The sequence below is a fragment of the Exophiala aquamarina genome (genome assembly GCF_000709125.1).
Source record: "Exophiala aquamarina CBS 119918 chromosome Unknown aczIA-supercont1.2, whole genome shotgun sequence".
Classification (NCBI taxonomy): Eukaryota; Fungi; Ascomycota; class Eurotiomycetes; order Chaetothyriales; family Herpotrichiellaceae; genus Exophiala; species Exophiala aquamarina.
The window spans coordinates 3,954,865-4,362,180 of NW_013550586.1; the positions used below are offsets into that span (position 1 = coordinate 3,954,865).

The following is a 407,316-nucleotide window of genomic DNA, read 5'->3' on the forward strand; positions in this document are numbered from 1 at the left end:
TAGTAGAATCCATGTGCTCTTCACGAGCAGGCACATCGGAGCGTATTCGGCGGTGGCCACTGAGTCTGGTAGGATCATTTTTCGCAACGTGGCCGATTCAAAGGGGCTGACTCTTACCACGAGCCACAAACCGACGGGTATATATGTACGTAGATGCTACTCAGAAGTGTTCGAGTCAGGAGTTTGGCAGTTGAGACATAACTCGAGAGAACTGCCGCGCATCGAGGGCTCCTCCAGCTTCTCGTTTTGCATGTGCCCAGGAGTTGGCAGTCTTGTTCAGTCTTGGTGTTATCACGAGAGCCAATGAAAACTACAGCCTTTGCGTTGCCGCCGAACAAGTCTCTATCGCTGAGGATTCCCCACGGCAGGCGACAGCCTTGGCTTGTCTTGACACTGCCATCCTGGAGTTTTATATCCACATTCAGACCTGCAACTGCCCCGTAAATGTGGAGGATCGATAGATGTGGATTTACCTGGGGCCGATTATGTTGAACCGAAGGAAAGGAGGAGAAGATGGGCCTTTTGTGGTCTGATACCGAGGTCTTCTCGGAAAGTCCTACGTATAAAAATGTGCCAATGAACCTCCGTCTCGAGTCGATCATCTCGATCTCGTAAACTACCTGGGTCTGGGGGACTTTGGGTTTCTGATACTCGCATACTCTAGAGTGTCTTGAGATGTCAGCAATTGACAAGAAGTCGGACATGGCCGAGAAGCCTTATGACTCGGCCCACGTTGAGAAGACTGACCCAGCCTTGTCAGTATCGTCTTCGAACAGAGATGAGGAAAGTACTCCAAGGGAAACAGGTCAGGATTGGACAGAAGAGGAGGAGGAGAACCTTGTGTAGGTTGCTATGTCTTGACCCAGAAAGGATTATTGACCAACACTCTGTGGTAGCAAAAAGCTAGACTGGAGAGTGTTTCCCATGCTCTGCGTGGTGTTTGGATTGAGTCTCCTTGACCGAACCAACATCAGCGCTGCCTATATTGCTGGCATGTCTACCGATCTGGAACTCACGGTGGGAGCCCGGTATTCTATTTCGCTTCTAGTCTTCTTCATTGGTTATGCACTGTTTGAGATCCCTAGCAACCTGGTCATCAGAAGGCTGGGAGCACGATGGTGGCTGAGCTTCCTAATTATATCGTGGGGTTGCTGCGTTCTAGGCATGGGATTTGTCCACAACTGGGTAGGCCTCACGGTTTGCAGAGTGTTGTTGGGAATTTTCGAAGCCGGCCTCTTTCCTGGTGCTATCTTCATTATTGGTTCCTGGTACAGACAGTTCGAGACGGCTCGCCGCGTGTCACTTTTTTACATGGCCTCCTTGCTGGCATCCGGGTTTGGACCCATTTTCGCCTACGTCTTGTCGCTAATCCGTGTCGGAAATGGCGTCTACGCTCAGGGATGGAGGTGGATCTTCATCATTGAGGGGATCGTGACAGTGGTGGCAGGAATGGTGTCGCCATGGTTTCTGGTCGAATTCCCCGAGAAGGCTAAATGGCTGAACGACCGCCAAAAGCATATCGCGAGTGCACGACTTGTGGTCGACAAGAAAGCGCGAGAATACGTGCACCCAACACTCAAGGAGAGCATGAAGATGTTGCTCGACTGGAAATTGATCATCTATAGCCTTCAGTACTTTGTGTCGGCATCCTCTGTGTACTCGCTGGCGTATTTCAAGCCCATCATTCTACGACAGGGGCTGGGTTTCTCGTACGCGCTCTCGCAAATCCTTGCGTCTCCGCCATACGTCTTTGCGATCATCATGTCCCTCTTGATGGCGTGGGTGAGTGACAAGTACCGTATTCGTTGGCCTATTCTCTGCGCTCAATCGATCACCGGCATTGTTGGTCTTCTCATCATTTTATACACCAAACCTCCTGGGGTCCGATACTTCGGCCTATACCTTGCCATTTTCGGCACGCAGGCAAATGTTCCTGGCACATTGGCTTACGGACAGAGCCAGACTGCCGATGTGAGAAAGAAAGGTGTTGTTGCTGCAGCGATGATCAGTGTAGGTGCAGCGGGTGGAATTACGGGCAGTACCATCTTCAGGAGTCAAGATGCCCCGGTACGTACTTCACCCTCTGGACGAATTCCTCAGATCATCGTTACCTCGAATCTTCTTAAGACCATGTGGTAAGCGGATACTGACCTCATCTGTAGCAATATCTTCCCGGGATGTGGGCAACGATTGGCATGCAAATGTTATACTCGATAACAACATGTTCATTCAGCATGTACTTGAAACGACAGAATCGTTTGGCGGACGAGGGTAAGCGACCTGCACTGGAGGGTGTTGAGGGATTTAGGTACGCACCATGAGAGGCGTCCGCGGTAAAGAGGGCACGATCGCGATGTTATGGAGGTGCACGTTCAGATCAGAGAAGGGACCCTCGTCAATGTTGGCCACTTGATAGTACGAGCAGACAGCGCTGCTGGCTGTCATCAAATCCAACGGCCATGAAGTCAGCGATTGATCAAATTCTGGATAGGTCTATTCACTAGACGAAATGAAGCACCCACAAGCTTGAGCTGTTCATGTTCGGCGCCCTAAATTTCGTAATATTCGGCGTGCGAGATAGTTGATTGCCCATCAGAAATGGAAACTTGATCATGGACATCGAAAACGCGTAAGAGAAAGGCTCACAGCTTCCACAGTCATGAGTTGTTCCTGTCTGCTCCATGGTCTTTGAAACGCGGGGACTGACTGCTGAATTGCAATGTCGTTCTTGGACTACAGAGAGCTAAAGCAGAAGTCCTGCGGCTCTCAAGAGTTGGGAAATTCGAGTTGAATGGCTCAGAGCACGCAATCGCTCGTAAGAGCGAGAAACCCAAAGCCATCAACAAATGCGGACATAGCAAAATCCCTTGTGGGCTGTAAGGGCAAAACAAACCAGAGCTTAAGCAAACGAATAACTGAGTGGCGACATTGATCGATAGAGCCTTTTTGCCGTTGAGTCACACGCGAGAGGTATCTGGCAGGCAGCGCCGTACCATGACTGTCACCCAGCACCTCTCACCAAGTCGGTCAAGATCGCCAAGTGATAATGAAATAATACACGGGAAGGAGTGACTGTCATTGCACTGCAGACCAGGGGGAAACAGCGACAGAGACAGGACTGACCTGTGGACCTCCTTCCTCGGGAGTTTTATCATCAGAGCCCATCGTGCGATGAGATCTCAATGATTGTGCACGAAGCCCCATATGGCTGAAAACAGTGGCTTGATTTCTGCGTGTCACGAGAAAGGAAATGGCAAGGCACATGAAACTGCCACTGGTTGATGTGTACTGAGTCATATGAGGCTTGAGAACTCGTCTTAAAGAACAGGGTCGATGGCGCAAGTGCTAGTTCCCCCAGATGCTCTTGCCCTAACAACCATTGCGACATGACCTCGGTGGCAATGGGTTTCCTGAAACTGCTGCAAAACAACGGTGAACTGGAGGTGGAGAGTTCTTGGGGGTGTTTGACAGAACAATTCGCTGGAACAACAAAGAGAAGTTGACAAAAGTGTACATCTCTGAAATTCGCAAGCTGTCAGGGATGGGATTTGGTTACACATGATTTTACCGAGGGCTACCCCGTATGCACTCGTACGAGGTATGGAGTACTGCACGTGCCTTGGGAGTTCGAGTGGCCCCAGGCACCCAAGGGTGGAAGGCCAAAGATGGCGTCAGCAAACTCGCGTGTACCGAGGGAGTCCAGTCACTCAGTGAGTGAATTGCGCCAAAGGATCTTTTCCCGTCATCTGTGTTATTCAACGTGCATAAAGATTAAGGAGTGATTTTCGGAGCTGGTCTTGTGCCAGACCACGCGGCATTCTCAAGCGCGTACGCCTAACAATTTGTTGCACGTCTGAATGGCAAGCTGGCTGGGATGAGACCCAGGACAACTCGGTCCTCTTGGAGCAGAGTGGATGTCGACACGCTAAACGACGTGGAGCCCATGTCCGGGCGTTTCAAGACGCCACTCGATTTGACCATGTGTACACCACACCTGGGCTGCCTCGTGGGCATCTGGATGACGATTGGTGCCCTTTAGCTGAAACTAGCGAGATGTGAGACCGATCATTCCAAGGAGCCTGTCTCAATTCGGGTGCTAGATCTACAAGTACGAGTCCGCATCCGGATTGAATTCCAGTCTTCCAGAGGCGAGAAGATTGTTTGTCGGCTGATACAGGATCTACCGGGTACGGGCCCTTGCTCGTGCAGACGTACGAAGGCCTCCGTAGAGGGTGCGGTAGCTACGGAGCCCAGGTTTTTTTTTTTAATAACGGATTCTGGTTGTGTTTCAGATGACGATCAATGTGTCAATCCGCGTTTATCGTGCGTTCTTCAGTTGGATGAGGATCCTGCCTTCTCACAGAATCCAACTGTGGACTGTAAGTCAACACGCTCGGTGACTAGCATGTTTCAGCAAAAACCATCAATGCATGATCAGCATCGTGCTGCAATTGAACGAGAGACTAGGACTTGCTCCTGCAGGACATTACTCAGTACTCGGCAGCGTCCTTTGTACGTTGATTGCTCCCACGAGTCAAGGGGTGATCGTAGGTGGGTGGTGTTTTAGCGACAACAGGATTCGGAGCGAAGGAAAGGAAGCAGAAAAGAGTGCAGGCAAGCACAGGGGCAACAGGGACTCAGGGATTTAGACCTCAGGGAGGCAGCGGGCGCATCGCCTATCAAGGCAAGTCCAAGATGCAGCCTTGAGGTACCTCGCTTCCACCGTCCATGGAATCTGGGACATTCACTCCCTGCCGTCCAATGACAGCTCCTTTGTTGTCTGACTGTGCGTATCCAGACATTTTTGCTGAGTCTGCCACCTGCACGTCTTCACGCTAGCTGCCATTGATGGGCCGAGGGGCACCAAGATGCCCCCAAAGCGCTGCAAAGGGAATGACAGGCCGTTGGTAAGAGGCTGAATATTCCCGCGTCAATCCGAAAATGCTTCACTGCTAGGCGCTCTCAGCCATGTACGAGTATTGCTGCACTTTCCTCTGCTCTCTGAGAAGGGTTGTCATTGACCCCTAGTCCTAGCCCTGGTCCGGGTCCTGGTCCGGGTCCGGGTCTGGGTACTATAATAGAATAAGATTATCATTTCGTATCTCCCTGGGCAGGTAGGAGGTACTCCGTCCTCGTAGAGAAGGGTGCGCGCCAAGAACCAAACAAGAGCAGAAATAGGCCAACCAATTTGGCTTCTGGCTAGGACGGGTGCTCAATGCTCATAGATCAAACGAAGGCAGAGGCAGCCTTCTGGAGATGAAACGCCTACTGCCGCACAGGTATTCGTAGGAACGGGTCAGCAGCCCAAGAGAATGCAGGAGGCAGAGTCAGCATCATGATGCATGGGCTGAAGCGTTTTGGGTTTCCCCAAGGGCCGCATTGCCATTCGCTACCACGACTACTCCGTATGTCGTTGCTTGGCCGCAACAATCAAGAGATGGATGATCGATAAATGGCTCCAGTGTGCAGGCATTCGTAGTTGCAGCTACTGCTACCTAGGGAGGTGGTTCGCTATCTTCCGACTCGTGCACTGTGGCAGGTGAGTTGAACTTGCCGCACGCACGCGTGGTTCCCGGCCTGACTAACCAACTATTGAACTCACTAACGATGTTCGAAACGTGGGCAATTCGGGAATGGAATGCCAGGAAAAGCCCGTGCTGGTTGGCTACGCATACTACCTGTACACAGTACTCGTCCATTGCGACTACTAGTTTGGACTTGGGGGTTGACGGTGGGTGACTGGGGACTGCAGCGGCGACTGGGACCGGGGGTGACTTTGACTCTCTTAGGCAGATCGAACCACTTGTTCGCTAGCAGGGAAAAACAATCATCCTTACTCGTAGGCTGCACCTCCCACTCCGTCCTGCCTGCTCCTGGCTCCTGAGTCCCGTGCCCACTACTCCTAAGAAGTTAGTGCTACTCATAGGCTGCTAGCATGTTCCGTTCCACGCGCCTCAGGCTGAAGACTTAAGCTGGGAACGCGAAACTTTAGCTTGCCCAGGCATGACGGGGGCTAAACCACAAACCGGTTAATGGGCACTGACACACCCCTACCTGCTACCCATTGCCGAAGCTTGGGGCCTGCCTTGGAGTGCCTAGGAGTCGCTGTGTCGCCCGCCGCCCACTCGGCTGGGGCTCCCACGACCCGATCTCCTGCCTGACAGTTTGGTGCTTCCGGGAGGGGCGACGTGAACGCTCTAAAGAGGGTTTGTCTGAGTCTGAATCGGATTCTGTCTTGACTCTTGACTCTGGAGTCTTGACCTTGCTCGCCTTCGTTTCTGCCCGTCGCAGGCTCGCAGCCACTCACTCCCTCTACCTCTACTCGTACTTCTCCCACTCCCACTCCCACTCTCACTCCTGCGCCCACGCCCACCCACCAGCGACCCTCCACCCGAGCTGACACACACCACCAGCCTGGCATCTCCTCGAACATTTCTCCTGCCTCCTCAGATCTCTTTTCTTGTCTTGTCTTGTCTCCATCACCCACCTCCTTCCCCCATTCCCACCAATCTACAGGGCCGGTTTATTCAACACGACCTAGCCGCTCGTTGCTTGCTCGTCCCATTCTGCTCTTTGCAGATATTCTTTCCCGCTTGCCTCGAATCGTCTTTTTACCATCCTTGCTACCACTGTCACTCGCTACCTGAGCCGGCACTGGAACCTACATCAAATCGCTGTCCTCTTCCTCGCGCTTCGCCTTCCGCGAGCCCATTCGTTTAGCTGTCTGCGTCTGATTTCAATCTCGTCCTCGTCCTTAACATCTACCTCGACCTTTCAAGAGTCAAGACTCGTAACGCTCGAGGGAAGAAGCTGGACTGTGAGTTCGGCTTGCCTCCCGCTGCGCCAGTTGCCAACCTTTTTCATAACCCCGCGACCTGGAAATCCGCCATGTCTACTGCTGTAGCACCTCCAGTCCTCGCCTCATTGCCAGCGCTTGACCGGAACCCGAGTCCTAGGAGCTATCCTCCTCTGGCACCCTCAACCTCCACATTAGCCAGAGAGCGATCCAACGAGAGACAGATGCCTTCAGAGCCTACCAATGGGTTTAATCCCAACGAGCGAACTCCCTCGGATGGCAAACGATCTCCAAAATCGTAAGTCACGCCTTCGATACACTCCAATGCTTTTGGACCTGAACTAACATCCTCAAAAGTCGTGGTAGTGCGGGACATCCTAAAATCGTCGTCAAGAAAGAGCCTCCTGCTTCCCCCTCTCTTCAACCCAGCACACGTCACCGACCAAAGAAGTTGGACTTGAACACGAACACCAGCTCAATCGCAAATGGCATCAACTCCCGCCCCTCGGCAACTCCCATGACGGCAGGTGGTGGTTTGGTACTTCACGACGTTGGTTTGGCTTGCCTCTCACCTGGCTTTCAGACCCAAGACCCGGCGATGCGGGAACAATTAGAGCGGAGCATTTCGGTCCGAGACCAGCAACGATCTATCATCCAGGCAAGGCTCCTGAAGTCTGCTCGCGGCGATCCTTCAGATCCAGGAAAGTCCACAGAAGAATCATCCAATGGACCAAAGACCACCGGCAATAACTCCAAGAAGCGGCCCCCACCTGGTTTGTCAATTGTTCCTCCGGCCGCAGAGCGATTTGCCAACGAGCGGGTTGTTCAATCTGCACCTCTGAATCAGACTTTCACCGGCAGAGATGCCGCCCCTCCGTCGAGGCAGATCAACAACCAACCATCCAACCTCTCCCAACATTCCCAAATTCAACATGTGCCTGCTATCCAGACCAGCAACCGCCTTCCTCCAATCTCTGACGTTTTCGCTGCGAACGAGCTGAACCCGGGACCCAACCGACCTCCATTCTTACATGCCAACTCAACTCCTTCGCAGTCACATGGGCCTCCTCTTCCATCTCCTGGCTTTCCGCCACAGACTGCTCATCCCATGTCTCAACATCAGGCCGCACAGTATGATCGATCTAGAGAATATAGGTCGGCGGAAGACGCTGTACATGAAATGACCGGAGGGCGAGAGGACCTCCTGCCCAAGATTGTCCATTATGGTGGACATCAACCCCCCACACCACCCTCGCCACACCCAGGGCGGAAAGACAACTTGACACCGAATAAATATCATCCTGGGAGCATTCCCACCAGCCGACGACGAAGTCGGAACGAGTACGAAGGGTCCAGCCCTCCTTTGGGTTCTGGACGAGAGCGAATTCGATACAGTGGCCCCTTTGGCGAGGGGCGTGATAGTCCTGCCACTCAACGGGCTAAGAAGGAGGAATTTCTTTCCCTTTGTTCGAGAGCCTGGGACCTGTTCCATTCTTGATATGCAGAAGGCGGCTTCGTGCCTTTATATCTCTCCCTTCCAAGCAACGATAGGGGCGGCCCTGCGTGGCGTAATGACTTATTCGAACAAGCTTTTTACTTTGAACAGTGAATCACCGACGATTGGGGTGCTTCCGACTCGACGCTTCTGGGCCAATGGTTCGGTGAAATGTCTGAAGCCTTCTATCCGCAATTTGCTTTTGATTTCCTGATGAAGGTTTTTTCATGGGGACAACATTAATGACAAGACGAATGAAAGGACTGGCTGGACTGGGACTAGTAATAATATACCACAGGGAGAAGTGACTTGATGACCGTTGGGATTTAGGCGGGACGAGGCCAAAAATGAAAGGGGATGGGTATCTGGGGTTTGTGGGCAATGGACCCTTGTTTGATTTGATGTGCTTGGATTTATTGATGCAGGCGACCGGTGGCGTGTGGGGGCCCCGGTGTGTCTTCGAGCACTGCGATATCTGTCTATGGAATACGAGGTACCGAGCACTGCCTAGGAGTAAGTAGGAATCAAGAAGGGAAAACTCTATACAAAGCCATCCTCGCGCTCGACATCGTGACTTCATCCGGAAGTGTCGACCCTTGGCAGCTCAAACCACGAAGGCCATTTATATTCTTATCGTTATCGAGAGAAGCCCCATCTGCTTGGTCTTTTTTATTTAGCACGGAGTACGGAGTACATCCCGAGTACTTCATGCATGACCCAAGAAGTCGTTCCACATATTCCCCGAAGGAGTCACATGTGCTGCACCGCTTGGCTCTCTCCAACTCACTCTTCGAGGTTCGAAGAATGTTGGAGCAAGAGAATGGGCAACCTCCATATACTATAAGAGAATTGGGGTAACATTGCGACACCCGTGCAAAAAAGTCAAAAGCGGCTCCTCCGCAAGTCATTGACGAACTCCTACCTAGCACTGCCGTCCCGCTTCCTAGGAACGAGGAAGTGCTCGGATTCTCTACCAGTCTACTTCTCCCAGCCTACTTTGTAGGGACACGCTCAAGCAGGACGAGAAACGAGGAAGGAAAAGCTGGCCTTGCACTACTATTGTTTGGTCTGGCGATCGAGATTGAGTAGTGGACAGCGGGTACGGTTCCCGGTTCGGTTCCGCTTCCCCACTGCTACACCTGCTTCTTCGATTTCGACAGTGGGACTCCCTTCTGTGAATCTTGCATATCTGCGTCGTGCGCCCCGGCCAGGAAGAGGAGAAGGGCGACGGCGGCTTGGTACCACTGCTGGCAATAACGCAGATACTCTCACCACACGCCCTTCGCCTCCAACACCACCCCCAATGCCGCCCGGCACGATGCGGGCCCAAATCCTCGAAGCTTTCAACCAGCCATACACCTTCTCGTCGACGCATCCCGTGCCAGAAACCCCACAGGGCCACGATGTGCTCATCCGGGTGAAGGCCGCATCGTACTGCCACACAGACGCGGTGTTCGCGTCCGGTCAGATGCAGCAGGGCCTTCCGCGGATCGGGTCGCATGAATTCGCGGGCGTGGTGGAAGCCCTGGGGCCCGATGCCGAGAAAGTCGCGGCTCGCACCGGTGTCAAGATCGGTGATCTCGTCGGCGTCCCTGGCCGTGCGTATCGCCCGTGTGGGGAGTGTGCTGAGTGTACGGAAAATGGGGGCGATTTGGACGGCTATGGTGTCTGGTGCCCCCGCGCAGGGAATCTCGGCTTGACCAAGGACGGTGGCTTTCAGGAGCTGTGTCTCGCTGATGTGAGGCAGGTCGCTAGGGTGCCAGATCAGGGCGATTTGAGGCCGGTCGATGTCGCGCCGCTGATGTGTGCCGGTGTGACGATATGGAATGCGCTTGAGACTGCCGCTGCGGAAGTGAAGAGCTCTTCTGGCGGTGCGGGTGTAGAGGGCAAGTATGTTGCTATCGTCGGGGCGGGTGGTGGTTTGGGCCACCTGGGAGTGCAGTTTGCGGCCAAGTTGGGTTGGAACGTCGTTGCGGTCGACACGACGTCAGCGATGGGGATGTTGCAAGAGGTTATCTCAGACCTTGGCGAGGAGGGAAGAAGAGTCACGGTCGTCAATGCCATAACCGAGTCGGTGGATGCTGTCAAGCGTAAGATCTTTGGTGAAGCCGCCGCATGTCGTGAGGGTGAGCAGGGCGTGGACTCTGTTCTCATTCTACCGGAGTCGCAAGCAGCATTTGATTTCGGAATGGGAGTGCTGAAGAATCACGGGACTTGTGTCGCCGTTAGTTTCCCCAAGGATGGCTGGCGCTTTAAGCCGGGTGACTTGGTCTTTCGACATATTCGGCTGCTAGGCGTCTTGACGGGCAGGAATCGGCAGTTGCAGGCCATGGTCGATTTCGCGGCCAGGAACGATGTCCGAGCCAAAATCAGGACATATCCACTGGAGCAGTTGAACAGGCTGGTGGAGGACTACCACAAGGGAGTTGGTGGGAAGCTGGTGGTTGATATGGATTTGCAAGGATGAATTGTACCAAGAAGGATTCAAACTAGGTAGCCTCGTCCTTTATCTGTCTCGTCTTGCCCTGGGCATGTCCCTCGCTTCTTTGCCCTTTTCTCTTTTAACTTTTCGTTTGTCAGACTTGTCGCGAGCCTGCTTGCCCATATTCTGTCGCCTCTCCTCTTTGACAAGTTTCCTGACCTCTGCATCCTTCAAGTAGTACGGCTTAGATTTCTGGCCAGCACTAAGGGCAACCTTTTCTTGCTGCTTGTGTTTGCTCCTGATCTCATTTTCTTTCTGTCTGTTTTCGGCGTTTCTGGCATTGGCTTCCATGGACATGACTTGTCGTTTCAACTGAGCGATGGCTCGAGGGTCCTTGGATTTCTTGATCTGAGATTTCATCTCGAGGATCTCAGAAGCCTGGTACGCGGATAGAAAAGAATAGTTCTTATTGGCACGGTCAACGGCATTTCTGTCCCTATTCGCAGACATTACTGTAGGATCAAAGCGAGGATCACGAAATTTCAAGGCTGTGGAGGTGTCAAAGACCGCCCGCGTCCTCGACACTGGCTTTCTGGCTGATTCGACAGCTGGAGCATGCTTAGATGAGCGTTTTGGTGCTTGAACACGGGCTTCTTTGGACCTCTTGCGGGTGTCAAAGAAGTCATCTTGTTGTCTCCCGTGAGTCTCTGAAGCTGTGTCGGCCAGCTTTCGTTTTCGAGGATTGGGATTAAAAGATTCTTGTGCTTTCGCCAGTGCACCAAAACTTATTTCGTTCAAAGGCTGTCCCTCGTCGGCTTCTTCTGAACCTGAAGAGGGCCCGGAGTGTGTATCTGAGTCGGAATGACGAGACTCCGATGACTCCCCTTCTGTACGGTCATCTTCAGATGCAGTACCTTCGAAGCCCTCTAGGTCATCTTCTTCATCCGTGAAATCATTGCGCAATTGAACAGGACGATCAAATGAGGGTATTGTCGCCATTGCGATGGTATTCATGGAACATTAACTGAAGAGGGATCTCATCCTCACCTGGACTTTTTTTTCGTCCAGAAGTGACGTCGGCGAAAATAGAATCGGCCTTACTGGATTAGGCTAGATCGATCCCCGAAGATTTATTTGGGCAGTATTTCTCGCCCGCAATGGTCAGGCGGATATCAACACGTTTACTGACACGATAACTTCACTTTCACTGCCTCTTTCATTTGGTTGTGTCTTCCAACCTACCGACCATAGTTTTTCCTTTCCCCGCATATAGCGCCCTCCCTTTCACCCTCGCGCTAGCAGCAGAAGGCACCTGCCTTTCACCTGCCCATCACGCGCGCCCGAAGCATCTCTTTGGAGCCAGGATTGTCACAAAAAGTCTGCCTCACTTTACTGTCACCTTCGTTCCTCTTGGTCCTTGTTGGTCGAGCTAACAGCATATCTCAGTGGCAACTCTTTTGCATAGCACCAAGTTCTTGCCCTCGATCCTCTTGCCTGCCTCTCATCATGTCTAGCGAAGCCCGGGGCCCGGGCCGGCGTAATCGATCGCAAAAAAATGCTATTGTCCCTGGTCGCCCCCCTGTGCAGCGACAGCGACATTCCGGGAACGTTCCAGGAGCCATGCACCCCAGCCGAGCAGAGCAAATTTGCCAAGGTGAACTCTATGTCTACCATGAACATGAGTATGAGAACAGGGTTAACACCTATGAAACAGTGGACTCTTGGAGGGCATACAAGGACGATGACCTCAATCTCCAGTCTTCGCTCACATCAAACCCCTACCAACCTCTGGGCTCGTCTAATGGAAACATCCCGACCTCCGCTCAGCTCGGCTTGAACGCCCGTGCCCCTGCCTTCACTCCTTATCAACCTCGGAGGTTAGTCCACAATTGCGCTCGATATCCTAATTATCGAGTTGACAAACCCTACAGAGTTTCGAATGGTGTTCGCGAAAGACAAATTCTACAGCAGGCCCTCCAAGAGCCTCAGAGCCCGAATTACAGATACCCTTTACACAGTCGACAAGGGGGACAGAGCACTCCACGCCAGCTCTCTGCAAATACTCCAATTTCGTCCATCGAATCAGGTTTCGTTCCACTCCGCACGTCAACAAATCTTATTCCCTCGTCGCTTCCCCCGAGGTTTGCAGACCGCCGCAGCTACAGCCGAACCCCTCCCAATGTCAAACCTCCGACACGTCCATTGGCAACAGCCAAATATTTGAAAGATGCTGGAAGATTGCCAGAGGCAATTAGTTCACCCAAGAACCTTCTAGTCATCCTTGATCTTAACGGCACTCTCCTAGTCAGACCCAAAAACGGGAAGAACCCAATGTCGTTTAAGTTACGACCAGGAGTCACCAGTTTACTTGAATATCTCTTCGCTAATCATGTTGTCATGGTATATTCGTCTGCCCGACCTGCAAATGTACAAGGGATTGTCAAAAAGTTATTCCATCCCAGACAACAGACTCAGCTGGCGGGTATCTGGGCAAGAGATAAATTGGAGCTAGATGAGGACCAATATAATGCCAAAGTTCAGGTTTACAAGAAATTGGACAAGATCTGGAATGATCCAATCATTCGAGCATCAGCAGGACCAGGACAGAGGTGGGATCAGACAAACACCGTACTCGTCGATGACAGTCGTCTCAAAGCAGCCGCACAGCCTCACAATCTCGTTCAGGTGCCCGAATTCGAGAACAATGCTCCAAAAGAGGGCGGTGCTGCCCTTCGCTCTTGGCAACTGCAAGAGATCGCCATATTGAAGTCTTTGGAACAGAGGCTTGAAGAACTTAAATGGCAGGTTGATGTTTCAAGATTGATCCGTGAATGGCAGACCGGTAAGCGATCGGCTCCTGGTGTTGTGGACGAAACCATCGATCAAAAGACACAGCGGAATGTTCAAGAGCAGCTACCGGGTGAAAGTAGTTGTACCGCTAGTCTCCAAAGCGTCGATCATATGGCCACCGAACTGGCTCAAAATATCTCCTACAGCCCTCAAATCCCCCTAATATCCACCCCCACGGACCATGGATCAGATGTCACCAAGGAATCCTCTCTTTTAGATGTGCTTGAGGAAGAAATGAATCGAACCATGAAGAACACTCACCTCAAGGAGAATAATAGTCAACGCAGCGAGTCGCCTATCAACGAAAGCGTCTTTGCCGAACTATTCAGCCGGGCAGGTAACAAGTCTCCCAAGTGAAAAGATTCGGTGTGAAGGGGTCTGTGTTGATGCCCCGCCCACTCTGAGATGCTTGGGCGGCCAATAATTGAGCATGTATGAGTAAAGAGACTCGAGAGACGCGTGTATGCACACGACAAAACCGATCTCAGAAAGAAGAGAAAGACGATGACAATGATTCTGATGAACTGTCTGCTCGCAAGCTAACTAATCAAGGAGCCTAGAAAGACGCCATGAGACACGAATCCAGATCCCGCAGTTCCTGGAACTTAATTGCCACATCGTATGTCAGTCCCGGTTCTTTTCAGTCTGTCTCCATGTTTCGGCTCCGTCCTCTATTTTTCCCACCGCGATAATGGTCCCGTAGAAAAGTTCCGTTGGGCACCACCTGGCGGGTTGAATCTTTCAATAATTGGGTACTAACATGGCATTGATGAATCAATTACAGAGTAAGAATAACCTGTTCAGTTGGAATCAGACACCCTCACGTCTGGCGGGCCATAAGTGGATCTATTCTCTCCGATAACGGACCAGAAGTCCTGTATGAATTTTCGCTGCCCGGTCGTCGCAGGTCTTCCGGCGAGATAGCGGCGATTGTCAATGGGCGCCGTCCACTGCCCAGGGTGACCGTCAATCATGATTCCTCCAGATTCGACCAAGATACACCAAGCGCCGGCAACGTCCCAAGCCCAACAACCACATTCCCAAAAAGCATCCTGCTGGCCCGTAGCGACTCTGCATATTGTGATTGCCGCGGAGCCAGTGCATCTCAATGAGTTGATAAAGCGGCTACCTGTTGCAGCGGTGCGAGCCAAGGTTGTAAATACTACTAAGTTGAGTTTGAAATTTGGGCCTTCTTTATCACTTCCCCATTCTATCCCAACGCTGGCAGCATCTAGGCCTTGCAAAGGCGCCGAAACAAACGGGAGCTTTTGCCTCTCGCCATGGAATATTTGAGTGAAAGCCCCGTGGCCGCGTGCTGCGTACCACAACTCTTGCCGAAAGGGATTGTATACGACACCGACGGCAGGTCTCCTGACAATTAGTAGACCAATCGAGATACACACGTCCGGAAATGAGTGGACGAAATTCGACGTCCCATCGATAGGATCGACGATAAACGTGGGGCGATCTGAAATCTGCATTCCTGTCTTGTACGTCTCTTCACCAATGAATTCGAGGTCGGGATAACGCTTCGCAAGTGACTGTCGAACAAATTCTTCCACTTCCTGATCTGTTGGTGTCACGATGTCGGCGGCTAGAGCAGGTAGGCGGTTAGCTGAGGACAAGGAGGATGCGGATGCAACACAGCTCTTGCTGTTCTTTTTCTGCGTGATCACAGGTCTTGATCTCTGGGCCTTGAGAATGATTTCACCAGCCTCCTCAGCAAATTCTGTGAGACAGGCACAGATATCCAGTAGATCATGAGACATCCTCTGGTCTGGCTTTTACCTTGAGAGAATGGCCGAGGAGGGAGCTCACGTTGAAGAGCATCTCTCGCAAAGGCCCTTTTATCACCCTGGACTCTTGACCGTCCATGTTGCTCTGCTGTGTTTAAGCACAATCTGAAGGTATGGCAAAGACTCAAGTATCATATTATCCGACATCGAAAGTCTAGTCTATTGAAAAGTCCACTGTCTACTTACAGTACCTGTCTTGATATCGGCACGAGCTACGCGAATGTGAGTTCAGGGGAGTGACCAAGTCGGAGAGTCCCAGCCATGCACGTGCTTTAGCTTTACCATTGAGCACGTTCAGTGGCCAATTGGCCGCCCTAAGAAGCAGAGCAAAGCTTAATGTATCGGCTAGTCTTTGCCGAGCCAACAAGCCTTTCCAGGAAAGGGCGTCCTCTAGCCGATAACCGAGCTCCACCCACTCCTCAGAGGCGAGGAGGCGAGGAATGCCACGCACCGGATAATTTGAGCTCCACGTCAAGCCTCGGGCATGTATTTTCGCCTATCGGCGTGTGTTAGGGATGTCTTCGCTCGCATCGAGCTATCAATCCTCGAACCAGTACCTTCCGTTGACATCTAGTTTATCCTCTTTAACATCGCTTTGACTAGACATAGCTTCATCGGGCAACAACGTCCTCTCGATCCGCGGCCGATAAGCAGGATCAACATGCCCACAACAGCAACAGTACAAGGACCAGACACCCACGGCTGGGTGAGCCCACAGCAAACTATTTACCGTTCCCGGGTCCGGAGCGGCTGCCTCACATGCCGGTCCAGGAAGGTGAAATGCGACGAATTGCGGCCCCAGTGTGCCAATTGCACGAGGCTGAAGCGGCAATGTGTCTACAATGCCAAAACCCGGCACTCCGATCACCCAACAATTCAGAACCAAATAGGCTCCCGCTCGATAGATGCTTCACAAACCACAGCGTCTACATCCGCTCTAGCCCCTAGCTTATCGATCGAACATCCAAGACATGTTTTCGCTAAAGCACAACCCTATCCGGAGGATGGTACCCAAGTATTTCCGATCACCATCGAGGATCGTTTTCGTTCTCCAGACGAATCTATCGTCCAAGTCACAAATCGGCTAATTGATGTACTGCGCGGTCAGAGTCAGACCTCTGCCTTAACCAGTGATGATGTGGAGGGGGAGGCAGATTTACCTTCCGTCCTCATATCACGGGATATCAAGTTGACGACGACTATGGACATATTGACCGCTCGTGAAGTTCCACTGCAGCCGCTATTTTCCATCTTTCTTGATTCTGTCGAGTGCCATGTACTCACACCATTCGACAACGTCAATTGGCAACGAATGAAGCACCATGTAGTGGAAATGGGGTTGGCGAATCGCACTGTCGCTTTGGCCATTATCTCTGTCTCTGCACTCTACAAGGCCCAGCTGTACAACCTGCCTTTGTCAAAGGCCATCTCCCTTTATCACGACGCTAGGTCTGCTTTTGACCACCAAGTAGAGCACGGAGACCCTCAAGATTTTCCTGCAACTTTGGTTGTTGCTTTTCTCTTGTCGCTTTTCTCGTTCTTTCACTACGAGGAGGTCTGCCTTCTCAAAGAGCCCAGTGAAGCGTTTCTCGAACAATTAAGGACATGGCCTCAGCACCACCACTGCCTTGGGGAGCTTCCTATGAGGTTAATGCTATGGTTGAGGATCCTTCAGGTCACCACACTGCGTGGAGGTGGCATGGGGATGATCTCCGAACAAGTTCTCGGTCTCTTCCCCACCTTCAAACCCGGGCAGCCTAATCTCAAGCCCGACCCAAAGCACCAGTCTAACACCGCGACTCATCTCTATGAAATGCTGAGCGGGCCAATTTTTGAGTTCTACTTGCAACTGCAAGAGATATCCGGCGAGATAGCTCAACTGACCCACTATCATCGCTCACGAACCACAGGAGCCGATCAAGATGAAGTCTCACAGCAAATCACTCTGCTCACATCGAAACTCCAAAACCTCTGGGACACACGATCTGTGACCCAGTGCCAAACACCCAAAGACCTCCTGGCAAACCTCTCGCCCACTATCGCCGAGCCCTTGGTCGCCCTCATTGGACTCTGCACTGCCGCCTATCATGCTGAGTTCATCGAAATGACCCGTCTCATCGGTGATCCTGTTGCCGAACCCACAGGCTCTAAGGAAGGCATGCGCGAGATCCGCAACCTGATCGACGGCGAAAACAGCAATGCGGCACATGACAAGCATGGCCAGTTGCGTGCTGGATACCTGCGCCCCTTGTTTCTATATGCCATCGAGTGCATGGACGCCGACAAGAGTGATTGGGCGGTGCAAAAGTTGAGAGATATCCACAACCCCATATGCCGGAGTGACTTTTTTGCCGCGTTTGCAAAAGCCCTCTCCGATGCGCAGCTACGCAAAGAGAGGCGGGTCACTTCCAAATATTTCTGTATCTGGTTCTTTGGCGTGCCTCCACCATTCTTGTAGCGCTGGTGTTGGTATTGGCGTCAATCCGGGCCAAAATCCACGCCCGTAGTCTCCTGCTTGGAAGGCACTTTAAATTCGATCTTTGTTCATAGGGAACCTTTTCAGATTTTTGCAATTTGATCAATGGTTATTTCCATGTCTTGGAATTGTATGGAAAGAAATCCTCGGACAATTGCAGCAGTACCCAGCAGTAGTGTTAGATGAGACTCCGAAGCCCCATATCGAGAAAATGAATCACTACAGGCGACAGCATCACCGAGTACTTGCGAGATCTCGGGACCGGACTTTTCGAGGATACAGAATATGATTTTGTTGGAAGAAAGTTCAATTCGAATTGGCCCACTTGATGGGGTTTTACCAATGCTTCAACGAAGGAAATATGTCCGGCAACACCCGCACCAACAGCACTCAAAGATAGACCCAGCGCCCTCTCACCAATGCTATCCAATCGATGTGAGAAAATCATCGTCTTTATGGACGCTGTTTTCTCCAGGAAATCCATGGTCAGGTACTTAAACCAGCCTACATGCCTTGTGACTGTGTGTGCAGGGGTAGTTGAAACTCACTCATCGAACCCTCGCCCTGCCATCAAAGCAAAATTGCGTGTGAAGGCCTACCGCACGTGTCCTTCCTAAGCCTTAACGGATTTTCTCCATCTGAAGTGTCCGACCCACTTCCTCAACGTTAGTATTAGCAGTAGCGGTGAGGTTTACGTGCTGCTTAAAGAAAGCGCGTGGGGTGATATTCATCTCGAACAATAGATCCATCTCGGTGGTAGTTCGGTTCTTAGTCTCGGGGACGAAAGAGAAAGTGAAAATTGCGGACAGGAAACAAGGTCCGGGCCAGAAGAAGCCGGTCTTTGCTGACCAGTTCCATGCGGTCGGATTGAGCATGTAAGGGGTGAGGGGCCCAGCAACAATGCCAGTCAGCACATAAGTCCAGCGGGAGATGGCGAGGGCCTTGCTGCGAAGCAACGCCGATGGGATTTCCGAACACAGGGTATTGGTCAACGGACCGATGGAGCAGTTATATAGGAACGATGAGCTGATCAACACGCACCCGATTGCCCACGAGTATGCCGATTCGTGCGTTTGTGCCTGTGGCACCCCGAGTGATCCGATGAGAAGCATGAGCACGAACATCAAGCACACGCCCCAGAAGTAGATGGTTCGTCTCCCAAAGAGCGGTAAGAGATCCCACCGAGAGAATTGAGTTAGCGTAACAACGTCCCAACACCAAACAAAACCCAACTTGGTTCAAGGGAAGGCTCTCACCGAGAAGAAGCCACCGATTATGGCGACGGCGAATCCAACAATGGTCATGTTGAAAGCATTAGTTGTTGCCATGCCAGCTTGTTGGAGGAAGTATGTCGAGTATCCGCGAATCAGGTTTCCGTTAAACGTTTGAATGCAGTATATTCCAATGACAATGAGTGTCCTACGAAGATTCGGGCCACTCAAGCAAGCCCAGTAAGTGGTTCTGCTATCGAGTGCGCATTCGTCCTCGGTGGTTGCTACCATCAATTTGAGATTCTTCTCTAGGTCGTAGTTGATGTTCCTGGCGGAGGTGAGTCGTTTCATGATCGTCCTCGCTTCATCCAATCGGCCTCTTCGAATAAGCCACCATGGCGACTCGGGTGCCAGATACACAATTGAAATCAGAATCACAGGCCAGACCTACCTGCGTGGTGATTTTTTTGGTTAGTCAACACACCTTCGGGGACTGTCGAGTCAATAGGAGAGAAGCAAATTGGAGCCTTACTGCAATGCAAAAGGGATCTTGTATGCCCATTTAGTAGCCATTAGCAACGTGCCTCGAAGCACTCCTGTCGCAATGATCTGCTCAAATGCCTGTGGTTGTCAGTCGGAGAATCAACAAAGCGCGGGTTGAAGATCAAGGGAGTTGGTCCACACCCAGCAAAAGTTGACATAGTTCGTCAAATATGGCCTCAGGCACAATGGGGTGACCTCGAATACATAGATGACGGTGGTGGTCTGGAATAGCCCTAGAGGCACGCCTTTATGATGAAAATCAACAATAGTTCCGGCCACGCTTGAGAAAGATAATATAGAAGATAGGCTCACCAACCAGGATCTGTCCGGCCAGGAGGACCGTGAGGTTCGGTGCGAAAACTTGGATGAAGATCAAGAAGACGGCGGTGAAGAGCCCGCTCATCAGAGTCTTACGGAAACCGTACCGTTCACTGAGGTAGCCAGCGCACAGGAGGCCGAGCAGTTGACCACAAACCGAGCCGTTGCCCAGGCCGACCTACCAGGGTGCCGAGATCTGGTAGAGTTCTGCTTGACGCGATGTCCGAATGCTTTTTGAAAGGCCGGCTGCGCGAACAGGGTGCCCAACAGCTTGGTGTTGTAGCCTTCCATGATCACCGCGGTCGACATGCCGATGCTCCACATGACGCCTCATGGGTACAGCTTGAGAGCCTGGAAGAAGGTCAAATCGTGCTCTTGAGCATTGCCATCTTGAGCGTCCGCCAACGCGATACCAGTTGGTTACTGGCAAGGCTTCAAGACCCTCCTCTCCTGTCTTGCCAACGGCGGTGGTGCCCTGTTGCTAACCCATTTGCTCGACTGTTCTTTAGGGGTCTTTCTAGTTTCCCGATGAACTCTTGTGGTAAAACTGATTGAGGGGTGAAAGTTGTGCGTAGTCCTTTCTCTTGAAGAGCTGCTTGACAACAGCTATGTTCTTCTAGACAGCAGACAAGACAATGCCAGTTTTATATATTAGCCTTTTGAGCAGAAGGAACCTTGAGCTCTAGATCGCGCGAACGCTATCGCGAACCAAGTGTTCCAGCATAATATTGGCAATATTAAAATTTTGTATTCTACCGGCTCGGCCATGGCATGACCTTGCGGACGCAATAGCTACTTGGGCAAGGAAAGTGGTGTCGAAGTCTGGGTAAGTACTACTGTACCAGCGACAAGCAAGATCTTGGCCACGTGCCCTCGTTGCGGAAACTACCTCTTTTAATTTCTAGGTATGAAACCTTGCTTTGGCGACGGGGGAGAAAAGGTTTTTTCCTACCCAAGCACCCAAATTCCGGTAGTCAAATTTCGAGAGTCAGACACCTTCAACGGGGTGTTGAAAAAGCTCCACTTTTGCCGATAGCCGATCGGGCTTCGCTCGCTTATAGGTGGGTTACGAGGTGCCACTCTTTGATATTCAATGGGCGTACATACGAGTAGAGTCTCGACGGACAAGGATCAATGTGTGTGAGAGAAAGAGAGAGTCAACTCTGCGACTGCAGTTGTTCACAGTTCCCACACCCTTTTAGCTTGATCCATGATTTTCAAGCCTTTTCTATCAGATTCTCTGTCTGGAAGTTTGATGTAACATGTCCCGAAGGAGGTTGACAGTAATATTGCCTCGCCAGAGTTGGCGGGCAGGTACATACTAGCTACCCAGGCGATCAAGAAGGCGAATGCAAATTGAACTCATGGACTCCTCGAGTCATGCGATACAACGGATTAAGAGGGAGTAATGCTTTTTAACAGGTGGAAATGCAATTATATCGTTCTCAGTTGCTACTGTATAAGCACCACATGCACACTGAGTCACAGCTGCCAGTCCAACCTGGCAGGCAAGCGGTTGTTACTGTTATTCTGCCTTGCTCTGAGACAGGTAGCGATGGCCTCAGCGACGGCTTTGGAGGTGAATCTGTACACCAGCGTGGCACGAGTACTTTTTTTTAAGAGCGCAGTAGAAGTTGATATTATCTATTCGAATCCAAACCTATCTATCTTCAACGAGATGATCTTTAACCTTTGGCCTTTCCATCTAGATTCTAGATTCTAGGCTTGAGCAACTCTTCCATTCTCATCCTCATCCTCGCCGAGATAGAAGAGTCTGGGAAAAGCCAGCATGGTCTCAAACGTGCAAAACTCCACCGCGCCCAGCTCGAACTCGAACTGCTGGAGAGGAGGAAGCAGCCGTGCAAAGTCTCTCTGCAACTGCTCGTAGTCGTCGCCATCAATATACCGGAGCAGGTAGGCGACCGTCACGTGGAATAGATACTGATCGTGGTTGGGCGCCTTGAAGCCTACAGTGTCGGCGAGGAGATCCCTCAACCTCCTCATCCGCTTTTCCTCGTCGGCAGTCGCGCCTTCGACAACCAACGCAATGCCGCCGGTGGCAGGGTCGAAGCTTCGGACCCTCATCCGATACGGCGGTGCCAGGCCGTCCTGTCTTAGGCGTGGGCCGAGCTGCCTCAGGCGACACGCGAGGTCCTTCGTGGAGTCGTCGAGGTCGGGTTTAGGCATCCCATCCGGCCACATGCCCGGCTCGCACTCGGTCTCACGGACGCCGTCGAGAACCGTCATGTGCCATGAGCTCGGCGGTAAGAGGAGAATGCGGTCGGAGAGAGTTGGATGGGACTCGAACTTGTTGTATAACGTCTTGAGCCCGTCGATGAGAGGCGAATTCACTGGTATATGGCACACCGTGGTGTTTCCAGGGTAGCGTTGCGCCACACCATCCGGATCGAATTTCGTGGGGATGCCGATGGGATAGTGTGGCCGTTGCACAGTAGCTGTGTTTGGGAATGTGGTGGTGGTGGGGATAGAAGCCATGTTGGCTCCCACGTTGTGCTTTGTTGTGCTGAGTCCGTGATACTAGTTTCCCTCCTTGATATAATGCCGAAAGCCCGAAGAAATCGATGGTCGTGTGTGTCAATGAAGTTCTCTGAAGAAAGTTATATACTTGGTTTGTGTTTTGACGTTAGCTTTCAATTGCCGATATAGGACCCACGTAAATCGCTTAGTAGGGAATCTACTGAGTGCTTGGGTCGTTAGCTCGCCTGGTCGATTCGAGCAACCTAGCGATGCGGAGGAGGACTGCTGAAGAGTTCGTGTACTCGGTACTCGGTACTCAGAGCAGACACTTGGGAGGCGATGTCTGTTGCAATGCACCGACCGAATAATAGGGTACATATCCAATAATTACATGATTAAACCTGATTGAGGAAGTAAATGCGCAAACTTTCACCACAATATCATTGCTTGAAGCATTGAACCACTCCGATGAGTTATTTAGCCCCTCTCCCCGAGTACATTGAATAAAGACCATCAAAGTCATTCACATAGCCATCTGACATTTACAATGCAACCCAGGAACACTGAATCATTCCCCTCATCGGCTGGCTGGTTGGAACATTCTCGGGGTTCATAAATCTTTCAAGATTCATAGAAGCCTCATCTAGGTAGACTAGACATTCTTGACAAGTTCAGGCAAACCATCCCAGAGTGACTCTGCCTCGATTTTCTTTTTCATTGCTTCTTCCGTCAAGCCATTAATCTCGAGGCTTTCAGCCTCTAATCCAGCAGCCACATGTGTCCACATGGGATCACCCCATCGCCGGGCTTGATGAGTTGCCGCTCGTGCACATTTAAGTGCCTGCTCGTCCACGGTTCCTTTGAACATTTTCTGTTGCATATAAATCAGGGCAAGTGCCGTCGTCATCGCACTTCCAGTCGCCCTTCCTGCATCCATGGCACTTTTTAGATATTGCTTGACGGTAAGTGTAGTGGTTGACAAAATAGAAACCATCAGTGAATAGTGAGCCTTGATGTGTTTATTTGCAGAGCCCTCTGCAATGGGTCTGATGCTGCTAAGGAGGGATGAGAGTCGATGGTGCTGCGGGTGTCGTGGGTTTTGAATGATGAATGCAGCATTCATGGCTGCAAGGACTCTGAAGTTCCGGGTAGCGTCAGAGGCCGGATAATAGGCGCGAGAAATTCTATGGTGGATTTTGACTTCATGAGGAGCCGAATCCTGCTGGGGAACAAGCGCGAGAGGGCCTGATTGATAGACTGCCAATGCCGCCGTTGTGTTGCCAAGTCCTTGCAAAATGATACCCCTCAGATAAAGCATGCCAGACATCATGCTAGTAGGGAAACTGCCCTTGAGGCTTTCCGCTATCTGAGAAATCTCGGTAACAGCTTTGTCAGCCTTTTCCCATCGGCCTCTCGCAGACAACATGAAAGCGATCAGGCAAAGAAATTGGGCTTCTAGTAGCTTGTGTCCTATGAATGAACGATCGGATTGCTCATAGATCTCAGACAGGAGAGGCTGTTGCCAGCCTCGTACAAGAGCAAGTCCGCTTTTAGCATACTTTTCAGCTTTGCCATCATGGCCGTTTTTATGGGCGGCACTGTCGGCACTAAAAAGGAATCCCAAAGCCTCGGCCTCCTCTTTGAGCAGCCATAAGAAACCCATGAAGTACCTACCATTCTTCTCAAAAATGTGCCCACTGGTTGAAACGTGGACTCCTGCCAACGAGCGTTTGGAGATGGGAAGGTGGATGAGACCATCTGCACGCCAGTTGGTATTCCCGATTGCATCATAGAGGACATCATGTAAAATCTTGCGCTTTTGCTCCGTCTGCACAATGTTGCACTCCTGCACACTGCTTGCTAGATCAATAAACTCCATGACGATTGTCATTTGAGGAATCGCTTCGACATCTGGATTGAGTTGCAGCGCTCGGGCTTTTGCCAACGCGCTTTGCGTGGCAGTGATTGCGTCTTGACTGGAACTTGAGAGATGCAATAATGCTTCAATGACAGCTGCGAATGCGAGAATAACGGAATCCGAATTTTGTCGCGCCAGATTGGAGATCTTCTCTAATTGTGTCGTTGCATTATGAGCGTCTCCGAAGGACGATGAGGCCAATGAGAACATGACGTGTTGAAACCGAAAGAGATATTGCCAAGCAGTATGGCGATATGCCTGGATGTCATCTATCATTCTTTGTATATCCCTGAGTGCAGCTTTTGGTTTAGATTGGTATAGTACTTTGGACAATAGCAACTGCATCTCATACTTGAGATCGACAAACTTGTGGCGCTCACAGAGCTCAATAGCCTTGGTAAGTTGTGTCTCAGCCTCGTCGTAATTTTCAGTTTCCTCGTAGAGTACCTGTGCATATCGTAGGGAGGCCTGCGCTTCTCTGAGGGGCTGAAGTTTTAGATTGGCGAGGGCTGATTCGAGGCAGCCGAGAGCCAACGCAACTAATTCCTGATATTCATCTGTCACTTCAGGCAGCTTTCGCGCTATAGAGAGGTAGTCATCCGCGAGCGCGCATAGGAGTGTGGGGTATTCAGGCTCGAGGAGGTCGGTCTTGACTGGTATATCTTGGAGCTCCGGGGTTTTTGCGGTTGGTTGTTTTGGTTTCGTTGTGATCTCGACAGCTTGTAGAATTCGAGACTTGCTTTGGGGTGGTGAAGCTTGCACTTGATGAGAAATCACAGGCGGAGGGGGTTTGGGCGGTTGTATCTGTATCTGCTCGAGCGAGACAGTGGTGGGAAGTCGCTGATTGCTCATTATATGCGGCTGAGAAGGAAACTCCTGCTTTACCTGCGGAGGATACTGTGGCCCTGGACGATGTGGTGGCTTTGATGATGGAGATTTCTTTTGGCTTTGGCCTTGAGGCTCGTGACGTACTGTGGACTGAAGATGAGTTTGATGCTGATGTGATTGGTGTGTTTGATGTGATGTTAGTGAAGGAGATCGACCTTTCTGTGAGGGGTTGACAATTTCAAACTTGGGTTGCTGATGTGATTGTATTGAAGGGGATCGATGCTTCTGGGAGGGAATGACAGTCTCAAAATTCGATTGGATAGGTGATTGTGATGGTGGTCGCTGTTTGGGTGCTGGGGGCGGAGGAAGAAGCGGTTGAAGTTGAAACTGCCGTTGAACAGGTTGGGCCAACGGCTGAGGAACAGGCTGAGGAACAGGCTGAGGGCGTTGAATCACGGGTTGGTGGGTGTATTGGGCGTGTTGCTGCAGATGGCGCTGATCAAGAGGAGAGTTTGCCGGTGGCTGTTGATAGAATGGCTGCTGGAACTGAGCATAATCAGTTTGGAAATCGGGTTGAGAGGACTGGTTTTGATTTTGATTTTGATTTTGATGGTATTGAGGATAATTCTGTGGACGTGGCTGGGTGTATGATTGAGGTTGAGGCTGTGGTTGAGGTTGCGGTTGAGGATGTGATTGTAGTTGTGGATGTTGATAAGGCTGAGAAGGCCGAGAGTGGTTCTGGTATTGGAACTGATGTCGGAATTCAGGGACAGGCTGGTGTTGTGGCTCTTGACGTTGCTGAAGAAAAGGCTGGGCGGGCACCTGAGGCTGATGTTGAAATTGAGGCTGGCCGGAGGCCTGAGGATAGTTCAGGTTGAGACTGTCGTCGTAGAGGTAGTCCATGCTGGAATACATGTTGATAGGAAAATTGGGATCCATGGTGGCGACAAAACAGGAAGGCACGCGCTTCACTGTCGACCTGTCGCTCCTGCCTCGTTCCCCTGGCGCAACCACGCGAATTGCGCGGACGTATAAGTACTGACAGGGTACTGGCACTATCAGGCGTATCGCGAAGTGTGGATTGGGAGAATTTTATCCAAACAAAGCCTTTGATCAATTCACATCCGTTGAAATACTCTTTCGCGATTTGCACAATCCAAAGTCGCGTTTTTTTCGCTGGCTAAGCGGCGGGAAATTTCACGCACGAAGACGATTTGCGCCGCGACGCGTTTGCGCCAAGCATGCTCTCTGGTATTTCCGTACGGACGTATTGCCTGCGGATTGGTCTTCGATTGTGCCGTAGGATGTAAGCACGAATTGAGATACAAAGGGTGAATGCCCTGATGGAAAGAGGAGGTCATGAGGCATAAGACGCTAGGAGGTTGCAGCGTTAACAAGTTGGCTATCACGGGCCGGCCCGACAATGGTGGCTGCTAGGGTTGTTTTATGTCATCAAAGACTCTGCTCTTACTGTGAGTCCCGGGTACGGAGTACTACCATGGAGTCAGGTAGCTTACACCTCGCAGTGACATCGACATTTCAGTTTGCCGTATTTAATGTCGCAGGCCATGAATTCTTAGTCCTCTTGCATATCTCGAGCCAATGGGCCCCTAGTCGTCAAGCACCACGCATCACAGGAGATGGCCATAGACACCCTGCAAGTTCTTTTCCAATACGCTGAACAACACCCGTTCGTCGCCGCTCTGGTCTCAGCTACAATCATAACCACTCTTGCAATGTCACCCGGCCGCATCTTGGGAATCTCGAAAAGAAAATACTATCATTCTCCGAAAACTCTGGACGTCAGGTTCAAAGATGGCCGAACCACATCATTCGCCGACTTATGTAAGTCGGTGGTTCCAACATGTCGACTCAACCCGGCCTTGTTCAACGGTCATCTCCAAACCATCTGGACCGTTTTCAAAAAGGAACATATCCCCATCTACTACAAGAGGCACATATTAGAGAACGATGATGCTACCTACATGGGCCAGTTCTCCGTCGATTTCGTCACCACTCCATACGAGGGATCGGACCCAAGACTGCCTCCTAGAACCACATACTACACGGAAGAGGAGTTTTCAAAGATCGGATCCCTCGATACTCGTCCCATGCTAGTGATGCTCCATGGTCTAAAGGGTGGTTCTCATGAAATCTACATCCGACATGTCCTCGCCCCGTTGATCGGGGATGGAGGCTGGGAAGCATGTGTGGTGAATTCACGGGGCTGCTCAAACAGTAAAATCACGACCAGTGTGCTCTACAATGCCCGGGCAACTTGGGATATCAGGCATACTGTCAAATGGCTGAGGAAGACATATCCTAACCGTCCGCTATTTGGCATAGGCTTCTCACTTGGGGCCAACATTATCACAAATGTGAGTCGGGCTTCTCGCCCCTTGATGTTTTGGTATTTGTTGACTTGGCTGTGCTAGTACATCGCTGAGGAAGGCATCAATTGCGTCTTCAAAGCTGCATTCATCATGTCCAACCCTTGGGACCTTCAGGCAAGCAGCCTTGCCTTGCAGAGAACGTGGTTTAACCGGAATGTGTACTCCAAAGCGCTGGGGTCAAGTATGAAGGCTCTCTTTGAAGAGTAAGAGCCTACAAGATCATCTCTGATATCAATCTCCAGCAAACTGACCCATTTTCTTTCGTAGCCACGCTGAGCAGGTCCTTAAGAATCCCAACATCAATGCCGAACTTGTGCGCGGCAGTAAGCATCTATATGAGTTTGACCGGTATGCAGTCTGCGCCCGCGCCACAGCATAGGTCTCCCCATACTGACTCATCCAGGCATGTTCAAGGCCCAACATGGGGCTATCCAACCGAAGGTGCGTACTACCGAGATGCATCTTCGGTGGACTCCTTGCTGGCCATACGAATCCCGTTCCTTGCTCTCCATGCAGAAGACGACCCGGTGACCGCGGCAGAAGCGCTGCCACGGCAAGAGGTCCAAACAACGCCATATGGTGTGCTCTGCACCACCGAAAGCGGTGGGCACTTGGCCTGGTATGAGTTCGGAGGATCAAGATGGTTCTCCAAAGTGGTGTGTTACCCTGCCACCCGGAAAGGGGATGTCCTGTGTCGTTCGTGCCATGGTCTTGTTTGCCTTAGATAATGTGCATGCTGACCATATTGTCTCCTATAGACCACTGCGTTCTTTCAGAAACTGGCCAGGGAGGTCGATCTTGAATCCTTTCCTCCGCTCCAAGGCTTTGAGAATGCCGACCTCGAGGGCCGAATCTCGCGACCTCAACGGGAACCGTTGCGGCCGGTCTTCCAACCCATGAGGAGGAAAATGCACATTCCCACAGCATAGAGTAGATGTGGTTTCATGCACAAATGCATGATAGACCCCGACCCGTAGATAGAGAGGATGTATAGAAAGCAGCAAGGGCAAGAGCAAGGCCACCCAAGATATGGCAATCTCAAGCACCAGTTCACGCGAACGAAACCCGCTTCTTCGACTTCTGCTTCTTTTTCTCGTCCGGTGCCGGTGTACTGACATCCGGCAAGCGCCCACCTTTCTTGTCATCACTTCTGCTTCCGCTTCCGCTTCCGCGCTCATTCGCACTCGCACTCGCACTCCCAGTCTTTCTCTTCCTCTTGACCTCCGCCATCTTCCCTTCGAGCATCTCCCTCTTGCCATCCTTCCTCTTCTCGGCCTCCTTGCGCCTCGCTTCCCTGACCTCCTCCAACTGGCGTTCCCGCATGATCTTGCTTTCGATCTGGCCTTCCTTCTGCGCATTCACCAGCGCGAGGATCGTCATCATTGACTCCTGGTCGTCGATGAACACCTTGCCCTTTTTCTTGCCCCGCGCGGGCTTCACCACCCCGGCTGGCGTGATCATGTTGAGGGCTGGGAGCTGGAGTTCCTTGTCGGTGTACACGCGCTGTTTCTTCTTCGAAGGGCGCTTGGACGCGGAGAGGGAGGTCGCGGCGGGTTTGGTTTTGATTTGCTTCGTCGGTCGGTGCACTTTGGTTTTGGATTGAGTCGATGAGCCTGCGGTTGCTGATTTTCGGGCCATGGGGTTCTTGCTGCGCACCTTGCTGGTGGTCTTGGAGGTTGGAGGCTTTGGCGCCATTGTTGCTTGCTTGCCCTTTCTGTCTACGACGGGGTCTTCCCAAGCAGGATGAGTAAGTGTGACTGTAGCAGCACCGTCTTGATCAGGGCACCAGGACGGTGTGGAGAGTCTGCCCTGGGCACTTTTTCACGGCACGAAAAATATCAAGCCGGGGATCTGCCGCGCACTGGAGTGCCCAACGGATTTTCATTGCACCGAGAATTGGGACTGGACTAAGTGGGTGGCGAGGGTGGATGCCGACTCCAACTTCGCCGAACATCCATCCAGTCAAGTGGTAATGAGCATCGACTTCATGCATAATGCATTAGTATTCGGCGAGTGGAGATTTCGAGGCACGCGAGGCATTTCGGACACTACTACTTGTTTCAAATCAGCGGGGAGCTTCTCCTCAAAGCTATCTTACATCGGTCTGCTATGAATGGTGCACTCGATCAAAAAGAGCCGTCAATTCCATCTCCAACCAGCACCTGCTCAGGTAGCCTTTTGCCCATTTGCACCGCTTTGCCTCTCTCGCGTCTCGCACTTCGTCCATCGTTCCCTCCGTTGATCCAAAGACCAGCAACGAACCAACAAACAACCCAGCTGCCTAACTCACGCCGAGGACAAAAATGCCCCCACCATCCACCATCCGCGACATCGCACCCCCGGAAGCCCTCTCCAGCATCGCCAGCCAAGGATTCGCCAGCGGTGTTTTACGCTTCGGGACGATCTCCTTCCTTGCACACCTACTCCTCAACGCCCGACATCCCGTCTACCGTAACCTGACGATACAGTTCAAGGTGTTCATCCAGATCTCGTCAATGACGCTGGGCGGCTGCATCTTCGCGGAGAAACGGGTAAGCGAGTTCAACGACAGTGTAAGGAGGAGGAACCGGGCGCTCGAGAGGTCCCGTCAGGCCTGGGGCGAGGAGCAGGAGATCAGGGCGATGGCGCAGAGGAGGAGGGACAGTGAGTTGACGGTCGCTGCTCCTGCATCTGCTTCGCCATCTGGCGGCACAGAGAGTGCCAATGAGAATTGAAGTGTATGGCCTTGCAGAAGAAAGCAAAAGAGAAAAACAAGGATGTCGTATTCTCCAGGAATCAGACTGTTGGTGCTGCACGTCGGTCACGAATCACTGACGCAGTAGACACCCTATTGCGAACTATCTCGAGCGAGAGGATCCGTTGGCCTGGCCAACCTGACAAGCACCGAACATACCCTGGTGAAACATCCCGGACTGGGATTCTGCACTGACTCCCTCCCCTCTCAAAGTTGCGTCCTGCGAAAGCTCTACGCCAATACTACAGCGGTGGCATAAACCGGTGGTCGAGAAGGCCGTGTGGTTCAGAATTCCGCCTCGCATCGCCTCACCTGAAGTACTTGCGGGCGCCGAGAGCTCAGGCTGCGTTCTCGCTGTCTGGTCTGATGGGAGTGGTGACGAACCTGTTTTCCACCAGAAGACAGGCGGCGAGTACCCGAGCCGCTGGATGTTTCGGATCTCCTCCTGTCAGGTCTACAAGGCAAGATATTCTGTTCTTTTCGCACATTCCTACCGTTGCGCGGATAGTAGCATGTCGGGCTTCAGACCGTCCCAGCTCTTCTGGAGGGGGCAACAAATGTTAGTTCAGCCAGCGGACCACTTTGGATCGAACGGGTGCTACCGCCATTGTATTAAGGGGAAGAAACATGTCTTATTACAAGTATGTGTATATATGCAGGTGGATATGAATGTAAATATTCGAAAAGCGCGTTTGTATCATCGTGCCAGGCCCATATCAACCTTCAGCTGCACATAAATGGTCATACAAGGGCTTGCCGAAAGCTCAGTTGTCGTTTTTTGGCTCTCTTTTGTCCAGGGGCTAGCTGCTACGCAGTCGCCTTGCGCTCTATTCGTGGATCGGTCGGCCGACCATGATAACCATGCGCCATAACGCCATCGCTCAAAGAGTAAAAGGGAGGGCGGTTCGTAGATAACGGAACGCCCTGGGTGTTCAGATGGGTGTCGGTTTTCCTTCTTCAGAAACCATCATTTGTATGGATCAAGATCCCCATCTCAAAGGAATGGGTGTCGCCGTTTCCTGATGTAAGCGGAGAATCACACAAGCTTTAAGCGTCATGCTGCTCGACCAGTTCGTAGCTCTGTTTCTTCTTGAGTCCACCAGGCCACCGCATCCACAGGGGCACTCTAGAGGAAGCTGGGACTCGGTAGGCACTGACACGGGGACTACTGCCGGCGGAGCCATGTTTGCGGGAGGAGAGATTCAACACACGCGAGTACACAGTCCACACCAGGAAGATCAGTGTCAAGCCGATGATAGTACCAACCACAACCAGCAGGAGCCAATTCTTGCCCATCCAGAAGATCAACTTGGCGTCGTCGCCGTGCCAGCTGTCTCCCTTGTAAGTCTCGAAGAAACTCCAGGAGTGTTTGTTGTACTCGTCCGGCATGAGGACGCGGACCCGTCCGATCCAGTCCTCCTGTTCCAGGTTTGAGTGTTCGCTAATCCACTTCTTCCAGATTACGGACAAGAACAGCGGTCCCGTCGACGCCATGATGGTGATGTACGGCAAAACCCATGAGCGGTTGGCGCCTTGCAAAGACTTGGTGACCCGGAGGAAGAATGGATGCTGTGGAATGGCGGCCATGGCGTCGTTGCTGATACCGGTGGGCACGGTGCGGCGCACCCAGGCGTTGTAGGAAAGTAAAGGATCTAGGCGACGCTTGCACCCGTCGTCAAGGTCGAGGTAGATTCCTCCATAGTGCGAGAGGACAAAATACCGTATGGCGTCGGCGCGCTGAATGGGGTGTTTGTACCCGACAAAAGTTGGGAGGAACCAGGGATATTCCTTCTCAATAAAGTCCGCCGATTTCGCATCGGTCCACATCATGTATTCATAGTCTGGGTGGAGGTCCAGACACGACTGCTGGGCTGCCTGCCAACGCTCGGGGATGGACTCATTCTTGTATGTTTGGTGTAGAATCTTGGGGATTAATTGCGGGCGGCCCTCGAGAAGGGTGGTATTCGGAGCGGGAAGTTCTGAGCGGTGGATGGCATCGGCGGACGCGTCCTCGAAGAGGAGAGAGATTAAAGTGGAAACGGAATGGAGGAGGAAGGTGAGGATGATGATGGCGATGAGGAGAAAGATCAGTAGGCTACGACGCATGGTGGTCGGTGCGTGCAAGGTGACTGCAGAGACATGCGAGAACTGAGGTACAGAGATTATTTGTGGTAGTGAAGGGGGAAAGATGAAGGAGATTAAGGAGCGCGAAATTAGGGTCCGGGGTGGTGGAGCATTTTCTCAGTCGAAGTTATGGTGGAGGAGGCGACTGGTATAGAGTGAAAGTGAGAGTTGGAATGAAAGAGTGATGAAGGAAAGGGAGGGGCAGATTTCAAAGAATCAAAAGAAGGCGGCATCAAGCATCTCTATACGGAGTACATGGTAGGAATTCGAAGTATGAGTGTTTCGGTTGATGGCACTTCGTATAGCATGCGACGATCAAAGGGAGTGAAGTGAGTGGAGCGGAGGAACGGCCGTAGTTCACACGGGCAACTAACTATAATTACGCGCCAGTTTGCCAGCTGGTGGCCAAACATGGTTAAAGCCTACCGGTCACTGTGCATGACTGTGGCAGTGCATGCATAAACCTTAATATACAGGTACTCGTATGGTACGTACGCGATAAAACATCGGGTATGGTGTCAGACGAGTATGAGGAACCTGATCAAAACTCGCGATTCAACCCTGTTTGGGTCCCGACAATAAATGAACGGCGTACTCGTATGTACCATATGCACCATACTAAACACCAAACCTTCGGTACGGTGAACCGAGTACGCATATGCCATCACTAGCATCTTGTGCTTGAGTGTGTTTACGCGTATGTACTATAATCCAACATAAGATCACACCATGACGACGTAAGCCAACCATTATGATTCCTGATGCCTGATCTATCTTGGTTCACTATGCAATGCATTATGTAGCCCGTGGCCTCGTCTCGCAAGAAAGACCTCTATTGAACAACTTCTTTCCAACCTCTACCAGCCAGGTAGCCAGTAGTACTCCGTACTCCGTGTTCCGTCGGGATTATCCTCGAGCCGAACCAGTCGCAAACAACCACCCAGAATCTTGTTGTTCCTGGGACTGGTGATAATGAAACTCGGTAGCCTATTCAACGTGTACCCAAATTTCATTCCATCTCATCTTCAGGCATAGGAAAAACGAAATGTTTTTTCTGCGCCAGTTTTTCATCAATGTAATCCAGTACTTCTGGATGCTCATTAGTTGGGGTGCGGTCAAGATTGACTCTTTGCAGCAGTTGAGCGACAGATTCTGAGCCCATGTTCTGACGCCCGCTACCCTCACCTGGGTTGTCGTCTTCCCATACCTCGCCTTGAGCCCGGCAATAATTTCGAAACAAATATTTCTGCAACCTTGTCACTTGCAGATTCCACTTATCCTCCAAAGTCGAAATCACTGCCGTCACGTCTTGTTCTGTGAATGACCCGGCGGACGAGATGGAACTGCTTGGTCGATGCCCGTGACTGTGCCGGTGATGTTTGCCCGTCAATGCCCCGCCCAACGTCCTTTTAAGCGCATTTCCACTTTTGGCTCGTCGCGCATCCTCAGCCCGGTCCACCGAAGATTCAATCTCACGCCGCACCCTTTCCATCGCCTTGGCACGGTCCTGTTCGAGCGTTGGCAAATAAAGCAGTGTATAATTATCCTCAAGAGCGTCCACCAGGACGGTGAAGCTCTGCAAATTGATATCGTTGTGCTCACAGTGGATCTCTAACAGAGTATCATTGGTCTTGAGCACTTCCGCCAATGTGGTTGCCCCTTGCAGCCCGAGAGACTGGTACTCGATTCGCAACAATCTCAATGTCTTGTTGTGCCCCAACCCTCTCAGTGCAACATTAAGCCCAATGCCAAAGCGTGTAGCGTCGAGGTGTGCATGCTCTCCACTAATATCCAACTCCTCGAGCGTCTTGTTTGTCGCGAACATATCTTTGAGTGCTTCGCACGTCTCCATCGATGCATCGTAAGGCAATGAAGCACGCGAAATGTCCAAACTCCGAATCGTTGTATTGCATTTCAACGCGTTGATCAACTCGCGGAAGTGGCTCTCCTTTTCAAAATCCATCATCCGCATGCTGACCGACGATGGCCCATAGCTCTGTGCTATGGTTTTGAACAGTGTCGATCCGCCCACTTTCAGTCGATTCTCATTGGCGCTGACATGCATGTTCCTTGATTGTCCATCATCCCTTGCCATCGACCGAAAAAAAGTAGCAAGGTCACGACCATTTAGCCCGCATTGATTGACGTGCAATTCTCGGAGAATGTCGGATTTGGGAGTTGCCAGATATGTGGATATCGAGTCGACTGTTTGTTCGTTGAGTGTCGTCTGAGATAAATGGAGTTCTTCTAGCCTCCATGCAAAAAGGGCGTCCGGTGCAACTAGAGGCTCTGGTCCAGCAGTTTTCTGCACACGCGTAAGGTTCAAACGACGGATCCGGCTGAACGCGCCTAGTTCTCTCTGGAACAGCTCAGGGCTGAACCGCCCTTGAGCGCCCGAAATATTGATCACTTCCACAGTACTCTCCTGTATGGCAAGGGCAGACAGTAGCACGTCAATATCATGCACGGACAGCCCGCATTCGCCGAGTTCCAAAGCTCTGAAGTGACACTTTCTCTCCGATGCAGCGTCCACTAGATGGTTCAGATCAGAGTCTGCAAGTTTTAGGCCTGTTAAGATTATCCAGTCGACATTGGTCAACGACTTCTTGCAGAGAGGAGCAAGGGCTTCCGGAATTCCACAATTAAAAGGTTGCTCGTCTGCTACGGCGATTTGAATGGGAATGCTATATGAAAAGTCCAGCCGTCTCAGCCGTCGACTTTTCAGTGCTAAGCCTCGAATTTCCTGGCACAAGACTGGCAATTCCTGGTGTCCAGTGATATTGGTAGGATGCCCAGAACGCGTGGCCAGGCTGTCCAAGTCTGAGCCAAAATCGTCGTACATTTTACGCAAAGGAGTCAGATTGATCCGCGCAAATGAGATTGAACTGAAGGACTCGTTATACCGTAGGGACCTGAAAACGGCAAGCAGTTCCAAAGCAGAGTAAGGGGCACTTGTTGATGGTGCAAGCAACTGGAAGCAAGGTGCATCCTCGCATTGATAGTCCACGGAATAGCAGATGCGAGATGTATCTATATCGTATCCGGCACAGTATGCGATAAGTGTGCGATCAAAGCAATGGTGATCTTCCTGTGGGTAGTTGGGAGGATTCATCCTGTCGTCAAGCTCTTCAGGAACATCGAAGTTAAACGGTTGACAGATCCATTCAGGCCGCAGATATTCTGAGGCAAATCTCAACCATAACGCGATGTCTTCTGCTGCAGATGAGGCCAACTGTAGCGTGTAAGGCTGGCCTACTGGAGCCTTTAACAGCAGCTGAAAGTTATCTTCCTCGAAACGAACCTTGACGGCGGTGATCGTCACAATACCATAGGAGCTTGTAGAGTCCATCTCACTCAAAGAGGTGCTCGAGGACCTCGAAGATGACTTATTGATTGGGATCAAATGCACTTTATACAGTCCGATGGCCAGATAACAAATCATTGAGTTGAGCTTCGTCAAATCCTCTGCCGAAGTTTTACTCGCTGACCTGTGTGTGGATCTCTTTACCGCCCTGAACACATGAAAATGATCAGGGTCATAATCCCGGTCTCGATCAAGTACACGAGCGATAGATTCGAGAGTTTGAGCCTGAATCTTTCGTGGCGAGCCACCTTGACTCGCCTTGGAAGCCTTACGGATTGCAGTAATCCACAGTTCGGATTCGCGTGGATCGTTGACTTGGAACTGTAGGACCGAGGCCTTTTTGGCTCGCTCGTCAAGATGCGCGACTTCGATGGAAAATACAGGTCGACCATCATCAAATTTGCTCACGGCAATCGTCTGGTCGAGAGAGATGGCGGAAGTGATGTCAGAGTATGTGGCGAATTGGAGCTCCTGGTATGAACCAATTGAAGAGGAGCGTGGGACATGGCCTCTGACGGCAGTATTCGGAATGCCGGGGAACATCTCGATCGCTTTGGCCTGACTTCGAAATCGAATGAGGTGCGACTCGGTCAGAACCAAGAACTGAGTTCTCTTTCGAAACATATTCCCACCTCCAGCGAGAACTTCGCCATATTGAAGGATCCTGTCACCCAAAAGACCTTTCAAGTTCATATCCCCGTCTTCTTGCAAGGACGAAGCCTTGGAGTCGGATCTCGTCAGGGCCACCTTCTCATCTTGGTCGAGCGACTGAAGTGAGCGGAGAGAACCGAAAACCGAGGTCCGATTGGCCTTCTGCAAGGTTCGAGGACGCACCTTGGGACTAGATTGATCTGAGTCAATGGGACTGGGAATATGGTAGTCATCGGAACGTTTCTCTGACGAGTTTGTGGGAATTTGAATAGAAGGGGAAACGTCTAATTTTTGGCGAAAAATGCTCAGACTCTTCCTCCTTCGTTTGTCCGCCATGGTGTCAATGGGTAGCGGGTGTTTTGTCCCGATTTCTCCGCAAGGAAGTACGAATATCAATTATCGGCAGGTAGATAACGTCGAGGGTGCATGTTCACTATATTAGACATGGCTATGCGTTGTAGCCACCCATCAGCACGCCCACTGTTTCTTCAACTGCAATGTCCTGCCGAGGGCGGCGACATTGCAGGCCTCAGGCTGTCGAGCGGCGCAGGTGGAAGTTTTGGTCGCGGTGCACGAGAACCAGGATATAGTGGTAGTCGGTGAGGAAATGGGGCGAGGAGATCGTGAACAAGTAGGACAGGGACAGGTCGTTTCAGTGTTGGAGGGGCTGGCCAAGGTTTGGTAGGTCGCAGGTGACAAGAAGAGTCGTAGGATGATAGAGAAGAGGAGGAGGAGGATTTGTGCAAGGAATGAGAGACTTGCTCAATCGGCATCCGGATATTAAGTTGATTCTGCTAGAGCGGAGGAGGTATCCATGATGGAGCAGTCGATGGCACCAGCAGACAGGGTTTAGCTGGCATGTGTGCTGCGTAATGATGAAGGCGCACGAGTAGGCCTGTATGGAGTAGGTCGGGCTCTTGCAGGGAATTGACTGGGCATTGACTGGGCAGGATGATTGATGGGAGAAAGCTGGCGCAATGACAAGATACTGCTAGTAGCATCCCGTTCGATGACAGCGGGTAAGCCTACCGATTGGCGAGTAGCGGAGCGAAGTGGGATGAAATAGGCGTCATCGTACGAGGGCTGCATGAAGGAGGAGGGGAGCGAGAAGACCGAGCCGGTGGAGCACCGAGGGGGCCCCTCGGCCGCAGAACGTGGGTTACGGCGTTACCACTTACGAGTTGGGTGACCGAGTACGGAGACATAGTGATGGAAATGTTTGGCAATGGCCGCTGGAGATGGAGATGGAGACGGAGATGGAGATGAATGCCATAAACGTAATAAGCCACGGCGGGCATTCGACCAAGTCCCCGGGTCACGTAATGTGCTAATGTTAATGACCAGCCCTAATAAGGACCCAACGTAAATGCACTTGACACTACATTGTCAGTAGAATCGTATGCTGTCTACTTTACAAGATCATTAACACTGAAATGATGTATTTACGGGGCGGGTATATCCTCTGCCTATGCAGTCTGTATAGCATTCCTTAGGCAAGCGAGATGTCGACCTCGCCGTCGCCTACAAGGCCTCTATACCTCACCTCGCTAACTTTACCGTCTTGATTCCTGAGCAAAACTCTGCTGAAACTCATTGCTCCTTCTCCTTCATACATCTTTGGGAAGTTGCACATGTTGGCTTTCGGTTTGTATGACTTATGATAATTAATGTCAAGGAAATCGGAGATATAAACAGACCTCGCCCATTGATCGCATCCTCCCTCACGATCTGTCATTTCTGCGGTCTCCTCATGCGACAATCATTGGTGGGATGAAGATCCTCAAGTAAATTGGTTTTAGCTAGAGGATTTCTCATCTTTTCCTGTTCATAAATGTCGAAATGATGAAGAGGGATTGCCTTGCTTTCAAAGGCCGTTTAAAGCCATTCTTGACAACAGGGAAAGAATCATCCGCCTTTGATCTGCGCGTTAGGGCATTTGTGATTCCGTGGATGTGCTGAGGAGGGATCCACATCCTGAAATCAAACAATCGGGCTGCTGGCTTCTGAAGTTTGCGTCCATGGCAGCGAAATCGGCCCTGGAACAGAGTTATGATGGGAGGGGCTAATGATTGACAAGAGAGGCATTCGCAATTCCTTCCCGCTAGGGAGCTGCCCGTCACGGAGCCAAGTGGCAGAATCTGCAAACATGGCTTTGAATGTTGCAGCGAAGGGACCACTCAGACAACAGTTCGTGGTAAATCAATTCGAAGCTTGCGGCATCCATCCTTTAGCGCAGTTTGAGGAGGAAAGGCAACCTGCTCCTTCATCAAAGCATCTTTGTCTACACTCCTATTGAACCAAAAACCCCAGAGATGGTATGGAAAACACCCAGTATCAGCGTTGCGAAGAACCACTGTTGGCGCCCTGCATGACACTCTCTGGCCACTCTAGCCAGCGATCCCACCGTTTGCCTAGATATTGGCGGATTTGGTCCAAGGTTCGACGACCTGCCTGGCCAATAGCCCACGATTGCCGTCGTCGATGAAGTATCACGGCGTAGTGTGCGAGAATGACAAGTGCCTCGGGCTTGCGCTGATCGACCAGTTCGGTAAAAGGCTCGGACAAGGTCACCAGCCAACTGAAGGCCTGGTGTGTGGATGCTGAGGGCTCATCTAGCATGTTCTCACTGTCAAAGGTTGACTGTAATACTTCCAGGGACGCAAGGCAGGTTTGTATGGATGAGGCGCTCAGGTCAGCGCTGTCCAACATTGCGCGCAACAATCCACACTCATCTCGCGATTCTTTGGGGCTTTGTTGGTGCTCTTCCGACGCGACTAATATTGGTCCGATCTCACTCTTGACCAGTGTTTCGAACCAGGAGTGGATAACGACGTTAATCCCCCGCAACAGGCGGATGCAGCCGACCAGCTTTTCGAGAAAGCTGCCAAAGTCAGTCTGAGGTTGCTGTGTGAAGATGTCCCAAAAGACATGAAGGGCAATTAAGTGGGAGAATAACAAGATATCCAGGCAGTTTGAACCGTCAATTCTGCACAAAATATCTCGATACCCGGCAAGCGCTGCGGCCTGTTGATTTGCCGCGATGTTCAGATAGTGTGCGGTTGCATGAGGTCTCTGGAGGGTCATGTGGCATGCCGATAAGGCGAGCAGCTGGTCCATCAAGAAATGCTGTTTGAAGGACCGCTCAATGATGATGCGGCGATACAGCTGGATCTGCAGAGGATCAATAGCGATAGTCATGCATGTGGTCGTGATGAATAGGTAGAACAGCTCAATGTGGTCGACGTTGGATCCTAGCCCAGATGAGCCGGGGGGCAGCGGCGACAAGCTGCCGGCGAGATTGCTGGGACTGCCAGGACTACGTGGTAGAGATTGTTTATGAAGGCATGATGCCTGGTCTGTTCGTGGAGACGGGGCTACTGGAGCCCGCTGTGAGGAGATTGTAGTGTATATGCATTCCCTTTTGGAAAAGGCGCATTTTCCACACACAGGTCTCGCCTCATCACACTTCAAATGCCGGCGCTTGCAGGTCTCGCAGCCAGCGCGGGATTTTGGAGTGGATCTCCTGGGCATGTCGGTTTAACTCCCAACGGCTGCTGGTATCCCAGGCTGGTTGCCCGCCCAAGAGCCCAAAAAGATAAATAGTGGCCGAGCCTTGATTCCTCTGGCTGGGAAAGTAACCCGACCGCCAGAGCTGAGCTGAATCCGATTCGGGGAGAACGCAAGTTTTGGTAAAGGTGCAAGACAAGGTGAGAGGGGGCCTTCTGTGACTATGCAGATCGAGCACAGATCCTGTCCAAACATCGCCTGAACTTAGATTAATTGCTGCCTGATAGCTGCCAGTGGGCAGCACAACAAGTTCCGGATGCCGGGAAATGGCCACATCCGTTAGGGCTCACTCCCTAAAGGTCAAATGAATTTGTGTCCTATGAATCTATGGTAGGCAAGCCGCGTCAAATCCCCAGATGGCATTTGCCTCAGCTGCCTCAGCAAGCAAACACTTCTAAGCTTCTTTCCCAATATTTACCCGACACCGTAGCTCAACCATTAGCGGAGGCTTTTCCCACAGCGCAAAAGTTCGCTGCTTCTCCGCCCACCCTTGGCTTGGTGGCGCAAGTTTCAGATCAAAATTCCAAAGAACTCTCGCCAGGATGAGGCGCATCTCATGATAAGCCAGGTTGCGGCCAATGCAGTCTCTTGGGCCGGTGCTGAAAGGCTTGAAGACGTCGCGTCGGTCGTGGAAAAACGGAGAATTTGGGTCTTCCTGCTCTGCTGGGAGCCAGCGCTCCGGACAGAAATCTCTGGCACGGTAGAAGTTATTGTCGGAGTGATAAGCAGACATGTGGTGAACTCCAACGCATGTCTGTAGAAGGATTAGCACATTGTCCTGGCTGTATATGGTCCATCCGATGGTTATCTCACTCTCTCGGGGATATCGTGACCGTCCACTCTAGCGACTTGGCCCGGTAGGGTATGGCGAAACAGCACTGTTGGGACAGGTGGAAACAAGCGCAGAGCTTCTTCGAGACATGCAAGCATGTATGGAAGCCTGCTGCTCGCTGTGTTGAAGGATATTTCTTGGTTGCTTCGGAACGCATTGCGTACTTCCATGGCACACTTCTCGAGGGCCTCTGGCGTGCTAAGAAGATAGTACGTTACGCCACAGAGAAGAGTCGCCGTCGTCTCGGAGCCTGCCACGATTAGAGTATCCGAATTGGCCACAAGCTCATCATTACTCAGTCCATGTTCCTGTCCCTGCGAACGCAGCATAAAGTCCATGAAATCACCCCGATGACAGTGATCCTGGTTCTCCAGCCGTTTTATCGCCAAATCTTTGACTAGGTCCAGGTGGGCTTTGCGGGCTTGCTTGATTTTCTCTCCGGCTACCAGAAGAAGGAGTTGGGACAGCAAGGGTGAGGCATTTGCAAGCACGAGGATTGGGAAGAGTCGCATCATTCGCTCAATGTTGCTCACCCATGCATTTTGTTTCCCTGCTTTCAGACCATCGAAAGGTTCCCCGAATGCGAGATCGCCAATAAGGTCAAATGTCGTAAACGTATACCACTGCACCATGTTGGTTTGGTGTCCTTCTGACGCCACATGACGAAGCTTCTCAATGAGCAGGTCGACATATACTTGGATGACGGGCTCTTGTTGTTCGAGGGCTTTGTTCGAGAATGCGGGCAGCATTGCCCTTCGGAATCGAAAATGGGTTCTGGCATCTGAAGAGATTATATCACTCGGGCGACTGTTGTCGCCATGTCCCGTACCCTTGGGGAAAATTTTGGGAAGCTCCGCGTGCCCGTGACCGTAGATGTCCTTCCAGGCTTGACCAGATATGAAGGTCAGCTCATTTGGCCCCAGTCGAACGATGTTGCCGTACTTTCGATGATGCTGACGGATCTGGAAGTCGAGTTGCCCGCGAAGCTGCGCGATGCTTTTGAAAATAGGAAATGCGATCCATAATTTCGGGCCGTTGAACCTGTGGAGAGGATGGAAGTACAAATTTTGGATGGCCACCAAGATGCTCCAGCCAATGTTTGCGGCTACCAGTGACAGCAGGATGCACAAGATTCCTTGCCAGGATCCAATACGAACATGCTCACCAGTCTCAGGCTCTAACATGTTGGTGATAGAATCCAGCTGGCTGGCTGCTCATGGAAACTTTTCACAGTTTCATCTCTGTACATTAACTTATACTTGGACCCGAAGAACAAGGAAACCAGTGATCACTGCTTGCTTCCGCCTCATTCAGCAAGGAGATGTTGCGAACAAAGGGGGTTATTTCTGTGCAATGAGAAGTGGCATAGTGTACCAGAGTAGACTTCAGAGCAACCCAACTGACCCCTCGTATTTGCGTATCCGTCTCCGGATTCAGGTCTTCTTGGACCTACTGACTTAAACAAGGGTGGCCGCGATACTAAACTGAATACAACCATGTCAAGGGCTTTGTTTTTGTCCCAGCCCTGTCTCAAGCCATTGGTTGACCACAGTATCTGGCTCCAGGCAACTGTCAATTGTGCGACAAGGCTGGGATAGTCACCAGGGCTGTGTTCCTTACCATTCGAGAGTCCTACGCTCAGGTCTTGCTTGCGAGGAAAGCTCACGCGTTTGGGGACCAGTAAAGAATTAAGAAGCTCAGAAGCTGCAGTGGACTAGATCCTTGCCTAGCCCACGAAAGCACTCTTGCTATTAGTCGCGATGTCACCTTCAAGAATGTGTTCATGGTGATGTGTAATCTATCGTCTACTCCTTTCAATCCATACATCTTTGTCTGCTAATATCAGAACGGATGTTCCGCCCATCGGATGTATCCTCCCCCTTGGGCGCTGGCATCAGGATGCTTGTCAGGGGTTCGTTTATGGAGCCATTAGCAACCCCGTCGGCGAGAAGGTAGCCTAGATCGGAGTTTCAGCCATACATTAAGCTTCCTTGGAATGTGTCGTCACTGCTTCGGCCGGGTTTGTCCTTTCTACAAAGACCTCCCATTGATGGCCGGGGTGGGTATTAGCATGTGCACTGAGGTTCCTCTCATGATGGACAACAGTATCGTTCAGTTCGGCATGAGGTGAAAGCCAGGCGCATTCAGATGTACTTTGCTAGTATACTTAAGGTGGCACAGTCTAACATTATATTCCGAGACCCTCTGGGCTCCTCCAGCTACCTTGTGGTGTCAGGGTCTATCTTGCTAATGTTAGTTTTTCCAGAACATGCGCTAGTCTAGGTGAACTGCCGGCGCCGAAAAGGAGGCAAGGCTCCCACGCGTGCCGAACACGAGAAGCTCACTAGTAATTAGATCGTAGCCATTCAAAACAACGCGCCAAGCCTCGTGTTCGTGTTGGTTCCGAGCAGAGGGCGCGTTTCCACAACTTAAAGCCCGCCAACCCTCCTTCACCCGGACGGGTGGTATTATGTCATCTACCTGAAAGAGTCATTTCGCATGTTGGTAAGCTTGATGCCGCTCGGGTTCGCCTGCTCCGTATTCGTGAGTTTGGACAAAGTCTTGGCAGAGGAATGAATACAGCCCTCCTATCCCACAACATAAGATTGCAGAAGCTTTTGAGGTTGCGCCCGCCGACAACCAATATGCATCAGCCTCGTGGAATTGTTGTTGCCTGAACAGAATGACTTGCAATTGGTACCTACGTCGTACCTGGGGCTCGCAGATGTCGACGCAGAAATGGTCGGAACCTCATTTTGTGAAGATCCCGCAACCAGGGTATCTTCAGCAGGTGCACACTATGTTCATAAAGTTTGCAGAGGCAGTCTTCAAATACGCGCATTGTAGAAAGATAAAAAGAACCACCGGCCCGACCGAGTCACGATAAATTCAATCTTTCAAGGACCGCACAGCTCCCGTCTGCCACGAGTCTCTTTGACAACTAAGACGATTCCCCGAACTTCCCTGTTCTTCCGAAAATTCTTGTCCAATCGACCGAGAATACAAAATGGGCTTCTTCAATCCTCAGTATAAACTGCGAGTACACATCCTGCAAATAATTCTCGTCCACATTATCATTGGCGTCACTACGCCACGGCTCTTTATGAAAAACCAGCCTCGAACTCGGGCGACCACCATAGCCTTGGGTATGGTAAGTAAAAACCTCTCATCCCGGCTCTTGCTCTACCTACGAGTTTGCACACCTTTTCAGAGCCGAACGCTGACCATGACGTCGTGGCTCTTCCTGCTAAACAGGGAGGCAAATCTATGATTATCATCTGGTATCAAATTCTCACAGAGCACTTCAGCCGTTGTCGCCGATGGAAAAGCCTCAAGGCCTACTCGATCCTGAATGGTCTAGAAGTCGTCTTTTGGGCAGCAGTGGTGTTCCTAGTCATCCAGGCAAATATTCAACGTTGCGTGGGCCTTGGATGTACGCTTAGTTGGGTCGCCTTGGGCTTCGCCGTCATTACAACGTAGGGTCCAATTCTCTCGAGTTCTCAACTGGGGAACAGGCGCTAACATCTACAAATTACAGCATTGTCGCCGTGTACATGGCTATTCTTTCCTGGCTCGAGTATCAAACCTTCCGTCAGCAAAAACATTCCAAACATGGCAGGGTCCGAAGCAATCCAGAGGATGGTCTGCCGTTAGCCAGGGCCCGTAAGTAAGATCTTCCTGCCGCAAAGAGGCGTTAAGAGACAAGGATATTGTGGCCTGAGAGATGGATTATTTTGTGGAAATGCGATTCCTGCAGCGCGTGCCTGCCCTTGTGAATACATGAAATAGAGAGAAACAAGAATCCAAGTGGTTGGATTTCGAGATAGACTCACGGGTGTGCTCCTAAGGCCTATCGTTTACCAGAGTATCTAAGGTCATTTGACTTTCACCTAGTAAATTCTGTGGATCTTTAAGGCAGGGCTTGCGGACGAGGCACTGGTACAGTTCTAGAAATTCCTGGCGACTAGATTCTCCACCTTGGCTCGGACGACTACCAATCCTCGACTTGAAAGTAAGCATTCTAGCCTGACGCGGAAGCAGTGGGCAATACCTGTCAAGGGAAAAAGTTTAAAGCGGGCTTCGCTCACCGTCTAAGATGGAACTGGGTTTGGCAACCGGGTTTTTTGTTCGCGGGTAATCCATTCTGTCCTAAACAAGGCACTTGGTGTTGGTATCTCCGTAGGAAAATGCCCTCGTCGCTTTTATGAGGCCGCATATCACCGGGCTCAGCTGCGGCTCAGCATCAGCGTACGCTGCTTGTCACGTTGATCCCGGCTGATTGGGCCTCTCGCCTGGGCTCCGCGAAGTCTGGACGTTATGGTCATAGATGTTTCTATACGAGCAAATGGTGACTACAAACGAGTCCTCTAGCCCCAACGGAACAGTTTTCGTCAGGTCTTCAAATGCGTGAGTCCAGGGAGATGTGGAAAACCAGACTGGCGATCAAGAGCGAACTGGAGCAATTGTCAGGCGATCGAAAGGGCACAAGAAGAACACCACATACCCTGATATCATCGCTCACATCCATTATTAGCGCTTCTACCCCAAACAAAGCAACACCCGTCTGTGAATCAATGTGTGCTTGCGCAGTAGCTTCGAAGATATGTTGACTCCTCCTGAAGACAGGTACCGAGGGCACGACATTTGAGAAAAATCTTGTATACAAGGCAATAGCGCGGCATATTTCCGCCTCCAAAGTATGAGGCAAGATCAAATCTCTTAGATTCAGTGCCAATAATAGCTATCAGTCGCCATACGTCATCGTCGCAATGCCGCTCGAGAGCATCTAAACGAAGAGGATTAAGCGTGGCCTCAAGGTGCTGCCCTTCTGTCTCACGCCTGGCACTGGAGATGAAGGACATGAAGTACAGAGCAACAGTTGCGCCTCCCTCAAGCCTTTCTACGATTCTACCGCTACGACGAGCAAGGGAAAAATTGATACGAAGAGGAAGCCGACTGCCGACACTAAATGTACTGTCTGCGAATGGTTCTTCGCTGGCCATACTCGTGTCACGAGGGCCGAGACTACGGGAGAGGACAGTAGCGAGATGTACTATGTGGGATGAGGTCCCTTTTAGTAGGTGCGACGAACCTTAGTCCGTGAAGGTATCGTCGTCAACAAGCACCGACCCGAGCACAATTCTAGGTTGAAAGACCTGAATCGGGTGAACTTGGCTGAATGGACCTGCGACGACTTGATTTATATTCATCCGCGGAACCCGGTACAATCTACGCAGCTCCGACATGTTTACTGGTGGACAGGGGCCCGGATTGATAAATTCTTCAAAGGTGGGATACGATATAAGGTACAGCCACGGTGAATCTGCTCCGAACGTCGTGATCTAACTAGACTAGGACGTCGATCTCGTTTTACAACGCGTGAAAGATGGTAAAGACGGCCGCGACTGGAGGATCATATACAAGCTTGGCTAGCGGTTCGCGAAAAGAAAAACAAAAGACGCGTCGGGACGCGTGGGTCATTACCAGGGCTGGTCTTTACCGGGGTGTCCGACTCAACATCTCTGAGGACCGGTATACGCCCCTGCGTCAGATAGCTGGAAACCAGTTTGACTTCACCCTCTTGCGCTATCTCGCCTGTGTTAGAACAAGACCCCCCGTCTCGCCCTATCTAAGACAATCCGATCTACTCACACTCTACCTAAACATAACTCTCGAGGAGTGAAGACGACACGGTAGCTAGAAGGTTGGCCCGTTCTGGAAGCCCTGTCCTATGAATATTCGTCCCTCAAAGGGCCCATCCTAGAGGCTTTCGATATCCATGCAATCGTGTACTAAGGAGCTCCTGCTTACTACTGGTTTCCGTCTAACCTAGTTTTCACCATTTTGATACTGTTATATTAAAATGAAACTCTACGAGGCTGCAGATTGACTGTCTCTACCTGCGCATAATTTTGCTGACTCGAACGGCTGGATCTGGAACTTGAGCCCATCTTTTGGCGTCTCCACGAATGGTGAACGATGACGAAATCGAAAGAAGGATGAATTCTGCCCGAGGACACTTTGGGAAGCCCAGTGTTTCATAACCAGGGTACGAAGCACTAAGGATAATGGGAAGAAAGAGAAGCGGTATGATAGAGAATAGGATGGAATGATTGTAGTTTGCGAAGGCATGTTTAGAGTATTTTGCTCGCCTTCTATCGCATTATATGCTCCTTCAGGTGTTAGCAAAAGGTCCTCCCGAGGGCAGTCCATCCCTCGTCATGGTTCTGATGGATTAAAAGACTATATTTGGTAGATATTGAATCCCCCGTAGCACCCTGCCTACTCGATGCTCCAATGCAGAAAGCGCTGGTGTTGGTGCGAATGGAATGGTCGAGAACGTTCCCCCTTATTCGCAAGGTCCTGGCATACGGAAATATTTCGCACCTTTAGTGCTTCAGGCCCAGTCCGAGTTAGCGCTTTCTATTGTTAATCCCACCGAACTTAGAGTCATCGACGGGGTCGATACCGGTGGTTGGGTCGAGTCCGAGTTGGCGCTTTCTATTGTTGATCCCACCGAACTTGGAGTCATCGACGGGGTCGATACCGGTGGTTGGGTCGAGTCCGAGTTGGCGCTTTCTGTTGTTGATCCCACCGAAGTCATCGACGGGAGGGACCTCGACGCCATCAACTTCCAGCTCTAAGTCAACACCCAACTGGCGCTTGGCAGGCTCAGCTACAAAATTGTCAATGTCAGCAGTGGCTTTCCCAAGTGAAAGACCCTATAGATCCACATACTGGCAAGAGGAACAGCCAGCGCAGTGGCGGCGAGGAAGAGGGTAGAGATGACTGTTGAGGTACGCATTTTTGCTTTAGCGGCTTGGAAAGTAAGTGTCTTGTCTTTGAAAAAAAAGTTGGAAGAGAAGGTAAATGGTTAAGCGAGTAGACTGCTGCGTCGAGGTAGCGACTGTTTATTGAAGATAGAGAGAAGGCTTACTGAGGACGGAAGAGCAGGATCTTATATAGAAGGATATAGATGGGCATTATTGTACGGGTGCTGTCGAGATTGAGAACCATGTACAATACACGGCTCTAATGGCCAATGATGTTTCGTACCAACTTCATTAGAACAGCGATTAAGCAATCTATTACAGAAGTTGTGTCGAGATGGCATTATTTCTGGACCAGAATGTCAAAACCATGGTGCTGTCGAGGGATTTGGTGTTGAAGATTACTGCCATCCTCCGAGGGATTTGGTGTGGAAGATCACTGCCATCCTCCGAGGGATTTGGTGTGGAAGATCACTGCCATCCTCCGAGGGATTTGGTGTGGAAGATCACTGCCATCCTTCGAGGGATTTGGTGTTGAAGATCACTGTCATCCCTGGTACCAAGTCCTGGTTGGATAATTTAGAAGGTTCCTAAAGCGGGGGGGTTAGACAGGTCTTTAACCGCAGTAGGCAAAAGGTGATGGATATGGATCAAACGGGTAGATCCCCTGATAACGCTCGTAGATCCCGAATTAGTGCGATAAAGGTAACAACTAGTAACCCCTGGGATTCTCAGAGCACGTAACTGCACTATTACTCGTACAGCCAGCGCCTCGTAAGGTTCGTTACAGCAATAGCAACCCTGGGTCAATTACGATTGATGGGAGACAGTAGTCCTGGGCGGAATAGGAGGCCCCGAACCGGTAAAGGAGATCCCGGTTTCAACATTGATGAGGCGCCGTCGCAGGGTAGAGATATGTAGCCAGAGGCCCTCAAAGGAGAGGACTCAGGCTTTGGTACATTGCCATCCCAGACCCTACTTTGTGTGCTCGCAATGTTTGTGATCCCTCTCAATACTCATCCCGTGACAAGCTATACTCAGGACCCGAATAGTAGGAAACACGCGATGCGTACAGTGTACAGGTCGTCATCAGGAGAATCAGGAGAAAGGGCCATCCCGGTGAAGGCAACGTAGGAAACACGATCCATCAAACGCGAAGGGCACAGGGTACGAGAGATAGCATCCACCCTCTTCACAAGGAGTCCCAGTTTCGAACCTTAGGTTCCTAAAACTGTACCCTCGTGGACCATCGAGTAAAGTTGCCACATTCTCGAAGAGAGACACCGACAAAGCATTGCGTGAGGATCCAATGGCAGCAGGGGTCCAGAAACGGGACTGAGTACCCCGTACGGCTGATGAGAAGCACAGTGAGGTTGAGCACCGGCCTGGCCTGGCTGAGCGAGTCACTGTTAATGCAGTCCTTCCCGGGCTCACTGAGACGGCTGGTGTAATGTTACATGAAGGATCTTCCGAGTAATTTGATTCTGGTATTACTGGACAGACTATTAGGAGAAGGGGCCATCCGTGGGATGTTGCACATACGTTCTCGTTTGTTGCTAGTCCTGAGGCTGCTTTCTTCACGGGCCAGACTTTCGACTGCAGTGGTGGCCAAAACTTCCACTGGCGAATATTGAGGGCAATGTCTCTTGATCCAGAGGACCACTATACTATTGTTGTCACTGTGATCTACTCAGGGTCGCTCCCATGCCGGCTCAGGTATTTACCCATCGTACAAGGTAGGGAGACCTACCTAACTACGTAGCAGTTAACTTGCTACCAGTCAGCCATCCTTGGTTTCAAACCTACAGTATAGAATATCTAATTTTACAATGTGCTTTATGATGGTACACCTGGCATCGTCCCGACCCCCAAGGTTTTCATCCCTTCCCTTGATATAGGACAACCTGCTCTCGTTGCGCATCAAATTCGTCCAGCTTACGCCGCCACATTTTGCCCGCTCGACTCATCTCAACCAGCTGCTGAATATAGAACCCAGCCGCCTTGTCCTCAGCTTGTGGAAATTCCAATACAGCCTTGCGTCGGTTCTTGCACAGCAAGTAATTTCGATGTCCCATTGCCTTGCTTTGAGGTTCAAGACTGTATTCCACCTCCCATGAATGCGACCCTCTCAAATTTTCAGGCCGTTGCACCACCTTTCCATTCACAGAATTTCGTATATGCAATTTCCAAGCAAGAATCTCTTTTTCTCTTACTGGTTCCGAGCTTCCCTTTCGATCTTCCTTTTCGACACCCATCATATTTTCAAGAAATGCAACGTCTTCGGTAATGGGATGTTGACCTGGTCCATTTGACGGGTCTTCACCATGGGACATTGCCGTCTGGCCATCGTCTGTTGATGCCTGAGAAGCCGTGGTCGGGTTGAACAGACGCCGCTCATATGCTTCAATCTCATCTCTTTTGGCCGTTTGGATGTTGCGAACTTCGTCTTCACTGACCGGCTCGGCAAAGACATACATACATGATGGACTGACCTTGGTAGCCTCTCTAGATTCGAAGTGGAATCGAATAGAAGTCTCTGGGTATGCTTCGGTTGCCCTGTCAAAAATATCGCTCAGAATCTTGAGGCTCAGCCGATATTCTCGGTCACCCAGTGACGGGTCCGTCTGACCGTGAAGCGCAAGGTCCATTTCAGGGAGTGAGACATATTGAAAGCCAAATATTCGCTCCACATTGTGGTATGCCACAAAGATTCCATCCATACGGCCCATCCGCACCTGAAGAGAGTATTTCAGAAACGCAGATCTCATCATGTCGTAGTATTCTCGTTCATACGATTCCCAAGTACCAAATCTCTCCTTAATTTGATAGCCCTGTCCTTCTTCTGGTGTCAAGAGCATCATGCGAACTCCCGCGACGGCCCGGGTCTTGAGGTCAAAAATGCCTGTTCCCGGCAACCGAGGATCAAAGCAATCGAGTTGAGACCGGAGCAAGAACTGACCCAGTTGAGTATAGTGATAGGCCTCGCGTTCTTGCATGTCTGCTTGAGGGTTTTTATCGGTTTCGGCCGTCTTGCGGAACATTTCGAAATCTTTCTTCTCTGATGTGAACAATTTCTCCATGGAGCGCCCTAGACTCATCAGGATGTTGGCCGAGTCAAACTCTTTGTCTGCATCAACAGCATATATGCCATCTCGCCACCGCAGAAATATTGCACTTGGTCCCCTTTGGAGTTTGGTAAATGAATCATAGTTCTCACGAAATCCACGAGACATGTTTTCCATCGTCAGTGGGCGGAAATCAGAGAGCAAATAGTGGAAGTGAGCTAAAATTCCAGACATGCTCGAAGTAGACCCGGTATACCTAGTTTCAAGCTTCAACGCCATTTCACGTAAAGTATCATCTTGCGATGAGGTGATATATTTGTTGAGCGCGTTAAAGTTGAATTCCGACACAGGGATGATTTTGCCCAGATAAGGGTCGAAATTCCAAACCCGTGATCTTGGATCTTGTAGTTGATAAACCCCAGGGTTGAATAAAACTCGCGACAAGTCATAGCTCAACCTCGGGACTTCTGGCGTAACAGCAGGTATCGGTTGGAGATGATAATCACTAACGTCAGCGATCCTGCTAATATCTGCATTGATGCGTGGTTCCGGTTGCGGCTGAATCGGTTCATTCCTTAGCTTCTTCAACTTCCGGTCGACTGCCAGAAGCTTGTGGATCTGGAGAGGCGCCACTCTTCGGACAAGAGGTTTCATAACTCTCTTCCGGCTCGTAGGACCTCCTTCAATCATTTCATTCACGCGAGGGGCCTGGTCGCCCCTGATGATGCCCAAGCGACGCAGGAGGTTGTGCATAGCGGAATTGTGCCGGATACGTGGATCCTTTTTCTTCGGGTTGGGAAGTATACTGAGCTGGGAGTTCACATACCAGTGCTTCTTTCCCGCATAGGCATGTTCTATCCTTTCTACGATGTGCTGGAGGCCTTGTTCATTCTGGGAGGATTTGATTCCACTCGCTTTCAGGACTTCTTGAAATGGTATGGCTTTATCGCCTTTCGGGTCAACATCTAGCCAAGCCTTTCTCAGCTGTTTTCCAACATCTTTGAAAAGAGCAACCTCCTCTCGTTGGCTCGTCTCTAACACCACCTGATCGACTGCGGCTTGCGAAGCATAGCCATGTTGCTGCGGTGTGCCGCCAATTGCTAAAATCCGGGCTCGATGTTCACATGGAGGAACTTGAGGTCGTTGTCGGGAAGTGCCATGGTGCACATACAGGCGAGAAAAGGGACGTCGATCAGGTGTTTGGAGGGAGCGAGATATAGACAGAGTTACATTGTTGTAACCATGATGGCGCAGGTTGGCTTCCCGGCCGGCGGTTGCCAGCATTTGTGAGACAGCGGGAAGTCAAGGCGTATCTGTGCGACAAAGAGGCCGGTGATGGTGGAAGGTTTATAGGGACATGAAGAGCGCAGAACTTAGGAACCAGATGTCATGTACGGCAGTGGGCATGAAAGACTGTAGAGAACTTCAATGATTCCGCGACCCCAAATCTTTTTTTAGCGGTATATACGCAAATGTCGCGTTTGTCGTACCTCCGGAATGGAATATATATTAATCCGCACCTGACTCCAATTCCAAAGCGGGATCCGCCACCCCAATCTTTCTACCCAGCGGCGGGAAGAGTGCGTAAAAACATCGAAGGCGATTAAACATCCAAGGCGATTGAACATCAAATACTGATAATGGTGACGTTACAGCTCTCATCACCACTAGCACATAAGCGCTGACGTGTTCTGTATGAGCCAGTTGATGATTGCCAGAAGCTGATGAGCCTCTGGCCTGCCCTGTCCCCCAAACGATCACCGTAGAAAATATCTTGAAGCACATCCTTCGCCAATGACAGCGGGGCCAGCCCATGAGAAAAGTCATTAGGTCGGTACTTATATATTGGATGCAGGTGCGCTGAGAGCAACTGTGTAACAGACCAAATATGGAGCGAAGACTGGCGATCTGATAAGATATCCTAATCTCCAAAGCGCACCAAGGCTGTGACTTCAGGGGCGGCAACACCAGGTTGGTGAAGTTCCGCCTGGTTTTTACAAGGTATTTTTTACCCGCAGACATCACACAAGTGCTCATGCTGTCTCCCCCGACCTTTCCTGTGGTTCATACACCTTTAGACTTGAGAGTCAATCTACGATGCACCACGGCATTCTCGATCGCCTATTCAAGGATGGACACCCCTCAATTTGGGGCTACACGGATGGAGAAGCCTTGGTAACTCTTGGCCGCCAACAAGATATCACCAAGCAGCCAAGACGTCTTTTCAGCGTGTCTCATCTCCAGCCAAATATTTCAACTAGGGCGGGAACGGCACATCCACCAAAACTTCAAGGGGAGAAGAACTTCAAATCTCGATTTGAGGCTGTGAGGCTTGCTGGCCTTTTCCATTCGTCACCACAGCATGAATCATCTTGTGCTTAAGGCTTTAACTCGATCGACGTCGTCCAGACAATGCAGCCTTCTAGGGAGAGTTCGTATTCAGCAGAGTCCCCCCATGTTGGAAGTTAGACGTCTCACACGGCCACCATAGTGACCATGATCAAAACTCCTGAGATCCTTCGTCCCATCCGATAATGTTATCAATCATCTTTTATTTGTACCGAATGCGACACTGCAGCACGAGATCAAAATCCATTCCAAGTGCAGAATGACATCAACCATAGGTTCAAGTAGGTGAACGCAACACCTTACTCTTTAGTGACGACGGTAACTCTGATTAGTTGAGGGACGATACAGACGGACAAAGCCTCCAAAATACTATGCACCACTTTCCACAACGTGGCCTGTGTTGACCTCAATTTTGGTCGCTCTGATTGCCTGTGTGACTGTGCTTGAAGTTGGGTTACGGACTGGGTTCTCGGTGGAAGAGCAGCATGAAAACCATGACCGCATGTTAAGACGACAGCTAGACAATTTTTCTTCCTCTAGCGCCATCCAGGCTACTATTGCCTCTTCAACAACCAAATCACCAGGTGTACCACCTGAGAGTCAGGTGCTCCCTTCAACGACATCCAGTACTACATCCCACAGTCTTCTATGGCAGAGTGACTAGGTGAGAAGCTGGCCAGTCCCTCAAACCACCTCCTCGAGGGAGACATTAACCATAACCACAACGACGACGACAGCCTCAATAACTCCATATATCCCTCCCTCAACCAGAACATCAGGTACCCCATCATCGACGTTGGCAGAGGACAGTTTGACACGCTCCGCGCTGTTTGCTCCTGAACCTGATAACAACGCCAATCCTAACACTGCTGCAAGGCCATCGCCCTCTGATCCCAGCGAGGTGAGCTCCGGCCTAATCGCTTCCCCCACTAGGTCGATAATTCAGGACACCTCAACCTCAGGTTCGTCGGCCGGCCCTCAATCTGTTGTACCGACGACTCAATCTGTAGTCGGTTCAAACGGTGAAATCGTTTCCTTCGTGGCTACCTTTACCCCAACTTTTCCAGTCTCAATAATTCTTACAGAACCCGGTTCAATCGATCCAACACCTACGATCACCCCCGATGCGCAGCAAACAGATGAAGTGGACCTGGGCTTGACAATCACGGGACTCCAATATTTCCGAGCCATGTATCTACCCACCGTTGTAGCAGTCTTATTGAAGCTTGCATGGAGCATAGTCTTCGCGTCTACGAAGATGATGGAACCATTCTATCTGCTCTCGAGGGACGGAGGCGCTTCAGCCAAACATTCTCTTATCGCGGACTATCTCACTTCAACGCTTTCTCTTGATGGAATACGCAACCTGTTTGCTGGTCACCCCGTTGTCATTTTGGCTAGCTCAGCTTACATCTGCATCAGCATTCTTCCTGCATTGGCTACGCAGTCTACAACAATCAGGGCAGTTGGAGTTTGCTACTATGCAACAGGCCAGTCCCCTTGCCAGCCAAGGTGGGAGTTGAACATTACCTATGCGAGAGTGCTGCAATGGATATTGTCCTTCACAGTACTAATAATTCTTGGGATGATGATCCTATCCGCACGCCGACAGAGTGGAGTTTTCTCGAACCCATCATCTATTGCATCCATGGCCGCTCTACTCGGCAACGACGAGTTTATCGCCGAGATTCGGAAAATACCTCAAAATGCTAGTCAGTCATCCAGCCAAAGCTACCTTGATCCTTTTACATTCAAGCTAGCAGGATATGCAACGGTGGCTGGTCATCGCCGCTACGGGATTATTAAGATCCAGGACCCATCGCATCGTCCGAAACTTGATACGTCTGACCAACACCAATGCCCTGCGCGCTCAAACACGTCTCCACATGAAGATTTTGCATCTAAGACGCATGGTTCGATCTTCAGTCACTTTCTCATTGATGTGATCTTCCTGCTAGCAATACTCGGGCTCCTCTCTACTACTGTGGCTTACTATCTGGTTCACGAAGACAATGGGTTTAACAACTTCTTCAATTATCACCCATTGCGTACGTTCGTGCTTACGCTGACGGCCAGCATAATCGACGGCCGCTGGAAGCAACTGGAGCGCGAGGTTCGACTCATGACGCCCTACCGTCACTTATTCCGCGGTTACGCCGAACCTGACACTACGATCCTAGTGACACAGAATGCTACAGCTATCACCAGCTTCTTCTCAGCGCTGTGGCACGGGAATTTCTTCCACGCTTTAGTGGCCGGCGTTGCAGCGTTGTCCGACGTCCTCATCATAGTGATCGGCAGCGTACCACATTCATCCGCTCAGTTTGAAATGGACTACGTGGTCTGCATCTACGCAAGCTGGGTTATCTTGGCCGTAATGGCGGTAGTGATGCTGGTGCTTTTCAGGTGGCGAGCGCTGAACGAAAAAATGACAATCCCGACCGATCCGAACACCCTGCTCGCGCTCTGCCAATTGTTGTGCAATAGGGACAACGGGTTGCGTGAAGAGATGGCGGGGCTTGAGACCATGGAGAGCAGTGTGAGAGATGAGATAACCCGGTCGAACCACACGCGCTACTGGGCTGGTTGGATGACGGAGCCGGATTCGTCACGAAGATGGATTGTTGAGAAAGAGAAGTCGTCCAAGATGTTGACGGGTGGACTATGACCACCGAGTTTTCTGTAGTCGTAGCAACATCAGTCTCGATCCAGTCAACGCAAGCTTAATTTCCGAGGGCGGCTTGCTGTGATGGACATAACCTTGTACCCTAACTTCCTAGGGAATCATACATGATCTCCTCCATAGCCTCGTAGGCAAGGGTGGATGCAGATCACGTGATGCCACGCACAGGGCGGCATCACTCTCATTTCGAAATGGGGTATTCCACGAGGCAATTTTGAACGCCTTGGCATCAAAAAGTTCAACTTTTTTTCCGAAACGAAAACACTATGCGACATCTTGACCTTCTCGTGAGGTCGATTTGATGTATTAATGATTCTCGGACTAGTAATCGATCTGACAAAATATCGGTGTCTTTCCTACAGGTAAGTCCTGCAAGGTGTATTGATTGGCTTCACTGGCAATTTTCCCCGTACTTTCTCTTGGACTTGACTTCTGGAGCAGCTGAGCATGTGCGCAGCAGAAGAACATCGGTTGAGTGATAAGAAGCCTGTGCACACGATTCTACCCTCCAATGCTGCTTTTTTTAACACACCTGACAAACGCGGTCATTTTGCGAAGTGCCAATTCCAGCTTTTCTACCCTCATGCAGGGTTTGGTCAGAGGCTGACTGTCAGTCTTCCGCAGCTCCCTGGACATTCTCCGCTGTAAAAGATGGGCGAACGACTTCGCATCCTCGTAATCGGCTCCGGAGGTCGAGAGCACGCACTAGCATGGAAACTAGCTCGATCGCCTTCAGTCGATGTTGTCCATATCGCACCAGGCAATGGCGGGACCGAATCCGAAAATATTATCAATGTTAAGATCCCGGTTGATGATTTCACCGAATTGGTTGCCCATGCGAAGAAGCACGGCTTAAACTTGGTAGTCGTCGGGCCCGAGGCACCATTAGTAGCTGGTGTTGAGGGCTTCTTTCGTGCGGCTGGTATCCGCTGCTTTGGTCCGAGCAAAGCTGCCGCTCAGATGGAAGGCTCAAAAGCTTTCTCAAAGGACTTCATGCAACGTCACGGAATCCCTACAGCTGCCTTCCGCAACTTCGACAACTACGAATCTGCACGCCAGTATCTTGATTCCGTGGATCACGATGTTGTGATCAAAGCCGACGGATTGGCGGCCGGTAAGGGAGTCATAATCCCCACCACTAAAGAAGAAGCACATGATGCTCTGAAACAGATCATGGTCGCAAAGGAATTCGGCTCTGCGGGTTCTCAGGTGGTAATCGAGGAATTTCTCGAGGGTGAGGAGTTGAGTGTCCTCACTTTTAGCGACGGTTATACCATCAGATCATTACCTCCTGCTCAGGATCATAAGCGCGCTTTGGACGGAGACCAAGGCCCAAACACCGGGGGCATGGGGTGTTATGCTCCTACTAGAGTTGCGTCCAAGGAGCTGATCGCCCAGGTTGATCGGGACATCGTCCAACCAACAATCGACTGCATGCGAAGGGAAGGCATGCCATTTGTTGGCATGTTGTTTACTGGGTTGATGATTACTAAGAATGGGCCAAAAGTACTGGAGTATAATGTTCGAGGAGGAGATCCGGAGACCCAAACGCTACTGCCTCTGTTGAGCGATGATACTGATCTTGCAAAAGTAATGCTTGCCTGTACTGAACATTGGCTTGATGGTGTCGACCTGAAAATCGAATCCAAGTTTGCCGCAACCGTGGTAGCTTCTGCGCAAGGGTACCCTGGCTCCTATGCCAAAAATCGACCAATTGCGCTACAGAAGACACCCGCAGACACATTTGTCTTCCACGCTGGCACGGGGAAAGATGGAAAGGCGATACTCTCAACTGGTGGGAGAGTTATTGCTTCAACCTCCACGGCAGAGACCTTGGAAGATGCAGTGGCGAAAGCCTACAAAGGCATGGACACGATCAAGTTTGAAGGTATGCATTTCAGGAAGGATATTGGCCATCGGGCGTTCAAGAGAAAGGAGGAAGAGAAAGGCCCAGAAGAAGCCGCCATGACCTATGCATCAGCTGGTGTCTCAATCGACGCGGGTAACAACCTTGTGTCCAGGATCAAAAAGTTTGTCAAATCAACTTCACGCCCCGGAGCCGACGCCATAATTGGAGGTTTCGGTGGAGGCTTCGATCTGGTCCAGGCAGGTTACCATGAGAAGTCTCCGATGTTGGTTGGAGCCATTGACGGTGTTGGTACAAAGCTGAAGATAGCACATGCCATGAATGTCCATGACACGGTAGGCATTGATTTGGTGGCCATGAACGTCAATGATCTCGTTGTGCAAGGTGCAGAGCCACTCATGTTCCTGGACTGCTACACCTGCAGTATCCTGGACGTTGACATCGCCAGCGACTTCATCCGTGGCGTTTGCGAGGGTTGCAAGATTGCAAACTGCACTCTTGTTGGAGGTGAAACTGCTGAGATGCCCGGACTTTTGGCAGGTACCGAGTACGATGCGGTAGGTGCGGCCATTGGTGCTCTTGACCTACCTGCGGGGAAGCGGCTGCTGCCGGATCTCAGGAGCATGGTTGAGGGCGATGTGCTCTTGGGTCTTGCTTCCAGCGGTATTCATTCTAACGGTTTCTCTTTGGTCCGGAGGATCGTGGAGAAAGCGCGTCTCAGTTTCTCGAGTTCTGCACCATGGACCTCAGGGACCACGGTAGGCCGGTCTTTATTGACTCCTACTCGGATCTATGTTGTTTCACTACTTGAAGTGGTAAAAAAAGATCTTGTCAAGGGCATGGCACATATCACCGGTGGTGGTCTCACAGAAAATGTCCCTCGCATGCTTCCCGATCATCTCACCGCTGAGATCGATGTCGCTACATGGACCCGACCCGACGTCTTCAGATGGTTGCAAAAGACGGGCAATGTCAATAATCAAGAGATGAGCCGGACATTCAATAACGGAATTGGCATGGTCCTCGTCGTATCAGAACCATCATCTGGTCTGGTCAAAGATGCTCTAGAGGCGCAAGGCGAGTCGGTCTTTAAGCTCGGAAAGCTCGTCCCTAGAGACCAGGATGAAGGTGTCATCTTGAGAAACCTAGAATCGTGGAGTTCAACATAGCATCATTTCGGAGTTGTGGGTTGGCCCATAACAAATACACCACCTAAAAGCGTTTATCATTTTCTCGAAAACCAACAACCTATTTTGAGCGATATATACTGGGAATCACGAGTTCAAACGCCAGCTTGATGGGCGTTGCCTGTCCATGAGAGTCAATTATGCAGCACATTGTCATTGAGATTGATGCCACACAGTTTAAATGACGGAGATCCGTGGCGAGGTCGTCATTGTCAAAGGAACTCCAGATTTTGAACAGCTTAGAGTTGGTGTTCAGTAATTAACAACTCTCTAGTGCAGGCGGTTTGCGTTTGAGCACCCGCTTGGGAGTCGCCATATTGTATGAATGCCAGGTGCGAAGCAGCGAAAAGTCGCATTCGGCATAACGACGTAGTGCCAGCAACCTGTGGTGGACCGGACATTTATCACTTGGAGAAAGCTGGAAAATTTTGATCCAAGCTGCTGAACAAACCCGCAGTTGCTGTGGCTGAATCTGGACGGTGCGGTTAGTAGCCTGACTCGTTCGCCAGAGCCAAAGATTGCCCGCGCTCTGCAAGGGTCTTCAGCCTCGTCGAGAACTGACAAACTCTAGAGAGTGGGCGACATTACAGTGCTGCACTCATTCTTACATTGATCAAGTAACAAAATCCTGGCATTCAGTGTTTTGTAACATGGGTTTTCTCATACGATTCGCGGCCTCACATCAATCTCCTCTGACCGAATTTCAGAGTATCTGACTACCAACGTTGTCAGACCTCACCGTATTATAAATCCATTGCTCCCTGCACTACGAGCCCGCAAAACTCGCACAAACATTTATATCTCGTCCGTCGTGGCGTCCGTCACCAAAGAGGTCGGCTCGCATTGGGGATTGCAGGGCACTTCGGCTATCAGCAAGGCCGCAGGTAACATGATAGCCGTCCAGTTCCACAATGAGCTTCATCAAGAAGGATTCACCATAGTCGCCATGCACCCCGGATGAGTCGCCACCGATATGGGAAATCTAGCCAGCCCTGACGCAAGGCCTCCGAGAGACTCTGTTGAGAAGATCATGTGCATTGTCGATGACTTGAGATTGGAGGATAGTGCCAAGTTCTATGACATCGATGGTAATACGTTCCCGTACTGAAGTCGTGACACTGAGTTCGATTGAGCCTCCCGAAGCTTCCTCGTAGTGCTCGAGAGTCCGTATGGGGGGAAGGTCGAGATTCGAAAATACAAGTCCCGCTGCCGTAGTCCCTCCTTTAGCTATACTGCCTTACCTGTCGATATGACCAGAATCTCTCTTATTGGCTAGAAATCGTCTAAATTGTTCACCTTTTCTGCCGAAAGCCTCACTGATCCGTAAGCAACACCGCTTGTTAACTTGTAGTGTTGTGGATGCAAAGGTCTGTCGTTAGGTTGGTTGAGGTGAGTCCGCGTTGCTTGCATTAACACCTCATCCATTCATACGAACCCCCAAGAATAAATAATCTTAGGCTACTAACTGTGACAGCTATTCCAGGCTGCAGATCATGCTCGGGTAGCGCTGGGTCCTCATCAATGTCGCCCCAAAGTCCCATCCCTCTTTACCGGCAGACTCAAGATTGCAGTTCACAAGCCCTTCATGTTGTCTGATGGCATTTTCTAGGACTGGAGAGGTACCCGATGCCACCGCAATCTGGCCGTCACGACCTCAGGCAATTGTCCAACGGCAGAACCTCTACTTGCTTCTAAAGTCGTGGGTGTATAACGCGCTGTAGAGACCACGATCATCATGAACAAGACCCTTCTAAGCGAAGGCAAAAGCTGTCCCGATTGGGGCATCGAGCCTCTTACATAAGGCCGGATTAGTGCTAGCGAGCCCAGTTGTGAACGGATAGATTTGATATCGTACCTCGAAAGAAATGCCTCTTTCTGCGTGCGGACGTCGCTTACATCATCTATGCGCTCATGGACCATGAGACTCAGTCGATTAATGTCTTGTTGACATCGAATTTGCATATAAGAAGTAGGAATTGCTAGTTTATATACATGAGGAAGTCGTGAGAAAAATATCAGAACAAGTATAGGGACGTTCAACTCTATTAGGGAGACTTTAAGGTTGAACAGCCAGCTGAGAAATTCTGCAGATATATATTTCATGCATTCAATTTTGCTCACAATTAGTACAACCAAGTCACAGGGCCTTCACCCTGTGAAATCATCTTCCTTGGTCTAGTGGTCATGATTTCCGCTTGTCAAGCCTAGCTAACAAGCGCGGGAGACCGGGGTTCGATTCCCCGAGGGAGAGTTCCCCAACTCATCAACTTTTTGGGTTTTTCAACTTTGCTTATGATGATTCCGCGTAGTTGGTCGTCCTCAACAATCGTTGTTCTTTGTTTTATTTTTCTCCCTTTGGTTTGGGCGTTTGTGAGACCATCGACATACGAACCAGGCGAACGTCATAATCGGTTTTTCAGAGGTAAATCCATGATCGTTGAATCCCCAGATGGCGCCTACGACCGTGCTTCCAACGGCCTGGCACATTGATAAGAGACTCGCTTACTGCTCATCCTCCCGGTACTCCCTCTTTGGTAAAACTCTCCTTGCCTCTAAGGATCAGATGAGCTCGCCGGTTGATGCTGACGAATATGTCTCTGAAAATAATTGAAAATATGCCAATCTCCCTATGCCTTCGTCGCCTCCATTGCAGTACCGTACTTCCCGCCGCAGACCAACGGATCAGCACCGTGCTCGAGCAGAAGCCTCACAGCTTCGAGCTCACCATGGTTTGCTGCACTTTGGAGTGCTGTTTCATACTTGCCTCCCTCGCATATACGTCTGAGCCTCGTTCAATTAGTAATCGGACGCAGGGCAGACGATGGACATCTCCCCGTGGGTTGCAAGCAGCCTGGAGTACATGCCCATGTTTTCCCTTAAGATTGACATGGAAACATTCATCCAGAAAGAGCTTGATAAGTTCCAGCTCCCAGCCTCGACAAGCAGCATGTGCTGCACTGCCGTACGGGCCGATGAGATTTGGATTCGCTCCAAAATCGAGCAGTTTGTAAGTCCATTTCTTGTTGGCAGCCCGTGCTGTTGATATTAGTGCAGTCCTGAGCTTTGGGTCATGAGTGTTGACGTCTGCTCCGGCTTCAACCAGAGTATCAATGGGTCTGACAGGGCCGTTGAAGGCGGCTGCTTGTAAGGTCGTGACATAAACTTCACAGGAGGCTGCGTTTACATCGGCGCTGATGCTTAGGAATTACTTCACACCTGGTGTTGCTAGATGCGATCTGCAGATGTGTGAGTTTCCCAAAGCCGCTCGGATTGCATTCTTCCAACGACGGTTAGCAGACTGTTCACAAAGGAAATCGTAACTCCTGATACCTACCCGTGTTTATCTCCTTGTGCATTGACGTCAACTCCACGAGAGACGAGCAGTTTACAAACTTCTAAATGCCCCCATATTGCTGCCTTCTGCAGAGCGAGCCCCGGAACGCCTTGCTCGACCTGAATTTCTGCTCCAACATCAATGAGGAGGTTGATTAACTTCATATCGCCTTCCTGGCAAGCCATACGGAACGGGTAACTACTATCGATGTTGACATCTGCACTACAATCTAGTAACTTACAAATCCTTGGCTCATTCTTCTGGTCTACCGTGGCAGCAAGCAGGAATCGAAAATCGTTTGTGCGGACGTTTAGGTCGTCATCCGATTCAACAGCAACGTCGCTCTTACGTCCAATCCGTTAAAGACGGCGTGCCGAAGGACAGATCCGAAAATTCCCACTTGATTATTAGGCTCGGCGCCTAGGTCGAGTAGCAATATTCTTTGGTATGGAATCGTACGAGCACAGCCAGGAAGCAACAAGTTGCACAGAGAAGCTCGAGTAGAAAGGAAGGTCTGATATCTTGTTGTACAAAGTCCATGTTGTCCAATTTAATGTTCAATTTCGAATAAGTCGACAAGGTGGAGATATCACAACATTTTCTTCAGGGATGCGAACAGCCACTCTGTTTACAAGAAACAGTGTCAGGTAGCATCAGACCAGACATGAAAGTCCAGACCTACCATAGTGGTATAGATTCAACCCATGTTTGAAAAGAGTCGTATTCGCGAGAACGGAAGTTCGCCAGGAGTCTGTTGATGAGGCACCAGGAAACGGACACAGGGCCCCGACTTACAACATTTGAAAGCGGCATGGGTTACTTTCCACGAGATCAAGGATCAATATTATTCCGTTCCTTGAACCTGCCAAGAATTCCGGTGCGCAAGGAAAATGTTTTTGGTTGGCAGGTGTTCTGCGTCTCTAATTGGCTCATCAGCCACTTTCTCACCGTTGAGTCAAACTTGAGAGATTTCTGTGACGATGAAAGTTCCATCGGACTACTACTAACTAGGCGACAGGGCGAAACACATTGGAATAGATTTGATTTTTGGAAAATAGACTATTTCCAAGACCTTTTTCTTGAGTATAATTAAAGTCACTAGAAAGGGTAGCTGGGTGGGTTTGGATATTTCCTCTTTCTCATCGTTCGACCAGATACCTAACTTAACTGCGTTGGCGTCTCCCCTGTCGTGCCACTTCTAAGCCCTTCTGGGGCAGAATACCACCTAATGCATATCATAAGTCAGTCCCTGTGTGGTTTCAAGCATTCTCTACTCTGTGCACTGACATCCATCAGAGGTACCATGCTCGTCCGCCAACATCGGTAAGTCATGACATCCCGAGCTCTTACAGCACATCTGTGCTTACGCCATATCTCCTCATTTCAGGGCCTGGCTTCGATGTGATCGGACTAGCATTGTCGATGTACCTCGAGCTACGAGTCAGCATTGACCGGACCGCGCAAATAACCCCCGACAAGCCCCTCAACTGCACGGTAAGCTATTCGGGCGTTGGGGCTGAGGACATCGACCTGAACCCAGAAAACAACCTGTTGACCCGAACGGCACTGTATGTCCTACGCTGCCACAACCAGCATGATTTCCCGACACAGACCTCCGTGCACATTCACAACCCCATCCCACTTGGCCGAGGGCTGGGCTCTTCTGGAGCCGCCGTCGTGGCAGGCGTACTCTTGGGAAACATCGTCGGCGACCTCAAGCTCTCTAAGCCCAGACTCCTCGACTTCTGCCTGATGGTCGAGCGACATCCGGATAACGTCGCCGCAGCACTGTATGGGGGATTTGTAGGTACCTACCTCAACGAGCTCGACCCCGAGGACATGGCGCGCAAGGAGGTTCCACTATCAGAAGTCCTTCCACAGCCTGCCGGCGGCGTTGACACGGGGTTGACACCACCCATCCCGCCCGAGAATATAGGCCATTATCGTCGATTTAACTGGGCAAAGGAGATTAAGGCGGTAGCCATCATCCCGAATTTCGAAGTCAGTACAGCCAAAGCGAGAGAAGTACTGCCCAAGTCCTACTCAAGGCAAGACATGGTAAGTGGACAACCTGAGCTCCCTCTGATTCTTGTTCCCCCATTCAACCGAAGAAAAGATTGCTGAACGATCGCGGTTTGATACTAGATCTTCAATCTCCAGCGCCTCGCACTTCTGACGACAGTCCTGTCCGACAGCCCTCCCGACCCAGATCTGATATACTCAGCAATGCAAGATAAAATCCACCAGCCTTATCGAAAGACACTGATCCCCGCGCTGCCCGCCATACTGTCCTCGATGTCGCCCAAGACGCACAAAGGCCTGTTAGGAATCTGTCTTTCTGGCGCGGGGCCGACAATCCTCGCGCTGGCGACTGAGAACTTCGAGGCCATCGCCAATGTCATCATGGCGAGGTTCAAGGAAGAAGGAATCACGTGTGAATGGTTGACTCTGGAACCCGCTGAGGATGGCGCTACAGTCCAAGAGGTATCCGGCGACGTTGCTAGCTACCTGAAGAGCAAAGAGTAAAGCGGTTGGTGTTAGCTAACGCAGCAATTTGTTCCCTGAGGCTGGGGGACCAGGGGTAAGGGCGATATTAAGAGTTGTCAAGAGATACGCAGCTGCGTAACGTTCAAGATTACTCTATTAGAGGCACATTCTGGACATAGAAGGGCATTCGAAAAGTGAGCTGCTAGCGTTGCATTCTAGATAATATGGGAATGTTGCTACTTCATTGAAACTGCTAATCTCGAATACATGCTCCAATGATTCTGAGCCCGCCTGAGTGTATCAGTTGCGGATCTCAGTTGTGCTAGTTCACCACGGCTTTTGAAACCTTGCACTGCGTTGCACACGCTTCTAATCTCACCTGATCATTTGTCTCATCATGATCTTGACTTCGTTCATTGCTGGTTCTAGAAAATTGCTGCGTCGGAGGGTGGATTTCAAGCATTCCAGAATGCTCGAGAGATGTTTAGAAGCACTTGCGGTGCACAATGGAAGGACCACTCTCGTCGTATTCCTGCTTGGAGATCCACATTTGCTGGAAGGTCGAGAGGGACGCCAAGATGGAGCCGCCAATCCAGACGGAGTACTTTCGCTCGGGAGGAGCAATGATCTTGACCTTCATGGAAGAGGGAGCAAGAGCAGTGATTTCCTTCTGCATACGGTCGGAAATACCTGGGTACATAGTGGTACCACCAGACTGATAAAGGATTAGTATCCATGCGCGACCAGTGGATAGGGTCAAACATACCATGACAATGTTGCCGTACAAGTCCTTTCGAACATCGACATCGCATTTCATGATGGAGTTGAAGGTAGTAACATGGATGCCACCGGATTCAAGACCAAGCACGCTGGGCTGGAAGAGGGCTTCTGGGGCGCGGAATCGCTCGTTACCGATGGCGATAACCTGACCGTCGGGAAGCTCGTAAGACTTCTCCAAGCTGGAGCTCTGGGCAGCAGTCTGGATCTCCTGTTCGAAGTCAAGAGCGACGTAGCAGAGCTTCTCCTTGATATCTCGGACGATTTCCCGTTCAGCGGTGGTGGAGAAGGGATAACCGCGCTCAGCCAAGATCTTCATCAAGTAGTCGGTCAAATCACGACCAGCCATGTCGACACGAGAAATGGCGTGAGGAAGCGAGAAACCTTCGTAGATAGGGACGACGTGGGTAACACCGTCGCCGGAGTCAAGAACGATACCAGTGGTACGACCAGAGGCATAGAGAGACAGAACGGCCTGGATGGAGACGTAGAATGCAGGTGCGTTGAAGGTCTCGAAGACGATCTGTGTCATCTTCTCTCTGTTTGACTTGGGATTGATAGGGGCCTCGGTCAGGAGGACTGGATGTTCTTCTGGTGCGACACGAAGTTCGTTGTAAAAAGTGTGATGCCAGATCTTTTCCATATCATCCCAGTTGGTGACCACACCGTGCTCGATGGGGTATCTGAGGGTCAAGATACCGCGCTTGGACTGGGCCTCATCACCGACGTATGAATCTTTTTGACCCATTCCAATCATGATACCATGGTGGCGAGGCCGACCGACAATGGATGCTTATCCCATGGTCAGTTTATGCCTGGGTGAGATCATATCATTCAATGCGGGGCAGGGTACTTACGGAAAACTGCTCGTGGCGCATCATCACCAGCAAAGCCAGCTTTGCACATACCAGAGCTGTCAGAAATATTGTCAGCATCACATCACTGAGATATGTGTATTTCCCGCGCTTCCGATAGACCCGCAGGCATCATCTGAGAATCCAAGGAGGATATTGAGGGGCGCAGGAACATTGGGGTTGAGGCTGTAGGAGGCGCTTACCCATTGTCAATGACGAGAGCGGCAACTTCTTCTATAGACGGCCAAACATGTTAGCGATACTCCGGGAGGCGGGATAAGGATGATAACAAGCAATTGAGCTTGCATTGAGGCCAGCTTACCTTCCATTGTGAGGTATTGAGTCGAGGGTTAAGAAGAGGGGTAGGACAGAGGTCTTAAGCAGTCGGGGTTGCAAGAGTGCACAAAGCAGGTCAGGTAGAAGACAACCTCCGAGACGACAAGCAAGGAGATTGGATAAAGGTGTGTGTAAATGAAGATGGAGACAAGAATCTGGGAGTGTTGCGGGAGAGTGAGATGGATTTGAACACAAGCAGGCGGTGGGAAAGGGCCAGTGGGAGACGGAAGCCCGCCAAGAGCTAGCTGATCGAGCTTAAGTAGGCGTCCGTTACTAGCAAGACTAGCAGGCCAAATTCATACACCGTCACAGGCCGCAGCTGGCAATGCAATGACTAACTTGCTAGTGACTAGAGTAGTCGAATGGAGATCCCCCCCGAAGTGACGTGTAGTACTAAGTAGAGATGTTGAGAGGTCCTGCCACAACAGAAGATGCACCAGCCCTTATTTCTATGTTCGAGGAGAGGGTCGCCTCCGAGGCTCCATCAGGCTCAAGTGGCGGTGGTATGTCTGCTAGGGCCACGCAATGCACTTTCCTCTGCTCAAGTTTCAAGACCGGCCTCGTCACTCACACTGTGGAACACCAGGCAACTACGATTCTATCATCTGGGGCCTGATCATCATCTGCCCAACCCTGAATCTTTCGGGCGAGCAAAGGCTACTGTTATGGGTCTTGAAGCCGGGGGTTGCTGACAATAATCATACGCGGAGCTTGCGGCCCATCCCTGTTATTTTTGGAACCCCGCGATGGCTATCTTTCAGCCGCCCTCAACCTTCAATGGACATGCATTTCTACTTGTACATTTGGACGGTGGCATTTGATCTCGGGGCCCGTTGTTTTGCGTGCCATGACGGTGGCATGGAATGTTGGGTCAACCAGCCCACTATATGGCCACAAATCTTAGTTTAGTGGGCTCAAGGCAGAGACCATTTTGATTGTGTATCAAAAAATCAGATACTAATTGATGTCCAGCCACAATAGCGGGGAACCTATCTCGGATTAACTTAATTCCGCAAAACCATTCAGCGCTGCCAATGTCCGCAATTCACCTCTTCGCCACGACATGCTACGGGGCAGAACTGAACTCGTGGGTTGAATCTCAAAGGCCTTGTGATTCAAAATATTAATTTGTGACTTATCCAAAGACCACCAACTGGCCGTACAAGTCAGCTTGTCTCAGAGCACTCAAGGTTGGATTATTCTCAGTAACTTGACAAAAGAGTCCTTTCTCGAAGAGTGTAGAATGTCGCAGTAGGTCCTAGAAGGTACACCTGAAGTCTCAAAGCCAAGACCCTCATCTCCAACATTAGCTCAATATCAAACTACTGCAAGAGCCGTCGTTCTCAAATACCAATGTAGCTGACAGGAACCGGTGATACCAGCAAACTCAACATTCTTACTTCAGCCTCAGAAGTAGACTTTGCCACACCTTTGCATCAGTACAAGCCTTTACCAAAATGACGGATCCAGGCCTAAACTCGCTGCTATCCTGGAGCATCGAGAATTCAGATGCAGGCCGGAACAACCCCGACCAGCCCATGCGAGAGCCCAAAGGACTTTCTGCCGATGCTCTTCGCGCATTGATGGGAGGACCGAGTGACGCCGACCTGATGCGACAAGCCATGACCGTGATTGTCTCAGGTGATCCAGAAGCAACGCACGATGCTAAAATGACCGCCTTCGACAATTTTGAGCAGCTGATTGAAAATCTCGACAACGCCAATAACATGGAACCACTGGGACTGTGGACGCCACTGATTGCTCAACTCGACAGTCCGGAGGCAGACTTTCGCCGCATGGCTGCCTGGTGCATAGGCACCGCAGTCCAGAACAACGAGAAATCTCAAGAGCGGTTCCTGGCCATCAACGGCGTCCAGAAGATAGCCAAGGTTGCTGTCGATGACCCAGACAATGCCGTACGAAGAAAGGCAGTCTATGCTCTCAGTTCGAGCATACGGAACTATCAGCCGGCGATGAATGAGGCGGTAAAACAACTACCCAAAAATATTGTTGGACCAGACCAAGTCTCGGCTGCCGACATGGATGTCATTGACGCGATTATGGCCAAGCTCAGGGAGGCGGAATGAGCGAGAACACCTCCTGTTTCAAGATAGGAAGTTGCCTATTTATTCTACCATTGGACTGCCAGGCTCCAAGAGACGAGCTCATGGAACGTGCAACCCACTGAGCAAGTGGCACATGACCCACTATCATGAGGTTGGTGGATGCCAGCCGTCCGCTAGTATCAGTAGCAGTACGCGAGCATGGGGGAATGCCGCGTCTCCCAGCTAGAATCAGACGGGCACAGGGAGGAGAGGTCGGCGTCGTGTGCACAGCTGCCTATTTACAAATCAAGAGGCAACAGCTACTTACACCAACTGTAGCGGACCAACTCGAGGATTCGAGGACTCGAGGACGTAAATCCGAGATAGTAGCCACGGGAAGAAGAACCGTGAGCAGTGTAAGCATCCAACCACGACAATTGCTATCATTTCCTGTCTTGCTTAATGCCGACAGTGTATAGTACCTTTGGTGCCATTTGCTTCCCCAAGTTCGCTTGCAACGCCTTGACAATGGTCGGCCAGTCCACATGCATCTTCTCTGTTCTTGTCCTTCCATTTTGCCACCAGCAGCCTCACTCTTACTCTCCCATTCATCTCCAGCTCCAGCCAGCCAGCTAGGCCAGGGGACTAAAAACCGCCAACCCAGATCACAGCTGCAAATTATAGGTATAATCATCCTCCATATTCTGGCTGACCCATAGCACAACACTGCTGAGCATAACCAATCCATTGCCCAGCACATTCGCAACGCCCATGTAAACCGTCTGCGCCGCGTAGTCCTTGAAGAGATACTTTAGGGCCATGACAGTAGCACTGCCCGCGAGGCCACCGGCCATGAGGGCGAAGCCGAGAAACAGAACGGTGCGGGCCTTCCAAGCGACTCCGTTCCCACTATAGGAGAAGCTATCGGCTGAAAGCCGCGATTTCTCGATGCTGTTGATCACCAGCATCCCCAGCGCCGAGCAGATGAACGGAATCCAGTCCACGAAGGTGATGTGCACGTCGGAGCCGTTGTATCGGGATTTCGAGAAGACGCTCGCGTCGATGAAGAAGAAGAAGCCTAGTGAGAACTATATGAGGGGTAGACGATCAGCACGATTGCAAATAGATTGACGGTTGGGGTTGGTGCAGTGGGTGGTACTCGTCGACATACCAATGCGCCTGCGAGGTAGACGCCTGCTGTCCTGGTGTTAGCGCTGTTAAGCCATGCTGGCTTTGGGAACCGGAAAAGGCGCTGAGAGGACATTGCGGAAGTTAAGCAATCTTGTATCGAATCAGGCTTGGTAAACTATTAATACTGGTCACAGGTAGGTCGAGAATGGTTGTTGAAATGAAATGCTGTTTGTGAGAGAGGGATAGGATGCCATGTGCCTTGGGAGTTGGAGCTGCGCAGTTTGGCAATTGAGTGTGGCTGGTGTCGCTCCCTTTGGCGGTTTCGGATTAATTCTTCCGGGGCACATTTGATGGCGGCCTAATCAGCCTGATGTCCTCGGTGCTACACGCTACAGCCTTGCTCTGGGTGCTATTATTGGGGCTATGCCTGGACTTCCAACGTACTCAATGAGCTCCTCACAAATAGTACGCCATGGACGAGCACAAGCATTGGATATAGAAAATAACTTCATCCTAATATCAAGCCATTCACTCGTCGATAGATCCGACCCAGGGGCCTCCCACGAGGCCTTTGCCTTTGTGTGGCAGGACTTTAGCGATGCCGGTCAGACTTGAGGGCGCTGTATCCTGATGGAAATCCAAATTGTGCTCCTATTATAAAACAAAATATGCCATGATCCACCCGGTTGTCATCCGCTCCATACCACGCCGGAAGAGCCAGCTCACGGTGCATACAATTAATATACAGCTCCCGCGCGAAAGATCAAAAGTCCTGTTCTTCCTTAAAGAATCGACTGAAGCTGATGATGGTACCATATATCAGCAGGCCTCCGACGATAGACATAGCCATGGCTTCGACTTGAATGAGTCCAGTATGGGCAAGAAGTACGGGCAGAGCTAAGAGAAATATGTTCAGTCTCCCATCTTCGTCGGCGTAATCAGGATCTTACCAATGCCCATAACAACCAAAAATCCGGTAACAAACCGGCCTAGATCGATCCATGCACTTGAGTTGCTCTCGATGAAGTCATCGGGATTTGCGCATCTGGATGCTATCCAGTTCGGTGCTGGTGCTAAGACATAGGTTGCGACCACAAGGAGGGTAAGGAAGTTGTGGAATAGCGCAGCGGAGAGGATGACAAGGAGGAAGCCAATGGCTAGGACCTAGCAAGGAGGTTAACACTGTGGCACTGTGTGCTCAAATTTCTTCGGCACTCCTTACAAAAGAGAGAGCAATGATGGTTTTCAATCCTGCGGCCATGCCTGCCTTATATTGAGGACGCAGGTACGAGCTTGAGGGACAGACTTGGAAGGGATATGAAGGTGGTGAAAGGATAATCTTAGAGGGCTAGAGCGCTTCTTGAATAGAAACAAAACAAGTAGCCTGAACAGTCGACTTGGTCAGAAGGAAAAGAATGAATTGGCTGTACAAGAGTCGCCGAATTGCGATGTGACGACGGATGAGGTGGTGTGGCTGGGGGAGACCACCATAGTTGGAGGCTTTTGGAGTCAAGCGCCACCCTCTCGGCCTATGTAAGCATGAGCTGTTAGCTGTAGCCTTCACTACTATAGGGAGCCTAACGCCCAAGCAGAACGTGACCTGAGAGTACCTAAGCAGGGCTGCTACGTCGGGACCTGCAGGTTCAGCAAGTCAGAGTAACTGCACTTGGACTGCGCGTCAACCTCATTGCCTGAATTCACCCAGATTGAACAAATACAAACCAGCTTGCAGCCCTTCAACATCACCACCACAACCCTTTGTCCTACCTCTTTTCTTCCCCTTCGGACCTCGCTCACATCTCTCTCACAAGATGTTTAGGAACAATTACGACAACGACTCAGTTACCTTGTAAGGCTTGTCCAAAGTACAATGCTCCATAACTTCCCGAACTGACAAACTTCAGTTCACCTCAGGGTCGAATATTTCAGGTGGAATATGCTCAAGAGGCCGTCAAGCAGGGCTCGGTAGTAGTTGGCGTCGTGAGCAAAAAGCACGTCGTCCTCACTGCTGTCAAGGTAAGCAAATCCCCGTCCTTGCAATTCACCAGATGGCTCATTTTCGCGATCAGAGAAATGCCGAAGAACTGTCATCCTACCAGAAGAAGATCGTCGGCGTGGACGACCATCTTGGAGTCGCACTAGCTGGTCTTGCCTCTGATGCCCGTGTATTGTCCAACTTCATGAAGCAACAGTCGCTCTCATCCAAAATGACCTACGGACGCCCCATCCCCGTCGAACGAATTGTCAATCAGATTGGCGACCGAGCGCAGACCAACACACAACATTACGGCAAGAGACCTTACGGGGTGGGACTACTGGTCGCCGGTGTCGATGAACTTGGCCCTCACCTGTTTGAGTTCTCACCTTCTGGCCTGACACAGGAAATGCTAGCCTGCGCCATTGGTGCTCGAAGTCAGATGGCCCGGACATACCTTGAGCGACACCTGGACAAGTTTGCAGATTGCGATCGGGAAGAGCTGATCAGACACGCTTTGCAAGCACTCAAGGAAAGCTTGGCGCAAGACAAGGAGTTGACGATCGACAACACAAGTTTAGCTATCATAGGACTCTCAGAGAAGAACGGCAAGAAGAAGCTGGAGAACTTCAAGCTGTATGATGGTCCGGATATTGGCCCGCTGCTGGATGCCAATGTTGAGACCTCGGCTGAACAATCTGGAGGGGATGCCATGGAGACAGACTCTTAGACAACTTGAGGTGACTGCATCCTGGGGCATGGCGTTTGGAGCGAAAGGGCTGGTACAGTGGAAAGTAAAGGAAGAAAGCAGGAAAAAAGGAGCATTTGCACCACCACCTGCGTCGATAGCTGTGGCCATTCACTATTTTTCTACGCCATTTATGGTTCTATCCGGTTCCAGTCCAGCTGATATCTCCCCTCGGCCACCTGATACTTGTGCAATGCCTCGATCACTTGATCTGTGCGCTTTACCTCTACCAAGATGTTGGCCTGGCCTGGACTGATGAATCCCTCTCTGACGCTGTTCTTGACCAAATCTAGCAGGCCGTCCCAATAACCATTGATGTTGACCACAATGATAGGGATCTTATGAATACCCAGCTGGTTCCACGTGACCATTTCCAAGACTTCTTCCATTGTGCCGTAACCTCCTGCCAACGCAACAAAGCCGGATCCTGGACCTCCAGCCTCGACGGAGTGGGCCATCAATCGTTTGCGAGTGTGCATATCTGGGACAATGGTCGTACCGCCGAATTCGGATTTGGGGACAATCCAGGCGTCGGGGTCTTCACTGCTATCGATCCTCTTCAATTCATCGTCGGACATGGTGCGCTCAGCTTCCTTTGCCGAGAATTGACTGGTTGCGCTCCGGCTCGTGACATCCTTTTCCGAGCGTATCAAAGCGCGTGGGATGATGCCTTGGACGGACTCAGGACCAGATAAAGAGACAATTGTCTTGGCGAGTTCTCCCATGACCCCCATGGTCCCTCCTCCATATACAAGCTTGTAATCCGCTTCGTGGAGAGCTCTGGCTAGGCTGCGTGCTGATTCCAGGTGTGCCGGGTTGCTCCCGGGCGACGAACCACAGCTAGCAAGGAGCATTTGTCAGTACGTTCTCGCTGCTAGATTGCTTAAATTTGATTTGGGCAGACCTACAATACACACACCACCGGTTGTTGCGTCCCCGCCATGGAGTTTTCCTGTGCGGCCGGCATCATCAATTGTCAAGCTGTATTGATCGTTCTTTCCAAGCTGGCAAAGAAATTAGGAACGAAAAGGGGGAGGAGAGGAGGGGAGAATCAAAAAGGGCAAAGAATTGAAAGTGGTCCTTCGAGACTTTGAGATCAAAGGCTACACTGTACAAGCTCAGGTAGGTTTCACGGTTGGGATTCAAATTTTGAGATGATGTTGAATCATGAATGGCATCCACCCAAAATTTGCGTGCCGAGATATGGATCTCGAGCAACGTGTCGACCAAACAATCGATGCATTGGTCTGTGACTCAACATGACGTTGCGCGGCCTCATAGGCGGGGAGAAGGGGAGAAGGGGAGAGAAGTCAAGGCGCTGGCCACGTGAGGAGGGATTGCTAGGTAGTAGTGGACTTGTGAGTGTGCAACGGGGATTGCCGGTGGGTTCAGTGAGAGGAAGAATGGGTCGTTGCAGGTCTGTACTCCGGACTCCGCGCCTTGTAGTGAGCAAGAGAAGCTCATAAGTGCAAGCTTGACACCATGGGATATACTAGAGTAAGTTGCTGTGCTCTTGAGCCTGATGGCCATGGTGCTCGGCAAGTTAGGAATGAAAATACAGGGCCGGACTCCGCACGTGTCCCGTTGCCAAAGTCATTGCTGGGAATAAATGATAGTTACCGAATACGTGGCAGAACGGCGAGTAATTATGAAGAGGTGAGCCTGAGCAGTGAGCACATGATAGGCGTGGCCAATCAATTATCACCACCCCAAGGCAGTAAAGGCAGGAAAGGTCGTAGCTGTCTCAGTAGGCACACCGGTCTGTCGAACAGACCCGTCCTTCTCCTCAGCGTGCTCGTACTGGGCCTGCCCTACGGAGTGCCTCGTATACCTCGTATCGTCCTTGTTAATTGCGCGCACTTGAACAGACTGCACTTGCCTGTTTCTGCCATACTTCTGGCCCCCAGTACGAGGCATGGAGGGCCAAAAGAACCAACCTTGGGGACCCGACATGGCTTTGCTTGGGTTACCGTCGCTTATTGACATGTATCGTAGTATTCTTTTTACAGGGAGGATCATTCCATCCCTGGTGGAAGACGCCAGGCGGGCTCTGACCCTCTGCCACAGGACTTCCCGCCATCGCATCATCAGGGCAGGTCCCTCGTCGGCATCTACTGTAATACTCGTTATTGGTATCTGTGCCGCTCTATCTCTCTCGCGCCGGGAAGATGACTCCTCTTCCTCCCACTATTATCTTCCGCAGCCTCTCCTACTCGTTTGTCACAGCCCGCGGGACTACTTTTCATTAAGCCTTGGAATCTGCCTACCCAACCGAGGACTGAGTGTAGCCTCAGAGTCACATGTGCTGGCACTCAACACGAGTCTTGGTCCAGGTAGACTCGTATTGAACCTTCTTTTGCGCCTCCAAGCTTGGGCCGTCTGAGGTTGACGAGATGAGGTGCTAGTCGGGCGCAGTCCCGCTGTTACCACTGGCCATTTGAGTTGCTTTCTATGTTCTCTCTTGTCCCGCTGCCGTCCCATTGGGTTTCCAGCGACTCCCACCTTTGGGTGATCCGTAGCCTACGAAAGTCGCAATATGCGCCGGCAACTAGTCGCCTGTCGGGCAAACGCCGTCCAGGAATGGCTTGGGACTTGGGGACCACCAACCCAAATATACCGTGTCATCTGTGCTCCAATAGCGTCCCATCGGCCCTCCAAGAAGCTGGAAAAAAAAGGCCAGAAAGGTACCCCGCTTCTTCCTGGATTCCCGTAGGGCTGTGGGAAGTCCGCAGTGTCAGCGTGGGCCAGGGCTGTCTGAATGCAGATACACCTCACCGACACTGGCTGCTTGACCACGGATGCTTCATCGCTAGCCCAGCTTGGGAGGTTGCAGCAGCTGCCAGCTGCCAGCTGCCATGCCTTTCCTCGGGTTCAGACAATGCTCAAGAACCGTCCATCCCGCCCACTCGTTCAGCCTCAGCCTCTTCTTTTCTTCTCCTGCCTTGCCCTGCTGCTGATGTAGTAGACTCCGTTGGCCGTCAGCTTGAGAAGACGCACATAGTCTCTGCTCTGCGCGCTCTGCGCTGCATCAGCCAGCTTCTTAGACCATGTCGGATTCCGAGACCAGCTCGCTGCCAGATGCAGTCACCACCGAAACCACAGTCCCCACCGAAACCACCGAAACCACCGAAACGACCACCCCTTCGACAACGACGACGACCACCACCTCAACGTCAACGACATCCACTCCTGCCAGCACAACCCCAAGTACAACCACAACCACTCCACCGACTACCACCTCTCCTACCGTCACCACAGAGTCAACTTCTACCACCACTCCTCGTAAGTTCTTGCCACTGGGCCCTCCCTGTCACTGTCCATTTCAGCCTTACAAGCAAACGCACTCCCCTCCCCTCAAATGCTGTGAATGATTGTCATAACTCGTGAGCTGTGGCAGCAACCACAAGTTCCACAAGCACTTCCACATCTACATCCACCTCTACTTCCACTAGCACTACTACTTCCTCCACCACCTCAAGTACAACGTCAGAAAGTACCTCATCAAGTAATCCACCCTTCTCTTTCCTACTCTCTGTGAACCCTCCTCACAGCCCATGCTTATACCTCCCACTGCACCACAGCCACTACCACTACCACCACTCCCCCCCCTCCCTCTACAAGTTCAACAACTACAACGCCCCCTCCACCGCCGTCTACCACTACGACCAGTGAGTATCCATCGATATCCATCCCTTCTTTACCCTTGATGCTAGAAATAGCTCCCATTCTCCTCGTCGCCGGCCCATGCATTCCTGATTGTGAATGCTTCCCCAGCAGCCCCCAATACTACCTCTACTATTTCTACAACCACAACCACTACCACAACCACTACCACAACTCCTCCCCCCCCTCCCCCTCCACCTTCGTCATCCAGCACTACCACATCTTCATCCCTCCCTCCACAATCAAGCGATTCCAGTTCAATCCCAATAACAAGTTCAGCGCCGCCAGTCACTACGCCATCAACCACGCCCCCGCCTCCCCCAACTACATCGTCAGAACCACCACCGCCTCCGGAAACGAAAACCACCACCACAACCGAAACACCAGTCGTTATTGTCACTAGCAGCTCTTCTATCTCATACTCAACGCATACCTCTTTTGTTACGGAGGTTCTTCAAAGTACCGAAAATGGAGTGCCAGTCTATTCAACGGTGACCTCAGTGGTCCTTGCTTCGACGCCTGTTACCACCATAGTCGCTCCCATCACATTGACGAGCACCCCGGGTACCACACCAACTGTTGCCGCACAACAAAATGCCGGTGGCGGTGGCGGTGGCCTCTCAACTGGGGCCAAAGCAGGAATTGGAGCCGGTGTTGGCATCCTTGTCCTTGCTGCCGCTATCTTTGGTGGTTGGTATAGCTGGTATATGAGACGTAGGAGAAGACGAGATTCCATCGACACCAGTGATCGCTACACGGCCACACCTAGTATGGCCGAATACGGCGGTCCCATTGGTGGCGCTGCGGCTGCTGGTCTAGGTGGAATGGGTGCAGCCGCGGCCTACTCAGATCGCTCAGACAGGAGATCAGAGCTGCCTTCACCTCCCCCAGCCTCTCCTCCACCTCGCTCCCCTGACAGACTTCTCCCGGGAGCCGCAGCAATCAGATCCTGGAATTCTGGATCCCCTCCACCTCAGCATTGCTCGTCACATATGTCGGTTTCTGATCAGAGTGAGTATGATCAGGGTGGCAATAATCATCTACAGAATGTTGCCCCCGGATATTTCGCCAATCTGAACGAACTACCTGAAAGTCAGCGAAACATCCACCAGCTCCCAGATGATCAGAGGAATATACATCAGCTACCAGATGACCAGATCGGCGCTGCTGCAGCACGCCAACGCCATCTCTCGGGAGGATCAGCCGGATTCCAACAATACCAGCAAGATGGATATCAATCGGGCCCAGTCTCGAACCAAGACTCCTACGAGCTCCCCAGTGGCAGTCCACCGTCGAGCTATCGTGGTGCGGAACGTGAAGTCCCAATGCACCAGAGACAGTCTGACAGGGTGCCAATTCGTCCAGGCCACTTTTCGCCGTCACATAATTTTTAATTGCTACGTAAAAACCGAGTATCCACTCATTATGCATTTTGATAGGCAATTGAGTGTTGAAAACCAATACCACTAAGGAACCTGTGTCTGTCACGCTTTCTCACTAGTAGTACTTAGTCTGGACTCGGAGCTCATTGCGAGGTTACAATTGCTCTAGAACGCACGCTTTGATCTCACAAACTAACATATACGAGTATATGTACCGTGGTCCATGCTTCTTGTAGCTTGTGGCTAGTAGCCATATTTAGAATCCCTGGGACCAAATAATGATGTCCGAGCTCGGGGGCTTCCTCGCACAGCAGTCCTCACAAAATCCACTCCCAGGACGATCATCAAGGCCTCATCTAAACCCCTCCCAGATACAAGAAATCGCAGAGGATGAAGTACGATGTCACGACAGCACCATCACGCGGCTCTGTGTACTCTAGTCGTTCTTGTTCGTCAATCCGCTCTGACCTTAGCACGACCCACTGCTGTGGAACGAAGGAATGGCCAGTCTGTGTTCTCGCACCCCATCCATTGTCGCGCATCTCTGTGGCGGACGCGCGGTTTTCTCTTTTCCTTCCAATGGCCCGCCATCGGCAGCAGATCAATCTCAATTCTGAAGCCCTCCCTCAACGTCAAAAAGGCAGGTCTGATCTGGGTGCCTCTGCGGAGCCGGACGAAAGTCCCAAGGGTCGGCTCGAACGCAAGAATGGCTTCGCCGATTCGTTTGGAAGAAAGAGGTCACTGTCGGGGTTCACCGCCGTACTCTGGACGGGCAGGATCGTGGAGGATCAGGGCGTCACGTTCTTCTGAAGAAAAATCCAGTGACGGTTGATTAGTCTGCACGCAAAGCTCCTACGACGTCCCGTCTTTTCTTCCCAGGGCCTCGAGAGGCCCCGGAAAACCGGAAAAGTGAAAGCGGACCGCACGCGAATTGAGGCAGAGGCAATTCAAACAACCGGGATGACCTGATGGGGAGTTGCAAGCAGCACGACACGCCCTCTCAGGCTCATTGTTGCCTGCTGCAACACGACACGATTAGATGTTGTCTTCCTCCAGCTGTTCTCACCGATCTCATGGTGCTCACGGCTACCTTCTGATCTTCTTCCTCTGATATTATGGGCTAGGTACCAGGCCAGGCACATGATTTCTATGTGGTACATACTATCTACCCAGCAAGGATTCACCGACTGCAGACGAAACTACAACCAACAACGGCCATGGAACTTCAGGCTATTGACATGCTGCCGCAAGCAACACAGATCAATCTGCCACTGCTTGAGACTCAGTGTGAGGGAGCGACATCCCGTAGCAATAGAGATCAGAGATCGGCCGCAAGCATCGCATCTAGAACACTATTCTCCAGGATGAGGCTTTCTTTGCCTACCAAATACAGCTCTTCTCAAGCTGGAGCAGTTCAAGCGGGAATTCAAAGTCCCAGCCAGGACTGATCACTCAGACCCGCACGTGAGCCCTGAATGATCCGCCGAGCCCCTAAAAATCGGCAGCCTCGTCCGTTTGTCACGTGTTTCAGAACGGTCGCCTGCGGCCACATGCCTGGACAATCATAGAATAACTGAGTCTTGCTTCTTTCACCCAATCTTGCTTCCTTTCACAGTATGTTTGCATCTTCGGCTCATCTGTTCGCTTCTTGGTCTGAGTGCTTCCGGTGTTGCTGGAAGGTACGAGGCAGGTTTGAGTTCTGGTGGTGCTCCACTCTGTCTGACATACAGATTGTAGTAGACTGTAGACTAAAGAGGTCAATCCGTTATCCATGTCAGGACACGCTTAGTATCCAAACAATTTGCCCTTTGTATCTTCGGTCTCTCAGTCTCCTATGTTGAAATTCCAACCACACAAACCCAGTCTGGACCCTGGAAAGCAGTGACGATTCGTGTCCCTCCTTGACATTCCCTCAGCCTCCTGAACGCCATGCCTGTGAATAGGGAGGGGTTGTGTTCGGTGACTGTGTTCTTCTTGGATCGCGTCACTCCCCAGTGATTAAGAAGTCAAGACAAACGACAGCAACGCAGCGTGTCATATCTTCATCGTGAATAGAAGTGATACTTGTACTTAGCAGCGACGTGGCTGGAGGCATGGGATGAGTCCCGATCACCTGCCTCTTACCTTTATAACCTCGAAAGAAATCCATGGGTACTCTTCCTTGAACAACCTCTGAAATATCCGAGGATAGCACAGCCTTTTTTTCCAGGTCTTGAAATCTTTTCTTCAGACTTTCATGAGAGTAGAGCCTGATATCTTGCTTCTTCAGGCCGCGGATCCCACTATCTTTTCTTGCCCACTCCTTCTGTTATTACACCACCGCCTTATCGCCTTCGACACAATACCAAGAAGTCAATTTCTTGAATGAGCCTTCGAGACTTCGTCCAGATTTCCTTTGAATTTAAAATCCAAAACGGTTTCTCAATTTGGTGAGGGCCCAAAGCAGTTCCTTGTCGTGGAAGGCTTGAGTAGGCCAACAGATATCGTTTATTACCGGTCAAAGAGCGAAAAACCGGAGACCCCATCTGTCTTCGCGCTACAGGAAATTCTCAATCACTCACGGAAGATACAATAAAATCAGCACCCATAGAGTTGGGAAAGGACACATTCTCGACACGAAGACTAACCAACGAGACACACACGCGCTCTGCCATCTCTTCGCCAGCGCCTTCTGTGAAATTCAACCTCGTGGAACACAGCAGTATCAGTGGACTCGGCCCAGTAAGCTGGAGCATCAAATCAGTCCACCAGCAGGAGTACACTGCAGTAGCTCAATCACATATTGTACCAACGATTTCAAGAGTTGGCAGAATAGCCTGCTCGATATCGCAACGCGTATCTTTCTCAGCCCACCGCAAAAAGAACCATAGCATCATAGGCATTAAAGCAGGCTTCCAGAGCGAGAAGAACCGGAAAGACATCAGTAAACGATGGCAGCACCTACCAATCGCCGCGCAGTATCGAGCAACCCGCACGGTTATTCCAAGCAATTCTTGCAGAACCAAACGATGCATGTCAATCATCCAGAGGAGCTTTTTGGTTTCCCAAGCATTCGCATAGCTATTGCGCAGTATCCTGAGTCGTATGAGCGAACCAAATTAATCGAGCCAGGCGAGTACAGCGTAACTCGCCGTCTCAATCCCTGATCTTGCTGACATTTGTGATAGGAGTGGTCATGCCTGGAAATGTAGAAGGCTCAATGGACGTTGACGACACACAGAATTCTTCCGGAAGTAAGCAGGAGCCGACTTTTGAATCCGTAAGGCTAGCCCACGAGCCTGCAGAGCCTGCCGAGCCAGCCAGCGAAACACCTACCACGGGACCAAATGCCAATCACTGCACAAGGGAAACTCGTAAGTTTCCTGTGTCTTCAAACGGCATGTGCCCCTTTTTTTACTAAAATCATCTTAGCACCGAGCATTGGATACAACTCCGACGAGACTTTGTCAGACGACGAAGCAAATACCATTCTTCCTTCTGCGAAACGCTCTGAAATTCCGTCGAAACGACCACCTACCGCTTGCAGACCGAGTCGAAGAGCTACTCGACACCATCAGAACCCAGATCGTGCCGAATATCTGTTGACCAGAGCCAGAAATCCACGCCGCGCTGCGATTCCTGGAGATGATGAGGCTGAAAATGTCATGGGAGAAGCCGTGGCACAGCAACCCCGGACTGTGATGCCAATACTTCCAGGATTTCTTCGCATCGTGGGAGCAGACCCACGTATGAAACTGCGACATGATACAGTCGTCGTCCACATTAACGGCGAGAAGTATGTGAGATTGGACGACGCTAATTTGGTTCCTGCTCGCAACGTGCCCCAGCTTGTCCTAGGGCCAAACGCGACCATTAGGCATCCAGAGAACGTAGCATGGACCGGTGAGAGAAGAAATGGCCGTCCCAGTGTTCTCTATCTCCTATTTCCGAAAGGTCCTTGGGAATTCAAGGCAGAAAATGGTCGACCAAAGAAGCCACCAGCTTCTTTCCGACCTGAGATTTCTCACGAGTATGTCATGCTCAATGGCCATGACAAGGCTTTGAAATATTCTCGAACCATGCCTATGAAGTGCAGCACAGATATCGAGGGGTGGGAAATGGAGGCACTCTGCCGTTATGACCCGACTCTGTGCCATCAAGATTTCATCGATCGGATGCTGGCAAATCCTCCCGCTGGCAAGTCCATTCCCAGTGCAGGCACTCTCAACCATCGACGCCGTCGAGACCGACTCAAGATGAGAGTCATTCCATGGCCTCCTCCACAGAAATTGAGCTACTCTGACCAGCAAGTTCTGAAAGAGGTTGGAAATGCCGGTTTGGCCAACAACTCCACTTGGTTCCTAGAGGATTTGACCAAGGAGGAGATCGAGATGCATATTGCCATCACGTATGGCAGTCATCTTGAGCGGTCTGGGGCTAAGGCACAAGATTACCACCGCAGGCAAGACAGATTCCGCAAGAATCTAAAGCTGGTGAGGAGCAAATATGCTGAGGGCTCGGGGGAAGTTGGTCTGGTTTTGGGAAATATTGCAGTGGGTTTGGAGAAGATGGGTGTGGAGTTCAAGGCAGATGAATGGGATGGTCTTTGATTGATTGAGAGGCCAGGGGAGCTGCAAGCAAAACAAGCTGATGACTTTTGGAATAGTGAGACGAGGTGAAATACGGTCCGGTGAGATGAGTTGAGGCCCTTTGATGCTGGAGGTCGCGGCGGGCAAGTCGACTCGTGGGAGAATCAACTTTTGATAACCTGTCTTGTCCCCAGTATGGCTGCCAAAAAGGCTCATACTTGTACTTTAGGTATGCACATAGAAAACTCCTAGTGGATATAGGTGTGCACCCTGTGAAGATTACCTATGAATTAAGATGGACGACCTCCGGCAAACACGGTTAGTATTGCGCTTGCCAGGTGTCTATCTCGGTGTACAACAACCCTGTTTCACAGGTTAGCTATTACCTTATTCTAGCTTCCTTTATAGCATATTAGTATGACCCAGGCGGACGCTAAAGTACTCGTAGAACACGGTAATGCTCCAGGCGTGAACTTGAATTGCAACACCACGAAGTGGACTGTCACAATCACAGCCTGTCTTTGTGCCGTTGGAGTGGGAAAGCAACGCGGCTAAACATCGGTAGTACGTCATCGATGTAATGACATGGTCCTGCGCTCGAGGGGGATTTGACCATGAAGTACTGGCATGCTCAACCTCATAATCACCATGCGATGCTAGGAGCCAGATCATCTCGTCGCGTTCTACAGCTTTTCCACTCTGCTCGAGCCTCCAGGGCACTTGGTCCACGAATTCAAGCGCCCATAATAATAATGGCTGACAAAATGTCGACGTACTCGCCGCGGGATGCCAAAAACACGTCTATCGAACCCATGGTGAGCCTTTTCTCCGAAGACATCCGCTGTCACTCAAGCACATGACTGATTACTGAAAGACACTCAGAGCGTTGATCAAGCTAGATGGATCACACTGAAGAAAATTTGCTACAAGGATCCCTCTGGTAAAGAAAGATCGTGGGAGTCGGCTGAGAGACAGGTCAAGACAGCAAGGCCAATGAATCCGTAGAACCAGTACTGACCCCCGTCCAGACGAGACCCAAGAACAGCACGATTGATGCCGTGGGTGTGGTGGCCATTCTACACGACCCCAACTCCTCCAAGGGACCATCAATACTCCTTCAGAAGCAGTTCCGCCCTCCTGTCGACAAAGTCACCATCGAAGTCCCCTCCGGGCTGATAGACGAGGGGGAAGACCCAGCTACAGCAGCGATACGAGAACTGAAGGAGGAAACGGGCTACATTGCGACGATACCAAAAGATGCGAAGGCGGCCGAAGGATTCGTGATGTTCAATGATCCCGGATTCTGCAATACCAATACCAAGATGATCTTTGTCGAGGTGGACATGACAGATCCCCGCAATCAAGAAGGGAACCTCAGGCCCGAGATGGAAGAGGGCGAGTACATTGAGAGCTTCACCATCCCCCTGGACAACTTCTGGAATGAGCTGGAGAAGTTGGAGAACGATGGCTACGCAATTGATGCTCGTGTTGGAACTCTGGCTCAGGGAATGGAGATCGCGAAGAAGTGGAAGGACGTAGTCAACCAAGGAGCATCGTGACACTATCCCGAAAGAACAGGGAACAGTAGAGAGAAGGCAAGACGACAACCACTCGACTGCGAGGATTGTTGTTCACATCTGGTGGATGGTACGGACTACTCGGCACTCAACATATTCCCTATCTGGGACATTATCCAGATCCAACTAAAACCCAGTCAGGACAATTTTGTTCGGAGAATTAAGCCCACCTTGCAAGTCAATTCGCTCGTCAAACAAATAAATCCAAATCCATAAATCCAAACAGATGACATCTGTCCCCTTTTCTCACAACCCTGGTCAGATGTCGCATGGGCGACTATCCATTTTAACCCCCCACCCGCTTACGACTTACCTACCTACCTATGTCTAAATAATTTTGACACAAATATATGGCTTGACCCGTCTCACAACCTTTGAGCCTTTTTTCCTCACGTCTTGCTGTTCTGGACATCATCGGTTTATCCTCGCGCCTACCTCTTCGCCTCGCGGCCGTCGACCGGCCTGTGAGGACGGCACCATGTCGCTCTCTGACCCGATCCGCATGGGGGGCCACTGGACCTCAATTTTCGCGGAGGGCGAGGACCTGACATGGCGGCTAATTCCCTACATGCTCGTCTGGGGCGCCTTCGGGCTGGTCTTCATCGTATGCAATACCTCGCTTCAATCGCAAGTTTTCCCCTCTGGCACTACGGACTGACGTACAATGCGCAGGTCTGGCTGTTCATCACACTCTTCGTCCCAGACCCACGAAAACCACTTCCGACTGAGAAAATGTTCACGACGGTCGATGCAACGGGCAACGTGACCGAGACAGAGCCTCTGCCCTGCTGGTACGACGACCTGGTACGACGGTACAGTGCGGCCAGGAAGCAGGCGGGACAAGACGACAGGGAGACGGACTTCGACCTCGAGAACGAGATCGAGCCTGCGGAGCTCTTCATGTCCCTCGTCGTGCCCGCCTACAACGAGGAACACCGGCTGACGGGCATGCTGGAGGAGGCGGTCAATTATCTGGAAAACGCATACGGAACCACCAACGCGGCGGCGGGCGCTATAGTTGAAATCGCAGAGGAGAAGGAGTCCCCATCGCCATCTGATTCAAAGAAGACGACCAGACGGCGGAAAGCGAACGGCGCGACGACGTCGACCAGATCCTCCAACGCGACGTCAAAACCCCCCTCCTCGTCCACACTATCCCGCGCAGCCAAAGGGTGGGAAATCCTGCTGATCGACGACGGCTCGACAGACGACACACTTCTGACAGCGCAGACGTTCTCACGCGTGCACATCCTCCCAAAACACCCCCGGCGCGCCTCGGGGCCGTGGACACACCGCTCCGAAACGGCAGTCAAGATCCCACCGGGCTCGATACGAATGGTCTCGCTGTCCCCGAACCGCGGTAAAGGCGGGGCGGTGACGCATGGGATGCGGCACGCGCGCGGCCAATACGTGGTGTTCGCCGACGCAGACGGCGCCAGCGACATCGCGGACCTGGGCAAGCTGGTGTCGGCGTGCCAGGAGGCAGAGGACGAGCGGGGCCGCGCCGTTGCGGTCGGGTCGCGCGCGCACCTGGTGGGCAGCGCCGCGGTGGTGCAGCGCAGCAAGCTGCGCAACTTCCTCATGCACTCGTTCCACCTGTTGCTCAAGCTGATGACGCCGCCGGCGACGGCCCGCATCCGCGACACCCAGTGCGGCTTCAAACTGTTCTCGCGCGCCACCCTTCCGCACATCGTGCCGCACATGCACATGGACGGCTGGATCTTCGATGTCGAGATGCTCATGCTCGCCGAGTTTGCCGGCATTCCCGTCGTCGAGGTCCCCGTCGGCTGGAGGGAGGTCGTCGGTTCGAAGTTAAACGTCGTCAAGGATAGTATCGCCATGGCCTGGGGTCTTGCGCTGTTGAGGCTTTGTTGGGGGGTCGGCATTTATAGACGATGATGTTCATCTTCATCTCCAGAAACATAGCAGGCCGGCAGGCCGGCAGGCAAGCAGCTCCTGCTCGATCATACAAACAAGTCTGATCTCTATCGTCGATGCGCATACCGGAAGTGAATGAACAATTGCATTGAGTAGCGTGAAACCACTTATGCTGCCTGGCTCCGAGAAGAGGAAGGCCAAGGCACATGTAGAACGAAGTAGAGCGGTTAAAGTGAAGAGGTTAAAAAGGGATCTCAATGGTAATGTTCAACAATGTATTTTTCTTCATTAAAGGACATCTTTGGCTCCCACCCAACCTTTCTCGTTCTACGCTTCTGTATATCGTGAAGCAACACTTACGGAGATCTACTACACATCAAATGAGATCAACTGAGGCTCTAGATGACGGGCCGCATGTTCATATCAATATTCATCCAAGCGCTTGCCCAAAAGTATCCTAAGACGATCAGAGTGTGGATTCGTTTCTCCACCAGTAGAGCCTAGCTCAGGTCGTGCAGGATATCATCTCGAGGATATTGTTGAGGCTGATACCTTCGTCCATGCACTCTCCAACTTGCTCTCGATCATTTCGTCGACCGATTCGGTGCCTACATCACTAACACCGACGCCGCTCGATGTCTTGAGGGAGCTTTCGCCCGAATGTAATTGATGATCCTCGATGTTCTGGTCAAGGTTACTGGCGTATATCACAGCCGCAAATGCTTCCAGCTCCCGTACTTCGGCCTCGGCTGTGGAGACGTACTCATTGGGGAGGTTATTTCCATTGCCGATGGCATGGGCTTGACGGGTGATGATGGCCAGAAGGTTTGCCAGTTTCACTCTTGGTTCTCCCGGAACGACCGTCACCGCTGAATCAAGTTCTTGAATACGAGGATGTTGTCCGCTAGAGAGTGTAGACGGAGGTGATTGCGGTTGCTGAGCCGGATAGGCTTTAGCGATCACACGGCTGTCAATAAGATGCGAAAACATGGACCCCAGAAGTAGTGAATGGATCCTGGTGAAGGTTGGAGAATCGATCAGATCAGCAGTCTCGTCGAGTAACTGGCGCAGCGGCCCAGTTGAGGTATCCACATAAGAACCCTCACCTTGGGGTGGTAAACCGCCGATAGAGTGACCTGGAGACGAGGGTGGTGGAGTGATGACACCGGAATCGACCAGCACAGCTTCTTCCTCTTCTCGAGGTGGTAAGACGTATGGCAGCCACCTCATAGCATATCTCTGCTCCTCAGTGTTGCCTTCCACATGCTTCCGCACAGAGAGGACCAAGTCACTCAGCCTTGCAGCGGTAATGCCCTCGCTGGGCGAGATAGTGGCAAAGACATCTTCCACTGCCGTGCGCACTTTAACCATGATCTGTGCGTACCCTCTGTGCAAAAGATACCATGAGAAGGTCAAATATCTCCGATTGGTTTCGAAATCATTTCCAAAACCAGCGCCGGCACCTCCATTATCATGATCTTCGAGAGAAATCGAGTTGACTCGTCCGGGAGGAGGCTGGGCCAGAGATATGACAGAAGATAAATAGTTGAGACGGCCAAGTAGGTTCAATTGAATGCGAGTAAGGATGATCAGAAGAGACAAGCTGTAAATCAGGGTAAACGCTCTCGTGATCGAGGTAATCTTGACTTCAGTCCAGAGTTGTGCTTTTGTCCTCCTGGGTGTAGGCTGGTCATGTTGTCCGGTGAGTTGGCTGGCATGGGCGAAACTGGTTGTCTGAAAGCTGGACAGGCTTGCAGTGTCGCCATCATGCATACTTGAGGCTTCTGACCTCCCTTCGCCTGAAGCACGTGCCAACCTTTCCGTCTTCTTCTGCTGTAATTCTTGGGTCAATTGCTCGACAGGCAATTCTTCAATAACATTCTCGGTTAGGGTGGGCAATAGTGCGAGGACGGTAATTGTACAATCGGTTTGATTCTGTTCAAAGCGTCGCCGGATACTAAAAGACGGATCTGGTCAGACTCATCGACCGAGGTCCTAGTTGAATGGGTCACATACTTCTCTTTTGCTATTCTGTCCATCTGCATGCGCTCTCGGGCTTCTTTGATCTTTCCAAGAACATACTGGCCAGCCAGATAGGTGACACCAACGACACCGGCACCGATGGCGATTCCATTGCGATTCCGCCGAAGCCAGCGTCGTGTGGCTGTTATCATGATGATACTAGTACTAGTAGGTTGGAGAGAGCTGGCTGGGGCTCTATGATGAAATGTCTGCAGTAAGGGACATGACCGCAGAGAGTAGATTAGGTTGTGACTACCTCAAATGGAGGGTCTCGACGAGCCGGAGAGCAGGTTGGTGAAGGGCGAAAGAGAGATAGAGAGACGAGAGACGAGAGACGAGAGACACGCGATGGGGAGCGTTGTCTTTGAGCATTACCTGATGACATTAAACAAAATGTTCGGGAATGGGATGGTGCCTCGGCTGTGGGAGCAAGTTCGAGGTCAAGGTCAAGTTCAGGGTCAAGTTACAAGAGTATGTAGTACTCCGTATCTGTGTGTTGGTTCGTTGGAGCATGGAGTCATGCCGGGGATCACAGACAAGCATGCGGTGCTATGTATGGCCTTGCCCATCCCCAGCCATCAGTGATCGCTTCCCTAAAAGTCAAGCCCCCCTCGGCCCCTTTCCTTCCCCAAGCCCAAAGTATGGCTGGGGCCTCTAGAAAGTGCGTTTCTTGGCGATTCACAGATGTAGTCGTAAAGGACTGAGGGGATCTTCCGAGGGGCTCTTCAGGCGTAGGGGTTACCTAATCTACCGGCAATAGGCGCGATAGGCACCACAAGCGGCACTCCTAACAGCGGGACTGGCAGTGGAGGGTTATAGGATTGGGTTGCGTTCCACGATGTACTTCGTACGTACCCGCCCGCATTCGTCTTCATCAACCCGACCCCACCATCAGGTATACCTCCTTGACCACCACGACTCAATCTGACTGTCCTGCGCTTCACTGGATTCTATATACAATTCGTCGCTGCCACCGTCTGCCTCAGCGCAGTCAATCCCTCACGAGTCATGATCTGAACAACTTCTCAACCAAGGGCGCCACCTGCTGGCTGCTCATCGCCGACCATCCATTCCATCCTCGAATACTCAATTTTCTCTCCTTTTCCTCTTATCCGCCCTAACTCCCTCGTCTGCCGCAGGGCCTTTCTCACTCCTCCCATATCCTCCTCACACCTCAGACCATGGATCCAGGTCATCATGAATACATCTTGGAAGTGTTCGCCGACCAGACCTTCGTGAAAGACATTGTGAAAGGTAAGGAGCTCAGAACCGGAACAATACTCCAAGCCCCTCTCTTCGCGCCCCCTCTGCGATGACGACTCAAATTTCAAGGGGTTAACATCCACCTTTCCTGCTGCCAGGAGTACTACACACGATATTCTTTCACCGATACTTCCCACCCATCCGCCCAACCCTCTACTCCCCAACCGCCTCGTCTTCACACGCATCATCTGTCTCAGCGCAATCCTTACCAATTCCCCTGCCCTCGATTCTGGATCCGCCAGAAATCTCCACCGCCATTGATTCACACACAGCGCTTCTCGTCTCTCAGTTGACATCGCCTGCTTCCTCCAACTCTGGTCCTGGCGGTTCTCGCGGCGAGATCGTGGTTCGCTTCTTCGACCGCAAGAGACGGCGGACGGGCATCACAGGTGGCTGGCTCGGCCGCTTGGGAGGCGGTCAAACGGACGAGGAGGTCTGTTGGGAAGAATGGTGTGTGCAGGTGGTCGTGGCCAGACCACGTAGTGAAGCAGGTAAGTGGTGCAAAAACGAACAACGGATATCTCATTCTCGTTTCCTACTCTCACGAACCATACATCCATCGTGTCACTGACCCTTGAGACCTTCCCGCTAAAATTAGACCGCATCAAAGTACGGCGAGCCATGGAGTCGTCCTTACAAAAGACGGCTATGAAGATTGTCGCCATTGTGAATAGAGACAGGGACCATATTCCCCCCATTACCACCAGTGATCAAAACCCTTTCCCATACAGGATTGCAGTCAACCCCAAACAAACAGAGAACGTGGAACGAGGATTTGGAAGCTGGAACTAAAGTAGAAAAGTACTATAGCAGATTCATGCTGCTGATACACAATATCATTGCTTGTCAGAGTATAAGCCGCCATTAGAGACCTGTACTCTCCGGCTGTAACGCCCACCAAAGTCTCTACTTGCAAAAGAAAATATACTTCAAAACCATTCTTCAATCCTTCCATCGTGTCGTTAAGCTTGGTCATTCCACAAATCGATTGGTCTATGGTGCAAATCCACAACTTCTCATCACCACACCTGCTTTCGTCATTACCCCAGTCCCCCTTGTACCGTATGGAACCGCACTTGGTTCCACACCTTATTGTCAGGGCATTAATGATGTCGTGACATCCTCGTAATGGCTAAACCCATTATTGACGTTGGACCCGCGAGTTCGTTTACCTCAACAGTTGGCAATGTTTTTCAATTCCCGCATGAAGTCCTTGTACTCTTGTGTCAAGCGCTTACTGGCTTTTCAAAGCAGCATCCGCTTTGCCTCGTACATCGGCAGAAGCGTTACCGGTGCTGCTGAAGAAGCGGGAGAAGATTGGCTGCAGGAAGGATCGGAAGACAATTTGGGCTCCATTGGTTACAGGAAGAGCCATCCACAAGATCAAGACAAACTTGAAGATGTAGTAGAAGGCTAGTGGAGAGGTCAGTAACCGGTTCCATCAGCATACAGCAGGAGAAGCACATACGGAACCAGTAGACGGCGTTGACCAGGCTTTCAAATACATTCAGGAAGGCGTAAACAACCCAGTACTATGTGTAGGTCAGTATCCGTATGATACATTTGTTCTTCATGTGGGGCCATTAGACGCACTGTCAACCATTGTGTATCATCGACCTTGTTGGTGCTGAACAAAGCCTCCATTGAGTAATAGCCGGGGATGACGAACCCAGCGAAATTCACGAGAAATTCGCCCCCGATGTTGAAGAAGATCAGGAAGAAGTAGAGGCCGACCAGGCCGAGGAAGACGTAGACCTTGGGGACATTTGTCTGCTTCTCGAAATTGTTAAGCGCAGGATACTTGGATAGCTGCAGCGCAAAAGATTAGCTTCAATTTTGATCGAGTACCGAGTATCGGATGAAAGCTGCAATCAGAGTCGATGGAATGGTTCTGAGCTCGTTCTCGCAGCCTGAAATGACATGTGCACACTTACTTCCTTATCGATCTGGGAGATCTGGTGTTGAGCTCGGTCTTGGAAAGACATTTTGAAATCGATGGGAAGTTGATAGTACGTTGGGGGTTAATTTATGGTATGGTTAACGTGATGATTACGATTGTGGATGAAAAGTGTCTGGTGCAGAGGAAGTTGGCAATGACAGTGTGGGATGAAATGTGGACAGATTGGAAGGTGGAAGTGGTTAGGGTCGAGACGGAAGGAGGTGACGTTTGGTTTCAACGTCAGTGCCAGTTGTGCGATTGTTGGGCCACTCCTTTGACTCTTGATTGCTCACCCAGTTGGTACTAGTTAATCAGGATTGGGAATGGTCCTCGTAACTCGGCCACCAGCTTGGAGCTGCATGCTCCCTCCCCTCCTGAAACACGATGGGCCTGGCAGGCTGCTGTGAAGGCAATCGAGGGTGGTTGGCGATGACGTCGACAATATTCACGTGATGTTGTTGCCGGAAAGAATGAATTGTCGAGTCAGACACCACATACCGCTGATGCAGCACACTGTTCATAGGGGATACCCTGTCAGACTGGTCATCATTTCGAAAGATTATTTCACGCAAGGACTCGTCTGCCAAGATAATCTTCTACCCTTGTTAGGACTGGCGTCCTGCTAGCGCATCCTTCTCATCGTGTATAAAAGACACGCTAGTCTGTACTTGGAAAGACGCAAGTCTTGGTATGCGAATATGTTATGTGAAATATACTCTCCCCGTCATTATCTCATTCGCCAGGAACACGAAGCTTGGCATCTGAGTTGTTGTCTGGGTGATCGAACAACACTCGGGTAATAATCGTCTGTAAACTCGATCGACCCAAAAGCCACCGGACGTCGCGTGAAGTACTCGTACTGAGGTTCAGACACATTTCCAAAACCACCACCGAGACTCGATATTTGCGTCCTCGAAATTCCGCTACCTCGTCGACACTATACCCTCCCACAACACATCAATTTGGCAACACGTCGGCGCCACCCCAACAGCGCCCACCCTTTCCGATTCATTCCTTCAATGGCAAGGCGTGGATAACAATATCCCCCAGGCAGGCCAGAGGTCATCACTCTATACCGGAACTCAGAGAGTGCTCATTTCCGCGATTCACTGAGCTTGGACTGCTACCAACTTGTTGGAGTTGTTTGTTGTGGTACTTGACAGCAGACTAACTCACGCACAGTTCATCAATGGCGCAAACACCTTCTGACAAGATGGAGGTAGCTCCGGAACCTTCAAATGAACCCCATACAAACAATTCAATGCCACATAAAGAAAATAATCGTCCAAAGTCTCGTGCTTCAACGACAAGTTCAACTACCGTCGCTTCTGCGAGCGCATTTCAGCCAAAGGTGCGCCAACAACCCCAACCCCAACAGCCATCTGACGACTCTACGATGCCGCTCGATCAACACGGCTTCTATCTACAACATGGTCACCATCCTCCTCCTGCAATGTATGGGCCGAATCCAGAGGAGATGCTACTTCATTATCAACATAACATTGCTGCACAAATGCAACAACAACAAACAATGAATCAAGCAGCTGGTATGCCACAACCGCATGATATGCGACCCGTCTCCCAACAAGGCTTTCATGATATACAACACTTTCCCGTACAATACCCTCACGGCATGCCGCAATATGCTGTACCTCCACCTCATATACATCACATGCGTCATCACTCGGAACAGTTCGAGGGTTCTCCTGCTCCAGAAGATTCAAATACGGAAAATGGAGGAGCGAAAAGACGAAAAGGCACTGCTTCAAGTGTTGCCAACGATCAAGAACTCCGAAGACTTCTAGCTCAACATCAAGGGAAATCCTTGAAAGAAGTAGCGGCTGACGTCCAGAAAAACGAAGGTTCCGGCGGCAAGTCTGAAAAGGCCAAACAAGTCTTTGCAATGCTATGGTGTGTACTTCACATATAATTTTATGGCCGAGCTAACAGTCCACAAGGCTCCAAGAGAACTGCGAGAGATCCACAAATTCCGTCCGCCGTGATCGTGTCTTCACTCGCTACACAGAGCGTTGTGGTAATGAACGGGTCCCGACTCTCAACCCTGCCTCCTTTGGAAAGCTTGTTCGAATCATCTTTCCGAATGTTCAGACCAGAAGGCTTGGTGTTCGAGGCGAATCCAAGTACCACTACGTCGATTTATCTCTCATCCAAGATGATGAGGATCGCCAATATGTTCCTGCTCCGTACGAGAGACCTGGAACCGCCAACGGAAGTCAACACGACAGAACCGAATCTACCACTGAGGCACCCAAAGTCTTCCGTGCCCACGTGTCGCCACCAATTGAGCGACCAATGTCGCGAGCCACAATGGAGACAGCCGATTTCCCAGCTCCTAGTTCTGCATTCTTACCCAAGGAGATTGAGACCGATCAGCCTCTGGAACCAGAGGCGATAAATATTACAACAGAGAAACTCGATTGCAAGCATGTCAATACTCCCACAATCAGATTCCCGGTCAAGACAATGCATGCAAACATTGTCGCTGCACTCCCATCCCTCCGACCCAATCTCCCCGCCTCTTTGGCAACTTATCTAGCAATGCCTACTACCAATTCCCTTTCGCAGCTATCAACTTCATCTCAGGATAGCCTAATCGAACTGCCAGATATTCATATCTATCTCAGTCAAACAAGCTATGACCATACTATAGCGGAGGCATTATTTCATCTGTATCGTTCCTACTGTATCGATGTGATCGATGCATTCAGGAAATGTAAGGAAAAACCATTCTTCAACCATCACTCGGCATTCAACGGCAAAATGACGGTGCCTGTCTCCAAATTGTTCTCCATGGAGTGCCTTGCACCGTGGATTCAAGAATGTGACATGCGAATGTACAAACAAATTGTGCGATTTATTGCCCCGTTGGCTGTTCAGAATGTCCCAGAAGTGGTTTGGAATGTATTTGAACGGATCGGCACGAAGCTGGTCACCCATCTGATATCAGCCTTTGAAGAAAAGTGCCCTGTTCATGTGGTCGTTGCCAAGGCGGTTCCTGCGGCCAGATTTGCACACTTGTTGAAAAAGCTCAAGGGTGCCAATGCTGCTACGTTACAGCTGAGCCGCATGTTAGAAGATGCACAGCAGAGAACTCAAATGTGGCTAGATTTGATGGCCATGGTCGATCCGGATCGATTGGTGGAAGAAAGTATGCCTCCACCTGAGAGTCTAAAGAGAATGCAAGCCATGTTGAAGGACGATATGCGACCCTTGATCGCACCCCTTGATGGCGAACTGGTACGTGCCGCTGAGGAGGACCCAACGAGTGCATATGCCAACTTTATCAATGAGCAATCTGATTATGGAGCGGGGATTCTACCACCCGAAAATGATGAAGATCCCATTCCAATGCTGGAGGGATGGATCAAATGGTTAGAGCAGCTACCGCAGATCTTCACAGCCCATCATCCTCAGTGCATGGTCGATTGGCACACACGATTATGGAGGAGTGTCATGATGCAGATGGGACAAGCTGGTGCACACAGCTATCAATCTTGGTGGTTTGTGGAGTCATTTACCACGCAGATGCTGAACTGGATGGCTGAGATGGAAGGATTGCTTATGGATGAAAGATGTCAGAACGCTGCGGATGACAAAGAACGAGGTAAAGCCAAGGAAGTGACCACCCGAGCTGAACCACCTCATGGCACGAAACGAAAGAGACCCCAGAAGGATGATGCAGAACAGGTGATTGAGACTGCAGAGCTCGATTTTCCACCCGCGAAGAGATTTCGCACAATTGCGAAAAGCTCACCTGTCCTGCCGAACAATCGACCCGAACAACCATTGACGAATGAGGTAGACGGCGATGAGACTGATGCAGAACTAGATGAATTAAGTCGCGGTGGCCCTTTAGACTTGCCGAGCTTTCATACTGGCCTGAGCAGTCCCGTCAAACGACAGCCTGGTGGAAATCCCAATGATGATAGTGGAATCGATCTCGGGCTCGATATAGACATTGAGGCTGAGAAAGAGGCCAAGAAATTCAACAAGAGAGACTGGCTTCTCAGCAGCGATCCAGTTGATGCGCCAATCGGACTGGGGGTCACTGTATGATCTCCAGTCAACCACTGAATCACTTAATGTCAAACGTTGAGTGGAATGAGGACTTAACACCGTGACCTATATTTATGTGGGATTTCTTGGGGCTGGAGCATTGGGACATGAGTGAACGACCTAAACGACGAGATGATGACAGTCAACGTCGATAAAATCTCGGGAATGGTGACGGTGGTGGTGTCTGGATGGTTACAATGCTCCGTTGGCCGTGGTGATTCTCACTGCTGCTTATTATTACTCTGGTTTTGCGATTCTTGTGGGAGGGGTCTCTGCCTGTGTGTGTGATATCCATCAAGTGGATAAATCCTAGCTGGGATTAAATTATGTACCTTGCATGATATTTGGAAAGTTAGCGATTGGAACACGCAGCTGGCGAGGGTAGTGAGTATTAATATGTTGAGTTCATTTTGTTTACAGAACGCCTTTTGAGTCGCGACTCGCGAGGTGTAATGGTAGGCGTACTTTTAAAACGTTGTGGCTGTTGCTAGGCTGTTTCAAAATTCCCAGAAAGACATTCAAACTTAGGCCGAATCTGATCTTGAAAGTCGAGAAGAGTCAAGACAAATGTCAACAACGTATTCTTACCACGTGCATCGCTACGGCATCTGGAATTACCTTGGCTTTTGGGCCTTCTGGATGGGGTTTTCGATTCCAATACATACATTGCTCGTTCAACGTTGGTGAATCTCCACACATCAAGTTGGAGCTGGGAGACCATCGTGTTGTGTTGCACCTTGTCAAGCTATTGTGGTAGCCCCTTTGCTAGCACGAACATCCCGCCATTCATTCGCACAGAAGTGGCCACCTATTCCAATGGCGAAAAAATCAAATAAATCTACTGCTGCTGCAAAGCAAGCCAGGTCATCTACGGAGCCGTCTCGACAGGCTGGAGCTTCATCCGACGAGATAGGCGTCACTGCCAGCTCCAAGCCACCGTTGTCCATCCCTTCGAAGCTGCTAGACTTTCGGGTCCAGCGAGGACTTCAACTGATTCTCCTTGCAGCATTATCAGCCTCGCTCTCTCAACTCAACCTGTCACCAGTTTATGGGGCCATACCTGCAGGGGTCTACCATCGATATGGGCTCACCGTATCGTTTCTGATTGCCGTTGTAATTCGAGGGTATCTTCCAAAAGGATTAAGTCGATGGATCGCGACATTCTCGTTTTGGATCCCCAGCATTCAATTTGTGCTGTTCCAACTAAGCTCGTCACTTGGAAATCCCTATGGTCCCCTGGTAACCGAGCTTCTGACATGCTATCCGCTCGTCATCACTTCGATTTGCACTGCGATTGGATTCTTCGATAACCCCCTCTACGTTGGCACTGAGAACTTGCTGAATGATACTGTTCCTGCCATGGGCTTATTTGTACTCTTTGCATTGCTTCAGAGAGCTGCCAAGAGCACCATCAATTCGTTCAGTGGGCCAGGCTTTCTCAGATCTCGGATTGGGTTGCAACTGATTGTCGGCATATTTTATGCCATGGTCATTCCCAAAAGCCTCGTTTGGCCAGCTTTTCCCTCCGTCATCATCACCATGGTTGCAAACCCGCATTGCACCCTTACAAAGACCACAGACGTACTGAACAACACCCTAGCGCTTTATGACTACACATTATTGGATCGCAAAGAGTCAATTACAGGCTACATTTCTGTCCTGGAAGATAATCAGAAGGGTTTTCGGGCTATGAGGTGCGACCATAGCTTGCTGGGTGGAGAATGGAAAGTACCGGTAGTTGAGGGAGCCGCAAAGAAGGTTGGTGATCCGATCTACAGTATCTTCACTATGCTGGAAGCTGTGCGTCTCGTTCAACCTGCATCGTCCACTCTGGAGAAAACAGCATTGAACATTGGCCTAGGTATTGGCACCGCCCCGTCAGCCATGATTGCTCACGGTATAAATACTACTATATTGGAGATCGATCCTGTGGTGCACGAGTTTGCTGTCAAGTACTTCGACCTGCCACACAATCATAGCTATTACATTGGGGACGCCGTTGCCGCGGTTGATAGCTCTGTTGCCAACGCCCAGACCAGCCCAAGCACTTCTGAGGCCGAATCATACGATTATATAATTCACGATGTTTTCACAGGTGGTGCCGAGCCCGCCGAACTCTTTACTAATGAGTTCCTCTCGGGCCTTCACCTGCTTCTTAAAGCTGATGGAGTCATCGCAATAAATTATGCTGGCGACCTTGCAATGCCTTCCGCATCTATTATCTATCGAACAATCACATCGGTGTTTCCTTCGTGCCGAGTCTTCCGAGAAGAAGAGGCGGCCGAGCCGAATACCCAACCGGACGACTTCACGAACATGGTATTTTTCTGCCGGAAGACGGATATTCCTGTTACGTTTCGAAAACCGGTCGAAGCGGATTTCCTTGGTAGTCGATTCCGGCGTGAGTACCTGCTGCCAAAACACGAAATACCATCTTCGGCATTTGAGACGAAAGTCGATATCCTCAGGAGAGGAAAGACAAAGGAATTGGAAAAATGGCAAGCGAAGAGTGCGATTGGGCATTGGCGAGTCATGAGAAGTGTGCTCCCAGATGCCGTCTGGATCAATTGGTGAAACGGAAAAGGTGTGGAAGCTCTCTAGTGCTGGTATAACTGGGTTCTTGGATTACAGAGCAGGAAGCCAGCTATGAACCTGTCATATCTAATGCTCTAGTGATTGTGCTTCGGCGCTGGCCACCGTTGTGCAACTCTCTGAAACTTGACAGCATTTTGCAGAACCATTCCCTCGTTCAGTTGACCAACTTCTCTCCTAAAGATATCCTGCCATGGCGTCTGGCTCTCAGGGACAGCATAGCCGCCTTGGGCTTGGAGCTCCTCGCGCCTTTGCTTCAACTCTTCATCGGCAACGAGTATGTTCACTGTTCTCTTGTTGAGGTCAACCCTTAGCAGATCACCATCCCTGAGAATGGCTAAATTTCCGCCAGCAGCCGCTTCTGGACTTGCGTTCAGAATAGAGGGTGACCCAGATGTTCCGGATTGTCGACCATCTCCTATGCAAGGTAAAGAGGTTACTCCTTGTTTGATGATGTAGCCCGGAGCGTGCATGTTGACGACTTCGGCGGCACCCGGATATCTAAGAATATGGAAATGATCAGTATACCTGCCCCAAATGATGATGGGCGATTAGATTGTGGGTGGGATTAGAAGCCCTGTCCTAGAATCTAGTTCTTTGAATGGCTCTCACTCACCCAAGAGGTCCAACTCCACGGATAACGAGGATAGTCCTGCGGTCAATGCCAGTCTTGGGATCATCGATGCGGTTGATGAAATCCTCACGCCCGTCAAAGACAACCGCCTTGCACTCAAAGGCGTTAGGGTCCTTCGGATCCTCTAAGAAGTCCTTCCGGAAGTCATCTGATACGACCGAAGTTTTCATGATGGCCGAATCGAAGAGGTTACCCGTCATATGAAGAAATCCAGCAGAAGTCTTCATGGGATCCTGATACTCCTTGATCGTTCGTCTATCCCACGACTCCTTTCCAGCCACATTCTCTCGAACCGTCTTACCGTTCGCAGTGACTATATCCGCGTGCAATTTGTTCTGGGCCAGGAGCTCGGCCATAATGGCGGGTAGACCGCCGGCTTTGTAATACTCTTCACACAGCATTTCGCCTGCAGGCTGGACGTTCAGCAGGAGGGGAACATCGAAACCAATGTTATCCCAATCGTTCAGGTCAAGGGGGACCCCGATATGCTTAGCTACAGCGTTTAGGTGAATAGGGGCGTTAGTGCTTCCGCCAATAGCACTATTGACAATGATGGCGTTCTCAAATGCCTCCCGAGTCATGATATCGCTCGGCTTGCGGTCTGAGTGCACCATTTCGACGATCTGTCGACCTGTCTTGTATGCACACTGCAAGCGTTCACGATAAGGGGCGGGAATGGCGGCCGAACCTGGAAGAGCCATACCAAGAGCCTCCGCGAGAGCATTCATAGTTGACGCTGTGCCCATTGTATTACAATGGCCGGCTGAAGGAGTACTGGGAAAATAAGGGTTTGTCAGGTTATTTCTTCTAGATCGGATCAGGAAGAGAGCACACTATACCCTGCAGAGATCATGGCCATGAGAGTCTCATCGTCTATTTCTCCAGCGGCATGCAAATCCCTAGCTTTCCACAGGACCGTGCCTGAACCGATCTTGTCGTCAGAGCCAAGGCGTCCATTCAGCATCGGCCCAACGTTGAGACAGATTGCAGGGATATTCTAGAGAGGTTCACCTTAGCGGAAAAGTAGATATAAATCCGGGTTAGGGCGCTCATGATCCCTTACCACAGTGGCGGCCGCCATCAAGAAAGCCGGCGTGGTCTTGTCACACCCCGTCAACAGAACCACGCCATCAAGTGGGTAAGCGTGCAGCAGCTCAACGAGGCCCAGATACGCCAGATTCCGGTCCAGCGTGGCCGTCGGCCTCCTTGAGCTTTCCTGGATCGGATGAGTAGGGAATTCAAATGCGATGGCACCAGAAGACCGGATTCCCTCGCGCACACGCTTCGCAAGTGTCAGGTGATAGCGATTGCACGGCGCCAGGTCTGAGCCGGACTGTGCAATGCCGATGATGGGCTTGCCCGAATTCAGCTCCTCGTGCGTGAGCCCATAGTTGAGGTAGCGATCCGTGTACAGTGCGCACATCTCCTTGTTGTCGTCTGCGTTGAACCAGTGCTCCGACCGCAGTTTGGCTTTCGTCTTCGTGGTGCCGTTAGACGACGAATGTCCCAGTCCTACGGCGGATAGTTTCTGCTCAAGCTCCAGTGTTCGTTTGCGTAATGACTCCAGCTCGAGTTTGTAGTCCTCGATGTCGCCAACTCCGTTCTGATGTCCGTCGCTGGGGCACGACCCACATGCCGCGGGCTCCTTTTGACAAGCCATGATGACGACCCTTTTAATTTGTCCTAGCTTATGGAAAGGCACACCACCAAAGAGTTCCCTTTATAGGATTTTATTCTTCTAAGAGTCCCGAGAGGATGGAAATGAAGAACACGGTCAAGTTGCATGAACAAATGTCTCACTTGGGGACGGTTCGATTTCTTGAAAGCTCAGCAAAAGCGCCTTTTGACATACGCACAAACACTAACGTAGACTTATTTTGGTGTGACCTCTTGATTGGAATTATTCAATGCCTGGGCAATAGACTGGTACATGCACACGTCCGTCTTCGTGTACATGGGACGTTGAATCCGAAGGGAAAAGTTGGAGTTCCATATCCGCCCCATGGCACGCGGGCAATACGGCACAAATCCCGAGCAAACTACAACATTTTGTCGAATCACATCAACGATGATTCTAGTGGTCCTAAGAAACTTTGGAATGTCGTGGGGTTGTTCCCGTCTACGTCGGTATCTCTACCATCAGCTCTCCGGCGAAAACACCACCGAGAGGGGAGAAGAAGGTTCGTGGGGAAGCCAGGAGCCAGAGTGAGCGAGTATTTGGGCACTCTTCACCTGCGAGGATTTAGACAGCCACCAAAGAGACGACCAAGATGAATTGAGACATGTCGCCCAGAAAATGGGGTTTTCGTGGGGTTTTCGACTCTTGTTTCTGGGTCTGGCTATGGCTGTGCGTCAATTACCGATGGTCTTCTCTGATTGGCCACGACAGCCGCCGGTGAGCCCCTTCCCTTTCCTTATGTATGTACGTGATCGTTCTCAGGTCAAACATCGCCCGACGCGGTGCGTAGCTAGGTCCAGCCGTCCGCGTCGACAACATGCACGGGATACCGGCCACGGAGACATGTCATTGGTCAAAGAGTATCGCGTACACTCGGCAAATGCTTCCGTGCAGAAAGAATTAGACTTGGACCGAGATTGCGTTGGTGCCTCGATGCCCATGGGCCTTTCAAGTCGAAATCCATCCTATAATTTTGGGCACTTGGGCCAATTTATACTCAAAAGAAGAGATATATTAGACGAGGTAGGTGAGCCATCACTTTGCCTCGCCTCTTGGCGTGCTTGAGAGATGCACAAGTCTTCGAATACGACAGGCCAGTGCGAGAAGAGGAACACTGTGTCTGGCTGATGCCGAACGTTCGGGGAACAAATTTCGGACAACCATTGCTCCATCTTAAGAGTTCGTGAATAAGTCTGCCCATTCAAATTGGTGGAAGGCGGCTACCAGGTATATGTACTGCCCACGGTGAAGGCGGAGGTGGATCTTCACTGGAACTGTTCTCGCTATGCCCTGGAAGGTGCTGTGGTGAGGCAAACTGTCGGATTCATCCAAGGCAATAAAGATTGAAAGAGAGTCCGAAGATGTGTTGCAGAATGACATCGTTCAACAACATCTAGCACATCCCATCTCGTTCCTGCTTCCGTTGAATTGCGGCAATGTCTCTCCCTCGCGTTCGATGGAACCACAAGAACAGGCGGCAATTGCGGACACGGAGGGTGCGGCTCAAACCCTCTGGATTGAGGTGGTTTACCAGCATCTAATGGTGTCCATGACCTGACTAAGTCAGACAGACACGCACGCATAGACATATGGGCGGGGTCAACAGACCATCCATAGACGGTATGCGGCTTGGTACATGCGACGGAGAACCGGTTCTGCATTTAGCAACGGGTTCCGAAGATTGTTAGCATATTTCTGGTGGGATTCGCTGATTTTGTCCAAGTTGTCCTGCATCTGTCCGGGCCGTCAACGATATTGGAAGTGCTCTGATTATGCCGAGGTATTATGAGCAGGAAGCCTAAGTCAACAGAGTCCTGATCTTCCCGAAACTGGAGGGAGAAGGGACGTGGCGACTCTCGTGGTGGACGCCTATGTGGCATATCCATCCTTCTTGGCTGCTGCTATGCATGATCCCAATGGTGGATCCAATGCTCACATCTCTTTACTCACATGGATTATCAGTCATCCCAAAATACTCTGTAGCGACTATTGGTCAGGCCTCAGAGATATGGCGATATGTGGAGTTTTCGACAGGAGTCGTCTGATGGTGGCTGAGCATCTACGCCATCAGTAAGCAGCATAAGAATTCTGCTCGACATGTTTCCTGCGGCATTGATACCGCATGCTGGTCATGGTGGCCTATTTTCATGGAGCTAGAGTCGAGTCCATCTCAGAGACGCGATGACGAGGACAGACCATGACCTCAGCTAGAGCAGCGACAGAATTTGGATGCTGCACGATCCCAATCCTACCAAGCACTGCGGCCTCCGCAAACAGGACCTGAATGGGCAGCCGTTGCTGTAATAATAGCGAGCGGACATTCCTATTGATTCTTGGCAGGACGCTTCTGACAACGACGCCACAGCTGACAGAAGTGAACTTTGCTTTCAAGCTTAGAATATGAGAGAATGAGCATTTGAAGGACTACAGTACCTAGTACGGAGTACAGAATACCTAAGCCGATACCAAGAATCAGTAGTCTAGGCGTAATCGCACACCGCAGCTCTAGGGTCAGCTTCTGGGAAATTCCGAGTTGGCTCATCTCTACGGGCGCGCTAGGCCACGAATTAAGCCTACAATTCGAGACTGTCAATTGATCGACAATACTCTCCGTACGGAGGTGACTTGTGAAATTGTGAAATTTGTGACGAAGCCCTTGATACGAGATACTCGATTCATTGGCATTGAGCTTGTTGCCCCCTAAGCGAGAAACATGGAAGATCCGTTATTAAGATTTGAAGCTCCAGAATTCCATTTGATACTTCAAAGTGTTACCCGCCCACCCTTTCCTGCCCAGGCAATTGCCCTATAACTGCTGGAGGCAGAGTGAGACTCGGTGGAGAGTTGGGAAGGGCCAGGACTCCAGGAGCCTAGAACACCACCGCCATGGATCCAGAGCGCCCTGGGACTTCTTACCGCCAAGCTATTTAGGTGAGCCTTGGCGGATCACTGGGAGTTCTCGGAGACCCTCAGTTCCCTCCTGCAGTGAAGATGTTCTGCTAACGGGCGCTAGCGTCCCTCCCCAACCCTCCCCCTGCATGTCCGGAATTGGACTCGGACTAAACCGCTTGGGGTCCAGCGGGGCGCTCCGTCGGTCTTGGCTGTCAGATATATCTTGGCGCCGAGCAGGCTTGAGGTGCTTTTTTGGAGCGTTGGCATGCTTATACCTCTTGTCAAGGCTATGCCAACAAGTGTCCTGCAGGGAGCGCCGTTGAGACTATGCTCCGATGAAGTAGATCCTCTGGTGCTTTTACTTGGTATTCGCAAGATGTCATCCCTAAAAATGTTTGGCCGGCAGTGCATCCAGAAATAAAAACGCACAGTAATTGTCAGGCGCTGCCGGCCTTGCTAACGCCTCATTCTATTGTTGTCAAAGCCTGGTCGCTACTACTGTTGAATTGTTTAGCGACTCCGTTCGAGGTGTATCTCGGTGTTTTGTTTCATGGCTGAGGCACAACAACAGCGCTCGAACAAGCGACTAATGACCTAGCGCCTCCGTACCTCTCCTCCGCGCCATGGACGGTGGGGCGTCGATACCTCCGGGCTCCTCTCTTCTTACAGGCGAGTCGCTGAGCCCTCGCTGGAAACATAAAGACAATGATGCCAGCCTCGAATCGAGAAAATGATCAGACCACTCCTTTTCCTTACATCTTAGCAGTATTTCTCTTTTCCTATACTCCGTACTATTGTCAATTTGCCGTTTTGGGACATTCGTTCACTTCTTATAGCCAACCATATATACTATCACTTATCTACACAGCATTTCAATTCTGGTTATCCACAATGCACTCCTGTATATTACTCATCTCAGCGTTCCTTTCGACAGCCTGGTGCTGCCCAAAGCATGACAACTATCAATCACATCCTCACCTTGGCCGACGACAAGTCAGAGTAGACAACGGCAGAGAACCTAAGGATTGGAATTACGATCACTCCGCCGACTGGGCCACAATCCGACCTGGTAAGCCACGAGCCTAGCCATCGCCCTCTCCTGGAGATGTTGTAAGCATAACTAACAGATACTACTAGAATATGCCCTCTGCCAGTCAGGCACACATCAATCACCCATAAATCTTCCTGGAGCGGCGCCTTCTACTCTGCACATTCCCGATTTCAGCGGGTACAAGAACGAAGCCATTCCGGGGAATTTCTTCAACTGGCAATTCGCACCTGCATGGACGCCTCATCACCCCGAGGGCCAAGTCGAGGGACTCCCGCACTTCAAATTTGACGACCAGGAGGTGTTTAACATCGGGTGGCACATTCATGCTCCGTCAGAGCATCTTGTTGATGGCCACCGGAGCCGGGCTGAGTTCCACTTCGTCCATGTCAACGCGCACGACGAAGAAGCCGCAGTCATTGGTATCCGGATCGGCGTCGCACCTCCTGGATCTGGCCATGAGTCTGCATTCGTGAAACAACTTGGACCCATGATCCATTTCAACGACACCTCGCAACTTGAAGGCCTGAACGTCAACATGCGCATGGCCATCGATGAGGTGGGTGGCCTTAGCGAATTCTGGACCTACAAGGGCTCTCTCACCACCCCTCCCTGCTCAGAGGGTCTGCGGTGGTTCATCCCCAAGCAGGAGCTCCTCGTCAGCGAACACCAGATGGTCATGATCCTCGCCGCCTCGCGTTTCTCTCACCGGGTGCCCCAGGAGGTCTGGCTGCACGATATCAACCTATAAGGCACTCGCACCAAGGACAAATTTTTCTTATAGATTACACGTGTGTACGGAATGAACGGAGGGTATGGACAGAAGCGGGCCCATTTTGGGTGGGAAAGTATCACTACTACGAGGCCAGCGTCCCCCGCGCTTTGTACGAAGCCATGTTGAGAGGCAAAAATGTCGAGCCAGTTCCAAAGCGTTGGAGTTCTAACCCATCAATACAGATATCAGGGAGCATTCGGGTTTTGGATTTATTTTGAGTGATTGAGTTGATCATTCTTTTTCAGCCTCATAACAAATTTTTGTGGTTCATGGTTTTTGGACAGTTTAAGCCCTTTTTCGTATCGTGCTTTGAGCGATTCGCCTCCCCTGTGTAGAGCTGCACTGTTCTTGAACTGCTTGTCTCCATGGCGTTGAGCCCATCATGCAATTTGCGATATAAATTACGATGTACGATTACCTATGAGGAAGAGGAAACTGGCCATATGAGATAGAGAAAGGCAGGAAATATCAATACTATAGTATTGCTGACCAGATGATACATCTCCCAAGTTTGACGTGCGAGTGCCGTCGAGTGAGTGCATGCGCATGTGCATCGCCAGCCCCACTGACCTGGCTGATAAGCCTCGGAGAGAAACAAGGAGATAGCGGCAAGGCCATACAGATACTCCGAAATGTATCATGCGCAAGCATAGTATGCATATCCACTGGCTCTCACTGTCTCGCTCTGTCTCGCGTCCTACCAGAGACGTCACCACAGTAGATTGGGTGTCGGCTCTGCTAAAGGGACTCCGTACGGGGTAAATGCCTCATTCTTGGCGGACACCTAGCGCTCCACTCGCCGTCCTGTGTATTTACAAGCCAACATTGCATCCCGATTCGCATTATAGCAAGCGTTGTTCCCACACTCATCAGGAACCAGCTGGAACCTAATCTGATACGCTGAGGACCAAGTGACTTTCAAAACGGAGCACAGAGTATCTGAATTTGTGTTGGGTTGGCGCGACCTGGAATTACACGCGGCATTTCTAGTGTCGGCCGAGTACCGAGCATAGCTTCATGAAGATGCCGCTCAAGGTCGAGGTGGCTCTGCTCTCCATCGGACTCATTGCTGGCACTGAGCAGAGGTCAAGTTCGTTCCGTACATCGCAAACAGTTGGACTGTGGATGGTGCTGAGCTTTTCTCAAGCATTCATGATCCTTTGGAATTGTAACCCAGGAGATTGCCACCGCACCGAAACATACCTAGGTGCTGAAAAGGCAGTATTGAGGCCCGGCAAGGTTGACTTCGCAAAGGGGTCCATAACCGGTGATCTGCTGCTAAGTAGCAAGTTGAATCAGTTGGTGGAAAGAAACCACTGCACCGTCGGCTCGTAGAATAGCCGGTTCTCACTTGCGGACAGAGATGTGAAGGATTTGGCGATTGCTTATACCAAATACAGACCATGCAAGATTGTTTCAAGCACTTGGATAGCTGCTGCCAAGCCGACAAAAGTTTTCAGTCAATTTCCAAACTCCTGCTTGGAGATGAACCTGTCACCTTGGAAGTGGTACTCGTAATCCGCTACCGATGAAGGAGTTGCTTCCTCCATGTCCTGAGTAACGAGACTGACCTGGAGGAGACTGGCCATTATTGCTCGTAGTTCTGATCAATTGGATGCCTGAAGTCCGCACGACAGCCATTCGTGCGACAGAATATCCGACGTCTCCATTCTTAGGCTACTAGACTCCTTGATCATTGAATCCTTAATTGAGTCTCTGGTAGGTTGCTGTAATCATAAAGTCACATTTGCCTTGGTAAGAGATAGTGTGCCAAGTGAGTGAGGGCTGAAACTGTGCTCAAAGGGTTCATTTGCCAACGAAGGGTTCATCCTTGAAACTGGCTCGGAGTGAGGCCCTTTAACTGGCACCCGGTAGCTACAGCTTTAACCGGAACTTCAAAAGGAGAAACAATTATCCAGGCCTGCTTACCGTCCAAATGGTCAAGGTAGGTATGCCGACGACACTTGCATGTTAGAGCCTTGGCAATGTGCTCTCCTGGCACAAGGACGACGCGCCCGTCTGCTCACACGCGCCGCAGTCTTGTCGTCCAAAACTCTCCCGGGTTAATTACTTGCGCAGCTCGCAGTCTATTCAAGAGAAACGTGCAGTTAGGATTCTTAAGCCAGCATCCGGGTTGAAGCTCTATACATGACACGGCTGGCTATTTGCCTCCTGTACTATACACGGCGGTCACTGCAACAGCAACCGCGTCTCTTGCGTGACCATATCAAGCCCACCTGCTCTCCCAATATAAGTCCTCGTCGGCACGTTACCCATTCGACACGAGACCCCGTTCTAGACAGGCACCAAGAGAGCGTTCAGAATATTTCGACCACAGTCAGATCGTTCTTCGACCGTAAAGAGAAATTTCGCATCTTTCATGGCTCCACAAATAGCACTCGTCCACGGTCGCAGCATCAGAAGAATGTGGTCGATACCAGCAGGCTCGACCGTGTGCTTAGTGTTGACGTGGCTAATTGCACAGCGTTGGTAGAACCCAATGTGCCCATGGACCGGCTGGTGGAAGCGACGTTGAAATATGGCTTGATACCACCTGTCGTCATGGAATTTCCGGGCATCACAGCTGGCGGAGGCTACGCAGGAACCGCTGGTGAAAGCAGTTCCTTCAAGCACGGATTTTTCGACCGCACCATAAATTTCGTCGAAATGGTGCTGGCCGATGGCAGCGTGGTCAAATGCTCAGAGAAGGACATGCCAGATTTATTCAATGGAGCAGCTGGAGCATTGGGCACTCTTGGAATCACAACATTACTTGAGCTTAATCTGAGGCGAGCAACTAAGTACGTTGAGGTGACCTACCATCCCGTTTTCAGTGTTGCCCAGGCGGTCGAACAAATCCAAGAAATGACCCTTGATTCCTCCCTCGATTACGTTGACGGGATTCTTTATTCTAAGACAGAAGGTGCCCTGATCACTGGACGTATGACGGATAACCCACGGCCAGATACTGCTGTCCAGACCTTTAGTGATGCTAGAGACCCTTGGTTCTACCTGCATGTTCAAGAAAAGATTTCTAAACAAGCAGGCCCAGTTGTCGAGACAATCCCGCTGCCAGAGTACCTATTCCGTTATGACCGTGGTGGTTTCTGGGTTGGAACTTCAGCATTTAAATATTTCAAGATGCCATTCAACAAGTTCACCAGATGGTGGCTTGACGACTTTCTCCATACGCGAATGATGTATACTGCGCTTCATGCGAGCGGTCAATCTCGAAACTATGTGGTGCAAGATCTTGCACTTCCATATGATTCAGTAGAGGAGTTCATCGACTACACTGATCAAGCTTTCGGCATCTATCCCCTTTGGCTCTGTCCCTTGAAGCAGAGCCGCGGCCCTACGATGCATCCTCATGTGTCACGGCTTGGAGGAGACGGCAAGACACCAATCCCAATGCTCAACATTGGCTTGTGGGGATCGGGTCCTTCCAACTACGACTACTTCGTTCGTTTGAATCGAGATCTCGAGCGAAAACTACGAGAATTAAAAGGAATGAAGTGGTTGTATGCGCATACCTACTACTCGGAAGATGAATTTTGGCAGCAGTTTGATCGCGACTGGTACAGGTCCCTTCGAACCAAATATCAGGCCACTTCGCTGCCGGACGCTTACGAAAAGGTAAGGAGTGATATAAAGGCAGAGAAACAATTGGCGAAATCATCTTTTGGGCAGAAGTTCTTGCAAACATGGCCTTTTGGTGGGCTGTATGGTATCAGGAAGGCTATCGAAAGTGGTTCATATATCCAATCCAGGAAATCAACGTGGAAGCAGTGGCCTATTCAGGACAAAATCAAGGATGGCAAGGTTGAATAGGTGAAGACTCGCACGCCACATCTAGACCATACGGCAGCCGGGCCCGCCATGCTTTGCACTTTCGATTGTGTTTTCGAACCCATCTACAGGCTTAGTGCTACCTCCATTATCGAATCCTTCCTCGCCCGGCCAAGCAAGTCTACTGCTAGCTCGAGTTGTCAAGGGTTTCCCTATGACCGCTTGGACGTTTTTAGCTGGAATCCTTGACAGTAGTCTCTCTCTTGCTTTGAAACGATTGGCAGGTTTGTACACTCCTCCTTTAAATATTCTACCTCTTCCATACTTGATGAGTTGCTTATATAGCCGACTAAATGGACTCCATGCCCCTACCCTCACTCCCGCCGTCGCCTACAACAAATTCTGGTGGGAATGCTAGAGAGAATTTTCGCAATGGGACCGAGAATATTGGGTACGTTGTGGAGGCATCGGCACTAGTCAGCCAGCACTGACATTACCGCTCGTGCTTCTGTATTTCCCAGTGAGACTCGTACTATGCGCCTGGCTAGAAGGTAAGGCTTATCGTCCAATCTCAACATATAGTAATCTATCTTTGCTTCTCCTTCCCTGGGCCTAGGTATCACACATGTAAAACGTTCCCCGCCTTCGTCTTCACCAGAAAGAGAACAAAGGAGTCAACGACGACGGCCTAGATCTGGGAAAAGCTTCACCACCCACGTGGTCCACCAAATGCCTTCCAGTCTACGTGATCAATTGGAGGGCCCATAGGATCCCGTCCCGGTATATCAGAGACGAAGCTCATTTCTGGCGGCGTCCATGTGTTATCACCTTGCAAGCCCAAGTCAAAGGCGAGTGTATGGTCGAGCAGGGCAGTGGGCATCTGCATCGCGCTCAAGGATCCATCCGCGTCCAAGCCCCCGTCTAAGGCCGCTACTTCCATTTCCAGATTAGGTGCATTTCGCGACGACCCTCCCAGCGCGAGCGCATCTCTAATGGATGATACAATTCTCGGTACTGTGAAAACCTGTGCTGCTGGCTTCGCAGCTGATTCATAAGCTTCCCACGCATGCAGGATAAGGTTATTGAAGAGCTGGAAGATGGGACTAGCCGTGCCGAAATGAACGTTGAACCATGCCTCCCAGTTGCGGCTCATGACGTCCCAAGTGTGCAGGGCTTGCTCGCTGGTCGGTCGCCGTCGCAGATCTTGAGTGATCTGATAGTATGCTGGGAAGGGGAAGTTGATCTGGTGCAACCAGGCGAATCCTTTCGTGAGGTGCGAAGTCATTATTTTCGTGTCACATTCAAGCATTCTGAGTGCGTGGAACGTAGCCGCGTTGTACTGTGCCTCTACTCGTTGCGTGGATGAGCTGGCGAGCCTTACGTTATGTTCCATTAGGTGGTACTTCGCAAGCGACCCTCGTGCCGTCCAGGTCGCCATGAAGTGTGTCGGGTTTTCCTCATCGCAGAGCTTGAGGTACCGATCCTCAATCTTGTCGCCTAGTTTGACGAGAGCGTCACTTTTTAGAGTAAGATTTTCGTCAAACCGCTTCGCAAGAGATTTCAAAGCAGAGTTGTCAATGTGAAGGTGGAACGCAGCATGCCGAAGATAGTCTCCCAGTTCGCTCCTTACGACTGCGAAGACAGCGTCCGTCGGCTGTTTGCGCGTGACTAGGGGCGTCTTCATGTCTAGCCGGAGGTCGCCATCGTTGACATTGAGAGGGATTCCGCAGTCCCAAGTTGGATCAAGTGTAGCAATATTGGAGCTCGTGAGTTCAGAAATCCGCGTATCGAACAATATTAGTGACCACCATAGTCTGCGGCGCATCTCTGCCTCGAATGGAGTGCATTTGGCTAGAGTCGCCTCACTGTGGATGCCCATACGTTGCGCCATCCGAATGGCGACGCCCAAAAGTGACGAGAGGGCTTGAGGGGTCGTATCAGGTCTGATAGATACCTAGGAATTCTTGCGTTAGATAAATCGTTTCCGGCAAGTGTCACGATCACTTACTAAATATAAAAAACAGTGCAGTTAAACAATCACGATTATTAGATGTTAGAAAGCCGCACCTCCAAAGCGCTTGCTGACATCCCGATTGATACTTTGACAGCAGATACTGTTTCGAAGACCCGAACATAGTTTGGCAGTCTTCGACTGTCAAGCTCAGGACTGCGGTACAGTAGATACCGAACATGAGAGCCTCGAAATTAGCATCAACGTCAATTATATTCGAAGCAGCTTCAATGAGCCGCGCTTGTAGACTGGGGACATGCAAGACTTTAAGTAAGGGACTGACGTTATCTATGTAGATTTGCCAGAGTCTGAAGATCTGTACTGCTTCAGGGTGCAATGGAAAGAGATGAATTGTTTTCTTAAAGGAACCGAATAGAAGATGTGGAATATTCGCGGTTTCTTGATCTCGTACTCTGCTGACAGCGGTCTCCCGTAGATCATCGTATGAGGAATCGCTATCATAGTCTGGATCTCGGAACTAGATTCACTCGTAAGTAGCTCTCTCTTCATCATACATCGCCTGTACTCTTACAGCTTGGCTCATTGCGTGAAAGATGTTCCTGTACGGGTTCAGCAACGCTTTCACTTCTTTCCCAGCCGTTCACACACACCTGGCTTCATAGATACTCTCGGACTTTTCGTGAATTTTACAATCGGACCCTTTAGGAAGTATGGCCTCTGTCCGCCGATCATCCGAGTCATCGCTAGCTCCCAAATTGGGCAAGTATTCTCCCCGCGTTGGATGAAGTGGTTCAAATTGGATGTCATTTTGACGAAGCAAGTCCTCATGCTTGCGAATGCGATCGAGCAGTGTCCTCTCGTTAAATCTGCGCCGGCGTTGGGTGAGTGTCGCCGGCACACAGTGCACACGGACCTTGATGCAGTTCCCGCACGGAAATCTGCGGTCACACCTTGTCTTCCGCTGTTGACAAGAAATGCATGCAAGAACACGCTGGCGTCTTGGAGGCCATGGAGAAGGGTGATGTGGGGTCGGAGTCATCTCCACAGGGTGATTATCGTCAATGGAAAGTGGCATGTGTAGTATGATCGCAAAGTACAAATTTGCTTATGATAGCAATATGTAGCGTACTTTCATGCTCGACCATTAGTCTAAAAAGGACCAAGTTTTGTTAGAATCGACAAAGTCTAGGAAGAGAAAATATGGAAACCGCCCGTGCACTTGATGGCTGGAGGGGAAAGCATGATGATGGCCTTAACGTCTCATTGGTCAATGAGCTACATCAGCTACTTGAAGAATGATTGCCCAGCCCAAGTGGAAATTAACCGCAAGTGCCACAGGCAGAATTTCTGCTCGATGGGAAGAAAGAAGGTGCTTTGTGAGGTGAGAGCTGGTCTATGATCACTAGGCGGACGAGCCTTACACGGGGATTAGTATATCCCGGCTGGTCAGGATAAGCTTTTAACCTACACCACTAGTGCAGACTACAGACGTCGTAGGGGATCTCAGACCAATAGCCTCCTGGGAAGGCTAAATAACTAGGGCACCTGTCTCCCACTAGATGCACCCGTGCGGGACTTAGAAACCCCGGGATTTGGGAACTGAATCACTCTGTCTACATATTTATTATTATCGAGTTTTAGTTTGCTTGTATAGTAAAGCAGTTAGATAAGTCCGGTATGAAGGCCGAACTCCGGTGATGACGAACCATGCAATTCAATTTAAAGCATATAAGTAACGGCGCCGCTGGCCCCTTAACCGGAGTATGCACATCCTACGTGTCTCCTTATCCCGATCTACTTAACATTGAAATCCGACATAAAGGGCCTGTGATGCGCATTCTCGTTAGTGGAGCGGGTATTGCGGGGCCCACGCTTGCTTGGTTCCTGGCAAAAACGGGCGCACACATTGACATTGTTGAAAAAAGTAACTCCCTCCTTTCCAATGGCCATGCTGTAGATTTCAAAGGCAGTGCGACCACAGTGGTCAAGAAGATGGGGCTGCTAGATGAAATCAATCAATCCAGCACAAGCGAAATGGGTACTCGGTTCATCGGTTCAAACGGGCGGCCGTTCGCAACCTTCTCGGCCCAGGCGGGCAAATGGGAGGGACAGTCCGCCAGCCTTACATCAAATATTGAGATCCTTCGCGGAGACTTGGTGGCGATCCTTTATAAGGCTACGAAGGACCATCCCAATATCAAGTATCATTTCGGTACCACAGTCAAGGAAGTCATTTCGAACAACCAAGACAGTGTCAAGGTCGAATTGAGCAATGGGGACGTCAAAGAATTCGACCTTTTGGTCGCAGCAGATGGCCAGTGGTCAAGAATACGAAGACAATACTTTCCCCCAGAATGCGTGAAAGTGTTGGATATGGGCATGTACAGTGCATACTGGACTATTCCACGCTTGAAGAGCGATGATGACTGGTGGAACATCTACGTGGCTCTTGGTTCCAGGGCTGATAAGCCTAAGACCTGACCGGCATGGTACCATCAGGGCGCTAGTCACTTGCATGCCAGGTGGTGACCGTCAAAAACAAGATTTGCTAAGGGCGTCCAGAAGTGACCGACAAGCGCGGGAAGAGCTCTTGAAAAGGGATTTTGCAGAGGCAGGATGGCAAACCCAAAGGATCTTGGACGCAATGGGTCAAGCACCCGACTTCTACTTTCAACCCATTCAACAGATCAAGATGTCCAAATGGTCTCACAATTGCATTGTATGCTTGGGCGACACTGCATATGCACCGACGCCACTGACCGGGATGGGCACTTCGTTTGCCTTGATTGGAGCGCACATCCTCGCAGGTGAAATCAGCAAGCTAGGCGATGGTGTATCTCTGTCGAAAGCGCTTGAGGCTTACGAAAAGGTCTTCCGTCCTTTTGTCGAGAAAGAACAGAAAATTCCTCCATTTGTTCCAGGTATTGCGCACCCCAAGACGGCATGGTCAAGGTGGCTGCTGCAGACGTTCTTATGGGTCCTCTCCAAGGTTGTGGCAATTCCGTGGCTCGCGAAGAAAGTCGATGAAGGCAACAAAGATGAATTTGCGTGGCCACAATACCCAGTTCTCGGTGGGGGGGGGGGGGGCGTTCAAATCTAGATAAGGCAAAAGAAAAAGTGTTCCTAGTCATAGGGCCCGAAGTTGTGGCGAAGCTTGAGCGGAGGGCTCATGATTTAAGATCACTTGCTTGCATTCTTCAACAACTTTTAAAATGCTGTATGTATTTTTTTTCGATAGTTCTGTGTAATCCGTCGGATACGCCGGTAATATTAAACGGTCTAACGCAAATTGAATCGTGCGTCACGGTGCGAAGACGTTCACCTAGCTTCAGGACATTCATCTATGATACCTCTTCTCTCAATTATAGCTCATCGTAATACATGCTGTTCTCAAGGCTCAGATAGGACTTCTGTTGAAGTACTCTGCACTGGGATTCGTGGATTACAGTTGAGATCATTCGGTTGTTTCACTTTCTCGACCCCTCGGCGGCCAACCTCTCCACCAATGCGTTGGCGTGGTTTCTAATTTTGTTAAATTGCCAGGGCCAGTCGATGATGTAGAGGAATGGTCTGAGATCATGACGGTTGTCATCTGGATTCTAGAGCAACATGAGCAATTGAAAGAAAAGGAGTAATATGCTGGCTCATTGGGAATTAAGAACTCACATATGCACTCATATGAACACTAGGCGTCAGCACTGTGCTTTTATGCCGATTCAGAGCACTGCATTTAGATTTTTCAGTCAGCGTGAGCTCATTTGAGCGGGTCAAGGGTTGTGAAAAGAGATTCAACAGAGTGACTGACTAGTAACGGAAGAAACGTTGGACCTTAGTTGCAACTTCCTGTGGGCCGAATCCCGGACGATCTCGCCACTCGACCAGGAGTCTCAAGTAGCAGGACCACGGGCCAAGCTTTTCGACCTGTCGCCAAGTTAGATCTTGAATCCCGGTGCAGTTGGATCGAAAGCAAAATTACCTTGCGGAGAACTCCAAAGGTGCTCAACTCATCGTACGTCATCCCCATCTCCGACTCCGACTCGTCGTCTTGCTCTCCGGCGGAAAGAGGCGTAAGCTCGGCCGATGGACGGGCGTCGATGAACTCCTTTCGGAAATGAGCTTTTGGAGCAGTAGAGGTATGGGGCAAATACCGTTATGATCGGCAAATCCCACTTCTCGCGTGCCCACGCCAGAAACGCCTTTGCATCGGATTTCGATATACTCCCCTGGAGAAGTGTTAGGTGGCCAATAGCTTACCACAGATCAGATTGGCTCACCAATGGTGCAATGTCACCAGAAGAACAATCATATTTGGTCAAGTAGCTAATTGAAAGGCTTGTTAGGACCACACTTTCAATAGCGCTTATTACAGGAAGGCTTACCCTCGAAGAGCTTCATCCACATTGCCCGATGACACCTACGCGCATTTTTGTTAATAATCAATGCAGCAAGGAATGGGATTGTGGCATGGAGCATATTTGGGTCTTCCATCTTTGTCCATAGCTCCAGGGTTGGCAAATATCGAGTAACTTGTACTTACAACTAGTAGACTTGCACCCGCCCGTGGAAGTTTACGAGCAGTCGTGCTAAGTTGTGCCATCTGTTTCATTTACACGGATTAGTCTCATCCACAAATGCAATTCAAATTAGCATGACAAAGTGTCTTCATCAAAGGGACTTGAATGTTTCACTCGCCTCATATGCAATGACCATTCTGTTTCGTGCTTGGATGTTCTGTTTCGCAAGGTTTTCCTGTAGATTGGCTTTGTCAAAAATGGTGCTATCAAAAGAGGCTGAAGAAAAGCATACTGCAGCACTTCCTCCTTCGACCCTGAACCTTGGCTTGAAGTTCAAGGCTTGTTCTACGATTTTCTCGTGTGCTTCAACAGTAGCATCAATGTTGATATCAGAATGATATGCACCGATCTTCTCAGAGAGGCGTTTGGAGCGAGATCTCGTATGATTTGCACTATGTTGGGTCGCCATGTAGGATGTGTGGAGTAGTCTCTTCACAATCTCCTGTGGTGTTTTAACAGTAAGGTTTGGCTCTCCCGTGACTCGGCGTAGATCCGCTAAGACGGTACTGTCTCCTGCGTTGATATGCTGCAAGACAACCTTTGCCATTCCAAAAATAAACAGTGCCACTGTCGCACTGTCGAGACCCCCAGAGAGAGCGAGAAAATATCCCGCAGCGTTCGCCCGCGTAAGGTATTGCCAGAGAAATGCAGCTTCCGCCCGATAGATTTCTTCCATCGGGTCGAGGATTTTGAGCGAGATTTCTCGCGATAGTTTCAAAGTGTCTGAGAGCAGAATATCGTCGGAAGAATAGGACAGAGAAAGGTCACACTCTATACGAGGGTACTCCGGCTGCGCCGCACCCTGTACGTTTCGTGAAATGCTACTTCTATAGCTTCGGACCTCTTCTAGATCAATTGTTGCAGTGATGACCTCAACGGGTTTCTGTGTTGTTGTGAGCCCCGCGGTGTATCACCTCGCTTTGATTAAAGTTTTATACATACTAGAGAGAACTGTGTGGATTGGCTTGGTAATTTAGCAGGGTAGTTGGCAAGACTCTGAGAACGGGACGACTCACTTCATGACGCGTCCATTACTCAGGATCATCGACGAGCCATCATACATCATTCTGGCCTCACCATCTGATTTGGATCAAGGTTAGATGCTGCAACGAAGGCCTCTTCATTGTATTAAACTCAGAAGTGTATCGAAGAAACTCACCAATCCCAGTAGCATTTGCATAGATATATACTCCTCCAAGCTTTCGAGTACAATTCTGAATCAGAGCGAGTCTGGTGCTGAGTTTTCTTAGCTCGGCGTGAGATGCACTCGAGTTTACGATGACTTCCACACCGTTGAGGCCCATGTTGGTAGATGGATTCAATGGCTTCAAGGAATAGTCAATCATGTGTAGAAAGAAAACCATGTTGACGGTTTAGCAACAAGAGGGGTGCCTACAGTAAAAAGCTCCTCGCATGTCTCACAACTATGTCATCCGTTATAAGTGTCAAAGTGAAAAGCGCCTTCTGACCATATGACTTACCCAACCGATGTATCTATCGTCGAAAGCACCGCATCTCCAATAGGTACAGTTTTCTGTCCAGTGATATTGCGTATAACCTGCTCGAGGTAATATGTCTCGACCGTTCTTGGTTTGACCCAAGCTGTGAAATGGCGAGCCTCACGGTACAGACCATCATTAGCAAGGCTCATTTTCGGTCGGATGAAGAAGATTTTTTGGTATGTGAGCAGAATACGACAGTTATATCGCACATTCTCAATACGAGTATCAGCAAAGAACAGACCAGATTATTTTGAGAGTTTACCCACCCGGTGTCTCACACCCATGCCCACATCGATGAGCATATCTTTGGTCGCAGGATCATTGAGGATCTGCGCGACGACCTCCCAACTGTGAAAAAAGGTATCACCCTCGACTTTTGGCCTGAAAATCAGCAAACCTTGAGCAAATTCGGAAGGTATATGCCTGACGTACGATGATGGTCAAGACATCCATATCCAGGAATTTCCAGCTAGACTGATCAGCTTCGTCCCCTGGTGGTTTTGTAAAGGTACCCTACCTCCGGCCCTGTGCGAAGCCTAGCTCCTTTGCTTTTCGCGAGGCGGATGCTTTCCAGGATTCTCTGAAGGTTTCCTTGAAAGTCGAGCGGTACGCTGGGAAGTGTGGCACTGGCCACAGTAATGAAGGTCATGCTGGATTCTTGCTTTTGCCACTGGGGTGATTTTAAAGCAATGCACAAACAGTCTTGGTGGTTTTTGTGCTTCAGCGTTCTGGGCGCGGAGGCTGACTTCGAAACAACCCCTAGGATGGCGCTGATGGATAGCCTGTCTATTGTGCCTTGAAGAAGATTATGACTGAACATCGGACGGAGGAACGACCAATTATGACGTTATTTTCCGGCCTTGGCGAGTGGATCTTTATATTGCACTTTCTCAGTTCGTATACCACCGTATCATCTCCCACAATATGCGCTATTAAGCGTACACTCCGCACTGGCATGTCCCTAGGGACAACAAAGGGGCCTTTACAGCAGTGATTTGTCTTGAAACAGGATCTCACTCTTCCTCGCCTCGGTGACCATAATCATTTCAGCCTGTCCTTCGCGTTGTTAAGTTCATCAATCAGAAGGGCTTGCGATGTTAGTCACACCGTTTGAAATTGATAGACTCCACTTCTCAACGCGGTTATTTCATTACTTCACATCTCGAGGGTGGGAGTCTGGTATCATGTCAAAAGGCTAATCATGACTTCGCCAGAAGCGCTGTCCAGAAGGGGAAGACTTGGTGCGAGAAAGTCCAATACTGGGTGCATCACATGTAAAATTAGAAAGGTGAAATGCGATGAGCGGCACCCTGCCTGCCAAAGGTGCCTGGCAACAGGGAGAAAATGTGATGGCTATATCCACAATGGAAACATCGGGAGAACTCCGTTGAGCACAAACAGTACAATGGTGCACCCAGCACGTCCTACGACATATGCGAACTTGGACCGTGTCGAACTACAGTCCTTTGAATTCTTCATGCGCCGATTTGTTCCTAGTTCGACCAGAATTGTGGATGGACAATTCTGGCATCAGCTTGTCCCTCAGATCAGTCACTCAGATCCCGTTATCTGGGATGCTGTCATTGCTCTATCATGCCTGACACAGCATCCTCAATATTCTCGCGCATTTACATTGCCTGATCGCAAGAAACCACCGATAGTAAACGAAGAACATCGCAGGGCGTTGACGTGGTATGGCAGGTCTATGGCAGGTCTGAGGAAGCGTATAGAGCAAACAACAGCTCAGTCGGCAAGTGCTGTTATATCCTGCATTCTATACATTTGCATAGAGTGTCTGCAAGACAACGTGGCTGAGGCTACCGCGCTTTGGCAACGAGCAATTGAGATGATGCGATCAACTGCTGGTGGACAGGTTGCAAAATGGCCTGCAACGCAGCTTGAGAGGTCTCTCGCAAGGGGGGTACGAGATTTGTTGCAGAACATGGCGGCATCGCAGAGAATTCGTACCCAATGGGAAAGAAAGTCTGACAAATCCAACACACCCTTTCAGACGCTTCCTGATGCTAGAGATGAGCTTTTTGTTCTGCTCTTCGAATCCCACGATTTCATTGTGGACGTTATGAAAATCATCATCTCCCAAGGGAAAGACTGGACACCTCCATCAGAATTGAGTTTTCGCCAGCAATCTCTTCAGTCAAAATTTTTACGGTGGCATGAAGCACTTGAAACCATGATGATGAAGCCTGAATTGGAGTGTGCCCAGGATGACAGCCACGAAGATGAGCATTACTCGGTGCTTTTAGTGACGTACGGCCAATACTTCATTACTGTGTGCACCATCTTAAACATGTATGAAACGGCATTCGACAATTTCCTTCCAATGTTCCAATCTATGGTCGACCACGCTGGTCATGTTGTAGCTGCGGGAAGCAAAGAAACGCGTCCAGTGTTTATCTTCGAGACTCGAGTCATCCCTCAACTATTCTTTGTGGCGACAAAATGCCGGCACCCAGTTGTTCGTCGACAAGCCATATCTTTACTGCGTACCGGAGCCGAGGTTGAGAATACATGGAAAGCTGATACGTTGGCTGATATCGCCGAACGTGTGGTAGGCACTGAGGAGTCAGGCAGCATTGACGGTGTCTTTTGCCCAGAACCCTCTACGATGGAGCTCCCACCCGAAGACCATCGAATGTGTCGAGATAGAATCATCGAGCTCCCGGGTCCTGATGGGCAGCCAACTAATTTTCACCATTTTGAAACATGGAAGCAAGGCGAGAATCAGATGTGGTGCTTAGTGAAGCACCTAGTAAAAGTGTAGATCAATGGCCATGTACAACATACCAATGACTGTCCATTCCCATCCTATGAAAGAGAACATGATATCTTGAATTATGATAGAATTTGCAACGAATCTGGGTTACCAATAAATGGACCAACGATATCCGGGTATTCATCTCGATTTTATGCATAGCGGAGCTCATTCAGGGCTACTTTCAATTGCCCTATCGACAAGACCCCACGTGTGGTCTGCGATTTTCTTCATCTGTTCCTCTGTCCAAATGGTCTTCTTTGCGACCAGCCGCCCTTTATTATCGATGTTGCTCCAAAACCTCTCCTCAACTTGACCTGCTGCTGTGCACTTTGAAACACCGCCTAGCAATTGTTCTGCACAGGTATCTACTGAGATACCAATGAGGCCGCCTGCAACTCGCAGCACGGGCTGTAGATACCAAGGCAATTCTCTGAAAAGACTCGAGTTGACAGCGCCTGGCCAAGCATGCACAAAATGCCGGGCGCCGGTCCCTTTCCGCTGCTGTTCAGCAGCATAAAATTGGACCATGGCATCATTCATGACCATACAATGGTTTGCTGACTTGCCGAGACTGAAGTTCTTTTTCAGGTCTAGATCCTCCCAGTCAAGTTTGGCCGGGTTACCATAGATACCATCAAATACTATGATGACTTTTGCATCTTCCTTCAACGCCGGAATGAGTTCACGGATCAGGAGTTGTTTGCCGTAGTAGTGCAGCGCCATCTTGCGATCGATCCCGTCTGGTGTCTCTGTCCTTCCAGCAACTGTCATAACGCCCTGGGTCATGATCAGGAAGTCAAGGTTTCCATCCGGCTCGGATTTGAAATTGTCCGTATACTGTTTTATCGAGCGCATTGACGTCGCATCTAGTCGGCGGAATTCTATATTAGCATGCGGGATATTCTGAGGCTTTGTACGTCCACTAATGATAACAGTTGCGGGTTTGATTTCGGCGGCGACACGACAGGCCATCCCATAGCCGATGCCATTCGTCCCGCCCACCACTATTGCTCTTACTGCCATATTAATTTGGTGATATGATAATACTAGGTTCAATGATAGTGTCTCAGATTGAGTGCCAGGGGATGCTCGACTTTAAGGCAGCCAGATGCCGCCTAATCACGGTTCGCGGAGATTCAAGATCCCGGCTCAGGGTGTAGTGCCACCTAATCGCTACAAGTAACGCGACAAGTAGGTCATTCAGCTACTGTGTCCAAACAATTTGGATCAAGAATAAAGCAACTCCTTCCACATGGTAGCGATGATATGCAATGGCACTTATGTAAAGCGAACCGAGCATTCAGTACGCGATACTGACTGTTCCATTCAGACTATACATCCAGGTATGAAGGATTTCTAGTTGTGCATGTTATGGCTCACGGCCAGGGGGTTGAAATGGGGTGCCAAGGCGCCAATAAAAGCCTTAGTCATCACACAGTCAAGTATCATATATATTCAATCCCTTGAAAATTGCCCAAATTCTTGCGTCTAGGTTGTATAGTGTAGTGGTTATCACTCCGGATTTTGATGTTATTGAAATATTCCGGCGACCCCGGTTCGAACCCGGGTACGACCTCTCTTCGCAAAATTTTGTCTTTTTGTCTCATGAGTGAAAAACTCAACTCTATTTTTTCGGGGTTACTACGGTATTGATACCGATAGAGTCAAAAGGAAAGGGAAAGAGCGGTTGCTGGCATTTATGAACATTTCAAATACCGACTTCAGATTGACGAGTTCGGCGGGCTTCAAAAGACACCCGTCGGCCTTGAGTACATTAGAATATTTGAAGACAACGGTGACAACCCTCTCCATCTTCACCTGCTGCCCAAAGCTCGTCGCCTTACGGAAATTTCCTTTGGGATAGATAGTTCATGACAGCTGTCTATGTCATAGAGAAAGAAGTGCAGCAGTTTCCCTGACAGAAGAGTAATCCCAGCCTTGCCAGAAGTGGGGAAGGAATCGTGGTCTGACTAAACCTGAAAGTCTCAATATGCACTTCCTCGTAAATTAAGTCTACACACATTACTGTACATGAAAGGTAATGCCTAGATCACCATGATACCACCAAGCTGACTTTTACACAAAATCAATGCCAATAAACACAGCCGCCTTTCTCCTCGCTCGTTCAGAATTGGTTCATCTTAAAAATACTCCAGCCTCCCACTGGAACTCCGGCACGCTAGGTAGTACGAGCTGCGAGCTGCGAACAACAACGTCAGTAGTCGTGACGTTGGTGGCCCCTTGACAAGTCGCCTTGTTCCACCGATTTGAGTAAACGCAACAGTAAAAGGTTGGGCGGTCAAGAAGGGTAGTCCACGTTGTACACCTAGCCGGAGGAGCACCTGAAAGCAGATTTACTGCAATGCTGGGAATACCGCAGGCTTTGTCAAGAGTACGCTCACCCCGTCTCTTTCGTCCATTGCTCACACACCTAAATAACCCTCGCAACAAGGTCCTGCAATTGCAGTCAGCTTTCTCTTTGCCCGAGGTCCTATCTCCCCTGGTCCGGTTTTCAAGTAATACCACTTCTACGAGCCAAAGCCTTGCCTCGGCCTCAACACCACCACCCTCAGTTGGAAAAATGCGGTCAGAAACCAACCCAGACGTCAACCGAATCCTCTCCTTCTGGTTCGACTCCCCGGAAGCCAGCAAGAAATGGTTCGGGGGCGGCGAAGCTTTCGACGAGGAGATCCGGACGCGATTCGGCGAGCTCGTGGTCCAGGCACGTGCCGACAACTTAGACCACTGGACGAAATCGCCGCGGGGCAGCCTCGCGCTGATCATTCTGCTGGACCAGTTCCCACGCAATATCTACCGCAGCTCGGAGCAGGCGCACGCGTCGGATACGAAGGCATGTCGCGTGGCGGTGTCGTCGATTGCGCGAGAGTTCGACCGCCACGATTCCATCGCCAACCTGGAGGCCCTGTTCTTCTACTTGCCGCTGATGCACGATGAGACGGTCGTCTCGCAGATCGCGAGCATAGCCTTGTCCGAAGCCTTGGTTGCGCGCTGCCAGTTCAGCAAGGATCATTTCGCCCGTGACTACGTCGCGAGGAGCATCTTGCATGGAAAGGGACATCGCGATACGATCATGAAGTTTGGTCGGTTTCCTAAGAGGAACACTATCCTCGGGAGAGAGAGTACGGATGAGGAGAAGCGGTTCCTCGAGGAACACCCGAGTGGCTTCTACCCTGGTGGTCCTCAGGAGGACGGGAAATGATGACTTGCAATGGACTGCCCGGTTGCTCCAAGGAGGAGTGCAGACGCAACGACTCTGGGAGTTTTGAGAGGGCCTGAAAAGAGACGTAATGTACAACACATTCTTGTGAACTTTAGATCTGATACTTGAAACCGAGTTTTAATTTCAGCTTTCAACTAGCAAATTCTCCTCCCCACTGCTCAGGCCTTCCTTCGATAGATGCGATAAGAACGCTCGCGAGATATGCCGCCCTTTACAATACCAATTTCTCTAGATTGCCTTATTTTGAGATTCCAAACTTGTCTTTTGGGACGATAGCAAAAACAGTTCCAGTGATCCCAAAGGCGGCCGACACCAAAAGTAGGGCCCAACATCCGACACGCTCCATTGAACTGATTTCCTTCCCTTCGGAACTGAATATTTTGAGATAAAAGCTTACTGGGAGAATGATGCAGACAGTAAAACAGAACAGCGATCCTAGTAATGCCATGAGACTGTCAAAATCCGGGAAAAAGACTGCGAAAGCCAATTGAACCAAGTTGGCCACAATTCCAACACTTGAACGTGCAATGCGATGCTTCCAGCTCTTTTCACTTCGTACACGTGCTTTGTGATCCATCTGGCGCAGATCAATGTAGAATTTCTTATTGATCGTGTCCTGCATTGGTCGATTGCTGAGGGGAATTTTGGTAATAGGTATGACAGCTATAAGCATCACAATGATGACGGATAGAGCATGAGGATAGGCGGTCGAACGGAGAATATTAGCAGTCACTTCGTCCATCACTTTTTCGCCAAACATGAGGTACCCGAGGATGGCCATGGAGGCATCCAAGCCGTAAGTGAATATGTAGGTGTACCTGACAGCTCGAACATACTTCTGCGGATGACGCATATCTTTGTAGACCGCAGGAAAAACACTGTGGCCACCCCAAGGAGCCATGATAAGACCCAGGCTGAGCGGAACTGTAGCCCAATTCTCAGGAAAAGCATAAGTCTTGGAGATTTCACGAAGAGACCCTGGGGCGTGAGGCTTGATGAGACCATCGGCGAAGATGATGACAACAATGGCCAGACAGCAGAAGATGCCAATGACACTGGTGAAGCTCAGGTACTTGAATGGCACGAAATTTAGAGGAATCAAGGCAACGGCAATGATGATTTTCCATGTAACGTTGTCGAAACCAGTGATCAACGAGCTCATACTATCCGCGAACAATATGACCAAGGCAACGTTGGCGCCTGTCAGCTCAAGGATGAACAAACTCTCGACCAGGTTTCTACCAGTCGTACCGAAAGCAAGGAAAGCAATATCCCCGTACGTGGAGGAACCGGTGTTGGTGTCTAGGCATCTGGCCAGCAACTTTGCGGTGTAAGAAGTGGCCAGGGCAGAAAGAGTCAGAAATGTTAGACCAAGAACCCAACCCGCATATTTGATACCCAGTGGCAGAGCAAGGATGCCCACTCCGATCAAAACGTTGGTCGAATTAAAGACAGTCATAGGTACGGTGGATTCGCCGACAACACGGTGAATGACTTCTCCATCAGGAAGAACCTCTTGCTCAATGTGCCGAGGTGGTTCCTCTTCAAATTTGTCATCCAGATCTTCTCTGGCGCGCCGACTGGCTTCCTCCTGCTCCATAATAAGAATTGAGGCACGTTGCCGAGCGGTCACTGTGAGTTTGGAGGAAATGCTTGAATAGCTAGCCGCGTACTGGCCGGGTAGAAGACTGCCAGGAACCAAAGACCCACTTTGAGACTTTAATGTATGTCTGCTCCTGCGAGGGAGCAATCTAGTTGTTTCTGTTGGACCGTCAACCTCGCTCTGCTCATCTTGCACAGCAGAGCCTGAACCGTGGTCCATGTCATAGCGCAGCAGTTGCTGCCTCAATAGAGACCTGTCCGGGGCGGCTGACTGCTCGGCAACATCTGGCTCAGCTTCTTGATCATCGTCGGGTATCGAGACCGAGTTCCTCCGGACGGGTGTGATCTCTCGAAAACCGGCAGCTCTTTGTAAGGATTTCGCAAAGTTGTCGATGCTGTTAGGACCACCCATCTGTCGAATAGAGTCAAATCTTTTCCCCAATGAGGACTTCCGCCTCAGCCGAGCGCCATCGCGAGATCCATCTCTTTGTGGGATGTCTCGAGGAGTTGAGGTAGAGATGAATCTTTGCGATTGATCATCCTCGGGGACAGATTCAAGGGATCCGAAAGAACTTGCACGGCCATGCTCATACATGTTCCAGTCAGTTGGGGACTGCTTGTTTCTCTGCGACATCGTGAATCAAACTGGAGCTAGACGAGGTAGAAACAATGGACTTTTGGAAAGGATGATAGGCTCAAAGCATGATGTGAGCAAGCAAGCGAAAAGGGTCACTGATGTATGTACAAATAAGCAGATGGGCCACCAAATAAGAAAAATTTTGGTTCCAAGAGAATTTTTATGAAGGTCAGTACCTTGTACCTCGCAGCATGGATGGTAGTAACATGAGCAGAGGACTTCTAGATGCAGTTTATCAACCGATGATAGCCAGAGTGGTGTCGGTAGCGCAGCCCATGACTTGCAGGCCAAAGACTCTGATGTTTGTTTGGCTAGATAAGATGTCGCGCAGGGGGGATTTTTCTAGGCTCTGACTTAACCGAGGGCGTGGGGCGAGACGGGCATGCCCCGTTGCCCATTCAAGCTTGAGCAATGGGCACCAGTGGGTGCGAGTGGGCGGCCAAAGCCTAAGAGAGGTGCTTGGAGTTGGAAAAAAACTCAGGGTTTTCCTGATTGAGTGGCAAAACGCCATGGCATCGCAAGGCAAAGGCGGGGTTGACAATTTTGATAAGAAACACCCAACTAGTCACGTGAGCTGCTTGTCCGCTTATGCATGGGAAGATTCGGTGTCTCAGTTTTTCCGGCCGGAAGCCACAATGAGTGCCCGATGACTCTTCAGGATTCATCGCTACTCGTTTTTTCCGCCTGGTCAGCCACGCAGAGTGGCATGCCGTGGCCCGCCCGCACAGACCACAGCCAACCGCCCAACACGACTGAACAGTGAACACCAATACTACCGTGCTACAGTACATTCCCACCACTGCTGGTGGCCATACCCACTTCCACTGGCCGACATCTACGTCGACTGAACGCACCAGGACTCATCTCGACTAACATTCACTAACCACCAGTCTCGCTTTCTGAATTTCAACGTCATCCCTTCCACTCCCTCCACCGATAAAACCATCAGCAGGCCCCTCCCTGCGCTCCCGCATCTTGTCCTCGACAATTTTTTCCCTCATTTGCAATTTTGTGGACATTTTTATTGCGAGCAGGCCACCACTGGTCGCCTCACCTCCGCAATCATGTCGGCTCCACAACCAAATGAAGCAGAAAAAAATATTGAGATATGGAAGGTCAAAAAACTCATCAAACGCCTTGAGGCTGCCCGCGGCAATGGAACATCAATGATCTCCCTCATCATCCGTAAGAACAGTCTTGCTACATTTGGACTGCACGTGCCTCGAGACTGACACAGCCGTTACAGCCCCCAAAGATCAAGTCTCTCGAGCTGCCAAAATGTTGGCTGAAGAATTCGGTACCGCCTCCAACATCAAGTCGAGGGTCAATCGCCTATCTGTTCTGTCCGCCATCACCTCCACCCAACAGCGTCTCAAGTTGTACAACAAAGTTCCTCCCAATGGCCTGGTTGTCTATTGTGGTGAAATCATCACCTCCGAGGGAAAAGAGAGAAAGATCAATATTGATTTCGAACCATTCAAGCCTATCAATACGTCTCTCTATCTCTGCGACAACAAGTTTCACACCGAGGCTCTCAGCGAACTTCTCGAGTCCGATCAAAAGTTTGGGTTTATCATCATGGATGGCAACGGTGCTCTTTTCGGAACTTTGAGCGGTAATACACGAGAGGTCGTTCACAAATTCTCCGTTGATCTTCCAAAGAAACACGGTCGAGGTGGTCAATCAGCCCTGCGTTTTGCCCGTTTGAGAGAAGAGAAGCGACACAACTATGTTCGAAAGGTTGCCGAGTTGGCGGTTCAGAACTTCATCACCAACGACAAGGTCAACGTCGCTGGTATTATTCTTGCCGGTTCTGCAGACTTCAAGAACGATTTGAACCAATCCGACATGTTCGACAATCGTTTACAATCAAAGGTGATCAAGGTCGTTGATGTGTCTTATGGCGGTGAAAACGGTTTCAATCAAGCCATTGATCTCTCTGCCGAGACTTTGAGCAACGTCAAGTTTATTCAAGAGAAGAAATTGATCGGTAAATACTTCGAGGAAATTAGCCAAGATAGTGGTCGAGTTTGCTACGGAGTTGACGATACCCTCAAGGCTCTTGAACTTGGCGCTGCTGAAACCTTGATCGTCTATGAAAATCTTGACATTACCCGCTGGGTTATAAAGGGTTCAGACGGAGTAGAAAAGATCTTGCATACCACCAAAGCTCAAGAAGCCGATCGTGAACAATTCATGGATAAAGAGACTGGACAAGAGATGGAAGTGGTCGATCAAAGCTCCTTCCTCGAATGGCTCGCTGAGAAATATAAAGATTTCGGTGCAACATTGGAATTTGTTTCGGATCGATCGAGCGAGGGTAACCAATTCGTCAAGGGGTTTGGTGGCATCGGTGCCATCCTGCGCTACAAGGTCAATTTTGAGCAATTGGCTGACGTTGACTCCGAAGATGAATTCTATGATGATTGACAATTCAATGGCCTCGCAGCAGAGCGCGAGGAGGTGAAATTCAAGCTTCCAACCCATTATGTGCCCAACGCAACCAACGACAAGGACAAGGACATGGGCAACAGGCCAACCACCTCGCTCTCTGAGCGTCATAGCAACGCTGAATTATCCCACCGGAAGCATGGGGACAGCAAGCATGCGAGCACTAGCGTGTCGCATCTCAAACAGGTCAATTACCTGGACACCGAATCTGGTACTTACCGTCGCGCCGAGCGCGTATTGACACCTCCGGCAATGCAAGACATCGGCCTGGTCCACGGTATGTTTCCAATTAAATAATGATTGCCATAGCTGACCTAATGTTTCTCCAACAGGACGTAGCAACCTTCGAAACATGGTCATGGTCTGAGATGACGACGGCTTTCAGTTTCAACCTCGGTCCAGTCTCCCAGAACAGTCTGGACCAAGTCGCCTGTCATGGATCGACTGAAGTTGAATCTGATATAAGTCCAAGTCTACCACAGCTCCGCAATGAGTGGGACAAACTTTTTTTTCAAGAACTGATCCATACCACACTCGAAAAGATGTCCTAATCTCGAAATCTATGATCTTTCCGAGACCACGCTTTGTCATCTCTTGTCTATTCGTTCCACACAGCTTGTTTCTCACATCTTGCCGTTCAAGCTCCTTTTTCACCTTGTTTACCGTGCAGCGTGGGTAATCATCCGCTGGCATAACTGTACGGGCATTTCATTCCGGACTGCACAATCCCCATCAATCGTGAATGATCCTCTCGACTTGAGGCACATTTGCAGAATAAAAAGTCCAACGTTCACTAAGACAGGCCGTTCGCTGCCAAGTTCATTCCAGATAGGTAGTCACTCATTAACCCAGAATTTTTCGCCTACGTCTCCGTTCTCCAACTTGGCGATTTGCCATTCGTAGTTTTTATTACCATTCTTCGCTCTGCAATTGATCAACAAACCGTCCCAAATACCGTAGACTCTCCGTATACTTGGCCAGCCCATCCAAAACACTGCTCAAATTCTGGCCTAAAGCGTCGTCGTCGTCACCGCCATCATGCAATCCCCCCACACCACCAGTATCGATACCGAAACCGTCGGGGGCGGTGCCCGACAAAGCCTCCTCGCACTCGACGAAAAACACATAGTGCCAATTACGGCGTCGGCTGGGCCGTGTGTCAATGCTGGTGAGATTGAAGCCGTGCGTCTTGAAAACTGCCAGCGCGTCGGCCAGCGCGCCGGGCTTGGTGTGCGGGATCGTGAATGTGATGAGTGACTTATGCCTGATGTGTGCCTGTGCCTGGGCCCTTTGGTCGGCGAGTACTGGCTCTCTGACCGTAGTCATAGCTACGGCGTCCGCAGAAGACGGAGGAGCGGGGGCAGGACTCCAGAGCAAACGCGAGACCAGCGCGCGGTGATACGCGGGATACCGTGGCCCGCGGCGACTATTGCGCAGGACGAGAAATCGTGTGGTGTTCTCGCCCGGAGAATCCTCGATGTTCTCCGCTAGGCAGACCAGCTTGTGTTTCCGGCCTGCAAGCCGTGAGCTGATGGCCGCCATGGTCGGAGATATAGGCGGGGGCGTAGGGACAGTGCTCGATGAGGTGGTTATTTCCGTCGTCGTTGGTGTTGCTGCTGGTGGCGCAATTCCACCTTCACGCGCGACGAGAGCTGCTGCCGCTGATGTACTCCCCAGGTCGATGCGCTCGACGACGCCCGCTGGGAAGTGCTTCGAGAGGAAGCGTCCGCATTGACCCCAGACTTGCGGGTGTGTGTAGAGGGTGGATATGGGCGGGAATGGCAGGTCTGGTAGTGGTGGGCTCTGCGACTCGGTGTGGCTCCCAGTCACTGCAGAAGGAGATGATGAGGGTGCATGGGTGGACTGAGAAGGGTGTATGAATAGACAGTGGTGCACAGGCAGGTAGTACTCGGCGCAGACCTGTAGGTCTGGATAGAGGGCGGCGTTGTCGTTGTCGTGGAGGCCGCACTGCGCGAGTAGGTCGAAAACTTGCACCACGGAGCCGTTGGTGCTGTTTTCTATCGGGATCACGGCGTAGTCATACGTGGGGAAGGGGATGGGTTGAGCTGGAGGACATGATGCAGATGAAGACAGAGCGACAATGGCGGAGGTACCGGAGGAGGAAGCTTGCTGGATCGCCGAGAATATGGATGAGAAGGATGGTAGTGGGTCGAGCGTCACTCGTGGATTGTATGTCCCTGCGCCATCGCTGGAATCTGTATATGTATCTGCATATGTATCTGTACATGTACCTCCAGTAGGGAACAGCTCGAGAGCGGCTTGGTGGGAGAAGGATGCCTCTGGTCCCAAATAGGCAACGTGCAGTGTGTCTTGCTGAGCCATGAGCAGCGCTGTGTCAAGTACTCCTGTGCCTGCTTGGTGCTTGTGAGGAGGCTTTTCTACAATTGACCTTTCAAGAGACATCCCTTTTTTTCATATCTACTGTCCCTCATACCCCAACTTTCCATGACATGTTCCCCGCACCGAAAGTTGCCCGCAGCTCACGGTGCGGATCATTCCACAAGGCTGACAAGCCTGCCCACAGTTCAGGGGACAGCGACCCGGTGGATCTAGACTCTACCCTAAGCGGTGTCTACTCTGTGTAACAATTGCTGACAAAGGCGTTTCCCGCGAGTATATACTCATGTGTATTATTATGAATGCGTTCCCACACACCATGACCAAGATGGTCTTTGCTATAATGGACTATAATGGACTATAAAGATGTGCATGGGTCGAATTTCAGAATTACAAATGAGTAGCCAGGTAATAAGGTCGTGGCGTTCAAAGTTGTTCCTTCAGGTGATCGGGCCGGGTCAAGTGATGATAGTCAGAGTCCATGAGTCCTGAAAGGGGGGGGGGGGGACGCAGTGCGATATCATGCGTTGTACTGTGTCCCAAAATATCGCTATGTTTTGAGGTTCTGATTCTTCCATCCAGCCCAGAGAGAAGTTCAAGGTGAGGCATAGAACTCAAAACACTCTCTCGCGCTCCACTTTGTTCATTCCATCATTTGGCTGGATCGCCAGTTTTCTTTCTCAAAAAGACTCGCTTGATTCCCCCAATATCTGCCAGACTCATGCGGTTTTTGGGCCGAGATACAGGCATCAAACTCGTTGGACGACTCTTTAGGCCAGTGTCCGCTGACCCCGTGCTCGTACTCGGCGAGATGGTTCCAACACTAGTAGGACTTGACCTAGGGCTGGAACTAAAGAGAGAAGCGCGACGACTCTTCGGCGTCGAGGAGATCGTGGTTGTGGTCGTCGTAGTCGTGGTAGGGCCATTTGTGATGGCTTGAGATCCGCCACTGACAGCCCTAGCTTTCCCGACTATTCCTTCAACCCAAGCATCACGGCTAGCTGTAGGCAATCCCCCATAAGTAGTTGCTCTCTTGCTGTTAATCTTGGGTCCAGCAGCGCCAAGGGGGGTGTAATTGGTATTGCTTGTTGTTGGAGGAGTTACCACAGTGGTTGTCGTCGTGCTGTCATCGCTGAGAATAGTTGACGATCTCATCCCGGAGGGTGTGTCGGGATCCGCAAAAGACAATGCGATTGGTAGGATATTCGGGTCAGAATCGATAATGTCAGTATTTGCTGCCCCATCAGAGCTTGTCGTGGTTCTCATGGTAGGAGAAATCGTGGTGAATGATGCTGGAATTGCAGGCACGGGCGGAGGCGTCCAGGTAACATCATCTTTCGCGGAAGTATCACCACGGTCAGCAGGTCGTGGCTTGATCAGTACGGAGCGAGGCTTCATGACTTGCAACTTGGATGGACTATTATTCTCGAAGCCAGTCTGAGCAATCACAGGTGATCTTGACTTTCGTCGTTCCTTAGTGCCCGAGGCTCCATTCGCATTCGTTGAACCCACAGATTCTCTCTTTCCATTGACTGGAAAGCTAGCGACTTCAAGTTGGCCATCACCGGTAGTTCGACTTCCATGGTGGAGACTGTATTCTTTGAGATATTCTCCCAAATCAGCCCACCCTCCTCCAACACGAACCATCACTCGATTGCCATCTCCAATAGTGCGGACAAAAAGTTTCACCGGAGGAGCATCGCGAGCTTGTCCTGCGCGAGTAAGGTGGTACAAACGGATCTCCGAGTCACCAACGCTACTCTTGCGGCTTGTTGGCTCATTTCTAACCGCCGATAGAGTCAACGCCGGCGTGGGAGTTGAAGCACGGGTCGATGAATTGGATGATGGTTGTGTGATGTTGAAGGAGTCACTGTCTTTTGCTAATCGGATCTTGGTCGGTAAGCTGGTGAGCAGATCTTGGATCTTCTCATCAAGCGATGCTCTCTTATTATGCTTCGGCGTTGTTGGCTCCGTGGGAGTTCTAGATGTCTTGCGAGAAAGTGACTCGTGCTCTTGATTTGTTTTTGGCGTTATGGGGCTCGCACTGGAGATCGGCGGCAGTGGCGATGATGCTCCCTCAGTCGCAATTGTGTTGCGCTTACTCGACCTCCTGGGAAGGCTGGGCATCAGAACTGGGTCCAAATCTTCAGGTTTAGTCCGAATACGTAGCGGTTCAACAAATAGTGACGGAGAGGGAAATGGTAGAGAAGTGGGATCTAGAGACGGAATCGAAGGGTGCGAGGATGTCGAAGGATCTCCCAGTCCGGCTGAGGGGGCTTTGGCCTTTGGAGACTCGCGTCCGCTGAGCTGCTTGAGAGCCTTTGAAGGAGTACTTGGCGCAGGAGACTCGGGCATGTTCTGGGAGAGCATGTCCCAACTTGCAGATCTTGTCAACAAGACTCTTCTCAGCTGATGATTAGGGACCACTTCAATTGAAGTGGTTGAAGCCCGCTGAAGCATTGGCGGTTTAGGACCATCCTGACTTTTGGCAACAGGTTGGTTGCCGAACCAAACCGAGTCTTCGCCATTTGGCTTCAAAGGATTCTCAACAACATTGATTTTTGGGCTTGGTAAGACACTAGTCCTTGTGACATCAATGATCTCAGCATTAGATATATCCGAAAATGCTGAGAAAGTCGAGTCGGCGACCGATACTTTTGAGGCTTCTCTCTTATGTCCCCTAACTTCTGGTAGGGCGATTGTCAATGAAGGTTTTCGTTTTGCCTTCGGTTCCGGCTCGAGCCCTGTTGCAGTCGATGTGCCGGATTCTGGTGGCACGTGCCCTACGGGTTCGAGAGTTGCAGGTACGTGTGGAGCACCAGGCTCAGGCACAGTGGAGTTCGCACTTTCGAATGGTGCAACGACTTTACCTTGAGAGATGGCGTCCTTCACAGGCGTGGAGGTATGGGATGGCGATAAGTTGTTCTTCAAGACGGCGCGATGAGCATCGACCACCCACGTTGCGTAGTCAAGCTCAATTTTCTCCAATCTATCGATCCAGATCTGTGGAAGCGAGTCTTCATGGCCTTCTAGGATGTCCAAAAGTCGATCTGCTCTCCGTCCAAGTTCTGCCACCTGCTCACCTAAGACAGCTTTCTTGTTGTCGTATGCGACATCTGTTATATCTCGTGACAAATCGGGCTCATGAAGTTCTTGCATAGCAGACTGAATGCCCGATTGGACAGTAGCCAAGACTAGGCGAAATTTGGGAAGGTTTCGTAGTACCTTCAAGCGAATATCCCATTCGTCGAGGAGAATATTCAATTTAGCAAGATCAGGAAGGGCTTGGATGACAGTTGCGGTAATGAGAGCAGTGAAATCTCGCATCCTTCCATAGCTAGTGCGGACACCAATGGGTCTTTTGGTGGTGGAATCCGACTTTGTTGCAGGAACATGGGCTTCGAGGACATGATCCTTGATCTCCTCAATACCTAGACTATCAAGGTCATCTCTAATTTCATCCAGTCTCCCTTCGTATTGGTCAACGAGATCAATGGGTAGAGAACCCAAGTATTCGAGACGCGAACTCTCCGTGTTCTGTGGAGTTGTGAAACCCAAACCGAGTGCTCTTTCTCTCTTGTTTGGCCACTTCCATTGAGTCACCTCAGTCCTCCATTCCCGCAACTTCTGTGCGGCGAAAGCGGCTCTTATACCAATTTCTCGTTCGGAGGAGGAAGCATCAGCTATGCTCGTTGTGAGAGCATCCTGCGCGGCGCCGCCGGGTATTGTCTCAGTCGTCCTCAGGGCTTTCAGAGTGGAGTCTGGGGAAAGATTTGCAAGCAATGGATCCAATTCCTTGATTGCAAAGGCTTTGCGGCGGGGGGATCGTGATGGAGATTGTGAGTCGAAATCTATGGGGGGGTCGAAGCGGGGGAAATGCGCATTGGTGGGAGTCGTGAGTGCCATTGTGGGCAGCAAGATTAATTAGAGCAGACAAAAGCCTAGCAGTCTTGCTTCTTTCTCAAGGGACTCCAATGGCCAGGTATTAGGCAGATGTACAGCATGCTGGAGCGACGTGGCAAGGCAAGCCAGGAAGACAGTGCACTGCTCAAAATAGTTGCATGAAAGCGCAGGCAGTTGGCAGAGTCATGTCTCGGTCGATGCGAGGACATGCACTGCGATCGGCTCAAGGTATAACGAGGGGAGTACTCCGTTTGTGTGCGATAGGAGAGAGGCAGAAGAGATCATATGAAATTGGTACCAGATCATGTGGGAGCTGAATGGAACCAGCCTGAGCGTCAAAGAATCCCGAACCTGGGATTTGAAGCAAAGACACAAGAGAAATCCCACGAGTAGTATCTCATGACGACCCAGGCCTGTTGAAGTTGGCCCCCTGTCCAGGGTTGCGGGTAGAACTCCAGTCAAAGAGGATGCTCTAGCAGGGATCAGAAGTCAGATAACCGAGAAGCTCCATAGACGCGTCCTTCTACTGTACGTTTGTGCCTGCGCACTTGCCTTGCCCGCCCGAGGAATGACGCGACGCGCCTAAGCCCCGGTTCTGCCGTTTTCTTGTTCCCCGCGTTGACACATTACACTTTGTTTGGAACTCCGTATCTGTACGGAACCCTTCTGCGTGGTCCAAAGCAACAGGGTTGCTCCTAGTAATGCGCTTCAAGAGCCAGATCAAGAATGTGAACCTCTTTGCCAGTACGTACCCCTTGCAACTAGTATCATCCTCACTCCATCCTCACTTATCCTTACTGACGGTCTTGCAGAATTTTGCGCATCGCTGGCCTCTCTGGGTCAAATTGCTTGGTGTAGATTGAACGATGACGATGTCCAATTCACCATCGTGCCCGACAAGGGTAGTCAGGTCTGGTCTGTTCTGAAAATTGAGACCGTCTTCGACAGCTACATTCTGCAATCTGCCTCCGAAAGAAATACCATCAACCTCGAAGTCCCCATTCAAGCCCTCTCCCGTGCGCTGAAGTCAGCATATGGAGCCACGTCTACCCAGCTACGACTGACTAAAAAAGACAATGTGCCCATGCTGTCTTTGACCATCGTAACCAATACCTTCAGCAGTGGAAACAATGTCGTCGCTATCCGTAGCACTACTGTGGGTGGAGCGATTCCTGACGGCTTCGATTTCGATGACGATGTTGCGGCCCCATCGCAGGCAGCTACCCACCGTGGAAGTCCTCGAGAAAGAGAAACCATCATTACTCAAGACATCCCTGTGAAAGTGCTATCCATGGAGGTAGTCGAGCGAATCCATCAGCCTCGCACTCAAGAGCCAGACGTCAACATTTACCTCCCACCGTTGGCTCAGGTAAAAACCATTTCTGAGCGTTTTACCCGCCTCGCCATGGCCACCTCAAAGTCTTCATCTGCCACTAGTCCTCGCCTTGAGCTCAGTGCCAATATGCATGGCTCTCTCAAGATCTCCTTAAAGACCGATGCGCTAAATATTACAAGCCGCTGGACTGGTCTCACTAATCCGGAGCTCGACCCAGCACAATTCCAAGATGGCCAAGAAGGTGTTAGAAATCACCCAAGCACAAAGATGAAGGAGCTTGGTGGGCCAAATGGTGAAAATGAAGCCGGTTGGTCCAAAGTTAGAATTGACGCAAAAGATTGGTCCAGGGTACTCAGTGTGGGGAGGGTAAGTGCACGAGTAATTGCATGTTTCATAAATGATGGTGGTCTGGTTATGTACGTGTATTTGCCCAATGATGAGCATGGCAGCGAGGATGAGTCGTGTCTAACGGTAAGTCCAGAATAATTTCCTTTTTGAGGCAACGATGCGGCACTGATAAAGTTCTCATAGTACTACATCAGCTCCTTCGCTACTTAGAGGCCAAGTACATATTGGTATCTTGATGTTTGCGCGAAACTCGAGAACGAAAAGTCATAATGCGAATTCTGGATAGGTTGGTTCAAGTGCTAAGCCATCCCACGCCAGAATCATCCTGTCCCTGGCGAGATGTCAATGTTCTCGACGAGCACAGGTTTCTGGCCCCCAGTCATATTACCTAATCCTTTTCATATCGAGTGCTATCGCTTAAGGCCATTGTTAGTCCACATCTAGCTGGGTGACGGAGTACAGCCAATCAAGCCTTGGTGGCAGTTCCCTTGACGTATCTGAAGACCTGCAGGCTCGAGTGTCAGCATGTGCAGAGTTTGATAGCAGTACCACATACCTCATGTCCCTGGAAGTCGCCAACTGTGCTGATTCTCCTCTCATCCCAACCACCCATTCCTAGGATAACCTGATCGATTTTGCCATTCAAGCGGCAGCCGCCCATGAGAGCGGGCCAGATCCAGTCCAGAAGCCGTACATAGCATCCGGTGATACTATCCGTGTTGTTCTTTACGTGTTCGAAGAACAAGAACTGGCCTCCAGGCTTCAAAAGCGCCTGGACGACGGCGATCGTGGCCGTGAGCTGATTCTGTGGAACGGAACAAAGAGATTTGACGGTGATTACTGTGTCGAAAACTCCCTGCTCAGGAAGAGCTGACACTGTGCTGGAGAGAAGACCTGCTTTTTGGAGTGCTGGAAGAAGACTACCCGGCTGGCCTCCCGCTTCGAGTGGGACAAGCTTCCCAGTTAGCGCGTGCTTCGCTGCCATTTGGAGCAGTTTAGGATGGAGGAAAGCATTCGGCTCTGCTGCGTACAACTTCTCAATGTGTCCCGGGTTGTAATGATACAACTGATCGCCACTTCCAGGGCCAAGCTCGAGGACTTTGCCATGTGCTCGAGACAGAAGATCCCCAATATGATTGACTTGGGTAGGAGTGGCGGCCATTTTTGGGCCTATGACCGCCCAAAAGTTGTCGAACCATTTAGAACGGAAAGTGGATGGCGAAGTGAGCAAGAGGAAAGGATTAGAGAGAAACGTTAAGACGAGGTAAACGAAAGAGAAACAGATCAAGATCCATGGCTCGGAATATGACTGCAGACGGACAAGTAGTGGGACGCTCATGGTGAGAGGAACGGAACCTTGATGAACAGAGATCAGCCAAATACCTTGGGCAAAACAGTGGACGACGAGATTTTGAGGTCACGAAACCAAATCCAGGGAATGAAATAAGGGCGCGTCTTGTCAAAGTCGGTCGTGTACAAGCTCGGATCCCCTCGTATTCAAATGCAAAGGACGTTGCTCGATGGTAATGTCTGGTTCGTGAGGATCTGGTGACCTATTTGTGCAATGATGTAATTATCACATGACTCCACGTGCCCCAATACCATGAGGGGCACGTGAGGGGTCAGCCCTGGATTTCTCAACAGGACAAGTCCGCTCCGCATTCTCTCGTTGGTTTATCCATGAATGGTGGGGAAAATTTAACTGGCAACGGCTGGCATTGAAGAAATAGTCGGTGATTGTGAATTGAGTTCGCCCTTCCAAGTTGTTGGCTCATTCCCTTCTTTCACGTTCAAATTGCAAGCCCTCACAAGCATCCTCCACCAGAGCTAAGCAGTCATAATGGCTTCTCTTATAACCACTATCCAGTCAAAGCTGGGGTATTCATCCCAGAAGGCCCTTCTCCTCGGTGCTGGCTTCGTCACAAAACCTACAGTTCAAATCCTCGCAGACGCTGGTGTTGAGGTCACCATTGGTAAGACTGCTCCGCATAAGTCGCTCAAGATCTCAACTCATCTGTTATAGCTTGTCGGACGCTCGAAAGTGCCAAACACCTCGGCGAAGGCATCAAGAACACCCGCCCCATCTCTCTCGATGTCACCAACGACGAAGCACTCGACACCGAAGTCGCCAAGGTCGACCTGGTCATCTCGCTGATTCCTTATACCTTCCATGCCACTGTCATCAAATCCGCCATTCGCAAGAAGAAGAATGTCGTCACAACCAGCTACGTTTCCCCGGCCATGCTAGAACTCCAAGACCAAGCCAAGGAGGCTGGAATCACGGTTCTGAACGAGATCGGGTTGGATCCAGGCATCGATCATTTGTGGGCTGTGAAGACTATTGAAGAAGTTCACAAAGCTGGAGGCAAGGTCACCTCATTTTTGAGCTATTGCGGGGGCTTGCCGGCACCCGAAGCCAGCGGCAATCCATTAGGCTACAAATTCTCCTGGTCCAGTCGAGGCGTGCTACTCGCGCTCCGCAACGCGGCCAAATTCTACAAAGATGGCAAGGTTGTTGATATTCCCGGCCCCGAACTAATGGCAACTGCAAAGCCATACTATATCTACCCCGGTTTCGCGTTCGTTGCTTACCCTAACCGCGACTCGACCCCATACCGAGAACGATACAGCATCCCCGAGGCACAGACGGTCATCCGTGGCACCCTACGGTACCAGGGATTCCCTGAGTTCGTCAAGGTGTTGGTGGACATTGGCTTCCTCTCAGACGAAGAACAGTCCTTCCTGAAACCCTCAGACAAGCCCATCACCTGGGCCGAGGCCACACAGAAGATCATCGGCGCCACATCCAGCAAAGAATCGGACCTCGCATGGGGCATCTCGTCGAAGACGACGTTCGCAGACACCCCCGAGAAGGAACGGATCATCAGTGGCTTGAAGTGGATCGGCGTGTTCTCCGACAAGGCCATCACACCGCGAGGAAACCCGCTCGACACGCTGTGTGCCACTCTGGAAGAGAAGATGCAGTACGAGAAGGACGAGCGCGACATGGTTATGCTGCAGCACAGGTTCGAGATCGAGCACAAGGACGGCAGCAAGGAGACCCGCACTAGCACGCTCGTCGACTACGGCGATCCAAAGGGCTACAGCGCGATGGCCAAACTGGTCGGCGTCCCCTGTGGTGTTGCTTGCTTGATGGTCCTCGACGGACGGATCAAGCAGAAGGGCATCCTCGCTCCAGTCACCTGGGACCTGGCCGAGCCTCTGCTCACCGAGTTGAAGGACAATTATGGCATTTACTTGACGGAGAAGACTGTTGCATAGAGAAAATAGAGCCCCAAGAAAGCAGCAGAATCGGAGGGACATTCCATTCTGTAGGAATTTTTGGGTCGGGCGAACACATAAAATCTCATGGGAAGGTGGGCTTGTCTTGTACACACACCAAGTTTGCGTCAAAATGATTCTATTCGAACCCTGCACTGGTGAGGGGGGAAAGTGAGACTGTGTAGTTCCTCTTGCAAATCGAGATGAACCACGGAATATGCAACATTTCATGGTTCCTCATCATTCTTATGTGGCGAGGCTCCAAAGCTCGAAACGTTTCCTGCCCCTTTTGCTTCTTCGCCCCGTTTTCATTCATTCGGCCAGTAGTCTCCATTGTGCCAAGCCAACCTGGCTGCAAAGGCAAGAATCCATGGTATCTATCTTTTTTCCTTGGGAAGAATTCTGAGAGAGGGAGTGGATGCTCGGTGGTCTGGATGTATTTCAACACCTTAGTCAGCCTATGTGTTGGAGTTCTGTTGCCCGCGCTCATATGGAGAGATATATCATGGAGCAGTAGCTCCAGAAAACGCTCGTACGAGCATGGACTGGTGATTCTCGGCCCAGCCTGGGTGCAGAGGGGAAAGAGTAAGCCCCCCTGGCACGCGAGATACGTGCCAGTGGGGCCTGGTACGTGGCTCCGTCTCTGCCTTTGTCCCGGTGCTGATATAGCTAACACAAAAAGTGGCTGTGCGTTGCGTTGCGTTGCGTTTCCGGGGGGAAGCCCACCGACAGACACTGAAACCGTTTATCGAACGGGCCAGATAGGTTGTAAAGCGTTGTCTGTTGCTCGTAGCTGGCTTCAAGCTGGCTTTAGCGGTGCGTGAATGCTCAGAGGATTTCCTGCATTGTCCTCGATCGCCGGTGCTTTGGCGTGTTCTGCACTATTTCCGTCGCCGGTCTGAACGGTCTTCTCATCCAGGGCTTGCTGCTTCTCCCTCTCCGGCCCAATTGCACCATCTCCCACATCGTCCTCCTCTCCCTCCTGCCCATCCCCTTTCTCCAACGCGCGATATTTCCTCCTCTTCTTCTTCGTGCTACTCGCCTTCTTCCTCCTGTCCCTCTCCTGCCTCTTCATGACGCGACTCTCATCTCCCTTCTCCAGCACCTCGACCTTCTCGGCGAGAATCCGTCGGGCGATCGTGTAGTTCTGGCTGCGCGAGCGCGTCGCCTGGGATTTCACCACGATCCCGGTAGGCAGGTGCGTCAGCTGCGCCGCGCTGTTCGTCTTGTTGATTTTCTGGCCGCCGGGGCCGGAGCCTTTCAGGTACACATGTGTGATGTCTGAGTCTGGGAGGGTAGGCCGTGGGGGGAGTGCGGAAGGGTTGCGTTTTTTGCGGTGGTGGGTGCTTGTGCTGAAGCAAGAGCGGGAGTGGAGCGCAGTTGGTGTGAGATCGCGCTGAAGCTGGGTGGGTGTGTATGTCATGCCATTAAAAGTAGGACGATGGCTCAGGCTCAGGCTCATTGCGCAGAATGATCCTGCAGCACTCGTCTTCCCGCGAAGGATACACCATGATGCTGGCCGGAAGTGAGGCATGCCCGATTTACGTCACAGATATAGCCCCGTGATGGATCTAGTCACATCGTAAAGCTGTCATGACAGCGACGCATTTCTGGTCTCGAGTAAGACGTCCAAATACCATACCTAACACATAGTGAAGTGTTGTGGCACCGAAGGCATCGATTCAGAAGCCTAGAACGGTTCGGATTGCAGGGTGACGCAACGCAGCGCAAGGCAGGTAAGCCGAATGAATCCCTTTTTGCCCATAGCCTTGCATGAGCCCAGACAGCAAGGCTGTCTGACAGCCAATCAACAGGACCAGACGTCTGAGACTACATCGCTTGTCATATACAGCGTCCGAAAGAGGTTCTCGTGACTCAAAGAGAAACAAGATATGCGTCTTTGCCTGAGAAATGCTACTGGCTCCAATTAAGGGCCCTTATCATGGCCATATGACTCTGAATCCGTCAATTTGACACTCATGTGCGCTCGAACATGTTCCGGCAATCGTCTGAACTCCATGCCCCGCAGCAATCTTCCAGAAACTCGCATTCATCCGGTATCCCATACTTGAACACGAAATTTTCTCTACGACTAGTTGCGCTCATTCCATCATTCCCACTCTAATGACGACACTGATCTCCAGGGCCTTCGCCTCTCTGATTGCGCAGGAAAGGCACGTGCGACCCACGCGGGCAATGAGTGCGTTGCGGCCTTTCTCTGCGCACCAGCTCCGCACCAGAATATCTCTTGTCCATAGCTGTGAGTGCATTGTTGAATCCAGGGTCGCTTCGCCACCGGCCTCTACGAGACTGGGTGAGGCTGGGGTGCTTGCGGATCCGTTCGAGTAGAAGTTTGAGAGATAGTGGGCTTCAGAATGGCTACCGCTCTGGTGGCTGCTGTGCACAGGTAGAGACCGCGCATCAATCACCCAGACTTCTGAGTCATGGCTCAGGCAAGGGTTCGGGGGCTCGACTCCGCTCACGGCGTCTGCGCCCGCACCACCGCTACCATCGCCTACCAGATCTGAAAGCGTCTTCGTTGCGAATTTGTATGTCTTGTGGAGTGGATGAGCAGGGATATGCTCATGAGACTTGTGCTTCGGTGGCTGTCGATACTGTTCATAGTCTGCATCGGCTGATCCAGGTGCAAAAGTGGCATGTCCGTGAGGCAACCGGCACGGGAACGCAGTAATGAAATATACAGCTCGGCTAAGACCATAGCGTACGCGCTTTGTAATGACCTCTGGCCGCGGAGAGTCTTGCACATTGGTCGGCGGAGTCAACGTCAATTCAAACTGTATCCATGCTGCCAGCGGATGGCTTGGACTTGAATCGGGAGCATCACTGGATGAGAGGTGTATGGTGATGTCCTTCACGTCCAATTTGGGCTTTGTCTCGTCGTCGAGAATGTGATCCGTCACCATACTGAACTCGGCGCCATGAATGCCCCCTTTGCCCATTCCAAGCGGTGTGCTTTCAATCGCAATCTTCTCGCCGTCAAATATCCGTGGTCTTTGTCTTGTAGTTGGAACTGGGTATGTTTTGATCTTGACCCAACGATCGGAAAGCGGTTTCTTGGTTGAATCGTACAGTGGCACGACATTTGGGGCAGATATCCAACCCATGGATTCCTTCGCGCCATGCATCGGGGCCAGGACCCGGCCAACAATGCAAGATTTCGACCACCAACTGCTACCATCGAGAACAAATCCAGAGCCGCGAAGTGGATGCGTTCCGTGACAATCGAGTTTTGTGATAGTATTTGGATCTGTGTCATTCTCCAGGAGCGTAGCCATCAACATGTCACAGATGGAACTTCCAGGCAGGATGAGACCTGACAGCCAGCTATGAGAAAGCCAACCACCCACAGTTGTTGGGGTGGACGCCTGCAGATCCACATAAAAGTTGCCCAGTGGTCGTGTTACATTTCCCAGTGGTTGGTTGTTGGCCCTTTCCGAGATGTCCACGCAAGAGACCGCGTCCATCAAAAATTTGTCTCTTTCATCCACCTCCGTTTGACACAGCTTTCGGCGTAATTGTTCCTGTATTTCAAGAGTGCGAGGCCAACCGATATTGCTAGCAAACCGTATCAAACCACCGACCATCACTTGCGCTTGTCGTGGGAGGATCGTCACATCGCAAAGATCATGTACGACCTTTGCATCCGATCGTTTGTTGTCCTCATTATGCGAGAAGAACTTTCCTATAAAGCTTGTATGAGGCTCTGGGGACTTTTGTTGCAGCGTAGGTCTTGTAGCCCCTTGATCTGCGTTGCCTTTCTTTTCAATTTTCTTGATAGTACTCAAAGTGATAAACCTTCTCGCTAGTACAAGGTCCCAGTCGACTTTGAGATTGCGAAGTTTGTTAAAATGATGTATCTCATCACTATTCAATTCGAAAGACTCGGAGTGCTGTGCGACACCAAGCCTTAATGCGGCATCTAATCGAATTACTAGCTCGACAGCTAGCAAGAGCTGGACCAAAGCCCATTTTCGCTCAGGTTCAACGCAGAAAGTCCCGGTTTCGTGGCTATAGTGCGTGGTGTTACCATGCAAGATCTTCCCAAGTCGAAGCCTGGCTTCTGGGATACTCAAGTCAAGCCAAGCGCCTGGCGTAGTGAGCACTTTCACCAGTGCCTCGATTTGAATCTTGAGACCAGCATGCTCATGTTTGGTGTCATGGCTAACCTTTCTCGGTGGATAGAGTACCTCAGAAAATAAGTGCTCATGTAGTTCGGCCGAGGTGATGTGATCGAGGACTGTTGTTCGCCAACCAGCATTGAGAACGTGGTCTCGCCAGTGCTGGATCACTTCAAATCGATCTGCTATCGTCCCCATGTTTAGATCTCTGACTCCTGCAGCTTTCCAAGCGTGTGATCCACCTTTTATAAGCTTGGCCCGGTCCAGAGCTGGTGCGTGCTTCCCAATTTTAGCATCCATTTCTTCATTCCCCCTACCCACAGCAAGCATCTTGAAAGCCTCCATTGCTGGGACATGGGACAAAGCGAGGTCCAGTTCAACATCCTTGCCATGTTCCTTGATGTTCTCATCTTGCAGCCCATCCGCGACCGGGCGCTCAAGAAAGTATCTCATGCCGACCGTACCAGGTTCTTTACCTTCAAGACCAAGCATGTTGGGTCGTTCAAAGATGCCGAGTTCAAACATAGGTCGCTTATTCGTCTCAAGTCTTTCACTTGTCTGCACGGGGGGCATCATACCAGGTTTCCATTCGACTTCATTCGGAATAGGAAGGTGGGCATGAAGCGTTGAAAGTGCAAAGCTTTCGTGGCGAAGGTATCTCCGATCTTGGAGATCAGAAATGTCAAGGTCATTATTCCATGGAAAGAAGGCCTGAGGGAAGTAACGGCCTCTTCGGCCCTTTTCAAGCGTATACTGCGGAGCTCCAGAGAACAGACCTTGAACGTCGACTTTCGTCAAACCATTCTTGCCATTGCTCTTGTGAGCACGGGCATCCTGAAGGTCTGCCGCCTCGATTTTCCCGGGCACCGGAGCATCGGCCTTAGTATCTCCAGATGTTGTGATTGCTTGTCCTATTGAAGATGTGCCCTCCTGCTGGCGGTGTTCAGCCGACGATTTGGTGACAACGGGAGCCTTCGGTGTGATTCGAGAGTCATGGCCACTGTCAAGTTGCACTTCTGCAACTTCCGGCTGCACTGTCTTATCACCTGCGTTAGGCTGCTTTAAAGAAAACTAATTTTCGACTTCAGCTCAGTCCGCACACACACAGGGCCATCTTTCTCCAGGCGAGACGTGATGCCGAAACTTTAATAAAAAGGCTGAGTGGTAAACCTACATGTGTTGCCTCGGTAGAAGAATGCTCCTGGTGGCTTTGCACCTTGCTCGCACTATTTCTCCGACTCAGTCGATGAAAGAGGGATGGCTTGTCGTCCGTCCGGTTGGGTTCAACCGAACTGCTTCTTTTCGTGCTTTTCGAGTTCGTTTCGTGTGCGAGGCTTTTTTTGCTCGATGTCTTTCGAGAGAGGAGGTTCATGGCTGATAACTAATCTTGGTTTCGACAAGGTGGCTCACCACCAGAGAAGGAGGTTTAGTTAGAAGATTGAGATCACTCGCAGATAAGACGACGGAACCGGAGATCCGACGGCGTAAATCCTAGACTGGCACTCTTTGAACTGACGCGGATTGCATGGCGTGGGGACTGTCAACGAAAGATCAAGAAATGGGATGCCAGAAAATGTTGACATATTGTCCGTTTGCCATGAGCTCATCTTGTTCCTGGGCAAAGCCGGCGCCTGTATGTGGCATATGCTCATGTAACAGAAGCGAGACTGGTTATGTCAGCTTGGTGCATGCGTGGCATGGTGTGTCACTGTCTGTGCCACAAGTTGCACTTTAGTTGGAAGTTAGTAGTACGAGGTTACTGAGCAGTGCCACTGCCGCCCACCAATCCTCAGCTTGAGGAGCTTTCGCTTCACGTGATGAGATCATCGAGACTTGTTCGTGATGTCACAGCATCAGCGGTCGCGGTCGTCCGCAATCAAGATAGATGCCAGTACTATTTATGTACGGAATAAGATGAAGAACGGAAGACGCTCTGGGATGAGAAAAGAAACGAGGCTTGTTGGTTTCTTGAACTTTGTCACTCACAAGCTAACCACTAACTAGATTCGCTACAAATTACTGCTAAGTAGGCTGCCAACATATTGATGAGGGATAGGCTGCTACCCGTCATTTTCGTCAGAGTCGTCCGAGCCAACAGTCAGCAGTCAATATGGCACTTTGTGCCACCATGCACCGAGGCGAGTAATCAGAAGTTGCAACTTGACTGCCATTGAACATGCTCCCAAACATAGCACAACTCTCGGTATCCCACACCTGTCCAGAATGGCATCATTAGTCCACCACATTCGTCTTCTCATATCATGTAAGACTTCACTGGCAGTACCCGCCTGCTGTAGAAGACCATCGAGTTCCATAGAGCGTATTCATGGCTGAATCCACTCTCTGTTGTGTAGCCCATCCCTGCTGTACCATATCAGGGTCACCCAGCCAGGCTTCGACTTCAGCAGCCTGAGGAGGAGGGCTTGCAGTTGCGGCACTGTCAACAGCCATCAGCAAAGTCGCCTGGATCAAGGGGGAAATTCCGAATCGGGTTGGTGCCTCGACTGATGTTTCTTCCGACATTTGCTCTTTCGACTCACTAGCTGACACTCTCCGGCCAGCCCGCTGATTCTGGTGCCGGCTAGCCGTCCTTGTCGAGGCCAAGCCGGTCCCTGGCAGTATGAAGGCTCGACTAACGGGCGGATTGTAAATTGATATGGCAGAAGTCAGCTCCTCGAAGCCCTCAAAGAACTCTTTTCGCATCGTCCAACTGCGTAGATCTCTCTGTCTTTTCACAAACTCTAGCCCTGTCGAGTACAGTCGATTCGCAGGATTCTTGACATAGGCATCTGCAATATCAAAAGGCCAGATGAATTTGAAGTTTTGTCGGAAGGCTTCTGAGAATTTGTTGTTTTGATACTTCCTCGGGCTGTTTAAGATCCTGGCTCGCAGGCCCGGCCATACAAGATATTCAAGGATGGGCATGGTCTTCAGCTGCTCTAAATCTTCCATGGACGTCCGCCAAAAGAACTCTGGTAAGGGTGGTAAGTTCTGAGGTCTCATGTGCAGCTGGTGCAACATCTTTTGCCGCATCATGCAAAGGATCGCCATTCTTTCCAGGAGACCACAGCTGTGAAAGACCTTCTGGTCGATATTCTTTAGCGCTTGCCATCCCTCATCAAGAACGTAGTGGTCCTCTACGTCTCGCCAACCATGCAGAACTCCTCGTACCGCGATATCCTCATCGGAGGATTGATTTGCGAAAGGATGACTCGCGGTAGTCAATACTTTCATAATTTCTCGTTCAGAAAAATGGTATAGCTCCTCGCCCTGTTTCTCTGCCACGCCACCAAACAGATCCCATTTTACAGGTTCATCATCACCTTCATCCGCGAACATGCTATCATGTATGTGATACGGCAGATATGACTGGTTTCTATTGGAGCGGGGCAGGTTACCTTGCGCTACTTCAGGAGACCTTGAAGTTCCTGAAGTAGTGTGTATCATGGGATTAGGGAGACCTACCAGTGGCTCCAGTGGATGAGGGTAATTTGATACACCAGATTGAGAGCTTGCACCCATTAGTCCTTCTGTGTAAGCACTGGGTGGTATTATGGGTTCCGAGTTTGAGCTGATTACAGATGAGAGGAGTGGCAACTCCGAGTCCAACGCCGTATCACATACCCTGGCTATCAGCTTCTGGACGCCACGTAAAACCTCCTTTAGTTTAAGAACCTCTGCCTGGCTCTGTCTTAGCTGTGACAGTAGCTCACGGACCCTGGTCTCATTCCGTTGAAGGCTTGCTTGTTGACCCGTCTTTTCGGTTTCATTCGTGGCTGCATCTGGGCCGTCTCTGCCCATGAGATTGACTAGATTTTCAAGATGGGCAACTGCTCAGAGCCAAGTTGATATGGTCAGTCTCATTGTTAGAATCTATCGGGAAGGAGAGAGACACGCGGACTTAGGTACTCAACCCCTAAGGCTCAAAGAAAACCGAAAATGAGGCACACCTACTGTAATTTTTGGTCTTCATCCGAATGCTTCTCTGGGCATCTCGATCAATCGCTCGTTTTCTTTCTCGCTGCGATTGCGTCAACCTGGATTTCCTTTTGAGCGGCTTGTTTTGTTGCTGCTCCGGGGTCAAATCTTGGTTTACTGCACTCCAGCCATGGGAGGTGTGAGATCGCTCAGTTGCTGATGCAACCATCGTTGACGTTGTCGGTGCCAGAATATCCTGAGAGAAATTGTTGTGAAAAGGGGTAGCAAATGCTGAAGTCGTGCCGAAGCCGGGAAGCTGTTCATGGAACTGACTCATTGTATCCCGACAGCAGCTTCCTTAAGGAAGCGGGAGGAAGGCTAAATATGTTGCCAACTTGCGGGTTGCAGTTGAAATCGATATCAATATACTTCTCAAGCAATAACTTGTTCCACCTCTGATGACTGCTTGGCCTTTTTCAGGGAACAGCAGTCCAAGGCAAGGCCTGAGATTGATCGACTGGTACACACTGTCTCCCCAAACTTGCCAGGATCATTGAAATGAAGTTCACGTCGAAGCTGCGGGGGACGAGGTTTGATCCGCCTTGACCCGTGTCCCCGGATGGGGTTCCACGAGGAGAGAAAAGCTGCTAGGCGATGCCCATTAGGCTCCCGAATATTTGCCGTAAGTTATGGGGCGACAATCATACAATGTTTACATTGCCAACAAATAATGTGCCAGTCTCCTTGTCGGTGGGCTTTCTGCAATATATTTTTGATGAAACCAATGGCATTCGTGTACTTGATATAACAAGTCTGAACAGCAGACGTAGTATTCGAGAGTAAAACACACAGAGGGTCAGGTTCTAGACCCTAGCCGCCTAAATACAGGGTTCATGACGATGTCGCGCCCCTCAGCCAGGGTTACGCGACCTTTGCTCATGTCTCAGCAAGGAACAGTATCATGCCATGAACATGGCAGATCTCTGACTACGCGGGGCTCTATTATACGTGAATCATACGAATACGCAGTTCTTATGAGGCGCTATCGAGCTGATTTGGGCCAAAGACCTCGCAATCGAGGACTGAAATAGATTCCAGCAAAGTTGAGCTACTGCGCTCGCATCTTTCGAGCAAACGGTCATATAGATCCGGTGGAAGGGATAATGACATTCACATCATCGATAAAAAGGAAAGTCAGGACCTTCCTCACGTCGATACTTTCGGTGCTTAGAATTGGAAATGCTGGAATCTTTCATGCGTATAATACTGCAGACATAACCTTGCCACAAAGCCCTATTATGAAAACCTGCCGATACCATAAGATAGGGTGGTTTGCCGTCTACTAAGAGTCCTGGCGCCATATAATGCTGATTGTTCGATGCTTGCTCAAAATAAGGACATCGTATAGCTCATGAGACTGGAATTCGGCCTGCAGGTCTTGTCTGCGGGTTCTCACATAGCTCAAATTAGAATATGTTTATCAAAGTCGTTCAACATCATGATGTTATGGCATCGGGTTCATTTTCCTTCTCCTCGTTCACAATTGAGCTGGTGCGTTTAGGTGCATAGGTTGAAGACACTGCTCTGCGGTGTCCTCTATAATGTCTTTCACCTGAAGAGACGTTTGCTACTCCTGTATCGGGGTGATTCCTCGAGGGATTCCTCAGACTGGCTGCACGATGTCTGATAGCAACATCCTGCAAGCTATCAATACTCATTCGAGAGTTCGAAGCATTTACTCCCATTTGTAAATCGAGTTGCTGAAAGTCTCGGGTGCTCCAGCTCGTTCTATGAACTCTTGCTCCATATGGCAGGCTCGATGAACTCGGTCTAGACCGCACTGAGGTGCTCCGAGGCAGATTACTCGTGCTGTTTGTACTCGCTTCCGGTTCCACTGGTTGCTGCACTGACAGAGTTCCTTCCTTGTCATCTGGGCTATCATCCTCGATCTTCGGCTGTCTGCGAACGGACGATACTGCAAAATATGGTTCTTTGGGAAGTTCCGGCTCAGGTGGCGGAGGTGGCGGCGGAGGCTTGGGCCGATCCGTGGCCTTCTGATCCACATGTGCGAAATACCGAGCACGATGCCCTAACCATGATGCTGGCTTCATCGTCTCGTGGTATCTTGTGACTGACATGTAGCTTGATATGGACCCAAGGACAATGGCGATCATCATACAAATAGTGAGCAGTCCCTGGATGACAATAATAACAACCCCTATTACCGTGGTCAAAATCCGAGCGAGTCCGAATCTTGGGTCGAATGCCGATGAAAGCGCGACCGTAGACACCTTGCTGAACCCTAGAAGGTACACCATGAGTAAATTGAGGCGGTTGCTCTCGAACGGCTTGATCAGAACAATGGCAACGAGGGCGATAATTTCCCAGACCAGAAGTCCGAAAACCTGGACCAAGGCGTGTCCTGCAGCGCCTCCATACAAGGCAGCCCTTACCAACTCATAGAACAGCCAGGTCGAAAAAAACCACCAAGTACTTCGTCGAAACCTGGAAGCCAGCCAGCCAAACTTTATTGTGTAATTTTCATCATCGTGCACGTGGACCAGCCCAGAATCGAGATCAAGTAAATGGCGCTGCACCCAGGTGGGGGCGTTCTCCGTTTGAGAATCATCGTGGCTCGGGTTTGATGTTCGACGTGTGGCCTTGTACCACGCAGAATGTGCCGTTGGAACAGGGGCCAGATTGGGATCCTCGGATTGCTGTACTTCAAAGAGTCTCTCAGATTTTGTCCTGTACCACAATGCATACATGACAGCGCCGAGCATTCCAACCAGAAAAATGACAAAGATGACCGCTGCAATAGCTTTCACGCCTGTGGCACCTCCCAAGGTGAATTGAAACATTGTCAGAAACATCATCATAAAGAACGCAATATAACAGGTTCGCAAGACCAAAGCACCGGTGAACAAGAGCCAGTGTTTTCGGAAGAATGCAAGGCGGTCGGCCTTAATCCATCGCAATGCAGACAGGCCCTCGATGGTCCATTTTAACGCAAACGTGATCGCAATGAGGCAGCCGACGAGGATTAGAAACCACAACAGCCCAGTCAGAAATGCATTCGATGCTGGAACTTCCACCTGGCCCAGAGTGCCTGCGAAACCGGAGTAATTTCCAGGGAGGGGTAGCCCAGGGTGAACAGGGACACCATACCATGAGGATCCAGATAATCCGGTGGCATTTGCTGCTTGCCGCTTGTAGATCTGTGAGATTTGGTAACCTCCACCGAGACCAACAGCATTCTCGCCGCTTTGAGCAGCTCCCACCATGCTAATGTTTCCGCGATTATCACCGATGAATTGGTTGATCGAGTTCTGCATCTTCTGGCTGTAGATTATACCCGCCGACCATGCATAATTGCTCCAGAATGACACCAGAACGCTCGGCCAGTTCATGGAGAGTCCTCCAGTAAAGAAAATATGCTGATAGACGGAGAAGACGACAAACACAGACAGAGAATGTGCATAATGCTTTCTGGTCTCGGAAATGCTCTGTCCGTAGACGGTGACTGCAAATGAGGATATCAAGGCAACGACTGTGAAGACTCCCAGAACCGAAGCTACCGCTGCGGGATGCCCAAAAGTAGCACCATTGGTGACGACAGCCGAGAAGCATGCGATTTGAGACTCAGTTGAATTTGAGAAGATACGCAGAATGGCTTGGCCCTCGAAATCCGGGATGTTCAAGGCAATGGGCGGAATGCCAGCGACGTCAGATGGTGCGACAGGAATGATTCCGTTGGCAGATATTGGAATTGAAGAATTAAGGGGACACAAGCTGTTGATATTGGCACTGCAAGGATTGAAGGTGAGATTGAATCGGGGTTCGCCATATGCATATACTCCGATGTACACTAGTTAATGGGACTGAGTTAGGTGACGTCAGCACTTAATCTGAGAAGCATAACTTACACATCAAGTCTTCGTCTGCAAGGGAAGAATCGCCTTCTAAATGGAAGAGCACGGTCATGTTGTCTTTGTAATAGGCGGCATCGAATCGAGTGACATTAATGAGCGAATCACCTTGGCAGTCGCCGAAGTTTTGAGTATACAAGGAAGGTCTGCGATTATCATCGAGCCAGACAACGCCGCTGTTTCCAGTGTATTTGATCCACCTTATCTCATCTGCAGCGGCGGTTGTTCCCACGTCGAATGAGAGGAGTGAGAGGAGAACCAGGCAAAAGGTCATGCGTGATACTCGTAACACTGACGCTGAGTGCATCGACGCCATGGTGCCAGCAACGTGGCGCCAGGCGTCCGGTCAGTAGCTGCTGTGGAAAGTTCGAAAGGCCGTGTTGGACAAACACGAGGTACTGGGTATTGATTACTGGATTCTGGTATTTGAGAGGTTGGGCGAAGTGCATATATCCATGAAAAGGTGGTGGCGAAGGCGTGGGTAGAAGACCAGCCTCCTGCATTGACGGTGGAACAGCGGCAGGGTTTCGTTGAATGGATCCCACGGGTAGAACAGTGGACTGACTGGTGGAAGGCGGTTTGTCTCAGGTTTGTCGTTCTCCAAAGCTAGACCCTGCGACGAGTAGTTTTGTAGTGAGAGTGGAACGGAGGCGATGAAGCAAGGCGGTTCTTGTGAAAGCAAAGGTGAAAGGAGGGACAATAGTAGGAATGATTGCTCTCTTGAAGCTCGTTTGAGTTGCGATGGGATGGGTTGGTACCGATTCTCCAGAGGTGTAACTGTACAGACGAGGGCTTGTGGGTGGACATGGAGGTGGAGGTGGAGGCGGAGGAGCAGATGCTGCGGATGATGCAGTTGGTGCAGCCCATTGCGACTGTCCACAAGACGGTGTTTGGAAGGAACCGAGCTCTGACTCTCACTAGCAGTTCTGGCAGGCGCCCTCGTGGCAACAGCGACAAATGGCAGGCACTGACTGCCGCTGGCTGCCACTGGCTGCCCACTGGCTGCCACCCGCCGGCAGCGGCTGCTGTCTTGCAATGGGCCTGGCGGTGACTAACGTTGCAAGTGCGAAGGCTAGCTAAGATATATTCCACAAGGAAGGTGCGACGTTCACGGCTCCTATCCATGGACCAAATCAGGATTTCTGCTCAGTCAAGAATCAGGATGGGTCCCTGAAGCTACTGTAGAGTAGCGAGTACCAACTCTGATCATTCTACTTAGTGCTCGGTACGGAGTACAGAAGTCAGCATGCTGGTCCATGCGAAGCATTTCGAGATATGTATGAGCTTATTTGGAGAACGAGGTGCACACGCAATCACATCTCAACTGTCCAGCAACCGCCTAGCTCGTATGCTTTCCCATTTGTGATCTCCCAAGACGGTATCGAATACGACAACTCATAGGCAATGGGGCATACCCTGGGGGCACTCGGCTCGCTAAGATTGGAATCCTTGCACAGGCCAAAAACATTTCGTTCTCCGTCACAACAACCTGCTTGACAACCCACTCGTCTACAGCCGTATGATGCATAGTCTCACACATTACCAAAGTCCATCCTCGAATTTCCTCAATGAAGGCAGATCTGGAATAGTTTCGAAATCCAACTTAAGAGTCTCATCGTTGTATCACCTACAAAAAGGCTGCGCCATGGTAGGGCTATTTCTCGCACATATATGTATAATACCGCTTGAGGCCACGGCAGGGCTACCGAGCTGAAACCACGTGCCTGCCTTGTTTACTTGCACTATCACGTGTACTATCACTTGCAGATCTTTTGGCATCGTTGCCAAAACCGGAGATGTGTGGCTTGGGCCAGGTGGCTGCATGAAACGACTCTATGTCCACTGCATTGATCAAAAGTTCATGAATCTTTTACCACGCGCTGTCGCCAGTTGAAGTTGGTGACTGTCGTCTTGTGTCTCCGTGACCCGCTTCTCTTGAGCATGGCGAAAGGCCGTCTGGTGCAAACGCTACACCAGGGCAATATTTCAAGTTTTTTTATCATTAACATCGGCAGCTCTTTTTAGAAGCAGGTGAAACGACCATACACTAAGCAAGAGTTGGCTTCTGGGTTTAATCCATGGCTCGCCAGTCATCGCCACTGGTCTACAAAGTCGTTTCTACCTCTTCTAATGGTTTCATTACCTCGACAATCTTCTTCTTCACTGCGGCTGCCGGCTCTTCATACGGCTGCCGAGGCCTCAGGAGAGCCTCTAGATCGCCTGGAATGCCGGCCGCTTTCGCACTGAACTGGCTCACAGCATATTTGGTCGTCGCTATCCCGGCTTTGGTCGGGCTTTCTGCATGAGCTGCAAGTCTATGCAGCGCCAATGCCTGGTCCTGCTTGCCCGCCTTCCAGAGTTCAAATATCTTGACCAGGGTCTTAGGGAAGATATTACCGAAGGCAGCTATACAGCCAGCACTTCCAGCCGCCAGTCCACCTATCAAGAAATCCGACTGGCCACCAAATATCGCAAATCGCTCGGGTTGGAACGTAGCTGACAGCCGTGTAATCTTACCAACAGAAGCACAGGTGAGCTTCACACCCACAATGTTTGGGTTTGCTTGTGCCAGTGCTGCGATGGTATCGGAGTCGAGATCGATTCCATTGCAGACTGCTGGGAAATTGTAAATGAGGATCGGAAGAGGAGAGGCCTTCGCAACAGCGGTGTAAAACTTATTGATCACAGCAGGAGTGGTTTGTTTCCCAAAATATGCGGCCGGAAGAACAAGCGCATAGTCTGCACCCGCCGCATGAGCGTCGCCAATAAACTCGAGTACTTGAGCAGTAGAGTGGCCACCAACGCCAGCGATGATAGGATAATTCTCAGGCACAGACTGGCGTGCCAGCTTCAACAGAGTGGCCCTTTCCTCCCGGGTCAGCAGAAAGGTCTCTGCATTGGTGCCCAAAATGACAAGGCCAGTGAGGCCAGATCGCGCCAGGTACGAGTAGTATTGTGCCTGTTCCGTTGGTCGGAGGGTGTCACTTTCAGGGTCGAAGAAGGTGACCGCCGGAACATAAATGCCAGGCCTGGGGACTGGAAAGTTATGTGGTACCGCAGGCGTAGATGATGTTGGCACGGAACCCATGGTCAATTGATATTCTGTCGATGGATGGATCCCCGTGGCGATGAAATGAAAGAAGCACGGTATTTAGGCCTGTTTACCTTTTCATGTACCTCGTTGCATCATGTCAAAGACAGGTTCAACATCGGCCTCGTCAGCCGATGACTGGCAACATCCGACGCATTTCTCCGCACCCAGGTTGGAAAACCATAGCTACGGTTTGAGGACGGCCATCGGTGGATTGCAGACGGACATCTTGCCGGTGTAGAATTCCAACAAATAGCAGAATGAGATGCATGATCGACTGGAGAGTACTACGGAAGCACAGAGGCTTCTCCGCTCGATCACACGGCATTGTTACACACTTAAGCTGATGCTGTTGTCTTGGATAGAAGTCTCTTCGGCCTGGAGACAGCACCACAATACCCTTGGGATGACTAAGTCAGTTCATGCTGTCGCACATCATTTATGGCCCTGAGACCTGGTCATTGCTTCAAAATGAGATCGACGGTCTCATACATTTTCAGGAACGGAAGTCAATGATGTTGTACAAATTATGAAGCCACCACCAGCGCCAGAGTCGCCCAGTAGTTCGAAGCCCAAAGATTGTTCCCGAACTCCAATTTGTTTCAGGATTCACCGTCTTTATGTTTGTCCATCTCCCAGTTTGATCTGCCTCACCACTTTCCTTCACTTGATTTGCAAGGCTAGTCATGTAAAGCTCCAAGTGCTGCCATTCTCTTGCTCTTTCTTTCTGCTTGCGAAAGATGCATCCTGACTATAAACGGACTTTGTCCCCGCTGCATCCTGCAATGGCTCCTCCAAAGCGAATACTCCGCCGCCTATCCTGGGTTGTCCTTATTTCCCTTTCTGCATATTTACTGTTTCAAACTTCATGCGCTGTAAGAGACAGACTATGTTCAACATCTGCGGCTGTCCTAGCGTTATTGAAATGTGACGTGCAGTCCTTGGTCCACTGGGATTTGTTCTATCACCTTGGCGGTAACGGCCCCTGGATACCGAAAAGAAACGCCGTCAGCTACTCGGAGGCATTATTGCCAAATACATGTCTGATAGATCAAGTCCACATGCTGTCGAGGCATGGAGAGCGATATCCAACACGCAATGCCGGGGCTCGCCATCTGGATCTGTTAGATCGTCTACACAGTCCGGAGATCACATTGAGTGGTTCCCTGTCTTTCCTGGATTCCTGGGCATATTTTACCAATCCCAGTGATCCTGCCTTCGAAAATCTCACTGCGAGTGGACCATATGCTGGAACTGTACAGGCCTACAACACCGGGAAACTGCTTCGGAAGCGATACGACCACTTGGTCCCAGCGGATCGGCGCACCAAATTCTGGTCATGTGGCTCGGAAAGAGACGTCGAAACGGCGCTACACTTCGCCGATGGGTTCTTCGGTCCCAAATGGACTTCAGAACATTCTGCAGAGCTTGAAGTCATCCCCGAAACCGAGGATCGGGCAGGAGACACCCTGACACCTGGAGATACCTGTTACAGATACGTGCGAGATGTTACCAACGGTCACGATGCTGGATACACAAAGCTGGGAGAGTGGCAGTCTAGATTCACCAAACCAATAGCGGAAAGACTTGAGAAAGAAGCAAGTGGCATGGAATTCTCGATGTTCGACGTCTACAGCATGATGGAGATGTGTGGGTTCGAATTTCTGGCAAGAGGGGCAAGTCCATGGTGCGAGGTGTTTTCGCAACAAGAATGGCTGGACTTTGAATATGCTCGGGACGTTTTGCATTTCTACAGAGCCGGTCCGGGGAACGACTATGCTGGCGCGATGGGGTGGCTGTGGTTGAATGCAACGAGAGGCCTTCTGTTGAATGAATCCTCTGAGCATGCGTATTTCAGTTTCGTCCACGACGGGGATATCGTGCCTGTCCTGGCTACATTGCAGATTCTGGACGAACCGCTCATACAGCAAGAACTGCCAACGGACCATGTCAAGACTGATAGGCACTGGAGGACAAGCGACGTGGTCCCAATGGGCGGACGGTTGGTTCTGGAACGGATCATCTGCGAAGCAACCAAAACCATCAAAACCACCAAGGCGACCAAAGATCATTTTGTGCGACTTTTTATCAATGACGGGTTGGTGAAACTCCCTGGACTACGGGCGGTCCAAGATATACAACATGCGGTTCGGCTACATGACTTTCAGGATTTTATTGGATCGCGACGAGATGTATTTGGGGACTTTAGGTCAGTCTGCTCACTGAGCGAGGATGCACCGGATAGGATTACATTTTTACATCAATAGACCTGGTATAGATGATGGCTGCGTCAAGCGAACTAGAAAAGGTGTACAAGGCGTCGAGATATAGAATTGAACGTCAGTGCTTACAGTACGAGTAGATTGAGGATAGTGCCCTCGTTTATTAATAGCTGCACCCCTGAAGATCGGGGGAGTGGGAGGCTGATTGACTAACCCGACCTAAGCGAGGCTGTGTCAAACAATTGTTCCAACAGCCTCAAGGCTCAGATGCACTGCGCATATGTGATTCCGTCAGGGACTCAGGGCCCTGGGCTGACCCAATCTTGAAGATCTGACATTTCCAACAGCAGCAACAGCAACAGCAACAGCAACTTCTCCTTTCAACCTCCTTACATTCACACTCATTCTTTCCACGACTATCGTACACTCCCTTTCCTCATCGTTTAACGAACAAATTCAATCACCTTTTTCTCCCGTTGGACGACCAAGTCGACCCGACGAAATCGAAACTTAATATTGACCGACCAACTCTCGATCCCTTCGTTTGCCGACCGTACCTGAATCTCTGAACGCTCGGCTCGGCTCAGCTTCAGCTCCTGCGCATCGACTATTCTCCTAACCCCCAACCTTGGGCTTTCCTCCTGTTGACACCAAATAACTTCAACAATGGCAGACCTACAGACCCGCACCGAAGCAACACTCGTGTCAACGTCGGTGGCCGAGCCAGACCTCACACGCACCATACCCACTTCACAGTCACAACCACAACCACAATCACCTTCTCCCAGCATTCCACAGACCAACGGCTTCCTCAGCAATGGCATTACCCCTACGCCCACACCAACATCCACACCCGCCGAGGCCAACAACACTGCAACCCCGCCGTCCACAACCTCTACCTCCTCTGAACCGAAACTCCCTGCATACGCCGCTGCGATCTCTGACGCAGCAGATCTAGATGAGACACCCCTTTTTTCGCCTCTGTTGATCAGCGACGATATAAAGGCTACGTTGCCTACGGGCTACAGCATCCGGCCGTTGAGGAGGAGCGATTACTTTGGAGGTGAGTAGTGAATCTACAATAGTGCCCCTCTCAACAAGAACACTCTATATGAAACAGAACGCACCCTCCCCTCCAACCCGGAATCACACTGAACCTGACCAAATCACCCTGACAGGCTACCTCCCAACCCTCCGCGTGCTCACGACGGTCGGCGAACCGACCCAAGCGGAGTTCAACGCGCGCTACGATTTCATCTCGTCACGGAACGACACATACTACATCCTGGTGATCTGCGACGAGTCAGACACGGTGGTTGGGACCGGGGCCGTCATCGTCGAGCGCAAGTTCATCCACAACATGGGCCTGGTCGGCCACATCGAGGACATCGCGGTGGCCAAGAACCAGCAGGGCAAGAAGCTCGGGCTGCGAGTCATCCAGGCCCTTGATTCGGTCGCCGAGAAGGTCGGCTGCTATAAGAGTATTCTCGACTGCAGTGAGGCCAACGAGGGGTTCTATGTCAAGTGTGGGTTCAAGCGCGCCGGCCTTGAGATGGCGCATTATTATGAGGCCGTTGCGAGGATATGAATGCTTGGAATATGGCCGACGACTCTGCTTGCTCCCGGGCAGGCAGGTTGAAGCAGGAAAAAACGGAAGTTTGGAGCCCACTTGGAACTTACAACAGACACATACACGTGAACGAGTGATTCGCGGGCTATTCGCTCAATCCGGCCCGACACTTTTGGGGAACCCGATGCAGGCGTACAAGGCCTGGCCGGCCCTTCGAAGGTGTATTTAGGATTATACTTGCCAAAACTTGATGGATGCCCCGGGGTAGAAATCACTTTCATGATCGGTTACTATGGAATCGTGACGGGGCCGGGGGCATCGGTTGTTTTTATTCTTCTTGTATCGTCACTTGCCTCCCAGAGCGGGTTAAGCGTGATGGTGATTGGGATGTGGACGTGGAAGTTGCGCAAATGGAGAATCGAAAATGACAAAACAAATCCTTTTTTTCTTTGGAAAGAGGAGAATTGCTCGCTTGTTTTTCAGTCATTGCGCACAAGTGTGGGATGCGATGCAACATGAGAGGTGTTGTTCTGGCTGGGTGTGCCAAATAGCTGGCTGGAAGTCTTGGGATACTCGGATGCCTACGGTCTGTAGCTACTTCTAATCATGAAATACCAGTACTGCCGCCTACTCAATGGCGTTGCCTGTGCTCTCCTGGGTAGACAACACATGAGTTCTCTCAGCCATCACGACCCCACGTTGCCACTGCTGCTCACGCGTGGGTTCTATGATCTCTGGTTAGGCAGTAGAGGAATGCTACAGTAATGATGTGTCGCCACCATCGTACGTTGCTGCTGGTGGCACACGTCCACCGCAATCCGACCGACGGGTGCCACTCACCTTCGGCCGCCCGCTACCTGGGCCCAGTTCATGATCCTCGCATGGCCTCGACGACGGCCTACCTACTTGAGGTACACACAGTCATCAACTGACTCTGTCCCGTCACGAGGCGCCCACGTATCGCATGCATTCGCATGTATTCGGTCACTCGGTTCCACTTCATCGGTCACCAGCCTTCTGCTAAGCCATCTCGACGGCCAGGCAGACAGATTAGTAATTCTCAACGTTGCTCCGACGATATCTGTGTCAATCAACAACAAGAAAATACGCCGACTAGATCGGTCGGCGTTACTACCGCATTCAGACCAAGATCTGGTGTGGATGGTGGTGCGACCTGACTGGCTGAGCTCGATCACGTGACTAGTCGCAGTTAGGCAGCCGCCAAATCTTCCAGCATGAGCCCTTCAACACCGAATCACAACCCGTGGAGAAGATGCGAGTACGCTATCATCATTCCCACCAGATGACCGGGTCTACATGGAGAGTGTGAGTGTGAGAGAGATCGAACTCGTCTCAACCATGGACAGGGTGGGAGATAAGCCAGCCTGTTGGCCTTGATGACCAACCTTGGAAGCATGGTTGGAATTTGGCGTGTATGTATATTTGAGAGGCGGGTTCTGTTGGACTTGCGAGACGTTACAGCCATGACTCGTAGGCTCGTTCGGAAGTACTGTGTGTCCGTACCGTGAGGAGAGGGTGATGGGTTGACTTGACTCGTAGTAGTTGTGAGATCTTGCCTGATGCTGACGGGTGGACCGCTGTAGCGAAATGAATTCCCCTAATAAACGTGGTTAGTTTCTGGAACGCTGGCTTTGAATTCTAGAAAGACAGAGGGAAGGATCCATTGGTCGTCTCATTGGATGCCCGGGTCGCGTGGATGCAACCCTGAAGCAAGACGATCGGTCTTGCTGAGATGACAGTGAGCACTGCTCGCGTAGGAGCAGCATTACAGAGACTAAGGAGATGCACAACCCCCGTTCTGTAGTCTCCCTTGCCTTGATACGCGCGATGGTGGGCTGGTCGCACATCGGTGTCCTGTCCTCGTTGGTGATCGATGAGATGGGACACATGGAGAAAGAGGGATTTCGTCCTGTTCGTCCGGACAAGGCGGCAGGCAATCAAGCACCTGAATGTGGTGTGTTTCGTCCGCCTCGAATCTTTGATGAACAAGATTGGGCAGCATGTTCACCAAAACGCACTTTCATCGGTGAACACGGGATATGATGAGGCCGCTGATTGTCGTGAGATGCTAACAGCATAATAGCCGATGACAAACCCTTCAGTCCGTCGATTTTATGCTGAGAACAAACAGTCTCTGGGTGAGGCTTGTGTAAGAGTTGTGCACAACCACGTGATGTTAACGCATTTGACTGATTGGAAGTTCTTCGGATGGCTACCCTAATTCTTTCAGTTTTGTGGAACTACAGTAGTACTCCGTACTTCCGTACTCATGGCCAGAGTTTGTTTAATCCTATGTAGTTGTCCAGGACAAGTACAAGACAAGCAACGCCTTCTGAGTTCGTCTGCTAGGGTGGGTTAAGGTGACCTGGCAGTGTTTCTTGCTGAACGGTAGAAGTGGTAAAGGGTTCAGACTCACTCCTACAGACTCCTCGCCCATGACAAGATCCGACCAGCTGAAACTCAGGCAGCAGGGCAATGATCTCGGAATAGGTAGGAAAGTTTGAATCGGACCAAGACCTCCAGGGCCCACAGCTGTGCGGCCGAGATGCCAATGCTTAAGGCGGGAGTAACAATCGAAGCTGGACCCGGCACCCGGGCGCGAGTCCACGACTGGAATGAAGGAGCCACTGGACTTGAATATTAGCCATAGGAATTCCGTAATCAAGGCGCCTGACTAGGGTACATAGTCTCGCGGGCGAATTCCTACAGTACCAGTAAATTGCAAACTGCCCCCAACTAACTTAGGTCCGCTGCGCAGTGCTGTAGAAAGTGCACGGACTTGAGGATAGTTCGCGAGCTGAAGCTGTGCAGCCCAGCAGCCCAGCAGGTTCACGTGAAGGGTCCAGCCTACAAGCGCTGTGCTTGGCTCGGATGACTCGCAAGAAAAAAACTGGTTCTAGTGATTGAGGAGTGGCGTTTGCCGCAGCCTGGATTTGCCGCCCATGTGAACCAGGTTTGACGGATCGTTTTGAGTCACAATCCTGACTTTGTCTGGGGGAGAAGTCTGAATTTTCCTTAGAAGTGGGTTTTGGGCTCTGCCACACCTCCTCTCAGCGTCTTGCACTCGGCCGGAGCGCAAGAGGCCACCCTCTCTTCGCTCACGGCTTACCACGTACTCCGTACGGAGTACAGAGCCATATTGTTGGCCCCGGGGCCGTGAGTTTCTTGGGGGGCGAATCAGGCTGGTGATGATTCATAATTAGGCAGGGTGCTGACTGGCCCGGTTGGGATCCTACCCTGCACAACGACCTGCTGTGATTAGTTGTCGTGCCTCAGCGACGGCTTTGCTTCTTCGTGTTGGATCTCTTGTGTCTGTCCCATTTGTGATCTTGTTACACATGCTTTCCCACAGGAGATTCGGGTTCTACGGAAAGGAGAACGGAAGTGTAACAGACAATTTCGTAGTAGACAAGAGACATGGACAACACTGGAGAAGGTGCCCCGACATGATGCATGAGACAGCAGTGCGAGCGGCGCAAGGTTGCAGGCTTAAGTTAGGCACAGTGCAAGGCAATTACTATCAGTGCATATTTCACTGCTGGGGACGTGACTCTGACTGCGCCTAATTGTCTCAAGTAGGAGGAGTATTATTGCTCCTGTGTACTCATGGCAAATCTGGTCAACTAGAGTTCAAAGGCATATCTAATATTGAATAATGACTCCGTATCGTCTCCGTGGCTGGCAGATGTGGATGTGGATGCGAATGGGAGATGGTGGGTGTCGCGGCCTGCCTGGCCTTGAAGGCGTTGGCAATGGCAATGGCAATGGCCATACACAATTTGAGGGAAGGAGGGGCGCTCGGAGCCTGGCTGAGCAGGAGCAGTTGAGGACTTGAGACTGAGGAAGGAACCCTTGAGGTCTGGGTTGGGCGGCGAGGCCTGGGCGGGTTTGCACTTGCACTTGCCTTGGATTTGACTCATCCGGTAATGGGCGATGATCAGAGCGGCGCAGTGGCAATTCGCAGGGTGGGTGTGACTGGCAACTGCCTTCGCCCAGCCCTTGCCCTTTCGCCATATAGCACCCAGCGCCGCCGACCGTGGCTTCCCCATTCCCTTCTCTACCAACGAGCCACGATGAACCAAACCACGACATGCAGCACATGCTGCACTGTGTACGATCCGCCTGTGCTATAGATCAGCAGAGCACCGCATCTACACACAAGGAGCACTTTTGTCCCCTCGATTGCCCATCTGTAAGCATCTCAACACTCAAGAATCCTCGAGCCGCACCGTTCGCCACGATCACCACGATCGCACTCCATGGATGATTCAAACAGCATCATACTGACTCAAGTGATAATGTCTGCCTACAGACTCTGTTTTCATAGATCCTTCGCATTTGGCCAAATTCATCAATCAACAAGACGGTCTCGACCTTACTCCGAATCCGCCACCCTAATCAAGTCTCACATTCACACCATTGCACCCTGTATTCACCTCCAAAACTCCAGCCAGCATCATACAGTCCTTTCACTACCATTCACCGCGAACTCCTCTCACTCCGTAATTTCTAACGAGCCGCCGATAAGTGTTTGGGTGTCGTCCAGTACTCCCGGCACCTCACCTACCACACATCTCCACTCACTCACAGTCAGAATTCGATACCACAAGCCATTATGAGTTGTTGGTCAGTTCTCTACAAACTACAAGATCTGTCTGCCCGTCGAAGCCCACCGCCAGAGTCGCATGCTGTTTTGATCCATTCTATCTCGGACCACCTGAATCCGGACAAAGGACGTGTTTGTTGAGTCGTTGAAGGTTGACCAAGTCTTCTTCGATAATCAATACTCTAGCCTTGTTCCGTCAAGTTGCCTTGAATCAAGAAACAGCTATTTTTGCCCTCTGACTCGCGGTGGGTTTGACAAGACGTCTTGCCTATCTCAAGTCCCAGACCCCCTGGTACTTCTACTTTGTCCCTATCCTTTGAAAGGCAGCCATCTGCTACCTTAAATTACTACTTATTCCTCGGTTTCGAGGTTAGAAAGATCCTTGCTGCACAATGATGGGCAGCGAAACCGCCATTGATCCCCCCAACACAGGTCATAGACAAAAAATACCTGCTCATGTCTGTGACTGGCTTCAATCAAGCACTCGCTCGTACTATGGATCGGTGAAGCAACAGCCATGGCCTCAACCACAATACAAAGCCAAAATCGACCGAACTGACGTGGACCAACACAGTGTTGTATCCCCTGACGATTCCGTTAGCGTGACCGATTCCAATCATGAATCTTGCTCCTCAGATTCATCGACTCATACATATTCCACAAATGCTACCGACCTTAATGACCTTTTGGACGACGATGATCGAGATTTGGTACGGTCAAAAGACTGGGACAAGGGGCTCGCTCAAGGTCGCTTTCGGAGTGAAAGCTCGAAGGAAGAATACAACCGCAAGCTGCACGAACATCTGCCAAGACAACCAAAGGCCGGACACGTACAAGGTTCAACAGCAAAGAGCACTGTCTCTGTCAGCCGTTGCCCCCCACCTGTACCCCAGTCTCATCGTTCTGCATCCGTCGAGCGACCAGAGCGATGCTCGGACAGTCGAAGCCAATCTATTCCAAGGACTCAAATTTCCGAACCTCAGGTACACAAGTCGAACCGACGTAGGAGTTCTTGCTCGACCAAGGGCCAATCACCACCATGCAAGCTCACCCGCGATACTGAATGCACAGACCACTTCGTCACACTTCTGATTGTTTTTGCAACAAGACTCATCACAGCCTTCTGGCCATTATCAGCCTGCCCGCCTATGATGACGACTTGTTTCAACGGAGCAGGAGTTCTACCTTTGAAAGTGTTCATCCAAGAGACGCTGAAACGCTCGAGAGCGAGCTATTCGACCTTGCAGGTCGCGCTCTTTTACCTAGTGCTCCTCAAAGCCCGTCTGCCCGCTGGAGTTCTTGAACAAAACCGCAACTCTCATGGCGAGTCTCGGGAGAGAGAATGCCGTGCGCTGCAATGTGGCCGCCGAATGTTTCTCTCAGCTCTAATGCTTGCCTCCAAATATTTGCAAGATCGCAACTACTCAGCGCGTGCTTGGAGTAAGATATCAGGCCTTCGCAGCAATGAGATCAACGAGAACGAAAGAGATTATCTTTATCTCATCGACTACAGTCTTCACATTCCCAAAGAATCATTCGACAACTGGAGCAAAATTGTTATTGCTCTCAGTAAGCTATCGAGCAAAGTTCCACAATGCCGAGCGGACTTCCTGAGTCTAGATGCTGGTAGTTCAGGAAGTGGTCCGGGCAGTTCCTTGGCTGATATGGTTCCATCGCTTCATCTGGACGAGGCTCAAGATCAAACCCTGTTCTCGGACGACTGGTGGACCGATATCATCCAAAAACTTGATCCTCGAATGGTCAAGGACGAAACACACACACAAAGCTTTTTGAAGAACTTTGTGCCGGGTTATCGAGAGTTGTCTACTGACTCTGAGAAGTCATCAGACAATGCGGACGAGTCAGCCACCGAGTTGGATTCCTTGTCTTCGGTCCTGGATATCAATCTTTGTGAGTCTCTGAGATCGCGGACTACGGAAACATCAAAGCTCGAGACCCTCCAGACTCCTGTGCAGATGAGCCCTTTCCGCGCATCAGCGATGCCTAGGCAGCCTCAATTGAGAAACCTTCCTACTCCGCAGAGCACGCCACCAATTGCGGATGGCTACCACTCATCTACGCCTAGCAACAGGCCTTCTTTAAGATGTTCTGCTTCGGTGGATGCTCTCCGAAGTATGCGTCGGCAATGTATGATGAACGCAAACCTAGATCGATGCCCTCCACCCCGTTCACAGCCGTTCGTTTTACCTATGAGGTCTTGGACGCGTCCTGCAGAGACGACCCAAGACTATCCTAGTAGGTCGACGACACCCTCTGTGTCCTCCCCGGCATCAGTTGCATCTGATATGAGTTCCTGCACATCAAGATCACGGTCTTCATCCATATCCTCAACTTCTTCGTGGTCAACAGCCTCAACGCTTCCTCGAATTCGAGAAGCTGGTGCAGGCCAATTCAACTCACCGCTTGCACACATGTCAACGCTGTCCAGTAGGCCTGGCACTTTTCTCTCGAGGAACAAGTGTGATAGGTCTGCCACAAGTCTTCATGACGAAGGCTACGGCAGCAGTGAAGAGCCTCTGACAAAACTTTCGGACAGCAACTCGCCATCTGGCCTCGAAGCCAATGCTGTACGCGTTTTGTTGTCTCTGTCCTCGCAATTGGATACATCGAGTCAGAGTGTTACCCCTACACCTCAGAACTACGACGCTCCCAGCAAGGAGGCTCTTGGTCAATTACCAAGAGGCCATAAGCGAACTCTGTCCAGCTCGGAATGTGTTCAGAATTACGTACGCTATCTTCTCCGAGGGGATTCTGGCACTCGCCGTACACCCGAAGTGGTCGATGATTCAATGCGACCTTGTCCTGATGCCACACCAAGGCAGAGGCAAGAGGGCACCAAGTTCTGGGCCGCTCCTAGAATGGCGATGCCGAACATGAATGATAGTAAGCGGATGGCACTTCACTGTGCTTCTGCTCCAGATCTTGCATCACAATATGTCCGACAGCATGTCTCGATGACAGCGTCCTAGCATAGCCAGAAGGGTCCCGGGCTCATCTACATCATAACTTTCTGGCCATTAAGACGAACTCCTAATACACAGTGTCACTCACGATCTGAACCTCAGGGTAAATTTGATAATTATACTCAAATCCCCTGGCCACTCGGTGCAATCAACATCCGTTGTACCGGTGGTAGAAGTTCTCCCCATCTGTCTACAACACTAGCATATCATCTGTATAGTCTCACGAATTTAATTGTGTTTGTTATTTTTACGTCGACTTCCGTCACCAAGTGTAGTTGACTAATCCCTTCTGCACTTTCCAAAGAGTTCCGAAACGCACCGTAGTACAATGATGCTAATGTCTAGATTGGTCATGATACCAGCTTGATTTGATACATCCAGAGCAACGCCGATCCAACTAAGGCAGAAATGCTCCCTTCCCTGCTAACTAAGGTCACTGGGTAGGATGTATCAGACAGGCGACAGGCAGAAATGCCCACGCCCGAAAGGAGTCTCGATGCATGACTCATTGCAGTCTTTCACGGCTTGAGCAAAGCGGTAGCGCCAGAGGTGGGATGTGGACGACCCTACCGGAAGGCACTCCTGCTCTGCGATTGCCCAATCCATTCCGCACAGCGCGGTTAGTGTTTCGCAAAAATGAGCAGGGCGACTCTCTAATTACTCGTAGGTGTATACCGAGACCGTACTCGTAGTGTGGATGATTCCATCACCCCACTAGTCGGGACCGAGGTGCTGGAGTCCCCCTGCCCAACTAAGAACAGTAATTCCGTCACATATTCCGTCACTTCTCGGGCATGTCTGGCTTGGCAGAAGTTGGGGCGAGAGGCGCCAAGCTTGCGACCGATGTCGCTGATGATCAGATAAGATGACGGGCAACCCGCTCACCCAATCAGCTTGGTGTGCGTTGTCGAGGTGAGTTGGTCTGTGTCTGCGCCATTGGCATCGGCTCCATTTTGTGCTTTAGAGCTATTGTACTCCGTACGCGTCCGAGGAAGAAGAGGCGGGTGAGGAGGGGGCAGGAAGAATGGGCTTGCCTGATCCCCTCAGTACCGTGGCACCCACATGGTAATTATGTAACAGGTGCGTTAATGGGTCGTCAGGCCAGTCGCACGCTGTATTCGTAAGATGTAGGACTAGGACTTACAGTAATTAGGTGTCTCGAAAGCCCAGGGCGAGTGTATCATGGGGTATGGGAGACGAACAGGATCATGCGCCGCCGCCGCCGCCGCCCAGGGGAATAGCGTCCATGTCATGTGTGCACATCGGAAGTACTTCAACCTCGAGTTACTAGCCACCCCCGTCCCTGTGTACTTGCCATTCCAATTCTCTGTGCATTCACCTTCTATGACTTACCTACTTACCTACTTATCTAGTTAACAAGCTATCCTAACATTATAGTATTCCCAGTTGTGTGTCTTCACTTAGCCTCCGGCCGGACTGACCTCGGCATACTGAAGACGGTCTTCATCGATAGACAGACTCCTCTGCTCTAGCCTGCGTTTTGCATCGTGGAGCCTCCGCTGCTCTCTGGCCGAAGTACACCCCTCGCATCATCCTCGATCGATTGACCGGCTGAGCCGACGCGGACGCACGAAGACGAGGCTCCTGTGTCCTCAGCGTTCTTTATGTTGGCGTGGGCACCTTGGGCACCGAGATAGATGGGAATATTTGGCAAGAGACGAGACAACACAACGGGACAGTGGATCTAAAGAGGCTTGAGAAAGAATAAGATGTATCTGTCCAATACGTTCCTATCGGCTTTATCGCTGCCACTTCTCCTTCTGTCTCCGGCTGGTTGGGCAGCTCCGCTTGAGAACGATTTGGACCAGACAGCCTTGGGACAACCACCGCAGCTCCACGTCCAGACGGAGGCAGTGCTCGACCGCCCGTCAACTGTGGAGAAGCCTTCTCCCTTCTCCCACCTCATTCTTCCCACCCACCTGCGCCCTACCCGCTACGAGTCGACAGTCCTGGGAAGACGCCTCCTCGCTCTGTCGAAAACAGGAGTCTTGACCACCGTGTTCCCCGAGAACGTCACCTCGGAACGAATCCCTTCAGATGTGGCACAAACCCCCATCGGTCTACCAGAGTACATCGCCTCATGTGAGGAGCCGAGCGGCAATCCAACAGTGCTGTCTTTGACGATTTCCACCTCGACGCTGAACGCTAAAGCCGGTTCCAACGTCTCGCTGTCACTATCATGGTGGGATGAGTATGTTCATTTGACGCACCACCAGCCCTGGTCTGCGGCCAATCTGCCACGCCTAAGTCTTGTCGGCTACCTGGAAGAGATCTCGCAACAGGAGGCCAAGAAGAAGGACATCCCGAGCTGCTTCACCCGGCTCCATGGCGACAGTGTCATGTGGCTGCCGGGAAAGAAATGGGCTGCGCATGAAGGCCTGTGGACCAGAATCGTCGTCAAAGAGGTATATTGGATTGGTGGCTTCGGTGATAGAAACTATATCGGATGGTTCGATCCCGATGAATGGCATGCTGTCACCACTGAGGAGTGGCAGAGTGTGAAGCTGCCTGGTGAGAAATGATCAAGGCGAACAAATATCGGGCTTTGGTGTCCATCATGATGAGATTGACTATTCCTTCTATTTGGTTGTCAATGTGAGGCATTATTTTATGGCTCATTGGTTGGATACGAATGATTGGGTCGCGGTGACTTGATACCCAGGGATGTGATACATACCTGAAGATTGAGTAGATCACGAGGATGGTCGTAGAAAGAAGATTTGGTTGTTCGTGAAATAGCAATCTCGAAAATATAGTCTTAGGTCGCACGCTGCACAGTCTATTTCGCCATGTTTCTTCAACATTTCCGTAAGCCTGCTCGCTCTTTCAGCCTCTCAGTTGTTAATTCGCTTTGGTTTGGTGCACATTAGAGTTTGTAACACAGTATGGTCATTGAGTGTTGAATCAACTCGTCAATGTTCCGCCCTGAGATGTAGTCGCAGTACAAGGTCAGCGAAATTTATTGTCGAAAGTTGAAGAAGCCACCGATTTGGCTGGATCAAGGTTGAAAGACACTCCAGGTCCGGCGAGAAAGGCGAATAAGCTTGCTAGAGAGTCATGCCCACGAACGAACAAACCTTAGCCAATGTGTGAAAGGCTGAGTGCCTTGACAAGTAAGCCTGATGCACGACCAAGTTCTCCGCCCTCCTTTTTGGCGGCGTCTATGCCGGCTGTAATGACTGCTTCAAAATGCTTGGAGAAGACCTCCATCCTGTCTTCTCGGTCTTCAAGCATTTGATTGTCAGCCTCAGTTTGAGGCCCGAACAGATTGAGATAGGCATATGCACTTGATTTAGTAGGAATTGCGATTGCCCTCACCTGCCACAAGGGAAAGTCAATTGCAAGGACGTTGGAATTTGAGCTGATATCTTTATCAGAGACAAGTCCCGTCCGGAGAAATTCAGCAAGGACAACCATAATTCGTGTGGTTGACTTGATATCACCTCCAAAGGATGCTTTGTTTGCTGACCATTTGCTTGAGTCTGTAGATCTCCAACCAAGGACTGTAGTAAAGCACTCCAATGTTTGATACCAGCCACCTGGGCTGGACACCAACTCGTCTCCTGCGATTCCGATCAAGTAGGATAAGAACTCTACTGCTGAAAGTCGAATATCCTTAGATAGATGGGTCATACCAGCCCGCATATAAGGCAAGATCTTGACAACATGATCCTTCACATCCTCTTCTGGCAGGACTCGGAAGAGTTTCAGTAGCTGGTTTCGAACGCCATTAGAACCATCGAGGATGAGTGGACACACGGCAGTGAGTAATGAGCTTGCAGTCGTCGGAAGGGAGGCTCCTTCTGGAGTTGAGGTCACGTAAGTCGTCAAATATGCTAGCGCATCTCGTCGCTGAGGATCCGATCGAGAAGTTAACAGCGAGACCTGGTGGAGAAACTTGGCTGACTCAGACGGAGCGTGGATATCAAGCTGTTGGTTCAAGACAATTGCTGTGGCAGGTGTCAGAATCGCAAAAGAACAATGATCACAACACCAGCAGCTAACCTTTGGAACGAAAACTTGTGTCTGTCGTATTGGCTGCCTTTGGCCTGGCCTTTCCAACTTTCAATTTTGGTTTCTAAAAGGAAAGATAGGTCAGTCAAGGTTGTAGTCAGTTTAGTCTTGCTGCGCAACACCGCTATGACTAACCTGAAAGTCTTTCTTCTTCTCCCTCTTTTTCTTTGCACTGGATCCCATCCTGAAATCTGTATGGTTGAAGTTTTTCTAACGAGATGGGTGGCGGTATAAGATGTGAATCGGTGGTGGAACTTGAAACGCAGCCACCCGCGGATATGTATATGTGGAAGGCGCGCGTAAGAAGCTTGGTCTGCACAAGCCTGAATGTCGCGTTCAGCGGAACGATGCGCGTGGTGGGCTATAAGAAACCATCTCTAAATCCCAGCTTCGAGGCTGTTACACATAGTAAATTTCTTTTGGACTCCACGGAGAAGCCCTTCAAACGACAAGCCACGGAACGGGCCGCACGGTATATGACCCTGCTAATATTTTGAGTCTTGTGTCACCGAAATCCGAAAATTGCGTAAAGAGAGATTTCATGCTCGTAATAGAAACTCCTGGGTCGCAAAGCCTTGTCCCCTCCTATGCTCGACATTCCGAAAGTCAGATTGCCCTGTCGATCTCCGTTAGCTAGGACCCCTTTGAGGCTATCTTAACGTCTTGGAGGGCTCCTCCACAAGCGCCCCAACCGCCTGCGGCTCGACGCGTCCTGCGCGAATTTTGCGCGGCTTCTAGAAGCTCTCCCTACGAGTGCTCTCATCCCACTCACAGGGACTCCCGAGGTAGTATGATGCACGTGGAGAAGATTTGACTTGAAAATCCTCAGACACTTCTTCCGTGGGGATGGCGCAGGCCGAGCGGGTTTGTGTGCCCGCCATCATGCAACTGAGCCATGTTTACTAATAAGCAATTTGATTTGGCGCAGGAAAGCCTCAATGGCCCTTCTATCGATGCGATGCTACGAGGCCTGACAGATCGCCCAAATGTCCAAGCTACGTTGATCTTATCGAAGACAGACGGATCCATTATTCGAGCTGCAGGTGTCATTGTCAGTGACCAACAACTGTCTTCGGGCGCAGGCTCACAGTACCAATGGTCGAGGTCACGACAAGACGAGCAAGAGACGAGCAAAGTCAAGGAGCAAGAGCAAAGTGACGGTGATCAACAGGAAGATGATCCAGCACGAGGAAAACAACAGCCCGTCGAATTATTGGCAGCGTCTGTTTTCCAGTTTGTGAACAATGCAGCCTCGCTGGGATTGACTCTCGGAAGCATATCTCGGGACTCCGGAATCTCTGGTACACTCTCCTACAAGGATTCATCTACTTCAAATCAGGAAGCCTCCGCTGAGGAAGACCACGCGAGAACGAAAGACGACGAAGTACAACTGCTCAGACTTCGGACCAGGTACCAAGAGATCATCGTGTTCCCCGACCCCAACTATATATGTTGTGTGGTACAGAAAGTAGGCAAGGCCGGAAGCAATCCAGATAGGAGATGACAGAATTACGCCTCATGTTGAGGTCTGTCGGCCTTAATAGGCAGGCAGGAAGATTGGCGATGAGCTCAAGGCTTCAACGATTTGGATTGTGTAATTTGGGCACGCAATGCGATTGCCGGGCTACAACGAGGGAATTTTGAGATGACTGTTCAGCACAATCAAGATAAGAGGCCGAATTGTGCCGCCCTGATAGGCGATGCACAGATATCTGAGAGCACAAGACCAATTTGAAACTCCCTGACCACGTTGAGTGGACGATGGGTGCCAGCGCAATCTAGAGTCCTGGAGACGTTGAACTAATTGATTTGCATGCCCCGGATTCTTTATCAGCCTACGCCATTAGAAACGACCCTGTTATCGCGGGGTCAAGGCACTTATCAAATCCCAGGGGACTCGGTATGCAACAGACAGAAATGCTATCTCTCAAGTGACCAACTAAAACAGGCTTGCTTGTGGTTGAAATCTTCAATGCCCGGTGATCTCCACCGCCTTATCAGAGCTGCTCGCTCTGAGGCTTGTATAAGAGTGTACTGGAGCAGCTGCACCCTATTCTCCTCTACTGCTCTTTTGAACCGTTTGTTAGGCTGAATCTCCAAACCCTGCGACAAAAAAAAACACTGAAATTACAAGAGAAACGAATGTTGACACGGCATTACAGGTCCTTAATCTGGATCGCTCAAGCCGATACCAGTCTTTCGAACCACACAACTGTGGTTTCGAACAAGGCGTCTTGCACAACTCCAATCGGGTCGATAACAAGTCTCGCCTTGAAATAGGAAAACGCCATGATCAGGATTATCGCTATCAACACTACACGCTACATGTTGTACAACATCACCCACAATCCATGGCAAACACGGTGACATGGCGAAAGACCGCCCATCCGAGAGACCTACTGTACGTACGAGGTACACCACACATCAATTACGAAGCTGCCCATCCCACCCCTCGGCATCGCCCTTCGAACATGCTCCATTGCACCATCCTCCGTGAATCCAGAAACCAGCGCCTGCCACGAAGATGACAGGAGGCAGTCCCTTACATGGTCTCAATCTTGCGTTCGGGCAATAACGGGCTGCATATTCAGTTTATCTTGACGAAACTCCATTACTCACCAGGTTTGGGGGTGGTGCCAAACGAACAAAGGTTTCTTGTGGGGCTTGCTAAGTCTGAACTTGCCACTGCCGGTAAAGGATAAGCAGCAAGTTTGGTCCTTTGCAGGCATCGCCCTTAGCGTGGGGAACTTCTCCTGCACTACCATGCTCCGTGCACCTGAGGCTGCATTGCAACCTGTGATCCCCTTCGGCCGTCTCCTGATGCATTCACGGTCTCGCGTCTCGATGGTGTTGAATGCAATTTCGCCGTTTACCTTTGTTTTCAGAAAAAGCTTTTGCAAATGCACATTCAACAAACCGCCCAAATATCGCTGGGCCGTCAAACGGCAGTCGAAAAGCCTCTGTGGAGCACCAGGCTGACATCAAGAGATACCCACTGAGGAAAGACAGGAAAAACAGGAACAGTCCAGAACTTGCACCTGGACGAGTAGCTTTGCTGAGCCAGACCCAGGATCAGGACCAGCCGGGAAGAGCGACATGTGCTTAACTTGAATTCGAGGCGGGCGACGAGGCGTCACTAACATATGCAGCTAGCAACCCGACAGATGCGCCTAAACTATCTGACTTTGACTAGTCAGGGTGCATCCTTGTTCGGCTTCTGTCAATCTCTCCAGTGAGCGCCGCACATACGGCTTGGAAGGCCGAGCCACTGGTGAGTGGTAACCAAGATCAAGCAACACACGACATGCCCGCTGTCGAGCCTTCTTTGGTCAAAGGGCGACCTACTGGCCTTCTTTGCTTGAGGCTGGGACTTGCGTACGAGTGCCCTATTCTGGAAGGCCTCAGCGTTCCATTGGAATTTCCTTATGTGGCCATTGATGCATAATGAGACGAAAGACTCATTCCCCATTCCAACATCAGCCCGCAGACCTCCCCGCCAGTTACTTCATTCTGTTGACCAAAATTGGTCGCGTGCGTGGGAACGGGCAGGTGGATCTCTGCGGGCGGGAGGCACTTTACTAATCGGCCAGTGGCTAGCGATACGATGCAGCATCTCAACCTTTCCAAGCATTCGAATCGACACCACTGCTGATCCGCCTTGGATTCGTGCTGCAGATCCTGACTGTGCCCTTCGCACCCGTACCATCCGTGGTCCCAAGTCTTGGTTTGCCTTGGGCAGTAAAGGTTGCGCAGAGAATGGCCAAGTTGGAGGTTTGGCTACAACTAAGTCGAATTACGTCAGACACAAAGTTGAGATGGAAATTCAGCTGAAGCCTCTAGGTAGGACGACCAGATGTATTTGTGTTATTGAAGTTCATCTCGTATTGAAGTGGTAGGACTCTGATGTCGGAATAGCCATGCCGAACCCATGAAAGGATGACGATCGTGCCGACAACGAACACCTCCCATGTGGTAGTGATACTATTTCTCCGAATCAATCCCACCTCAATTTCATTGGTTTCGGGTGAATCGCGCGTCAATACGCAGGATGGGACATACGCAGCACTCCATGACTCGCCAAAACCAATAGAGCGACGGGTGATTTGGGAGCTTTGGCGGCCACATGCAACAACAAATAGGACGACTCCATCGATCCCCGCCGTGGTGCAGGCCATTCACTCTCCTGTAACCCCCTTCCATACGGATGGATATCGAAACCCTTAGAATTTGAGCCATGTCCGTCAGCCACTGTTCGTCACTCCCTAGACCGTTGATTTTGAAAGATCCCTCTTGCCGTGGATCGCAGGACCTAATCATGTTAACGCCAAGATGAACAAGAACATGTTCTTGCAACCATCGGAGCACAGTCAGGTCATGTCGGGCGTTGTGGATGCGATATAACGTGGGCATTTTACTCGCCACCACGGGGCCGTCGCAATCGGCGGGACAATGGAATGCGAGCCTCATTTCAAGCGGAGAATAACTACAGATCTTTGCTTGGCCTCCTATACATTCAATATACATTCAATGGGATGTTAAGTAGTATGAAGCCATTTTGGCGACCAAGTATGCTGTAGCGACTTGGACAATGTACAACTACTGAAGCTATGTTCAAATATTTAAATATGGGTATTGCGCCCTACGATACCAACTTGCGACTAACTTGTTAGAGTTCACACCCGGTGTGATCCACGCAGTGCTACGGGGACGGAGTAGTTTGCTGTAGTTAGTCCTGTACTCATAACTGACGGGAAAGCCCGGACCCGAAGGGCAGGAACAAATAAGGCAAAAAGAGAACAAATCCAGAGCATCGGTATTGAGTACCTGTACGAACGGATGTGCATCTCCAGTCCCATCCTACTGGCATTCTAACTAGAGTTTGCGCCGGGAATTTGGGATCATTGTTGCACGGATCTTGACCGAGGTTTACCACTGCTGTCGTAGGAGGGAGAATGTTCTGATCGACAAGAAGTGGTGGTTTGGTAGAAGAATGGCTCAGTCCAATTGACAAAAATTGGGATTGACAGGAGCGAGTTCGATCGACGATGTTGATTTGATTGACTGCCCGACCGATGAACATAGACTGGAAGATGAACAAGCTACGCATCACACCCCGCGCTAAGACATAGACCTTGATCGCTGACAGGTCGTCGCGGTGAGATTAATAGTAGCTAGTGGCTTACCTTCAGAAGGGATTGGATGGTCTCGAACGGCAGATCGTTGCGCTGTGGCTACCGGCATTAATTGCAGAAAAGATGGATGGATGGAGCTCAGGATTGACCTGACTGGGAAGGGGTTCCGATGTTTGGTGGGACCTTATTGCCATGTCTGATGTTGGATCGTCCGTCGATAGTTAATTGAAGAGGATGGTACCGAGACCCGAGCGGCAGGGAGGGCAAAGTTAGTAGGTACAATGAAATAACGTGCGAGAACCCATGTGAACCGTGAAGAACAGCACATGCTTCTGACTGCAAGGACGTACGAGTACATTCAGAGCCACGCCTAAGGAAAAAATAGGTGGAGAGGGCCGAGGGCCCGCCAGTGCCACAGTGGTGCCCGCTAGGTAGGTAGAGGTGATGGAGAGTTGGGCATGAGAGAGACCGAAATCGACATAGACAGGTCGACACCATCTCAAATTGGCACGTCTGTGGCTCTGGAGTCTGGAGTCTGGACTCTGCAATGTGAACAGAGAGAAGGCCGATCCAAGGCACCAAGGCTAGCGTTTCAACAGCTCCAGTCGCGTGCCGTCAGCAACATGTGGTAGTGTGGGAGTGCTCGAAATGCTTGAGCAAATAGGTACGAAGTACTCGTAGTGTGATGCTCTCCTGTCAGTGGCTAACAGTGGCCATCTGCATCTGCATCTGCATATTCAAATCCCAGGCTGGGGCATGTCAGCCCAGCCTGCTCATTCGTTGACCTTCCGCAGGGAGGCTTGCATGCTTAGTGCCAGTTCGGAAAACAGGGTCCCTGACTCCCACACGAGTAGTCCGGAGCCGGCGCATCCATTCCCTTTAGGAACCATTTATTATTGCAGCCATGGACGGAGTACATGGAGCGGGAGCGGCGGTCCTTTGTTCTCCCAGATGGTTAGAATTGTAGCTAATTAGAGGCACACGCAAGGTTAGCAGGAGTATCTTATGCTGGATACGGAGTGCTTCCAGGCTGGGTGGAGATCTGGTCGGAAGCTATGATGTGTTTCTGGAGGCCTTTTCGAGTGCGTGCCCGAAGCCCCAGCATGTTGGATGCCGAAGTCAAGTCATCTTAGCGGCCGTCCGGCTCGGATGCGACTCATTCTTCAGGCGTCAAAGCCTCAAGTATAGCCCGAAACTGCCCGAGGGGAGATTCACCGTACTCGTAAGCCTGAGAGCGGTACTTGAATGCGTGTATTCCCTACGTTCGGAGCAATATTAATGCGGTGATGGTTTGACTTTGGAGGCAAGTGAGCAGCGGGCACTGGCGCCCAGATCTCGGAAGGTGCGACACACCTTCAGTGCTGCTTCTCGCACTCGCAGAGTCGCAGCTGATAAAAAGATAGGATCAACGTTGCAGTACGTGGGATCATTGTTGTGCACTGCATGTGGCGACTGTCAGTGTGGAAAGTCCCACAGCAACAAACAATCACAGTAGCCTCATATGCAAAGGAGGTATTTCGGAATGAAGTTGGAATGAGGTGTGTACTCATACGAGTTGGTACCCACCATCCCAAATTCCAAGTCCCAAATGCCGGGTTGTCCGGTTTGGGTGAAGGCGAGAGGCGAGCGACCGAATACCCTCATCACGGGGTAACTAGAGCGTAGCACCTCCCTAAGTACCCGTAAGCAGCCTAATAGGGACATTGAACCGGTACTAGTTCAGGTGGTTCACCTACGAGGATTATTATTGAATCTGTTTTGACAGTGGAGTCCAACGATGGCAAGGACACGCGCAAAGTGGATTGACCGCTCATGCAAAGAATGAATTTAGGGATCCAGAAACTAGGATTGGGATCCCAGCAGCCATGGAATTGTACCGAGCACACTTACAAGGCCTCAGTCCTCCATCCTCGGTAGAAGTATGTACATACGGGTACTGTGACTTTAAGGAGAGGGAAGCCATGCACTCATCCGCCTCATCTTGAAGAGCGGGAAGGCTGTGAGAACATGCCACTCGCTGTGTATGTTTCATCGATACACCTGGACTCTTCTTGTTCAGGTTTACAGCGACTACCGATATACTCCGTACCTGGTCAGGAAGCGGGTTCCAACACTCAAGCCCTTTTGCTGGGCAACGTCGAGGCAACCGTTGGCAAGTTACAGTCATGTCGAGCACCGGAAATACCCAACCCCGGACACGTTCTGGAATAGTCATTGCGGTACGGAGTACGGGCGGTCTCCATTTATATTTCCGAGAGCAGTAACGACTACACGTGTGTAATGGTGACAAGTAATGGGTCGGAGATGTGTTGGGCGTGCTTCCTCCCGGGCCAGCATCAACTCGTTCGCATTCGGTTAACGGACTCAGTCACAACTGAATAAGAGTGAGTGTCCATGGACATGAGGACGAGCAGGCACTCCATCGGCGAAAATCAATGTGTCTCCCACGCTTTGACCTGGTCGGCTATGATGAACACTCCCACGCTAACTGCTGTTTGACTCTGACACCCCAGTCGTAGAGTCGCGGACCAAGTGCATGGCACTGCAGTCTGCCGCTTAGGCCTGCCCTGGTCCCGGTACGGAGAGGACCAGTGCCCTTGGACTGAAAGTATCTCTAGATAGTTAGCCTTGTACCGAGGACTCGTTCCTCAGACGCCACCAATCAGCTCACCAGTGATTCTGTGAGTCGGAGGACGAGTATTCTCGACCAGCCTTCGAGTTCTGGAGAGACAACGCAAGTCAAACTTACGAGTACGAGTACAGATCGGCCAGTGCGCCAGTGCGTTGTCCCAACTGGAACCATGCAGTCCGGAGTACCTTGATTCCATTTCCCGCCGACGTCAATTACCGCATTAGACCGTGGTTTAAAAGGCTCAGCCGACGAAAATGGCCGAGTATCAAACCTTGGTCGTGCCCTTGTTCATCCCAATGACATCCATTTCGGTGAGCTGCAAGTTTAATCAAGCTGGCCTCGAAGCGAGTCATCGTTCAAATGGCACTGGCACTGGCAATGGCCATGGCCTTCAAGTCCCGAACCTGTCTAGGTACCTCGCTCGTCCTGCGTGCTCGTAGTCAGCTCAACGACTCATCCCTACTGCTCTGCCCATCCTCCCGGAGCAATGCCGATCAGAAAGTGGTTTAAGATTTCCGAGTACCTACCTACTGCATACATTCTCATCATTGTTTTACCATTATTTCTTTGCAGCGTTGCAGTGAGGTCACGGCACTGTGAGCGATATAGAGAGCACCGAAGGAACATCTACCGATTTTCGCGACCACCCTTTTGCGATATTTTGAATTGCTTACCCGTGACGGCGACTACCACCCAAAAAAGATCTGCCTCATGTTACCTGCATCACGCAACCGAGAGGTCCTGCCAGCAAATGTCGGGGGGCGACCCTCAAAATGGGTTCCAACGGCGAGGTGGGCAGTAGCGATCAGCCGATAAATCACCCCCCAAAGAACCACGTTCAAGTTGACACAGTACGCAGTGCTCTGCGCTAAGAACTGTAATCGGCAACCGATGCACACTGACTTGACTCGATCTCAGACTCAGGGTGCTAGGTAGCCTTCTGCTTCGAGCGACTTTCTGACTACGAGCTAGTTACAACTCTGCTGCTTCTCGGGATCCCTCGTTTCGCTAGACTGTCGAGGTCAAAGAGTTGTCCCCATTGGCAATTGGCCGTTAGTGGTTGAACCCCGTTCGTGCCTGCAACTCTAAACATGTCCCGCACGCCGCCCAGACTGCCAGGCTTGCCCGTAGCCCCTCCAAGTGCCTCTAAGAGCCTCTCACTGCCTCCATGGCCTAACAGTGCCTCCTCCTCCCCCCTCGGCATCCACCACCATCACCAAGACCACCTCAACCCACCCTGCGTCAATCGTTTCTCACCCATGTCCATGCTTGACCCTGACCCACGATCGCTTGGTTTAGACCCTCCACTAACCCGGCGCTCCATTATGCAGCAAATTCGCCCTAATTAGACTCCGGCCCACCCATTCAGCCATTAGCCCACCCCTACCTGCGCCATGACCGAGGGGCCCCCCGGTGCCCCCCCCAATGCTCACCAAATTGTCCCATCATAGGCTGCGTCCCTCTTCCTGCTGTCGTCAACCCTCCCACCTTTTCGCTGCGCCAAAATCCATTCTCGCCGTGCAGAGCGTGCGAGTGTGCCCTTTTCCCCTTCGAATTCGACTCGGCTCGAACTCGTCTCATGCATCTGGCGCATGCAACGGGTGATGACATTTTGTATTTTCTATTCAATCCCAATCCAAGTACACGCCTAAGCCTCTATTTGCATCTCGCTCATCGACCACCTCCCACTTCCTTCTGGTGGCTTTTTGTGCTCTGCTGATGAAACCAATCTGTGACTGCATCTCAGCCTGCTGCACGCGACTCTGCACGACCACGACCCCCCGGTGATGTTGGGTGCAGATTACAGTGAACGTGGGGGACTTGCAGCTTCACGCGCAACTTCCACTGTCCACTCCCCGGCCGACCATTTCCCATCCCATTCCCCTGCAACACACGGCCAACCCTCGACCAGTCTCGATGACACTGATTCTTCTACCTGGTCCAGCTTGGGGCAGTTGACTGCAAATACTTCCACCACCAATCTCTCTCCCACCAACCTCTGTCACATTGCCACCTCCAACACCAAGTTCAAGAACAACGACCTCCAAAGTTCCAACCTGGATCTCTCCACCCCCGACTCACTGGCTCGAGATGAGTTGTTGCGGAACTCTGCCTTTGCCGATTGGGACGACAACGATACTGCTTCCACAGCCCTCGACAATCCAGATGAGCTGCAAAAACAAGACCCTCTGGGTACCCAGATATGGAAGCTCTACAGCCGCACAAAGTCTCGGTTACCCAACCAGGAGCGTATGGAGAATCTGACTTGGAGGATGATGGCTATGAACCTTCGTCGTCGAGAGCAGCAAATGCAAGCACAGGCAGCGTATGAGCAGAAATCCCAACCCGGCAGCGACGTACCTCAAGCCGGTGCTGACTACCTTCCTAGTGCGAAGCAGACCAAAATAAAGAGCCCTCCTCCGGTTTCCGCTCCCAGTGGAATCGCCCAGCAGCTGCGCAGATCTGTTGACCAGCCAGTTGAACTCGAGCTGACTTCTGAATCAATGAACCTCGACGACTTCATTGTCCCGAGCTCTATTGCTTCACCTGCTGGCTTAACCTCTCCTGCTCCAACCGAGGGCCTGCTCCAGAGCAAACCCTCTCAATCCCCCGCCAATATTCGAATCACTCCCCGTAACAAGCCCCCAGTCCAGATTCCTATGAACCTACCACCCTCCTCGATGCCCCAACCATCCATCGCCTTGAATAGATCGTCAGAGTTCGATTACGTGCGGAGAAGGGTGAGAAAGACCAGCATTGACGAGAGACGAGGCGTGAGTTTTGGCTGTCGTCCTGTTTCCATATACATGCTAATGCTTTGTGATAGAACCGCAAGCGACCTGCTGAATTCTCCCCTCAAGTGCCTCCCATTGTTGTACCACACGGTGCCACAGGTGCCGAAGTCGACACTGGACTGCCAGATTATACCCTTGACCAACCCACACCTTCAACATTCTCCAATCCACACAATTTCCAAGGTCAAATGTCTCTCCATCTGGACTCCTTCCATCTAAACGACGATCCGATTCTAACGTCCGCCGGCCCATACCAACAGAACTTTTCCTTCTCTCCTGTTGCCTCACCTATGGTCACAAATGGCCCTTTCTCGAACATATATACACAATCCTCGATTCCCTCGTCCTTGACCTCGGCAGATTTCTACTCTCCACCTCAATCTGGATTTCAATCTACCGTCTCAACTCCTCAACCCGGTCATGAAGGCGATACGCCGCAATTTTACTTCGACCACAATACCGGACACACACGACCAATGCCGTTTTATCCAGCGCATAGAACGCAGCAAGTCATGACCCCTGTGGCCTCCCAATTTGCGTTTGGCTCAAACAACGAATCAATCTATACGGCCATGAATGGCGTAGGCTCAGCACCGACTATGAATGGCTTTCCAATGCAACAGCACGTCGATCCATCTCGGGTTCTGATTCCTGATTACTCGCGTCGTGCTTCTCCGGGAGTATCAATGGGTGGTAACGATAATTTGTTTCACTTTGGAGCAGACTCGGACAATGAAGATGACGAGCCAACCTTCGGTGATCGTAGCATGGTACTACAATCCGATTATGGCCAAATCGGCGACCCTACTTTAGACCTGAATTCTGGCCTTCAATGGGATCCCAACGTAACAGAGTTCGGCAGTTTGCAACGATACAGCGGTTCAGGTAAGCAAGTGCGCATCGGAGGCACAGAGATGGTCAATTCTCCTCCAGACTGGGGATCCTCAATGCTGAGTCGTACGCACGGCTCTGCAGCTTCAATCAGCGACATTCGAAATCGGGACCAAGACTTGCGGCGGCAAAAGATTCCTCGAACGACATCGACTCCTGTTCTATCTGCCCATCACATGCAGTCCACTGAAAGCTCACCAGGAGAGTCGGGATTCAGCAGCCGACAGCCTTCCAGGCCAAACAGCCCAGGTCCGAAGAATACTGATTCGAATGGTGTCCCAACAACGTGTACCAATTGCTTCACTCAAACTACACCATTGTGGAGGCGCAATCCAGAAGGACATCCTCTTTGCAATGCTTGTGGGTTGTTCTTGAAGCTGCACGGTGTCGTTCGGCCCTTGTCACTGAAAACCGACGTGATCAAAAAGCGAAACCGTGGTAGTGGTGCGACAATGCCAATTGGCTCAGCTGCAACAAGAGCATCCAAGAAAGTAACCCGAAAGAATTCAGTCCAGCAGACCCCAGCAACCACTCCTACCTCGGGTCATGCTGCCAGTGAGCATAATTCAGCTTCTCCCGCTTCTGCTCAAGGATCTGCCAACTCGGGCTCCGTTGTCACCACTCCCACTAGTTATCCTCCTGGCACAATTGGCGGTAAACCCGGAGTTGTTCCGATTGCGGCCGCACCACCTAAACCGGTGGTACAACCCGGCCCAAGTTTGACTCGGCCAGTGCAAGTTACACCAAAACGCCAGAGGCGACAATCTCGTGCTTCCACAAGCACACTACCTGTGACCAATGGTGCTCAAGTCGCCAACAACGAAGCTGAGATGCACGATGTTGCGGCGACGAAGCCAGTGCAAGCCCCTGTAACCAGAGCCAAAGCAGCTAGCTCTGCTGGTGTTACTGCGGGTGCAACCACAATGGCATCTGTGATGCAAGGAGGGTTACTGACTCCAGGCATGCAGGCTATGCCTGGTAATCCTCATGGAAATAGTCAGGAATGGGAATGGTTGACCATGAGCTTGTGAACCCAGACGAGCCATGGGAAAAGCTTGACACGAGAAAGATTTTGATTCGGACCTGTATCAGCCGAAGGTCGCGCCGCACCACTACCACTCGCTCTTGCGCTGCACATAGACATTTTTCAATATTTCAGCTGGTTCAGCCCTCTCTCGGCTTCAGATGCTATGATTTGATGAGAAAGAACATACGACTTTCTAATTCTACCGCGTTTGCCATTCCTTATCATGAAGGATTTAGAGCGCAAAGACGGATGTGTGGATGACATGGTGTGTGGAACAGTGGAAGATATCTCTTTCATATTCTGGATGAGGAGGATTATTATGTTGGAAAGATGTTCAGTCACCAGAGTTTTGTGATTTGATGAAATATGATACAATCGCGTCTGTCTCGTTGTGGCCTGAAGAGATCATGCCAATCGAGCAGAAGTGCGCACCTTGCTTTTTGTTTTTTGTTTGTTGATGCTTACTGCTTTTTGGACAGGCAATGGGACAGCTCGGCCAGAAGTGTCCAGAATTTAATGAATAGATGGGATATTGGATATCAATGCCGTGGGCCCCGTTGAATGATGTAATTAGACTTGTCGGTGTCTTGGGCAACACGGAAGTAGATTATGTTTGGCATTCTTGGGCGAGAGCTGTCTTCGATGGGCTTCCCTTGTCACCGACATGCCATCCATATGATTGATCCGTGAAGAGTTTCAGTACAAAGGGAGCAATGCGGATGAGTACCTAACAGATAATATGACAATTTCATTCCTTGCTCGTCATAGAGAATCTCATGTTTCCTTGTAACATCAGGCATTCTGGTTTTCAATTCCGCTGGATCCGCAGACTGACACATTCAGAACGCACCGATTTCACCCCCCGGGATCTACTCGTAAGGTTCTACGTGAAGCAGAACAAACATTGTATCAAATGCGACAACACCAATACCGAAGACACGTGCACCGAATCGATGGAGCCAGCACCACACATAGCAATGAGTCCACTACTTGTATGTACATATCTAGGGAGGTTTGCGGGGTCCCCACAACATCACCGTTTGCAGGTACAGATAGATGTACTCGCAACTAAGTACTCTTGGCTGTCTGCACGAGGATAGATGATAGTTGTTGGAGCGACTATCCACGGCTTGGCGCCAGTGAGGAGCCCTCTCTTTCGGGTATAGTTCGGGTCTGGGCGGTTCATCAGATAAGATGGCGGCCTGACAGGCAACCGTAGTCTCCATCTACAGTAGTATGTATGTAGGTCCTTTCCAACATCACTAGAAAGGCCGTCGTCGTCGTCTATTCTTGATAACTCCGTCGTGCGTGATCTATTCAGCTTAGAAAGTTGCGCTTCCCATCCAGAATAGAACCCTTCGGCCAGGACTGGCGGTGGTGTTCAGTGGAAAGGCTTTGCGATCTCCCTGTTGCCGCGTCCCAACTATTGGAATCTGGGCGCTTGGTGACTAATTAGGTACCTAACTAAAGTCACGGGAGACTCGCCAGAATCACCCCCTTTTGTTGACATTCACTCCCAATTCGATCAGCCATCAGCCATCGCAAAGGCTCACGTATCGAGCACCGCTGGGTTCACCTTGCCTTATAGTCATTTGCTCTCCCGCAGAGGTTACGTTTTACAGCATTGTTTTCACTGCCACTGGTTTTCCCTACGGCTTCACATCTCTGACCCATCCTTCCACATTCCGATTTTGTTCCTGTTAGTTGAGAGTCGCCGCCATCTTAAAACGAGTTCTCCAAGTTTCATCCATCACATCGAGCAACCATGGCCACAAACGAGACGCCCACTGCTGCTCCCACCAGCGCAACAACGGTACCCGAGACCACCACTGCTGCTCCAACTAGTACAACGCTCCCTGCCGAGGTCTCAAGTGTAGTTCCCGACGCCTCTACGGCTGAGAAATCTGCTGTCGACACAACCGCCACTCCGGTAAGTTGTAGTCATTACGATCTCTCCACACCTTGGTCTAACTGACCACATATGGAACAGTTAGATAGCGCTGCTGCTCCTGCGTCTGAGCCAGCGAAAGCCGTTGAAACAACTGACAAAACTGACGGCGCGGAGAAGGCTGATGAATCGGCGGCCAAGGAAGCAGCCCCAACCGAGGAGAAGGGAGCCACTCCAATTGAAGAACTCTGGTCTCTAGCTCAATCCAAGGGCCACCCGGAAATCTGGGGTGTCACTCTCGCCGATCCTGCAAACCACATCCCAACTCAGGTCATCTTGCAAAAGTATCTTAACGCCAATGATGGGGATCTCGTCAAGGCCAAGGATCAACTTGTAAAGACTCTCGAATGGCGCGCGAAGATGAAGCCTCTGGATTTGATGAGCAAGAAATTCAATCGAGCCAAGTTCGCAGGTTTGGGCTATGTGACAACTTTCGGAGCACCCGATGCTGCTGATCCAGAGCTCAAAGAAGTCTTCACCTGGAACATCTACGGGACTGTGCAGAACGTAGATGAGACTTTTGGGAATCTGGCAGAGTTAGTTGATTTATGACCTGACTTCGATTCATGGCATGTTATTGACCATCTAACAGGTTCATCGAATGGCGAGTTGTTCTCATGGAGGAAGCGTTGCATGCCCTTGCTATCGACAAAGCCGTCAAACCGATCACCGCAGAATGGGATCCCTACAAGATTTTCCAGGTCCATGACTACAAGTCAATCAGCTTCCTTCGCCAACAATCAGTTGTCAAAGCTGCCAGCACCGAGACCATCAAGATCTTTGCCCAGAACTACCCCGAACTACTCAAGGAAAAGTTCTTTGTCAACGTACCTGCGATCATGGGCTTCATCTATGCATTCATCAAGTTGTTCGTCGCCGCAAAGACTGCTAAGAAGTTCCATCCCATGAGCAACGCTGCTGGTCTAGCTGCAGAACTGAGTAACAGCAAGCTGAAGGGACTAGGAGCATTCTTGCCGAAGGAATATGGTGGTACGGGGTCAGACCTTAACAGTGCGGGAAAGCAGCCAGCTCTGGAGGCAGAGCCTGAAGCGACTGACGTGAATTCGAAGTAGAGCACGACAGCAGCTAGGACATGCCAGCCAACACAAAGGAAACCAACAGGATGTGGAAGAGCTACTTGAGGAGGATGTGGGGGACAAGCATAGACCATCTTTTTGGGGGCGGCGTTCGATATTACAGTTGAGTGGCATCAAGCGAGCGAAAATACCCCCATTCAGTCATTTTCTGGATCCAAAGTTGTCAGCAATGATCAATCGGTTGGATTCCGATCATTATGCAGTCTTGTCTTATCACTGGAGCCTTCTAGACCTTTAGGACTAGAGATTAAAAGAAACAACGACGACTAGACTACGTTTCCGCACGTCTCTGGCGGCCTCGTTAAGTTTGCCCCTTCATTCTCACATGTTACAGCAAAACAACCAGCCAGTGGCGCCTGCCGCCTCGGGTCGATGTCACAGTGGACAATGACGTCAAGGCGACTTCCCCCTCGCACCTTCTTCCCCTCCTGCCTGAAGACGTGAAGAGTTCGAGGCAGGCAGTTGCGAGACAACCAAGCCTTAGGACCCGAAATACCATCCGTCCCTCGACTTCTTTCTCTCTCTGTTGTGCTCCAAACTTTGCTGAACTTAACCACCTCTTTGCACACTCAATCACCTACAGTATCCCATCAAAACAAACAACATCTAACGCAAGATGTCTGACACCGGCCGCAAACCACTCACATCCCGTAAGTTGGCCTGTCGGGCCTTCGACGCCTTCGGCGCCTTTTCGCCATACATTCACTGACGATATCAAACAGAAATCGGAGAGACCATCACACCAGAGTCTCAGAAGTCGAGTCTTGACAAGGCTAAGGAGGGTGTCACTGACACTGCCGACAGCATTGCTGGTGCGGTTCAGCCTGGTTAGTCCCATGAACAAAAGCCAACCCTGCTTGTTTCCTCCCGAGTGTCTAGTCTTGCTAACTATTTCCCTTCTTCCAGGTGACAGCAAATCCACTAGCCAAAAGCTTTCCGATGAGACCAGTTCAGGTGCCAACACTGTTACTGACAAGTTGTCAGCCGCCGGCCAGAATATTCAAGAGTCTGCTTCCAACTTGACTCAACAAGCTCAATCGAACGCCGGCGCAGCTGGTGAAGGAGGTCAATCATATTTGCAACAAGCCCAAAATCTTGCGGCAAGTGCGTTGAACACTGCTAGTGACGCTGCTGCCAGTGAGATCACTTTCCTCCCAGCCTGTTGCCACCCGCCACTGACATGTTCTTTCAGACCTTGCCAACACTATTGGTGGTGAGAAAAAATAGGCACTGATGCATGGACGACACCTTTGACCAACAGCGTCACGACCGCTGCCGGAGGGCCATCAGGGTCATGGAGCTCGACGTGTAGAATGGTTAGACAGGAGCAGATATTCCTTACCTACGTCATTGTTCCAACATGAACATTCTTGTCAGCAGATTATTCGAACTGAATCCTATTCGAAGATAGCCGAGGGCATCCGATTGCATTAGTGTACAATGCATTACTGTTGTTGATTCTTTCCCTGTCCAGACGTCTCATTAGAATTCTCGCCAACCTTCACCACCTGTAATCATTTTCTCAGCAATGCTAGCGTTCTTCTCAGCCATAGACACCCATATATCTGAGGCTTCCAACACTGGCTCAGTCCCGAATTTCGTCTCACAGAAATCCCAAAGCCGCGAGAACTCACCTAGCGACGCTTGAACAAGATATTGTGGCGCCGCCTGGCCTGAACGTACACTTGCTTTCGCTTCGACCAAACTGTCAAGGAATAGCAGAGTGTGGTCGGCAGCTGTCCTCGACGGATTCTTTGACCCTGACTTCGATGCCACTGACTCTCGTGGACCCGGATACCCCTGAGCACCACCATCATCCTCAGCTCCGTCTCCGTCACCACCATTCTCACCAGAAACCCCCCAAACAACCCTGAAAACCTCTGTGTCCTGAACATCCACATACCAAGCCGCCGCGTTCTCGAGATCCCCTTCCACACGATGCAGCACGCCATGTAAGAACATCGCCTCATACGCCGGCGGCGCCTGCATATGACGCAGCAGGAAATGCGCGCTCGGCAGGTCGTAATTTAGGATGTGGAGGATGGATTCTAGTACCGGATGCAGCGAGAGGCGGCTTATTGTTGATGCTGGTAAGACTGGTTTTTGCGGTGAGGTTGGTAAAGAGAATAATAGTAAGTGTGTCGATGGGGAGAGGAGTTGGGATATGGTTTCTCCGTAAGGGTGTGACGCCATGCTGTAGAAAGAAAGGGGAATCTATCGAAGATGGCGATGGGAGTATCTTTTGAAGTGGTGGTTCTTGAACACGCTCGCCTGTTGTTGCTTGTATTATGTATCCGTAGTTGAGGAAACGAAAATAAAGGGGGGGTGGAGATGTCTTCAACGTCATCACTTCATATGGTTGGTCTTTCTTTCCATGCAACAAGTTGATACACTTAGGTATCAACTAGTTCTATTGATACGTCTCACCATTTCGGGACACTATCTATGAGTCTGTGCAAGTCATTATGTATCATTTGTATCGCCTTTTGCAAGAGAACGAGCTACAGAATACATAACCCATTTTTTGAGCCTGACTATAAATTCATACCTCAGAGAGATATTGTGCTAGAAAGCCCTCATCGCCAGGGGTCATGGACCCAAGACACAAGACCCAAAAGGAGAATTCACCTCAAAGCTTAGGACTCACGCGTGTCAGCTCAGCAATGACCTCCGCCGCGCCCCTGGACCCGGAGCGCACGGCACCTTCCATGTAGCCCCTCCATACGGACGAGAGCTCCGTGCCGACGAAATGCAGGTTTCCGGCCGGCGCACAGAGAGCGTTCCAGGCGTCGCCTGCCAACACACCGGGAGGCGTGACGGGACACGGGCAGCCCCAGCCGGAGTACTCCTCCTCCATCCAGGGCGACTCGGAGGCCTCGACGAAGAGATCAGTGACGACATCGATGCAGTCAGCGGAGAAGATCTCGCCGATTTGCTTCAAGACCGAGCGCTTCTTGCCCTCGGCGCCCTGCGCGGCCCATCTGCGGCCGAACTGCCCGCCCATGAAGCACGTCAGGGCATAGGTCTTGCCGTCGTCTAGGCTCGTGTCGCGGATCACCGAGATCGGGCCCGTGAATGACTGTGCGAGACCGCAGTGGTTCTTCTCCAGCCAGAAGGCGCGGCGGAAGGTGACGATGTATTTCGTGTAGAACCCGTAGCGCGTGCGGTTCGCCACGGCCGTCTTGCAGGGTGCGAGCGGAGGGCTGAACGCTATTGTTTTGTAGACCGGCGTGGGGATCGAGACGACGACTTTGCGCGCCCGGAACGTTTGGGGGTTCTGGCCTTTCGTCATGACCAAGACGCTTCCCTCGCGCTGCGCCTGCGTGATCGAGGCCACTGGGCTCTGCAATTTCAGGGCCCCTGGCGCCAGCTTGTCAGCCATTCCCTCCGCGAACGCAGACGTGCCCTCGCGGATCCGGAGGTACTGTCCGCCGCCCTTGCCGTCGCTGCGCATCGTCATCAGTCCTCCACCAGCGGCGCAGTACTCCAGGAAACATAGGGCGGAGAGCTCGCTGGGATCGCATCCGACCATGGCGTGTGTCCAGACTTGGGCTGTTGCGAACGCCTTCGGCGTGACCTTGGCCTCGTGTAGATACGTCTCGAAGGAGATCGAGTCGAGCTGCACGCGATGCGGCCCGTCCGAGAAGATCGAGGGCGAATGCGACGTAGACACCTCCTGCACTAGATCCCGGATCGCGATGCACGACGCCGTGTCCTCTGCGGACGAGTATTTCGGCACATCGCCATACGGGAACCGGACCAGGGACCCGTCCACGTCTTGCACCACGACGTCTCCCACGGTATTCTGGGCGTAGGTGTTGAGCCGCAGTTCCTGAGCCAGCTTCCACATTTCACTCTGGTTCGTGTCGTTGATCCACGCTGCGCCCAGCTCGGACTTGACAACCTTGTGGGTGGAACGAAGCGAGAGCGTCTTGCCGCCCACGCGGTCTCGTGCTTCGAGCACGAGATACTTCAATCCGGCCTGTTGGACGTCCAGCGCCGCTTGTAGCCCTGACAGGCCCGCGCCGACGATGACCACGTCGTAGCTGCTCGATGCCATTTTTCACAACATCGATGTGGAACGAGCAGATCGGACTATGTATCGATATGCTCGCAGCGAGTATTCGCTTCAGATGCAGCGAGTCTTTACTTACCTGAGACGTAAATGGCAAGCAAGTACCACTTAGGACTTCCTGGGCCAGCAGGCATAGTATGTATCTATCATATATGTATTGTATTAGTTCGGATGGAAAGACGTAGCCAAGAACATATTTTTTGATTTCCTCTCATGACCAGAAGGAGGCCCTCGGGTGCTCTTCTCCGTCTCGGGGGCTCCGAGCTTTGGGGGGAGGGGGAGGGTCCTCGTTAGGGACACCATCTTGAGGGGCCCCTTCTCCTCCTTCCAACTCCCCCACCGTTTGAGCCCATTCATTAATATTTCTCAAGTTAAATCCTTTGCAAGACATTCGAAGGGGAACACAGGGCACCGAGACTCATCGAGTTAATCTAACCAACTTACCTCGATTGTCTGTTCCACCACTCCGCCACAATCCAACAGCGTTTCTCTCCACCGGTTGACCTTCACTTCGGTGGGAAAGAAAAGGTGGGCTCACACTCGACCTTGGAAATGCCATGTCCATTTTCCCATCACTCGGTGATTTACGAACATTCTGTATCCAGGTGGCGAGCAGGATTCCCTCGCCAGTGTTTCCGAACTTAAAGACTCCAGGTGGGTGACACTCAAAGAGGCCTCTAGGCCGAAGTGCCTCTTGAGGATTTTCCCAATCCCTGATCCTATCCGAGGACACCTGCCTGAGAGGGAAAGGAGGCCATCACAGCTCGGCCTTCCTGTCGGAATCAGTCATTCCATTGCCTTGGATGAACAAGCATTTGAAAGGGTTGGGCAAGGCCATATGGTATCAAGAGCCCATTGAAATAGGGAGTGTTGTCCTGTCTGGACCCCCAGCAGCATTTGTGTGCCAAGACTCCTTCGTTCACCCAGCCTTGTGCAATGCCAGGTGACGCGCAGATTCACTCGAGACTTGCCGTTGTGATGGCATCAATACACCTGCCACATCTTAACTGGTACTGATGGATGGCAATGCATAATATGACCTGCGATCTGTGAGGCAGTTCAGTCCTCAACAGGAAAGTCACGTTTTCCATTCAGTTGGGCTTTGAAGGGTACAGCGGTATTCAACAGTGGCTCTTCTCATTCAACCAAGTACAACTTGACCTCGAACAGTAGCCGTTGCTTTCTGAAAATCATCCTGCTCATCTGAGCAGCCTTCTAATCCATCCTGTACTACTTGTTCCTCCTCGAAACCATGCTTTTGACCAAAGCGACAAACCAAAAGCACCTTATCCGTTTGAAACCCTTTGTTTACCTTTTCCTCCTTCTGATACCAAGTCCCCTCAAACTCTGTGTCTCCATCTGCAAAGATGCTTTCCAAACGAAGTCTTCCATCTTTCAGACCTAATGTTGCCGTGGTCAACCGGGAGAGCTCTTCAAGTGTCCGCGTGAGGAAGACCATCCCGTCTCACGCGACTGGCCGCCTCTCACGCGTCGACTTTGGTCCCAAACCTGTACAGGCATCAAAGAAATATCCTCTGCCATTCATCCCAACTTGCTTCAGGAAAGCCGCTGCCACTTACCCCCGCAGATATCAGCGCTCGAACGCACGGGCGAGAGCTACGCGAATCGAACAAGTTCTTTTCCCTGCTCACACTCCACCACCGGCACCTCGATCCTCTGATTCTCTTGGTTCACCAAGCATCTACAGAGCACCAGGCCTCAGAGGCGGTGACTCCAAATTCGCTTGTGCTTGCTTCAGACCAGCAGAGAGGACCGATTCCTGGGGTCTAGCAGACCACATCCAAAAACATGAGGCTGAGGTAGCAGGCCTACCTTTCCAGTGGCCTCCAGTCACCCAAGAACCTCTGCCACCGGTCCCTTTTGAGAGCCTGTGCGAGTATTGTCGGGCCACAGTTGATGGCAGTGATCAGGATTTCCAGGCGATCATCGAAGATGAGATCATGGCTGACGCTGAAGAGGAAATAGGGGGTGTTGATATGTACAACGTTGTGACTGACACTGAGATGGATGACGCGCCTCCCCTACCAGCATTCCATGATCAATCATTCCTTTCCCATTCAAGAGACCATTCTTTCAACACGAGTGAACCCCCCAACACCATCTAATGTTGTCCCATGGTACACTCCTCGCCTACAAGGCACTCTTTTCTCGCAGTCACAACCTGCTCTTCCACCAGTCCCTAAATTGAGTCAATTTCTGGGTTTTGGTGGACGTCCGACCGATCCCTGCGGAAGGTCCGGTCTGTCCGAGCATGCTCCACGGCAAAGTCAGACCATGGGGTCGCTGCATTCCTCGAAAGTTGCGCCGGCTGAAAAGCAACCATCGGCTGGCACGTTTGAGCTTGTATATACTGAGGATAGTGAGGACGACCTTTCAAGCGATGCGGGCCTCACTTTGACATCTCCAGGTATCGTTAGTTTCCTTAGAGACAGAGGAGATTGGAGGCTATCGTCTCGTTTGCAATAGAAGTCATGTTGTACGACAGGGAAGCAGGAAGACCGAGATTTGCAAGTGGTGTTGCAGTGGCTATCATGGAAGAAACATGCAGGGTTAAGTGCCAACCAAAACCCCTACGACGAAAGCAAGGATGATAGAAGTGGCTACTTGACGGAGGGGATGCCAGAGGGATCGACGACTCGACGAGCAGCAATATCAACAACCTCAATGACAGCAGTATTAAACGCGTGATGAAGTGTTTCTTTTCTCAGATTGCCCGCCCTCCCCTTAGCTGTTAACATGGGGACCTGGGAATGCTCAAATTCTAGTGAGCTCGTGGATGGTTGATTGGATGGAATGGAATAGACATTCCTTGGTCTATGCAACGGAGTGGTAACCAGGGCATGAGTTTGTCGAATTATGGGATATGTATGATAAAAGAGCCTCGTTTCTGAGTCGGAGGTCCTAGGATGTCCGCACAATGACTGGGTCTGCATGTGTGTTCGATCGGGAGATATGTGCCTGTTCGACCTGCCTCGAGGGAGCAAAGCACGAGGTACTATTAGTGAGGTATCGGAGGAATTTGGGGACGCTGGGGCTTCATCATAGGCACGGGCTTGCATTGGCGGCATGCAAGATTGCTGTATCCCTGCTCGGGGCTAGAGAGAGCACCCTGCGTTAACACGTCACTTGTGTGGAAGATGCTGGGAAAGTTGCCTCTCCAGGCTTCTAAATGATTAGTCTGATTCGACCCGGCATCTTGAAGAATGCATAGTACGAGGTACGATAACGGACAAAAGCCGATGAGCGGTCCCGGTCACACCTAAGTTAGTGCTTGTAACAAGTTGTCATCTCAGGCCACGGCCCCGTTCACCAGTCCGAATCTGCAGCTTGTGGAATTAGCGAGCCGCAACCACAAGACTTTCCGTGGTCGACCGTGAAGCGGACGCGACGAACGGTTCCGCCGTGCGAATGATGACTGAAACGAAAGCGTGAGATAGACTATTGCACAAATTACCCGGTACAAGTCCAGAAGAAGGCCGGACGCCAAGTTACCATCAGAAAAGCCTAACTACTCGTCGGTACCTAAGAGTTGGGGTGTCGCTACATATACAGAGGAATCCAAAAGAGCAGGTGGAGAAAGGATAGTCTACTGGCAACGGTCGCAAATGGCCCAAGTTGAACCGCAACCGCAACCGCAACCGCATGCGCATGGTGCAGATGAAGATGCATCCAGATGGAGGTGCCCGATGTTTGATGACACCAATTGCGGGGTTGAAATGAAGTTAAACTGGACACCCATTCCTTCATCGTAGAGCCCATCATGAATGGATGTTGTAGGCCTGTAGCTTGCCATTCTCCCTTTAGCGAACACGACTATCCACTACCTGACGAGGAGAAGTGGAACGAGGGTCTAATCTTCGATAATACAGCAGTTTCTTCATATATTCGCCCTCGCCGTGCTTGGCCATGGCTTCCCTTCTCCCGGATTGCTGTGTCTTGTCTCGATGTTCATTTGTTCCCTCCCAGCTATCCCGGGTTCTAGATTGCAAGAACTGATATCAGGCGTCCTGTACGGTTCGTCGCAATATTCGAATTCCTTTCTCTCCTTCAGCGTCTAGGTAGCGCCATTTCTTCAACGATGGGCAGAGAGGATATTGAGTTCAAAACCTCCGACCATGTCACATTACGTGGTTGGTTCTATAAGCCAGAGAACCACAGCGGCGATAAGCTTCCAGCCGTGGTTCTCGCTCATGGCTTTTCTGCCTTGAAGGAAATGGACCTCAACACCTTTGCTGAAGAATTCACCTCGAAACTTCCCATTGCCGCCTTGGTTTACGACAATCGTGGCTTTGGTGACAGTGACCACAAGGAAGGAGAACCCAGACATGAGATTGTCCCGTCGCTCCAGATCTCTGACTACTCCGACGCTATCACATATGTCTCACAGCGGCCAGAGGTCAATCCAGATAAGATTGCCATCTGGGGATCGTCCTATAGTGGTGGCCACGTTCTTTATGTCGGCGCCGTGGATCGTAGAGTCAAGGCCGTGCTCAGTCAAGCGCCGCTTGTGAGCGGATGGGACAATTTCAACCGTCTTGTTCGTCCAGATTTCGCGGTTGGGTTCAATGCCATGTTTGCAGCAGGTATGTGGACATGTCGCGTTCAGAACCACACCCGCCCCCAAAGACTAATATTGCGATCACTGCAGATAGGATCACGAGGTCCAACGGGGGCGAGGCAGGCTTCGTGCCTGTGGTTGACGAGGATCCTCTGAAACCATCCGCTCTCCCTACACCGGATAGCTATACCTTCTTTTCGTCCTGGGAAAAGAAGTCAAACTGGAAAAACACCGTCAGTCTCAAATCGTGAGTATACTTATCTGTCCGTGAACGGCATCTCCTTGCCACTATCTCTAAGCATTCGAGCAATCTAGGATCGAGCTGTTCCGTGGTTACGAGCCCCAACAGTTGATCGAACACATCGCGCCAACCCCGTTACTGATGACGATCGCAGCTGAAGACGTTCTGACGCCGGCAGATCTGGCAATTGGAGCTTTCGCAAGAGCAAGAGAACCTAAACAGTTGCAGTTACTCAATGGTGGTCATTTCGAAGCGTACTCTGGCAGGTTGTTTGAGCAGAATGCTGGCACACAGGTCGCGTTTTTGAAGAAATGGCTCATCGATACTTGACGCGACCCAAGGATACCGGGCGAGCTTGAAGTCGCTATCGGAGGAGCTAGAGCAGCGATTCCGACTTCGAGCAAAGCTAGCAGTCTCAGATAGTATTGACATTGGGCAAGTGAACAGCGTAGTGGCACGATGACAACGAGCGCAGCAAAGGCAGACCCGAAGGCCTTCAATGTGGAGATTTTGGTTCAGCATGTAGAGCGCCGAGGGTCTCCCATGATAATTTCATAAATCACATTCAAAATCACGCAAGGAGTGGGAAACTGTATTGCTTCCATTACTCAGTGTTGCAACTTCACCTCGAACGGTGAGATCTTTCTGAATGGTTCATCCCTAGAAGAAGGTGAAGGTATGTAAGGGCGAATTTATAGTCACGTGGTGATAAAGATTGTCCCGCAGCGATAAGCGGATTTGAATTCCCAATCTTGGATTCTTCGACACCACCGAAGCCAGCTGCTTAATCTTGTTCTCGGAGTGCGCAAGCCATGCTCTGGACCGCGTGAAATCTCCCTGATCTCTTCATTCCCCAGACTAAAACCTCATACGCCCGGCGCCTAGCGCCTCACACCAGAATCATCCATAACGATGTCCTCCAACGTCGGGCTCTCAACACCCCGCGGCTCAGGCACGTCGGGGTACGTGCAGCGCAACCTCTCAGTCCTGAAACCACGCGATGCGGGTGTCGGAGTGCCCTACACGCTCGACGGCAACCGAGGCGGGCCGCCTAGGACACGCAAGCCCGATGAAGACATCCTCAAGCACGACCGGCTGCGAGAGATCGAGGTGAAAGTGCTGGAACTGCGCGACGGGCTCGAAGACGCGGGCAAACTTGACGACGACGAGATCGAGGAAGAGACAGACAAGCTGCGTGAGAAGTTGACGCGAGAGATGGAGAGGTCGAGGAGTGGTGCTGGCAGTGGCTCAAAGAGTCGGCTTAAGAGTTACCAGGTGCATGAGATGGCGGAGGCGAAGGAGCGTGAGAGTGACAGGTTGAGACGGGCTTTAGGGCTGAAGGCCGGTGAGGTCCCTGAGGATGGTGAGCATCCTATGGCTAGGCAGGAAAAGAGGAGGAGACAAAGAGAAGAAGAAGAGGGCTTTGACGCTGATATCGCGACCGGTGCTGGCGCCAAGGGCGAAGAGCCAGATGAACTAAAAAGGGAAAGATGATAATCGAGACCAATTGTGGTTGGATCCCATGCGAGAGTGTGTGACTTCTCAAGGAGAAATTGCACTAGAAGGCATAATAATTGAGGGCGGGCGTTGGGCTTCATCTTGAAGCCCCAATCACTCGTCTCTCTTACTATCGAGAAACTCGACAAATATGATACGGCTCGAAGACTAGCCCAGCACCGCTTTTGAAGGAAACTCTCTGGTCCACAGCATCGTGTCAATGGCTGTCTTCGGAGTGAGAGCCTACCACCAAAAGACGCACGAGGCACTCATCATTCCGAACTGTCTCCACGACTCACGTTGAACCTACTTGCCTTCGGGCTCAACAAGGATCTATCCTGGAGTACAGGACTCATCCTACGCTAGTCTGCCCGACTATGGAGAGAGGATGGATGTGACCAAAAAGGGAGCTGTGATCCGATGGAATGCCTCAATTCTGAACGAAGCATTGACGCAATGAGACCCTTGGAATAATCGGGTCTCTCAGGCGATTTGATTCGGCTATCCGACTCGGAACATAACGACGGAAAGATAAAGTGCAATTGACCAGCGGTGTATACCACTATTATCATGACTGTGATTTTGTTATTCATGCGTAAGGCACCTCAAGCAACTGTGAGTTCCCGTGGTGGCAATTCCGTCTCATACTCGATCTCAACCCGACCTGCTTTCTTGCGAGGCTTGGGTGGAGGAGCGGCGCGTTTCCTCTTCCCACCAGGTGCGACCTTTGCTTCGACCTCGTCATCATCTTCTTCGCTGCTTTCATTGCTGTCCTCTGATGATCCTTCGTCACTGCCGGAGACGTCTGAAGCGTCCACTTCATCGGCACTCTCTCCGCCAAGCCAGTCGTCGAAGTCCTCCATCTCACGCTCCTCCTCGTCTTCGCTTTCCTCGAAATCGGAGACATACTCGACCTCGGCTTCGGCTTCGCCCTCGAGCTCATCCTCCTCCTCCTCGAGGTCCTCTGCTTCTTCTCCCTTCTCGGCCCGCTCCAACCCACGCAACACCTTCTTCCAGATATTCTCTTCCACGTTGATCGGCCGATCACCATACGCACCGCTTCTCAAACGATCAATCAACTCCCGCTCGATGGCACGCTCCACCTTGGCCGCGCTCTCGGCCTTGCGCTCTCTCGTCTCCTCCCTCCTTCTGATCTTGGGCGCGAGTTTAGGCACGAGCTTCTCGCCGAGCCGTTCCTCCTCTTTCGCAATGCGCCGCTGTCGGATCGCCACCTGCGTCAGCCGCGTGAGCCGCTGCTTGCACTTGTGGATGTAGAATTTCGGCCAGTACACCAGCTTCTCGTCGATCTGCGCCAGCGCCTTCTCGTAGTTGTTCGGCAGCCTGACCTTCTCCCACCATTTGGACGGGAGGTGCGTCCGCTCAGGGCTCTTGATGAACAGGCACAGCGCCCCCGTCTCAGGGTCTGGTCGTACCGTGGCATACCGCGAGTTCGCGAGCGGGCACGACTGTCGGTTGCAGAACCCCGTCAGGTTGTATTCGTTCCGGCAGAAGTTTTGCTCTTTCGTGCTTAGCCTGGACGTGGAAATTTTATCTTCGTTAGCTGCTCGATTCCCTTGCCTGCGTATGTCTTGCCGATGAAAAAGAAACTCACTTGAGCTTGAACGAACAAAATTGCTGGTTGATGACTTGCCAGACTATCTCGTCTGAAGACATCTTCAATAAGTATTCAGGACTCTAAATACGGTAAAAAAGGTCGGCTTTTGGTTGCCATTTAAGAGAACGATGAGACTTTGCGGCCTCCAGAGGACGCAACTCGAAAAAAGTTTCGAAAAAGGCGGAGAGAAATATGCCAAGACATTTGTTATCGCTTATCACAGATTGGCAAGTTTGTTAATTAGGCGGAATTGATGTCCCCCGTTTCAAGCTTCACGTACATCTCTAACATCTATACGTAGGTAAGTACGCTACTCAATTTTTTTCTAGGTACTGCCTAGCAGAAGGAGTCCTTACTAGTGGGTTCTCAAATCAGCATTATGTCTCCTTTTGCCCATGTGGGGCTCATATGTGTTTACACGCTTTTGTGGCTGTCTCCTTCACTGCCTACTCTATACCGTCCCATCGAGAAATCTGCATCATAAACTTCGATCGCAGACGCGCTGATCGTGAGGTTAGGAGGGTATTTCCATCCAATCCCTGAGCTTCTCCATCAGAGAGTCATGTAAGCACTCAAGACCTTCTTTGCATCAGCGCTCAGAGTCTCGTTGACAGTCTCCCCAATTCTGCCACCATGTTGCTGATCTGCTGCTTTGAGATAATGGCCCACCCATTTTCTCAGATCTATCACGTCGGCGAATGGATCTTTGACTGGTGGCCGAACTGTGTTGAGCTGTGTAAAACCAACACCAAAGCCAGAGTCCTCAACATCTAGTTCGGCAATATGATCATCAGCCTTTGGTGGTAGAGGTGGGTCTTCAAGCAATTTGAGCAAAGCGTTGCAAGTCAGCGGCCAGCCCTTTGGATATCGGGTGACAAAAGCCTCGGAATTGGCTAAGGTTTTGGTGAATGAGATGGCTGCGATTTTGCGATCAAGAGGCCGCGCCAGTTCTTGTGTTTTGGGAAGGATGATGCTCAGATACAACTGGCGGAAGACGTCTTGCTGTACCCGGTCTGTGGCTGCAATGAAGAAGTCCGTTCCCAGCCCTTTATCATCTCGCGAGGACACAAAATGGTAAAATCTGATGAATCTTGACGTAAAAGTCTGCGTCTGCTTATTCTGTAAACGCGAGAGCATGATGTTCAGGATATGTACCCAGTATTGCTCCAGCGCAGGAGGTGGGAAATTCGAAATAACATTCTCGAGCAAGTCAAACCCATAGCCTTCGTAGACCTTTGTTGCAACCAATTTCTGGAAGATCCCAAGAACGTGTTCGACCTGATTACCACTGATCAATTGTTCTTGGGCTCGAACAATGATCGCGCAGAGCAGTCTCACCAAGGCTGGTACATTGCCACGCTGTTCCCATAAAGTTGGGGCAATGATTGGGGCAATCAGTGGTTGATATTGCGAGGGTAGTGGTTTCGATGGCTCGGCTTCAAGCAATGCTGCCATCAACTGAAATACATAAGGTATGAACTCTTCCACACCACCAGAGAGAATGGCGAGGAAAGGATTGAAGAGAACAGACCCTAACGCTTCTGACTGGGCTGCTCCTGTGAATCTGATCAAGGCGCCTAAGCTTTCGAAATGGTAGTAGTAGAATCTGGGATTGCTGGGATTGGCAGATATAATCGTCGTGATGTTTGTAAGGTGTTGTAGTACACTCTGAGCCACAGTTGAGATACCTTCTTTGATCACTATCAGTACTCTCATGATGCAACGCATGAGGAACTCATTTTCTTGAACTTTTTCTGCAGCTCGGTCTTTCTCCACTAGGCTAAAGAGGTGCTCCAGTAGACTTGGTGCGAGGGGTGCGATATTGGATGCATCAATCACGGATTTGCCAGTGTCGTCAGTCATGGCCAGTACCCTCTCTACTGCTACTGCTGCATATGTGTAGACACAATAATTAGAGTTTCCGAGATGATTGACGAGAAGAGGCATAACTTGCTGCCATTGCTCTTTTGTGATGACACTCCTGAAAACGTACAGGTACTTAATCGCGTCGACCTTGAGCAGGGGGTGGGTATCTTCGTCTTGCAGATCGTGAGCGAGATTCTTGGAGAAAAAATCGCCAATATCCACCAGGCCATTTGTCTTTGTGACCCCGTGAGTGGAGGTGGTAGCGCCTTTGGATGCCAGTGCGAAAAACAAGCTAATAGCCATATCCTTGGCTCTCCAATTTTCTTGTGGGTTGCGTGAGAATTCGTCCAAAGCTTTCTGGACATAAGTCATGGCAATTCCGGTCACAGATTGTTCGAATTGATCACTGAGTTGGCGAAGGAAATCTCCGGCCGCTCGTCTGCGAGTTTCGCTGTCGGAACCCTCGAGATCTCGACGAATGAATTCGATCGGTTCATCCTCGAAGGTTTCAACATCAGAGTCTCGTAGCGCCACATTTGGAAGAATAACCTTCTCAATTATTTGAGTTTGGGTATTCGGATCGCTGAAAGTCTGTGCTTGCTGTTTGATGCCACCAATGGATGTCAAAAATTGCAGAGCCTTGCTAACAAGAATATCATTCTTCGGCTCGGGCCCAGTATTGGTCAATAAATTCCACGAGCTTCCCACAAAACCACCAACGTATTTTGAGAAATCGTCGTAGTACTTGCCAATGTAGAGCGTCAAGGCTTCGAAAATATTGGCTTTTATGTTTTCAAGCGGGCCAGCTTCCGACTCGTCATCGGTGTGGAGAAGGCTATTGTCGTATTCAAGGTACTTCAAAAGTAGGCCAGAGATTCCTTGAAGGTTGTCTTCAAAGATGGGGGATAGATCTTGGCAAGAGAGGTCATAAAACAATTGCATGACCAGGTCAAGCTCGGTGAACGCATTCTCAAGAGCAACCTTGTCATTGCCATGGATTCCGATGTGGGCATCGAGATTCTGCCACAGGGTGAGGAAAGGTTGGGCAAACTTAGAAAGCACGTGGTTGATCTCGGTAAATAGTTCGTCAGATCGGAATAGAGGCCGCCATCTTGCAAATATTGAGTGTGCAACTTGCAACACTCCAACATTGACGATAGGATCATCCTTTTTGAGTCTGGAAATGAGCTCATCCACCAGGGTGTCCCAGCGCTCCCAGAAGTCACTATCGGCAATTACGCTGATAGCCTCACCTAGCTGTGTTTGAATACCTCTGGGGACGGCGATCATGAGACCCACGATCTCAGTCTTGATAGCAGTGACGTCTTGTTGAGGAAGTTTGTAGTTGCCCTCAACATCAGTCCAGTTGCGCTTTATGAAGTTTTTGAAGAACAGGGCACTCGCAAGTCTCGTATTGTACTGGAAATCACTCGAGGCGGTGATATGGAGTAGGAGGAGAGCAAAGCCAGGCTTTTTCTCTTCGGCTCGAATTTTGAGTTCCGCTGAAGAGGATGTCAGTGTTGAAGAGTAAAACCGTCGTCGCAGTTTTGGCCAACCTTCTTTGTTTTGTCTAGGATCAAGACTTGCATCCAAAAGTTGAGCGAGAGGGCCTAAAGCAGCCATGATTGCGACGCAGAGTTGACTTGGTTCTGAGCAGGCGCAGTTATGAGATCGACAGACTTAACGCATCGTGGAGGGGGAGAGAGTGCTGTCAGATACAGAAGAAGTCGGTGGATCAGGAACGGAAGAGACTGAGACGAATGAGAACAAAGGGAGCGCTCGCAATTTGTATATGCAAAGACTGTGAACAGAAACGTGGACTTCCTGGGTAGGATGAGCCTCCATGATGGAATTGTTTATGGGAGCAACGGAGCAATGATCGGTTCACGGCAGAATAACTCCTCACCGCCTTGAACTATGGTGGCGCTCTGCGTTTCATGGAGATAGACTTCACCGGATGATAAGTGCGGTCAATCATTGAGTCAATACACGAATACATGCTGAGTCAGCTCTGCCCGGGGCTGGGTGCTGGGTGCTTGGGGTGCTTGGGTAGCCTGGAAGAAGCACACGGAGGACCTGAGATACCTAAAAGATAAACAAGAAAGCGATACGGGTGGTGTAAAGTTTTCACAACAAGCAAGGTCTAATTGCTGGCCTTGCTCGGCCCGCATCTTACTGAGAAGAAAAAAGACTTGGTCAAGCAGAAGAAAGGATGAATTGTGCAATTGCTAGCGAATGTCAGGACTCAGACCTCGCCACCGTGTGTTAGAGACTTAATGGAGGTGCCCCCTTGACCACAGTCCATGGGCCAGATCACTGGGCCACTGGCAGGCCTCACTTTGTGCCTCCCAGAGTCCCAGTTGGAGGGAGAATTTGACATTTCCGACTTGGCTTCAGCACTACAGATGCCTTCCCTTACTCCGTACCCAACCTAAAACCTATTATCTGCCTAACAGGCTTGAACATGTCACAACTCACCACCACCAAAATCACCACTACTGCTCCTACGACTACTATTTAGTACACAACTCTGTACTGTCCTGGTCTCAATCCCTTCAATATTGTTTTCCTTTTTCTGCATCGAATGTCCCGTTGCTCCAGTGTGTTCCATTTCCAGCAGGCGACCGCTTCTACTCGCTACTCCGGACTGATCCTGACCAATTTCCTTTACCCCAACTCACGTCATTCCAGAAGCCTAGAAGGTGGATTTCCCTACTAGAATAAGACTATTGATTGCAACCGGCTTTCATGAGGTAGAAGATCAGGTTCGCCACAGACAGACTCGCAAAAAGAAAAAAGGAGGCATTCGAAGCCTTCCAAATGCTGCATCTCCACCCGCGATAGATCGCTTTAACCGTCAACCATACCCCAGGTGAGAAGCCCTGTCAAATGATGCCACTTTCCCCCTAAGCCTTATCGATGTCTGGCTGGAAAAGCCTCACAGATAAGATAGTTAGCCTTTGTCATGTAATGCCCCCCATCCATGTTGGGAATCCTTTCTTTCTGGGCATCACCTGCATTGCCATCGTTGATAAGTTTCATTTATTTGCTGGGCACTCATCATCATTGAATCTGTCCTGCAGGGCTTGACGTCTTAGCTAACGTTTCTTCATGCAGCACAAATATCAAGTCGTATGTCGACAGAAAATGATTCGTTACAGGGAGCGTCAACCGATGCCAGGCATGATGTGGAACCCAAGGATCCATCTCTTCCTCCACATTCTACATCACAACAAGACTTAGATGGAGCGCTTACGGCTTCACGAAGCGAGACTGCCTCAGAGAAGTCATCTGATAATGGACCAGTCCTGAATTTATCTGAAATACTGAGACAAGGTCTAGCATTGAGCGAATCATCCGATGAAGTACGTCAATGGCTTCTCGCTTTTGACGACCATAAACCAGGGACTGATGTATCCTACAAACTTCAAAATGCGACTCAGCAGATCGATGGGGATTCTGCCAACGGCTCTCTTCTTTCATTACTTAATCAGTGGCTTGCTCTGTGGTCAGTAAAGTCTGATCGAGAGAGGAAGGAAAACAAGACCGCTAGAACCACGTCCCACAAAGAGCAAAAGCACCTAGACTGGTTACTACGCTATGTTGCCGACTTCATCACATTGGGCCATTCGGGTATTGATGTTGCAGAGCTATCTCAAACCGTGGAAACCATAACGACTATATGCCTCAATGCTAGCCGACAATCGGACATCAATGCCGGGATTAATGTTCTGCATGCCATTGCAGCCAACTTTGACTTTCCTGAGAGCGGGCTCGAGCAGACTTTGGTGGTTTTGTGTGCTTCAACTGCCAATCTACCCGAAACACCTGAGCATCTCTTTGATTGTGCGAAGATTTTGGCCACGGGGTATCTTAGTGAGCAGGTCATCAATGTGCTGTTCTCGTTTATCCTGACCCCGACCGCCGCCAACAACAGCAAAAACCTCTCTCACGCCAGAGGAGCAACACGACTCCTACGGATACTATTGCCGGAAATGAAAGACAGTGGCCAATTCATCCTCCCGTTGGAGGACACCGTGGACACGCTGTACACTGCTAGCATCCAAGGCATTTTCCGTTTTGGTCATGATGTCCTCAGTACATTTCATTCTTTGCTCAGCTGCAACACGAGGCAGGAAGAGATCACAAACCTTGATTTTGGCAAAATTGTTGGCGGTGTGAGTCTCTGTTTGAAGGCAAGCCCGCTCAGCAGTCAAACTGGCAGAAGTGAAAACCATGCCTTGCCTCCCACACCTTTACAAGAGGACGATCACCGACAATATGAACGGCACTTTCGCGATCGAGAAACCATGGCCAAGAAGATCGGGCGAGATTTGGGGACTTTGTTCGAGCATCTTGGTTCCCCTGCTCGTGAAATTATCGATGAATTCTTTCTCTCATACCCGCAATTTGCTGAGGCCCATCAGCTCATGCTTACTTTGGGTAACCTGAAAGACCACTATCTCCAGGCTGATGAAAACGAGATCAGAAGAGAGTACGCCGACAAAGTCTATCAACACATTGTTCGAAATACCACATTACCTCTGCCCTGTCGTCTCAGGGGGATCGAAATTGTCTTACACTCTGGGGATAGATTGACTGAAGGCGACTCCGATTCTACGCGAGTGAGTACGCATGCGTACAGTTGGATCCTTGACAAACTATTAACTCAGATCGATATTGAGCGAGACCGACAAGTCTTTGAGATGCTCCTCAGGTCCTTGCAATACATGGCTGGTAGCTACGAAGCGGCCGCTCAAGAACCTGCTTTGACAATGAGGACTCTTGAGAAGCTTAGCAGTCTTATATTCATCGGTCCGACATCAGGTTCCTGGAACGGTGGACTAGCTATCTTAGCAGCCAGGGTGCTTGTAACTATCTTCGCTTATAGCCTTCACACCGATGCCAATGCTGCAGTACGAGCATTTGAGATCTTACTTGAAGTCGCAAGTCCCCGCTGCAAGTCTCGAATTGCGCGGCTTGTCTCGAAGCGACTTCTTTTTCGATTGCGTGCGGATGATGCAGGCTACATCTACATCAACACCACCAGCGAGAGCTCCGACATCGCCGCTGCATTGCTACGCACTCGTGAATCAGCCGAGATCTTTACTTACGAGATACCTACTCCACAACGCCACTCGGCCAGCAGCACGAGCTTGTCGACCAGATCGGATGCAAATGACCCTATTTGGATCTATCCCGATACCGAGGAAGTGGACCATCCCTTTGCTGGGCGTTCTTCGGAGATTCTGAATGTTGACATCAAGACTGGCGCTCAAATACAAGCCGAATTAGACATGGACACATGGTTGATGAATATTACCCGGTGTTTACAAACGGATGTGGATTGGGAGACGTACAGCTACACGATCGTTCACGTGGGCGCACAGTTGAGCAACATAGCACTATTTCTCAACTCTATCCAAGCGGTGATAAAGCTTCGACAAGTCCTCTGTGGGCAGATTGTCAATGCGACTTTTCGCGAAGCGCCTGTGTCTAGTGGATTGAAGAAGTCTGATGTGGCCATATGCATGTTTCATTTCCTCACTTCTCTGATCCCGTACGCAACGATGAAATTGGAATCTATCCAGAAAGGATTTGGCGACGACCTTGTGCGTGCGTTCATCTCAGGGCTTGGTGCGTCCTGGGAGGGCACATCCCGGAATTGTATCCATGCACTGTCGGTGTGCAGTCTCGAAATACCATCTTCAGTAGCGACTTTGTATCCTACGATCATCGACAAAATGTCCAAGAATATGACGCAGGCCCACCTCACAAGCCACATTCTTGAGTTTTTGACAGAGGTTGCTCTCCAAACAGAAATGCACTCGAACCTGAATCCTGACGAAATACAAATAATATTTGGCATCTGTATTCAGTTCCTTGAGAAGACTCGCGAGCAATATCATACTTCTTCGACATCACAAGGCAGAGCGAGTGTTGTAGCTCGACACAGTGGGATGAATTTCCGCCGACCACCGTACAGAGCAGCAATGCTGACTGACCATGGAATGCCACAATACGCAGCTGCCTTGGCTTATCATAACATGATCTTTTGGTTCTTGTCCCTCCGACTTGAGACTCGAGCCAAATACATCTCCTGGATTGTTCCTCGACTCGTGTGGAAGAATTCGCGCGGAGAAGAGACCATTGATGAACAGAGTCAGGTGTTGATCGACATGATGCAGAGGACAGCATTTTCCGATCTTGGGGAGACTTCACCTGACCCAAATTTTGCTGGACCAGACGACGGGCCAGTCTCTACTGCGTCTTGGATTGTAGGTTTGAGTGTCATAACGGCAGAAACTGCAGGGCGTAGTGGCAAGTCACAGATCACCAAACGGCAGGCGTCGGGAACAACATATGCCACTTATCAGCAGAATACCGCACGTCTTCCTTCTCATCACACTCCCAGTCAAACGGAGATACGGCATCAAGAAGCGACAACGGAGATACTTCCTTCGCACGTGCTTCTTCAAATGATGGCTAGTGCAGCAACAACCAGTCTTGCTGACCAGCCCATTCAGCTACCACAAGAAGACTACGTAACTCGAGCGCTGGAGATTTTCGATCGAGTTCCAACCGTGGCTAGCCACAAGATAGGGGTGCTGTATATTGGTCCAGGGCAGTTGACAGAGCCAGATTATCTTGCCAACACGAGTGGATCTCAAGACTTTGAACGTCTCCTGGGAGGACTTGGCTATGTGGTCTCGTTGCAGCCGCCGCTTCGGTACAATCCACAAGGATTGGAATATCCGCGAGACGGTGAGAACACAATAGCATGGCGTGATCGAGTGGCGGAGATCGTGTATCATGTCCCTACTCTGATGCCGACTGATCTGGAGGAGGATCCGCAATGTATCACCAAGAAGTCACATGTGGGTAATTGTCATGTGAACATCGTCTTCAACCGATCAGGAGCGCCTTGGGAGATGGACAATTTCAGGTCACAACTCAATTATGTCAATATTGTCATCAGGCCAGCATGCCGGGGGAGAGTGAAAGAGGAAAAGGATTTCATTCCAGGGTTCTATCGGGTCCATGTCATCACCAAAGACGGACTGCCGAACCTCTCACCGGCGGCAGAACCTAAGATTATTTCTGCAGCTAAGCTTGCACAATTCGTTCGAGTGTTGGCAATCAACGCGAGCCAATTTTGTGGAACATGGAACACTAAAGATAGCGATACTGAATATCCAAGCGAATGGCGGACGAGACTACAGCACATCAAGATGCTCAAAGAACGTGTAATGGCCAAATCGGGTGACAAACAGCTGGTAACAGGGCTGTCATCTAACACAACTACATCTTCTGCGCCTGGATCATCCGGCGGCAGAAGAACGCCAGTTCCTCGAGACGAGTTGAGTGGACCTCGTAGAGATGGTACGTTGGCAGCTCAGCTGGACTTTAGTTCCTGGACGCTCTGATAGAACAGAGCCTAGAAAACAGAAATGGGAATGGAGCAACAATTGGTAACCAGGCAGCATGGTGTTGGGGCATGGAAAACTGTGGTATGGACAGGGCCAGAAGCACTTGCATTGGCGGAAAGGGGAAAAGTTATTGATTTTTTTTGTCAAGAGCAAACAAAAAAGGGCTCGATAATGTGTATAGCAAAAGCAACTCATCTCGGGATTGTTGGACAATCTTCAACACTGCTCTCCTCGCCAGGCTACGTGAGTTCTCTGTACCTACTACTACATATACGGAATAGCGACCGACTTAAGTCTTCCCTTTGTCAGATCACGTGAGTGAGGCGGCTTTCAAGCCACTAGTTACGTGCATGTGCCACACTCGCCGACGTCACCTCGTTCCCCGCCATCCAACCATCTACGCATTCAACTCCGTATTGCAGGCAGGCATCAGGAATTCCAGAAGTCGAACACACCACGCAACGCACTACCATTGACTTATAAGGGACACGATATGCGAATGAGTCTGGATCAACAAGCACCTCAAACACACTAGCTATGGCCTCCGGTCAATCTTCCAGGCCAGCCCCGCCCTCACCATCCGCGTCCTTCTACGACATGTCCGACGACGAAGAGGGTGGCTACAATACCATCACCCATGCGACCACCATGAAGGGCGTGAAGCTCCTTTATTCCAAAAGCAAGGTCTATGTCCATCCTACTCCCTCCGCCAAAGACAACATTCCGGGCTTCCTCGCTCTTGTTCAGCAAAAATCCGCTCCCCTCTCCTCCGACCAATGTCCCACGTCGTCTGATTCTTCCAAGAAGGTTGCAAATGCTGCATCCTATCTTCTCGCATGGGTCCCAGAGTCTTCTCTGGCTCAGGATGATCTAAGTACCTATGTCAAGGTTGACATGAAGGACAGCGAGTCCCCTCCCAAGCAAACGTATCTTGTTCCTCCTCTCCCACTCGCCACCACTTTCGACGAGTCTCCTGTCGGCCCATACGCTTTCTCTTTTCCTTTGTCTAGCATTTATTCCATCCATGTACGACCCCCTAGCTTGGGCTGGTGGTACGGCAGTATAGTCGTCAACACTCGTTCTGGTGCCAGCCTACCTGCTTTATTCTTCCACGACTCAGAATGTGAGAGCACCATACTGCAGAAGAAAAAGAGAGCCCGCGAATCCTTTGACCCCTTTGGTGAGAATGGGGAACTCTTCTGGGGTGGAGATGAAGCTTTGCGATGGCTCAAAAGATATGTCAATGTGGAAAGAAGTACAGCTGAACCGTCAATATACCTCATTGACCCCACTGAAGAAGATCGACTCGGCTTCGGTCAAGGCCGCAAGTCCCTGGAAGGTCGAGACAGATCAAACAGTCAAGCTACAGGTGCTAAGGAGCAGAAGAAGCCGCCTGGTCCCGGAATGGATCCCTTGACAAAAGCTCTAAAGGAAACAAGATGGAAGATTCTAGAGCAATTATCTAAAGTCACTACTTTCACCAGACGCACAGCTGAGGATCTTGCTAACAACAAGAATATCCCTCCTCAAGTGCGGCGCCTGATCCAAAATCCTGAGGTCCAAACACTACAGGATGAGTTTGACAGCGCCAAGCTATACCTTGCGAGATGGGCCATGAGCATTGCTGAGCAGGGGGAAAAAGAAAAGAATCAAAGAATCTGGACTGCCAGAGATGCACTGGAATCAGAGGAGACCAGTGTCGGCGATTTTGAGATTCTCGATATGGAGGCAGGTCGGATGACTCTCAACGACAGTAAAAGGAGGCCGGTGACTATATCAGAATGGAAGTCTTTTTTTGACTCGAAAGGTAAACTGCAGGTCACGGTGGACGAGGTCAAAGAACGCATATTCCATGGTGGTCTCGATCCAGAAGATGGCGTTCGAAAGGAAGCTTGGCCATTTATTCTAGGCTTCTACGATTGGACCAGCACAGAAAGCGAACGGCATGCCTACATGAATAGCAAGAGGGACGAATACATCCAATTAAAGGGGGCATGGTGGGACAGAATGATGGACGGAAGAGCGACACCCGATCAAGAAGAATGGTGGAAAGAGCAAAAGATCAGAATCGGTAAGTCATCCTCATTCCTCCACTAAATGCTCTGCCTCACCATCCCACTGACCTTGCCGCTCGCCATGTAGAGAAAGACGTGCACCGCACAGATCGGCAAATCCCCTTGTTTGCAGGTGAAGATATCCCACACCCTGATCCAACCTCCCCCTTTTACAATCCCAACGCACCCGGCACCAACGTTCACATGGAACAACTAAAGGATATGCTTCTTACCTATCTCGAATACGATACTCCACCTTCGGAGACATCCAACAAGACCCAATCGCCATCGTCCTCCTGTCAACCACGTTATCAGTCCCGAAATCCACATCCCCAAAACCTTGGTTATGTCCAGGGCATGTCCGACCTGCTCTCTCCCTTATATGCAGTCTTTCAGGATGACGCGCTGGCCTTCTGGGCATTCGCTAGCTTCATGGTCCGGATGTCACGAAATTTTGTTCGCTCACAAGTCGGCATGCGTTCCCAACTCTCCACTTTGGACCAGCTTGTCCAAATTCTTGACCCTAAACTCTATCTCCATCTTCAGTCAGCCGATTCAACTAACTTCTTTTTCTTCTTCCGCATGCTTTTGGTGTGGTACAAACGTGAGTTCGAGTGGTCGGACACTCTACGACTCTGGGAGGTCCTCTGGACGGACTACTACAGCAGCCAATTCCACCTATTCATCGCAGTGGCAATTCTTGAGAAGCACCGTGATGTCATTATCGACCACCTTCGACATTTCGACGAAGTGCTCAAATACATCAACGAGCTGTCCGGCACAATCGAGTTACAGGAGATTCTGTTCCGCGCGGAAGGCCTGTTCAAGCGATTCGAGAAGACGGTCGAGGCCATCGACCGCAAGAACACCTTCCCTGCACCCAGCGCCGATGACGAAGGCTTGAGACTTAGAAAGACGGGAAGTAGCAGCAACACGACAAACGTAGCCGACAGTCAGGTTAAGGGCGACACACAGAATAAAAATCAACCCAATAACAAGGCCAGACTCGCGCAGGCCATCGTGTCTGGGCCAGGCCCCCTACCATCAAGGCAACAGCAACAGTATACCCAGACCGCAGGTCCATCGTCATTGTCACCACGATCTCCTCGCGGAAGACAGCCGCAGTCCGACGTCGACCAGAAAGAAAACAAGGAGAAGGTCATCACGCCGCAGCTCCGGCTCCTATTGAGCAGGAAAATCATCACGCTTGATGAAATTGAGGACGACACTTCGGCATCCCGGACTCGTCCGAGTGGGTTGAAGGATTAAGGAATCGATCCATTTACAAAAGTCTGTCAAAGCAAGGGCCTTCGCCATGATAGTTTCTGGCGATGGTGAAGATAGCTGCTGAGCGTTCATGGTCTTGGGTTGTTGTGTTGTCAGAGCAAGCGCAATACATATCCAACGAAAAAGTTCCCTTGGCAGTGGAGAAAAGAGCTTTGAAAAAGCTGGCTCCGTGTGAAGGGGGAATAGGAAGATGTCTGGAAACATAGATAGATCACGTTTTGTGGCTGCCATCAGCCCTACCTAGGCAGCCGGGTGCTATTGCTTTAGTTGATCAAGTCAACGCTGTGTTATCAATACAATTTTTATTGCCTCCTTTTGATATGCCATCTACCTTCTCTTGGGCATCCACTGATTCCAAGTCGCTGTTGACATCGCAATGTGGTGGAGTGCCTCCTCAGTCCATTGAGCCCGTTTACTTCTTGCTTTTCCGTATTCCGACTGACAGTGTGATTTCTTTGCTTGCGTCGCTTTACCTTCGCAACATATTCCACGTTTGATTCAAGCGACAACTATTTCCCGGTACAGAGGCCCTATTGGGGATCCTACGGTCTCGAAAATCGCTCTCATGTGACCTATCAGATCACACCTCGTCTCTCCGGCAAGGTGAATCAGGCCAAGTTTAAATTCCTCCAGTAACTCAGTCCATCCAAATGTTTTAGTCTGAGTAGACCCTGAATCTCTCCTTGAGTATGGCAATCTTCCTCTCGAGCATCGCTCTGTCAAAGGCTACGTCTTGTGGGATGTAAACATCTCCAAGGTAATTGTCATAGCGGTCGAACTCGCAGTTGTTACTCGCCTCGGAGAGGTCAGCACTGGGTACTTTCAGGTACGGGCAAAGGTGGTCTGCAAGAAGAGACGCGACTTTGTAATTGGCAAAAGGTGTGAGCATCGCGGTGTCTAGGCGAGTTCGTCCTGACGTGAAGTTGGTTCGAGGGGCAAAATCGACTCCGGAATCCAGCCAACCGGACGTATCAATCCAAAATGTCGACTTGTCTCCTTCGGACTGCAGGGTGCTTGCAGCTTGAGACAGGACATCTGATATGACAGTATGCAGTTTTCGCTTCTTTGTCACAAAGCGCAGCGATGCAGTGAACGGTGCAATGAGGAAGATGGGTAACGTTGAGGGGGCTGAGTTGTAGCTATAGCTACCGTCCCCGTCAACACCAAGTCTCGATTGCTTGGTCGTTGGATCATATGGATATGCTGTTGCTCTGATATTATGAATGAATCTGATGGTGGCACTTTTGAATTCAGCCTTGAACTGATTGAGGGCATGGTCACCATGATTCTTTTTATCCGCGAAAAATTGGGTGAAATCCACAAGCCCAAGTTGCAATAGCAGAATCGATGGACGATAAGATTTGAATATCCAGGGACGGGAGAAATGTGGTGTAGACATTGGGCCGGAGCGAGAAAACATATCACTGATTGTGGTCAGCGAGCCGTCGTATGGTAGAAGACCCAGATCTGAGGTTGGGATGCTAACGGTGTCCAGAGAGAGGCTCTTTCGAAAGTATTCAGACCAGATATTCAGTCTCGCATTGCGGATTCCCTCGTCCTCCTTTGCTTCAAAAGGGCAAAGCGCAGTTTCTGGTGTCACAACCTCAATGGTTTTCCTCTCTTGCAACCCCCAACCAGAGACTGAGGTCGAGATGAGGTTGTCTGACTCGTCCAGGGAAAGAAGTGGATTACGTAGAGCAGTCTTGGTGTTCGGAGTGGAGGCTTCGTTGCCTTGCTCTAGTGCTGAAGGCTTATCGACCCAAATTCCATTGATTTCAACGGCGCCACTGCGACCATTAGGACGTCCCAGGTGAGTGATTTTCAATTTATAACTCCTTTCTGGGTCCAGAGCTTCTGCGATCTGAATGATTCCAGATGCCTCTTCGAAGCCGTAGACCTCTTCATTGATCTGCACAAGCAGACTGACTTGTCCGGAGGGCTTTTGGCGGGTGGTCGCCGGTTGAAGTACGGCATGATTGGTGTCTCGATCAACGAGGATCCCCTCTTCATCGTCGTGCTCGCGAATGGCTACATTGTTCAAGTCGCAGTAGACGGAAGTGGTGTTGGTGAGAGCAATCTCAAGGTAGGATCCTGACGGGTTTTTTAGAAATCAAAATTGCAGAGCTAGCTCTAAGACTCACCAGGAAATGCAGCGTCCCTTCTGAGCTGGTTTGCGGTAGAGATCCACCTGCCCACAAACTGTAGACCTATCAGCCAAAAGCGATGGATTAATGTGGAGGACACCAAACATGCATAAACCTGTGGCTGGCAGGGATGAAGACATGATCGACCTTCATCATAGATTCTCGTGCCAACTGCTTAAAGTGATGGTTGGAATCTAAAAGAAACGATGGGGTAGAAGGCGTGATGCGAAAGCCAATGATCATTATCAAACATGAGAAACACACGAGGATGATGCCCGGAGGGCTACGAAGGGTGCAGAAAGTATTCATAACGAGCAGCTAGATAATCTTGAAGAACTCCATGGTAAGCAAAGGGAAGACAAGATGGACAAAGTGCGAGGGCAGCTTGAGTTGCTTCAAGAGTGAAGAAATGACGATTTTGTTGTAACATCGAGGTCGTTAGACGCGGTTGCCGTAACGAGGTTGACCTGGACGCGCACCTGCCTTAGCAAATATCCCATCTATGCACCTTCCTCATGGCCATCTACTCGGGCAGGTAGGTACGCAACTTGCTCAAGCATGTGACGCTCAACTTGGAGTGAGAAACTGCTTCAGACCTCGGAGTGTCTGGGTGAGGCAAGGACCCTTCCAACAGTGAGGCTAGGACATTGAAGGGATGGCTCTGCCTTTGCGTTTGATAGAGACCGACGTAGATATAAAGAGTGCCTACGAGGACCTACTCGTGGTACGGAGTAGATCTCCGCAAGCAGATGCTCCGTACTCGTACTCGAATGTGGCTTGCGGGGGCGCCATCCGCCAAGCTAAGTGGCCCCCGACTCCTCGGGGCTCTCGGGCACACCTTCCCGCGTGGTGACCACGCCTGGACTTGTCAACCACCAAGCCAAAACTCTAAACCCAATTCTAAGGTGTTACAATATTGCTAACTATCAAAAGCGCATGGACTACGAAGGTACTCCGTACAGTATGTGCAGTATGTGTCAACGTGGATCGTGCATCCGAAGTGGTCAGTCACTTACAAAGACCAAAGTTGAACCAAATCCGATTCTTGACCAACCAAAAATATCCCCTGTGAAGTTCTCCAATGACTTGACCCTTGCAGTCGTGCTATGGAGCTTCATTTATCGAGTAAATTATCAGTGCCTTGGACGACCCACCATCCACCTCTCTGCCTTGGTGCTACGGTTTCCCCCCACCTAACCAACCGGCTTAGCTGGTGCTCATCAAACACACCGTATCATACAAAGTACTCGAGGAAATGAAGAGCTGCTCCTGGATTGAACAGCTCCTCTTCGACCCAAGGACATAAGTCCTGAGTTCGACACCCTCAGATATCCCCTGCTCCCCTCCTGTCAAACCCCTCGAATATGCCTACGGCGATCATAGCTACCACGTTGCAGGCCGCGGTCTTATCAACTATTTCCAACATCCTCGCACAATTCATCAAATCTAAGAGGGAGAAGGTACAGTGCTAATACCACACTTCCACTCTCGCCCGCCCAGACAAACCGCTCTTTCCTCGTTCATACCTGACCAAACGTCATTCTCTAGAGATCCTACGGCATCAGCGTTCGACCTCTCCTCCACTTTGTCGTCTTCACCCTCATATCATGTCCACCCAACATCCTTTGGCAGGAATACCTCGAGCTGAAGTTCCCTGGCTATACCTACCATGCCGCAACCGGGGAGAAGACATTGGATAAAGGCAATACTGCACGCAAGCTTCTCTTCGATCAGACTCTGAGCGCCTTCGTCAACACTGTAGCATTTGTTGCTGCAATGGCTGCGTTTAAAGGAAAAGGTCTGAGGGCCGTTCAACGAGAAGTCGAAAGAGTGAGTCGGCCTTATACTACCCCCCGTTATAGCACCTGACATATTCCACGCAGGATGTAATTCCACTCATGATCAGTAGTTGGAAGCTTTGGCCCCTGGTTGCCATCATCAACTTTACCCTGATCCCTGTGGACCGCCGAGTCATTCTCAGCAGCGTTGTCGGCCTCTTCTGGGGTATCTATCTCAGTCTCTTTGCAGCACTAGACTAAGGGAGAGCTTCTCTTTGGTAAGATTGTGAGGTATATTCCTGCCTTGCTTTTGCTGGCCTGGAGATATACCATATTACGGTGAATGACAACCAAAGAAGCCTAGTGCGGATGCATGTCCTCTCGCTTCACTAGGTGCCCTCATCAATGCCAGATTTAGCGGTGAAAGCCCCTCAACTAATGCCCAAGACTGCATTTGGAATCTGGTCGGCCACGGCCACGGGTCTGTACGGGCTTCGAAAGCAGCCACCACTCCATCACCTACCCGACTAGGTGCCTTCTGCAATATGAATCAGTACGAAACACCGTCCACAGCACAGGAGCAAGATAGCCACGGGTAGAGCAATTACCAAATGCAGCACCGCTCCGCAGGGCCGCTGCGCAAATATGCCACGCATGACGCGACCGGATGCCCCAGTGGTGAGGTCTGCCCTGCCTATATCTTATGTACCGAGAATAAGGTGCTCGCCTGGTAGTCTCGATTAGAAGAATAAGCTGCTTTGACCTTACTCGGTCTAGCAGCCTTCCTTGCCACGATCAGGCCAGCGCGGGTCCCGCTCTCGCTCTCTTTGAGCAAATTCGCCCTCAATAAATAAGAATTCAAGTTCTAGCCTGGGGGCCCGTTTCTCTTTCTCTCTCGCTCTTGCTATTCTTGAATTACTCAGCTATCAAGGCAAGTAAGCAAGCCGAGGCATCTAGGACAAATGCATGGGGTGCAGGTGCATATCGCGATGTGCTGATGGGAACATGAAACCCGGCATTGATCTTTTGGCGGCTTTACACCAGTATGGGCCGGTGAGGATTCGAGAAAGCCGCTTCTTCTCTCGTGGGGGCTATGATACCGATTTACTAGATTATTTCCCTAGGTGGTTGAGCGCTCTTGGGGCGCCACGCCTCTCATCATCTCATGTCATCAATTCACAAAAGGCTACAAAATTTGGGGGTGAAGAAAAGTAGTCGGCAGGCAGATACGATGGTGGTTTGTCTCCGCAAGGGCTTTGTATTTTTGCGGCCCTATTCAATTTATGTTTGTTATGGTATTGACTAGTATAGTAGTGAACCCTGAGCCCGAGCAAATCCGGGTCTTTGATGCCTTTAGTAAGAAAATTCGTTATGTCTTCGTAATTTGCATGTGGTCCAAAGGGAGGAAAGGGTCGGGTCAACCCAAAAAAACACAAACCCCAAAATCCGAAGGAATGGCAGAAGACATCACCTCCCCTACCAACCAAAATAAGGATCGAATCAACCCTCTCCGTCCCTGTGTGTCCGGGACTGTCTGCCTGAACTCCAAAGAAACTCCTAGATAAAAACAAATCGCCTGCCAAAAGTATGTGTTGTTACAACGCCTTCCCCCCAAAGACAAATCTTTCTGTTGGAATGGGTATCGCGTGCTGCATTCTCTGTTTCTTTCCGAGCCTCTTCGCCCTCTCTGGTCATACTGGCCAGAGTGCCAGAGTGCCAGATGAGCTAGGTTCGTCGTTCATCATAAAGAGTTCGCGGCGTCCATGTGTATGTATGTGCGTTTGAAGTCGTAATGTTATCTTTGGTATTTGATAGTGTTGATTCTCGCTCAAATACGTGCATGTGGGAGTGACTTCGTCTCCAGAAAAGTCTTCGTTTGCTTGCATTCCACCTCCGTTGCTCATTCATGCGGGGGAAATAATAAATGTCTTGTGTCGTCGTTGTGTATTGTATGCACATGTATGCGGCTCCCTTGCTTTGCCGCTACAAAAGGCCAGGTCATGGCGTTCCTGGTTTTCATGTCCATCCCAAGATTATATATAATACAGTGGCTTCGGTGGTAGGAAGGAACACATATATCGTGGTGTATTCCTTGTGCCCGTGCCTGGAGAATAAGACTAGAAGTGATCGTCTTTGCTTGTGGGCATTGAGGTTCGGTTTTGCCAAAAACACAATCGTTCAAGTGAACAGTGGTGCACTGGCATTGTTTCGTGGCCTGTAAAAAGTCCCAGGTCTTTCCTTCTTCAACCGCTCTTTCGCTCTGGCGTGTTCCAACTGAGTTTCTGCATTCTTGCCAACGGCAGAACCGCCCATGCCGAGACCAATTCCCAGTAAATTCGTGCTGAGGCCTTCCTTGACTCTTGGGGCTTGACTCCCACTGGTCGCCCGCATGCTCTTTTTCCTTTCAACTTTTGCCTGGTATTCTTCCATTCCAAGGATAGAATTCTTTCGATATGGCTTATCGTTCATTCCGAGGACTTTCCATGCTTTGAAGCCCACGCTCTTTGCGCGTGGTGTCGTTTCTGCTCCTGTCGTTTGAACCGTCACCGTACTTTGCCACCGTCGTTCCTCTATCATCGATATAGGACTAACGGAAGCAATCGACGCACTTCCAGTGGATTTCTTCCTCGAGTGAACGCTGCCACTGGTCTTGCAGTGCCCGCTACAGTAAGTTTTGGGCTGCTTTCTGCCAGCTTTCGGGCTGACGAGATCCTGGGGCGTTGGTAGCTCCACAGGAGACACTGGACGTCGAGTTACAGCTTTTGCATCGATCGCTAACAATTCAACAGCCTTTTGCAGGTCGATACCAGAGCCGCTATCACACATAGCTAACGCCTTTCTTGCTCTTGTTTCTTCAAAACCTAACTCTTTTACGAGCACATTCATGGCTTTATCGACGGGGTCAATCACCTCGAAGTTTGTCTGTGCGGCCCGTTCTGGCTGCTGAAAAGGTATCCTGGGCCCAGGAACGGCGTACTGCATTGGGAAAAGCGTAGCACCAAGTTTGGTACTTACAGCAGGGGCCGCAGCCAGTCCGTAGAAAACTGATGGATCCGCCGAAGGTGACGTGGGTAGGATGTTAGACACTCCAGATGGAAGATTGAGAGGGTCACAATCGGGACGGATTTCGAGGCGTGTACTAGCAGTTGCTGTAACAAAAGTCGAGACTGGTCTTCTCTTTGGAACGGAAGTGTCGATGCGTAAGGATTGCGCATGCGTTATCTTCGTAGTACTGGGATCAACAGTGCTTAATTGCCTCTCATCGAATGATCTCGTCGGTCTATGAGTAGGTATCCTAGGCATTGAGAATCGGGCAGCCTTCAGCGTTGCTTCTTCGATTAGTCGGTCTTGATATACCTGTGAGATAGCCGCCATGAGAAAGGAGGTTCGACTCTGACCTACTGGAGGCAGTCCCCAATTCATTGAGAGGCCTAGTGCGGCCGCTTGTTGGAATGAACAAGAAGAAACTGAAAGCAGAGTTCGCGGTCCAAGTGCGACCAAGTGCGAAATCCACTCGGTCAGGTGTTCCTGCTCTGAAGTGTTCTGTCCAACTTGCCAATTGTCAAACACACCGTACCTTCGAGCTTCTTGCTCTCGTCCGTGAAAGCCTGCGAGCAGGCTTTGTAGAGAATGCCAGATCTCACTAATGTCTTCCAGCTCCGAGGTGCCTAGGCCTTTGTGGTTGCCGACTCCGAAACCTGCTCCAAGTTTCTGATTCTTTGGAGCCCTGCTGCCATTGAGCCAATCAATCTGTATCTGGGCTGTTCCGGCTTGATCAGTCGACCCGCCAAAGAGCACACAGAACGTCCAGATGCGCTGGAATGCATTTTCAACATCGACCCTTCTTTGCTCGTTATAGCCAAGTAGCCCATCGAGTGTAGCAGGCTTGAACAATGACCCATTTCGGTGGTGTTGTTTCAAAGCATAGTCCCGCCAGGTTGCCAGTGTCTTGAAGTCATCTCGAAAGTCTTTGACACTAAAGATATTCGAATCTTGCTGAGCCAAAATACTTCGCCGCAGCTCCCATGCAGGAGGAGAAGTCTTGAACATGATATGGCTGACCAGTGCGGATTCATTGCGCTGAAACGTCCTCAAGAAGCCTTTACTCACGAGTGCTGCAGACACCAAATCATCAAGGCTATCGAGATTGCTCATGATCCTGTGGATGACATTTTCCGCTGTAGTAGCTGAGATCAGACTATGTGGCTGTTGCCGGCGACGTTTAGGCAATTGTAAACCGCCGGTCATTGTAGCTGGGACCGAAGATGGTGTGATATTCATCGTATGGCGCTTTTGAAGTGTGATAGTGGGATCCCGAGATGCGACGTCTTCGGATGCAGAGCGTTTCCTTCGGTGAGCAGGTGCTGCTGCCTTTCCTCGCCGTGCTTCTCGAATTGCTTTTGGTGTCCAGGCGGGCAATTCCGATATTGATTGCCCAGTCGATGCGCGCCTTACAGAAGTCGTTCTCTCGGGATGAGAAAATGCTGGCTGGCTAGGCGTCGGTGTTGATAGAAGGCATCGATTATGCTTGATTACCGGCTTGACGGATTTGCTTGACTGGGTGAGAAGTAAATTAGGTGCTGATAATGATGCAGCCTTCCGCTCATCTGGGCCTGGAGGCAGAGGCTTGTCAAGGTTCAAAGGTGATAGGGGTAATTGATTGCCAGGTGATCTTGCCTTCGATCTTGAACGATGCGTTGTTTCGTATGATCCGCTGGTGCCGGCCGAAGCATGCTTAACAGATTTTATTGATATATTTGATGGCTTGTTCTTCGCCGGCACGGCGGTAGAGTCTGTAGACCAAGGCTCAAGACAAGGTGAATAGCTGGAGCTCGAAGATTGCCTTGTGACCAAAGGCGAGAAGTCGCTCTCTCTTTGACTGGCTTGAGAGTAACGGGAGGATCCTGTGGAGTCGTTCCTGGCTATATCGAGGTACAGATTACTATACTGGTTGCCGTAAGTCTTTTGGCTCATCATTGCCTGGGTTCGTAGATCTGGTTTGGCGCCTCCTGCTGCTGTGAACCTCGTCGACAATGATGAAGTCGGTGATTCGTATATATGTGCTGTGGGCTCATCCGGAGTGGGATAATTTGTGAATTGGTCGAACAGGTCGGAAAAGGATTTGGTATCCAGCCGCGAAATGTCAGGCAAAGTCAATTCAAGCTTGTCATTGTTGGCACCATCGTTGGCGCCATTCCTCCTGAATAGAAATGAGGAGCGGTCTTTATTTAAGCGCAGAATAGACGTCATGCTTAAGTTGACCCAAGTCAAAGTTGCAGGACCGAGCTCTTGCGGGCGCCTGCTGTCAAGAGTTGCTGGACAAAGCGTTCAAGTTGTAATGAGATTTCAACCCACGGACGCATTGCGCATGGATGTCGAATGGATCAGTGCAACGAGCAGGGTTGAAGTCGATTGAAGAACGAACGATGCCCAGGTCCAGGAACTTTGAATATCGCTTCTCAATACCGCAGAATTTAGATCCGAAAATGCTTGTCTCTAGGCAAGGTGGTTGGGTTCGACCCGTGTTGGACATTGGAGGGGATCTGGGATTATAGCCAAGTTGGACAATTCTATGACCAGGCTCGCTGGCTGGGGCGCAGAAGAGCTTAGCATGTTGGACCAGGATGCCAGTGGCGCGGGCTAAAGATATCAACGCCAATGGGGCGAAGTTAAGGCGCAGGTCTCCTGTTGGCCAATCTGGCCACGCCTGGTTCGACCTTGCGGCGATTGGCAACGAGCTACCCCTTGCACAGCGGCAGCTCTGGGGCCCTAGGGCTCCAAGGCTCCAAGGCTCTAGGCAGGAGACCCGCATGGTAACAGGGGTCTGCTCCCTTCAGGCCAGCTGCAGAGACCTGGAGGGAAGATGACATGGCCTGGCAAGCGAGTCGACACTAGCAGACTAGTGATCCAGTGGTGGCAGGGAACACGAGAGACCGAGGAGCCCTCCCTCGACCCAGAGGTCACGCAAAGTCGGAGAAGGTCAACCTTTCTTGACAATTGCGTTGTCCTCCCGGATATGGCCTTGACGAGGACTTGGGATCGCTAAGGCGCAAATGGCTTGTCTCACATATCGTTTCTTGTTTGTGCCTCCCTCAAGGCGGCCAGGTAAGCCGGGTACATGGTCCATCCCGATTCAACGAACGATTTGAATTTCAGCTGGCAAAGAGCCTGCAACTACCGACTATTGACGTGACCTTTTTGATTGACCTGGGGACCGAGTACTCCGTACATAATCCTCATCTGGGAAATATTACTGTGTGGCTGCCCACTCGTGCCAAATTCAGTTAGATGTTGGTGACCCTGATGGCGCCGGTACTGTAACAGACTAAACAGTATCGCTTCTTATGGACGGTCATTGACTAAAATGAGAGCGGGCGTTCTTTAACCGAAGTGAGGAGGACATCGGGTGAAGGATCAACGCCTTGCATACCCTCAAGAAACCGAGTCCCTGGTCCACGATAATCATCCATGACAGTAAATAATGATTCTTGGATTTGCCGTGGCTTCCCATTAGCGATCGAACCACTGGCAGACGTACTCGTACGGATACATAGGAGGTCCAAGGTCCAGATAGATAAGCCCACCCGGGATCGCAGTGATGGTTGACCAGCTTGCAAAAAGCAAGATTCCAGGTTATCCAATACAAAAATGGCAGTGGCAAGTAAAACATATGCACATCGCATCAGGCACAGGACCGCTGATAAGTACGGTGTGCCCAGGACTCGTATGTACCTACCGGTCAGGGATTCAGGGATCACAGGCGTTGGTCGGCACTAGCAGCATGCAAACCGAGGGCGTTCTCCAGCCCTGCAAGCTGAACTCGACTGACTAACCTCTGCTGGCACGCCCGTCTGGGTGCCAGTGGAGGCATAAGACAGACAAATGGTCACTAGACCTGATGATCTGACGGTGTCTGCAACATCTGGTCTTACCCTTGGGTCAGATCCGTGCAAGAGAAGGAATTCTGTACGCGGTAGGCTGCCACACAAGCAATTAATTCATCATCCCAAATTGAAGGCGCCCAAGGGGGTGGCTCCCTCAGGCCGTTTTAAGGATATTACGGAGGAATTGCAGACCAGGCCTAACCGTCAGGACTCAGGACTCAGGAGTTGCAAAACAAGACGATCCATCATCCGTTTATGCACAGCTGCTACGAATCATCCGTCCCTCCAAATCTCCCCCTTTCAGTGGATTACGGCGCCGTCGTGACTCGCTTATCGCCATCGCTTCTCGAATTACCCCAAGAACCCGTCTATTCCGGACTAAATACGGAGTACGGCTACTGTATTCCATACGAACCAGCCTTCACAGAGGCTGGCCAGTGTCAACAAACAATCTCCGCTTCTCCCCTGAACATCGTTGGCGCCGCTTGACCTGAACTGGCGCTGCTTGACACAATATCAATCGCCCACTTAACCGAAAAGGTGTGTGAACGTGATGTCTGGGCGTCGTGGATCATCCGAGAGGTGCCCGGAGTGGTGATCATAGAGCAAGCCTGTGCCGTGGCAGCCAATGTCGGAGCTACACGTCTTGCCGGGTATGGAGCACTTTTGTCACCGCCGTTGAGCGATAACTCGCCGAGACATTCATTCTTGTAGACTCCTCTCCTCGTAGCCTCAGAATGACGATCCCCTTGGAATACGATGGCCTCATCAAAGCCAGTAACGTTCGCAGGCTGGTGCAGCGCAGGTTCCATCTCATCGTATGGCGTGCAGCATTTACACAATGGTATGACAGATCCCCTAGCCATCTCTGAGCATCTCATTTCACATGAGTGCGGGTTCATTTGGGTCGGCAAGGGCAGCTATCGCTTCGGAAGGCTGTTGTGCATAGCAACCAAACACGCCAATGGATGGCCAACTCGGAAAGGAGATCTTCCTCGTTCTTTCTAGGAGGAACCGCGACTCGGGTTGAGAATATCAAGCAACTCTGGTCTAGATTCAGTGTTTCTTCTTTCTTTGGGCCATGAGTTTCTTGTAATGCTCCTTCCTGCCGCTGGTTGATTTGTGTTGAATCTCTGTGTATTTCCGCTTGAACCGGCCAGTGACTCGTTCGATAGCGATGGCCTCTTCAACGAAGTTCTTCGTGCGATCCTTTTTGTTGATTCTTGAGCTGTAGAACTCGGTCGGCCCTTCGATCACCGTGCCCGTTTGTGAAAAGGTGGGAATTTTGCCCTTGCGGTTATTCTTTTTGTAGTGTCGATGCGGGTCAAGGACGGATCGCATTTCAATGAGTTGAAGGTCTCGCTTCAACTGAGGAGTAAGATCGGTTTTCGGGAGCCCGAACCATTCAGGGCCGGCATTGAGCTGATCATTCTGTTCGGTTTAGTATGGGTTTAAACACAAACGAAGAGTACAGTAGAGACGGAAGATATCAAAGTCAGAGTAACTATGAAATAATATGCTCTCACGGAAGCAGGGCAGGCCAAAAAGGACTGCTGGTCTGCATCAAGGAGAAATTTGGGATTGATTTTCCTCATGTAGTAGGCTTGGGAGAGGGCGAGTAATGAACGTACAATCTTGTTTGATTTCTTCGCGTCATCAACTGATCGCAGGTCACTTGATAGCGGCGTCTGAGAGGATTTCACTAGTGCTTTGGGGTCGGTCTGCACAACACCATTGCTGTCCTTGAGGTATCCTGTTCGGTCCAGTCCATGGCGCAGTTTCGGCAGGCTGTGGATGTATTAGAAGTGATGTTCCAACTGAGATTTTGATGCTTACGGTTTTCTGTGTTTCGCTCTGGGCTCACCTGTCTCTAGGCTTACCTCGTTCTGGATGCCAGCAGGAGCAAGTTGTGCTACTCTTGCTCGTAGTCGTGCTTCTGCGTCAAGGAGAAGTTGATCGATCTGTGCATCGCTGAGGATCTCACTTGTCATGACGAGGCAAAATCCAGGGACTCTATGGACTGGCTAGAAAAGAGAGACTCCACTCGCGAGACATAAGATATCATATTCATTCACAGCCCAGCAACATGAGAAGAGCACATCAGAGATTTAAGGTTGGGGAAATATTTTGTGGTTGGTCTCCGCCCACACCGGAAAGTTTGCCGAACACAGCACAGCCTCGTCACCGCAGCCTTGCAACCTCAGAGCCCAGAAAAGGCGTGCTGGAACATCTGCTCTTCGCTAAACAATACTCTTCGCATCGCTAACAAGTCCTGGAACCAGCATGCGTTGAAGCTCTGTATGAGCTACGAGGTACTGAGGATTGCCGTAGTACCATTTAGTTTGCTAAGAACACGTGGAGGACTTCTCTATATTGTACGAGTAGGGTCGATAATATCTGGGTCACGAAGTCTTGGTCTGCTCGTTGATGCCAGTCTGGTAATGGGCCCGACATCGAGCGCTGTTGATATCAGTGCCAAGTTTCCTAGCCATACTTGGCGGGTCAAAGCCTCTGAACCCCTGACCGCTGGGGTGAACGTTGGGAAAGTAGTTGCACGCCACGTAGGTATGTAAAATACGTTACTCGATTTCCCGACTGAGTGTTCATTTCTGGAAATGCCATTGCTTGAAAAAAAACAAAAAAACGCCGACCTTGGGTAATAGTGAGAAGCCAAAGAAGCACGAACTATGGCTAATCATGTGAACTTAGGCGACCACATAATTTGACTTCGCTGGAGCAGCGTACTCGTATATCAGCGATTTCCGTGGGACTACATGGGAGTGCAGGTATATCAAAACACCGGTGGCAGATTCTTCTGAATACTGGAACCACTCGCTTGCCAGTCCGGAGTTTCTTATCGGCACCGAGTCCTCCGTCGGGAACACGTAATTTTCTCAATCGTCAGCCCGAATTAGTGCTCCCTCTCCGTATGACGCAGGAGCTATGGATATTCGTCCTTCGTTTGAAAGCTAGCATCACTCTAGCTTCACATACGGACACTCCTCCTTCGCAGCGACAATTAAACCTTTGGCCCAAGTGTGTGGAATCGCTAGCTCAGACCTTGGGAGAGGATCTCGGATATTCTATGCACAATTTACTCCATATTGTGGCTATTGTCTTGGATCATGCAACTAATTAGCTTGAAGAGCTTCGAGAATTGATTTAGATTGCTTCCAACTTTGTCACCAGCTGGAATGATCAATTGCCATGGGGCGGCGACATATCGTAGGGGAGTTGTTGGCGTCTTGATCGTCAACGATGAGTCTGCGCGCCAGGAGCAAAGAGCTCCAGGTCACGAACATTTACATACCACGGTACCAGAGGACTACCTCAATCCTTGAGATATTCCATCACAAATTTGTGCAGGCGTTTCAAAGCTCACTTTACCTTGACCTCGAAGCCGCATTTTCCATGAATAACAGGTCCTACTCAAGCCCTCCAGGGGAACAGGGTGAGAAGGATTCTTCTCGTGTTTGACGGAGACTTCCACGCGGGAGACCAGGCGCTCGGCAAACAGGATGGCAAATTCCTGAGGAGATACTAACGTTTCGATTCCCCTCCCTTTGGCCAGGAGATCTGAAATTTACTCCAGATGTGTTTCCCACAGCTTGTTTAAGCGCACTGTGATGGTATATGAGCAATCCTAGCACTGATGGTCTGTGCATTCAATCGTGGCTTGCTCAACCGTAGAGCCACCCGGAGAGCTTTCATGGCTCTTGGCTTATCTTACCTAACCCAACCCCGATATCTGGGTTGAGATGCAGGATTGACAACGCATCAGGCGGTGTTCACCACGACAAGGGTCAGCTGCAATGATGCCCAACCGTGATGCCATCGGTGCAGCCTCGTTTCCTGAACGCCGGAAGGAACCTCAGCTGTAATCCAGCGTCGGTCAAAATGAAGCGACTGGCGTCATCCTCCGCACTGTGAAGACATTGTCGGGGCAGAAGACGGCACTGTTTGGAATAGGTTCTCTACAACTTCCGAAGAATCATTCTCGTTGCAGAGGAAGAATAGCCCCCTATCAGCCTTATTATTGGTGTTCTGAAGAAACGTCAGAAGAGTCTGAGGTAGACGATGATCATCAGGAACAAAAAACAAGTGCATGAGACAAGTGGATTTATACGTAAGGCACGGAGCGAGCGAAAGGACTTCTCATCGGCTGGTTGTCATATGATGGGTACCCTTGCTTGGTCTGCTGGGTGTTGCGCAACGGTGCCTTGACTCAATCGACGAGGGCTGGGAGCAGTGCTTTGCCAGCGAACCCGGATAGTTTTGTACCTGAAAAATCCCATCACCTGAGCAAATCAACCTTTAAAAGTGAAGCAGTCCATAGGGCGGAGCGGTAGCCAGTAGCAGGCGTGATGTGGCAAGTTGTCTCCATCATTGGTCTTTGGACTGGGTCGCCCGATTGGCCGCAGAATGGCTTGTTTACAAAAGCCGTCGTGAGGAGCAAGGCTCTGATGACGGAGGCAGACCATGAACCAGCCCGAGAAGAGAGCAGAGGAAATACAAAAATGCCATGCTGGAAACTACAAAGTGTGAGAGGCGCCCGCACTGGCACTGGCAAAGCTCGAGCTCTCGCTGTTGAAGAGGAAGAGGAAGTGATACCCCGCCCACTTCTCTGGCTGCCACCGCAACTGCCCTCTCTGCCACAGTCCGCTGCAACTGCCTCCTCCCAGAGTCCCAGAGTCCCAGCCGCTTTTGAGCCTCGCTCCTGCCTTGCAAAACCGCATTGATCGCAGCTTCCCTTCCAGCCGCACACCGACTTTGCTTTCTCGTTCCGTCATCCAATTTATCATCACCGTTTCCTGTTTCTCCTGGCTCTACCTTCGTATACGTTGCCTGAAACTCCCCAACCTCCTCCAACCCTCTTCTACACGCCTCTGCGCATGCCATATCTTCCGGCGCATTTGAGAGACTGCAGGCACAGCTCAACCGGGTGCCCTCCATCTTCTATCTTCACAGATTCCTAATATGGCTGACCGGAAAGTCGACCCGCCAGTCTATGATCCCGGCAGTGGGCTGGGCCATTATGGCAAGTAGAATATAATGGCATTGTTCAATACCGGACAAAGACTAACAGACGCGCATGTACAGGAGCAAGCGCAGCAGTATGTAACCATCCTTTTCGTGAGCAAATGCACCAATCGCAGTTCCCGAGTCTGTCTAATTGCAGCGGTCACGGCCTTGTCTCAATCCACGAACCTGACGAGCTGTGCGCGATGCACCCATTACAGTCGAGAGGGGCTCATGAGCTCTTCGTCCCCCCCGCTTGTGTCCTGCAGCACTGGAAACTGATTCTGAGTCATCACAGTTATCGGCACAAGGCTATGTACCCCATACTGAGCTCTACTCCGGGCTATGGTCGAATGTGAGCAATTAGACTCGCTCGAGGTGGCTGTGAAGCGACAACTAACCCCCTTATCAGATCAATCAAGGACTCACTGGACCTTCACGTGAGATTCTGGCCACATATTGGCAACAGACAATCAATCACCTCGAAACGGATACCCACGACTTCAAAATCCATCAATTGCCCCTTGCGCGCATCAAGAAGGTGATGAAAGCTGACCCAGAAGTCAAGATGATTTCCGCCGAAGCACCCATTCTCTTCGCCAAAGGCTGCGATATCTTCATTACTGAGTTAACAATGCGAGCATGGATCCATGCTGAAGACAACAAGAGGAGGACACTTCAACGGAGTGATATTGCTGCTGCATTGGGTAAGAGCGACATGTTCGATTTTTTGATCGATATTGTGCCAAGGGAGGAGAGCAGTGGCCATGGAGGCTCTGCTAAGCGCCCTAATACCAGTGGTCAGGCCGCAGCAGCTCAGATCCCCCAACAGCCGCCACCACAAATGGCTCCACCAGATTATGGTCTGCAGCATGGGACCATGGGACCACCTGATAGTCAATATGGAAGACCTCAGATGTATCCGGGACATATGGGAGCAGATGGCCAACAAGATCCGAATCAAGGTTACGGCCAGGCTCCGCAGATGTTTGGTGGTGGGGACATGTATAATCCATATACCCAAGGACAATTTGGAGGAGCTGGTGCACAACAGGTAAGCCCATGTGCTCCTTGAACACCTTTTCTTCAGCTTGTTCTTGCATTATAATTCATGCACAATTGGACCGCTACTGACTGAAACTCACTCACTGCAGATGTATTCAGGCATTCCCGGACAACGTCCACAAAGCCAGGGCTACGGAGGACCGAGACCAGGAACAGCAGGCAGGAATGAGCAAGAGCAAGCTTATGGTCCTAGCTGAACTGTGAAATTGCAATTTCTGCGCTGCGAAATGTTTTCCTTTTATGTTGAAGTCTGCGATTGCAGCAACATAAAGATGATACCATGGGTTCTTGAGGGTCTGTACTTTGATCTGTCCGACTGAACCGTCCAGAACACAAGCAAATACGCCGACCAGGACCCAGTGCAAGTCTGCACAAACAAAACAAGAATGATACTTTTTCGGTTACTGAGTCATCCCGCATCCCAGTTCCACTACCATCCTCTTTCATTTAACAAATTAAGGAGCGGACTTGCGGGATCAACAAACCCGAATGCGATCTCTTCTACTATCCAGGAGTTTGAAAAGGGTGAACTCGGCCTAGAGCTACCTCGAGGGAAGAATGTAATCGTAAAATTGACTGCTTTGTTGACCGCTTCGGTCCCGCGTAGACGAACACTATCTAGAAATTCACTTCATGAGGCAAGTTGAGGGACAGCTCAGGGAAGACAAGCACACAATAGTCTTTGCTTCGGGGCCTATTTGTCCAGTTGTCACATTGATAAACTAACCTATGAGAATATCAAATGTGCTCAAACGATTTCCTAGCACGTGCAATGGACTTTGATCCGTGTAGTCCTCGTGCCCAGTGCAAGATGCAACGCATTGAACAAGCACAGCTGCCCCGCTCTACCGTACAAACGCTCCATTGACAGCAAGACGCGTGTTATCGTAAGTAACCCAAAATCACCTTCCACTGTGCATGAAGCGGTTCTGCAGCGCCGCAAACGTATTGCCGGGAGCTCTACTCCCCGTGCTGGCATGGTGGCTCAGGGCCGGGCTCTGGGTTCCACCACTGCTTCCGCGATCACTCAGTGTCGGGCTCCGCACATCAACATGCACGACTTTCTCCAACAGCTGCGGACCCTTCAGCGGGTCGACGTTGCGGTATTTCTTATTACGAAGCGAAATGTCGTAGAACTCGTCCGGCTGGTCGGTGGACATGAGGGCGACGGTCTGGACGAGCTCGTCGAGCGACTCGAGTAGAATCGAGTTGTTGGGGAGCGTCTCCACGTAGGAGCGGAAGTGCGAGATGTCCATCGAGAGCTGGGAGATGGAGGTGGTCGTGATGCGCTCGACTGAGGGGTTCAATGGGAGGGAGAGGATGGAGGAGGCAGTGTGCGAGATCGCGTTGAAGAGCATGAGGTCTTTCAGGGAGGAGGGGAGCGAGAGGAGCACCGAGTTGATGATGTTGGCGAGGTAGCGGGTCAGGGTGAGGATGTAGTTGGAGGGCTCGGACGGTGGTACCCGGCTGAGCCAGTCGTACTCTGCCGTCTCGATCAGGTCGGACACCTTGCTGTTCACAAGCTCGAAGATGCGGTTCTCGGCCGTCTTTTGGTGGGTGGAGAATTGGGAGGTCGCGCGCAGGGACACGGCTGGGCCGGGCGTGAGGGAGGAGGCGCGGGCGGTGGAGAGGAGAGACTCGAGCTCGTGGCACGCCGTCGTGAAGTGGGAGAGGTTAATGAGGATCTGCACGATTTGGCCCAGGTATTGCGACGAGAGCTTCGAGACTAGGCTTGCGCAGACTTTGGTGGTTAAAAGGTCGTCCAGAGATGTGAGGAGCTGTGCATCGATTTTGGCGGACAACGGTCCCGGCGCGTCGTCCTGTGAGTTGAAGAAGTAGAATTGGTTTAGGAAGTTTCGGATATCGATGCAGCAGAGCGGGTACATTTGCGAGAAGGGAAAGACGGTCGGGAAGGCCATCTCCTGCACCGGCCGGTCCGGCATGTACCACGAGACGTTGACGACCTTTTCGAACTCCTCGGCGTTCTGGATCGGCATCGGCATGTAGTCGTCGGTCGACACGATCTCGATGAAGTCTTCGCTGAATCGCTGCTCGAGGAGCTCCGCGTAGCTGTCGAACAGGACCAAGACGAACTTCGACATCGCGCTCGTGTTGAAATTGAATGAGTTCATCGTCTGGATGAACAGGGACAGCAAGTTCTTGATCTTCAGCAGGTGTTCCGCATTATCGACTGCGCTCAATGCTTTCGACATCAGACTGATTGCTGTTTGGCACAGCGAGTCCCAGTTTTCCTCGACCTGGTTAGACATGTTGTGTTAGCTTTCTTGGTTTAAAACCTTGGAGTTTCAGTTGTCGTTGTTGCCCACTCACGTCTGTAGTTGACCGAAGATCAGGCACCTTCTTCATTGTTGCTCTCTCCATGATCGCAAACCCTGCGATGTCTTCTAGCAAGGAGTGTAGGTCACCCATCTCTTCATCTACGAGAGATATTGAGTTTTGTAGCAACAAATCTCGCTGCGCCTTTCGGCTGGCGCCGTAATCTGCCTTGAACTTGTCCATTTGACCTAAGGATCTGTGGATGTGTAGTGCCTCGAATAGCGGTGTAAAATCAACTTCGAGGTCCTCGCTCTTGAGCAAATTCAGCTCCTCACGTTCGTCGGCTACAAGTTCGATGGCTGAGTTCAATCTAAAATTGGCTAGATACTGGTTCTTCTCGGCTCTCTCCTTCTGTCTCTTCTGACGCAGATCCGTATGGTAGAAGGACAGTTCACCCAGGTACTGAGACATCTCACGGACGCGAAATAGCCAGGTGTTCAGATCAGCCATGACGGCTTCGGCGATGGATTTCTGTGTTGCCGGAACGGATGATTGAATGATTTCGCTCAGCTGATACTGCGTCACGCTTTGTAGGTGAACACTTTGAAGTTCGTCTAAAGCCCTCAGAGCAGCATAGTGCTTCTTCTGATCGCGAAGCTCTTGGACTTGATTCGCTAGTCGAAGGACTTCTAGGCAATCTTGTAAAGCATGGTTAGCCTCATCGATGTTCTGCCTAACACCTCGAGATTCCACCAGAGCTTTCTTCTGCTCAACCAGTTTTTCTGTACTTGCTTGGATGGACTGGTTCAGCTCCAGGATCTCATTCGTCAAAGTCACTGTTCCTTCGCGAATACGAAGCAACTGGTTGACAGATTTCACGAATTCTTGGTGGTTCGTGTTACATTGCCTTTCGATTTCGGCCTCCCTGGCCGCTGCCAGGTCTGATAGCTGTCCAAGCAGATGTGATGTTTTGTTTCCATAGCTGTAATCCTTGATGTAGGGGATCAGCTGGTCAAGTGTATCTGCATCTGACGATGAAGTCACAATCTAACCTAGATGTCAGCGGATATCTCGGCAGGATCAACAGAGACGCACTTGTTGAAGGACGCTATTCATGTCATTTTTGTACGGTGCCATGGAAGGCATTGCTCTCAACACAGCTAGAGGCTCCTAGTGCTCTGGAATCACGAGTAAAGACGTGTCTCAACTTAGGTAGGTGCCTCTAGAGCCCCTGACTGGATCTGTGAGTTCTGAAGGTCAACTTTATCCTAGTATGTCAATCTTATCATTTGTTTCATCTTCCTGATTTCGTCGCAAGATTGAGTAGGTAGATATTCTGGACAAAGGGCATATGCATATGTGTGTCTCCCACGTTTCTTGTACCCGTAGAGTCGTAGACTACGTAGAGCTGCCTGAAGACCATTATCCATCCCTGTGTAGCAGGTAAGGGGACGCTAACGCAATCCAGCTAGCGCCTCGGAAGAACCTCGGTATTGCCTTTGACATATATCTCATTATCATCATGTCCAACAACACTCTTGCTCGTCAATCCTTCTTCCTTCTCATCATCACAACCTTTGACGGGATTCTCAATCACGAAGCCTCATAGAGCTTAGTGCTGTGGTGTGTATGTTAGCCACGATGTCTCTGAGCTGCACGTTTATGATGAAGAGCTTGTGGACCATATCTAGGTGGGAGTCAATACTTCAACTTGCCTAAACTTGGGGGAGCGTGCTTTCTTTCTTTCTTTCTTTCTTTCTTTCTTTCTTTGTTTCTTTTGGAACAGAGCACTGAGGCTGCAAAGCACTGACACTAGCAGTGGAAGCACGTTCAACTTGGACTTCCTCAACGTGGCGCCCCGGTACGCTGCAGGGGAGAGGAGAGAAAAAACTGTTCAAAGTGCCAATCCCTTGGGCATTTGATTGCAGGTGCTGCTATGGACATCTTTGAAGCACTATTCTGCCATGGACACCTTGGAAGCCCTACTCATACCTACAAGTGCCCACAAGCAATATTCTCGCCGACTAAGCGGTCACATGTGCTGGATGTCATGTGCTTTGTTAACTCGAATGCCAAGCCGTTGCATGGGCAGGTGCAAAGAGTAAGAGCACTGGTGAGGCAAGTACGCAGCAGCCAGACGGGGGTGCATCTATGGCCGGTGTCGTGAACGCATGGATTTTCGTGGTCTCTCGCATACAAATTGTGTGCGGATCCCCACGACACCACGACGCTCTTCGTGGTTTGCAGATGGTCATCGCCGCGGCGACGACCTGCTCATGCCTTCAGTTCATTGCAACCATCGACATTGTTGTGAATTGCTCATCGCACCATACCCCGTTCGGTCGCTACACAACCCAGCTGCTCTTTCCTCTTCTCATATTTAAACCTCCTTCCTTTCCCTCCTCTCTTCTCACTTCCTCATCCTCTCTACCACGCTCTTTTCGAACACTCTTTGTTCCCACACTCTTTCAGTACCGATTTCTTCGTTATTCTTTCCTATTCATCACGCTCTTTACCGCTCCCTGTCAATCTCCCTCTCCGCTTGAGCAATGACTCGCAAGAAGGTTGGAGCTACTTTCCAAGGTGAGTCCTGTTCCCAACGTCTTGGTTTTGTGTCTTGTCTTCTTTCAACAGCGACGCAAGTTCAACTCCTCAAATTTTCTTGCCCTGCTGCCCCTTATTCTCTCTCTCCATCCTCTTCTCTGAGACGTTGACGTCGCCGTTGTGGCAACGTGAGCCCTCACGACTGGTCCTGGGTAGCCAGTGCATCGGCACAGTCCCTCAGCTCAAGCATTCTCTTGCCCAAGTACCATTTCTCTATCACGTTGTCCACCTAACAATATCACTATCAAACAGCAATGTCTCCATCCACTGCCGTTGCCATGGCTTCCAGCCCACTTGCCTCTGATGAGACTACTTCCACTGGCACCCCTTCCACCAACCTTACTGCTTTTACTCCCAAAGCCGCTCCAGGCACTGCTGGACGTGCTTCCACTGGCAATAAGCGTCGTGGACCTCGCAATACCATCTTTGTGGACACTGCTCGGTAAGTCTCCCAAGGCTGAGTGCTATGGTGTTACACTCCCTTCACATTCGCTAACACCAAACAGTCTCGATGATGATGTCTTCTTGTCTGCACCCACCCCTACTACTTCTACCAGACTGTCTCCCACTGCCGAGGTCTTCACTCCGCGTCTTCACAATGTCTTCGACATTCCAGCTGAGCTCGTCAACATTGTTGGCCAAGCTGAGGTTCGCCAGCTCCTTGTGTCTGACGAGGATCTTGTCGATTCTGACGAATTCTCCGACGATGGTACCGGTGTTGCTGTAAGATTGCCCCTGCTTGGCGGTCTCCCTCACGTTGGTGTTTTGCTAACACCCTCCAGAAGGCTGCTGTCCACACTCATGCAGAGCTTGGTGGACCAGCCCTCACTCCTGAAAATTGCCCTGCCCTTACCCCTGAGCATCGTGGCCGACATGAGTTTGAAGTCCGCCACAAGATGATTATTCGTGGAACTGAATCCAGCGCTCGTGAGAAGCACCACGGCAGAAGCTTCATCTCCAAGGTTGAGCTAGCCGAAGGATCTTTCACCACTGATGAGCATCTGTTCCGTTCCTTCCTCGTTGGTGGCATTCCACTTGACTATCCTACAGCTGCCATTGCTGTGTCCTTCTCAGTATGTCTTCCCCTCCCACACTGACGTTTGCGTCACTGACGTTTCAGCCATCGGTGTTTCCGTCATTGAAGTACATCAATGCTGTTCAGGTCCTTCGCGATGGAGCCTTTACTGTCTCTTTTGGCGACATCCGTGATGCCAAGAAAGCCTTCGACAGCGTTCCTTATCTTGTTCCTGGTGCTCGTGCCATCTACATGAGCCCCAAGACTCTCGCTGCCGACCTCAACCAAGACCCAGCTGTCGTCTCTGACTTCCATGGACAGGCAATCATTACTGTTCGCTATACTTCTTGGGTCATCCCTGCTCAACCTATCATCAATGAGATGAGACGTCTGCTTGGCCAGTGTGGTGATGTCAAGGCCCTTCATGCTCTTGATCCGCTCGATCCATCAAGTCACACTCAATTCCGCGAGTTCCGTGTCGAGTTCTACAATACAGATGCTGTTGCTGTTGCCAAGGATCTTCTCACTGGTGACTATGACAAAGTAAGTTCCTACCTCCTGGCTCCTTGTCATTGCCTAACGTTGCAACAGTACAGCATCACCGTCACCACCTACACTCCAGATGTCTACAATCTTGTAGCCCATCTCAATGGACGCAATCCAAGAGATCTTGTATTCAGCTCCCAGACCCTCAGCATTACTGGTCGTTCAACTGTTCCTGTTGATCCAGACTATGACCGAATTGCTGCTGCGCTTCAACGTGGAGCACTTCGTACTGATCGTCGTATCAACCACAACACCAACCACAACGCTGTCGATCTCAATCGCATCACTGCAGGCGTTGATGTGCGTACCACAGTAAGTATTGACTACTTTGCCCTTTCTTGATTTCTACTTACCTTGCCTAGATCATGCTCCGCAACATCCCCAATCGTGTTGATCAGCCCCTCTTGAAGGCCATCATTGATGAGACCAGTGCCGGGTGCTATGATTTCATGTACTTGCGAATTGGTGAGCACCTCTCCCATCTCAGCACTATCTCATGCTAATGCCTACCAGATTTCGCTAACAATTGCAATGTTGGTTATGCCTTCATCAACTTCATTGACGTAAGCTCTGGTCGCCTCCGTTCTCCAAGTCCTCACTAATCATCTTCATAGGCGCAATTCATTCCCCCTGTATGAACCCTTATCATTGCCGAAGGCTTGACTAACGTATATTAGTTCATCATTGCTCGTGCTGGTCAACGTTGGAACTGCTTCAACTCGGACAAGGTCGCTGAGATCTCCTATGCTAGTAAGTCGCTCCTCTCTTCTCCTTTGACGGACTTGTTCTGACAACGCGTGCCAGCTATCCAAGGCAAGGACTGTCTCGTCTCCAAGTTTCGCAACTCATCCGTCATGCTTGAACATCCTGCTTTCCGTCCCAAGGTATGCTCGATTCCCTTCAGCCCTGTTGGTCAGCACTAATATCTGTCAGCTCTACTACCCAACTGGTCATCCCAATGCTGGCCAGGAGGAGAAGTTCCCTGATCCAGATAATCCGTCCAAGATGCGACGCTCTGTCGAGAATGCTGAGCACGTTGGTCTGTACCCTTCGCGTCTTATTCAGAGCTCCCTTGATCCTCCAGCTGTCGTTCCATCTCGCACTCCTGGTTGCATGAATTGCTCGGAAGAGAAGCGCACTCGTTTCCTTCCCCCTGCACGTGCACCAAAGCCTGTTCCATCAACAGTCTTTGTTGATACCTCTAGTCCTTTGGATCCCTTTTCAGGCAAAATCACTCGCCCTCTTCCGTGAGCACTTGATATCCTTATCTTTTACACGCGCAAATGAACACTAACCTTACCCGTCTTGCAGGTCTTTTCGCCCCTAGACAAGGACAGGCTTACCGTGAAGAGCAACGTCGTCGTCGATCTCAGTATGATCGTGGTACTCCTGGCGCAGACATCGAGCTAGGGCTGTTTCAGCATTTCAGATTCCAAGATCCAGCATTGTCCCCAATGAACAAAAACTTTCATTTTCCAAGATACTAGCTCAGCATGATCGTGGCGCTGGTCGTTCCATACAGTTTCAGGCCACAGTACCGTTGGGTTCGGATGTCTTTGGGGGTGGTTTGCACACTTCAGCCTGGAGACTCATTTCTTGCCCTTTGGCTTGGATGTTGTATTCCTTGCATTCCACTTAGGATTATCCTGGAAGGACACAGTTGCTTGTTTCCTCATCATTTCATGGTCAGATAACCTAAGATGACCATCCATTTGCCTTAATACTCCTTTTCCAGTCATGTACTTTCATCAAGATGGGCTTTTTCGGTGTGGAGAATGATCAATGTGTCAGGGAAATGATGCAAGAATAGAGCTGTAATGAAAATCGTTGAAACAACAAACAACGCTCTCTCCAGTAGCAATTTTCAAGTGAGTGTCCCGGGCTGTGAAGCCTGGACTTAGTAGATGGTTGTGATGCTCGAATTGCCCCCGGTGGCCGCTTATTGGTGAAGCGGGGAAACCAGCTCGGCCTTCAGTGGTCCCAATTTCGACAACAACAGGACATTCTTTTCGCGATGTGAAGCCCCCTACACAAACAGAGCGTACGCCTACAACAACGGTCCTTTGTACTAGCGTTCCTCATGAAGTGCGCTTTACCAATAAACCTACAAATTCTGGAAAAGAGTATCTGTGATTTTCCATGCATCGAGCGTCTCCATCATATCCAATACCTTACCATTATTGGCCACAAATCCTGTGCGTAAAATGAAACCCTATCTACCGAGAGGACGCAGGTTTGAACAGACCAACTATACTGCTGACGCAGCGAAAAGCGTCAATTTCACCATGTCTCCTACAGCAAGCTCTGGAGCTACCAAGGGCCAGTCTAGATCTCAGACAGAGTTGGCCAAATCTCTGCATCTCATCGATTCAATCTTTGTGCGGCATAAAAACCAGCACCGAAGACAAGCGTGGTGGATACCATTGTCGCTGATTCGCAAGGCTCTGCGGAAGTATGTAGTACTTCAAGCCCGTGAGAATAAGCTCAAGACCCCTATTCGGACTGCAGGAGCTATACAAGCGGTGCAGGATGCAGAAAATGTTCGCCGCCGCTTCGAGGTTGAGACTCAAGTGAGGCGCGAGCGGGAGATGTTGGGTGCATGGATCCGCAACACCCTGTGTCCACGGTGTTATGTCGCCTTTTCCGGCCTTGTCGCGGACACACAGTTTACCAATCTTGGTATGGTACTGATGGGTGTACTGGCTGAGATCGCGGGAGTGGTTGGCTTGCCTCAAGCATCAGGTGAGGAGCTGGAAGAGGATGGGAGTGTCGTTCGAGATGCCCAGGCTACGACGAGGCAAGCGAGAAGCGTCACTGCGCACAGTTTACAAGCTGTGGGAGCCGAAAGGGGAACGCTGGTGGAGAGAATCTACGACAGTGATGATCTTGGTGAGGTTATTGAAAGACACAGAGACTCTCCAGAGGTTCGAGAGTCTCTACGAACATCGCATGCAGATCATGACATTCGCCGCTTATCAGTATCAGTTGGGGCGAAAGAAAAGGTTGGCGGAGGTACATTTGCCTCACCGAAAGCACAGCCGCCGGGTGACAACCCGTCACAGGACGACGATATTGAGATGGAAGAGGATTCAGTAGCCGTCGATGCTTTCTGCACAGTCACAACTAGGCACAAGAGCCCTACAGCAAAGGCTCAGAAATCAGCTGCACAACGTTCCAGAAACCGAAACGCGACGCAAGCCATACGAGAGAAGCGGACCAAGAAGTCTGCGGTGTCCTTGCAACCCACATCCATAGCATCCACCCCTCCATCTTCTCTGTTCAGCAAAGAACACTCTTCAACTGCAACTCCTCCACTGGCTGCTAAGCGGCAGCTCCTATCCGGAAAGATCAACTCTCCGCCCAAACCTGCCATTCCAGAGGCATTCAGCAAGCAAAAGGGACCCGTCGAGGGAGAAGAGCCTGAGCTCGTGGAGAACAGGACCAAGAAGACAACGAAGAGCAGCGGCACCGACAAGAGCAAAAGCAGAAAGAAGAAAAACGCCATTGATGACATGTTCGCCGGTTTTGGATGAGCCGTTTCTTTCGAAGACACATGCCTCACGCCCCACACTCAAGAACCAGAAACGCCGATTGTTGTCTCCCCCTAGTCTTTTCCCCCCATTGGAATAATGAATGGTCCTTTGGTCATGACGAGATTGATGAAACGTTGCCAATTCGAAGAGGGACAGCCAAACTCCATCGCTCAGGCTCCTGCTAAGAGGCGAAAGACGGAAGTCTCAGCAAGCCCTTCCCTTCCTTCACAAGCAGAGCCCTGTCAGGAGTCGCCGCACTCCCACGTGCCTCCATCTCATCTCGATTTTCCCTGTCGACGTAGCCGTAGACAAACTTGGCTCATCAACGCCTCGCCCCCGCACACCGCACAGAGAGTTGTGGTCAGGAGAGCGCGAGATCCCGATTGCGTAGGAGGAGTCCGCTCGGGAGCACACATAGAGTCACGCCCGCGCAGTACGAAGATAGACCCCGTACCGCTGCTGAGCAGGTCGTGGAGCTCGCGAATGAGAAGCAGTTGGATTGGACAAAATGCTTACATACAGGTACCAACTTATTTGAACCCACTTGTAGCAGAGATATCTTAGACTTTCGAACTGAGGGAGCCCGCAGTTGGTGGTGATAATTAAGCCCATTGTTAGCAATCGCGTGGCATGGCATGCGTTCGCTGAGTCTACATGGCTGATCTAGCTAGCTAATTGGATCGACGTTTCTAAGACTCGGCATCTCAACTCCATGGTCCTCACGCTTGCAGCAAAACCGTCCTGTTGCCATTCTCAACCATCAACGGGCGGTCCGTGTATCCCACTCCAATCAGAGCTCTGGAAAATGAAATATCGATAAAGTACATTTCCTTTGTTCTGGTACCCTCAACCTCAGCCGTAAATAATGCCAACCATCTCGCCTTACACCCCAAGAAGAGTATCCCGACCGCACCCGTCAACTTTCAATAATTTTGCCATTGGTCCTATCATATATTCCGTAGCACGTTTGCATGCAGCCATTCCGTTCCTTGTAAACACCCCACTCGCTATGCAAAAAAAAAGAAAAAAAAAGGGTGGGGAACCAGGCGAGGCACACCATAATAAGCTCATCAACGGTTTCGGCTGTTGCCATGGCGGTACTGCATGTGGCGATGCCTGTGGTGTATGTTATGGTGGTAGCTGTTGTTGGAGGGATTTTGTTGGTGGTGGTATATCCAGCCGCTGCTCTTGTCGAAGACAGGCTTCTGCGGAAGTGGATGCTGGAGATCCTATCTCCGCCCATTGTATACATCCTGAGGCTCAGCTGGCCCCCCTCCTCGCATTCCCCCTTCATTTCCAGGGCCTCCATACCCACGATCTCTATCGGGTGGGAGATGTTGATGAGCGTGCCGATCGCGATCGCGATCCCAATCTCTATCTCGCTCTCGATAGCCAGGTGCCCGATCGCGGTTCCGATCACGGTCCCGATCCCTCTCCCAGTCACGCACCGGGCTTCTGCTTCTTGGACGGCGATCATAAGCCGCTGAGGTGTGGTGTGGACCTTGATCGGACTCCCTCATGCGGCCTCTCTCCCTATCATTGGCAGCGCCAGTATCATCATAGCGAATCGGCTCATCGTAATCGGGCACTGAGCCTTCTCTGCGACCCTCACCGTAATGAGGACGGTCACCTCTCCGACCCATTTTGGGCGGAGGGCCCCTATGATCGGGGTCTGCGCTTGAATACGACGGGATATATGTATCTTGGTCGTGTGGATGATTACTACGCCGAATATCACCACCTGGTGGGCCACCTCCTGGTACTCGCGACCTGGAAGGTGGTGGTCCTCGCCCGTCATCGCGATACGACGCATCTGAAGGGCCATACCGATGATTGTCCTCTGAAACTGGGGGTCGGGGCGGAAGAACGTAATCTGCTTGAGGACGACGCGTATGACCATCATCGTAGGGTTGCGGAGGCCCATTTGTTCTCGGCTGATCGTACGGCTGTCGGGGCACGTGTCCATACGACCCGTGGTCCCGATGCGGCGGGGGGCCTCGGTAGTCGGCACCATATGCCCCATTGTGGGCGTGAGGGCCTTGGAGGCGTCTGTTGTAGTTTCCGTGCTTGTGTTGACCAGTTCCATGATGGCGGCCTCCTCCAGGTCCGCGAGGAACCCGACCCGGTTCGTAGTGTGCGAGCGGTCGGCCATTGAGACCCCATTCTCCCTCGGGACCAATGCCAACAGCGCCGCCTGAGGGCGCAGGGGGTGGTTTCGATTTTTGGTCTCTGAACTTCTTGCGGTCAAGTTCGTGCGAGTCTTCAAATTTCGGCAAATCGCCAGGTCTAGCAGGGTATGGTTCGGTGTGGAAGTAAGGGTGCTGGAGGGCATCGATAGCATTGATTCGTTTCCTCCAGTCCAGAGTCAACAATTCGGTCAGTAATGAGAGCGCTGTTGGACTGAGTTCACTGAAAACCCGCTTGATGCTGGGCGACTTGGTGCCAAAATCTTTCACACCTTCACAGCCCGGGAGAGAGCGCCATCCTGGCATACTCTCATCTGTAGGAGATCCAACAAGGTCAAATATCAAATGTGCCTGATTGACATCACTATTGCCAGCTAATATCGGCTTTTCTTTGTACATCTCGCCAAAGACACACCCCACACCCCACAAGTCGATGGCGGTCGTATATTTGCGCAATTGTAAAAGCAGCTCGGGTGGACGGTACCATCTTGTGACTACAAGGGTAGTGTATTCTCGGGTTGCCTCTCCGCCACCGTGGCCGGGGCGTGGAGGTGCATCGTCGTAAGGCCGGGCAAGACCAAAATCAGCGATTTGAAGAATCCCTCGATTGTTGATGAGCAAATTTGCCGCCTTCATATCTCGATGCAGAATTCTGTTTTCGTGTAGGTAGGCACAGCCCTCGAGCAGTTGCTTCATGTAGCATTTTCTTTGAGGCTCGGTGAAGCGGACGTCGGGATTCTCAAGCAGACCGGACAGGTCATGATCCATGTACGGAGTGACCATGAACATACTGGGCTTCTTGCTGGCGTTCTTTGGTCTTTCAACCGCCATCTCCTCAAGTTTGAGGACGTTGATATGGTCGAGTTGTTTGAGAAGTTTGATCTCCCGAAGTGCGGTAATGGGAAAGCCATCTTTTTCATTGTGCATCAAGATCTTCTTCATGGCGACTAGGTGACCCTTCTTCTTAGATCTTGCCTTGGATACTTCTCCAAAGGTACCTTCTCCAAGTTTGCCCAAGTATTCGTAGTCTATAATCCTCGAGCAGCCATGAAATCTTGGCCTGCCATCATCAAGCCTCTCGAGACTTCTTTTGGGTGTTTGGGTGTCGCGAGACATGGTGACGAAAGAGGGAGGTGGTGAGGCAGGGTTGGTTTGATCCGCAAAGTCACTGAATCATTGAGCGTTTGCTACATAGATCGTCCGCTGAACTCCGCAGGGTTGCGGCTGACTTTGGACGACTGCGCCTGCTGCTTGAGCTATTGTTTGGCAGGTTGTGTTTCTGTCGTGGTTATAAAGAGGGCCGAGGCCAATTATGGAGAGATACTATCATGATCTGATCTGCGAGACTTGAACTGTGTGGACTTACGACGAAAGCAGAGGCGCGAATTGTTCAGTTCTGCTTCACATCCCCCTCGAGATGCGCCAACGAGGAGTGTATGAGGTGAGGCCGGCTTGCAGAGAGGAAAGAGACAGAAGTGAACTCTGCATGTGATCAGGAGAGAAAGCGCAACCCAACACGGGGGCAAATTTAGTGAACCAGGGCGGTATTGGGCGTTGATGTTTTGACAATTGGTGCTGGCATGGCAGTCCCTCACTTCACCCAACGTTTGGTACCCAGGACACGTATCCCGGATTATCATTAGTCCGCACCCGCTCAAGGTCGCACCAAATCTGGGCCTGAATATCATGCCGCCCCACCAACACTTCTGGGTACGGAAAAGCGGCGTCGATTATTATGCCAAGATCTACCTCGCAGCAGCTTAGACTCCGACCTCATGCAGATGCTTGACTTGGACGATTCTTGAACACGATTCACCAGCAGTGTCGACCTCACTGACCGTAGGCTACTCCCCACTCACTCAGTCTGGTCTCTGGTTTCAGCTCTGATTAACAAACCAGTCACAGGCACACCACAATGGCCGGAGGCACTCATGGCAAGCCCATATGGAAGGGCAACCACCCCGTTAAACAGATCAACCCTCAACGACCACTATATCGCTTCGCCGCAACCGGCCTTGGAGCTGCCATGTGGTTCTTTGTGAGACAATCCGAGATATCTTCAGCTCCTGCAGCGTACTGACTATGTGTCCCAGTTATTCTACAGAGCAAAGCAGGATGGCGCGGCGCTGCTCGGGTTGAAACACCCGTGGGATCATTAAACAGGAGGAGACGAATGAGAAAAAGGAAAATGAAACATTGTACATACTCATAGAGACATTGTATACGGCGCAAAAAAGGTTGACAATCACCAAGGGTCGCGAAGTGGCTGTATCGATGACAACGCAATGAATCCAAATATTATCCCAACCTCCCGCTAACGTGATCATGAGTACGTCCACGGAGTCTTGACCCATCACTCCTTGAGACTCCGAACCTACCATTGTCCCCAAATCGGTGAATTCGATTGAAAAGATCAAATGGTGAGGTATGGACCCGTTCACCGAACCTGTCCTTTTTTCGCTGGTTTACATTCCAATGCTCCTTTGATATGAGATGCACCTATGCTTCGATGTTTAGGAATAGCAATATGGATCAATGCTCAAGATACTCTCCCTGATTGCCATCACCCTTCTTCTTGAATAAGTAATGGCTCACCCCCCAAGTGTCCCCACCCTCATATGCAAACAACTCAGCACAAGCCATGTAAAAGACCTGCCAACGATAGAACCACATGGCTGCTTTCTCCTTCCCGTAAGACTCCTCCAGGCCCGGCCATATCTCCTTCTTGCTCGCGTTCATCTTGGACAGCCAGTCCTCGCACGTTCGCGCATAGTGCGTACCACTCACCCACCACTGCTTCGACAGGGTCAGATCGTCCTGGAAGAAATGTAGGAGGTCCGCACAGGGCATGGTGCCGCCAGTGAAGAAATGGGTGCTCATCCAGCCCTCCTCGAAGTCGTACGGCGTGTCCTTGTGCGCGAAGATGTGCACGAACAGCATCCCACCGGGCTTCAGCGCACGGCCGATCTTCCGCATCAGCAGCGCGTAGTTCTTCATGTGCTCGAACAGCTCGATGCTGACCACCCGATCGTACATGCTAGGCGAGAACTCATACGTGACCACGTCGCCCGTGATGACCTTCAGATTCGTGAGCCCTTTCCGCTTTGCCTCGCCCTCAATGTAGATCCTCTGTGTCCGCGAGTTGGAGAACGCTGTGACGCTGGACGTCGAGAACCGCTCCGCGAGGTACAGGCTCGCACTGCCCCATCCGCAGCCCAGGTCCAGAATTTCTTGCCCGTCCGACAGGCCTGCTTCCTCGACATACGTCTCCAGCATGGCGATTTCGGCCTGCGCCAGCGTCTCGCCGCCGGTCGGATACAGGCACGACGAGTACTTCATCCGGGGCCCCAGACAAGCTTGCAGCACTGACGTGCTGACCTCGTAGTGCTGCGTGTTGGCCTTGTCTGTCTCGATCGCGATCGGTCGGGCACGCAACGCCGCGACGTATGACATCTTGCGTTCATATGCTTTGGACAGAGACTCGGACTGGATCAATTGTGTGCGCTGGGCAAGTTGTCGTCTTATACCGAGCCGGATCACGCTGCTTGGCAGCCACCCCTTGTCGATGAGGTACTCTAGGTGGCATGGAATTAGTCCTTACGCAAGGCTGTCTTCAGGACATTGACAAAGGCCTGGCAGTATTGTGACTTACCCGTTGGGTCCATTGTCAGAATGATCTACTTGGAAATTCCAAGAGCCTATGTGTGCTCCGCTCGCTTTGCTTACTGAGTGGCTTTTCCGGGAAAAGAATGATGGTGGAGAACCCGTATGCTTGATCTAGTGTCTATATATGGTAGCTAGAAGACTGTAGGAGGGCTTAAACTGCTCCCCAGACTTTTGAAACCCGGCCCGTCTCGATGCTTCGGTAATTCGTAACATCTGCAAAATGCTCTCTGATCGAGAAAGTGATGACGTCGACGGTTCGCCAGATTTAGGCAAAGGCAGCCTCGCCGCGTTCTACTCTGACAAGGGCATCGCCATCCTTCGCTTCCGTTTACGTAGTACTCAGGGGCGAATAGAATCTACATAAGTGCTTATGCGTACTACAAGCGCTAACTTCCATTTCAAATGTAAGGCGACGGAAGTATCTGCCCTGAACACTCCCCAAATCCAACCCGACCAAGACCATCTTTGCCTTGGGCTTTTGCTGTGTACTGGACGATATCACCATCCTGCAACCATACACGATTGATGCTTTTGCTTTCAGCACCTCCCTTGGTATTCGCTGTACACTGTCTAGTCCCGTTCCAGCTGGCTTCGAGAAAGCATCCCAACTCCGATTGGGTTCCGCCAGATAGAGTACCTGTCCCTATAAGATCTCCAGGCTGCATGGGACATCCACCCGCTGTGTGATGAGCGAGCATTTGCGCAAATGAAAAGATGGTGTTCTTGGTGTTGCACCGCGTGAGGTGGTATTTTTCCGAGTCCACTACGAAGGTCAGCCTCTGTATTTGTCATCTCGCACAGGGTTCTGGAGTACCTTGCAGATGGACATCAATGGCAATGTCGTGTACCGAGTCCTCTCTATCTTGGAGATAGGGTAGCAATGGATTCTGTGAGATGAAGTTTAGCTTTTGATCCAGGTCCTTCAAGTACTACCGGCCCCAATGGGTAAGAGGTTCTAGGGAATGTCTTACCGATCTCAGAGACTTCGTCCTGAATGGCTCTAGTGCATCCAACGTCACAATCCATGGAGAGATGCTAGTGGAAAAGTTCTTTCCATTGAACGGCCCCAGCGGAGTTGACTCCGCCATTTGTATGTCCCTTGCTGACCAATCATTCAGGAGAACGCATCCAAAGATATGCTCTTCAGCGTCTTTGATATCAATAGGCTGCCCCAGATCGTTCCCCTTACCAATGACGGCCGCAAATTCCACTTCGAAATCGAGTTTTTCACAAGGACCGAACTTGGGTTGCTGTTCGCTCGTCACAAATTGACCCCGAGGACGGCGTACCGGTGTCCCAGAAGGGATGACTGATGAGGCGCGACCAGAGTATCCCAACGGCATGTTGTAGAAGCTGGCAGGGACTTTCGAGCCAGGCCGTACGATGTCCGTGCACTGTTGCATCAGTTTGTCAGTATGATGTTTTTGGGCACTGGTGGCACCATTTTAGGAGTCGCATACATTTTGAGCATGGTGCGGGGTCGTGAAGAAGTCGGTGTAATTGCCCACGGACACAGGCAGATGCATGTTTACTAACTGTATGGGAATCACTGCTGCGCTTCTGAGTGTGGACTGGTCGCGCAAGACATTCCCGAGCGTGGTGTTCTCTGCGAGTATTTCCTGTAGGAAAGCTCGAACCTTGCGATGAACACCCCTTCCAAGAGTGGCATATCGATTCAAAGTGGGATCTTCGAGCAACGTCACGTCGAAATCCTTCTCGAGGGAAGCAAACGCCCCATTTCGGGCAAAGGCTTTCAGATCCAAAACGTGGTCTCCAACCGCGACACCAATACGTCGATCTGTGTCAGCTGCAGTGCTAAAGACGCCATATGGAAGGTTCTGTAAGGAGAAATCCGAATCTGCTTTGATTGGTATCCAAGATCCCATTTTCGGCGGTGCTCTTGATCTCAGAAGGGATTGAGCTGTAGGTGTGGTGTTGGAGTTCTTTCAAGTCACGACCACGCATCTCAATTTAGTTCATAGGAGTAGATGTAGGAAGAAAAGCAAGTGCTGAACCCAGGCTGAGGGAATTGTTGATATGTGAATTCACTGCTGACACCCCACCTCGTAGAACGTGAGACATGAGACGTGGCAATCCCAGTCCGGGGTCATTTGCGACCATGCAGAAGCCGGCATGCGAAGAGCACTCCTTTACCCGACATTGAAATATAGTAGCACGTGGAGAAGAAGCTTCCTGGGCTGGACACGGAAAATTGCACATTTCCCGCAAACTACTTAACTAACGGAAGCGGCTCAGGTCTTGATGAGCCGAGGTTGCCGCGAAGATCGATCAAGGTGTCGTCTCCTCATTGCAGCCTCTTGTTTGTACCAAATGCTTGTGTCTCCTACAGAATAGCTGCATGGCAATTAGTTCCTAGCTAGGAGAAACGCGTCGACGTGATCGGAGATACTAACTAGTTGGAATGAGGTGCAACGGAGGCCCCTTGGCCCTTGGCGCCGGAATGAGATGCCGAGCAGGTTGCTGTTTTGAACCTGGTAGACTAGCAAGATCCTACATGGCTGGGGATAGTCCATGAAGGAGGCGTAGGACTATTCTGGAGAATTAAGTCGGAGATTCGTAAAACTATCATGGAGATGCTGCTACTGATCCACATGACTGGCAGCCCTAGGATAGGTTTATTCCATGATGAAAGTAGAGAAGGCTGTACTGAAAAGGGGTAGGTCGAGAGTATGTGGACAGTGTGGAAAGTAGCGCAGCACTTTTTTCAAACGTTTTAATACATACGCTAATGTACAGAATTCTAGGGTCTACGTTTCCTTTCCGTTATTCTTACTTACTGTGCAGGATATCCTCCGCAATGAGTTTATACTGCTTCCGCTTCTTCCGATGCGACGGCCAAAGATAGGATTTCAGCCTGCCAACGTATCTGGCCATCAGAGGGAGAAAATAGCGTTCCGCGAGATAAGCACCCGCAAAGCCTGCCGCGGCCAAGGCGAGCAAAAATAACTCGTAGTCGAGCGACATCTCGGTGAGATCCATAAAATCCGACAGCCATTTGGCTGGGTCGAGAAGCATGTACAGCGACATCAGCATTGCGACAACAAGTGTGACAACAAACGGTACATTGGCGGTCATGGATTTGCGGAATGGCGGTCCAATGCTGAGCACTACACCAGACAGTGTGTATTGGAAGCACGACACTAAGAAAAGTGCAGTGTTTTGTGAGTTGTCAACGTTGGACTTCTGCTTGTCCAACTGAGGGGGTTGGTACCAAGGTTGAGCTTGGACGGTCTCGAATGCAACCAGCTGCACGAGTATGCAAAGCAAGATCTGACCTAGTAGTGGTGTGAGCACTTTCCTGGAGACGAGACTGGCGGTTGGCCGTTTCGTGCTCAACTTGGGGTACGCTCCGGTCCAACCCATGAATATCGCTATTGGCAATATCAAGGCCAAATCTATGAACAAGAATTGGAAATCGCCGAGGTTGGATGCTGAGGCATATAGAAAGCTGACAGATGTGAATTGGATGGCCGAGTACAAGCTCATGTATTTGAAACAGCAGAAGCTGGTGACAAGAGCTGCACGGCCTTCCTTGACCAGTGTTGGGACGCAGGAGATGTCGAAGACATGACTTGTGAAAGGGGCGGCGACTGAAGCCTCGGCTTCTGAGAGTGATACACCAACGTCGGCGGCTTTCAATGCACCACAGTCATTGGCACCATCGCCACAGAAACCACAACAATAGTCGATACTTTGCAGCTTCTCGACTAGTTCATGCTTTTCATCAGGTGACATTCGAGCGAAAACGGCACCTTTGACAAGCATGCGCTCGAGGACTTCTTTAGAACCAAAATCCACAATCCATCGGAATGCGTCACCAGTAACGGCCAATGTGTACTCTCCAATTGCTAACACATCATAAGGTGCCGCATTGTCGTCCTCTGCTGCTAATGGTGCTGGAAGGAGAGTATTTTCGTCAAGCTGGTAAATAGGGTTGTCCACACTTTCCCAAGTCAAACAAGCTTTGGGGTCCATCTTGTCTCCTTCAACGAAATGTGGCACAAAGCAGTGTGCATTTCGATCGATTAAAGTACACTCTCTTGCAACACTGATGGCAGTCAGAATGTTGTCGCCTGTGCACATGACATTCCGAATCCGAGCTTCGTTCAACTCCTCAATGATCTCAGTGGTGATATCTTTGAGCTTATTTTCAAAGACGATGAAGCCGATAAGCTGAAGTCTTGACTCAGCAGTCGTCCGGTCTAGTTCTTGGATTTCATCGGAACTGATCCGAGCAATATACTTGGAAGCACAGGCAATGACACGAAATCCCTTGTGAGTGTAGTAGCTGAGTAAGTCATCGAAATCATCAGGTATACTTGAAGGCGTACAAATGTCCTTCATCACCTCTGGGGCGCCCTTCACATACACGTTGGCGCCAGGATCTCCATATTGTCGGATAATAACACTGGCTCTCCGGAGGTGTGAAACAAAATCGAAAGAGCGGAGAACACCGAGCTCCACGCGAATGGGGGTGCCAGTACCCTGGGAGTCATCAAGGTCATATTCCAATCCGTGAGGAGGCCGAGCAACACTCGGCGCGGGATGAGATGTGCCGGGTTCAATGAAGTGACTCGTATTGCGGGAACCTTCTTCAAACGACCATTCGGTGAACTGAAACATCTTCAGGTCTAGAGGGTCGCCAATTAGCTCATCATCCACAAGCCGCAGTGAATGGCAAGTCGCCATCGTATATAGCATATTCTTGTTAACACGGTAATCCACCGTAGGATCACGATCGTACGATGCTGGTGGAAGAACTTCATGTGCCTCTTGGAGGATATCACCGAAACGGATTTCGGGATGCTGAACAAGTCGAACGCCCAGTACATCGAGACCATCCTCGGTCAGAGTTCCGGTCTTGTCAAAGCATACTATATCGAGTTTTCCAGCCACATTCACTCTCTGCGGGCTGATGCAGAAGATCTGCTGCTTCTTGAGTCGAGAGAGTGCGAAATTAGTTCCGATGGTGAGCGTGGCTGGCAACGCAGGAGGAACGACAATTGTGATTAGGTCAAGGGCTCGTACAACAATTAAATGCCATGCCAAGCCAAGTTTGACAAAGTTGATGAAGGATGCGATGAAGCCGACTGCCGCAACACCTCCCATGACTGATATGTAACGGAATGAGTCTCGGTAGAACTTGAAACCAGATGGTTTGGGGAAAAGCATCGACCGAACAAGGGCGCCCTTGGTAGTGTTGAAGCCAGTTCGAACAACGATCGCAAGGGCGACAGCCTCGTCATCATCAGTGTCTTGTGGCCTTCTTGCACGGATGATCTTTGTGCCACAGAAGAGGAAATGGCGGGCCACGCTTGGATGAATGGAGGTCGCTCCGAGGTCGACATAACGTAGGGCCTCATCGGTGATGGGAATCTTAGAAACCGGGATAGATTCACCTGAACTGGGTCAGGTCACGTTGATTGAATAGGAGTGTGTGGTTCATACCAGTCAGCATGCTCTCATTGATGATGCAGTCTCCTGCAAGAAGTAGACTGTCACAAGGCAGTTGGGACAATGAAGGATCCGAAACTTCATACACATCGCCCGGTACAAGATCGCCGGACATGGCAGCACGCCCTAAGGGAAACTTTAGGACTGTTTGGATTTCTTTGGATTTCATTCGCGGAGATACTTACAAAACCCGTTTCGGAGAACGCGAACATCACACTCGAAACGTGAGATTTGTCTCAGGCGTTCCATAGTCTAAAGCGTTAGTTTTTAAGTTTCGAACAATGGGTATTGTCACTCTTACTGATCGCGTTTCAACAACGGTGGTAGTTATTGAGAAAAGGGAGATAAGGAAGATGGCGGCTGCGTAGTAGTAGTATTCGTCGGCCGACCATAAGATAAGACTTGCGATTTGAAAGACGTAAAAGGGATGAAAGGCCTGTGGAGCCTTAGATTTGGTAAGTTAGACGGGGAATGGGATCAAACTGACCTCGTCGAGGAGTAGCTGAAGGATTGGCTTCTGCTCTATCTCGATCATGTTCTTGCCAAAAACTTGATCTCTTGGATCTCTCTCTTCGGAGTCCAAGCCTTCTCGCAGGGCTTTTATATCGGTCCATTGCGGGTCCCACCAGTCGCTGTTGAGTACGAATTTGTCCTGGACGGGATGGAAAAGGAGCCGCATATATCTGTAGTTGAGGGAGCGTAGAAAGGGTAACTCTTGGTCATCGTCGTAGCGATAGCTATTGGTCTTCTCTTTCTGGGATGGAGTAAACACGGTGGACAGGGGGTGGCCGTATTCTTGGACGGAGATATAGTGGATGGAAAATTCGCCCCATTGGTTCTGATGTCGTTTAGCCTTTCTCCGAAGAAGTCTTTGTGGCGGGCCATAGCTCACCTCTACAACAACCCAAGAGCATTTCTTGAGGGGCGTGGGGGAGCCAACAATGGAGATCCGCCAACGAGGGACCCAACGAAAGACAAGATAGCCAATTCCGGCAGTCAAGACACAGATTGCAATGTACAGCAAGAAGCCAAGGGTGGCGGTGGAGAAGCCAGCAATAACCATGGTCAGGTCTTCCGTCTCAATGTAAAGCTTTTGGCTGAAATTGCCTCCATCATCATGTTCTTGGGTATCGCTGCGAGCAGACTCGTGGCGTCGGAGGAGAGGCTGGTCGGAGGAGGATCGTAGTCTTCCAGATGACTTCCGACGCAGCGAGTCTGTTTCTCCGGCCTCCAGGTCACGGTCTGTGCTGTCTATATGGCCATCTTCTTCGTCGCTGAGATCCAAAACGGCCTCTTCGTCAGAGTAGTCGGGGGTCTCGTGCTCATCTTGAAAATAGGTGAAGCTAGATATTGAGCCCTTTCTTTGCCTGGGTCGCTGATATGCGAAGCCCGTGACACTGCTAGGCACGCTCTCCGAGATAGGTCCAGAGAAAGGCTGTGGGAGACATCAGCATCGGCGATCGAGATTGCGGGGAGACTGGAAACGCACCTCATCCGTCGCCATTTCGACCTCGGACACGAAACTAGCGCTGTGAAAGGATCAGCTTTCTTGAAGATCTTGCGACGATGAGTATGGAACAGAAGCTTACTTGCTCATGTTGGAGTCTCGTCGACGCATTATGCGACGTGCAGAGCTGCTACGGCGCAGCGCAGCAGAGGAAGGTCGTTCAGGAATGTCCATTTTGGTGGGAGTGCCTCGAGGGCACAATGACTTGACTTTCAGAGCATGGTACAGCTAAAGGTGGGGAGAGCGAGTCAGAGAAGAATAAATCTGAAATTGAGATATGTTGATATTAGTACGTACCTAGGTACTAGGTAGCTAGCATGGAAGCGTGTGAGGGATCCTTCCTAGCTGCGGTTGGAGGAACGAAGGCAAAGCGGAGGCAACTTTCGTTTACGAGGTGCACAGTACGCGAAACCTCGAGATGTGTACCTATGTACCTTGGCTTGGGCAGGTAGGTACCTAAAGACTCGGTACTCCCCATCGCTACGTGCTACGTGCTACTGGCGCTATGATGCAAGCAGTTCGATAAGCAGCAAGGCTACTAATTAATGGTCTGGGTGCCTGGAGGGCATTGGCAGTCCTTTTTGGCCGCCAAGCCACACTTTTCTGGCAATCGGCGGCTCCTCTTTTCCTCTTATCGCCAGGCCTGGGAAAACGTGGGCGGCTGTGAGTAGTACTCGTAGTACGGAGCACGGAGTTCTCGGTATGTCTTCGCTGCGGGCACGGTATCCATCCATCCATCCCACTCTTGCGGTAGGAGGGAGTCACAGACTCACAGCAGTCGCCTGCTAGGCGGGGACCTTCCTATGTAGTGACTGTTCGAGTTGCATCGCTGGCAAGCGGTTGTGCACCATCCAAGCAGGAGTCGTAGTCGCAATCATAGTCGTAATCATAGTCGTAGTGGCACCCAGTAGGCGTTAGTAGCATGATTAGTATGTCAATAGCTGACCTAGGAAGTCTTCTCGAATTCTTGGGGTGCAACTGAGTGGGTGGGTTGAGGTTCGAGTTTTCCTCACAAAATTGAAGCCCACGGGCAGGACAGAGGACTAACAAGTAACAACACATCTTGCCTTTGCCTTTGCCTCTGCCTCTGAACCAGGTTGACGACAATTCTTTCCTCCCTCCTCATCCAACCTTTTTCGCCTTTTCACTCTTGCACAAAACTCTTCCTCTTCTTGCACCACGTTCCAGGGCCACGCCATCTACTCCTGTACTCTCTTTGCCCCAGTGCTTTTTGCAGAGTTTTGAGCCACTCTTTTTCTCCAACACTTCCTGCAGCCAACCAAACCTTTCCACCGCCATTGCTCAAATCCCAACAACCATGGCTTCAGAAATCCCAAAAGGCCGCGCCAATGTTACTGCTCCGTATGTCCATCTAGCCTCCTCTTTATTGCTCTCTACCAGTATTATAGCAATTGACTAACATGGCCTTACCGTCCAGGACCCCTCAGAACAGTATGTTTTCACGCTCGATCGTCTACTTCCACTCACTCATCCTTTTCTAGCTCCTGCCTCCAATGCGCCAATATCCTCTCATGCGCAGGCCCCTACGATCGGTGACATTCAAGAAGGTGAGTAACACGGATTGTGCTATAATCCTCAAAATTCTGACTGCCCGCAGAGGATCTTGACCGCGTCACGGCCGCTTCCATATTCGCCAAAAACCCGGCTCTGGTCTCAATGATGCAGCAAAAACTTGGCTCTCTCATCGGCCGACCTTCCGGCTACATCGAGTCCCTCCCAGAGAACGTCCGTCGTCGTGTTACCGGTCTGAAAGGAATCCAAAAAGACCACGCAAAGCTAGAGGCCGAATTTCAAGAAGAAGTCCTCCAACTCGAAAAGAAATACTTTGCCAAATTCACCCCCCTGTATGAAAAACGATCCGCCATTGTCAATGGCGAAGTTGAGCCGACCGAAGGTGAGGTCGAAGCTGGGAAGGCCGATGAGGATGAGGAAGATGAGCCCAACGAGGAGCAAGATCAGGAGGACAAGGCTGCACAAGAGGATGTCAAAGGCATCCCAGAGTTCTGGCTTACTGCCATCAAGAACCAGATCTCTCTGGCAGAACTCATTACCGATCGCGATGAGGAGGCTCTTCGCTCCTTGACCGACATTCGCATGGAATACCTTGACCGACCGGGCTTCCGCCTAATCTTTGAATTCGCTCCTAACGACTTGTTCACCAACAAGTCTATCTCCAAGACATATTTCTACAGAGAGGAGAGCGGCTATGGCGGTGATTTCATCTACGATCACGCAGAAGGCGAGAAAATCGACTGGAAGGCCGGGAAAGATCTAACTGTTCGCATTGAGAGCAAGAAACAGAGAAACAAGAGTATGTTCGTCCCTCCGTTGTAAAGCTAAAATATACTGATCCGCCCCTAGACACCAAGCAAACGCGAGTCATCAAGAAGACTGTCCCTACCGAATCATTTTTCAACTTCTTCTCTCCGCCAGTCGCCCCCACTGATGACGACGATGTGGCCTCGGACATCGAGGAACGACTCGAGCTTGATTATCAATTGGGCGAGGACATCAAAGAGAAGCTAATTCCTCGTGCCATCGACTGGTTCACAGGTGATGCCTTGGCCTTCGAGGAGTTCGAGGACGCGGAAGACGCCGAGTTTGATGACGAAGACGATGAAGACGATGACGACGAGGAAGAGGCAGAATCCGATGAGGATGATGAGGAAGAGGGTGGCAAGCCCCGATCCCAACAACAATCAGAGTGCAAGAACCAGTAGATGGGTGTATGGATAAAACAGCATGCACCGCCGGTTTTAATCTACATATTGGGCAATGAGTCAGTGACTGCTGGGCCCTGGCTGCTCCATACTCCGAGGCAGCAATCTTGTTGTTTAAGTGTGAAGAAGCTTCAGGTTGACAGGGCCGCCCTGCCTAGGGTCCTGGACTCCTGGTGTGCGGTGTGCCTGTGACGAGACCCCGTCGTTGACCCGCTTCGAGCATAGTGGGCGTTTGAGATGCTGGGAACAATAAACCGAACCGTGGGTGCACGGAAGGAAAGGCAACAGTTAATTGTACTAAGCCAAGGTGGTCATTTTAGTTTAACAGTTGAGCCTGCAGTGGTGGCGTTCGAGCAGTATTTTAACCATCCAGCGACAGGTACGAGCAAGTGTAGTTTGTTTCCCCAATGCCCCCAGCCTGCCTTGCGTTTCTCTATCAAAGTACTTGAATGGACCAGGGCAATAATATCAAAAGTCATTGTTTACGAGTGCTCTCTTTCGGCCGTTCCTATTTACAAAAGACCAAGTCCTACGATCAGGCGGCAGTCCGGATGGCCGCCAATAGATGATCCTTGAAGGTGCATGGAATTAATTTTTTTCTTTTAGTAAATAGGGGTTATCTGTAACGAAGCGTAGCGGCATGTGGGCATTTGGGCGGCGAGCGGTGTGGTTGCGGACAATTTCTTGGTGACCAGGGACCATCTTAGTGCTTGAGCGGCGCATGCTAAACTTATTCGTTCCCTTCGTTAGGGGAATGAGCGCGGTGGACAGGGGGTCCGCGCTGGTAGAAGCGGCATAGCGTCAATGGCGCACCACTTGGGGTTGGTGTCTCTCCCATCGGCGCTGGAGGAGCAAGTCACTACCAGAGCCCCGGGCGATGGGCACTCGCATTGGCACTGGTATGGGCACGGGCACGGGCGTCGGCGTGGGCATGGGGCATGGGCACCACGCACGAGTGCACCACTGACCGACACGGAGGGTTAGAGTAAGTAGTAGTGACCACTAATCACCACTCACCACTCATCACTCACGCCTGGTTTCGCCTAGCTAGCCTGGCTCCTTACTGATGTTGCTGCTGCGTTCAGGCGCGTCTTTCTCACTGTCCCTGAAGACTTTCTGACATGTTCCCCAAAGATTCGAAGACACGGCCAGCCGCACCTGAGGCCATTTCAGCCATCCGCCATCAACATTCCATCCCTCTATCATTCTGAACTCTGAATTGACTCTACGCCTACTTCTGTTTGCTCTTCTATTTTGATACCCTCACAGATCCTCTCGTCTGCGGGTGATCGCCAACGCATTTCTGTTGACACGTCTCCTGCTTGATTAGATCCCCAACTCGCCCAACACGACTACATGGCTTCCATCGCCGCCATAAGTTGAAATTGATTCTTGATTCCTTCCAGCCCTCCTGCCAACCATGGCCAGCTGGGAAATCGGTACCCGGGCCTGGTTCCCTAACCAGGTCGACGGCTTTATTCCTGGTGAACTGTCAGAGAGAAAGGCAACCGGCGATGGGAAGATTGCCCTGATTTTCAACCTCGCCGATGAATCTCAGCACACCGTTGAGACCACTGAAGATGCCTTGCAAGACACCCAAAGTGCCGCTCTCCCCCCTCTGATGAATCCTCCCATGTTCGAAGCCGCCGAAGATTTGACCAACCTCTCCCATCTGAACGAACCTGCTATCCTGCAGGCCATCAAGCTTCGATATGCCCAGAAAGAAATATATACCTACTCCGGCATTGTCCTCATTGCAACCAATCCCTTTGCACGTGTCGACTCTCTCTATGTCCCTCAAATGGTTCAGGTCTATGCAGGCAAACAAAGGGCTTCCCAAGCACCCCATCTTTTTGCCATTGCAGAAGAAGCATACACAGACATGTTACGGGATTCGCGAAACCAGACCGTGGTCGTGTCTGGTGAGTCCGGTGCAGGCAAGACTGTCAGTGCCAAATATATCATGCGATATTTCGCGACTCGCGGAGCCCCTGGCCAGCCATCAAAGGGTACAAAAGGCAGAGCTGATGCTATCAGTGAAACTGAGGAACAAATCCTTGCAACCAACCCCGTCATGGAAGCCTTTGGCAACGCGAAAACAACAAGAAACGACAATTCGTCTCGTTTTGGAAAATACATTGAGATCATGTTTGATAAGAACACCAGCATCATCGGTGCCCGCATAAGAACATATTTACTGGAGCGATCACGACTTGTCTTTCAGCCCTTGAAGGAAAGGAACTACCATATTTTCTACCAACTAGTGGCTGGTGCAACTGCTCAGGAGCGAGAAGACCTTGGTCTGCTCCGTGTCGAAGAGTTTGATTACTTGAATCAAGGCAACGACCCAGTGATTGATGGGGTGGATGACGCCGCTGAGTATGTTGCCACTAAGAAATCCATGACCACCATCAACATTGCGGAGGCTACTCAAAAGGAGATCTTCCGCATCCTGGCCGCGCTCTTGCATATTGGTAATATCAAAATCACTGCCACGAGAACGGACTCCTCACTTTCAGCCACCGAACCCTCATTAGTGCAGGCATGCAATATGTTGGGCATTGACCCTGCCAACTTCTCCAAGTGGACCGTCAAGAAACAACTCATCACTCGCGGCGAAAGAATCACTTCAAATCTTACCCAGCAACAAGCAACTGTCGTGCGAGATTCCGTGGCCAAATTCATCTATTCAAGTCTTTTCGATTGGCTCGTCGAGACAATCAACCATGACTTAGCCACTGAGGAAGTTTTACAACGACTGAATACATTTATTGGTGTTCTGGATATTTACGGCTTTGAACACTTCGCCAAAAACTCATTCGAACAGTTCTGTATCAATTATGCCAATGAGAAGCTTCAACAAGAATTCAACCAGCACGTCTTCAAACTTGAACAAGAAGAATACATGCGTGAACAGATTGATTGGACGTTCATTGACTTTTCCGACAATCAACCTTGCATTGACCTTATCGAGGCGAAACTTGGTATCCTATCTCTCCTGGACGAAGAATCTAGGCTTCCCATGGGTTCGGATGAACAATTCGTTACTAAACTTCACCACCATTTTGCTGCGGATAAGCAAAAATTTTACAAGAAACCCCGTTTCGGAAAATCTGCTTTTACCGTGTGCCATTATGCTTTGGATGTGACTTATGAATCCGACGGTTTCATTGACAAGAATCGAGATACTGTGCCAGATGAGCAGATGGAGGTGCTTAAGAACTCCTCCAATTCTTTCTTAGTACAGGTCTTGGAGGTCGCCTCAGCTGTGAGAGAGAAGGACTCCGCCCAAACAGCATCAAAGACTGTTGCACCGGGCGGTGGTAGACGAGTTGGTGTGGCTGTTAACCGCAAGCCCACACTAGGAGGCATCTTCAAGAGCTCCCTCATTGAACTCATGCAAACCATCAACTCTACCGATGCGCACTATATTCGTTGCATCAAACCCAACGAAGCCAAAGCATCTTGGAAATTCGAAGGGCCTATGGTCTTAAGTCAGCTGAGAGCCTGTGGTGTTCTTGAGACTGTCCGTATCAGCACTGCTGGTTATCCTACTCGTTGGACGTACGAAGAGTTCGCTCTGAGATATTATATGTTGTGCCATTCGTCGGAGTGGACCACAGAAATCCGCAAGATGGCTCAGAACATCTTGGTAAAGGCGCTAGGCGCAACAGCTCATGAGAAGCGAGACAAGTACCAACTAGGTCTGACCAAGATCTTTTTCCGAGCAGGTATGCTGGCCTTTTTGGAGGACAAGCGGTCAGCTCGCCTGAAGCAATGTGCCATCATGATTCAAAAGAACTTGCGTGCAAAATATTGGCGCCACAGGTATCTAGACGCGCGCCAGTCCATAATCGACGTTCAATCTGCCACCCGTGCGTTCCTTGCCCGGCGAAGAGCAGAAGAGACCAAACAAACCAAGGCTGCTACAGATATCCAGAGATTCTGGAGGGGCCAAAAGGAGCGGAGAAAGTACAACCGAGTCAGAGACGACCTCATCCTTTTCGAGTCTGTTGCCAAGGGTTTTCTTTGCAGGAAGAATATCCTCGAAACCCGGGTTGGCAATGCTGCAATTACCATACAACGAGCGTTCCGTTCCTGGAGATCGCTACGTGCATGGAGACAACACCGCAGGAAAGTCGTCATTATTCAAAACCTATGGCGTGGCAAAGTTGCTAGGCGTGACTACAAGAAGGTTCGTGAGGAGGCTCGCGATCTCAAGCAGATTTCATACAAGCTGGAGAACAAGGTTGTGGAGCTTACTCAAAATCTCGGCGCATTGAAACGAGAGAACAAGACTTTGGTCTCTCAACTGGAGAACTACGAAGGCCAATTGAAATCCTGGAGATCCAGACACAATGCCTTGGAAACACGGTCAAGAGAGTTGCAAACGGAAGCAAATCAGGCCGGCATTGTTGCAGCTCGTCTCAGTGCGCTCGAGGAAGAGCATGCTAAGCTCCAAGCCAGCCATGATGAGCACATGGGCAACGCAAAGAGATTGCAAGATGAGGACAGGAAACTTCGAGAGTCGTTGCAGAGCTCAAACAACGAACTTGAAAAACTCCGTCAATCCGTCTCAACACATGAGAATGAGAGGGGCACATTACGACAACAGATCAATGAGCTTCAAGATCAACTCGAGATCGCGAGAAGAGCACCGCCACCAGCACCAACCACCAACGGAGTCAATGGCGATTACGCCAGTGCCAACGGCAATGGTCTGCCCCCTACTGGCCTCATTAATCTGGTCTCATCCAAGAAACCTCTCAAGAGACGAAGTGCTGGTGCAGCTGAGCGAAGCGAGATGGATAGGTATAGCGGTGCTTATAATGCACGACCCATGTCAATGGCTATTGACATGCATACAAAGACTCTCTCTGGCTCTACCTTCAATCCAGGTTTGGATAGTGTTGAGATGGAGCTTGAAAATCTCCTTGCACAGGAGGATGAGCTCAACGAGGAGGTCACCATGGGTCTCATCCGAGGCATCAAGATTCCTCAGCCTGGAGCCAATCCTGCACCAACAGACAAGGAAGTTCTTTTCCCCTCATATCTCATCAATCTGGTGACTTCCGAGATGTGGAACAACGGCTTCGTGAAGGAGTCCGAGCGGTTCCTTGCCAATGTGATGCAGTCGATTCAACAAGAAGTCATGCAACACGATGGTGATGAGGCTGTAAACCCCGGTGCTTTCTGGCTGTCCAATGTCCACGAAATGCTTTCCTTTGTCTTCCTAGCCGAAGACTGGTACGAGGCTCAGAAGACCGACAACTACGAATATGACAGACTGCTTGAGATTGTCAAACACGATCTCGAAAGTCTGGAATTCAACATCTATCACACTTGGATGAAGGTTTTGAAGAAGAAGCTTCACAAGATGATCGTTCCAGCTATCATTGAATCTCAATCGCTTCCTGGGTTTGTCACCAACGAAAGTAATCGTTTCCTCGGAAAGCTGCTACCTTCGAACAACACTCCGGCATATAGCATGGACAACCTCTTGAGCCTGCTGAACAATGTTTTCAAGGCAATGAAAGCATACTACCTCGAGGATTCCATCATTACACAAACAGTGACAGAACTACTCCGTCTGGTTGGTGTGACTGCCTTCAATGACCTTCTCATGCGCCGTAATTTCCTTTCTTGGAAGAGAGGCTTGCAGATCAACTATAACATTACACGAATTGAGGAATGGTGCAAGAGCCATGATATGCCAGAAGGGACACTTCAACTGGAACATCTCATGCAAGCGACTAAACTTCTTCAACTCAAGAAGGCCACTCTGAATGATATTGAGATCATCCAAGATATTTGCTGGATGCTATCCCCGAATCAAATCCAAAAACTCCTGAACCAATATCTCGTTGCGGATTACGAACAACCCATTAATGGTGAGATCATGAAAGCAGTGGCGTCGAGGGTCACCGAAAAGAGTGATGTTCTGCTTCTGGCCGCTGTGGATATGGAGGACAGTGGACCGTACGAAATTGCTGAGCCCCGAGTCATTACAGCACTTGAAACATATACTCCCTCATGTAAGTATTCGCCCACTTTGATTCGTGCCATCTGGAAAATAGATCACAACACTGACTTTGTCAAACAGGGCTTCAAACACCTCGACTCAAACGACTTGCAGAGATTGTTTCTGCCCAAGCAATGGCTCAGCAAGAACGGGGAGACATCCCGGAAGGTGCTATTAGTGATTCCGAGGCTGTCTAACTAAATTCACTCATGCGGATGTACAAAAGCGACGAGCTCACGTCTCACGGCCATTGGTACAGGGGAACCGTGGAGGATGAATGGATTCTCATCCACGTCAGGGAACCCTTTTGTTAAAGGACTGATTTCAATTCCTTGCCCCCTTTCTGTTGCGAGCACCCTCGAGCGGACATAATCTTTTTGGGCATAGCATTTGGTGTTTGGAGAAAGAATTTGTGGGTTTGCAGAACCAGCGAGAGCCAGGAATCCATGTCAGCAAGCAGGCATCGTTGACGCCCTTCCATGCCTCGTCTCCGATTCTGACTGGATTTCCAACATCTATTCGTGGAGCATCTTGAGCTAGACACATGGACAGATGTGAGGGCTCCCTCTCAACCTAAGATAAAGCCATTCGTTGGCTTGCCAGCTACTAATTAGATGCTTGCATGCGCATGGAGAGCCCCTTCGCTTTACCAGGAGTTATGCTGAGCGTTTCTCTTCGACTTCGTTTTCCGGGTTACGCGGGCTAAGACTTCCGTAAGAACCCATAGTATGTAATGATGATGGTGATTGGATGTCCGACCTGTATATTCCCTGTCTGAGCTGCAGACTGCCACTACATTGACTATGGCACTATTCCCACAACCCTAGACCTCTCGCCCCTCCCATTTTCAACAAACAAAGATGCTGTCCCAAGTGCTTACTTAAGTCGAGTACTGACAGAATTAGCTATGTTCGAAGATGTCGAAGAGAACGAGTCGACCGAGGGAAGCGATAAAAGCGAAAGTCTAAATTTGAAACCTTAAATGCATGCCATCGAGCTGAAATCACTTGCGCACCGCCCTATGTACTAGGTATTTTTCCGCTTTTAATGGCCCCAAGTAGTATGTACCCATGTTCTAGCGTACCTGCTTAGCTTAGCTCGAAGGATTCTCTCCCTTCATGTGCCCGTCTCACCAGATGGGCTCCCTGGACTATGTAGAATCATGGCCAACACCACCACAGTACACGGCAGCTAGACGATCTGATAGACAAACTTCTCCGCGCTGACTCTGCCGTCCTGCTGCTCCTTGAATCCGGTCAAGATATTGCCGATGCCACCCTTTTCACTGACAGGGTTGGGCTTGATTTTCGCGGAAGAGAGCAGCTCCGGCAACAGGCCCAGGTACTTCTCCCAGACAGCCTTGTCCTGCGGCGTCGCCGGCCCACAGTTGTCGAACGCCTTGTACTTGAGCGGGCGCTCGAAGACGGTGTAGACGATCGTGCTCTCCAGCCGGACCTTTGAGTTGTCGAACTCTCCAGAGTCGCGCAGGTGCCCGACGGGGAGAAGCGTCACCACATGTCCTCCCTCCCCTGGGCTCAGGGCCTTCGCGACGGCTTGCACCGTGCCTTTCTCCGCAATGCAGTCGAAGGCATGCCGCAGGCCGTTGTGCGTAAGGCCTCGCACCTGCCCGGGCCAGTCTGCGTCGGTGTAATCCACGACAGCATCTGCGCCGAGGGACTTCAGCAGCTCGTGGTTCTTCTTCGACCCGGTCGCGACCACGTGCAGGCCCGCCAGCTTGCCCAGCTGGATTGCGTACTGGCCCACGCTGGACGCGCCGCCATTGACGAGCAGCGGGACGGGACCCTTCGTGGGCTCCGCCGGCTCCGGGAGCGCCAGCCGCTGGAACAGGGCCTGCACGGCCGTGGCGAACGCCAGCGGCATCACCGCCGCTTCCTGGAACGACGTCCCCTCCGGAATCTCGTAGACCAAGCTGCTCTCAAGCACGACGTACTCGGCGAATGCGCCCCGCGTCGGCGACACCGTCGTGCCCTGCACGAAGCCCGCGACGCGCTGGCCTGGCCGCCATGCTGACCCGTTGCTGTCTTCGACCGTCCCTGCGAAGTCACAGCCGATGATGCGTCCAGCGGGCACCGCGGAAACGGCCTTCCAGTCCGTAGGGTTCTGTGCCACGTAATGCACTTTCACCAGGATCTCGCCCGCCGAGGGCTGGGGGCGCGCCACATCCTGTACGCCCGCTGTCTTGCCCTCAATTGTTACCAGTGCTTTCATTTGAGCCATGATGTTTTAGTTCAGTATATAGATCTGGTATCCTGTGTCTTGGTGGATGATGATGCTGACGTTGTTGTTTCCTGTGCAAGAAACATAGGTGTTGATGGGCTGCGATGTGTGGTTGGTTATAAAAAGTCAGTGATGATATTCGGGGCACGTCACGTCATAACCTAATCATCGGATCAAAGGATGGTAAATGACGTTAAATCGTTTTCGGAATACATTCCTCAGAGATTCAATCATTAGAGAGTGATATCTCTGTCTCGATTATCATTTGTAAAACACGGCAGGAGCTGTCCTACGTGAATCCACGGCAGCACATCACAGATAGGTATATATAGTCGTACTAGTTGGTTCATCAGGTCGAACTTGGAGTTGGCTGATCGAGTACGGTAGAGTACTCAGCCCACATAAGGCAACGCCACATCTAAAACAGGACTAGTGCCGAGCAACTTTCATATCGAATCTTTGTCAAACTTTCTCGAACAAGTGGTGCAAAAGAGGAAGACAAGAAATTGACCACATATAGATAATTCGTTGCGACAAACCATCCGGGCTGTCGACGGGTCCCGTTACTCTAGGGACAAACCGCTTGAAATATTGATTGTTTAGCCAGTGGCTTGAAACCATGAGTGACGACAGTATGCACGACACCTCGGTGGAGGAGCTAGACTACGATCACGGCGAGGAGATTTTACTCGGCGGGGCGAAGAAACTGGTGATAGTGAGCTCCCTCCCCATCCTGTCTCCCTCCCTTCCATTTTTGAATGTTTGGATGTGAAAATGCCTAGGCATCTAATATTCTGGACTTACTCGTCCGGTCTTGTGGACTGGATTGGCGAGAGTTGTGGATGGACTGGAATCCATAACAAACGGATCTGGTTTACAACGGTTTATTGATTGATTGACTAACTGACTCGCGAATTGTGTAAATAGCTCCCTGGTGCATCTTCACATGCTGCGTCGTTCCAGATTGAGAAGGAAGATCATACGCTTGGGAACGCATTGCGGTATTTTGTCAACAAGAAGTATGCCCTCCCACGCTCCCATGCATGGTGTGCTCCTATATTGACGTGGATGCTTTAATCAGCCCTGATGTCGAATTCTGTGGCTACACGATTCCACATCCTTCCGAGACCAAGATGAACATTCGGATTCAGACCTGGGGTGAGTAACAAACAGTCCAGCGTATCCAAAGGGTTTGGGTTTTGGGAGTCCTGACCAATCGACAGAAGATACAAATACCACTGCGACCGATGCTCTCCGGAAAGGCTTGAGCGATATGATTGAAGCATGCGATGTCATCTCCGAAAAATTCACTGAGGCTTGTAACGAATTTGATGATGGGAAGTCATGAAAATGAAAGGAATTCCATCCGATTTATTCCTCGGGAGGTGATTTTGCCAGCGTGCATTGTGATGGCGTCTTGGAGTCTTTGTTCAGGCTATGTACATATTCTTGGGTTTCAAGGCGAAAGTTCGTGTCAATTCCGTCCCTAGAGACTGATTAGCAAATGATACCACCATTGGTGTTCCAAACTCGTACCTCTAAGAAACCCGACACGAAATTCTTGGGTAATCTTGCATTTTCATCTTCCTCCGCTCTGAAGTATTTCATCACGTGTGTGCTTTGCTTCCAGAAGTTCAACGTTTCCTGTCGGTCGCCTCCGTTAGTGACGATGTCTGCGCGTGATCGATTGGGGTGCCCTCACTTGGAATTCGGCATGGTTGTGGGCGAGAAGCACATCAACTGCCTGCAGGTGGTTTACATATCTATGCTTCTCGAATTCTTGTCTGACTTTCGTTCGGATTTTGGAAACTGGCATGTTCAGGGAGTACATGGTTTGGATTTCGGGGGTCTAGATATCGGCGTGTCTCAGTGAAACTTTCTCCTTCAATCAAATGCAGTCCAACGATGTCCATACCGCTCTTAACCACTCTCTGTAAGACTTGAGAACTCTTCGGCGTGCATCTGCCCAATTGATTGCTGTAATGCCCAGTTAGCCATGTCAATTCCGTGGCTTGCTCGCTCGCTCGCTCGGGGAGGACAAAGGATTGGACGTACACGACCGCGTCATCTGCGCGAGATATGTGGGATTGATCGTCATCTTGAGAAGCTGCAGCTCATGCCAGAGCTTGGAATAGTGATGCTATGCCAGAACGAGAGGAAATCGCAGCCAAACCCGACCAAAGGCCATGAGGTTGAGGTTCGATGAGTGGAGCTTCCTCCTCGGCCAACCTGCATCTTCCCAATGCTACTCAGGACACCGCCCTGACTAAAAACTTAGCATCTTCTTCCTAATGACACCAGGGACACCGCCCTGTCTCCTCAGCTCGAATTCTGCCGTTTACAACAAACTACTTCTCACGGAAGAAGATATTGATATTCTGCCCATCTTACGACGGTCGGTATCCCTTTTCTTGAATATCAAGACCAAGCAGATTTCCCATCTCTTCTATCGCAGCCATGGGTTCACTTGAGAGAACCGACCCCATTTCAGGCTCCCGGAGAACGCATACGCTATCCCGCATCACCAATGAAACCAAGGTCCAGGTCTCTCTTTCACTCGATGGAGGCTCTTTGCTCCCATTCGAGAACTCTCAACACTTTCCTGACCCGATTCCTGAATCACAGAAGCAATCGCATCCAGACGTTCTATTTCCTCTCCCCAGATCACATCATGCCACCCAAATAACAGCTTCTCAACAAATCGCCATTTCAACAGGCGTTGGATTCCTTGATCACATGCTGCATGCTGTCTCAAAGCATGCTGGATGGTCTCTAGCTATCCGAGCAGTCGGAGATCTCATCATCGATGACCATCATACTGCGGAAGATGTCTTTCTCGCTCTTGGAACTGCCTTTAACGCCGCATTGGGGAAGCGGGTTGGAATCGTACGCTTCGGCAGGGGTGATGCTCCCCTCGATGAAGCTTTGTCCTGGGCTGTGATTGATTTATCCAATCGTCCATACAGTGTCATAGACTTTGGCTTCACCAGAGAGAAGGTTGGTGACTTAAGCACAGAGATGATCACTCACGGACTGGAAAGCTTTGCCCAAGCAGCGAGCGTGACACTGCACGTGAAGACGGTTTATGGGCACAATAATCACCATAGGGCAGAGAGCGCATTTAAAGCGCTCGCTGTTGCGATCAGACAGGCTTGCGAGAGGAGGGCTGAAGGTAGTGTTGGGAGTGGAGATGTCACCAGCACCAAAGGCGTCCTAGGCTCTAATGTCAATAGCTAGCCGAAAAATCCATTAATCGCGTTAATGCAGGGCCAAGGGTCAGCTTTCCCCAGCAAGCAGAGTTTAGGAGGACGCATCTTTCTAGCTGACAGCTGAAGACTTGATGCTTGAGCCACATATGTTGCGACAAGTATTTGACTTCTTCTAATACTAGCAACGGTTGCTATGCTGTCGGTCTTCTGCGGCAACTTCTGCTCAAATACGATAGAACGCAGAAACGAATATTCCGACCTCGTCGTGACCATAGCCAATATTTCACACAACAACATGCACGCCAGTAACTCCAAATACCCAGTAATGACATTTCACACATTAAAATCAGCCTAAGCCGCCCCAAGCGCCTCTTAATCTTCTGGCTAGCTGGAGATCTTTTTGCATAATGGTAACTCTCTTTGCATGTATCGCGCACAGGTTTGTGTCCTCGAACAAATGGACAAGAAAAGCCTCACTGGCCTCTTGTAAAGCCTGGATCGCCTGGCTCTGCCACCTGAGTTCCTGGCCGACTTGGAAGGGGAGAATATACTGGGCGATTTCGCGGACGAGTCGCGAAAAGGGCAGCTTCAGCATTAACAGATCGGTGGATTGCTGGTACCGTCTGATCTCTCGTAGTGCCTTGGTGCCAGGTTTGAAGCGATGCGGTTTGCGCCGCGGGATCGGGTCGCCCGCTGTCAGAGTTAGCAAAACTCATGAAGGGCCGAGAGAGTGAGTTGTAGAACTAGACGTACGTTGTGGGAGCGAGAGGCGCTTCCCCCCGACTCTAGATCTTGGAGATGGATCTGTGCGAGACCCTTGCCCTCGTTTAGGTGTTGTCGGTCCAGACCGCCGACGAATGCTTTTGGTTTGCGCCATCTTGGAATTCCTTCGCGACAAAGTCCCTACTGTCTTGCAACCATTCGGCAAGGGCGGATGAGACCGAATAAAACAGAGCCAGCTCACGAATTCCCGGGTAAGTCAAAGGTACTCGCAGGTGGGGCGGGTGAGGGTGCGGCGCTCGCAGGTGTTGGGGGAAGTCTCGTATTTATTATGGGAGTTGTCAAGGATTGTGAAGTTGAGCTGCTGCAAGAGGGGTGTAATACACGTTGTCGGTTGTTGGTATGTGAGATTGTTCTTTGGTGGTTCGCGTTAATCGCGGTCGCGCGTCTTCAATTAATTCATTAAGCGACCCCTAATAGCGCTAGCCGTGCTTGCAGGCGATTGCTAGCCAGTCATGGAGGCAGTGGCATGTTGCTGCTATTACTTGATCCTATTCACCGCCGCCGCAACGACATTTAGTGGCGCTAATTCCCTGCTTATCCATCATCCACCGGCAGTAGCTGTCTCTTCACCACTCCCCTCATTGTTTGCCTCCTCGTCTCCTCCAACCTCAATAGAGGCCACCTACCATTACAGACCTTTCTTTGTACTCCATAGATGAACTGGTCTTTTCCCATACTTTCACCTATTCCACCACCAGATGAGATTCACAATGATTATTCTGGCCTCCGTTCACCTGTTCTGACCCAGTCTGTTCTTTCGCCGATATACGTCCTCATCCGGGCCCCCGAGTTCTTCCTCGACTTTTCCCGCCTCGTCCTGCCCTTCTTCCAAGTGATACCCTGGACCATGGCTGCTCTCCTTGGGGGCGGCGACGATGCTTTAAATCAGCTGGGTCAGTTCCCTCTGGAACAGTGGTTCTTCGAGATGCCACCTTGCACCCGCTACTGGACTACTGCAACCGTAATCACATCCATCCTCCTTCAGTGCAAGGTCATTACACCCTTTCAATTGTTTTACTCCTTTAGAGCTGTCTACAACAAATCTCAGGTATGATATGATCTCTCCTCATTCAACTAAAAGACCACTAACAATGTCCAGTATTGGCGGTTGTTAACCACCTTCATCTACTTCGGCCCGCCCTCAATGGATCTTGCATTCCATGTCTTCTTCCTACAGCGATACTCCAGGCTTCTCGAGCAAGGATCAGGGCCATCACCCGCAGTCTTCTCATGGTTGTTAGTCTACGCCTGCACGTCGCTCTTAGCCATCAGCTCTCTCACCACATCTATCCCGTTTCTTGGTTCAGCATTATCAAGTACTTTGGTTTATATCTGGTCAAGGAGAAATCCCGATACTCGGCTGAGTTTCCTCGGTGTCCTTGTTTTCACTGCGCCTTACCTCCCATGGGTTCTCATGGCTTTCAACATGTTCATGCATGGTAACATTCCTAAAGAAGAAATTATGGGCGTCATAGTGGGACACATCTATTACTTCTTTGCCGATGTTTGGCCTGGAATGCATGAAGGACAAAGACCTATGGATCCTCCCGAATTTTGGGTCAGAATATTTGAACGTCGAAGAGCAGAGACTGCTCAGCAGAACATTGATGGTGATGTCGCCGCCGCTGCCGCCGCTAGGCCTGCTGAAGTACGATGAATGCGAAAGCTAGACTTCCACTTCCTGCCAGGATATACCTGTTACCTCCGCTTCGTTCTTGGTGTTTGAATACTATAGATCGCCAGAGAAGGAAAGAAGGAAGCAAAGTGAACGATTAATCCGAGACCGCAATATCCCTATGGTCAGAGGAGATGAACGCGAATGTGGCATAACCAGAGAGTTTCCATTCGGACCACAGATCTTGATGTCAACTCTCAAAATGAGGTTCCCGATGAATTCGGATCGATATCTAGGAGATTGAATGTGGTGCCGTTCCGATCTAGACAAGAACAACGCCTTGGTTCAAATAGCACCGATTGGTCTTGCTGTTCACCTTAGCAAGGTGTATATGATCCAAACTTAGCACTGCTAGCAGTTGCCCAGCCGTCAGTGTCTATCAATGCAGATCGATGCAATGCATTTTTACAAGAAATGTCTTATGGGAGAGTCCTCTGGATCCTGAAGAGATGGAAATCTATAGACCACTTCTTCACGTCACATCGAGAGGCGTTCAATACCTATCCAGCCACGCCAAAAATAAAGAAAATCCCTATCTCAAACAACTTCTTACAATTCGAGAAGGTCAATGGGCACGATTTACTTTCTCCAATACAAAATTCATTATCGAATCACAGTATACGCCCTCCCCTGTATGAAGCCATTATGGGTGTATCCCACCTCAGCGTTCCTTGACATGCCGATACTGGGAGCCACTCACATCCCGCAATCCTTACTGCAGAACGATCATGTGATTTCTCAGAAGCCAGAATCGAGTCTTGCTCTCGTGAACTGTTCTCACCGTTGGACCCAGGATCATCTCAACATTGGGATCAGGATTTCTAAACACGGATTCGTAGGCCATGCATTCTCAGATCGGGAATATTTAAATGATCGCTAGCTGATTTCACCCTCTCTGTACCTCTTTACTCGCCACCCTACAAGTCCGCACTCGCCAGGCGACGATCCACCAAGCAGCTGAGATATCAAATGTAGTCTTTCCTCGAGGATGATACACTCTCTACATGACGCAATCAGCCGAGATTCTACAAGGTCTACGCTCTCCAAGCGTTACGCTCTAAACAATATGAAATCGGTCGAAGTCCTTACTCGCTAGACAGCGATAAACTCTCCACCTGCGCCAGCGATCGAAGAATACAAAGTCTATACTCTCCAGGCGATACACTCTCCACATAGGCCGATCAGCAGAAATTACATGAAGTCAATACGAGCTTATACGAAGTCTACAGTTGCCAGCTTGTGATATGAGATATACGAGGCCCACACTTCTTAGGCAGAGATCTGAGATTGATCCACAGCTGTAAGGTTGAGATCTGACTCATAGGAAGTCCACAGTCGCCATGCAGAGATCTATGAGAATATCAGAAGTCTCCACTTGCCATCATGAAGTGATTTCAGATCATAATACCAAGTTGGCGGGCTTCAGGTGTTTTTTACGTGTACGATCTAGAATATTACATTGTCATTTACCCACAGTACCGGGAGAGTCTGCCACCTAGCCATAGGTCATTCCTCGTTTGCACGGCCAGCCGATCAGCATGAACAAGTCCCATTTTGAGAATTTCTTCTCGTTGGGCACGGCCAATAGCAGATGCGCGTCAGCTTTCCATTGAGTACCAGATATTCAAAACAATTGCCTGCACAGACTCCGCTTGTGGGGCTGTGTCGTTGTCATTTTGCCAACCCGAAAAGTGTGGTATGCAGATAATGGCCTTGCTCCACAAGCAGATCACCTTTTCCAAACATGTGCTCTCCATTTCGAATTGGCAATGGTCATATGCCAGCACTCTTAACACAGATGTTCAGGAATTCACATCGCTTTGTGAGATGTTGATGTCAATACTGGTCAAGGACACCTCCAGCCACCATCTTTTGCAAGCTGTTGGTAGTGGGAGCGGGTTTCAAGACCCTCGATTTGACGCTCTGGTCCCAAAAGGTTTGCTGGGACTTAACCTCTGTCTTGTGGAGACCAAGGTACCTTCCGAGTTCAAACAACCAATTCGATATGCTCAATTATAACCTTCGCACAACCGTTTCCCCACATTCTGCTCCTTCGAGCTGGCTCTATTCCTGTGGATACCCAAGATACTTTCCGACAGAAAACCAGGCAATCGTTTTCCTTAGTTGACCTCCTCAACTAACCTTGTCACAATTAACCCTTCACTCTCTGCTCTTCATTCCTGCGTGAATTTGATTCAGTCCTCTAATCTCGTCTCAACCCTCTGATCTTGGTTCGATCCTCTGATCTCGATCAAACCTCTGAGGGAGGTTGATCTGGTGGTGTCTTCAAATCTGTATAATCCCCCATTACGCCCAGAGACAACTTCCATCCTTTACATTTCTTCTATTCTCTTTCTCTCATATATTCCTTTTCACTTCTCTCCCCCTCCTCCCCTCCCACGCCGCCGTCCGCCGTCCCCCCTCCTTCTCTGTGTTCTCGTTCAGATCATTCAAGCCTCACTATTCCGCACCCTGATAGTGTGTACTAGTGAGACTTGAACAATTAGAATAAGGCCATAGAGCCGTCTCCCCCCCTCTCTCTGTGTACTTACTTTAGTCTTCAAGTTTACTGTCCCACTCCCTGATAGTGTGTAGAGTATTATTACTACCCATCTATACTTGGAAACATTTACAGCCCTTGAATGAAACATTTGTTGAGCCTAGGCAATGATAGATTGTTTCATTCAACGGTTGTAAGTGCTTCCAAGTATACATACCTCATAGATAAGTAGTAAGAATACTCTATACATTATCACGGAGTGAAGAGTAGACATGAAGATCGATATACGACCGTAGAGATAACCACCCTTTTCCCCAGTCCATCCCCCTCGTCGCCGTCCACCACTGCCTCCTCCTCCTGGTCTTATCTAGGTACGTTTACCCCTCCTGTCGTTTCCCACCCTTATAGACTATAGTTATTTAACCTTGTAGTCCTTTACCCATGTTGTCGTTTACCCTTGTTGTCTTCCCCTTCCCCCTTCCTCCTCTTCCTCCTACTTCCTCCTCCTTCTGTCCTCTAAACTCCGCCTTCCAATGGACAATGGAAGGGTCAGAATCATTGCACACCCGATTCTGACGCTCTGTGATGAACTCCCACCTTCTCGTGGTACAGAGTGTTAGTACTTTCTCATACTTTTATGAGTTAGGAAGCCAAGAGGAGTTCACTTAGTCATACTTTCCATAGCGAGTGCAGTTTTCAAAATGAAAAAGAAAAGAAAATTCAATTACATCAATATATGATTCTCGAATGTCTTTTGCTCACCATTCGATATTACCTAGATTCTGCAATGCCTTGTCAATATATGCTGACAGCCTGTACACCACTTCGATCATCTTGCATGTCATCAAACTGGCGCCATAGTAGAATCTTCTCGGAATCTTCTCTCCATGGGCGTTCTCCCCCGCCACGCTGGTGGTGTTCGCCCATCTCATACCCAGCCCCGGCCCCGGAGCATGCAGCATTCTCGTGCCCATTGTAAGGTACAAACCTTTTGAACCGTCGACTGGACTATTTCTTGCGAGCTTGCAAACTCTCCATCTTGCTCTGGAGCACTGCGATTGGACCAGCCGGCTTTTCTGTTCAAAGACCTAGAATGACATAGTGCACTCTCATCTACACCATACTGCCAAGAAGGCCATTGGGATGAATGGGATACAGTGGTGAACGATGATGCAAGGCTATCTGATTAGGGGCCCGGAAAGAGAAAGCGCACATCCGTGGGCCTCGGTTCAGTGACTACATATGTAGGTCAGAACTTGTTTGCGGGATGTAAACAAATGCCGATAAGTTGCCGATAGAGCGTCTCAAGATATCTCCGATAATCATTGTGGAAAGTGCCTTTCGCCTTCTTCTTCTTCTTCTTCTTCTTCTTCTTCTTCTTCTTCTCCCTGCCCGAGACTTGTGAGAACTTTGCATTTCAAAATTGTGTGCCGCCAGGAGGGGGAAAACCCTGCGCAACAAGCAAAGTAAGAAGTCATGGCCGAGCCAAATAATGTCGTTGGCGGCACACCACTGCGGGCTCTATCATCACGGACAAACGAGCCAGGGCTCCATCTGACCTCGCTCGAAAGCCCCGAAGAGAACACAGACGTCCAGGAACTCGAGCCAATTGACAGAGGCAGAGCAGCATGGGGGATGCTCCTCTCCGCGTTCATTTTCGAATCGCTGCTCTGGGGTAAGTGCCAGCTTTCTACATCCAATACATATGCTATATTCTTCACCACCATCCTACAAAAATGTGCAGCCACATCCCCCACTCCTTTTCCGCCGGAGCCTTGCGTGGACAAAAAGTCCCTCGTGTTGAAGCACAATATACCTATTTAACCCTCGCCCGCTCTCTCAACCTTTAGGCTTTCCATTATCATTCGGGGTCTTTCAGAATTATTATTCCCAGTTACCGGAGTATGCGAACCAACGGTATGTCTCGATCATCGGGACTGTCGCCTCGGGGATCTCGTACATGGGCGCCCCGATCATCATCCCTTTCCTCAAACGCACTGGCCGGTACCGCGTGTACATGATCTGGGTCGGATGTGAGTTCACTTTTTCTTCTTTTTTCCCCTTCTGGCGAACCACGTCATAGTCCGCACTGTGCGGTTTACTCGCGTTCCTGCTCATCCCACGGGGAAGCCCTGGCTAACAGCAAGCCTCCCGCCTCTTCTCAAGGGAGCATCTGCATCCTCGGCATCCTAGCAAGCTCCTTCGCACGCACGCTCGGCGCTGTCATCTTCACGCAGGGCGTCATGTACGGGGTCGGGTTCACCGTCTTCTACTACCCGATCATCAGGATGGTGAACGAGTTTTGGGTCGCACGGCGCGGCATGGCATATGGTCTGCTGTGCAGTGCGTCAGGGCTCTCAGGCGTATTCATGCCGCTGACGCTCGAGGCGCTGCTCAAGAGATACGGGCTCGCCCCTACGTTGAGGGCGGTTGCGGTGGGTTTGGCTGTCTGCACGGGTCCGCTGATTCCGTTGTTGAGGGCAAGGACGCGCCGATTGGACGGGAATCCCAACGCCGCCACCGCTGCTCCTTCGCCTGTCGATAATGCTGGTGGAAATGGCGACAACTCTGCACTGCCACCAACCCCGACCACAGACTGGGGCTTCCTGCGCGTCCCGCTCTTCTGGATCTACTCAGTCTCAAACCTGATGCAGGGGCTAGGATACTTCTTCCCAGCCTTGTACCTGCCATCCTACGCGACGGCGATGGGCCTGACCGCAACAAAGGGCGCGTTGCTACTCTCCATCATGAGCGTCGCGCAGGTGCTAGGCCAGCTCAGCTTCGGGTATCTCTCCGACCGGCGCTTCAGCGTCAACATCCTGACGCTGACCTCAACGTCCGTGTCCGCCGTCGCGGTGCTGGCTCTCTGGGGCCTGGCGCAGAAATTCGCCATGCTGTGTATCTTTACCGTCGTCTATGGCTTCTTCGCCGCCGGGTATACCGCCATGTGGGCGCGTATGGGCACCAACGTCGCCAGCGACGGGACGGCCGCATTTGCGGCGTTCGGGCTTTTTAACTTTGGAAAGGGCATGGGGAATGTGCTTGCTGGGCCGATTAGCTCTGGTCTTTTGCTGAATTCGGTTGAGCCGTTCAAGTATGGGGCAGGTAGGTATAAAGCTGTTATTCTCTTTGCTGGATCGTGTATGCTTGCGAGTGCCGCGTGTGCAACTTTGTCTTATTTGCGGCCTTGGAAGGCAGCCGCTGCACAGCGCTGAGGGCTCAAGTAGAATTACATCTACGTCCTATACAAGGAGAGACAAGTCTAGCAGAGGACCATAGATTTTGTTTCGTATGTTCTATGAACTTGTTACCTGTCCGAGTGTATGGTAAGATGCTACTGGGGACGGGGTATCTGAAAGTGTCGCCTCTGTGGCTGAAATGAGTGAGTGAACAAGGCTATTGACTCATCACCTCACATGGCCGCATCCATCATAGTTTATTCACATCACATGTCGTCCATTCGTGTTGTTGCATCTTAGGTCACCTTAACGAGGAGCTGTATTTCTGGTGTTTTTTTGGACCTCTATTTGAAAACTTTGCCATCAGCCCACTCGTAGGTCTTGCCGTTGACGTCGATGGGCTTGTCCCAAGACCATTGATCCTCGACAAAGGCCCTATCCTCAGGCTTGCTGGGGTCGAGCTTGGTGAACTCGTAACTTTCCCAGTCTGGGGCAACATCAAAGGCAGGAAGAGCCTCGTCGCCACGGACCAAGAATGCGCCTTGAATGACTGAATCATTGGCGACTCCATAGACTGAAGCAGCACCAAAGAGGTACTTCCGCGAGGCCTCAAGACGGTTGAAGAAACCACCTAGAGGGGCAATTAGTACGATGTACGATCGACAGCAACAAATAAGGGCTTACCAATGAGATTGGAAGTCATGAATATCATAGTCAACTCATCGTTGTACTTGTAGTCAATCTTCCACAGAGAGTAGTCCTCTGGCTTGTATTGCTCCCAGAACCATGGCAAAGCAACGGTTCGGGTGTCCTCATTGGAGTATTTTCGCTTCCAGTCGTCGAGGATGAGGGATGGCTTGGAGAGGGACTCCAGGGGATGCTTGGCCTTTACCTCTGGCTTGGGCTCATCCTCCTCCTCCTCCTCCTTGGCAGGTTTCTTGTCAGCCTTTGGTGCAGCTGGAGTAGGAGCCTTAACAGGCTTGGCGTCTTTCTTTGGAGGAGTATACTTGACAGCCTCAGCAACAAAGATTGGCTCCTCGATAATGGCCTTCCAGATTGGCTGGTTGACAATGGTCTCATACCAACGGGTGGTGTTGGGATTCTCGTCACGCCAGGCCTTGTCAAGGACATATTGGAAGCCTCGAGCGATCTGAGAGGCAGTGTAGAGATCCGCCAGTGTAATACGCTCGCCAACGAGGAAAGTGTGGACAAGGAAGTGTTGCTCAAAGACCTTGAGAACAGCAAGGGCAGCGTTCTTTGCATCATCCACGGACTTCTTGTTGTAAGGATCCCGGCCAATGAGAGGGCGGAACCAACCACCAAGTTGTGGAAGGAGCTCAGCGTTGGAGAAGGACAGCCATCGGACAATAGAGGCATAGTCTTGCTTCGTCTTGCCGAGGAGAGTGGTTTTCTCGTTCTGGGAAGTGACTGTGGAGTGTTAGTTGGTTGGTGCAAAATTGAGGGACAAGTCCCAGATGCGAAGCAGAAGGATAAGGAATTGCTCAGAGTTGAAAATGGTCAACAAGAATGTTCAGACAGGGATAACTGTACAGAATAATATAGCTCATCATTGACGGAGAGTAAGAAGACTGGAGGGAGTCAGGACATACAGTAGATTGCAATGGCGATCGACTCGGTGAGGGTGAAGCCATTTGAGCCAACGAAGGTGGGAACGCGACCCAGTGGGTTCAGCTTGAGGTAGTCGGTGCTGACATTGGGGGGACGAGTTTCGACAAGCTCAATATCGAGGCCGTTCTCCTTTGCGACCGCTAGAAGAGCGGTAGAGCGGGCATTGTCCTGGTCGTTGAGGGGGTGAGTCAGTTTTTGATATGGCTCGAAGAGGAAATGTCAGCCCGATTGAGGGGGTTAGAGACACACCTTGAAGCCGTAGAGCTTTCCGAACGACATCTTGCCTTGCGTTATCAAATCGAAGCAAGCTTTGGGGTTGAAGGGAATGTTGTGCAGTGGAAAGGTGGGATGGGATGACCACCGCCAGTGGTTGCAAATATTTTTGAGGCTGTAGGCGGAGGCAAGACGGCGAAGGCTTGGCAAAAATCAAAGATGGGCACCTGCGACTGGGACTGCAACTGCGACTGCCAATTGCAACTTCTGATTTGCACCCGCGTTTCTTGAGCTTCAAAAGTCGTCAATCCATCCTCGTCGTCACAACCGCGACCACCCAAGGCATGCCTTCTCTCTGAGCACTGTCTGGGCACCTCCGGCTGCCCTTTTATCCTTTTCCTTGACTGAAATGGCACGATCCTCAATCCAACAACTCCCATCCGCCTCTGCCCTCTCGTGGACATGTCGCAACTGCCGGCTTCAATCCCAACCACTCCGTCCCCTCCCCCAATGGCGGCACCCTCAGCCATTCTCCACGACAACACGCTCCCGAGCAGAGGCTCAAGCTGAGTCTGAGATCCGCGCCGCCCCAGAGATCGACTTTGAGAAGCCTGACCTTCCCAAGCAAGTCCCTGCTCGCATCATACCCTCGTCCCGGTCTTATTTCACTGGGTCTCCGCATCTGAACGATAATATTCTTCTACTGCAGTCCTTGGTTGAGAAATACTCTCACGTTCCCACTCTCGCCTCAGATCAAACCCCTAGGGCATATTGGAAGACACTGGGTCAATATCGCTCTTCAAATGGCGAAAGAGTCTCTGCTTCTAGCTACTCCAAAATCCTACAGCTTTTGAATCAATTGAACAAGATACACCCTTCTTTCTGTCCTGAAGAAGTCAGACTGGCTATGGAAAGCTTCGAGCGACCCAATATTGACAGAGTTTCTCAAGCAAAGCCTGGTAAGATAGACCAACACGGCCGCTCTCTAGGTGTAGGCCGGAGAAAAGAAGCATCTGCAAGAGTCTGGCTGGTTGAGGGCACCGGCGAGATTCTGATTAATGGCAGGAGCATTGTTCAGGCATTTCCTCGAATCCATGATCGAGAAAGTGCCCTGTGGGCTCTGACCATCACTGATCGAGTCGACAAGTACAATGTGTTTGCCTTGGTTGAGGGAGGAGGCAACACCGGGCAAGCAGAGTCCATCACGTTAGCAGTAGCCAAGGCATTGCTGGTACACGAACCTGCCCTTAAACCAGCGCTGCGACGAGGTAAGCGAGATGTCTCTGACAGCGTGTGCAATCAATCACTAATTCGGAATCCAGCTGGTTGTGTCACATCGGATGCAAGACGTGTCGAACGAAAGAAGCCTGGTCGCCTCAAGGCTCGCAAGAAGCCTACCTGGGTAAAGCGATGAGGAGAAATCAACTTCTGCGAGTGGTACCTACTTTTCCAAACCATGTGTATATCATACTTTGTACCAGGTCGCAATCTTGTTGCTAGTCCAATTTGCTTCTTGTATTTTCCCTTGACCAACGTTCAAGTTCCAACGCCTGTGACCCTGATTTAAGATGAGATTCTCGCTCAGCCTCAAGCTTGTTTGAGTTGGCGAGCATTCGCCCTGTCAAGAAGCATGAATATGGGCTCAAGCACCGAGTGTGAGCATGGGCGTGAGCTATTCATGGTAGCTCGCGCAGAACGAGCCGCAGAAGCATGATTTCTCATGCCAAACTTCCCCAAGGCGCCAAACAAGCCTGTGCCGGTTGTTGCACAGTTCAACCACGGTGGAGAGTACACATACGCCGGTTGGATGACCTTGGCTCACGTGAGACGTGCACATGCCGCCGTCTATTGACTCTCAGGCATATCGTGTCGCACAATCTCACGTACCAAACATCAGGTCTTTGGATCTCGACCGAGGCCGATCTCGGTCCACAAGGAGGACAGCGGACAGAGGACGGGGAAATCTGAATGACACATCAACAAATCCTGAGATGCCCGGCAGGAGACCTTGACCAATGTAGAAGGTCGTGTGCATAGCTGTATTCATAGGCATACGAGACCTCCGTCCTGAATCCTGATGCTCATTGCCGGTTCCAGTGTGTACTGTACAGTACCCGTACGTGTTCAAGTAAGACTAGGCTCATAGGTTCGTGAGCAATTCCGCTAGAGAGATTGAGCATATGCAGGTGTACACAATGCTGCGTACGCCGGATTGAGTCCCGTGTCGAGTCCTCTGATGATTTGGCGGTCGTAACGGAATGCGGGTCGACTGCGCGCAAGATTTGCATGAAAACAGCCAGCCCTGGGAAATCCTTGTCTAGTGGCAAGCGGCTTCACAAAATGTCCTCGGCGTGAGTACGGAGTAGAAATCTTTTGTCAAGCGATGGACCATGCGAGAATGGTCAGAGTTTCTGGATTAGGCATTCTCCCGAGCGACGGGTGGTTGTAGCCTCACAATCGACGGGGCGCAGGAGGAATACGAGCATCTTGTCAGAAAAGACAATAAATATAGCTCATGAGCGGGGAATAGCTAATAGCTCGCACCGTTCCATACTGAAAGAGTATCATCGTTGATGCGGAAGCATGAGCACGATCGCTATGACCAGCGACCTCTTACTCTTGGATCGCGGTGAGCACTCGGAGTGTGCGAGACAACACGGCACCCGCCTCATCTGCCTCTCTCCTGTCTATCTGCGAGTACGAGTAGCTAGGAGGGTGGCTATGACCGTGGCCGTGACTGTGACCGTGGCCATGGTCATCACTACAAGCACTAACATCCTCCGCACGGAGTCGTCGTACGAGTAAGCAGGTCAGTATCGTCCTGGCGCTGGCCATTGCTTGCCATGGCCAAGCCACTCTCGTCCAGACCTCGGAGAGGGAAAGATGAGGCGCCACAGCCCAAACAACGGCAAACCTGAAACACGCCTGGTCAAGCCACTGGAGCCAGACGCACCTCGCAGCAAACCTAGGATCACCAGCGCTAGAGCCAGTACGCAATCAACAACCTCGTCAAAGGCGCTTTCGGCACTTGGAGCCTAGTCAGACTCGAAAGGTGAACAACACAGCAAATTGACTAAAGGCCTGACCGGGGACGGGGTGTGCAATGCATCAATCAATCTCACACCCGCTCACAAGCTTCTGCCAGTCCCAGGCCTTTGGCCGGCCCTGCGGAAGCACCTTGCTGACTAGAACCTATTTGTGCAAGAAACCAGGTCTGAAACAAATGAAGCTGCAGGACTCCTTGGTCTTGGTTCCCCTCGCCTGCACCTGCGGTCGCACGGGGATTTGACACATCTGAGATTATGCCCCAGTCTTCATTGGCAGTTTTCCTCGAAAGATGGATCACCTACACAGGCCTCGCCAGTCTAAGGGGAAATGAACGGAGGGGGAGAATGGGGCAAAATGGCTCAACCCGCATGGACAATCACACAACACAGCACTCGCGGTGTCGAATATGGCTCTACGAGCTACAGCTACTGCGTAGATACATACAGTACATGCACCAAATCGTGTGCCGGGCCCGGCAGACATCAAGTCGGTTGTTGACAGGTCAAGCTTGAGACTTTGGACACGCCATGGCCATGGTAGTGTCATACCTATGGATACTCCGAATGCTGGTGCACCACGCGAACACACGTTAAAAGAAAAATAAGGACTGCCACACTCGCCAGAGCCAGAGATCCGACCATCTCTTTGGGTCTGGGACGAGATGCGGGTTGTCGCTACCCGACTGGCTCGGCACGACAAGGCGTGTCAACTTTCAAGGGCTGGTGAAGCCACAATGAATTGGGCGGAGATCATGCCCACCTCCGGCACGTACAGTGCGAGGAAGGCATGAGCATCATCTCGACACTGCTTGCCTCATTCTATGGGCTATCCAGGAATCATAACAAATGTCGGAAGTCCAAACGGCGCAGCCCTCAAGCTCAGCCACGCGCGGACCTTACCATCATCGCGACGGAGCAGCAAACAGACTGGCAATTTTGCACCCTGCCATCCTGCCATCCTGCCATCCTGCCTAAACAAGCCGTTTCGCCGGGTCCTGCATCACAGCTAAGATTACTCCTGTCCAGCCCTCCTCCAAACCTACAAGACTCTTTAGTAAAAGTGCTGAGGGTCCAGCCACAGTAGCCACAATTGCACTTGCGCATACGAGTGGGCACCAGGATCTTGGAGCGAAGCACTCAATTCTCCGTCCTCCGTCCTCCGTACGGGTTCCCGTAGAACGTCGGCAACGTCCAGTATCATGCTGTAAATCTTCGGCCGCTGCAGGAACAGAAACTCAACCCAGAGCTAAGCGTTCGCTTCGACGAACGAGTCCATGATTGTACGAGTACTTCCGTAGTCCCCAGGGCGAAGCAAGTCCATCCACCGCTCTTCCGGCGTAAGGTCGACGGACGCTGCACTGGCGAGTGGCCCCGCCAGTCATGGGCAATGGCTTACGAGGGCTTTCAGTGACAGTATACTGGATCAAGGACCGCTACTGTTTCCAATAGCCTCCAAACAGGGAAAATAGCGATCCGGGGCCTGCTTCCGACCCGCCTCAGATTCGATCGCGTGCAGAGGTCGCCAGCCAATGCCAGCCAGGTACGAGTAGATTCCACCGTGTCTTGTGCTCAGCTTGGGCGGTGATGATACCGCGAACAGAGCCCTTGGCGTGGACGGTCGAAGCTAGGCTGTTTGACCTCTGGAGGCACACATGGCCCCCTGCTGGTGGTCCTTGCACGCCACACTCTAATTCTCGCCTGACGCACCGGTAACTGGTGCCAAAGCTAGTGGACAAAGGCTGTCGGACGATGGGTTCCCTGGGCTCGTTCAAGTTGCCTGGCACAGTGGGCAAAGGCAAGGCAAGGCAAGGCAAGTCAGTCAAGGGACTCGAGGGCCCTGAACCTCCGTGGCTTGCCTCCACCAGCGGGGGATCCATCTCATCATCCCTTCATCCTCGTTATGTGCCCACTTGGCCTTCAGAAGGTTCCCTCCCATCTTTTCCCATGGAAGCCTTTCGACCCTTCTCAAGCGGCCCCACTGGTCTAGGAGGGTGTCATCACCTTGTCCAACCCATGAACCCTGACCAGAAGGTGATGGGCAGCGGCAGAGCTGCCACTTGGAGAGCTTAGAACCCTCTGCCAAAGAGCCCTATACGACTGGAGACCCTTCTTGCCCACAGATCCAACACGACTAGGTAAGCCAGGCCACTTTGAATGGAGTCTTCTGTGCCTTCGGCCCCAGAAGCACAGTCCCTCTTGTGGCGCTCGCCCAACGCCAGATGAGCCTTTTCCCTTGTGCTCCGGCAAGACACGCCTTGCTTGCTGGCAGGAACCTGCTGAAAACACGTCGCCCGCGTTTGAGAGGAGTCCTTGCAAACTCAACTTTAACATACAGTTAGCAGGACAAGCGGCCCATTTTCTGTCTTGCCAGAATGATCCAATGCGCCATTCCCATTCAAGTTCCCCGAGCTGGGCTCAAGTCAAGTCTTTTATGTTGTGCTGTACTGTTTTTCCCGCCTGCCACTGCAGCTGCACCTTGTATACCTTGCGTCCCTCCAACTCCCAAGGTACCATCCTGCTTTCTCTCCTTCCTTCCTTCCTTCCTTCTCTCCTTCTCTCTCTACCTGACCTGCCGAAACGCTCATTTATTTCCTTCGTGCGATCCTTTGTTTGGGTACTTGGATTCGTCTCTTAATCTCACGTCGTTACGCCGCCCTCCGGTATTCTTAGACAACAACCCCCGCCATCCTTCAACGTCACGTTTCATGCTCTACGATCTTTGCACGATACTGTACTTTTCTTAGCTGCTGACTGGGGTATTCTCCCCGTGGCGATTTGGGTGTATTTCTGGAACGAGGCCCTGTGCATTCATTGGTCCGTACGATCGATGTTGTCGCGTTGAAACTCCAACTCGAGACAACACATCTACTGTGGGAGCCTTGTCCTCCGCTCGCTTTCCATCGATCAGACAAGCCTCTCCAACCTCTGGGCCATTACCACCCGAAACTCTCTCTCAGATCACCCTCTCGATTATTCGAGCTCTGGAGGGATTAGACGGGAAGACACCAAAGTTCGGTGCGGGTTGGCCCCATTGCTTTGCACCCACAAACTTTTTCCAGAACTTCCCACATCCGAATTTTGATACCCAAAAACCCACCCTCATCTGCAGATCGGGCCCTCCATAGTCTTGGAATATATTGTATGCAGAGGCAAGACCCCACAAGTGGGAACGGAGAGGCATTAAAGGTTTGGGAGGAGCAGGCGCTTTTCAGAGCCTCATATCTAGTCACAACCAGTTCTGAGTGTACGAAGTCTCTGTGGTCACTCTGGCGTCAACGTGCAGTGCCATCTTCCCTTAAATGGACGGTAATGACCGTCGGCGCTCGCAGTATGGACAGCCATACCAATCGCAGGCGCAGTCAAGACCACTACCGGGACAACCGATGGGCCCACCATCGAGCGATCGGTATTCGCAGCCTGCCACACCAGCCCGAACTGACATTGGACGCTCTTCAATGACGCGACCATATGTCCCTGGCTATCCAAGCTACGGCTATCAAGATCAGCAGTACAGTAGCTCTCAGATGCAGGGCAGCAGTCCAATCCAAGGTGTGGAATTGCAGTACGCCCCTGCATACATGCAAGATGCCCCAAGGCAGCAGCAGTCAGTTCAAGCCTCTCCATCTCAACAACAGCAACAGCAACAGTATGCCCAGTATGCCCAGGGTTCCCTGCTTCCTCCCGTCGGCACAACGTCGCTCTACGACCCTATGAACTACCAACAACGGCAATCCGCAGCAATTGAAGTCATGGCAAGTCAGCTCGCTGTACCACAATACATTGGCCAAGGAGATCATAGCGGTGTGGGAGTTGCTTCGGCACAGCCTCATTACATGACTTCTCAGGCCGACACGAGCACCTATGCCTCGGTTGCCGTTACCCGTCCCTCTTTACCTCAACCCTATGGTGCAACTCATGCAGAATATTCTGGCATTGAACAACCAGAAACTGAGGGAAGTGGTGGTCAAGGGGCCCAAGACGCATTGGATGAAGGCTTGCGAGAATATCAGCAACGATTGCGTTCCACCTTCGACTCGATCATTTCAGGCAGAGTGACGGAAGCTAGCGAGAAAATACTGGTAGTTTCTCGCTGGCTGGTCAACTCTGCTACGACGCTTGGTGAGAGTGAATTTATCCCACAAACCCTCCTTGTCTTGAACTAACTCGGGCCAGGACTACATCACGATGACGACGCCCGACATACTGAGCGAGTCGATCTCTGGCGAGAGTTCAATCTGTGCTGGGAAGCCCTCGGGCAGAAGCAGAAAGAGATCACAGAAGATGCGCTGAGAACAAGACGACAACCGGCTGACATACTGTCGACCGAAGCCATAACAAATCTGGTAGACGAGTTGATAGCATTTTGCGACACCCTGGAGCCTTATGGACTGGTCGACTTTGAGATGGGGATCTGGGAAGAACAAATCACACACATCTTCACCTTATGCCTCGATCTCCTTCCTCGGAACGAAACCACTGCACAGAGCACCCGAGTCCAAGCTGATCCTGTCTGAACAGGAATCGAGCAACACCATTACTCCACCTCTTTCCCTTCTGTTGATGACGCTGACGAATCGAGTAATGAAGTCCACCTTGTGTTTTCCCTTTGTTTTGCGACGGATTATTGTTTGATGATTTTATACCTTTTGCATGATATATGAATTGTATGACTATCACGGTCTGAACATTTTGCATGATGTACGATTATGACTGTGTAAGACAGCTGGAACTTCTGGCTCGCCAACAAAAGCATGTCACCCTGAAAACGGGAATACCTGGGAGGGATCTTTGAATTGTGGCCATGACTTACTGTGTTTATAGAGACGGAAGGTGGGAAGAGATGTGTACATTAACTGAGTTTTCCTTTCTGCTGGCTGGATCTTCTGGTTTACTACACCTTTCGGCTTTTGTTACTCAACCTTTCTTTTCATGTTGCCATGAGATTGAGGAAAGAAGCTTTGGCTGAGCACCAAAAAATTGAATGAAAGCTCACATGGAAAGCATCATATCATACCCCCCATTCCATGATTTTGATGGTCTCAAAAGATGGAAGAAAACCTTTCCTTTGTTTTTGTAGTATTGGAAAGCAACGGGGATTATGGTCAGAGCAAGGGAAATAAATGATGGTCCATATATTGGCAGCAGATCTCTGTATTGCCGGTAGATGTTGAGCACTATCAAGTCTCTCTACCTACCTATATATCCCGAATACATCACAATCCAAATATACACATGGAAAACAAAGGACTTAGGCGGTCTTCTTCGCTATTGCCTGACCAGAGGACTGGCTGGTCGAACCTTTCAACTCCTGAGCAATCCAGCTGTCCTTTGCGACGATTGCCTGTGCCCAACTCACCGAGCCACGGCGCACTCCAAAGCCGGCTGAGTGGGTTGGTCCTGGAGGAACCGACTTCTCCGTTGAATCAACCATTCTACCAAAGATTCGAAAAATGGCTTTGGCCTTCTTATCCCGGCACAAGACCTCAGAGTCGCTCGAAAGTGCCATTTTCACAACCCTAGATCCACGTCCTTGACGCCCAACAGACGAGCCGAGTGAGCCAATCAGGCTTGCTAACTCCTTAAACCTAACGACCTCCCACGTAGGGATATCCCTGATATACTGTACACACCTCTCTAGCTACAATCCCACCAGCGCCGGCAGGGGCTCTCGTCAAGGCCAGATGAAAGCCACCTTCAGTGATCATCAAGGGCTTTGTGTTCTTCATTCACTGTCTTCCCTGTACCGGGTAGGGAGTACTCGGTAGCTAGTACATAGTATGAACCATCACAACCCAGAGTGATCCATGCCGCTGATCACTCGGCTCCAACCGGCCTAGTACGCAGTACCTTGAGCCCGAAGGGCCCCAGATTCTAGAGCGATCGGCCAAAGAAAAGGCAAGTACGAATCATATAATTTGGGCATCACCGCCTCACCTGTTTCTCGTTTAGCGAGGCAGAACTTACTCGTAGACGCCCTGTTTTTGTCGTTGGACTTTTCCCATCTCTCCTCGGGAGAAAGTGACGGCTGAAGTCTGAGACATTCTTGCTTTGGTACCAGCTGGCAGCTGCTGGTGCCCAACAGCACTACAGTTGTTGGGACTTTACGGGCAGAAAAGAGGAAAAGCAAAGCAAGAACCCCCGGCCTCGGCAACTTGCCGAGACTCGAGACTCGAGACTCGAGACTCGCAAAAACCTCGTCACCGTATGGGACGGGATGCCGTTGAACATTTCCTGGAGTCTGTTTCATCTCCTGGACTCTGTCGCGTGGCTGGTTGGCTGCTGTGCGTACATAATCTTTGCTTGAGGTTCTGGAGCCTCCTTCGTCCCTTTGTTCAACGCACGGGTCTTGGTTGTTTCATCTTATGAATTCTGTTGGGTGGCTGCTGGGGTTTATCGTCCTCGCGGTCCGCGGGTTTTTTTGTTTGTTTGGAGTGGTGGTCGGTTCAAACATCCCTGTGGAGAGAGATCATTACCCCTTGAGTTGATGCCGGTTAGGTAGGTTGCTTGCCTGCGTTCCGCTCCGTGGTGATCACATAGCAACAGGAAGGGGGAAACCAAGAAGTCGTCATTAATTGAGTAGCTCCATCGGACACACCTTGTACATGGTAAGGAACAAGGTCATTGTGGAATGTGAAGCTTGTACAGTGCGGGTAGTAGTAAGTTCACGCGCATGATCATCGTCATCGTCATCGTCATCGTCATCGTCATCGTCATCACCATCGCCATTGCCATTGCCCATCATTTTTAGCCTCAGCCCTCGACCAGATTGAGGCTGGACAGCAAGGAGGATTGCGTCTTGGGCGAGATGAACTACTCGACACTAATTCCTACCTTGTTTGCTTACCGACTCCGTACTTGGTAGTGGGCTTGCCGTATTCGGGACAGAGGATCATTGTAGCACAGCTCTTTCGAGAGCGGAGATACGAGTAACTGGAAGGAGGGAGAAAGAATGGGCACCATGATAGCGGCTCCCTTTAGCAGCGGGCATTGTACATATGCTTGCAGTACTGTAGGATTGCCTCACTTCGAGTACAAGGGTACGCCTGGAACAAAGTCGGCCCGGGCCCTTCCATACTACATAGGCCTCACTAATTAACTCTGTGGCTGGCTACCTACTCAGAGAGAAGCAAGAAGAACAAAGCCTTGAAAACTATTCATCATAGCTCCATCGCAAATGCTTTCGAAGCATGGCAGATGGTGGCGCTTTTCTGTTCTCCTTCTCCTTCTCCTTCTCCTTCTCCTTCAGCTTCAGTTTCAGGTTCAGGTTCGGAGAGAATCAATTACAGGCATTCACAGTCACAGGTATGTACCTCATACTTCAAGGCCCGGCGTCGCCCCAAACACCCACCCCCAGATGCGCTTGTCGTTGACCTTTCTTGGAAACCAAGAGGCATACACGAGCGACGACCGTTCATGGGCACTGTGAGGTATGTCGTCTGAGAGGGATGGTTCGTAAGCCTCTCAGCTCTGTCTGTTTCAATCCGAGGAACAAGCCGGCGAAGGTACCCAAGCCCCCAAGTGCCCCTGCTGGGCAAGCTCTTGCTGGCGAAGGTCGATATGGCCATCTCATAACTGCCCAGGGGCCTTTACAGAGGCAACCTGTGACCGAGCGAGCCAGTTCGTTAATCGCGATAATTCATGGTTCTCTGTACTAGCCAGCCAACTTCCCTCACATGTGGACCTTGCAGAACTAACCCCCGGGACACTCGGTCCACGCGGAAATACTACAGTGTCGGAGCAACCCCCCACACCTCGGGATTTCTCACTCTATAGGCTCCTTTTGGGATGGGAGTGTGGTTCTGCATAGGCGTTGGCTGTCAACAGCCTCGAGAAGCGAGTTCAACAGAAAGGGACAAAGCAAGGCCGCGGATTCTTCTACAATGCGCCGTATGTATTCCAGTGCCTTGGATAGGACGCATGCGTTCGTCAAGGCGCTTCACGCTGATCATCCGTAGTTGATCACCGTGCATCGCGTCGTGCCGGAACGGCTGTAGAGGAGAGAGGTGATGGTGCGGAATGAGCAGGCCCGAGAGGAAACCATCAAGGGCTGACGCTGGTGTCGTCTGGGCGATCGGGCTCCAGCCGGGAACAGAGGTCTGTTGACGAGGCTGAGGCTGCGCAACTGGGCATCTCTGTCCCCAGAGTGGCACACCTCCGCTGCTTGCTACTCTATTCAACACCCCGTCCGACAAGAGGGTGCAGTCTCTGTTCCCCAAGAAATCGACGCGGCAGCCCCGTCTGGGGATATTGTCTCCATTCGTCGCGACTACCTGGGTAGGCAACGGAACGGAATTGGCTGGAGGAGACAACGGATGGAGAAAAACGTGGAGGGCGAGGTCAGGGGACGTCTTGCGGTAGAAGTGAATGGAGGATTATTGGCCAGCTTGGTTCGGTCTGGTGTGTAGACATACTCTCACCATTCTTCATTAACACCACGCCCAACCGTACTACCATACTATACAAATTAAAAGATTGTAAGGACCTGTATACCCAACCATGCATGCATGCAAAGAACAAGTCGAGGCTCAAAGTGCTGTTTTGGAAAATGAATGAGTTCGTGCATCCCCCTTTCGAGGCCATTCCTTTCCCTCCCCGTTTCCACTCGGTACGCCACACTGACACCTGCCCATTTTATAGCCTCTGGGGATCCGTCCACCTCCTTCATGCCTCCATCAAGTGACAGAGTCTAGCTTAGGAGGATTCCATCGTAAACGCCTTGCTTCTTTTGAAACGCTCACATGATGCTTTCAAACTCGATAACAAAGGGAAAGGACGAACGAAAAGCCGCGCTGGTCGATTGTCGTTCTGCTCCAAGCACAACCGACCGGAGTGGATTTTGTTCAAGGGTGAAGGTTATTGCAGCTTGTCCTTATCAGGTGCTGTCCTCGGTGCGGTGCTTTCCGTAGGGGCAGTATTGGGAGGACGTCCAGATTCGCCATCACGATCAGCAACCACGGTGACTTGTGGGTCAGGAATCTGAATGTCGATATTCAGGTAGCCGGTCCTTCGCAATGGCATGATTTTGACACCGTCTCTTGCTCCAACCGTGTGGTTCCAATCTATTAGCCACTCTTCCAACGCCTTAAGCTGACCTTTGACCCCCACTGGTCTAAGATCCTCCCAAATCCAACCGGTGACGAGTCCAAGAAAGCCATCCAACCAATTCCAGGCCGAGAATGGATCGTAGGCGACACATAAAGTCTGATTGATATGCTCAATCACATATCGAAATTCTTGCTCCTGCATTAATGGGTCGAGGATTTCGGGATAAATATTCGAGAAAGTTGGAGCAAGATCACCAGCGACCATCCAGTCTCTGCGTATCCGGATAATTCGCGTAGCTGCGTATTCGCGCGAGTCGAGAGGCACATGGGGATTTAAATGTGGAAAACAGGGGTGAGATGGGCCCCAAGCAAGTTCGTCAGCAACACTACCCTCGTTGTCTTCAGTATATGGCCGCGCATCATCGTCTTGAGATGGCATGTGACCATTTATATTGGCTCCGACATAAGCGGACGAGTGTAGAGAGCCAGCCGATTGAGCATGGCTGAGAGAGCGATGAGAGGTGATGCGGCGAGGAGGATGTAAAGGCTGGTCTAGTGGATTGACACCGTAGCTTTGACCTAGAACGGAAGCTTGCTGTGCCTCTAGGTCCCGATCTCGGTCTCGCGGGTTAAATCTGGAGGTGGACAGTTGGGCTCGATCGGGCTCTCGAACGCCATTGGTGTCGGGTTTTTCTGACTCAATCATGAGACCGACGCCCGAGGGTGCGTTGTCGTCTGGAAGATTACCACGTTGTTGGTTCGAGGGAAGAGGCACACTGGTTCGATCACCTACGGGCGGCCCTAACCGTGGACTATGCTCGACTATCGGATCGGTGGGAGAATGCTGGCGAGAGCGACGCTGCTCTGGAAGGGTGAGCAAAGTACGTACGTCACCAGTGCCCGCGTCCAAGGAGGAATGTTGTCGTTGATGATGAGGGTGAGGTTGGACTTGAACACGGGTCGGACGGGGTACGTAGTTGATGGGATAGAGAACCTTGGAGGCGGTGGAACGGTTATCGGGTGGGATGACTTTCTTTTGACGGACCAACAGAGCTTCGAGAAAAGATCTCCTCCGAGGTTGCGGTTGAGGTTGCGCCAGTGTCAAGTCGGGTGGGTCGTATGGGGTGGCAGAAGGATGTCGAGAGGTGGAGAAGAAGGAGGAATAGTCGAATGGGGTGGGTGGCAAGGTCTCTGGAGGGATCACTGCAGACGCATCTCTGGCAGGCTGCTTTTCAAGCGCCCTCGGTGATAGATATGATTGAGATGGTGTTGTGGGATCCGTGGTGGTGAAGAGACTGCGAGTGGTGGTGGTGAGAAAGGGAGGGAAATTGCAGGTGGGAGCAGCAGCGACGGCGGTTGGCCGCAGGCAGAGGCAGAAGCAGAGGCAGAGGCGGAAGGAGCACACGCAGAGGCCAAAGGGGAGTCCGCTAACCACGCCTGCAGACGCTCATGCAGGAACAACTCTTTAGCTGAAGGCCAATTCCTGTCGCTGCTTTTGGTCTTGTTCCTCGAGGAGTTTAGACGCAGCGTCTGTGATAGCATGCTGCTGCTATTCGGCAGACAATGTTTAATTGCTGATAATCAGAGTGGTCATGTGGGATTCGTCGACTGGTATCAGCATTTTGGTCGGTGCTGGTGCTGGTGCCGGTGCCGGTGCCAGTGCCAGTGCCAGTGCCAGTGCCAGTGCCAGTGGATGTGTGCCCTACCAAGCCAAAACAAAAAACCCACGGGCTGTCTGGCTGGGGCTCTGTATATATCTTCGTGAATTGACGGTGGCAGAGGCAGCTGACGACGAGGGTGCCATTAGTATATGAATCGGTCGCCCACTTTCTCAACGTCTTTTATTCACTCCGGACATCCATGGCCATGGCCAGGCACGGATCACCCTCCTTGTAGAGGGTGTGCGTGTGCCTGTTTGTGTGCCACCATTACTAACTACTAGTTCCTAACCGGAACCAATTGCCCTTGTGGTTTGAGCCACCTCACTCGGATCCATGTTCATTCTTGGGCACGACCACTGCTCGTAATTGTCCTTCCCCCCAAGCGATCCGCAGTCATGCTGCCTCACTCCTTTTCCGGCTGCTGCCCACCATCAAGAGATCATCTCGAGTGCCTGTTCTGGATTTGAAGGATAACAGGGTTTGCAACTGGTCCCAAGCCCCCAAGCACGTTGTACATCACTGAGAAGGTTCCTTGCCAAATGTTGCTGCCCGGCTGCTATACCGAAAACTGAGATCGCCGTGTGTCCGTGCATCATTCCCGCGCTGCTGGTTCGGGGGTTAATTAGGCTTCCGCGGCAGGCCATTTTGCCCCAAGTATCCGTACGGAGTATTGGACTTGGTTAGCCCTAAATTGCAATCTTTCCATCCTTGTCTGGAAAGGGGATTTGATTGTCTTTCACAGAACCAAAAACCCACGTCATTGCAAATCTTCTCACTGCAGCCCGAGTTTCGAGTCTGATTGCTCTACGGATCAATGATCAACGGGTACATCTCTTCCGGGTCAATGTGGACTGACAGCAAGTTTCAAGGCTTCCCCAGACTGACAGGATGCACTCCATCGCCTCCTAAAAAATGTCCTTAGGGCGCAGATCAAATCACTTCTCCGACGCCAGCTGCCGCGTCGCGCTAGCTTCAGTGGCTTCAAACCCGTTGGCTCGGTCATTGGCCGCCTTGCGAGCGGACCATCGTGCATGAACCATTTTCTCGCGAATTGCCATTTTCGCTTTCCGAGCACTGTTGTCTGTCCTGACTCCTCACACCGGTCTGGTTCCTGATTTCGCTTGACTCAAACTATTCCTTCACCGGCTGACCATTTCCTTGGGGCTTCCGGCTCGTCGTGGGTACCCTGTGCCTATCATAACGCCTTGCCGGTGATCATGCCAGCCACAATGCCCAGTATCAAGATTGTCGGCCATGGTGATAGTAGTCGATATGATTGATTCGTCGTTGCGTCTGCGCTTGTGGTGGAGCTTGCCACCGAACCTGTTGCCGAAGGTCCATTCGAAGTACCCGTCCCCGTTTGTGGGACACTTGACGTAGTGCTCCTGCTTGAACCCGAACTGTATTCGGAAGTGGTGATGCTAGTAGCATTCATCACAGGAGGGAGCTCAGACTGGGTTGCTATCACATTAGTGGTGAGCAGAGGGTTCGACGTCGTTGTAAGAATGGTCGCTTCTGGTCCAATCGTGATAGGGACGCCAATGACGGCACAGAGTTCGGCCACCACTGAGAAAGTGTCTATATTTTGGTCAGTATGACCACTCGGTTGAATCAATCAACCTGGGTTAGTGCTCAGAGCAGGGCGGACCTACCTTGTTGGTCTGAGGCGTCAAGACAGGTCACCACGGTGCAATTGTTCATACGCTCAATGTATAAGTTGTTCGCGCAGAGACAGGACCATTCACTTAATATAACCGTTAGTTGCCTCGTCTATCATCAGCACGTATTTGTCTCTGAATTCTCGTACCTCTGACTACAGTTCGTCGATGCCACATTGGATATGCAGGAGAGCTTTCACTAGGTCAGTATAACAGTCTGATTTTGGAACGATCATTCAGAGAAGCCTACTGCGCACTGATCAAGGTCATCCTGAGCCAGACCAAGAATCGCCAGTAGCAAGACCACCAAGACTTGCATTGCGACGAAGATCTTCTGCATGTGTTGAGAGGTAGAGAGTGCCGGTTAACCGTCAAGGGTTATGAAGCGTGGAGAAGAATATAGGTATGGTATTTGGGCGTCCGAGGAACAGATATGAAGGGATTATTCTTAGGAAGAAGGTTCTATCTGGTAGGCAGGTTTAAGGCTGGTGGACGTGATGCGCGAGGTAAATTGCAGGCAGCACTCATTCACAGTATGTACGAGTACGTCTTTGGTTGAGTTGGTCCTGCAACTGTCCGCTGGCGATGAGTTGCTGGCAGGTGGCACCCTTGTGTGTCCGCTTCACGAGGCATGAAGGAATTGTCTATCACGCCGGCGGGCTATATGTTGCTAGCGACTGCTAACCCAGAAATCCTTGAAATCCTGGAAACATGGAGGCGTGAAGCTGGTGACGTAGGGTCGTGCAGGCGCCAAACCCATCTTAAGTAAGCGGCGACTTTCCATCAACTGATTCACCGTACGGTTTCTGCGTCTCTCGACCATTGTTGCTTCACCCTAGGCAGCCAAGGCACGAACCGCGTCTGTGTTCGTAGGGGGGTCAGACCACTAGAATAGGTCCTAGTGGTCTTCCATCTCCAAGCAGTGTCCGCGAAAGCACTCACGATCACCCTGATATGTTCAGAAACCAAAGACTAATGTTCCATGTTCCATGTTTCTTAAATAGTCATTTTTAGACTGTACCATTTTAGGATTAACTCCGTCAAGTCCATTAGCCCAAAAAACTATCAATACAATCCTTCTCATGAAGTCCTTTCAGGATAATAGTGTCATCAATCTCGTAGCTAGCTTATGGTTTTCTTTCCCATTGTGATTATACTCCAATTCAATGCAAGGTATCCAAAAAGCTGAGTTGTAGCTGCAAATAAATCCAGATGCGACAGAAGTGGTTCGCATCTCTTACAAGGCGATCATGGCGACAAAGATTGCAGCAGCTAGAGCACCGCAAGCACCGAGACTGCCGCTGCGGACCGAGACGGCGCTGTTACCAGAGCCACCGGTGGTTGTAGCAGCAGCAACAGCCTGGATACCGAAGGTAGTACCAGTGAGGACTTGAGTCGAGCCACCAGTTGTAACGGTAGTGGTGATGGTGGCAGGAATGGGAGCGGCGGTGGTTGAGCTGCAGCCAGACCATGTACCAGTCCAAGAAGAGAAGGGTCCCCACCCAGCAGTCCAGGTTGTCCATGAGTCGCAGTTGACGCCGCTTGCTTTTGTTCCCCATGGGCCGAAACCGCCTGGGCCGCCAGGACCTCCTGGGCCTCCGTGATTGCCACCCCAGTTACCTGGGCCACCCCATGGGCCGGAGCCACCCCAGCCGCTAGGAGCACCAGGAAGACCAGTCGAGCAGGCAGAAACCCAGCTGGACCACTGCGCAGAGTCCCAGTTGCCGAAAGGACCGGATCCTGGGCCGGCAGTGATCTGAGAAGGCCAGGCAGAGCCACCAGAGGTAGCACTGAATGTTGCCTGTTGAGAGTTGGTGACGGTAACACCAGCGTTGGCGCAAAGTTGAGCAACGGCACCATAGATTGCTACATTGTAGTTAGTATTGTGGATTCCAAAGTTGGTTCGTTGGTTAACTTACCCTCTTGATCAGTTTGGTTTGTGCATGAGGTTGCAACACAGGTGTTCAACTGGGAGATGGCGGTTTGGTTGGAGCAAACACAGTCCCAGCCGTTGGAGGAGTCGCAGGAGGTGCCATCCCAAGATCCCAAGCAGTCAGAGAACTAAGACGTAGAGTCAGTAAATGCTAGGCATTCAATATTTGGAGTTGCATGGCGTACAGTGCATGAAGGTAGCCATGCAAGCGAAGAGGTCGCGAACAGGACTGCGGCCAAAGGCACAGCGTATCCCTTCATTCTGGATGGTTGAGTGGTTGGATGTTTGGGTACTGAATGGATTGAGGATTGAGGATTGAGGATTGGAGGGAAAATCGGGCTACTATTCTCACTAAAGAATGTAGTCAAAGTCTGGTGGTTTGGTGGAGAGGATGTTGGGCAGATTGCTGGAGAAGATGGATTTAGGAGATGGGCAGAGAGGAAAAGATATAGGATTTTGGACCGAACGACCAGCCGCTCAGGCGTGCTAACAAGAGGTTGGTGGCAGTTGTTGTCGGTGGGCACAGCCTTGCTTGAGTGGCCGCAGTAACTGCATTGCTAGGGCAGTTGCCAGTAAGCTGCCGTTGCTTGGGACTCCGAACTTAGAAACTCTGCCCTGTATCTTTAGCCCAAGGGGTCGGAGGTCGGAGGTCGGGTATTAGGAGCTGGGAGCTAGAGGGACGACACGTCATGCAGGCATCGTAGCGTACTCGTAGCGGACCAGCCAGGGCGCACTGAACGAAGATACCCACTCCTGCGATGGTAGGGAGTACATACTCGTAGTACGAGGATGGAGTACTCGAACTGTAGCCTGTAGGGTGACCGACTGACAAGCAAGGGAGCCAAGGGAAGAGCCAAGGGCAGCAAGGCCCCTCGGCCCTTGACTGACCTAGCGACATGCCCGAGAGGCTGCAAAATTGGAGGGGCTCTTGGGCATAGCGAAGCCTATCTCACGGGATGATTGTGGTTGGCCTGACACCCCGTTGCCCCCCCAAGTCCCCAACTTCTCACGCCTCCCAAGCCCTCATTCCTCCAAAATGTCCGGCAAGCTAAATCGGGCCTTTGGCTAGACCAAATGCGGCCATCGTGGCGATGACATTCCCTCTTTCCATCCATTTGATTCGTGGCTATTTGAGGACTCTGGGGAACCGTATTCTCAGCCTCAATTCCATCCCCCTCCCAAACTCTGCGGTATCATGAACGAACCGGCTTTGAATGGTGCGGCCGTTCTACCTATACACTTACGGGATTCCATAGATATGGACATGCACGTGAAACATGCACATGGACATTGAAATCCGCACGAACGGTCGTATACAGAGCGGTGGAATCCCTGCATACTGTGGAGTACATCGTACTACCCTTGTACTCATGTTGATGGTGTTGTGGCGCGAGAATAAGGCGATGCAGCAATTGCATCTCGTTGAAGTTGTGCAAATCAAAGGTGGGGATCAGTTTACGAATTGCTCGTAGTAGGCATTTTGGATTTTCCGGGCCTATCGAATACCCCGGTTCCTGTTCAACAATTATCTTGCCATGCTGGTGCCGGATGGTGCTGTACGACCACAGCCATGCTTGAGCACAATCGACACGCACGCGTTCTCGTAAACATCAATATTCGAGCTCGTGCAAAGCCTTCGACTGCAATCGGGTAGTTAACTAACTTGATCTTCATCACCACTTTCGTCACCGAATCCCCCATCATGCCACTATACCTCATTGGCAAACACCATGAGAGCGTTTATGATGACACAAGACCCATTCAACTGCTCGCAAAGACCACCCTTCGTGATCTGATCTGCAAGCGGACATTATTGTTAAGAGGGGAAACTCGTTTGCTTCAGATCGGGTATCGGAGCATAACCACCGACTTGACGCGGCCGACCAGCCATGATCGACGAGCCCGCGTTGGGAATTGGTGGGATTTCAATTGCCAAGACAAGCTGTCGTGGACCTTTATTCTGTGGTCCTGCTGCTGGCCGCTTGTCCGTACCAGCAACCCTTTTTGGCCCGCAGCCATCGTTCGCGTGGGAAATTCGTCCCGTTTCAGCTGCTCATTCTCGAGATGACCGGTTTCCTTTTTCTTCATGCTCCCTCAAACAGTTCCGGCTTCATGTTGATTTTGCATAATTTCGCCAAACATCCGCTTAGCTGCAAAAATGATTGCACTCCCTCCAGGATTCGCATATGGGTGAAGCCAATCTCTTTGATAAATTCCAGCTTCGAATGCTCTGAAAGTGTCGGGATTGTCTTAGTCACGCGGAACATGGTGCTGATGATGTCGTGTGAGGAATAGCCCAGATCCCTACATCGCATGCATGCAACATCAGTGACGCGGCTCTCCTCGGACTTGTCCCTCGTGATCACTTACCACAGTTCCTGCAGTGTATCCACTGCATTATCAATCTTGCCCTCCCAACAAGCTTTAATCATTGCTTGCACTTTGACTGGATGCGGGCTGTCCACGACCCGGAATACGTTGTCACCACTGACGAATCCAAATCCAGCCCAAGTACTTTGTAGGTTATTGATTGCCTGACGCATGTCTCCCTCAGCGCTGAATACCAAGGCCGCCAGCCCGTCTTCCGAGTATTGCACCTTTTCTGCTTCGACAATCTGCATCAATCGTTGAACGACTTGCGCGTCGGTAAGCCGCGAATATCTCAAGATGGCGCATCTTGATTGCAACGGTTCAATGATCTTGTTCGATTGGTTGCAGGCGAATGCGAATCGAGTCGTGTTGGAATAGATCTCCATCGTTCTTCGTAGGGCTTGCTGTGCACCCGATGTCATGCTGCTCCTCAGTTAGACTGGCGTGTCTGCCAACTCATCCAGGTCATGGCACACCTGTCTGCTTCATCCAATATCACCAGCTTGTGACGGCCCGGAGGCAACGTCACCTTCTTTTGTGCAAAGCCTTTGATCCTATTCCTCACAACATCGATCCCTCTTTCATCACTAGCATTCAGTTCAAGGACGGCCTCTTTGTACGCGTCGCCTAGTAGGGTTCGGGCAAGGCACAAAATGGAGGTAGTTTTGCCAATTCCTGGCATTCCTGATATGATTACGTGGGGCATGTTCCCATCTTTTGCAATGATTTTGAGTCGCTCGATTGTTTCCGAATTGCCCACCACATCGTCAAGGTAGACCGGCCTGTATTTCTCGACCCTGTTCACCAGTGAGCATTTTGACCGAAGAGAGCTGACGAGAGACTACCATGGTAATTCGTATTCGGGTGTTGCGCCATTGGCATTTGCATTCAACGCCTTCCTGGCACCAGAAGACGAAGATTCGGGCTGGCCAGACATTTTGCAAGTCACAGAGATATGTATCTGTGCCACTGTTGCGAAGTGAGTGCGAGATGTGGTAGAAATCCGTAATTCTCCAACGCCTGGAACCTTCAATCCCGCGCGCGGGCACTTGTGGGGACGGCGCGTCGATAACGCGTAAAGTGGTTAAGCTTGGCGGTCCCTTCATCTTTGGAGCGAATGCTCCGATCTAATAATGATCTGTCTTTGTGTCAGAGCCTCACAGTTTAGATTTAGTCCCATCTCTCCTCCATCTTAGACTTGATCCATGCATCGGCCGTGACTTTGTTATCGGAAAGACAGTTTTACCTGTTGCATGCCCGAAACCCACTTTCCGATATCTGGACGACTTGCATACAAGTCCTCTGGCCACATGCTCGAATTCCTCCAACATCACCATTCGGTATCAACATCCGTCTCACACTCTGAGTGTTAGTCATGACGTTATCTTCGTGACCTTTATGATGCCGGTCTAGAAGAATCTCAGTGGGGGATCCACGTGCAGCTTGCCTGGAGGTGTCAGGGCTAGGCATTCATCTGTAAGTGACCAGCGTCATTGAGAGGATTCACGATCACTCCATCCAGTCAGTTCAAGCCTTTACGGGTCCAAGACAGGTGAGGTAGCCCCTCTTGAGACAGGCATGTGTTCTCATTTGAATATGGTTGTTGACTGGAGCTTGAACCATTTCAAATACCTGGAAACGTAAGTTCCAATTCGTTCCTTTTCTGTGCTTCGTTCTTCAACAGGTGTTTTCCATGCAACGCCTCACCAAAGTGTTACGTTCGCTCCAACCTAACAGCCCCGGCCTCGTCCATCGACCTGTAGCGACATCTTTCATCAGGTCACATCAGCAGATACCTGCATTCTCGACCTGTCAAACCTCTAGGTCTCAATCACCATTCAGCACCGCCCACAAATTGGAAGCGAACAAAATGTCGAATCCCTCCGGAACCCAAGTCGACGCGTCGACAAATTTCCCCAAGAACACAGGCGCAACACCCGGAGAAGGGTTTGAAGTCCGCCAAACCTCGACATCCGCAGACTACAAGCCGGACCCATCGAAATCTCTCAAACTCAATCCCGCCCGGCAAGCCCTCATCGACGACATCATCGCCCTATATTCATGCCAACCGACGGTCGAGCGCGTCAAACGCTACACGCCAGATTGCGTCTACGACGATCAGTTCGTGTACGCGAACGATCGGTACAAGATGGCAGGACAATGGTTTGCGCTGCCGAAGCTGTTCAAGGAGTCCAAGAACGAAGGGTACGAGGTGATCAAGAACGACCGTGACCTCATCCAGTTCAAGAACGAGCAGAGTTGGACGTTCAAGCTGATTCCCAAGACCGCCACCATCAATGCTCTCGTCAGTCTGAGTCTTGATCCGGACAGTATCGGCGAGAATGAGGACTTCATTCGTGTCAAGTACCACAAGGACCAGGCCAATGACAAAGACTATTCTCGTCAGTTCTCAGCACCCCTCTCCTTCTTCATAATGCCCCGCACTCTTGATTAAATCTCGTGTCGTCCTAACCACAGCGGACTGCAGATGAAGGATTGGGCTTCAGCTTCAAGAAATGGCAAGCCGACAACGTGGCCAAGAACATGGACAGCAAGGAAGTCGAGGCATTCATCGCCGACAAAGGCGCCGCAAAGGAGGCGGTCAGGAAGTACGGTGATGGAACGGGCGATGCTCCCAAGAAGGATTTCTGAACGAGTCAGCATTCTCGAGACCCCGGGTGGCGGGACCGTTGATGATGCACAACTCCCATCACCATCAAGAGTTCGAATGATGAATGAAAATAAGAACACGTGAATCAGTTCCAACATCGTCTTCCATATTATTCTTACACGGGTGCTGTGGTCGCTAGTGGTGAGATATCATGTTTGCCCTCATTCAACCAGTCTTGCCCAGATATATATATACAAACGAATTCCTAATCGTCACAAACCCTCCTGGTGTATGATCGGGGTATATCCCCTTCCACAACGCTCGCTAATAACACAAGTCAATTGTACGTGTAGGGATAATGTGTCATCATCAAATTCCAAGCCGACTCTCCCCACCACTACAGAACTAGTGACGGAAAGCCATACCAGGACGCCACCCGGTGCGACTATATGCCTGGGATCGCTCGCTCACCGTGCTTGCGACCGAGTTATTGCGGTTTGACGAGATGGCCTGTTTGTTGCCAGGTTGGGCCTTTTGGAAGAGGCCGCGGTGCACAGGGACGTCGTAGATCCGCACGGGCGCCTGTGGCTCGTCGGTGGGTAGTAGGAAGTCCGGGATGTATTTCTTGAGTTGCATGGTTGTCCGGAGTGGTGGAGCGTTTGGTTGATTTTGGAGGGTCGTGTGTTTATGGTGTGGAATGAAGTGCTATATATGTGGCTTTCGTAGATACTGGAGCAGATGCTATTTCTTGTTGGCGTATGAATGATGACGGGAAATCAAATCCCAGGTTTGCTCGACGGGCACGCCATCAATATATGTACGCGTGCCGACACGGTGCACGATCTGCAAATAGTCAGCAGCCTCATGAAAGATTAAAAAAAGATTATGCTTAATCGCCCAGCAGACAACAATGGAAAAGGTACGCCCGGAACCCCCCAAACGCCATTGCCTTGCGTCATCACGGACGCTCTTCGGCGCATAGCATTCTCGGAAGGCGGAAGAAAATCTCTCACTGCTGCTAGTTGGGGTGGTTGGAGGGGAAAAAAGAATGAATAAACACTGCAAAGGCAAACTAACTTTAGCAGGACCTCAATTGTGACCTTTGGGTGGCCCTGTGGGTGCCCACCCAGTGTCTTTGCCCCAAGGAGGATGACTAATGCCTCGTGAAGGACCCTGGAAATTATTTGCTGACGGAGAGAACCCGTACCTCGTACTGTACTGTTTTCCCTCGGAGGAGGATGTTCACAAGAAAGATGAAGGACTTGATGGTTGTGGTTGAATGATTTTCCTGGAGCATTACTGTACAAACAATGACGTCGATTGTAGTGACTGTTCAGCCTTGCCGAGCGAGGCATTTTTGACTGCCCCAGCCTTGTCCTTGGAACAGCTCTATTGTTGATTGGACCGCTTGAACAGGCGATTTGCCGAAGGATAACTCTGGAATGGAAGAACTAGTTTTGATACCGAGTTGGTCTATCGATGGGAAGAGACGAGTACGGTTCACAGATACTTGCCCTGGGACGATTGCCGCCCTGGGGCGCCACGACACAGGGAAGCTAGGACAATGACTCGAGTGCTTTAATACAACATGCGTTCACTGACGGGTCAGCTACGGGGAGATTTACATAGCCTGGAATATCGCGGTAGACCTTTTCGCGCTGACGGGGTCGCATACCCTTGGACGCTAATGTGCCTGCCGCCTTCGGCCCCAACCTCAAACCCTTCTTGCAGGGCCTCTAATTCAGAGCAAACATGCAGCCTGGGATTGATCCAACACTGCTATCAATACAACCATCCAAGCTAGCCATTTAAGGTACTAATACAAGTATGTGAATTGAGAATGCCATCTCGGGACCATGAGAGCATTCATGACACTCGAAGGATCTCGCGACATGATTGGAACTGTGGGCACAATCACTTGTTCTCAGGCGCGGCTGTGTCCTCAGGGCCTTTCCCATCATTTCTTACATCGTTGATCAGTTTCGAGATTCCGAGTAGGGCATTGCGAGCAGGTAGGGCCGTTGTCATTGGTTGCTTCATTCAACAGCTGGAGCGCCTTTTCCAGTCTCTCGAGGCTCCCTCCATCACTGGCCATTTCGGAGTTTTCGCCGTTCGCAGGGCCCGAAAGGTTGCGTGGTGCTGGGGTCGAAGTGGAAGTCGACGGCTGACCAAGAATTGCTTCCGAGTTGGGCACACTCGTTGCTATCGTTGCATTTGAGGTGGACGTGTTGAAGGATGTGGTTTGCTCTCGAGGTACATGGAATGCAATTGAAACGCCGGAGTAGGTGTTATTGGCGGTCAATTCGGGTCGATATCCATTCTTCTAGTCAGGAAAGAAAGTAGTTCTATGGCGTGTTTGTTGTAGATATCTGCTGCGATCAAGCTGTCCGGGTCGATCTCATGCCTGAAAATCGAGTTGGTGATCACTATTAAGCAACGAAGTCGTAATGGATTGGAAAGAGTTATATTGTTCATGATATATTGTACGTCTGACTGTTCGATCGAAGATACGCTCTGCTTGAGAACACGAAGAATGAATTCGCACAGGCTAGGGGCTTGAAGTCGGAATGCGAGAGTGTACAATTTGAGCACAGCTAGAACAGTCATTTCGGCAACCTCTCGAGAGTAGACATATCTGACGAAGTGTTCGAAAGTTTCAGGATCTTCGAAGGGCAACTTGATTATTGACTCGAACGGGCTCATGCCGTGAGATGGCCACGACAGGAATATTCTGGCAAAGCCAGAGATCTCCATCAACGGGCGCTCGTGGATGAGCCACGTCACGGATCGTTCTCCAACTATGACCTTGGTCATCTCAGTAAGGCCTCTCAGTTGAACGTTCGAAGTCGTGTTGACTGCCATGGAAGGAATAAGTGGTCTCCGCGGACTTGGTACGAAAGATCCTGATCTGAGTTCTTCATAGCTTAGATCCGACTGGATACGCGTCGCCAGGTCTTCCTCGCTGTGTGGGAGTGATGGATCATCCATGCAATAAGGTTCTCCATAACGATGCCCTGGGTTCATTATGTGTGATGAAAGGGCAAAAAATGGGCGGAGGCCCGTTTCGAGGTAGTTATTCAAGCGTTGAGTTGGGAAGGACAGAAGGATCGTTCGAACTTCTGATGGGCATAATGAAGTAATGGAAAGAGAGTTGGTGTCTCCACAGACAGCGTTCAGGTTTCGAGGCAAAGCTCTACACCTGACAGGCAGTCAGTAACTTTGGTGCTTCAGCTGCTGTGGTTGGCTGAAATGCATTAGGCACGTATTGCTGCATTACAGGCAGTGAATCTGCTGGCACTCTTATGGTGACAATGAAAGGGGGTAATTCTGCCGTGATGATGCTTCAAGTGTTGTGTCCGCTTCCGCAGATTATGCTAGAAATCGGAAGTGAAAAAGCAAAGAGATAGGTGGGCACACCATCCTGCTCTCCATAATTTTCCTACATCCGCCGGGTTTGGTCGCGGATCAAAGCGCAACAACAGACATTTTGATAAAATCTTGGCCATTATTGGACCATCGCCCAGTGGTGTCCAGTTTACACCTTGTCATCTCTTCTCCTTCAACGAGGTCGATACTCATAATGCCATCCCAAGCCATCAATTTTCGCACGGAGATGAAGGGATAGTAAATTCCTTTGCTGATTGCCTGAGCAATGTAGGAGAGTGGGTTCCCGGGGCTCTTAGAGGCTTGAGCAGATTGTGGTTCCTCAAACGATTCAAACTCCGATTCAAACGGTCTCGCGTATGTTCGTTTTACTTGCAGATTGAATGGGTCGACAATGTGTCCTTTGGGCCGTAGGAAGGGCAAAGGGCGTCGAACCTGGACGAGAAGCTTCACTGTATCGTTCTTCTTGATTAGATCTATTGAACGAACCAGGTTCAATGGCCTTATCAATGCGTATCCTCCGACAACGGTGAAGACCATTATTCCCAGCCGGCATCCAACTGCGACAAACCAGGGAAGGTCCCGACTGGGGTCGTAGTAGTCTGGGTTTGCGAAGGCTAGCCCACCAGCGGTCAAAATGCAACTTCCAGCGATGACATAAGAGGCAGCGAACAACCCCAGATGTGATGAGGGGGCCTGATAAATCTTTCTTTGACCGTCGTTATACAGGTGTTCAGCAAACCGCCGCTTCATCAAGTGTTCCGTCTCAAGATTACTCTCGGCGGAACGAGAAATCTGACTAAGACCTGGACGTCTTAAGCGGCTGGCCTTTGTCGAGGCTACGGTGCGTTGAGGTACTTGATTTGTAGGTTTGGCACCATGTAGAGCTGATCCATGAAATCGTCGGACAAGGCGAACGGCGAGGCGGAATTGAGCGAGCGGTGGACGGACGAGGGATCCTGGAGACATTTCGAGGTCGAGGTGGAGAGATGGAGAGATGAGGTTTTAATACAGTGATATTAGCATGTTCGACCTCGCCATGCACTGAGAGGAAGTAACGCCAAATGCGATTCTATATCCCACTCCGGGTCCCTGGCTAGCGACACATTGAGGATGGGTGGTGTTGGTTCCTTTGGTTGCAGTCAGGTATTTATCCGTCGTAAAATTATATGGAGTCTCCAGACAGCTCCGAAAACTAGGCACTTTCACTCATGTGTACCTGCATGCACGCAAGTGGAAGGTCAGGCGAGATCTGCGCTTCAAGCATCTCCGAGTCTACATGACTGCATTATTTTCAAAACTCCCTGTTGTACAATGGATGATATGTGTGGAGTCGTGGCTACCATGGTTCGTTCAATCTAAGAAGCCAGTACACTCGTCAGAGAGTCTTGTTCATAGATGCATAGCGACATCCTGTGTCTCCCTTGTTGATTCAACACCGGCACCTTGTTGGATTGCCTCCAGGAGACGAGGCGAAACATTCTGGAGGTTATTGTCCTCCACAACCCCTAGAAGCTTGACAAAGAAATCTTGCCGCAGGACTTCCATGAGGAGGTCGTTGGAATCAATCATGGACGATGCTGCATAACGTAGGATACCACCAAATGGTTGATCGTCGCCTCTTGTCATGTACTTGTTCTCGACGTTGGGCAGGCTGGAGGTCGTCAATGCAGCCCAGTCTAGTGGTGCAGCTCTTGCAATAAAGTCAAAAAGCCTGGCCTGAGAGATTGTGACTAGTTGCAGCCCTTTCTTTGTATTGACATCTCGTTTTGAGGTTGTAAGGGATGTCCATTCAAAGAGAATCTTGTAGACATCTATATCGTGGAATATCCTTCTCCAAAGAAGTCCCTGTCCTTGTGCTTCTCCGAGTCGTTCCCCAGCAGATATCACGGTTACGCTGTCCTTGCTATCAACAGCCAACAACCCCTCGATCGCTTCAAGAGCTCGTTCTGCAACTTCAGTGTTCTCCGAGCCCAACCACAAGGTAAGCAGTGTTTTCACAAGACTAGAGCTCGCTGCAATAAACGAGGCACCGCTCGGAGTATCTGCCGCTTTCCGTAGATATGCTATGCAAAGTAGCTGGATAGGTACCGATGGTGAGTCCAGACCTTCTTCGAGTTTGTTGGCAGTGACGGATTGTTTCAACTCATCAAACGGAATGAGGGAAATGTCCCGTTCCAAAAGACAGGTCAAAGGGCGGGGATCCTGCTGCAGAACTTGAAGCAGGGCCTCGCCAGTGCTCAGCAACTGCCACAAGGTTGGTCCGGGAGTTGAGGTGTCGAGTGACCTTTCTGCACGTTTCAATAGATCTTCATCTAGTATCACCCCACCTGTTTCGACTTTGCGCAGATGAGAAAAGAGCTCATCAAACAGAACGTCTTGGTCTTCCACGTAGGCGTCCATTGGAAATGAAAATCAGCTGGTCTGGAATACATGAAATATTGAATCTACCAAGCCCATGACTTGATGGCACACTATTCGTGAGTTAGAAGTAGTCGACGTCTGAGGCGTCAGTCGAGTCGAGTGTGACGCGTGAATGGCAGCCTTGTCCCGCCTTCTCCTGCAGTACCTCTCACTTTCCCCTCCTTTTACAGTAAACCCTTGTGCCAAGCAATTCCCCAGCCTGGCCCATCACCACGACAATGGCGTACCAAAGTACTCACGTACCAAGTATCCTACTATTCAGTACCATTCTCTGAAGTTCTCGGTCGATCAGCAACACCTTTGACATTGATATCGCTGACCCTCGGAAGTTACCAAATACCACTCTTGCCTTGCTTCCCCATCTACAATGACAGACAGCGCCGAAAACCCTCTGCTCTCGTCAAAGCCCTCAGACACTGGCCTCTTCGTCTCCCTCCATCCTCTTGTACTCCTAACAGTCTCCGACCATGTTACCAGACAATCAGTAAGGAGACAAAAGGGCCCAATCGCGGGCGCGCTTCTTGGACAGCAGAAGGGCCGAGAGATAACCGCAGAATATGCCTTTCCCGCGAATCTGGTACAGAACGCTGAAGGGCAATGGCTTTTCAACGCAGCTTGGATGGAGGAGCGAGTTCAACAATGTAAGCGGATCCATGTCAGACTCCCATCGGTTGTCCATCTGATGCCTCCTAGACCGAGATGTTCACAAGGCTCCTGCGCTGGACTTTGTTGGCTGGTACACTCTATTCCCTGAATTTGGTCCCTCACCTGCCATTGTTGCATTGCAACGACAAGCCATTACTTTCTTGAACGACAGTGCCATATTACTAGCACTACACCCCGAAGCCATCGCTCAAGCTAGCACGGTCAATGCCCGCCTCCCTGTATCCATCTACGAAGGTCTAGATGAAGTTGAGCATCAAAAGGATGAAGCCTCCATGCAGGTTGACGGCGAAGAGTCAGCCTTGTCTGAGATCAAATTCCGTTCAGTCCCCTACACAATTGAAACCGACGAGACCGAGATGATCGCAATTGACTATGTCGCCAAAGGGGCAGGAAGTGCCGCAGCCGTTGCAGACACCATCTCAGATACTACTGCTGAAGTTCCGTCCCCACCTTCACCAACGGAGCCTGTGATAGACAAGAAAGGCAAGAAACGCGCCGACACACCATCAACTCCGGCTGCCACCAGTTCTTCAGAGACTGAGCAGAAAGCAACGAATGGAACCCCTGAAATAGTGAACCCGCTCATGCCAGAGGAAGAAGACCAGATTGCAAGCATCACCACGCGGCTCAACTCGGTCAGAATGCTCCAGACTCGCATATCCCTCCTCCGAGAATTCATTCAATCTCTCCCACCATCCTATCTGTTAGATCAGACATCATCTGTCGCGCCCGATCCTTCCCACCTTCCTCATTTACGCAATATCCAAGCCCTGTTAACTCGCCTGTCACTGCTCACGCCTGTCAGTTCATCCTCCGCCATGGAACCCCTCGCCGCCGCCTCACGGGCCCAATCTAACAACGTCGCGCTAGCAAGTATGCTCTCTGTGCTCGGACAGGACATCCAAGCCCTCAGCGAACTTGGTCGGAAGTTTTCCATAGTGGAGAGTCATCGAAACTCGAAAGCCGGTAAAATCGGAGCGGCTGGGGGTGGCGGAGGTGGAGGCCCGGGAAGTTTGGGTTCCAAAAACGGCGGCGGCGGAGCAAGTGGCTTCGGTGGCTTGGATGAGGGCGATGGTCGATTTGGCGGGCTTGCTGGGTTAGCTGGCTCCGGACCTGGGCGTGCCTTGCTTGCGTGAATGATCTTTGCATGCTACGACTGGAGAAGAATAATGAACTGTATAGGACTGGGGCAGCCGGCGAATCATTACGAAGCCTTGACGAATGTGATTTGCTATTAGAGCCGCTCATGGGGCCACTGAGTCCTTAACATCGGAATCAAATCTCGTCGGTCTGCTGACAAGGCAGCTGGCGGACAAGATGCAGAGCGATCTGCAGCGGGAAACATCAACATCGATATAGATCCTGGACCGAGTGACAGTTTCGCCCCCTCATACGATGTGATATCTAGACCGGGGTCTCCTCTTCAGCCAATCCACAGCCGCCTCGTCCAAAGATATTGCACTGGCTCTCGCACTGCAGACGATGACATCCATCCGTGGCAGTTGGCCTTGAAGGGCCTAGCAACGACGTACCAGTGACGACGGGATCGCGCACACTAGCACTAAATAGTATTGGAAAGGAAGGGTGGTTTCTTCCCATATGACGCAGACCAATGAGACCGGTGAGATCACTGCGTTCTCAGCTGGTGGAGTTGTAGAAGCGAAGATATCGTCTTTGCATAGACTGGCATACCCTGTAGCATAGCGATCGCCATCGCCACCGCCATCGTCAGGCGTTTCAACAATATGCACCGGTGGCTTTACAATGCGTGGGTGGGCAGCGATAATGAGAAACAACTTTAAAGGGGCCGGTACTAGGGATCCCACCAACGCCAGACACACAACTGCAAGCCCTGTAACTTAGGCACTGGAAGGAATTCGGAAACGGGAGAAATGTAGAATTTATTTTCTCGCAAGTCGGGTTGGGCGCGAGCCCCATCATGCTATACTAAGATCTGTACACAGGCACCCGCTCACTCGCTGCCAGTGGCTTGCACAGTGCACTCATTTCTCTTCGCTCCTCTCTGTGGAAAAGGAGGAAACGTCTCCTGCTGTGTGTCCAAGGACTACCGGCTAGCTAGCTAGCTAGGTCAAATACCATCATTCAGTTCAAATCAAATCAAAGCACATTCATTCCTGCTCTGATCACTTCGTTCAACTCGTGCCGCCTTCGTAAAGGGAAAAAAAGGAGGAACCCTCGACAATATCACTCAGATGATAGATGCCTTCGGCAGCAGAATATCATTTGGGGTGAAAATGGTTGGTCCCTGGCGGGTGTTAAGATATTGCTTCGCCCAAGAAGTAAAGGTGGTTGCATTACGACAAATCGGGGCTGAATCTTAGTTTCGTTAAAACTCTGTCTGATGGCGGTTTGATAAATGGTGGTTAAAACAGACACAACATGAAAAAATCGAAGCCGCGCTTTTTGGCTGCACATTTAGAATGTCCGGACGCCAATGCTCATGTTGTTGTGGAAAGGAAAGGAAGATACCAACGCTGAGTCATATGTATGCGGTAGGATAACACAACGCGTAGAATTAATATTGTTGCTTGCAGGTTCGCCAAGAACCTTATGTGACAAGAACGTCAGCGGGTCGGTGATGTCGCCTCGTAAACAGTCGTAAGCGGAACCGCTTTTTGGAGTGTTCCTCTTGAGAAGGTTGTAGATAAGAGGTATTGGGAATATCTGGCTGAGACGGCTGTGGGGCTTTGGTTCTGTTTGTCGTTGGCAGGGGGGGTGGAGCATCGGACGTGGAAAAGCTTCGTCCTTTATCTAGAGCGGTTGTGCTCTTCTTCTTGCGTATGGTCTTCATCAATCTGCTGATATGAGGTTGTTTGGGATCATCAAAGGGATCTAGCGGGCTTGTTGGTGGTGGAGGGAGGGATTTATTCAGATCTGGTGTCGAAAATCGGAGTGAATTGACGTTGTCCATGGATCTAAGGCTGCTACCGCTTTGAGGTCGTGAGCTACCGTCGGCGACTAGGCGAAGAGTCCGCTTGATAGCTTCTGTCTCTAGAGATGGATTTGTCGTGTCGAACGACCTGTGAAGACCTGAGTTGGAAGTTGTTCGGCTCTTGTGTAATTGAGAGTCGTTCCGAAGGCTGCTTCCAGGCTTCTTGCTACTATTGTAGGACTTGCGGGCAGCGTCCGAAAACCTTCGGGCAGAGTCTCCAGGGGTAAACCCGGCGCTTGTCAAGGGTGTTGAATAGTCTTGCGTTGAGAGCGTGTCTCTATGTGAGGATTCAGAGGGAGTGGCGGTATCGGGATTCAAATTGAGAAGATGTTGGATGGCACTGTTGGTCTTGGAAGCATCGATCTTGTGAGCAGGTGCAGAGATGTGCTCTGATTTCGTCTTGGACTGCTGTACGGGTTTGCCTTCCTGAATTTGAGCAGCGATGTATTTGAGTGGGTCATCCGACATATCATCTGAATGTGGGACATTGGCCAGGACCAAGGTGCAGGACGATTTCAATTCGGCCTCCTCCTCCTCGGTGAAGAACTTGCGCTCGATCCATGGCGAGTCGGGAATGTAATGGGGGTCTTCAGGCTCTCCCAGGTACTTTTTATGCGTCTTCGACTGTGGGCAGATCAGATCAGTTCTTGCGGGCTTTAGCATTCGGGGAGAGCTTACCGTGGTGCCGATAGATAGAGGCACCCTTTTCCCTGTCGCAGGCATTGTGGGATGAATTTAGGACAGTCTGTCCAGCAGGCAAGGTAGCGCGGAGGACAAAGGAAGGCGCGTTTGGAGATATTGGTCCGGATTGGAAGGTGCTTTTGGGTGCTGGGGGGAGTGGGTTCGAGGGCGAAGGCGATATTTGCAAGACATCCGCGTCGAGCGGAATGTCGTAAGATTGTAGTGTGACACGGAGGGCTGGTCAAGTAGTGAATGCTCGAGTCACACCAAAGAAATGGATGCCGTGACTGTAAGGGCCCGCAGGCAAGAGGGAAGCAGAGAAAGAGACAAAAAGCGAAAGATCAGGAGTCACGGTAGCCAGCTGGTTGGAGAGACAGCTGCGGTCGTGTTCATCGCAACCTACTGTACAGAGTATGTAGAAGAAGGGCCAGTTCATAGAAGGAGTGGCAGTCAGATTTGGTCAGCGTGAAGGTGAGGTTTCAGTCTGGAGCTGACGGTGGTGAACAGGTCGTGCACCATCTGTGAGTGGGCCGGGCTAGTTAGGGTTGCCAGGTGGTGGCTTGTCTGACCAGCTGGAGATGAGGTTAGCATGGCTGGCATGGCCAGCACTCAAGCGATATGTTGCCATGCTCAGCGAGAAAAAGGATGATTGAAGTTGCTAAGCGAGGCTCGACTGCGGGTGACGATGAAGGTTGGAATTGAGAACGTGTGCGAATGAAGTTGTGATTGGACGTGGAAATTGGGAAAATCACAATGGACGAGCTGCGGACACGAGCAGCAGTGAAGCTAAAGCCGCAAAGAGTGATTCCGCTTAATCCCTGGGTCCCTGATCCCTGCCGCCTAGCTGGACCCCCCAACACCCCTAAAGCCTGGTCCCTGGAGCGAGATCACGGCGCTAAGCATGATAGGTAAGCGGCCCAGCCTAACCCGCCTAACACGCCCTAACAAAAGACATCCGAGGTGTCCATCGCGACCCCAAAGACCCAGAGGACCCGTCGCCGCTGCTGTTGGTTCGCTTGGCGTCTGATCTTGACAACATACATGGACCCCCGGCTGCTAAGCTACTACACTCTACAACGCGGTTCTTGCACGGGTAAGCTACCAGGCTTCCAGGGGACGCCGTTGCAATATCGACGCCCGCCCGGCGGGCTGCTTGGCTCAGCGACGTTTTTGCTAAAGTGTTCTACCTTAGGGCTTGCAATGCTTTTACACAATCTCCCGAGTCCCCCTACGAGGTTCAATGGGGAGTCCCAAGTTCCCAAGTCACCTTTTGCTCCTTGGTGTCATTCTCCTGAAGGCAAGAACGCGGGAATGCTTCTATCTACGACTTGCGAACAACATAATGATTAAAAGATTGTACTCTATGTTGCTCCCCAGAGTCGACCGACTCCGGACTGCAGATGCATCGGTTTCCACCTGACAGCTCCGAGCAGTGAGCACACGTCAAAAGAATTCCCCGTGTAGGAATCTACAGTGCATTGCATTGCATTGCGTTCGCGGCCGCATATGCATCTGTGGCCTTGTTTTCTCAAGAACCACCCACTAACGACCTAGGTAGATAGATACCCGGGTCTGTACAATAACAGACTCGGCCATTATTGGCAGATCTTGATCTAACCCTCTCGCCAATACTCGGTTCCCCCCTGTTGAAACAACCCAGATCTCTCTTCAGTCTTGACTCTTGACTCTTCACACGCCCTAAACCAGGGATACAACAGCTGTCCCTGTTCAGAGCTCAACACATGGGCGTCATTCATTTCTCTTTTCCTTTCCCTTTCGTCGAGTTTGTGCTGAGTGTGAGGGTACCTGGTCGTTCATCAAACCATCGTTGGTGGGGGAGTAATCTCTTCTCAGATTAGTACTGCGGAGCCCTGCTGCTGCACCACGCCGAGTTTTGCCTTGGATATCATTTCCCTCCAGGTGCCTCCTTCAGGGCTTGGATGACTCAGCCAGTCGCCTCGGAGGAATCCGCCTCCCACCCGCGACCACGTGACTTGCCGCAAACTTGAGCCTCACCGACTTCCGCCGTGTCTATAAAACCAATACGAAAGAGTCGAACACATAGAATTTCAGCGGTCCAGGGATCGCAAGATCCACATCCGTGTGGCCCAAAACACAAGTACCGAGTAGGAGTGATCTTGCGAGAAACATGGAGTACGAGTACTGCTTGACCCGCCCTTTCGCCGTCATCAAGACTCCACGCCGAGCACCCAGGTACCCGTTCCAAGTCAGCAAGGATTCAAAATCATCTGGTTCGTGAGGACCGGGTGCTGAAGATCATTCCCAGCAACCTCGCAGACGTTTCAGGTGTATTAGATGTACCCCGCCCATGGTAAGCGATCTTCAGGCCAACGGACTGTAGAGGGGTCGGCCTCGAGGATCCCCATGACATATGAACGGAGTCTGTATGCCGTAAGCGAGAACTGTCTGAACCCGTCGCAGGCCATAGACGAGGGCTGATCTGATTGGGATCAACAATACTTCTGTTCGTCATGCTTGCTATGAACCCGGCCTCCCACCCTCGTTGAGATCAAAGGGCTGTTTCGGGGGGTCACGAGGACCTCGTACCGTTCGAGGGACCCCAGCAGAGAGTGAAGCTGTGATATTCGCTTGGATGAGGACGTGTATACTCCCGCATCATTCTTTGCCTGGGGGCATACGGCAATGTTGGCCAGCATGCCTACAGTACTGAGTCGACTCTCTTGAATCAAGGCATAGCAGATGGGGAATTGAGAGCGTCAAGTTGTCACTTACGACCACACCACGGAGTACTCTTACTCTCTTCAGCCATTTGTGAGTTACTGGGCTAATCTATTCCACACAGGTACCTGGCTCCGGCGGGTCTGTTTGTATTGGTCCATCCACCCGCTCTCCTCTGACCAGTCAACCTCAAACAAAGCCCCAAAAAGATGGTTGCAAACATAGCCATCCCATTGCCATTCAGCCATGTGCTTTGTGGTGCTTTCTCTCAGCATCTCGTCCATCAGTTGTACTGCCAGGCGGCATATCCATTCTCGTAGTCAACAGCGAACGCCGCAAATGGCAGACACTCGGTCTGGTTCGTCACGCTCGGCACTGTGACGTTGGCCAAAGCCAGAAGCACTTGCCACCGACCGTCGTTGGTCGGACATGCACGAAACCCCTTGGCCCTAAAGGCGTTGGTGGCATTCGGGAACAGATGCGCATATTGGTCGCCGCGATGTTCCATGACATACTCGAAAGGGCAGGTGCTGGATCCTGGTGGAAGGAGAGCAGAATGAGCCTGCGTAAAGCCGAGCTCACCATTAGGTAGGGCAAATATCTCCTGTCCGCCGGGAACAAGAACAGCCTATTGGAAGGTAAGTATTGTCCCTGTACTTCCATAAAGTAAGTGGACTTACCATGGAACAGAGCCCAAACGCTGTGGTCTCTCCAGGAGGGCAACCACCGAGTTCTTCAACTCTTTTTGGACAGTATGTTGAAGGTTGACCACCAAGGTAGAAACGCTGGCCATCTGCGTTCACTCGAAGTTGATGAATCGGGGTCCCAGGCCGTATGGCAAGCACTGTAAACGGCAACGATGGTCGACTGAGTGGTGCGCTGCTGGTGGAACTCGTCGACGTCGCCGAGGACCTAGGTTCCGTGGTGAGCGTGGTATGGGTAACAGAGACGGTGATAGTGGAATTGTAGACTGTGGTGTAGGTTGTATGGTGCCCGTAATTCGCTTCTGAAGTCGTGTTCACATCCTGTCGAACATGGATGATTGCTGACACGAGCAGGATTTGGGTCAAAAAACCAAAGAGCAGATTAATGGGATACATATTTGCCGCCTTTTAATCGTGACCCTAGCAGATTAGAGAGTAACCAGGAAATCCAGTGAAAGGGGGATTGGTGTTCAAGATGAAGACATCTGCTGCCATGAAGGAGATCGACAGCTCTAATATGAACTCGGAACAGCAACAGGCAACAAGAATGCGAGACGGTGTTGAGCTGATATTACTCATAGTACTCGTCGTGCCTTCGCTATCGGGCTGTCGCAGCTTCCCAGAATCTGTGTGACTTCCCGCGACGGAAGATGTCGATCCTTGTTCAGGTCCAGAAAGAATCCTCGAAGGTCCATGAGAGAGGCGACATTCAGATGAATTTGATATTATATACCCGTGTTGCGAAACGTCAGGTTACATCATCAGCCTCGTTCGCCATCGTTGACACTTCGCTCCCTTCCAGACCTGCCATTCTCCAGGTTTTGAATGCAAACACACAAAATCTTGACCTGGAACTCTCCAAAACTGCTGACATTGTTGCAAGTACTCTGACGGTCCCAGTGGCGGTCAGGTTGCGTTGATTTGAATCTGAGGTGCTCTGTTCGTGCACAATACATTTTCCGACCCAGTCGGCATGATTTGTTTGCAAAAGCAAGTGCCTGGGTCTATGCTTTGTTTCTCCGTTTGTTCCTCAGGTCCCCACAAGCAAGGTGTGGCTATCCACGCATTTCCCGGCTGATCCACCTGCTTCGGTCCTTAACATCGCTGAGGAAGACATTCTCATTTCGCCGCGATTCCCACTTTCAAGTGTGCCCCTCAGGTGTAGCAGGGAGGGAGGCTGCCGTGGCAGCCTGCTCATTCGGATTACTTGTGTGAATGGGTGGATGATTTCCAGATTGACAAATGCCACGTTGATTGCCTTGTGTATGACTGCGTGTTCTCCTTACTGCACGAAAGGTTAGCCGAAGTCGTCACACTGGTTCTCATGGAGCTTCTTATCTGCGTTCCAGGCTTCGCGACATCTTTTGTGGGGGTGCAGGCCTGGGAATTGAAAACTTGAGAGAATGGTGGCTTGAGCGATTGGGAAAGTCCACACCTGGAGGCTCCATTGGAGTGTCCGTGATAAAGGCAAGACCATATTTCCAATGCTAGCAGTGTCATCATAATCCCATGGGATCTGGCCAACAAGCTGGTGACCAAGATCTCAACTCCTTTCAAGATCGAATGCTTCCTCTCCCAGCGAAGTCACTTGTACGCGGTTATTTTGCCAATTGATCCATGCAAGTCCTTGTAGCAACGAGTCTGCCAAGTCATCAAGTTTGCCAATCCCGTTGACCGTAAATTTTTTAGCCCTTGTTTCCTTCTTCCAAGCAGAAAGAAAAGCATCCGTGAAAGGCCGTAGGTGCTTGCTGACAGTAAAATGCGACTTTGTTCCCTTCTCTTCAAGCATCTCACAGACCAGTCTGATCTTCGCTTGTTTCACGTCACGGCTGCTCGATCTCTTGCCCTGAACAACCCCTGGTGACTTAGAATCTTGTAGCCACGATCTATTCACACGTCCTGGCGATATGGGCTCCACTTGAAGCTGTAATTTCCGCTCTTCGGCCAGGGTCCGCAGCACAGCGTAAAGCATGCCTTCAAAGACACCCACTCTGATGGTCCATTCCTGCACAGCGGCCTGTCCTCCTGTGCGAAATCTTTGCCTCTCAATTAGGATCTGGTTGGGCTTGTATTTCGTCAACATGTGATCAATGAATTTGTAGGCGTGCATGGCAAAGTCAATCGGTTCGAAAGATTCTTTCCCTGTTTTGGCAGTTTGAGGGGAGGGTGGTCCAGATCCATCGCCGTCTTCACCAGTGCTCGATTTTCCTGACCGCACAGCCCGAGGCATTCCCTGGGGGTTCAATACGGTCAGACGCTGCCAGGCCTCGATCTTTGGCTTTCCATACTGGTACAATCCTTCCGAACCCAGTAAAACTGGTGCCTTGATATGTGTGAAAGCCAGATTCCGGATTCCCATATCTATGCTGAGCAGGCTCAATTCGACATCTGGCTTTTGGTACTGACCGACCTGTGTGATCGCTTCACGTATTCCAGCTATGCGTACGGGTTTAGTGCCGGAACATGCTGAGCCTATCAAGACGGCCAATCGTTGCAGTTGACTCAAGGTCAGAGTTTCAAGCCATGGTTTTGGAGCTGGCATCGAAGCTGAGACTCTGAAGTCAGGTCGCTCGATCGCCTTGCATAGAAGTGAGGTCTTCTTGTTCAGCCTGGTCGGACAATGCCGAGCACGGGGTGTGGATGGCGTGAAAGGAATGGGGCGGCAAAAATCTCTTGAACGCGTCTCAATACGTGCTGCCACGTGACGATGTGCCCGCAAGGTCTACAAAAGCAAGCCTCAAGCCTAGAACGACACCACATTGGATGAAAAAAGTGGGAACTACCTCAGCCCGGAATCGGTTGAATACCCTATTTATATGATACAGATTACTTTTCCGCAGGCATGCCTTGGACTCAAGCTCCCAAACGCCCGTAGCCACCAACGCCAAAGCGAGGAACTCCCGAGTGTGGCCCCCTGACTGCCAGGCCCTCAGGCCCTCTGATAACTCCATCTGACGAAAGGGTGGGTATCTCCATGTACAATTCTCTCTAGAAATATTTCAAACAAAATCTTCATCATGCATATCTTCTTCTTTGACCTCAACGCCAATCCCTGGTTCAGCCTCATCGGGCAAATACACCAAATCCCACCAGACTCGCATATGAATAACTGCAACATGCGCCAGCTTTCTTGCCATATCCTCCAGACTTGGCATCTGTCGCCACTGTTGATTTTCATGCTGGGGTTGATGTCGAGCATGATGATCTCGTTTCTGCGCTTCCGAGATGGCCAGAGTGGTCATACTTTGGAACGCATGGGCATATGTTTGTGCTCCTCGTTCTAGGGCCTGGGCGAGGAGTTGCGCGCGTCGGGCGTGTTGTCGTTCCTCTGCGAATTCGAACGCCAGCTGTTTCCTGGTGGTTTCAACTTCAGAGGCCGGAAGAACACACCCAACGCGTTTGCATACGCTGAAGGCCGCATTCGTGAGCTCCAATGCGATCTCACCGTCGTGCTGGGACCACATCTCCGCCATGGTCTGGTTCGGGCGCATATGTCCATCAGTCAAGTCCAGTATTCGAGTTTGCAGCTCTTTGATCCGAGTCTCCAAGAGCGGGTGTAGGCTAGCTGGGTCGAATCTATGTCCCACCAGCCGGAGGATCTGGTGGTCAAACACTGAGAGGCATATATCAATGTGAATGATGTCTTGTATCTGATCACGTTTGTTCTGGAGACGGCATACATCGTGCTTTAGAGTCTCTGGAAAATTTGGACCGTTGGACACACAGATCTGAACGAGGCCGTGGAGCAACGCAGCCAATGGTGACTTGGTAGGAAGTTTCCCACCCCCCTGGCATTCTTCATGGCCTTTGACGTTTTGGAGGAACCATTCTCGTGGAGCGTCGACATTGAATTTGTTGTTTTGAATCCGAATGCGAAAGTGATCCTTCTGAAATGGGACGGTATCTTCAATGAGATGGAAGCGAAAGCTGCGAATTTGATGGTTTGCGACATCCAGCTTCATGGCTTCCAAGAAATCGAAGAGTTTCTTAATGCCATCCACGAGAGCAGTCATGTCTCCTGTCTCCGCACCCTCTCTGATCTTTTCCGCCATCTCCAGGGCAGACCCATCGCGCATTGGCGCGCAATGTGTGGTCAGTAGTTCACACAACCACCGACCCAGGCGAACTACATCCAACATGGAATGAGAGGCCTCTTGCACGAGCAGCGGGATGTCCAGGAACTGCGCAATCTGGTCTGCATCTCTGTCCGGGACTAAGATAGTCAACAGTTCCTTAAGGTTGAAGAATAAACCTGGAAGTCTTGGGTGAAAGTTACTTTGAGCACCCCGACCTCGAACAAATCTCCTTTTACATTCAATACAGCTCGTAACGAAGTTGTTGTGATACGTTATCCGAAACTCGGCCACAAGACTTTGCCAATACAAAAGAGCCTCCAACTTTTTCTTCTCGCCTTTCTGACCTGATACGGGGGTGAAGTGTAAATCATGGTCATAGTTGATGTCAACCCGCAGATTGATGTTGGATTGAATCAACATAAGATCTAACTCGCGCAGCGACGCTTTGGTGACAGGGGGTTGCTCAGGTGCATTGCAAAGCGCATGCTCATCTTCTTCGCTTGTACAAGGTGGAATGTCAATCGGCTTACAGGGTATTTTCCCATCTAAATATACGTCCTTGTGCAGGACATCGGCTGCTGGCACTTCTGGACGTTCGGGGTACTTGCGCGCCTCCGCTTTGGCTCGCCGCGACGCAATATTCGACTCTCCCTGAGCATGTTCAGCGGGTTTTGATCGCTGGACGCTCGAAGGCAGAGGCATCATGGGGGGCGGCGCGAGTGAAGACACTGTGTTCTGGCATCTTGCGACCGTTGCGAGTTCAGAGTTGTCTGATATAGATGGCTTCTTTTTCGAGCCTCCCCTAGCTCCGTTATTCTGCATCTCGGCGCCCCTCTCGTGATCTTCGGGGTGATCTTCATCGCATGCTCGCATCCTTCCAATTCCTTCATGTATGTATGGTCTTTAAACATCGGGCATAGTGCCCACATTCACGATGGGCGCATCACTTGCGTGTTGTCAGGGCTAGTAGTGTGATTGGTAATTGTGGGACGAGAGATGCGCGTCCGTCAGTTGTAAGACGACGCTGCCAGTCGCCTCGTCTGTTGTGTTTGAGCTCCGTTAGATGGAGCCAGTGAGTGGCCAGTGGCCTAAAGGTTCTGTGTCTGCCGAGAGGCAAATGATAATCCTAGCGTTGGTAGACGCAGGCTGGCACTATCCAAGGAGAAGCAGAGAATGGGAACGATCGACGAAAGCAACACAAAGGGAGTGGTATGGATGGTCTGTGCCCTTGTCACCTTCAAACCGGGACAGTAACAAACGCAAGAAACATTGCGCCAGAGAATGGGAGACAAATAATACAACGGTTGCCCCCATCAGCTTCATTTTGAAGAGCTTAACCTTGGGGAGGTGATCCCCCGGCATCCGAGTTGACCTGCTTGTCCGTCCAGAGACTAAGGTGCGTCGGCTGCGTGCCAAAGGAGTAAGACGGAAATTGCAGCCCAACGGCTGAGCCTCTGCATGCGAGGAGGCTGCGATAAAGTCAACGCAATCGCATTTCAATGAACAGACTCCGTCTGCCCTCTCGCAGCTGTCAATCGAGTCCAAATTCTTGTTGTACGTATCAACATTTCACCAAAAAGAATATTAATCTGCAAGCGCGGAAGGCTTGCTCTCTGACAGGTCCAAACAAGACGAATCACGCGCCGGCGATTATGGATGCATTCAATGATGTGATACCCCTGGGGCGCGACACGGTGGCCGACGCCCCATACAAGTGGAGGGTTTTGGCTAATTAGCGAAAGTACTGCGCCTAAACGAGTCCCTAAACGGCGTGACCTGCGGACGCCCACGGCCAGCTAACATTATATTACCACACAATCAGCCGAGGTGTGTACGACCAGACGAGTATCGAGGATTTGCAACCAGAAGACCGTTTTGCCGCCTAGCGCCTCACCGTCTACAAGCACAACCCACAGCGGCCACGTTATAAAATGAGGCAGCCAGCAGATGCGGCCTCAAGCTCTAGGAGCTTCCTTGCGATATCTACAAAAAGACGCAAGTCAATTCGAGAAGTGGGGAGGATCACCGACTCTTGAATCTTGATACATCATACAAGCGCTTTTTGTGCGTTAAACTGCTGGGCGAAAGGGTGATACAGGCTCGACAATGAACGAGCCCAGGAGTTGCGCAATGTCTTTTCGATCCGAATTCCAGCCCAGTTGCCTGTGTTCAACGGTCCACACAGCGGGAACCCCAATGCATGCATGCTGTCTTGTTCAGTCATTTTCGCCATTCATGTGTTACCGTGGAATACTGTCTCGGCAAGCAGAAGAAAATGCAGCATTCCATCGTGATAAGACATAATCGCTAGCAAGACGAATTACACTATGGTTTAAGCAGAGGTACGGTCCCTCACACCAGGTAAATAAGCAAGCTAGCCGTCGAGACGTCGTGGTCCACAGAAGAAAATTCCACCCGCCGGTGGTGGTGGTGGTGGTGGTGGTGGTGCGGCAATGCATTCCCTGGTACAACCTGGTACAACCAACACTTCCGAACTTGACGGCGACCAAAGTGGAAGTAAAACCAGAATCACAGACAACACATAGATTCCTGCTGCTGTGAGCACTCACTTTGACCAGGCCTGACCAACTTTCCGCGATATCCGGTACACAAGCCTTCGTCTTCTCTTTCTTTCCCAGTCCGCAAGGTTCGGTATCGGGGACTAGACCGGGTCAAAATGATTGGAACCTTGAGTCTCAATTGGGTGATCGGCGACTCACTAGTAGCCTTGCACAGAGCTTTCATGTTATTGGAAGAAAGGTACATCGACCATGGTATGAATCTCCTATTCCCGTGGGTCACTCGAGCTTGGCCAAGAGATAGACATGCCGAGGAAGTATCTCAAATTTTGCCTTTCACTATTCCAACCACTTTAACAGGTGCACCAAGACGGTGAACTGGTGACTATGGGGCAACCTAACACCCAATGGACACTTGATCAACTACGGATCCTGAATTTTGACCAAGACCTTTCGAGAGCCCCCGGCCCCTGAGACCTGATGATGATAGGCTTTCACCGCGTCGTCGAAACCGCCTTGGCCAATTACCTCATACTCGCTTGGTTTCAGTTGGTCTGTCTCAATCAAGGTAACAATGAGTGGGATGTACTTCTCAATGTTGTCGTTTAGCTCTTTACCTTCAGGTCGACCAACTTCTCCAAGCTTAACTTTGTATGTTGTACCGCCCTCAAAGTCCTCAATTGCCGGGTTCCAATCGTTGGTAGTGGCAAAACGTTTGTCTGTCGCTTGAGTCGCCTTGAACAACTCTTTGCAGATGGCGGGATCATCTGAACCCACCGCATCGTATACCCTGGAGGCCCTGCCCGAGGTGATATCAAGGACCTCCTTGACTTGTTGCTCGAGCGGAACCTTGTAGTCAAAGGGCACTGCGCCCAGCTCCTTGACAACCGAAGAAGATTTGTCGGAGCAGGAGGCAACTACGTTGTAGCCACATGCCTTGGCTATTTGTATAGCAGCCTTCCCAACGCTACTCGCACCTCCCAGAATGACAACCCACTCATCAGAGGCTGAAGGAAGATTCTTGGGATCAGGGAATGCGATCTTCAACCCTTCGAACAGACCCAGGCACGCTGTCTCCACTCCGACACCCAGTGTAGCCGCCTCAACAAGTGATATATTCTTCGGCTTGGGAATTGTCACGCGGGCATCCATGAGGAAATATTGCTGCCCGGCAGAATACCCCTTACTTCCTAGCCTGGTGCAGCCGAATACTTCATCACCAGCCTCGAGTCCATACTTTTCTGTCGCCTCATTTCCGCAATCGGTAATGACACCTGCAGCATCAACGCCCAGGACGAGGGGCCAGTCAACAACCAGAAGACCATACTGACTCATGAACGCATCACTCTAGGCATGTTAGTGACTCGGAAGGGCAATGTCCCCGACTGACCCTGTCCAACGCTCACAATCGGGGATCTCCATAGGGTCGGCCTTTTTATTGGGCTGGACACAGGATTGACTTACACAGGATTGATAGCAGTCCAAATGGACTTGACCAAGACTTGATCGGGCCCTGGAACTGGAACTGGGAGGTCATCTACGACCTTTGGCTCTGCGCCAACAGCGGTAAATACTACACCTTTCATGGTGAAATGGAAACGAAGAGTAGATTCGGAGTGGATAGATAAATGTGGTCGAGTAATGATATGACAGACACTCTATCGATCCTATATAGACGAATTCGAGCTACCAATGTGCTAACACGACATATTCAAGCAGGCAGCAGGTGCCGCGCACGAAACCTGGGTTAATCATACTCAATAGAGCAACAACAATTCAATAGGACCCAACGAACTTCCAGGGAACGATCCTATCAAGGCAGGCCAGAATGCAATTCACACAGATGACTTACTGTCGACCCATGCTTGGACGGCTGGAAGCTGAACTCAGAAAGGGTCGATTCGTGCTAAGCGACCAGGTTACCTGCTTAGTCCGCGCCGGCCATGGTCTAGAGCAACCATACAGCTGCAAGTACTGCGTTCGCCCACGTATCGCGGCCGGAGTGGAATACGCGTGCACGTGCAAAGTTGGAGGTAACAGGTATGGAAAACAAAGGTCCTGCAGTTGGATTGGATGCTGCAGCTGGCGGAACGGTATTCTAAGTGGCAAAAGGGACGTCTAGGAGGCCTAGAGACGACTGGGTTCCAATTAGGTAAACAGGTCTTCAATACTGATATGTTGGAAGTCTGAAAGAGATAGGCAGCAAAAGAAGACGTCGCATTCAACCCGGTACCTCGCTTGTGAAGGGTACAGTACCAGTGCACGTTCGCTAACAAGAATGGGCTGGTAGTGAAGTTGGGAGCTTCGCAAGGTCAATTCGAGATTGGGAAATGCCTCTGGGAGACTCTACGGCGGGCTTTTGAGCTGGGTAGTGCCACTATCACGTGAACATGCCCACGATGCCCGCCCAACGTCTCAACTAAAGTTTAGCCCTCTAATTCTCGGAGTCCTCGACTGCCCATAAGCGGAGCTAAAGCTGCGCTCCGAATTCACACCCTCAACACAACCATCCTAACTTTATACAACTCTTCAACACCCTCGACTTTTCACCTCTTTTCGCTCTTTTGCACCAAGCTGCCAACACCTTCCTGCCTCATTCACCTGTGTATAACCCCTCCATATCGCCGCTATGGCGGCCAGACAGTCCGTTCGGTTGCTTGCACGCCAGATTACCTCCCAATGCTCGCACGCCCAACTCCAAGCTCGGAGAACGTTCTCACACACCTCCACTTGCCTAGCTGCACAAAATTTCACGATGCCTGCGATGTCTCCGACCATGACTGAGGGGAATATCTCGAGTTGGAAGGTCAAGGAAGGCGGCTCCTTCTCCAGTGGCGATGTCCTGCTGGAAATCGAGACGGACAAGGCTTCCATGGACGTCGAGGCACAGGAAGATGGTATCGTGGCCAAGATCTTCTCCAATGATGGATCAAAGGGTATAAAAGTGGGCACGAGGATTGCTGTCCTCGCCGAACCCGACGATGATATTTCAAGTCTCGAGATACCTGCGGACGACTCGAAACCCGTAAAGTCAGAAGCAGACAACGTGAAGGGCGGCAAAGATGGAAGCTATGAGTCTTCCGGTGTCGAAAAGGAGATCAAAGGAACACCAGAGAAGAAGCGACCCGCGAAGGACAGACCAAAGACGAGCCCAACCGGACCAGGACAGAACCCCAAGTATCCCTTATATCCCTCCGTCACTGCTCTTGTCCACGAGAACCATCTCTCTGACGAAGACGTGGCCAAGATCCCTGCCACAGGACCCAACAACCGACTCCTGAAAGGGGATGTTCTTGCATTCCTGGGCACAATTGAGCAAGACTATCCCGCAGCACAGTCAAAACGCATCGACGACCTCGGACATCTCGATCTGAGCAACATTAAGATCCAAGCACCCGCAACCAAGCCACCTGCCGCAACCCCTGCAGCACCAGCACCAGAAGCACAGATCCCCCGAGTGACCTCCATCGCGTTGAACATCTCACTCTCGGAGGTCCTCAAGGTCCAAAAACGAATGAAAGACACACTCGGCCTGTCCATCCCACTATCCACCTTCCTCGCTCGCGCCGTCGACCTCGCCAACGACGACTTGCCCCTCCCCAAGGGTGCAAAACCCTCAGCAGATGACTTGTTCAACGCCGTCCTAGGCCTAGACACCATCCCCACCACCTCAAGAGCCTCATACCTACCACATATTGAGGCCTTCCCCATTTCCACCACTCCAAGCATCTCACGACCGAGCAGAACAAAAAACTCCGACCTCATCGACATCCTGTCGGGTAAGGTGGTCCGACGGACCGCAGCACCGCTACGGCCCGCCGAGCCCGTCGCCCCAGGGAGGAACATCACCACCACAGGCGGCGCCGTGAACGTCTTCAGCCTAGCCGTGCCAGTGTCAGAGGAGAAGCGTGCCCGCATCTTCCTGGAGCGTGTCAAGACAGTCCTCCAAGTCGAGCCTGGGAGGTTAGTTCTATAAAAGACTCCAACCCGCGCCCCATCCCGGTCTTCTCGCGCGCGTGCGTGCGCGCATCTGTAGGATAGTTTAAAACCGAACAGTGCGAAAAATCCACATCACCTTTCCCCTTCTTACTTGCCAGCTCGAAAGGGCCTTTCAACATTGTATAGACGAGAGGAGACGAGTGGCGAAGAGTTGACGGTGACGGTGACGGCGCCGGCACTTATCAGCTGTAGGAGAATCAGGTAGCTTTCACTCCTAAGACATGCAATGGAGGCGTGTTTTTGAGAGCTTCGTTTTCCACTTCGGCCAGCACGGTATCACTAGCTAGGACACGGAGGATTATTAGGTGCTCGCGTATTATCAAACGCGGGCGGAGCGAGCGAGTTCGTGCGGCGGGTGTGAAATATAAATGTTTAATTACCTCTGAACTTCCCATCCAAATGAGGCAGTACGTCTCCATCTCAGTTGATCATTACTTCTGTGAGTGTGAGCAACGTCGGTCCAGGACTGCCACGGAAGATAGGTTGCGTGGGTTCTCATTTATTCTCGTTTCGAAGGGATCTTCACCCGAGCAAAGGAGAGAATCAAGTCAGGCATACTATATTGCACAGATAAAGGTCTTGCTGTTGGGAGATGTCAATTCATCCGCGATAGTAGTTCTGCTTGCCAGTCTTACCATACTTCACGCTGAGGAAAGTCCGTGCCCAACAACACCACCGGCCCGTAGCGATAGTATCAAAAGCTGGTTTCACAAATGGCACTCCATCCCTTTGCGGTTCACCCATCAGTCCATCCACTGGTCCCCCAGCTCCAGGTCATGTCATAAGAGAATCGTAATGATTTACTGCGCTCGCTCGCTCACTGGCTAAAAACCCATACGCCTACTTGTTTCATGCCAGGAAGTCATGAATCAGTCGCTTTTAAGATGGAATATCAGAATCATGCAAAACATTGAATCCACCGACTCCAGCTGGCCAGGCAGGTACATCACTCATGGATGTTCGAGAGAAAAATCGTCGCTGTACAAGTTTACCGATATGTGGCATGCAATATGTCGTCGTTCAGATCTGGGATTTCTGGTTGCAAAACCTCTGTTGGAGGATGGGATTATTGTTATTGTGGTCTTGGTCGTGTTTCGTCAACTCGAGTTTCACATCAAGGCTGGGTAGAGGGAGACCATTATCGAATGGAGCCCCAATCTCCCAACCGACCACCCGACATTCCATCACTGTTTCTTCCCTCGTTACCCTTCTTGCCGAATACTCTCCAAAAGCGGAGAGTCTCGTCTCCCGCTCCTGTCACAACAGTGGTGCCGTCTGGACTTGCGCTCAAATAAAGAACACGGTATGTGTGGCCAGTTAGACTGACGACTTGCTCCATCTTTGGATACTTCCATACCACGATCTGATTCTGACTGTACCCGTGAGTGCTGACTATTTCATCGCTGTTCTTGCTCCAGGCCAAGTTGCAAACCTGACTCCCTGTGTCAACCTCTTTAACGAGGGTTCCATTTGAGGTGTTCCAAAATTTAATGGACCGGTCTGCAGTTCCGCCACCAGACGCCAAAAGGTGATGTTGATGAGGACTCCAAGCGATTGCTTTGACCGCCGCTACATGGTTCGAGAATCGGTACAATGGTGTTTCGGAAAGCTTGTCCCACACACAAAGCTTGTTATCGTTTCCGCCCGACGCAAGCTGGCCGTCTTCGGTGTTCCATCGTAAGCCACATACCTCCTGCTTGTGACCTGCCAAACGACGTAAATACTGATCTGGACTTCGGACATCTCTATGGTAAATCAATCGATCTCTTGACCCTGATGTCAATATGTGGTCATTCCAAGCCAGTGCGCCAACACGAGCGGAGTGACCTGTCATGGTCCGTAACCTCCTAGATTTTTCGGCATCGTAGATTTGAACAAACCCTTTATGAGTTCCAATGGCGAGATGTGAACCACGTTGAATCCACGCCACCGATGTCACCAGATCGTTATCGGGCAACTTGCAGAGCTGTGTGACCTTCCCAGTAGCACTGTTCCACATATAGACGCAGGAGCCCAAGCCAACACCAAGGATGTTGGCTGAGCCCCAGTCCACCAGGTTCAAGTAGAAGTCGTCTGCTAATTCTGGAGCGTCCAATACTTTGTACGGGACTTTGGCTATGGGTCGAGGTTGTTTGCGGGGTGTTTGTAAAATGGACTGTGAGGAGTAGTTGATAGGTGAGATGGAGTATAAATCAGACCTCGCATTTAGGTTGATTATGCCAGGATGTTTACCAGTTCTAGATGACGGTGTAGGATGGCCAGATCCTATCAGTTTTTGCGGGGACTTATATGAGAACATGTTTTTGTGGGGAGTTGTAGGAGTAATGGAAGCCGGTGGTACGGCGGAGGCTGATGGTAGGCCTGGGGGTGTCTGTCGTCGGCCAAATAGTTCGTCTGGTGATAGAGATCGGTAATCTTGAGGCACGGAGTCGCCCATCAATTCATTGCGGAGGACTTTGGAATACGTTCTGTTGGCTTCTTCTGTTCTCTGGAAATGGAGTTCACCGTGAGGCGTCTTCTTCTTCGATCTTGATGGGGTTGCAGGTGATCCGTCGTCATGCAGAAGGCTGTAGCTTGCCTGTAGGTCCTGTCCGTCCCTGTTGGGGATGAATCTAGAATGCGATCATTAGTCGAGCAGCTCACCAAACAAACGTGCTCACTCACCGATCTCCATATACACGCTGTCGCTTACGACTAGGGCTTCGGCCTGGGGTTCTGTCTCTTGGCCGCCCAGCATTTTCAATCTCCTTTAATCTTCGCTGCAAAGCATCGGCTTCCATTGCTTCGGTGGCTCGCTGCATGGCGCTGGAGGTTTCTGGTCGATCCAGGAACCGCTTGCTTGAGATGGTAGGAGGGGTTTTGGATCCGACTGGAGTGGGCAGAGATGGGGTTCGAGGCCGTCCGGTAGTGTCCAGCATGTTGGAAGAGATCTGGTTGTCGGCCATGTTGACGTGCGACTTATTTAGACCGAGAGGAAATCTGGAGGGCGGGTCGACTCAGAATTGGGTGAATAGGAGTGAGACACAGGAGAGAACAAGGATGAAGTGATCTGGCTGACCCTGGCGGTTGAACACTTGAGGCCAAGGTGATTGAAGCTGGCCGCGAAGACGACAACTCGTAGGAACGTGGCTCTGATTCGACGTGGCGGTCGACTTCCAGAAGCCCGCTTCCCAATGTTTATGATGAAGGCATACCGAGTAATATTGATCTTATCTACAGCGAGAGTATGAGTGAGTCGTGTAGAGGATGATGGTGAATGTTGAGGATATGGCGCAGGCAGCGTGAAGTTGCGGAAGTGAATTGCAGTGGTTGGCGGAGTTGCGAAGTGAGTTCACGATAGATGCGGATGCGGTGGCAGTGGCAGGAGCAGGTTAGTAGCTCGCATCCAGGGACGGACGGGGAGGAGCAACTGCCACGCGCACCTGCACCCACGGGCCACACCTCCCTCATCCCTCAGGCTCGCACCTGCCAATGCTCCTTCCAGAGGTCTTGGCACGCCGTTTGCAACTTCACTTCCGGCTCAAACTTAAAGAATCCAGCATCTCTATGCACGTTTACATGAATCAAGATTGAGAGTACATTATGTGGTATTGCTGCATGCATACTGTTAAATTCATTCCACTCTTCTGTAAATTTAGACTCGTTTTACTGTGATTGATGCCCAGAGCTAGCTATGCCAGCCAGCTCCTGCCCCGAAAGGGAATCACAACAAAAACACTTTACGCGGCCATAAAAGCGACCACGCGCACGGAGCTCCGGCGTGTGGATTGCTAGTTAATAAAGATACAACGATAAATGCACTTCGCGTAGGCCGCACATTGTATTGGGCGGCAAGGATATCGGAACAATTGTGTTTCATTACCCCTTGAGGTTGGAGTGTTTGACAGATGCTTGCAGATCAACCAGTTGATTTGACGGAAGTGCTGTTTCAGATGCCTCCAGACCTAGTTGGCGACAGCGAGGCTCAGACCTGGGAATCTCTTAGGCGCTGGAGAGAGCCGAAGGATGGCTTTTATGGGGAATGCTAAGCTTGGACCGCACAACCTCTAGCTGGTAGGGATTACCCTTTCAGGCGTCGAGCTAGGCAACCACCCAGTCCCATAGGGCCCCTCGGCACGCTCGGCCCAGCCTGCATTGTACCTGTATCGGCAGCTACGAAGCAATCTTCATCCGCAGCAACCTCCACGTCTCGAAAGCATTCAGATCCTTAGTACCAGGCTTACTCTCGCATATGCTACTGCGGTCCCTCCTGAGGCCCCCGCCAATAGCCCGATCCCATTCCACCATGGCTCCCGTCAGTATTAAGGTCGCGGCCAACGACTTCCTCGACTTCGTCAATGCGTCTCCAACTCCCTTTCATGCGGTCAAGTCTGTCAAGGAGCGATTGAGCAAAGTCGGGTTCAAGGAGATCAAGGTCAGTTCAGATTTGCGCTCTAGAACGTCAATTGCAGATGCTGATACCTCCCACAGGAGAAAGAGTCATGGTCATCCGCCCTGCGCCCCGGTGGTAAATATTTCCTCACCAGGAATGGATCTACTGTCGTTGCATTCGCCATTGGCAAGAAGTGGAAGCCAGGAAATCCTATCTCCATGATCGGTGCCCACACCGACTCGCCTTGTTTACGAATCAAGCCGGTGAGCAAGAAGCAAGGTGATGGCTTCCTTCAAGTTGGCGTCGAGACATATGGCGGTGGACTATGGCATACATGGTTCGATCGAGACCTTGGGCTGGCAGGAAGGGTAATGGTACGAGAAAAAGACGGCGATGTGGTTCAAAAATTGGTTCACATCGACAAACCTATCTTACGCATCCCTACGCTTGCAGTCCATCTTGACCGTCAAGAGACCTTTTCCTTCAACAAAGAAACCCAGCTATTCCCTATTGCTGGCCTGGTATCAGCCGAATTGAAGCGCCAGGACGAGAAGAAAAGCAAAGTCTCAAGTGATGAGGCGGAAGAGGAGAATAAGCCATTCACTCCGCTCAAGGCTCTTACTTCGCGCCATCATCCTCATATCGTTGAGCTTATTGCTGCTGATGCCACAGTCGCGCCTGAGAGTGTGGTGGACTTTGAACTTGTGCTCTACGACACGCAAAAGGCTGTTCTCGGAGGTCTAAGCGATGAATTCATCTTCTCTGCGAGACTCGACAATCTCAATCAGACATATTGTGCAACCATGGGCCTAATCAACTCTTTACGCTCCTCGTCTGCTCTAGACGATGAAACATCCATCCGTCTGGTTGCCTGTTTTGATCACGAAGAAATTGGAAGTATGACGGCCCAAGGCGCATTTTCAGTTATGCTTCCGGCCATTATTCGCAGACTGTCTGTCTTGCCATCTTCAATCTTTGCTGGTGAAGGGTCCGAGGAGTCATACGACCATGCAGCCGAGCCGGAATTTTCCACGGCCTATGAGCAGAGTTTGTCCAGCTCATTCTTGCTATCGGCAGATATGGCTCACTCAGTCAACCCCAATTATGGCGCGAAATATGAAAGTGACCACAGACCAGAAATGAATCAAGGACCAGTCATTAAGATCAACGCCAATGCTAGGTATGCCACAAACTCCCCCGGTATTGTGTTGCTTCAGGAGGTTGCTCGAAAGGCAGCCAAAATCATCGATAGCGACCCTGAGGGTGTACCACTGCAATTGTTCGTGGTACGGAACGATTCAAGCTGTGGAAGCACGATTGGCCCAATGCTATCTGCCCATCTTGGTGCACGTACGCTTGACCTTGGGAACCCGCAGCTATCAATGCACAGCTGTCGTGAAACTGGAGGTGCTGACGATGTGCACCATGCCATTCGACTATTCAGCAGTTTTTTCCAACATTATTCATCTATGGAGAAAACCATATTAGTCGATTAATCGCTTTGATGGGCAATGATTTGAGTGCTAGGTATTACCATCGGCACTCTTTCTGCGGATATGTTGTAACAACGAGAACAGAGATCGACAGATTGAGTCGATGCTCAGCCTCGATGGAAGTGTTTGTGCACTTCATGACTGTGATGTGATAGCCAATGCACAATCCGTCCTTTCGAACTCGCGGAGGCTGTCTCACGAGCAAGGGAGAAGGAGCGACTCCCCGTTTGACGAAGGAGCCGAGATGCACCTGTGAGCCCAGTAATGACAACGACAGCGACCTCTGTTCATTAAATGAAATGCCGCGTGGAAAATTACTGACTAGTAATTCTACTTGGCTCAAATCCACCTGCTCGTTAGATACCTACAGAAACATCATACCGAAAGCCCATTGAGCATCGCAGGAAAGTCGCAGTAAATAGATCCATGGGACCTTTTTAGCGAAAAGACGTATGAGAAAAGCCCAGCAGTTTCTGTTCGTTGCCATGGACAAATCAGGTCATCGTAGTTGATTCAATGCTTGGAACGAAGTATCAGCAGTAATCGCAGCTTCTAGAGTATCATATCACTGCGGAGTTCGGCGTGACCTTCAAAAGTCATTGCCCCAACACCAACAATTTTCGACTTCAGCGATCCTGTAGCCGGCACCATGTCAGCCCCAGTCTATCTCAAGGACGACAAGGAGGGCTTGAAACAATTTATTGACAAGTATGATGTCTGTCATTTCTCCACAGCCTCAAACTTCAAACGATTCACAGCCCTTCTCTTTATCTATTTTGACAGCGCTGTGCTAACACCCACACCAGGTCTTCCTGTTTGACTGCGATGGCGTTCTCTGGTCTGGCGACCACTTGTTCCCGGGGAGCGTTCCAACCCTCGAGATGCTGCGCAAGAAGAACAAGCAGGTAGTGTTCGTGACGAACAACTCCACCAAGTCTAGAGACGAATACAGAAAGAAGCTGGAGAGCATGGGAATTCCTGCCACCGCCGAAGAAGTTTTCGGTTCCTCGTACTCTGCAAGCATCTACATCTCCAGGATCCTGCCGCAGTCACACCCCCAGTTGAAGAAGAGAAACAAAGTCTTTGTGATTGGTGAAAAAGGAATCGAAACCGAGTTGGACTCCGAAGGTGTGCCGCACATCGGCGGTACAGACCCTGCTTACAGACGAGATGTCACTCCAGAAGACTACAAACTACTGGCGGCGGGTGACCCTTCAGTCCTGGATCCCGACGTGGGAGTGGTCCTCGTTGGGCTGGATTTCCACTTCAACTACCTGAAGATGTGTTTTGCCTATCATTACATCAAGCGTGGCGCCATCTTCCTAGCCACCAACATGGACTCAACACTCCCATCTGCTGGTGCCTTGTTTCCCGGCGCTGGAAGCATGTCCGCCCCTTTGATCTCGATGCTCGGAGGTCAGCAGCCAATGGCGTTTGGAAAACCCAATCAAGCAATGATGGACGCCATTGAGGGCAAATTTCAATTTGACCGGAGTCGCGCCGTCATGGTTGGTGATCGTACTAACACCGATATCAAGTTTGGGCTTGAAGGAAAACTTGGAGGGACGTTGGGAGTGCTCACTGGCGTAAGCACAAAACAAGATTTTCTCGAGGGTGACACGAGACCGGCCTACTATGTCGATGAGTTGGGTGATCTCCTAGAGGGCGCTTAACGCTGATTTCAAGCAAGTTGCTGAGGTAAGGATACGGCAGAACACGTTAGACGAGATAGACGAGATAGACAATCAAACTTTATCTATTTGAACATTTCTCAAGATCCCCCAGTTCTATTGTGATCCACCTACCTATTACTTCCTCCGCAGAAGTCCTCTATATGCTTTGGTTCGTCATAACTCACAATAAAGTGTTCCTACGCTTGTCAATCGTCTGTCCTGAGCTCCTGAAGACTCGGTAAAATTACTAGCCCTCCCGACCCAGTGCCCGACATCGTGATTACCGAAGTACGCATATCGCTCGATCCATGGACACGCATCTAGCCATGGCAGAGCCTCTCGGATGAAGGCTTCTACCTCCGGGACACTGGCTTCCCCATCACCCATCCTGGTGCACGCGAACTCATTCACCCAGACCGGCAATCCATAGGTTGCACGCATATCCTCGAGGAAAACCCGCATGTCCTTGAAAAGCAGTCCATACCAGTGCACGACAAGAAAAGCAATGCCGTCTTGTCCAGCCAGCTGAGACAGAAAGGAATTCAGCCAGGGCTTACTTCGCCCAACATCGCTGCTCATTCCTGGGCTGCCAAGTCGGAATCCAAACTTGGCTTTTGCGGGAAGCACGACCTGCCTCCACAGCTCGACCGCTTGCTCGACCGTCATATTCGCCTGTTCTGGTATCTCCGGTTCGTTGAAGCCTAATAATGCTGATGTCTTGAAGGCACGGTTGTGAATGATGTCGCTGAGGAATGGGTCGACGTCCTTGACGTTGGCGGGTGTGCGTACACAGGGGATCCACTCGACTTGCTGAGGGAGAGAGTCCGGGACCCAGACTTCCCAGTTGAAAAGCCATGTAATCTTGCCAGAGGTGATGTACGCCTGGTACAGAGAAAAGTGGGTTGCGGGCTCATTCCAGGGCCAGCCCAGACCTCTCTTATTCCTTCTTGGAGCCGGTCCCGCCGACGCCTGTGAAGAGAGAGACTTGGGCTTTGGAGGAGGCGGTGGTTTGGATTTCGTCTCCATGTTCGCGTGCTTCACTTGGAATTTGATGAAGATATCTTACTTCGTGGACATTTCCACCTAGACTCACCTGTTGGATATCGAGCGCTGCCGCTCGTGTCCCAATGACGCGCGGTCATGGCATCAAAAACCAAGGAAATGTTGGGTGTAGAAAAGGATGATATGCTCCACCGTTCAGGTCGGGTGAAGTATTGAGCGCTTGAGGCGCCGCCATTTTCTCAACTTGATTTGCCTGAAACGAAGGAGCAAGAATCTGGACAACAACCTGCAATCAGAACGATTTTCTCCCGAAGTAAAAGGAGATATCTATATTCATCGGCTTCGTTTTTCCGGAAGCCGGCAACGATAGGGGAAATTCTAAATTGAGTCAGATCCCGAGGAAAGTATATTTATTGGCTCTTATTCGACGTCAGAGCAAAATAGCCGACGGTATTGTGTGTTGGGGCAAAACTACGAGGATGATGCTACACACTGGTTCCGGGAGCAGCCTGCCCGGTGGAGCACATGAAGTTTCGGTAGCCTTAAGGGTCCGAGGTCATACTACGGACGATATACACATGCACGGAGATAGCGCACTGGAGAGCCCATCGTTCTTCCATTGTTGGGCAAATTAAAGACCTGCCTATATCACCAATCCCAGCGCTGCAAGACTTTGATAGCGAAAAGTTCACGCATGATTCAGCGGGACAAACCTTCAGGTAGTAGCAACCGTGCGATATCCATCCATTCTGATATATCTCTCGCAAAAGTAAGGGTCGAAAACAGCCTGCGACATAGCCACCACATCCTCCGATCACCAGCCATGGTAGTGACCCGGTCGGTTGAAGCTGAGGCTGTGCTGGCTCGTCTCCCTCCATTGATCATGGGGGGAGCTGGTTTCAGCTATCAACTAAATTCAAAGCCGGAATCATTGCCTGCCGTGGAAATAATCAAGGAAGCCCTCGACTTGGGTCTGAGGGCTTTCGACACCTCACCATACTACGAGCCCTCGGAGCAGATAATGGGCGCTGCCCTCTGTCATGCTGACATTACCACTAAATATCAGAGAAGTGATTACCTTCTGATCACGAAGGCCGGCAGGATCACGGAGAAGAATTTCGACTATTCCTCTGCCTGGATCAAGAAATCAGTAGCTCGGTCACTGCATCGTTTTGGAACCGACTATCTCGACGTGGTCTTTTGTCATGATGTCGAGTTTGTCAGCATTGAGGAGATCATCGAAGCGGTGGGAACACTATTTGAGTTATCAGATTCGGGGGTGATCAGATGCGTTGGCATCTCAGGATACAGCATCGACATGCTCATCGAGGCATCCAAGAGAATCTTGTTTAAATATGGCCGGCCACTTGATGTGGTCCAGGTCTGGGCGCAGCTCACATTGCAAAATACGCAACTCGAACGAAAAGGCTTAAGTGCCCTGCAAAAAGCTGGGGTTAGGGCCGTTTGCAGTTCAAGTCCCTTGGGTGCTGGATTACTGAGGAATGGGGGAGTCGCCCTTGGTGCGCTTGGGAACTGGCATCCGGCGCCTCCGCAGTTGCGAGCGGCAGCTCAAAGAGCAGCTGAATGGGTCGAATCTCAAGGCGATGTTCTGTCATCGCTTGCCCTGCGATTTGCAATTGCGAAGGCTCAGCAAAATTCGAGGCCGGGGTACACGGTTACAACTATCACAGGAATAGGTTCTATATCGGACCTGGAGGAGAACGTTGCTACGGCTTGCAAAATTCTTCGTCGCAAAGAGACAGTGCCTGGGACCTCAGAATTGCAAGCCGTCGGATTCGATCAATCTCTTACACTTGATAACGAGGCGGTGAAACAGGACAGCAGACTCTACGAAGGAGTCAGACAGATTCTAGGCCCTTGGTTAGATTTCGACTTCTCTGGGCCGCCAGCCAGTTCGAATGGAGTAGGTCAGAAAGGTCAAGATGCTAGCCAGGGAACAACGTCTGAGGATTTGGATCCTGTTAGCCGTCTATAGAATATCCATACGATGGTCGAAGCAATAAGACTATAACTTCCATGCATGCATGCATGTCCACCTATTGCTACAGCGCCCTCGGCGCTTCGATTGCAGGCCTTGCTTTCCGATGATTTCCACCAGCTAACTTAGCCCTTCTTTTCCAGGGCACGTCTACCGATCCATGAACTCCGGCTGTGTCTCAACGCCGTACCCAGCTTCCAGGGGCGTCACATAACGTCCAGCCTCCATTCTCAGGCCATGAGCAGAATCGTAAGCACCTCATTCACGCCTCCAGCCGGATATGCGTCGGGCTGGATCGAGCTCATGGCACCTGCTTGGATTTTGAACATGACCCGGTTTTGGCACGCTCTTGCCTGTGGCTGATCCTATTGCTGCATACTATACTCGGTGTTTGATAGTGTTTTCTTGATGATATCGTGCCCTGGAATGTCAAACCAAGAAATGGGCTAAAGGCCACTCTTTCCTGCTCTTCGCCCCTTCATCACACACCGGACAGTGCTTAACTGGTTCTCATGCTCCCTCAGGGGAATTCCGTTGTCATACCCAGGTCGCTATGGAGAGTCGACTTGGGTCTTCAGGGGGGATCAGGTGCTGAATTCCGATTGAAAGTAGTTGAGTCCGGCATCCACGGTCTCCTTCAGTCAGTCATTTCATCGCCTCCTCTCCACATCCTAACCAGTCTGCACTTTTGGTGTATGTCGTACCGCTCAGCCCATTCAGCGTGTTCCTCAAATCTCTGCTGTTTACCTGACCGGACATCCAACAAGAGTTGAACTGCTTCCTCCTCAGCCAAGACGTCGCTGATGTGCTTTAAGTGCGATCCATTTGACAACGTTCTCGGGGGTCTTATCGGCAACCACTGCCCCGATTTTTTGACTGAATCACATTGGCTCACAAGAGATCACACATCACATGAAACAAGGTTTGTTATGACAACCATAATTACGGAGTGTTTCTTAATGTTGATAGACTTTATCTAGCATGAGTTGCTCTACAATGCTCGGTTCACCGCTCAGGGTCACCGACGAGTGTCATCCGTTCTCCCATTGAAGCCGCGCCACTCCGTCCACGATGGCTGACAAGACTCTTAGATTTCCCACTCCTGGAATCTCAGCGTATGGGGAGTTTTCCAGTCGGAGATGCGGAGGTGGGAAAGTCTCGTGAGAAGACGGTCACGATTGTTACAACTTTTGGCCTTTGCTGATTGAGGCAACACCTGACCCTGGCATAGGTTCATTCACCATGGCTGGGACAAATTTCCACAATCAGGACACTTGCCCAAGCGGAGACGGCGGCGAATCAAGAAGTACTACTCAGAACATGAAGTACTCCGTAACTGGAAAAGCTCAACTGCTGGACAGCTGATCGCCCGGATGCTTCATTCGCGCAGAGTGACTCCTCCCAGGATGTCCTGGCTAAATGTATAGTGGGGGATCCAATAGCAAGTTGTTAATAACCGGCTGAGATCTCGAAGCTCAATACAACATCTTGGCAGACAGGGTCGAATCCATTTGACCCGGCGGATGATTTAATTATTATCAACCAGCCATCGCCCCTCCAGAAGTTGAATCTCCACTTGAGCAACTCATACACTCTCGAATTACCCAGCGCATTTATCCCCGCAATAAGGGGTTGGCTTTCAGTGCCACGGGTCCAGCATGGAGCCTCCGGTTCATTCGACCCCACTAAGCCACACAAGTCCAATGCAAACAGCATCAGCCTCCAGACCTCGTAAAAGAACGAGAAGAGCGTGTGATAAATGCAGCAGTCTCAGGGTTCGGTGTGATGGAGATTCTCCTTGGTAAGCGAGCTGCAACAGGCATTCGGGTCAGAGCAATCGAGCTGATAGTTTGCCTTGAAGTCGACGTTGTCGAGGTAAGCATATTGGGCCAAGGGGGGCATTAACCACGCCGACGAAGCTGTTCTGACAGATTGCTCCGGATAGAATACGATCACGAATGCCACTATGTCAGAGATATTCGGAAGAGAGGTCGGAAACCGAGCCTGAGGCTACATCATGGGAATGGAGTCGACGTTCATGATGAACCTCTTGCAGAAGACCAGCATCACATCGATTATAACCTTGTTTACTCCGAGAGACATCTACAAGAGCGCCCCGAGACTGCCAATCCAGCTCCAACTTTTAATGAGGATCACGAAAGCCTTGATGGTGGGAACTTGCAGCATCGGCCTCCATTTTTGCAGTACCGGCATGACTCTTTTGAGACAGTGGGCCAGCCATCTATAGGGGATAAGGATGTGAATAATGCACAGGGTGTTCCAAATTCTGTTGTTGATTCATCCCCAGAGCTTCCCCGCCGGAGGAGCCAATTCATGCAAGACATCAGCAGTGTTCTCAGCCCGCCTCTACCTACAGACGCCCAACTGGCTAGCTTAACACGCGAGCGCCAATCGTTGGGTGCCGCGTCGGTGTCCAGTTTTTGTCCTATTGGACTGAAAGATCCAAACTTGTGCAGAAGTCCATTAAAGTGCCTAGAGCCTGTGCTACCTCTACTACAGGGCATCATTGGGCCCGACGAAGCATGTGAGCTATTGGAGTTTTATTTCGATGAAGCGGGCAGCTCACTATTCCGGGTGGCATCCCCTTATGTGTTGACGCACGTGCTCAGAAAGCAATCATTGTTGCATCCAACGAAGCCTCGCCCAACCACCTCGGCTCTGCTTGTTACAATGATGTGGGTTAGTGCACAGACAGCAGACATTGCTGTACTTCTGATACCCGGATCAAGACCCCGAATATGCGACGCTTTGCGTAGGTTGTTCATGGAATTACTGGAGAAAAGGGACAGAGATCATTGGCATAGGGCTCCAGGTATGACACTAAAGTGAAACAGGGCGGAAGTCCTTCCCTCCCATCGGTGTACTGACCGGATGCAGGCGGGCACCTTATCTATCAGCAGGACTGTTTCAGGCGAGGCTCAGGTATCGACTCATTTCACAGTCGTGAAGCCGGGCCACCAGCTCAATCAATCGATGATGTGCTCACATTCGTACTGCTATGTATTGTCGTATCTGGCGGCGACTTCAAGACTGACTGCATTCCATGGTGGAGCAAAGCTTTGAGATCTGCTCAGAGTCTAGGACTTGGCCGGCAAGACGAAAGGTGTAACGGGTCCAATGCAACCTGCGTGAAGATTTCGTGCGCATCCCACAAGCCCAAGGAGGTAGAGACCGTAGCAAGCATTGAAGCTCAAGAAGAGCGACGCCGAGTTTTCTGGCTCGTGTATTGCCTTGACCGACACCTGGCTCTCTCATACAACGCGACCATGGCCATCTCAGATGATGAAATCGACGTCTTCACTCCACTCCCTGACGACATGTGGGACAATCTGGAAAGCATTCCGTTGGAACTCCTGACTCGGCGAACATACGGCCCAAGTACCACAGTCACTGGGATTGGTTTCTTCGAGTATTTCTTGCCCTTGATGGCGATTCTCGGCGACATCAACCTCGTCCACCATCTCAAAAATCATCCACGCCTTGGATCCCTTGACGAGCAACCGGCCACCTCCTCAATCGAGACCCTCTTAGCGAACTGCGCCAGAAGTGTGACAGACCTCGCCAATCGTCACGAGCTTGAAAGGCCGGACGGAAGCACGCCGGCGGGTGAGTTGCTGACCCCAAGCCCAAACGGCGGCGGCGGAGGGCACGCATCGGCACAACAGGACCCCATCTCCAGCCAGCGAAGATCCAAATCGCACACTCAGGCACAACTAGTCATCGCATACGCAACCTTCATCCTGCACGTTCTTCACGTCCTCCTGCACGGCAAGTGGGACGCCGTCTCAATGCTGGAGAACGACGACGGGTGGATAACGACCGCCGAATTCATGAAATGCGCGTTCCACGCGATCGCGGCCTCCGAGGCGGTATCACAGATCCTGCGCCGCGACCCGGAACTCACGTTCATGCCGTACCTGTTCGGCATCTACCTGCTGCACGGCAGCTTCATTTTGCTGCTGTTCGCCGACCGCATGCCGCAGCTTGGCCCCAACGAGTCCGTCGAGAAGGCGTGCGAGACCATCATTCGTGCCCATGAGGTCTGCGTCGTCACCCTGAACACTGAGTTCCAGAAACGCTTTCGCAAGGTTCTGAGATCTACGCTGTATAGTGTCCGGAGCGCCGGACCCACCAGTGAAGAGGAAATCATTGCGAGGCGGCGGGCGCTGTCGCTCTATCGCTGGACCAAAGGGGCGCGCGGCTTGGCTTTGTGATCCGCGTGCGGGGCATGAAGTCATATAATTATCTGATAGCCATCTGGTGGTACAGTCAGTTTCCAGTGAAAGCATTTCCTGGGGTTCGGGCAGCGGCCGCTTGATATGGCCTTTCCTTTTTCCCGACAAGAGCCAGAAAGTGTCAGGTGTTACTAAAAAGTTGTCCCCATTAGTCAGGGGCTTGGGGCTCAAGATATGTGAGAGCAGCGTCTTTCTACCTCATACATAAGGTCCATAATAATTCAAGTCGAAGACTAGAACGCAAATCACTGTGCTCCTCGGTTGGGAGGGTATTATTCTTTTTTTCCCTCTCTTACTACCACTACTTACTAACACCACGGGGCACGCCTCCTCATACTTGCTATTCCGTCATTTGAGATTGAGGTCGGGCCACGACGGAGCAAATGGCGACATATAGCTCGCTGCCCACAAGATTGTCCAAGAGTGCCATGACATGTCACGATCAATGTGCACCTCTGGCCTCGAGTTTCTCGACCTCGATCACTTGAGCCCCATCCCTAACCCGTCCATCAGCAACCTGGGCATTCTTCTCCTCATCTGAGTTCAAGCCGGCCGTGTTCGTGAGTCCAATCGTGCTATCACCCACCAGATCGGCGGGGACGCGGTAGTACGCGACGAAATTCACGCAGAGGGCGTATGTCAGAGTCGCGACCATGAACTGTCAAGTCGCCCGTTAGCAAGGAAAGAACGGTTCAGGGCAATGAATAATCCAGAATCTGGGATCTCTTGCTAGACGTCCATTTCTTTTTGTTCTTGTGCGAGGGGGACGGGGCAAGAACTTCCACTTACCATGGTAGGGACTACCATTGCTTTTCCGGTGTCGTTATAGATATCGGCCACTTTGCCGGTGAGAGCAGGGACGCACGCGCCGCCTATGACGCCGCCGACGATTAAGCCGGAGCCTCTCTTGTAATGCCGACCCAATCCGCGGATGCCGAGGGCGACGATGGTCGGGAAACAGACGCTCTCGAAGAACAATACAATGAACATCATCGAGAGGCCGGTGTTGTTCCTTGTCCCTGTCGCGGCGCCGAGGAAGATTACCACACCGGCCAGGTACACGAGGAAAACCCATCGCGGCCTTGCGTAGTGCATCAACAGCGTGCCAGAGAAGCGCCCCACGGTGAATGCACCTTGTGCGCCGGCAAGGAATTTGGCTCCCAGTGAACTACTCGTGCCGGGCCGCGTCTCCACGACATAGTTGATGAAGTAGCTCGCGATCGCGACCTGCGCGCCGCAGTACGTGAACTGTGCGAACGCCGCGTGGAAGACCCGGTATTGTTTGCGAAACGGCAGCTCGGAACCCTGTACGTGAGTCTCCTGGACTTGGAACTCCATGTCTGCGTCCGTGATCTCGGGTATGTATGAGATGTAGAATACAAATGCCAGGATGAATACGAAAATCGCGATCCCCAGGTACACCCATTGCACGCTCTTGAGTGCCTGTACAGTATCTTCTGTGGAAACGAAGAAGACGTATGATCCCAGGACGGGCCCGACTACGGTTCCCACCTAGCATGATGGCCAGTCTTTAGTTGTTTTCCGTATCAGACAGACAGATCGACTTACCGCATTGAAGGCTTGAGCAAAATTGATGCGAATCTCTGCATAGCGAGGCGGTCCACACACCGCAAGATAAGGGTTCGCAGCAGTTTCCAACGATCCCAGACCGGAACCGATGATGAACGTAGCACCGCAGAAACCACCGAAGGAACGATAGACGCCAGCGGGCCACATCATCAGGGCACCGATTCCATAGAGGCAAAGCCCAAAGATGAAAACCGATTTGTAGCCCCAATGTCTCAGTATCCAGTTCGCATAGCCCAGTGATGCGAGAGGATAGGCACCAAAGTAGGCAGCCTGAAGCCCCGAAGATCTGGTTCGTGTGATGTCGAGAGTGTTCTGGAAGTGTTTATTAAGGGTGTCGAGCAACCCATAGGCAAACCCCCAAAGGAAGAACAAGATCGTCACAATACTCAAAGGCCACAGTGATTGGCGGAGTGTCAGTTGAGCGGCGACAGTGATGTCGGTGTTCTTGGTACGAAGGGCCGACCGCTTCGAGAGTATCTGTTTGAACCCCATCCTAACTACTCATTGGCTCCTCTGATGGGAATATTGCAGAAACAGAGTAGGTAAGAACAGTTGTGCAGGGAAGAAAATCTTGATAGAGGCCGACCGCTTGAACACCTGGGAGATGTTCACCTTTTATGGATCGACATTCTCGTTCCATTGACGAAGCCACTTGACGAGTGTGAGAGCTTGGTGTCCCCGCGTTGTCGTTCGTGTATCGAGCGGAGCCCTGAGTTCTTTGGCCCTATCTGCCGTGGGCTTCGAGAAGCTGGGGTTGTGTGAGTCTGGTTACAGTACGGGGAAGTTGCATGACTGCAAATGTTTAGTGTGCATGCGATTGGCACCTGATGACCCTGAAGATGCGGTTACAGCATGGTATGGCAAGGGACAGCGCCGAGCAGCTCTCGAGGATCATCTCCGCAAACACTGGTGTTTTGCTGAAAAGGGGCAGAGCCTACGTGTAGAGCGTCGACTAAGCTGTCCAAGCTCCTCCACTGGATAGCAGTGTCCGAGGAGCGTTCTTGGCTCTCATTTTGCTCGGTTTAATGATCAGTCCGTTGAATGCCAGTCCAGCCCCGTATCGGCAAATGAAGAGGAAGGTGGTACATAAAGAAAGTTTGGGTGTGACCTCAAGCAGGACATGGGTCACTATGGGGTGACCAGGTGACAATATAGGAAATAAGGTACATACATACATACTCCACGAGCCCATCCCCGCTGAAGCCAAGGCGTCGATCCTGAAGTCTGGCCCAATATTGGCGACGGATAATTGCTGATTTGACGACGACCAAATTGTCTTGCATTGTCGATGATCCCTTACGATTTCAGTCAGAGTTCCCTGTCGTTCCAGAACTTCCCGAAGGCAGGACCGAGGCGCGGAGAAGGCCACCACCCACCCACCCCACCCCGGCCCAAAAGAACTTATGTAATCCCATGTGAGGACCGGACGCCGCACTTTTGAGAACACCTTGACCGTGGGAGTGTAGCATTGGCCAGCGCGAGACACTTCGTATAGCCTCCTCGTATCATGACATCAAGCCTTGTTGATAGGGGTGGGTTATGGATCCTTAACGGCAACGGGCAGTCTATTGACCCCAGGGTCTCTGTTTCCTGCATCTTCATTCGCGAAGAGTCAGGTCCGGTTGGTATGTTGACAGATCTATCAAACCGCTCCCCTTTCGAACTCAGCCTTGCCCCTTGATCACCTGACAAGTTGGTCTACCTCCAATCATCTCGAAGTGACGATGTGGATGAAATACATTTCCGATTCACCGGCTGATAGCAGGCCGTTGTTACGACTAGTGTTTTAAGGCATACCCACAGATGCTATCAACGAACCAAGAAACCGACGCTCGTGAAATCAGGGCTTCCGCAGATTTCAACCCCCTGGCCTCAGTTCAGGCTTGAGCCTGGCTTGCTTCGGAGAGTGAACAGATCAAACCCCATCTTTCCGCAGGCTGAACCCACGACCCTGAGACACTTGTCAGGTCTGGATTTCCGAAGTCCTTCACGGACATCGGATGGGAAATGACTATTTACTCCCTACGCAGAAACTCGGCCAGAAGCTCTTTGAGGTACGCAGTATCCCGCTCCTTGACGCCAAGAAGCTCGTTATCAACATTAGAGAATAGTCCAAGTCCATCTCCAAAGCTGCTTCTCACAATGAAGCCTCTCATCGCTTCGGGGGAAGTATCACCCCTTTCCAATGCCTCTTCACTCTTCCTTTTTGCCGCCGCCGTATCGACCTTGATCATTGGCCATGGTTTTCCTGGTTCCAGCTCTTTAGCACAAGCGATGAAATCATTCTGTGTCCCAGCAAAGGTGTTAGTGAACAGCATTTTGTTCTTGAACTTCTCATCTTTGCGGTGCTCGACTGCAGTTGCGACTGCTCTCGCAATGTCGTCCACGTGGGTCGTGCTGAGCTTCACATCACCGTTGTCAAAGAGCATGGTAGGCTGGTCTCCCTTGCCAAGTATATTGACCAGCATACCAACACCCAATGCCCAATCCAAGAACAGGCCAGTCTGGATGATAGTATAACTCGTACTCGTATCTGGACTTGAGATCTTGGACAGCAGGTAGTCTTCCATCTTGATTTTCACTGCTATACTGGGAAGGGCGCGGATTTCGGGAATGGTTGAGTCGACCCCAAAAGAAGAAGGGATGATTTGTTCGACGCCTGCTTCGATTGCCGCATCAATGACTTGTTTTTGTGGCTCGAGCTCGTCTCGGCCTGTGAGAACCACCACGCTGTCATGGCCTCTTAGTACCGGAGCGAGAGACTTGGCCGAGGAAAAGTCGACCTCCTCAATCTTCACCTTTGCCCGAGCATCTGCTGAGATATTCGAGCTCAGTTTTTGTGCTGTCTTGGTTGCATCTCGAGTTATCAGCGTGAGAGCGAATCCTGATGCGAGTAATTGCTTGATGACAGGTGCGCCCAGGATCCCGTTGGGCTATGGACTAGTTAGTAACCATAGCGTTCTAATAAGTCATGTCTGTCATTGAACTCACCCCTACTACAGCGACTTTGGTTCCCGAGCTGGCCATCGTTCGGGAGTACGTTTCCCCAAGGTCAATATACTTCTCTACTGGTATGCAACCTTGCAAAGCCCAAAGAAGTCCCCCCAAGCTGGTGGATATGAATCAGTTTGGAGAATGTTCACAACAGCGGAGTTTCTATCATATATATCAAAGACTGCGGAGTCTGTGGAAGGAGGCCTCGTCATCTTGCTCGTAACTTACTAACCCTGTTCAGACTTCATTCGCATTTGCAGATAAGCCGCCCTAGCTCCGGTTCGCCGTTCACCAGGCAGACGGGGCGCCTTGTTCTCCAGTATCGATGCACACCTATCATCGTTTATAAACGGTCGAATTTCGGCGTACTGAGTCGTGGTGTTAGAAGTGCAGCGAGGACAGGATTCTTTCTATGGTAGTTTCAAGGTTGAGTAAGCCTAGGGGCAACGGTTGTGCCCTGTCTAGTTTCATTAAAGGTATTGGCGGTGCAAACTTCGCTGCCCATACCTTCGTTAAGTCTTGGTAAGCAGCCGAATCAGACACGGCCTGCGTGGAGTATACCTAGATCTGGCAGCACACCATTACCTTCTTTCGTATCTTAAGTTTGACTAGTAGCATTCGTGTCATAGTACGTTCATGAGGCGTCATCATTACCTTTTGCCATTCGCTGCCGAATACTCTCGTTGACCTTTTCGATCTCTGCACGAGCGCCTTTCCACGCCTTTCTTCCATCGCTGTCAAACAGTCGCAAGAAATGGGGACTATAGAGACCATCCATCAACATCTTGCACAGTGCCTTGTCTTTATACCAGAATTTCCACCCACTCAATCCATAACCGAGGTGCTCTGACACGCGGACACCGGCTGCCTCCTGAGCCCACTCCGTCCACTCCTGTGCGTTGACGAACCTATGATCGAGTTTCCCGTGCGCAAGGATCCCGTTCGCCCAAGCCATATGGTTTTGGTATGATGAGAGCATCGCTTCTTTCGATGGCATCCGTTCCGGCTTCTTCCAATACTGAGCAATGGCCATGGAAGCCAAGTCCCAGCTCACGAATATGGGCGTATGAAAAGCCGCCGCTCCAGCGAATGCGAGACTCTCCGGATGATCCAGGGAGAAAATGTTGCGATACAATCTCGGGAAGGGCACTTGATTTGGCCCTGCTTTACCAGTGATCGTGGGGATATATCCGTCAACAGCCTTCAGTGATGGATCGTATTCACCTAGGAAAGCGTACTTCCAAAGGTACCCAGTGCACCAGATGATTGCGTCAACCTCGATGAAGGTTCCATCGTCCAGCTCCAATTGCTTGTCTCCAGTGGCCATTTTGAGACCCGTGACTGACTCGATCCTACCCTTATGAAGCTCGCCAATGAGAGTGTCGGAAAGGATAGGAAGGGTATGAATCATGGAAGGAGAATCTAGATTCCATTCTGGTTTGATGTCGAAGGCTGCATCCTGGCGCTTCTTGACGTATTTGTTACCAAATTTTTCGGCGAAGCTGGGTGCCCATTTTGCCATCGTATATTGGATCATCATCATTCGATACGTGACACCCTGGTCTAAGATCTCGCCAGATGGCATTTTTCGCGGAAGCTGAAACAGACATTAATGCTGAGTCGAAATTGAAAGGAACGAACTCACAACAAGAGCCCCGTGGTTGTGTGATAGATACACCTTCGAAGCAACCCCACAAAGAGCTGTCGCTGTGTCGGCGGCGGTGTTACCAATTCCAACCACAACAACCCTCTTTCCCTGAAAATTTGTGGGCCTGTGTTGCATGACTGGAGTCAGTCGCCGCCAGTCACTCAAAAGCTTGTCTAGCTGTGTTTTACCTTTTGAAATTCATGGAATGCAGTATCTCTCCTTTGAAATCATCTTGTCCAGTCAATACAGGAATTTTCGGCAGATTATTGGTCCCATTAGCAATGATTAACTTGTCAAAGCTTTCCTCAACCTCCTGGCTGTCTGGGCGTCTAAAGCTGATGTTCCATTTCTGCTTCTCCTTGTCGCGAGTCACTCTGGTGACTTCAGTGTTCAGACGAAAATAACTGTCGAGCTTGAAATGCTTTGCATAGCTCTCCAGATATTCTTGGACCTGGGTAGCGGAAGGGTGTGATGGAAGATCTACAGAATGTCAGGTGCGAGCAGTACCTATGGTCAGCAGGGAGTGAGTACCATCTGGGAAAGGAAAATCCGTAAAGCAGCCCTGCAAAAGTCAATTCCATCGCCACGCGTAAGGTAAGCTTGGCTGACTCTCTCCTTGGATATGTTTGCGATAGTGGCTTGGTCAACATCAGTGTTGGGTCCCGTGATCAATTGCAAAAGGCTCACATTCTATCACAGACGTCTGATTTGTTTCCGTGAACTTCCAGAGGCCTCCAATATATGCATTCTTCTCGAATCCAGTGACATTAAAGTCCTCCTCAACAAGATTCTTCAAAGTAACAATGCCGAGTGCGCCTGAAGGAAGGTATCAGCGCTGGCAAAGAATGACAGCTGCTTGAAAGAATATCCCTACCCAAGCCAATAACTGCAACGGTTGGCGTGGAGAGAGCCATCCGGACTCGAATCTCGACGTCAGGGTTCAAGTCCAATACACCAGATTCAGAGTTGAGATAATGTTCAATAAACTTGAACTAATTGGAAAGTCATGCACGCAAATCTCGCCCACAGACTGTTTCCACGAGCCTACTTTTAAATACCGCTGAATAATCGGGCCACGGGGCGCTTAGTTTGATTCCCGCTCCCAAATTGAGGACAAGCTAGCGAGCTGCATATTTTCTCGCTTGTTGAAAGATATTGACTGCGGCTTGCCTATCGACGGTGTGCGTCAACTTGGCAAAGGCTTTCGATTTGTTGTGACTTACATTTACCTAGACTCCAGGATGATAAAGGTGGTCTTTTAAGCGCCATAAATGAGCACCGAGATCGGAAGATGCAGTATCTTAGGTAATTAGTACCTCGTCCGGCCAACCACTGGGAGAGAGGTCGTGGCGGAAGAGCAGACCGTGGCTTTGAAGGGACGGTCCATCGGAATGATAATTGCACACACCAGCTAGGAGGCGAGAGAAGCATTCAAAAGGATGTTATGTTTATTGAGTCTGTGCTTAAAGGGTTTGTAGTCGCCATGTCTCCATTGTTCTTCTTTTAGCATCCGTCACGTGATGAGGCTAGCCATCCTCAATCTTATCCGTACGAGTAGACTCCAGTTCTCTGTACCCGTTTATTCCCTCCTCTTGATAAGACACAGAAGATTGCCGCCTGCCGTTCGCAACACAGAATTTGTGCTCAAGATGACCCATTTCTCCTCGACACAGTACAATTCGATCTCGGGTGAATACGATGCCGTGAACGGCCTGCCCATCTCTCGAGCCATCGTTATCAATGTCGAACGTGTGCTTTCGCCGTACATCAAAGGTGCAAAAGTTCTGGAGATGGCATGTGGCACAGGGTTCTTTACACGTCCCTTGCTTGACTGGGGTGCCACCTCAGTTGTTGGAGTCGATATCTCCCAAGGAATGATCGATATTGCGCAAGCAGAGTTCTCCAAGTCTTCCAGCGCGTCAAATTGCGATTTCATGGTCAAAGACTGTACGCAGCCGTTCGATGTCGGCATAGGACAATTCGATCTTGTATTCGCTGCCTGGTTGCTGAATTACTCTGCGGATGAAGCTGTAATGGCAGCCATCTTCAAGAATATTTCTCGACACTTGAAGCCAGGAGGTCGCCTGGTGACCGTAGCGCCTCACGAGGAAGAAGACCCATTGGTAAGTGCGATGCACAGCCAAATGCTCCGCCCAAAAGCCCCATAAGATCGTGGTACCGCTCACCAAGGATACATACTCTAGGTGTGCATTAACAACCTCAATTCAACTTTCGACGCCAAGTATGGGTATAAAGTTGAATTAAGAGAGAAACTAGAGGTGGGTTATCATGTGCACTTGTATTTCAGCACAGACCCGAAAGTCGACTTTGGCAACTATTTTCTACCAAAAAGCATTTACGAAAAGGCAGGTAGGGCTGGTGGCATGAAGGGAAAGATGTCATGGCAGGACATCACTCTTCCAGAGAACCATGATGAAGTCAATACCTATATGGCCGAGCCCGTGCCTACAGACTATTTTGATGACTGGCTGAAGTATCCAGACTTCGGAATTTTGGTTGCCGAAAAATGAGGAGGCGTAAGTTGTGATGACCTACTAGGCTGTTGGGGGTATTGATGCTTTTCAAGAGGCGTAGGGAGTCGATCAGAACATGTACCCTCCTGATTCTAAGTCTCATGGGTGTGCCTCTACTTTTATTCCATTACACAGAGCTCGGCCTCGTCTCCAGAAGGCACAGTTGACAACTGTCAAGTCAGGTACGGGTCCATGGCACTGCCAACCTACACCAGACTTTAAAAACCCTCAACGCCGTGCTCCCAGTTCCACCTTTCTTTGCGCAGTTGGACCGTTTAAGCAGCCCTATTTGGAATGAGCTTCCGGGCCGAGCTTCCAGGCTGTGATGACACCTTCATTGATAGGGATTCACATCTCATGATATTGATGACTATCCAAGGTCAGGTCATTAACTGCACCAGGCAGAAACTTTCTGGTGACACATTCGAGACAAGGGCTTTGAACTGCCTAGGCGGACTAATTGAGGCAGTCTTGGGTTGGTTTCTGAGGTAGCGACTTGGTCACCATGATCGATTCATACCGTTTGCTGGGTAAAGGTATCTCGAAAACCAAGAGACACAAACCTTCCGTCTTCGTTGGCCTCGACAAACACCGCAACATTGGGACCAACGATTGGTAGATACCAGAACCAAATCCACTGACCCGATTCTCATCGCCGGCTTCACTTGCTGGAGCCTTCAATATGGAGGCAGAAGGTGGCTGCTCAAAATCGATGGGGGGAAACTGCATATCTGATGACCGTTTCTATCGACAACCACAAACTGCGCCAACGGCTTCGGCTGGGAGACAAGATTCTGTGAGTAGTGCACACCACAATGGAGGCCCTTCATATCATGGCGATTGGACGGAACAGAACTTTGCGCCTGAATTTCCTGCTTCTCCAGTCATTGAACAAGGTGCCCTCGATAGTTCAACCCTCTCCCGCCACCAGACAAACAAGATGTTGTACTCTTCGGCAATAGTCAATGTTCCAAATATAGTGCTCACGCCTGCGCTGTCATTTAGGTCGCGAGCTATGGCTGCTCTTGAGAGTGAGCAACTGGGATCTCACATGATTCATTCGGGGAACCTGTCCTCATCTCCACGAAATCTAGATAACAAGACGATACCTCTTAAACCATCGCATGGTGCCCAACAATCAATATTCCCAAATAATGGGTTCGTCAGGATGGAGGATGGCTTACCTCATTTTATATCAAATGCACGCGAAGGAACATTTCCCCCAAGAGGACCGTTTGCGGCGGGTATGAATCCCGGGTCAGATGCTGTGAGATCGTCCGTGCCCTTCACCCAATATCATGAAGCCGACCATTCTCAGAACAGGGATTCCTCTTTAGATTTCACACAAAGCAGAGAACCACCGCAGGACGGCTCGACTACCGCAATCGGACAGGGATTTTGCGATTTAAAATGGACGGACACTCTACCACTATGGGTACCACAGCAAGGCGGCCCACGAGACCCAGCACATTCACATCCACATCCACATCCATGTGCAAATCAATCGCACAGCGCTCCAAAGCTTTACAACCCCAAGCGAGACGTCGATACCGAAGCGGGACTTACCGAACAAGAAGTTAGACATCACTATCTCCCTTTCCACCACCTCCCCAGCCTCGTAGGACGAATATTTCGTGAGGGTGGCCCGATGGTCGGTCCAGTACAAGGCTGTGTCCGCCACTTGCGATTGGACGGCCGAGCCAGCGTGTCGAGCGAATCAAGCAACGAAACCCTTACCGCAGCTCGTACTGCCAATGGAGTTGCAACTCTCGCCGACCTTGTCCGTGAAAGTGAGCCCGACGGCATGCTACCCAATCCCAAGGCCAACGAAGCGAGTGCAGAATACATCACCCCTTCTTCAGATGCCGCATACCTGAACGCGACCCAAGTGCCTACTCCAGACGGTGCACCGATCCACGGCCTCTGGTTTTCCCCCGGCGACCGCGACTTGCTATGGACTTATGCGCGGGCTCCAGCCCCGCTGTCGCTGCCAACAGAAGCCCGCGAGCCGCACGCGGGCTTGCAATCGCATTCGCATTCCCCCTCTGACAATCATACTGTCACAACTCCCACAAGCCTCCGTCCGCGCGAGATCATGGCTACCTACACGAGCACAGGGGGCTGGCGCACAATGCCACGTGGAACGTACGCGGGCTCGAGATTCGGCGCGGTAGGCGAGCGGCTGGTTCCTTTGACGATGGATTACGTTCCTGAGGGAGGAGCGGCAATGGCGTCTGGGTATGCAAACGGGGATATCGAGACGCATGCGTCGCCATGAATTGCGGACTTGGGCTGCGTACTAGAGGAAGGAGGACATGGGCATGGGCAATGGCTGGCTGGCTATGGAGATGTGTCCGTGGATGCAAGCGGAGTACTCGGACTGCGAGAAAGCAGTTTGGGATGTATATCTGAGCTGTGGCTCGTGCATTTGGTTGGAATGCAAACTTATTCATCATTGGACTAACACCAACTGGTTACCAAGGACGACACTCAGCCCGCCTGCATCAACGCCTTTGGGGGGTATCAATTTCGTACTAGCAACTCATAATACTGTCGTTCCCAAATTATGGAATAGGGCGCGCTATGCAACCCATCTCGTTCAAAAAGGGTCGTTATTGTTGAATTCCAATCCTTGTCACCGGGAAGAAAATAAATACCCATGCCCAGTCACGAAATGCACAGATCATAACCACAAACCACAAGCCCACCTCGCGTTCATAGTTCAAGGCCCCGAAACACCCTTTCTGTCGGTAACGCTGCCAGATGTGTCATTCAAGACATTGGCACCCGTAGCTATTGCGGTTGGACTGGAGCTTTCTGCGTGTCCATTTCCGGTAGTTTCGTCCAGAAGCGGAATCCGGTCAATACTCCGCCTCTTCTCGGCGCCATTTTCTCGGGCCTTTCCATCGCCGTCTGCTGGTCCTATGGGAGGGCTGAACATTGCACCAGGGCTGTTCTGCCACTTGGCCACGTCGAGTTTCATCTGCTCGAGTTCTTTTTGGAAGCGTTTGCCGAAGATGTCCATGTAGTAATTCGCTCCGTTCCATACGCTCCAGCTGAAGACTGTCATGAGGAACGCCGAACTGCTCCATCGTGACCAAAACCAGATGGGGCATGGCAGAATGGTAAGCAGAGCATATGAATACTGGATCAGCATGAATGCAGGCTCCTGCAGTGTCGAAGGAAGGGCAAGGACTCCTTTACCGATCCAGGTCTTCGCGTACGACTTCCGGAGCCAAGTGAACGAGGTGGGACGCCCAGCGGCAATCTTTTCGCGCCTTCGAACAGTGATGAAAAAGTGATACGAGAGCTGCCAGACAGCGTAAGGCACAGTGGCCCAGATCAGCATTGCGCCGAGCGAGTAGTGCTGAGGGGAACCGGCCTCGCTAAACTTGATGTCGTAAATAGCTGGAAAGCGAGCGCGAAGAATGTCGGCCGGGGTGAGATGAACGAGGCAGTGTAGGGTCACAGGAGGCATGACGTGAATGAATAGGCTCGTAACCTTATCCAAAGAATGGAAGACCAAAGAATTGCGCCACATGGCAATTGCCACTGCATTGTTGCCGTACGCCAAGCAGTAAGTACTGATGAAGAGTCGTTTCGACCTCGGGGCGACCCATATCGTCAATAATAGCAAGGCGTTGACAAAATAGCAAAGATCTGCCAGAAAGTAGTGGTAACCTTTGCGATGGTATGTAAAATAGCGTATGGGCATAAAATAAGCGAATTGCGCTGTGAACCAGAAGTAGAAATATTGAGGCACACCCCCAATGAGGTAGCCGCTGATAAAGACGTTGAGCACGGCCGATATGAAAGACACTTTCTCCTTCAGAGATATGGTGGCTGTGTCATTCCATCTCTTGTTGATGTTGTCAACTGACTTCTTCATCCGGCTCCGGTACTTAGCCAGTTGTTCATCGGCCGAGGGAACTCGCTTCCGCCATTCGGCCACGGCGCGGTCTTTGGCATTATTTCCTGTCGTGCGTATTCTCTCCTGCTGCTTCGAGAGCTTCTCTTTCTGCGCCGATATCGTAGCCTGCCAGTGCTCGAGTTTCGAGGGCAGGGCTAGGTTGTCAAAGATGTCGAAAAAGGTAAGTTTGTCAAGAGGAACATCCCAGTCTTCTTGCAGGGACTGACTCCCAATATAGGAGGAGTTCCGTGACAAGAGATAAGGGCTACCTGGAGAGGAAGACATATAGCCAGGAGTGTGTGAATCTGCAGCTTCTGAAACGGCTCCTGGGATGTCTGCTGTGGTGGGATCTTCCAGAGCCGTAGGGTCCGACTTGGATCGAGGAATGGGCAAGTTATCTGACATGGTGAACAGGACAATGAGCCGCGGTTGAGGACAGTATATAGGAATGATGGGTTGAGGCTGGCCACAGCCGATAGGGAAAAGCGATCCAGAGCCCCTCTCGAATCGTCGTTGGTAGGCTAGACTGGCGCGGGCTTAGATATGATTTCAAACTAGCAGCGTTGCGGAGCAGCTGACCATCGCGATGGGTGTGTCACGCATTCTTTGTGTTGAATTGGCTGCTTCGAAGAAGACGTTGAAAGGAAGCGTGCTGGAGGGAAGTAAAATGACTGGACCATACAGCACGTCGACGGCAAGGGCATAAACGGCGGACCACGAGCCGCGCGGCGCAGAACACGCCAAAAATTACGGAGAAGCTTAAACACGCGTCTGGACGCGAGCGTTTTCGCCGAACTTGACAGCACTGGGTGACTACCTACCTAAATACAGCACTCCGTACTACTGTAGGTAATCAAACATTTGTCATGAGACTCTCAAGCACCGAAGCCATCTCTGCACAACATGGCCAAGGCATTCCCTCGAGTTCGACTTTGAATGCCAACAGCGCCCGCTTGCTGCCGTGCCTCTCACTTTGCTCTGCACCAACCAGGCCAAGACTTGCCCATATCACTAGGCCAGCGTGAAAGACTACAATGGGAAGCCATAGCGGGCACAGCTGCTCATCTGCCCTGGCACGGGACGCTGCATGATCGAGCACTTGCCATGCCTGCTGGACAGCCTGGTCAGATATCTTGATCCTGTTCCCGGTATTTGGCCTACTCTGGAAACCCGAATTTCTGCAGTGACTGGGATAGCCTGCCAATGGTGAAAGGGCAGGTAGGTCAGGACACGAAATGTAGAGCCTACAATAGTGATAAAACGCCATGACATCTGCTGACACCAAGTCCTGGAATTGGCTTTGCCACCTATCAAGCCCCTTCGACAGCAACTTTTGCATTCGCGCGAGCTCAGTACTTGGTGTTAGTGGCACAAAGGGGTTGTTTCCACGTCTCGTATCGTCTGTTGGCACCAGCCATCCAAGTGATTGACGAAGATATATCGCATCCGAGATGATAGCCATAAGGAGTAGCACCGCATCATCTGCTGAGGTCAAGTCCGTGGGAAGGTTCGATTGATAATCATCGTAATCTTGTTCGTGGAGAAGACTATTGTACGTGTCCTGGAATTCCACCTGTGACGACGGCATCTTGGTCCAAAGTTCGCGTGAGGAGAAGTTGGTTGCAAGACCAGTGTGCAAACTATGAGTGATATCTGAGAGCCACAGGCACCACACTGACGCACTAAAAATCATCTGTCCTTCAGTCTTTTTCTCCGTTGAAGGGATGGCACGAACCTATACGATGATACTCGTGGGCCGAGGAATTCTTCCAGCTGAGATGGATCATTCAACCGCATGCGACGAGCAATCTGTAACGGTCAGCTGGAGTCATGACCCTAATCTCGGTTGCTTCTACCGTTGTGTTTGAGCTCAATTGGAGCCCGCTCCGGCTGAGCACGCCCGCATCACTGCAGAGCACTCCATACCAGCTGAGTAATGTACACTGCGATGATAAGCCCACTGCACAGAACAGCAAGATGGCTGTGACCTACAGCAACAAGCATTTCGATCGAGCGAGCTTCACTATTATCGACCTCAAGGATGACGGCCCACAGGTTCGCTCCCGCGTGGAATAGATCACGGGCCTCTTCCATGCCCCTTCGTGAATACACGGAGCCAAGACATGCCTGTGCTAGACGTAGTGGCGGCGCGATGGCTTCACGCGACGGTGGTGGAAGCGGCATCCGACTCATCAACACGTGGCCAGAACAGAATGTTGAAAACACCAACCTCAAGTTAGCTAGATCAGTGTGACTGGGGAGCGTAGGGAAATGCGATAGAAGTGCAGCTGGAAATGTGAATCGCTTTTGTTGCGGAGCCTGGTATTGTCAACACAAGATCGTGCGTTTCGGCGGTACAGATTTACTCGACTGCCCAACTCCATATGCATGAGTCTATTGATGCCCAGCGCGTCTGGGCTGGCCAGCAAGGCTCTCTTGAAATCTGAGAGAAGGCCAGGCTCGGGTATCTCGTTGGCCACTTCCACGTCGCGCCTCGAAGCATCGCGTTCTCCGGGCCAGCTTGATTCTGGCGACGTAATGCTCAACATTGTGGATGGCCTGTCGTTAACTGGCAGCTTACCGAGTTAGTCCAGAGAAGGCCAATTGCAAATTGACATCAGGCCTTTGGCCGATGCTCTGAGATCCCTGCCATGGCTCTTCAAAAAATCAATTGCCGAGGTGGGGTAGGACGCCATGGCCCACGGTTCAAGTGTCGGATTTCTCAGACCGACCACATTACCGAGCGCAATCATCACACAACCCAGACAGACCTGGAGACCCCAGATCTCCACGTCGCATATCTTCCATTCGAAGGAACCCGGGGTAAGGCATGCTGCAATGGACACCGATCAAGCGCCCAAACGTGTGCAGAACAAGACAGTGAGTTTCGATGCCATGTAATCCACCACCTAACACGGTAGCAGTGTGAGACTTGTGGTCGATCTTTCGCCCGGAATGAACATTTAATTCGACACCGAAGAACTCGTGAGTTCCAAAAGCTAGACAAACTTTCGTAGCCTGATCATGTTGATGGCAGATACCAGCGAGCGACCATTTCAATGCCCCTACTGCAAGATTGGCTTTCCAAGATCCGATGTCAAGGAAAAACACATGAAGCGATTTCACACAACCACTCACTCTACATCTGATTCCCAGTTGCCTGCTACTGATACTGATCTCAAACCAAGGAAGGAACGGTCGAAGCTTGCCTGCAACGAATGTAGAAGGAAGAAACTGAAGTGCGACAACTCACACCCATGCGCGACATGCAGGACCAGGAACCTGCCCTGTACAGTCTCCAGTGCCAGTCGGCCTCCTGGAAGGCCAAGAAACGGCGAGACAGAGCTCTCCAGACACAGCTTCCTCCATGAAAAACGCCCTGAGATATCCCAGTTAGATCAAAGCGCCATGCTGTTGGTTCAGGACGGATTTGAACCACACAGTACCTCGAACTCGGGCACGCGCCTCGATACTAGCCCTGGCGATCCAGTTGTTCTTGTCAATAGTATTTCCGCGGCAGACTTTGACCTTTCGCGGGATCAAGAGACCAATAACTTGCCAATGAATGCTCCGAATTCGATCACCATAGATGCAATAGAAGCTGCTTTTCCAAACGAGCCAATCATGATGGACGAGAGCTGGGGGTATCCAATTCCTCAGTTCTTAGAAGGCTTTGACTGGCAACTTCCTACATTAGTGAGTTTCACGATGCTAAGACCTGCCCCAACGGCACTAACCGTAAGCCTAGGGCGTTGAGAATTGGCTGGAAGATGTCGAGGGTTTCTCCCTGGAGAACGAAAATTGGTCCCACAATCCACTGTTCGCTGAAATAGACAGTACTTCTCAAATGGACGTGGCGATCACCATGATGAGAGACTTCTTTCAACGCCGCTCGAGGGCACCGAGTCCAATGAGGGAGGAACCGAGACAGCTATGGAATCAATGGTACTCTGCTCCTCCACATCTTCAAATTTATGACGAAGAAGTCATCAACATTCTCCTTAATCTAGCTAGGACTCATCTTTCCAGTACCTTCGCCATATTTTCTGACTTTGAGGTCTTGCCAGACACGAAAGAAGAGCTTTGCCTTGCGATGGCTGCTGTTGGAGGCCTCTTCTGTACTGTCTCAGAAAGTGCCAAAGTGGCTAGGAAACTCTACAATGATGCTAGAAGAATGCAACTCGAAGCAATGATTCCACCAAAGCCCACCTATTTCCGAGCAGCCATGGATAGAGCTAAAACCTCGATCCTTCTCGAGATATACGGAATTTGTAGTGGAGATAAGCGAAGCTATGAGCTTACTGAAGCTTATCATTCAGAGACTCTGCGCACGATACGGTCGTGTTGGCTAGCTGCATTCGACGGAAATTCTGCTGAGCGAGAAAGCCAGCTGCAGCTTCTGTCACGGGCTGCTCATGTTCTAGACAGCTACCGTGTACTTCTTCTTCTACGTGCACCTTCTTTCTTCGAAGCCACGCTTGCTAACGGCCACCTTGGAGACCATGATAACGAGTCGTTTCAAAGGTCAACAAGCCATCTACGGTTCCTAATGAGCCCTAGCTGCGTCAACGGCGAGACATCGAGCAGTCTGGAGACCCTCGCAGAAATAAGCTCATATACCTGGGCTTTGTGTCCTCACGGATTAGCCCATCCCAGTGAACAGCTTCTGTGGAAGCATGATTTCATTGAGTTAGGGCTTGAGAGATGGAACCAATCAAGGATGATGAATGCCGAGTTTCCGACGCAGACACATTTTGCAACAATGTTGCTTTATCATTTAACTCATATCAACCTTCACTCAAATTTGAGAATTCTCCAACGCTCCGCCAAAGATTTCATAGATTCGGCGAACAGCCCAGAACCGGGAAAGGTTTCCCACTCCATTGCCACTTGGACATCTACTTCGCATTTTGACGTTGCATCTTGGCATTCCGAAGCTATCCAGAGCCTTGTTAGGGAGGCTATGTCAACGGCACGTCGGCGCACTCAATTCCACGCAGACAAGTCACACCTTCTTGAGTCTCCTCATCTCCCATTCTGCATCTACTTCTCTACCCTAGTTCTGTGGTATGGAGCGGGAGGCAAGTCTGGCTCGGACGCTTCTGGCGACGTTGTCATCGATAACGGCAGTCAACTACTTCTCGCTTTGAAAGTAAAGGTGGCAAAGCACCTTGCCAGTGCGCTCAATGACCTTTTGTCTGACCACAGCAAATAGATGAGTTACTAAGGGCCAATAATCATGTACTCGAGATTATAACTATAATCATACCTGGTGACGATATCTGAAGGAAACAACCACTGACGTCTCCTTTCCCCTTTGCCTACCAAGACATACAGCCAAGTCCGTCCCGTAGTAGCCTCTTCAATCTAGACGCTGCGCACCGGCCAGATCAGAGACACCTTGATATGCCGTCACTGCACCATCCAGGAATTCAAAGATGGGAATTTCTGCGAGCCTGCTCACTATAGGGTGTAAAGTCGGCAACTTTTGCCAGCCCAGATCGGTGATCCTGACTTCAAGGTCGCTTTTCCTCGCGACTGATTTTGACTTGATGGTCGATACCCCTGGCTCCGCTGGGATGAACACTGCGTAATTCGCATCCGCTTCCTGTGGACTTTTTTGCCCCGTTGCGGGAATGTATTTATGGACCAACAAGCCCCCTATTGGGTCCTCTGCTTCATCCACAGTTGCAGTGTCATATTTTAGAGTTTTCCAATGAAATTCTGCCCATTGCGTGCCTCTCCAAGAAAGAGTCGCATGACAAGATGTGCTACTGCGCGAAATCTCAATGTCGGAGAACACTTTTGGCACTCCAAGCTCTTCACGGCCTGTTACAATGGGATCGGCCAGGTTCTCGAACATTACTGGGCAAAACGTCCCTTTGACGATCTGTCCATTGTTTTGTCGATAACAGACATCGTGGATATACAAAGCCAACAAGTCATAGCCGCCTCCACCGAGCCAGGCCATGTTCTCGAGCGACTGAAGTGAGAATGACGCCACGGCAACAGTGTCACGCTTCTCGAACGAGTATCGTTCATTCGGGAATAGATTTCGAAGGATTGTTGAGCTGGTTTTGAACTTGATACTTGCTTTCGTCGTTGTGGAATTCCGCAGTGCCTGCCGGTGGGAGCGTCCAAAAGCATCTTGTCTTGGGCCGGGTAGCAATCCAAAACTTAGTGGCTGTCTCCAGCATTGGGCGCTTCCTTGTTGCCGCCACTGGTGTTGACGAAGCAACTCTGTCGAAGCATGGATCTCGTCGTGGCTAAAGCCATACTCGATATAATCGTTCACTATTGAAGACAATATTAGGCCCTTTTCATCCGATACGCCCCGACCGGGTGGACATGAACCTTACATTTGAGCTTCGAGGTCTCACCCGGTTTAGAGGAAACCGAGTCTCTGCCGACCTCCACACTAAATTGCTGGATGTTGGTAGCTCGCTCATAACGTGCTTTGTTGTAGAGCTGCAACCGCTCTGGCACGTCGTTAGGCAGAACGCCATTTCCAAGCATGACGCCCAATGCCGCACCATCTTCTATCGCCATTGCGCCTCCTTGTGCCAAATGTGGTGTGAAAGGGTGCGCCGCATCGCCGATCAATGCCATTCGCCCGGAAACAAATGTTGGAAGCACTTCCATATGGTACAGTGGATATATTTTTAGGTCTGCAGGATCCACCTTGCCCATCAGTTTGACAATCGACGAGTGGAAGTCCTTGAAGATTTCAAGCATTTGTGGCTTGGATGCAGACTTGGTATAGTCGTCCGAGACGCTAGTTAAGTGTTCCGGATGTATGCAGACGAAATTCAGCAGCTTGTTGTTAGACGTTGAGTACATGACAATCTTCATGTCTGCCAAGTACCACATATTCATGGAGTTCATTTCTTCGACAAGTAGCCTCGTCTCCGGATCGTCAACTGCCACTTGACGCTCTAGAATGAAGCGAAAGCAGTTATGTGCCCCTTTGACTGGTGCTGGTGCGTCGTTCATGAGTGCTTTTCTTGCGTTGGAATGGACTCCATCCGCTCCTATCACGACATCACCGGAATGTGAAGAGCCGTCTGCGAGATGTACCGTCGCAATTTCCGGGTCGACACTTATCACTTTGGAAGAAGTATTGAGTTTCACCGGTCGTCCGGGTTGGTCGGGTGAAGTTGCTGCGTTCTTGAGCTGAGTGTGAAGATGGGCTCGGTGAGCCATCATCCATGGCTTTCGTTGTTAGCATAAGCTCTTTACGACTGCGAGAATCTGCTAGTGCTTACGTTTTGCCATCTATGGGCGTCCCTTGTGTTATCTATCTTCTGCATGACTTCGTTGTTCGCGGTAAAGAGCACAGTCTACCCTGGGTCAGCAACCCTGAATCATACGAGGGCCAACGGAATGACTGCATTCAAGAACTCACTTGTGCGCATGGAATGGCTCCGCTATCCGCCACATCAATCCCCAATGGCTTCAGTACACCGACCGCGTTGGGGACCATATGAATTGCAGCTCCGATTTCATTTGCGAGTCGCGATTGCTCATAGACTTCAACATTGTGCCCTTGTCGTCTTAGAGATATCGCAGCAACAAGGCCACCAATTCCTCCTCCAACAATAATGACCTCGAGTTTCCGCTCCTCGGTGCCATTGACACCGTTGATGATAGGATCGTGGGTTGTATGAGACATATCGTTGCTTGTCCTTGCTTTTAAGCTGCCCCACTCGGTGGGCGTTCTCCACAGCAACTGGAGACTGAAAGAGTGAGCCTCTTTCTCAATTAAGTATGTTCAGAGGCACACTTCAGAGGCTAGCATGTGTTGTGCAACGTGGGAGTTGGCATCACGAATGTGACTCTCATTTGTAAGTCATCGACCGATGCATATTCGGGTTCTCCTCCTCGTTCAACCCTACCCAGATTGATCGGAAACTGGAGTGATCTCACACAGCACTTCTAAGGCTCAACGCGGATGCCGGAAGTCACCTCATTTCATAACCGGCCAGAAATCCCATAGGCGTTATGGAGATCAGATCGACAGAGGGTTCAAGCAAAAGAATCTAGACACATTAGTGGCAAGTACTCTTCCCAATGCGCCAAACTCAGTATCTGTCCCATCATCGTTTTGTCTTAGAATGTGTCTTTGGATGAGTGGCCCGATTCCTGCCTGGGACCTGGGATCTTGGACCCTGATACACATTTACCCCACCACTTCCGAAGAAAGGAGCCTCAAACCGGACTTGGTGTACGAACCCCTCTTTAAACTTCAACTGCCAGTGAAATACTCAGATCCCCGAGTACGCTAGCGGTGCACCATTCGGACAACTAAACAAAAGCCTCAAGAATACGTAAAGTGCCCTCAGATTTATGCGACACTTCTCCGGATTTTCCTCGATATTGCGTGTTTCGTCAAGAGTCAATCATGCCGAATCCAATCAGAGATCTTTACAAGATCGATCAAACATCATTCGATTATGTCTACGAGGAAAATGTGACCGTGGCTCTAAAGGGCGATAAAGGCGTAGTCAGGTGCAATGTGTACCGACCAAAAGATACGAGCAAAGCATACCCAGTACTGGTAACCTACGGGCCTTATGGCAAAGACATACACTACAGCCAGTAAGTGCCGAAAGATGCAGTCCTGTATGGTGTTACCAACATACTATCCAGCTTCCACGCGGATTCTTTCAGCGAGGTGCCCGAAGATCACCACTCACCGCACTCAGCATGGGAAACACCGGATCCGGGCTATTGGACGAGACATGAGTATGCGATAGTGAGGGCGGACGAGAGAGGTACAGGCCAATCACCCGGCGTACTCAATACGATGTCTCGTGGCACAAGCGAAGCATTCTTCGACGTTGTTGAATGGGCTGCAAGCCAACCATGGTCCAACGGCAAAGTTGGTCTTCTTGGAATAAGTTACTATGCTGGAAGCCAATGGAGAGTCGCTGCACGTCAACCGAAAGGACTAGCATGCATTATACCGTGGGAAGGCATGTCCGATTATTATCGCGATAGGTGTAGACATGGAGGAATCCTGTCAAATACCTTTATTAGCTTTTGGTGGAACAGACAGGTGGGGTTCCATCCATTCTTTCGCTATAGACAAAATCTCTTACCAAGGATCTAGGTCATCACGAATCAATACGGGCGGCCTGGAAGAGCAGCTAGGAACTGGGGGTTTGACACCATTGAAGGCGACCTCTCAGAAGAGGAATTACTTACAAATCTTCGGGATCAAACGAAAGACAACGAGACACACCGTTTTCGAGATGAAGATTACTATGCTTCGAAAGACTATGATATGAACGACATCAAAGTCCCAGTCCTATCCGTTGGTAACTGGGGTGGGATTTTGCTCCATCTACGAGGCAACATTGAAGGGTATCTAAACGCCGGCTCGAAGCTGAGATACCTCAGACTGATCACAGGACGTCATGATTTACCCTTTTATGGGAAAGAAAACGTTGAAATGCAGAAAAGCTTTCTGGATGCGTTTCTAAAGGGGCGTGATACTCAAGGCTGGTCCACGGGGCAAGCTCCGAAGGTGGGCTTAGTATTGCGCAAGGGCAATGTCGGCTACAACGATGTCGAGGCCGAAAAGCGATATCCACATCGATTTGAAAACGAATGGCCGATTGCTCGGACCGACTATACCAAATACTTCTTGACCATGGGTAAGCAGTTACTTGACTCTGCTTCGTACAACACCCAGCGATCACAAGCTTCGTACGACGCTCAACAATCGAAACTATCGTACAAGGCGTTAGGGACTCTCCAAAACCCCCAATTGGTCCAATTTGTTTCTGAACCATTTCAACACGAGACAGAGATTACAGGGCACATTGTCGTGCATCTGAATGTCTCCTGTTCGGGCATCACGGAGGCTGCAAAGGAACCTTCAGAACTGGATCTGTTTCTTACCTTGCGACATCTAGACCTGACAGGCAACGAGATTCTCTACACAGGCACTGTAGGGGACCCGGTGCCAATAACCAAGGGCTGGTTGAGGGTAAGTCTACGCAAAACGGAGCCGAATCACCCCCGGTCTAAACCTTGGCACCCCCATCGGGAATATCTGTCCACGGATGTACTACCTGTGAAGCCTGGAGAAGTGTATGGGGTAGATGTGGAGGTCTGGCCAACTAATGTTGTTGTGGATAAGGGTAACCGACTGGTGCTTGAGGTCTCTTCCGGCGACACGCAGGGGGCTGGCTTATTCGAACACACATCGGATGCCGATCGGCCTCGGGATTTGTTGGATGGCTGGAATCATATTAACTTCGGCCCCGAGTACGAAAATTATGTACTCTTGCCTGTAATCCCGGCCAAGTGAGGGATAATTGGAGGGATTATACTAGAATTGCAGGATAGACAAGACTTTGGGATTCAATCGATAAATTAGTGGCCTGACCGTTGCACGAATCCAGCTTCTGCCTTTCCCATCCGAGGATAGACGCCTTCGTTGTAATTATCCATCATCGAGGATCGATCAACTTGTTTCAAAGTCCAATCATGGCTACTACAGACCCTCAGCCTCTCAGCCCTCTGCGTCCTCTACAACGACATATCACGGCTCACAACGACAAATCCGAGGCGATTTTCAGTGATGCCATACCCGCCGAAGCCCCAGTCCGATCCGTCATGGGAGGAGACATGGAATTCAGCCTTATGTTCACGACTTCCAAATTCCCTGTCTCCATGAACGACGACAAGGATCTCGAAGGATATAAAGGCTATCTGAAGACGCCACCAGCCATAGTCATTCCAGGCGGTACCGTCTGTCGCACTGTTGATTTCCCTCCTGGCTATGCCTCCCCCATGCATCGGACGGTGTCATTGGACTTTGGCGTGGTCTTGGAAGGAGAAATTGAACTGATTTTGGACTCTGGTGAAACTAGAACTCTTAAAAGGGGCGATGTTGCTGTCCAGCGAGGCACGAATCATGCATGGAGGAATAAGAGTACGGAAACCTGGGGGAGAATGCTGTATGTGCTGCAGTCTTCGGAGGAGGTTATGGTTAATGGAAAAGCACTCGAACTGGATGAAGGTGGAATTGACTAGTTCCGACTGGTAAAAGAACAGAATGCCATAAATGTTAGAAGATTTGAGTGCTCGACGTGCTCGACGTGCTCGACGTCTACAATCGAGTACAGTCACTTTGAAGTCTCAAAATTCAAGCATCGTCTTCCTGGCATCTCACTTAGTACCAGTTCCCAATTCACCATTCACCCCCTACTTCGTATTGGAAAAATTTATCATTTAGTCGCCCACCAGTCTGCCTCCACCATCGATTCAGGGCCTGTGGTACCATGTCAGTGATGTGATTGCCTCCCCACACGCATTAACGGGGCAACCTACCCCCGTAATGTACACACCGACGAACATAACCTGCACTATAGTTGCTTCTGTGCTGTCTCGTCCACCCGGTCGTAGAGATAAATCATGGTCTCGACTCGTCTCTCGGTAGGGGGGAACCCGGCGCCGCGAAGACACATCGTTTGGATCGATCTGCGCGGGAGGGGACTCTGAAGTTCGGTTTGATGAATACACATTTGGCGAGTCTAACTGTGCTTGCTGTCGTCTGATAGACGGCTGAGGTGCCAATCGCACCTCCTCGTCAGTCCCGGTATGGTGCACATTGTATGCTTGTAGTAGTTCGTGCACTGAGGGGTTGACGGTCTCGGTCGTGGAGGATCTCGACATCGCAGGAGAGTTATCGTCGCCTTGGACGTACGTTCCTATCGTCCAAGTCAAGGTTTACCAAGTCGGCTATGTGATATATCTCACAACACGAAAGTCGCTTCCCAGAGACAATCCTATTGGTGAAGCAGTCGTACAACTAAGTCACCAGCGCACGTTGCATAATTGCCGAGATGGGGTAGCCGGTCATCAGGCTGACCTTTCCGATACTCGACCCAAAAGCTGCCGCATGGCCTGTTCCGCCTGGCCCCTTTCCGATGGGATCTGCGGCCGAACCGTCCTGGAGTTGCATTGTCACGTTAGGCCATTGGCTCAGCCACGTTGCTGGGAAGTGCTGGAGCAATTCGGGGCTGGCAGGGCTGGCACTAATACAAAGATTGGACATCACACGAACAGTAGTAGCTCCAGCAAGCATCGACCAGATCGAAACTATCAACACCACCGAGACTTGCTTGGATCTATCTCATCATTCACCTGTGGTTGTGTCACCATGTCGACTATGAAGTCTCCAGCACCGAATCCATTTCCTCGTATATCCATCGCAGATATTGAAGGGACGGCACGCTCACTCCGTCATAGACAGCTTCAGTTCCACCGCTTACAACCAATTATAGTCAAGAACAAGGCCCTCTTGATCCGGGCTCTAGAAGATGACTATGGCTATTCGCCGGGTGAAGCCTTGTTTGAATATTCGCTTTCTCTGTCCGAGGTCCGCTTTCACTATGAGAGCATCGACTTCGAGAAAGAAGTCGCGGCGACCAAAACCATTGAGAATGGCAACGAGCGCTTGAACCGGTACGCAGGTGTTGGTATCGTTTACATTGTGCCACGAGGTGGCCTTTATTCCGTGCTTTCTCCACTATGCGCTGCGATGGCTGCTGGAAATTGTGTAATTGTTGAAGTAAGTCTCCTCCCAAGGCTCGACGCCGCCAAAATGATCTTGTCTCACAAGAGAAACAGCTTTTACAGACTACAAACAGGACAAGCTCGGCTTTACGGGACAGCCTTCAAGAGGCTTTGAGTGGAGACACATTCGCCATATCCAAAGAAAGGCCCGCCCCTTCATTCCTCAGACAGTGTGCGGTAGTGCTCCAGGCGAATGAGATCCTCAGCACTCAGTCAAAAGGAAGTTCGGATTTACTTTGGTCCAAGAAGCTGATCGCTTCGCCCTCATCTGCAAAGAATGTTGCATTTGTCGATCGGACAGCTGATCTCAGGCTTGCTGCTCGCACTTTAGTGGTGGCAAAGTTTGGCTTCGGCAATACATCGGCATACGCACCAGACGTGATATTCGTACACGAAGCAGTGGCCAAAGCATTCTCAACACACACAGTAGAGATTGTCAGCCGCTCGTACGGTGGTCTCAACACAGGCGCAGCAAAACAAAAGCTACTGACATCAGAGAAAGGACTCGGTGGCTCAAAGCAGCTGGATGGGCACAAGGTACTTCTCTCCGGCAAACGAGGGGCCATAGTTGAACTCCCTGAGAAGTAAGTATTCCGCACCCCAAAACAATGAAGTGTGAAGTCACTCACAGTTTCTCCGGTAGCAGCTCAGACGGGGACCCTACTTCTTCATTGAAAGCAAAATATCCACCCTCGACGCTCCTGATTTGCAGAGTCACGAGTTCCGATGAAGCAATCGACCTTTCCGCCGAATTGAACGAAGGAGGTGAGTCGGGGAGTTCTCATCGTCCGCAGAACCCTGCAGCAGCGTTCATCTTTGCCAGCCCAGCCGACGCTCAATACTTGGCCAACAATATAGACGCGGGCCTCACCTGCGTGAATATGCTTCCAGCCGAACTTCTTGTGGGGCCCAAACTCCCTCCCTCGGAGAGCACGACTCGTGAGCAATCTTCACTCTTTCCAAGGTACACACGGCAATTGTTCGAAGACTCGCGCCCGACGGTGCTGAAAGCGAGCCCTCAGGTGCTAGACGATGGCATCGACATGATGCTGCAGTCTGAGAACAGGAAATTCCAAAAATGGGCACATAGTGCCGAGGTCCCGCTCAAGCCTACTGGGCAGAGACCAGGCAAACAGCTGGGTTTCTTTGATGCTGCCATCATGCTAAGCGTCGCGAGTGTTGGCGTTCCTCTGCTAGCTGGTCTGGGGTTTTTGGGCCGTTTCGCTCTTCGCAGGTATGGCAGTGGGAAGTTTGCCCTCTATTGAGATCGGTGTCACTGTGCAGGGATTTATGCTTTGTTGTGTGTACAATGTCCAAAATATAGGTGTAGCAAAGAGTTACTGCGTTTTGAGATGCATTTGAATGGTCTCTGGGTCTATCAGGTGATCTAGCTCCCGTCATTTGGAATGTCCACAATGAGTGAGTAATCGAGAGTGTTGAGACTTACAAGGGACATATCTCTGGCGCTGCCACGCTTCTAATGTCGGGGCTAGCTAACGATCACTGAATCTTATATCGCGATAGGCTCGTACAATTTGTTCAGGACGGAGGATTGGGTATCCATGGTCTTAAAAACCCAGCGTAGGTAGCGAAGGTGAGGATGCTTAGCCCGCCCATATATCTATTCAACATTTCAGGCACCGACCGGGGTAGCTACAGCACCATTTCCCAATACCCGCCCTGGTTCTCCATAAGAACCCATTGTGAATTGCGAATTGCACATGTTGGTCAGTTCCCACGTCTCTGCGCCCAACACATTGGTGGTATTCACATCCTCCCAGTCACCAGCAGCTCCCGCACAAAACAAGGCCGGCATAAAGTGGTCGTCGGTCGCCTGAGCATCGCGATATTGAGGGTGCTTCATGAGCCTGGCTACGGCCTTCCGTAACTTCGGACCCGAGTTCCGGGTAATGGCGTCCTCTGTTGCCTGTCGAAAGTCTAGAGCCCAGGTCTCCGGTGGCTGCTCCTGGCCGAGGCTGTCGCGGTACAAGAGCATTGGACGCCAAACATTGCGGTACAGGTTGTGCACCGCTCCTCCGGTGCCGACGAAAAGGTAGCCTTCGCGTCGTAGCGGACGTAGTGTCGCGCCGACGCGGATGTGGTAGTGCGGGTCGTACCGTGCGTTCATCGAGATGATGGTCGTCGGGGGGCATTTGCTGGCGTCGGGAAACATCCGGATCAGCACCATGAAAGTGTCGTGGATCCAGTCAAAGTTCGGATTTTCCGAGACGTTGAAACCTTCGGCTTTCAGCATGTTGATGCATCGATGAGCTGTGGGAATGTCTGGGTTGGGGGTCCACTCCGTGAACAGTGACTGCGTGACATACGGGCAGGGAGATTTCCCAGGGGCAGGGTTGGTGGCAATTTCCATTTTGTCCCCGAGGCAGTCCCAATGGGCACCCTGGAGATGTAGTCATGAGTCTTTTGTCCCTGGAAAAGGTTACAGTCGCCACCTGAGACTCACCATGATAATGATCCCTTTCACGCCATGGGCGAGCGCCTCATCGCCGCATTTCTTCCAATATGCTCCAGATTCGGTATCTGCCTCCAGCATGCGGGTTGACCCGTGGGAGAAGAAGTGGACTGGGGTGAGACCTGTGTTGAGATCAGTATCAGTATAACAGGTTCGCTCACTATTTCCCCGGTCCGTCGAAGAGACTTACTCATCGTATATGTGGTCGTCGGTTATCGATTCTTGCAAGTGTCCAATATCAGCTATAAGGGTTGTCTCTAGCGACGTCGTCAATCGCAGATAAGCCTGTCAGTCCCTCGAATAAGTTCCCGGTCTGTGGTTAATACCCCTCAGAACAAGTTTTGATGATTGAGCCGGCATTGGTGGTAGCCTCGAGAGCGTGGGTGACTCGGAAGTTGGTGGAGTAATCAACGCGGCCGATGCATATCCGAGTTTCCTTCACTGGGGTAATCCCCCATTCCCACACAGAGTTGCCACCATAGTGTGAGACAGAATCGACACCGAACTGTCTATGCTGGTAACTATCCATTTCGAGCAAAAGAGACCGGAGGCTGGCGCACAAACTGGATATTTGAGAAGAGTTTCGGTCGTAGGGTTTCAAGTGCTTGAATGCAGGCTTCATTGGCCCTAGAACTGACATAGTCAGTGCGGGGCATGCCAGTCGACAATCTGCCCAGTCACTGGTACCACATTGGATACTACATTCTGCAACACTATCCTTTTTGATATGGACTGTAGCTATTGGCCCGCTAGGCGCCGCAAGGGTGTCTCAATTTCGCTTACTTGGCTACTTCCTCGAAAATCAGATCACACCTTCCACCTTTCGGCAAGACTAGGAAGTGGTCTTGCATGGTCATGGAGTCATCGGTAGTTGTTGGAGCGGACCTCACACTGTAGGATTTCAGTAACGTGGCGGTAGTCATCTTCAGTTCCATCATAGCCATATTCTTGCCCAAGCAGGCCCGGGAGCCCTTTGAGAACGGCATAAAAAGCTCTCGCATCTCGCCCGATATTTTATCAGCTTCCAACCAACGCTCTGGTAGGAATTCGTCTGGCTTGTAGAATACATCACTTTCACGCTGGGTCGTGTAACATTGCATAGAAACAACAACCTGCCATGAGTTAGTGTACGTAGATCATTGGCACGCGTATAGTACGAACATCCTCGGGAATAAAATATCCTCCTAGAAGTTTTCCACCCAATGGTGTTCTTCGAGGAAGGCTGGCAGGCGCAGCTGGGTGGAGGCGCAGAGCTTCGTTGACCACTGCATCAAGCAACGGTAGTTCTTGGACAGCATTCCATGATGGAGTCGTAGACGGATCAGCCACATGGCTTTTAAGTTCAGCGCGAAGCCGCTCTTGCCAGACTGGGTGGCGGCACAATTCCCAGAACAAATATGTCAAGGTGGTGCTAGTCGTATCTACTTCAGGGTTAACGGATGGAAGCTTCCAGGACTAAGCGGACACAGACCTGTCCCGGCAAACACAAGATTTCCAATCTCGGTGTACGTCTCCAGATCGGAGAGAACTGACGTTCCGGAATCGTCTTTGACAGAAAGGACCTTGGTAAGAAGATCTCTCCGGCCGGAGTCTCTCCCATACTCAGCCACATACTTGTTTAGTGATGCCTTACCGTACTAGGGCATGTGTCAGCGGAAGCCACAATCAGGGATGTTGCCCTACCTGTATGAGCCGTTTCCGAGATGCAAGGAAGTGCTGAAGACTTGGGATCGGGATCCTGGTGAGGGCTGCGAAAACCCAGGGAAAGCTCGATTCAATGCCACCCAGGAGAAAGGCCTGGTCCATGTCATGTAGGAAGCCTGGGACTTTTGGAGAGTCAAGCCCTCCAAAAGACTGACCCAAGAATAGATCCCCTATGCGGCCTGTCAACTCGAGATACTGTGCAGAGCAAGCAAATTCACGTACCGACAATGTCAAACGCAAGTAGTCTGAATAGTACAAGCATATCAAGTGGTTTGTTGAGGCCAGCCTTGATCTTGTCATGTAGTTTCTGGATGTGCTGTGCAATCAAAGGCTCTGTGTCGAGAAGATTGGACTGCGAGAAGGCATGGCTCAAATATTTCCGCCTTTGGCTGTGTGCCCGCCGATCTGTCAAGCTGAAAATCCCCAACGGCGGTAGGCTCATGGTCTCGTAGATTGGGGCCTTCATAAAACTGGTCTGCTGGCCGTAGATTTCCTTGATTGACTCTATGTTGGAAAGGGAGACCTCCGATGGACCAATTCGAACCGCCTTCCCATATTTCTGGTGAAGCCTATGGATAGTAGATGTACGGTTGCCTGTAATGTCGACAAATATCAACCAGTAACTGGTGACCCTGGCTAACAAAGGACCCGGAATTTGCCTCAAAGGCGATAGGAAAAGGTTATAGACAATCTGAAAGGGGATGATCGTCAATTGAGAAAGTGTATCACATTTCGTATGGACTGACCTGATACAATAAGGAAAGGACCAGGACCAGTCCCACCAGGAAGAGGCTGGTCACGATGGAGGTTTCCATCTTTGCTTCAACTTCGAGTTGTGCCGGGAAAGTGAGATAATTGAGATCAACTGAGAAGAAGTAAATTGTTTCTTTGGTAGAATAGAACATAGTTCGATTTAATAAGGTATATACCGCCACGACTTACCCCAGGCCTTCGGGCCCGAGGGTGCCTTCAGTCTGGCTAACATCATTCGTGGCAAAATCCGGCGCGCCTATGGCAGGGTACGGCTGAGTTGGAGTCTGCAGGACGGAACTCGTATCTAGAATGGCCTGTCGTTCCGGTATCTCTTGAAGCAACGTGGAGAGCTGGATGGTGCAGTCATAGCGCAAGCTCGCTCAGACCCCGCAAATACGGCGGAGACAAGGCGAGGCTGAGACCCCGCTCAGCAGTCACGTGAAACGAGGCACTTAATGGTCTTGGCACGACGCGGCGAGTCGCGTCGCCCCGATTTCTGTTTGGGCCAAACAACCAAGAAGCCAATCGATCTCAATCGCGATCCAGGTACTAGGCTCATTTCCCGTTCCACGATTCATCCTCACGGATTTCCATTCCACTGTTGAATGCAGCACACGAGCTCTCTACCGGATGCTCACGGATTGACCGAACAAGCAACCCATTTGGGGACACACTCCTGAGTGCGCTCTCTGTGTTCACCAACCACCATGGGGAAACTCATTCGTCTTGAGCTTTACAGTAAGTTGAAAGCTCATGGCTCAGAATGGATCTGACAGAATAGATTTCAAATCCTACAAAGGACACCATACCTTACTCTTCGGAGATGCCTACTTCACCTCCATCATCGGTCCCAATGGATCTGGCAAGTCCAACTCCATGGACGCCATCTCCTTCGTCCTCGGCATCAAATCATCCCATCTACGGTCGACCCATCTACGAGAACTTGTTTACCGTGGCCGTGTCCTGCGCAAATCAACTGTAAATGGCGACGCGGCTAATGGTGTAAATGGCCACGGAGAGGAAGAATCAAGCCAAGTCAACGGATCGCAAGAACGTAATGATCCAAAATCTGCATGGGTCATGGCAGTATACGAAGATGATGCGGGAATCGAGCAAAAGTTCAAGCGCACAATCACAAACCAAGGCGTTTCCGAGTATCGCATCAACGAGCGTGTGGTATCTTCGCAGCATTACAACGAAATGCTAGAGGAGGAAAACATCCTCATCAAAGCACGAAATTTCTTGGTGTTTCAAGGCGATGTTGAAGCCATCGCGATTCAGAAGCCTCAGGACTTGACGCGTCTCATCGAACAAGTCTCCGGGAGTTTAGAGTATAAAGCGGAGTACGACAAATTAAAAGCTGAATTGGATGAAGCTGCAGAGAAACAGGCTTTTCAGCTCAATCGACGGCGAGGCATTAACTCTGAGATCCGGCAATATCAAGAACAGAAGCGCGAGGCGGACAATTTTCAGAAAAAGGCTGCAGAGAAAGATCAAGCCATAGTGACTCATGTTTTGTGGAAATTGTACCATCTTCAACGCCAAATTGAGGAGTCCAGTGCAGAGATCCAGCGACACCAGAACGATGTGAAAGAGCATAAGCGGGGCCTCGAGAAATACGAACGTAGTCTTGATGCCGCAAAGAAAGATCACGCTCAGGCAGCAAGAGGTGTGACGAAAGCCGAAAAAGCCATCAAGGCCAAAGACAGAGAAATCGAGGATCACGTCTCTTCCCTAGTACCCATTGATGAACAGATTTCGGTCTCTACCCAGCAGATCACAAAATATGCCAATAGAGTCAACACCATTGTCAAGGAGCGGAGCGCACAAGCTACGACCGTGAGTCAACTCGAAAAAGATCTTGCTACTGTCGAGAAGGCACAGGCTCAATGGCAGAAAGAATGGGATCAAAATGCCAGTCGAATGGGTGGTCGGCTGAGCTCAGCAGATCTTCAGCAATACACCCGCTTACGAGAAGAACTCAATAAACGTGCATCAGCTAACATCAGTCTTGTGGAAAAGCTCAAAAATGAACGGGCGCCAATCGAAGCGACCTACAATAACTTGAAGAACAGCGTTGAAAGCACAGAGTATAGATTGAAGTCACTCGAAAACGAATACACTTCAATCAGCGAACGTAGAGAAGCCGTCAAAGATGTAGTGCAGCAAGTTCAGACAGATATTGACACAAAGAAAAAAGAATTGAACGCGGCCACATCGAAGAGATTGCAGGCCGCACGTCAACGGACCGAACTCGATGAGAAACTTGCAGAGATTGCACGAAAGCTGCTCGAGGCTGACGATGGCCGTCGGACAAGTGAGAAGGAGCGCCGGATGAAAGAGACTATTGCCATGCTTAAACGCACGTACCCTGGAGTCAAAGGCAGAGTACACGAATTGTGTAAACCTAAGCAAAAGAAATATCAGGAAGCCGTCAGCACAGTTTTGGGTCGTCACTTTGACGCTGTTGTGGTCGATACCGAAGCAACAGCGAAACAATGCATTGAATATCTACGTGATCATCGATCCGGGCAAGCTACATTTATTCCCCTGGACACAATCCAAGTCAAAGCTGTCAACACAAACCTGAAAGGAATGCACCGTGGCATGAGACCCGCCGTTGAGACCATCGATTACGACCAGTCAGTATCACGAGCTATATCCTACGCCTGCGGAAATGCAATTGTTTGTGACGACCTTAAGATTGCCAAAGAATTGTGCTATACTCGGAACGTCGACGCAAAGGCTGTGACTTTGGACGGCAGTGTCATCCACAAGGGAGGTCTAATGACTGGTGGTCGGGGTAGAGAACAGAATACTCGAAGATGGGATGATGCCGAAGTCGATAGACTCACCAAACTCAAGGATAAATACATGGAAGAATTTGCCGCCCTACCACAAGAACGGTCCCGGGTGGCAGAGGAGCAGGCCTTACAAAATGAGCTAAGCGGCCTCGAAAGTCGATTGCGGTATACAAAAGAGGAACTTGATGCACTCCAGAAGAATCTCCAAAGCAAAAAGCGAGAGATTGATCATGTCAAGGACCAGTTACGGGGAGAACGCCCTAAGATGCAAGCTGAGCTCGACAAGCTAGAGAAGATTGACGAAGAAATTTCTGACTACCGAGAATCAGTCAGCAATGTGGAGAATGAGATTTTTGCGGACTTCTGTCAGCAACACGGGTTCGACGATATTCGTGACTATGAGGCGCGACAAGGCTCACTTCAACAAGAGGCCGCCCAGAAGAAGTTGGAGTTCGTTACACAGAAGGGTAGGATCGAGGGTCAGCTGAACTTTGAGCGTACCAGATTGCAATCAACAGATGACCGACTGCAGGCTCTCCGGGATAAAGAGCAGCGCGACAGGACTACCATCGACGAACTGAATGAACAACGTCAGGGCATTCAAGATGATCTTGACACTTTGAAGAACGAGCTCGATGAACTGAATGCTGAGCTAGAAGAGCAAAAAGAGCTACAATCAGCCGCTGCTGAAAAGTTGGCAAAGCAAAAGCAAGAAGTCCAAAAAAGAAACAGCGAAATGAGCAGTACCTTCAACCGCATAAGCGAACTGGAAGGTGCAATGCAACGCTATTCGACCACGAGATACGCATTGCTTCGACGTTGTAAGATCGAAAACATTGCCATTCCTCTTACAGAAGAATCGGCAAGTCTTGAGAGTGTCCCCATCAATGAACTCCCTCTAGAAGATGCAGATACAATGGATGTTGACGAGGAAGATCCGACCTCATCGGCGCTCAAGACTCACAGGGTCACAGATTATGGCGTCGAGCCTGATTTTGATGCCCTTGACGATGACCTACGGGACGAGGACGGAGAAGGGGTAGACCAAAAGCTTCAGGACGACATCGCCAAACTGACCGCAACTCTCGAGAAGATGCAGCCCAACTCGCACGCGGCACAGCGTCTCGCCACCGTGGAGGCGCGCGCGCGAGACACGGAGCAAGAATACGAGGACTCGAGAGCGCAGTATCGCGAACTCAAGGCCAGTTTCGAAGACGTTACGGAAAGCCGCAACGGGCTCTTCAACAAGGCCTTCTCCCACATCTCAGAACAGATCGAGCCGATCTACTCTAACCTGACCAAGTCGGACGAATTTCCCGCAGGTGGTCGCGCGTACCTTACGGCTGACGAGGAAGAGCCGTACCTCGCTGGCGTCAACTATCATACCATGCCGCCAACGAAGCGGTTCCGAGACATGGAGCATCTGTCCGGCGGGGAGAAAACCATGGCCGCACTGGCGCTGCTCTTCGCCATCCACAGCTACCAGCCCAGCCCATTCTTCGTGCTCGATGAAGTCGACGCCGCTTTGGACAACGCCAACGTGGGTAAATTGGTCAACTACGTGAGGAACCATGCTGTAAGTTTTGTCTTCCTTTTGTAAAATCATCACCGTCATCATTAACCACGCTCTATTCTTTCTGGGTGATCCATTTCCCCTCTGCGGGCCTTTTTGAACTGACCTATTCTCCTCCCAGGGCCCCGGCATGCAATTCATCGTGATCAGTCTCAAGACCGGCTTTTTCCAGGGCAGCGAGGCTCTGGTCGGCGTGTACAGAGACCAAGGCGCGAACAGCTCCAAGGTCTTGACCCTCGATGTAAGCAAGCCCCCGTTTGAGATTCTCCTAGTTGAATTGCCATTCCTCGTCGCCCCCCTCCCCCTCCTCCGCAAGATTCATAAATCAGATCAGTTAGCTGACCTCTATCCCACAACAGCTTCGTAAATACCAACCGTGATCATCGAGCCTCAGCTGCCTTTTCCGTTAATTTTTTCCTGTCTTTCCTTGAAAGATGTACTTCCCCCCCCCCCCCTCTTTCCTCCCCAAGTTTCCAGCATGTACTGTCTCCCAGCCAGGTCCAATGTTTCCCAACTACATGACGGCGGTGTTTTACGATATGAACTGAATGGCGATGTTGTTGCTAGGTGCAAAGTTGATGGAGGTCCTTTGATGTGCGGGCGTTCATGAGATCCCGAGGATGTCAATCTGATGCGCTCGATCTCGTTGGGAATATAGCAGGGCTGGACAGCGAGACAGGCCTGATTATACGCGTCATTGTTGTTGCTGCCGCTTTTTCTTCTTCATACTTTGCTTGCTCCTCGCCTCGCGAGGCGGGCGACGGATGCTGCACGACTATTCAAGAACGAGACGTCAATGCTAAATGAGGTTCACTATTACGTCCAACTCGTTTCTATTTTCCGTTCGCACACGCGCAACTCCCATGGATCCTCGTGAGTCGTGAATTAAAGGGTGGTTTCAAGTGGAATTCTTGGTTATTTATGATAGTTTGGCTTTCCATGACACGTCTTTGAGACGGCACTGTATGCCATATGTTATGTTACTGTAAGCTGTTAGATGGGCCCCAAAGGGGGACAAAAATAGTAAATTCGTAAGAAAACTCCTCACAGCGCCGTGTCTTTCCTGTCTAGTGATGTTAGAGGTAAGGGCTAATCCTCGCAGATTCCTTGGTCTTCCGCCCATCAAGTATTCAATGCAATCTTTCTGTCCATGCTAGGAAGTTTCCCGATAAAATCCCTGGGAAATTGCCCAATTCTTTTCAGACATGAGGAGAAACGCTGGTCTTTCTATGCACTCAAGGAGCGCCCAATGTCGAGTTGAGAGCCGTCGATTGTTGTTTAATGATTGACTCCAGTTGGTGTTATACTTCATAGCGAGGGCGACAAAGGAGTGAACTAATCTTTCTTCACATCCTTTTCCTTCCTTGCAGGTTCATTCTTTCCCGCTTCAGAGATATCCTCTTCGGCCTCCTTGGCCTCTTTCGAGGAATCCGGTCCTGATACTGCAGCTTTGGCTTCCTCTACCTTCGGCTTCGGCTTCTCATCAATATCTTTATCATCCTTCACACCTTCGCTTGCACTCTTCCCATCGTCTGTCTTGCTGGCTTCGGTTTGCTCGTTCTCTTCCTCAATCAATTCTTGTTGTTCTTTCAGGACCTCGAGACGTTGCTTGTTGGTCGCGGCACCTTCTGCATTATGAACCTCAAGCTCAATCTCGTGGAAGAGTTCCTCGGGAATGCTGCTCAAGACTGCTTGAAGAGCATCAATCTGTGAGTCGATTTCACTGTCTTTGCCGGATGTGTACATATATGCATTGCTCAGAACCAACAGTGTTGATGGAATATTGTACTTGAGTCTGAGGTCGAGCCACATTTGAAGATCCTCCCGGAGCCTTCCCGGTGACATACCATGTGTGCGTAGGCCACGCGATGCACATGCCATCTGGAGTTCTGGGACTGACAAGGAATCGACACCCTCATAAGAAATTGCTTTATCATCGCGCTTCGTCTGTCTCATGCGATGGCGGACTTGATAGCGCAGCATAGCATCGGTTCCAAAAGTATTCAGGTTCATGTACTTGCACATACCCACCAATTGAGGTCTTGAAAGGTTGTCCAAGGTCAAATCATCTTTGAAAATTCTGCAAACCTTGATGACATCTTCTTTAGAAGGGGATTCCCCGGTGGCGCGAACCTTTCGAAAAAACTCTGTAAATTCTTCCTTCTTCGCATTGACAGCAGACACTGGAAGACCTGTTTCACGAAGAGTGTTTCGCAGGAATGTAGAGACCCCCTTCCGTGTTTCTCGGAGATGAGCAGCCTTTTCTTCTCGAGACTTCTGACCCTCGTAGGTGGAAGGAAGTAAATTTGGGAACAGCTTGAGAGCGACAGGAAGGAGCAACTCGGCGAACGGAACAATCACAAAAACTGAGAATGGAACTAAGCGACCCAAATCTTGAACGGTTCGTTGTAGCTATCTACAGGTTAGTGATTGGAAGGTGACTAGGGACAGAGAATATGACGTACCTGTCGGTTTTCACGTCTGCTAAGCTCGTAGCCAGCGGCCATTTTCAAGGCTAATTTGGATGAAATCCGGACCTCGGTAGCCAGCAGTTTTGTTCCATCCCAGTAATGAGCTATCTCCCTTTTAATCTTTTGGCCGAGTGTGAGCTTCGTAGAGTCCTCCTTCTTGGTTGTGACTGCGGTCGAATCGGCTTTGGACTCGGAAGCCTTTTCGGCAGCCAATTCGCCCAAGGAAGCGTTTTCCAAGGCCTTGGTCTTGTCTGTGGCTGTGGCACCAACCTTGGAGGTTTGAGTTTGCTCGTCAGACTTTTTCAACTCGGCTACCGTTTGTGGGGTTGAAGACTTCTTAGCTTCATCCTTTGGCAAGGGCTTCTTCGCATCACTGATATTGAAGCCCGGAGGAGGACCACTGTCGGACCCATGTGAGGTGGTTTCTGTGGCATAACCTCGAGACGGTAGTAAGATGGCCAATGCTTGGGTCTGAGGGGGGAGGTTCCGGGTGAGCTGGGATCGAGCTCTCAGGAGAGAAGAGCGTGGGAGTCTGGAATTTGCTGTGAGAAGTTAGTCAATCGAATTCAATCCATCGGAGCGGCCTGACATACATTGCAATAATAATCTCCGTGTTGCAGCACTGCTGACAAGCCTAGGGGTGGAACTCATGATTGCCGGAAAAGGTGGGATGAGATGGAGAGAAAAGAAGGTCAAAGTGCCGAATGACTTTAATACAAGTGAAAGGAAGAAAACAATAAAGTGGCGAAATGTGCATGCAGAATCAAGCGATAGAATTGAAGAGTGTCTTCATTAATTTGGTTGACATGTTTTGGAGGACAAAAGGAGGATGGAGGATGGAGATGGAGGATGCGTTCGCCGCAGGAAGTTCCAGAAGGCCCAAACTAAGTTGAGGTTTTGGCAGATGCAGGGCGAGACAATGGGCGAGGGCCATGGCACCTGCCACCCACACGGCCAGCGCGAGGGCAACTTCCGCAGTGCATAGGATCAGCCGGCAACCCGTGAACATCCAGGCACGTCCACGTGACTTGGCCCTCAGACCGCCTCGGAGCCGGATAAACCCCTGCCCTGCCCTTTCACATGACACAAACCCACGCACGGTTTTCTCAACAGAAAAAGATCTTGTACCCATCTGAACCCCGGCGCGGTCACGAATTTTCACATCACGTCGTTGCACGGAGTGATTGGATGGGCACATAGATTCAAGTACTCGTACTTGGTTCTAGTATTTGGAGCACACCTAAATCGCAATGCCGGGACTGTTGTACCCAAGGGTTCGCATCTAGGCACATATACCAGTATCCATATCAGTCTGAAGTGCATCCCCAGCTTCTTACCGTTGCTGTTCATGCGCCCAACCCCAGCTCTATTTCTCAGCCAGAGACTTCTATTAAGGCGATAGCATTGGCTCGTCAACCGAGCTATCACGTTTCCGCCGCTTCTGCTCTGGGGAGGAGCCTGACGAAGTATTACGTCGCCTCCGAGCGACTGGCTCATACCTTCGTAGCGATCGCCTGCGTTTGTGATTTTCTCGTCGTCTGTGCGGGCTCCGGCTTCGACTCGCACTGCTTCTTCGTCGGACTCTCTTATCATCTGGAGAGCGGCTCAAGCGACGTTCGTCCTGCGCTTTTGCGGCCCTGACAATATCAGTACGATTGTGGCTTTTCTTGTCATCAGAAGAGTAAGAGGGAGATCTTCTGTCACGCTTGTTGTCCTTCTTGTAGCTTCCACGCATTCTGTCCCGAGACCTCGACGGTGATCGTGTTACCGGTGACAAACTCGAGCGTCTCCGACCATGTCTCCGCCGACGAGGGCTTGGGCTTGGACTCAGACTAACAGAGGATAAAGGGCGACTTCTCATCCGTCTTCTTCTAGGTGAACGTGAGCGTGATACATCAGAGCGTGTTGCAGATCGTGCGCGTCTTTCACCGATTCTTTCAGAGCCTCTTTTTGGTGTGCCTACCACCCTCCCGGCAGGCGTCCTCGACACACTCTTGCTCCTGTCATTGCTTACGCTCTTCGACCGTGGGCGCCTTCGGATGGTGGGAGATAGCGAGCGAGAGGCGGAAGGTGATCGAGATCGAGATGGGGGTCTTTCTCGACGCCGGAAGCGTCCTTCAGATCGTGATCTTGACCGTGAGGATGTTATGGATCGCGTTGGAGATCGTCCACGGTTGTTGCGACCTCGGGGTCGACCACCTGGGACGTACGAGTCGGCTTCGCGGCGAGCAGGTGGTGCACGATAGGGGGATCGTCTCCGAGTCGGCGGAGATCTCGAGTATCTGGGTCTGCGAGTGTCAAAGCCTCGTCCGTCACTTCCGCGGCCTCGCCCACGGCCACGTTCTCCACGTTCCCCACGTTCACGCTGGCGAAGAGAGTCGACATCTCGCTCACGAGTCTGCTCTTGCTCTTTCCGCTTATTTGCCTCGTCGGCTGCCTTCTCAGCATCGATCTAAGGACATCAGTAAATGTTCCTGGAGGCCAATGCACGTCCGACCTTTTCTTGTATAAGTTCTAGCTTCTTCGCTTCGAGTAGTTCTTTGGGGACACCTTGAGGATTAGACTGAGCACTCAAGCAGAGGTTCCACAATTCTTTGCAGAATTTCGGCGTGTCCTTGTCAAGAAATCCGGTGAGCGAGATCTGTAAGGCTTTGATGTCGGGCTAAGAGCAACGTCAGTGGCACAAACTCTAGCGGGGAGTCGTCGTGCATACGAAACGCGAACCCTCGAGCAGATTGAAGCACAGCTCGATCACAACGTCATCTTCAGAGCCAAGGATATGAGATATCTTGCCTGCAATCCATCTAGAAAGTAAGGTGAGCAGCATGGACAGTGCTCGTAGATGCACGAAACTCACTTCTTCATGACCTCAACGTTGACCTTTTTCATGTCGACTTTCTGATTGAATTCGGGCGGAAACTTGGTCTGCCGAAGCAGTTTTTGGTCCACAGCGGTAGCCATCGTAAATATCTGTCTTCCAAGTAGGGTTGAGCAAAGCCGGTGCGCGGCAGCGATGGTTTGGGCTTGGGTTTGGAGCGTGGAGGAAATTCGTCCAAGTTGCAAAACGGCTTCTCCACAGATCAGCCCGCAGTCTGTATACAGCAGGTAAGCCGAGTACACTAATGACGTAGCGCGAGGCTAGCACTAAGACGCTTCCAGGGGCGAAGGTACTACTCGTATACAAGATGAAGACGAAGTTGAAGCACATACCGCCATAGAGACCAGAGACTACACAGACGCGCCTTCCAGCTTGATCACGGCAAAGCGCAGGAAGCGTGGGTCGGCAAGCACAGTGTGCAAAACATGCCACAAGTTTGTGATCATGGCTCACTCGGCGGGTTTTCTCAACTCTGTATCGTTCTACTCACTGCATTCCTTATCGATTTCCATCAACATGAGTAATGAGCTATGCCCGCCAATGCGGCTCACCAGTTAGAAAACAAACCCCTCACTCGGTCGGTCTTGGGTGGCCCTGGCCTGACCATCCAGCTTGTGATCATTCGGAACGCTCGTCTGTCGTGGAGCCATTGTGGACGCAGCAACCCAACCGAGTAGATCAACAAGACCAAGTCCTGGTAAGGATGATTCCATTTCTCGGGACCCGATTGACCATCTCTGATAGAATTAGGACTTTCCAAAGCCTTTACGCCAGCTGCTAGAACCACATTTTGGCGAAAGATACAGGCTGATTGACAGAGGTTCCCCATTCCTGTCCTCGTCTTCACACGTCTCGTCCGCAACGCCGAAAAATTCTGTCAATTCTCTCGTCGACCTTTTTGAGGCTGTACTGTCCGTCTCTTTCTTTCGGCAAGAATGTTCTGACTGAAGCTAGAGAGAAAGGCTCGACAGAGCACCAAATCGCCATCTCCAGCGTGCGTCTGTCCAACCATCATCATACCTGCGTGAACGATATTCTACTGCCCTCTCTTCGCAAAGACAGCCATCGAGTGAATATCGTCCCCAGCCCTTCACTACGAGACCTCATCTGCGAGGGAAACAGATTCAACAGCTTGAAAAGGCTTTGACCAAAAGACTCACTGATCAATCCTTAGCCTCTCAGCCCTTGATCTCCTCGAGTAGCCAGGCTTCAACCGTTCAACAGGCGAAAGCGAGCAAACCTCAGATCAAGGTCCTAACTTCAGGCCAATCAGTTTCCATCATCATCCCAAGAGGTGTCCAGCTGCCCATCATTGCAACAATCCAACCTGCTGGATACGTTAACAGTCAAATGTCAGAAGACACGCCTCACGTGAGAAGTGAGTCGAGCAATTCTCCAACTCCTACGTCTAGTGCTGAACCTGGTCCTTCGCAAGACCATCGCCGTGCTCGGAACTCTGAATCAGCCACACCCCAAAGTGAAGGACAAGGATTTCCTGTTGGCTTCGGCCTGCCCTTTTTGGCAAGGGTCAGGAAAGGTCGCCTTAACGTCTCCGAGGCATCAGTGCCAGCTCCTACAAGCTCCGACATCTCAGCAACTGGAGAAGTCTTCACTCCAGCCCATCATCACCCGAGCGAGTGGGAAGGCAAGATATACCAGAGAACTCAGACTTTCGAAGAAATAGCTGCCGACAGAGCCACCAGTGTGCCTGAAACACCACAGGAAGCATACGCTCAGCAGAGCAAAACTGCAGATAACTATTCGGGTGAGGACATTTTGGAGAACAAAACCGCCGAACAATCAGGGTCAGATTTGGCCCAGCACGACCAGAGCTCCACCAGTCAGCCGAACCCCAACGTCTTTGGGGAGATCTTAGAGCGGATACCAGTGATCAGAATCCAGAGACCAAGCACTCCAACAATGGCAGCCTCTCTAGGAACTTCAGTGGTGTCGCGGGTCGCAGGTGCTACCAGTGTGGTGCCAGCTGCAGCCACTCCTAGCCTCCCCATAGACGCAGGATCTGCAACCAGCGCATTGCCTGTAGGAGCACTGACTTCTACACTGCTTACCCCACCACCTGTGCCTGGGCTATCAGGTGGGGGCAAGAAGGCCAAGCTTCAGAAGCTGACCGCAAAAATCAGAAAGCAAGTCGTCAGAAAAAGACTCCTGGCGCTCCTTCTTGGCCGCGAGGTAGCAAATTTGGTTCATCCTCTGCTCTCTCAGATTGGCAACACAGCTGGTGCCGTTCCGCTGTAGATGGTCCTTCTGACCTGGTGACTGCCTGTACAGGGTGTCCCGACAAGAAGGGCATACACGATTAAGGCATCAGGATAATGAATCGCCGATGCTGGGCTGGGCGGAGACAGCAAACAGGCATTCGACTTGCCGAGGATTTCTCTCATCAAAGCAGGTCCAGAGATGTCAAGCGCCACCGCTAACGAGGGGCAGGCCAGATATGAGGGGAGTTAACAGACATGCCACAGGTGGGCTGTCGCTTCCGGATGCTCATGCAGAAAACAGTATTTACAAATCGTGCTATGGGACGAGCCACTGTCTTTGTGAGATGGTATTGAGAAGGGTTTTGAAAGGAAAGCTTCCATATTGTTAGACCCTAGATTCCGAGGATGCCGTCCCTGGCCCCTGGAGATAGCCATTATCCATAGCTTGATCACGAACCTAGCCTAATCCAGTGTCCTAGGTACTCGCGATGAATGCGTTAAAAAGCTCACACCTCGTCAGGCCAAAGCAGCCACGATTTCATGGACTCGCCTGCGTGCTTCAACCAGCTCGGGGTCGAGGCCAGATCTCAGATGATTGACTTTGACAGCATAGTGCAACGAGACAAGCTCCTGGGCTCGTTGCAGATCCGGATCATCGTCTTGCGGGGCACTCCCCGACTGAGAAGGGGCCTTTGCCTCTGATTTCTGGGCTGGAGAGAGCGCCGGCAGATCCTCTTTGTTCTCGAAGCGGACATCAGGATTCACCAGTGCAATGGCAGCTTCGTGGGACTGTTTCGAAGCAACAGGCGACAGTCTGAGTTAGCGAATTGTGACGGTGATAGTAAAGCAATAGCAACACGTCTAGAGAGACACTCAATAGAAGCGGCCCTCCCCAACCCCCTTGGATTCTCACTTACGCATATGCTCAGGGATTTCAAGTCGGATAGGAACGCCGCGACTTGCATGATTGATAGTGATACGGAGCCAGTGTTCCTGGTGGGATAGGAGACGAAGCTACCGAGTGATGCGCCGCGTTCGATGGGATGAGAAATTCAGGTGATGCAAGCAATTATTCCTTTGGGTGAGAAAGAATCCCTGAAGTGAAGGCTGGACTGGGCTGGACGCACATGGCTGCATAGTTACTCGTAGTCAGTAGGAGGCGTTTGGGTCCGGGGGCTCCGCTTGGCACATGTCGATCACTCCTTAGCTAACTACCTTACCTACGATGGGTAGGACAGTGCCCTGCACCCCTATCCTGGCCTTCTCAAGCCGCCGGCACATGCTCATTGCTCACTGCTTGGCCGTTAGGCTCGATTTTTCAAGGGGTGTTTTCAATGCTCGGGCCACGTGTGTGGACTGTGGAGAGGGACGATCTGATATGGACGAGCCATCTATCGAGCGCATCGGAAGCGAAAAGGGGTCTATATTTTTCTTTCTTTCCGATGCTCAAGAGAGCGTCTACGAGTACGAACAGCTTATGTTGTTTCGTCATAAGGAACTCAGCATCCAGCATGGCATTCTGGTCTGGGCAGCGCGAAGCAAGGGATTCGATTCCGCTTCTGCTGTGGTACGCAACTCGCTCCCAATACCCGATGGTGTGCCATCTTAAATTGTGTCGTCAGTGCTCAGTGCTATTGACATCCGAGCAGAAGTGGGTGCAGTGAATCAGGTGGGATGAAGCATTGGTGGCATGAGCATGTCCACTCTCCAAATGAAAATAATAATAGTGGAATTGGATGGACCCAGAACTTCAGGGACCGAGAACAGCATATCTAGAAACCAGAGCACTCGAGCCTTCTCTACGGGACTGGATTTCTGACTCTGGTATGGAGTACGGAGTACTCCGTATTCATCGTTGTCAATCAGAGATGGAAATGGGACCTTTTGCTATATGGAAGGGGTATCCCTACAATGTATGTTCCAGAAACTAAGTTAGCAGTCGATAGTCTGCTTTATGTATGGAGTACTCCATAGCAGAACTACTGTAAAGGTGGCTAGATTGACGAGAAGGGGATCCAAACATATACTGACCTCTTTATCTTGTGGGCAGTATCCACGCTGGCCGTTGATATGTAGTCGTACTTTTAGTACTACCTTACGAGTAGGTACTCCGTACAGTACACCGCACTTCGCACCTTAAGGAGGAGGGAGGGAGGGAGTGCTGGCAATCACCGCGTGGTTTCGCTTGTGTTCTTAGCGAGACTGCAGGCCACGGGTTTACCGAGGGACGCCTAATAATGGGGAATGCGCCGGTCTATGCTAGCTACGAGTAGGTCCGCCGTCTTAACCAATCTCGTGGGTAGCTTATCTACTGGCAGGCTTCGAAGCCCACCAGAGTCACACTGAGAATTCGTCAGACGTGAAGATTACCCAAGCGTTAAACTTAGTAAATCGCTTGACCGGCAATGACTATCTGGACGCATTATTTCGAGGCCCGGGGGACCCAAGTCTTGAGACGAACTTGGCAGGGAGATGCAAGGTGCAAGTCTTGCCCCTTGAAACATTGTTCCATTGGGGTACCGAGTATCTGGATGTGGCTGGTTGCCAGTACCCCGTATGCAGTGGCGGCATACGGAGGTATGGCTGAGGCACAGAGGTTCGCAGGCGGATCAGTGGGCTGACTAGTTACATACTACTGTGCCTCGCGTAGGCAGCCTGACTCGGTTCGTCTTGGGTGGGCAGTGGGCAGTGGGCAGTGGGCAGTGGGCACAGACGAAACGCCCAGCTACCTAAAGCTACGGCACACGGGGCCCCCAGGGCAATTGCTGGCAGCGATGATGGGTGGCCCCGGGTGCCCTATGAGGTCCTCAAATGGGCGCCTCCAGCCACCATGCAGCCCTGGTTGTTCAACGGGCCCGCCTAAAGGAAGCCGGTGAACCCACTTGGGAAGGCGAATACCCAGGATGGGCAAGTACAAATCATGGGAAAAGGCCTCGGGCAATCTCCTAGGCTCACTTGGGCTTGGGCTCCTCCCCTCGGAATGAGTCTTGGCTTCGGCCGGGATGGATCTTCAACAACCGATCCCCTCCGAGGCCCCTTCTTCCTGCCGACCACCCGTGTAACTTTTTCCTCGGTGGAGGTCGGAATCCAAACCTTCAGACCCAGAGACGATAGGAGCTGGATCCTGTCAATGGCTTTGACAGATAGCTTGTCAGATGTATCGCCCCCTCCCCTCGGTCGACCGTCCATACGACCCCGGAGGCTGCATCTATCATGGTTTTGTGACTCGGCGCTGGGATAGATAGGAAACGTTGAGTTACAGGACTTACTATATGTGATATATCATTGCGATCTAGCCTGCACATTTCGTAGAATCATTGCCCGTATTGCGAAGAGCTTTTCGGGAGAAAGGAACGGTCCCCCCCGCCAAACAAGTGTTGAACCAAGTAGTAGTAGCAGTAGTCTATGCCTTTTGATTCCCCCACTCTCAGAATACAGAAATGGTAATTGTACAAGTCACACAGAGTCGTACTCCCATCTTACTACGCCCTGGGCTCCGTCCTCACACTCCACTGAATCTCCTTCCTGATCATCATTCGACGGCTTTCATCGCTGGCGATGCTGGTCGTCTCGCCGTTGTTAACGGCGTCCTTGTTGTTGGCATTGCTCCAGGGGCCCATCGTTGTACCATTGGTGACCCCGTGGATGGCGTCGCTGCTCTTGGACTGGTTGTGTCCCAGGTGTCTGCCGGGATCTTCGTCGTCCGCATCTGGCTCTTCGAGCCCGACGCTTTTGTTTGCAGATCTCAATTTCGACATCTGAAAGCTCATGTTGCTCTCCTGTTGACCCCGAGTCCGGTTGGCACTGTCACTGCCGTAGCCGTAGCCGTAGCCATAACCGCCTGCAGATCCGATGCCGCCAAAGCCAGTATTCAAGTTTTTGAGGAAGTTTTGGAAAGTCGGGATCGTCGCGGAGATCAGTGAATAACAGATCTGGCTTTGCGCCCAGGCAATGAATGGCGCTTCCAGGAGAAATGGATTGGTCGTATATCCATCTTGATCAAAAGTGTGCAGCCGATATGCGATGAAAATGATGATACTGCCATCTTGTTAGCTGGAATCCATAGACACATCCAGGAGAATTGACTGACAAAAGTCGGAAACTGAAGATTGCCACAACCGTCAACTTGCTAGATATCGAGGTCTGCAAGGTGTAGACAAGAAAAACGACTAGGCCCACAATCCCAACTTCTGATATAATATCGAGCAAATCAATGACTTGCCATCGTCGTGACTGGACGGTTGTTAATATTTCCCCTTCCCCCCCTCCCGATACTTGAAGGTTCGTGGTCAGGAGAGAACTTACTGTGCCCGCGCAGTCTTGCCCCACGATGATCCATGGATTTTGCAGATTGCATTGGAGCGCCATGGCGAGTAGCGAGCCAAAGGTCCAGGCGCCAACCAACCCCATGGCGATGTTGAAGACAAGTCTGTGTTGTCTCATCCTTGATATCCGACTGAGAAAGCAGATGACGGAAATTTTCGCGAGCCCAATGACCATGATGAAGAACAAGTTGCTTGTATAGTACAACTTCTGTACACTTTCCTGCGCGCCCGGTGAGACCAGATCAACAGATTTTCCGAGGCCCTTGGAGCATGCTCCCAATACAAGAGATGACTGGATTATGGCGAGGACGGTGGCACCACACAGGACATAGTCATCCAGGTCAAAGCCATGGCTGATCGTAGCTCGGACCAGGACTCTAATGCCGCCGAAGAAAAGATAGCAAGCCAGGCCAAGTGCCGTAGCGATCAATATCCATGCCGTATGGTCGTCTGGTGTTATTGTCGCAAATGGAGGTGAATGCCCTGCAGGCACAATGAGTCCGGTTTGAGAGCTCATGGTAAGGTCTATAACAACATTGGCATGGAGAAGGGTTCCACGTCGATCAAAGAAGGAGAGGAGAAATGAAAGGCGATCCAAACAGTCAAAGTAATTCAATGCCCCAGTGCTAAGTAGGTACCGAGTGCTAAGTCAAGGCATCCGGAACCCGCAGGAATTCAAAAGGTTGGATTGTCCTCTGCCGCAACGCTGGCGTGCTATCTGACTTTTGGTGGTCAAAGCTGGAAAGTCGCAAGGATGAAATAGACCTCGACCATGAACATCCACAGTTGTTTCGATTGGGACTCGCCATGGCGGAGGAGGCGTCGATCAGGGCGCCTCCCAGTTCCCGTGCCATGGATGGCATCCAGAACTCTGCGCCAACTCAACTCTTCAGCGTATGATTGGGATGCTCTGCAAACTCTGCGCTCCAACACACGCGTCCAAATCACCACTTGACTATAGTGGATCCACAACGCCGGGGGAGTGCCAGGCTGCATTATGAGACGCAGGGAGGCGCATCACTAGCCGGCCAGGCACAATCGCTTATCACGCCCTCTTTGCCCAAAGGGTTCGCTATGCCTCGATATGGCAGTGTGGTGTGGTTTCTTAAGCAGGAGGAGAGCCGCATGAGGCCTTGAAGCCATATCCTATCTGTCACATCGCGCACTGTTTCCAACCAGTTCCCAGGAGGAGGGAGCATCTGATTGCATCTGATTCCGGCGAAAGCACTCCAAGAGGGGCGATTTAAGGAGGACTCCTCTTTCAGGCCTTAGCAGAAACTCTGTCGAGAGACTAATCACACCAACAGAGGTTTTCCTCCGTACGGGGCCAACTCACAGACACCTCGTTTTGACTTTGAGCCGGGCCGCGCTTTGGGCTCTTTGACTCGACAAGATTCCGTTCGTGGAGCACAGGGTTTTCCCCACTCATTCTTAGGTGCCAGTAGGTGCCAGTAGGTGCCACGCCAACCCGGCTGTTCTGGTGCCGAGCTGCTGCCAGACACTGCTCTTGCAAAGAACTTCTTCCAAGGTACTAGTACTACTATACCGCAAGGGCATTCCACGTGGTGGAGAGGAGGAGCAGGAGGAGGAACCCGCTTAGCCACCTGCCAAACGTGGTGGTTTCTAGCCCTCAATTTCCTTCGATCTCTTCTTTTATACTTTTCGTCGTCCGTTCTCTTTTTGATCTCAGGACAATCCTAGAAGCCTGGTCACCGACGTTGTTCGTTGTCAAATCACCATGGCAGCCCTTCACCTCAGCAAGCAGGAACAGGAAATTGTGGACGTCGAGCTCTCCGAAGCCAGCGCTGCGTCTCCTAATGGCGCAAAGGTCTTCGACGACAGTGTCAGCCATGTTCCTGAGAAGTACCGGGGGACAGCTGCTGACCGACGGGATATGACTGTCATGGGCAAGAAGCAGGTGTTGCGAGTAAGTCGTCGCAATCAACAGAATCAGAAGACTCAGCGATGATACTGATTGTTCGGGCAGCGAAACTTCAGCTTCATCACCATGCTGGGCTTTGCTTCAACCTGTGTCGCCAGTTGGGAGGGCATTCTTACGTACGTGGCTGGTTTCCATCCTTGAGCCTGACAAAGGAAAAGGACCTGCGCAATTAACAACGAACAGATATCTCGGCTTCGTCCTTGTCAACGGTGGTACAGCACTGTTGTTCTGGGGTTTCATCGTCTGCGCCATTGGCCAGACTCTGGTTTATGCAAGCATCGCAGAAATGGCTTCGATGTATGTAAAGATAGACCACCCTGTTCTCCACGTGGCGCATGCAGAAAGAAGTTCGCTAACAAGGTATCCGGAAACAGGTCACCCACTGCAGGTGGGCAATACCATTGGGTCTCTGAATTCGCTCCTCCGCGTTGGCAAAAGCAGCTCAGCTATCTTTCTGGTGAGGCTCGACATTTGTTCTTATGGTAGTCATCACAATCCTCACTGGCTCTAGGATGGCTCACTGCGATCGGCTGGCAGGTGTATCTTGCCAGTGTCTGCTTCCTGGTCGGTACGATTATTCAAGGCCTGATCGTCCTCAACGACCCGACCTACGTCTATGAAAGGTGGCACGGAACCTTGTTGTCGATCGCCATCGTGTTCTTCTCGATCATCTTCAACACTGTCCTGGCCTCGCGCCTCCCTTTGATCGGTGAGTGAACCAACATCCACCCAGAGTTGAATCAGCTAACACTCTGTCCCAGAGGGCATGGTCCTGATCCTGCATATTCTCGGTTTCTTCGCCATCATCATCCCACTCTGGGTGATGGCTCCACGATCAAATGCTACCGATGCTCTCTTGACCTTCACCAACAACGGAGGATGGCCCACTAAAGGGTTGTCCGCGATGATTGGTCTGCTAGCACCCATGGCGGTCCTCGTTGGCTATGACTGCTCCGTCCATATGTGTAGGCTACGACCATCCATTCCATCCATCCTTCCAACATACTGACCCATTTTCCCAGCCGAAGAAATCAAGGACGCATCCGTCACACTCCCCCGAGCAATCATGGGCTCGGTTATCGTCAACGTCACCCTCGTCTTCATCGTCGTGGTCACTGTTTGCTTCACCATCGGCGACATCGACAGCGTCGCTGCGAGCGCGACCGGCTATCCCTTCATCCAGATCATCTTCAACGCAACGCAGTCCTACGCCGGCACCAACGTCATGGTCGCCATCATCGTCGTGATGCTTTCTGCCTGCGCCGTCTCCGAAGTCGCCGCAGCATCGCGCCAGATTTGGTCGTTCGCTCGGGACGCCGGCCTGCCCGGCCACAGCTGGCTCTCCAAGGTCTCTCACGGCTGGAACATCCCGATCCCGGCTGTCGCGGTGTCTCTGACCGTCTCTGCGCTCCTCTCGCTCATCAACATCGGCTCGTCCGTGGCCCTCAACGCCATCACATCCCTCGGCGCCATCGCTGTCCTGATCTCCTACTACTTGACCATCAGCTGCGTCGTCTACCGCCGGCTTGCGGGCCCAGCACTGCCTGCGCGCCGCTGGTCACTTGGGAAGTTCGGGCTCGGCATCAATATCGCCGCGTTGATGTTCCTGACCCCGCTGATCTTCTTCCTCACCTGGCCCTTGGGCAAGGACGTCACCGCGTCGACCATGAACTGGTCCAGTGTCATGTTGGTTGGGACTCTGATCATCGCCATGGTATACTACTTCGTCAAGGGCAGGAACGAGTACGTTGGTCCAGTCATGCATGTCAAGCGTTCCGAGTAGTCGTGAACGGGAGCAAGGCACCGAACGTCATACAAACCCCGGCCCGTTGTGTCTGGCAGGGGCAACAAGCCATTCTTGTTCAAAAAGTTGACGAGCTGTTCATCTGAGTTTCATTTCAAGGGGTCAGCTTTGGAGCGCGGAGTTCCACTGAGCCAGCCGGCTCCCATTATGCGCATAGAAGCAATAATCATCGTCCTGGCTTGAGATACTTAGAAGCGGATCACCGGTTGCACCGACTCTATATATATATCCCTTTGCTTGGTCTTATGCTTCTGGCGAGTTATACAACAGATACAAAATAGACATTTGAATAGAAACCTTCCCAATTTGTCTCATCTCTCACGCCTTGGTTGGATACGGGCCAGTGATTTCCACGTCATGAGAAGCATTCAGCTTGTCTCGCTGGTTAGCGAAGTTCTTACTCGAATGTGGCGAACACTTCCTGGAGGGTTGAGTTAGTACGATGGCGATGAAACCAGCGTCCATACGGTTCGTGATTCACAATCCCTCATCTACCCGCACACTGAAACCAGCTTCGGGCTGGGTCGAACGGGCGTATCCCCGCGAAAGGTACGGAGTATGTATGTAGGCACCTCGACTCGAGGCTGGGTTTGGCACGCATCCCATCCCGGTCTAATCTCCACTCGGCGTCCGCTACATCGAGCGCGGCATCACCCGAGATTCGTCACCCGTTGCCCGTATCGTCCACACACTTCCACCCTTCCCTTCCGCCAACTCGGCTTATTTTCCGCACGAAGGTTCATCAACCTTCTTCTTCTCCGAAATGTAAAGTAGAAGCCACCGAGTCGTCGCCAAGCGTTCTCAGCCTCTCGACGACGAGTCGCTTCATCCAAACTGGTCGTCAATCATTTGACGATGGACCGCCGTCCGAAGCAACACATTGTATCCCGCTCGCCAATTGGCTGTTGAAACGCGATGCAGGTCTCTGGCCGAACCAATATGTGCTGTTTGGACGGAAGTCCGTCCAAACAGGGCACATCTGCATTTAGACATCTGGATTCTGGTGGTTCTGTTTCGCAGACAGCAACATTGAAAGCGTGCATCAGTGCTCTTGTAACTCTTCTGGCAGATGCACAAGTTTGCGATGATCTCAGCGGAAGCTCAGACTCTAATGTGAGGAGGACCACCATGAGCCTAGTACGGACTACCGAATACATTGAGACGTTCAAAAAATCGAGGGATGTGCCATATTCGTTTGATTCAGGCCACCCAGCCGATCGATCTTATCGTCCAGACTCCAAAATCCCCAACAGCCGAAGCCTCACTCTGGAGGCCTCGCTATCCATATTGATCGCCGACCGACGGCCTGGAAGAGACACTAGGTACCTCGCACAAGAGAGAGGTATTCCACGAAAAAGTGTCAAAAATCGACCTTCACCGTTGCATTGCATCCAAATTGAGAATCCTTGAGCGTTTGCAACTGAATTCCGAACAACGTAACCCTAGAAATAGCTTCATCGCCTGCTCTTCGCATCTGCATGTCCCTGCTGTCATGCCAATGCCCTTTTGCGACCAGAAGCAGAGATACGAAGCTGGTAGGCAATGTGGCATTGAACGATTGATCACCCCAGCTGTACGAAGATTTCCTTCAACTGCTGCCACTGCCTATTTGAGCCTGGTACTGCATGCTGTGGTCTTCAAACGTGCATGGCCTACGAAGTGGCTCGCATTACGGACGTATTCGTCAAGTTTGCTCGGTATTGTAACGGAATCCGTCGTTCATGGGGCCATGGCGCGCTACTTTGTCATTCGCGGTATGCGACTTTCTCGATCCCTCATCCCGTCATCCCAATGACAACTGTTACAACTATGGGTGAGTGCTCCATACCCTCAGCACCAATGAAAGTAGAAGCGTAAACGCTTTGCGAGGTAAAAAACATCTCGGAACTTGGTGTACATGGCCTCATCGCAGCAAACTGAAGCCTGAGTTGTTACTTTACTGTAACAAACTTGTACTGAGCTCGGACTGTTGACGATCACCCTTGCCAGAACATCAGCCAAGTCTCTCGTGTGGGAGCACGAGTAAGCAGGCAGCATGCAGTGGTGGTTTTTCCAGACGCGTGTCAAGCTGCACCATCATGCGGAAGCAAGCATCCCAAATCCAGGCATTCCAGCCGACAGCTAGTGCTATTCCTGGCAAACCTTGCGACGGCTTGAGGAAGAAAAGATCAGCTGCAGGAGTCAGTATCGAAGATTCATCGTTGCAGTATTCGAACGATGAGATCATCGCCTCATACTGCATACCAGGTAATTACCGTAAGCACCCCGGTAAGTTCGTCAGTACCGGAAATCCAGGAATGAAGATTGTTCAGAAAAGCTGTCATACCTGCCTGGCTAAAACAAGGCACCTTTTGGCAAGGCTGAGACGAGGCTTACCATGGGCAGTCGCCCTGCCCCCCCAAGAATGACTCTCCTTTCATGTTCACCAGGCACCACTGGTATTGGCAGGGCTTTCCAAGGCCGTCTGTCAGCGGTCAGCAATGTTGAAATCATTCATCATCACGGCCTGGTTCCGGCAGACCCTCCTGAGGTGTTCGGTTGCGCGGAAACGGGAGACTCCCAGTTCCGAAGACATCATTTTCACTCATACTCGGGATTGGACGCAGCCTAACTTTATCTCGATCCATCCTGAGCCTGCCGTGCTGTGGTCATCAAGACATCAAATCCCAATGCCCTGCTGCGGCATCAAACTCACCCTCCAACTGCATCCCTCTCATATGTCACGCACGGGCTCTTGAAATCCGGTCCGCACGTCCCGCGAGGCCAAGAGATGAATAAGATGGATTTTGTACGCTTTCAGGCATCTTGTCCGATACCGATGAGCCATGGGGTGGAGCATACATTCTGACATCGGACCTTTCCTTACATGCATGCCATCATCAATCAAGCTTCATCGGCAAGCCGAGCGGACATTTGTCGATGTTGAGCCACGCGTGCGAAGCACGCCCCACGCATAGCAATCTGCTATTTAACCATCGTCATGATGAAAGGATTTGTATTTGCCTCCGATTCGTGAGCGCTCGTCCGCGTGAGATTGGCATCCCATGCCAGATGGACACAAGAGCGCTGGTAGAACTTCCCAATCTCATCATGCATAGCGCAACATCGTCTTGAAAATGGGCTCTTTCTTATTTGAAAAAAATCCCCTGCTCCTGGAGTCTCCACCTGGGAGTCTCCACCTAGGAGTACGCCGTGCTGAAAGAATGCAGCTGTGTGCCGCCAATACGTCTGGGATGGCGGAGTCACCAAGGACTGCGAGCGAGCTCTCAGGCGGGCAGGCAACATGCTTCCAAACAGAGCGATGTCTCCCACGGTACGAGGTAAGCCCTCGGCGCATAGCAGACCTATCGGCCTCGTCGGTCCTAGTAATTATGAAGCCGCTACCTCATGTCGTCGCCCGCCACATATTGCCTCCAACTCGTCATCAGCAATCAACCATCGCCGTGCAATCCAGGCGAGAGAGTCCTACGATCGGTCCGATCGTAGGCCAGCTTTCTCATGTTTTCGGTGATTATCTTGCGGCGGTGGATACATTTTTTCTTCTCCTTGCCAATATTGAGATGGGGACCAGAATTCCCCGGCCTAGAAAGAAATAGAGCGGCAGAGGTCGCATCGCAAAGGCGAGCAGCCTTCCATCGGCGGCGAGGAAAACGATAATGCACATATGTAGTATCCACATATTCGTACACCGGTACAAACTTACTCTCGTCCCCCTTCCTTGCCAGTTAGCCACTGACAGAGACGGGCAAAATTGTTAGGAGACAAGCCACAGCACAATGTAGAACAGACAATTTGAGGCCAGGCAATTGGTTGACTAATCACCTCCCGATAGGGGTGGCGGTGGGTGGAGTGCCTGTCTGGGTGCCCTTGAGCCCCCGTGTACATATTTTTGCCCCATATTCACAAGAAGTATATGTACCATTGCAGTAATCGAATCGAGTATCTATAAATGTGTTTCTCGGACACAACCAAACAAACTCACATCTCCGAAGTTGTGCCATCGCCACCAGTGAGTTGCTACCTGAGGAGGTGGCGCGGACGGGAAAGGAGAATGGGGTCTCTCTCCTTTAGTTTTCCCCCTTGAATTTTTGATTTCCGTTGGACATTGTTCTCAAAAAGGATTTGGCAATGCTTAATGACAGAAAATAACCATATCGAGATAATGGGGGTGGTGGTAGTAGTGGCGGAGGGGAGGCGATGCCCCAAATCTTACCGGTCACATACCAGGTATTATTGTACGAGACATAATATGTAGGTCCTCCCGTACCCGAACGATCAACCGTAGTAATCCACAACTCGGGACTTCGGTCTCCTTCCCCCTCTGGTGTCTGCTTGAAAATCATATTCCATGGATGTACTCGTATCTACGCCCTAGAAACGTCGATGGCACTTCGTACACGAGCCAGGGATATGGCCACCTTGCGAAATATGATGCGGTTCACACCCTCGCTCGGTATTTGATTTGACGAGGCCAAGCAATAGTCTCTACGGACACACTCCGCACAAGGTCCTCCGTACTAGGCAAAGTATGAGGAATCAGAAGCGTAATCCAAAATTTATCTTGAGTTTTGAATTGAAACGAGAAAATACACGTCACAGGGACGCAACAAGGTCCGTCCGCGGAGATTGAACGCGGCCGGAACTGTGGTGGTTTTTTTCATGTCATTTGGGCGTCCCGTGGACTCCGTACTAGTAGCGGTTTCGCACTTTGTCATTACCATCAGGCTTATTTTCCGACACACCCACCCGCTCAAAAGTCGACGGAAGTCGGCCGTGTTTGTTCGCCGTACTCGCTAGACCCTGGAAATCGCAAATGCTTTAATGGCACAGTTCTTGTTCTCTACCTAGATTGATGCCATGCCCTCGAAACACAAGTGGTGGATATATATAGGCATGCAGTGTGCAGGCGCTGAAAGTCTTACCTAGGCACACATCCGCACAAAGGGCAGAGGGCAGATGAGTCAGCACGCACATACGATCACTCTCGTGACCGTCGTGAAGTCATTTCAAATTGATACGAAATGTTGGGGGCCCCTTTCGTTCGGAGCCTTGTCCTGACCCCCTGGTGGCGGCGGCAGTAACTTGCTCTGGACGTTTCCCGTCCTTTTTCGTTCCCCCCATTCCCAAGCTGCCTCTCGCCACTCATTACTCTATCGCGTCTTCTACGAGGAATTCTCCTTGGCGAGCTCGAGCTCGCTCTCACACTAATCAGCAATTCATCCTCGTCCATTGAGATTCAGTCTTTCCCGTCGCAAACCGTAAGTTTTGACATCTCGCAGAGACCTATCCTAGTCAGTCTTACTGCTCCAGGTAGGTGCCCGAAGAGGCAGGAGTGAGCAAACGCGCTTGTGCGAGTCCTTGGTGATCAGCCAACTAGATGACTATGGGGGATGAAGCAGACCAGAGCACTCTGTACGAGGTACCTAGCCCAGACGCCGACAGCACCCTGAGCGAGACCAAAGCTTTCTGTATTTGGCCAATGCTGTCGTTTCGAAAGACGGGCGTCTACTCCGTACTGCGTCATTTCGTAAACGAACTTGTTTCTATGCCGAACACGCGCAAAGATCCGGTCCAGAATTCCTTCCCAAATCCAGAGCCTCTTACGGGCTTGAGATCCCGGTCGAAAGAGCCGAGGTGGAAGGCCAAAATGCTGAGCTCTGTTCACAAGTCGGATTGGGGTCCGCTTACCTCGCAAACTGTCATGCATAAAACAACCAGATTGCTAATACCAAGTATCTACTCGGTTTTTACGCAACGAGGAACCGACCATAATGGGTTTCACCCTGCGCGCAATAGGCTGGATGACATGCACTTCCGGGTATGCGCCTCGTTTGAAGCGGTAGTTGTGAGGGTGTCGAAGCTCGCATGAATGTCTGAAGGGGCCTCCTGCAGCAGTTAGGCTATATGCTAACGTTTTTTGCAAATAAATCTGGTTACAGTAGCCAAGAATTGCGGCTCTGTCCCAAACTTAGGTCGTATCGCCTACATATCCGATTTATCATACCACTGTGGTACCAGTGGCAGCCGAAACCTATCGTAAGCCAGAAAGGCCTCTCGCTCCGTGTACAAACGCCATAAGGTGAGAAAGGCATTGTGTTCATCCGTCTTGACTTGTCCCCACTTTTGGTTGACTCATGATCGGCCGTGGTATCAATTTCTGAAAGAGAACCCAAGGTATACTCTCCAAAGGATGCACCCGAGCACCAGTCACGGGTCAAAGATTTAAGATGAAGAGACATCTTTTCTTTGCGTATAAATAGTGCTCCGTAATACCTCAAGCACAATCTAGCCTGTGACGCCGTTGGTTCGAAGATCCCTGCTCCCAGGAAACTTTAGTGGACTATGACTAGGTCCGGGAGAGAAAAAGATCGTTCCAGTCCATTCGGACTCGGGCTCTGATCTCCTATGAGTTTTGAGTTCAGGGTCATTTACGTGAAGTAGATACATTGGACTTTCGGTGGATAGAGTAATTCGCGCTGCTCTAATCTTCGTGTGCGTCACCGTCAAGTCGATGGAGTTTTCATGACTCGAGAACGAGGTACGCTTGGATCTCTTCCGCCACGAAGTTACATCGCATCTCGAATTCAAGTTGCCGCTCAATGAGAATCCTTACCCGTGACTAACTCTCTTGAATTCCACCATCCCACACTCGCATGGGAGGACGAGGCGATTGGCTGGAATCGACTAGAGCCACCTTCAGAAACCATTTGACGAGCCTAGGTCGGCCTGCAGCTAATTCTCGGATACGCCTACCGACCCGTTGGGTTGGCTATTGGCAAGCGTGGAGGATCCGGAACGAGATTCGGTGACTGGTGTTATCAGATACCGACAGCAAGGGAAAAGACTTGGCAATGCTTGCGAGGCCTATCAGACTGCTATAACAAGAGGAGCAGAATTCAATCCCTTTCATACCCCAGAAGAGACGAGGATTGAGCGAGACATCGTCTGCTAGTGACTTCCCGATCCGCATCTGTTCCCCATGCTGATCGATCTTAGAAGAGTCAAATCAGACAAAGGGCCGGTGTGTTTCAAACTCCCCTTTCCGGAATGGTCTCAATACGGCAGCCAGGTAAGCACTAAGGCCACCGATGAGGGGTCGGAAATGCATGTCGTCAGCTTTATCCGGCTCTGCACCGTGTTCACGCTCATCGTCTGCGATTGAGCTGCGGGTGAGGTCAGTGATCGGTCGCAAAGACGAATCAATGAGCTAGATGGTCACCCTTGACGGCAACAGTGTGCATTCAGTATCCAAACCGCTTCGACATTTCAAGAGAGCGTGGCGTGATGCAATAGGCTCATTGCTCGTGAGCGGGTTCCTGCTATAACAACCAAGCCGATTGTGTCACTGGTACGAGGCTCGGCATGAGAACAACCATCCGCCAACCCCTCCATAGGTAAAAGGAAAGGATCTGACAATTTCAAACAATTCAAGCTCCAGATAATATTCCCCCCGCTTACTGTCCGAGGCTCTGCTTGCCTAGTTTCGCAAACTGCAGCGGAATTGACACTGCCAACACACGCGTAACACGTAAAAGAGACTGAAGTAATTGGTGGGACTGAGACATAGACTCTGTCTGGCTCTTCACTCCACCAAAGTACGAAGTTCTTCAGATGACATTCCAGGAAATGTTGCCATTAGTCTCACATACGAAGCAACTGCGTGTTGTGTGATGCCCCCGTCTGATGCGTGAGGGTCAACCAGGTAGGAGTGGTGCATACAGTATCCAGATTCGGATTTACCAACCGCTCAAGTGCTTCTGCCCTCGACGTGCCAAAGAGATGAAAAGGTAACATGGCAGGGAAGAAGGATACAAGGTCGTGTCCGCCCACTGCTATATCGTATCCAGGTACTGCATGTTTATGTCCCAAAGCGTGTCAGATATTGTCTCTGAAATGGCCATGTAACAATTTTAATCATTGTGATTGGACCTTGGGTCAATTGTCCCTGTGCGGAAGGTCGGTGTGACTGCAGATAGTAGCGTCACAGACGCATGATACTCGGTACGGACGAAATGCACCAAGCCCGCTTGAGAAGGAACAAGTTGTCAAGGGAGTCCCGATCGCCGCATAGTGACTTCGCTCTAAAGCATTCAATGCTTTTCCAGCTCTGATCAGGTTAACCCCGGGCAACGACCTGGATCAGTGGCTTTAAAACCCTCCTTGGGTTTCTGGTAGGCCTGACCGTTGGCATCCGTTGATGGCCCAAAGCACAGAATCCAATAGAATTTGGTGGGGGTTCGAAAACGATCCCCCTCCCAAACTCAACCTGTCGAGCAACTATCATGCACCTCGGGTGCTCCCGGTGCCCAGAGATGTTGATTGTAACCCTCACAACCTTTGGTACTCGTGCTAAGTCCTGCAACTAGGAGGGGTCAAGGTAGATGTTCTTCCAAACGGCGCTCGCAGTCATGTCTCATCGTGGCTCTCGTTGATCGTGGCACCACCCATGGGCGGATCTGGGAGACTGCTAGGTCCGCGACCTGGACTTGATTCACTTCCAGTCGGTGAGATGCCTGCATTGTCCTGTGGAAACTCTTCTCGCAGACAAACAGTTTCCAGCATGTTAGTCCACTTACCACTTTGTCCAGCGTGGCTATGTTTGAGATGTTGTCTAAAATGATCGGCTCTAAAGAATTTCTTCGCCTGGTTGCATTCTCCAAATTTATGCACATTGGTAAGATGTTCAATGCGGCGATTCCAATCCGGTTGAGGATGATTGGGGAATTCCTCACCACAATAACCACATGAGTCGGTCTGAGAGGTCGGTGTAGAAGCAGTCGGTGGTGTTGTTGGATGAAAAGCGGCCTCGTAAGTTGCAATGGCTGCACACGACCACGAGTGACGTCTCAAATGTAACGAGTTTTGATGTCGCTCAGCTTCGTTTTTGTTCTTGAAGCGGTTATTACAGTACTGGCAGGTGTATTGCTTTTCCATTTGGTGTGCTCTGTACCAGGAAAGTTAGCGGACATATTGTGAATTAACAACAATGCCAGGTGGGCGAGTCTAGTAGTTGCACTGTGAGAAACATACCTTAATTCCTCCTCGGTGTCAAACTTTCTAGGTTTCTTAGGACAACAATCGCACATAAAATAATTACCGATCCGGGTGGCAGGCGGGAGTCTGCTATCATTTACAGCAGTTTGTAAAGACATTTTTTGGCTAGGAGAGTGAGCATCTAGAGTTGGCTGTGCCGGCAGATTTCTGGAGGGAGGGACTGATGTGGCAGGGCTAGAAACAGGTAAAGCCGAGGTTATATATGTAGGTTGACTAGGATCTAGCGGTGACAGTCGGTCAAAAGAAGAGATGCTGGTCATAGAACTGCCTGCAATTGAAAGGGCGATGGAAGAGGCGTATGAATTGTGTCGGACGCTGGAAGAAGTGGACGAGACGGAGCCATGCTTGGGCTGGTATCGAGAGACCGGTGAGTGCGTGTAGGAAGTTGCATTAATTTTCTGAAATAATTCGGCCGCAGTTCCACGTGATGGGGATTTGTCCTCCCGAGACACATCGGGAGGAGGCGACCGCGCTCGCCGCTTCATACCCTGCTTAGAGGATCGTCGGCCCACTTGCTGTTGTGAGTCACTTAGGTTCAGGTTGCGAAAAGCGTGGCCCTCGTCATTACCGGTGTCAGACTCGGATTCTGCATAGATGCCTTGATCATAGCTGCGACGTTGAGATTGACTGACCAAACTGGCTGCATCGTCATTTCCCGGGAGGGAGCCAGTGGATGAGGTGAGGCCGCTAGGTCGAGGCTGGACGAACAGCTCGGGATCCAGCACAAGGCTTGTGGCTGCACTGTCCATGGAGGGACTTCGGTGGCCCATGTTATAGTCACGCCAACCAGGCCTTGCACCCGGTGACACCCCAGCTGATACTGGGCTGGTGACCCATCTGGATATCGGGTCAAAAGACGCCGCTGAACGCTCATTGGTGGATGGGACTAGTCCTTTGGAATCCTTGATTTGTAGAGAAAGCTTCTGTGCGTAGGTAGTGGATTCAGTCGAACCTGACCTTTGATGTCGTGGAGGCGAGTTCGACTTTCCAATCTTGGAAAGAACGCTCTGGTCGTAGGCTTGAGATGAACGGTTGATGTTCTGTTGCGCCAGGGGCATTTCGCCATGCAATCTAGAAATAGAATAGAGTGTCAGCTGCTGTTGCCTTTTTCCGCTCGGAGCTAACGGGCGGCAAATTGGCCCCCAAAAACACAAGGCACAAAACAACTAAAATATCAGTGGAAACCCTGGCGCGCGAGAACTGCAACGCCGACGGAAAGCACTAGCTCCGACAGCTTGATAGAGAATACTCCACACCGGCAGTCGGGTATGGTGTGTACAAATCAGAGGGCGGCTGACTAACCTGTGATTAAGAGGTGTACTCGTAGGGGAAGGCGGCTTTCTGATTAAGGAAGGTATATGGCCACCGATTCGAAATTCCGCGGGAGACGGTGACCTGATGGTCGAGACGGTGCTTCCACGGCGATTGTCTTCTTCGTCATCCAGGTCCATGTCGTCGGGAGCGTGGAGGGAAGCTGAGGGCCTCGGAGGCTCTCGATAACTGCCATACAAACTGGAGCCGGGCTGAATAGGTGCCAACTGCTTCTTGTTGTAATGAAAAGGATTGCTATTCCCCCAACTCCAAGCAAGGTCTATTCCATGAGCCAACTCTTCATTAAAGCGAGGGGGTGGGAGAGGTGGGGGAGCGTCGTCGAACCGAGCGCCCGGGATAGTCATGGCGCCGCGAGGATGCACCGAGTCGTCCGATGTCTGGGAATTTGATCGAGGGGCTCGAGGCGTGGCAGCATCGTTTCTGTAAGAGGGTGTGCGCACCGCGTGGGTGGGAATCCTATGGATATCCATATTTCTGTCTCAGAGCCACTGCAACATCGGAAAATTGGGAGGCAACACAGGATCGAGTGGGATTGTAGACCGTGGGAATGGAGCCCGAACTTGACTACAACTGACAGTGGCAAAGGGTCAGGACTCGGGACTCAGGAGGCTGCACTGGCACCGCGGAGACCGAGTGTTGTAGGTTGCTTGCTCTGCTGAGGTTCGTTCAGCTGGGTCTGGCCGTTATGATTCTCGGGTGGGACGCAACACCACGTATGTATACTGGGTCCTCGAGGGAATCGACTGGAGAGGGCCGCGGCAAGTCGTCTATGGTCATTGAGTGGGTAGAGTGTGGTTTGGCGGTAAGGACAGGGCGAGGGAAAGTAGATTCTCGAACTCTCAAGCCATGTATGTAAAACAAAAGTCAAGAGGTAGAGGGGCAGAGGACCAGTCAGAGGAGACAGCGGGCATATGAGGAAGTAACGGAGGAGAGAGAAGAGCGTAGCGTATCAGTCAAGAGTCAGGCAAGCAGCAAACGGGAGTGGCACGAGTCGTGCGCATGGCAAAGACATGGTTGTGGTTGTGGTGGTGATAGTGTTGGTACAGGTGGTGAGGGTGAGGGTGATGGTGTTTGGTACGGACTGCCAATGATGTCCTCCACGGCTGTTTAGCTGATGATGGGATGCAGGATGGGATGAGATGACCGGCCGCCCCAGGTGCGTCCTCTCATCAGCGTGTTGCGGATTTAACTCTTGCGACAGCCAGAGGCGATGTCTGTGGATGGGGATTGGAGGAACAGTTCCGACTGACCCGTTGCAGCAAGGCAAAGCGAGCACCGCATAGAGGATGGAGGATGGAGAATGGAGAATGGAGAACTGCAGAACGAAGCCCTACTCGTAAACTGGCCGTGTTAATTTGTTAGTTTGTTAGTTTGTTAGTTTGTTAGTTTGTGAGGCCGCAAAAGCACAGAGTCGGCACTCCGGGCAGACGAACCCAGCTTGTATGGAGCAGCCACTTGCACTTGCTCCCGCCGTGTTGCATGCATACGTGCCAATGTCCACGCCCTCGCCCATGCTTGCTTGGCCCCTCATACCCCTGGTCATGGGCACCTGAATCCTTGCCCACGCCAGCCCTAGCGCGAGCCCCAGCATGAGCCCGAGCCTGGTTAGCTGCTTCGTGTCTGTGCCCATGTCAGGTTCCCCAAGCCCAAGCCCGAGCCTGAGGGGCCCATCAGGCCATGCGATCCACGCCCCTGTTCTGGTTTATGGGCAGGCCGAAGCCGTCCTTACGTCCCTTAGATAGGCTACGGTGAACCCTATTGCCTTGCCCAGCCGCTCCACGACGTATTCCCGCACCCAGTCTACGGCACTACCCACCCCTTCCTCCCTCCTGCTCACCACTCACCCACTCGCTCGTCTGCCTCAGGTTCAGCCCTACGAGAAGGCAGATTCTAGCGTGTCAAAGAGGCTTCTGCCGCCCGGGTGGGGTCCCCTTTTCGCTCACCCCCTTCGTCCTCTGGGCCCCAAAATCCTGTCGACCCATTTATTATTATTGCTTTAATGGAACCTCGGAGAGAAGAGTGCCTTGCTCCGTCCAAAGTCTTTTGCCTTCCGCTCCCACATCGCACACCTTTCCAGACATACCTAGTACGGAGTACCTTAGTGATACATACAATACCACCATCGTACGATTACATACCACCATACGGAGGAGTTCATGGTCCCGTAGAATACAGAGCACTGGCCATATCAGTCATCAGTCATCAACAGAATTGTCATTGCCCTTGACGGACCGATCGTCCTTTTCAGGTTACTCCGTACCTTGTGGCTAGTAAACCCCTTGGTCTGAGCGCGACTGTGTCGAGACGCGAAGTGATTTACCAGTTCCATGGTGTTATGAGATCAATTGCTGAATGGGGACAGGATGAGCTGGACGAGACGCGAGAAGAAGTCGCCTTAGGTATTCAGTATCGTTTAGCATTATCACTATCCTTCTCGCCTAACAGTACGAGTACTCCGTAACTCGTACCCAGCTAGATACTGCGAGTAAGTGAAGGAATCAAGCACCTCGGATGGTACGGAGTATATCTTTCACCTCGACGTCCTGGTCCGACAGAGAAAAGCACTCTCCAAAGCTCGTATCCCTGTCAAGCTACAGGTCTGCCCCACCGTCCCGCTCGGAGACTGACTGCCCACCACCCACTAACTACCTCCAAGACACGGGACTGGCTGACTTGTGCATCGGACGGTTAGCCCTATGAGACCAGCAAGAACGACGCAATGACTTCTCTTTACGTGTACTCGGTATACGGAGCAGCCGGACATCTGCACGAAAACTCTGTGCGAGGCGGGCTGATACTTTGACTGTCAAAGTGGGATGATTCGTAGAGATCGTCTGCCACCCAACCTAGTCTTGGTCGTGACCTGCCCACAATTTCATCCGATTCATCCTTATGGTCGTGGATGTGGCGATCCTCTTGCTGACGAGTAGGCTTCTCGCAGCTGCGGATACATCTTGCGACGCAGTAAGTACCTAGTACCTAGTGCCTCTGTGCTCTGTACCAAAGTACCTAGCTAAGCGCTAAGCCCTACCAACCTATGTGCACGGCCCTGAGCACGGAGTCCGACCTCGACCATTTGTGGAAAGTAGTACGGAGTTCGAGTATTCAATACCTCGTAGATGCCGACTGGATGTGGAAACTACGAGGACTCCTGCTTCACAGATAACCTTGAACTTGAAATCCCAAACAACAAACACCTCCCGTGTGGTATAGTGGTACACCTCGGAATGTGACATTCTGCCGGCGCCCAGCCATCCAGGAATAGAACCGGTGGATGTGAGCAGGCCGTCGGTGACTTGTGAGTTGTGAACTTGTGACTGTAGACTGCATGATCGTACTGGCCGACGCCAAGAACGCCGCATTTTCCCAGGATCATGGTCGGTAGTTCATTTCGAGGGAGACAGCATTCTCCCGACAAGGTTAGACTGTCGTAATCCTGGAGGCCGTGAGAAACGCCTGTCCACTCTGAACAGGCGCGCTCACGTCATAGGTCAAACTTGTCGTGTTGAATTTTGAATGCTGACCGCGGAGCAGGATGATCAGATGGTCCTTTGAATACGGAGGGTATAGCCATCCCGCCAATCCCTTGCTTCTGGATATGGGGTGGCACCCACACCGAATCACTGCCTATTCTCTTCAACGATGGGCGTCCCATGACATTCTCTTTGACTTTGGAAAACGAAGAGGAAGGCACTCGCTAGTGAATGTATTCGCATTCAACTGGCCATGGGAACGGAATTCTGCGCCTTCCCCGCCGCTGTGTCACTGGGAGCAGAGGATCGATCTGTACGGGAAATTTGTGTGCACTAGTTCAGAGCAGAGTTGTGGCAATCGACTTAGGAGGGATGCTGTTCTGTGAAGTTGTGATACCGAAACTGCATGAGTTCAATCTGACCCCTGTCGAGTTGATTTGCCAAAGTACGTACAGTACGGAGTACAGTAGCAATCGACGGTGCCCTGACTTCTCGATAAAGCAACAAGCCTTCAAGCGAGGGTGATGGCGAGGTTAGTTGCGGAATTTACCTGGAGGGTTGGTCATAGTGGAAAGGAGTACGGGCTGCAGTCTCCTCGGTTCTGTAAGCACCGTGTCTGGGAAACTTCTACCTGGTAGCATTCTCTGAGGCGAATGAATGATAGACTGGGGCGGAAAGGAGGCTCAAGTTTCAGGTGATGATGGCCAAAACGGACGGTGGATATTCAGGAGGATGGTGCTCCGTAGGGTATCTTTGAGGCAATCAGGGATGACAAGGCTGGTACGGGTCGATGAATGGAAGAGGCCGGGATTTGTAGCAGCAACCTGACCGGCGTACAAGTAGGAAGCTTGCTGGTGGATGGAAGACCAAAAGAAGTCTGCACAAAAAGAGGATCGGTTGGAGAACGGAGCAAACGTTCAAAAACAGGTATATCGCCGAGGATAGGCGATTGGACATGGATGCCTGGGTAAATGGGTAAACGGATCAATGGCCGATTACGTGCTGTACGAGTAAGAGGAAGAGTACGGTTAAGTACTAAGTACGAAGCACCCGGTATAGTGGAGTGTCGGCTCGTGGTAGATGGTGTCGGTATGGGAGTATGCACCCCAGACATCCCATTATCGACGACGCTTGGATTTGATCAAAGCATGATCCCTGGAGATGCGTCCATACGGAATAATGTGTCCCCGTATGGACATGCGTAACTACCAAGTACGGCAGGTAGTGATAAACTAGAACTGCTGTTTGACCTCTGAGAAGGGGCTCTTACGGAAACAGAAGGAGGCACCCAGGGTATGGAGAGAAGGAGAAAAGGAGGGACGTGTTTCCAGAATATCCACCATACAAGTTGAGTACCGAAAATCGAGTAGAAACATGGCACCCACATGGGATACCATCGGGTACCGCTAGTGATTATGATGCAAGCAGCAGCACGCAACCACTCTCGTACGTGACCAGATGATCTACTCGTAGGTATTACTATTTAAGATGGAATATCCTGAACAAGTAGTCGGGACTTTCTTTCAGAATAAGATCTGACTAAGTCACAGCTTGTAGGGTTCGTGTGGCAAACAAGACGTGACATTTCTGTCATTTATTTGGGCGCCAAGAAGTCTGGGTATTTATGCTAAACATTAATGTTCTGTTATTTATGGCTAGGAATTCGAATTTGTGGGTCCTTTTTAGTGAATATACGAGTACTCATATAATATATTAAGCATCAATACTAAAGTGGTTTACTGGTAAATTTTCATGTAGGTAAAGTAGCTTAGCGCCAAGTGCCCTAGCATCTAGGGCAGTGTTAAGCCTCTAAAAGTGATTAGTGTCATGACGTTTGTCAAACACACCCTTGTCAATCATTTACGGCCATTAAACAGCCATTTTACTAAAGTAACGGACAAACTCGAGTCCTAGTCACAAGGCCCGACCAGCATCTGGAGTACTGGATAGCTGTGTGGAATTTAAATTCACCCAGCGCGATTTGAGACCGGAACCAATCATCTCCTTTACGTGAGACTGCGAGCTTCATCCACAGACCTCTTCCTACGAGGAGTAAATATGGAGTACTCGTGCGTAGGAGGCCACACTAGCGCAATGACTAGACCAGTCCTTAAGGCGTCCAGGAGACCCTTTAGTAGGCGACTAACTAGAAGCTAGTTAGACTCTGAGCAGCTTTATGCCTCGGTTGTGCGGCTACGGGCAAGTACAGGCGCTTCTTCCTGGAGAGTCTAACTATTCCTGGGGTACTACTGTACCTACTCCGTACAAGCGACTCAATTGCTAGTCTCTCCTCCAGGCTTAAACAGGAAGCTGAATAAGTGACAAGTCACAGCCAGGCGGCCCTCGGGCCCCCCAATAGCCAGGCTTCTGACCGCAATACTCGGTACTGCTCGGTACACCTCAACAAACATAGGCGCAGCTTACCCGGCCTAGGGTCTGTGGGTACCTAGGTATCCTCAGAATCTACTCGCAGTGCCCTGCATTGCTGCTCTTGGCACTCACTCGATATTTCATCTCTTCATCTTTTCAACCACAACCACCTCCCTGGTACATAACAACCTAGTCCAGATCTCATCCTATGGTAACAGTGGCCTCACCCCGATCAATTCTAAATGAGGGAAAGGGGAATCCTTGTACACCGCATCTCATTTGGTCTCTCCGTTCGACCGGTTGCTCTACCGTCGAACTCACCAGGATTCATTAATTCAAGTCGGCCTTCAGTCGAGGGACTGAACCCTGCACCCCCTGTTCCATCCACATCCCACTCTACACCGCCCAAGTCTTAGCTCAGGACAACGGCATAAGAAGCTGCCGAATACCGTTTCAATCTGCTTGTGTGTTGCACCATCTCTGATCAAGCATGGATACCCCGACCCCACTCAGCAAGTGCCCGGGTTTCAACATCTACATCGATGGGTAAGTTGATCCTTTCTATCACCCACTACTCCGTGGTTGGCCTTCGCATTCTAGGAGCGTCTGGATTCAGCAAAGTATCCTGCTAAGCTGGCGTCGAAACCACTCTTCGAAGCGAGTACGAGTGAGACTAACTCCCAACTTTTTCCAGGTTCACAGCCTTACGCCGTCACAAAGAACTTCAAGCAGCCAACATTACACATATCGTCTCAGCAGTGGATTGGAAATTCGCGGAAAACTCCCCACTCATACGGGGATTTCAACATTTCCAGATTCCCCTCGATGATGTCTACGACTCAAATATTCTGGAGTATTTCCCTCGAAGTAACGCATTTATCCATGACAGTCTGAACTATTGGGCCTGCAGGAAGACCTTGGATGCCGCCAACCTCCTCGACTCTGCGGATGCAAAGCCTCATCAAAGCGGTGTCCTCGTTCATTGGTAGGTCTTGAAACTCTCTCATTCTTTTGGCTCACATTCCCTGCTCTTCTTTGCCCGCGTGATCCAGCAAAAATCCGTCGAGGCTCGGCCCTTTCCCTCATCTCGTCTTGTGTGCTTAAGGCAGCTCTAGCGTCTGCCTCAGACCAACTAATGCCTCAAATTTACGACTCAAGCTCCGCCAGCTGCTTCGTGCATCTAAAAATATGTCGCTTTACAAGGTATGCTCGGTAGGTCACACGCAACCAACTGAATCACTTTCCTTAGCGGCTTAGCTGAATCGTAAATTGGAAGATCGCCACATCGAGATCTTCAGGCGTGCGGCATTGATTGAGTCGGCATTCATGATCAAACTACACCAAATCGGGTCAAAAATGCAAGCGCGGGCTCTGTTGGAATGATAGGTATGACTGCATTCTTTGTCTGTGTAGCTTGAGCGATGGGCGCCTAGCTGGAACATCACCAAGACACTGACACGAACTTGTGTGGCTTTCTCACGTGACCTTAATACCACGTGCTCACGTTCAGCCCTAAAGCCCTATAAGGCTGCACTGCTGACCCTCGCCTAGCTTATGACATGAGTTTCGACACCGCTAAAAGGCGCGCTCAATCTACGGCGTGTATAGCAGGCTGTGAGATCCATATGTTTCTGTTCGTTTCAACATACCTTTCGTTATCATCTGCCATTCAATCAAACTATGGATGTTATAAGCAGCTTTCTGTCTTTGGAACCAATGCTGACGTTTTGGTTGCAGCGCCATGGGAGTCTCTCGTTCCGCCACGGTAGTTCTGGCCTATCTGTTGTGGCGATCACGACAGCCTCAGACAACAGACTTCCAGCGTAAAACTACGTCTATGCCATTATCAACCGAGTCGGAAATGGTGCCCTTACCACCAAACCCGCTCTCCGTTGAGTCAGCACTGGCTCTGCTCCGTGAGGGGCGACCTCGGGTCGAGCCCAACGAAGGCTTCATCAAACAATTGCGGATGTACGTCGAGATGGGCTGCCCAACGACACAGAAGGAGCTCGAGAAACACAAGATCTATCGGCGATGGATGAACTCACGAAGTGTGATGGACGCCCTCAGCGTGAACCGCGCCCCTGAACTTGAGCACATTACTTGGCGCGATGAGGAGGCCGAAGATGACGGCGAGGACGAGCTAGTAGATGGAGAAAGCGAGGCACAAAGACGACGTTGTGAGGCGAAAGAAGACCATCCGGATCCTGAGATCACAGACCCGATGTTTTCAACATCCGAGCTCGGCGCACACACCACACAGAAGCATGTGGCAGAAGTGGACATCAAGTGCCGCAAATGTCGGCGGCTGCTTGCAAAATCGAACTTCATCATCCGTCACTTGCCTCCACCGCATCGTGACCCAACAGCTAACGAAGCATGTGCACACATCTTCCTGCACCCACTGTCATGGATGAAGAGCACGCTTGCTGAGGGAACGCTGGACGGGCGTCTGACGTGCCCGAACCCAAAGTGTGGGGCCAACGTCGGCAAGTTTGCATGGCAAGGTCTACGTTGTAGTTGTGGTGGCTGGGTCACCCCCGGGTTTGGTGTGGGGAAAGGGAGGGTTGATGAAGTGCCTGTCAGGAGGATTTCACCCGCTACGATGAACAATATTGAGACTGATAGCAAAGATGTCGGAGACAGGGGCGCCAAGGGCGTCGTGGATGCGACCGCAGATCCATCCTTACGCCAGCACCACCCCGCGGTGCGACTCCCCCCAGGGATGAGGCGTGGAGGGGCCGGAAACCTATGACCATGAAGTCTCTGTGCAATAACAGCGTTGAACCACCGCACTAAATACACACGATAGGCCCACTCCAAGGTCCCTGAGGTCATGTACCGACCGGTGATTTATCCAGAGGAGTAAGCAGGCCAGCTCGCCAGCTTTGCAAGACTGGTTCGTCCAGATGAGACTGTCCAGCCACAATAGTCATCCCCAAAAAATATCTAAATACTTACCCAGGTGGGTAAGTACGCGCCTTCCTCGCTTAGTGCGAATCTCAGTGTGCCAGCTCACGGGTATCACGCGAATGCATCCTCCGTAGAACAGGCCCCAATGTCGATTGCCAAAGAACCATTTACTGTAAATGGATTAAAAAGAGGGCCCAGTGGACTAGTTGACACGCTTAACGATTACCTCGACCTCGGGACTCCAGTGGCAACCTTGCTTGGGCAGGTAAAGAACTACTAGTAAGCATACCTGGTTACTCGGCACACCCTCTTTCGTTTTGAGGCTTTCAGACTCCCCTGGCGCAAAACAACGGCGGTTTTCCGGTGAGGCTCATGCGAAAGCCCATCCAGTGGGAACCATATGAGCTTTATGAAATTATGACACATTCCAGGTAAAGCAGCGTGGTGTGCGCAACGAGTCAGAGAGCAGCTGGCAGATGGGCTCCGAACCTACCACAGAGACGTAGACCGAACTTGGCGGGCGGCTGGTTGTTGGGCTCAACAGTACGTTCCAGCGTTCAAGTGTATACTCGGTTTTGGAGATGAGTAATCACCCCCTTTCCAATCTGCCTGCCACCCCGGTCTGCTCCATTAATTTTACGTCGATCCTCCAATAAAATGGGCATGGTTATACTGGGCGTCAATCTGCCGTAGCAGGTCCCGATGGTCGGTCGTTGCCATTGTTGTCGGGACGTGCTTGTGGTACCTCGCCCTCCGCAAACCCCGGCCCCCGAAAACCGTAAACCAACCTTCTCATTCCACCAATTGCTGTCTGTACGAGGTACTCTGCACTTCAGACGACGTCAGCCAGCCGCATTGCACATGGATAAGACGCAATAGACATGCTCTTGCTCGCAAAAGCGCCCACAATGTCTCAGGATCCAGCCGAGTACGAACTGTGGAACAATTTCCTCAGAATCGCACTTTCACCGCCTCGTATTGGGCGGTAGGATCTACGAGGCTGCGAGGCTAAGTGAGATCATCATGAGGAGGAGAGCAAAAGAAATATTTTCTCGCCACTTGTTGAGACTTAGCTCTTCGCTAACGGGGAAAGGAGCCCATACTCAATAACACGAGCAGCAATGCGGCTTCCGACTTGGTCTCCACAATCGGATGGCCTCCTTCTCGCGAATCATGCATTCTGACGGCAAGCCGGAAGGATCGTTCAAGTCGACACCGAAAGATACAAAGTTTGAACAGAATCAGAAGTAGGGTGCGCCCACCGATGACATGGTGTGGCTGCGCTTGTCATACGTATAGAGTGCATAGATCAGGGTATTGCGAGATATTCCTTCTACGAATCCTGGGACCGAGAAAATCACTTTCCCGTCCAATTCGGCTTACTTTAGCATTAGTTCCTTGCAGAGATCACGTCCATCTCCCGGCGAACGAACCTCCTTTCCAAAACCCATTATTGGCTCCGAGGAAGAGTCAATCCTCTTGATCATTCACATCGTCCGTCAATGATCCATGCTGACAGAAGGCGGAACGACCCTTCAGCTATTTGAGGTCTTCACAAAATGTACAATGGTTCCTTCATTCGGGACTTTGGCCTAGAAATGCATGCAGACATCATGGCCGCATTTTTCGCTCCCACGGCCGCCCTTGACCCAAACAGGGTATTGTTCACCGCGTCCAGTGGGCCTCGACTACACACACAATGTGCTGTACAATGACAGAGGCCAAGGAGGCACATTGCGCGAGCTCTCGGGTCTGGAGCAGGAATGCATACGGCATGGCTCAGATTCTTGAGGATCTCCATCAAGGCTCCCTGGGCCACATATTATTGGTATGGACACATATCTTTCTTGGCCCTAGGATCCAGCAACGGTGCTGCCAGCTCACAAGAAATACTTGATTATGCTCGTTTCGGGCGCATACGGCACCGATTTCATCTATTTTAAGCAGTTCGCCTCGGCTAGCCGTGGCTGGAAGGAAACCTTCTAAAAGGTCTGCTCAGGGATGTGTTGGTTGCCTGACTCCAAGTATCTTCTGGCAACCCAGGATTTGGCTTCGGCAATGCTACCAACCAACCACAGCTGTTCGAAAAATAGCAGAGACGAACTTACCCCGCCGTGCTCCCGACGAGAAGGAACTACTGTGACAAAGGCCTTTTTGTCCTTGCGCTTGAAACGCTTACTCGCTTCCCGGGCAAAGTCTGAAAGATGGCGGTCGTTGCCCGCCATCCCCTCAATCCTACCGCTTTCGTATTCATGCAGCTTCTGTGCGAGCATGAAACCCCCCAGTATGCCAAGACCAAGAAAGGTAAACGACATGGAGTTCAATGTTCGCAAGAGGAATGAATTGACCGGTGGACCACCGGTGGTGGCCCTAAAAAGATGATGTTCGCTTGGATTCGTTATCACTGGCAGGCCGATAGATGAGCAGTGTACTCGTACCTACCTCCAAGAGACCACTCGTCATCACCCCCACTCATAAAGCTCATTCTGACGATCCATTCCATCAGGAAGAGTTCATGTGCTGGATACGTTATATGGGGGCGTTCGCCTCGGTCGGCAACTTCGGGAGTCAGCCTCAAAGAGGCCCTGAAAACAAGCCCTGGATCCCTCCAGGTTCAGCCTTGTAAGGCTCAAAACCGTGGGTCGAGACCAGCAAAGAAAGCGACAAGTGGGAGCGTCGGACCAGAAGCCAAGGGCCCTCGGCCCACTGTCACTTCTGTTCAATGATTTCCCCTAGAAACACCAAGAGTTTCCTTCCCCAACTCAGCAGGATACCTGGTCAGCGGGGAAAACTAATCCTTAGGCCGGCGAATCCCTTGAACGCTGACATGCTTTCGGAGTTTAAGGTGGATCTTGTGCCCCCCGCCCTGTTTGCCTTGTGTTGGGCCAATCGAGACAGATATTGCGTTGCCCGATCTATGTGGTGCATACGAGTATCTATGCTGGTGGTAGGGAGTACGGAGTACTCTGGCAGGTAGTTCCATTCCGTTGCGAGTAACAAACTTAGCCGCAGAAATTCTCGAAAGGACTGAGGCCCCCCGAAATCCTAATTTATTCCTTGAAACTCCTTCGGACGCTCCGATTCCTAGGGCAATTCCTTTAGCTTAGCCCAGCATAAGGCCCATTGTGGTCATAGCGGCAATCCTTCCGAGCAGTGATATCGAGATGTGTTCTGAGATGTCACGACCAGTATCAACGGTGCCCCGCGCGGACGGAGTATGTATTGTGAAATACGGACGGCAAAGTTCGAGTAGTTCAAGGCATCCCACAAGAAGGTCAATCGAGATTCAGATCACAAGTGTTTAAAACTTGTGCACATGTTTTCTAGGCAGGTATGATACTGCATATCTAGCCCTGACTTCCCGAGCCGGCCAGTCAGCAGGGATATTGCCTTATCATTATTGCGGAAGCCTTCCTACCCAAAACAAAAACACTCTAAGACGTGAGGACAAGGCTGCCAGCGTGGATAAAATCAGGCCATCGCGATTTGGCTCATTCTGGAGCCCATACTGGGCGAGCATGTACATGGTACGAGTAGGGTCCACAGTAGGCGCTCGTACGGGATGTTCCGCAGGTACGGGATGTAACTAGCCAATCTAATTAAAGTCCTCTACAATTAATGAACCCGGAGGATATGAATCCCGTGAACCGAGTGCATAATCAATCCCTTGGGGGACCTTCCCGATGCGGACGAGCGGCTTGATAGCGTATTCTCAGTCATGAATAATTGCCCCAAGCTAATTGTGAAGCGGGCCGATAGCCTGTTCGTATGTAATTGGAACTCATCGGCGCACGTTAGCAGGCGCACACCCATGCCCGTTGCGAGAGGGAACGGAGAAGCAAGTCTGCGGCCCGCCTCCAGGACTGCCAGTGGTGCAGCGGGGTGGTGCAGAGCCGCGGTGTTCTGTGCTGCGCGTGCATAGATACCGTGTGATGATCGAGAGGGACGGTCCTGGATGTAAGTGCACAGCCAGCTCCTATGTAGGGGCTACGTATGTGTGTGTG

The 407,316-nt window shown here is 50.9% G+C and overlaps 150 protein-coding genes across 150 annotated transcripts; 72 read left to right on the forward strand and 78 right to left on the reverse strand.

Moving 5' to 3' along the window:
• Window positions 1–924: 924 nt before the first annotated feature.
• Window positions 925–2,321, forward strand: A1O9_03234 (uncharacterized protein; the record flags this gene model as incomplete). Its single annotated transcript, XM_013408802.1, has 2 exons — window positions 925–2,067; window positions 2,163–2,321. 2 exons carry the CDS (start codon window positions 925–927, stop codon window positions 2,319–2,321), a joined length of 1,302 nt encoding a protein of 433 aa, XP_013264256.1.
• A 4,567-nt stretch (window positions 2,322–6,888) lies between these two features.
• Window positions 6,889–8,294, forward strand: A1O9_03235 (uncharacterized protein; the record flags this gene model as incomplete). The annotated part of the gene is made up of 2 exons (XM_013408803.1): window positions 6,889–7,094; window positions 7,154–8,294. The coding sequence occupies 2 exons, from the start codon at window positions 6,889–6,891 to the stop codon at window positions 8,292–8,294; spliced, it is 1,347 nt and encodes a 448-aa protein (XP_013264257.1).
• Window positions 8,295–9,594: 1,300 nt separating this feature from the next.
• On the forward strand, window positions 9,595–10,758 carry A1O9_03236 (uncharacterized protein; the record flags this gene model as incomplete). Its single annotated transcript, XM_013408804.1, has 1 exon — window positions 9,595–10,758. The coding sequence occupies one exon, from the start codon at window positions 9,595–9,597 to the stop codon at window positions 10,756–10,758; it is 1,164 nt and encodes a 387-aa protein (XP_013264258.1).
• Window positions 10,759–10,797: 39 nt separating this feature from the next.
• A1O9_03237 (uncharacterized protein) lies at window positions 10,798–11,712 on the reverse strand (the record flags this gene model as incomplete). The annotated part of the gene is made up of 1 exon (XM_013408805.1): window positions 10,798–11,712. One exon carries the CDS (start codon window positions 11,710–11,712, stop codon window positions 10,798–10,800), a length of 915 nt encoding a protein of 304 aa, XP_013264259.1.
• A 507-nt stretch (window positions 11,713–12,219) lies between these two features.
• A1O9_03238 (uncharacterized protein) lies at window positions 12,220–13,920 on the forward strand (the record flags this gene model as incomplete). Its single annotated transcript, XM_013408806.1, has 1 exon — window positions 12,220–13,920. The coding sequence occupies one exon, from the start codon at window positions 12,220–12,222 to the stop codon at window positions 13,918–13,920; it is 1,701 nt and encodes a 566-aa protein (XP_013264260.1).
• A 443-nt stretch (window positions 13,921–14,363) lies between these two features.
• On the reverse strand, window positions 14,364–15,332 carry A1O9_03239 (uncharacterized protein; the record flags this gene model as incomplete). The annotated part of the gene is made up of 1 exon (XM_013408807.1): window positions 14,364–15,332. One exon carries the CDS (start codon window positions 15,330–15,332, stop codon window positions 14,364–14,366), a length of 969 nt encoding a protein of 322 aa, XP_013264261.1.
• Window positions 15,333–16,020: 688 nt separating this feature from the next.
• On the forward strand, window positions 16,021–17,817 carry A1O9_03240 (uncharacterized protein; the record flags this gene model as incomplete). The annotated part of the gene is made up of 1 exon (XM_013408808.1): window positions 16,021–17,817. One exon carries the CDS (start codon window positions 16,021–16,023, stop codon window positions 17,815–17,817), a length of 1,797 nt encoding a protein of 598 aa, XP_013264262.1.
• A 638-nt stretch (window positions 17,818–18,455) lies between these two features.
• On the reverse strand, window positions 18,456–19,608 carry A1O9_03241 (uncharacterized protein; the record flags this gene model as incomplete). The annotated part of the gene is made up of 3 exons (XM_013408809.1): window positions 18,456–19,067; window positions 19,131–19,493; window positions 19,531–19,608. The coding sequence occupies 3 exons, from the start codon at window positions 19,606–19,608 to the stop codon at window positions 18,456–18,458; spliced, it is 1,053 nt and encodes a 350-aa protein (XP_013264263.1).
• A 2,018-nt stretch (window positions 19,609–21,626) lies between these two features.
• On the reverse strand, window positions 21,627–22,403 carry A1O9_03242 (uncharacterized protein; the record flags this gene model as incomplete). Its single annotated transcript, XM_013408810.1, has 1 exon — window positions 21,627–22,403. The coding sequence occupies one exon, from the start codon at window positions 22,401–22,403 to the stop codon at window positions 21,627–21,629; it is 777 nt and encodes a 258-aa protein (XP_013264264.1).
• Window positions 22,404–23,037: 634 nt separating this feature from the next.
• A1O9_03243 (uncharacterized protein) lies at window positions 23,038–25,155 on the reverse strand (the record flags this gene model as incomplete). The annotated part of the gene is made up of 1 exon (XM_013408811.1): window positions 23,038–25,155. The coding sequence occupies one exon, from the start codon at window positions 25,153–25,155 to the stop codon at window positions 23,038–23,040; it is 2,118 nt and encodes a 705-aa protein (XP_013264265.1).
• A 1,616-nt stretch (window positions 25,156–26,771) lies between these two features.
• On the forward strand, window positions 26,772–28,453 carry A1O9_03244 (uncharacterized protein; the record flags this gene model as incomplete). Its single annotated transcript, XM_013408812.1, has 5 exons — window positions 26,772–27,509; window positions 27,567–27,727; window positions 27,792–27,872; window positions 27,928–28,180; window positions 28,283–28,453. The coding sequence occupies 5 exons, from the start codon at window positions 26,772–26,774 to the stop codon at window positions 28,451–28,453; spliced, it is 1,404 nt and encodes a 467-aa protein (XP_013264266.1).
• Window positions 28,454–28,574: 121 nt separating this feature from the next.
• Window positions 28,575–29,219, reverse strand: A1O9_03245 (uncharacterized protein; the record flags this gene model as incomplete). Its single annotated transcript, XM_013408813.1, has 1 exon — window positions 28,575–29,219. The coding sequence occupies one exon, from the start codon at window positions 29,217–29,219 to the stop codon at window positions 28,575–28,577; it is 645 nt and encodes a 214-aa protein (XP_013264267.1).
• A 608-nt stretch (window positions 29,220–29,827) lies between these two features.
• A1O9_03246 (uncharacterized protein) lies at window positions 29,828–30,238 on the forward strand (the record flags this gene model as incomplete). Its single annotated transcript, XM_013408814.1, has 1 exon — window positions 29,828–30,238. One exon carries the CDS (start codon window positions 29,828–29,830, stop codon window positions 30,236–30,238), a length of 411 nt encoding a protein of 136 aa, XP_013264268.1.
• Window positions 30,239–31,305: 1,067 nt separating this feature from the next.
• Window positions 31,306–32,364, reverse strand: A1O9_03247 (uncharacterized protein; the record flags this gene model as incomplete). Its single annotated transcript, XM_013408815.1, has 1 exon — window positions 31,306–32,364. One exon carries the CDS (start codon window positions 32,362–32,364, stop codon window positions 31,306–31,308), a length of 1,059 nt encoding a protein of 352 aa, XP_013264269.1.
• A 1,027-nt stretch (window positions 32,365–33,391) lies between these two features.
• On the reverse strand, window positions 33,392–36,733 carry A1O9_03248 (uncharacterized protein; the record flags this gene model as incomplete). The annotated part of the gene is made up of 1 exon (XM_013408816.1): window positions 33,392–36,733. The coding sequence occupies one exon, from the start codon at window positions 36,731–36,733 to the stop codon at window positions 33,392–33,394; it is 3,342 nt and encodes a 1,113-aa protein (XP_013264270.1).
• Window positions 36,734–38,731: 1,998 nt separating this feature from the next.
• Window positions 38,732–39,928, reverse strand: A1O9_03249 (uncharacterized protein; the record flags this gene model as incomplete). The annotated part of the gene is made up of 1 exon (XM_013408817.1): window positions 38,732–39,928. The coding sequence occupies one exon, from the start codon at window positions 39,926–39,928 to the stop codon at window positions 38,732–38,734; it is 1,197 nt and encodes a 398-aa protein (XP_013264271.1).
• Window positions 39,929–40,358: 430 nt separating this feature from the next.
• A1O9_03250 (uncharacterized protein) lies at window positions 40,359–41,980 on the reverse strand (the record flags this gene model as incomplete). The annotated part of the gene is made up of 2 exons (XM_013408818.1): window positions 40,359–40,718; window positions 40,778–41,980. The coding sequence occupies 2 exons, from the start codon at window positions 41,978–41,980 to the stop codon at window positions 40,359–40,361; spliced, it is 1,563 nt and encodes a 520-aa protein (XP_013264272.1).
• Window positions 41,981–43,803: 1,823 nt separating this feature from the next.
• Window positions 43,804–44,467, forward strand: A1O9_03251 (uncharacterized protein; the record flags this gene model as incomplete). The annotated part of the gene is made up of 3 exons (XM_013408819.1): window positions 43,804–43,947; window positions 44,052–44,272; window positions 44,335–44,467. The coding sequence occupies 3 exons, from the start codon at window positions 43,804–43,806 to the stop codon at window positions 44,465–44,467; spliced, it is 498 nt and encodes a 165-aa protein (XP_013264273.1).
• Window positions 44,468–49,443: 4,976 nt separating this feature from the next.
• Window positions 49,444–51,915, reverse strand: A1O9_03252 (uncharacterized protein; the record flags this gene model as incomplete). The annotated part of the gene is made up of 1 exon (XM_013408820.1): window positions 49,444–51,915. One exon carries the CDS (start codon window positions 51,913–51,915, stop codon window positions 49,444–49,446), a length of 2,472 nt encoding a protein of 823 aa, XP_013264274.1.
• A 2,254-nt stretch (window positions 51,916–54,169) lies between these two features.
• A1O9_03253 (uncharacterized protein) lies at window positions 54,170–55,648 on the forward strand (the record flags this gene model as incomplete). Its single annotated transcript, XM_013408821.1, has 1 exon — window positions 54,170–55,648. One exon carries the CDS (start codon window positions 54,170–54,172, stop codon window positions 55,646–55,648), a length of 1,479 nt encoding a protein of 492 aa, XP_013264275.1.
• A 666-nt stretch (window positions 55,649–56,314) lies between these two features.
• On the forward strand, window positions 56,315–58,699 carry A1O9_03254 (bifunctional purine biosynthetic protein Ade1; the record flags this gene model as incomplete). The annotated part of the gene is made up of 1 exon (XM_013408822.1): window positions 56,315–58,699. The coding sequence occupies one exon, from the start codon at window positions 56,315–56,317 to the stop codon at window positions 58,697–58,699; it is 2,385 nt and encodes a 794-aa protein (XP_013264276.1).
• Window positions 58,700–59,429: 730 nt separating this feature from the next.
• A1O9_03255 (uncharacterized protein) lies at window positions 59,430–59,678 on the forward strand (the record flags this gene model as incomplete). Its single annotated transcript, XM_013408823.1, has 1 exon — window positions 59,430–59,678. The coding sequence occupies one exon, from the start codon at window positions 59,430–59,432 to the stop codon at window positions 59,676–59,678; it is 249 nt and encodes an 82-aa protein (XP_013264277.1).
• A 1,746-nt stretch (window positions 59,679–61,424) lies between these two features.
• A1O9_03257 (uncharacterized protein) lies at window positions 61,425–62,236 on the reverse strand (the record flags this gene model as incomplete). The annotated part of the gene is made up of 2 exons (XM_013408824.1): window positions 61,425–61,908; window positions 62,052–62,236. The coding sequence occupies 2 exons, from the start codon at window positions 62,234–62,236 to the stop codon at window positions 61,425–61,427; spliced, it is 669 nt and encodes a 222-aa protein (XP_013264278.1).
• Window positions 62,237–63,354: 1,118 nt separating this feature from the next.
• On the forward strand, window positions 63,355–64,577 carry A1O9_03258 (homoserine kinase; the record flags this gene model as incomplete). The annotated part of the gene is made up of 3 exons (XM_013408825.1): window positions 63,355–63,374; window positions 63,404–64,109; window positions 64,197–64,577. The coding sequence occupies 3 exons, from the start codon at window positions 63,355–63,357 to the stop codon at window positions 64,575–64,577; spliced, it is 1,107 nt and encodes a 368-aa protein (XP_013264279.1).
• Window positions 64,578–65,022: 445 nt separating this feature from the next.
• A1O9_03259 (actin) lies at window positions 65,023–66,072 on the reverse strand (the record flags this gene model as incomplete). The annotated part of the gene is made up of 2 exons (XM_013408826.1): window positions 65,023–65,253; window positions 65,305–66,072. The coding sequence occupies 2 exons, from the start codon at window positions 66,070–66,072 to the stop codon at window positions 65,023–65,025; spliced, it is 999 nt and encodes a 332-aa protein (XP_013264280.1).
• A 1,890-nt stretch (window positions 66,073–67,962) lies between these two features.
• Window positions 67,963–68,592, forward strand: A1O9_03260 (uncharacterized protein; the record flags this gene model as incomplete). The annotated part of the gene is made up of 1 exon (XM_013408827.1): window positions 67,963–68,592. One exon carries the CDS (start codon window positions 67,963–67,965, stop codon window positions 68,590–68,592), a length of 630 nt encoding a protein of 209 aa, XP_013264281.1.
• A 623-nt stretch (window positions 68,593–69,215) lies between these two features.
• A1O9_03261 (uncharacterized protein) lies at window positions 69,216–69,814 on the reverse strand (the record flags this gene model as incomplete). The annotated part of the gene is made up of 2 exons (XM_013408828.1): window positions 69,216–69,638; window positions 69,722–69,814. The coding sequence occupies 2 exons, from the start codon at window positions 69,812–69,814 to the stop codon at window positions 69,216–69,218; spliced, it is 516 nt and encodes a 171-aa protein (XP_013264282.1).
• Window positions 69,815–70,444: 630 nt separating this feature from the next.
• A1O9_03262 (uncharacterized protein) lies at window positions 70,445–70,942 on the reverse strand (the record flags this gene model as incomplete). The annotated part of the gene is made up of 3 exons (XM_013408829.1): window positions 70,445–70,578; window positions 70,632–70,845; window positions 70,904–70,942. The coding sequence occupies 3 exons, from the start codon at window positions 70,940–70,942 to the stop codon at window positions 70,445–70,447; spliced, it is 387 nt and encodes a 128-aa protein (XP_013264283.1).
• Window positions 70,943–71,492: 550 nt separating this feature from the next.
• A1O9_03263 (20S proteasome subunit alpha 6) lies at window positions 71,493–72,386 on the forward strand (the record flags this gene model as incomplete). Its single annotated transcript, XM_013408830.1, has 3 exons — window positions 71,493–71,530; window positions 71,586–71,697; window positions 71,751–72,386. 3 exons carry the CDS (start codon window positions 71,493–71,495, stop codon window positions 72,384–72,386), a joined length of 786 nt encoding a protein of 261 aa, XP_013264284.1.
• A 149-nt stretch (window positions 72,387–72,535) lies between these two features.
• Window positions 72,536–73,347, reverse strand: A1O9_03264 (uncharacterized protein; the record flags this gene model as incomplete). Its single annotated transcript, XM_013408831.1, has 2 exons — window positions 72,536–73,244; window positions 73,313–73,347. 2 exons carry the CDS (start codon window positions 73,345–73,347, stop codon window positions 72,536–72,538), a joined length of 744 nt encoding a protein of 247 aa, XP_013264285.1.
• Window positions 73,348–76,447: 3,100 nt separating this feature from the next.
• Window positions 76,448–77,461, forward strand: A1O9_03265 (uncharacterized protein; the record flags this gene model as incomplete). Its single annotated transcript, XM_013408832.1, has 1 exon — window positions 76,448–77,461. Exon 1 carries the CDS (start codon window positions 76,775–76,777, stop codon window positions 77,459–77,461), a length of 687 nt encoding a protein of 228 aa, XP_013264286.1. The 5' UTR covers window positions 76,448–76,774.
• A 3,163-nt stretch (window positions 77,462–80,624) lies between these two features.
• A1O9_03266 (uncharacterized protein) lies at window positions 80,625–82,038 on the forward strand (the record flags this gene model as incomplete). The annotated part of the gene is made up of 2 exons (XM_013408833.1): window positions 80,625–80,802; window positions 80,861–82,038. 2 exons carry the CDS (start codon window positions 80,625–80,627, stop codon window positions 82,036–82,038), a joined length of 1,356 nt encoding a protein of 451 aa, XP_013264287.1.
• A 731-nt stretch (window positions 82,039–82,769) lies between these two features.
• Window positions 82,770–83,576, forward strand: A1O9_03267 (ADP-ribose pyrophosphatase; the record flags this gene model as incomplete). Its single annotated transcript, XM_013408834.1, has 3 exons — window positions 82,770–82,832; window positions 82,900–82,992; window positions 83,046–83,576. 3 exons carry the CDS (start codon window positions 82,770–82,772, stop codon window positions 83,574–83,576), a joined length of 687 nt encoding a protein of 228 aa, XP_013264288.1.
• Window positions 83,577–84,143: 567 nt separating this feature from the next.
• On the forward strand, window positions 84,144–85,493 carry A1O9_03268 (dolichyl-phosphate beta-glucosyltransferase; the record flags this gene model as incomplete). Its single annotated transcript, XM_013408835.1, has 1 exon — window positions 84,144–85,493. One exon carries the CDS (start codon window positions 84,144–84,146, stop codon window positions 85,491–85,493), a length of 1,350 nt encoding a protein of 449 aa, XP_013264289.1.
• A 501-nt stretch (window positions 85,494–85,994) lies between these two features.
• On the reverse strand, window positions 85,995–87,646 carry A1O9_03269 (uncharacterized protein; the record flags this gene model as incomplete). Its single annotated transcript, XM_013408836.1, has 2 exons — window positions 85,995–87,429; window positions 87,489–87,646. 2 exons carry the CDS (start codon window positions 87,644–87,646, stop codon window positions 85,995–85,997), a joined length of 1,593 nt encoding a protein of 530 aa, XP_013264290.1.
• Window positions 87,647–88,675: 1,029 nt separating this feature from the next.
• On the forward strand, window positions 88,676–89,549 carry A1O9_03270 (uncharacterized protein; the record flags this gene model as incomplete). The annotated part of the gene is made up of 3 exons (XM_013408837.1): window positions 88,676–88,748; window positions 88,856–89,248; window positions 89,356–89,549. 3 exons carry the CDS (start codon window positions 88,676–88,678, stop codon window positions 89,547–89,549), a joined length of 660 nt encoding a protein of 219 aa, XP_013264291.1.
• A 442-nt stretch (window positions 89,550–89,991) lies between these two features.
• On the reverse strand, window positions 89,992–90,742 carry A1O9_03271 (protein yop1; the record flags this gene model as incomplete). Its single annotated transcript, XM_013408838.1, has 4 exons — window positions 89,992–90,170; window positions 90,226–90,289; window positions 90,351–90,566; window positions 90,692–90,742. 4 exons carry the CDS (start codon window positions 90,740–90,742, stop codon window positions 89,992–89,994), a joined length of 510 nt encoding a protein of 169 aa, XP_013264292.1.
• A 1,407-nt stretch (window positions 90,743–92,149) lies between these two features.
• On the forward strand, window positions 92,150–94,773 carry A1O9_03272 (uncharacterized protein; the record flags this gene model as incomplete). The annotated part of the gene is made up of 2 exons (XM_013408839.1): window positions 92,150–92,607; window positions 92,655–94,773. The coding sequence occupies 2 exons, from the start codon at window positions 92,150–92,152 to the stop codon at window positions 94,771–94,773; spliced, it is 2,577 nt and encodes an 858-aa protein (XP_013264293.1).
• Window positions 94,774–95,589: 816 nt separating this feature from the next.
• Window positions 95,590–97,347, forward strand: A1O9_03273 (uncharacterized protein; the record flags this gene model as incomplete). The annotated part of the gene is made up of 1 exon (XM_013408840.1): window positions 95,590–97,347. One exon carries the CDS (start codon window positions 95,590–95,592, stop codon window positions 97,345–97,347), a length of 1,758 nt encoding a protein of 585 aa, XP_013264294.1.
• A 95-nt stretch (window positions 97,348–97,442) lies between these two features.
• Window positions 97,443–99,659, reverse strand: A1O9_03274 (dihydroxy-acid dehydratase; the record flags this gene model as incomplete). The annotated part of the gene is made up of 4 exons (XM_013408841.1): window positions 97,443–97,866; window positions 97,982–98,773; window positions 98,839–98,996; window positions 99,063–99,659. The coding sequence occupies 4 exons, from the start codon at window positions 99,657–99,659 to the stop codon at window positions 97,443–97,445; spliced, it is 1,971 nt and encodes a 656-aa protein (XP_013264295.1).
• Window positions 99,660–103,460: 3,801 nt separating this feature from the next.
• Window positions 103,461–104,368, forward strand: A1O9_03275 (uncharacterized protein; the record flags this gene model as incomplete). Its single annotated transcript, XM_013408842.1, has 2 exons — window positions 103,461–103,638; window positions 103,707–104,368. The coding sequence occupies 2 exons, from the start codon at window positions 103,461–103,463 to the stop codon at window positions 104,366–104,368; spliced, it is 840 nt and encodes a 279-aa protein (XP_013264296.1).
• A 2,532-nt stretch (window positions 104,369–106,900) lies between these two features.
• On the forward strand, window positions 106,901–108,223 carry A1O9_03276 (uncharacterized protein; the record flags this gene model as incomplete). The annotated part of the gene is made up of 1 exon (XM_013408843.1): window positions 106,901–108,223. The coding sequence occupies one exon, from the start codon at window positions 106,901–106,903 to the stop codon at window positions 108,221–108,223; it is 1,323 nt and encodes a 440-aa protein (XP_013264297.1).
• A 664-nt stretch (window positions 108,224–108,887) lies between these two features.
• Window positions 108,888–110,269, reverse strand: A1O9_03277 (uncharacterized protein; the record flags this gene model as incomplete). The annotated part of the gene is made up of 2 exons (XM_013408844.1): window positions 108,888–110,135; window positions 110,249–110,269. The coding sequence occupies 2 exons, from the start codon at window positions 110,267–110,269 to the stop codon at window positions 108,888–108,890; spliced, it is 1,269 nt and encodes a 422-aa protein (XP_013264298.1).
• A 1,591-nt stretch (window positions 110,270–111,860) lies between these two features.
• Window positions 111,861–112,634, forward strand: A1O9_03278 (uncharacterized protein; the record flags this gene model as incomplete). Its single annotated transcript, XM_013408845.1, has 1 exon — window positions 111,861–112,634. The coding sequence occupies one exon, from the start codon at window positions 111,861–111,863 to the stop codon at window positions 112,632–112,634; it is 774 nt and encodes a 257-aa protein (XP_013264299.1).
• Window positions 112,635–112,797: 163 nt separating this feature from the next.
• Window positions 112,798–113,253, forward strand: A1O9_03279 (uncharacterized protein; the record flags this gene model as incomplete). The annotated part of the gene is made up of 1 exon (XM_013408846.1): window positions 112,798–113,253. The coding sequence occupies one exon, from the start codon at window positions 112,798–112,800 to the stop codon at window positions 113,251–113,253; it is 456 nt and encodes a 151-aa protein (XP_013264300.1).
• Window positions 113,254–113,620: 367 nt separating this feature from the next.
• Window positions 113,621–116,878, reverse strand: A1O9_03280 (NAD+ synthase (glutamine-hydrolyzing); the record flags this gene model as incomplete). The annotated part of the gene is made up of 18 exons (XM_013408847.1): window positions 113,621–113,752; window positions 113,820–113,877; window positions 113,959–114,074; window positions 114,130–114,255; window positions 114,302–114,376; window positions 114,428–114,473; window positions 114,533–114,567; window positions 114,691–114,736; window positions 114,829–114,902; window positions 114,960–115,610; window positions 115,670–115,691; window positions 115,744–115,807; window positions 115,887–116,052; window positions 116,124–116,151; window positions 116,209–116,441; window positions 116,496–116,602; window positions 116,662–116,698; window positions 116,747–116,878. 18 exons carry the CDS (start codon window positions 116,876–116,878, stop codon window positions 113,621–113,623), a joined length of 2,148 nt encoding a protein of 715 aa, XP_013264301.1.
• A 552-nt stretch (window positions 116,879–117,430) lies between these two features.
• Window positions 117,431–119,011, forward strand: A1O9_03281 (uncharacterized protein; the record flags this gene model as incomplete). Its single annotated transcript, XM_013408848.1, has 1 exon — window positions 117,431–119,011. One exon carries the CDS (start codon window positions 117,431–117,433, stop codon window positions 119,009–119,011), a length of 1,581 nt encoding a protein of 526 aa, XP_013264302.1.
• Window positions 119,012–119,170: 159 nt separating this feature from the next.
• A1O9_03282 (uncharacterized protein) lies at window positions 119,171–120,028 on the reverse strand (the record flags this gene model as incomplete). The annotated part of the gene is made up of 1 exon (XM_013408849.1): window positions 119,171–120,028. The coding sequence occupies one exon, from the start codon at window positions 120,026–120,028 to the stop codon at window positions 119,171–119,173; it is 858 nt and encodes a 285-aa protein (XP_013264303.1).
• Window positions 120,029–121,586: 1,558 nt separating this feature from the next.
• Window positions 121,587–122,225, forward strand: A1O9_03284 (uncharacterized protein; the record flags this gene model as incomplete). Its single annotated transcript, XM_013408850.1, has 1 exon — window positions 121,587–122,225. One exon carries the CDS (start codon window positions 121,587–121,589, stop codon window positions 122,223–122,225), a length of 639 nt encoding a protein of 212 aa, XP_013264304.1.
• A 259-nt stretch (window positions 122,226–122,484) lies between these two features.
• Window positions 122,485–124,482, reverse strand: A1O9_03285 (uncharacterized protein; the record flags this gene model as incomplete). Its single annotated transcript, XM_013408851.1, has 1 exon — window positions 122,485–124,482. One exon carries the CDS (start codon window positions 124,480–124,482, stop codon window positions 122,485–122,487), a length of 1,998 nt encoding a protein of 665 aa, XP_013264305.1.
• A 1,067-nt stretch (window positions 124,483–125,549) lies between these two features.
• A1O9_03286 (eukaryotic peptide chain release factor subunit 1) lies at window positions 125,550–126,915 on the forward strand (the record flags this gene model as incomplete). The annotated part of the gene is made up of 2 exons (XM_013408852.1): window positions 125,550–125,670; window positions 125,732–126,915. The coding sequence occupies 2 exons, from the start codon at window positions 125,550–125,552 to the stop codon at window positions 126,913–126,915; spliced, it is 1,305 nt and encodes a 434-aa protein (XP_013264306.1).
• Window positions 126,916–127,008: 93 nt separating this feature from the next.
• A1O9_03287 (uncharacterized protein) lies at window positions 127,009–127,303 on the forward strand (the record flags this gene model as incomplete). Its single annotated transcript, XM_013408853.1, has 2 exons — window positions 127,009–127,213; window positions 127,269–127,303. 2 exons carry the CDS (start codon window positions 127,009–127,011, stop codon window positions 127,301–127,303), a joined length of 240 nt encoding a protein of 79 aa, XP_013264307.1.
• A 542-nt stretch (window positions 127,304–127,845) lies between these two features.
• Window positions 127,846–129,279, reverse strand: A1O9_03288 (uncharacterized protein; the record flags this gene model as incomplete). The annotated part of the gene is made up of 1 exon (XM_013408854.1): window positions 127,846–129,279. The coding sequence occupies one exon, from the start codon at window positions 129,277–129,279 to the stop codon at window positions 127,846–127,848; it is 1,434 nt and encodes a 477-aa protein (XP_013264308.1).
• Window positions 129,280–129,945: 666 nt separating this feature from the next.
• Window positions 129,946–133,200, reverse strand: A1O9_03289 (uncharacterized protein; the record flags this gene model as incomplete). The annotated part of the gene is made up of 1 exon (XM_013408855.1): window positions 129,946–133,200. One exon carries the CDS (start codon window positions 133,198–133,200, stop codon window positions 129,946–129,948), a length of 3,255 nt encoding a protein of 1,084 aa, XP_013264309.1.
• A 698-nt stretch (window positions 133,201–133,898) lies between these two features.
• Window positions 133,899–135,091, forward strand: A1O9_03290 (HUS1 checkpoint protein; the record flags this gene model as incomplete). The annotated part of the gene is made up of 3 exons (XM_013408856.1): window positions 133,899–133,941; window positions 134,010–135,004; window positions 135,065–135,091. 3 exons carry the CDS (start codon window positions 133,899–133,901, stop codon window positions 135,089–135,091), a joined length of 1,065 nt encoding a protein of 354 aa, XP_013264310.1.
• Window positions 135,092–135,347: 256 nt separating this feature from the next.
• A1O9_03291 (uncharacterized protein) lies at window positions 135,348–136,043 on the reverse strand (the record flags this gene model as incomplete). The annotated part of the gene is made up of 2 exons (XM_013408857.1): window positions 135,348–135,386; window positions 135,438–136,043. 2 exons carry the CDS (start codon window positions 136,041–136,043, stop codon window positions 135,348–135,350), a joined length of 645 nt encoding a protein of 214 aa, XP_013264311.1.
• Window positions 136,044–136,721: 678 nt separating this feature from the next.
• A1O9_03292 (saccharopine dehydrogenase [NADP+, L-glutamate-forming]) lies at window positions 136,722–138,163 on the forward strand (the record flags this gene model as incomplete). Its single annotated transcript, XM_013408858.1, has 2 exons — window positions 136,722–136,854; window positions 136,905–138,163. The coding sequence occupies 2 exons, from the start codon at window positions 136,722–136,724 to the stop codon at window positions 138,161–138,163; spliced, it is 1,392 nt and encodes a 463-aa protein (XP_013264312.1).
• A 799-nt stretch (window positions 138,164–138,962) lies between these two features.
• A1O9_03293 (uncharacterized protein) lies at window positions 138,963–139,625 on the reverse strand (the record flags this gene model as incomplete). The annotated part of the gene is made up of 1 exon (XM_013408859.1): window positions 138,963–139,625. The coding sequence occupies one exon, from the start codon at window positions 139,623–139,625 to the stop codon at window positions 138,963–138,965; it is 663 nt and encodes a 220-aa protein (XP_013264313.1).
• A 640-nt stretch (window positions 139,626–140,265) lies between these two features.
• Window positions 140,266–143,416, reverse strand: A1O9_03294 (uncharacterized protein; the record flags this gene model as incomplete). Its single annotated transcript, XM_013408860.1, has 2 exons — window positions 140,266–143,348; window positions 143,407–143,416. The coding sequence occupies 2 exons, from the start codon at window positions 143,414–143,416 to the stop codon at window positions 140,266–140,268; spliced, it is 3,093 nt and encodes a 1,030-aa protein (XP_013264314.1).
• A 1,157-nt stretch (window positions 143,417–144,573) lies between these two features.
• A1O9_03295 (uncharacterized protein) lies at window positions 144,574–146,449 on the reverse strand (the record flags this gene model as incomplete). The annotated part of the gene is made up of 2 exons (XM_013408861.1): window positions 144,574–146,132; window positions 146,257–146,449. 2 exons carry the CDS (start codon window positions 146,447–146,449, stop codon window positions 144,574–144,576), a joined length of 1,752 nt encoding a protein of 583 aa, XP_013264315.1.
• Window positions 146,450–147,716: 1,267 nt separating this feature from the next.
• Window positions 147,717–150,465, reverse strand: A1O9_03296 (uncharacterized protein; the record flags this gene model as incomplete). The annotated part of the gene is made up of 2 exons (XM_013408862.1): window positions 147,717–150,088; window positions 150,147–150,465. The coding sequence occupies 2 exons, from the start codon at window positions 150,463–150,465 to the stop codon at window positions 147,717–147,719; spliced, it is 2,691 nt and encodes an 896-aa protein (XP_013264316.1).
• Window positions 150,466–152,253: 1,788 nt separating this feature from the next.
• Window positions 152,254–153,237, reverse strand: A1O9_03297 (4-hydroxy-2-oxoglutarate aldolase, mitochondrial; the record flags this gene model as incomplete). Its single annotated transcript, XM_013408863.1, has 1 exon — window positions 152,254–153,237. The coding sequence occupies one exon, from the start codon at window positions 153,235–153,237 to the stop codon at window positions 152,254–152,256; it is 984 nt and encodes a 327-aa protein (XP_013264317.1).
• Window positions 153,238–154,301: 1,064 nt separating this feature from the next.
• On the forward strand, window positions 154,302–155,507 carry A1O9_03298 (uncharacterized protein; the record flags this gene model as incomplete). The annotated part of the gene is made up of 1 exon (XM_013408864.1): window positions 154,302–155,507. One exon carries the CDS (start codon window positions 154,302–154,304, stop codon window positions 155,505–155,507), a length of 1,206 nt encoding a protein of 401 aa, XP_013264318.1.
• A 621-nt stretch (window positions 155,508–156,128) lies between these two features.
• A1O9_03299 (glucosamine-phosphate N-acetyltransferase) lies at window positions 156,129–157,050 on the forward strand (the record flags this gene model as incomplete). The annotated part of the gene is made up of 2 exons (XM_013408865.1): window positions 156,129–156,525; window positions 156,641–157,050. 2 exons carry the CDS (start codon window positions 156,129–156,131, stop codon window positions 157,048–157,050), a joined length of 807 nt encoding a protein of 268 aa, XP_013264319.1.
• A 5,760-nt stretch (window positions 157,051–162,810) lies between these two features.
• Window positions 162,811–164,649, forward strand: A1O9_03300 (uncharacterized protein; the record flags this gene model as incomplete). Its single annotated transcript, XM_013408866.1, has 1 exon — window positions 162,811–164,649. The coding sequence occupies one exon, from the start codon at window positions 162,811–162,813 to the stop codon at window positions 164,647–164,649; it is 1,839 nt and encodes a 612-aa protein (XP_013264320.1).
• A 1,724-nt stretch (window positions 164,650–166,373) lies between these two features.
• Window positions 166,374–167,186, forward strand: A1O9_03301 (uncharacterized protein; the record flags this gene model as incomplete). Its single annotated transcript, XM_013408867.1, has 1 exon — window positions 166,374–167,186. The coding sequence occupies one exon, from the start codon at window positions 166,374–166,376 to the stop codon at window positions 167,184–167,186; it is 813 nt and encodes a 270-aa protein (XP_013264321.1).
• A 556-nt stretch (window positions 167,187–167,742) lies between these two features.
• On the reverse strand, window positions 167,743–168,861 carry A1O9_03302 (uncharacterized protein; the record flags this gene model as incomplete). The annotated part of the gene is made up of 3 exons (XM_013408868.1): window positions 167,743–168,614; window positions 168,670–168,742; window positions 168,814–168,861. The coding sequence occupies 3 exons, from the start codon at window positions 168,859–168,861 to the stop codon at window positions 167,743–167,745; spliced, it is 993 nt and encodes a 330-aa protein (XP_013264322.1).
• Window positions 168,862–169,573: 712 nt separating this feature from the next.
• On the forward strand, window positions 169,574–170,182 carry A1O9_03303 (uncharacterized protein; the record flags this gene model as incomplete). Its single annotated transcript, XM_013408869.1, has 1 exon — window positions 169,574–170,182. The coding sequence occupies one exon, from the start codon at window positions 169,574–169,576 to the stop codon at window positions 170,180–170,182; it is 609 nt and encodes a 202-aa protein (XP_013264323.1).
• An 8,047-nt stretch (window positions 170,183–178,229) lies between these two features.
• Window positions 178,230–181,159, forward strand: A1O9_03304 (uncharacterized protein; the record flags this gene model as incomplete). Its single annotated transcript, XM_013408870.1, has 3 exons — window positions 178,230–178,768; window positions 178,832–179,216; window positions 179,270–181,159. The coding sequence occupies 3 exons, from the start codon at window positions 178,230–178,232 to the stop codon at window positions 181,157–181,159; spliced, it is 2,814 nt and encodes a 937-aa protein (XP_013264324.1).
• Window positions 181,160–182,920: 1,761 nt separating this feature from the next.
• Window positions 182,921–184,176, forward strand: A1O9_03305 (uncharacterized protein; the record flags this gene model as incomplete). Its single annotated transcript, XM_013408871.1, has 3 exons — window positions 182,921–183,085; window positions 183,146–183,639; window positions 183,696–184,176. The coding sequence occupies 3 exons, from the start codon at window positions 182,921–182,923 to the stop codon at window positions 184,174–184,176; spliced, it is 1,140 nt and encodes a 379-aa protein (XP_013264325.1).
• Window positions 184,177–184,816: 640 nt separating this feature from the next.
• On the forward strand, window positions 184,817–185,427 carry A1O9_03306 (uncharacterized protein; the record flags this gene model as incomplete). The annotated part of the gene is made up of 4 exons (XM_013408872.1): window positions 184,817–184,850; window positions 184,923–185,027; window positions 185,107–185,337; window positions 185,393–185,427. 4 exons carry the CDS (start codon window positions 184,817–184,819, stop codon window positions 185,425–185,427), a joined length of 405 nt encoding a protein of 134 aa, XP_013264326.1.
• Window positions 185,428–185,682: 255 nt separating this feature from the next.
• A1O9_03307 (uncharacterized protein) lies at window positions 185,683–186,393 on the reverse strand (the record flags this gene model as incomplete). The annotated part of the gene is made up of 1 exon (XM_013408873.1): window positions 185,683–186,393. One exon carries the CDS (start codon window positions 186,391–186,393, stop codon window positions 185,683–185,685), a length of 711 nt encoding a protein of 236 aa, XP_013264327.1.
• A 436-nt stretch (window positions 186,394–186,829) lies between these two features.
• A1O9_03308 (uncharacterized protein) lies at window positions 186,830–188,260 on the reverse strand (the record flags this gene model as incomplete). Its single annotated transcript, XM_013408874.1, has 1 exon — window positions 186,830–188,260. The coding sequence occupies one exon, from the start codon at window positions 188,258–188,260 to the stop codon at window positions 186,830–186,832; it is 1,431 nt and encodes a 476-aa protein (XP_013264328.1).
• A 4,114-nt stretch (window positions 188,261–192,374) lies between these two features.
• Window positions 192,375–193,425, forward strand: A1O9_03309 (uncharacterized protein; the record flags this gene model as incomplete). The annotated part of the gene is made up of 3 exons (XM_013408875.1): window positions 192,375–192,879; window positions 192,945–193,101; window positions 193,170–193,425. 3 exons carry the CDS (start codon window positions 192,375–192,377, stop codon window positions 193,423–193,425), a joined length of 918 nt encoding a protein of 305 aa, XP_013264329.1.
• A 582-nt stretch (window positions 193,426–194,007) lies between these two features.
• A1O9_03310 (uncharacterized protein) lies at window positions 194,008–194,589 on the forward strand (the record flags this gene model as incomplete). Its single annotated transcript, XM_013408876.1, has 1 exon — window positions 194,008–194,589. The coding sequence occupies one exon, from the start codon at window positions 194,008–194,010 to the stop codon at window positions 194,587–194,589; it is 582 nt and encodes a 193-aa protein (XP_013264330.1).
• A 608-nt stretch (window positions 194,590–195,197) lies between these two features.
• Window positions 195,198–196,266, reverse strand: A1O9_03311 (uncharacterized protein; the record flags this gene model as incomplete). The annotated part of the gene is made up of 2 exons (XM_013408877.1): window positions 195,198–196,125; window positions 196,205–196,266. 2 exons carry the CDS (start codon window positions 196,264–196,266, stop codon window positions 195,198–195,200), a joined length of 990 nt encoding a protein of 329 aa, XP_013264331.1.
• A 493-nt stretch (window positions 196,267–196,759) lies between these two features.
• A1O9_03312 (uncharacterized protein) lies at window positions 196,760–199,696 on the reverse strand (the record flags this gene model as incomplete). Its single annotated transcript, XM_013408878.1, has 2 exons — window positions 196,760–199,575; window positions 199,630–199,696. The coding sequence occupies 2 exons, from the start codon at window positions 199,694–199,696 to the stop codon at window positions 196,760–196,762; spliced, it is 2,883 nt and encodes a 960-aa protein (XP_013264332.1).
• A 1,511-nt stretch (window positions 199,697–201,207) lies between these two features.
• A1O9_03313 (uncharacterized protein) lies at window positions 201,208–205,500 on the forward strand (the record flags this gene model as incomplete). Its single annotated transcript, XM_013408879.1, has 1 exon — window positions 201,208–205,500. The coding sequence occupies one exon, from the start codon at window positions 201,208–201,210 to the stop codon at window positions 205,498–205,500; it is 4,293 nt and encodes a 1,430-aa protein (XP_013264333.1).
• A 540-nt stretch (window positions 205,501–206,040) lies between these two features.
• A1O9_03314 (uncharacterized protein) lies at window positions 206,041–208,826 on the forward strand (the record flags this gene model as incomplete). The annotated part of the gene is made up of 3 exons (XM_013408880.1): window positions 206,041–207,574; window positions 207,646–208,514; window positions 208,620–208,826. The coding sequence occupies 3 exons, from the start codon at window positions 206,041–206,043 to the stop codon at window positions 208,824–208,826; spliced, it is 2,610 nt and encodes an 869-aa protein (XP_013264334.1).
• A 967-nt stretch (window positions 208,827–209,793) lies between these two features.
• Window positions 209,794–211,049, reverse strand: A1O9_03315 (uncharacterized protein; the record flags this gene model as incomplete). The annotated part of the gene is made up of 2 exons (XM_013408881.1): window positions 209,794–210,935; window positions 210,986–211,049. Coding segments are annotated over 2 exons (1,206 nt in total), but the record flags the coding sequence as incomplete, so codon positions are not given.
• A 1,303-nt stretch (window positions 211,050–212,352) lies between these two features.
• On the forward strand, window positions 212,353–213,027 carry A1O9_03316 (uncharacterized protein; the record flags this gene model as incomplete). Its single annotated transcript, XM_013408882.1, has 3 exons — window positions 212,353–212,448; window positions 212,537–212,818; window positions 212,872–213,027. The coding sequence occupies 3 exons, from the start codon at window positions 212,353–212,355 to the stop codon at window positions 213,025–213,027; spliced, it is 534 nt and encodes a 177-aa protein (XP_013264336.1).
• Window positions 213,028–214,944: 1,917 nt separating this feature from the next.
• Window positions 214,945–218,016, reverse strand: A1O9_03317 (uncharacterized protein; the record flags this gene model as incomplete). Its single annotated transcript, XM_013408883.1, has 1 exon — window positions 214,945–218,016. The coding sequence occupies one exon, from the start codon at window positions 218,014–218,016 to the stop codon at window positions 214,945–214,947; it is 3,072 nt and encodes a 1,023-aa protein (XP_013264337.1).
• A 2,690-nt stretch (window positions 218,017–220,706) lies between these two features.
• On the reverse strand, window positions 220,707–221,641 carry A1O9_03318 (uncharacterized protein; the record flags this gene model as incomplete). Its single annotated transcript, XM_013408884.1, has 3 exons — window positions 220,707–221,081; window positions 221,282–221,438; window positions 221,487–221,641. The coding sequence occupies 3 exons, from the start codon at window positions 221,639–221,641 to the stop codon at window positions 220,707–220,709; spliced, it is 687 nt and encodes a 228-aa protein (XP_013264338.1).
• Window positions 221,642–224,702: 3,061 nt separating this feature from the next.
• Window positions 224,703–225,744, forward strand: A1O9_03319 (uncharacterized protein; the record flags this gene model as incomplete). Its single annotated transcript, XM_013408885.1, has 3 exons — window positions 224,703–224,783; window positions 224,968–225,024; window positions 225,082–225,744. The coding sequence occupies 3 exons, from the start codon at window positions 224,703–224,705 to the stop codon at window positions 225,742–225,744; spliced, it is 801 nt and encodes a 266-aa protein (XP_013264339.1).
• An 892-nt stretch (window positions 225,745–226,636) lies between these two features.
• A1O9_03320 (uncharacterized protein) lies at window positions 226,637–229,157 on the reverse strand (the record flags this gene model as incomplete). The annotated part of the gene is made up of 3 exons (XM_013408886.1): window positions 226,637–227,992; window positions 228,066–229,058; window positions 229,107–229,157. The coding sequence occupies 3 exons, from the start codon at window positions 229,155–229,157 to the stop codon at window positions 226,637–226,639; spliced, it is 2,400 nt and encodes a 799-aa protein (XP_013264340.1).
• A 1,712-nt stretch (window positions 229,158–230,869) lies between these two features.
• On the forward strand, window positions 230,870–233,427 carry A1O9_03321 (uncharacterized protein; the record flags this gene model as incomplete). The annotated part of the gene is made up of 9 exons (XM_013408887.1): window positions 230,870–231,057; window positions 231,122–231,338; window positions 231,398–231,688; window positions 231,736–232,488; window positions 232,539–232,641; window positions 232,690–232,739; window positions 232,854–232,926; window positions 232,981–233,060; window positions 233,110–233,427. 9 exons carry the CDS (start codon window positions 230,870–230,872, stop codon window positions 233,425–233,427), a joined length of 2,073 nt encoding a protein of 690 aa, XP_013264341.1.
• Window positions 233,428–234,461: 1,034 nt separating this feature from the next.
• Window positions 234,462–235,709, forward strand: A1O9_03322 (uncharacterized protein; the record flags this gene model as incomplete). The annotated part of the gene is made up of 1 exon (XM_013408888.1): window positions 234,462–235,709. One exon carries the CDS (start codon window positions 234,462–234,464, stop codon window positions 235,707–235,709), a length of 1,248 nt encoding a protein of 415 aa, XP_013264342.1.
• Window positions 235,710–236,938: 1,229 nt separating this feature from the next.
• Window positions 236,939–239,011, reverse strand: A1O9_03323 (CMGC/CDK protein kinase; the record flags this gene model as incomplete). The annotated part of the gene is made up of 1 exon (XM_013408889.1): window positions 236,939–239,011. One exon carries the CDS (start codon window positions 239,009–239,011, stop codon window positions 236,939–236,941), a length of 2,073 nt encoding a protein of 690 aa, XP_013264343.1.
• A 799-nt stretch (window positions 239,012–239,810) lies between these two features.
• Window positions 239,811–240,054, forward strand: A1O9_03324 (uncharacterized protein; the record flags this gene model as incomplete). The annotated part of the gene is made up of 2 exons (XM_013408890.1): window positions 239,811–239,933; window positions 239,989–240,054. The coding sequence occupies 2 exons, from the start codon at window positions 239,811–239,813 to the stop codon at window positions 240,052–240,054; spliced, it is 189 nt and encodes a 62-aa protein (XP_013264344.1).
• Window positions 240,055–240,427: 373 nt separating this feature from the next.
• Window positions 240,428–241,560, reverse strand: A1O9_03325 (cyclopropane-fatty-acyl-phospholipid synthase; the record flags this gene model as incomplete). The annotated part of the gene is made up of 2 exons (XM_013408891.1): window positions 240,428–241,470; window positions 241,548–241,560. The coding sequence occupies 2 exons, from the start codon at window positions 241,558–241,560 to the stop codon at window positions 240,428–240,430; spliced, it is 1,056 nt and encodes a 351-aa protein (XP_013264345.1).
• A 399-nt stretch (window positions 241,561–241,959) lies between these two features.
• A1O9_03326 (fumarylacetoacetase) lies at window positions 241,960–243,447 on the reverse strand (the record flags this gene model as incomplete). The annotated part of the gene is made up of 4 exons (XM_013408892.1): window positions 241,960–242,324; window positions 242,376–242,448; window positions 242,533–242,955; window positions 243,022–243,447. 4 exons carry the CDS (start codon window positions 243,445–243,447, stop codon window positions 241,960–241,962), a joined length of 1,287 nt encoding a protein of 428 aa, XP_013264346.1.
• A 904-nt stretch (window positions 243,448–244,351) lies between these two features.
• On the reverse strand, window positions 244,352–248,540 carry A1O9_03327 (ATPase; the record flags this gene model as incomplete). Its single annotated transcript, XM_013408893.1, has 7 exons — window positions 244,352–246,981; window positions 247,031–247,162; window positions 247,222–247,288; window positions 247,338–247,472; window positions 247,524–247,874; window positions 247,929–248,471; window positions 248,526–248,540. The coding sequence occupies 7 exons, from the start codon at window positions 248,538–248,540 to the stop codon at window positions 244,352–244,354; spliced, it is 3,873 nt and encodes a 1,290-aa protein (XP_013264347.1).
• A 1,321-nt stretch (window positions 248,541–249,861) lies between these two features.
• A1O9_03328 (nucleosome assembly protein 1-like 1) lies at window positions 249,862–251,284 on the forward strand (the record flags this gene model as incomplete). The annotated part of the gene is made up of 5 exons (XM_013408894.1): window positions 249,862–249,905; window positions 249,982–249,995; window positions 250,046–250,111; window positions 250,162–250,875; window positions 250,926–251,284. The coding sequence occupies 5 exons, from the start codon at window positions 249,862–249,864 to the stop codon at window positions 251,282–251,284; spliced, it is 1,197 nt and encodes a 398-aa protein (XP_013264348.1).
• Window positions 251,285–252,704: 1,420 nt separating this feature from the next.
• On the forward strand, window positions 252,705–257,507 carry A1O9_03329 (uncharacterized protein; the record flags this gene model as incomplete). The annotated part of the gene is made up of 1 exon (XM_013408895.1): window positions 252,705–257,507. The coding sequence occupies one exon, from the start codon at window positions 252,705–252,707 to the stop codon at window positions 257,505–257,507; it is 4,803 nt and encodes a 1,600-aa protein (XP_013264349.1).
• Window positions 257,508–258,497: 990 nt separating this feature from the next.
• On the reverse strand, window positions 258,498–259,544 carry A1O9_03330 (uncharacterized protein; the record flags this gene model as incomplete). Its single annotated transcript, XM_013408896.1, has 1 exon — window positions 258,498–259,544. The coding sequence occupies one exon, from the start codon at window positions 259,542–259,544 to the stop codon at window positions 258,498–258,500; it is 1,047 nt and encodes a 348-aa protein (XP_013264350.1).
• A 1,043-nt stretch (window positions 259,545–260,587) lies between these two features.
• A1O9_03331 (DNA-directed RNA polymerase I and III subunit RPAC2) lies at window positions 260,588–260,892 on the forward strand (the record flags this gene model as incomplete). Its single annotated transcript, XM_013408897.1, has 2 exons — window positions 260,588–260,702; window positions 260,768–260,892. The coding sequence occupies 2 exons, from the start codon at window positions 260,588–260,590 to the stop codon at window positions 260,890–260,892; spliced, it is 240 nt and encodes a 79-aa protein (XP_013264351.1).
• Window positions 260,893–261,071: 179 nt separating this feature from the next.
• Window positions 261,072–261,642, reverse strand: A1O9_03332 (NADH dehydrogenase (ubiquinone) 1 alpha subcomplex 6; the record flags this gene model as incomplete). Its single annotated transcript, XM_013408898.1, has 4 exons — window positions 261,072–261,188; window positions 261,247–261,393; window positions 261,460–261,521; window positions 261,600–261,642. Coding segments are annotated over 4 exons (369 nt in total), but the record flags the coding sequence as incomplete, so codon positions are not given.
• Window positions 261,643–262,001: 359 nt separating this feature from the next.
• Window positions 262,002–262,781, forward strand: A1O9_03333 (imidazoleglycerol-phosphate dehydratase; the record flags this gene model as incomplete). The annotated part of the gene is made up of 1 exon (XM_013408899.1): window positions 262,002–262,781. One exon carries the CDS (start codon window positions 262,002–262,004, stop codon window positions 262,779–262,781), a length of 780 nt encoding a protein of 259 aa, XP_013264353.1.
• Window positions 262,782–263,099: 318 nt separating this feature from the next.
• A1O9_03334 (histone H3-like centromeric protein A) lies at window positions 263,100–263,630 on the reverse strand (the record flags this gene model as incomplete). The annotated part of the gene is made up of 2 exons (XM_013408900.1): window positions 263,100–263,446; window positions 263,507–263,630. 2 exons carry the CDS (start codon window positions 263,628–263,630, stop codon window positions 263,100–263,102), a joined length of 471 nt encoding a protein of 156 aa, XP_013264354.1.
• A 753-nt stretch (window positions 263,631–264,383) lies between these two features.
• On the forward strand, window positions 264,384–265,193 carry A1O9_03335 (uncharacterized protein; the record flags this gene model as incomplete). Its single annotated transcript, XM_013408901.1, has 2 exons — window positions 264,384–264,584; window positions 264,636–265,193. 2 exons carry the CDS (start codon window positions 264,384–264,386, stop codon window positions 265,191–265,193), a joined length of 759 nt encoding a protein of 252 aa, XP_013264355.1.
• A 3,994-nt stretch (window positions 265,194–269,187) lies between these two features.
• A1O9_03336 (uncharacterized protein) lies at window positions 269,188–270,926 on the forward strand (the record flags this gene model as incomplete). Its single annotated transcript, XM_013408902.1, has 3 exons — window positions 269,188–269,386; window positions 269,562–269,744; window positions 269,878–270,926. 3 exons carry the CDS (start codon window positions 269,188–269,190, stop codon window positions 270,924–270,926), a joined length of 1,431 nt encoding a protein of 476 aa, XP_013264356.1.
• Window positions 270,927–271,234: 308 nt separating this feature from the next.
• A1O9_03337 (elongation factor 1-gamma) lies at window positions 271,235–272,798 on the reverse strand (the record flags this gene model as incomplete). Its single annotated transcript, XM_013408903.1, has 4 exons — window positions 271,235–271,521; window positions 271,575–272,318; window positions 272,501–272,687; window positions 272,769–272,798. 4 exons carry the CDS (start codon window positions 272,796–272,798, stop codon window positions 271,235–271,237), a joined length of 1,248 nt encoding a protein of 415 aa, XP_013264357.1.
• Window positions 272,799–273,141: 343 nt separating this feature from the next.
• On the forward strand, window positions 273,142–274,146 carry A1O9_03338 (uncharacterized protein; the record flags this gene model as incomplete). Its single annotated transcript, XM_013408904.1, has 2 exons — window positions 273,142–274,000; window positions 274,055–274,146. The coding sequence occupies 2 exons, from the start codon at window positions 273,142–273,144 to the stop codon at window positions 274,144–274,146; spliced, it is 951 nt and encodes a 316-aa protein (XP_013264358.1).
• Window positions 274,147–279,078: 4,932 nt separating this feature from the next.
• Window positions 279,079–280,293, forward strand: A1O9_03339 (uncharacterized protein; the record flags this gene model as incomplete). Its single annotated transcript, XM_013408905.1, has 2 exons — window positions 279,079–279,898; window positions 279,953–280,293. The coding sequence occupies 2 exons, from the start codon at window positions 279,079–279,081 to the stop codon at window positions 280,291–280,293; spliced, it is 1,161 nt and encodes a 386-aa protein (XP_013264359.1).
• A 4,339-nt stretch (window positions 280,294–284,632) lies between these two features.
• Window positions 284,633–286,365, reverse strand: A1O9_03340 (uncharacterized protein; the record flags this gene model as incomplete). Its single annotated transcript, XM_013408906.1, has 2 exons — window positions 284,633–286,118; window positions 286,229–286,365. The coding sequence occupies 2 exons, from the start codon at window positions 286,363–286,365 to the stop codon at window positions 284,633–284,635; spliced, it is 1,623 nt and encodes a 540-aa protein (XP_013264360.1).
• A 1,314-nt stretch (window positions 286,366–287,679) lies between these two features.
• A1O9_03341 (uncharacterized protein) lies at window positions 287,680–288,482 on the reverse strand (the record flags this gene model as incomplete). The annotated part of the gene is made up of 4 exons (XM_013408907.1): window positions 287,680–288,062; window positions 288,137–288,228; window positions 288,292–288,335; window positions 288,393–288,482. The coding sequence occupies 4 exons, from the start codon at window positions 288,480–288,482 to the stop codon at window positions 287,680–287,682; spliced, it is 609 nt and encodes a 202-aa protein (XP_013264361.1).
• An 897-nt stretch (window positions 288,483–289,379) lies between these two features.
• A1O9_03342 (uncharacterized protein) lies at window positions 289,380–290,341 on the reverse strand (the record flags this gene model as incomplete). Its single annotated transcript, XM_013408908.1, has 3 exons — window positions 290,261–290,341; window positions 290,062–290,203; window positions 289,380–290,008 (listed from the first exon to the last, which is right to left on the reverse strand). Exons 1-3 carry the CDS (start codon window positions 290,333–290,335, stop codon window positions 289,380–289,382), a joined length of 846 nt encoding a protein of 281 aa, XP_013264362.1. The 5' UTR covers window positions 290,336–290,341.
• A 1,818-nt stretch (window positions 290,342–292,159) lies between these two features.
• Window positions 292,160–293,382, reverse strand: A1O9_03343 (replication factor C subunit 4; the record flags this gene model as incomplete). The annotated part of the gene is made up of 4 exons (XM_013408909.1): window positions 292,160–292,379; window positions 292,446–292,868; window positions 292,922–293,242; window positions 293,291–293,382. 4 exons carry the CDS (start codon window positions 293,380–293,382, stop codon window positions 292,160–292,162), a joined length of 1,056 nt encoding a protein of 351 aa, XP_013264363.1.
• A 933-nt stretch (window positions 293,383–294,315) lies between these two features.
• On the forward strand, window positions 294,316–295,097 carry A1O9_03344 (uncharacterized protein; the record flags this gene model as incomplete). The annotated part of the gene is made up of 2 exons (XM_013408910.1): window positions 294,316–294,847; window positions 294,934–295,097. 2 exons carry the CDS (start codon window positions 294,316–294,318, stop codon window positions 295,095–295,097), a joined length of 696 nt encoding a protein of 231 aa, XP_013264364.1.
• A 364-nt stretch (window positions 295,098–295,461) lies between these two features.
• A1O9_03345 (uncharacterized protein) lies at window positions 295,462–295,692 on the reverse strand (the record flags this gene model as incomplete). The annotated part of the gene is made up of 1 exon (XM_013408911.1): window positions 295,462–295,692. The coding sequence occupies one exon, from the start codon at window positions 295,690–295,692 to the stop codon at window positions 295,462–295,464; it is 231 nt and encodes a 76-aa protein (XP_013264365.1).
• A 1,698-nt stretch (window positions 295,693–297,390) lies between these two features.
• Window positions 297,391–297,879, reverse strand: A1O9_03346 (uncharacterized protein; the record flags this gene model as incomplete). Its single annotated transcript, XM_013408912.1, has 1 exon — window positions 297,391–297,879. A coding segment is annotated over one exon (489 nt), but the record flags the coding sequence as incomplete, so codon positions are not given.
• Window positions 297,880–298,521: 642 nt separating this feature from the next.
• A1O9_03347 (uncharacterized protein) lies at window positions 298,522–299,223 on the reverse strand (the record flags this gene model as incomplete). Its single annotated transcript, XM_013408913.1, has 1 exon — window positions 298,522–299,223. The coding sequence occupies exon 1, from the start codon at window positions 299,191–299,193 to the stop codon at window positions 298,522–298,524; it is 672 nt and encodes a 223-aa protein (XP_013264367.1). The 5' UTR covers window positions 299,194–299,223.
• A 609-nt stretch (window positions 299,224–299,832) lies between these two features.
• Window positions 299,833–300,843, reverse strand: A1O9_03348 (uncharacterized protein; the record flags this gene model as incomplete). The annotated part of the gene is made up of 1 exon (XM_013408914.1): window positions 299,833–300,843. The coding sequence occupies one exon, from the start codon at window positions 300,841–300,843 to the stop codon at window positions 299,833–299,835; it is 1,011 nt and encodes a 336-aa protein (XP_013264368.1).
• Window positions 300,844–301,231: 388 nt separating this feature from the next.
• On the forward strand, window positions 301,232–302,666 carry A1O9_03349 (uncharacterized protein; the record flags this gene model as incomplete). The annotated part of the gene is made up of 2 exons (XM_013408915.1): window positions 301,232–301,505; window positions 301,558–302,666. 2 exons carry the CDS (start codon window positions 301,232–301,234, stop codon window positions 302,664–302,666), a joined length of 1,383 nt encoding a protein of 460 aa, XP_013264369.1.
• A 1,532-nt stretch (window positions 302,667–304,198) lies between these two features.
• A1O9_03350 (uncharacterized protein) lies at window positions 304,199–305,095 on the reverse strand (the record flags this gene model as incomplete). The annotated part of the gene is made up of 1 exon (XM_013408916.1): window positions 304,199–305,095. A coding segment is annotated over one exon (897 nt), but the record flags the coding sequence as incomplete, so codon positions are not given.
• Window positions 305,096–308,147: 3,052 nt separating this feature from the next.
• A1O9_03351 (uncharacterized protein) lies at window positions 308,148–308,964 on the reverse strand (the record flags this gene model as incomplete). The annotated part of the gene is made up of 2 exons (XM_013408917.1): window positions 308,148–308,492; window positions 308,545–308,964. 2 exons carry the CDS (start codon window positions 308,962–308,964, stop codon window positions 308,148–308,150), a joined length of 765 nt encoding a protein of 254 aa, XP_013264371.1.
• Window positions 308,965–310,111: 1,147 nt separating this feature from the next.
• Window positions 310,112–311,110, reverse strand: A1O9_03352 (uncharacterized protein; the record flags this gene model as incomplete). The annotated part of the gene is made up of 1 exon (XM_013408918.1): window positions 310,112–311,110. The coding sequence occupies one exon, from the start codon at window positions 311,108–311,110 to the stop codon at window positions 310,112–310,114; it is 999 nt and encodes a 332-aa protein (XP_013264372.1).
• A 457-nt stretch (window positions 311,111–311,567) lies between these two features.
• On the reverse strand, window positions 311,568–313,346 carry A1O9_03353 (uncharacterized protein; the record flags this gene model as incomplete). The annotated part of the gene is made up of 1 exon (XM_013408919.1): window positions 311,568–313,346. One exon carries the CDS (start codon window positions 313,344–313,346, stop codon window positions 311,568–311,570), a length of 1,779 nt encoding a protein of 592 aa, XP_013264373.1.
• A 2,240-nt stretch (window positions 313,347–315,586) lies between these two features.
• A1O9_03354 (uncharacterized protein) lies at window positions 315,587–316,749 on the reverse strand (the record flags this gene model as incomplete). Its single annotated transcript, XM_013408920.1, has 2 exons — window positions 315,587–316,508; window positions 316,628–316,749. The coding sequence occupies 2 exons, from the start codon at window positions 316,747–316,749 to the stop codon at window positions 315,587–315,589; spliced, it is 1,044 nt and encodes a 347-aa protein (XP_013264374.1).
• A 1,043-nt stretch (window positions 316,750–317,792) lies between these two features.
• On the forward strand, window positions 317,793–319,139 carry A1O9_03355 (uncharacterized protein; the record flags this gene model as incomplete). The annotated part of the gene is made up of 1 exon (XM_013408921.1): window positions 317,793–319,139. The coding sequence occupies one exon, from the start codon at window positions 317,793–317,795 to the stop codon at window positions 319,137–319,139; it is 1,347 nt and encodes a 448-aa protein (XP_013264375.1).
• A 1,161-nt stretch (window positions 319,140–320,300) lies between these two features.
• On the reverse strand, window positions 320,301–322,107 carry A1O9_03356 (cell division cycle 20-like protein 1, cofactor-APC complex; the record flags this gene model as incomplete). The annotated part of the gene is made up of 2 exons (XM_013408922.1): window positions 320,301–321,774; window positions 321,827–322,107. The coding sequence occupies 2 exons, from the start codon at window positions 322,105–322,107 to the stop codon at window positions 320,301–320,303; spliced, it is 1,755 nt and encodes a 584-aa protein (XP_013264376.1).
• A 1,340-nt stretch (window positions 322,108–323,447) lies between these two features.
• Window positions 323,448–325,030, forward strand: A1O9_03357 (aspartyl aminopeptidase; the record flags this gene model as incomplete). The annotated part of the gene is made up of 2 exons (XM_013408923.1): window positions 323,448–323,576; window positions 323,633–325,030. 2 exons carry the CDS (start codon window positions 323,448–323,450, stop codon window positions 325,028–325,030), a joined length of 1,527 nt encoding a protein of 508 aa, XP_013264377.1.
• A 646-nt stretch (window positions 325,031–325,676) lies between these two features.
• A1O9_03358 (4-nitrophenyl phosphatase) lies at window positions 325,677–326,700 on the forward strand (the record flags this gene model as incomplete). Its single annotated transcript, XM_013408924.1, has 2 exons — window positions 325,677–325,742; window positions 325,834–326,700. 2 exons carry the CDS (start codon window positions 325,677–325,679, stop codon window positions 326,698–326,700), a joined length of 933 nt encoding a protein of 310 aa, XP_013264378.1.
• A 174-nt stretch (window positions 326,701–326,874) lies between these two features.
• Window positions 326,875–327,726, reverse strand: A1O9_03359 (uncharacterized protein; the record flags this gene model as incomplete). The annotated part of the gene is made up of 1 exon (XM_013408925.1): window positions 326,875–327,726. The coding sequence occupies one exon, from the start codon at window positions 327,724–327,726 to the stop codon at window positions 326,875–326,877; it is 852 nt and encodes a 283-aa protein (XP_013264379.1).
• Window positions 327,727–328,525: 799 nt separating this feature from the next.
• Window positions 328,526–329,698, forward strand: A1O9_03360 (uncharacterized protein; the record flags this gene model as incomplete). Its single annotated transcript, XM_013408926.1, has 1 exon — window positions 328,526–329,698. The coding sequence occupies one exon, from the start codon at window positions 328,526–328,528 to the stop codon at window positions 329,696–329,698; it is 1,173 nt and encodes a 390-aa protein (XP_013264380.1).
• A 3,290-nt stretch (window positions 329,699–332,988) lies between these two features.
• A1O9_03361 (uncharacterized protein) lies at window positions 332,989–333,936 on the forward strand (the record flags this gene model as incomplete). Its single annotated transcript, XM_013408927.1, has 1 exon — window positions 332,989–333,936. The coding sequence occupies one exon, from the start codon at window positions 332,989–332,991 to the stop codon at window positions 333,934–333,936; it is 948 nt and encodes a 315-aa protein (XP_013264381.1).
• A 463-nt stretch (window positions 333,937–334,399) lies between these two features.
• Window positions 334,400–336,039, reverse strand: A1O9_03362 (MFS transporter, FHS family, L-fucose permease; the record flags this gene model as incomplete). Its single annotated transcript, XM_013408928.1, has 3 exons — window positions 334,400–334,615; window positions 334,747–335,469; window positions 335,527–336,039. 3 exons carry the CDS (start codon window positions 336,037–336,039, stop codon window positions 334,400–334,402), a joined length of 1,452 nt encoding a protein of 483 aa, XP_013264382.1.
• Window positions 336,040–337,562: 1,523 nt separating this feature from the next.
• A1O9_03363 (uncharacterized protein) lies at window positions 337,563–338,574 on the reverse strand (the record flags this gene model as incomplete). The annotated part of the gene is made up of 2 exons (XM_013408929.1): window positions 337,563–338,480; window positions 338,539–338,574. 2 exons carry the CDS (start codon window positions 338,572–338,574, stop codon window positions 337,563–337,565), a joined length of 954 nt encoding a protein of 317 aa, XP_013264383.1.
• Window positions 338,575–339,175: 601 nt separating this feature from the next.
• A1O9_03364 (uncharacterized protein) lies at window positions 339,176–340,324 on the reverse strand (the record flags this gene model as incomplete). Its single annotated transcript, XM_013408930.1, has 2 exons — window positions 339,176–340,138; window positions 340,187–340,324. 2 exons carry the CDS (start codon window positions 340,322–340,324, stop codon window positions 339,176–339,178), a joined length of 1,101 nt encoding a protein of 366 aa, XP_013264384.1.
• A 1,514-nt stretch (window positions 340,325–341,838) lies between these two features.
• A1O9_03365 (uncharacterized protein) lies at window positions 341,839–342,720 on the forward strand (the record flags this gene model as incomplete). The annotated part of the gene is made up of 2 exons (XM_013408931.1): window positions 341,839–342,312; window positions 342,394–342,720. 2 exons carry the CDS (start codon window positions 341,839–341,841, stop codon window positions 342,718–342,720), a joined length of 801 nt encoding a protein of 266 aa, XP_013264385.1.
• A 2,725-nt stretch (window positions 342,721–345,445) lies between these two features.
• Window positions 345,446–347,038, reverse strand: A1O9_03366 (uncharacterized protein; the record flags this gene model as incomplete). The annotated part of the gene is made up of 1 exon (XM_013408932.1): window positions 345,446–347,038. One exon carries the CDS (start codon window positions 347,036–347,038, stop codon window positions 345,446–345,448), a length of 1,593 nt encoding a protein of 530 aa, XP_013264386.1.
• A 448-nt stretch (window positions 347,039–347,486) lies between these two features.
• Window positions 347,487–349,182, reverse strand: A1O9_03367 (uncharacterized protein; the record flags this gene model as incomplete). The annotated part of the gene is made up of 5 exons (XM_013408933.1): window positions 347,487–348,315; window positions 348,369–348,442; window positions 348,490–348,576; window positions 348,626–348,952; window positions 349,000–349,182. The coding sequence occupies 5 exons, from the start codon at window positions 349,180–349,182 to the stop codon at window positions 347,487–347,489; spliced, it is 1,500 nt and encodes a 499-aa protein (XP_013264387.1).
• An 859-nt stretch (window positions 349,183–350,041) lies between these two features.
• Window positions 350,042–351,848, forward strand: A1O9_03368 (uncharacterized protein; the record flags this gene model as incomplete). The annotated part of the gene is made up of 2 exons (XM_013408934.1): window positions 350,042–350,329; window positions 350,382–351,848. 2 exons carry the CDS (start codon window positions 350,042–350,044, stop codon window positions 351,846–351,848), a joined length of 1,755 nt encoding a protein of 584 aa, XP_013264388.1.
• A 147-nt stretch (window positions 351,849–351,995) lies between these two features.
• Window positions 351,996–354,305, reverse strand: A1O9_03369 (uncharacterized protein; the record flags this gene model as incomplete). The annotated part of the gene is made up of 4 exons (XM_013408935.1): window positions 351,996–352,927; window positions 353,014–353,845; window positions 353,899–353,973; window positions 354,039–354,305. 4 exons carry the CDS (start codon window positions 354,303–354,305, stop codon window positions 351,996–351,998), a joined length of 2,106 nt encoding a protein of 701 aa, XP_013264389.1.
• Window positions 354,306–355,034: 729 nt separating this feature from the next.
• A1O9_03370 (uncharacterized protein) lies at window positions 355,035–356,951 on the forward strand (the record flags this gene model as incomplete). The annotated part of the gene is made up of 3 exons (XM_013408936.1): window positions 355,035–355,231; window positions 355,283–355,691; window positions 355,746–356,951. The coding sequence occupies 3 exons, from the start codon at window positions 355,035–355,037 to the stop codon at window positions 356,949–356,951; spliced, it is 1,812 nt and encodes a 603-aa protein (XP_013264390.1).
• A 179-nt stretch (window positions 356,952–357,130) lies between these two features.
• A1O9_03371 (uncharacterized protein) lies at window positions 357,131–357,679 on the forward strand (the record flags this gene model as incomplete). Its single annotated transcript, XM_013408937.1, has 1 exon — window positions 357,131–357,679. The coding sequence occupies one exon, from the start codon at window positions 357,131–357,133 to the stop codon at window positions 357,677–357,679; it is 549 nt and encodes a 182-aa protein (XP_013264391.1).
• A 157-nt stretch (window positions 357,680–357,836) lies between these two features.
• A1O9_03372 (uncharacterized protein) lies at window positions 357,837–358,733 on the reverse strand (the record flags this gene model as incomplete). The annotated part of the gene is made up of 3 exons (XM_013408938.1): window positions 357,837–357,917; window positions 357,977–358,356; window positions 358,475–358,733. The coding sequence occupies 3 exons, from the start codon at window positions 358,731–358,733 to the stop codon at window positions 357,837–357,839; spliced, it is 720 nt and encodes a 239-aa protein (XP_013264392.1).
• Window positions 358,734–358,808: 75 nt separating this feature from the next.
• A1O9_03373 (uncharacterized protein) lies at window positions 358,809–359,812 on the forward strand (the record flags this gene model as incomplete). The annotated part of the gene is made up of 2 exons (XM_013408939.1): window positions 358,809–359,219; window positions 359,279–359,812. The coding sequence occupies 2 exons, from the start codon at window positions 358,809–358,811 to the stop codon at window positions 359,810–359,812; spliced, it is 945 nt and encodes a 314-aa protein (XP_013264393.1).
• Window positions 359,813–360,857: 1,045 nt separating this feature from the next.
• A1O9_03374 (uncharacterized protein) lies at window positions 360,858–361,778 on the reverse strand (the record flags this gene model as incomplete). The annotated part of the gene is made up of 2 exons (XM_013408940.1): window positions 360,858–361,625; window positions 361,689–361,778. The coding sequence occupies 2 exons, from the start codon at window positions 361,776–361,778 to the stop codon at window positions 360,858–360,860; spliced, it is 858 nt and encodes a 285-aa protein (XP_013264394.1).
• A 698-nt stretch (window positions 361,779–362,476) lies between these two features.
• Window positions 362,477–364,386, reverse strand: A1O9_03375 (uncharacterized protein; the record flags this gene model as incomplete). The annotated part of the gene is made up of 7 exons (XM_013408941.1): window positions 362,477–362,809; window positions 362,859–363,121; window positions 363,169–363,334; window positions 363,381–363,571; window positions 363,624–364,092; window positions 364,148–364,266; window positions 364,344–364,386. 7 exons carry the CDS (start codon window positions 364,384–364,386, stop codon window positions 362,477–362,479), a joined length of 1,584 nt encoding a protein of 527 aa, XP_013264395.1.
• A 475-nt stretch (window positions 364,387–364,861) lies between these two features.
• A1O9_03376 (structural maintenance-chromosome 1) lies at window positions 364,862–368,898 on the forward strand (the record flags this gene model as incomplete). The annotated part of the gene is made up of 3 exons (XM_013408942.1): window positions 364,862–364,892; window positions 364,954–368,534; window positions 368,653–368,898. The coding sequence occupies 3 exons, from the start codon at window positions 364,862–364,864 to the stop codon at window positions 368,896–368,898; spliced, it is 3,858 nt and encodes a 1,285-aa protein (XP_013264396.1).
• Window positions 368,899–369,866: 968 nt separating this feature from the next.
• A1O9_03377 (uncharacterized protein) lies at window positions 369,867–371,653 on the reverse strand (the record flags this gene model as incomplete). Its single annotated transcript, XM_013408943.1, has 3 exons — window positions 369,867–370,943; window positions 370,997–371,544; window positions 371,596–371,653. The coding sequence occupies 3 exons, from the start codon at window positions 371,651–371,653 to the stop codon at window positions 369,867–369,869; spliced, it is 1,683 nt and encodes a 560-aa protein (XP_013264397.1).
• A 1,494-nt stretch (window positions 371,654–373,147) lies between these two features.
• On the reverse strand, window positions 373,148–373,387 carry A1O9_03378 (uncharacterized protein; the record flags this gene model as incomplete). The annotated part of the gene is made up of 1 exon (XM_013408944.1): window positions 373,148–373,387. One exon carries the CDS (start codon window positions 373,385–373,387, stop codon window positions 373,148–373,150), a length of 240 nt encoding a protein of 79 aa, XP_013264398.1.
• A 76-nt stretch (window positions 373,388–373,463) lies between these two features.
• Window positions 373,464–373,963, reverse strand: A1O9_03379 (uncharacterized protein; the record flags this gene model as incomplete). Its single annotated transcript, XM_013408945.1, has 3 exons — window positions 373,464–373,643; window positions 373,716–373,806; window positions 373,860–373,963. 3 exons carry the CDS (start codon window positions 373,961–373,963, stop codon window positions 373,464–373,466), a joined length of 375 nt encoding a protein of 124 aa, XP_013264399.1.
• Window positions 373,964–374,015: 52 nt separating this feature from the next.
• A1O9_03380 (uncharacterized protein) lies at window positions 374,016–376,136 on the forward strand (the record flags this gene model as incomplete). Its single annotated transcript, XM_013408946.1, has 5 exons — window positions 374,016–374,107; window positions 374,162–374,433; window positions 374,492–374,577; window positions 374,631–374,786; window positions 374,835–376,136. 5 exons carry the CDS (start codon window positions 374,016–374,018, stop codon window positions 376,134–376,136), a joined length of 1,908 nt encoding a protein of 635 aa, XP_013264400.1.
• Window positions 376,137–376,621: 485 nt separating this feature from the next.
• A1O9_03381 (uncharacterized protein) lies at window positions 376,622–377,064 on the reverse strand (the record flags this gene model as incomplete). Its single annotated transcript, XM_013408947.1, has 2 exons — window positions 376,622–376,888; window positions 377,017–377,064. Coding segments are annotated over 2 exons (315 nt in total), but the record flags the coding sequence as incomplete, so codon positions are not given.
• A 2,517-nt stretch (window positions 377,065–379,581) lies between these two features.
• On the reverse strand, window positions 379,582–380,941 carry A1O9_03382 (uncharacterized protein; the record flags this gene model as incomplete). The annotated part of the gene is made up of 3 exons (XM_013408948.1): window positions 379,582–380,137; window positions 380,190–380,332; window positions 380,405–380,941. 3 exons carry the CDS (start codon window positions 380,939–380,941, stop codon window positions 379,582–379,584), a joined length of 1,236 nt encoding a protein of 411 aa, XP_013264402.1.
• A 1,221-nt stretch (window positions 380,942–382,162) lies between these two features.
• Window positions 382,163–384,149, forward strand: A1O9_03383 (uncharacterized protein; the record flags this gene model as incomplete). The annotated part of the gene is made up of 7 exons (XM_013408949.1): window positions 382,163–382,351; window positions 382,412–382,482; window positions 382,550–382,663; window positions 382,741–382,823; window positions 382,878–383,075; window positions 383,128–383,331; window positions 383,389–384,149. 7 exons carry the CDS (start codon window positions 382,163–382,165, stop codon window positions 384,147–384,149), a joined length of 1,620 nt encoding a protein of 539 aa, XP_013264403.1.
• An 8,427-nt stretch (window positions 384,150–392,576) lies between these two features.
• On the reverse strand, window positions 392,577–394,282 carry A1O9_03384 (uncharacterized protein; the record flags this gene model as incomplete). Its single annotated transcript, XM_013408950.1, has 2 exons — window positions 392,577–393,114; window positions 393,201–394,282. The coding sequence occupies 2 exons, from the start codon at window positions 394,280–394,282 to the stop codon at window positions 392,577–392,579; spliced, it is 1,620 nt and encodes a 539-aa protein (XP_013264404.1).
• Window positions 394,283–402,140: 7,858 nt separating this feature from the next.
• On the forward strand, window positions 402,141–403,154 carry A1O9_03385 (uncharacterized protein; the record flags this gene model as incomplete). The annotated part of the gene is made up of 1 exon (XM_013408951.1): window positions 402,141–403,154. The coding sequence occupies one exon, from the start codon at window positions 402,141–402,143 to the stop codon at window positions 403,152–403,154; it is 1,014 nt and encodes a 337-aa protein (XP_013264405.1).
• Window positions 403,155–407,316: the final 4,162 nt, after the last annotated feature.